Source organism: Diadema setosum, chromosome 22 (genome assembly GCF_964275005.1).
Source record: "Diadema setosum chromosome 22, eeDiaSeto1, whole genome shotgun sequence".
NCBI lineage: Eukaryota > Metazoa > Echinodermata > Echinoidea > Diadematoida > Diadematidae > Diadema > Diadema setosum.
Genome location: NC_092706.1, coordinates 24,710,942 through 25,250,958, shown reverse-complemented (window position 1 = coordinate 25,250,958; position 540,017 = coordinate 24,710,942). Strand labels below are relative to the sequence as shown.

Below are 540,017 nucleotides of genomic sequence, written 5' to 3'. Positions count from 1 at the left end.
GTCAAATCTACCATGAATCAGCTTTCTCTTGGAAGTATTCTATTATGAATCAATCATAAAGAACTTCGTCAGAATTAGCTTCCATACAAAACTGTCAGTTCGTGGTGACAGCGACGATTACTCCAAAAGCGTGCTATTCGCATTATTACTAATTCCACATATTTATCTCATACAGATCCTTTATTTCATCGTTTGCATACTTTGAAGCTTCAGGACATCCACATTTTACAAACAGGTATATCTTTGTACAAGTACGCAACAAATCAACTTCCCTCTTTATTTCATAATATTTTTCACTTCAATTCGAATATACACACATATCCAACTCGCCGTTCGACAGACTTCCACCTTGTAAACCCCAAAACTGTCATAGCTCAGAAATCAATTAGACATAACGGTCCCGATGTTTGGAATAACCTACCTGATCAATTAAAGCAGTGTACTTCACTTTTTTCCCGTAAAGCTCATTTAAAAAAAGTATTTATTATTGAAATATGTTTCCAGTTAGTAGTCTTTGATCAATGTATTTTTTCTTTTTTTTCCTTATGTCTCAGTCAGCCCTGATCCATGCAAAATGTTTTTTTTTTTCGATTTTTTTTCCATTCCCTCCCGTTCCCTTCTTTGATAATGATATTGCATACGTTAAGTAAAGCCCATACCTTACCCCCAGAATAGGCATGCTACAGCCTTTATTCTCTCTTGCACTGTCACCTGCACACACGACGCACTGTCACTCGCACACAACTACACTTTTATAGTCTACTATACCATGCAGTAGTCAATGGTGCAGCGTGCTGGGGTTTTTTTCTTCTTGTTTTAAAGCGCCAAGTCACTATTTTTCTTTTCTGTTTTTTTTTCCTGTTTTTTTTTCTTTTTTCTCTAGCAAATGTGTTTCGTGTATTAAGATTAAGAGTTTTATGAGTACAGTTGGTGTTGTATTATATTGGTATCACATATTCAGATAGGGCCTCATCCACGTCAAGTTCTGCTTATGACGACGGTCCCCTGTATTGATTTCTCCTTTGTTGATAGATACAGTGTGCCTTAATATGTTATTTTGATTCATATGTCACTTCAGACTAATGTTGTTACGCAAATGATTTTTTTTTTTTGGTATTGATTTGTATGTTATCTGTATCATTCTGTTTTCATTTGCAATTCTATTTGGAGAAAGAAAATGCAAAAATAAACCAAACAAACAAACAAACAACACACCAACACACACACACACACACACACACACATACACACACTCGTGCAATCACGTGTATTTCGAATCAAGTACAGTAATGTATAAGGCAATAATGACACAAACACACAATCCATTCTCATATGTATTTGCACACTTGCACGAATGCCCGACTTATGCTCCGGCATATGTAACAATTGCTTTCACGGGAATCACAATGCTAACCCTGAACCTAACCCTAGCCCAGTCCCTATCTTCAACCAAAAACCCATTCATTAATCATAACCCTAATTCTCTCTGATGAGAGATTTCGCCGGAGCAACTGTCGCCGGAGCATATGTCGGATTACCACTTGGACAGGCATAAAAATGCATTTAAACATATATGGGGATAGTCATTCTTAAATTGCACTTGTGGGTAGTTGCTCATGTCCTTGTCCACTCTAATTTTGCGTGCCATTTTGTTGAACGTCCGTCCGTCCGTCCGTAACGCTTTAAAGACTGGCATAACTTTGCTCCAATGTGTCCAATTGTGACTAAACTTCGATTTTACAAGCTTCTCAAGATACCTTACTTTTTATGAAACCTCCAATTAACGCAATTATTCTTCATGAGTGTGGTTTTATGGAATTTATACCTTTCTTCTGCATCATCCGATGGACGAGCAATGGGAGTAAGAAGCCAGCACTTGAGAGGATAGCCACTGTCTCCTAGGAGGTGTCCTTCACTGTCCTGCAGTACCTCCTGTAGTCCACTCTCGCGAAGCACCCTAAAATAAATAATTTTCGACTTATCAATTAATTTTACATTCCTCTCAAGAAGAAAAAAAAGTGGGATTACGTTGTTAAATCAATAAATCAGAAAATGTTCTTTTTTTTTTTTAATGGATATAAACTATGGCCATAATCAGCTTAAGCTTTCAAAAACTGAAAATATGTTTCCCCAACCAGTGGCTGATTTGGGGGATGGGGGTATGCACCCCCCCCCCCCCCCCCCCCCCACTTACCCACTTATGATGGAGGGGGAGGATGATGGCCTGAACAAATATACCCCAACTTTTTAGGGGAAATTAGTTTCAAAACATCAAAATAAAGCGAATAACGGCATTGTTACTTCTATTGTCTGGATGTTGGTCTTGGTATTTCGTGGTTTGAAAACATCATTCCACACGTAATACGGAGTACCGAAGTGTGACGTCATAGCTATTCATTGTCATGGAAACTGATTCTACATATTCTCACACAGCCAATGAATCTGTGAACGCAACGGTTGCTAACAATAAACGTACCCTTTCTAACCTGCTGCCCGGGGCGCGAAATTATTTTCCCGCATAAGTTCCGGACACCAAGTCTCAAAACTTCATTTATTGACGGAATATGATATGATATAATATAATATGAGATACTATTTGTATTACAGGCAATACTTTCGGTGTGTTGAAAATTTTAAAAGTTCAATAATTTGATTAAGAAATGTAGTACCCCCCCCCCCCAAAAAAAAAAAAAAGCAAAAAGTGGGATTTGAAGCAAAAAGTGGGACTCGAACCTGTAGTCTGGGTGCCAAGCCACTTTTTTGGGCCTAACCTTGTTTTACCGTCCATCCAATGTGTTTTGATGGTTTTACCCTATTTTGGGGGTGCTGAATCCGAATCTGGATGATGCAACTCTTGCGGCCTTGAGGTTTTGAGATATTCAAGATGGCCTCCAAAATGGCCGCCCGAACTGGAAATTCCCACGTATTTCCTTCTAAATGGTGATAAATTGAAAACAATTGATGGTTTTACCCTATTTCGAGGACGCCGAATCCGAATCTGGATGCTGCAACTCTTACATCCTTGAGGATTTTGAGATATTCAAGATGGCCGCCAAAATGGTCGCCAAAACCGAAAATTCCCACGTATTTCTTTCTAAGTGATGTGAAATTGAAAATAATTGAAGATTCTATACCCTGTCTGGAAGGTGCTGAATCGGAATCTGGATGACGCAACTCATGCATCCATTAAGTTTTTGAGATATTCAAGATGGCCGCCAATCAAAACCGGAAATTCCCACGTATTTCCTTCTAAATGGTGAGAAATTGAAAACAATTGATTGTTCTACCCTATAGGGTGCTGAATCCGAGCTTGGATGATGCAAACCTTGCATCCTTTTAGGGTATTGAGATATTCAAGATGGTCGCAAAAAATGGCCGCCAAAATGGCCGCAAATCACAAAAACCGGAAATTTCTATTTATTAGCTTTTAAATGGTGAGAAATAGAAAACAATTAATGGTTTTACCCTATTTCGAGGGTGCTGAATCCGAATCTGGATGATGCACCTCGAGATAGTCAAGATGGCCGCCAAAATGGCCGCCAAAACGGAAACTTTTATGTATTTCCTTCTTATAAATGGTGAGAAATTGATAACAATTGATTTTTTTACCCGGTTTTTTTTTTTTCGACTGAAAGATTTCAAGTTGTCGTCAATGGCACAGTTTGACCTTCCTGTATATACAGTGAAACCAGCTCTACCGGATATCTTTGAGTGGTACGATACAAGTGTGCCAGCAATGAACCCTTCAAGACTACAGATGCGGTTGAATAATTGCAAGATTACACTGTTTCCTCTACATAAATTGGATAAGTTTTGAACACTAACAATCAATGGACAAGACATGTCCATCTAAATCATATTGTGATAGTGATGTAGAGAAGTGTACTGAAATTACTTAACATTACCTGTCTTTATAATCCACGAGCAGTTTTAATCTCTTCATCCATGAACACTCAACTTGGTTATTTGGTTTATATTGGTGGTCTTCATGACATTGTTGAAGACACGAATGGGACAAATTTATAGTTCATGCTTCAATTTTTTCGACAATATGATGTAACATTATATATATATATATATATGAAGAGTTTGTTTGCAAAACCGATAAGTCCATATTTGCCAAATGGAGTTATTTGCGATTAAAGGTCATGAAAAATAAAGAGAATAATAAGAAAATTTTTCCTTCTTTAGACCATAACTTCAAAAATGTACCTTTATATGTAGTGACCAATATATCATTTATAGGTATTAGCCCACATTTGTAAACCTGCAGCAATTGGTCTCATAATTAGCATGGAGTTTGGGTATGATTGCAGTAACACCTGTGCAAAATTTCGTTCCAATTAGTCCATTACTTTCATAAAAATAAATGAAAATGCACCGTAATCCGTATGCATGCGTATAATGCTCGCTAGCTCCGGTCCACGTACGTGTTACAATGTACAATGTACGTAGCTATAGCCCGCGCTCGTAATTCGATTTTGGATCGGGTTGACCCGGTTTGAAAATTGATTTTTAAAACGATGATTTTCTCTCTTTTATCGAATGGTATAGACAAAGAGCGACAGGTGAGGTATATTACTGTTATAACTTGTACTTGAAGTCATATTGGACCTGTTTTATGCAGTTTTGATTTTCGTGGGTTTGCAAATGTGGGCTAGTACCATTAAAAGGTATCATTTTTTACTTTATGACAAAGACCGTACTTCAAAATCTTCAAAAATGGACTTATCGGTTTTTGCAAACAAACTCTTCATATATATATATGGGCCGTGACGCGAGAAAAGGGCCCTTAGCGCCGCTGCGCGCAAACGCCAGAAAACGGCGCGGAAGTTTGACAAAGCAATACGCGCAAAAAAAAAAAAAAGATCCACTAGCTAACTGCGCGCAAATGCATAGATGCATCAAAAAGTGAAAAGATTTGGACAAAACATGCTGATTTGAATATCGTAATGGGGTCATTTAGGATTGGAATTTCAGAAAAAGGTTTGCATATCTAAGCATGTCAGAGTTCCTTCTACAACGTGGAGGTGAAAACTCATTTTCGGTATCTAATGCCCTAAGGGCCCTTTTCTCGCGTCACGGCCCATATATATATATATATATATATATATATATATATATAATATATATATATATACATATACATTATATATGTTTATGTATATACACATATACATTATATATGTATATGTGTATATATATAATATATATATATATATATGTAGATATATACATATATATATATATATATATATGTATATGTATATCTGTAGATATAATATATAACAAACACACACGAGGGAACGGACAAATCACAGGTAACGCGCGTTAATAAAAAATGCATAAAAAACAAACGACAGCATAGAAGGTAATAGTTGATAATCCAGTACTTACGAATATCATAATCGCGCAGAGTGCTTTTGAAATTTCCCTTATTGATATCTACTATAGTGGTCATGGATGCAACCATTTCCAATGACGTAATCAGAATATGCGACAAGTTTCATAAGAATACGGGCGAGACTCGTCAGCACTATACAAGACAAGTTTCAACACCAAATACCAACATGCCATAATTTAATTTTACTCTATTGATAGCCGGAAAGGATTAACTTCACATCTGTGGAGCCATATTATTGGTGATCTCAAGCATTATTTTATAACAGTTATGCATAAGAAGAAATGTTCAGTCGTATCTTTGTGTTTGTACGTTTCAGTATGATATCAATATCACTTCTTTTTTTCCAGCACGTGTAAAAGTTCCGTTTGAGACATATCGGAATATCTCGGTATATTACAATACCATTGTGACAGTCATTTTGGGTGCTAATAACTTTTGGCTGAATTGACAAATTCACTCAACTGAGTTGAATTTAAGAATACGAATTATTGCTTTTCACTCTGCATGGGTTTAATCCTCCGCTTCGCGTTAGAGCACAACACTTCACCATTTAAGTATGAGAAAATTTTAAGGAGTTTCCGTTCATACAGGACATTTATAGATGTCCCAAAACCTTCAAAGACCTTCAGCACCCTCGAAATAGGGTAAGACAATCAATCTATTTTAAAATTTTTACCATTAAGAAAAAAAAATATTAACATTGGAATTTCTGCCACTCATTTTGGCTGTCATCTTGGACGTCTAAAAACCCTAAAGAATGGACGAATTTCAACAACCAAGTTTCGAGGGTGCTGAATACGATCTAAAATTTTCCAATTTTTGACAGTTATTTTGGCGGTCATCTTGCACATCTCAAAACAATTTAAAAAGAATATGAAAGTTGCATCGAGCAGGTTCGGATTCAGCACCCTCGAAATGGAGTAAAACCGCCAAATGTTTCAGTTTTACACCATTTAGAAGGTAATTTAGGGGCCGTTCTGGCGGCCATCTTTATTATCTCAAAACCCTCAAGGAAGCAAGAGCTGTATCCTGCAGCTTCAAATTCAGCAAACTCAGAATAGTGTAAAACCACCTAGGCCTACTGTTTTATATTTTACACAATTTAGAAGGAAATACGGGGTCTACAAATGAATTTCCGTTTTGGCGGTCATTTTTGGCGACCATCTTCATCATCTCAAAACCCTTAAGGATGCAATAGTTATATCCTGAGCTTCGGATTCAGCACACTCAAAATAAGACAAAAACCACCAATTGCTTTCAAATTGTCACCATTTAGAAGGAAATACATGGGAACTTCCGTTTTGGGCAGCAATTTTCACGGCCATATTGAATATCTCTAAATTTTCAACAATGTAGGAGTAATAGGGATAGAAATATGGTAAAACCATATATTGTTTTCAATTTCTCACCATTTAGAAGGAAATACATGGGAATTTCCGGTTTAAATCGGCGGCCATTTTGGCGGCCCTCTGGAATATCTCAAACACTTCATGACTGCAAGAGTTGCATCATCCAGATTCGGATTCAGCACCTTCCAAATAGAGAAGAATCATCAATTATTTTCAATTTCACACCATTTAGAATACGTGGGAATTTCCGGTTTTGGCGGCCATTTTGGCGGCCATCTTGAATATCTCAAAATCCTCAAGGATGCAAGAGTTGCATCATCCAGATTCGGATTCAGCATCCTCTAAAAAGGGTAAAACCATTATTGTTTTCAATATCTCACCATTTAGAAGGAAATACGTGGGAATTTCCTGTTTTAATTGGCGGCCATTTTGACGGCCATCTTGAATATCTCATAAAAATCATGGCTGCAAGAGTTGCATCATCCAGATTTGGATTCAGCACCCTCGAAATAGGGTAAAACCATCAATACTATTGTTTTTAATTTCTCACCATTTAAAAGGAAATACGTGGGAATTTCCAGTTTTAAGTGACGGCCATTTTGGCGGCCATCTTGAATATCTCAAAACCTTCATGGATGCATGAGTTGCATCATCCAGATTCGGATTCAGCACCCTCTAAACAATATGGTAAAACCATCAATTACTTTAATTTCACACCATTTAGAAGGAAATACGTGGGAATTCCGTTTTTGGCGGCCATTTTGGCGGCCATCTTGAATATCTCAAAGACTTCATTGACGCATGAGTTACATCATCCGGATTCGGATTCAGCACCTTCCAAATAGAGAAGAATCATCAATTATTTTCAATTTCTCACCATTGAGAAGGAAATACGTGGGAATTTTCGGTTTTGGCGGCCATCTTGGCAGTCATATTGAATATCTCAACATCCTCAAGGATGCAAGAGTTGAATCATCCAGATTCGGATTCGGCACCCTCGAAATAGGTTAAAATCATCCATTGTTTTCAATATCTCACCATTTAGAAGGAAATACGTGGGAAATTCCAGGTTTGGCGGCCATTTTGACGGCCATCTTGAGTATCTCAAAACCCTCAAGGATGCAAGAGTTGCATCATCCAGATTCGGATTCGGCACCCCCAAAATAGGGTAAAACCATCAAAAACATTGGGTGGAAGGTAAAACAAGGTTCAGCCTCTGGCACCCAGACTACTGGGACCTCGAGTGTATGAGTCTGAACGTACACCATTTGCCACACGAGATATCGCTGCAAGCAGACGTTCTTTTGTCATTTTTAGAGCGTCTTGTTAATGATGTCACTGACAGAATCTATTATTATCTGGGTTTGGAAGGTTTTTTTGTGGGCGTTTTAAAGCATGCTGAAGAAAAAAAAAATATGTCACATATTTAGATATTCTTTTGGCCACATAGGTGATGGAGATGGCCTATACAAATATCTCACATCCACATTCTAAAGGGAAATTACTATTTTAAAACAAGATAAAGCAAGAAATTTTAGCTTTTGGACTGTAAAATGTCGCTCCCAATTCCTGTGCCACGGTATAACTTGTCGCTTCTTAATAATAGTAATAATAATAATAATAATAACAATAATAATAATAATAATCATAATCATAATCATAGTATATACATATATATATATATATATATATATATATATATATATATATATATATATATATACTTGGTGTAAATAAAAAAAAATGACTCTTTTGATCGATAATTACTTTTTACTTACACAACAGTTATCATTCCATTTTCGTATGTAGGTAGCAGAAGAGTGTACAATTTTACTGAGTATAATTGCATTAAATCAAGAGAAACTAAAATTATCACTGAAGGTGATTAATACCCCCGCCTCCTGACCAGTGTTTGTTCATAGCATATGGTATCGTGAGGGCGGCAATGAGGTGGATACCAAATAAGTGTTCACCATGGCAACGCATTATCCGCTTACAATCCCAAAGGACATTTTAGACAATTACTCTTAAAGAGCATCATATACACCAAATTTGACCTTCATTGCTTAAATGCTTTATCTTCATAAAAAAAAAAATAGTGGCTACCGTAGCAACATACATATATCTCATACTATCAACTTACATATATCTCAATCTATCTCATACACATTGGTGTATTGTATAACTATACAATAGATCATCGTACATACTGAAGTTGAACTTAAGTGATTTAATGATGTTGAAGTTATTCGATCTGGAAGGTTTTGGTAAAATTGTTTTTACCATGCCAATGCCTTGGTTGACAAAAAAAAACAAAAAAACAAAAAAAAAACACTTGTTCCACATCTATATTCCTCAAGACCATAATGCCTACCAATTTTGATTTCAGTTGCTTCAAAACTGTGGAAGTAGTTCACAGGATTTTTAAGGAAACGTGCGGTTACCGTGACAACGCTTTGTCAAGTTCAAATACAAAGGGTGTCTTGCATAAGTTCACCTATAGATTATCATAGATACTAATTTTGTTCTTAATTGCTTGAATATTGTGGAATAAATGCAATTCACAAGGTTTTGGTAATATTGTGGTTATCATGGCAACGCATTTCCAGACGAACACAAAAACCTATCTTGCACATCTATACCTCAATATCATAATTTCCTCTAAACTTTCATTTACATTGATTCAAAACTTGAGGACTTCGCCCCGCCATCACACCGATTCATATATGTATGTATGTATGTATATATATATGTATATATATATATATATATATATATATACATATATATATATTATATATATATATAAAATATATACATAACATAATAATAATATATATATATATATATATATATATATATATATATATATATATACATATATATATATTATATATATATATAAAATATATACATAACATAATAATAATATATATATATATATATATATATATATATATATATATATATATATATATACCCGCTTCAAACATGTCAAACTTCGTTTGGCGTGGATATAATAAAATGTTAGGAAATTATAACTATTTAGAGTTAACTCATCAATCAATACAGCAAAAAGTACAAGTATGGAATGCCTTACTCTTGTGTAACATCTGGTTCAAACTACAAATATTTTGGAGTTGATCAGTTATTAATTTCGGTAACGTATCTGCTTTATGGTTTCATAGAGCACTGTGTTTACAATTATGTGCCAGTGTTACATTGTTAATGCCCTTAATGCGTTGAGAATTTACTGTCCTTTTTTGTTGTTGTTGTTGTTGTTGTTGTTGTTGAATACCCGGCATCTGTTGTTCGTACACGTATATGAAGACAAGTTTCGACTCAATATTTTGTTGCTGATTTCGGGGTTTCACTCTGACTGAAATTGAAGTAACACTTTATGTGAAAATGGCCCATAAACCACAGTGGCCCAAGGACACATGTTTGGAACAAAACCCAATCACAATTATTAATTAAATTTGAAAGATAGACGATTTTTAATACCTCGAATCATGAATACTTCCTGGCCATTATGCATTCAGATTGATGATCTTTGCATCTGCGTCTAGCACTAACGTTGATGCTGTGAAAACGTTTGCGATTAACAAATTGGTGCTCATCCTCGGTGCTTGTATCTTGACATGAGTTCCATCGATCAACCCGATCACACCAGGAAACCTTGCTATCTGGTAAAACTTCCTCATGTTCTCCATTTGCTCATGTCCTTGAGGAAGGCGAACAAAGTGTGGTAACCTGTCGGTAAGTGCCGTGCAGACTGTCTGGACAATCCGTGAAACAGACGCCTGGGAGATTCCAAGCGTGTCTCCGTCTGTTCTCTGGAAACATTCAGTGGCTAAAACATAAAGGGCTATGCAAACTTTGTCTATTGGGTCAATAGGATGGTTATTACTTCCTTTCGGTGTGATGTCGTGTCGGATAAGATTAGTAATGTAGTGGATACCCTCCCCGTTGGATCTGTAGCGCTTTATTAATTCAATGTCATTGTAGATTTGCACCGGATGAAGTCGTCTGTGTATTCTCTCCCCAATTGGTAGTTCTCATGGAGATGGAGAAGAGCTGCCATGGCCACGTCTTCCCCAGCTCAAATCCAATTGCCAAGTGGCAAATAACCTACCAGCATTTTTTATCTTAAGTATAATACTTAGCATGAATGACGTCACTCTGCAATTTTATTACTTAAGTAAAATGTTTAAGTAATAAAATTGCGACAAAATCTGTCTTAGCCAAGTATAACACTAAGCGGGAACTGAATCGCATTTTTAAACAAATTACTTTTCTTAAGTAAAATACTTGATTTAAGTATAAGTATTTGACTTAAGTATTAATTTGAATACCGGCCCTGATCCTGTAGGCGTACTATTGCCAAAGTACAGCGCAGCAAAAACATTAGGGCAATGAGCGCTTTTTGCGCTTTAATGACAGCCCAAATAGACCCAATTTCCCCCAAACCTAATGCTAAAGAAGCATGCAATTCCTCCTCAACAAACTCGTCTCCGTCAAAATCACGATCGCCAGAACCACCATCACTGCTTACAGTCCTCACGCTCCTAATTCAACTCGCGCATTGCCTACATTTAGGGAAGGCAGTACAAAGATGAGGTAATGTTAATTTTCACACAAAAAAAAAAAAATCATTTGAAATCAGTCAAGTGGAAAATTGCCACCTTTGGTAGTGTTTGACATTGCTTGAGGACAGGAGCTTCTGTAGGCTATGAAGAAGTTGAATGAATCAGGGGTTTTTTTAATGAATTTTTATTGATATATGAGGTAATTTGCTATTTTTATTGTTTTGAGAGTGACTGGATGACTAGTCTAGTATGGAGGCTCTTAATTTTTTATTTTTTTTAGAGCTGGAAAACATCCCAAAATATGTTGTTTGCTTGAAAGCAGAGAAAATTTCCCTTCATCTGCTTCAATCTAAAAAAAAAAAAAAAAAAAAAAAAATCTATGATTCGATTGATTTTTTATGATTTATGGAATATGCTGCATTTAACACAGGTTTCTATGGGAGCCCGGAAAAGGAGCGTGAGGCCACGAGGCCTCGTAGCCGAGGCTTCGGAAAAAAAAAAAAAAAAAAAAAAAACTGTCAAAGAGCACAAGAACCCTAGTCTTGCTTTCCAGACCTTCACTATAATGATCAGTTTCTCGTGTGTGACAATGTAGTCTCATTCTTCATTCATGAGACCTTGTTAAAAGACCTATGCCCCTTTTTATTGCGCCTGGCAGCTAGCTTCCCCTGAAAATATCCCGTAGGCGCTGGTCTTACGAGTTAAATTTTTCAAAAAGGCTAGCCTAATCTTAGGAGACCCTTTTCATGGTCTTACAGGCTACATCTACCACATCAACCCGCCTAGTCTGGGCTCCATCCCCTTTTTTTTCCTTGGTGCGATAAACCAAGAGAGGGCGCAAATTTTCTGATTGCGATAATAGAGAGACTGCGAGCCCAACACATTTCTCGGGTATCGCAGTTCTCGGCGTATCGCAATCCTCGGGTGTCACGCCCTCATACGGCTTGTCGCGTACACTGAATCACCACTACGAGTAAAAAGAGTCCAGAAGCTAGACTACAATCCGCCTGACTTTCATTTCAGTACCAAGGGGAATAAAACATAGATATATACATGCAATTTATTCTGTCATATAGACTGACAACCTAGCCTCCCTCCCCCTCTCCCTCCCTCTCCTGGACTACATTTAAAAGCCTGCGTCCAGTTACACAGCTGTTTTTAAGCACTGCACTACATCATTACATTAAGCACTGCACTACATGCACTACATCATTCTTTCATGTTATAACATGTATATATACTTTACGCACCTTAATTTCTGTTATCAAAAAAGTGATGTTCATATCTTTTTTGTCGAAAAATGAAATAAAACATTGAATTGAATTGAATTAAAGTAACAGAAACTTTACAGACCAGATTTGAGAACATAATAACAATTATGCACAATAAACAGGATCCAGAAGACAAGTTACAGCAATTAAGAACAAAACAAGCAACAGAAAAGTTTTGCAAAGTATAAAATGCACTTACAAAGATTAACAAACGTTATTACGAGTTATAAAAACAACGAGTTGGTATACTTGTTATACAGTCCGGCCTCTCGTATCCGGCATCCCTTTATCCGGATCTCTGCTATCCGGACAAGATCTCGCCGTAGTTTATCCCGCCCAATTTCAACAGATTTGCATTTGAAATAATGAAAAGGCGTTCAAATTCAAGCGATTTTGGTCACTGCTCTACTCTCACGGTTCATTTTGATTCTTTGAGCATTCAATTTCGTTTCATGTCATTCTTTTTAGATTTTATTTCATTCGATTTTTTTTTTTATAGAGAAAAAAAATAACTCAATTTAACGACTCAAAGTTGACATTCGATTTACCACCACCTGGGTAGACATTTAAATTCGTGCCAAATACCAGTTTCAATAATTTCATTTATAGGAACACAACTTCGCACTTCGGACGTTCAGATGCAATCAACACACAACTTCTTCGGGCCTTTTTTTCACTGCCATAGGTTCGATGATACAATTTCATGTTCATTTCGAATGAATATGTTAATTGTATTGATTTTTTTTTCCTGTCACCCCTTCTGTCACTTTAATTTCATCCCTAACAATATGGATGCAACATTTAGGAAATAGCCTTACCCAAGAATATCTTAGGGGTCCTATACGCCCAAATCCATATTGATCCATTTTGATTCCATTCCTTATAGTTTCCCGAGTCCATATCATAAGTTGCCGCAATCAGATCACCTGTGTGATAGACCTATTTCACCAAAGGGTTAAATATCGCCAGTTTTGCTGGTTGTCAAGGTCATGCTTCATCCACTAACTCTGTCCGTACTCGAGATGTTCAGGCATACTAGTTCTGTAATGTAGCAGCGGCTAAAATCGTGAATGAATCATGTTTGAAAGTGGGGTTATACGAGTTATTAGCTAGCAAGTATGAGTCCAAAAAGTTTGCATATTTCAAAACAGTTGAGTAACTACAATGAATAAAAGCAACAACGAAAAAGACTGTCCATACTTTGTAATATTGTTTGCTTATTGTGAATTTGAATTCCTTAACGCTCTCCTCGGTGGTGCTGATGCGAATTTGAATGCGTTGCACTTGCATTTTTAATTTGAATGCCCTTTTTACACCCTTGTGTGAGAAACTCGTAAAATCGCATGCTGATGAAATCAAATTGAATGAACTAATTACATTTTTGAACGTCGATCTCTGTGACCATTAAAATTCACTCGAACTTGACCACATCGTTAAATCAAATACGAATCTGATGAAATTGGGCGGGATAACCTATTTCATATTTTTGTATAATCCTGGCTTCAACCTTCAAATTACACCTAACCACTTACGGTTACGGTGTAACAGTAAAGCCCCTTTTACACTTTCACGGATTACTACACGGATGACCACGGATCGTCATCCGTGGTGATCCGGCATGCAAAATATCGATTTTCCTCTCAATGCCGGTGTGAATACGATGCCAACTGGATGTCTACACGGACAAGTACTGATGCTACAAGGACAAGTACGGTGCCTACACGGACAGACAAGGAACGAACGCGGACCACAGCGGAAACGATACGGAGCTAACACGGCCATATCAAGGAAGAGCACGGATGCAACTTGGTCCCTTCGCGGTCTTTACACGGATATCCCAAAAATGTTGACAGATAACATTTACTTTTGCTTTTGATACTTTATCATTCTCAGGCAACATGCCTCCAGCGCTAATAACAAGCACATCAGAAAATCTACAGCAGCCATGCCTCGGCTTGTCGATGTCAGGCAAATCTCTTTGTTGCAAACTCTCATTTTGCGGGAACATCATCACATAAACAAAGCAAAGCAAAACAAAACAAAACAAAACAAATCAAAATGCACACACATACACACAAAAAAAGGTCAAGGAAATGTGTGGGTCACTGAAGGTTTTCGTGCGACCATTATACGAACAGAGTATGAGGGGTTGCTGGCTGTACTGATGGGGGAAGATGTGAGCAAATTTAAATTTCATGAGCTTGTATTTACAAAATACACGAATTTTTCATCCCGGATGGAGCCGATGCTAGTACGGACGTCCTGATGTCTTCACGGATTGTCCCGGAATGAGTACGGAGGCAACACGGAATAGCCGGTGCCTGCAAGGAAGGAATACGGAAGCAACACGGAGTAGACGGTGCCAACAAGGAAGAGTTCGTATTGATTTTCGTCCGTGATGTCCGGGATGAAAAATTGAGCAAGCTTAATTTTTTCCGCGGACATACCGGATGATCAAGGATAATGCCGGATGACTTCACGGAGTCAACACGGTCATGCCGGAAACAGTACGGATGATCCCGGATCGACGATCCGTGGTCATCCGTGATGCGATCCGTGAAAGTGTAAAAGGGGCTTTAGGGAATGGCTTTATCTCAAAATTTTGTCTACATTCAAAATTTACATTTTGATTTCATTCCTACCTTCTCCGTGTCCCATATCATGTTACCACAATCGACTCAGCTGTAGAATTGTTACATCCAAGCGTTTCGCCAGTAATATTGTCAAAAGCTTCTTCAACAAATTCTGTCCATATTCGAGATATTCATGCACACAACTCTTCTCTAGTATCGTTAAAGTCGTGTATGAATATAATGTACATGTATGTGTTTCAAAGAGAAGTATTTCGAGCTTTCCCTATTGTAGTTATTATGAGGCAATCCTGTTTCAAGATACATCAAGTTTGCGTATTCAAATAGATGAGTAACTACAAAGAATAATAACGCCAAATACTGTCCATATGCTGTATAGGTTTGCCTTATCGTGAATTTGAATTCCTTAATCTTCTTCACGACGATGCTGATGGGAATTTGAATGCGTTGCACTTGCATTTTTAGAAACTCATGAAATCGCATGCTGATGAAATTAGATTGAATGAACTAGTTACTTTTTTGAATGTTGATCTCGGTGGTCATCATAATTTATTCAATCGAACTTGAATGATCGCATCGTTAAATCGTATGAAAATCTGATGAAATTGGGCGGGGAAAAACTATAATTACTGATAAAAGAGGGATTTCAAATTCAAACAAAAATTCCTGCACAAACTCACATGAATCACATATTATTCCCAACATGTAACTGACATAAATTCACGTCAAATTTTCATTCAAACAATATCCATTCAGACATTCACTACTCCCAAATCACAGCAAGAACATTGACAGAAAATTTTGCGGTAAATCAAAGCACGATACAGGCGATAGTTCATTGAGCAAATTATCGAAAAAATCTCAAAGCAGATCAGCTGACGAGGACGTGACATGTTCACGCCAAACTAATGCATGTAGCTACCATTGGGTAGGCAGCTGCCACCTACTATCCTGCCAAATCCCTTATCCGGACGAGCGCCGGTTCCGACATGTGTCCGGATAGGTATGGAGAGGTAGGAGTGTACATCATTATAATTATCACCATTGTGCTTAATTTCTTTTTAATGAATATTATTACAATTGCTACGACCTTTGTCATTATCATTATCAAAATCATCACCACTTCCACAACCACCATCACCATTGGCAGTACTTGGCGTAGTATCTTTTGGTAGGCTATAAAGAAGTAATGCTTACCACTTACCTTCTCTCACTATGCCCCCTACTACGCTGTCTGACACAAAGAGACTTGCACACGAGATGACGAACACGATTTGGCTTACTTTGGTCGTCATGACTTTTCATGAGAACTACGTACTTGCTGTTGATAAAAGTTGCATTAGATATCGTCTGCCATCTGTCACGTCTTTTACACTGCCGATTATCCTTCCGTCACTGCAATACATTTAGTAGACAAGTTGAGATTTTCCACCAAGGCCAAAGTATTTGAAAACATACCATCTCCTCTTTCGTTTTCTTCGTTATTCAAGTCGTTTCAAGGTTGACAGAGAATCTCGTCTAGCCTTCACATCGATAAAAAAGAGGTTTCCTCCATACTCAAGAGGGAACTGCTCTTCTCCTGTAGTCTTACTATTCAAGTGAACTCCTTTGGCAAGGCAACGTGTGCAATAAAGCTTCTTCCGGTTTATCGAATTGAAAGTGCTATGGCAAATACATGCAGCGACACTGCACTGCACTTGCGTACTCGGGCACTAAACCGGGCGTTTTCGAAGTTCCTTGGTAAAAAGAAAATGTTGCGGTTTCTGCAGTGAGCAATTACACATGAAACCTTGCCACACACTTAACACAGTTTGTTTGGTTTTTCATTTTTACCTCCGCCGGTAGTTAACGTGAAACCTGCTGTTATTTCACACATTTCTTAGGCATACGTGTACATCTTAGGGCGAAATTTGGCAATTTTGGAGACGTACTAGAACTATGTTTTGCCTTTAATCTAATAATCCCTTCATTGTTGTTTCTCCGGTGTTTTACATCCTGTGTTTTGTCCCCTTTATGGCAAAGCTGGCACGGCTTGAAAAGATTAAAGTGCTTGAATAGACCGTGTAGTACATGTACTTCAGAGCCTCTTTTCTCAGTTCACACTTTTCAGAGTGTGTGCTTTCTTTCCAGTTTAGAGGAGTCCATTTGAATTGAGTTATACATCATTTTAAAGCTAAGAGTCTGCTCTTTCATAATCTACCCTTAACTAAAAATCCATGTCTGACGACTTTTTGCTGGTTTTGTGGCGCAGGGTCACATACTGTATAGATTATGTTTTGGGTTTCATAATCTACACGTTTGTCTGTCTGATTGAGTATACTATATAACTCGAAAAAGAATGAACAAACTGGAACCAAACTTGTAGGGTGTTTTTATAATGAGGTAAGGAAGAAACGATTAAATTTGGGGGTCATGGGGGTCGTAGGTCATAGGGAACAGAGGGCATGAAACAAACTTAATATCCTGAAAACTTAAGAACGGATGATCGGATTTATCCGAAACTAGAAGGATGTATTTACGAAGTAAAAAAAAAAAAAAAAAAAAAAATCAATTAATTTGGGAGTCATGACTTCAAAGGCCAATTCCAGGGTCATAGAGGTCAGGTCATAAAATAATACAAAATTACAAAGTGTATAGATCCTGAAGAAGGGCATTTCGCCCGAAAGCTTGAATAAAGGGGTGTAACCTAACATCAGTAACGTCTATGTGCATGTTTTGCTGCCGATTATCCGTATATCTATATCAATATCTATCTATATATATATATATATATATATATATATATATATATATATATATATGAAGAGTTTATTCGCAAAAACCGATAAGTCCATTTTTGAAGATTTTGAAGTACGGTTTCTGTCATAAAGTTCAAAATAATACCTTTTAAATGACATATTGGTCACTACATAAAAAGGTACATTTTTGAAGTTATGGTCAAAAGAAGCAAAAATTTTCTTATTATTTTCGTTATTTTTCTTGACCTTTAATTGGAAATATCTCCATTTGGCAAGTATGGACTTATCGGTTTTTGCGAACAAACGCTTCATATATATATATATAATAACGATGTAGCGGTATGTAACGGTACGTTCATTGTTTGATATAAAGGTAGGTACCAAGTGCAGATATGTATAAGTAGACGCAAGAGAAACATAGGCTCCGGAGACTGGATTTGTCTTTCAGAGTAGATTTATTTCCTAAGTTTATAAATCAAGACTTCAAAAGTTTGCAAGTGCAAGTCACCTTCACAATGACATTACAGAGCAATCCGAAAGGTGGCATGCTCCCATGGTGGTTGCTTAATCAGAAGTTCTTGTATTCTCCAAAAGTGCACCCAAACTCTGGAAGAACCTTCCAGTAAAGCACATGGAGAATAAAGCTCATGATTGGCTAAAACTACCTGTCAATTACAGTTGTTATGACTACAAGAGGAGGGGCGATCGGACCGGTCTTACTGTACAGGGTTTCTTGGAAATAGATGAGGGAGGTTGTGGCTTTCATCTTCTTAGTAATTGTTTGGATTTGGTGAGCGAATTTGGAGAGTAGCGATGACCACATTATTACCAAGCTAAAAGGGAAAGACCAATGATTGAGTTACTGATAAATAGAATATGAAGAACAGAGAGAATGAAAGTCTCTTTGTTCTGTCAAAGCAAACATTTAAGATTTATTGGAGGGTGACTTGTTGTGAAATGAAGAGGGCATTCAACTCTCTTCTTGAAACAATTAGATAAGATGACTCTGTCTCTATATCAACATCCCCTTTCTTTGGAAAATTACACTCCTCTCATATTCTTTTTTTTTTTTTTTGAGGGGGTAGGGGTTTACACACAATAATTCAGTGTATACTGGATGACAAAGTTAAAGGCGATTAACCAAGTACAAAAGCACAAAAGCACAGCACAGTACAAAAGCACAGCACAGCACAGCACAGTATTATGGTAAAAATGCCTATTGATAACAAATAAACGAAAACTATTTTGAATTCCCCCTTTACTTTTGATTTCATTAATTATTACAATATTTTGGATTTGACTATTGATTCTATTTTTGTAGACACGTCCGTTATACAGATATGTAAATCGATTTTAAGTCTCGAATTTTACCCCGAGGCCTCGATCCCTGTCAAGCTGCTGCTTCTGATCGCGGTCTCCTGCTTTTCTGTTATTATAACAACAACAAAAAAAAAATATTGAATTAAAAAATCAATTTATTCAAATCCCCTCTGTTATATTCTTTTTTTCTAAAATTTGTTTAATGAAACGACGTGATATACTCCGAATGAATAATCAATTATTATTTACATACTCTACAATTTAGTGTTGATTTAACGATTCGCCTCCGAACTTTTGTTTTTGTTTTTTTTGTGAATGATATGCTACACGTCTTATACATCGAATACTGTCATGTTCATAGTGTGTGTGTATATGTACCTTGCATTAATTTGCAAGACAGTATATGCTTGCTTAAATGTCGTGTAACGTTAATTTCTAAATATGTGTATTCTTTTGTTATGTGTGATTTGGAAAAAGGCAGAAATAAAATCAATCAATCAATCAATCAATCAATCAAAACATGCTTGTGAAATCATTCATCATTGTTCGTGCTAATGCTGTCTTCTCTCTACCGTAGTAATTAACAAATAAACACAAGTTAAAGTGATATTAGTTTACCTAATAGTCTTCATCTTCTGCTTGATAATATCTTCTTATTTTCAAATACTATGATATGAGTTGATTTCACCTTTCAGGTAAATTGCTTTAAGTGATTTTTTTTTCAGCTCAAGCTTTAATCAATGGCACATAATATCTGATCTAAAAGGAATATTCTTCCCTTTTTGGCAGATCATGCTGAAAAAACGTCTTGAAATTCATTCCGATAGAATTTGACATAAATAGGTAAATTTTGTGTCTATGAAGGCGTTCATCATTTACATTGATAGCATGCTTATGCTGTGCTTGTGGATTCATACTTTACACTGATACTTTTTTCTCTTTTTTTTAGACGCAAACTTGATATGCGTGTTCCACCAATAGTTTAACATCAAAAAGCATTTAAATAATGGTATTCAGCAACATAGCATATTAATAACATCTTTATGTACACGAAACATCATAATGTAAAGTTCCCAAACGCAACTTAACTAAAATCAACTGATAATACTAATCAGTCATTAAGATACTTTCATCTGCGTTTGTACGATAAATCATTCACACACACAAAAAAAAAAAAAAATAAGCGTAGTTCTATGAATAATATTTGTGGATGAACGAATTGTAAAGTCCTTTTCAACAAGAACTTATATGAGAAAGTAAAAATGTGGGCTCTAGAAATTGACGGTTAAACTGTGTTTAATTGGCCAGTGTACATCAAATTGAAGCGTCAACATAGAATTTTAGTACCATCATCCTCTTGTTAAAATGTTCTTCCCTTAATCTTGTTTAGATCAACAAACTTTATCAGACAAATATGTGTTTGCAATAGGCTTAAATTGAAATGAAAATGAGAATATTTCGATTTCTGCTTGATAATCTCATAATCTTACTAAAAAGTTGTTACGTTTCGATTATGTACTAAAATAATCCAAACTTATTTCATACAATACTGCGTAACTGCAACATTATTATGTAATGTTTTGCTATTCATACCGAAAATCATGGCTTCATTCTTTTATGTCATCCATCCATCCCGAACTATTTGATCAAATCTTTCACACAATAACAGTATGCTGAACTTCAAATTTAATCAAGCATATATGCATGCTACTAAACTGCAATATCTCATCGATATGGCGGAAGATCTACAGGGTGCTAAGGTATTAAATAAGGGGCCCATGTACTCCGTATTGAAGTATCAACATAGAATAAATTCACTGTCAATCCTGTCCTGTTAGTGTTAAGGTTTTCTTCCATACTCTTCCATATAGGACCTACTCATGTCGAATTGACGAACGATTGAACAAGTACTTTAAAACTTGTTGATATCATAAACGAGTGCACATTCAAGCTCGCTACGCATCAAAGTGATGTCATATGATTGAAATATTGCTCAGAACTGAGCAGAATTAGTTTTGCAAAAGACAATCATAGTCAACATTAAATGGATAGGATGACTATACACCTGTAATATAGCCTTTGTTTCACACTAGACATGCTAAAACGAAGTTTCGATACATAGCATGGGCACAAAATACCAAATTATTTTTTTTTATTACAGTTTGCCTGGAACTCTACGCTACTTGAAGATAAAAGAGATACATAAGACTATTTACATGTTATACAATCATCATGAGAATCGGTCTGTCTTCTATTGTTTTCTCTAATTAGGTCTATAGAGATGTACTATCCTATGTCCAACCTCTAGGTTAAGTCATATTAAATTTGCCAGAGGAGGCTGTCGTGAACTGGTCAATTTGTCGTTTGCCATGAAACATGGTAAAATAAATGTTGGGGCCGGGTGCAGCTTTCCATGTTTGTTTGGTTTTTCTTTTTGTTAGTGCGAGATCTTGTCGAGTTTATTATTGTTTTGAGCTGTCCAGCTACAATATCATGTACCAAATTTTTAGCAAGGAGTATTAGGGGTGAACAGTTCAAGTGGTACTTCTAGGTAATGGTCCTTGGGGGCACATTGCATTTCATTATGTCTGCTATCAAGTCTGGGTTCATCGAAAGCGTATTTGGGTCTGATATGGTAAAACGCGATTACGTCATCGTTATTGAAGCATGCTGGTTGTGATTCATATAGTAATGGAACGAAAAATTCTTGATTGATGAAAAGAAAGTAAGATTGTAATACGATTGAGTCTAACCTACTGGGTGCAGCATTCGATTGTACGGTTTATCTTAACGCAGACTGCCAATAAATAGCCAAATTCTTAGGAACTCCATACTCCACTCTCATGCTAGCTCTCATTCAAATTGGAACAATGGAAGTGCGTATCTCTTAGGGTGGGATTTCACGGAGCACGCGAACGATTTGCGAAGGACGCGAATGACAAAATCCAACATTCGGAAAAGTTTTTCTCCGAATGTGTTCCGACAATGAAGCCGAAAACTATTGTTGCGCATTTTGTGCGAAGTTTCCACGACGTTTGTGCGAATGTCGTGTGTATCATTGCTAAAGTACAGCATGTTACGTAGACGAAGAACACGCGACGGAAATGCGAACAACGAAACATTTCCAATAATCATGGGAGAAAATGTACCCAAGGAGAGGTGGAAGCTGTCTTGAGTTGAATTTGTTTTTCTTTCCTCTATTTCTCCTTTCTTTTTCTCTCATTTCTCTATCGTGTGCTTGCCTACATTCTTTTTCCTAATACCTATCTCCACTAGAAACGAGCATCTGATTTTTTTTTTTCAGTTCCTCCGACACATAATCTCTATAGTTCAAATTGAATTTTACATACTTAAGATTAATTTCAAGTGTATTCTGCGATTTTTTTTTTGTATATCAAACATTTCTTTCTCTTTGCTAGTCTTTAATTTCTTTTGTTACTATAGTTGTTAATAATTCTTTGATGTTTAGATGTATGCTACGATTTTTATCTGTAGAAAACGTGTAAGTCATACATCCCCCAAACGTGCGCTAAACGTTCGCGAGAATGTCTCAAAAGGTACGCGAACAGTTTGCGATTACGTCGTAAAATGATCGGAAAAACTTCGCAGATTTCGCATAACATACGCGAGACATTCTCCAAAGTTTCGGAGTCTGTTTGGGGTTTCACGAACATTTTGCGAACATCGCGCGTGTGTTGCGACACGGATTGTCGCCCCTACACGGATTGTCGCCTCCTGCTCGGGGCGACAATCCGTGACGGGCGTTGGCGGCACGGATTGTCGCCTCCTACACGGATTGTCGCCTGGCGACAATCCGTGTAGGGGGCTGGCGGCACGGATTGTCGCCCGCCCTCGAAGCACATTTTGCTGGGTAATATCGTTCTGGACATAATCATTGAAATACTAACACATATCTTACATGGCTACATCCATGCAAACATGCCTTGTAAAAAGTCATGGTGAGGTTTCAAGTAAGTGTGTATGTGCGCGTGCACATGATAATTTAGTGTCCGTTTGTGCGCGTGTGTGTGTGTGTGTGTGTGTGATGGAAGAATGTGTTTATCATGTCAGTTTTTTGCGTATGTGTTTTTTAGCTGCGCGTGGGGAGGGATACCTAGTAAGCTGTTGCTGGCATAAACGTTGATATTGATTTTATCAGCAGCTTTGAATTTGATGAGTTTGTTTGGCAGATTTGTATAATTATGAATTCGGAGTGGAGCTTGCGAGCGGGCAGATGCTGCTTTTCTGCATACGGTCCATTATGTCTTATTTATCAACATTGGGAAATCGTTTCATCAGGCTCATTCGTCCGAAGGCTCATTCGTCCGAAGGCTCATTATTCCGAATTTCATTTTTGGATCAACGAACCTCTAGGTATAGGGAATTGTGTGTTTCGGATAAATGAAGCCTCGGAAAAAACGAAACTTCGGAATAACGGAACCTTCGTGTGTGTGTGTGTGTGTGTGTGTGTGTGTGTGTGTGTGTGTGTATTTAGGTTGGTGAATGTGGGTGTGGGATGATTTAGGGTTTGTTTAATCAGGGGTTGGTGGGTTGGGGATTAGATTTGAAGAAGGATAGTTATAATGGTATGACAGATGTTGGTAGGATTTAATATTTAGGATAGATGTAGGCACTAGATTTGTTTCGGATGGGGAGGGGAGGGGGTGGTCCGGTTTTTTATGACTGATTTCATTCTAGATTCGTGTAATGTATTTGTATTTGTGTTTTTGTTTTTTTTTTTTTTTTTTGTATATGCCCTTGTAAGTAAGAAGGTGTTACATGATCCAAACCAATGTATTCAAGGAATATAGGTTTGGTAGGGCCCTACATGTCAAAACTTTCTCGTGAAGAAATTGTTAGTAGGGTTGGTCTATAATCGAGTTATCTATGTTGAAGTGAGATTATTTGTGGTATAAATTGACAAATGGATTTGTTTCTGTTTCGAATTGCCATTTGTAACTTCTTTTTTTTTTTTTTCATGTTACACCCAGAATGAGTCGATTTATGAATGATTTGAATGAAATCAATGAATATCAAGGAAAAAAGTGTTGAGTTGGTTTATTTGCATTATGAGGATTTGTTTGAGTGTTTGTTTATATTACGTATGTATTAGCGGTGTGCAATGGCAGTTCGTTTGTGCTAAAATCAACTAACGATTGACACATTTTTTACGGCGTGTGGAAATTATTCGCTCATGCATAAAACATGCCAAACCTATTCTGGGACAAAGAATAGTGGTATGGACGTTCTAGTTTATAAGACTGATGGAAGAAACTGACTGCAGTGAAAAATGAACAAAGACAAATAACATTTGGGGAGGGTACCTCCCTCGTATGTATTTTCTCTCGGTCTCTCTCTCGCCTAGCCCGCCTCACCGCTGATATTGGTTCACACACCCATACTATTTTTAGATCAACGCTGGTGTGAATTTTTTAAACACGTGCACATACACTCTGAAGGCGTTTGTATTGCCACAGTAGCGCCACTATATTCCACATACACACGTAAACATACAGGCGCACGTATACACACAGACAAACAAACCACTACCACTATGACCACCACACATGCACAGTTTCTACATATTGTATTATTATACTCCAAACACACACACATACACACATTTACACACACACAGAGAGACACACACACACAACAAATCATACACATCACATATCATGCAGCTCACAATACACACACACACACACACCCACACGCACACACACACACACATATATTTTGATTGGTGAGATTTATAGACCACCAAACTGTAATCATACTGCTTTTTTTGATGTACTGAATTCCGTATTGAATTCTGAGTCTTTGCATAATAAACATTGTTTTTTAATGGGGGATTTCAATCTTGATTTACTGCAGTATCACGAAAAGCCCTGCTGCCAGGATTTTGTGGACACTATGTTTTCATATGCTTTTACGCCGTGTATAACTAGACCTACCAGAATATTTGATTCAGCGTATACAATTATTGATAATATATTCACTAATATTCATTATCCAACTGATCAAGGTATAATAGTTTCGGATATGTCTGATCATTTCCCAGTGTTTGCTTCCAGTCCATTTATACTAAATCGTTTTAAACCTGCAACTTGGGAAATGAATTCTACAGATCGTGTTATGTCTGAACAAAATATTATAAGATTTAAGGAAAGCCTGTTAAATATTGATTGGTCAGTGGTTCTCAATGCGAATGAGCCTAATGATGCATATGATAAGTTTGTTGATCTGATCGCTCCTCTTTTCTCTTTTCATTTTCCAATAAGATCACAATCTAGATCAAATTATAAAAAGATACCACGATCCCCCTGGATATCGAAATCTTTGTTGAGGTCTATCAATAGGAAAAATAAGCTTTTTTATATATTCAAGTCTCACAAAACTAATGCTGCTAAAAGCAAATATACTAGTTATCGTAATGTTCTTACTTCTGTGTTGCGTGAGGCAAAAAAGAAATATTTTTCTTCACTGTTTCTTCTCCATGAGAAGGACATTAAATCCACGTGGAAAGTCATTAATGATGTTCTTCAGAAGAAACGAAATAAATCGGATATCCATAAGATTTGTTTAAATGACATCGAGTTAAGAGATGGTAATGAAATCTCTGAAGCGTTTAACTCATATTTTGTGAAGGTTGGATCTAATTTAGCTGATGTTATTCCGGAAACGGACATACCGTTTTCTACGTATTTAAGTCATCGCAATAATCAATCTTTGTTTTTTATGCCTGTATTAGAATCCGAAATTGTTGACATTGTAAATAATCTTAAAGCCAAAAAAAGTACTGGTTATGATGGAATTTCTAATTATCTCCTGAAATATGTTGTACATGAGATTGTTGTACCCCTCGCCCATATATTTAATTTGTCATTACTGAACGGTGTAGTGCCTACTAGGATGAAAATCACTAAAGTTATCCCGATATATAAAAAGGGCCGAGAGGACGAACTGGGAAATTATCGACCAATATCGTTATTAACTTCTTTTTCTAAATTACTTGAAAAGATTGTGTACACACGTGTATTCCGATTCTTAAACGGCTGTAATGTAATAGATGATAATCAATTTGGATTTTGTAAAAAGCATTCCACAATTCATGCTATTTTACTCATGCTAGAGAAAATTATCAAAGCGATCGATGCCAAGTGTCACACAGTAGGTATCTTTCTTGACTACTCCAAGGCCTTTGACACAATCAACCATGAAATATTATTGTACAAATTACATCACTATGGGATTCGTGGAAGGGCCTTGGAGTGGTTTAGAAGTTACCTTACTGGAAGAACTCAATTTGTTAGTTTGAATGGCCATGTGTCCAGCTCACAGCCTATAACTTGTGGGGTACCGCAAGGATCCCTTTTAGGTCCTTTATTGTTTATTCTTTATATGAATGACTTTCGCAGTTCGTCCTCTCTGCTCTATTTTCTACTTTTTGCCGATGACACCAGCATTTTTTATTCAAATCGAAACCCTCATGTTTTACTGAATACCATTAATACTGAATTAAAATCAGTATCTAAGTGGATTAAGGCTAATAAATTGTCATTGAATTTGACCAAGACAAAATTTATGGTTTTTAGCAATATAATCAATATTTTACCGGGTAAGTTGGTTGTTAACGACGTGGAATTGAACCAGGTGGAATATATAAAATTCCTTGGTCTTTATATTGATTGTAAGTTGACATGGAAAGTTCATGTTGATTCATTGCGTAAATTACTATCCAAAAATGTAGGTGTTATGTATAAGTTAAAACAGTATTTTCCTAAACATGTTCTCCATTCATTGTATTCTACTCTATTTTTGCCTTATATAGGTTATGGAATCCTGGCATGGGGAAACTGCTGTACAACTAGACTCAATTCTTTATTACTGATACAGAAAAGAGCTATACGGATAATTAACTTCGCCACATTTTTGGAACACACTAATGTCTTATTCTTTTCCAGTAGAACACTTAAAATCCAGGATTTATATCATTTCAATATCGGGTCATTTATGTATCAGTTAAACTCAGGTGGTCTCCCTGATGTGTTTTCTTCGATGTTCGTCAAAAATTCTGAAGTTCATTCTTACCCTACTAGACAAAAAGATTCTTTTCATCTTTCTCCTGTACGGACCGTATCTGCTTTAAAAACAATAACCACTACAGGACCTAAATTTTGGAATGAGTTGGATAGAGAAATAATCCAATCCCAGTCTCTCTATTCATTTAAGCATAAACTTAAACTAGTTTTTTCTGAATTCATATCTATAGCTATTCTTCAATCCTCCTCGACATTCTCTGATCATGCTTCACATTACTGACATTATCGATTATGTAACATGTGCCTCGCTCGTGATTTCTGTATTATCTCCTGAACTTCCTTTGTACACATTTGGTATCTCTGCTATTGTACACTGCATCTGACTTGTACCTCGCTCGGGTGATCACGCAACTCTCAAGAAGTCTTGTGCCGCGGACATTGTTTTCTTTGTTTTTTTCTTTTTCTTTTTACTTTTTGGCGATTATATTTCTCCAATTCACAAATTGTCATTCCTTTAATTACATATACCAAGTAAGAAATAATCTCACATCCGCATCTGGGAATCTACACCCTACAAGCAATGCTTCTATGTAGATTCCTCATATTTCACATGTTTTATTGTCTTATAAGCTGTACTTGACAATTCATCCAGGCTTTTGTATTGTGATGTTTATGTTTTATGTATTTCTTGAAATGGGGAATATGGAACAATAAAAAACAAAAACAAACAAACACACACACACACATACGCATAACTTACCAGTCATACCCATCCCACCAAAGCTTAACACCGGAGGAACCACCCCGAGCCCGGGGCGACAATCTGTGACGGGGCGACAATCCGTGTCGCAACAATTTTTTTGCCAACACGGATTGTCGCCTTCGAGGTCAAAAACTGGGAACTGCACAAGCGTCACGGATTGTCGCCAGGCGACAATCCGTGTAGGGGGCGACAATCCGTGTAGGGGGCGACAATCCGTGCCGCCAGCGCCCGTCACGGATTGTCGCCCCGAGCAGGAGGCGACAATCCGTGTAGGGGCGACAATCCGTGTCGCAACAGCGTGTCTTGCGAAGGTCTTGCGCATATGACGAGGCTTTAACGACACTTTCGAGAACAATTCACGAGCAAATCACGACCAAGTGTGCGGAAAAGGTTCGCAAAAAATTTCAAACTTTTTTGAAATTCTCGCCGAAGTAAAAACGACATTCGCGAACAACTGACGACGCTTCCGAACCCTCACGTTCGTTTGGCGAACTTTTGCAGACTAAAATACGAATGCTGGAATTTGCCATTCGCGTCCTTCGCAAATCGTTCGCGTACTCCATGAAATCTCACCCTTACCAGGTATAATGAAGGGCTACAACTATTCGTAATTTGATTACGTAAAGTTCCTAAAGATCCAGTATTTGTTTCGGGAACATGCATGTATAACCATTTCCATTCGCCTCGCGCTTTGCTCTTGGTTTGATCGAGTTAGAACGATTTAGATATAGAACGGATCATGCGCATTTATCATGTTTATCGCAAGGGAGTTGCGTGTTTCTTGTTTTTACTCTTACCGATTTTCATTGACTCATTGACATACTGCGGTTCTTGAAAGGTCGCACATTGGTAGGAGGTTTTTGGAATGTTTTCGTACATTGATGCCTGAACGTTTCTAGACTCAGTACAGTCGTCTGTTTCTTTGGGAATGTGCTGCGGTTCTTGGATGGTTGCGGATTTGCTGGAAGTTTTAGGAGTATTTTCGTAAATTGGTGACGGGATTAAGTTCCTACATCCAGCATTTGCTTCGGGCATATAACAACCATTTGCATTCACCTTGCGCTTTTCGGTTGGTTTGCTTGAGTAGGATATGGAACAAAACGGATCATGCCAACTCATCGCTAGGGGCTGGTGTTTTTCAGTCTTAACGATATTCATAAACTCATTGACATAATGCGGTTCTTGGACGGTCGCGGATTGGTCAGAAGTTGTGGAAATGTCTTCGTAAATTGATGACAGAAAGTTTGTAGTTTCGGCACAGTCGTCTGCACTTCTGGAAAGCGTGTAACCGTCTTCATAGGTATCCCCTTCGTCTCCCACAATATATGTGGACTGAGGGAATGTCACGTCCTCCCGTTTTTCCTTCTTCATGGCGCCCGACATATCAATGTATATCTCTTTGTTGGCATCGATAACGTCCCCGCTTTTTTGCCAGCTGGTGTAACGGGCAGTAAGCGAGATATTGTCTGCTGAACTTGAAATATTTTGCATCCTCATCAACTCCCTTTCAGGAGTGTGATCCTGCAAAGATGAATAAAAAGTTTTAGAACACTTGGAAACGTTGTATACTCGCCTACGTCTGCATAGTGAAACGTAAACAAAGACTATCCATAGGCTTTACCTGTTCGTTAACAACGCCATTATTATGCCCTCGTTTAAAGACAATTATTTTAATTCTCCCAAAATGTGATAGCAATTGAAAAACTTGTACTCATGCAATTACTTTAAAAGGTGAATAGTTAACTGGAGGTCCCTAAGCAGAATTCTTCATGTGACATCTTTAACAATGTGGAAACATCCTTTTTGAAAACATATTTTCCGCTGTTGAGGATAAGGACTGTGTAAAAATTACAGTGATTGAAGATACCAATTTTAGTGCATTAAAATATATCTCAGCTAGAACTAATGAAGGACATTCTTACCCTAGAACAAGCACAACCTTTGTTAGTACACTTTCGAAGAATGCAAGTTCCCACTATCACGAGGAGAAATCCCACAATCACCGAACACATAATGGCTGTTATTCGCACGGATATGGTCCATTCTGTAACATGATGACAACATATTGGATATTGTAAGTGAGAGTTATGGTAGATCCCCGGTGACGTTTCGGTTGAGTTCCATTCTCCGTTAGACACGTTACCAGGATGCTTGCAAAACATTCGAGAGGCCACAGCAGTGCATTTCGTATAACAGCGACGTGATTACGCGGCAACTGATGACAATAATTAGTTCTAATTACTAAGATATGACGAATTGTAAAGACTCTCAAGATTTCCCCCCTTTTTTTGGTCATTTTCATATATTTCTACAACATCCTGTCTGTGTGTGTGTGTGTGTGTGTGTGTCTTTCTTTCTCTCTCTCTCTTTCTCTTATGAAAATTACTTCTCAAGTGACAGAAGGGAAGCAGCCAGTAAAAGTGGTCTTGTGGACTTCGAACCTAATTGAAAATGAAATTAAAAGTTTTGTTTTGTTTTTTTTTTGATGGGCGTATAGAGCTTCAATAGGTTTTTTCAAATTAAAAATTTCTGTGAAATCGTACTTCATGTTTTAACAATCCAAAACCCCTGGTGCTGTGACTTTTCTGTACATTTTTTTTTCCTGTTACGTCGTTTTAAATGTTGTGCTATTTCGCACCGATTGTTAATAACGAGACAGCAAAAAGTTTTGAGAAAGGAGGCAGGCTAACATGATGATTTTGATTGGCGACATTACCTTAAACGTTTCACAGGTGGCCTGATGATACCAACAAACTTATGCCTAAAGACTAACAGACTGGATTCTGCCCTAACTGCACCATCGCCTTTTATCTGTGCTCCGTGCAAGAGATTTTTTTTTTATTATTATTCATCCAAACATATTACATGAACAATATCGGTAAATGTAGTCAATGAGACTTGCTTGTAATTTGGAGTAGCGACGTTTCGCGTCCGCTCCGGGACGCTTCATCAGGCCGACTGATCTTTGGCGGCAATGGGTTGTTGACCCGTAACAGTGTCGGGGAATTTCGGAAAGCGCCGAGGAATCTTCCGAACCGCCGGGTTGTAGGCTCCGGCTAGGTTGTGTCGCAGGCCCCCTCCTCGGCTTAGGGATGGCTCCTCCCGTTTAACGTAGATAGACTCTTTGACTCCCCTCTCGAACCATCGTGCCTCGCGATCTAAGACACAACCTGACACTGCCTGAGACACGACCTAGCCGGAGCCTACAACCCGGCGGTTCGGTTCCTCGGCACTTTCCGAAATTCCCCGACTCTGTTACGGGTCAACAACCAATTGCCGTCAAAGATCAGTCGGCCTGACGAAGCGTCCCGGAGCGGACGCGAAACGTCGCTACTCCAAATTACAAGTAAGTCCAGTTGACTAGATTTACCGATATTGTTCATGTGACACTTTACCTGGATGACTGAGAACATTCACAGACATATCCAAACACAACAAATACAAAATCGCTTTTCTTCATTAACAACAATGGATAAGACTTTTTTTCGACAGGACACGGAGAATGGCAAATTTTCTATAAAAAAATGCTGAAAAAGTGACACTAACTCTTGACCGCTTCGCAAGATGGGATGGACGAATTCCAAGTCGGGAAGTAAGTCGACCGTCCAGGTAGTCCCACACACTGCAGTGTCGCGTTGCCATTGAGGATGAATCCTTGGTCACAGGTGAGGGTTACTATGGAACCAAACCACGTGCTGTTGGAATCCCATGTGCCGTTTTGGATCACATCAAGTTGGTCACAAAATCCATAGAAAACTAATAAAGAACAGAACAGACAACCATAATTTGGGCCACATGATACCAGCTTTAGATACACAGCCTCACAACACACTTGGTATGACAAAGATTAGTGAATGAATTTATATCATCAAAGGAAAATCAGCACGTAAAGACACAACAATGACGTCAAGCCATGCAAATCATAAGCAAGAGACAGAAGTTACGACAAACATATTCCATGCAAGTCGTCAATTTATTTTGAAAAAGACTTCAAGAAGTAAATGCATAATACAATTCGAGTGTTTATGACCTGACGTACCACAATTTGTCAAAGGTATAGTTCCTTTTCCCTACCGCAAAATTGTGATATTGCTAAACAAACTTTAAAGCACTGTTTATTTCATCAGGGTATGTTGTAGCATTTGAAACCTGTAAAAGAAATTTCTTTGCATTTGTTCATATAGTCCCGATGAGATGATATTTCCAAGTTTACATGTTTTCCTGTACTGCTGTATTTGCAAGAAAGAAAGTAAGTAACCTTGTGGGAATCTGTTGACCTGCTCCGTACGGGAACCTGGTGACGTGCATATTAAGTCTATGGTCATTTCAGAATTCAGTATGGAAGGGATTGAATCCACCCACAGAGGGAGACAGACGGTCTTACAGAATGATAACATTTTTTTTTTATTCATCCAAGCATATTATACCAAACCACTTTCCTTCGTTTACCACAATAGAAAAGATTTTTTTTCTCTTTTTTTAACAGGACATGGAGGATGAAAAATTTCCTTTAAAAAATATATAAAATAACATTTACTCTTGACCGCTTCGCAAGATGGGATGGACGAATTCCACACCGGAAAGTAAGTGGACCGTCCGGGTAGTCCCACACACTGCAGTGTCGCGTTGCCATTGAGGATGAATCCTTGGTCACAGGTGAGGGTTACTATGGAACCAAACCAGGTGCTGTTGGAATCCCATGTGCCGTTTTGGACAACATCAAGGTGGTCACAAAATCCATAGGAAGCTAATAAAGAACAGAACAGACAACCATAATTGTGCCAACACATCAGCTTAGCTACACAAGCTCACAAGACCTTCAATATCACAAAGATTTGTGTATGAATTTGTATAATCAAGGGAATATCAGCATATAAAGACAAAACTCTGACGCCAAGCCATGCAAAACAAAAGCAAGAAACAGAAGAAGGTATGGCGAATGACGTATTTCATGCAAGTCGTCATTTCATTTTGAAATAAAGACATGAAAGAAAGCTCCAATAATTAAATACATAATACAACTGGAGTGTTTATGATCTGACGAGTACCACAAACTATGAAATAACTTTGACAAAGAACTTAGGCCTTCTGCAAAGGGGGGGGGGGGGGACACTTACCCTCCAAACACGTTTTCCGTCTTCACAGCTGCAAATGGATATTGAACACGCGGTTGAGAACAATATCTAACTCAATGCAACTGATTGACAAATTGCCCTACATCGACGTAAATAATCAGTTGTCAATCAGTTGCAATGAAAACATCTCGACGGAAGAATTTCATGAATTTGAATATCTAACTCGTATGCTTATACATAGGCCTACGAAAGAAAACATTGCTCAGCACTCACCATCAAATGTATGATATACAGCAGGCTTGAAATTCTGTTCCGCCCTGCTTGGGCATAACCACTCAAGAGGATATGTTGCAGAAGGGAAAAAGAACTGATATGCCTGTGATGGGACACACGTGCAGGCGGTTTCGTATGTGATAGCTACCATTTCTTTGCCAGGTCCCTGTCTTTGTTCTCGACACATGGTGGCGCACTCTATGTCGGTTTTAGCTGCTTGCGAGGGAAAAGTTTGAAGTATACGAGCATTGACCTGCGTGCTGTTGTAGCATCCGAGAAACCCAGGTACTGAGGGGAGAAATAGAAACCCACCGAGTGAAACCTCCCAAGAAAAGGAAGGACGCCTCTTCCCTATGCAAACTACGTGACGTGCGTCTTTGGTAATCAATTCGTTTGAATATATACTGGCAGTGATGGAGTCTTCAACTAGTTGCATTATGACATCATTGAATTGCTTAAACATTCATTCGATAGATTACTTAGACCGATAAATCTGCCTCTTGTTGACTGTACGGTCGGTAATATGGACAGCCCCTCAAAACAGACATTTTTACTAGTATATCTTTTATTCACTCTGCTGTGCGGACTTACTAGCTTACCATGATGGTGGCAATGGTGGGTAGAATTTCCCCTTTTCCGTTGATATAAGCGACCACCAAAAAAGAAAAAAAGAAAAAAAAAAAGGCATACACTGCTTGTGCACTCAAAGAACGAGTCAAGCTTATCAATATGATTTATTAATCTTTAGAAGAAGAAGAAGAAGAAGAAGAAGAAGAATCAGCAGATATCTGCCCTCTTGTGGGGGGGGGGGGGGGGGGGCAACCGTATTACCGACCTTATACAACTAACAAAAGGCCACCGAACAAGAGGCAGATTTATCGGTGTAATATCTAAGTACTGTACTTCTTAGTACTATATCAACAACGAAAGGAATTTATTATGTCATCAATGGTGCATGTATAATTCTTACAAAATGTTGGAAGTAAGATGTTATTTTCAAAAGAGACAGAAAGGATACATTATTATCATTATTATTATTATTATTATTATTATTATTGTTATTATTATTATTATTATTATTATTGTTTATTCGGCAATTCAACATACATGTACAATAAAATACAATACAATACATAAAAGTGTCCATTCCGTTTCCCAACCTCGACACTTTAACTTCACTGCTCTTTCGGAGGGGCATTCTGTACGTGTCCACGAACAGCTGTTCCCCATACTTCGAGAATCTATTGTAATATGAGATAGAATAAAAAGAAAGGACAAAAAACCCATAAAGAACAAAACCTTTTCTTCATCCAGAGATGCGATATCTACACTGCACTTTCTGGGTAAAGGTTTATATTTGGAGAACAATTAAAATGAATGTGATTTTTTTTTAAATTCATTGATCTTATTGAAAATTTGATTTGCATGATATCTGAATTACCAGTTCTGATGAAATAAGGGATAGTTCAAAATCACTTGGCAAAATGTACGATAATTATAAAGCATGTTTGTCACATTTTGTCTAATACGCTATTTTAAAGGTCAAGTCCACCTTCATAAACGTGTGGATTAACAGAATGCAGCAATATTCATAGAACACATGCGTAAAAGTTTGAGTTAAATCAGAGAATCCGTTCAAAAGTTATTCATTTTTTAAGTTTCAGTTCGGCGATCGCTGGATGTGAAGACTACTACATCTTGTGATGTTATATGTGAACAACGATATAAAAAATAATATAACGAAAATGTAACATATATTATTGTCACTTTTTCTCCTATAGTAAAAGAGCACATAACTTGCCTGTTTCAGAAGACAGGGGGAGTAATATTACCCTTAACATATGTCAGTCACAAGTTGATGGAATATGTACTTTTTTTTTCCAAATAGATGAAATTTTGTGGAATTCTCTTTTCATTATTTCCTTCAAAATATCATTCTACGTATATGACATCACCAACTGCAGTAATCTTCTTATCCAGCAGTGACTGCACAGAAACTTCAAATATTCTCTGAACGGGTTGTCCAATTTACCTAAAACTTCCATTCATGTGTTCCACTTATATTGCTGCGTTAGCTCAATTCACATATATATAAAGATGGTCTTGCCCTTTAAATGCTATGTTTTCCTTGAGTGATTAAATGGAAGCATTGTGATTGTGTGGTACAGTATGTAGTAGTCAACATAAAACAAGAAATAGCAAAGTTTTTATTAAAGTTTTTTGCCTCAAGAATGCCGATTAAAAAAAAAAGGATCACTTTCAGCTTATCATAGCTATTTGAGCTATTACTTGTTTTGCGTTTTATGTTAATTGGCATATTCTTTATTCATTTATCAATTCATGCATTACCTATTTATGTTTGCAATGTTTCTCTCGAGGCCGACATTGCATGTATGGACACTAGGTTTCAAGGGAAAAAAATAACATGATTGCTTTAATGTTACATTCCCTAATAACTAAAGAAAATCAGAAAGACAAAGAAAGAAATAGAATTATTCAAGAAACGTAGAAAAGCAGCATAAACAGACGAATACCTAGAATCGATGATCCAATTTCATCAGTTCTGTTTTCTTTGGATTGGTAATGATCTTTTCTTGAAATTATATTTTGAGTTAGAACGTGTCAACTTATGAGATCATAGAAATCTGGCATAGTTTCGAATGCAATTTCATATAGTTAAGTTAAAATTAAGTACGCCTATTTTCCCAGTGTTTTTTGAATTTACATAAGTAGGCCAGGTGGTGAGAGAAAAGTTCAAATATTTCAGTGCACAAATTTCTAGTCTGCATAGTGTATGGCCACTGGACAGAGATTTTACATCTCCCACCTTAAAGGCATAATTTACCATTTTGCAGATGCAACAAAAACCCAGCATTAGTGCTTTCAAATAGTTTTAAATGTGAGTTAGGGATAGAAAGAACGAATGTAAAAATTTGAATTGGGAAAAATCAATGTTAAATATTATTAAATATACAAAATGTGAACAATAGTTACAATTTATAATAATGCTTCCGGATTAAACTTTCTTCAGTTACGGTTTATCGAGAAAAATGCAGATATCTTCTTATATCTTAGGCTTTAATATCGCGCGGTATATGATGTTTCGTGGTACAAGAGACTTACACAATATGCATTTAATGTCATAAATCACTGTTCCCAAAGGTAAACAGGACCTTTGAGAACCTATAATACAAGATGAGCTAACCCAATACTGAGGCCAAGATCTTCACTTACATTGTTGACAATCCGTGGCCTTGATCCATTCAGCTGTCTTGGAATAAGGCGGCACCCTGTCGCTAGAACTTTCTTCGAACGTCGGGAAACCAAGTTCTACACAGATTGCATGAGCAACTTGTTCAGTAAATCCTTCCTCGCAAACAAAGCTGTTGGTAGCTGATCGCAACACAAAACCTTCCAGAGGAGAACGTTCCCCGATGAGTTCCAGAGAAGGCATGTCTGTGTACCAGAGTGTGGAGAAGTGATTCGAATGAACAAGCAAAGCAATTTGTTAGTGTCCAATATAATTATAGGCATGGGCGTAAATCCCGGGGGGGATGGGGGGGATATATCCCCCCCTGAAATGGAGGAGGGGGGGATGGCCTGTACAATCATCCCCCCCCCCCCTGAATTTTGAGGGGAAAAAATGGAGGAAGCAGAAATGTGATTGTATCAATTTTGGCATATTGCATGACGTTTGTACGCCGGCCTTTAGACAGGTAACAGAGCTGAACAGTATTCTATCTTGTAGGAAAATGTATAATTTTCTCAAGCGCTCGCTCGCTTCGCTCGCTCGCGAAGAAAGTAACATCGACATACACTGTAAGGTATGGCTCAGGCGTTGACAACGTCAAATAGTATAGGTCTACATGTAAACATGCTATGACGCGAGTAACTGGGGACCATCTGCAAAATATGTACGAAAACATACAAACAAACAATAACAACAACTTTATCGCCATAATTGAATCCCCTCCATTTCCTGAATCATTCCTGAGAAACGACAGTGACTGATGACTCAGTCAGGATACATCTATGGGCATACCAAGGGAAGATCAGGGACGTCGAATCTATGGGGGGCAAAGGGGCATTTGCCCCGCCCCAAAGGAAGTGTTTAGACAGACAAATCATTTATCCTCCAAGCAATTCCCGAGATGAGGACAAATCTCGAACTTTCTTAATGGAAAATTGTCCAAATATCGCCAGAACTATGCACCAGATTGTTGTATTGCAATCATGAACATGCAAAAGGTCCGCTATACAGGATAAGGGATAAACTTTGTACACTTTTGACATAGACGTATATTCCCTAATTTATCAAAGAGTGTGCAGCAGATCTTTCACTTAATTAAAGCAACCTAATATGTATAGAGGCGTCGATGGGGGGGGGGATGGTTCTCAAATAAAAGTGGGACAAACAAAAGCGAAAAATATAGCTACAAACGGCAGTTTTTGGAGTGTAAAATTTTAAAATTTTAAAGCTCGCTCGCTCCGCTCGCTCGCATTTAACCGCTATGCCATTCTCCTGATGTTCCTGCCAGTGATTGACAGCAGGTGCACCCGGTGCGCCCCCCTTAATTTCCAAAGCGAAAATATAGCTACAAACGACAGTTTTTAGGACTGGAAAATCAGTATGCCATTCTCCTGATGTTGCTGCCAGTAATTGCCGGCAGTTGCGCCCGGTGTGCCCCCTTAATTTCCAAAGCGAAAAAATACAGGCACAAACGGCAGTCTTTGGACTGTAAAATGTCAAAATTTTCAAGCTCGCTCGCTCCGCTCTCTCGCATTTAACCGCTATGCCATTCTCCTGATGTTGCTGCCAGTAATTGCCGGCAGTTGCACTCGGTGTGCCCCCTAAATTTCCAAAGCGAAAAAGTACAGCTACAAACGGCAGTTTTTAGACTGTAAAATGTCAAAATTTTAAAGCTCGCTCGCATTTAATCGCTATGCCATTCTCCTGATGTTGCTGCCAGTGATTGTGAGCAGGTGCGCCCCCCTTAATTTCCAAAGCGAAAAATATAGCTACAAACGGCAGTTTGGGGACTGTAAAATGTCAAATTTTTGAAGCTCGCTCGCTTCGCTCGCTCGCATTTAATTATCATTCCATTCTCCTGATGTTGCTGCCAGTAATTACCAGCAGTTTTTGCCCGGTACGCCCCCTTAATTTCCAAAGCGAAAAATATAGCTACAAACGGCAGTTTTTGGACTGTCAAAATGTCAAAATTTTGAAGCTCGCTCGCTCACATTTAATCATTATGCCATTCTCCTGATGTTGCTGCCAGTAATTGCCAACAGTAATTTGCCCGGTGCGCCCCCTTAATTTCCAAAGCGAAAAAATACAGCCACAAACGACAGTTTTTGGGACTGGAAAATGTCAAAATTTTCAAGCTCATTCGCTTCGCTCGCTCGCATTTAATCATTATGCCATTCTCCTGATGTTGCTGCCAGTAATTGCCAGCAGTTTTCGCCCGGTGCGCCCCCCCCCCCCCCCCCCTTTAACTTCCAAAGCGAAAAAATACTAGTACAGCCACAAAGGACATGTGGGACTGTAAAATATCAAATTTTTCAAGCTCACTCGCTTCGCTCGCTCGCATTTAATCGTTATGCCATTCTGATGTTGCTGCCCGATTGTCGGCAGTTGCGCCCGGTGTGCCCCCATGATTTCCAAAGCGAAAAAATACAGCCACAAACGGCAGTCTTTGGACTGTAAAATGTCAAAATTTTCAAGCTCGCTCGCCCCGCTCGCTCGCATTTAACTGCTATGCCATTCTCCTGATGTTGCTGCCAGTAATTGCCAGCAGTTGCGCCTGATGCGGCCCCCCTTAATTTCCAAAGCGAAAAAGTATAGTTACAAACGGCAGTTTTTAGACTGTAAAATGTTAAAATTTTCATGCTCGCTCACTCCGCTCGCTCGCATTTAATCGCTATGCCATTCTCCTGATGTTGCTGCCGCGTAATTGCCAGCAGTTTACGCCCGGTGCCCCGCCCCTATAATTTTCAAAGCGAAAAAAATATAGCTACAAACAGCCGTTTTTGGACTGTACAATATCAAAATTTTCAAGCTCGCTCGCTTCGCTCGCTCGCATTTAATCGTTATGTCATTCTCCTGATGTTGCTGCCAGTAATTGCCAGCAGTTGCGCCCAGTGCGCTCCCCCACCCCCCTTAATTTCCAAAGCGAAGAATATAGCTACAAACGGCAGTTTTTGGACTGGAAAATGTCAAAATTTTCAACGCAAAGAGATTTCACCGTAGGAGGGGGAAACCCCCTTACCATACCCTCCCCCTCGCTTGATTCGTTCCCTCACATAACCGCTCCTCCTAAGATCAAATCCTGTCTACGCCGATGATAGGCCCTATTATTTAGTAGGCCTTCACAGTGATGTCGCACAGCAAGAGCTGAAATACCACGATTTTGACATTCAATAATATATTGTGAATATTTCATTTTCTTATTGTTTTTTTAAAGAAAAGAAAACCAAATTTTCACCACAAGTGAGCACCAGATCGCTGAATTTCAGGTCTGAAAAAGCAAAATCTTTCTCGTGTGGGAGAGGGATACCCCCCCCCCCCCCCATACACACCCTTCCCCCGTTCGGTCGTTCCGCTCCCTCTCACAGATATTTCCCAAAAAAAAAAATGTTTTCATACTTTTAAGGTCTGATTTTCCGCCGAAAGTCGTCTGACAAGCAAAAAAAAAAAAGCAAAAAGAACAAAAAGTCTTTATGTTGTCGCTGCCACTTTTCTCCCACTTTATATTTCATGCAAAAGAGTGGGGCATCCGATCCCTGTAAAGTGTGTGTGTGGGGGGGGGGGGGAGGGGGGCACAAAGCTTCTCCCCCCCTCCCCCCCCCCCCAAAAAAAAAAAAAAAAAAAAAAAAAAGGCTGCGCCGGTCCGGTTATGGGCTTGTAATCGTGGTGATTGTGACCATCCCCCCCCCCCCCCACTCCTCAGTATGGATTTACGCCGTTGATTATAGGTTGTCCCTGCCAACTTCGCAAAGTTTCACTAATTTCCATACCACCCCAGAATACCACCCCAGAGATAAAACGGTGTTGAGAATACCTGTGTATGAAATTACACTAACTAAACAAGTGCCTGCGATATCATTAGTGTGAAAATTTTCTGGACTCATCAAACCAAAGGATCGTCAATACTGAAATACTTTGATATAATTGAATATAATAATTTATTTGATGTACAGTGATACTACTGGGTGTTTGTTTTTTTTTACCCTTTTTTATTTATTTTTTTCTATCATGACAAATGGTATGATCTCTTTTTGTTTGTCTGTTAGTTTGTTTTCATTTCACATCTGACAAGATAGCTGGATAGGTCATATCCAGCTGAGCTGACCTTCCATGGGCTCCTGTTGTCCACCGGGTTTTGTGCACCCTATTCCCTCACACACGGGACCTCAATCCGATCAGAGGGACAAAGTGTTTTGCCTCTTTATTATTGTTGAAAGTTTTGTACAATAGACTGAAGATAGAGACCTCAGACCAGAAATGTTTTGATGAACGAAATAACGAAATATATGTAATATGGAAGTCATAATATACGCTAAATATTCTAACAGAATAAGAACAGTCATTCTTCTTTCTCTAAATGAAATAGGATTTTTTTATAACTTCTTATGAATGTTTTGCACTAATAACATGATTAAGGATTGAAAATAAAGCATGTACATTTCTGCCAGTATACCTTCCAAAATAACAATTTGAAATCATAATCAAACAAATGTCAAAGAGTCACTGAAAATTGTTCCGTCACTAAACAATATCAAGTCAAAAGGATATGATAAAATTACTGTCCACTTTCTACAGCAAATTATTCATGACGTATCAGCTTCCCTCAGATCGCATCTTTTAATTCACGGAATTGTGAAACTGCACATGTTCGTAAGAAGGACAAGGGCCTGAGTGTGTCTATAGTGCACATAATTAATGAGAACAGTTACCTTGTACACATGACGCGGTGACGTTGACTCTTACAGGGTATACATATTCCCGGACTGATAGTATGAGTCTCAACTTGTGGCCGAGTGAGAGGATGGGCTGAGATTTGGTGTAGTTCAAAAGTAAGACATCGCTTTTTGTGGTTGATATCTCATCGTTTGCGATTGCCGCCACGTATTGATTGAATGCAGACTGTAGCCACAGGACAATCCTCTCGCCATCAGGTACTTGAATTTCCCACCTTGCAGATTTTAAACGAGACTCGGAATCTGCCTTGATCTCCATGGTGACGTCATTCTTTGAACAGCCGAAACGGTGATCTGAAATCAGTGGTGAAAGCCTTCAAGTTTTCCAGTCCATTTTCACACTTAGTGCATGCCAGAGAATATGTATAGGTCATTCACTGTTGATTTCGACTAAAAGTGCAAAATAGTCCTTCAAAAAAGCGGTAGCCAAAAGTGCATAGTAGACAATTAAATTCAGCATAGAGCAACCAACAATATTAAAATATCATAGCCACCATGCCTTCAAGTTAGCGCTGTATTTAGCACGTATTAGGTAGTACACATTATAATGATATAATAATGATAATAATAATAATAATAATAATAATGATAATAACACTAATACTAATAATAATAATAATAATGAGGTTAGGTGCGAAATGACACTTGAAACTATATTATATTTGTTCATTAGGACAGGAAATTTACCGGGAAATTTACAAAGGTGATTAATAGATAAGGCATATTCAACACAAAGTCATTTCTTTTACCGAGTAGCGAAAAAAAAAAGAGAAATAAACAAAAAAATACAAAACAGCAACAAAAAATCACTGATTGACAAATTGCCCTACATCGACGTAAGCACTGAATTGATCAGTGTTTTAGTAGCAGCCGTAGTAGTAGCAGTAGTAGTAGGGGGGGGGGGCATTTCATGAAGCATTTTGTCCGACAAAGTTGTCCGACAAATTTGCTCTTAATTAAGATGCAACGATTTCAGTAGCTTGTAACAGCTTGTCAGAAAAATTTCTGACCAAAACGCTTCATGAAATGCCCCCCTGATCTCCGGAGAGGCATCATCTCAACTTTTTTTTTTTTTTTTTTTTTTTTTGTCGGGCGGAAGCTCTGTGGTCTAGTAGAGATGACGCCTGTCCGGAGATCAGGAGGTCGTAGGTTCGAATTCTGCTCGAGTATCACATGTATAATTATTCACTACCTCCCCTCCCCTTTATTTGGCTACGTAATAATTGTAATCAATCTTTCCTTCTGGTCTATTAGATTCAAGTGCTTTTTATATTGTGAAGCTTTGTAAATTTTTCCTTCATGAAATGTATTTTCCTAAGGACTTTTACAAGTCTTTCAAGTATATGCATGCACAAGCGACAGAAATCAAAGTATGTATAGAATTTAGTTTGTTTGTTTGTTTGTTTGTTTGTTTTTATCAATTTGGGATTTACGAACCCCTTTTCATTTTTGGACTAAGAAGCCTTCAAAATAACGACCCTTACTTCCATTTCGGACTAACTAAACTTTGGAATATCTTTTATAACCCCAGGAATAAAGCCGTAAGTCACATCCCATAAAGTTTGTTAGGCGTTTTATAGTTTCATGGGTTTGATAGCCAGGTATAAACCTATGTTGGCAGCTTGCTAAATAATTGAGATTATGTATCAAATCGTTTACAACCATTGTATGACAACATCTTAACACCGGGCATTATGCTCTCCTCCAGCTTCTAGTTTTCCACGAAAAATAACAAGCGATATTGGTTCATCAGAGAAACACGACAATAAAAAAAAAAAAAAAACATGTTCTCCTATCTTAGTTACACCGATGGGTTCAAGGGTTACAGAGTTGATGCAAACAGACTTTATACTGTGCTCGGAAACTCATACTTGCAAACTTGTCATCGCCTTCCGGTGTAAAATTGTCAAAAAAGTGTAAGAAAAGCAGAGATACTTACGAAATGTGACCGCTGAACCTTGCCACAGTATAGAGGATATGATAATCACTCGGATCCATGCAGTCAAACGGAAAGTTTCAACTTCGCTCGTCATATTATTGTTAGGAGCATTAAGTGAGGAGGAATGAGTAGCATTTCGTCTGCTTCACGTTAACAGCCCTCAAGACTAAAACGACCAACATGAATTCAAGTTGATCATGTCAAGCCTGCTCGTCTTCTATAGACCAATCATGCCAATGGCATTGTCACATGATCTTGACCCCACCCTGTTCTGCGCTAAGTTGGTGCGCGAGATCATCCGATCTTCTGTCGTGCGTTTCATGATTGTGATGCAACGGTCAATCTTCCACGCACTACATTGACTTCAAGCCAGTTCAATTCCACTATATTAATTTCCATCCATCAAACTAAAAGTATGACATAATACATTGGGCTACATTTACGGATTCAAGTTAAATTAATATTAAAAAAAAAAGTATATGGTATAAGCAGGGCTCCACACCAACTTTTATTTTTGGTGGCCCAAAGGCAAACATCCGACGTGTTTTGGTGGCGCGATCAGGCCACCGAATTCTTCATTTCTGAAATTTTGGTGGCCCGACGTGCGTTTTTGGTGGCCCCGGGCCACCGGGCCACCGTTATAGTGTCGAGCCCTGGTATAAGTGTTATTCAGAATTTATGTACGGATAATCTCATATAACGGGAAAACTACGCACACTGTGTTATGGTAATAAAGGATAGATAAAGAGATGGAACAACAGAACAACGAAGAGCGAAGAAAAAGGAAAATGAGCAGAGAAGAAAGGAACAGATTTTGCCAGGACAGGTGAAAGTAAAGAGGTTATTACATAAGCTATTTGATTATCTCATTATTAATGTAGAAGATATTTTTGTTCTCAGTTTTTATTTGAATGTAATAAACTTAGAGGATTCTTTTGGGCTGTTACATCTAAGCTCTATTCCAAAATCTGGGTCCAATAAACAAGTGTGTTTTCTCGGTATGTGCAGTTGTCAATTTAAGGGGAGACAGAATCATTGCATCGTCTTGGTCGGATGGCTGTGTACGTGACTATTTCGATTCAAAATATTATGAAATAGTCATGGACACAGCTATCCCACAAGACGATCCAGCAAATTCCATCAGCATTCATGGCATGGAGAAATAAAACTGAAACTCCACTTCACAATAGAACAATAGAAGTTTTGAGGAAGTCTACAGAAAGAGAGTCATAATAGAACAAGATATGTGATCACTTTTCTTTTCATCTTCTCTTTTCATTCAAACGAATTGATGAGGAAGAAATATTACCATTCAGGAGTTTCCTGTCTTCACCTCTTTGTTGCTTCATATCTGTAACCTCTCTCTCTCATACATTTGGTCGTACGGCTACTGATGGTAAGTAATTGACCCAAAGGAAATTTTCTAATTATGTCAAGTACAAATATGTGGGACTTTACCAGGAGCTGTATGTTATCACCACATAGCCGCATCTATGTCGTGCGCTCGTGATTGCGAACGTCATCACTACTGTGATATATAGTATACAAGATAGTATGATGTTCTTCAAATTTGTTTGACAATTTCTATTGGTCTCAACTTCTGGGAATAAGATTTCAGTGAAACAGGGAGATTAGTAAATGATTACATAACGTGCAAGGACGTGATTATATGGGTTACAGGTCGTTATTCCGAAGGTTCGTTATTCCGAAGGCTCTTCAGTCCGAAGATTCGTTATTCCGAAGGTTCGTTTTTCCGAATTTCATTTTCGGATGAACAAATCTTCGGAATAACGAACCTTCGGAATAACGCCACAAATGTTCGGATTAACGAACCCTTTTTCATTTTCGGATTAACGAACCTCTAGGTATAGGGAATTTGTGTGTTTCGGATTAACGAACCTTCGGAATAACGAACCTTCGGAATATCGAACCTTCTGAATAACGAACAGCACCCGATTATATGGTAGGCCTCTATGGCGTGAACATAGCGGGATATTGACAGTCATCAAGGTTCCACTTATCCAAAATAAACTCAAACTACATTGTACATACAACGTTCAGACGACAAGCCAAGAGGTTAAGCTTGTAGGTAGCGACCGTGTAGACGCACTTGTAGTTAGCTAACCTCAAGGTTAGCTCGCCACGAGATACAGTTTTATCTTTTAGTGATCGTGAATTCTGTAATCTCATTGGTCAATCAACCACTTAATATTGTATCCCGTATTACGTGGATATGACGTCATGATACTGTATTACACAGCCAGCTGCGCGTGTACCAAAGACCAAAGACGCTAAACTAATAAGACACGAAAGTGCGCGCTAATCCTGTACAAAACAAATGGACAGCGCGCGGTCCTCAAGCGTATTGCGCACATAACCTGAGACCACTAGACGCTTGATAAACAACAGCAACTTAAATTATTATCTTTCTGGCTACTGCACTGCAGTATCTTATGGCGTGTACGTGTATGTGTACGTATTTGTATGCGCGCATCGCATGCACGCAGTAATCAGCTCGCGAAACGTAGGCTTAAGTCAACATGGTCATGGCTGACAGCCGGCGATTTCAACATCATTCACGAGGGGAAATCAGCGAGAAGAAGGTTAGCACTTACACTAAAAGATAAAATCGTTACCCCCTGCTTGTTCTTACGAAATACGGGAAATATCTACGGTCTGTTGCCATATTCCATTCGGCCTTCGGCCTCATGGAATATGGCACCAGACCGTAGATATTTGCCCGTATTTCGTGAACAAGCAGGGGATAACTAATAGTATCTCAGGGTTAGCGCTCTAACCACGAGAGGCGGGGAGTCCCTACTCGTAATTTTTGTGTCCACCGTGTGGACACAAAAATCAACGAACTCAAAGGGGCAGGAGTTTAACCTCGAGGTTAAGCTTCGTCGTGTGGACGCACGTCGAAGTTAGGGGGCAAGAGCTTAACCTCGAGGTTTCCTAACCTCGAGGTTACCTTATAGGGCTTGTCGTCTGTATTGTTCAACTAGGAAGAACCAAAGGATATGCGATATCGACATCATTATTGGTAGTGTGAAAGGGCGCCACCCCGTCACTATGTATTAGGCAACATAACATCAGAGCGGAAAGAATAAACGTATGTACAAGCTAGAATGCAAAAAAAAAAAAAAAAAAAAAATGAAATAAAAATAAGTGCAATGTCTTCGTTACAGAATGACCTGGCTTGTCTTTTTTAATGTCTCCCATATGGCAGGTATTTTTGCCTGGTGTTTTGATGTTTGCTGTCATGTCCCAGTGCATTTAAAGCGTTGATATTATCAAATCGAGCTTGAAACAGAAATATGGCTGTTTCTATGGTAGCATGGCGATATGAACGTATCGTCTTATAATACATATTAAAAAAAAATGTGTCGACTTTCTAAATCGAAACCCGGAAAACTTTCAGTTCTGTAAATAACCATATGTGTCCTTTTTAAAGGTCGAGTTTGCCTTTGGGAGCAGTGATTTATAAAATTTTCAAGACATCACATTTGATGCATATGTGCAGGTCTGTTGTATCATAAAACATCCTATATACCATACAAAATTTTCGCAATAAAGCCTAAAATATAAGGAGATATGAGTATTTTTCTTAATAAACCATAACTGAAGACGGTTTAGTCAGGAAACATTTTTATTGTTCACACCTTTGTAATTAGCAATACTTAACGTCGATTATATGGATTCCAATTTTTTACAGTGGTTGTTTCTTTCCCTATAACTCACATTTTAGAACTATTTTAAAGCACTTATGCTGGGTTTTTGTTTCATCTGCAAATGGTAAATTATGCCTTTAAATAGGGTGATGAAAATGTGAAGTTGTATCGATCGTATGACAACAGCTGCATACAATGATTGTGAGAAAGCCCTCCTTGAAAGCCTCAACCTCGCGGGTAGAAGGGGGGGGGGGGGGAGGAGAGGGCGGCAAAACAAAACAAATGGGAAGTCTTACTCAAGTTACGTTCAGACGAAAAGCCTTAACCTCGAGGTTAGGAAACCTCGAGGTTAAGCTTGTAGTTAGCTACCGTGTAGACGCACTTGTAGTTAGCTAACCTCGAGGTTAGCTCAATGTTAAGAGCCACGAGATATCTCAGGGTTAGAGCTCTAACCACGAGCCGCGGGAGGGGGGGGGGGGTCCCCACTCGTAGTTAATCACCGTGTGGACACAACGAAATCAAAGGGGCAGGAGTTTAACCTCGAGGTTTCTTAACCTCGAGGTTAAGCTTCGTCGTGTGGACGCAAGTCGAAGTTAGGGGGCAAGAGCTTAACCTCAAGGATTCCTAACCTCGAGGTTAGGGCTTGTGGTCTGAACGTAACTTCAGATTTAGTGATGTTGTTGTTGTTGTTGTTGTCTTTTGGGGGCGGGGATCATTTTCGTTCGAAAGTACGATTCTCCAGATCAAATAAGATCTGTGTTGGCATATTTCGTTTGAGATAAGTATACAACTACACTTCACAATAGGCTAACTTTTACTATCAATCGTATGTTTCAAGCACAAGCCTCGACCGTTACTGTGGTTTCGCAGATAGAAGAGAGACTTGGGACTTGCTCAGGTTTCACTATGTGACCAAAGTGACTGACAGGGCTGCAACTAATTTTGCTGGCAAAACTATAATCAGTTTTGATATTGGAGAATGTTGAGTAACATGACAAGTGTGCTCACTTTTGTTTGACACAAATAACGCACTGCTTTTCAGAATGGTGGCTAGGAATAAATCAAACTTATCTAAGAATAATTTACAACTATTTTTATTGAAATTTTGTAATATACAACCGAATTAGCTAGGAATAAATCAAACTTATCTAAGAATAATTTACAACTATTTTTATTGAAATTTTGTAATATACAACCGAATTAGGTTCGCTTCACCTTCTCAACCAAGTCACCATTCCTTTGAACATTAAACAATTATATACTAATAATTTCTTTTGAGAAAAATAATCTGTCAAACACAAGTCCTCCTCAGAGTTCCTGTTCATGTTATTGTACCATAATAAAAATTATGTACCATTTAGTCTATTCTCTCCTTCTTTCATGTCCGCTCTTCTGCAGTCTTACAGGTAAACGTACACAATTCTTTCAAATATATCAATCCAGACTTTATTATCATTACTCGTACATCATGGAATCCAGTTTGCTTGTATTCACGATGGCACGTGTTGTAGTTTCATTTTTTTTCTTTTTTTTTCTTCTTCCTAATTTGATTTCATGTCAGCTGAAATTCGTTCCGATGATTTTGGTTTATATCGGTTTGTAATTTCGTTAATTCATCATGCATTTTCTTATGTATTTTCTGAGGGTCCCATATTGTACAAGCTTTGCTTCTTAATGGGACCTTGCATTTTTATCCCCATCCTTATCTAACTTGTAGGGGGGCCTACTATGCATATGTATGTATATATTAATATATATATATATATATATATATATATATATATATATATATATATCAGGGCTCCACACTAACTTTTATTTTTGGTGGCCCGGAAGTAAAATCTGGTGGCCCGAAAGAAAAAATCAAGAAAAACATAAGAAAAACTAAATCGGTCCTACTAAACATAGAAAAATAAAACAATATTAAGTATTACTGAAGTGATCCAGGTTATACCCATGTCTAAAATCAGTGAAAATAGAATTCAATCATCTTACCGTTATACTGAGTTCTAAGATTTATCAAATAGGCTTATAGATTATTATAAAAGTTGATGCCTATTTAGGTGGTCAAAACTTACGTTTGAAATGAGAAAGTGGGAGCATCTGCAGACGGTGTATTTTGTAGACATCCGACATTTGTTTTAGCATTGTAAAGAGCCGAAAGTTACCATTATTCATTTCTGATTGTAAAAGCAATCATCCAACATTCACTAGTATTTTAGCACCCTTTCGGGGCCGAATGTTACCGTTAATCATTTTCAAATGTAAAAGAAAAACAACCGACATTCATTTTAGTATCTTCTGGAGTTGAATGTTATTGCTATTTACTTTCGAACGTAAAAGCAAACATCCAGCATTTATTTTATCATCGTGCGGAGTTGAATATTATTGTTATTCATTTCCGAACGTCAAAGCAAACATCAAACATTAATTTTACCATCGAACGCAGCTGGATATTACTGTTATTCATTTCGAAATTTAAAAGCAAACATCCGACAGTTATTTTAGCATCGTATGGAGCAGAATATTACTGCTATTCACTTCCGAACGTAAAAGCAATCATCTGACATTCATTTTAGCATCTTCCGGAGCTGAATGTTATTGCTATTTACTTTCGAAAGTAAAAGCAAACATTCGACATTTATTCAATCATCTTAAGGAGCTGAATATTATTTATATTCATTTCCGAACGTCGAAAGGATCGTTCGACATTTATTTTAACATCTTTCGGAGCCGAATGTTATTGCTACTTACTTTCGAACGTAAAAGCAAACATCCGGCATTTATTTTTTTTTTATTTATTTATTTATATGTTTTATTTTCACAGGGTGGCTCCATCAGTGGGTTAAACACTGTTGTTCTTGGAGGCCCTGCATGAACACATACATACATATAAACACATGATAATCATACAATACCAACATCAAAATCAGATTTGCAGTATCAAATCTGTATATATCTTAGTATACTGTATACAGATATAAATTAAAGGCTCAAAATTTAACAAATATTATACAACACATTACATCCTCATATCCTTAAATTTCCCCTACCTCAGAAAGAAAGAACAGAAAAAAAAACAACAACAACAACAACGACAGAACTATTCAATCATCGTAAGGAGTTGAATATTATTATCACTCATTTCCGAACGTCAAAGCAAATATTCGACATTTATTTCAGCATCTTCCGGAGCCGAATGTTATCCTTATTCATTTCCGAACGCAAAATCAAATATCTGACATTAATTTTAGCACCGTACGGAGCTGAATCTTATCTTATTCATTTCCAAAAGTATAAGCAAACATCCAACATTTATTGTAGTCTCATACGGAGTCGAATATTACCGTTATTCATTTCCAAAATCAAAAGCAAACATCTGACATTTATTTTAGCATCTTACGGAGCCGATTGTTACCGCTGTTCATTTCCAAAAGTATAGGCAAACACCCGACTTTTTTTGGTGGCCCGATCGGGCCACCAAAAACTTCATTTCTAAAATTTTGGTGGCCCTACGTGCGTTTTTGGTGGTCTCGGGCCACCGGGCCACTGTTAGTGTCGAGCCCCCTATATATACATACAGTACAATTATGGTTTCTTAATTTTGATATTCATTTTCACAGGTATTTTGTTAGTTTACGTTAGTGAAATTATTGCAAATGTGTTCTGCTTATACATTGTATATGATTTGTCTGTTTATTTGATGGAAGTGAAAGTAAATTTGAATTTTGAACTATCAAATGCTGAATCGATTTCGCGTATTTTCATAGTTTTGTTTTAATGATTGCAGGGAGATCGTTGCCTTTTGTTTTAAATAGCTGTATTAAATTTCCTTTTTCCTCTCTTGTAAAAATTATCTTAATATATATATATATATATATATATATATATATATATATACCTGGACGTAATTTGCAATTTGTAAGAGAAAATAATTATTGATAATTATCAATAATTATCTGAACAACATAAGATTTTTTTTACTTTTCATGATCGGATGCTTTTAAGGAGTTTAAAAATTTATTTTTTTTTTTCAAGTAAAAATACTTCAAGAAAGTAGGGCCTTGAGGATCCTTGAGGATTCTGAGATTTTCAAGATGGCCGCCTCAGCTGAAATTCCCATGTATTTCCATACAAATTGTAAAAAAAAAAGAGAGGAAAAGACCTGATGGTTTCACTCTCCTTTGAGGATGCTTAATCCGTGATGCAACTCTTTCACCCCAGATGGATCCACAGTCCCCAAATCCGAAATACTAATTTAAGTGTTTCTTTTTACACGGTGAAAAAAAAAAAAAAAACCCTCGAGGGTGCTGAATTAGAATCTGGTTGAAGCAGCTCTTCCTTTTCTTAGATATCAAAAATGGCGGTCAAAACTAAAATTTCAATATGAGTATTTTCTTAACAGATGGTGAATAAATTGAAAAGAAATTGATGGTTTTGGACTATTTCGAGGGTGCTGAATCCGAATCTGGATGTGATACAACACTTGTATCCTTGAAAGCAAGATTTGTGGTGCCTAAATTGGCTACGATTTTGAATATCTCAAAAGCTTCAATGATGCAACTGTTGCAAGGGATTTTCAAACAAACAAACAAAACTAAAAATACTACTACTCAATGATTACAAGTTACCTGACTAGAATGCATTAACCTGGTATCCATTCATATCGTCCTCTCTAAATGCGTGGCAGATTTACGTCGTAGTCTCAGCTTTTTGCTTCCATTTTGTCTCTTTACACCCAATCTCATACTTCAGTATAAACTTGAATTCGAGATGCTTGAATACCTGTACAAGTTCTTCTTCTTTCCCTAAATAGTTCTAATTCTCTTTCATGTACTATTTTGACCTTTGTGCATTCACCCTTTAGCTGCTAGACATGTCTTAGTTATTTATTTTGTATCCCATCTCCCCTTGGAAACATTATTATTCACATTGTTTCCCGGAATCCACCGTAACGAGCTTTTGCGCTTCTGTCACATTTCTCACCTATTATTGCTGAAATAAGTATTTTATGTACGTAGGTCTCATACTCTCTCTCTCTCTCTCTCTCTCTATATATATATATATATATGTATACTCTCTTTCTCTCTCTCTCTCTCTCTATATATATATATATGTATACTCTCTTTCTCTCTCTCTCTCTCTATATATATATATATATACATATATATATATATATATATATATATGAAGAGTTTGTTTGCAAAAACCGATAAGTCCATTTTTGAAGATTTTGAAGTACGGTATCTGTCATAAAGTACAAAATAATACCTTCTAAATGATAATTGGTCACTACATATAAAGGTACATTTTTGAAGTTGTGGTCAAAAGAAGCAAAACATATCTTATTATTTTCTTTATTTTTCTTGACCTTTAATCGCAAATATCTCCATTTGGCAAATATGGACTTATCGATTTTTGCGAACAAACTCTTCATATATATATAATTATTATATCATGTTTGTTATTTGTCGTCTCGAGCTTTGGTATGTTTGGTATAAACGTGGTCTTGAACATGTTGAACACACAGCGTCGATCATTTTTATTTCAACTTTTGATTTCTGCAAGGAAAGTCTACAAACAATCACTTAAATGGGAAATGGGGACATCAGTAATGTTGCCATAGAAACTTGAAGAACATTATCCGGCGGAAACGCTTTCAATCTCAATTGCCTTCGGATCCGGTCAATGGATCATGAATATCCATTATGCTTACTCGTGCGAGACGCTGGAACCGCACGGAGTTACGCGCACAGGGGCATTGTTAATTAGTGGAGATTTCATCCCTACTTAAATGCATGAAGCGTCGTCCATTGACTTGTTGGTTTCTGCAGTGAAAGGTCACCAATATAAAAAAAAATAAAATAAAAAGATCAATCACTGATGGAAACACCGTCATCCTTAAAGGACAAGTTCACTTTCATTAACATAAGGATTGAGAGAATGCAGCAATATTAGTAGAAAACATCAGTGAAAGTTTGATGAAAATTGGACAATCGATGCAAAAGTTATGAATTTTCTAAACTTTTGTGTTGGAACCGCTGGATGAGGAGACTACTAAGGCTCGTGATGTAATATGAGTACAACAGTATAAAGAAAATGTAAAGAAAATTCAACATATTTTCACTTTTTTCGCATAATAAAAGAGCACTTGACTTGCCTCTTTCTAAAGGCAATGTTAATAATATTACCCATAACATATGTCAGTAACGAGTCAAGAGAATGTGTACTTTTGCAAAAGATGAAATTTCGTGAAATTCTCTTTATATTTTCCTTATATTGTTGTACGCATGTGACATCATACACTGCAGTAGTCTTCTCATCCAGCGGTGACTGCACAAAAACTTCAAAAATTCATAACTTTTGAACGGATTGTCCGATTTTCCTCAAACTTTCAATGATGTGTTCTACTAATATTGCTACTTTCTCTCAATCCTTATGTTAATGAAGGCGAACTTGTCCTTTATTAAAGTCTCCATACAAACGTGGCGGACAACGTGCCATCTCGCCCAGACGGTAGGTATCCCTTTCAAGCTCATTCGACAACTCTGCGGAGCCGTATATAGCTATGACTCTTTTCTACGGATCACAAGCTCACTCTATTCACGGGTTCTGAAAGTCTTCTTGTGATTGTTCTCACCAGAAATAATCAGTCAACTGCTTGCACTGGCCTAGGTTAACAAAAATGGACACAGTTTTGAAGGTGAGTTTAAAACCGTCGGAACTATCAATTTTTTTTTTTTTAAGAGAGAAAACAGTGCAAGGACAAATTGACTTCGATCCGAATTAATGCTGCAGTATTTTTAAATCATTCTCCCTGTCCCACCCCTTCTTTTATGACAATCATTATGGATTCCCGCTTCTATGTACTCGTATCTATACTGTTTGTGTATTTTATTGGCTGATTTATGAAAGAATATATATATATATATATATATATATATATATATATATATACATCCAGACGCGTGTATCCCCCATTAATTTATGGGTACTACATCTGCACTCATTTCGTTTTATCACTAGGTGGCGCTAAAAAGTATACATCAGGGATGTAATTGGTTTGGTATTTTTTGACTTGGCAATTTATAATATATTATATTTGTTTCGTGACTGCATTAAAAATATTTTTGATAATATTCTGAAAGTGTATTGAGGAAACATAGAGAGCAGATTGCCATCGCCAATTCAGTGTCAGAAGGCATTATTTGTTGAACTACCTCAGCAGACTCTGCAATAAGACTGAAAAAAAAAATGAAACCGAACATAACTATGTTTGGGTAAATACAATGTAAATGTAAATATAGAATTGATGAATGGGGCGAAATCTACTTTAGAATGATGTGTAATAGATAAGTGTGAATTTCCAGTTTGGTTAACTTTAAAATAGCTATTGCTCATATTGAGGATATACAGTTATGTTGTTGAGTGATCCATGTGTGACAAGCTTTTTAATGAACCATTATTTTCCATACTTATTTTTGGTCAACCTTAAAAGCATTGAAAGTGTTCTTAGTTATTCTACTTAAACGTAAATATGACATCTAACTGTACATACTCTGCGATTTAGATTTTTTTCATGTTTTTTTTTTTCGAATTGATCAAAGAGTGTAATTGTTTGATGCAAGCATATTGATTCACTCTCTGTTGGATGAAAAAAAAAAATATAACTTGAATCTAATTCAATTTGAATGGAACTAATAAAACACATCAGTGATTTTTGATGATAATGAAAGGATGAATTGTAGATATTCAAAACTTCTTTGTATGTTTGTGCTTGTGTGTGTGTGTGTGTGTGTAAGCAACCTTCATTTTAGGTGTTATTTGTGTACGATGCAAAGAAAATAAAAGGAGGCTAACACGAATTGATTTTTTTTTTTCAATAGAAAGTACATCTTCCCCTTCTCAGGTCATTTGTTCTGACGTAATGTTAAGGGCAATAATAATTTTCGATTTGTTCTGAAGGATGAAAGTAGATTGTTTCATCGCTATGCTACATGAAAATATACTGTATTCTCTGTACAATTACATTCGTATGCTAGTACAACTAGTATTTGATCATCAACTGTCCATGCGTATTCTTATCTAGCAATGTCGGGACCGAAACTTTAGGATCTTTTTCGAACGGCCCGTTCGAGGGTTGTCAGTTTTTCCTAAACAATAGCAGTGATAGTAGGAATAGTAATAGTATGATGATAATAATAATACTAATACTAATAATAAGAATAGTAATAATAATAATGATAATAATTGATGTATTTTACCAATAACAGTTCTGAATTCACTCAATCCACGTGTAAATAACAGTGTATAATGTATTTTTAGGTTTCATTTTCCTTTAAGATTAATCAAAGATATCATAGTTCGTATTTATGAATTAGTATTTTTCCAATAAACCGTTGGGAATGGTGTTTTTTTAGAGAAGAAATGGTTTTAATGGGTAACCATAACTTGGTAGAGATAGATGACAACATTTTCGATTCATTGTGTTAGAGTTCCTTTTGCTAGACGCATTAACACTTTTTTTTTAAATCATACTTCTCTGATCATGATCGCTCACATATAGAACTGTCCACAAGCCAGTCTGTTTTCAGGGGCGGGCTTTCATAATTATCCGTCACTTAACGATATCTATCACCAGTAAACTAATTACTCAAGTTGTCATGACAGCGCCTCCGTCACGTGTTGTGTCCATCACAGTGTCTCTCACTGCCATCCATCTTCTCCTGTAATAAATGAATGATAGATAAATGACACACGTTTAATCAAGTTGGTTGTGCACTCCTTTGCGCAGTCCTTCATGACCGTATGGTATGGTTGAACCATACATTTATAAATGAATATATGATGCACATTCTTTGTTGTATTCTTCTTTTTTTCCAGGTTTTCAAATTCGTTGTAATGGGTGTATTGAGCCTCAAAGGTGAGATCCGCAACTTGATGCTGTTAATATTGTTTCATAATGCAATTCGTGTAGATCTGTGTGATGGGACATGTATCTTGTCTATTTTGAGCTTTGTTCTTGCGATTTTGTTCTTGTTCTGGCGATTTTTTGCTTTAATTTTTAACACCAACATAAGAATCAAGCAGAACAGTGCCATATGTGTCTAGAGGAACGGATAGTCTGTTTTTGTTTTTGTTTTTAAAGTGGGGTGTTTTCATTTTGGATTCTCATTTAATTCAGTGATTTGTCATTTTGTCAGTTTTGTATACGTGTATATCAGAAATGAAAATGTGGAATCCCCTTCTTTGCCCACTCAGTTACACTGTTATTCAGCACACAATTTGCACCGTCTAACATTCAACGCTCCTTGGTATTTCAGTATCATATTATACAGAAATAAAAAAAAAATGAAAAGAACATCATTCTGCACATAAGTTAATGTATTATTATGCACTATTGTAATGTTAGCAATAAGTACAATGTGCTCAATCCAATCTACTCTCACTACCAGGCGTGAAAGCGGACATTGTTCCTATACCTTGTATATAATAAACGAAGGTCAGAGCAGGATGAAAAGAGTTGTATTTTATTATCAGATTTTAGAGTGGTATATCCTTCATTGGTCAGTCGTGCGTGCATATTGCTACCGCGACGGCATTTAGTGAAGGGCGTTCTCTTGTGCATTGTTTGGAATGTATTGCTGAAGGTTGCCAAAGTGATTTTCCTTCTAATGATTACAAACAACTATTTTCTTTCTGTTCGCTCTCTTGAAATAATTATGATATATTTAACCCAATTTAATTTTAAATTAGTAATTTTGTATCTGACACAATCATTAACATCGGACCATCCGCGCTCATTGGCTGCGGAGCTTCACTGCTAAAAATGTTTATGGTAATGATGTTTGTTTTCACGCGTACAATCGGGTACTTCCCTGAGCTTTTCTGAGGCCTTTTTCGAGCACATGTCTAGGAATTCGACATCATTAATTAGGGTAAAAATGTTTGATTGTAAGCCAATTCATTGTGACACACGAGTGTAGACTACACGAGTGGTTCAGAAACTACTAATGGAATAGAGATAGCCTTCCGGAATTCAAATGTAATGCTCCACAATATATTCCTTTTTTTACACTTTCTGGCCATCTTAAACCATTAACGGCCTTTCCAGATCATCAGCTGTCCTGTCGTTCATACTCTTTGCTGGTGATCCAACCCTGCTGGAAAGAACACAGTGTCCCACACTGTGTTCACATTGTGTCATGTTGTGTTCACAAAATCGAATGACCATTGTGAAAATGATCGAATTTAATAGGGTAGAAATGGTTTCACACGGTGGTGTGGTTTCATACTGTAAATTGATGAATCACAATGACCAAATTCATGAAATTCTTCCGTCGAGATGTATTATTTTCATTGCAACTGATAGACAAACTGCCTTACATCGACGTAAATAAGCACTGAACTGATCAGTGTTTTTAGTTGTAGCCATGATAAAAGAAATCATGGGCGTATTGCCTACATACTCATGTAGGATTCGAACCTACGACCTCCATATCTCTTTACAGGCGTCATCTCCACTAGACCACCGAGCTTCCGCCCGACAGCAAGTGTTAGTTCTAATCCTCATAGTATGCAGTGGGTACTGCGTAATTATTTAAATTCATGAAATTCTTCCGTCGACAGGTGGTCGACGGAAGAATATAAAAAACAAATAAACAACAACTTTAGAAACATTCATGTCATTTATGTGCGTTATAAAGAAAAGATTTCCCAGCAGACTGGCTTGACTAACACCACATTTGATAGAATTTTTTTTTTTTTTTTGGTCGAGAGGTTTTCCTGGATTCTCATGAATTTGAATGATTAAACTTAACTTTATTTATGACACCAATGTTACATATTATGACAGATATTATCAAAATGTGTTTTCCACCAAAGTTTATTATAAATAATTTGTCAATCCTAAGAACTTCGTTGATGAAATTACATCTATAACAGTAACATCATGGTATATTATTAGGAAGGCTATTCAAAGAATTACTAAATAACATACGCCTGGTTTTGAAAAGGTCCAAAGACAATTTCTTTGATCTTATCCAATAAAGCAACTTTGTCAAGTTCTAAATTCAAGTTTTCTTTTAAAATGTGGCGATCTGAATATAAAAAAACAAATAAACAACAACTTTAGAAACATTCATGTCATTTATGTGCGTTATAAAGAAAAGATTTCACAGCAGACTGGCTTGACTAACACCACATTTGATATATATTTTTTTTTTGGTCTTTGTTTATGGAACCTGGTCCAGATAAAGAAACAAATTGTTTGCGATGAGTAAGGTAGCTCCTGAACCACTCCAAGGATTTCCCACGGATGGCATAGTGACACAATTTATAAAGTAGTATTTGAAGTGTTCGGTTGTTCAATGAGCTAAGCGCCATTTTCATGAATGTAAAGCCATCATCAGTTGGCTTGACTTTTCAGATTGTGATTCAGAAATAGAATCTTTCAAGTGATGCCTCACTTGTAACGTAACAGGGAATATCCTTGAGGTTGCTATCAGAAATATCGAATATTTTCTTATAATTTCCTTGATTTTAGGAACTTTAATTGCAAATATTTCAACTTGGCAAGAATGGAGTTATAGCTCGTTTTGCGATCAAACTCTTCATTTCATGATCGATCGATGGTATCGATAGATCGAAGGCATTTGAAAAGTCAACTTCCACTCCATGTTGACATCGGTCTACGACTTTAGCAACTTTTCCAACAAAGCAGACAATATTGCTTGAGATGTGTTGTGCCCTTTACCTTGTTTACGAAATCCGAAATGATAATTAGAAATAATGTTATGCGAGTGAAGTTTAAAAAAAAAAGGAGTCTAGAAGATACAATTTTTTTTTTTTTCTGACAACTTATAGAAATCGGAAACAGCAAGAGGCATCGGAAGTCTGGGACTTTTTTTTTTTTTCAATAATCAGACTGTCTGACTTTAACAACAGGAACATATTTATCTAACCAAGACTTCAAAATTTTCGCAAATACATCAAACGATTATTCAGCATCTTGAGAGTCATATACTTCAGTCCGAATGAAGATAATAATAATGTAGAAAGATAGAGAGAAAGTGTAAAAGATAGACAAGACAACACATTATTTAGAACAAAGATTATTTGAAAAAAAAAACACACACACATACATGATACAACGATAGACGGAAAGAGACAGAAAGAGAGAGAGAGAGAGAGAGAGAGAGAGAGAGAGGGGGGGGGGGGACTCTCATAAACACAAATCACGAGGTGTTAGACAGGTATCATTGGTCTTCGCTGCTCTTGTCATTCCCGCCCTCTGTAGTTGCAACACCAACAGTGACATCACCCTTCTTCGACTGTTTGCCTCATCAACTATGTCGGCCACAGACGTATGACATCATGACTACAGACAGAGGATTGGTATCTTACCAGTTAATCACAAAACAAATGCCTGAACAAACTTCAATTGCCCTTATAAAAGCCCACGACGCTTTTAAAACAACCGCACTTCCGCAACTTGTGTGCCAAATCCCAGGTGAGAACATGGTGATTCCTTACGTATCTAAAGGGATGATACAGTTTTGGTTGAGGGAGGAGTTCAGATTTACATTTTTCGAGATAATAATATTAGAAATCACTTATGAAATATTAAAGAACATAACATTCGAAGAGAAATTCAAAGTTTATCAATACTGATGAAAATGGGTCATGAAATGACTGAGATATCCAGAGACATAGCAAGGAATGTGGTCGTAATGAAAGTTGGGTCTTATCTTTTATTATGACATCTTTGTTTGGGGGTATCTTGGGCATTTCAAAAACTCATTTTCATCAAATTAACTCTGAATTCCTCTGAGAATTGAATGTTCTTAAATAAATCACAAGAGGTTTCTCATTATCTCACAAACAAAGATGAAAAATTGAAGACCTATCTCAACAAAAAATCGTACAATTTTGGTTGAGACCTAATTTCAGGTTTTCGACATTTTTTGGGTGAGAAAATGAGAAACCTCTTCTGAATATGGAAGAACTTTTAATTCCAAGAGGAATTCAATGTTTTTTAGCTGATAAATATTGGTTTTGAAAAGGCTGAAATAACCAAAATTATGCGATCCTAATAAAAGTGGGTTTTTTTGTTTGTTTTTTTTAATCAGGATCGCTTTGTTTTACTTTGTTTTCGGATATCTCAGCCATTCCAAAACCGATTTTCATCAAATCATTTCTGAATTCATCTTAGAATGGTATGCTCGATGGTACTATTTCATAAGTGGTTTCTTGGTATTTTTGAAAAAGTTAAAAGCCCGATCCTCATCTCTACCAATACAATACAAAGGTACATTTTTGAAGTTATGGTCAAAAGAAGCAAAAAATTTCTTATTATTCTCTTTATTTTTCTTGACCTTTAATCGCAAATATCTCCATTTGGAAAATATGGACTTATCGGTTTTTGCAAACAAACTCTTCATATATACATATATACAAAATGCGTTCGTAAATGTGTGTGTGGTGCATGTGTGGTGCTACGACCCTTTTCATTTTGTATGAGGCAAAGTCTTTTCACACGAACATTTTACTTTGAAACAGATTGCATTTCGGCACCCTGTCGGAACAATGGAATATGTAAAGAACTCCCATCAGGCTTTGCGTGTGTCTGCAACGCTACGTTCACCGGCAGGCTGTGTGAACTGGTACTGAGCGACTTTCCTGATGACATCTCCTCTACACAAGTGCCGAACGGTAAATGCTTTCATTAAACAGTTTGACAAAAGATCATTTCCGACGATGCCTAGCATATTGTAGTGCATTTTCACATCATTGTTCAGGTTGGCTTTAGTTACAGAGAGAAAAATCAGGCGAAGAGAAAAGTGGTTTCATCAAAATAAGCACTGCAATGTCCACCATGTTTTCGTCGCAAAGTGCTATTAGCATTTTTAGTCAAAACCACGTAATACCAATCAACTGCCGGGGTAACATTACAACTCATTGATCTGTGTAATTACAATAATTTTTTTTATTAATCTTCACTCATCTTTATCATTCGTGTCAATATTAACTATCTGAGGGTTTGAATATGTCTGCACATAGTATTTGTGATGTTATACGCAATTCATATATATATATATATATATATATATATATATATATATATATATATATATATAATATTTATATTTATATGAATTATATAAATTTTTATATATTAATATTAAAATTATTTATTTCTTTAAAAAAACCTTACGAATCTATTAAACAATGTATCTATTCGTTCATTTAAGCATTCATTCACTCTTGTTATGCATTCATTCTTTCACACAAAGTTGACATGGAATGTTTCACCGACCCGAGAGCGATAGACTACAGGGGTGCTGTTAACGAGACTGTAAACGGAAGGACTTGCCAAAGATGGACTGCACAGGCACCATTTGAACACTCAAGGACGGCAGAAAATTACCCCGAAAAGGGACTGGGCGGTCACAACTTTTGCCGAAATCCCGACGGCCACAGTTGGGTGTGGTGTTATACCACTGACCCGTCTGTGCGTTTTGAGATATGCGACATTGGCAAAGCCCAGGCTACTTGCGACTGATGAATGAGTTCTTACATGCCCCTTATTTGAATCAATTTGATTAGATTTATTGGTTCCTGTATTATCATTGTACATGCACATACATAATTATACTTGTGTATATACATTGTTGGTGCCATACATACACATATTATCATATGCTGTTGAAGTATTTTTTCTTCATGCCTTTACAATGGTTGTACAGTATATATTTTGAATTCTTACTCGTTGTATTACTGTCGATCTTTTTGAAATTTCATCGAGAAAGTGGAAATATGAAATAAATTGGAACTGACCTGAACTGAGCAATGTACAGCAAAACGCATCAGCAATGCAATAAATAATACTTAAAGGTAGGGAATCCCATTTGCATGCCTTAAATGAAGAGTTGTATAAATACAGTGGTATGTTGAAGAGAGTATCATTTTAGAAACTCCCATAAAGTATTGAAAGTGGAAGGTAACATTTAGTACACTTTTATTGACCGTTAGATTTTGAATTAAATTTTTTTCGGGGCTCACCGTAAATTCCAGTACATTACTAGGCTACCTTTGCAGACCCGTGCACTGCATGTGTGTCCATCATGTATATTTTGTGAAGAAAGTTCATCAAAACTTACAAACATTTCTATATACATTCTTGCCACACACTCTATATGTTATTACATCAGCTCTTATACTTTTAGATTTGTGTTTATAGATAAACAATACAGAAGACTGCAACAAAAAGGCTTAAGTGTGGCTGACACACAGAACTACTGAATAGTTGAGTTTTGTGCATTATTTAAATTGTAGAGAACTGTTGAATTCCAAATTTCTCAGCAGTGGCCTATACACAGGCGCGCCGGAAGCAGTTTTGGATTGGGGGGCAAATATTGGAGGGGGCTCACGATAGACCATACATAATGTTACACAATATACACATACACACACACACACACACACACACACACACACACATCTATATATTCATATATACATATATATATATATATGAAGAGTTTGTTTGCAAAAACCGATAAGTCCATATTTGTCAAATGGAGATATTTGCAAGTGAAGGTCAAGAAAAACTAGAGATTGTAATTTGTCATCACTGACAAATTAAGGTGATCCGATTTTTTTTTTTTTACTCAATGATTCAAGTCCTGATCGCAATAGGCATGACCATGCAGGTTTCTTCTGTGTTCAGAGACATTGGCCGTGTGATGTTTGGATTCTCATTTAGAAAAGGGAGTCGTATCTGCCATCTTTGGTACCAAATCTGTATACACTATAACGAAGATACAGCAACAAGTACATATGACCTTTGACCCCACTTTGCACAACCTAGATGGCATCTGAGCAAAAAGTGGTTATTTTGTGAAATGATTCTTGTAACATGATCTTTGCGTGTGCAAAATATGGGAAAGATAAGACATGTATTCACCAAGATTCAGGATGAAACATTTGTGACCTTTGACCCTAATTTACATACCCAAGATGTTGTCCGATCAAGTAGTTGTTATTTTATGAAATAATCTACGTGACATGAACTAAACATGTGCAAAATATGGGGGTGATAGGGGCTGTTTTTCTTGAGTTATGCAAAGAAAGTTGCAGAAACATAGAAATATCTCAGTACATCGAAGATAAGCTTTAATTTCAACCAAGTATTTTAACATGATCCCGACATCATATGAAAAAAAGCAAAGGGCACGTAACGATAGCGCAAAGTCTGAGTTACAACATATTAAAATCTGAGAAAAATTCACTGAAGGGTAAGTGAGCTATAGTGCTCGATAAAGACAATCGTGTCAATATTAACATCTAGAAAAATTCCCTCCCATAGAGATAACACGTCATAACGAAGATACAGAAAAAAGTACATATGACCTTTCACCCCACTTTGCACAGACAAGATGGCATCTGAGCAAAAAGTGGTTATTTAGTGAAATGATTCTTGTAACATGGTCTTTACGTGTGCAAAATATGGGAAAGAGAGGACATGTATTCACCAAGATACAGGATGATACATTTATGACCTTTGACCCTAATTTACATACCCAAGATGGCGTCTGATCAAGTAGTTGTTATTTTATGAAATAATGTTCGTGACATGAACTAAACATGTGCAAAATATGGTGGTGATAGGGTATGTTTTTCTTGAGTTATTGCACATAAAGTTGTAAAAAGAAAGAAATATTACAATACATCGAAGATAAGCTTTAATTTCAACCAATTTTTTTGACGTGATCCCGACAACGCATGAAAAAACGAATGGCACACTCACGATAGCCCTTTGTCTCAGCTACAACATATTAAAATCTTAGAGAAATTCACCGAAGCATAAGTGAGCTAGTGCTCGATAAAGATAGTCATGTCAATTTTCATTTCCATAAAAATTGCACTTCCATAGAGATTACACGTAAACTGGTCAAATTTGACAAGGTTACCTTCAATCCATTTTTTCGAGGTGATGTCGTCATCTAATCAAAATTGTGTAATTACATTTATGAAAGAGCATTTCATAAGCTACAACATATTGGAATTTAGGTGAAAATTGGCAAAGGATAAGTGAGATACGCTCGAGCAAACTTGAAATTTGATGACGTCATTTTGAAAATTTACTTTTTTTTACTTTATTAAGAAATTTGATGTCTTTTAATCATTTTGTCAGCATAGCCAGCCCATGAAATGACATGTACAACTCATCAGCTTTCAGAATATGTCAAGAAAATGGGAGGTCACCGTCCATCCTGACGAGTAAAATCCGATTTAAAATTGGCGTTTTTTGGGCATAGTTGCACTGTGTATCCCCATTGACGCACGCGCGGAATTTTGAATTTGACGGGCCCGTATGACGTCATATTGAATCGGATCGACTTGAAACTTGGCATGAATATTCCTTGACATTTCGGACATCAGATCCATGTGAAAAAATTGAAAATTTCTATTTCATATGAGCTGTGCGTGCGAATATGTGCGCGCGCGTACGCGTCCGTCCAATTTTTTCAATTTTTCAAAAAATGCTCCAAATGGTCTGAAACGTGTGCAAAAAAATTTTGAGCTCGATTTGAGCATACAAATATTTCAACGCGCGCGTACGCGCACGTTTTGAGATAAAAATGAATTTTGAGAATATGAGTAGAATTCGCATGACTTGAAATATATGTGACGTAAATTTCATTGAAATATTCTATTCCATTAATGAGATATGCATGAAAATGTGTTTTCATATAATGACGTCATAGTGACGTCACGGTCGACTGATCACTATGATTTTACTTGCGCTGTCGTCTTTGCGACATGATACATATATGGTATAAGTTTGACATTGAGAGGCAATGCACTTTCTGAGCTAACCTCTGCACAACTTTTGAGGAGAAACTAGAACCGGAATTTGTCAACACTGACAAATTAGGTGATCCGATCTCTTCGAAAATCAATGATTTGAGTCCTGATCCAAATATTCATGACCATACAGGGTTCATCTGTGTTGACGGGACATTGGCCGTGTGATGTTTGGATTCTCATTTAGAAAAGGGAGTGAGAACTGCCATCTTTGGTACCGAATTCCGTATACACTAATGGAAATACAGAATGAAGTATATTTGACCTTTGACCTCACTTTGCACACCCAAGATGGCGTCTAAGCAAAAAGTGATTATTTTATGAAATGATTCTTGTAACATGGTCTCTGCGTGTGCAAAATATGGGAAAGATAGGACATGTATTCACCAAGATACAGGATGAAACATTTATGACCTTTAACCCTAATTTACATACCCAAGATGGTGTCCGATCAAGTAGTTGTTATTTTATGAAATAATGTACGTGACATGTACTAAACATGTGCAAAATATGGGACTGATAGCCATTGTTGCTGTTCATCTATTGCACAGAAAGTAGTAGAAAGAAAGAAAAATAAAGAAAAAATTATGTTATTTTATAGAAATTTGAAGGAGATGCATAAAAAAATCAGAAAAAGATAAAGTAAGGAAAGGAAGATTAAGATTAACTAAAGAAAAAGAAGAAAAAAGTGTTTGAAAAAATTAAAAAAATATTGGCAGGGGTGAGCCTCGAACCAGGGACCTTAGGGTTACGAGTCGGATGCGCTACGCAATGACCTATTTCATTCTCCATAGGCCCTGTGTATTAAGCAAAATGACACTCCATCGAAGCCTCGTGCCATTTTCAACCAAGTTTTTCGACGTAATGCCGACGTCGTATGAAAAAATGGAGGGCACACTTACGATAGCCCAAAGTCTCAGCTACAACATACTAAAATCTGGGAGAAATTCACCGAAGCAAAAGGGAGCTAGTGCTCGAAAAAGAGAGTCATGTCAATTTTCACTGCCAGAAAAACTGCTCTTCCATAGAGATAACACGTAAACTGGTCAAATTTGACAATATTACTTTCAATCCATTTTCGCGAGGTGATGCCGTCATCCAATCAAAATGTTGTTATCATATTAATGAAAGATAATTTAATAAGCTACAACATACTGAAATCTGGGTGTAAATTGGCAAAGGATAAGTGAGATACGCTCGAGTGAACTTGAAATTTGATGACGTCATTTTGAAAATTTACTTTTTTTACTTTATTAAGAAATTTGATATCTTTTAATCATTTTGCCAGCATCGCCAACCCATGAAATAACATGTCCAACTCATCAGCTTTCAGAATATGTAAAGAAAATGGGGGGTTACCGTCCATCCTGACGAGTAAAATCGGATTAAAAATTGGCGTTTTTTTGGCATCGTTGCACTGTATATCGCCATTGACGCGCGCGCGGAATTTCAACTTTGACGGACCCGTATGACGTCAAATTGAGTTGGATTGACTTGAAAAATGGTAGAAATATTCCTCGACATATCAGGCATCCGATAAGTGTAAAAAAACGTGAAATTTCCATTCAATTTGAGCTGTGTGGGCGAATATGTGCGCGCGCGTACGCGTCCGTCCAATTTTTTCAATTTTTCAAAAAATGCTCCAAATGGTCTGAAACGTATGCAAAAAAAAATTGAGCTCGATTTGAGCATACAAATATTTCAACGCGCGCGTACGCGCCCGTTTTAAGAGAAAATATGAATTTTGAGAATATGAGTAAAATGCGCGTAGCTTTAAATGTATGTGACGTAAATTTCATTGAAGAATTCTATTCCATTAATGAGATATGATTGAAAATGTGTTTTCATATAATGACGTCATAGTGACGTCACGGTCGACTGATCACTATGATTTTACTTGATCTGTCGTCTTTGGGACATCATACATATATGGTATAAGTTTGACATTCAAAGGTAATGCACTTTCTGAGCTAACCGCTGCACAAATTTTGCCCAGAAATAAAGAAGAATAAAAATATGAAGAACAAAGAATCAGTACAGATACAGAAGGTGATCCGAGAGGATACTCGGATCACCTAACTAGAGATTGTAATTTGTCATCACTGACAAATTAAGGTGATCCGATTTTTTTTTTAATCAATGATTCAAGTCCTGATCGCAATAGGCATGGCCATGCAGGTTTCATCTGTGTTCAGAGACATTGGCCGTGTGATGTTTGGATTCTCATTTAGAAAAGGGAGTCATATCTGCCATCTTTGGTACCAAATCTGTATACACTATAACGAAGATACAGCAACAAGTACATATGACCTTTGACCCCACTTTGCACAACCTAGATGGCATCTGAGCAAAAAGTGGTTATTTTGTGAAATGAGTCTTGTAACATGATCTTGCGTGTGCAAAATATGGGAAAGATAAGACATGTATTCACCAAGATACAGGATGAAACATTTGTGACCTTTGACCCTAATTTACATACCCAAGATGTTGTCCGATCAAGTAGTTGTTATTTTATGAAATAATGTACGTGACATGAACTAAACATGTGCAAAATATGGGGGTGATAGGGGCTGTTGTTCCTTTGTTATTGCAAAGAAAGTTGCAGAAACATAGAAATAGTTCAATACATCGAAGATAAGCTTTAATTTCAACCAAGTATTGTAACATGATCCCGACATCATATGAAAAAACAAAGGGCACATAACGATAGCGCAAAGTCTCAGTTACAACATATTAAAATCTGAGAAAAATTCACCGAAGGGTAAGTGAGCTAGTGCTCGATAAAGACAATCATGTCAATTTTCACATCTAGAAAAATTCCCTCCCATAGAGATAACACCTCATAACGAAGAAACAGAAAGAAGTACATATGACCTTTTGACCCCACTTTGCACAGACAAGATGGCATCTGAGCAAAAAGTGGTTGTTTTGTGAAATGATTGTTGTAACATGATCTTTGCGTGTGCAAAATATGGGAAAGATAAGACATGTATTCACCAAGATACAGGATGAAACATTTGTGACCTTTGACCCTAATTTACATACCCAAGATGTTGTCCGATCAAGTAGTTGTTATTTTATGAAATAATGTACGTGACATGAACTAAACATGTGCAAAATATGGTGGTGATAGGGTATGTTTTTCTTGAGTTATTGCACATAAAGTTGTAAAAAGAAAGAAATATTACAATACATCGAAGATAAGCTTTAATTTCAACCAAGTTTTTTCACGTGATCCCGACAACGTATGAAAAAACGAATGGCACACTTACGATAGCCCTACGTCTCAGCTACAACATATTAAAATCTTAGAGAAATTCACCGAAGCATAAGTGAGCTAGTGCTCGATAAAGATAGTCATGTCAATTTTCATTTCCATAAAAATTGCACTCCCATAGAGATTACACGTAAACTGGTCAAATTTGACAAGGTTACCTTCAATCCATTTTTTCGAGGTGATGTCGTCATCTAATCAAAATTGTGTAATTACATTTATGAAAGAGCATTTCATAAGCTACAACATATTGAAATCTAGGTGAAAATTGGCAAAGGATAAGTGAGATACGCTCGAGCAAACTTGAAATTTGATGACGTCATTTTGAAAATTTACTTTTTTTACTTTATTAAGAAATTTGATATCTTTCAATCATTTTGTCAGCATAGCCAGCCCATGAAATGACATGTACAACTCATCAGCTTTCAGAATATGTCAAGAAAATGGGGGGTCACCGTCCATCCTGACGAGTAAAATCCGATTTAAAATTGGCGGTTTTTTGGCATAGTTGCACTGTGTATCCCCATTGACGCACGCGCGGAATTTTGAATTTGACGGGCCCGTATGACGTCATATTGAATCGGATCGACTTGAAACTTGGTATAAATATTCCTTGACATTTCGGACATCCGATCCGTGTGAAAAAATTGAAAATTTCTATTTCATATGAGCTGTGCGTGCGAATATGTGCGCGCGCGTACGCGCCCGTCCAATTTTTTCAATTTTTCAAAAAATGCTCCAAATGGTCTGAAACGTGTGCAAAAAAAAATTTGAGCTCGATTTGAGCATGCAAATATTTCAACGCGCGCGTACGCGCGCGTTTTGTGATAAAAATGAATTTTGAGAATATGAGTAGAATTCGCATGACTTGAAATATATGTGACGTAAATTTCATTGAAATATTCTATTCCATTAATGAGATATGCATGAAAATGTGTTTTCATATAATGACGTCATAGTGACGTCACGGTCGACTGATCACTATGATTTTACTTGCGCTGTCGTCTTTGCGACATGATACATATATGGTATAAGTTTGACATTGAGAGGCAATGCACTTTCTGAGCTAACCTCTGCACAACTTTTGAGGAGAAATAAAGAAAGAAACTAGAGATTGTAATTTGTCATCACTGACAAATTAAGGTGATCCGATTTTTTTTTTTTAATCAATGATTCGAGTCCTGATCGCAATAGGCATGACGATACAAGTTTCATCTGTGTTTAGAGACATTGGCCGTGTGATATGTGGATTCTCATTTAGAAAAGGGAGTCATATCTGCCATCTTTGGTACCAAGTTCTGTATACACTGAATAACGAAGATGCAGCAACGAATACATATTACCTTTGACTTAACTTTACACTCCCAAGATGGCATCTGAGGAAGAAGTCGTTATTTTGTGAAATGGTTCTTGCGACATCGTCTATACGTGTGCAAAATATGGGGAAAATAGGACAGGTTTTGATCACCAAGATACGAGATGAAACATTTATGACTTTTGACCCTAATTTGCATACCCAAGATGGTGTCCGATCAAGTAGTTGGTGTTTTATAAAATAATGTGGGTGACATGAACTAAACATGTGCAAAATATGGGGGTGTTAAGGGCTGCTTTTCTTGAGTTACTGCAAAGAAAGTTGCAGAAAGAAAGATATACCTCAATACATGGAAGTTAAGCTTGGCAGTTTAACCAAATTTTTAACGTGATTCCGACATCGTGTGAAAAACGAAGGACACTCATACGATAGCGCAAAGCCTCAGCTATCTGAGAGAAATTCACCGAGGGTAAGTTAGCCAGTGTTCGTAAAGACAGTCATGTCAATTTTCACATCCAGAAAAATTCCCTCTCGTATGTGTACGTCATAGCGAAGATACCTGTAGAAAGAAGTACACCACCTTTGAACCCACTTTGCACAGACAAGATGGCATCTGAGCAAAAAGTGGTTATTTTGTGAAATGATTCTTGTAACATTGTCTTTGCGTGTGTAAAATATGAGGAAGGTATAATAGGTCATGTATTCACCAAGATAGATGAAACATCTATCACCTTTGACCCTAATTTAGCATCCCGAAAAATGGCAGATATGACTCCTTTTTCTAAATGAGAATTCAAACATCACATCGCACGGCCAATGTCTCTAAACACATTTGAAACCTGTATGTTCATCCTTTTGCGATCACGAATCGAATCATTGATAAAAAAAAGAAATTAATTGTCAGTCATGACAAATTACAATCTCTATGGTTTCAAGTTGTGAAACGATTCTTGGGCATTGTCTATATGTATGACCTTTGACCCCACTTTGCACAGACAAGATGGCATCAGAGCAAAAAGCAGTTATTTTGTGAGCTCAGCTGATTCTTGTAAAATGGTCTCTGCGTGTGCGAAATATGGGGGAGATAGGACATGTAGTCACCAAGATGCAGGATGAGAAAATTGTGACCTTTGTCCCTAGTTTAGGCCAAGTAAAAAAAGAAAGTAGTTTCTCGTCCGGGTTTTTTGAGCAAGGCGATGAGGGAGGTCCTTACTATTTGATATCTTACTATTTTTTCGAGGATTGTCAAAATGAAAGTAATATGTGTTTCTCGTCCGGTAATTCTGAGAAAAGTAACGAGAGAGGGCTTTACTATTTTCTATATCCATCACTCTGTTAAGTGGTAGCTGTGTTATGAGAGACCAGGTCCCAAGTGTATATCTTGCCTGCACTCTCAAACATTTACAAAACAAATAGATGTATGTACCATACTTGAAATGAAACTTCATGCATGCAGAAATGCATTTGCTTTTCCTTTCCATTACAGATGTCAAGGGAAAATGGCCATCTTAACCCATTGAGGACGAATCCCGTGTATACTCAGGCAAGCGTCTATGGGAAATGCATGTTGTAGCAAAATCAAACCGTCCTCAACGGGTTAATACTGGTATTTAGTGTTGTAATGGCATTTCTGATACCAGTGTACTTGCAATTCTGATGTATTGTGCTATTAATTGAAACAGGTGTAAAACATGTCTTTCAACAAATGTACGACTGAAATGAATTCCATGATATTCAAAACACTGCTTTATTTATTATTGTGTTTGTGACATTTTGTGTCCACACAGCTGGTACAGTGTATGTATATGCATTTCTTCACAGTACAATTGTAGCACATTCAACTGGAAACTGGCTTGTACAATTGCAGATGGATGTCAAAATGATACGATTTATGGCATTATAGCATTAAACAAAGATGTTTGTTCATGCTCTAAAAAGACATTTGATAATCACTCATCATTTGGATGATGATTGTACAAGTGGAAACTCGATATAACGAGATGGTCGGGACCGAGTCGTGTTCCTCGTTATAGCCGATATCTCGTTATATCAGTAGGCATAAAAAAGGCATAACATAAAGACATTGATTTGCACACGTGGGACTACCCATCATCTTTCAATCAATACTGATAATTTGCTAATGTGTGTGAGGTAATTACTCACCTTTACGGGTAAGAAGATGTTTTGTCGCCAATGAAATCCGATATCAAGAATGTTTTTCTTATTAATTGTAGAATAGATGTTTGAATTTGTAAATCTACATAGCTTCCGATTGTGTGAAGATCGTCTGTGGATTGGTATGTGGTTATGGTATGGGTGTTGTGTGTGGAAAGCTTGAATATGGTCTGCACAACGCTGTGTGTGTGTGTGACACATTGTGTTATGACTGCATATATGTGTGTAGATGGGGAATTCCCTACGTAGAAAGCCAATCACAGCATCAGATTGCCTCACATTTGCTAAACGTCATGATGATGTCATGTATACGGCCGTCCCACCACATTTTCTGCATGTATCAGTGCGCGCACACACACACACACACACACACATACACGTACAACATGCGGTGCTAGCAGTAGAGTGAACTGTCATGAAGAAAATGTGTGTGTACAAGACAGTTTTTGGCGCATCGAGCTTTACAATCTCGGACCGTGATAGCACAGGCGAAGTTAAGCTTTACCCGAAGACATTTTGCTTTACCTCGCTATATCAGGTTTGATTGGCTATGTTTTTCTTTGTTTGGAAATCACAAAATTTATCTCGTTATAGCAGTTATTTCGTTATAGCCAATCTCGCTATAAGAGTAGCATTTTACATGGACTTGTGTGGAAGGAAATTTGGGACCGGGAAAATTTCCTCGTAATAACCGATATCTCGTTATAGCAGTGTTCGTTTTATATACCGAGCTTTCCCTGCCCTGTCGGATACCACACTACAGATGTTACGATTCACGGCCGTGTCCGTGAATTTACGTCGTAAAGAAAAGTATCCCGCAGAAATACGATACAAACCAGAATCCGTGGAAAAGTTATTTATTTTGTAGATACACCCATTTTATAATTCCACATTTGCTGGAAAATCGCACTCATTTTCTCTTCAAAATACATCGCCGTCAGATGCAACGTTACAGAGTAGAGTGCATGGGCCTCACACATTCGAATGTGTTCATGCGTGCGATGGCCTGGGGACCCGATTTGGACAGCTAGCAAGTTACAGACACGGCCGAAAAAATAGTAAATATCAAAAAAGTCGATGCGGCAACTGAAAATCGATGCGGGCGGGGAGCGGGCTGAGACGAGAATTATGAATTTCTTGGTGTTTTCAGCGCCATTTTGAAAATAGTAAATAGTAAAAAAAATCGATGCGGCGGCCAAAATCGATGCGCGCGAGGACGAGAAACTGGTTTCTTATTTTACTTGGCCTTACATACCCAAGATGGTGTCCGATCAAGTAGATGTTATTTTGTGAAATAACGTACGTGACATGAACTAAACATGTATAAAATATTGGGGTGATGGGGCTGTTTTTCATGCGTTTCTGCAAAGAAATTTGCAGAAAGAAATAATTATGCTGACCGGCGATTTTTCGATCAACGGCTGCCCATGAAAGGGGGAAATGTACCATTCATCGCCGCAGTTGAGAATATTATGTGAATACGTACAAAGTTGTGCGTAACTTGTTTCATAAAGCTGTTCGTATATAAAGTTGCGAACAACTTACGAGCGACTGGTGATCAGTTCTGGATTGCTATAGTTATCAGAATTTTAATAATTCAGCACAAGAACTGATCACCAGTCGGTCGAAAGTTGTTGGTGACTTTACGAACAGCTTTATGAAACACCCCCGAATTCTCGGGTGTGTGCGCCGGGCTTTCCATGGTATCGTATCGCGTCTCGCGGTGCTCCCTCCATGATCCACACAGCGCATGCATGCGTGGAGTGTACGTACCAAAGACGCGATATAGTTTTATGGAGTTTTGATGAATTCTTCATGAAATAAATGCAAACTCCAGCCAGAAGGTCAAAGGTCAAAGGTTTGAGCAAAAAGCAGTTATTTTGTGAGCTGATTCTTGTAAAATGGTCTTTGTGTGTGCGAAATATGGGAGAGATAAGGACATGTAGTCAACAAGATGCAGGATGAGAAAATTGTGACCTTTGTCCCTAATTTACATACCCATTATGGTATGCGAGCGACTGGTGATCAGTTCTGGATTGCTATGGTTATCAGAATTTTAATAATTCAGCACAAGAACTGATCACCAGTCGGTCGAAAGTTGTTGGTGGCTTTACGAACAGCTTTATGAAACGCCCCCGAATTCTCGGGTGTGTGCGCCGGGCTTTCCATGGTAGTATCCACAGAACTCTTGAGTTCTGTGTGGTAGTGAACATGTACACTGTATCGCGTTTCGCGTAGCCTTTAAACAAGGCGACTCGCTCTGCGTGCCCCCGTATAGCGCGTTTACTCCACAAACCTGTGGCTCCACTCGCCGGCCAACGTACAGGTTTGTGGGGTTAACGCGCTATACGGGGTTGTTGTGTTGTTGTTATTTGGATTTATTTGGCGTTTATCATTCCTCAAGGAATATTTACACCAAATCAATAGGCCTATTCATAAAATCACGGCACTTTAAAGTTTTCAAATTTTACCCTAAATTATTTTCATTTTTTTTTAAAGTAAACAATTCAAAATAATACACAAATATATCAAAATGAAATCTCCCTCACTGGCCTCGGTTCGAGCTGCCCAATCGACGAATTATTTTCTGGCCAGCCCGGCTCGGTACCTTGAGCAGACTTCTCAGCAAGGAGGGGCCGTGATTGGCTGTCCGCCTGCCTAGGCCACTCCAATACACGAGAGGGGCTCGACCGATGCTCGTGATTAATCAGGAGTCAGAGTCAGATTAATCAGGGGGCACGCAGAGCGAGTCGCCTTGTTTAAAGGCTACGTCTGTTTTTTTTTAGACGGCACAGATTGGGGAAACTAAAAATCTATCGGGGACCCTATCCCTAAGCCAAACCCTAATCCTAATCCTAACCCTAACCATCAAACCCTAACCCTAACTCTAACCCCAACCCTAACCCTAACCCTAACCCTAACCATAACCAAAAACCCTAACATAACGTTTTTCCCATAGGTTTAACACGCGCCATGCCCCAATCTGTGCCGTCTTTAAAAAAACGCTCGCGGTGCTCCCTCCATGATCCACACAGCGCATGCATATCGGCATGCGTGGAGTGTACGCACCAAAGACACGTACGTACCAAAGAGTATAGAAGCGCACGTGCGCTTCTATGCTCTTTATTACTTGGTAAGAGTACCTTACCCACCAGCCACGCGCGCGTAACAGGGTTGGAGATGATGTCTTATTACGTGAGTTATTGCATTGGCGTGACTCCGACACAGCCAATCTGCTATGTATGCTACATCACAGCGACAGCACACAGGCTCACAAAGCAAATACGACTTCTGAAGACCTTTGCTTGAGACTGACGGTTTGATTAGTTTGGAGTTCGAGCCCCAGGTGGGTATTAGTCTGTAAACGCAGGCATGCCTAAAACAGATGTTTGGGTTTTTAGAATAAAATTTCAGGTGTGTGGTCGTGGTGCTGTTAGCGTTAGTGACTATAAACGTTAGAGTCTATCAGTAGTATCACTATCACTCTTATGTGTTCAATAGTGTCTGGCCTCATCATGCCCATCGTATCCACCACAGCTCAGGCCCTCGATACGTGTGCTAAGCTGTTGTAGTGCGTACACCGTGCGTTCAAATGTCAGGAGTATCAGGAAGGTATTTTTAACGTCAGACCGTGTTTCATGAATGGGCAAGGTGTGAGCCATAACATGATTTGCTATGTAATTACTAGGAAGGCTAAAGTCCCAAAGAACCTTGACGTAAGACTTGACGTTGACTAAGACTAAGAGGGCTTACCGATGGGGCTTACTCCCGCGATTCGCTTCTGGGCGAGATGCGGACGCCATTATTTTAATGCGTAGCTAACACCATGACCAGTAGAGGGCGTATTTTAATTGACAGTGTAACAGTGCTATTGCGGTGATTCCTGTCCCCCTTTCATTTCACCTTCTTTTTGAAGGGGGCATGCAGGGGAAGAAATATAACGTTACTTAGCCTGGACCTTGTTTTGTCATACAGAAGTATCATTCCTGTTTAATCATGAAGTGTAATTGAAGAAAAGTCATTTATTTTCCAATATGCAGTCCCACAATTACACATCACAAGCTTGACTTTGAAGTTTGAGCTAATTTCACCGAGTTACTGACCGTGTTATAACAATCAATAGGGTTTCCCTGCATATGTATGCACAGTGAAAAATGTGTTTTTAAGCAAGATTATAAGTTTAAAAGATAGTTTTCCTTTGTTAAAAGAATTGTTTGGATTGTAGGAACAGTAAAATAATTTTACAAAGATTTGTATAAAAAATTTGGGTTTTAATTGTGCCTCATGTCATATTCCTCTCAAGTAGGTGGCCTATGCATTTTCAGAATGTGTGTACCTTACATTATTAGTGGTCTCTCCTTAACACAAGGTCCTCAGGACCAGAAAAATGTGCTTGTTATAATGAAACACTGTTATATCAGGGTTACAGAAATAATACAATAGAAACGAAAATTACAATCTAGGACCACAAAAATATTACTTTGTTATAGTGAACTTCGTGACATCAGTGCTAATTTTAATGAGAGTTCACTGTACAGGTATTGTTGTAATATTTGAATTTTTTTCTTTCTTTTCTTTCTGCAGGTACTGGTTGCCTTGGAATGAGATTTGTGTTGGTCTTTGTTGAAAGTATGTTTGTGTTTGTGTTTGTTACTTGTTGAATCATCTTCATCCTACATTTCATCTCATACCATTTCACCTTCATCTTTGAATATTCACTGAATATTCACTGAGATTACATCTGGAAATTCATCCTGGAATTCACGAACTCATCCCTGAAATATCTGAAATATACCTGAAATACCTGAACTTTACCTGAAATACCTTAACTTGAACCTTACCTGAAAAACCTTAACTTGAACTTGAAGAAAGCTGAGAACAGAAAACTTTTGAGTGCATGAGAATAAGACAATATCAGAAGGACAGAAAGTTTCAGAATCAGAGGCAGAAAGAGTTAGAAAGAGGCAAAGAGAAAAAGAGTAAAATCAAAGAGAGGTAGAGTGAGAGTTGATGTAAAAAGAGTAAAAATTAAACAGAATAACAGTTTTAAGGAGTGTTTGAAAGAGTGCATTCTTTAAAGAAGAGAATTGTCGTAGAGAAGGCGAGAAGTTTGCTGAAAACTTGAAAATAGAAACAGTTAATTTGAGAAAAGGTGTTTAAGAGTCCAGAATACACTGAAAGATTATTAGAGTGCCGTCTTAAGACGAAAGCATTATAGTGTCGTAAACGTAATTGGGGTAGACAATATTTGCACCTTCAAGGATTATTTGATATTTGATATATTCTGCATTGAAAGTTGCTGCAAATAATTCAACTACTGTTGACAAGAGTTAATAGCTAGGAGTTGAAATTTTGAAGGAATTGTTAAAAGTGTGAGAAACAATTTATGAGGTGAGGTGAGAAGTATACTCCAGATTTTATGTAAAAATATATTTTGATATCTTGAGTCTTGAATTTGAGTTAATTGTTAATAGGATAAAAAAAATAGTTGAAGAGTGCTATCTTCAGATAAAAGCATTCTAGTTATATAGTAAACACTGAAGGGAGAGACTTTAATATCACACCTTCAAGGGTTATAATTATTGGGCTTTGAGAACAAAAGCACAATTAGTTTAGTAAAATTCATACCTTTATTGCAAAAGGAGTCATCTGAAAACAGAAACACTACAGTTTCTTTAATTGTCAGTGAGGACAAGGATAATCGGTGAAATAGAAATTTTTGTTGCAAAAAGCCTCATCTTCAAAGAGAAGAACATATAAGGGAGACTGGTTATTGTGCAGTTAAGGCAAAAGCATAATTGGTAATATTGAAACTGTTATTGCAAAGAGCATAATCTCAAGATAAAGGCATAATTTGGTCAAATTAAACGTCAGATAATCTAAGCTGAAATTTCTGTTGGCAGATATCGTAAAAGGAAATTGGCATAGTTTTTCCATAAAGTAGGAGTTGAAGCACATACAGACAAAGAGTGCCACCTGTTGGAAACGAATTAAACAAACATAGTACTGTGCGCATGTATTAGTACAACTTTCAAAGCTGTTCAATTCGACAATTTTGTTATCAATCGCAGTACTAGTGGATTAGATGTGATTCATATAAGTATAGTGATCCAAGGAGTATAACTGTGCTGACTGAACAGTTGGTTGATATACATGTAGGTACCATATACTTTAAAAGATTTGAAAGCCCTGTAGTTTGACAATGGAAGCAAGTGAATTCAAGATTGTTATTGGTGATATCCTAGATATCCTCCATAGTTGTGACTTGATGAGAAATGTAGAGGTCAGTGAATGTGATGCATGTTGCAATGTGATCAATGAAAATGAAAGCAGCGTACCATGTGAGGATTGTGGCAAGCAGTTTCATGTGATGTGTACAGGAACTATTTCTCATGAGGCTAGAATGTGTGATGCAAGGTTGATTTGGATATGTTCAGCATGTGGAAGCAATAATATTGCCCATCGAATCTTTGACAAAATTGGCATTCCCTATCATTTCAACAGATATGAGCTTCTCGAAGACCTTGGTGATGAAGATTTTGGTGTTGATGTTTCACTTTCATCATGCACGAGCAACCAGAGAAAGAAACCAACCAAGAGACTGAAAAAGAGGTATGTGAAAAGAAAAAACAAGCTTGGAGTTCTAGAAATGACAAATGTGTGTGTGAAGAAAAGAGCAGATTGCGACAGAGATGAATCAGATTCGACATTCATGACAAATTTGACCAAGAGCCAATTTCAGCCATTAGAAACTGCAGTTGATGATGGTTGGACAACTGTAAAATCAAGAAAAACAAAAATGATTGAAAAGGCAAAAGTGACAACATCCCAAACAATGACTGACAATCGTAAGACCAAGACCAGTAGCAAGAGCTCAGTGAGATCAGTAAATGGTGTGATTCTCCAACCTGGTGTGACCTACATTGGCAAAGCAATGAAAGTCTACTATCTTGAAAAACAGAAAAGAGCCAAGACGAGCAAGGGCAAAAAATCAAAAGTAGAAACAAGGCAAAAAGAATGTGGTGAACTCGTGAAGCGAAATGTGAATGCAAACTTGGACACACAACGAAATGATAGTCTGCAGGTATATGCTGAATCTGTATTGAATGTATATTCAAAGTGTGTTCAGTCACCCCATGTTATGGCAAAATACACTGAGCAGATCTATGCAAAAACACAGAGAAGTTGGGCTGATGTGGCCAAAAGCACTCCGAATATGACTAATGAATGTTTTGTTCCGAATGGTGATCAGACTACATGTGCCTCTGTCCCTTCCAGTTCCACAGATATTGAAAAAGAAGGTTGGAATGTGAACAGGCTCTATGGAGGTGGAAATGCACGGCAACCAAGAAAGAAAGGTCGTTTCACGAAGATCAACAGACAAAGTGTGCTACCGGTGAAAAATGCTGACTCACAGGTGCGTAATAATGGACAGGTCAAACCTGACATTCGTGAAGGAGAACATGTAGCAAAGAATGAAAAGTTGTGTAAGAATGAAACATCTGACCATGAGGACAGTAATTCCACAAGTAGAGACAACACAGGCTTGAATGTTATGTCCAAAGTGAAATGTGACAGAATCCCCAATGTGCACAAACTAAACCCATGTTACAGTGTCAAAAGAAAAGATGTTGAAAGTGACAGACAAATATCAGTGAAGGAATTGGTCCCTGTGAATTCTAGTACAGATGTGAGTGTTCACTCTCCATGTGACAGACCTGTTTCAGCTACTCATAACAAGTATGCTCAAGTTTGTAATGAATCAATATTCCTGCCTGAATGTGAAAAAACTACGAATCCATCTGACTGCATAGTAATGAATGATGATTTTGCAAAAAGTGCTGACCACCATAATTCATATGATGTACAGGAATCGTCAGTACATGTGTTAGATGATGAACCAGCTGCAAGTGATTCAGAGACTGAAGAACGTGTCAGTAAGCCTGTTTCTCTTTCGCGTTTTGAGTGTGGTAGAAGGCAGTCATATCCTATAACCAAAACAATTGCACATGGAAATTTTAATCAAGGTGATCAACGATTTGGTTATACTGCTGGCAAACAATGTGCATGTAATTCCCTTGTGGCAGTTCTCTACGCCCAAACAAAGAATGGAATCGAAATGAGACCTCGTGATCTTGATCAGATTCTGACTCTTGGGAATGAGTTGTATTATTACATAAAGAAGGATTCACCATTGAATGAAGAGCTTGTGATGATAGATGAATTACCCAAGGAACTTCATATTCTGGATGAAAACTTTCAAATAACCTATGCTGAATCAAAATATGGAGTGTTGGATGGAAATCAAAACAATTTGTCAAATTTTGGTGCTTTGTCATTGAGCCAAGCATTAGAACAAGAACTGTGCAGATATGATGCATGTCTTATGAATTTTGCTGAGAGTACATTTGCAATCATTAGATATCACAGTGGTTATTATGTATTTGATTCTCATTCCAGAAGTCATGATGGGTACTTGGTACAAGATGGATGCAGTGTCTTGCTTAGCATTTCATCATGGCAAGGTATACAGGTACACTGTTTGAATTTGGCGAAATCAATGGCATGTGATTTATGTTCTACTCAGTTTGAACTAACTGGTCTGGCAGTAGAATATAATTCTAAGAAAAATGCGTTGACAATTTGTGGCTCCAAGAAATCAAAGACACTAAATGCTGCATGTAGGAGTATGAATGATCAAAACAGCAACAATTTGCAACATTGTGATCATGTTGAAAGAAATCTGAATTATAGCCATAAGACTCAAAATGAAATAGTTAAGGAAACCAGAGTACCGGTATGTGTAAACAGCGATGTCTATGGAAGTGAGAATGAAGTTGAATTTGTTTCAGTTGAGAGGACAACAGAAAGAAGAGATAGAAATTTCAAATTTGTACCAATTACATATGTAGACAAGCAGTGTTTGTGCAATAGATTAAATGTCAATTACAGTGGCACAGCCAGTGAATCAGTGGAGGATAGAAATGAAAGTTTGTGTATGAGGAAACCTGTAAATATCAAGAGAGTTGTGGGTGATGGCAACTGCTTTTACAGAAGTATTGCTCATGTAGTTACTGGCAGAGAAGGAAACCATTCCATGCTCAGGGAATCGAATGTGGCACATTTACTGGAAACGGGTGATTTATTTAAAAATATGATAGACAAAATGAAATATCAGAATGTCAGGGATTTTGTGCTTAAAGAGAAATTGATGGATTTAGGAACATGGGCTGGCCACATTGATATTAGTTCAATGGCACATATGCTAGATCGTGATATATATATATATGATGATCGAACAGAAAATTGGCAAATATTGTCTGCAAGGAAACCTGGCTACTTTAACAAAGTAACAACTGAAAGAGGCATATATATTCTGTTCACTGGAAGCAATCATTTTGATGCAGTTGAAAGTGTAACTGTTGTTCAGTCTAGTACTTTGGATGAAAAATTAAGTGTGTTTCATGTGAATTCAGATGCAAATGTAGAAAGTAAGAAGGAAAGTCATGATGAATCATCTAAGATTACTAAAAACCTTACATTGAAGAAAGGCAGTGTTAGGGTGAAGAAAATGATGTCCAAACAAACAATGGTATCAAACTTGCGAGAGACACAAATTCCATTTCAAAACACATGTGAACAGAGAGTAAATGTCGACATTGATGCATCCGAGGTGAAACAAGTGGGAGAAATAAAAAAGATTGATCTCATGTATACACCTGTGAGTAAATCTGATGGAGACAAGCTTCGTTGCAAATTAGGTATAAAGGCTATTGACAAATGTAGCAGTAATGATATACAGAAAGATATGGTGGAAAACGGTAATATAACTGTCCTGTCACAACCTTTGGCTGTCTATAGAATTACTGGTGATGGAAATTGCTTTTACAGAGCTATATCATATGTCACATGTGGCAAGGAAGATTCACACCGTGATGTTCGAAAAGCAACAGTTATGCATATTTTGCAAAACAAGGGAGATTATGTAAGCCTTTTAAGATCAGGATACACAGATATTGTAAAATACATTGCAAAGGAAAGAGTATTCAACAATGGCACATGGGCTACAGAATTGGAAATAATGGCCTTATCAAATCTACTAGATACTGATATTTATATATATGAAGAAAACTGTTCAAAATGGAAATTATTTGGTGCAAGCAAACTTCAGTTTGGAATTGTTACATCACAAAGAGGTATTTATTTGCAACACATAAATGGCAATCATTACGATGTTGTAGAATCTGTGTGTCCAAGTAGGATCCAAACATCAAGTTCATCCCAAAGCTTGTCAAGATCACAAAACACTACCGATATGGAAACAGCTGTGACAAGAAAGAGAAAGCACCCGACAAAGAGGAAAGTTGCAAAACAAGTCGATGATAGTCAAAACAATGTATTGAACGATGAAGTATTAGAGGATGACACTGATAGTGCTGTTAAAATGAGTAGGCATACTGAAGAATCTGAAGAAATTAAAACTATTAGGCAAACTACAAAAAGGAAAAAACAAAGAAAAAAAAGTAATGCTAATGTTACCAGGCAAAAAAATAGAGATCGAATGAGAGCACAGAGAGAAAAGAAAAAAAATGAGCAAAGGCAGTTAGAAATAGAATGTTCATCAGATGATCAGCCTTATCTATCCCGCAAACTTAAAAATGCAGCTGCAAAGAAAGTAAAATATCAAACAGATAAACCTTACAGGTTAGAAAAGAGAAAAGAAATTAAGGAGAGACAAAGAAACAGGTACTTGTTGGATCCTACTTATAGAGTAAATGTCAAGAAAGCAATGAGCACAAAGATGAAAGCTAGATATCAACGCAATGCTTTATTAAGAGAAAAGATCAAGAAAAGGATGAGGACAAAGAAGAAAGCTAAATATCAGAACGATGCTTCATTTCGAGAGGAAATCAAGGAAAAAATGAGGACAAAGATGAAATCTAGATATCAATGCAATGCTTTATTAAGAGAAAAAATCAAGAAAAGGATGAGAACAAAGATGAAAGCCAAATATCAAAACAATGCCTCATTCAGAGAAAGGCTTAAGAAAATGAGGAAAGCTAGATATCAAAACAATGGTTTATTCAGAGAGAGGCTGAAGAAAATTATGAGAAAAGTTTCAAACATTAAGTACAAGACAAATTCTTTGTACAGACAGCAGGTTGCGATGAAAAATGTGAAGCGAAAAAAGCGAGAGAAAATGAATATGAGAAATTGTGATCATGTTTTGAGAAAATTCAGGGAAATTGTTTCACATGGCCCTGAATATGTATGTTGCGTATGTTTGAAATTATTATTCAAGAATCAAGTATTGAAGTGCACAGAATCAAAATATGAAGATTCGAAATGCTTAAAGGAGGAGTATTTACATACATGCAGCGATGACTGTGATGTTGACTGCCAAATAGCTAAGTCATCAAGAAATTTTTTATGGATTTGTTACACTTGCCACAGGAAATTATTAGCTGGTAATATGCCTGCTGAAGCTAGTAGAAATAATTTAGAATTACATGCTATTCCTGCGGAACTTCGAAATCTGAATCAGTTGGAAACACATTTGATTGCCCTAAACATTCCATTTATGAAAATTTTGAATTTGCCTAAAGGAGGACAATATGGAGTACATGGCCCAACAGTTTGTGTACCTTCACGCACAGATGAAACTGTAAAGATATTACCTCGACCAGAGACTGATGATCAATTAATTCGCGTAAAGTTGAAGAGGAAACTGTCTTATAAAGGACATTATGAATATCAGTTTGTCAAGAAAAAGAATGTGCTAGCTGCATTGGAATATTTGAAGAAAAATAATAAGTGGTATTCTGATATTGCTATAGATAATGAATGGAGTTCTGATTTATCAGAGAAAAATAGTCAAGCAGTTTGTGATAAACCATTGGATTCAAGTAAAACTAATGGTGATGATGATGATGATATCGAGGATGATCAAGATGGACGATTACAAGGCATTCAGTTGGACACATGTTTGCAAAAGGTTGATATGAGACAAGAAGTGCTTGATCAGTTTTTTGATGATATTATATGCTGTGCACCTTGTGAAAAGAATAGTCCTGTATCACTGTTGATGGATAAGAGTAATGAGGCAAAAAGTTTTCCTGCTCTGTTTCCAACAGGCCAGCCAACATTTCATGACACCAGGTACATTGATGTAACACTTGGTCGTTATTTACATAATCGTTTAATGCATGTGGACAACAGATTTGCAAAAAATACAGAATATATCTTCTATGCTCAGTGTGTTTATGAACTGCAACAAATACTTTCTAGTGTTTCTATAGCTGTCAGAAAAAGCTCAGAGGAAATAGATAATTCAATATCGATGCGATGTTCAGATCTAAAGGATGCAAGAAAACTTCATGAGATTCTGGATTCGAATAAAGGGTATAAATTTCTGAAACAAATAAGAGGTACACCTCCATACTGGCAATGTACACAGAAAGATGTTTTAGCAATGGTTAGACAACTTGGAAAGCCCACATGGTTTGCATCATTTTCATCAGCTGAAATGAGATGGCCTGAAGTTATTAACACATTGCTAAATCAACAAGGTGATAGAAGAAAAGCAAATGATCTGGATTGGACAGATAAGTGCAAATTATTAAAGTCAAATCCAGTGACAGTAGCTCGTATGTTTGATAAACGCTTTCATGCATTTTTGAACAAAGTGATTCTTTCTGAGGCAGAACCTATTGGCAAAATAATTGACTACTTCTACAGAATTGAATTCCAACAGAGAGGATCTCCACACACACACTGTTTATTCTGGGTTGAAAACGCACCTAACTTGGGTATTGACAAAGATGAAAATGTCACAGAATTTGTTGATAAGTACATCTCATGCAACATTCCATGTGAGGGTGAAGATGAAGAACTGTATGAAATAGTGAAGAATGTTCAGCTTCACTCAAAGAAACATTCAAAATCATGCAAGAAAAAGGGAACTGCCTGTAGATTTAATTTTCCAAGACCACCTTCTGAGAAAACATTTGTTGTGAAGCCTGATGATAATCCAGAAGTTACAGATGAAGCTCAGGATACTTTGTCTGCAGTAAAGAATTCATCATGTGTGGAAGGCAAATATGATAATGCAAGGCAGCTCTTTGAAGCTCTTGGGATGTGTCAAAAGGAATTTGAAGATGCCTATAATGCTGTAGCTACAAAAGAAGATATCGTCATGAGAAGAGATCCAAAAGATATGTGGGTGAATCAATATAATCCATTCTTACTCAGAGCTTGGAATGCCAATATGGATTTGCAGTATATAACAAATGAGTATGCCTGCATTGTTTATGTTGTGTCATACATGTCAAAAGCGGAAAGAGAGATGGGTTTGCTCTTGAAAAATGCAGAAAGTGAAATGAAAGAGGGCAATGAAGATGCTCGAAAAAGTATGAAAGAAATAGGACATGTGTATATGCAAAACCGTGAAGTTTCAGCACAAGAAAGTGTGTATCGTGTTTGTAGCCTGAGATTGAAAGAGTGCTCAAGGAAAGTAGAGTTTATACCTGTTGGACCAAACCCTGTGAGAATGAGTTTACCATTGAGTGTTATTCAGAGCAGACGAGACGATGATGATAGGAGTCCATGGATGCCAAACAGAATTGATAAATATAAAGCCCGACCTGATGGTTTAGAATTTGAAAATATGTGTTTAGCCACATTTTGTTCAAAGTATAGACTACTCAGTCAATCTGATATGAACGGTAAGAAACAGAAACAAAATGTGTTTAAATTGAGAGATCAGCTGGGCTATATACAAAAGAGAACAAGAACCAATGATGCTGTAGTGAGATACCCTCGTTTTTCACCGACTGTATCCCCGGAAAAATATTATCAGAGTATATTGCAACTTTATTTGCCATTTCGTACTGATAAACAGTTAAAACCTGACCAATTTTTGACATATCAGGAATTTTATCAAAGTGGATCTGTACGATTGTTTAATAAGAATCTGGAAAGTGTCAAAAGTATTGTGAATGAAAATCTCAGGCAGTATGAAAAAAATGCTGATACAATTGATCAGGCACAAGAATATCTTGAGAAATTTGGTCCTCAGGAAGATGCATGGGGATTACTCTGTCCAGAAACAGAAATTGAAAGACACGAAACAGCTAAAATCCATGTAGAAGTTGAAGATGGTGACAATGAGTTTAGAATCCCAGATCTTGAGTCTAAATCTCAGGAGAAAGAGTCATACGGCATAGAATTTCGATCATGTAGCATTTCGAGAGAAGACAGTAATGTCTTGTTAAGAACTTTAAACAGCAAGCAGCAAAAAGTGTTCTACAAAATACGACAGTGGTGTCTTGACAGAGTTAATGGAAAAGAACCTACACCATTTCAGATATTTGTGACAGGTGGTGCTGGAACAGGAAAGAGTCATTTAGTGAAATGCATATGTAATGAAGGGACAAGAATTCTTAGCAGAATGATGCATAATCCAGATGATATTTCGATTATGAAAGTAGCTCCAACTGGAATTGCAGCCTACAATATTGGTGGTAGTACTATTCATAATGCTCTGTCCATACCCATTTCTGCTTCACTACCGTATCAACCCCTTGGAGAAGAAAAGATAAGTCATTTACGTAATCAGCTGTGTCAATTACAGATACTAATAATTGATGAAATATCCATGGTTGATCAGAAGCTATTGTGGTATATACATGGACGTTTAAGGCAAATAAAGCAGACACGTGATGATGCTCCATTTGGAAAGGTTTCAGTTATTGCAGTTGGAGATTTTTATCAGTTACCCCCAGTAAAAGGTACTCCTTTGTATAAAGATACATTGCAAAGTTCTTTATGGACGGACAACTTCTCTATGATTAACTTGGATGAAATAATGAGACAAAAGGGTGATGCAGGCTTTGCTGTTCTTTTGAACAAATTAAGGATAAAAGAAAAGAAAGATGAATTATCAAGTGATGATATAGCAGTTCTTCAATCATGCCAAACTGGAGAACAATGTGAGGATGCATTGCATATATATTCTTCAAACAAACAAGTAAATGACTGGAATAAAATAATGCTTCACAAGAAATGCACAAATATCATCTGTATTGATGCAGAAGATTTTGAACTTGGTGATAAGGGTAAAAACAAAGCATGTGACAAGCCACGGAGATGTACTAAAGCTTCTTTGCCAGCATATCTTTGGATTGCTGAAAATTCTAGAGTGATGCTTATCAAAAATGTGAATGTGACCAAAGGTTTATCAAATGGCTGCATTGGCACTGTAAGTGACATAGTAAGAGTAAATGAAAATGCAAGACCTACCAGTGTGCTGGTGAAATTTGACAATGAAAAAGTAGGAACTCAGTCAATAGAAATGCAACAGGAATCAATTGGGAAAAAATATGCTAGGAAACAATTTCCCTTGAAATTAGCATACGCATGCACAATACATAAAGTACAAGGCATGACTATGGGAAAAGCTGTTGTTTCTCTGAAAAATATATTTTTGCCCGGACAAGCATATGTAGCCCTGAGCCGTGTTACATCATTACGTGGACTAACTATTGAAGATTTTGATCCAAAAGTTATGTATTGCAATCCAACTGTTAAAGAAAGTTTAGAAAACATGGCAACATTTGTTGATGAAAAGAGCATTGATAATGATGTCTCCATTGCGACTCTGAGTATAATGTTACATAACATTCAAGGTCTTAAAGCACATTTCAAAGATATCCAATCAAACTTTCTATTTCGAAATTCTGATATTATTTGTTTAACTGAAACTTGGCTTAATGATGACATTTTTGATGTTAATTTAGATCAGTTTAAAATGTACAACCAACCTCGGTCAAAATCTTATTCCGATGAAAGTCCCTTATTTTCTGCACTGAAAAATCAAGCACATGGTGGAGTTGCAGTGTACAGTAAAATAAAATGTATTAGTAGGCTGGATTTACATGTCAATAATCTAGAATATATTACATTTGCAGTAACTTGTCCTTCATGTCTCATTTCAGTGATATATAGACCTCCTAAATATGACAAGAAACAATTTTGTGAGAAACTGAAGAGACTGCTCATTGAATTGCAGCAAAGAAGCACAAAATGCATACTTATTGGGGACTTCAATGAAAATCTCAGACAAGGTTCAAGTGATTCATGTGTGCATAAATTGATGTGTTCTTACGGATATCAACAACATGTACTTCATGCTACAACAGAAGGTGATACATTGATTGATCATGTATATAGCATAGGTATAGATTCACTTCATGTTGAAGTTATTCCACTTTACTACAGTTACCATGAGGCTATTAGAATACAGTTTTGATGAGTGATGTTGTGAGTTTATGCAAAGTAATGTGGTGTATACTCAAATCAATATTTAATTTCATTTGTCATCATATTTCCTTTTGTAATACAGGAGGTAAATAGAAAAGTGTGAATAGAAGAGAGTGTACAACAAGTAAAAAAAAAAAACAACTTTATAGTAGAAGTGATACAATATAATCAATACTGAGGTGTTTGCATGATTTAAAAAATGCAATGAGTAAAACATGCAAAGTATTGAGGGATCCACTGGAAAGATTATGCTTGTTAATATGAAACAAGACTTCTACAAAAGTATGACTACTAGTACTACAGAAAACAGCAACATTATGAGACAAATAGTGGCAATTCAGTGATATAAAGACTTCCTATATATGATCCCCCCAAATTGTGAGAAATTAAGGAAATTAGTTGTTGAATTGCCCCAAATAAGTACAAAATGTATAGTTATTGGTGTTTTTAATGGAAATCCCAGACAAGGTTCAAGTGATTCGCTTGGCATACATTGATGTGTTCTTATGGATATCAACAACATGTAGATGATGCTACAACAGAAAGTGATACATTGATTGATCATGTACATAGCATATGTTTTAATGAACTCACCATCGAAGTTATTCCCCTCTACTACAGTTACTATGAAGCTATTTGAATACAGTTTCTATGATCTTGTTTTTACTGGTAGCATTGGATGTTTATTCAAGGTTTTTTTCACAATACTGAAATCAAATGAAATATATTTTCATCTTTCATCATATATATTTCATGATGTTATAGAGAATGGAGTAAATATGATGAAGTGAAATGAACATAATATACAACAATAGTGAAACCTTATGATGATAATAAATTGTGATGAATACTGAAGTGATAGAAGTGGAAAAAACAGTGTGCAATGAACAAAATGTGCAAAGTGTGGAGAGACCTACTGAAAAGACCCTGATTGTGCACAGGAAACAAAACTTTGGCAACAATAAGACTACTACCAAAAACATTGAGATTATAAATCAAAAAAATGATTACGCAAAGACAAGAACATACAACAGAAACAATGATCTTTGATTGCTTGTTGAAAGAAATGTGGGCATGCATGTCAAGAGGAAGGAAAAACACATAAATTGTATAATTGCAAAAATCATTTAAAGGATTGTAATTATAATGTTACATGTATGTCAGCAATAGTGATGATAATATATGAAGTGGTAATGCAGAATCTAGGTGAGAATTATCAACCCTTTTCACAAAGCAGTAGTTGCTGGCAGTTGCTCTTTTCTAAATATCAGCGTTTGGAAATGTAACCAAAAAAAGAAGATGCAAGTACAGTGTAGAACAGAAAGAAAACTATAAGACAAAATGGAATTGATATAGAATAGACGAATAAAAATAGAACAGGCACATAGCCCAGAAAATGACAGTGTATAAAAGTAGATTTGGCAAAATGATCATTTTGAAAAATATTTCTACTCAGAGAATTAAACACTGATAATGATAAGTTTGTCTTAATGTGTGATGAGTGTTTAGAGCAGAAGGAAATCAAATTGTAAATGGTGATGAAAGTGCTTTAAAATAAATGGGAAAAGTAGGAGTTGCATCTATGTGTGCAAACCCTGATCAATAGGCATGTGTTGTAATTGATGGAAATGAATATTTCACCAGACAAGATACAGCATCTGTAGAGTGAAATTCATGAGTGATCATGTATATGGTGCAGGAATTGTATTTATCATGTATACATTATGAGTTATATAGCACAACTTTTGATTGATTTCATGCAAATTTATGAGAAATATTTTAAGTTTTCAAACCGCTGTTTCTCAAACATTTGCTTTCATTGATTGCTATCATTTATTTGTCTTTGGCAGCCATGGTAGTGAGAGTAAAGCACTGGCGAAATATAGAACATCAATTAGGTGTGTTGCATCTAGGTGTTTATGGCTAACATCTTTATGTCTTTACATTTGCCTGAAGAATGATGAACTGGTCTGTGCTTGTGCCCCAAACATGTCCATCTTTGTGTCCAAGTGTTTTCTCTGGTAAGTTTCCATTTCTTCTTTCCTTTTCTTTTTTTTTTTCAACATTTTGTCAAATTTATATGCACTTAACTTTTCACGCAACTTTTGACAAAATCAGGCTCAATCATACTCAGTGTTCAGATTAAAGATATTATAATCTCTCCAGGCTGTGTGTTTTTAAGCTGAATTAGCATAATCTGCAGAATAATGCATACACAGGTTTTTCCTTAGAATTAATTTTTTCCTCTGAAATGTTGATAATCATATTTTCTATCATCTAAAGTCTTTGATCTGAAACAGTTTAATTCCATATTGCATTTGTGAAATTTTAGTCACATATTCCTTATTCTTATAAACGTGACTGTACAGATTTTGTTTTGTCCAATTTACATAGTAGCTACATAACATGATATACATCCAGAGAACTAATGAATACGCTGTACTCCTGTAAGAGAAATAGGAATATGTATTCATGATATGAAAGGTTAACATAAAAAGTGATGTGATGTTATGTGAAGTTGTAAATGTTTCAGTACAGTTGTATTTGCAAGTTATGACTACAAGAATTGGTTGTATTTGTCTATAAATATGTAAAACATTATGTAACTTTCTCCGTAACATTTGTGATAATGATATGTATGTTCTCCCATTCTAACAACACGTATTTCATTTTAGCGATGTTAAAAGACATGCAGTGTCCTTCATTTGTAACAGTATGTTGTTTATGTCTTTTAAAGCTTGGTCTTGCCCAACAGAGGATACACCAGCTTCACTTTGCAGCGTTGGTATAGCACAGGGAGTAGAACTCTACTGGTTAAAGGCTCAAAACCAGTCAATTGGAGCAGATATGGATGTTATCTATTTCAACTGTGGGACAACTGTCAATCTTGGATCAAACTTGGTCGGCGTGCAAGACACTTCATATCAGATGATAACAGATGAGCAACTTCATAGTTTCTCAGGACTTCCACTTCCTTCCATCTACAATAATTCTAAGCACAGTGAACAGTGTGCATGATAAATGCAAAAGCAAAGGGTATAAATGTATTTGAAGTATTGTGGAAGGATTTATGCAATATAAAATACCTGAATGATTATTAATTTCATTTTAAGTGGTAGTAAACAGATCATGTGTATTACTGGAAGGTACAGTAGGTTAACCATAGTGGCACCTTAATCCACCATCCCTGGAGACACTCAAGTGGTATGTTAATGACCCATAGCATAATTATTTACACCACCATATTGTTTTCCACATTGATACAGAAACTTCTTTGATAAAGGGCAAAACCAAAATGTAGACCATATAAGTAGAAATGTGTGAAATGCAAATGTGCGGTATTTTTACATTTTTCCATAATGGATCAAAGCTATGACATAGGTATTAGATGGTGATTATGAGAAGCAGGTGTGGGTCTTTTTTTTTTCCTTTTGAATAATTGCAAAGACGCAAAGTTAAAAAAAATGAACAGCAAGATTTTCATGACTTGACGTCTCGGCGTTGCAAACGAAAGGGGTGTTTCACCTCCAACAGTAGGGAGCTTTTTTTAATTTGTAGTTGTTAGTAAAGGATCTGGTGCATAACTAAATGACTATTGTGTACTATTTTGGCATGATAAAGGGAAATATTCCTTCAATTGCAAGCATCATTTCAATCCTTTAAGCTGTACTCCTCATTTTTGCCTAAAGTCGCAATTTCACTTGACGTCTGAGAAAAATGGGTGCTATGTGTGAGATCGTAAGGCAGACCCTAAACGCACGAGTCTCACGCATAATGCATGAGACTTGGTTGGTCTGTAGTTGATGTATATATATTGTGTATGTACACATATGTAAACCTTCAGTAATGCTAGGTCTGGGGTTAGTTGAGCAAGACTCTATGACCTTGTTTACAGTGCGGGGCTGGGCCAAGCCGTGGCCAAGTCGCGGTTGAGCCTAACCTCAATTGCGAGGCTGAGCCCCGCAATTTTGTTTGTTTACACTGCCGGGTTCGGCCACGCTTTTGATTCAAACCATTCAATATTTTGTTGTGGCGCTCTGCTTGTAAACAAATGCGATTCGGTATTGTCTGGTTTTCAGACCCTGTGCGAACTGAATTTCGTGGTGACGAAATTGCCGTTTGGGCAAAGGCAGAAGGCAGAAGGAAAAAAATCCTTTGCAGGACAAAACCAATTTTCGACATTGAGGGGGTTAATATCCTGAATAGCGAAATAGTACAAGTAGAGGGTTTGGAAGCCAGACCGAAATTGGCCGCGCATTTGGCCCAATTTGCGTTTACACCAAGGAAAGGCTGGGCTCGGCCACGGCTCGTCCACCTCCAGAGCGAGGCCAAATGCGAAGGCAATTTTGGCCTCACATTTGGCCTTTTGCATGTTTACACTGAAATGAAGGCAGGCTGGGCCATGGCCGAGCTTTGGCTGAGCCTCGCACTGTAAACGGGGTCTATGGAGCAAATTGAGCCATGTCTCAACTTGACCTAAAGACCTGCATTCATAACAATGGTACAATTGAAAACATAGTTTAAACCATGGACAATTTGTATGGAGCACTAGCTGTGGTGTGGCCTATTTGTTAGTTAGGAAATGAGTCATTTTTCAACGTAATGACCATTTCTTTAAAAAATCTTCATTTCATTAAACATTTTTAAACATGACAAAGTGACTAATTTTGTAATGAAATAGGCCATGCAACATTTAGCGCTCCATACAAATTGTCCATGATTTCAATTGCACCACCTTAGTGCATTTATGCCATAAAGTCTAGCACATCTTACTAAATATAATGTGTGTAATCACTTCATATCTTTAATTAATTCTGAGATATGATAAAAAAAAAAGAAGTCCATTTGATTTATGTTGGAAAGGGAAAAAAAATGTCTTTTTGAAGAGGTTTTCAAAAATTACTCTGCCTCTCTGTGTGGGAAAAGCAAGTAAGCACTACATGTAGCTACTTCAAATTTTTCCAAAGGATTAAATGAAATGGCATGATGCGAATTTCTGCAAAACACTCAGTTATTTCTGATGCATCATGCAAAAAACAAAAAAGAGACCCATTATACCTTACCTTCACCAACTGCAGATAAAGTAAAATTTCGAACCATTTGAGGGTTTTCATGAAACAAGAATGGAATCTTGTATGTAGAATATGTTTCAATGGTAATTTTAGATGCCGGTTTTTCCGGAAAAAAACATATATACGTGTATATTTGAAGAGGTTGCTTTGTCTTATTCAGAATTGTTGAACATTGTCATTTGCATTGAATCAAATGATGGAAATGTCTTATTGTATTATGAATTGTACATTAGGAAATTTAGTGTCCATATAACATTGTCAGTGTGACTTAATAACAAAATGATGGCCATGTTGAAGGTAGCTCTCATCGCTTATTTGATATTTTGTTTCATTGTAAGTGTAATCAATTCCAGCAGTATTGATTTTTGTAGTTATATGTCTTAATAGATATTTATTGTCTACATATCAGATATGACCTGTGACAAAAGTGGTGCCATTTTTTGAGCTGCTTGCTTTTTTCAAGAAAGCTGCCATTGCTAATTGATATTCTTTGATGTTGTATATAGAGGTTAAACCATGTTGAAGGGAAGAAATATTTCTCTTTTATATTATAAATCACAGATCAGCAGTTTTTACTGTTTTTATATTCAGCTGAGCATTGGTCTGTGACAAAAAAAAAGGCTGCCATTGTCAAATGATTAATATTTTTTATTTGAAACTCTTTGACGTTGTCAAATCAATTTAAGGGTTGGGATTATTTGTGTGTGTGTGTGTGTGTGTGTGTGTGTTTGTATATATATAAATCAGGAATTTCATTGTCCATGTTTTAGTTAAAATGGCAAATAATTGAGTTGATATTGTGACAAGGCAAAATTTTTTAGCCATGATCCGCCAAGTGATGGACATCATGAAGACTGTAGTTGATGTCCTGAACCCTGCTCAGATTCCAGTCCTTACATGTGATCAAGCACTCCACACTCTGGCAGAGCAGATCCAAAGGAGCAGCCCTCAAAGTTATTCCAGGGATCATTCCATAGTGATTTTTGGTTGACTACACATTGTGATGATATCCTGGCACACTACACATTGTGTGAGATCTGGGCATAGCAGACAGGTTGCAGACAAATACTTGCAGCATGAGAGCAAAGTGAGCAGGAGACAATTTTGAGCTATCAACTGTGGTTACTAAAAAATGGCAAAACTTTTCGCATTACGTAATTGAAACCAGACGACCATGCTGTGCTTCTTGGTTTCTAATGGAAGAGACAATAACACCAACAAAGATCCCATCATCACACAAGGTAGTGGCATTCTGTTTTCCGATTGTCCGGACATGTCAGATGATAGCACCATGCCCATGTGCGAGGAGGCAGACATTTGTACATTGTATACTTGTACACCTACAGTGTATAGGATGCCATACAATAGCAGATCAGCAAAGAGTCAATACGCACTGTTGATGCAAGTATTGTACCCTTCAAGCTTGTCCTAGCATCAGTCATCACCAGAATATCTGTGAACAGTGGATTGCCTTTGGAGCTGGGAAGAGCTCCAGGTTCATCGCTTCTCATGGGATCACCAAACCTCTTGGACCTGGCTGATCTATTTCAATGCTGATGTTTCATGCTTTTAGTGGCTGCAACTTGGTGTCCTGTTTTTGTAACAAGGCGGGAAGATGGCATGGGCACCTGGACTACCTATGAGGAAATCACAACCATATTCAGTGCCTTCTATGCTATGCAGACTTACGTACCATTGAGGAGTTGATGCCGGTAATGGAGCAATCTGTAGTATGTTGGAGTATGGCTGAAAGAAAAGAATAGATGCAGAGGAAGTTGACAATGCCAGAATGTGACTTTACAGTGTGCAGCTCCTTATTTTGTTTGTTTGTTTGTTTTTGTTTTTGTTATTTTTGTTTGTTTGTTTGTTTGTTTTTTGTTTTGTGCAGGGGGAGTTGGCCTGAGTTTCATACCCACAAAAAAAAAAAAAGAGTGCTGGCAAGCATCTTTAAAGGTAGCTATTTTTGTCACAGGTCAAATCTGAGATGTTATGCACACAGTGAAATTACTGATGTTTGACTGAAAACACCACAGGAAACATTTGCACCCAAGAATGTATTTAAACTCTAATAACAAAAACTTGCTAATGAAGGTATATATTATATATGTATAGCCATTTTCATAATGGTCACCATTTTTGTCAAAATCAAAATTTGCCTAGCTCTATATCTGTATTTAAGCGAATATTTTCATGTACAGTTATTTTGCAAATGAGAAGATCACATGAAGTGTATTAAGAGGGTATTATACAGCAGAAATCAGTGTGTGATCAGTTGGTCTGTCTGTTGCAAATGTTGCATAGAGAATTCTTACAGTTTTGAAGCAATTTTTATGGAAATTGGGATACATCATGAAATTGAGGCTGCTTGGCTGAGCAAAACGGGAAGGGTGTCATAATTTTCATGTTACTACATGTATTTGCTGTGTTTTTCACTTATTGAAAGATACAATAGAGGTTAATGTTAATTGAGCAAAAAATGTGTGCCTCATTGGAAAATATTAAGTGTTGGTGTCTGTGGGAAAGCTGATGGGTTTTTTTTCAGCCTTTTTTATATTGGAATCCGCCACATATTGTCACTTGAGAATGATAAGGGTGTTAAAGTGCTAAATCCATAGTGTTCAAGACAACTTAACCCCCTTCTTATTCTCATCAGACGATTATGATGGATCTGTGTCAGTGCAGATAAGAAAGAAAGTTGAAAGTTCTGTCACAAAAGGAAATTCCCCATGTTTAAGGAAGTGATAAATTAAGGGTCTTTTGTTTGATATTGATATGTAAATGTTACATGTAGAATTGCACAGACGCGAATTATGACGAGGTATGGAGTGATAGAATGTTGTGTGAGCAAAACATGCAATCCTAAAAATGTCTGTCAGTGAATGTGCTTAGACTGTAATTGTACAGGTATTATTATTGTTAGTATTACTATTTTTGTTATATTTATTTGTTTCATTCATTCATTTATTTATTTATTTATTTATTTATTTATTTATTCATTTATTTATTAATTTTTTTTTATTTATTCATTCATTTAGTTATTTGGCCATACAATTCTGATTTAAAAGTACAATTTCATATTACATACGTACAGGGTATACCCATAATTGCAGGAATTTGCACATGTAAATATGAATGTCGAAGTTGACTTGAAGCAAATTGAACATGTTTGCAACTGACATGAAAGAATGTCAAGCTACATGACCCAGAAATTAGGACATGTACATTGTATGTTTTGTAGACATGGAAAAGGAAAAAACAAGACTTCCTGTGATGCACCCATAAATAATGAATGAATTGATGACAGTTGAGTATAATTGCAGACATCAATTTAAAGCACTGTTGTAGTAGTTGATATAGCTGTATTGTGTCAGTTAAGTTCAGATTTCAGAATTCTAGGCTAATTCACGCAGTGGTGAAAATGATGGATAGATATTTCCCTTGAGCAAGGCTGAGGGTGTTATGTCAACGGAACTGTAACACACAAGCTATGAATCAGTTTGAAGTTGACGTGCACTTCAGAATGTTGTGAAATTGTTAATACATGTATGCAAAAGTTGCAGCTACTGTACAGTGTAATTGCATACTTGCAGTCTTATTTTTATAAAAATTGGATTAGTTTCATGATTTGAGGACAGACACAGTGCATAAATTATGTAGTTAGATTTGGTATTTTAAGTCTTGAGATCAAATACTTGATTAGTTCATTTTGTTCATTGCATGCAAGGCAGGCAGTGATGTAACAGCTGAGTAAAATATACTTGTACATGTGCCAATTTGACTATAGATACAACAATACACACAAAAAGTGCATTGGCTATTAATTCCCAACCATTGTATGTGATAGCGTAAAGGGGTGGAACAGTATTGGTGGAGATGAGGATTATGCTTTTAACTTTTTGCGAGATATCAAGTAACTCTTATGAAATAGTACATAGCATACCATTTTAAGAGGAATTCAAAGTTTAATTGAAGAAAATCAGGTTTGAAATGACTGAAACATCCTTAGATAAAGTAAAACAAAGCGATTGTAGTAAGATGTGAGTCCCATATTTAGTAGTACTAGAATCACCATTTTGGATATTTCAGCCATTTCAAAACCAGTTTTCATCAAATGAACATTGAATTTCTCATGGATTTACATGTTCTTTCATATTTCATAAAAGGTTTCTCATCTTACCAAAAAATGTTAGAAAACCTGAAATTAGGTCTCAAACACAACTTTACTGTACAATCATATTAATGAGTCAGTGCATGCATTAAAAAAGTGTAAGAGCAAAAAAGCTTACACATGCTCATAAGAGGTGGAATGTGTGGTTACAAAGCAAACTATGCCTTTTTTATGTGACAACAAATATCTGGTGTATCAAATAGGTAAAGTAAGATAATTTTCAGATGATAAGAGTAGCCGGTTCAATATCATTCATAAGAACATACATTAAGCATACAATGGTGATTGTGCTAACTACAGGTATGTGGGTTACAAAGTAAACTATGCCATTTTTATGTGACAACAAACATCTAGTGTATCAAATAGGAATAGTAAGATAATTTTCAGATGATAAGAGTAGCCGGTTCAATATCATTCATAAAGGCGTGCATCAAGCACACAATGGTGATTGTGCTAACTACAGATATGTGGGTGGATAAAAAGGAATACACTGTATGTGGAAATGGCAAAGTACAGTTGTATAAGCTACATATTGTTACACAGGCAAGTGTTAAAAGAATATGCACACAACAGAAATTGCGTAACACGAAAGTAACATTTATTTATGGAATGTGTACATCTTTGTTGTTCACCCTCACAAATTAAATTAATTGTGTCCATGACCATGAGAGTAACCAGAGTAGTTGACCCTTGGTGAACCTTTTGAGAATGCAATAAAGAAACATATCACAACAATCAAATTTTGACAAGAATCTACTTTCTTTTTAAGCCATTCAGAGACGTAGATATGCAAAACATGTTGTTTTTGTGGGGTTTTTTGTACGTGTGTGTCTGTGTGTGTGTGTGTGTGTCTGTGTGTGTGTTTGTCACAAAAGATGTTGCTTTGGTAATCGCAATTCTCCAAAAGCCTTGTGGAGCAAAATTCTTCTACAGTATTGAGACATATTATTTTAAATTTGATGTAATCATTCATATCATAATGGAGATAATATCATGTTTTGCGATGAAACTTTATATACAAACTGATGTGTCAATATTCCAACACTCAGGCGCAGAGCCTACACGGCACACACACACACACACACACACACACACACACACACACACACACATTATTATGTGCATGATATGGTTGTTATATTGTCTAGCTTATGATACTGCTTGTATTTTGATGTAATGTGTTTAATGTATTTGTATTTTAAAGGAATGGTACAGTATTGGTGGAGATGAGAATTGGGCATTTAACTTTTTGCGAGAAAAAAACGGTTGAAACGTTTTCGTATATAGCTATGATAACTATATACCAAATGAATAATACACACATTTCCATGAGTACATGCACACATACACACACGCACACACACGCATTCACACACACACACATACACACACACACACACACACACATACTATTATATTCATGATATGTTGTAATATTGTCTCACCTATGATACTGTTTGTATTTTAATGTAATATATTTAAAGGACAGGCTAGTAACTAATTTGTGGGAATCATTGGGCATGTGGGGGGATGATTGTCCCAATTCTTGTGGGATTCATTTAAGAGTACATTACACATCTATTGCTGTGTGAAAATTATTCGCTTTGGAAAGGTCTCATATTCAAGTAATGTGCAGTTTAATGTTTCCATGTTAGCATGCCTGTACAGTGACGGCGCATTAAACTGCACATAACTTGAATATGAGACCGTTGTCGAGCCCATAATTTTCACACAACAATGGAACAACAATAGATGTATAATGTGCTCTTAAAGGAATCCCACAAGAATTGGAGCAATCATCCCCCAGCAGTCGATCCCACTGATTTCCACTGATCAGTTACTAGCCATCCCCTTTAATGTATAAAGATAGTCTGCCATTTTTCATTTTAAGAAAAAATGCACTCACTGAGACAATACCTCATTTGCACAGCCAAAATGAGGTCCGACCAAGGCGTCGTCATTTTACAAAATGATCCATCCACGGAGGTAATGTGTGTGCAATATACACTAATACGATTACAGATTGAAGAATATTTGACCTTTGATTCCACTTTCTTTGCAATAACTCAAGAAAAAACAGGCTCTATCACTCCCATATTTTGCACATGTTTACTTAAGTTATTGCAAAGAAAGTTGCAGAAAGAAAGAAATATCTCAATACATCGAAGATAAGCTTTAATTTCAACCAAGTTTTTTGACGTGATCCCGACACCGTATGAAACACAAAGGGCACACTTATGATAGCGCAAAGTCTCAGCTACAACATATTAAAATCTGGGAGAAATTCACCGAAGGGCAAGTGAGCTCGTGCTTGATAAAGACAATCATGTCACTTTTCACATCTAGAAAAATTCCTTCCCATAGAGATAGCACGTCATAACGAAGATAAAGAAAGAAGTACATATGACCTTTGACCCCCACTTTGCACAGACAAGATGGCATCTGAGCAAAAAGTGGTTATTTTGTGAAATGATCCTTATAACATGGTCTTAGGGTGTGCAAAATATGGGAAAGATAGGACATGTGTTTACAAAGATACAGGATGAAATATTCATGACCTTTGACCCTAATTTACATACCCAAAATGGCGTCTGATCAAGTAGTTGTTATTTTATGAAATAATGTACGTGACATGAACTAAACATGTGCAAAATATAGGGGAAATATGCGCTGTTTTTCTTGAGCTATTGCAAAAAAAAAGAGTTGAAGAAAGAAAGAAATAACCCAATACATCGAAGATAAGCTTTGATTTCAACCAAGTTTTTTCACGTGATCCCGACAGCGTATGAAAAACGAAGGGCATATTACGATAGCCCAAAGTCTCAGCTACAACATATTAAAATCTGGGAGAAATTTACCGAAGCATAAGTGAGCTAGTGCTCAAATAAGATAGTCATGTCAATTTTCATTTCCAGAGAAACTGCACTCCCATACAGATAACACGTAAACTGGTCAAATTTGACAAGATTACTTTCAATCCATTTTTATGAGCTGATGCGGTCATCTAATCAAAATAATGTTATTACAATTTTGGAAGCCAGAAAATAAGCTACAACATACTGAAATCTGGGTAAAAATTGGCGAAGGATTGCTGAGATACGCTCGAATGAACTTGATTCAATGCACTTTCTGAGCTAACCTCTGCACAACTTTTGAGGAGAAATAAAGAAAGAAACAAAGAATGACAAATTAAGGTGATCCGATTTTTTTTAAATCAATGATTCGAGTCCTGATAGTGCAAAGTCTCAGCTACAACATATTAAAATCTGAGAGAAATTCACCGAAGCATAAGTAAGATAGTGCTCGATAAAGAGAGCCATGTCAATTTTCACATCTAAAAAATTCCCTCCCATAGAGATAATACGTCATAGCGAAGATAGAAAAAGAAGTACATATGACCTTTGACCCCACTTTGCACAGACAAGATGGCATCTGAGGAAAAAGTGGTTCTTTTATGAAATGACCCCTGTAACATGGTCTTTACGTGTGCAAAATATGGGAAAGATAGGACATGTATTCACCAAGATACAGGATGAAACATCTATGACCTTTGACCCTAATTTACATACCCAAGATGGCGTCTGATCAAGTAGTTGTTATTTTATGAAATAATGTTCGTGACATGAACTAAACATGTGCAAAATATGGGGGTGATAGGGTATGTTTTTCTTGAGTTATTGCACATAAAGTTGTAAAAAGAACGAAATATTACAATACATCGAAGATAAGCTTCAGTTTCAACCAAGTTTTTTCACGTGATCCCGACAACGTATGAAAAAACGAATGGCACACTAACGATAGCCCTACGTCTCGGCTACAACATATTACAATCTTAGAGAAATTCACCGAAGTATAAGTGAGCTAGTGCTCGATAAAGATAGTCATGTCAATTTTCATTTCCATAAAAATTGCACTCCCATAGAGATTACACGTAAACTGGTCAAATTTGACAAGGTTACCTTCAATCCATTTTTTCGAGGTGATGTCGTCATCTAATCAAAATTGTGTAATTACAATTATGAAAGAGCATTTCATAAGCTACAACATATTGAAATTTAGGTGAAAATTGGCAAAGGATAAGTGAGATACGCTCGAGCAAACTTGAAATTTGATGACGTCATTTTGAAAATTTACTTTTTTTACTTTATTAAGAAATTTGATATCTTTTAATCATTTTGTCAGCATAGCCAGCCCATGAAATGACATGTACACCTCATCAGCTTTCAGAATATGTCAAGAAAAGGGGGGGTCACCGTCCATCCTGACGAGTAAAATCCGATTTAAAATTGGCGGTTTTTTGGCATAGTTGCACTGTGTATCCCCATTGACGCACGCGCGGAATTTTGAATTTGACGGGCCCGTATGACGTCATATTGAATCGGATCGACTTGAAACTTGGTATAAATATTCCTTGACATTTCGGACATCCGATCCGTGTGAAAAAATTGAAAATTTTCATTTCATATGAGCTGTGCGTGCGAATATGTGCGCGCGCGTACGCGTCCGTCCAATTTTTTCAATTTTTCAAAAAATGCTCCAAATGGTCTGAAACGTATGCAAAAAAAATTTGAGCTCAATTTGAGCATACAAATATTTCAACGCGCGCGTACGCGCGCGTTTTGAGATAAAAATAAATTTTGAGAATATGAGTAGGATTCGCATGACTTGAAGTATATGTGACGTAAATTTCATTGAAATATTCTAATCCATTAATGAGATATGCATGAAAATGTGTTTTCATATAATGACGTCATAGTGACGTCACGGTCGACTGATCACTATGATTTTACTTGCGCTGTCGTCTTTGCGACATGATACATATATGGCATAAGTTTGACATTGAGAGGCAATGCACTTTCTGAGCTAACCTCTGCACAACTTTTGAGGAGAAATAAAGAAACAAAGAAAGAAGAAAGATTCAGTACAGATACAGAAGGTGATCCGAGAGGATACTCGGATCACCTAACTAGAGATTGTAATTTGTCATTACTGACAAATTAAGGTGATCCGATTTTTTTTTTTTTTTATCAATGATTCGAGTCCTGATCGCAATACGCATGACCATACAGGTTTCATCTGTGTTTAGAGACATTGGCCGTGTGATGTTTGGATTCTCATTTAGAAAAGAGAGTCATATCTGCCATTCTTGGTACTAAATTCTGTATACACTAGATAACGAAGATACAGCAACAAATACATACGACCTTTGACCCACCTTTACACTCCCAAGATGGCACCTGAGGAAAAAGTGGTTAATTTGTGAAATGATTCTTGCGACATCATCTATAAGTGTGCAAAATATGGGAAAGATAGGACAGGTATTCACCAAGATACAAGATGAAACAGTTATGACCTTTGACCCTTATTTACATACCCAAGATGCGTCTGATCAAGAAGTCGTTATTTTATGAAATAATGTAGGTGACATGAACTAAACATGTGCAAAATATGGTGGTGATAGATCATGTTTTTCTTGAGTTTTTGCAAAGAAAGTTGCGCAAAGAAAGAAATATTTCAATACATCGTTGATGAGCTTTAATTTCAACCAAGTATTTTGACGTGATATCGACATCGTGTGAAAAAAACAAAGGGCACTTATATGATAGCACGAAGTTTCAGCTACAACATATTAAAATCTCGGAGAAATTCACTGAAGCATGAGATAGTGCTTGATAAAGATAGTCATGTCAATTTTCACATCTAGAAAAACTCCCTCCCATAGAGATAACACGTAATAGCGAAGATTGAGAAAGAAGTACATATGACCTTTGACCCCATTTTGCACACCCAAGATGGCATCTGAGCAATTAGTAGTTATTTTGTGAAATGATCCTTGTAACATGTTCTTTACGTGTGCAAAATATGAGAAAGATAGGACATATATTTACCAAGATACAGGATGAAACATTTATGACCTTTGACCCTAATTTACATACCCAAGATGGCGTCTGATCAAGTAGTTGTTATTTTGTGAAGTAATGTTCGTGACATGAACTAAACATATGCAAAATATGGTGGTGATAGGGTATGTTTTTTTTGAGTTATTGCACAGAAAGTTGGAGAAAGAAAGAAATATTTCAATACATTGAAGATAAGCTTTAATTTCAACCAAGTTTTTTCACGTGATCCCGACAACGTATGAAAAAACGAAGGGCACACTCACGATAGCCCTACGTCTCAGCTACAACATATTAAAATCTTAGAGAAATTCACCGAAGCATAAGTGAGCTAGTGCTCGATAAAGATAGTCATGTCAATTTTCATTTCCATAAAAATTGCACTCCCATAGAGATTACACGTAAACTGGTCAATTTCGACAAGGTTACTTTCAATCCATTTTTTCGAGGTGATGTCGTCATCCAATCAAAATTGTGTAATTACATTTATGAAAGAGCAGTTCATAAGCTACAACATACTGAAAACTGGGTGAAAATTGGCAAAGGATAAGTGAGATACGCTCGGGTAAACTTGAAATTTGATGACGTCATTTTGAAAATTTACATTTTCTATTTCATTAAGAAATTTGATATCTTTTAATCATTTTGTCAGCATTGTCAACCCATGAAATGACATGTACAACTCATCAGCTTTCAGAATATGTAAAGAAAATGGGGGGTCACCGTCCATCCTGACGAGTAAAATCGGATTTCAAATTGGCGGTTTTTTGGCATAGTTGCATTGTATATCGCCATTGACGCGCGCGCGGAATTTCAACTTTGACTGGCCCGTATGACGTCATATTGAGTCGGATTGACTTGAAACTTGATAAAATATTCTTTGATATTTCAGGCATCTGATCCGTGTCAAAAAACGGGAAATTTGTATTTCATATGAGCTGTGCGTGCGTATATGTGCGCGCGCGTACGCGTCCGTCCGATTTTTTCAATTTTTCAAAAAATGCTCCAAATGGTCTGAAACGTGTGCAAAAAGATTTTGAGCTCGATTGGAGCATACAAATATTTCAACGCGCGCGTACGCGCACGTTTTAATAATAAATATGAATTTTGATAATATGAGTAGAATGCGCTTGACTTGAAATATACGTGACGTAAATTTCATTGAAAATTTGCATTCCATTAATGAGATATGAATGAAAATGTGTTTTCATATAATGACGTCATCGTGACGTCACGGTCGACTGATCACTATGATACATTAGATCTGTCATCTTTGTGACATGATACATACATGGTATGATTTTGAAATTGATAGGCAGAGGACTTTCTGAGCTAACCTCTGCACAACTTTTGAGGAGAAATAAAGAAACAAAGAAGAAAGAATCAGTACAGATACAGAAGGTGATCCGAGAGGATACTCGGATCACCTAATAAAGAAAGAAACAAAGAAAGAAGAAAGATTCAGTACAGATACAGAAGGTGATCCGAGAGGATACTCGGATCACCTAATAAAGAGAATAATAAGGAATTTTTTGCTTCTTTTGACCATAACTTCAAAAATGTACCTTTATTTGTAGTGACCAATATATCATTTAAAAGGTATTATTTTGTATTTTATGACAGATACCGTACTTCAAAATCTTCAAAAATGGACTTATCGGTTTTTGCAAACAAACTCGTCATATATATATATATATATACATATATGTGTGTGTGTGTGTGTGTGTGTGTGTGTGTGTGTGTGTATATATATATATAAAGTGGCGTACGGTGGGTCGAAACATTGGGGGTGGGCACCTTGTGGAAAAGTAATTTTGACGGTGTGTATGCATGTGCGTGTGTGCGTGCGCAATAATGGGACTACAATACATTGCGGAATGTGATACATTCAACAACGCAGTCATTGAGCAACATTGTAAGTTTTCCTTACATGGATTATGGAATGACGGTGTGAAACGACAAATTATATACTGTCAGTAACATCAGGAGAATTGCATAACAATAAAATGCGAGCGAGCGGAGCGAGAGAGCTTGAAAATTTTGACATTTTACAGTCCCAAAACTGCCGTTTGTAGCTATATCTTTCGCTTTGGAAACTAAGGGGGGGGGGGCATCGGGCGCAACTGCTGGCAATTACTGGCGGCAACATTAGGAGAATGGCATAACCATTCAATGCGAGCGAGCGAAGCGAGCGAGCTTGAAAATTTTGACATTCTACAGTCCCGAAACTGGCGTTTGTAGTATATCTTTCGCTCTGGAAATTAATGGGGGCGCATCGGGCGCAATTGATTGCTGGCAATTACTGGCAGCAACATTAGGAGAATGGCATAACCATTCAATGCGAGCGAGCGAAGCGAGCGAGCTTGAAAATTTTGACATTCTACAGTCCCGAAACTGGCGTTTGTAGCTATATCTTTCGCTTTGGAAATTAATGGGGGCGCATCGGGCGCAACTGCTGGCAATTACTGGCTGCAACATTAGGAGAATGGCATAATGATTCAATGCGAGCAAGCGAAGCGAGCGAGCTTGAAAATTTTGACATTCAAAAACTGCCGTTGTAGCTATGTTTTTCGCTTTGGAAATTAAGGGGGAGGCGCACCGGGCTCAACTGCTGGCAATTACTTGCTGCAACGTTAGGAAAATGGCATAACGAATAAATTTGACCATTAATTTTGACAGTTTACAGTCCCCAAACTGCCGTTTGTAGCTATATATATATATATATATATATATATATATATATATATTAGCTTGGAAATTAAGGGGGGGGGGGGCGGCCCAGGCGCAACTGCTGGCAATTACTGGCAGCAACATTGGAGAATGGCATAGCGATTGAATGCGAGCGAGCGAGCTTGGAAATTTTGACATTTTACAGTCCAAAAACTGCCGTTTGTAGCTATGTTTTTTCGCGTTTATTTATTTATATACATATCTATCTTATATCATCTATTTTTATTTATTTGTTTATTTATTTATTTATCTATTTATTGTTTTGGGGGGCTTTTTTGGGGGGCAAAAATGCGTTTTGCCCCCCCCCCCCCCCACTTTTTGGATTGGGGGGGGGGGGGCGCCCCCCCCCCACTTCCGGCGCCTATGCCTATACAAGTCCCCTGAGGTTCATATTTAATGTTTTGCTGCATTTTGGGAGGTCTGTAAAAGGTATCCCCTACCTTTAAGGGCTACGGCTTAAAGGTCCTGTTTACCTTTGGGAGCAGTGATTTAAACATTTTTCAGGGTATCACTTTTGATGCATAATGTTTAGGTCAGTTGTATCACAAAACATCCTACCATATTATTTTTTTTTTTTTACAATAAAGTCTATATAAGGATATATCACTATTTTTCTCATTAAACTGTAACTGTAGACGTATTAATCTGATTTTTTTTTTTAATATTATAACTATTGTCTATGTGGAACATGCGGTACTGAACGGACGTGTCTGCTGCAGAGCTCCCAAACTCTACACATCAGCTCTCATTCCACAACATATTGGTAGGAAATAACTCCATTGTTTGATATCCTTCACCATGAGCACGAAGTCAAAAACAATGACATCGAAAACAACAGGGACTGGTGGCATGGCTACACGAAGAACTGCAAATTTAACTCAAAAAAGTGTCAGTGAAACCAACGCAGACTCGGATCACGACCGCTCCACATCTTCTAACGCCAGTCCCGCACCGCAGGAGTCCGCACCGTCAGCATTCCAGCAAGCGCCGGGCCGTGACCCGCTGTTGACCATCAATGATATAGCATCCATGATATCGGACCTTAAAAACACAACCGAGGCAAATAACCGCCAGCTAAACGGTAAAATCGACGGGCTCATCACCGACGTAACGTCACTGAGACAGGAGTTAACAACAACAAAACAAACTGTCACAGCATTGGAAACCAGTGCAACCGACATGTCTTGCCGTCTTGATGATATCGAATCCACCAAACTACCGGACCTGCTCGACAAAATAGAGAAAGCAAAATCTGAACTGGACGAAAAAACTAATGCTCTTCGAAATCCATGAACGTAAACAGAACTTATTGATATACGGTATCCCAAAGGTTTCCAATGAAAATGTAGTAAAACTTTGCACCGACACATTCGCAGAGATCCTCAACATTTCCCCTGAGGAATCGGCCAGAATTCCACTCATGAACGCCCATCGACTTCCTCGCAGACTACCGGCACAACAGGTAGACGCAGCCGCGTCTTCACCAACCAGCCACACCGTCGCCCCAGACCCGATCATCGTTCGATTCGGCCGCATGAGCGACCGAGACCAGATTCTGCAGGCATCTACACGTACTCGACAACGCGCATCCCTTTAACCAGCAACAACCACCGACGCAGCCAGCACTACCCACCGCAGAATCACCGTACGGACCGATCTTCCAGCTTCGATGAAGCGAGAGCGTGGACGACTTGCCAACATAGCGTACGGCCTGAGAACCAAGGACAAGCTAGCCACGCGAATCATTGTAAGGGGCACCCGTGTCATATTGCAGACGAGAAAGAACGACACAAATCTCTCTTCACAAGCAGCCTGGACGGCATGGAAGGGCTGAAGAAAGCTAAACTTCATTTCAAAGTAAGGAAAATGCACATTTCTATTCTTTACGATAAAGAATTAGCTGATGTTCATCCGAAATGTGTGTGTGTGTTGTTTTTTTTTTTTGTTCTCTCATAATGAATCCATTATATGAGTGATACAAATTGAAAGTATAACAGCCAATAGAGAAGACACTTTATGATTGTACAGTGTTAGAGTAAAATGTCGAAAATAGAAAAGCCTGAAAGAAGGTACCTTGTGATTATACAGTATTATATTCCAGTTAGGGGAAGTGTGAGACAAGCTGTTTGCCCTACAACACAAATTGTATTATATATAGTTGTTTTTGTTTTGTTTTTTGCTCGCCGCCTAGTACAACGGGTAATGCCGCCAGTCTCAACTGCTACTCATCTTTTTAACTGCCTCATTCTGCTCTGTAACTCGCGGCCTTTGATACGCAAACTTTATCTAGTCTCTCACATAGTTTCCCAATCCACTGAACACAATTACGTCATTTTGATTTCAACACTGACAGCACTACAGTGCATGATAAATAATGTTTCTGAATTGGATTATGAACCCAGGTTCCTCATAAGACAAAAATCAGAAGAAGTGTTAATGACACTTTACGCGACTGATGAGAATAATGTTGATAAAACAGAGGGTATGAGGATATAAGCTTTATGGTAATTCACCATTATTTTTTACTTTAAGAAATGTACAAAAACTAGGTTATATTGTCTGAGAACGTGCTCCTTGTTCATATGGAGAATATATATTCTACCTTTCCAACGTCTGTATTAGAAATGTGAGAAATTTCCCCCTCGATCGTTACAATCGAACGCAATCTTCTTCTTTCGGAGAAAATATTTAGACGAAAGGAATTGTTCGATTTTTAAGATTGTGAAGTGATATGAAATTTTGGAATTCAAGCCTGAATTTCAGTTAGCCTGTCAGTTATGAACCGTTACTAGGTTTAATTAATTTGTATATTCCATAGATATGGCGACAACTGGGAAATGAAGTCCCACATAACGCATATTATTCTTAGAGATGATGGGTCTTTGGTCCGCCGTCTGGTCTAAAACACACATGGTTGCTGATATCAAACATCTTGTCAATTTGTTTGTTTGGTTTTTCTTTTCTTTTTTTTTTGGGGTACTTTTTACATATATTGGCAACGAAGTCTTGCGTAACGCAACATCGTCGTCCATATAGTCGGTTGGTCGTTGCCCTAGCTGCCTGATTAAACTTTTACATATTATTGTATAAAGCATGGGTTTTGCACATGAACTCTCGATACCTTGCAAGTCAGGTTGTTTGGCCTGCCCCTTGTCTTTTGCAGTGCTATTTTTTCATTTGCTACTCTGAAACACATGTCGTTGAAACGAAACAATTTGTCACCTTTATCACGCCAGGTGTTCACATAGGCCACTTTCGTTTGAGGCGTAATGTATGTACCATCCTGGCCTTAGTGAGAAAGATTATCAGCCATTCACAAGTCAATTTGAAAAGTGAGAGTCAATGTGTATTAAATGTTTCATACGGTATCTTCTGGCGACGAAGCCTTGCGTAACACTCCATCGTCATTCACAGACGGCTGGTCGTTGCCCCAGCTGCATCATTAGACTGTTAACATAGATTTGCAGTATGAAGTCCTCGACTTTGCACATGAACTCTAAATGCCTTGCACGTCATAAATTTTGGTATATTAATTTTTGAAGATGTAGGTCCAATGTGCTTGTGTTTGCATACACAGTGACATGACTCATGATAAGGAAATCCTATGTAACAATAGAACAATCTTTTATGTTACTGTTGTTAAACAACTGTTATTAAAAGCGGGTTTTAGGGCTACTTTAAAACTTGGCAGTGAATTACGTTAGCTATAACAGAAGTCAATGGTTTTCGCCCCAACCGTCCTCCATACACTGTATAGCATCTTCCGACGCTCACATTCCTTGAAATTCTTTTTCTGTTGATGTTTGTACATCCAATTGCTTTATTTTCTTTTCTTTTCTTTTCCCGCCACCCACAAACGATAGCCTCCAAGCCGTTTAAACTGTTGGCTACATCCACACACATTATGAAGACGCTCATCGTAATTTACGTAAAAATAGACTCAATGATTTAGAGCTCGCGGGTCATTGCTCTACTCCCCTCGTTAATTTCAATGCTGTTTATTAGTTCTAAAACCTGAAGTAACAACTGGCGTGAGCACTATGAAGAATCCCTTACGTCACATTCTTTTGAGTTTTGCCACCCCGGCTCCAAGAGTGAAAAGTTTGTAATTTAAAGGTGAATTTTATTCTTTGGAACATTACTATTGTGTGTTGAAATGGGGACACGTGTCATCGTAATATTATGTAACGCATTATTGTTGTATGATAGCTAACAGGTTCTTTTGCCTGCTCCTTGGCTTCTGCTGTTACACTATTTTGTTCTTTTGTTACTCTGCATAACACATGGTCGTTGATACGAACCATTTTATCATCTTTGTCATGTCACGTGCTACAGTTCTGTATTCTTTTGGGGCATTATGTACGCACAATATCTTGGCCTCGATAGAAAAGCTTAAATCAAGGACTCTCGTTATTTATAAATCTATTTGGAAAGTGAGAGTCAATGTGTACAACAATACCTCATAGTATCTTTTGGCAATAAAGTCTTACGTAAGACACCATCGTCGCTCACAGTCAGGTTGATCGTTGCCATATAGCTACTATTACTCATAGTATAAAGTCTTTGATTTTGTGAATGAATTCTATTATATATGTATATATATATATATATATATATATATATATATATATACATCGAAATGAACTATGATAAGGAAATTTTACAGTAGAACAGTTTTTTTTTTTCTCCAATGCTACTCCTGTTAAACAATTGAATGTTTGTTTTATAAAAGAAACAATTATTTTCTATTAGCCACTCAAAATCATTTCATTTCAGCCATTTCATTAAGTAATTCTATGTGGGTTATTCTGAAACTTGCTAATGAATCACGATATATAGCATAGCTATTATAGAAGTTAATGGTCTTCGCCCCAACCGTCCTCCATAGACTGTATTGCTTCTTTCGACGGTCACGTTCCTTGAAGTCGTTGTTTTGTTTTGTTTTGTTTTGTTTTCATCTGATCCCTTTATTTTCATTTCCCGCCACTCATAAATAATAGCCTCTAAGCTGTAAAAGCTGTTGGCTATTTTCCCACAAACATTATAAAGACGCTCACTGTAATTTACGTAAAAATAGACTCAATGACTTAGAGTTGACGGGTTATTGCTCCACTTCCATCGTTAATTTCAATGCTGTTTATTCGTTCTGAAACGTGTAAAAACTGGCTTGAACACCACGAAGAGTCTTTTACGTAACAATCTTTTGAGTTTTGCTACCCCGGCTCCAAGAGCGAAACGTTTGCGATTCAAACGTGAATTTCGTTTATTGTAACATTACTATTGTGTGCTCAAATGGGGACACGTGTCATCGTAATATTACGTAACAAAGCATTGTTGTTTGATAGCTAACAAGTTGTTTGGCCAGCTCCCTGGTTTTAGCTGTTATATTACATTATTCTTTTGCTACTCCGAACACACGGTCGTCGACACGAAACATTTTTCATCTTTGTCATACCACGTGCTACAGGCCAGTTTTCGTTTGGGGCATTATGTACGTAACATCCTGGCCTCGATAGAAAAACTCAAATCAATGACTCGCGCCATTTACAAATCTGTTCGAAAAGTGAGAGTCAACGTGCCAAACATATTTTATACGGTATATCTTTTGGCAACGAAGTCTTACGTAAAACACATCATTGTTATTCATTTATGGTTGGCTGGTCATTGCCTTACTATTCAAAGTTGCTCAGTTCAATCTTTTGCACATGCGGCTGCAAAGTTTCACCCTTTCAGAGGGTGCTCACCTCTTATGAGGTATCCGACTGGTATTCATCCCTAGGTTAATTTTAATATACCAAGTTGCGTCTCAGTTAGCTGTATCTTAGCTTGTCTCTTTGCTCTTGTTTTCCATGAGGGAAATTAAAAACCAGAGATTGTTGTACTTTCCGAAACGTATGAAATGACTAAGGGCTACTGCCGCCCCCCCCCCCCCTTTGGGATTTCTGTGACGTAGGAGACCGGAGGTGTTTAGTGATTATTGATTGCGAGATAATTATATATGCATATATACATGTAAATGTTTGATATGTTTGAAGAATAATTCAGTGATATGATTTCTTTTCCTGCCAAACAAATGTATATCGGTAAATAGCTGATTGTTTACATTTTTTTCTTGTCAGTGGGAGCTCTGTCCACTTCCACTCTCCACTGCCTATTACGTGTAGCACACGTCCTTGCTTGTTGAATAAGTTCATGTTAGGCATTGTACACGAAGCAATGGCCTTGTGTACCATCCGCAACGATGTTGATTCTGTGTCATCTGTGTTCATGTTCGTTTCCCTGTTTTGTGTGTGTTTCATGTTTCTCTGTACGCATTTCGGTTTCCTTTCTTCTTTTAGGTCTGCATACCCCCACGTAGCTGCTCAGCTAGGACCAGACGGGAAGCCAGCTATTAATTCCCGAATGTTTTATATTTTAACCCATGGCTAACGCAACAAATTTTGCTTTTAATTCTTTGAATAGTGATGAATTCTATAACACAGTAAGGCACTCTGAATCTGATCATGTAAATATTATTTCCAGTGTATATGAAGATTACATATCCGATAAATACAATACCTCAGCACAAGAATTTGAATATAACTTTGACTCAAATGATCCAGTCCAGAGTCCATCGTGTGTTTATTTGACCGAAAATCAGTATAAAAATCGGATCACGAATACAGTTGGTGAAAAATTTTTGTTAGCTCACTTTAACATACGCAGTATCAACAAAAATTTTGATAAGTTGCGCTTACTCTTAGAAAACCCAGATCATAAATCTTGCTCCATCATAGGGTTAACAGAAACATGGCTGAACTCTAATATCAGTCATTTATTTTCTTTACCCGGATTTGAATTTGTATTTAGAAATAGAAGCGAGAGAGTTGGTGTTGGAGTTGGTTTGTACATCTCGAAAAAATTTAAATATATCATACATGAGGAGATTAGTGTTATGAGCGATGTACTTGAATCCCTTTTTATTGAATTGATAAATCCACATGGAAAAAATATTATGATTGGCGTAATTTACAGGCCCCCTCGTTCGAATTTAAATGATTTTTTGACTGTTTTGCAGGATTTAGTACAAAATCCCATGATACTTAATAAAGATACATTTTTGATGGGCAATTTTAATATCGATCTCATGAAATGTAACTCCCAAAACACTTCAAAAGAATTTGTAGAAACATTAATGTCTGCTTCGTTTTTACCATTAATCTCCAAGCCTACCCGTGTCGCCAGCCAATCGGCTACCCTCATAGACAACATCTTTTGTAATGTTTTTCCACTTCCTGAGTCTGGTATCGTCCTCTCAGACATCACTGACCATTTTCCTATATTTGCTCAGGTACCAATCAAACTGAATAAACAAAATAATTATTATAAGCGTCGTAAGATTACTGCAGATAATCTTATAAGTCTTCAAAACAGTTTAAAAGAAATCGACTGGTCTTCTGTATACAACACTACAGATGTCAACTTGTCTTATGACTATTTCATATCTACTCTTACCTCCGAAATCGATAACCATATTCCCCTGCGTAATATAAAAAATAGATATAAGCAAATTCCAAGACTCCCGTGGATAACCCAGTCTATATTACGATCTATAGACAGGAAAAATAATTTGTTTTATAAATATAGATGTAATCCCACTGAAAAAAATAAGAAAAAATATGTTTCATACAAAAACACACTCACCAAATTATTACGTACGCAGAAGAAAATGTTCTATGTGAATCAGATAAGCAAATACAAAAATGATATTAAAAACACATGGAAAACATTAAAGAATGCTATGAATATATCTAACAATTCATCTAATATTTCTGAAATTCGGTGGGGCAATGCCTCCAGCAACACTCCCGCTGGCATGGCGGAAATTTTCAATGACTTTTTCTCTTCAATTGGAAAAAATCTTTCTCAAAATATTCCTCTTTCTAGTAAATCTTTTAATGATTTTTTAGATACACCTAACTCCAAAACTATATTTTTTGACCCAACATATAAAGAAGAAATAATAAAGATTGTTGCTAATTTGAAAGAAGGAAAAAGTCCTGGCCATGACGGAATTGACAACTATTTGATAAAAAACATAATTCCTCAAATAGTGGATCCCTTAGTACACATTATCAACTCATCACTTACAACTGGCCATGTGCCAAATAGCATGAAAATTGCGAAAGTAATTCCTATTTACAAGAAAGGGGAGAAGGATGATGTCAATAACTATAGACCCATATCTCTATTATCTTCTATTTCTAAGATTCTTGAAAGAATAGTTTATATCAGGACAGTACGTTTTCTTAAAACCTGCGACATATTCTCAAACTTTCAATTTGGATTCAGGGAAAATCACAGCACAACACACGCACTACTTGCCCTCATCGACAAAGTCACACAAGCACTCGACACACATTCACACACAATAGGTATCTTCTTGGACTTCTCCAAGACCTTTGACACGATTAACCACGGAATACTTCTCGCCAAACTGTCTCATTATGGAATACGTGGAAAGGCCTTGGAGTGGTTCACGAGTTACCTATCAGAAAGATCCCAATTTGTATATGTTAACGGCTTTGACTCTCAAAGTAAAACAATTGCATCTGGTGTTCCACAAGGGAGTTTATTAGGCCCATTGTTATTCATTATTTATATTAATGATTTTCATAGATCCTCGGAGAAACTATCATTCATATTATTCGCGGATGACTCTAACCTTTTTTTTTCTCACCCTGACCCAAACATTTTAATAAGAACAGTCAATGAAGAACTGAAAAAGGTTATACAATGGATATACGCAAATAAATTGTCATTAAATATTCAAAAAACAAAAGTTATGCTTTTTAGTAATTCTTTAGATAGCCTCCCAGGCAAAATAACATTTGATACTACTCCCTTAGAAGAAGTTTCTTCCTTTAAATTTCTTGGTGTTTGCGTCGATAACAAGCTTTCATGGAGGAATCATATTGATAACATATGTACAATTATATCACATAACATTGGCGTAATGAATAGATTAAAATATTATCTTCCTTCATCTGCATTATTAACTCTTTATTCCAGTTTGATACTACCTTATTTAAACTACGGGATTCTTGCTTGGGGTAATACATATCAGATGTTACTTGAAAAACTTCTTTTACTGCAAAAGAAAGCGCTTAGAATTGTTTTTAATTTACATACCCGAGAACATACAGATGCTTTGTTTTCTGACCATAAAATATTAAAAGTAAATGATTTGTATGTGTTTCAACTTGGCCAGTTTATGTTTAATTACAACAGTAACTTTTTACCTAAAATATTCCATGATTCATTTCATCGAAATAGTCATGTTCATAACTATCCCACGCGACGATCCGACGAATTTCATCTTCCACTAATGAGAACCGCACATGCCCAAAATACATTTCTTTATACCGGACCCAGACTTTGGAATAACTTAGATAATAATTTAAAAGATTCCCCCAAATTTGTTACATTTAAATACAAACTCAGAAAATATTTACTTTCTACCTATAATCTTAGATAATTTGAATTGTTTTGATTCATGCTTGAGCCTTCACCTGTCCTGATGTCGCAGCACTTGGCGTGTTCTGTGTGCAGACTTCTCTTCTTTCTTCTCTCCTCTTCCTTTCCTGTCTTTTGTTCCTCGTAGACTTGTATTGTTACCGTCTTCTCTCCTCTCGGTACTGTCTCGCGTCTTACAGTGTATACGTGTGGGTAATCGAATGTGTGTACGAACGTGTTGTCCTTGTCATATTTTCCCGGTACACGTGGTTCAGTGAGCAGTGTCCGGGCACTAGCATTGGTATTCTATATTTTTTTCCCAACCGGTGTATCTCAAAATAATTACATGTATATTGTTATAGAATAGTATATAATTTACTCATTATTTGTCTAGCGATCCACGTCCGACAAGCTATGCTTTTTAGTGGATCACTATTTTCCATAATCGAATTCATTTTCCGCTCTCCCACGAAGTATTTATACAGTGTTTTCCTAAATATTGTACATGTTATATGTTGTTCTATAACTTGTCTCGTATATATATTACATGAATCTTTTGCAAACGTTTGAACAATATTTCATCACATGTATACTTTGTACTATGTTTTTTTTTTTTTTGGATTTTCGTTGATTGGAAATAAACTATGATTGATTGATTGATTGATTGATTGATATTGTTCACATTTTGTTTATCTATCAATACTTAACATCGACTATACTGGTTCAAATTTTTATTTTGGTTTTTTTCTATCCGTAACTCACATTTCAGAACTATTTTGAAGCACTAATGCTGGGTTTTTGTTTCATCTGCAAATGGTAAATTATGCCTTTAAAGGTCCTGTTTACTTTTGGGAGCAGTGATTTTTTATTTTTTTTTTTTTATTTTTTTTTTTTTTAAGCACAAGATATCACATTTGATGGATATGTGTACATGGTGTAGGCCTGTTCTATCATAGACATCCTACCATAATTATACAATTTTTGCAATGAAGCATAACTGTAGATGGTTTAGTCTGGAAACATTCTTATTATAACTCTTGTTCACATTACGCTGTATTTAACAATACTTGATATCATCAATTATACGAATTAATTTTTTTTTTACAGTGGTTGTTTCTCTAATTCACATTTTAGAACTATTTTAAAGCACTAATACTGGGTTTGTGTTTCATCTGCAAATGGTAAATTATGTTAAGCGTAGCTTAAGCGTAGCTTGATTAGCATGATGCAGCCCTCGTACATAATACACATCGGAAAACAGAAGGGAGGTAGGGATGACTTGCGTAGAGTTAGGATAGAAGAAAAAAAAAAAAGGAAAGGAGAGGTCTGTTTCACTGAAGGGTTACACATAGTTACATCACCTGGATCACTGCTCACCAAGGGTGGGTTATCTTCTCAACGAGGTACAGGTGAACAGTTACAGGTCATCTTTGCATACATGATTACGCAATAGACTAAATGCCCTATTTTTTTTTTCCAAGAAGGAATTTCCTATCTAGTGCACTTACAGTGTATATATGATAATGAAATCACTGATATTTGAAATGTTGGCACCTTATTTTGCTTATCAATGATCTCATTAATTATTTTTCCAAGTGGTTGACATATTTCCAGTAGCATTTTCAAAGGTTTCCGTATAGTACATTCTGCTGCAAATCCTTATAATCTGTGTCAGTTTATTTCTAAGTAATGTCGATTAACATTATTATTACCATGATACCGTAAGCTATTATAATTGTATAACAAATTTCTTTTCCTTAAATGAACGAAAAAATTCTCTTGTTTTCCACAGATTTCTTATTTTCCCGTTATTTTTCTTTTCAATTGTTGGGATATATTTGTTAAAATAAGAAAGAAATATATTTCAGAACGTATCATTAAGCAAAGTTGGGGTCTGTGGAGAGTAATACATCATCTATCTCATGTTTTCTAGATTATTATTGTTATTATTATTATTAGTAGTAGTAGTAGTAGTAGGCATAATAAATAGTAGGCCTAATACATTTTCTTGTGTATATTTGCGCTTCTTCTTACGTTTATTTTTCTTATCATGGGAAAACTGTGTATCTTCACAGATGAAAAATATGAGGTAAATGACCAGAAATATCACTATACAAAATGACGGTTAATGACCATGCAGATTTCGAATAATCTGTATCAATATTAGTAAAAATATTATCAGTCAACGTTGATTACTTGGTACTTGTCAATTTATTGTATTATTACAAAAATTTGCTTGCAAAACATTGCAAAGTTTAAACTTAATAATATTATTTTTATTTGAAAAAATCAATATCAAAATCGCCCATCAATTATTCATCTTTGTTCTTTAATTGATCAACTCTAATAAAACAACAAAATTACCCAAAATATATTATTATCTGTATGAGGTGGCCTGTATCTTTGTACACAATGTATTTTTTTGTTAATTGTACATAATATTTCACCACATGTGCAATTCATTTCCACTGTATGTTATATCAAATAAGGCCTTACTTTTAAGAAGAAATTCACCCACAAATAAATACACTTCTAAAGAAAGAGAAAAATATTTCCTACACAACGATACAGAAATGACAAAATCGGAAAAGAAATAGGGAAGATATGACAGGGTGCTAACCCAATGAAGTGGTCCCTTTACCCACCCACACATTTGCGAACGATGCCGACACCTTGTTTTTTTTTTTTTTTCTCTCTCTCGCCCCAGGTGACTAGCAATAGTCAGCAAAGCGGTATCAACCAGTCACATTGTGACATTCGCTTGAATGAATGAACCTTAATTTTATTTCGTCCCCCCGAATTGTGTCATAATAGAATATATCAATCTTGACTATTCAATGTCATTGTTCAAGTTGTTTTGGTTACTTTAAAAAAAAAATCTCTACTTTGTCTCTAAAACGGCATTATGTGTAAATCATTATCAGTTGTGTTCCAAACTTCAGTGTGTTCATTTCGTGTTGTAATTATGTTCATGAATGAAAGTGTAAATTATATAATGTGACTTCAATTTACCTGTGATAAGTAACAAAACTGGAGCAAAGTTCATGCTGTATCACCAACGGTTTATTATTGCACACAAATTTTCGAGCGTCTCGCCGCCCTTTCTCAAGTGTTGATACTTATCTTAAGTTTTATTACTTATCTTTTTATCTTGCCAACACGTGGATTACCTAATCAACATGGATATTCTACATGCGAAATGCCTCCACGCTCGAAGGAAAACCGAGAGAACTATGACAAAACTAGCCCAGACACATTCGGTTATATTTTTCCTGTCAACAACGAAGAAACTTGGCCTGATACCGAAAGGATTTCGTCTGAAGAACCCAATGGAGTATCAACACTTGAGAAAGGGCGGCGAGACGCTCGAAAATTTGTGTGCAGAAATAAACCGTTGGTGATACAGCATGAACTTTGTTCCAGTTTTGTTACTTATCTTTTTATCTTGCCAACACGTGGATTACCTAATCAACATATATATATACATTGTATATATATATATATGTCTATATATATATATATATATATGTATATATATATATATATATATATATATGTATATATATATATATATATATATATATATATATATATATATATATATATATATATATATATATACATGTTATAATATGCTAGTTCTTGCACCAATGCACAGAAAAACTCAGTTGCAGTTACATCTAACAGAGACTGAAATGGAAGTAGAATTGCAGGAGAGGCCAAATAACGATTGGTCAGAATAATGATGCCAGTTAAAAAAAAAAAAATGCTACTATTGTTCAACAAATAACATGGCATTATACATGCTTTGAATATTTAATTTTACGTCATAGGCCTGCATGAATACATACATACAGTTTACATACATACATACATACCTGTATTTCATTTCATTTCATTCCATTTATTTTGATTTTAATTTTCATAGCATTTTCAAAGCATAGCATGACGAAAGAAAAAAAAATAATATACATGTTTACATACATCGAAATACGATGTAAACCCAATGAAGTGCAGAGAAAATGAATACATGCTATTAACTGTATAATGTTGAAAATGTTGAAAATGAAGGGGAAGGTAAAAAGCATCCCCTCAAAACCAATATGAATAACGTACGAAAAATGGAAACATGTCATATGGGCAGCGGAACATACATACGTGCGTAATATATGGGTACTTAACCTATATCTCTAGTTGGATATGTAACACACACACACACACACGCACACACACACACACACACACACACACACACACACACACACACACACACACACACACACACACACACACACACACACACACACACATATATATATATATATATATATATATATATATATATATATATATATATAACACACACACACACACACGTACACACACACAAGTAGCCAATCCATAAAGTCAGCAAACTTGATCATCAAGTTATGGTTCCAGTATCATTCGGATTCTCAGCTCCCTAATTTTTCCAGGGATGAATGCAACATTCCTTATACATACAATAACATTTCGAGAACATTGCTCTTACATCTTATAAATCTATGCATTCGCACCTTAGGTCTATCTAATCACCATGGTGGGACGGTGTAAAAGTAATACAATTAGCACATGACTTGTTTTGCTTGCTCTCGTCGGCGCTTTAAGATGAAAAGCTCTTTTTTTTTTAGCGCTTGTTCATGAGCTGAATCAGTTCCACACAAACAGACAGACAGACAGACACATGCTACACAAACACATACATGCACTCAGACAAGAAGTTATTCTGCTTAGAATCTATAGAAATTGAAAATTTCTTATAAGAAATCTGTCGTGTAGTAAATATCTGCAAATTTCTCACAAATCTGAAATTTGCATTGGGGGAAATATTTAGTACACGTACAATGAAGTAACCAATATCATAGCACACACTATTTTTGCGAGTCATTGTACGTGCCAAATTTTACCAAAAGAACGATACCGAGTGATATCGCAACTACAGAAGTTACTCCTGCAATCTTATTGGCCCATAGTTGCTATCCTTGACCGCCCCCAAAGTACTTCCGTGTTTTCGGAATGAATGAACGTACCTTGCTGCCCTCTTTCTGAAGGTTCACATTTTCGGGAATTTTTGTCCCTTTAGAAGCAGGAAATGAAACGGAAGTTGTGATTGGCTTACGGCGTTGCGGACAAAACAGACGTCTTCATCGAGCCGAGTTGGCAACAAAATACCATCGGAAAGAAGTTTCTTTTTCAATCCGAATTTTTGAATTCGGATATATCATCATTATCTTCTATCAGTAGCGTAGCAATCAAGGATTTCTTTATGCCGGAAAGCTCACCCTCTCTTTTAGGACGACAGTGGTCTCAATGTGCTTAGTAACTATTATTTGTGGGGTGAGTGTTGTAAAATGGATAGCTAGATGGCTTCTCTCCCTTAGCCAATTATGAAATGGCTTACAACGGGTTCCTATTCAAAGGTTCGCGAGCTCTCCCAGTCTTCCCATAATGCTGTGTTTCTACTGGCGCCCCATGTGTACTATCGCCAAAGGTGGATCATTCTAGGGAGAATCTTCTTTCGAGATCAAATTGAGCTGTTCACGTTTTCCTTTCTCAGCTTCAGTTGATTATTTAGGTATATCCTCCTTTAGTGGAATCATTGGAGGAATATCAAGATGGATCTTGTGGCGTATTTAGAGAAAACTGTTTCTCCCGGTGAGTATGCGAGGCGGATCGCACGGATCGGCAGCGGCACTGTGCGCCAGTGCTATGTGTATGTCACCCATGTCATTCATCTAATGTCAGTGTATTTCTACCCGTGCCGTGAGTGAGTGAGTCTGTAGACGCCTCATAGCCAATATGCAATAGGCCTCAAATGCTGCATGGCTGCACTGGTTGGTGGCGAACTGAACTTGCAATTGCATGCCATGACTTAGCAAATAGAATGTTGATGTTACTAAATCCACTAATATCTGACATTAGAATTTTATGCCTATTTTCTCTTTGCTTCATGGTTTCCCACAACAATGGGGCTCTGTATGTAATTTTCAGTTTTAATCGTCATCGACTGCAGTGCAGGAACCTCCCTCTCTCTGTGTGAGAAGTGCTGGTGCCTTTTAATGACAGTGACATTGGCAATGCCATGTTTTCCCCCTACACCCAACACGGCAGGGGTGTAATGTTAGAATTTTAAGCTTATGTGCTTTCGTAAACATTTAACGTTACACTTACATACGCTTGTAACCTATCTCTTTTTCAGTGCAAGTTTGAATTGCACCAAAATCACGCAGGAAATGCTGTTATGTTACTATGTGAGGATCTAGAGTTTCTACTCTATAAAGTCAAAGATCTAACTGTTAGATCTAACGTTAGATGATATCTTATTCTTATTTCTACTTTCAACCAACATCAATCATATATGAAACCAAACTGGTTTCATATCAGGAAGCGTCTGTAAAATTTTATGTATCGATATTGACATGCTATCGCTATTAGGAAAACTTCACTCTTCACCATTTTCACCAGCGATTTTCAACATCATACGCTGCCTGCATGTGACATGAACAATGATGAAACTGAAGACTGAAGTTAGCTGTCTAGCAGATTCTAGGTAAAATGTGATGTAGGTATATGTTATCATGACCAGGAGTTGAAATCAATGTACCAAGGTACGCCAACGCTAGATATCTAGTCCTCTCTGGCTCTAACCAATTATTAAAATTGGCAGTGTAATGTTAGAGCTCTCTATGTACAACCACACGTGCGTCTTGCCCGTCCGCTCACATGCGTGTGGTTGTAGCCACAGCCCGTTAAAAAAAAGAAGAAATAGCCTATTTTTCTTTTAACAGCTCTTTTCTAAAAATGGTTTCCAATTCATTCACACCATCTTTGCTCCTTTTCTTTCTTGTCACAAACATTAATTTGTTTTCCAATGCAATTACAAATTTTCTCGAAGAAGATCGCAACCCGTTGAGGACAAGTCATGAGAATACTCGGGCATGTGTCTATGGCTGGGAAATGTGTGTTGTTGGATATTCAGTCCGTCCCACGTCCTCAACAGGTTAATTTCTAACCTGGAGCCTCCGGTTTGGTGCGATCAACGGCGACTTGGCCATGCCAGCATGCAGCCAGCCAGCCATACAGCCAGCTGCGCTGGTGCAGCAGTCAGCGGCGACTTGGTGATAGTGCTATATACATGTAATGCAGTGCATACCCTGTACATGTACACCATTGATGTATTAAACACTTGAAATTGCCTTCATTGGCATATAGACGACATAGAGCCGATATGATACAGATTTTTAAGATTGTGAAGGAGATTGATGATATGAAGTCCTCAGACTTTTTTGAGTTCTCAGTTGGAGGAAGGACGCGTGGTCATAAATTTAAGATACTGAAGAAACATGTAAAGTCCAAAGTGAGACAGTGCTCTTTCTCTCAAAGAGTTATTAGTGAGTGGAATAAGTTACCATCATTTGTAGTTGACAGCCCATCCGTGAATAGTTTCAAGTCTAATTTAGAGAGGTTCTGGAGTCAAGACAAGAACAAATACAACCCCGAAGGGATATTTCTTTGTCCATGTTATACTGCACAGCGCCTAACAAAAAGTTATTAATGTCATGTAATGACGACACCGAGGGGCAAATAAGTTAAGTCTAACTTTACGCCCACATCCAAGGTATGTTATCCAAGGTATGTATACCATGCTGTACAATTGTACATACTCATGTACACATCAAAGCTGCACTGTTCATGCTCTTCGATATGCACATTATGTTTGTGTTTACAGCGTACATAATACACATGATCACGACGTGTGCAGGCCAGGGCAGTGTTAGCTAGCAGCCGAAGTCCTGATCACTACTATAGACTCCATTATAGTGTTGCGATTGATCCAAATCACTCTGTGCCCAATCGATGGTAGTTTTAAATGCATTATATAAAAAGAAAATAAAGACCATGAGAATGTACACTGTAATGGGAAAAGGCTAAAAATATATTGCAAGTAAATGAAGCTGTTTAACAGGTTTGATTAATGGGGTTATTATCATCGCTTTGCGAGGTGATGGTGCAGGATGGTCCATGAGAGGTTTCAGCATGTCACTGCAACATCTTCAAGTTCTTGTGCACATCCTCAACTCTTCTCCAACATCCTCAATTTAAGCCAGCAACATGCTATATGCAACATCCTCAAGAATTTTCAACAAGTTCAAAATAAAGTGTACATTACAACGTGAAAAACATGTGCAATACATTAAAAACATCAAACTACTTCCTAGTTACCGGTACATTGTAGTACTGTACAGATATTTGTGTGCAACATATGAGAGAAACATTGAATGTAAGCAGCAAAAAGGGCTCTAAGCTGCGGAATATTGCATACTGCATTCTCGGGATGTGCGCTCCATGCACATACTATTTCTGCAATTTAGATTCTGAGCTTGCAACATGCTCAAATTTCAAGTTGTGGACCACCCTGGTGGTATGTGATGGACTCGTACATTGGCCCATGTCATGCGATGTCTGACTGGCTACACACAGTGGTTTTTGTACACAATACATGCGTTGATATCCAGCTTCTCCGTGTGTGTGTGTAAAGACACGGTCACACAATGCGTTTAGCTGTATCCAGCCCCTCGGAATACATGTACGTACCTGTATGGTTACAACCATATACAATTGTATGCGTGTGGCCGGATGGTAAAGAAGCATGCATTTGGTTGTATGAACACACTGCCGAAAAATTTATGGAAAGTGAATGAAGTAGTTTGAGAAGGGAAATTCCTGATGGAGCGCATGCAAACACACACAGACCGACAAAAAGGCAGACACAAGCACACACATTGATCAGTTTTCTTCTTTGAATTCAGTTGGCCATATTTAATAATTGTAGTTTTCTACATCAACTTTCAGTTCCAGACCGGATGGGAAAGATGTGTTGCATGATATTGGACGATTAACTTTAATTTCATACTGTGCACATGGGAGCAGTGTGGTCCAATAGCTCCCTAAGAGTGCTCAAGTTGCTTTGAGCTAATTTTATATGACATGAAAGTCGACATCGATAGCAAGTTTCAAGCAACCAATTTGGCTCAATTTCATGTAAGTGATCTCAAAAAGAATTTGGTTGTGTAGAATTTGAGATACAGTGTACACTGTATAGTATATCTATGTGTACATGGATGCATATTACTGAAGGCAACCCAGGGTCTGCACACAGTTTAAATTTTGACCTCAAAGTGACTCTGGTTGATATTTTGTAGGTTACAGATTTATATTCTCATTCTCACATGTTTCAGCTTCTCTACAAGATCATTATGATGTGTAGTGTACATGTAAATTTGGCCATAAATAATGAAATTATTGCAATAAACATTAATTGACAAGTGCGTGCAGAATTAACAATTCGATGCTACTTCCAGATTGACTTGCTGCTCATTGTATGCATACATGTATGCACCTGATGGAGGAGGCACATGCTCTGCTGAAGTTTAACTACACGTAGCAAATGTGATGAATTGTCAGGGTATGATGGCTTTTGAAATGCTTCTGAACTGGGACAGATTGAGAAATTTTCCTTTGGTGGTTATACTTTTTCTTTAGGTTTTCTTTTTTGTCGTTCTAGCTCCCTTTTGTTGCTCTGAGTGAAAGAGTGAAGGAGAGAAGAAAGAATACGTACATCCTATCAAGGGCAGCTACCGCATTCATCTCACAATTCAGGAGCGTCATACATACGATTCCAATTTTGACGATACATTAGCGTGGCTGGCTAATTTCAGCAATAATGCATGTAGACTAGGCGTACACGTAATAGTGATCAGGAAGTAGTGAGAGGGTAGCAAGTGCAGGGCCCCGTTGCTAGAAACTTTGCGTTTAAACGCAACTTGCAACTGATTGTCACTGGCCAATCAAAATCATTGTTGCATGCATGTCTTCTTAACAGGGCAGACCCTGAGCCAATCAGAATGGTTGTTTCAAAATTAGCAATTATTTGCAATTGATTGCAACTTTCTTGCAACGGGGCCCAGGCCTGATAGAATAAAATTCCTTATGGCTTTGTGAATACACTTGATGTGCATCGAGGCTTGTTGTACACTTTCAATATCAGTAAGGTGCTTCTGCTGTGTTTATACTTAGAGATCAGTGATATAGGGTAGTCTATGTAGTTCTGTTGCAGGGATTCTCGAATTTCGGAGTGCGGTCAGCCTTCCCACTACATGGTACATGTATCTTTACACTGCCGAGTTATTTCGCAGAACGTCTCCCAAATAGCTATAGTAGTTGTTTTGAACCTCTCTGGTTTATGATGCCTGCATGTTGGTGGCTGTGTATGATGACGTGACAAAGTACTCTGTAGACAAACTCTAACAGAACATGCATTAGAAGCAAAGTAGATGGTGCTGTCTTGATACAAATCATAGAACAGTCTGCAGTTTTTTATTTTTCAGTGAAATTTGAGATTACAGTGCGCTTCCGTTATAACAAACATGGTTGAATACTGAAATGCTCGTTACAACAAAGTAAAAATTTACGTCAAAAGTTTATCATGTAAATACATTTATGTACAATACTGTTTGGCTATAATGAAATTACGATATCATACGACCTGTAACCAAAGAAAACCGCCGGACTCAAGGACTTCATTATAACAGGAGCGCACTGTGCGTTATGTGAATTGCTGAAATGCATTATAGAGACGATTGTGAATTTAAATGCGACAATGACAATAACCAGGAATTTAGCTCAGTTTCAGTCGGGGGTTGGAGGTGAGGGGTGAGGGGTGGGGAAGAGGGCGGAGAAGGAACTTTTGGATTAAAAGAGTTGTACATGTAGCTACTGGCAGTAATCTATAGCTCGCTCTACAATGTACACTGACGTGCTACAATGTACAAATTATATCTATCAGGTCATGATGTCACCCCACGTGGTACAGCAATTTGTTGAATTCTAAATTGAAATGTTCAAATTGACTCACAGCTTTGATTTACTGCTGGGCTGTGAGATGTGTTTGCTGTGGTTTTGTCACCAAGCATGGATTATAAAATTGAGCTCATCAATCTTGGGTTTTTTTCCCCTTTAATCCATACAGTATGACATCTGCAATGCTAAAATTGTACGTTGTGGACCAGCCTGCATACCATAGGCAAATACTACAGTAGAGCAGTGTGCAAGAGTATGATAGTTGAGTGCTTGGGAATTTGTGATGTTCACAGTTATGATATAGTGTAGAAACTACTTCAGTGCATGCGTAACATGCAACCTGCATTAAATGCATAATGGGCAGTTAATTGTAGAGTGCTTTGTTTTTAGATAGTGCAAGCACATTCTACTGCTGCTACTGAAGTGGGCGAGCTCAGGTCTACGTATTAAGGTGTTAAACTTGCCTTTGCTTGCATGCGTGTGCTTACTGTAATACATGATGTTTTGCATGGTGTTTAATACATCATGTACATTGTACATGTTTGGACTATACAGAACCAGCACTCTTTTATCTGTTTCAAAGGATCACTCTGGCTTGTATGATACAGAATTTGACCCCAACTGACCTTTGATATCTTGGTGATATTGGCCCTGGACTTTATTTATTTTGCACACAGACACATCCAAATTTTCCATTTGATGAAATTTGAAAAAACTATTTAAGTGTTTTCATACAGATAGACACAGATGTATGGATATCGTACAATTGTATATTAAGCCCCTGTTCCACTAACCATTTAAGGCATGAAGGCATGTATTATTAAATTAAATAAGCATCACATATTTCACTTTTTACCATGGTTTATGATCATTGTAATCTCAAAACATTCCTTTCTAGTGCCTGTCATTTTCATGTTCATTACACTTGGTTCACAACCCTCTTTTTTATCATCATCAGGACGCAGGTTAATCCTTTTATAAAAAAAAGTATAAAGCAGTTCATGATGATATGTTCATGCAAATAGGAATAATAATTTTTCCTAGCCCATATAGCCGATATCAAGCAATACAACCTCACGATACCGATATCTAATCAATCACTTTGTGTATACTTCCAGTTTTGCGGTTCTGGAAAATCGTACCAAAGATCCTACATAGTGTAGGATCTTTGATTGTGCATTCCTTTCTGGAAATGTCTCGAACAAATACACAAGTTTGACTTCAGGTCGAAGTGGTGTTTCCTGCGAAGCAGATTTTTCTACGCTCTCTGCTGAACTTTGTCTGTTGGGAACTTCACCTTTGTCATTTCCTTCATCCATGGATATTTTCCGTAATTTCATCGTTTGGCATCATCGGCCCAGCTTGGGGCTGCTTCATAGAAGAATCCCATTTATCAAATGTAAAGTTACAGATTAGAAAATAACTCTATTATTCGTGAGATTATAAGACAGAATTTGATACAATCTATGAATACTAGCTAGTACATTGTACTTCAGTGTTCAGTTTGCCTAAAGGCGTACATTATATCATGCGTTTATAACTGGAAGTTTATATCCCAAGAATTAACCATTTTTAACATTAAAAAAAAATAGAGCGCCACACACGTTCAGATTAGGAGAGCTATTTGCAGTAGGGAGAATTGAGGGATGATCAAAGTTCTTTGACCTCTTTAGTCATGGAAGAGTGATTACATTTCCATGCCCTTGCCCCACAAGGCCATATCTTTTATCATACTCGTCATGTACAACGTACTAGGCCCTGTATTTCTAGATATGCACTCGAACTTCTATGCTGAACACACTCATGGTGAAACGCAACAAGAGAAAATTTGTGTTTTGGTTGCTTGTAGTTCTCCATCTACTCTTCTCTGGCAATGCGCCAGAATTTGATTAAGAGTATTTTGCAAGAGCAAAACATCTGTTGCTGTTAACAGTGTATCAGCTCATGTGTTTATCTTGCAGTTTTAAAGGTTTTTCCGGGGGAAAGTACATTTTGTACATCGCACAATGGACTGTTCTCCGTGAACAATAAATATGACTCTGCTCCGGGGGACATTGGAGACCACAGACAGTGACAGACTCGTGTTTGTTTGCTTGATGATATGCTTCTCCATGTACATGTACAGCATGTAGGACATGATTTATGTGTAATCTTGTATACATTCATGTTTCAGTGAACTTTGAACTTTTACATATTCTTTCAATAATTACACATGACTTCAGGAGCTTTGAGAATAAAGCAAATCTTACCTTTAATAATATGTGATGTTAAACTTGAGCCCTGTTTCAAACGTCTGTATGCATCCATTGTACATACATGTAGTCATGCATCTGATAAAAAATGGATTTTAATGTGTAGCTTCAGTTCTGAAGTATGGTTGTATGGGTGAATACATCTTAAAGTACATTGATAACCATACTACATTTAGACTTGTACATCGGTATAATGTAAACAAGACTCTGGTTTCAGATCTAATCAGTGTTCCATGTTTATTGAAGGATGTGTATAATTTCACTTTCATTAGATGCCCCTTTTCAATATACAAGTGGGATTTTACGTGCTAATTGGTAAAGGCCAATCCTTTCCTTTATTCTTATATGACCTGTTATAAATTCAAAAAAAGTGGAATAAACCAGTGCAATGCATGTAGGGTCCAGTGTACTAAGGACCCACTTGCCTTGTGCCACTAGAACTACCTTTTTGGGGGGAAGAAAATGAATGGGCACATGCATGTTAACCCATCAAGTTTGGGGGAAGTTTTACTAAAGAAATGATCTCCTTGTCCTTTTGAAAGTTGGAAATTCTGAATTTAACCGCATACATATATTAAGAAGAGAAGTATTAAAATGGAAGCAGTGGATATTTTTGTTTAATCTGCACAAATCAGATGGGAAAGAAAAAAGATGATACACACACACAAATTTCCCAATTACTAGTCCTACATAGTTACACGGTCCTGTGCTTGATTGCTATTACATGGCAGTAGGGCAGCAGGGGTGGGGGGGGGGGGGGGGAGGGGGTGGGGGGGATCTGTTGTACTACCTACAGTAGCATGGTTTCTCTGTTGTTGTTGTAGTTGTTGGGATGGAGTTTGTGTACTCGGTTTCTGAGCGATAACTGATCAGGTATTGATTACAAATTTACATTGTTGATCATGTGTAACAGTGTAAAGAAGGGGGCATCATACAGCCAGGGTGCATTCATTGATTTGTGCTGCCGATTAAAGTTTCACACTTCTTCTTTCATGTTTGCAGATACCGCGGAGTTGGAACGTGCACAGAAATTCTTGGAGCAGGCAGCCAGCCGGGACCTGGTAAGGAAACAGCCCTGCCGAGCCCAACCCAGGGCGCGGAAAGGGGGCCACGTTATATATTTAGGGATGTTGGCATTTTCACTGCATGGTGAGCCACAAGTAGAAGCTTATACGTACCTGTGGTTGATTCCAGACGTTTTCAGAGGGACCTCAAACTGCAGATAGGGTGTAGTGCCAGCAATTGCTAGGAAAGTGAGCTGAACCTTAGTTCCAGCTGAGCATGTCAATGAGTGGGCCTCTTGAGACCATCAAATGTGATTAATTATTCATAATTCAGGAGAACGTTTACCTACAGCTGCGACTACTCCCAGTGAATACAATGTAATTCAGCACTGAAAGAATTCCCAAAATTCTCAAAAAGGCCGTTAACGATCGCCCGACACTGTACAGGCATGCTAACCTGGAAACATTGAAGTGCACATTACTTGAATATGAGACCATTCTGAAGCAAATTATTTTAATACAACAATAGATATATAATGTACTCTTAATTGAATCCCACAAGGATTGGAACGGTCATCCCCCTGCATTCCCTCTGATTCCCACTGATCAGTTACTAACCATCCCCTTTAATACAATGTACAAATGTATGAGTAAAATACATGTACGAACGTACAACGGATGTGTTGAGATGGATTCAGTATGTATGCCCTGCACAGATTCAAAAGTGAAACAATTTGTAGACAATATAGTATGTATGTAGAGTAAAGGTTTTGATAGAACTGAAGAGGCAAGTACAGTACATATGATACAAAATGTGTGCTAAAAGTCAGATTCTCACATGCCTTGAGGATAGAAACTGTGTAGAGTGTGTCAATACGCCTGATTATAAATAAATTCTGTAAAAGGGAAACACTAGGGTTGGAATACTACATTTCAAACTTCCACACAAACTCTCAAGCGAGGCAGCAATTTCAAGGATGCGACGGTAAAATTTTTTTGAATAATTTCTTATCTTTGTGTGGTGGCTACAAGGTATGACCCACCTTTTTATTAGGACCACTTTCTTTGTTTTGCTCTGTTTTTGGATATCTCAGCCATTTCAAAACTGATCTTCATCAAACAAAACATCTAAATCCTCTCAGATTGTATGCTCTTTAGTATTTCATATATAAGTGGTTTCTAATTATCTCCCCCCTCCCCCCCCCCCAAAAAAAAGAAAAAAAAATGACACCTGAATCCCCATCTCAGCCATAACTACACAACTAACAACTAATGTTGTATACTTACTATCCCTTTAAATGAGAGAAAGAGAGAGAGAGAGAAGGAGGAACTGAGTATTGTACATGTATGCATGCCTTAGGTTACGATGTATGCTAGCATAGCATTCTCAGACCTGATCGAGTAAAGTGATAGTGCTTGTGCGGTCTGGTTCTGTTCTGTTGATGATGAACTTGCCAGCACACAGTCATGAACTTTATGAGGGCATATTAATGGTGTATTTCTTTTTTTTTTTTTTCTTCTTTTGTGCTGTGCAACTTCCTGAAAAATGGAAAACCTCATTGACCACATTCCATTGGACCCAGTAAAAATGCTAAACGCACACACCATAGCCATAACGTGAATACATCACTGTATCATCGCAGAGTTTGTGGCCGTGGGCGGACAAACAGTCTACAAGTACAGTCACCGTCTGCTCAGTGCTTTGCAACACACATAATGTGTCATACATTGTAAAGTGTTGAATATATCTCAATGTGTCTTTGACATGTACATATATGTTGTATACCATACCCTATGTCCCCCCAAAAAATTACAACGGGACCCTCCGCAATGATATCTTTGCAAATAATGAATCAATCTAAATACAAATTCAGGGTATGAAACTATAACTCATTGCCCACAACTTACAGAAAACCCCATTCGATTTGCTTCAGTGGTCAAAGAGAAATGAGGAATTTTGTAGAGGATCTCAGGAATCTCTTCCCTCCAAGTTCTGTCCATTGTATTCACACACAAGAGCATCGAAGTGCTAAAATTGGAAGAATCAGACTCATGACATGCTTTACAACAATCTACATTTCTCTGTGACCAAATTGAATGGGGTTTTCTGCAAAATAGAGCTACACCATCTGTAAGATGTTATATTTTAAGACCCTGAAGTAGCATTTAGACCCTGAAGTAGCATTTAGACAGGTCAGTCATACTTTTGTATTTGGTGTTATCAATTTGAAAATCTGATTGTAATTTTTTGGGGGGACATACTGTATTGTGTACAATGCACACACTATAGATGAGGGCTCTACAAGCTGAGCTGTCAGAATTGTTTGAAATTTCCTTTGGCCTTGAAAAACCCATTTGCTGATTTGTGTTTGTCCTTGAGAAGTTTAATTCAATTTCACAGATCATGTAAGCCTGTGATTTTATGATATAAATCCAGTCATTGGGATTGTAGAGTGAAGGGATTTTTTCAATGTTATTTCATTGTTGAATACTCCAAGGTAAAAAAAAAATCACAACATTTTTTAACGATGCTCACATTTAGGGGTCTTTGGCAAAAATGGGACATATTAAGATTTACAGTACCACAGCGTTGGATTAGTTATTACAATGCCTGTGACATACATACATGTACATTTTGTATCCCTGATGATATTCGTCCGTCATGTGCCAACTGGGTGGGAGTCATTAATGTTCAGATTGATGTATTGGCTCACATGATACCCTCTTCCTGTGGTTCATCCTATGTTTATACAGCCCGGGTTCCTCAATCAACTGGCAGTGATTCTCGCAGATGCCAACAACGGCCAGGTAGCGCGGATCGCCGCTGGCCTGCAGCTGAAGAACGCCCTCACATCCAAAGACCCGACGGTGAAACTGGCCTACCAGCAGAGATGGCTCTCACTTTCCATGGACGTCAGGAACAATGTCAAACACCAGGTCAGTGACCTGTACCATCAGCTTAACCCGTTGAGGACGGACTGATTTTGCTACAACACGCATTTCCCATAGACACCTGCCCGAGTATACTCGGGACTCGTCCTCAACGGGTTAATACACATTATATAATGTGTAACTCTTCACTCCACTTAAAATGCAGTAGTCGTTGCCCACACTATGTCTTTTGCCTGGAATTAAATGTGCATAATGTATCTAGAGCTCTCTCTCTCTCTCAGACACACATACACTGACTGTAAAAGGGGAGTAGTATGAAACCTTGCCATGAAAGCTTGGAATGTGTCATGTTTTGTGTTGCAGTGGAAGACCCAGCACAGTGTACAGTCTTTCTGTGGTAAAAGTTGTGGAAACAAGTGACATTGTTCAGAATTGTGGTTGTGTTTTTTTAAATGTGTTGTTTTGTTATATTTTATATTGAGATGAAAGTCTATACGCAACTGGCTCCAATGGCACCCTTACCTTGCCCAGAGCTCATGGTTAATCACTATATTAACTGCATACCATAATTTTTAAGGAAATTTAAGTATTTAGTTGCAATGTAGCCAGAATATGTTTCTGGCTGGCTTTTGGACATGAGAGCTCTGAAGACTTTGTTCCAAACTCAGGAATTCATGAATGATTGTAGACAGTCCTCTTTCTAATCTTTGTTGGTCTATATAAAAGAAACCAAGCATTCAACAACAAAGAAAAAAAGAAGAAAAAAAAAAAAAAGTAGATGACTATATATTTTTTTTTTTTGGATAAAAATTGTCTAAATTTCATGCAGATTTTGTTAGCCTGTGTATCACAACACGAGTCATTTATTCGTTCACAATTTTTGAGTGACCAGCACACTAATGTTTCAACCTTGTGCAACAATGACTGAACTTGGAGAAAACGAAGACAAATTTATGCACTGTTGATGAGAGCATCAACCATCAGTCACACTCATCTTAATTTCTGTAGGTACTGTTAACACTCGGCACGGAGGAACACAGACCCAGCTCTGCGGCCCAGTGCATAGCTGGGATCGCCTGCGCAGAACTTCCCTCAGAGCTCTGGCCCGAACTAATACCACAGCTGGTCAACAACGTCCTCAACCCGGCCCAGGGCACCGAGCTTCTCAAGGAGAGCTCACTGGAAGGCATAGGCTACATCTGTCAGGATATAGTAAGTACTATTGTCTGGGGCATAGCACGCTACAAAGGGCATACGTACGTAGTACAGGGTAACACTTTGGATGTACAGTATAGAAAGCGTTAGCTTCCTGCGCTTGTCATAGTGCATTGCAAGAGGCATGTTTACATCTGTCAAGATGTCATAATTATTAGAGCCAGGGTTTTTGCTTGTGAAAGGGGGTATAAGAGGGTTTCAGATACATTTGCTGGCATACAAGAATAGCAAGTACTACTGTAAAATTTGTAATATTTTCATAAGGGTTAAATTTTTGTGAATTTCAAAAATCATTGTTGGGCTGCATATCTAATGACACAAAAATATCATGAACAGACAGGCTTTCGTGCACCTATGATAAGCCTCGTGTCAAATTGTGAAAACATCTTGTGAAAATATCTGTGACTTCCTTATTTGCTGAAATATCTGTACAGCTTCAATAGTGGTGCCCAGAATCTTCTTTGATTTGTGGGACAAATGGCTGTAGGGTACATCCCCCATGGCATTGGATAAGACATGTGGTTCACCTCTCATAATATGTATGCTCATGAGATGGGTGTTAGAGTGTGGCACTCTGGGTTTTTGAGGGATATCAGAAAAATCTGGTCAAAAGTTATGAACTTTTGAAGGCTGCTGCATCAGAAGACTACTACAGATCATGGCATCATAAATTGGAAATGATATAAAGAAACTGATGAAAATTCAGCATATTTTCACTTTTCTAGCATAATGAAAAAGCACTAGACCTACGTGTACCTCTGGGGTAGTAATAGAGCCCTTGACAAACATTAAACAAGTTAAGTGGTTGTGTACTTTTCATGTAAAAAAAATATTTTGTGGAATTTTCTTCATATTTTCTTTCTATCATTTTCCAATAACGACGTCATGATTAGCTGTCATCTTCTGATCCAGCGGTCTCATCACCAAAACTTTAAAAATTCATGACTTTTGATGGGACTGTCTATTTCCTCAAATTTTCCCTGATGTATTCTACTATAAATATTGCTGCATTTACTCAATCCGATTGCATGTTTGGGTTTCACTTCTCTTTAAGACTCTTTGCCTCCTGAAGTTTTAGACATAATCAACTTTTAGCGTTGTCTGCCAGTGAAATTTTAATCCCTGTTGGTAGTATTGCACCTCGTAAAAGTGACTACCTCAGATATATCAAGTTCTGATGATTGACTGTTTCCATCCAAACAGGAACTGAAATACGTCGCAGCCCATTCGAATGAAATCCTAACAGCCATTGTCCAGGGAATGAGAAAAGAAGAAGCAAAGTAAGCCCCGATTGTACTTTTAGTACTTGGGGATCTGTATATTTGTGGTTAACATCTGTATAAGTGCATGCTGAATCTGTAATTTTGAGTTTACACAGTCTATGCATATTCTGGATTTCGATATTTCAAATTGCTACCTGTTCTTTGTCTTATCATGGTTGCAGGGCCTCCAACCCCAATTTTTTAGGAGGCTCCAAGAAATCTTATCTCTTTAGGCTTCACACGAGAATCCTTCCTGATCTGGATATTGCCTCCCAAGTTATCATGCCTGTAGCACACAAATACGTATACCGTACATCCCCCCAAAAAATTACGTGACCCTCCGCAATGATGACTTCAAAAATAGTGAATCAATCCAAATATAATTTCAGGGTCTAAAACTATAACTTTATTTACCCACATCATACAGAAAACCACATCGGATTTGCTTCAGTGGTCAAAGAGAACTGAGGAGTTTTGTAGAGCATATCAGGAATCCCTTCCCTCCAAGTTCTGTCCACTGTGTTCACACATTAATATGTAGTTCCAATAGCATTCAAGTGCTGAACTTAGAAGAATCAGACCCATGACATGATTTACACAGATTTACAGCTCTCTGTGACTACTTTAATAACCAAATTGAATAGGGTTTTCTGCAAAATATAGCAAAGATATTATATTTTATATATATATATGCCCCCCCCCCTATATAACTTCTTTATTATATGATGTATGACTGTCATATTTGGCACGTGGGTAGAGCAACTCATACTCTACATGACACAACATTCAAAATTTTCCAAGGTCATCCACTGAGGGCGCTATTTACCAAAATATAAAGAGATACATAGGAAATATGCTAAAATCATGTTTTTTCTTTGTATTTCTTTATCCCCAGTATATATGTTTTTATTTTATATCAATCATTTTCATATTTACCACAAAGGAAAAGCAAGCCAACTTTCACTATTTGTTATGGTTGAAATTTCTTAAGGTCAACATGTGGGGGCGCTATTCATTACAATATGAAAAAATATATGAAACCTATCATGTATTGCTTGGAATGGGTACATAATATTGGCATCACATTTCATATTTCCAAAATATTGATATTTTGAGTTTGAAGATTGATAATATGATATACAAATGATATTACCGGCAAAGCTTGTGTGAAAATAACACAAAATAAAAGGGTAGTCTTTCGAAAATGCTGTATTTTCGATTATTTCTATTATATCTATTGTTTGATGCCTATGTCATATAAAAAATAAAGGAAATAATAAGAAGACCATTTCAGGGTAATGCACAACCATAATTACTTCACAATTTGGTCCTTCAGCAAATTACAGCCAAGAAAACCACCATTTCATCCATTATTATATTGTTAACTGAACTTGGAATGGAAAATCATGCAAAATCTGATGAACATGGTTGTCAGTTTATGGTTGCCATGGCAACTAACAATATTGGACATAGCTAAATTATACATCAAAATGTTTGCAATAAGATTTTAGGAAAAGTCACCAAATTTGGTTGAAATCGGGTGAAGAGTGTAGGAGTGGCAAACGAAAATATGGTAGGGGGGCACAATGTGCCCCCCCCCCCCCTTGGGCTTTATAGGGTTAAGACCCTGAAGTAGCATTTAGACAGTTTAATCATATTGGAAATTATAGATTCAAAAATCAAATTGTAATTTTTCTTGGACATACTGTATATCTCCCTGATTTGTTCTTTTGAATGTCCCAAATTTTTTATGTCTGAATACTGGTAGCCCTTGGAAAACTCACACTTTTCTGTCTTGCGTCTTCCAGACTTCACTCTCTATTCAAATATAGGCAGTTTAGCGTCTTGGTTAAATAGAAAAATGTCAGTTGATGAGAAAACAAACGTATTGCAAATGCTCTATCAGTTCTTGAATTTGTAAATACAGCATAGGTTATAAAAGTCATTGTATTGGATGATACATGTATTATGTGAGAGTGTCAAGATGTGTGTTGGTTAGAGCAAGGTATATTTTATTCATTGTTATTATTTTCCTTTTATGTGTAATCTGTTTTGAATGTAGCGTTCCTTGACAAGGGAAAGAAAAAGAAAAATGCAAGATTGAAGTAAAAGTTACAATGTATTGACCGTAACTTATATTTTAGTCGAAGTCGTAGAAGACCAGAAAAGAAATGTCGTCTTAGCAGTGAGATATGTTTTACTGACTGAATACTTCTATGTCTTTTCCAGCATGCACATCAAACTTGCTGCCACCACAGCCCTTCTGAACTCGCTAGAAATCACCAAAGCAAACTTTGAAAAAGCGGTAAGAATCGGCCAAAGAATGGGCCAAACTTTTGTGGGCAGAAGTGTAACGGAAACAATGTACCATAATTGTCAGCCCCATACTTTTGAGGGGATAGCTGCTGCTGCTAACAACAACAACAACAACAACAACAACAACAACAACAACAACAACAACAACAACAACAACAACAACAACAACAACAACAACAACAACAACAACAACAACAACAACAACAACAACAACAACAACAACAACAACAACAACAACAACAACAACAACAACACAGTACAACAATACAACAACAACAACAACAACAAGATGTTGTAAAGAACAACAGGAAAGACGAATGAATGAATGAACTGTTGCAGGACTGATCTATGTGAAAGTTGGGAGTGACAGGAAAGGGACAATTGAAACTTAGCAGGTGTGAGATTTGTGCCAGTCCGTAGAAAGGCACTTTCAGGTTGACACATTCTGAACCACCTGAGCTCATGGCATATTTTGTTGTCATTGTTAATTTTTTGTAGATCTCTGAAGATGCTGTCCTTGCATCTTTTGTGTTTATATTTAAAATCATGCATCAGTTTGTTGTAGACTTGTGTATTTTCACTTGTTGCATTTGGTAAATGCGAGCTAATGCATATTGCATATTCTCTGGACATACATGTAGCAACTGCAGCATCAAACTAAGTTGATACTAGGTAAGCCAGTGCTATTTAAGATAATTGCATGAACTACTCTGATTTTTTTTTTTCTTAACCCGTTGAGGACGAGTTCCGAGTGTACTTGGACAAGTGTCTATAGGAAATGCGTGTTGTAGCAAAATCAAACAGTCCTCAACAGGTTAAGATTATTGTTACAGTGTAATATCTTATTTTGACTTTGGTGTTTCCTTCTTCTCTTATGCCAAATTTATTAACCCGTTGAGGACGGTTTGATTTTGCTACAACACGCATTTCCCATAGACACCTGCCCGAGTATACTCGGGACTCGTCCTCAACGGGTTAAAGTGCTTGATTCATTAACTCTCCCAGGACCAACACATCACAGCTCCGTTGATATAGTGCAGGATGTAGTGGCTGGTGGTAACGGCAGGGTTAATGGGACTTTATACAACACCTAATGTGACATTTAGTTAAACGTTCCGTCGCATGCTCTGGCTGTCAGCCGTGCAATTTTGTTTGAGCAAAAATGGATAGCGCATGGCTAACATCACCCATTTCCATTGAGTCCTGTGCTTGAAAGTCAAGATTGACTTGGAAGTTTTTGTTCCATCGCACAGCTCTGATGCCACAATAAACAAACACTTGCCACGCGCACTGAACAATTACATGCGCGCTTACAGGCACATACTTTTGTCACTCATTTTTGTAAAGAACTTCGTTTCGTGTACGTACGTACACTGTGACTGCAACTGTGCGGCTACTTATTCGTCTTTCATGGAAAATGGTTGCCATTTCTGTGCTAATTTTAAGAATCTGTGTGGACCATATCTGTTGACGTTCAAGGTGTTGTATAAAACAAATAGTGTATGGTCTTTACTCCTGCAATGGAACAAGATTTCGCACTCGATGAAAGATGAGGCCCACTATCCAACTCGGCATCGCCTCTTTGAATAGAGCGCCTCTATCTTTCACCTCGTGCAAAATCTTGTACCATTGCACTCGTGACCATTCACTATTTGTATATTATTCTCCATCCCCTTCCCCCTTTTGCAGGGAGAGAGACACATAATCATGCAGGTGGTCTGTGAAGCCACGCAGGTGAAGGACACACAAGTCAAGGTGGCCGCCCTACAGTGCCTAGTCAAGATCATGTCGCTCTACTACGCACACATGGAACAGTACATGGGCCATGCCCTTTTCGCTGTAAGCAGACCTCGGTTTACATAACTTTCACTTTTACTTGACATATTGATAATAACAGTGATGACATCTGTAATGGTGATAGTATAATGATTACAGAAGTAATGATAGTGGTGTGGATGACAATGACAGTAAACAGAAACTAATATTAGTCTTTGTAGTTGTATTAGGAGAAGTAGTAGTGGTGGTAGTAGGTAGTAGTAGTGGTGGTGGTGGTAGTAGTAGTAGTAGTAGTAGCAGCAGCAGCAGCAGCAGCAACAGCAGCAGTAGAAGACGCACTTCTAGTAGAAATAGTATGAAGTATATCCTAACATTCCAATGTAGTATTGATATTTGTTCCAACTGATTGAGAAATAATTATTTTTTTGACCCATGATTTTTTTTTTTTTTAAATCATGGCTTCTCATCAAACAATGAATATTCTGTGCTTAGTATATGTTGAAAGGTGATTTTTAGTCAGTTTCAATTGAAAAAATTAACTCCAGAATTCATTAATTTGAATAGTAATAATTGTAATAGTAAAAAGTAATTATTAAAATTGTAGTAGTAGTTGTAGCTATCTGTAAGTCATCTCAGTATTGCTAGTTGTCAATTAATCATGGTTTCTTTTTCTGGTTACTCTAGATCACAATAGATGCAATGAAGAGTGATATCGATGAAGTTCGGCTGCAAGGAATCGAGTTCTGGTCAAATGTCTGCGATGAAGAAATGGATCTAGCAATTGAAGCATCAGAGGTGAGATAGCCCTAGAGCGTCTCCTTGTTTCATTTTCTGTTTGTTTATATTTCTCTCACTCCCGCTCTATCTCTGCATCGATATGTTCCTTTATCACTCTGTATATCCATTTCTTTATTTATCTCCATGTCTACTATTTCTATATATTTCTCTCCATTCCTGTCTCTCTGCATCAATATATTCCTCTATCTCTCTGTATCTCCTTCTCTTTATTTATCTTCATGTCTATCTCACTATGACATTATTTCTCTATTTCTATATATTTCTCTTTCCCTCTCTATCTCTGCATCGATATATTCCTCTATCTCTCTGTATCATCTTCTCTTTATTTATCTTCATATCTATCTCACTATGACATTATTTCTCAATTTCTATATATTTCTCTCTCCCTATCTATCTCTGCATCGATAAATATTTTTCTCTTCCTCTCTGTCTCTGCATCGATATATTCCTCTATCTCTCTGTATCTCCTCTTTATTTATCTTCATGTCTATCTCACTATGACATTATTTCTCTATTTCTATATATTTCTCTTTCCCTCTCTATCTCTGCATCGATATATTCCTCTATCTCTCTGTATCTCCTTCTCTTTATTTATCTTCATGTCTATCTCACTATGACATTATTTCTCTATTTCTATATATTTCTCTTTCCCTCTCTATCTCTGCATTGATATATTCCTCTATCTCTCTGTATCTCCTTCTCTTTATTTATCTTCATGTCTATCTCACTATGACATTATTTCTCTATTTCTATATATTTCTCTTTCCCTCTCTATCTCTGCATCGATATATTCCTCTATCTCTCTGTATCTCCTTCTCTTTATTTATCTTCATGTCTATCTCACTATGACATTATTTCTCTTTTTCTATATATTTCTCTCTTCCTCTCTGTTCCTGCATCGATATATTCCTCTATCTCTCTATATCTCCATTTCTTCAAATATCTTCATGTCCAGCTCACTATGGCATTATTTCTCTTTTTCTATATAATATTTCTCTGTCCCTCTATCTCTATATTGATATATTCCTCTATCCCTCTGTATCTCCATCTCTTTTACATTGATGGTGTTGTTTTGGTTGAAATGGGGAAATCAGATTTAACTCCTTGCAAGATAATTAGAAAACCACCTACATGTAGGAAATATTAAATAGCGTACAATTCTAAGAGGAATTTAAAGTTTATTTGATGAAAATTGGTTTTGAAATGGCTGAAATGTCAAAAACAAAAGTAAATCAACTGTAATCCTAATAAAAGGAAGGTTCCATCTTTTATTAGGACTTCATGCTTTTGCATAGCAGATTATTAGCTTTTGCAGTCAAGGGTAGAAATGTTTTTCAAGGAAGATGGTACAGCACGCCTGTATTAAATACACGCGATATCATGTAAAACTTTTTCCCCATCACTCATGACTTGAACTCATGTCTGATATTCAAGGATGAGGTAGGTGAAGTATTTTTGGCAGTCTTGTTACAACCTTTCTCCCCTTGCTGTGATCTGACCTTCAGGCAGAAGAGATGGGGAGACCGCCGGAAAACACAAGTAGATTTTATGCCAAGGGGGCGCTGGAGTACCTGGTGCAGATTCTTGTAATGACCTTGACATCGCAGGTAAGTTCAATGCACTGGCATGCTGACATTTCATACACACACACACACACACACACACACACACATGCACATACATATTGTACAGACATACAGACACGCATACAGCATAAGTCAGACCTGTCATTATTGCAGTCTTTCTCATTCCTCCCCCTAGTCCCTGTAAATCCTTGTCAGATTCGATATTGGATAAAAAAACAAAAACAAAACACTGAATCTAGTTGATAGTGAACTGCAGATTCAGTGAGAAATTTTCACTTGTACATTCCATGGTCAGAAAGATATTGATTCTGTCTTACCTACTAATTATGCCTTTAGGCTTCCCATGCATAAAGGCCAGTTACATACATACCTTGTACATTTTTTTTTTTTTATTCCCAGAACATTTTGGTCATGATGTGATACAGAGCTCCAAAATCAACCTAATTCCCCCTAAAGGGGCCGGGCTTTTTTGGCTATGCTCAGACCAGGGGGTGGGGGGGGGATGGATTCCGCCCCTCCCCCCCCCCCCCCCGAGATCTCGGCCATCGGTGGTGCGATCGCGATGAAATTTGGCATGCGTGAGACCCGCGTCATAATCTACAATACTGTGTCATAAGATTTTTTGAAATAAGCAATTTCTAATTTTAATTAATTAATTATGCAAATTAAGCTCAAGATCATATTTTAGCCTAATTAAAAGAATTGAGAGTCTAATTTTTGATCTGTAAATCTGTTTTGGCATATTCAACAATTGTACATCACAAAAACTTCCAAAACTCATTTCAATTCTTATTTATTTTATTGTTTTCAGAATTTCTTATGTATTTCCTTGTTTTTCAACTTTTGTTTTTTCTTTTTTTTTATTGGAAATTGTCACTGACCACTTTTCTACCATGATTAGCACAAAACTAATCAATAAAAGTGATTTATTGTAAAAATAATCAGGTTTTATGACTTTCATGACAGAGCACTGTTTTCCATAGGAAATGTACACAAAATCACAAAATTGTGCCCATTTTGGGGCGATATTCCGTACAAAAATGGGCGTGGCTTCGCAAAAGTATGCACGGATGTCATAAATTTGGTCTCAAAAGTTGCGCAAGACTTGAACAAACAAAGTCAAGAAGCCTCGCGACGAGGCCTTCTCGCGTTACAGAATTATAGCACGAAACGTTGAGGGGGGGCGGATTCCGCCCCCCCCCCCCCCCCGGCCCTTTTAGGGTTAATACGCTGTGTGAAGTTCTGTATGTGTTCCAACAAGAGCTTTAGAGTGTCCCCCATTTGAGGAATTTTTGTGGCTTTACCTATAGGATGTAAGACAATATCTTGCTGATAAAGTTGGACATTTTGGCGCATTTCCCGCAACCAGAAATCAGCGCGAAAATAAGAACACACACATAGTTCTGCCTGTCATATGTTCCACTAATACATGTCTTGATTCCGCGGAATTAAAAACACGCGAAATTCATCTCGCCCAGCCAAGCATGAAAAAATACTTGCATGAAGATAACCACTTTTACAGTAGCTGTTTGGAAGCTCTCTGACTTTTATGTGTGAATCGTGGCAACCCCATTGTGATGTCATAATTAATGCTGTTCGACCCTCTTTGATGGATTCTCCTTTGATGTATCCACTCCACCCCCGGTTTCCCCATACAGCAAGACGAAAATGACGATGAGGACGAGTGGAATCCGTGCAAAGCTGCCGGTGTTTGCCTCATGCTTCTCGCCAACTGCTGCGAGAACGACATTGTCTCCCATGCCGTCCCCTTCATCACGCAGCATATCAGGTCGGAGAACTGGCAGTACAGGGATGCGGCCGTGATGGCTTTCGGTGAGTACCGTTGCCGGTCCGTACCGTTAAAAATACAGTAAGGTTCGGTGCAATTCATTCATTGCCGTGTAATCGGCGAGAGAGAGGTGAAATTGCGCAATTCATATTTCACAGACCTGTCATTGCACTGTTCCCCAAAACAGTAGATTCAGAAGGAGAACGGCTATGTTTGGACGTAGCAAAAATGAGTGAATGTGTTTAAATTTAGTTCTTTAGATATTTATGTTCTTTTTTTTTTTCATGTTTAGACGAGATGGGCAGGAACTTGCATAGAAATGTGCTCCATTTCGCCTAGAATAGGTGTTAAAGTAACATCAAAACATTTTATATTTTGTCTCAGATTTGAAACAGAATGCAGTGTTGTATACCTGACGCTATTGTAATGTCACGTAGCAGTTACAAAAGATTAAAAAAAAATTTGAGTAAAATTTGTTTAATCATTGTCAAGCTATATAAGAGCAGTGCAGAGAGCAATGACAAAAATGCTGTGCTTGTGCCAGTTATCCCTCACAAGGGTAAACAAATTGTTTATAGTTTATTTTCGCATTTCTCATTGAAAAATTATGTTGGAATAGTAAACATTTTGAGTGATGATTCTCAGTTTTCTCTTCTTTTTTTTGTGTGATATGCTGAAAAGCACATTAATCTTGCCCGTCACTGTTTCAGAGCTATTTTAAAGGCTATTTTTATTTTATTTTATTTTATTTTTGTCATTACTATTAAGTAGTCTAAGCTAAAAACCAATCAGCAAGAAGTTTTCAAGCCCCTGGATTTCTTCATCCCCATCTCCAGGTTCCATCTTGGAGGGCCCAGACGAGACCCTCCTCAACCCACTGGTTGTGGAGGCCTTCCCCATCCTCATCGACCTGCTGCGCGACACCTGCGTTGTCGTGCGGGACACGGTCGCCTGGACGCTTGGCCGCATCTGCGAGCTCCTGCCGCAGGCCGTGCTGGGCCAGCCGTACTTTGACAATCTCCTCATCGCGCTCATGGACGGACTGGCGGAGGAACCGCGGGTGGCGGCCAATGTTTGCTGGGTAAGGAATATCCACTCCACCTACCCACAAGGCACTACATTTGGGGCTGCCATCGCTGCTGGGAATATGGTGTAAACGTAGCATTAGTCCCGACTCACGAACGTAAAAGAACCCAGTAATTCAATCAAAGCAAAGTGTAGGGTGCTAGCCCGCTGGAGTGGTCCACCTACCTACCCACCCACACAAGAAAAACAAGCGAATTATAGTGACCCCTCCTGGCTCGCCCGAGATGACTAGTAATAGTCAGCAAATGCTATCGACCAAACACAAGCAGTGTAAACAGGAAAAAGGAGAATTTAGGGGCAGGATGTGGACCTTGAATGTAGTAACTCTGTGAGAACACATATGTCTCAAAGGCAGTGTACCCACTGCCTCAAGTTAGAGTTTGCCAACATAGACTGAAAACTGACATTGACGTGACTTGCCGTTTTATCATCGTATTGACCTTTGACTTTGACTAGTTGTTGCAATTTTCCATAAGATTAACACCTAAAACATCCAGATTCTTGAATTTGGGTTGAATGCCTTGTGTGTGTGTCTGGCACTCTGCTGTGATTCAAATTAACTAAACAGGTAGCGAAACAGAATGAAACAAATAGAGGAAAAGGTCATACGATTTTCATTGAAACTGAAAGGGGCGCGCAGAGAGCTGTTTTGACATTTGTTTGTTTGTTTGTTTGTTTTCGCCGTGTAGGCATTTTCCAGTCTGGCAGAGAACGCATACGAGTCGGCAGCAACAGATAACGACAAAGAGCCTGATACTTATCCTTTGTCCAGCGCTTTCAACCTCATTGTCCAGAAACTCCTACACACCACAGACAGGTGAGTAATGACTTCCTATATAAAACTGTTAAAAGCGAAAATTTTTGCAGAAGTACCTTTTTATGCTTGGCAGGGAGATGGTGTTTTTGTATGTCCTTATTTGCGTGGAATCAAAATAAAGTAGTGGTAATGCACAAGAAATGTTACATCTTTATATTCTTGCGCTAGTTTGTCAGTGCCGAAATGTGTGAAAATTTCCACACTGCAACAGTTTGTACGTCACGGTCACTGGTCATTGGTCACTGCACTCATCCCTGTTAAAAAACAAACAAAGAAAACACATCTCTGGTCATTACTTACGCTAGTGATGTCCAGTGATAGCGTAATTTTGCTGGAAGATGGAATACTCTAAACAATATAAGGAAATACATTGTATGCAATTTATAGACGAAGGTGTTGGAAGAAGTGCAGGTGTGTTTTACAGAACTGAAGGTTATTGCCATTCCGTCTCTTTCTGCTGCAGGCCGGATGCCCACCAGGCCAACTTGCGCAGTGCTGCGTACGAGGCACTGATGGAGATGGTCAAGAACTCGGCCACCGACTGCTACAACCACGTCAAGGAAACCACGTCCATCATCCTGCAGAGGATACAGCTCATCTTGCAGATGGAGGTTAATGAACTTTGAACTCTAATTTCTTCATTTCTGACTATCCCTTTCGCCGTATGAGAAATGCATAGGAAAACATGATGTTCGGGAAAATGTAACAACAGAGAACAAGCAGTGTAAACAAGAATAAACCCCTCTCTAACTCTCCAAGCCTCACCCAATTGGAGTCTCCCTTCTCTATTATCTGTAACTGTATTAGTTCTTAACCCTTCTCAGGCCTTCATCCTCTTTCCCTCACCTGACCCCTCTCCCTCCTTGTCCCCTCCCCCTCTCTCTTGCCCACTTCTTCTCCGCCTCCCCCTCTGTCCTCTCAAACCTCTCTAACCCTCATTAGTAGTAGTAATAGCTCTCATACCCACCCACCCCACTTGAACAGAGAGTCAGATTTCTCTGAAAGTTTAGGGAGCTTGCGATAGAGAGTTGCTCATTCCACACACAATTGTGCATCTCCCAATCATATTTTAATTGTTTTCTAGGCTTCATTTTATTTATGATTATCTTCGATCAGCTCCCTCATTCCAAGCATAGTCATTCTCTTTTGAATCATATTTTGTTTTTGTTTTTTTCAGGCATTGTTATTTGAGTTGTGATTATTTTTTATCAGCTCGCTCATTCTGAGTGTAATGTTGTTTTTTTTCTCTAAAACATGTTTTTGTTGTTTTTTAGGCATCTTCATTTGATTATCTTCGATCACCTTGCTCATTCCAAGCATAGTTGTTCTTCTCTGATTCAAATTCACATTGTTGTTGTTGTTTTTTTAAGCTTCTTTGTTTGAGTTGTAATTATCTTTGATCAGCTCTCATGTGTATTCATTTTCTGCTCCCCAGTCACATGTACAGACAGCATCAGACAGAACCCAGTACAACGACCTACAGAGCCTTCTCTGTGCCACGTTACAGGTGAGCTCTTTGCATGTTTGTCTTCATATGAGTGTTTCTCATTTGGTGCGACTTCCTCATCCTTGTCTTGTCTTACCGAAGATGCCCACAATCAACAGGTTGAGTATTGTGGCACAAGAGATGTAGACCAAGCTTGACCTGTCCAGCATTGAACTAAGCTGCTATTTGAATACACTTTACAAATTCTTTTTTTATGCCTCCGCCACGAAGTGCAGAGACTCCAACTCTCCCATTTTCGACGGGAGATCTCCCGCCGAAAGCCCATTTTTGCAAAATCTCCCGTTCTCCCGTTTGAGATCTAATTTCTCCCGCCCTGGCTCTTTGTCTCCCGTTGGAAGGGATTTCTTACTTATTTCTATGGTATGTTGAAAAAATAAGCCTTAGATAGCACAAGAGAGCATCTAGAACCCTAGGAACTTCGCGCTTCGCACACATCAAGTTGGAGACTCCTGTTTGCTAGGGGTTTCAGGCGGGAGAATCTCCAGATCAGAAGGTGCTTTGGCTTGGAGTCTCTGGAAGTGGTGCCGGAGGCATTATGTTTTCGGGTTGTCCGTCCGTCTGTACGTACGTCCGTCCGCATTCGTTTATGCGATAACTTGAGAAATATTGACTGGAATTTTACCAAACTTGGTTCAAGTATAGAGTATGATGGGGCAATTATTTGATTAGATTTTGGGTGAAATCGGCCAAAGGTCAAAGGTCAAGGTCAAATCATGAAATTGTATCCGTTTACGTGATAACTCCAGACTGGATCGAGCAAATTTCACCAAACTTTGTCCGAGGATGATGTATGATAAGTCAATTACATGATTAGTTTTTTAGTGAAATCGGACAGAGGTCAAAGGTCAAAGATCAAGGTCAAATCCTAAAATTTATCTGTTTATGTGATAACTCAAAACTGGATGAAGCAGCTTTCACCAAACTTGGTCCAAGGATGATGTATGATGGGACAATTAGTTGAGGAGATTTTAGTGACACTGGTACGTAAAAGGTCAAAAGTCAAAAGGTCAAGGTCAAATGCTAAAAATGTTGCTATTTCCCCCATATCTATGCAATACCCGAAGGTATTTTATTGAAACTTAGTGTAGACATGTACTACTGCGTAAAGATTCTCCAGAGAGAGTTTCATGTCATAAGGTCAAAGGTCAAAAGGTCAGAGGTTGGGTGAAAATGTTGCAATTTCACTTTTCTCGCAAATGGTTCAATGTATCTTCATGGAACTTGGTACATATGCATGTACTGACTGGCAGGGATTATCTAGGGAATTTAGAGGTCATGGGTCAATAGCCAGGGGTCAAAGGTCAAGGTCAACTCCTCAAAATTTTACTGTTTTATATACTAGTATATGCAATGCTTGCATTATTAGTTTTAAAACTTAATATAGGATATACATGTACTACCTAATGGAGATTATCTGGGAAATTTCCAGCCAGAAGGTCAAAGGTTAAGGGTCTAAGGTCAGGTTTAGATTTAAAAAAAAAAAAATCTATTTTGTACTGTAATTACACTCTTTCTTCATACCTTGAAAATTACTTAATGCATAAACTTATAACAGGGTCGATCAGAAGTCAAGTAAAAATCCTCATTTCCCCAAATATGTGTACCTGCACTCTCAGACAATTATAGGAAACCCAGTTTGAGGAAAGTGAACATTCAAGACATTTCTGACAAACCTGTCATATCAATATTTTGCCAGTTATGTGAAACTGTCATCACACATTGTGAAGACATTGTACTATACACCTATTGGGAGAATCATGCATTATGGTGGAGGCATCAGTCGCCATAGCGACATTTCTAGTTTTTTCTTGTAAAAAAAAGGCCCAATGATGGTTGGTTATTTGCTGACCCTTGATATAAATACATCTGTACGTCAAAAGGTTGGCGCAGCCACTACTTCCTCTGGAAAGCAGTTCCAGTCCTTTATGGTCCTCCAAAGTTGAAAGGTATTGGCGGGCTTGTTGGCTGATCTGTTGATCCTGCCTGACCCCTCCCAATTTTTTTTCTCGCAGAGTGTTCTAAGGAAAATGAAGCGCGAGGATGCGGTACGGATTTCAGACGACGTCATGAACGCGCTCCTGCGGATGTTCGACAACACGAGCGGAAAGTCAGGAGGCGTGCAAGAGGACGCCCTCCTCGCTGTAGGAACACTCGTGGAAGGTGAGTGCTGCCCTCGTGGAGGAAACCGTGATACCATGTTGACCTAGTCATCCCCTTTTGCTGTCTTTTTATGCCTCGGCTAAAATTTCACCATTTCCCCTACATAGTATATTATACCCTGCAATGCTCGCATATATTTTCACGATACATAGTATATAATGTGACCTGCTACAACAAAAGGATCCTAAAGTCGAGGAGGTTGATTTTCTAAAAATGACATGACATTATTCCTCTCCTCTTCCGCTTTAATTTCATACACTGATAACACGACTCATAAAAGTATTCAGTTGCAGAGATATGAACGATTTTATAAGATTATGTTGAGTGGTCTAAGAAATCAGCATTTCAAGAAAACTGCCTTCAAAGTTTTCCTTCCCACGCAATCATGATCAAGGGGAGGTAAGACAGTTTCCCCCTCTTGACAATAGAATGTACATGTATGCTCCTATAGCAACCTCCGCGATATTCATTTAACCCTAAAAAGACTCGACATTTCGCGCGATTACTCTGCAACACGCAATGCTCTCGCCGCGATGCTCTATGACTTTTTTCTTTCAAGTTTCCCGCACATTTTGACGCCAAATTTGTGACGCCCGGGGGTACGGTTCTGAAGTTACATAACTTTTTGTACATGCATGTGAGACCGAAAATGGCTCAAAAATGTGATTTTGTGTACAAAGTCAATGCAAATTGAGTTTTTTCACATGGTTCATATAAATATGCTTATTTTTACTCTCAATGGCTAAAATTTATTTGTTTTAGTAGTATTATGCTTCAAAAAGTGTCTGCCACAAATTTTGTTTTAAAAAAAAGCAAAAACAAAAGGTCGAAAAAACAAAGAAATACATAAGAAATTCATAAAACAATAAAAATAAATAAGAAATTAATTTTGATACCGAATTTTTTTTCAAGTACATTTGCGAAGAATGCCACAAAGAATAATTAAACCAAAAATGAGCACTTTTGGAGCTTTATTTACTGATTTAGATCAAAGAGTCTGATTTCTCGCATAAATTAGCATAATTAATCAAAATAAAATAAAATAAGACTATTTTGGAAAATTTACATATACGATCTTGTAGATTACATCGCACACTACCATTGTGCAAATTTCCGCGGCGATCGCGCAATCCACGGCCGAGATCTCAAGGGGGGCCCTTTAGGCCCCCCCCCCCCCCCGTCTTTCGAGCTACCAAAATAGCCCAGTCTTTTTAGGTTAAGCTTAGCGCCAGCAGTCTACCCAAGACCAATCAGTAACCAGAATGCCACGTACTCACCAATAAGATTGCTCCCTCGCTGCTAAGAGTAGAGTCTACCTGCGGCGCTAACTCCAAGTCTCGGACACATTTCTGTTTCATTAAAAGTCGGAAAATCATGGCCCAGAAGAAAACACTATTTTCTTGCCTTTCCTTCGGTCATTTTGCTTCAAAATTTCGGCCGTTGATAGAAGACAAATATCAGACCAGATTTACTGTAAACTCTTCATGTTTGCTTTACATCTGTCTTTAATTCCACATTCATCATTAAATCTTTCGTGATGTGATGTTAATGCATATCACTCTACTAATCAAATATTGAATTGCCACCCCCTCTACCCAAATCCCTATGTTGCCAGTTCTGGGTATGGAATTCATGCAGTACATGGAGCACTTCACACCGTACCTATACCTTGGCCTGAAGAACTACCAGGAGTACCAGGTCTGCCTCGCTGCTGTCGGGCTCGTTGGTGACATCTGCCGCGGCCTCAACAAGGAGGTCCTTCCATACTGCCCTCAGATCATGACTCTCCTCATAGAAAACATCCAGGTAATAGTCTCCCCTTACTGCCCACAGATCATGACCCTCCTCATAGAAAACATCTAGGTAACGGTCTTCCCTTACTGCCGACACATCATGACCCTCCTTGTAGAAATCATTCTGGCATTCACTATATGGAATGTATTCTCTATTACCTCCCTTGATACTTTTGGTATTGTCCCTCAACCATGTGAAATGGAAATTGAAGTAAATTGTATGCTCCAATTATTATGATCCCTGATAATTCTTTAAGAGCAGATGGTAGCTTTGATTCATACAGCAATTTTTGCAAGTGAGACTGGCCACTTAGTATCATTAGATAAATGAATCAGCCTATGCATTGTGTGTGCTTTCCAAACTGTTCCAACTGCATTTTTGCCGATTTGCTATTAAATTGATCAGTGCTAGTTTGATATTACCCTATTCTTTAGACCTCAGTATGTTCCTCATTGAAGACATTGCCTTTTACAGTGTATTGCTCAGAAGCATACATTGTGAGCCGGCTTTCGAACCCAGTTGTGTGTGATAAGGAGGCCTTCATTTTCCACTGGGACCTCGCACTTGGATGATGTGATGATACCTTGACTTTTGACTCGCCAAACCTTCCAAACCTTTTGATAACCTCAATTTTAAATTGTATTTCAAAAGAAATCTCTATTTTTAAGCCCCAGGCTTTCACAGGTTTTCCTCCTCCAACTCACACGTCTCTGTAAAAAATTCTAATATGATTTTATGAAATAGATAAATTGACCTGAACTGAATTGAATTCAATCAAATCTTCCAGAACGAAAACGTGCACAGAACAGTCAAGCCCCAGATCCTGTCCGTGTTCGGCGACATTGCCCTCGCCATCGGCCCGGAGTTCCAACACTATCTCAACGTCGTCCTCGTCACACTGCAGCATGCCTCTATGGCGGAGATTGAAAAGGTGAGGGTCGGAATAGACACAAGTGCCTTATTATTGTTTGTAGGGGGTTGCCCCCGGCCAGTAAGAGCTGAAGAAGTCTGCTGCTGATTCTTCAAGGCATGCTACTCATACTTTGCTGCTTGTGAACTTTGAAAATACTTGAATACCAAATTGTGTTGTGGTCTCAAAAGCGTGACTAATTCTTGCCCAATATTGCACCGTTTGTGGGAAAGCCAGTCTTGGGGACTCCAGTAAACTGCGTGGGATGCGGTAGCATTTCCCTGATTCTGCTGTAGGACCTCTTGCTACATGTACTTGCATTTAATGATGCTGCCTTTGTTCCACCAAAGCAGTATAAATTTGTACTGAGAGTGGGCACCCTTGAAACCAAGAGCTGTGTAATTGTTGCAGCATGGATATTGGTAAGAAATGCCAGTAACACTCACAAGCTCATTAATCCTTCCCATTTTCGTAAAGTTTCCAGATGTTTGTTAAAAAGATACCCCCAAAATTGATTTTGGAGTAATCGAATTGACCCCATGCAATCGTCTGTGGTCACATTTTAGACGGATTTCGACATGATCGACTACCTGAACGAGCTGCGAGAAGGGTGTCTTGAGGCGTACACCGGCATCGTCCAGGGGCTCAAAGGCGATGACAAAATCGTCTCCAGCAGTAAGTGAAGTGTAGGGGAATGTCCTCATATTGAGGGGCTGAAATCCATCCACAATCAATTTTTGTCAGGTTTTGTTATATCTGGGTTCCGTTTGATAAAACTTGTTACCAGTAACAACTGCCACATTTCTATGACAAATTTGCTCTCAGCCAATCAGATGTAAGGATTTCACTATCTTGTAACAGCTGTTGTAATGTATTATTGATAACAAATTTTATGAAACGGGGCCCTGATCTTGTTCTAACAAGGTTCACTGTACCAGCGTACTCTTGATCTTGGTTGTTCGCAGTAGGTACATACTTGTTTATACACCCCTCCTATTTTCTGGAAATATTTATTTTGTCTGGGTTTTTGTTGATGACTTGATTCTGAAATACTATATCGGGGCTTTAACCCGTTAAAGGTAGGGAATCCCATTTGCATGCCTTAAATGAAGAGTTGTATAAATACAGTGGTATGTTGAAGAGAGTATCATTTTAGAAAGTCCCATAAAGTATTGAAAGTGGAAGGTAACATTTAGTACATTTTTATTGACCGTTAGATTTTGAATTGAATTTTTTTCGGGGCTCACCGTAAATTCCAGTACATTACTAGGCTACCTTTGCAGACCCATGCACTGCATGTGTGTCCATCATGTATATTTTGTGAAGAAAGTTCGTCAAAACTTACAAACATTTCTATATACATTCTTGCCTCACACTCTATATGTTATTACATCAGCTCTTATACTTTTAGATTTGTGTTTATAGATAAAAGATACAGAAGACTGCAACAAAAAGGCTTAAGTGTGACTGACACACAGAACTACTGAGTCGTTGAGTTTTGTGCATTATTCAAATTGTAGATAACTGTTGACTTCCAAATTTCTCAGCAGTGGCTTAAACAAGTCCCCTGAGGTACATATTTAATGTTTTGCTGCATTTTGGGAGGTCTGTAAAAGGTATCCCCTACCTTTAAGGACGGACTGATTTTGCTACAACACGCATTTCCCATAGACACCTGCCCGAGTATACTCGGGACTCGTCCTCAACGGGATAACAAGTGTGGAAAGATTCTCTGAGATATTCTAGTTTTCCACATCTCGATTACAAAGGTGTATTTTTTACACAGGCTGAAAAAACAACAACAGATGACCCCCCCAAAAAAATGCTGATGGCTTCCCTGACATAGCAGTAGTAGCAGTGGAATTGTGTAGTGAGAACTTTTGCATTGCCTACTGTACACCGTACAGAGCTGCCAACTAGTACTGATTTTCAGTAATTTCTACTGAAATTGGACAAGAATACTGAAGGTTACAAGCAAATTACTGATTTTAGAAATCATTGTCTATGATAAATTCTATAACACTGTTAAGGATTACTGATTTTCACTCAAAAAAGGTGCAAATTACTGATTTTCAGCCATCATAGTACTGAAAGGCTTTTACAAAAGTTGGCAGCTCTGACCGTAGCATGTTACAGGTCATGAGTGTACAATATCATTCAAATTGAATATTGTGAATATCTATGTTATTTTGCAGATGAGACTGAACTTGCGCTATGTAATGATATCTGTTTGTCTCCCTCTTTAGATGAAGTCAAACTAGTGTTTCCTCAGGTATCGCACATGGTCAGCTTCATTGAGCGGCTGGCAGCAGACGAGGACCACACGGACAGCAACGTGGCCGCCTGCGCTGGGCTAATAGGGTGAGTCTGCATCAGCCTATGGGGAATTAATACATTGGCCTATGCATTTCGTTCAATATGTGACCCGCTACAACAAAGGGATCCAAACGTTGAGGGAGGTCGATTTTCTGAAAATGACATTAATATTCCCTTACTCTTCCGTTTTCATGTCATATGTAACACGACTCATTAAAGTATTCGGTTGTGGAGATATTGATGATTTTTATGAGACCACGTTGAGTGGTCTAGGAAATCAGCGTTTCTTTCCGACGCAATCATGATCAAGGGGAGGTAAGACAGTTTTATACCTCCTGACAACAGAAGTCCACTCATAGCAACCTCTGCCATGTTCACTCAAGCTTAGCCCCAGTGGTCTACGCATGACCAATCAGTAACCAGGATGACACACACTGATCAACAAGATCACTCCCTCGTTTCTAGGGGCGGAGACTATCTGCAGCACTAAATCCAAATATTTAGACACATTTCTCTTCTGCTGAAAGTCGGAAAATCATGGCCAAGAAAAATAATTGCCTTTCCGTTGATCATTTAGCTTTGAAATTTCGGCAGATGATAGACGAAACATTAGACTACAACATTATGCCATCAACGGGAATTAGGCGGTTTTGCCCGATTTTGGTGATCTGACTTCAGGCTCTATTTTCTAGGCTCGGCCGTCGGTGACTTTCAGATCCTTTTGTTGCGGCAGGTCACATAATTATACTCTGGTATCAAATGGTAAAAATTGAGCGGACAACAATATGCTTACTTAATGCGCCGCTAAACCTCCTACAGTGTATATAGATGATAATTTCGTATTTTGGTTTGAACTGTAAATATTGTTTGCTTTGTTGGCGTGGGTGACATCCAAACTAACATATCATTTTGTCTCTCTCGTTTCCATACCCACCCATCAGTGACCTCTGCACAGCCTTCGGCGTCGAAATGCTGCCCTTCCTTGAACGCCAAACAGTGGCTGATCTGCTGACGGAGGGTCGGAGGTCAAAGGTCATGAAGACAAAGACGCTGGCCACCTGGGCCACCAAGGAGATCAAGAAGTTGAAAACTGGGGACAAAAGTCAATGAGAACAATAGGTAAAAAGGATAGCTACAACATTTTTTATATTTTATATTAATTAATATGCGTGAAATCATAAATTTTGCTCTTATTCACAAAATAAAGCTAATGGCATCCTAGTTTTAGATGACATTATTCCTTGTAGCATTCCTAACAAGGTACTTGAAAAAAAATTTGGTATCAAAGTTCATTTCTTATGCATTTTGTTGTTTTATGAATTTTTATGTATTTCCTTGTTTTTCAACCTTCTGTTTTTTTTCTTTTTTTCACAAAATTTATTGCAAAACCTATTTTAAGCATAATCATGCAAAATTTAATTGATTTCAGCCATTTAAAGTGAAAATAATCATCCTTTTGAATAAGTGAAGAAAACTCTATTTGCATTAACTTTGTACACAAAATCACATTTTTGAGCCATTTTTGGTCTGACAAGCATGTAAAAAATGTCGTGCAGCGTCGTAACGGTATCTCCGAATTTCGCGAAAATGGTGTCATAAGATGTGCAAGACTTGAAAGTAAAAAGTCAGCAAACGGCGCAATAAAAAAAATTTGAGCAGCAGAATGGTCGCAGAAAATGTCGAGGGGGGGCTTGATTCAAACCCCCCCGACGTAATAAGCTAGATGCGAAACTTTTTTACAAGATCATGAGAGTCCATCATGCCATTTTCAAATTTTGCGTTTTGTTTTATGTACAACGTAGAGGGCAGATGATGTAAAGTTGAGATTTTGTTTGCTTTCATCGGCAGCTTGCCTGGTAAGAATCTGTAACCATGACAACGCCACCACGCACTTCATCGGATGACAGAACCAGATCACCCACCTCCAACCGACTTGCTTTGGGATGTCAACTTCAGCATCAGAACACTTGACCACGGAAATTTGTATAACATTGAGACTGGTTAAAACAAGCGAACAAAACAGAAGAAACAAAATGATGCCACTTGACAATAATCCATACTTTTGACCTTGACCCATGGGAGGCTCCCGCTTTCTTCTGGAGGGGGTGCGAGATCCCATTGACACCACCCAAGCGGTAGGGTAGGGGTGTACCTGTGAGTAGCGAGTGTGAGTTTTCTTTCGAGTTTCAAGTTTCTGAGAGAATGTCTGGGGATGTGACGAGATGAGAAATTATTCGGTGAGCGAGTGAGTGCTGCGTGCGTGACATGCGAGTCTTTCAGAGACCGGGTACAAAGAAACAAAAACAAAAAAACCTTTAAAAAAATCGCGAGAGACTGGGCGAGAGTGCGTGAGATGCCCGGTAGTGATGATGTCCTGTTTGATTGATGGCGAAATTAAATTTACTTGAGGAGAAACGAAAAATGTCAAGAAAAATCAATCAAGAAAATGCAGAGAAAAGGAGGAAAAAAAAAAACTTCAGAAGAGAACCAAAATTCACAAAATTTTCATTGGAACACCAGTACTGTACTTTTGCAGGGTGATTTCTCAGGAGCTGGCAGTGAGCTCACGGAGACTGAGGCGAAGGGGTCATCTGCTGAGAAGACTCTGCTGTCTCCTCTCCGGTTTGCAAAAATGTAGCATCAGTTTATTTCTTTGTCACCTTTTCTCCAGATCTCGCGTCAGGGAGGGATTTATGGAGGTATTTAAGGCCTTGAGCAGAATTATCAAAACTCTTTGGAGAGCTGCAGAAGAAAAGAGTAGAATTAAAAACAAAACAAAAGCAAAACATATTTTATTCACTTTCCATGCCTTCCAGAAGACTACCATTTTACATATTTCTTCTTTTTTTTTGTATCGGAAAAAAAGGTAGTCGATATCCTGTTCATGTCTGTTATTTTTGTACATTTAAATGCAATAGCCTGATTTGATCATTTGCCAAGAAAAAAATTCTCAATGAGTGTAGTTGCTTGTAAAGCTGTCTTATTCAAAAGGGAAGAAAAAACTTTTTTCATTGATTTTGCAAAGTTTACTTTTTAAAAGTAACGATGGAAATGCATTTTTGCTGATGTCATTGCCCAGTTGTGTCCTTGGGCGCGAGGCAAAGTGCGATATTGATGTGTGTGTACTGTCAGTGTATTTAAGAATTTTCTGTGCATCTCTAATGTCGGACATATTTGGGAGATGGGGAAAATTAGGGGTGAGACATATTTGTTGTCACTTTAACAGCAGAGGAGCAATGTGTAGATGTTCAAATGAGACCACAATGGTGAGAAAAACCCCAACAAAAATTACACTTCATAATTCCTGCCTAGGATTTTGTGCAGGATGAATGAATGCCCGCAGACCTGCTGCGATTGGACAAAAACAAAAGAGAGAGAGAAAAAGAGATTTTGTTGGTAAGTGGTGTGCTCATGGGAGTCACACTTCCATTTCCAACTGGGTAGACTTTTCTTCCCATTACGCTGTGCCCTGGTGAGTTGCCTCAGATTGTGTTGGACCATTGCCAGTTGTTTCGGCTCTCTCTTCAGTGGTAGAGAAAGTCACTCGTCCTACTCCATTGACCCTCTCTCTCTGCTACCAGTCTGGGCCCGCTGGGGGGTCAAAGGTCATTTGAAGAAGTTCCCTTTGTCATTCGATGACGTTTCTGGTCCCTCTTTGCTGCGCTCTCCAGCCTTGATGGGGTGTATACACATAGATCACCGGCAGCCGTTAATCGTAAGGAAAGCGTTCACAATGTTCTCTGCCTCTGCCGTGACAGGGGTGTGCAAGGTTTAAGTCTTCAGAAATTGAAATATTGATACCTCTTTTTTTTCTTTTCCTTCGTGTTCTTGCTGTTTTGAATGACTTTGAGGTTTAAAAGAACACTCATAAAATGAGGAGATCATGTGCAACGGAAACGTTTGTCAGTGTTTTTGTGAGTTTGTGATTCCGATGTGTGTCTGACACCAGTTATGTGTGGAATAAAAAAATTGGTTCAAGATGGTGAAAATCTTACTACTCGCTGTACACTGCATATTGATCAGAGATCCTCGAACATTTTGCCCAATTTGTATATTTGCCGTTGATTGCCGACATTCTTGTGTCCTGTGAATCTCCACACTTCCCACAGTGCATCCACAGGGCAGCTACACTGTAGCTCTCGGAGCCTTTCTCGTCTGCCATTGCGGTCATGGAATGAATACCGTAGCTGTCGCCATGGTAACGCGAAGTTGGGGGAATCAAACCAGATTAATGTCCCCGAAAAGGAAGGACTTATTTTTGTTCATATTATAATGAGTACAGAAAGTGCAGCAAATCCTCAAATTTGTCATCAAGAAAAGCTACCACTCTACTAAACAACAAAACAAAAACAAAATCAATAACAAAAACAAAATTTAACATAACAAAACTGGCTAAACAGCAATGACAGCAAACTGATGGTATTTGAATGTAGAAATATTGAGTTGTGTGTGTTTGGACATAAATGATTTGACAAAGAGAGTACAAGTGAGATGGAGTGATGTGAGATAGAGGAAGAAAAAGATAGACAAGAAGAGAGAGAGAGGAAGAGAGAGAGAGAGGGAGTGAGATAGGGAGATAGAATCAATGTGTGTGATATTGAGCATTTTGAGCTCGGTTCTGCTTTCCTTATTTGTATATGAGTATGGAAGTGATGCTCAAAGGGTGTTTTTGTAAACCAAACCGGTGAGAGAGAGAGAGAGAGAGTAGGGTGAGAGGATGCCAAAAGATTGAAAGTAATTGGAGAGGGAGAGAAGAATATATGACGAGTGAATACATATATCTTCCTGTTTCATGCGATATCGTTCATTTGAACGATCATTGTGGCACTACGTAGCTACCCCTATGTCTGTTTTATTTAATTTATTCATTGTAATTACATTTTTTTTTTCCCTGATCGGGTTTTGGGGAAAATAGCCTGCTGCTTCTACTCAACTGAGAAAAGAGATAGTGTGTACTGACGTTTGATCCATGGTTATCATGCAGTTCCCCCTCTTACAAGTGTATGTGCGGAAACTGCGCCCTTTTAACGTCAAGAGGTACGAAGGAGTTGCACCGAATTGTGCAGATGGGGTTATCGTAGATCAGTGGGTTTTTGCACTTTGAACCCGCATTTCATGTTGGGTCAAAGTCATTTGCACAATGATGTGGATTCCAATATTTCCTACAGTTGTTGAGGCCTTTAAGAATGAATAGGTGCCTTGGTTTGATTTTTTTAAATGTTTTTTTTTTGTTTTTTCAGTGTGCTTATGATGATGTGTAATAGATACAACTTGAGAAGAGATATTAAAACCAATGGAATCTGACCTAAACGCAAATGCTACTAACCATTAGCTCCCAAGACAGGATTATTTCATGTAGACATAATGCATTGTGCACCTATATTCTGTGTGGAATGGATTAGATCATCAAAATATCGCTCCAGTAGTCCATTTACCTACACCCCCCCCCCCTCCCAAAAGTTTGGATACAACTTTAAGGTGCATGTATGTGTGCCCTGCATTGTTCTACGATTCATTCACAACCAAGTCCCTGTTCTCGTGTATTTTTTTTTGTTCATTGTCATCTGAAGAGCTTGTGTACATTATACCAGCCCTCTGGCCTCTGGCATAGGGTATTATGAACCTTAAATTTGGCACACAGCAAGTATTATGTTTTTGATTTCCATTATTATCGAGTGTAACCCTTTCTTGCGAAGATGAGATGAAATAGGTATGGTACTCCTTTGTACCTCTTGACTTTAACCAGTAGTTTGGTCATTTTTTTTTTATTTTTTTCTTTCCAAATGTCTGTAAATGAGCAGGGATGTTATTCATGTGTAAATGGTACATACTTCATTTGACCTGGTTACTTTTTCTCTTTTCTCACTGTATATGCTTTTTATTCTGTGCTGAAGGTTGAGAATCGTGTAAAACATTGCAGCTTGCTGTGTATTCGTGCAAGTGGAATGCAATGTTGTTCAGCGGTTGGGTGTCTAAACACACATTTTAGCCAGGACTAACTCCACAATCACGTTTTGCCTTCCCCAACTTGGAGTCGTAAAGCCATGTTCCATTTTACCTGGCTTTTTTCTTTTTTTTCTTCAGTTGTATGAAGTTTATTCCACTTTCTCGTCGTAAATGTTCACTGTAATTTATTCCATTGCTACATTCACGGTGACAGCACATATATTCATACCTTTCTTCACAATTTTTTTTTTCCATGTTTTCAGAAGTCTTGCATTAGCAGTCATTAGGTTATAAGGCTACTCTTAAAGTATGGACAGAAATTCTGTTTTGATGTTGAAAGTAGGTACAATATATTTCATCTTGTAACTGCAGCATGTTGTCATGGAAACAAAAACAAAAAACTTGTGGTAGTGATGCAAGTTGTTTGCTGAAGACGTAAAACTCCTACCGCTGGTAGTAAAAACGACTGGGCCATTACGGTTTGTCTCATCAGCACTTTGTATGAGAATGTACTAATGGATACATTCTGCTATGTTTTGAAAACTTTGTCTTATTTATTTCATTGTTCGGAGAGTAAAATCGAAAAGTGTTTTTTGTAAAAAAAAAAAAAAAATGGTTATTGCTCCCCTGGGCATTACAGCTGGATTGTGAACTGATGAGACTGAACAGAGAAAAAAAAAAGTGAAGCAAAAATAGAAAAGTCTGATCTATGCAAAGAGTAATTCCAACCAAAATTTTGGGGCAAAAATTCAAAAGTACTATTTCGTGTTATAAAATGTGTTACAGTTATGTTTTGTCTGCTGTTCAGACAAATAAAAAAGAAAAGAAGAAAATATTCATAGCTAAACGCTACAAAATGGTCCAGTCCTTTTTTGTAGAAAATTAAGTTTGTCAGGAGGAGTGAGTGAGAAAAAGATCATGTTTTGTTTGTGTATTTAATTTTTCTATGATATGAAGTTATTATTATTGCATCTCCTGACTCGAGTGTTGCAAGTGAGATTCATATCAGTAAATGTACAAAAAGAGATATTTCTTTCTTTGCAAATTTCCACACTAACCTGTGAGAATAGCGATCATAGGATAATGTTGAAATGGATCACTAACTAGTTTGTATTTCTTGTCGGCGTCAAATTGTGGTTGATGCGACATTGCAACCGGACAAAAATTCAGGCGAATGCTATTTGATTTGTTTGTTTCTTGTTCTTATTCTTTTTTTTGTTAGGTTTTATGTTTTGTTGCTTCTTGAAAGCTAAAAATAGAAATGTTCCGATGAGATCTCAAAGACATGCACGGAAAGTCTATATGTAAAGAAATATTGGAAAAAAAAAAAATGCAATGCTGCCTGTACTCTAAACAGAAGTAGAGGCTTTGTAGTGAACACATTCATGACCATCTTCTTGTGTTGGAAGACGTAACAGGAAGTGTTAATGTGTACATGTGCTGGTTATTGTTTTCCTTGAATCCGACAGTAATTGTTTGACTGGATTAACTGTTACATGAAGATGTGTCTTTGTCTAGGTAGAGTTTGGACTTGTCACAATTAAAAAAAAAAGAAGAAAACTGGTAAGAATATCATCCAAGCTTTCCTATTTTTGCTCCAAAACAAAAAGACAAAGGACTTCCCGTAGAACTAGCAAATGCAGCATTCATTCTTCATACTGGTATGTCATATCATATGTGTGGAGAAACTGGGTTTTGAAATGTGAAACCTGGGAAGTGGTTCTTGAAGAGTACTTACATTAAGCTTTGTGTGGGAGAATACTCATAAAAATGTTCAATATTAAACAAAAAACAAAACAGAAAAAAAAAAGGAAGGTGAAAATCCTTGAAATTATTAATGAATGAAGTAATGAGATAAATCTCAAAAACATTCTGAGCTGGCATTGCACATTGTTGAGATTGTCGCCGAAGATTTTCGGAGATAAGATATGCCAATAAATTGAAACAACATTCTAAAAAAGTGTGTGTATTTCTCCTGTTTGCATGCTTGACGGTGTGCCGAGTCGATGGTCGTGGTGTGCCAAATTTGCATATTTTGCACACATGCACAAAACCGAACGATAAATCACTTAAAGGGGATGGCTAGTAACTGATCAGTGGGAATCAGTGGGAATGCTGGGGGATGATTGTTCCAATCCTTGTGGGATTCATTTAAGGGTACATTATATATCTATTGTTGTGTGAAAATTATTTACTTTAGAACTGTCTCATATTCAAGTAATGTGCAGTTTAATGCCCCGTCACTGTACAGGCATGCTAACCTGGAAACATTAAACTGTACATTACTTGAATATGAGACCATTCTGAAGCAAATAATTTTCACACAACAATAGATATATAATGTACTCTTAACCCGTTCCATACAGGAACCTGGTGGTCTGTGTATTAAGTCAATGGGGATTTCAGAATTCAGTATCGAACGGGTTGAATGAAACCCTTAAGGATTGCAACAATCATCCCCCAGCATTCCCACTGATTCCAACTGATCGGTTACTCGCCATCCCCTTTAATGCCACTGTACAATGAAAGCCTCACTTGTGATACTTCTCTTCCTCTCACATGTACAATGTGTACATGTTACAAGCGTATGTAGCTTGTATTGTGTGGTGATTGAATGCTGAGCGGTGCTGCCTGATGGATTTTCATGTAAATTCTATGTTTCTCCTGTTTGAGTGCAAAAGTCATGCCTACACAATGATATAGCTACTGGTCATTTAAAAGAAAAATAATCATACATTTTCATTAAACTTACATTATTGCAAAGCTGAGGATTTTCTATACAATTTTGCTTATTGCATGTTAAAGTATAACAACTATTCATTAGAAAAAAAATAAAAAAAAATTATGTGGATTAATAAAAAAAAAAAAAGAATGTTTTCCAAAGCATGCCTGCATTGCAGTCTGAGAATAATGTGCTACACTGGGCATTTATACTGTGGCTCATAAATAGTTAATCAATGAAGAGCAATCTTGCACCACATTTTTGTACATTGACTTCAATAAGAGCAAAAGGGCAGGCAAACACTCAGACTTGTAGATGTTTCAGTGTTGGAACAACAGACTTCCCATTAAGCGATGGCAGCATCGAAACTTGAAAAATTCATAACTTTTCCTCACTTGTTCTACTAATATTGCCACATTCACTCAATCCACATGTTTGTTTGTTTGTTTTGGTGGGTTTGTTTTTGGGGGTTTTTTGGGGGGAGGGGGTCATTCCATGTTTAATAATACAACCATATACAAACATACTAAAATACACTCTGTAATTTTTCTTTCTTTCAAAGATTTGTTATCTTTTTTGCATACTATAGTCATTTGATCAGACACACACACAATATCACTATTTCAGTCTTCATTTTGGGACACAATTTACTGGGGATGTTCATTGAACTGATGTGTGAACAGTCACATAGCTAATCTCCTATGCAAGACTTCACAAAATTTCTTGCTTAGCAGTCCATACAGTGAGTCCTCATTGCATTTGCAGACAGATACAATGTACCATTTACAATGTGAAGTGGTCCAAATGCAAAATGTATTATTTTCAACATTGTTGAATGAACCATTTCAGATGCAATGATATTTAAGGCACTCTTTTTGAAACAGACTGGCTACATTTTATTTATCAAAGTTTTAATGGGTCCTTGATAATTATGGGTTGGCAAAATTGATACTGGCTCTCAAGACATGTTGAATATCATGCTAGTAGGTCAGAAGTATCAGGAGGAATGCACAAGATGAGATACATGTACAGACTAAAAATACATGTGCAAATTGAGTGTTGAACCTTGATGGGGGAACTTCGGAAATGTTGATTGACAAAATTCAGTTCTCTGTGGAATGTTTTCAACTTAGACCACCCTTTCACACTTTCATATGTTTTATGGTGGCATCTTTCAAATCAATGAAAGGGTGCCTTGCGATGCATTTTCTTTGGATCGTGATTTTCTGTAATTTCACTTGGACTTAAAGTCTGAGACGGTGCATTATTGAGAAGTGACTTGAGAATAGAAACCAGAACACTTCTTCTGAATTCCAACCCTGGCATGAATTTGATCTATATTTTTAGAAGTACAGTATGATGTTACATTGTACACCATGTTGTACGCTATACTCGAGCAGCTCCATGGTTACAGTGTACAGTGCACTCCCGTTATTTTTGGATTAATGATCAAATAATGGGTTAAGTGATGTCCTGTCAAAATCCCAACTGTCTTACTCCAAAAATGAAGCCACCACGGCATGTCAAAGGAAAGGCTATCCCATTCGCCACAGTGCTTTAACCGCCATGTTTTTTGGCTCTCCTGAACATTTGACATTTTGTAGATACGAGGTCTTATCGCCCCAGCGACGGTATGTAATACATCCGCCTGTCTTGCATATTTAGGATCTGCATGTACATGTAGGGGAATAATACTTCACACTTTTCAAATGGGGAAATTCAATATTTTTTACTTGTATCATTGACTGTTGTTTATGCTCCTATACACTCCTCATGAAACATAAGTTTTTAAAACATAAACTGAATTTAAATATTATTTTTGATGGTTTTCAACTTCAGCTAGTCAATTTTGCAGAAAAGAAAAGAAAAATATTTTAAATGTCCCCGGTTGAAGTTATGTTTTGAGTGTGTGTGTGTGTGTTTTCCCATTGAATACCACTTCAGAGGATGCTGTGGTAATTTACTGTATACGCCATATATTTAGCAAGTCTAAATTTTTGCGAATCGGGACTTCCCGACGATTTCGCGAGTGGTTTAATTTGCGATCGTGGAGTAGGGTCTACTGAACGGAGAAATGTATACGTGTACGTCACATTCATATCAAGATCAGAGTCAAATTTTTCGTGTGTCTTTAATTTTGCGAATAGCACCTGACCCGCGAAATTTGCAAAAATAAAAACCTCGCGAAATATTCCGCGTATACAATATCATGTGAGACGTACAGAACAAACACTATCTACACCTGGTATTCTCATCTTTATTCATTTATTCACTTTTTGTGTGTGTGTGTGTCTCATGTATTGCATATACATTTTTACATTTTACCTTTGAGTTCTGATTCATTGATTTGTTGATCATAATATGTCTATTAAAAGTAGTCAAACTATTAACAGTTGTCCAATAGTGAAAGCAATTATTCTCATAAGAGATAACATCACAGGCAGAGTAGCCATTTTACAGACATTAAAGGGACACAAACAGTTGTGACAAATTTGGTACACTGCCTGAGTAACATTTGTTCTGACTTTCAAGTAACAAATTGATTTAATAAACAGGATAAAACTGAAACAACAACAAAAATATTCAACTTACAACAAAGCACCAGTTTCAGAAAAAAGGAGAATCGTTATATATAATTATATATCATTATAAATATACATCGTATGTATTCTGTTTTCGGTTGAGCTGGCAAATTTGCTGTTTTGTCGCGGTGCACAGTCAAGCAATATATTTATATTGAGCTTGTGCACCACACAACTCCATATGCACTCAGGGCACATTATCAAATCGTGGGCAATATTCTTTCAACAAGGATACGTGCTGAAGTGAAATAAACCTGTCCTTGGGCTTAATTGTCATGCATTTGCCGTGCACCTAATTTCATTTCTGATCATGATACACAGTTTGCATATTACCAGCATAGTGAAAGATCATCTTGGTCTTCTTCTGAAATAATTCTACATCTTTGTTGTTGCTTTGTAGTAGATCACAATTTTCATTTCTGAATTGTTGTTTTTTGTTTTTTTGTAATCATAGTTACATCACAACAAACTAGTAAAAGACAGCTTAAATACTACAAAGATAATAATGTCCTGGTCGGTATATTTCCAGAGCTTAAAATCATACATCTTTTCTCTCTCTCTGGCACAAGTATGGATAAGATGCTACAAACCTAAACTAACAATAAAAGTAATAAGTACAACACAAAACTTTTGTAAATCATTTTTAAGTTATCCAGGCCAAGTTGATCAGAGTCATTTTCAACTTTACATACAGACTATAACAGGACTATAGAAACATATTCATAAATAATATATCAACACAAAACATCATATGCATATAAAGCATCAATAGTGAGTTGTAGGGTACATATTCATTCTTAAGGTTATTAAAATGAAACTTTATCTATCTATGGCATCTGGCAAGTGAAAATAATGGTAACAAAAATGGTAGGAGCTGTGGACTTGGTAGAATACGACAGTCTGCCACTTCATTCTTGATTTAGAATAGTATTTTCCCATTCATGTGTGAACAAGTGAGGGATACATGCAAGACATTTTATAATTAACTACAATGGAATATTATCATAATAACAAGGCCAAATATAGCAAGATTCCTGGTATAACAGGGTAAGTTTGCAGATCTCATTCTTTTTATAATCTCTTGTGTTTTTATCCTGATATGACAAAGTTTCCTGAAGCAAATTTCAATGGTCCCAAGCGGCTCGTTATGAAATTATAAGGTATCTTGTTACATCCTGGACAAAAACAAAAGAATCCAAACAGAATAGGACCTGCGGAGTTGCCTTTTTAACATAAGGTATCTCACCAGATCAGACAGTTTTATAACAAGGTTCCACTGCACCAGAAAAACAGAACAAAATCAATGTGCTTAAAATCAGTTAAAAATAATAATAATAATAAAAATAATAATAATAATAACAATTATCATTATTATTATTATTATTATTATTATTATTATTATCATTATCATTACTGTTATTACTATTATTATTATTACTATTATCACCATCATTATTATCATTTTTTTTGTTTACACAACAGATGCAGAGCTTTATTTTTTCATCCCCATCTACAAGCAGGCAGACTGTCGTTTTCCAAACTGTCAACAAAACTAGTTCTCTTTTTCTCTCTCTCTTTCTCTTTCTCTCTCTCTTGCTCTCCCCCCCCCCCCCCCCCCTTTACACATAGGAGTTGAAAGTGAGTCAAATACAATACATATACAAACATTATATCACACTGTACATAAATTTCACATGTGGTTCTACATAATATACCACGGTACATGATGCAGTACTCCGGCAAGTCTAGGGTCCACGATTCTGTACTAATACCACTTCTGAAAGATCAAAGTACATTGTAGGGCTTCAGAATTGTACCATCAATTGTACACACTTTCCTTATGATAAATATAATTACAATATCCTTTAATATTGGATTCTAAAATATGGTAGAGTTCACACGCTCCATTGATATGTTTGATTTCGACCAGAGGATTACCATTGGTTGTATTTTCCACTATTAAATCCTCTGTGGTCTAGTCTACCAGACCTCTTATGTGATTTTTCTTCTGCAGCATTTCCTGTTAGCATGAGCAGGTGTTGAGTGTTGTATTCTGCCTGCATACACGTGAGGATATTTCAAGAGTGCAATACAAGTATGAGGAAGAGATGTTTCGAGTAAAAAGAAAATAGAATTCAAACATAAAGCTCGAAACGAAAAAGAAATGCATACCTGCATACAAGACTAGTAAGAAAACAATCATGTTTTGAATAACATAAAAGTGATATGAGAAACAAGAGAATAGAGACTTCCGAGATTCTACATGAGCTTTCATGTAAGTGTACATGATGCACACAATATTTACATGTATATTGTACACTTTAGCACCAGATTTTTTCAATAAACTCCATTTGTTCAGAATCTGATTTGAAAGTGCAAAATGTCATAGATGAGCTCTATGCATTTACAAATTGTAGTTTCATCACACAGATCGTACATACATGTAAAATGTATTAGTCCTTGATTAGGGTAAAAATATTTTTTCTAAATGTCCTCCATCAAATTGAGAAAAAAAAATCACTTATACCTCATCAAAACAGATATAAAATATAATAAGAATTGGTAAAAAAAAAAGTCTGTCAAAGTATGGAAAGCAAGTTATGGTGATCTTTTTACAACAAAAGATTACAAAAAGAGTTCTACTGTTGGGGACTGTCAAACATGAATCAAGTAGGTCACTTTTTGAAAAGATAATGTTACATTTTCACATATCGTACAATGGCAAAAAAAGTGAAAAGATCAAGACATAAGGAGAAAGCTTTAATAGCAAACAAATGGTAAAACAGTTTCTTTTTTTGTTGAGTTGTGCGCTATTAACCTACAGGTTGTACATATAAATTAAACAATATTAAACAAATTGATTGAAACAGCTAACCGACCCTCAGCATAGCCACAAATCTGTACAAAAATACCCCTTTTTATCTTCCTTGATAAATACATTTTACATTGTTATTATGATTTGCCTGTCAAAATTCTGTACAAAAAAGAAAGAAATAAAGAACACCCCCCTAAAATAAAAACCCAAAAACAAAACAAAGCCGATGCAAGCAAGTAGAAACTTGTAAAGGAAAGACAAAGTATTTGGTTGGCATAATGTGTTATTCACTCGATTCCTACCCTATGAGGTAAGTACAAATCACTTTCTCCTATTTACACATCAGATGTCTGACATCAGACATATTTCTACCACATTATAGAAAAAAAGGCAAAATAACTGTGTAATCATACACAAGCACCATGTTTTTGTATAAGGCAAAAATTGGAAGACAAATATACAGTGTATGTCACTGCTCATGTGAAGCATTTCCACATATTTGGTCTGACCAACCAGACATTAACGACTTTCTTTTCATGGGTAGCAAACTATTATGACAGGAGAAGTACCTCCATGTTTAAAATCCTACAGTCTAATCTGTTAGACTGATAATTTTCTCGAACAGAAAAACTCCAAAATACTGCAGCATTGTAGAGTGTTAAAATATGTCAGCATTTGCCCGTGTAACGTCATCTCACCTGACCTCATGCTGAGTTAAAATCACCGCCTCCTGAAAGCATCTTAAATTGTTTCTCAGAAGACAGTTTCAATGATATTGCTCAAATTGGACATTTCATAAAATGGCAGCAGCAATTCGACACACCTAAAAATCACAGAATATCGCTGCAACGTCATAAAGAAACCAAAGCTTGAATGTTGATCAATGTCATGCCTAGGAGATACACTGTACTGTAAAAACCTTTTCCCTCTCTGCTCTATCATTGCAAACTCTTCAAGCATCGACATTGTTCTGTGATGTACAATGTACGCCTATTTCAGAGTAATAGAAAGCTTGCATTTTCCTATACTCATCCACACCTCAGTCGTTGAAGGCAATCAAAGAAGTTTCAAAGCCACAAAATATTCATGACATTCTGATTAACCTACAATGCTCCAATTTACCCAAATTTCAAGGACAAGATAGTTACCTTGAGGTCTTAACCCACTGAAGATGAGCTGATTATGCCATAATATGCATTTCCCATAGACACCTGCTTGAAAATATTAAGGACTAGTCTTCAACTGGTTAATAAAGAGCTAGTCAGTTCTATCAAAGTAGATTTCAATACTGGAATCAAACTTGCATGCATTCATTGTTGCTATAGCAGGCAGGCCTTGGGGAAAACTATCTGGTTGATGGTACAAACACTGCAATTGGTTATGCATCAACTCTACATGTGCTAGTGATGTGGTCTACTGATGAGATATAGAAAACCATTCTAAAGAGAATTCAGTGAATGTACCCACAGTACATGAATGCCACTTCCAAACAAACATACAGTTGTACACGTATTGTCAATTTTATGGAGAGAGTAGGAATAATTCAAGAGAATGCTGGGGGTTTAGAATCTTTAATCTCCATCTCCCAAAGAGGGCATCAAAACCAAAACATGACTTTTTTATTCCATTCACCAGTATTTTTTTCTTTTGTCAAACTGATGCCTTTTTGACACATTGCCTTTATACCTGTCATCACACAATACTGTATTTGTTCCTCCTCTTAGATTCTTCCTGAAAATAAATAAAACTGTACACTTTTGATACTCGGAAGAATTAACGTTTACACCACTCAAGCTTTTCGCGCTCCAGGCCCACAGAACACAAATGGTAGAACTTCTTGATACCACCCATCTCAACAAAAGTCACCTTTACCACAATTTTGGCCTTAGCTACGCCCATTTCCATATTATGCAAGTGTCTGATGTATTACACAACACTCAGATGAAAGGAGGTCTTTTGGGGGGCAAAATGTTACGTCCTCCACTGATATCGATACTGCAATGTAGGGATATAGAAACCAACATATAATAACAGAATTTCGGTCATAAAATGTTTAAGTGAAACAGAGGACTAAAAGTGTGTGGAATTGCAATGCAAATGCTACGAAAAATAGCCAAGGATTGCATCATTAGGTTGTGGATGTCATTTGATCTTTGTCCAGAAATCATCTCTTCTTTTCTGGTCAGCCAAATGTTGAGACAACGCACAAGTCAGCAATACATAGACCAAAAACCAAATTCATTATAACACTTGCTGACAGAGTAATTGACAGATTTGAAACAATTAAAGACTCTATTCCTACGTAGAACCTACTACTTCCTTGCTGTTACTTGTGCGGCCTGTACACATAGTAAGGCGAAGGCGTTGTTGCACGAAAAGTGGTCCTGCCCGAGAAGTTTATGAGAGAGCAGCGAACTCGCTTGACCTCTGGATAACTGGTTTGGCGCCATCCACGCCTCACAGAAGCTGTTCATCATACGATTTCCATTGGGGTACGAACCGTGCCAGATGTACTTCTTGGGCCTACGTGGAAGAGAAGATGTGAAATGGTGAAAAGAAATTTTCATATGTATTTAATAAACCTTTCATGAATTTTGTGAGAAGACAAAATTTGCGAAAAAATGCACAATGAAAATTTTGGGGACACAAGTTTTTCTTCTTCAATTTGTCTCCCGCTTTCATGAAAGTTTTTGTTTACACAATGCATCGAATGCCGGTACAATGCGGTACGCCATCATGGTTGGCAATTTGTGAACGCTTCTGGTTTTGCAGGAGCCCACTTACAGTGCAGTACAGAGCAGAGTACACTTCAGTACATATACATGAACCATACAACTTGTACATCGACATACACTGTACAGCAAGATGTTTTTGTGGCATTAAATTTTTGCAAATTGTCGGACATCATCTTTTTCACGGCATGAAATTTTCGCTGATTGCCACTGGCATTCAATGCACGTATAGTGCTGAAGAACTTGAATTTGAATTATGTGAATCTTGGCTGTCGCTAAATTTTTTGTGAATTAAAATGTACGAGAACCTTTCTGGTTTTACAGGGGACAATGTAGAATGGGTTTCAGTCTTCAGTTATTGTGAAACCTACCATGGTTGCCAACATTCAAACCATCAAATTCAGGGAAATCATATGAAGAGCAGTGGGTGAGAATATCTGTGTGTTGCAATGCACCTAAATCAGAAAAAAAAAAATCGGCATCACTAAAATTTCCACTTTTAAACTTTTTATTTTAGTGGAAAATTGAGCAAAGAAAATGGGATTCCGTTGGGATATGAACCCGAGACCTCCAGATTGCTAGCCCGGTGCTCTACCGACTGACCTATAGACAGGCCTTTAGTTCAGCTAGTATTCATCCCAGAAACTCTTAATTCTCAATGCTCGAATGGTCAGAAGCTGTATAGCAGTGTGTTTGTGTATGATACACACACACTTGAACCTGTCATAAACCTGAAGGATAATTCAACTTGGGGATAAGTGTGAGGGATCACCGAAGAAATGCAGCTTTTTGAGTATGTAACAAACGCAAACAGAAAAAATGACCAGAAATGAATATTGTTTAATTAGTGGAAAATTGAGCAAAGAAAATGGGATTCCATCACATTCTCAAAAAGTTTTTATTTTCTCTTATTCTTTCCATTACAATGTACACTTACCATAAATCGTCTGCCATGATGTTCCTCCCATTGAAAGAGTAGATGGGCTTTGAGCTATCGAAGGGTGCCTCGTTTGCTTCTTCAAATATTTTGTGCCAGGATTCAAATAGAATCTCATTCTGTCAAGTCAAGACAATAAGAAAATAGAGCACTTACATCATTACTCTAAATACACATACATACATGTACACAAAGTTTGACTGCAAAACATATGAAGCTGAATCCACCAACATTATTCAGTAATTCCATCATCTGATGGAACCAAATAAAACCGTTGTAATCACATCTCACTTGCTGCATGACAAGGACTAGTCTTAAAGTTATAATCAGAACTATCCCACATTTTCTCATCATTTTCTGTGTTTTTCTAGCAGTTTTAATTGCAAATATCTCAAATTGACAAGAATGGAGTTAATTCATTTTGCAATTGAAATCTTCATACATGATACAGGGCTCGACACTAACTTTTTTCTCTAGTGGCCTGTTTGGGCCAATAAAATCTTTAAATCTGAAATTTGGTGGCCTGAAATAAAAGGAAACATAATGAGCCATTTCAAATTTCCAGTGCCCAAATGGGCCATCAAAAGATAGCTGTTTAGGAAATTTGGTGGCCCCCAAAATTGAATCATCTGTTTCTTGTGTCATTATCAATTTTCCCTGCAAGTTTCATTCAAATCCATTCACAACTTCTTGAGTTTGGATTATTATGCAAACACACAATCCAACGCTGATGATCACAATAACCTCCTCCTCCTTCTTTGGTGGAGGTATTAACGAATTATCAACCAAGAACCCTACTGTCCACAAGAATCTGAATAGCCTTTGTACAGGATACACTACTTTTCTGCTGCAGCGATAGGTGATGGGTCAATGAAATCCAGTCTAGAGCGTTTTTCTACGAAGTACTGTACCTTGCTGTTGGCGATGGGCAATCCACGATCCTCTCGTCTTACGACCGTCTTGATATCCTGGACTTTGGAGGAGAGGAAGGCCCGGTACGTCCCCGGCAGGCCCGCCGCCTTGGCCTGTTGCCAGCACTTCAAATCGGCCCCACTGATTCCCCCAAGGTAGCCCTCTACCGGATCGTTGAGGGCGTACAGGTACAGCTTGAAAAGTTTGAAAATGGTGGAGGAGAAATAACAAAGGACATAACTTCCTAGTTTGAAGAGTTCACATGAAATATGCATCCTACAGTAAGGTCCTAGAAGTCACTGCTGTACCAAAACCTTGACTCCTTATGAAAATTCTGTTTTAATCATTGCATTTTGCCACACAACTTGACTTTCAATCAATAATAACTTCAAACTCAAGACTTGTGCTTCGGTGTAATGTTCAATCTTGGTCAAACTGCTCATGTAAATCACTGCTTGTTTGCAGGCACAAACCCTTGTTGGTTGTTACACTTGTAAGGAGTCTGTGCCAGAGCATCTCTTTCATATTCCCTCTGAATTTAAAGGACACTACTTGAGTTACAATGAGCTCTTTGTGTAGGCCTATCAGAAAAAGAAGATGCCAACCAGCAACACAATTCACAAACAAGGTACCAAGGTAAACAATGAGTTTCTATAGCTTCCATTACATTTTATGAGTCAGAGCAGCCCGAGGCCCACTCATCTCGCTTTTACTGTATGACTAACCATTGGTTGGTCACTGACTGGTATTTCTGGACCGGGATAGGGGGCCTCGTCCGTGACAGGTACGACCGGACTGACCACCTGAGGAGGCTCAGTTGCCTCTGGCCTGGGGGGCGCAAGCTGTGGAGTCAAAAATTGACCAATCAGAGGAAGCAACCATCATTAGAAGATTCCAAGGCAGAAAGGAGTGACATATATGCATAAAATTGAAAAAAGAAAATGTACAATGTATGGTGTAGGGGGTGGTGAACATGGAGCATTTCAAATTTCAGTGTTACACAGTCGACTGTTTTATGGAATTACTCGGGGAAAAAGGACACAAGTGACATGAAATCAAATGCCAACATCTGCTGCATTTCCCCCCCCCCCTTTTTTTCCCTCTTATATTGATATAATTTACGCAGGCATGGAAGTAAAGATTCAGCCAATGAGATTCCAGCATATGAAATATCTTAACCAATGGCATTTGCCATGAAGTTTCATTCTGCACAAATATGAATTTTTTTAGAATTTCAAGGTATCCACTCTTACAGCTCATTGGCTTCAGGAATGTGGTTGGTCTGGTGCACAGTGTATGAAGGCTTTATTTTGTTTTGTTTGTTTGTTTATTTATTCTTTTTTTTTGGGGGGGGGGAAGGATTTGACATAATATTTCCCCAGACTTTGAAACCATAACTGTTCAATGGGAGAAATAGAAATGAATATAATAATTTTCTATAACATATAACTATCTCTACAAATCAGAATTGTCTATGAGAGAGTCAATACAGAGAACATATCCTGCACAAATCATTTAAAACTTGTCTGGTATGATGTTCCATAAATAAAATACCAGTAAAAAAGAGTAACATTTTATTAAAGCCACATGAACACTCACAGCACTATCTTGTTCTCCACAATATACATGTATTTTGGCCATTGTTTTATAGAAATAACGACAAAACTTCACATTCCTAGTGCATGACCAACCAAGTTCCTGTAGACAATGGGCATACTAAGACTTTGCACCAGAAAAATGCCCATCAATAGTTGCAGCAATAAGTTTCAGCATAAATGGCTCCATAACATGATTTGGCTTGATACAAGGAGGTCAGTTTGGTGCATTGGGAATTGTAAAAATGATTAGTCATCTATATTTCACCATTGGACATTTCGTCGCCGGTCACATGAACCGACGAATCCCTCAGGTGTGCGTAAGAATGACAATTCGAGAAAATTGAAGTTAACCCATTTTTGACTTATGGTTGCTACACTTTCATGTCTATAATTTCCAATTATTTTTGTAGTACATCAGACTTCAACTGTTGCTCTAACTTGTGAAGTTTTCATCGAATTGTATTGTTAACAAATAAGCGGGAAATCGTCAAAGAGCTGCATGCATGTATTTTCGGTCTGCAAAGAACGTTGTCATTTTCCATGTGTGTCCATATGTACATGTACATTGAGCGTTGTCATTGTCAACACATGTATTACATAGTACGCGCACTGTGCGCGCGGTCAATGAACTGTTGAATCTCAAAAATTACACGCAAGTCAATGCGCACTGATTCGTCGGTTCGGTGACTGCGCGTACGCGCGTACTAGTACGCGCGGTCACCGAACCGTCGAATCGCCTGATTGTTTAACACACGCGTCTATGGGGAAAACAAATCATTTTCACGAATGGAATTACATACTTCTACAAAAGTGATAACTACGTAAAAATTACACCGAATTACAAACTGAGAATTTCAGAATATGTAGTATGGAATATCTACTATCGAAATGATTGAAAATCTCAAAATCGAAAATTTGACCCAAAATCGAGTGATTCGTCGGTTCGTGTGACCGGCGACGATTTGCTGGTCGGAAATGATTAGTGCAATAAATACTGTGAGAAAAGAATTAAAGAAGAAAAAAGAAAGAGATGTTCAGCAATTGCCGTAACTCTAAAGGAATGATGTTGCCAGATCATAAGTTGCAATGTTTCATTCAGATGGTGTTATAAATAACCAACCAATCAAAAAGAGAAGAAAATTGAAAAAGCAGACAGACTAAATAAACAAATCTGTGACTACAACGTTAAAGATGCAATACATCAACGACAAAAATCTGATATCCAGTTAAAGTGGGGGAAAATATAAATGAAATAACGAACAAACCTTAACAAAGCAGGCAAACTAAATAAAATAAATCTGTGACTAAAATGTTAAAGATGCAAAGATGTCATACATCATGGATGAAAAACTGATGTCCAGTAAAAGTGAGGAAACTGATGTCCAGTAAAAGTGGGGAAAAAGATGAATGAAATAACAAATAAAACTTAATGTGACAAGTTATGAAATACACATGGTTTACAAAATTATGATTTAGCTATTGAGATGTTGAAAAATAAATGGGAAAGAAAAATGGATGAGAACACTGCAGTCTTTGACTTCTTTTTAACAATAAATAATGCAGATTATGATGTGTGATAACTATGAATCATCAAAATAAATTGATTTCATCATGTACATGTAGATACGACATGATGTTACATGGGAATGGGCATGCTTTCTCCAGAGCACCATTAAATGAATTAAAGTTGAACTTATGGTTATTCATTTTCTGCATGTCTTCAATCAACCATACAGTCAAGTCAAAACCAATAGACATTCTAGAACACTACAATTATAGTGGCATGACACTAGAGAGATTGCTAACTGCATTAATAACTACCTCTAAAGTCAGTATCTACTCCTAACATAAATCTCACTCTGACAGTGACTACCATGGCACTACAACATTCCTGAGAGCCCATCAGAGGTTGCTATACAGTGTAGTATTTGGAAGACCTAGTCGGTTGGTGATACGGCCGCTCTTTTATGTGAAACACCCATAGAATTCTTATAAAAATACACAATTTCAAGATGGCATAGAGACTAGACAGTAATGTTTTATATTCAGGGAAAATGACAACTCTTGTTTTGATGTTTGGCAGACTTTCATGCTTTCACACCATACACCACACAAACATTACAGGGAGAGTACAAATTTTAAACATTCAAAATTGAGAAAGTGGCCACTATGATCCGATTAGCTTTCAATACTTCATGAAATATATCCTATCGTAATAGGAGAATGTATTTGAAGAATAAGCAAAGAGATTCCTCTACATCTGAATTTGTATTCATCTGTTTTTCATATTGTTAATAGGCTCATTTGGATCAAGATGAAAGTGATATATAGTTAGGAATAAAAAATGGTATATATTATTTGCCCTCACTCCCCAAAATCATGTTCCCCGCATAACATTAGTACAAAAATGAATCAAGAGTCCACTTCTGGCTGAAAACAGGGAAGGCAGTGGTTCAATTTGTGTAATTATGAGATTGTTCTGGTGAGTGCAGACCGAGTGAACCTAAAGGTCACCTCGACAGCAATTGTGCATCTCTTCAACGATGCTGTATCTGGAACATTTTTTTTTTCTCTTAAAAGAACATCTGCTGCACTAATGCCATGGACACGATTGAGTCACAGACAGTATCAGTAATAAATGTGCTGAATTTGTGTACCTTTTTGTCTGCATGCTAGTTTTGTTTTTGAGCTACAGGATTATTCTAGAATGAGATTTACATGTATGTACTCTCAAGAATCACTTTGAGGTTTCTATTTGGAGCCTTAATAGGTCTTGAGCAAAGTTCAAGAAATTCCACAATCTTGCAACGGGGATTCGGGGTGAAGGAATGACAGTCCGCCCCGCCCCCTTAAAATAAGAGGACTATTGGAATTTCTGAAGTGTTGAAATTGTCTAATCATCACCCAGGAGTGGACTCTATGGTGTTAATCAAGAAAGGACGGAAAGAAGGAAAGAAACAAAAAAATATGGTGGCTCTTACAGTGGTTGAGGGAATGAAAGAAGAGGTAGTAGTTCTCGATGAAATGGGAGGCTGGGGTCGAGTTTCGGTGATGGGTGGTGGGAGGGAAAAGGTTGCTCCAAGCTGCAGAGAGGGGGGCAAGAATGTCATTTTTCCAGTGAGGATATAAAGATGAGAGTAGATAAAATCAAAACATCTGGGAGAAGAGGAATTCTGGCTGATACGTTAATGCTTGGATTGCAGTATGTTACCTGGAATTTATCATTTTGTTTCATTTTCAACAACAAAAAATCTTCGATTACACTTTCAAATATCTTCTCTGATTCATGTTTACACTGCGCTGTAAAAAATGTGTTCGTTCCCACATTTGATCCTGCATAGATTTATATCTCAAGATTCTTTGCTTTGCTGCATACAACAGTGTATTCAGTTGGAAAATTGAAGACCAACATTTCTACAGAGCTTTAATTCAGGATAAAACATTGCTGGTGTTGCAGCTTTGAAATAGTTGTATAAACATCATTTTCTAAAAATAGAAAATTCATAATGTCTTAACCCAAATCTCCTCTTCTCCTCAAAGCAATTTACATACTTCTTTTAATAGAAGACAGATAAGGGATAAAACAAAATTGCACAGAGTATATTCAGAAAAGCAAGCTGCAAAATCAATTTGTATTAATACATTTACCCAAAAGAAAAACAATACCCAAGCAGGAGTTTGAAAAGAAATTTATTTCACCAATGGTGCATGGGATATGGCAGTTATAAGGGGAATAACAAGATTGAAACAAATCTGCCACAAATAATCTTTCTAATAACCTATAATTAAACATCCGGGAAAAGATATCTTTTCAACATACATTGTAGTGTCTAACTTTTTGGAGCTGTGATCGAATTCATCAGGGTTTCAAGAATTCTTCAAGAGTTAGTGTGCAGTGTGATACAGATCTATCTCTCATAGACATGACAGATGATATCTACAATAAGTTTATCAGACAGTTTTCAATTCATTTAATCAGTTGACACAAATGACATAAACCGCAAACTAATGTGACAAATCCAATAAATAGGAACAAGAGATCTAGTATACAATTGTAAATCATGCATGGATATAAATTGCTGACAATGTTGGAGTCAGTTTCAAGCTACTCATAGATCTCAAATGAACAATTAACAATCCTACAAAACTGCATGAACAATCTAAGATGTCAGATTGATTGATGAGGGCATTCAAACTTGCATGCCACTCATTGAAATAATCTACAATAGAACTAAATATTCATCAAATACAAACACAAACATTTTGAGAGTACATTGTATGTGAACACAAAATATGGGAAATTGCAAAACATGGACAGTTTTACACTGGCGTGTTGGGCAAAAATATGAAAATAAGTTAACTTGAATAAATTATACAATGTTCTGTTGCCATGACAACATTGAACATGAAGGAACAATTGACTTTGTTGAATAAGGTACTCATGATCTTCTATCATGAAATGCATATAAACACACATGATATCTGTGAAAATTTTATTGCAGATATTTAATAGATACATGTACATATCACAATGCCTCGGAAACCAATTTTTTATTCAATTATTTTTTTTTTACTTCTTCAATGTTTTTGAAAAAAAAAATGTAAGAAATAGAAGATCACTGAAAAGGTTTTAAGTCTGGAAAATGTTCTTACATCAAAATTAGGTAACTGAAGCTCAGTGGCTCAATAATGTTGAGGTGTCACATAATGAGCAAAACAACAATGCTGACTAAATCAGGATGTTTAAAAAATGTATAAACATCATTCCCTCAATTGAAGGAGTTCTTTTTCATTTTTCTTTCTTTTTTTTTTCTTTTTAAGCCAAGACTTGCTCACTAGACCTGGTCCTACTCTGGTCTTACCAGAACTTGCTGCATGCCTCCTTCCATCCTGATGTAGAGCTCCTGGACCCGCTCCACAAAGGCGAAGGTCCCCTCGACTAACTCCCTGCTACCCTGGAGCATGTCATCCAAGGAATAGAATTTGACCATCTGAAGGAGATAGGAGACAGAATCAATGGGACAAAAATTCACATACAAATCAAATTAATGTAAAAAAGCAATGAGGCAAAAGTTATCAGAGTTGAAAGTGAATAGTGTGTAAAAGGTTTTTAAGAAATGAAAAAGGGGCCTCTAAGACTTACCTAATCATACTACTTCTGGAAAATAAAACAACTGCTAAAAACACCATTTCCCATTCATTTTTTGATCCCAACTTTTGAAATAATGTAGAAGAAGAATTGCTCTTTCAAAAAATATGAATAACTCAAGATTGCTTATGGTGACTGGTTTCACCTGTATTGAGTCCTCCCATTAAATCTGTCTCCTCTTTTATTTAAAGTCTACAAGTGAACTTTCATATTTCCTAAAACTCCCATGAAAAGGCCATAACTCTAATGCATTTGTCACATAGGCCTACTTTTTTGTGTGATTCCCATAGATATAATAATATTTGAAATTAATGCAAGCAATATACACAGAATTATGGATGGCTGATATATTCAGCAGACATACTGTATCAATTCTCTGTTGTTTGAACCTATTTGCTTTAGTACATCATTTTCTCTTTTTGTTTTGTTTTTGTGTTTTTTTTTCAGTTTATTTCAGCTAATCTGGCCTTGACTTTGTCTTTCTTTGTTCCTTTAATTCTGCACATCACATTGTCTTCATCTTCATCTTCATTTCCTCTCTCTTCTCTCTTCGTCCATGTGTTTATGTCACTTCAGTTACTTCATGTATGCACATCTTTGGATAGATTATCACTGTCTTTAGCTCGCTTAACTCTTTATGTGCCACGTTCGCACGTCTGACTCAGTCAACGGCGTGCCAACTTTGCATATTCTGCTCAAACGCACTAATCCGCCTAATCCAATCGATAAATCTTCATGTAGTGAATGACTACCAACAGGTGTTCTCTACTGGATTTGAGAGTAATTTCTAAGTGCCTTTGCAGTAATGTAACTACTGGTCGTGTGAAAGAAAAACAATCATAGCTTTGTCATACAATAATACATCAGTGCAAAGCTTGGCATTTTCTCTGCAACTTTACTCGCTATTTGCCCCAGCTCAACAGAAATCTAAAGAAGTTACATAGACTTGAAAAACAGAATGCTTTCTCAAAGCATGAAACCGTTAGCGTCTCAGAATAATGTGGCACAAAGGGGGTTTCCACCATGGCACATTAAGAGTTAAGATTGTCTTGGACTGTGTGTGATACACAGGGATGCACTCAGACTCACCCCCGGTCCAGGTGCACTGCCTCCACTACCAACACCCACATCAACACCCTCATCAACAAGGCCAGAACCTGGCATTCCGGGGGGACCTGGGGGTCCAGGTGGTCCCGGTGGGCCAACCTCTCCCTGTCCCGGTTCCCCGGGCCGTCCCGGTATCCCAATTGGTCCATCAAACCCAGGGGAGCCTGGTGGTCCTCGTTCGCCCCGCTCACCCTTCTGACCCTGGAGGTAAGATCAACAATGACCGATAGAAATTACCATTCATCAAGTACAGACCATATTTAGATGGAAAGTACAATTACAATGAAATTCAAGTGTATTTCCAATCTGGTAACTAACACATGATTGTTTTTGATTACATTCAATCAAAACATAAATCAAATATATGTGTATAAAAAACTTAACAACAACATGTAAGCAACAGTCATTACAAAATAGTGGGAATAAATCAGTTTCAGACGTATTGACTTCTTAATGCATTGTATAGACAATGTATAATGTGTTTATAATTTATATCAAATTGATTGTTATTCTTATTATTTCTATTGATCAATTATGTTGTTTTATTTGTTTGTTTGTTTGTTTGTTTTGTGCAGGACTGTTAGAGAGGTACATATTGCACATGTATTGCATGCTTAATCCATTGAGGATGGGCTGATTTTGCTACAACACACATTTTCCACAGACACCTGCCTGAGTATACTCAGGACTAGTCTTCAACGGGTTAATACAAACAAATAACTACAACACTGAGTACCTCAGTTTACACAGCTGAATCTTGGCGAAATAGTCTACCACCTGTCCCACCATCCATTCACCTTGACACAAACCATTTTTTTTTTTTGTTCAAATCATGCAAAACTGTAGAAACATTTACTCTGCTGCTCGCCAACATTATGAAGACAGCCAAAGCATTTCACTCCCTTCATCTATCATACCCACTGACCATGGAAACCATTTCTTACCGGAGGTCCAGGTTGGTAAGAGGATTCCCCGGGTTCACCCCTGGGGCCTGGGTCACCCCTGGGACCAGGCTGTCCATGCCTTCCGTCCCTGCCCGGTCGGCCTTCCGCACCGTAGCCTGGTTCACCTGGGTCGCCCTTGATGCTTTCCCCTGGAGGACCCTGGAAATTTGGGGCGAAGAAGCCAGAAAAAAAAAAATCATCAATTCTCCCATCAAAACAGCGGCGGCGCTATTCAATTTCAGTTATGTAACAATTATGTGCTAACAACGCTGTGCTGGTGCACAGCATGAGCTCTATTTGATCATTCATGAAAAACATGCTGCACAGTATCTGTCTCCAAAGTACCATAGCTTGGTTGATTTTCTCAGCAATTGTTACGTGTTGGTAAAAGAAATATCAAGTCCTGAGCTCTCAAAATGCATTTGTATAGTGAAGTTAGAAACTTCAAGTCATGAATAAAAGGGAAAAAAATAAATACAATCACAGCAAATTGTGCTCTACCCATGCCTGATGCACGGTAACTCCACATTACCGGAAGTGCACAAGTGAACATGCACCTGAAGTGTGACCCACTGGACTTCCGTGTATTGCATGTGGGTGCGTGCGATATAAGATCACTTCATTTATTTGCAAGAAGCTCACAGCCAGCGCATGGACTTAACCTTTAGTAACTGAATGTTTACATTTATATGCGATGATGAGAATTAGAGAACAATGCATTGATGTCATAGCTACCAACCAAGATATCAGTGACAATAATCAGAAAAGTGATCAGAGAGTCTCTTGCCACCATATCTGGGGCCAAATCTGGTAACATTTGACTTTGGTTTTCTCTCAGATTTTTTGCATAACCACACAAGGTTGGTATACTTATCATCATCACCACAGCCAACAGACCCTATGGTACATGTATCTACATTCTCCTTCACATGGAACTGTGTCTTTCAGCAGAATTATCACCAAAAAAAAAAAAAAAACAATGCGGCTAATATTTCTGTGAAATATCATGACAAAATATAATATGTGACCGTGCACCTCAAAACGAACATAAAGTCGCACACACTGATTTTGCGTGAGGACTGAAAATAAGTGAAATGGGTCAACCTAGCCAAACTTGACTTTTTCATATTTTCTGAAAGAGCGGGTCTTCTTTTACATTATGCTAAAATTTGGTATCTTAAGTTGGGCAGGAAAATGTGTTTTTTAGCAGTTTATCCCGAACATTTTTGGTAGAATAGTGTGATTATGTGTGTCTTTAGAATCCTTTTTTCATTTCTGAAAAACCTTGTCCACACTCTTCACTTTCAACTCTAATAACTTTTGAAAGGATAGTGCTACTGCTTTGAAAGTTGGTATTGATTATGGACAAAATGTGTTAATGAGGCATGCCTAATTTCAATTTAATCCAATAATCCCTTCATTGTTGCTACTCTGGTGGTTTACTTCCTGTTTTTTTCCCATTCATCGCACAGCCAGCACGGTTTGGTAAAGATTAAGCGCTTGCATAGACACTGTACTTCAGAGCCTCTTTTCTCAGTTCACACTTTTCCTGAGTTTGTGATTTCTTTCCAATATTTAGATAGGTTAGGAGAGTCCATTTGATTTGATTTATACATAATTTTAAAGCTTAAAGTCTGCTCTTTCAGAATATGGTCTTAACTAAAAATTCATGTCTGGCGACTTTTTGTTTGTTTTGAGGTGCAGAGTCACATATGACACTCTCAGAAACCATGGATGGGCATGTAAAAGTAAACAAAACAGGTTTTCTGCCACTCTGATTACTTCAGCCCAGGAAACACTGGGCCATGCTTACCTGGGGGCCAGGTGGGCCGGGTGGGCCAACGAAGACCTCATCATTGATGTAGAAATCTCCTGGCTCTCCCTGATGTGAGAGAAAGTGATCAACATTAATTATCATCAGCAGTATTTGGATTATTATCTTTATCGTTTGCATTATTACTATTTTATCCATTATTACAATCATTATTGTTAATATATTGATGATGGTGGCAATCTTGATTAGTTTAAACATTCTATCACTGTTATCATTGCCATTACTATTCTCATCAATTACTATTATCATAAGAAGATTACATGATGCATTCTAAAAATTGATAAACTACTCTCTAATTGCATTTTTGTCTATTCTCAGTGCAAGCATTCTGTCATTATTCCATCAAAACTTGTCTCCCTCCAACCTTGTACCATCTACCCTCTCAAAGTGTCAGAATGGTTACAAATTTCAGATAGACCAGAGCAACTGTCGCAGGAGCAAATGGTGTGTCACAGAAAGAAGAGACACTTATATTCTACTCATTATGGGCACAAAAACACAAATGCAGGAAAATTTCATCATTTCACACTTTCACATACTGTGCTATACGCCAAGAGAAGAAAACATACTAAGTGTTCAGGTCATACATGTAGTATCTACATAAAACAGTGGCAGATTCAGAGGGGGACACACCAGGCGTGCGCCCCCTCTTTATTTTTTTGGTAAAACAAAAGAAATGAAAGGAAAAAATGGGGGAATATATGCGCCCCCCCCCCTTTTAATTTTGTAAAGTTGCCTCCTCTTTACGGAATTCCTAGGTCCACCCCTGTAAAACATACTTTTTAGTGTGCAAAGAGAGCAATCACAGATTAATACATTCACATCTTCATTAGATGGACACATTTAATATATCCACTCACCGGTGCAATATACTTTCGTTTGCTGTCATATACAGTGCAAAATCAAGTACCATAATGCTCACATTTTTAAACTTAATTTAGTAGATTGATTGACAGGAACAGAAGGAAAAACTTTTTTTTTATTGATTTCATGTTATGTTTTCAAATCTAAGACAAGGCATATCAACAAGCAATTATATTTGAAGTTTTTATTAAAAGAGGAGCATATTTCTTTGCTTTCGTTTTTAGCTTTCTCAGGTGAGCTTAAAAGACAGTGCAAGTAAGCTACAGGATAGAAATAATCAAAGTATATTTTTAAGAAATCGAAGAAGTAGAGAGTTAGCAATTTGCGGAGAAAAGGAACAGTTATAACTGATAGGTCCTTTGTGGGTTTTCTCTTTTTTTAGTATTTAATTTTTTTTTACTTACAGATGCTGCCAGTTATGGAAAGAGTGATGGGGAAATAATTATCAAATGAGATATGGAGCTATGATCAACAAGAGACTGTTCATTTGAGAAAAAGAAACAAGATCCCGATGGACAGGCAGGGTGGGTTACGTTACCTTTGGTCCTTGGGGTCCCTGTAAGCCGTTCACACCGGGAACACCTGGGGCACCCTATACCGAGACAAAGGGGGAGGGCGTCAGGTTAGTTACCCTTCTGGACAGCCTGTGGGTAGTGGGTGCAGGATGAACATGTAGCGCTTGACGATTATGAGGCCCCCAATTCTTGCAATAAATGCAACTTAAAGATACTGCATTGTAGTTTTCTGGTAGAAGCTGGATATCAGCCATTTAACTTGTCAGCATTTCAATTGTTGCTATAGCAACTGCAAAAATTGTGCATTCCAATCACTGTACATGTTTTCATGAAGCAGGACCTTGCTGATGATATGTAGAAAATAGAAAGATGCCACTTTTAGGAATTCAACAAATTTGAACCATGTTTTTTCTGTGTTTTTTTTTTAATGCTAGATAGCATTTCAGCACACTTAAAAGATCTTGATTTTATTGCACCGATTGTGACAAGCACACACATTCCAATGAAAACATAACCTCTTTCCTTGGTGGAGGCAATGAAGGGACGAATTACACAGAAATTAGTGGTTAAGTCTTGAGTCTGAAGAATCAGAAATCATCCAAATCAAATACTGATATTTCTTTTTTTAAGCTTTAAAGAGTGTGTACAGTTCTGGTCGAGGTGAGGATTTAGCTTTTAATGTTTTGCGAGATATTCTGAAACCACTCTATGAGATGTCAAAGAGCATGCAGTTCTAAGGGGTATCAAAAGTTTATTCGATGGAAATCGGTTTTGAAATGGCTGAGATATCCAAAAACAAGGTGAAACAAAGAGATCCTAATAAAGTTGTGGCATGTCACCTTTTATCATTAGCACTTTTTTGGATATCTCAGCCATTTGAAAACCAATTTTCATCAAATAAACATTGAATCCTTCTTAAAATTACATGCTCTTTCATATTTCATAAGAGGCTTTTTATTATCTCACTTAGGAATGTTCAAAACATGAATCCCCACCTCAACCAGTACTGTACAGTCCCTTTAACAGTGACATGTCATGTATACATGTACTTCCCCCCCCCCCCAAAAAAAAAAAAAAATAAATAAATAAATAAATAAAGTGCATACACATAGAAGAAGCAATGATATTATGGGGAAATGTTGATGGGATACATGGATGATAGAATGTTTGCCACCTTTGTTAAATCTCACACACAACCATATTCACACGCTGCCGTGCGGATAATGGCACAGTTTTTGCGCGAGTGCGCGCACACACACACACACAAAATGATTACTCACTTGTACACAAAAAGCATAATACTGCATACAATGTATAGGGCCTATGAATATTTCTATGTTTTATACAAGCATAGAATGTAGAAACAAACAAACAAAAACATAATATCTTGCTTTTTTATGTAAGGACACAAGGTAAAATTGAACTAAGATGACCATGACTTAAAAAGTTATAATTGTATGTACAAGATGTTTATGTAATGCTCTCCAATATATTAGAATCAAATGTAAATTAACATAAGAAGCAGCATGTTCACTTCTTGTCTTACTGTTGCCTGGAAACTGCATCATGGGATGTACCCTTTCTTCACTTAAAAGTGAACACAAACACCTCTACAATGTAACAGAGAAGGCTACTAATAATACGTCAGTACTCCGGGTTTGCATCATTGTGCCTGTTAACTTAATAAAAATGAGTGAAAACCTTACTCTAGGCAGATCTTTTATACAGTAATTATCCTTGAGAGGTGCAAGAAAAAAAATGCTCAGGCAAAACATTGCAAACCTGATTTGGTGATAGAAAGCAATTCAATGAAGCAAAAGACAGATTGGTTCAGCAGCTCTATCATGATAAGCACATGTTTCAAAGGTGCATTTTCTTTCTTTTTTTTTGGGGGGGGGATCAAGAAGGGTTTGGGTGGAGACTTGTGGAAGATGGGAGGGTAGAGGGTCTGGGGATGGGTCTTGCCACACAATCAAGAAAATAAAAAGAAATGCAGATCAAGGATGGTTGAAAGTGAAAGTGAAGAGCCAAACAGGTGTAATGTAGAGTTTGGACTACAATGTCTAGGGTTCTGTTTCATAAAACTTGTTATTAATGACAACTGCCACATTTCTGTGACAAATTTGCTCTTAGCCATTCAGATGCAAGAATTTCAGTAGCTTACAACAACTGTGACAACTACAATAGTCACTGATAACAAGTTTCATGCAACGAGGCCCTGGACCTGACGTGGATTATGCAGTGTATCAATAGGACTCTCACCGGTCTGCCTTCCAGTCCATCTGAGCCTGGCTCACCCTTGAAGCCCTGCTCTCCTCTAAGTCCCTGGACTCCTGGCACACCTGTTGATGAAAAAAAAAGCAAAAAAAAAAAGCAAAATTATTAACAAACAGAAGGCAGAAAACATACAAAAAAACTTTCACTAACTTTGATTCAGCCAGACACGTACACATGGACTGGTTGAATGCAAACAATGATTAAAACAAAAACAAAAACAGCAACAATATATTATAGAATAATATATATATATATATATATATACATGTATATATATATATATATGTGACCGTGCACCTCAAAACGAACATAAAGTCGCACACACTGATTTTGCGTGAGGACGGAAAATAAGTGAAATGGGTCAACCTAGCCGAACTTGACTTTTTCATATTTTCTGAAAGAGCGGGTCTTCTTTTACATTATGCTAAAATTTGGGATCATAAAACGGGCAGGAAAGTGTGTTTTTTAGCAGTTTATCTCGAACATTTTTTGTAGAATTGTGTGATTAGGTGTGTCTTTAGAATCCCTTTTTCATTTCTGAAAAACCTTCACCTTCGACTCTAGTAACTTTTGAAAGGATAGTGCTACTGCTTTGAAAGTTGGCATTAATTATGGATAGAATGTGTTAATGAGACATGTCTAATTTCAGTTTAATCTGATAATCCCTTCATTGTTGTTACTCTGGTGGCTTATTTCCTGTTTTTTGTCCCATTCATTGCACAGCCAGCACGGTTTGGTATAGATTAAGCGCTTGAATAGACACTGTACTTCAGAGCCTCTATTCTTGGTTCACACTTTTCCTGAGTTTGTGCTTTCTTTCCAATATTTAGATAGGTTAGGAGAGTCCATTTGATTTGAGTTATACATCATTTTAAAGCTTAAAGTCTGCTCTTTCAGAATATGGTCTTAACTTAAAATTCATGTCTGGCGACTTTTTGTTTGTTTTGAGGTGCAGTGTCACATATATATATATATATATATATATATATATATATATATATATATATAGTATCATAGTATTATATATAGTATTATAGTTATTATAATATATATAGTATTATAGAATAATACTGCCGTTTTTTTAGTTTTTGAGGATTTGACTTGAAATTTGGGATATTATGATCTATGATATCATAGTTGTGTAGATTTTTTTTTCATGTTATACATTGTGTTACCATGGCAACAGCGTTTTCACTGACAAACACAGAAATTACCAATATATTTATTTTTCTCAGATTTTGGGCATTAGACAAGAGATATGATATACAGCTGTATATGTGAATGCCAGTGGGCAGTGTATTCGTATTCTTATTCTATGTTGAGTAACATATTATTATGTTCATAAGTTTGTTATTAGTAAGAATATAATAAGATGGTTGCTGGTTGGGTTCATTTCTTTCCGCTTTGGGTGGGGGTATTTATCACTCTCAGTGAAAGTTTTAATTCTTGATGAAATCTATGGTTAATTGTATGGTTATGATAGTTACGTAGACCCATCACCATGTTATTATTGCTTGTTTGACTAGTAAGCGTGTAATTGTCAGTGTATAGTTATTGTGTGACTGTATGTAGGGGACTCAGTGGAAGAATTGTACCTGTCCACATACAGTGCGTTGTATTTGATGTATATGTCTCTGTCTTGTCAACTGTGATGTTTGTTTGTGCAGGGCCCCCAGTAAGAACAGTACTTGCCTACTGATGGGGCTACCCTGTTGAAAAAAGACTGAATAAATAAATAAATAAATAAACAATATCTCATTTTAAACACATTTACCTTGTTTACTGCCTTGAAAAGAGATTAAAATTACTGTAAAACATGCAGGAATTCATACTAGCTGGTGCTACTTGAATGTTCCATGGCAAGACGGCATGCAAAAGGGATACAATGAAGAAGTGTTTATGTGATAAAGAGAAAAAGAAAGGAGGAGGAGAAAAAGAAGGAGAGGAGGGGGAGGAGGAGGAGGAGGAGAAGGAGGAGGAGAAGGAGGAGTAAGAGGAGGAGGTGGAGGATGACAGGAAGGATGAGAGGAAGGATGAGAATAAGGAGGAGAGAGAGGCAGAGGGGGAGGAGGAAGAGGTGGAGGAATGCCTCACCTGGTGCCCCCGGTAACCCATCAGGTCCTTGTGGTCCCGTTTCTCCCTTCTCTCCCTTCAGTCCAGGCGGTAAGCGAGATGGAGGGAATGTGGCAAAGTCACAGTCACACGTACCCTGAAAATGAAAAGAATATATATAAGAATATATTAGTTGAAAATTATTCAAATCAAAGAATGTAACAACTCACACAGTTCTTCACTTTACTGTAAAACGAGGAATGTTTGCTTGCATTTCAATTTCACAAATTTCGCGTCAGCCGAGATTCTCAAAATTAAAATGCATGCTAAGGCTCTTGTCTACACTATATGCATTGAATGTCAGAGGCAAAATTTCATGCCGTGAAAAAGGCTGTTGGCTCCAATTCGCAAAAATTTCATGCCGCTAAAATATCATATTTTACAGTACTCTTTAGATGAAAATCATTTCAGTCACAGAATGTAACAAATAACATACTTGGTTCTTCTTAGTCTTGAGGTGAAAATCACTTCAGTCACAGAATTCAACGATCTTTAATATGAAAAAAAGCTTTTGCGGGCATTGGAACTAATATAATGCAATATACATTTTATCTGAAGTTTGTGAAAGTTTATTCAGTATCAACATTTGACTCCTCCACTCACTACAATGAAAAGCACCTCCGTAATGGAATTATCACTTCCACTGCCTCCAACAGTACTTACCCCTCCAGATCCAGGGGGCCCTGGGGGACCCATGGGTCCCACTGGCCCAGATGGTCCCTCCACACCTGGATCACCAGGTCGACCCTGCAGGGAGAGAGAGCAGGAGGAGGAAAAAAGGACAAAGAGAAAAAGAGGATAAGACTAAGAGTACAAAACAAAGGGAGTGTGTTTCCTGAAATCCTGAATTATATCAATATGACTTCAGAAAAGAAGGGAATCTCTCTGAAGGCCATCAAACAAAGATTACTTTCTTTTTTCCCTCACAAATCATTCACGATGAGAAACTTCGACTAGTTTTATCTCTAACCTACTGCCTTTGGAACACATGTTCCCTGCACTAAATCTTATTGTTCTTTGCGTGACAGACAACATGCTCATTTTAGGGTGGAATTTAACACTTGGAGCTTTCACTGGCTATCAGGGAGAAAGAAAAATCTTTTAATTCTTTAGTATGGGCCTCGATAGTATCAAGACTAAAGCTACATGTAAGATGCTGTATACCCATGTGCAATATGCTTTATGCGTTATGCGAAAGTCAAGTACCCAGTAACTCTGGACTCAGCAGTATTCAAAGATTCATGGGACAAAGACACACGCTATTCACAGAATACAACTGGCTATGAAATCAACCTTTGACCCCTGACCACTACTCACCGGTCGTCCCGGGATACCAAATTGTCCTTTGATACCCTTTTTGCCACGGCTACCCTTCTGGCCAGCATTGCCTTTTATCATGAGGAGCTCCCCATCCGTTGGGACAAAAGGTTCACCCTGTCCAAAGGAGTGAAAATCACACAAGACAAAACAAAGAAAGGAATAAGACACAAATAAGCAGGTTAGATCAGATAAATGTAAAGCATTTGAAATAATCTGAAACCTGGTGTTTGATACTGTATTATCAACAGAAAATTTCCTCCTTATGATATTTGCAAAGTCTGGACATATTTAGCAATACATTTTTGCATTTATCAGAGATGAATACAAGAAGAAACAAACCTTTCATCTCACAGAAACATAAAATGTAAAAAAAAATGTTGGAAGGTCTTATAGTCTTATATCAACACATTCAATCAGGATGTTATCAATGTCATTCTGTATTAATGTATGACTTCAAATAGATTCTACTATTGCAGTCAAAACACAACTGTCAAGGTGTATATAGGCCAAAACAAAGGAGGGTTATGATACAGTGAATTAAGAATTATGAGAGATCACGACAGATGGAAACTGGCAGTATGCTCTCTATCAAGAACGCTGCAGTGGGGTGTACACACATAGTTTACAGTGTAAGTCTAAAGAAAGCATGGGCAGGAATACAAGCCCATGAGTGTGAATGTTTCAGCTCAGACTAGACTACAGGGCAGCTCACGTTATGGGATGTAATCAAACATTACATAAATGCCACAGCAGAATAAAGATGATCAACATCTAATTACATTCTTATTTTTTATGAAACCAAAATGAGAATCATTTTGCCTTGAAGTTATATAAGTAGACATGTCACGTTTATCACTATGGACAATACTTCAGAGTTATAGTAGGCATAATTATTAGGGTCACAGAGACCTAGTCTTACCTTGGCTCCCTTCAGACCCCGTGGTCCAGAGTATCCCACTGACCCCTGGTCACCTTTGTCTCCCTTTGAGCCCTGCAAGAAAAACAGGCTGTGCATCAGAGACTACAGACAAACTCTTCCAATCTTGGTGTGGAATGAATTCTGGTGCATTACTGAAAAAACTGTACTACTAATAAAATCAACAAATTTAAATGGCTTCACAATGGCTACTGCTAATCAACAACATGACTTAAATAATCTTTGTCTGGTTTCTCTCTCAAAAAAAAAAAAAAATGCAAAAAAAAAAAATGACCAACTCAATCACAGGCTTTTTTTATGATGTGAAGTAGAATACACACTATATATTAACCATGTGATGTACATTAAGGCATCATTTTTCTATACCTTACAGAGAAACATTAATTTTCTAACAAATGTGACAGGATTAATTCAACTCATAAATCCATGCTCAACACAGAGTCTTCATGCATGCCACTTTCAACTGTCTAGAAAGCTTTACAGATCATAATCTATTAAAGTGCACTACGTACCAGAATGTTATTAGAAGTTTGTTTGGTCTTACATTTTCTCCTTGAGGACCGAAAGGCCCTTCTGGTCCCATTGGGCCCGGTGGTCCTGCTTCTCCCTGCATCCCATCTATTCCTGGCACTCCATCAAAGCCCATTTCACCCTGCAAACAGTGGTAAAAAGTATATTAAAAGCAATGCAATTTATGTCATGTGAGAACATCTTAACATGCTAACATATCAAGAAAAAAAAAAAGACACCGTTAAAGGGAAGGTAAACCCAAAGAACAATGTGGATTGAGTGAAAGCAGCAACATTAGAAGAACACATCAGTGAAAGTTTGAGGAAAATCGGACAATCGATGCAAAAGTTATGAATTTTTAAAGTTTTGGTGTTGGAACCGCTGGATGAGGAGACTACTAGAGGATATGACGTATGAGTGGACAACAATACAAAGAAAATATAAAGGAAATTCAACAAAAATTCACTTTTCTAGAATTATGAAAGAGCAATGGACCAACTGCTTTCAGAAAGCAGGGGGAATAATTGCTACCCTTAACATATGTCAATATCAAGTTGATGGAATTTGTAATTTTCATGAAAAATGGATTTTTGCAGAATTTTCTTTATATTCTCTTGGTATTGTTGTCCACTCATACGTTATAACCTCTAGTAGTCTCCTCATCCAGCGGTTCCAACATCAAGACTTTAAAAATTCGTAACTTTTGCATCGATTGTCCGATTTTCCTCAAACTTTCACTGATGTGTTCTACTACTGCTGCTGCTTTCACTCAGTCGACATTGCTCTTGGGGTTTATCTTCCCTTTAACGGTCATACGAATATCCCTTTGCAAACATCACAAAATTTTGCACGGTTGAAGAATTATGTTTCCCAACATCATATTTGAAATCAGATTTTGATACACCTCAGAATTTTTAACACAGAAATGAAAAACAAAACCTATGTCACTCCAGAATACAATCTCCTTTTATTAAGAATAACAAATTGATTTTTTTTTTTTTTTTGGGGGGGGGGGGGAGTGGGGTACGTGGTCAAAACAAATTAGAAATCTGTAGTATATGTTTCCCCCTCCATCAAAAAGAAGTTTCCAGATTTATCATTCTGAGGAAAGGTATGAATTGCCTACCTCTACAATATACCAGCTTAAGAAAGGAATCTAATTTTGGGGGTTGCAAAAGAGAAAAAGGAATCTTCATACATGTGTTGCCTCAGTACATCAATCTACCAGGGCTGCCAGGATTCATCTATCTACAGAGATTCCGAAGAGGAATGAGAGACACGACTAGTATTACCAACACTATCATTATCATCATCATCATCATCATCGCCATTATTATTATTATTATAATCATCATCATCATTTTCATCATCATCATCAGCAGCAGCAGCAGCATCATCTTCATCATCATCATCATTATCATCATTATCATCACCAGCACAACTATCTTCAACATCATCACCGATACGGTCATCATGACCATCATCATCATCATTATCATCACCAGCACAACTATCTTCAACATCATCACCGATACGGTCATCATGACCATCATCATCATCATTATCATCACCAGCACAACTATCTTCAACATCATCACCGATACGGTCATCATGACCATCATCATGACCATCATCATCATCATCATCATGACCATCATCTTTGTCATCATCACCATCATCATCACCAGTATCACTATCCTCAACATCATCCCCGAAAAGGTCATCATCACTGTCATCAACACTTTCACTAAAACCCCAATTATTATCTTACTTTAAAAATTTGAAGTTTTTCTACCGGAGCCACACCCACCTTTTGACCCTTTTCTCCCTGTACACCTGCATCTCCTTTTTCTGCCACCTCCCCTGGTTCTCCCTTGAGCCTCTCCAGGAATCCAGGTCCCAACTCCGCCAGTTGCTATGACATTAAAACACACACATACACAACTTAAGGGGAAAAATATTGTAGGATAGATATGAATGAATACATGGAACAAAGCAAAAAAAAAAAAGGAATGAATGGACAGATGGACAGATGGACAGATGCAAGAATAAATGATAGATGGATAGATGAAAGGATGTATATGAAGAGTTTGTTCGCAAAAACCGATAAGTCCATATTTGCCAAATGGAGATATTTGTGATTAAAGGTCAAGAAAAATAAAGAGAATAATAAGAAAATTTTTGCTTCTTTTGACCATAACTTCAAAACTGTACCTTTATATCGTCTGTTGAGAATGAGAAGGGCGTTAAGTTATCTTGAACACTATGGGTTTTGTGACGACTTAACGCCCTTATCATTCTCAACCGACGATATGTAGTGAACAATATATCATTTAAAAGGTATTATTTTGTACTTTATGACAGAGACCGTACTTCAAAATCTTCAAAAATGCACTTATCGGTTTTTGCGAACGAACTCTTCGTATCATATATAAAAATGAATGAGATGGATAGATGTATGGATAAAAGGTTGAATGGATGGATATTTGGATGAATGACAGAATCAAGGTATGGCCTTTTTTTCCACTGAAATTGATCGTCATGAGAAAAACACAAAATTAATGCAAAATTTGAAAAGTGCTACCACTCTCTCCTAATGATGCACTGTATCACTGTGTTGAAGCTCAAGACAAGATTTTGAGAGTGCAAATGTAGAGCTTCAAAGTGCGAGCGCACTAGAGCCCTACAAAGTAAAGCCAATAATTTCAGTATAATATTCACTAATTTACATATTAAAGATGTCATCCTTGTACTGTATATTATTGAAAGAAGCATACTATTGCTTTTTGAAGAGTCTTTTCATTATGAATGCTTCATATTTATACAATGTTCCATAGTAGTAAAAATGTAACCTGCCACACCAAAATAATCCTAAAGTCGCTGACAGCTGAGCCGCGAAAATTGAGTTTGAAGTCAAATCATCAAAGTTGGTCAAAACGATCAGATTATTGTGTTTGGCATAATTTTGGAATGTATTGTCCTGTAGCTTGCTTTTTATGTGGCGATTGACTATCAAGTTGTGTTCCCGACTGGATTTGCGAGTAAATTCTAAGTTTCTGTCACTGTTTTGTGTGCAAAAGTCATGCCTCTCCAATAATATATATGGCTACTGGTCATTGACAGAAAAACAATAATGGACTAGACATACAATTTACATCAAATTACCTCCAAGGTAATCAAAAATCTATAAAAGTTACATAGCTTTGAAAAATACAATGTTTTGTTTTTTTCCCAAAGCATGAATATGTTGCTGTCTCAAAATAACCTGGCACACAGGGGGTTTACTACATGACACATACAGAATTAAACTTTTTTTCCAGTCTCACCTCAGACAGGTCCATAAGTTCTGGTGGTATGACACCAGGTGGTCCAGGATCACCCATTTCTCCCTTTGGTCCTTTGATCCCTCGTGGGCCCGGTAGACCGTTTGTACCCGGTGTACCTTCTCCTTGGTCTCCCTTGGGACCTGGAGATCCCTGTCAATGGTGTTTGCAAATTTAAAGGAAAAAAATGAAACCAGAGAAGCACTCTGAGAGCGCAGACCTCCACCAAGCAGCTCATTTCCACCAATGATCTTGTTTTTCCGCAGAGATCAGTGATTTTTACCCATACGTATACATTTTGAAAATCGCCCAATTTCCCAATATAGAAACCTTTTGTTATGTCATCAATGCCAGCGTGCAGCGTGCCTTGCCCTGGACCAGAAACGAGAGCATGCACTTTAGTGCGCATATGAAAACTTAAAAAATGTGCAGCTTGAACTCCCAAGTTCATTGACCCTTACTGCCAAAATATCGAAAATCCTTCATAAAATCCACAAAAATTGCTGGATCCCTACCAAAATTAGATTATCTGTTTTTTGTGTCATTCTCAACCTTTCCTGTAAGTTTCATCCAAATCCTTTTACAACTTTTGTGATTCATTTTGCACACAGACAAACAAACCAACGGTAATGAAAACACAACATCTTCCCTTGGCGGAGGTACTGTAATTAAGAGTGAAAAATAACTTTCCTCAACAGTTACATGAATATGAAGAATAATCCTATTTGTACATTGTATGTCACTGCCTCGTTTCTCTGAGTCAAGAAAAAATGAAAATGACTTGACTGAACTTTAAACGGATAAGCAGAGTACCAACACAAATGAAGTATCCAACACCAACTTAAAATATCTGAAAATTAACTTAAAAGTGAAAGTGATTTGCATTCACTATATCTTTGACCCAGTCTTGTGGCTGTTGACACTTTTGACATCACACATATCATTGTACAATTCCCATCCAGGGAAGGCTGCTAATGGTACTGACCAAAACATCAACAATTCATAATTCTAGGATGGACTGCCTGGCTTTCTTCAAAATTTTCACTTCCATGCATCACTAATCTTGAGGCATATCACTGTATCCACACAAATGTTGAGGAAAAGTTCTCCTTTGAAGTCAAAGGTGATTCAGTATTTGCATAATTGATGACTTACATCCAACCCTGGTTGGCCCGGTGCACCTGTGTTTCCCTTCTCTCCCTGCGGAGTTCAAAAATGCAATCAAAACTAGATCACAAATCTTTCACAAACTATTATTTTATTAATATATATATCAATATTATTAATACAGATGTCAAACATTCAGATCAGACACTGTGCTAGGAGTGAAATGCAATACACACATTTTTAATGCAGTTCCTGTGCATGGACAATCATTTTATATCAACAGGAGGGCCTACTGATTTTTCCCTTTTTTGGTTTGCTTTTATCTCGGTGATCAGTACCTAACAGTCATTCAAGATCTCCAATCCATCCAACCATATCATCAGAGCTCAAACAAAATGTAAAAATGTTTTTAATATCTAAATACATTTGTGCAATGTAGCATAGAAAAGTCACTTTTTACCGATAAGGAATCATAATCATATAACTGTACAATCAGTGTAGTACATGTATGTTATAGGTTAAAATGTTAAAAGCAATGCTAAAATATGGCATCACAATTACATTCTACTATACTAAAGCTTGCCATACACACTTGTAGCCGTATGCATTACTACAAGTAGCTCCATCGAAGCTAGGATTCAAGACCATCATGTATGAAAATATTGGTATTTTGAGACATAAATCCAAAAAGGGTTAAAATTCTATATAAACCTTTTTTTGACAAAAACAACATTTTTAAGCCACAACAGCAAGTCTACAGATCTGTTAATGTTTTCATATACATGAAAGCAACAACTCTAGTTATTATATTATACATGCTATTTCTAAAGCATTTCAAATATAAGTGATTAGCAATATAAACCCACACCTGCAAATATTTTTTTTTTTTTTTTTGATGGATGCATCATGTGTATACAACTTTTGTATTGATACATGTTGCCACAAATACCTTAATAAACTTGCAAAATCATGAAATCTTGAGAAAAAAAAAAAAAAACAAGAATTACATTTACGTTGAAGTGTCTTTCTTTCCATTTTATGATAGCTTTTCACTGCTTAAGTAGGACAAATTATATAACACTGGAAAGCATAGTACCTCCACTTGAAAATATTTCACAATGTTTTTATCAAGGATTTTCTTTCTTTTTTTTGTGGCAGGTCAACACATACGCACAATATGAATGCTGCTCCATGAAGGGAGGAAAAGAAAAAAAAAACAGCAAAAGAAGGAGATGAAGAAGAAGAAGTAATAGAAAAAGATAAGAAATAATGTGAAAGATGGAAAAAAAAAGAGAAAGAAGAAGGAGGAGAAGGAGAAGAGGAAGGAGAAGAAGAAGATGACTCTGGGTTTTTTCCTCTTCTTTTGTTTTCGATAAGCATACACGATGTATGTTTTGCCCATTTTCTTGTTGTCGTACAAGTATCTTCAAGCCATATGCTTACTTGACGACAGTCTTCTGCATTTACACTCCCAATTATTTGATTCAATCCCTAGCGGTTCCCAAATCATGTGTTTTCTTATTCTTTTCGTCAATCTGTACACGTATATCTCAATTATGTTTAGGTATACACACTGTATGTTTTATTGTCTTGAAAAGACAAAGAAATGGCTGTATTTCATTTGTAATATATTCATTGCAGAAAATTCCTACTAAGTTCATTTTAACTTGAATTTGAAAGAAAAAGAAGAAGAAGGAGAAGAAGAAGAGGAGGAGGAAGAATAGAAAAAAGCAAGAAGAAAGAATGGTCATGTGACCATGACTTCCAAAGGTCATGTGATCACATTACCCTAAGTCCTCTTGGTCCTGAGTATCCTCTATCTCCTTTGTCTCCCTGGATGCCAAACATTCCCGGTAGTCCCGGCTCTCCCGGGATTCCCGGTTCACCCATTAAACCAGGCTCTCCCGGGGGGCCCTGGGGACCCGGTGGGCCCTGGGGCCCTGGAATGTTCACATCAACCTGCGAAACGGGCAACAACACACATGTTCATGGTCATGCTTGATTATATAAGCTCATTACCTGGATTTAGAAAAAAAAAAATGCCATTTTTTGAAAAATGCCTTGCATTGCACAAGTTTATCATGCTGCACTCATTATGACATGCCAACTATAGTTTGCTTTTTGCTGTTTCACTCACACACAATAGTGCACACACCAGCAGATAAGTATCAATAGAGGCCAGCCTGTTATAAGCATAAAGTGTAAGGGTGCATAGTCTCTGCACATACATTGTACACTGTAGTTCTTGTTGTTGCATGAGGTACAACTTGCCATGCTGAATAGCAATACATTATTACACAAATAGAATATCTTGAATTATAAAAACACAATAATTTAATGTATTACATTAAAGGGGAAGGCTAGTCACTGATCAGTGGAAATCAGTGGGAATGGTGGGGGATGATTGTTAACAGACCGTTAACAATCGCCATATCACTGTACAGGCATGCTAACCTGGAAACATTGAACTGCACATTATTTGAATATGAGACCATTCTGAAGCAAATGATTTTCACACAACAATAGATATATAATGTATTCTTAAATGAATCCCACAAGGATTGGAACAATCATCCCCCAGCATTCCCATTGATTCCCACTGATCAGTTACTAGCCATCCCCTTTAAAGTGGCACTCCTGAGGCATTACTTATATGTGGGGAGATTTAAAAGAACCCTATGAGGAGAAAGTCTTCTTGTGGGTTTTCCACATCTTTGGAACTCTGTACCAATCCCACTTCCAAATTGTAACAACCTCGATACTTTTAAATCTGCACTAAAGACCCATCTTTTCCATCAACTTTGTGAATAATGTGTGACATTCTCTTGGGGCCTGGCACCTTTGATTTACTTTTTTCAGATGAATGGCATTATATAGATGCTGTACATTACGATCACCAACATCACTTTTCAGATGAATGGCGGTATTGATGCTGTACATTATGTTCATTATCATCATTATCATCATCATTATCAGTACCATCATCAACCCTCACTGGCATCTATAAATCAACAAATGAGGATGTTAACATACGTGTATGAGACCACAGCTGAATGGAAGAGCATCGAAAATATAATTTTTCTGCCTGTTCTTTTTTTTTTTTCCACCATACCATTTCTCATGGAAACCTGCCAGCAGGTGACACATTAAAGGACAAGTTCACCTTCATAGACATGTGGGTTTAGTGAATGCAGCAATATTAGTAGAACACATCAGTGAGAATTCGAGGAAAATCGGACAATCCATTCAAAAGTTATGAATTTTTTAAGTTTCTGCTCAGTCACGACTGGATGAGAAGACTACTATGTTTTGTGATATCACATGAGTACAACAACATAAAGAAAGAATAAAGAAAATTCAACATATTTCCATTTTTCTCGCATAACGAAAGAACACTCAACTTCTCTCTTTCAGAAGGCAGGGGGAATAATATTACCCTTAATATATGTCAGTAAGAAGTCAAAGAAATATGCACTTTATTCAAAAAGTAAAGTTTTATGAGCTTCTCTTTTTATTTTCCTTATATCGTTGTACGCATGTGACATCATACACTGTAGTAGTCTTCTCATCCAGCAGTGACTGCGCAGATACTTCATAAATTCATAACTTTTGAACGGATTGTCTGATTTTCCTCAAACTTTCACTGATGTGTTCTACTAATATTGCTGCATTCTCTCGATCCTTATGTATATGAAGGTGGACTTGTCCTTTAATACCAACCACCAAACATTATATCCAAAATTTTCCAATGAATTACCAAGACACAACATCCAAGCATCAAATTTTGGGCCATTTATTCTTGATATACATATTTTCAGCATAAATTCTTGGTACCTTGCTTGGCAACACCAAAATATTAAGAATCAAAATACAAGCAGTGGAGTCTTCAAATGCACATACATTATTTTTCACTGCAAGCTGGCATTCAAATCATTTCTTGTCGAGTGATACCAGGAATTAGGGGGAAAGGGGGTGAAGGGGGGGGGGGGTTGTGTTACATAACTCACGGGAGTTTCTTCGGTCATAGTCACAACTTCTGATCCATCCCCACTCATCTCCTAGTGAAGTCATGAGAAGAAAAGAAAAGAAAAGAAAAGAAAAACAAAAATGATGCAGAATCAATTTCAAAGTAGCTAGAGTCAAGATATCTATTGTGGTAAAGGATTTTTGTTCTTCATATTTGTTTCTGCATATGATATGTGACCCTGCACCTCAAAACAAACAAAAAATCGCCAGACATGAATGTTTAGTTAAGACCATATTCTGAAAGAGCAGACTTTAAGCTTTAAAATGATGTATAACTCAAATCAAATGAACTCTCCTAACCTATCTACATATTGGAAAGAAAGCACGAACTCAGGAAAAGTGTGAACTGAGAAAAGAGGCTCTGAAGTACAGTGTCTATTCAAGCGCTTAATCTTTACCAAACAGTGCTGGCTGTGCGATGAATGGGACAAAAAACAGGAAGTAAACCACCAGAGTAACGACAATGAAGGGATTATCAGATTAAACTGAAATTAAGCATGCCTCATTAACACATTCTGTCCATAATTAATGCCACTTTTCAAAGCAGTAGCACTATCCTTTCAAAAGTTATTAGCGTTGAAAGTGAAGAGTGTTGACAAGGTTTTTCAGAAATGAAAAAAGAATTCTAAAGACACACCTAATCACACTATTCTACCAAAAATGTTCGAGATAAACTGCTAAAAAAACACACTTTCCTGCCCGTTTTATGATACCAAATTTTAGCATAATGTAAAAGAAGATCCGCTCTTTCAGAAAATATGAAAAAGTCAAGTTCGGCTAGGTTGACCCATTTCACTTATTTTCAGTCCTCACACAAAATCAGTGTATGCGACTTTATGTTCGTTTTGAGGTGCACGGTCACATATATCACAAATTCAATGAAAAGTACACCAGGGAAGAAGATTAACAAACACAGATTTTCTTGCATCCAAGGGACTAGGGATCAGTTATGACTTTTCAAGTACAACCTAAACAGAAAACGGTCTTTTTCATGGCAACCAGTCCCGATAATCCTTATACCTCAAAGGTCTGAGCTAAGTTGGACAGGCATAAGAGTACATGTGTACAGAAAATGATCAGGAAAGTCAGGGCATTTGCTTTTGGCCCATTGAAAAAACAAAACAAAACAAACAAAACAAAACATACAATATCAATAACATATAAAATAAATCCTAAAAAGTAAAACAATGTAGATCTGCTCTCATTCAAAGGCAAAAAGATTTGTCTCTATGAAACCAATTCTCAAGCAAGTTGGTAAGGACGATTTTATTCCTTTCATTTGGACAAATACAATACTACAATTATTCAAGGAATTTTTCAATGATGGCAAATACACAGTACATATAGTAACATAATTTCATATTTCAAGTGCATATGTTTATCTTTTGCTTTTGTTAGTTTGTTTGTTTGTGTTTTGGTCTGGTCAGCACCATGCACTTATTGCTAATAGGAATCAAATCATCCTCATGTAATTTTGATATTACATAGGAGATTTTAACCTTATGCAGTTGTAGTAACTGAATCTGATTTAACTGAATTAATCTAAGTATTGACTTGGACATTTAATTTAGACATTCAGCTTGAAGTTTTTGTTTGTCATTTTTCATTGTCTACAAAAATATACATAACATACACAAGAATAAAGAACACAAAGACACATACATTGTACATGTATGAATGAAGACAGGTAATGAATGCTACTTATTAACACACACCAGGTTTTTCCAGGAGAAGCCCGGGGGGAGCTGGGGCATGGGTCCCGGAGGGCCAGGTGGGCCAGGGGGACCAGGCATTCCTGATGGGCCCCGTGGGCCTTGCAGACCAGATTCACCTGGACGACCGGGTACACCGTTCAGTCCTGGGAAACCATCACGTCCATGTTCACCCTGGAAAAAGTAAACACATACAGGGGGGGGGGGGGGTATTCTTCTGACAGCACTGGTTTGTGAATGCATTTAGAAATATGCTGCATGCTTTAATAAATCAAGTTATTTTTGTGGGTTTGCCCAATTTAAACTAGATACATTGTACATGTGAACCCAGCCAATCAATTCTACATATATGTGCAGTGTATCTTGACACTACTATCTTTTTTTTTTTAAACTAAACATGTCATACAGACTGCACTATTTATCAAAACTTTTTCATAAGTAGACATCATTGAAATGATGGAGAATTTGTATATGCAATAAATCATAATACATGTACTTTCTGGTATATCTTATTTTTCACAAATCAAAACAGAATATGACTATTCCCTGTATGAAGCACAGATGCACACTGAAGGCTTTGTGGAATTAAATTTTGTTTGTTTGCTTGCTTGTTTGTTTGTTTGTTTGTTTGTTTGTTTGTTTTCCAGACAGAGTTTCATATTTGCATACTTGCCATTCAATCTGAAAGTTTGTTGATTGGACATTACTGCTGTAATGTGAAATATCCATACAACATCGATACCACTGTCATCTGAAGACAGTTCTGGATGGCATATTTCTGTAAACATCGAGAACGTAAATAACTTTGTGGAAAAGGCCTAAATCAGTTTGTAGATTGCAGATTTTCTAACAGCTGAAATGAGTGAATGAATTGTGAGACTTACCTTCATTCCTTGAATGCCCTCTGGTCCAGGGAGGCCAGTGTCACCCTAGCAACAAGAAACAGACAAACAATAGTGACAGAAATCATGCTCACACACATGTGTATTCAGCAATCACCAAACTAATGAGAGTTACATGGCTATAATGAGTGGCTATATGAAAGGTAAAGAGCTGAAGGCCCATGCTCAAAAAAATAAGCACGAAGGTCAGAATAAAATGTAGCATTTTGAATCACCATGCATGGAGCCAATAATTAGTTACTTACACAGTGGTAGATTCACGGGGGGGGGGGGTTGGGGGTGGGGGGGGGGTGCAGCAGGCGCGTGCCCCCTCTTTATTTGTTGTTAAAACAAAAGAAATAAAAAGAAAAAAAATGAGATGCAACCCAGAAGAAGCACCAGAAATATTGTTTGCGCCCCCCTTTACGGAATTCCTGGATCCGCCCTTGTTACATGAGCTTTGGTTCATGTAAGTAAGTAACTTTTTTTTTTTTTCATACAATGCATATTGACAATTATTTCACTTTTGTTACTTTATCAACAAAGTTGTAATGTACACTACACTGTATTCTCAATGCAAACTTTTAATTATTGTTTTTTTTGTATAAATTTACATGCATCATTTTTGTCACTGACGAAAGTGAGATTTATGTTTATATACTTTTTCATTGTGAATAAAAAAGCGAAATAAATTTGAACTGAATTAAAATTAAACCATATATAATTTCTGAATGCGCTATTAAAAAATTTGAGAGTTTTTCAGCAGTTCTACATAAAGTGCTTGAAAGAACTCAGTTGTGTTTGTTTCACCACTCCTTACCTTTTCCCCTTTAGATCCCTGGATTCCAGCTGAGCCCATGTCTCCTTTGGGACCCATTGGACCCTGGGAAAAACAGACAAATTTTCACACAAAGTACATGTAAGTGCTCCATGGTGAATGACATAAATGGCAATAATAACAACATTAGTAACAGTGGTGGTGGTGATATAACAATGACAAAAATAACAACACTACTACTAATACTACTATTACTGCTACTTAACTGCTACTACTACTACTACTCCTACTACTACTATTACTACTATTACTGCTACTACTGCTACTACTACTACTTCTCACAATATCATCAATAACGGTAAGAGTGCAACAAAATCATTGATAATGTCAACATACCAGCCAACATTTCAAGATGAAATATCTTACTCGTGGATTGCAAAAATCTTAGTTTATATGCAAACTGAAGTTAAAAATCTTACTTTCAGTCAAATCTTCAGAAAATACACATGAAAGGTATATCTAAATATTTCTTAAAAATCTTATTTCTCTGACAGAAAATCTTATTTTGCTATTTTTAATGTAAAAAATCTTACTGAATCTGATAAAATCTTATTAGTTGGCAAGTATCTGTCAATAAGAGAAACACAACCTTAACTAACTTCATACAGTGTAGCTATATAATCAAGGCTGTCCGTATCTGATCAATTTGTCAAATGTCAAATTAATTCTATCACCACAAGCCATGAAAGGTTTTTACTACTCATATCAGTTCGCAGTAGATGTATTTCTTTATCTTTATCTTTCTATGTTCCGTCAAGAAAGTATATAGTAAAAAAATACAAAAAACCGTTAACAATTACACAGCATCTTAAAGAGCAGAGTTCTTTATTACAATGTATGCAAATTATGTAAAATCTGAGGCAGGAGTCTGTATTGTATTCATGGAATAACAGAAAATAAAGCAAAATCAGTCCCCCCTTCCCCCTACCCCACCCCCAACTCACCGGTATTCCAGGAAGACCTCGTGACCCATTGAATCCAGAGCTGTATTCTGACTCCAGCTGAGATGTGAGGTTTGCTATTTCTTCCAAGAACTCTTCCTCCATTAGCATCTCCCCTGGCTCGCCCTTCAGTCCCTGAGGGCCCGGGGCACCCGATTCGCCGGGCAGTCCCGGCTTGCCGTCCGTCCCCGGTTGTCCGGGGAGTCCCGGTTCTCCCTTGGGTCCTCTTGGGCCCATGGGGCCATGGGGTCCGGGCAGGCCAGGCCTTCCCGGGGGGCCCTGAAGTGAATGAAGGGGAAACATTCATTTGCACTACTTTTACCCATGGACATGGACTTCTCAAAAAGTTATTATTTGTCTCTTTTCTTATCATACTCATCTCTAGCTTCTGTTTCATTAAGGACAGTATACAAATATACCAGGCCTGAGAGGCTCTGGTTGAAACTATGCGCATGAGGTGACTTCAGTAGCACTATTTTCTGAGGGGCGCAGCCCCGAAGAAAATAGTGCTACTGAAGTCACCGAAGGCACATAGTTTCAACCGGTGCCTCGAAAAATTGGCCTGGTATATTTGTTTTATATCCCTCCCAATGAATTTAAGAGCATTCGACTGCTGGTATTCTGTAATTTACCTCTTTTTTAAGGGCATCTTGCTTTACTTTTCAAGAAGATTGACTAGTTATTCACGCTCGGGAAAGCAGCTCAGCAGGAGGGCAGCGCGTACGCGTACTATGAAGAGACAACTGCGCGCTCAGCCGCTGAAGTGTACTCGGTGCATTGCTGTACAACGTACTGGTACAACATGCGCAAACTGCAAACTCACTACGCGCTTCATACATGCAATACGCCTATCCGATCTGTCAACAAGTACGTTCGGTAGAGAGTTGCCAGTGCGGTGATTGTGCGTGCTCGAGCTGATCAACGATGTGACTGTGAGCTGCAGTTGATTGTATTTTCTGTCGTCTTTCTACCTAGCTGTCTGTACATGAATATGGACTATCATTTCCTGTTAAAATGCAAGTATACATTGTAAATATGGGTAGCATTCAGTAACAGCGTATAAGGTTAGATTAGGCACTGGAAAAATTCTAGCAATTAAAGCATCGAGTGCCACTGTAAATTTGTGTGATTCTTACGGTTTTCTAACGTAAACAGTGAACAAGTTAAATAGACTGTAACTAACTCGTTAGACACTCTAAAAATAATTATTAGGAATGAGATTACGGGAAATAGGGCCTACTGTTAGACAGGTAGAACTAACGTATAGGCTTAACTAGCGCTAAACGTTAAAGCAGGCCTACTATCTACTGCAGTTTCGTTTGTCAACATCTTTTGGGTGGGTCGCTCGAGTTTAACAGTGAACTGCGAGACAAACTTTCAAACGGCGAAGCATGAAGTCCCCAAAGGCCTACGTACATGTACGTCGAAGAACCCTAGCCTGCTTATTGTTGTCTAATTATAGATCTACGATGGGTTGTTTTCGCCTACTCTGTTGCAACGTAATACAATTTTTTCTTTTTGGGTAGAATGAGGGCTTTATAAGAGTCTCTCTAACGTAACCCGTGTACGCATTGAGTGTATGCGTGCTTTGTGATCTAAGGCGCCGCGCGCGATACCCATTCATTTGTACATGAAATCTCTCGCGAAGCAAAGGTGCTGCGATACCCATTCATTTACACGTGAAATATTTTGCGTCGCAACGTGAAGCAAAAAAGGCGCGAAAATCACCAGCGTGGTATAGTTTTTACCATTTTCCCTAGGGAGTATAGTCTTTCGCGGATTTGTATGGTAGAATTATGTTTTGTTGTTTACAGTGCTCTCGACCAATCAGAGGACGAGAAGCAATTTGTGAGGGATATAATACCAAATATTTGCCATCAGCCTCTGCTTTCAACTCAAACTGTATCTTCTAAAGCGGGCCATGTGCACTTCATTTCCCAAAGATATGATTTAGCTTTGACGCAAACTTCCCATAAGTTAAGTTTCATTGGTGAAAAGTTCAATCTATGAATGCCAATATAGAAAAAAGGAAAACAATCAAATGCATGGACAATATCAAGAAGAAGAAATGATGTATCAAAAGTAACATACAGAATTCCAAGATACACTTTGCATCACTGGTAGGTAGGTTGTTCATCACCAGCATCACAATTTATTTCATGTCACTTATGATCTGATGTGCTAATACAAAGGCCATAATAGAACAACTCCTTACAAGTTTAAAGAGACACTTACTGTGACCGGTCCAAGTCCAGATCCCTCTGTCAAAAATCCCTGGGAATGACAACCAGTGAAACACAGTTTTAAAATGTTTAAAAAATTAATAGAGTGATTTAAACAATTCAGGCCATAATTTACTGTGAACAACCGAACAAACTTGATTCCTAAAGTTCAAAAGTGGCTATACACCTATGTATCATACATATACATTGTATCCGACAAATACGCTTCGCTTGTAATACTGTATGTCTGTTTTTACTTGCCATCTTAATTTTGTATATAGTGTGTAATCAAGTATCACTATTGATCTACTATACTTATGTATGTAATTTTAATAATATGTATTTCGCTTTCTTCTTTAATATGGAGGGCCCTTTTGCAAATCAGTTCTTCAACTGAAAGGGCTACCCTATGAAAATAGAATGGAATAAACAACAACAAAAAGTATATTTTAGCACTACGTGTACCTCACAGGTTTGGAAAGTTGGTGAAAAGAAGGGTAAAAAAAAAGTTTGGAAAGCCAAACTATACCGATGATCCTGGACCAGGTGGTCCAGGGAGTCCTGGCTCTCCTTTAGCTCCTGTCATACCCTTGGGTCCTTGCTGACCAACACCAGGTTCACCCTGAGAAACAGAGATTAACAAATGGATGGATAGATAGATAGATAGATTGATAGACAGATAGGAGGATAGATTGATAGATAGGTAGGTAGATAGATAGATAGATAAATAGGTAAATAGGTAGATAGGTAGAGAGAGAAAGATAGAGAGATAAAAAGATAGATAAGTAGAAAATAGGTAGATAAATAGATAGGTAGATAAATAGGCAGATAAATAAAGGGAGAGATAGTTGAATAGAAAGATAGATAGGTAGGTAGATAGATAAATAGGTAGATAGATAGGTAGATAAATAGATAGGTAGATAGGTAGACAGAGAGAGATATATTAAATAGATAGGTAGATAGATACATAGATAGGTAGATACATAGATAGATAGATAGATAGATAGATAGATAGATAGATAGATAGATAGATAGATAGGTAGATAGGTAAATAGATAGATTGAGAGATAGATAGGTAGATAGATAGGTAGATAGATAGATAGGTAGACAGAGAGAGATAGATAGATAGGTATATAAATAGATAGGTAGATAGATACATAGATAGGTAGATACATAGATAGGTAGATACATAGATAGATAGATAGATAGATAAATAGATAGGTAGGTAGATAGGTAAATAGATAGATTGAGAGATAGATAGGTAGATAGATAGGTAGATAGATAGATAGGTAGATATATAGATAGATAAACAGATAGATGGATAGATAAATAGACAGAAAGATAGTTAGATAGACAGATAGATAGATAGATAGATAGATAGATAGGTAGATAGATAGATAGACAATAGATAGGGAGATAGACATATAGATAGATAGATAGATAGATAGATAGATAGATAGATAGATAGATAGATAGATTAATACATAGAGAGATAGAAAGAGAGGAAAAATAAGAAGAAGAATCATTACTTTTGGATCCAATTATCAGAAAATTTTAAGAAAGCTCATAAATCAGTTGGCTTTGCCTGTATACAGTGAATTGATGTAGACATCTATTCCCCAGTTGTCATAACTTTTGGCTTGATTTATTCATTTTTGTGCAGTTCCTCATACATTAAGCCCTACCACACTCAATAAAAAAATGTAACTTCCACACAGTAGATTCAATGAAAACGATTACTGTGCGTCTGCAACTCCATAATGTTTATGGACGGTACAGAATATACAACCTGATACAGTTTTATTGAGGTGTGATTTCAAATTCCTTTGACTGTGAGATCACTGGATCAGTAAAGACATTAATGACATCATGTTTAAAGATAATTAAAATCGCAGCAGTGACATGTGTTTGACTTAGATAATTCAAGCTGTCAAACAAACACCACAATGTAGAGGAATACAGGTACTTTGCAAACATTTTAGTATGTATAAATTAAGATGTTAAGCCCGATTTCCCAATATAGAAGCCTTTGTTACGTCATAAACCCTCAGCTGCATGGCGCGCCTCGCCTTAGCAGAAACTAAGCCTGAACTCCCAAGTTCATTGACCCTACCTGCCAAAATATCAAAAATCCTTGATAACTTCCAAAAAAATTCTCGGATCACCACCGAAATTTAATCATCTGTTTCTTGTATCATTTTAAACCTTTCCTGAAAGTTTCATCCAAATCCGTTCACTACTTTTTGTGTTATTTTGCACACAGACAAACTAACTAACTAACTAACTAACGAACAAATAAACAAACCGACGGTAACGAAAACATAACCTCCTCCCTTGGCAGAGGTAATAAAAGAAAAACAACAAGTATTACACAGATTAAAGTAACAACTTACCTTTTCTCCTTTTGGTCCAGGTTCTCCTTCTAGACCTGGTGCTCCAATTGGTCCCTACAGTAGATACCAAGAACATAACAATTTGCATCATGAACCTGTTTAGGGCCTCTTGAGCTAAAGGGCAGTCTTCTCTTCACACATCAATGTTGGGGATATTCCTAACAGCAATCTGGGAGGAGCTGCCTGCTGCATGTATCTTGATAGTCAAAACCAAATCATATAGCAAGCAGTCTTCTCTGTTCTCTTGTCAAGAAGATTACATGTTTCTATGCGCCATATTCACTTGCCTATCTTGGTCGACGGCAAGCCAAGTTTGCATATCTTGCTCATATGCACAGATCCACCCAAGCTAACGGATAAATCGCTATAAAAATGCCACAGAGAAATGTAAGCTTCACTTGCTTTTCCATTCCTTGTACATGTACAGTGTAGCTTGCATAGCCTTGTGATTGGAATAGCAGTGTTCAATAAGGGGTTTTTCAAGTAAATTCTGATTTTCTGTCAAGACTGCATGTGTCTGCAGAAGACATGCCTCTAAGACCTGGACAATCGTGTAACTACTGGGCATTTGCAAGACAATCATAGCTGTGTCATAAATCTTACATAGTTTTATCATGAAAGTAACATCACTGAAAAGGTTGGAATTTTCTCTCAAATTTTGCTCATTGCATGTCTGGCATAAACGTTTCTGTAAAAAGTTAACATGGCCTTGAAAAACAGAAAGTTTTCCAAAAGCATGTGTGTCCTGTGGTCTCATAATGATATGGCACACAGAGGATTTACATCATGGCACACATAGAATTTAAGTGAACCAATACCCTGGAAATCAAATCTGTGTACTGCCGGAATACACAAAAAACAGCCATAATTCACCTGTGATATATTCATCTGGAAGTAAACATATCTTGATAAATCAGATAATATCTCTCTATAACAATTTGGCACTTGCGCTCAACACAATTAGGTTCTGCTCTGTAAGCCCTGGTACTGATGTGTGTGTGTTCTAGCTGTACACGTACGTTTTTACGAATAATATCAAGATTTCATGTCAATCGGTTAGCTGATCGCGAACACATGTTGTATATCACTATTGTTCAAAAACGTATTTAGAGAAAAAGATATTGATAGCGTGATCATTCGATTGAAAGAATCAAGTGATCGCCTAGTATACTTCAAGTTGTTTTTATTTTTGTATAATCTTTAAATTTTACATCTAAACCCAAATATATAAAAATCAGAGTGACAAAAACTTCTAATATTTTGCAGAGGGCATGTCTGAAGCATATTCTACAAATATAGCAAACGTAATACTCAGGGTATTGGTACACTTTAAGCATAAGAAAGTATGGAGCGCGGATGATTAATATCTCTTTAATACTATCTCAACATCTCATATGTCATGACAAGTCAGATAGTATTTGTCTAATCATTCTCCCCCTTCCTTCTGGATCATCACACAAACCTGAGGTCCGATTTCACCTGACATGCCCTGCTCTCCCTAAAAACAAGAACAAAAACAAGAGAAAGAGAAAGGAAAACAGTTCAGGAATTATCATGGTCAGGAATTATCATATTTTTTTACAATGTGCCAATGAACTTGACTTTGATAAGGGAATCCCAGAAAGTACGATCACCATTTAACCTGTTGAGAATAAGCAGATTTTGCTAATACAGGTATCTCCTATAGACACCTGCCTGAATATCTTTATACTCGTCCTCAACGGGTTAATCATGACTACTCATATTCAAAGCAAACATGAAAGGAACATACATACAAACAAACAAAAACCATTATAAGCATGTCCAAATCTAACTTCAGTTTTTCCACCAGCTACTACAATCTACTTGATTACACAGGTTGTGTTCACACTTAGCCTCATGCATACAATAAACCTAGAAAGCCCTGTACAATGTCTCCTCAGATTTCAAAATCTTGTAAAAAAAAACAAGCAAATGATGCACTGTGATTTCAAGGTTATGCTTCATTCGGAAAAGAACATACATAAACGAAGTAAATTTCACCAATATCATTTCTTTCAGCCATTCATTTTTTCCTTAAAAAAAAACACAAACTAAACAACCCCCTCCCAAGGAAAAAAAAAAAAAAATCTAGAAAACTGGTAGGTCAAGCTGAATTTCAGAATTGCAGATGAAACAAGAAAATTCTCCACAATGGTTTTAAAGTTATTTTCATCTAAGAAAGAAAAAGTGAAAAAAAAAAAAAGAAGAAGCAAATCTCATCCTCCTCTTTGTTTTAAATATCTCACCTTCTCTCCCTTGGCCCCAGTCACAGCCATGACATCAATGGTAGGTGACGGACCCGGAGGACCGGGAAGTCCAACCCCTGGAACACCCTGAGGACAGCAAAGAAGAGAGGAGAAAAAAAAATCAAACTCTAAACTCTGTGCCTTTTGTAATTTAAAAGATAGAATGATGATAAGTAGCTTGTACAGTTCTAGGGAGAATTTCCATTTATTAATATTATTATTCCTTTTATCTTTGTATGTGTATGAGTGATGTGCTAAATCACTTAATAAAAGATTAGGAAAAAGGTGTCCTCTGAATAGCAGCTGTCACTTTAAAGGTCCAGTTTACCTTTGGGAGCAGTGATTTTACAAATGTTCAAGATACCACATTTAATGCATATGTGTAGGTCTATTGTATCACAAAACATCATACCATACTAAATTTTCGCAGTAAAGCCTAAAATATAAGGAGATATCAGTATTTTTCTCAATAAACCATAACTGTAGATGGTTTAGTCTGGAAGAATTCTTATTATAACTATTATTCACATTTTATGTATTTTACAATACTTAACATCAATTATACGGAATCAAATTTTTACAGTGGTTGTTTCTGTCCCCGAACTCGCATTTTAAAACTATTTTAAGGTACCAATGCTTGGTTTTTGTTTCATCTGCAAATGGTAAATTATGCCTTTAATCATTATGAGGTCTTTGTCTCATTGTAAGCTATCTGACTTGATCCAATTTAATTCAATTTCATTTCATTTCCATCAAAACTATATCACAAAATCATAAGCGCAACTACAAATTGTGCATGTGCAATCTCCTGTATAAATAAAAATACTTTTTGGTGGTTTTCTGAAAAGGGTAACTAGATGTAAAACATACAATCAGACAGTGTCAACATTATTTTTTGTGTGAAATAGCCTACTTTACTTGAAATTTATGGAAGATACTAGAAAAAAAAATGTTGTTTATTCTGTACAACTAGTTTCTTAGTTCACCTGAAATGAAATTATATTAACTAGGATACTGTATATTGCTGAACTTAACATTATTTTCGCAAATATTAACATAGGAATTTTCAGCTCCATATTTTGTGAAAGCTCTTCATTTTGATGCTCACTTCCATGCTCAATTCATATTGACACAATCTGAAAACAATGCCAACCCATCAGTTATTTTACATCTCATATTTGTGATTTGGGAGTAACCTTTCAAATTTCCTCATGAATCAACTTTAATATCCCTTCCCTTTACAAAATGTTAAAAGTTGACAACCTTACATTTAAAAAACAAACAAACTTACTCCATAATTACATCCCTGCTAGATCTCTACGCTCATCGCTAGATCTCTACGCTCATCCAACTCCGGTTCTCTTATAATTCCAAGATCCGCTACAATATGGGGTACACGTGCCTTTGGCCATGCTGCTCCCACCTTATGGAATAACTTACCTCCAGCCATTAAAAATTGTTCTTTATTAGATTCTTTTAAAAGCAGTCTAAAAACTCACCTGTTTAAGGCCTCTTTTTGACTACTCATTATTTTGAACTATGAATTTTGTATGTTCTTTACCTCCTTCACTTTCTCTTCTTTCCGCGCCTAGACCATAGTGGATTTGGCGCTATATAAATCACATCAATTATTATTATTATTACAAACAAACAAACAAAAAAGACCAACAAGAATTTAGAACAAAAAAAAAATCATACCGGTTCTCCTTTCTGTCCACCTTCTCCTGCGTCACCCTTATCACCTTTGACCCCTGGGTCACCAGGTGGGCCAGCAACCCCTGGAAGTCCCTCCTGACCCACTGGCCCAACTGGTCCAGCATCACCTGCATCACCTGCGGAAGGGCAATCGATCATTTAATATTTTTTTAGGCTTTTTTTGTTCTGTAACGACGGTGTGATAATTACCATTGGCTGGACAGTCCATGGCAGTTAACTGACACCTATAAAGCCATGTTCCTGTCATTAGTGACTTGAAATGATTTCCACGGTCTCATCAAATACCCTTCCAAATTTCCCCAAGGTATAATGTGCCATACATCGTGCAGCAGGATTCAAACTCTGCAACATAGCAACAGTAAAGTCAACCAGTGACAATCCCACAAAACATTGCATTATTTTGCTGTGAAAAGCTCTGACGATACAATATCGGCATTCTAATGTCAAGAAGATGAAAGTGTGAATCAAGATCAATATCAAGAGTAATACTATAATGGCAAAGTATGGCAAAGCACATACATTATTTTCATTTTCAACCATGAAAGTACAGAGGAGAACACTTTGATAATTTGTCATGACTGAAGAAATGTGTGCTGATCCCTATTGAAAAAGTACAGTGTATGCATATGAGTAAATGGTAACCACAGCAACAATCTGTTTGCAACTTTTCCTTTTCAAAAATGAACTACACAGCCAGAATAGATGTTTCTTACAAATGTTGAGATTCTGCAAAGAAAGGTATGAATGGATGAAGGTAATGATACAAATGCAGGATCAGATAACATCAAAAGTTATGAATAATATCACGAAAAAACAAACAAACAAACAAAACAAAGAAACAAACAAAAATATCCAGAAAAGTTCAGGAGCAATGATACAAAAGGGAGATGACGGTTTGTTCAGTTCATGAGTGCCTGATGAAGAGAGAAAAAAATAACCATTCTTTCAGCTGGTTTTGATAAAATATGAGATGGGTAGATTTAAGACCTGCTAATGTTAGAGTACTTAAAAAAATGAATAAGTACTTTTGCAGTTAACCATGTCAAATCTACTGCTACACCGTACATGTCAGGAGATTAGCCGTAATTCTAACTGGATTATACTTTGCTGCAGGTTAGTGTTATGCATTTCATTAAAAAAAAAAAAAAAAAAAAAAAAAAAAAATCACATACAGTTAATCAACAAAGCCGACAAATGACACAAAGTCCAACTTGAAGCCAGTGTGGTAAGCTGCATCAATTTTCAACAGATTTCGCAGACCAATTAGTTGTTTTTTTTTCTTTTTTTTTTTGGGGGGGGGGGGAGGTGGGGGGCAACTCTGAGACTTAGCACATGATGCACAAATGAGGGATAGGCCCCTATAGATCCATCACATGGTATCCGTAATTCTGCTAAGTCAGCAGCACCAGCAGAAGGTGAAAATTTGCTTACTTGTTAACAGCTGCCATCATCATTGTTGTTGCTACATCAGTCTGCATTATCATTTAATTATTTTTTACATCTTCACAGATGTGCTTAGTGCACCCTTCTTTATTTCATTTGTGCATTTCATCCAGGTTTCCCATGATCACACTTTCCCTATTTCTATGTCAGTCCTTACTGCCATAAAGCTACAAGGTGTACGATTTCTTTGTTGTTGATAGAACCATTCTGAGGACGTAAGCATTAGGTGAGATTTGAACCCACGACCCACAATTTAAAGCCACTACTGTTCTACTGGAGGGCCATGCTATTGTCGTCACTCTGGCAATGCCAGTCACCCCATTTTTGACACCTGGGTCATTGAGGACATTGTGGACAAAAACACCTTTCCCAAGAACATTGCAGCACCCTGTGGGATTTGAATTCAGAACCAACAATTCTAAGTCAAGGGCAAAACCTCTACAGTGCCTCCCTTAGCATTAGATGACCATATACATTTCATGTGTATTTCATTTTGCTGAAAAAAATCTGAGATTAGTAAACTGGAATAAAAAAAAAAAAATATGAACCATCATCCCATTAGGAATCAACTAATGCAATGATATCAACAAAGATATTCATGAAGATGATTTTTTACCATTTTTTTTTTAGATTTTCTACCCCATTTTATTGAATATTAATTTACCCCATCAACTTTTTTCATTGACGAAATATTTTTTACTCTGTCAACTTTTTTTTTTTTAAATTAAATACTTTTTCACTCCATCATAAAAAAAAAATAGACAAATAGATATTCAAATGCGGATGATATGAAGGTTACAGCACACCTTTCATTGTATTTCTTTTTGTATCTGTTTGTTTTGTAGAACAGGAATGCAAGCTGAATTGTGAGTCAGAAGACATGCCTGTGAGGAGGAGGGGAGGTGATCAGTTCATTCAAGGTATATGTAGATGATTCCATTTGCTGGAGGGAACACTTGGGATGAAGATTAGGCTGAATGAACGTGTGCATTCTTTGCAAACTTGATGTAATGGTGCATGAAACTGACGTATGCTGAAGCCAATGAACATGTGCTCTTATAACTGCACATCAGTTTATGAGGGGGTAAGCACAGACACCATGGCCCCTTTTAAAGTGAAAAGCTCAGGGGGTAATTTGATGACAATCTTTGGGGTTATTCAGACAATGTAAATGGCTGTGTGTTGGTCGTCTGCACAAAACACTGATATCACCAATGCTTGGGGGAATGCGTTCATATCATCTGTGAACCAACAATGAAATAATTGTCAGGCAAAGGTAATGGCTCATACTTTGAAGGAGGATGACATTTTATGTTGTGAAGATATTTACCTTGCCTGCAGAAAAAAAAAATGACATTCACAATACTTACATCAATATTTGGCATCCAGTCAATCTAAATTATATCTGACAGAAATGCTTTTGTTACTATAGAGAGGCATTGTGTGCAAATGGTGTGGAACATGGGTAGAATGAATGCCAGAAACTGTGGAGAAGTAACATTTTTGTTGACGCCTCGAAAGATGAGGGCAAGTTCAAAGGTCATCAGACTTTGAAATTCAGAGTGACATTGTCAGAAGCAACAGCTTTGTTTGTATTGAGAGAGGGTTGCAATTTAGTCTGATGCAAGGCCTCTTCGGAATTGGTTTAGCGAAATTCTACCATCGTGAATGGAGCCACACTGTACTCCTTTTTTTTTTTTTTTTTGTGGGGGTGGATTTTATGCAAGTATGATGAATCCCAGGTTTGTGTAATCACTTGTCTTGAACGGGAAACTACTCCTACCACCATATTCAACTGCTGAACTTGAAACCATAGGAACAAATGAGTCAGAAAATAAGAAGCCTGAACTCTTTTATGTGCCACATTCGCGGTCGACGGCGTGCTAACTTCGCATATTCTGCTCAAATGCATAAGCGCCTTGAGCATTTAATCAAAATGGAGAACGGCGCTATAGAAATTGTATGTATTATTATTATTATTATAAACCCACCCAAACCAATTGATAAACCGCCAAATGCCACAGAACAATGAAGGCGTTTCCTGTGATTCCATTCCAGTCACATGTAGCTGGCATTTTATGCAGTGATTGACTACCAAGCAGTGTTTCTTATTGGATTTGGGAGTAAATTGGGAGTTTCTTCCACTGTTTTGTGTGCAAAAGTCAGGCCTCTTCAATAATGTAGCTACTGGTCATTAGAAGGAAACATTATCATAGATTTGTCAAGCAATTTACATCAAAGTAAAGCATGACATTTTCTCTACAGCTTTACTCATTACATATCCAGGGTAACAAAAATCTATAAATTAAGGTATGTTGATTTGAAAAACAAAATGTATTCCCAAAGTATGACTATGTTGCTTTCTCAGAATAATGTGGCGCATATGGGGCTTACACCATGGCACAAAAAGAGTTAATTGTAGTAACCTTTAGATTTGCAATATCTTGCAAGAACCTGTCTGGCTGAGAGCAAGGACAGTTGTTTAAAAGTTGACATCAACACACATATCTTTCCATGGGGACTGGAAATTTCATAGGTTTGTGTGAAAGAGACCCAGGGTTGCTAGGGGGTGATTTTTACCCAAGGTCCAAAAGATACTGGATGGACATGCTCAGTTTTACTCTTCACCAGAAGATTAAAGAGAGAGGGAGGCTCCTTGTGACCTGAACCATCTGTAAGTGATTCATGGATGTTGTTTTGCAATCAGCCCGTAATGACTTCTGGATGCGTGAGGATTGCAAGAAGGGGCAGTGATGCAGTGATGAAATGAAAATATGGATGATGACCTCTGAGAGAAAGAGAAAATGATAATGTGCCAAGGGGGGAAAATGATAATAATAATAATGAAAAAAAATGATAATAACATGAGGCCATACATAATACAAAACTCACCTTTCGGGCCCTGGGGCCCTACTGGTCCCGACGGTCCCTGGGGTCCAGTTTCACCTAAACAGGGGGTGTTAGATAGACATGGACGGGTGGAGGGACACAAAATTAACGACACATGGCACGATGCCACCTTCAACACAATTTCTACCTCCTTTGATCCGAAAAGGCTTTTTCAGTGCGTACTCACACAGTTAACGACATTCAAAGCTAGCTTAGTACCACAGTAAATTGTCTGTCACAACACATAAGCTTGACAGGTCAAAGCACAAATTATACTTGGTTATAGGTGATTAGTAAATTTCTGGCCAAAAGCAACATAATACATAATGCCTGAGGTAAATCTCAAAAGTTTGATCTAGGGACTATGCATGAGATATTGGTTTAACACAATGGAACAATGTATCAGTAGGTCATTAAATCTTTAATACACTGTAATTATTTTGAAGAAGTTCTAGGAAGCTACTGTAAAAGTGGAAATTTTCGCGGTGTTGAAATTTTCGCGCATTTCGCGCAACCAGAAACTAGCGCGAAAATAAAAACACGTTAATATTACTTTGCTTGCCATACGTTCCTGTGCGTGATGTCTTGATTCCGCGGAATTAAAAACATGCGAAACTCTTCTGACCCGGCCTAGCGCGAAAAATTAGTCGCGCGAAAATATCCACTTTTACAGTACATGTTTGTGGTAAGAATTACTGCACAAAAAATTACTACTATTCATTAGACCTAAGACATTTAAGCAACACACTAATAAGCACAGTAAATTGCAAAACTGATTTCCTAAAACTCCACTTCTTGACTTCTATTTAAGCAGTGCATCATATCTTTGTTTACAGCTATCCAGTCAGAGTGTGATGATATTTTGAGGTAAGTTAGCACAACAGATACACTCCAAGACATGACAATAGGAACTCTATTGGAGCACTTTCCATTTGCTATAGTTCACATACATTCAATTATATTGCAAGTATTAGTGGCATTAAAATCATAAGAAAAAAAAAAACTCAAGCTAACTTTCACACTCATTAGACGTAGTTTGTTGTAAGTTATATTGATCAGTTTATTACAGCTGTAATTGACACTAAGTAGGGTATACATGCTGCAAGCTCATGTAATAACCCTATTTCCAAGTATTACAGAATAACTATTTTTCTCTTAACCATAGTGCATGCAAACAAACAAACAAACAAACAAACAACAAAACATGTAATTGTACATGTATTTCACCATCACTTCAATTTCATCATCTCTCTTTGTGAGATTTGTTATTCCCTTCTACCATTCCCTAAAGGCTGGTAGTGTATGCTGGAGTCCAAATGAGCACTAATCCCCTGGTTTACGTAGACGAGCGGGGAGAAGGACTAGATGCATCCAAAGGAGTGATGGTGGGATGAGACTGACCTTGCAATTTGTGGTATACTTGGTGGAACCAAGGTGGTATTCGATGTAACAGTAATATAGTTTAAGTATGGCAATCTTGTATTTAACCAATTGAAGACTAGTCCCTCCCAGTATACAGGACGTGTAACTAAGGTAAGAGTCTTCTCATTGATAATCTTTTTTTTTTTTTTCTTGACAGTCAGTGAGCATTCTTGGTCTGCTCAGCATCCATGACTCAAATCAACTGTTGCATATTCACAGAGTATTATCTTTGCTTGATCATTATTCTCTGACGACATGTGAGCTCTCGGCTTTACTGCTACAATGTATATTAGAGGCAGCCCTTCTCCTCCTCCTCTGTTTTGGCTCTTTGCCTTGCTCTGTAACTATGAAAGCAACTCTTACTGGAAATCTATGAGTGTTAAAAGAACATCTGGAGTTCTCACCTATGATGCCCTGTGGTCCACTTGGACCAGGATTGCCTTGAAGACCCTGTTCTCCCTTGAGACCAGGTTCCCCTTTGGGCCCAATCTGCACAACAGGGACCATAGGGGGTGCAGTGGTGTCCATACCCCCAGATGTCTGGGTTGGGGATGAGAGGCCCAGGCTGATGTCTATTGTGGGGGCTGCTGTGGGTCTTGTGACATTGCCTGACTTTACACCCTGTGTAACACCACGTGTCACACCCTCAGTGACAACCATTGGGGTGCCCTGTGTGACACCCTGGGAGACAGCTGGTGTAGCCCGTTGTGTAGCACCTTGTGTAGCACCTCGTGTGACACCTTGTGTGATGTTTTGTGTACCAGCACCTTGTGTGACACCTTGTGTGACACCCTGTGTAACACCCCGTGTCACACCCTCAGTGACTTCAGGTTGCCTCTCAGATGTGATGCTTGGGGTGGGGCTTGGTTTGTCGGCTGAGACTGTTTGCACAAGTGGTGGTTGGATAGTGGCGGGATACTGTAGTGAAAAAAAAAAAGCAACCCCCAAAACATAATGAGTGTACATGTGAAGAGTTTGTTCGCAAAAACAGATAAGTCCATTTTTGAAGATTTTGAAGTACGGTCTCTGTCATAAAGTACAAAACAATACCTTTTAAATGATATATTGGTCACTACATATAAAGGTACTTTTTGAAGTTATGGTCAAAAGAAGCAAAAATGTTCTTATTATTCTCTGTATTTTTCTTGACCTTTAATCACAAGTATCTCCATTTGGCAAAAATGGACTTATCGTTTTTTGCAAACAAACTCTTCATGTATTAATTAAATTTTGTGCACAGTTGTACTATTATGTAGTGTATGAGCTACCTGGTACCACAAAGAATATGACATTCTCTAGAATTAAAGGGGATGGCTATAGTAACTGATCAGTGGGAATCAGTGGGAATGCTAGGAGATGATTGTTCCAATCCTTGTGGGATTCATTTAAGAGTACATCATATATCTATTGTTGTGTGAAAATTATTTGGTTCAGAATGGGCTCATATTCAAGTAATGTGCAATTTAATGTTTCCAGGTTAGCATGCCTGTACAGTGACAGGCATTAAACTGCACATTACTTGGATATGAGACCGTTCTGAAGCAAATAATTTTCACACAATAATACATACAAGAGACCCGCAGGTCTAGCGCTCACCTGAGTATCGCAAGTTCACCTTTCACGCAGTCACTAATCTAAATTATTCACAGCTCTACTAAAATTTGACCAGGCATTCTCAAGTAGAAGATGAAAATGTACGATAAGGGCCCAAATTTTTTAAGATTCCTTAATTTGGTGGGATTGGGGCCCCCTGGGGCCCTCTAGGTGGGGCATGGTGCCCATTTTGATAAATTGAGATCTTGACCCCCTAGGGATGCTACCTGCCAAGTTTGACAAAAATCCATCATGACGTTTTCAGGAAGAAGATGAAAATGTACAATTCAGGCCCCCATTTGGACCTTCCCCACCCCCCCTGCCCCCAAGAGGGGCACCCCTGGATCTGCTATGAACAAACTTGAAACTACAGTCATTAATGTACTCACTCATAGTATTATCTTAGCTCTATAACTTCTGATTCTAGAGAAGATTTTTAAAGATTCCTTCATTTTGGGGGGTTTGGGCCCCCCTGGTGCCCCTGGGTGGGGCATGGTGCCCATTTTAACAAATCCAGATCCTAACCCCCTAGGGATGCTACCTGCCAAGTTTGGTGAAAATTGGTCATGGGGTTTTCAAGAAGAAGATGAAAATGTACAATTTAGGCCCCATTAGGACCCCTCCCCACCCCCATCCCCTGGGTCCCAAGGGGGTACCCCTGATTCTGCCATGAACAAACTTGAAACTACAGTCATCAATGTACTAACTCATTGTATTAACTTAGCTCTATCACTTCTGGTTCTAGAGAAGAAGCTTTTTACAGATTCCTTAATTTTGGGGGGTTTGGGCCCCCCTGGGGGCCCCCTGGGTGGGGCATGGTGCCCATTTTAACAAATTGAGTTCCTAACCCCCTAGGGATGCTACCTGCCAAGTTTGATGAAAATCGGTCTTGGGGTTTTTAAGAAGAAGATGAAAATGTAAAAAGTTTACGCACGCCGGATGACAGACGCCGGACGACGGACGACGGACGCCGGACGAAGGGCAATCGCAATAGCTCACTTGAGCCTTTGGCTCAGGTGAGCTAATAATAATAATAGTAATAATAATAATAATAATAATAATAATAATAATAATAATAAGGTCTTATTTATCCAGGGTAGCCTCTTCAGTGTTGCCACTGCTCTACCAGAGGGCCCTGCCATATATAATTTACTCTTAAATGAATCCCACAAGAATGAGAACAATCATCCCCCAGTATTCCCACTGATTCCAACTGATCAGTTACTAGCCATCCCCTTTAAAAACCAAATTTTAAAGCATTTTGTTCTTTTTTCATGCACTTGAATGACAAATATACACATATGTGGTACATATGTAGGCCTACTGTGGTGTCATTACCTCAAAATTCCTCAGTGATCTGCATATTATAAATTCCTACAAGGTACTTATTTTTTCACTGCAAGAACTTGTGACACATTTGATCACAAATATGAACTTGAACCACAAAAAAAAATCATTTCAGTCACAAATTTTGATGTCATTGGTTCCAATTCAGGAAAGTTTCACGTTGCAAATGCTTCTGGTTTTGGAGTAGTTTCCTCATGTCCATTTTGTATACCTTGTAAGACCATGTGGGAGATGGTATATTACAAAAGGCATACTCCTGCACTATTTTCTCATGCCCACAGCCGCTCTGAAATTTGAACTTCTGACATCCGACATGAGTAGGTCGAGTCCAGATACGGAAACACGTTTCTGTCATTCATCCCTTGGGTAATACTTCCACATCCCCCCCCCCCCCCTTCCCAAGATATGATGACAGGAACAGATGTGGGATACATGGTATGCTCTGCACTCTTGATAATGCCTGCTGTATGAATGGTTCGAGCAACTCCCTTGGTCACTGGCTTCATTCACACTGCTCTCATGGGGTGCATTCACACTGACAATGAAAGACTGCTACTAATTGGAAAGTAAATGCAAATACATCACAAAATATGATTGTTTCAATGGTAGTAACTCAAACCTTGTGTGAAATAAGCATGGAAGATTTGAGTGTGAAACATGTCACAAAATATGGCCATTCAGAGAGCGGTGGGTCTTATATTTCTCGTGTGATCATGAGAGAGTTGGCTTATTATGAATCTTCACTAATATCATAATCATCTTGGTTAAAAAAAATGCTGTTTAATCACTTTTTGTCTAAATTACATACTGCTATTAAAACATAGATGCAATTTGTTGAATTTCTGATGCTCATGTTTCTTTTCTTTTTTTTTTGGGGGGGGGGGTTACACTACATCTCACCCATGGTCTAGATTGCTCCGATGCAGGAAGAAAGTGTTGGTGATTCAGTGTTTCACTATTTTTCCCCTTGCTACCATAAAGCACATTTATCCCGTTCTTATTCTCTTTGACAGAGATCAACAATTACATTCATATCTTCACTAGATTAAAGTCAAATAATCTTTAGCCATGGATATCCAAGCACACTTCCCCATCCTGAATCTCTTTGGCAGAGATCAACAATTACATTCCCATCTTCATTAGATTAAAGTAAATGATTTCAGCCATAGAGATCCAAGTGTTAACACTTCCTTGCATATCTGCAAAGAGATTTGTTGTAAGCATGTGAACAATCCTGCAATGGTGAAACATATACCCCACGAGGGTCATCCGGCCTGTCACATATAAACTTATGGTCCATCATCTTTATTTGCTTCTCCCCTTGGGAGAAAGGGACAGGGGAAGTTCTACCCATATTAGACAGCATCAATGGTGAGGGGGGGGGGGGGAGAGGTGAGATGGATGGGAGAATAAAAATCATAACATTTACATCCTGGAGCCGATGCTTTCCCTGATATGAAAGAAATGTCTCTATGAGGCCAATAGAAATCATCTTTGTTATTCAAGCCTCTTGTACACCTGATTGGTTTCTACAGCACACCATTACAGAGCACCTCCAGATGAGCCCTACATCACCTTGACAACAAAATTACTCTCGGCCACCATGGCCGCGTACCACACCCACTCACCAGCACAAGAGGAGGTTCGGAGGAGGAGGAGGATGTTGGCATAGTAACGGTCTCATACGGGGTGAAGTATGTGACTGGCATCTCTGGCATGTTGGTGGGTGAAGTCTGCTCCCCGCTCCCTGAAAACTGTGAAGGGGTAAAATGGGATTGATGGGGTGAGAGAAGGAGAAGGGGATGGAGGAGGAGCGGGAGGAGGAGGAGGAGGAGGAGGAGGAGGGAGAGGAGGAGGATGAGGAGGAAGAGGAGGAGGATGTGGAGGAGGAGGAGGAGGAGGAGGAAGAGGAGGAGGAAGAGGAGGAGGAAGAAGAGGAGGAGTGAGAGGAGGAGATGGAGGAGGAGGATGAGGAGGAAGAGGAGGAGGAGGTGGAGGAGAAGGAAGAGGATGAGGAGGAGGAGGAAAAAGAGGAGGAGGAGGAAGAGGAGGAGGTAAGGGAGGTGGAGATGATGAGGTAGTGGAAGATGAAAGAGAGAGACAGAGAGGAACATCTGTTAGAGCAATCAGAGATTAGCAGATAAAAATCCAACAACTGATGCCGAGTGTACTTTCTCTAGGCACCATATCAAACAGATTATAGCACTGAGTTACTCCATGATTATAGTAATGGAGAGGAGATTGGAAATCTTAAAGGAATTGTGCAGGTGTGGTCCGCATCCTCTTAATCATCCTCATATGGCCAAGTTATTCCTCTGACTTCTTTTCAAACTGTAGAGCTACAATGGCATGAATGCAAAGGGTAACATTTTGCATATTTTCTCCCATCATTCTATGGACTGCTAATTCAAAATATCACAAAAGTAGATGGACAGGCCATCACTTTTCTTCACTGGAATTGATAAGTTGAACAACTGCCCTGTCTCTAATCTTATTTTATCAAAATGTGTGTTGAAATATCTGAGATGACTTGTGACCAACAACTGCCCCATTCCTTTAATGTGACAGTAACAATTTCCTGTGGGATAATATCACAATTGATGAAAAAGAAAACAAAAGAACAACATTTTCATCATTATTGATAAATATTGTGCATGTGTGTGAGCTTGCTGAGCAAAGATTTGGCAAGAGGTATTACAAATATAAAATGTGATATATGTGGCCAGGAATGAAATATATAAAATGTGCAAAAGTGAAGGTGCACAAAAGCAAAATGCAATAAACTCAAGCAAATATGAAGAAATGCAAGCAGTTGACTGGAAGACAGGTAAATTGAAAGTACATATAAGAAAACATGGAAAGTTTTACAAATTCAGAACAGTGCATATTAAGTAATTGACATTCCAGTATATTCTAACTGATCTCAAGTATAACATAGGAGACCAATGTACAAGATTACACACACATACGTCTATTCAGCCCACAATCACCAGTTATCATTGCATCACCTCACACATAGTAAAGACTCCATCAATTGTAGCAAAGCTCAAAATATAAATCTTGCACCAAGTGCTGAAAGAAGTTTCAAGAGTGAAAGACAGCAGCCCAGAATTGCATACTCTAAACCAATAGACAAGTAACAAGTATTTCTCATCAAAGTAGAGCAACAAATTGCATTTCAAACATACACATGCACACACAAAATAGTATCAACCATAATAAGCAATACAGAACAAAATTATTGCAACTGATTGACAAATTTCCCTATATCGACGTAAATAAGCACTGAATTGATCATGTTTTAGTAGCAGCCATGATAAAAGAAATCATGGGCGTAAATGTACATGTACATTGGCATTTTAATTTTGCAAATTTTGGCTCGCGTGAAATTTGTAATAGAGTGCACGTAAACATTCCTTGTTTTACAGTAAAGGATTCATAGCTTTCACACCGATCAATGATGATTTTTGCTTCCTTTGTTGTAACATTGTATGAAAGATGTTGATATTAGTAGTGAATATCATATTATTCATCTGCCATGGTCACATGCAACTACATGTATGATGATTTATCAATGAGAAAGGCAATTTTAAAAGGTGGAAACAACCTTATGACATTTGGAAATCCAAGAACAGACAGAACACCAAAATCATGCAGATATTCAAAGATAAAATGCCTGAGATCCAGGGGATGTACCTTCCACTTCTAAGTCACATGGTGCAGGCTGAAAGAGAAGACTGCCGTTATGAAAAGCAAGACCCTATCTGAATAGTTCTCACTTGGTGAGCATGGGGATTTAGTGTGGTGAACTGCAGATCAAATCATGTTCAAGGCGGAGATTTTGTGCCCCTCTTCCAAGATCAACACTGGGACAGGTGAAGCAAGGGGTTAGGCAAGGGAGAAAACCGAGATATATCAGGGATGAACACTATTTGGGCGAGATGGGATCGAGTTTTGCCACAGAGATGGCAGAAGGATTTAGGAGATTTGCTTTTTTGGGGGGAAGGGGGACAGGAAAATAGCAGTGCCGCCGCACTGCAGTAGCACCAAGTTTGGTGCTGAAAGTATTGTCACCGCAAGATGAGATGTCGCAAGGGATAAAGGTGGGAATGCCAGGGTTTCAAATCACTGCAGTCCAGGCCAGTAAAAACCCACGAGAAAAATGTTTGATAATGTCCTTTGACTTCAACGGTCACATACATGTAATTGATATGATGCAGTTTAAGGATTTTTTTTTAAAGCAATCTGCTATCGAGTTTGCGTGAGTGTGTGTGTTTGAAAGAAAGAAATTCTTCATCATTCCTGGATGAGAAGGGAGGGGAAATGAGCTACAAAGACAGAAAGATGGAAATATATATAATGCCGAAAAAAATAAATAAATACAATGATAAATGTTGCATCATTACACTGGGAAAAATCCTCAGAGAAGAATAGAAGGCCACTTTGATAGCAACAAATAGGCGAACTGGAATATAATAAAATAATATGCTTATTGAACATTTACAACATTATCAAAAGATACACCATGTCTTCTTTAACATGACATGAAATATAAGCCCATAATTGGATTCTCTCCATGCACAGATAGCTAAGCAGAAAGGCAAGTATAGGACCCAAGTATATGAGACAATACTGTGAAAGCAATGTAGAGAAAACTGATTATATTGGCATCATACAGATATGATAATATTGTCAAATAACTGAACACATAGAGGGTTCATTGAATAAATGTACATACAGCCAGAAAAAAAAAAGAGCAGTCGCATACAAAAGTGTGCTTGTAAATGAGTAAGCAAGAGTAAAGCTAAATAAACAGGAATAAATGGTTGAATAAATAAAGGACTATCACTGAGTGAATGAAAAGACACATAATCTATATAATCTGATGTCAAGGAAACATAATAAAATTATCTACTTAAGAAGTAAAACAAACACGTACAAGTACAGCAAGGTTCATTTGCACGCAATATACATAGCTGGCATGAAATAGTATAATATTTAATAAAGGCAATACCAGTGATACACTATTAAAGGTGATGAAGGACACCTAAATATATTACTAAAATGCACATTTTAGCTGCCATCGTGTGCTGTACAACATTAGCATACAAATATATATGGCTAAAATCATGACTGAACTACAAAAATTATCCAAACTACTCCCTCCAAGACACACATAAAAAAATGGATGAGAGTTATTACATATGAAGAGTTTGTTCGCAAAAACCGATAAGTCCATTTTTGAAGATTTTGAAGTACGGTCTCTGTCATAAATTACAAAATAATACCTTTTAAATGATATATTGGTTACTACATATAAAGGTACATTTTTGAAGTTATGGCCAAATGAAGCAAACATTTTCTTATTATTCTCTTGATTTTTCTTGACCTTTAATCGCAAATATCTCCATTTGGCAAATATGGACTTATCGGTTTTTGCGAACAAACTCTTCATATATTCTCTCTAAAAGTCCTCGGCACAGAAGATAAGATGGAGTGTGCACCCATAACCCCTCCCTCTTTGACAACTAGGGGCTAGGAATACCTTGAGGATTGTGAGATTCGGAGGATTTGGGGAGCAAGGGGGTTGAGGGACAGAATGTGTGAATGGATCCAGGGAAGTAAGAAGAGGACAGCAATACCAAAGAGGGTAGCACTCTGGTAATACTGTACTAAGGGATAAGCCTGCAGAGGAACAAATTGGGATCATACGGAGCACCACAGACCTCTTTCACATTAAAAAGATCTTTCACAGGTGCACTGGGTCCTGTTTCATAAAACTTGTTATCAATAGCAAATTACAATAGTTGTTATAAGCTATTGACATCGAATAGTGTGAAACCACGAGCTCTTTCAAGATGGCTAAAAGAATTTGCTTGTTAACCTGATCCATACTGAATTCTGAAAACCCCATAGACTTAATACAAAGGCCACCAGGTTCCCATATGGAACGGGTTATTATGATTGAATATCCTTGTTATATGAAAGGATGCCAAGCGAGTAGGTTTGGTACATTTGCAAAGAGAACGTTCTCAAATCATTACATCATTTATATAACCCAGTTGTGGGTCTGTCCAATAGTAATTAATCTCATTCTAGGTGTATCTATTTGATTGAAAAAACAGAATCAAAACATGATTATCATCAAGTTCTGTTGCAAATCTGAAACTCTCCTGTGATTGCAGGGTAGGATGAGAGTGTGTGACAAGAAGAAATCCCCTGGAATTCATCATGTCTGACAGACCATGTGGGCAGGAGAGGGCAGATATGGGGGGGGGGGGGGGAGGGTGGGAGTTTTAGTGTTCTCTATGTATTATGAAACTTTTTGCCAGAGGCAAAAAAGTATTCATAAAAACACTTGAATTTGATATCAGATAACCTTGGTAAACTTGGTATGGAGTCTCTGAGTGGAACAGTATATAGGATCACTTTATGCATGAAAACACTAGAACACATTTGATATCAAGTTGATACCACCTATTATAAATATGTTGTTTGTGAGAAGGCGCTACATACGAACAATCAGTGATCAGACAAGGGGATATGAAGAGAATACAGAGTACAAATGAATAATGTAATATCTGGAGAGCCTTTAACAGAAGGTTGTATCTATATTACAGAAAAAAAAAATAAAGATGAAAATGAGTGTCATCTGGCATAAATGAAGCAGCAATATATTTCAGGATTATGAAAATAAGACTACCAATTGTTCTTCAAGGACTAATAATCAGTATGTGTATCTTTTACAGGCTAAAAGGAGTCCCAGAGCTGGTATAGAAACAAGAACGAAACATCATGAACAACATAGCATTGTTCACCTGGTATACATGGTAGTCAAATTGCCCCTATCAAGGCACATGTGTTAGCAATAACCATTTCAAGATGCCTCAGGATCTAGATCAAGATATACACGGAATTGAAAATGCCTTTCTTGTGGGCAACATTAACCCAGATATGAAACATTAAAGGTCTTCCCCCGTGGCAGTTTTGGCCAACATTCTTCTTTGTCGAGTCATATTATCATGCCCATATTTGTTTCAGGACAAATTGGATTCAATAGATATATTAGTTTTTATCTTTTTTTTGGGGGGGGGGGCCCATTAAAGGACAAGTCCATCTTCATATACATGTGGATTAAATGAATGCAGCAATATTAGTAGAACACATCAGTGAAAGTTTGGGGAAAATTGGGCGATCCGTTAAGAAGTTCAGAATTTTTACAGTATTTGCACAGTCACTGCCGGATGAAAAGACTACTACGGCGTATGATGCCACATACATAGAACGATATAAGAAAAATGTATGAAGAGAATTTCACAAAATTTTACTTTTTTGGACAAAAAAAGAAGTTTTATGGACTAATCAGATGGGTGGTTTCATGCGGCTCAGTTACTAATTGTATAACAGAAACATCACCCTTGTCTATTAACCTGTTGAATACGAGCTGATATGGCTACGACACACATTTTCCACAGACGCCTGCCTGAGCATACTCAGGGTAGTCTTTAACAGGATAAAAGAAGAAGAAAACAAGAAAAACAATTTGGTAGTTTCGACATTACTGTTGTGCTGAAACATTGTGTGTGCTGTGTGTGCTTATATGTGTGTGTGTATGTGTGTGGCTAGTGAATCACTCTTGGATTATTTTTTTCTTTCTTATTTTAGACTTGATCAAGCATAAATTGATTATCTCTCTGTTTCCTGTGACATTTGGGCAAAAAAAAACCATTCTTGACAGGTGATGATGAAGGTCCATTGTTTGCATGTTAGTGACGCATCACACTCATTCCCAAACTGTCCACTAATCATGCCATCTGCAGTGGATTTGGAACAAGTCATCCTTGATATACCCCATAAAAACTCTAAAATGCTCTGACATTATACCCCTCTCAGAGATGCTTAGTAGGTTCTGGAGTGCTCCTGAAGCACTCCATACTCCTGCATGAAATGGTCATCAAGTTTTGGAGCACTATGGAAAGCCCTTTTTACACTTGTGTTTCTTAACCCCGGACTTTCTCTGACCCAGGACTATCGTTAGTCCCGTACCAATTTTTTCAGCTTTTTACACTGGCCAATTAGTCCCGTACTATCTCTTGTCCGGGGCTAAGGAGAAAACTGACCTTTTTACACTCGTATTTCGTAGCCCCGGACTTTCCAAACCACATGAATATTCATGATTACGCTGTGCACTGTACACGTACACGCATGCACCGGCAGCACTTGATTACCTCGTTTCTGATTGGTCAGTGGGGGTCGGACTTCGTCTCCGTCGCTTAGCCCTGGATTATGTTTTCGTTCTGTTTACACTCACTTGCTTGGCACCGCAATTGCGGTGCTAACCCTGCTATTTTTCAGGGCCAGATAGTACGGGATTATCGGTGGGGCTAGCCCACTTTGGCAAAAACGAGTGTAAACAGAAAGTGGGCTAAGGATAGTCCCGTACCAACGGTGGGGCTAAGGCCCCCCCTTAGCCCCACCATTGGTACGGGACTAAGCAAAAATTTACAAGTGTAAAAAGCCCTGAAGTGCACATTGTCCATATATTTGAATTTCCCTGTGAGCGAAAGGTTAACGTGACAGTTACCTCACTCTCTGCCACTTTGTGCCTGATCTCGGCAGTGACTCTTTGTATGAACAAACTTAAAGGGGCACACGTCTAAGTGCTTCAGGACTATTCCTGTGCCCAGTAATGTGTATTAAATGGGGTCTTAGATTGAAATCACTTGTATTATGTGTCCACACTCTGCCAAGTTGATGATACCTTTCCTCTGGGGACACAATGTATTGAGAAGGCTGCCCTGACTTGGATTTTTTTCGGGAATCTCAGCAAATCATATTCAAATTGAACGCACAGCCCAAGAATCTTTACAATTTTGAGTTTTACGTCACCGACGAGCGTATACACTTCGATGCAAATATTCCCTGATGTGCAATTAAGTAGGTTGCATTAGTCATGATTTTAAAATGTACCTATCTCGGAAGGCAGTGAATAAAAATCAATTCAATCCAACCATTCTTTTATCCTCACCCTACACATCTTTAATCCTCTCCAAACCCCAAACCTGAAATAATATTGACATTGTATACAGGCATAGGTCTCAATTCTTGCTATTAAAAGTTGTTGATTTTTGTCATTATGAACACTAATTATTTTTCAAACACTGCTACCTCAAAACTTTCCTTTTGAAACTCAGAATAATATGTACAAGCCTTCCACTGCATGCGAAAGATAGAAACAGTGATCTTGCTATATCAACTATTGACAAAAATCATTGGGAGTTTAATCATCATTCGCATACTTTAATGCAAATGAAAGAAATCATTATATTATATTATCTATGACATGACCTATCTATAGCTTTAGCGCCCATGTACCTGCAGCTGTTATAACTGTCAGAAATAAGTCATACCAACATGCCCATGCACTTGTTGAAATAAGCATGCCTGTGTGAAAAGCATATAAACATACACACAAAAAGGCGGTCTATTCTCCACCAAGTTGTCAAAATAGGAATGCGCAATAGAAAACAGCTGTAATATTTGAACTTCAGTAGGGTGGTATCAATTGAAAGCGATGCCAAGCAATCTAAATCAAATATGTTTCTATAAAAACACTTGCTCCAAAGAAAGGCATAATTAAAAGACATATGGTATCAGTCAGTTTCACAAAAAAGAAAATGTCATAATATACAATTCCATCGGATCTCAGTGTCAAAGTGGACCATCTGTCATGTCGTCTGTTTCAGTTTGAGCGTTACTCCATCCAGGTGATCATTTTCTTACATTAAAATATCAAAGCAATATAGATTTTTCAGCAGTGAGATTTTCTGTGAGAAATCAGATGGATATGTACATCAAGAAACATGGCATATTTTCAACATCAGAGCTGTAAAACTTTGCAAGACCACCAGTAGACTTGAGGGTTAACAAAATAAATAATGTGTGTGCAGCAACACTCTTTGGGAGACAAACTCTTGTCAAAACACGATATATGTGGCACAACAATTTCAGAAATGAATTTTGACAGTAAGTTTACGATAAAATGTTGGCTGGAAGCCAGTTAAAAAAGATAAGAAATGATGAGGGTACACAGCTAAAAGTGCAAGGTACTTTGGGACGGAGCAGCTTAGTCCCAAAGTCTAACATACGCATTGTGTATCCACAGCACTTCTCTTAATTCTTGCCTTCATTATTCTCCAACAGTATATTATACATTTATTACAAACATAATCCTCCCAAAATATGGTAATTCAACGCAACTGACAAAATACCAGTGTGCAATCAAAGTTAAACCATACATTTTGAATCTTCTGCAAAACTGAAGTTTACACATAGGCCCTAGAATGAAGACCCATACTTTGTGGGAGTTGATTAACCCATTGAGGACAAATCCAGAGTACATTTGGGCAGGTGTCTATGGGAAATGCATGTTGTAGCAAAATCAGTCTGTCCTCAATGGGTTTAATAACAGATGTAAACTCATGATGCATTTTTTTTTCATGGGAAGATTTCTGTCCTTTGAAAGGGGGGGGGGGGATATCAATGATTAGAAGACACCATGCAAACTGACATTATAATATTGCAATTTATCATTTTGCAGCCACAACTTGCGGTGAGAACCTTCATCACATAATCCCCTGGCACTCATCAAGTAATTCAACTTCCTACTATGGATCTCTCAAATCAAGTCAAATCAAATCAGTGGATTAAATTAAGAACAAATTTAAATAGTTGGGACTTCTGTTTTTTTTTTTTTTTTTTTTTTCAATCCATCAACATCAGAATATGACCTTCATGATCATCCAAAACGATGTCGTATTGTTTAGGCAATCATTTCTGAGGCCATTGTCCTCATCAAGCGTTCGCTTATGATAATGGTCTCCTGTATCCAGAGTTGCTTAATTTGTCTTTGAAAGATAGATATACGGGATCCTATGTTTGCATAAATATATGCATAAAATGATGTCTCTTTGTTTCCATTTTGCATTGTGTAGAAAAAATGTTGGATATTTGAACTAATCATTTACCTGTTTTAACTGTCACATTCAAATTATACTGTGGTCATGCATTTCATTTATGTATGAAAAAGAAATTCACAAATAAAATCAAAATCAAAACAAATCAAATCAAAACTGATCACAATTCAGATATTCTCTCATTTCCTTAGTTTTCATCTGGTTTTGTTGTGTTGGGTTTTTTTTATAGTTTTTTTAGAGTTTCTATCTAACCTGTTTTTCAAACTGAATGGTTAACAAGGAAAAAGAAAATACCAGCAAAAGAGAATACACAAACTCTAGCTAGTGTGTCCTTTTTCTGATCCAACCTTTCGGTCTTTGAAACAGGATGTAATTCAAGGGACGAACAGATAGCAGTGAGAGATAAATCACCCAATACTACTACAGATAATAGTAATTGTGGTCCAACTGAATGGCAATTTTCTCACGCCTGATAACAAAACATAGGCCCTATGCACACAAGCAAGATGAGAATTGCTGGTGAGTAAATCTAATCATAAATTTCATTAGGCCTGTTTTCATCAGAACAAAGTTTCAAAATACATGTAGTACGCTATTTTGTGGTTAGGAAATTAGCTTGATGTCAAATTAACTGCTACAGTATCTGTGCAATAAAGATGCATATGGTGTGCTTTGTGATTGGAAAAATTTTCACCAAAATCTTTGTCTGGTTTGTGAAATAGCATGCTAATTTGCAAATCAGTGCACTATTTGGGTTGCATCTCCATCAGCCTGAAATGTTCGGGATCCCATCATGCAAACCACATGCTATAAAGCACATGCACACACAGAACGTAGTTTTGTGGCTGAGCAAGCCGAGTAATGATGCAAAGTGCAAATTCATCAACTTCAGGCTAACTTTGCTAAGCTTTCAAGCTGAACTGATAAAAATCTCATATTTCATGACTCTTAAAAACAAAACAACAAAAAACAAAAAACAAACAAACAAAACAAACAAAACAACAACTTTTGTTTGACACTGTCAATACCAACAACAGTCTAGTTGTACACAAAGTCCATTACATTTTTGAGTTGGCAGTCCTAAAAGTTTCAAAGAACAACTCTCCAGAAAAGAGAATTTTGGTCCATCTAATTTTTGCGACAGAAGTGTCAAACTAACGTCAACTAGAAAAATCAGAAATCTGATTATGAAATTATCAATGATTTCGATGTTGGGCAGTCGTCTTGACATCTGGTCTTTTGGGCACTTCAAAATAGCTGTCTATGCCCAATGTCCATAATGTTTCTCACCAGAAACTGCTTGTATTTTGCTTGAAATATCAGAACAAGTTACTTTATTCTAAATGAGACATATCTCAAATATCCTTGAGAAATTTCTCAAGGACTCTATGCCAAATGTATCATACAATGTATATTTAAGATAATTATATAGTTTATCTGCAAACTTTGTCTAGACAAGAACATTATACTCTCGCTTTAATATTCATTTATCATTTTTTCCTCAAAAATCATACACATACAGTACATTATGCAGTCATAAACTAACTCTTTACACATTTCTTGCTCTGTATTAGCATACGGGGTCTGACATACATACATGTATGTAAAGATGGATTTCCACAAGATGTTTGAAAATAATCACTTCAGATTCCAAGCAAGAAGTATAGGGGTTATACATTTTGGTCTTGACATGAGCCAGATCAGGCATGCTGATACCATGCCAAACAGACATAATATATTTCTTGGTTTCATTTTTCATGACAAAATGAGGCTGCTTGAAACACTTGACTATCTTATGACTTGCCTGTCTTATCACCCGGCTGACTACTTCCAAGTAGGCCCTACTATGGTGACATGACACACACCCCTCCCCCCCCCCCCCCCCATCTACATCTAGCATTCCTTTTAAAACTACTTCCACATGCAGCATGCTCTTCCTATCTCTGGTTAGCTCCATAGTAAGCTCCTCTCCTCTGCTTGATAGAACCCTCTTAAAGGACAAGTCCACTTTCATAAACATGTGGATTGAGAGAATGCAGCAATATTAGTAGAGCACATACATGTGAAAGTTTGAGTAAAATCGGACAATCCATTCAAGAGTTATGAATTTTTGAAGTTTCACTTCCATGATACTGTAGCTGAGTACTACAGCTTGTGATGTCATATGTGTAGAACGCTTTAAAGAAAATATAAAGAAGATTCAACATCGATGTAGGGCAATTTGTCAATCAGTTGCAAAGATTCAACATACTTTTACTTTTCTCGCATAATGAAAGAGCACATGACTTGCCTCTTTCAAAAAGCAGGGGGAGTAATATTACCCTATAACATACACGTACGTCAATTACAAGTTGAGGGAGTGTGTACTTTTTTTTCAAAAAGTGAAATTTTGTGGAATTCTGTTTGTATTTTCATTATATCGTTCTACACATGTGACATCATCAACTGCAGTAGTCTTCTCATCCAGCAGTGACTGCACAGAAACTTTAAAAATTCATAACTTTTGAACGAATTGTCCCAATTTTCCTCAAACTTTCACGGATGTGTTCTACACATGCCCCCGTCACACTACAGCGTATAAATCAGCGAATGCCTAGCGGATGGGCAAAATTTGGCAAAGTCCAGATACGCTCGAATCCGCTCGAATCCGCAAGCAAAATGTCGTTTTCGAACGTTCGCCTAACGAATGATGAGCATATGCTAACTGTGTTACGAGCAGATTAAGTAGCGAATGAAAGCGAATGCGTACAGTCCGTCCAGCGGATGCTGAGCGGACAAAGCGAATGAGGAGCGAATGCCCAACATATGCAGAGCGATACTGCGGCAGTCACGTGACGGATCTCGACTGACGCACATTTTCCCAAATCATTTTGAGTAGTGACAGTGTCGAGTAACGTTGTGATTGTGAGAATGGCCCCCAAAAGAAGGAAGGAGAAGTCACCACCAAGTGCTGCTGATGTCATTACCCTCGACAGTCCTCAAGATTCCTGTGTTCCTTCTGATGATCACGTTGACGATGATGTGGGGAGTCCAACATCCTCCATTACGTCTGGTGCCTCCAACTGTTCCTAGCCTTAACCTTCAGCGAAAAAAAAAAGCCAGAGGCAAACGCCGGGACTTTAATATCCCGGAAGTTCGATGAGAAGCTGATTATACAACCCGAACTGCCCTCGTCTTCGGATCCAGGCCCTGGTCCACATCGTTCTTCGATGTTTTCCTCTCCTCCTCCTTTTTTTTTTTTTTTTTGTCTTGGATGTATTTGGCGATTGCCAGCTGGTTTAGGTCATACTCATGTTGATGAACAGCTAGAAGATATTGCATCTGAAATCTCTGAGCGTCCTCCATTTCTGATGACCAACTGATTAATGCTACCTGTGCTGTCCAGATTTGCTGTGCGAATTTGGATGAACGGCGAACGAATGAGAAGCGAACGCAGAGCGACCACAACTTTCGATCAGCGGGCGCTAAGCGACCACAAAGCGTATTGTCATTCCGTTCGTCATCCGCTCAAGATTTTGGACATGTCCAAAATCAAAATTTGTCTCCGGCGGATCTCTGCGAATCTCTGCGAACAGCTAGCGGATACAGCGAACGCCAAGCGGGTCACGAACGATTAGCAGCGGATGTGAGCGTATCTCCAAATTTTCGGATCCGCTGGGCATTCGTTGGCTAGATACGCTCTAGTGTGACGGGGGCTTAATATTGCTGCATTATCTCAATCCACGTTTATATGGAGGTGAACTTGTCCTTTAATTTCTCTTGACCGTGGTAATGGACAGATGGTGTGTGTTCACACCCAAGCAGCTAAATTCTGTGTTTCCATGTTATGATCACGCTATGGATTTTTTTTCTTCTTCAAAATACATCTTCAACAACAGTGATATGCAATGCATGCGAAAGATCAGCTAACCGCTTGACATGGAATCTCAATATCATTCATAAAAACGTACACACATCAGTACCCCGGCGCTCATGGAGCAGGACTTACAATGCATGGAGCACAAGTGCCAAATTGTTATAGAGATGTAATCTGATTTATTGATCGAAATAATAATGTATACTATCAGGGGCTATCACAGGTCAAATGTGGCTGTTTATTGTGTATTCCACAGTAGCTGTACACAAATTTGATTTCCAGGGTATTGGTACACTTTATTGACATGATAATTGGCACATCTTGAACAACAGTCATTCCCAAAGACCCTTATCTTTACAGATAAGATTGTTCATAAATAAAAAGCTACAACATTTCATAAAAGGAAACGGTGAGTGTGAACAACCCCCAAATCAAAGACATCTGCCCACAAGTGGGGCATGATGGAACCTTACAGATAATACTCTGGACATTAGTGACCCATCATCTGATAGCCATTGCTGGACTTCAAGGACACCATCATGGCCTGGTATAGTTACCCTATACACTTAGCATCAACCTTAAATGACCAGAGACAGTTGTGGAGATATATTTTTTCCAAGTGCATTGTAGCCCACGTGTACAATCTAAGTAAGCTTTCAATGCTCTGGTAAGAGGTATGAGTTCATGGATGAATACCATGGTACTTTTTTTCTCTCTTTTCTTATGTCTTAATTATTCATATTTTAAAGTGTTCAACTACTTCATCTTTTCAAATTTGAGCCCTTGGGTGACAAGTGATTTAATTCTATTCAATTTAACAGTGAGTAGCAGGCAAATTCATTTTACATAGTTAGCTCCAAGAAAACAAATCTACAAAGATTATTGAATATAGAAATAATGTTGACATCAAATGATGCAATCACAGTCATTGGCATGAACTAATGCTATAAACACTCAATTGAACAGTTACTACCATCTAATTAATTTTGTAAAATGGCTGATTGAAGTGTCCTCAGACTATGACTGCAGATTTCATTCTAGTCAATACATAACTTACTATTTCCATAGGCATTGTTACACATATTAATCTACAAAACAGACAGACAAATGCATTGGTACTGTAAGCCTTCACACATTTATTTGACATGACTGGATTGATTACACAGCAACTTCTCTCTAAGAGTTGCATACCATGCTTGCTAACAGGCTGGCTACTACACCTTTCAGCAACACTTCCTGACATTAAGGCTAATGAGAAAAATCATAAATCAACCTTCACAGCTGTTGAGAGAAATCTTACACAGAGCCCAGCATAGCAATACACCATTATTAGTGAATGGTAATGAGGGGTAAAAAGGACTGTACATAGCACTGAGTTAATATAAGACTGATTTGAACCTTGCTAGATAGCATTGTTTTATGAATAATAGGAGGGGAAGGGGCTTGGTAGAACAGTTGGAAAACTGAAAGAGCTACCCTGCTTCAAAAAGATTAATATTATTACATGAATGAATGAATGAATAAATAAATAAATAGATGAATAAATGAATAGATAAATAAATAGATAAATAAATAAATAAACACATAAATGAATAAAATGTATAAATATACAGAAGTGACATGTGACAGTGTTGTAAATTATTGAAATTCATCTTGATGATAGAGATGATTGGTATCAGTTATATCACTAAAAGTTAAAGAGAGAGAAAAAATGACACAATGATGCTACATTCTTTATCAGGGCATTATGTAAAACACTGAACATTATCTACCCTTTTAAACAATTTCATTTAAACCCTATTTATTTAGTTTTTAATTGATTTATTGATTTATTGATTTATTGATTTATTGATTTATTTATTTTGGTGGGTGGGGTGGAGAGGTCTTGTATTTTTTTTTTCCCAGAAATTAACTATTTCAATTTTCTGAAGTTTTATGCAGCATAAAACATATTATTACTCTTTAAAAACCTCTTACTAATTGCACATCCAATTTCATACTCAACCTGAGTCAATTTTTGCAAAATATTTTTAGCACAAGCAGGTACCACACAGAAAAGAGAGTAATTTCTGTACTGGAGTTTAAATACCGTGTTCATGTCACATTCAAGAATTGGAGGCTGTGATGTACTCTGGCTCGCTTGACACATTGCAGTCCCATTCTCAAACCAATTTTCAACTTCATCTGTTCGTGCCATCACGTTGAAGTACTTCTCGCAATTAATTATCCCATTAAGCTGACTAGAGAAGCCATCTGGATTTAACACAGTGCGGCATGAAAGAAAAATCATTCCTCCTATATTAACTGCATTTGATCTGACTTAAAAAAAATATTTTGTGTTTATAAATATGAAGGTTTACAGTGCATGTGCATGACGGCAGCTGACTGCATACACTCAATTATTTCATTGAATGTTAACGGGGCCCTACTGTTTAAACCATGATTGTAACTTTACAATTTATTGATTGTAACACCATGGTCAATGGTATCCATCAGTGATTTCAAGGCTTAGTTACCAATGAATACAGAGTTATCACTACAGTGTAATTGTCAATGTGTGCTTTTTTTTTTTTTTTACTGAACCTTTCACTTAGTCAACTTCAAAATGGAATGGCATTTTGCTGAACACCTGAAATTATCCTTCCAAACAACATTTCAGAAGTTCACAAAGTTGACAATTTCCAGTCTGTCACAGATAACCTCAAATAACCCCATAATCCCCTAGAAAAAAAAAACAATGTAAGTTAAGTCTTTGCTTATTGGTAGGCCTACATAATGTCATTCACAGATCTCATGTTGTAATGTTGTCTTCTTAAGGGTAGGGTGCAGGGAAATGGGGGGGGGGGAGGAGGGGGGGGGGGGGCAAAGGACTTGGTGCCCTGTTGTAAAATCTCCTTTGGTGCAAAGAGGTATGAGAAGTCTGGAGTAAGCCACAGACATGGAAAAAGAATAACCACACAACAGATGGACTACAAATCAACACCAAACCCAGACAACAAACACCCAATCTACTGAATGGATGGTACCACTTTGGAATGCTACAATGTGGTTATGCCAGTAACAAGAGCAGCATTGTACCCGTGTGTCCACACTATGTCTGTCTATCTCAGGCTGCATCTTGAGAAGTTTGCATAAAGCTCAATTTTAAAGGAAGTTGTTACTAAAAAAAAATTCAATTAAGCCATTTGGTTTCTTGATGATGCAGTAATTGCTACCAGTTTACATACCTCTTACCACTGTCTAAACGTGCCTTGGGAACCAATTTCAAAATTCACTTTCAATATCTCTGGACATATGTTATATAATTATCATCTCAATTAATCAAAAGCATCTACTCTAACACACAAAATATACAATGTAAAAAAATAAGAAAGATAAGAAAATTCAGTTTACAAAGAAGTCTATCTGCCTCTTGGAATGACAGCTTTTGAAATCTGATATTAACCCGTTGAGGACGAGTCCCGAGTATACTCGGGCAAGGGTCTATGGGAAATGCGTGTTGTAGCAAAATTAAACCGTCCTCAACGGGTTAAAATAACAATGTTTGATCATTATTCAATATTTTGCAATCATTGAAGTTTGCCATAGGCCTACACCTGATTGCAAAATGTGGATTATGGGATTATGTAATAGTTATGTAGTAATTATACCCAGACTTCAGTGGCAATCAGCGTAGGAAGCATTCCTAACGTGGGTGCCCGTCAGCAAACAAATTACAGTTAGGTTAACCCATTGAGGATGGACTGAAATTGCTACAACATGCATTTCCCATAGACACCGACCCGAGTAAACTCAGGACTCAACGGGTGAAAGGGAAAATGGTAAAAAAAAAAACATGTAGTGCATAGGAGAGCAGGAAAAGTTAAAACATCAAAGGATTCCTTTCTTTAACCCGTTGAGGACGGTTTGATTTTGCTACAACATGCATTTCCCATAGACACCTGCCCGAGTATACTCGGGACTAGTCCTCAATGGGTTAAGAGGCCACATTAATTTTGGCCTGTACAGATTACTGTTCACATGGGGGAGGATCGGGAAGGAACAAACAAAATTCCAGATGGACAATCAAACTCACACATGTGGTCTTAGTTCTTGCTTTAAAAGGTACAAAGTGACTACATGTTACAGCCAAAAAAAGTAAACAGAGTCCACAAAAGACCAGGGGCATTTAGCAGGTAGCTGCCAAATGGTAACATGGGCAGTGGACAAAAAGTTCAGACTGACGCCTCATAATCAGGACATTTCCTGAACCAGAGGCATGGTAAATGTGATTTAGTCCTCGGAGTAACCCAATTTATTGGTTGCATTCTGGAAAAAAAAAAAGAAGGGGGGAAATCACTTTGACAATTTGCCATTATCACCTACGTGCCACAGCATAATAACTTCCACTCAAATGGGTTTCAATTGAGTTTTTCGTCTGCAGCCAAAAAGTTTCAGTTTCAACCCACATACTTTCTCTCTCTATCTCTCTCTCTCTATCTATCTATCTCTCTCTTTCTCTCTTATTTTAGCCTTTCTGAAAGACCCTCCAAACATGTAAGTCTTACATCTACAAATTCATGTGGACCAGCACAAGCCCTATTACATTTTTTTTTTGTACCAAAAACAGTGAAATAAGTCCGAAAAACATTTATGAGAAATGAGTGATACAAGCCTGTTAGACGCTAATTAGATGTGGTTGGTGATGATGAATCCTGCTAAAAAAATACACTTGATTTGAAGGCTAAATATGCTCTTTGTTAAATTAACTGGAATGATATTAGTCTTGGCGCAGTTTTATAAAGCATGTGAAATTTTGGAGTGGTAAAACCATAGTTTTCAATCTCTGACCAGAGCTTCAGCAGAGCACACCCCATCCCCTATCTTCAACTGTAATGACATTTTACCACTCAATTATGTTATACTAACTTTTTTTCATTGTCAAAACAATCATTTGTAAAACTCTTTATTTCATTTATTCTTTTGAGAATTTTCTTTAAGCTCACTGCCACCTATTTCAGTATGTTGGTGTCAGTTATTTTACTGATCAGTGAAAATATGGGAAACTCTGAATGTTCAATAACTTTCTTATTTCAGGTATTATTCTGATGAAAACCCTCACTATTCTGTCTGTCTGACTAACCTTTATTCACTTATAACTCAGTGAAATTGATAATCTAAACCAGGAAGCAACCTGTTTAGCGTTAAGTCATCCCCCTCCCCCCCCCCCAAAAAAAAAAAAAAAAATGAATCAACAGAGCTGAAGGGCACCTGAATATTATTACCTCAAATATAAAATTCGCATTCTGTGCCAGAAATTATTTGAAATTACAATATTTTCTGAGGTGACTAATGCCTCTTGCCTCCCTATACATTTCTAGTGTAACTTGACCATGTTCTGTATTCAGATGTGGCATTTGATGGCCAGCAGCTTGGACAGGTCCTAAATAATTCTTGCCAGTCCAGCGGAAAATGTCATCAGAGGAATTTTAATAGAAAATTGATATTCTGAATGGATCCAGCTGCACAATTATAATATTTTCCCCCATTTCAAACCCTGGGCAAAATTCTTTGTTCTGGCAACTGACAGCTATGTAATTTTGTAAAGAATATTGGCTCCATTACAAAGTGGAAGGGAATAAAAAGCATGACCAGAATGTTGCTAGAAGAAGAAGTGACTCTCATCTTTCTGTATGTCCTTCTCCTATTATATCCTTCTTGTGCTAACTGCTATTGTCATTCTATATTTCTCTTGGTTATATTTACAGTATTTATATTTGCACTGATTAAAATCTCTAATAGATACCCTATTAAAGTATTAACTCTTTATGTGCCACGTTCGCACGTTCGACTCAGTCGACGGAGTGCCAACTTCGCATATTCTGCTCAAACACACAAAGCCGCCAAAACCAATCAATAATTGCCTAATCCCGCGGTACAAATGAAAGCGTTTCTAGCGCTTTTGTTCCTCTCACATACGACTTGCATTCTGTGTGATGATTAACAATCATGCGGTGTTCCCAACAAGATTTGCGTGTACATTCTAAGTGTGTGTCACGGTTTTATGTACAAAAGTTATGCCTTTACTGTAATGTAGCAACTGGTCATTTAAAAGAATAATTGAAAATTGATTCGTCATACACTTTCTATCGATGCAAAGGTTTGCAATTCCTCTTGAACTTTGCTGACAATATGTTCAGCTTAACAGAAATTTGTAGAAGTTATACAAATTGGAAAAGCAGAATTCTCTCTCAAAGCATGACTACATTCGTGTCTCAGAATAACGTGGCACACAGGGGGTTTCCACCATGGCACATAAAGAGTTAATGAAAGTCATAATTATTCTGGTTAGCCAGTCATTTTCCAACACATATTCTTACTTCTTCTTTTTTTTTTTCTTTTAGTCTTACTCTATATAAACTTTATGATTGTTAACTCTGGTAAAAAAAAAAAAAAATAGAAACAAACAAAAAAAAAAAAACACCTGGAAAGAAGCATATACAAATTTCAAATTTGTTTGGCATAGTCATCATTTCAAAAATAATCTAACAACTTTTTGATATGCACCTCGAAGGAAGCTATGAAGTTTCTAAACTATTCAATGCAAAGACATACAGGAGCTACAATAGCACGAGTGAACTGATCACTGAAAAAAAAAAAAAAAATCCTTTCATGATGGATGGGGAGGCGATGGCTTTCACTTGGAAATTAAACCTCGTTTACGCTTGTCACGCAACCCCCGTCAAAAATGAAATCTATGACTCAAGCCCACATCAGACATCTGTCAGAAATTGTGGAAGAACGGTCAACGGAGAAAAGCAGGTAATATGGCAATATACCTCTGGAGAGAGAGAAAGTTGGACAGCAGGTAGGTGAATGGTCAAGCAAAGGAAGAGATAAAGATGGTGAGAGCAAGGGACGGAATTCATGAAGAACTAGAGAAGTACTCTGAGTCTGAGAGCACAGACCTCCGCCAAGCAGCTACTTTCCACCAATGATCTTGTTCTTTCATAGAGATCAGAGATTTCCACCCATACGTATGCAAGCTGAAAGTCGCCCAATTTCCCACTACAGAAGCCATTTGTTACGTCATCAACTTCCAGATGTGCGGCCTTAGGAGAAACTAGAGCACACACTTCAGTGCGTGCACAAAAACTGCAAATACGCGCAGCCTGAACTCCCAAGTTCATTGTCCCTACCTGTCAAAATATTGAAAATCCTTCATAAAATCCATAAAAATTCTGGGATCACTACCAAAATTTAATCTTCCATTCCTTGTGTCATTCTCTACCATTTCTGTAAGTTTCATCCAAATTCAGTCACAACCTTTTGAGTTAGTTTGCACACGGTGGAGGTAGTAAGTATTGATAAACCCAAACATTTGACCTGACAAGAGCATTTAAGTTACACATAAAAGGGTGAGTGGATTATTGCGATTTTTGTAAAGACAGCACAAGTTCTCCTTGACAATGAACTGCAGGGATGGAATTCACAAACTAGGAGCATCATCTCTCTTGCGCTAAAGACATTGAAAGTTCTTCGGACTCTACAATTCCAAGCAACAATGTCATTACTGCACACCTCAGCCACTTTGGAGAATGTGTGCATGCATGCCATGTGTGTACATCATGTTTGTTGTTGTTTTCTTGTGTGCTCTTTCCTTTTCTTTTTTTTTATTTTAAACATTTGATTATTTGATGTGCTGCAATAATGTGCCTTCAAGACACACCTACAGCTGTTGCAGAGCACAGCAACATACATCCTTTTGCTGCTAATAATCAATGACAATTACGTACAACTGCTATCAGAACACATGAATGTACCACGACCCGGTGAAAACTGCCTACTTGGACATTACAACACATTCTACAACATTCAAACAGCTTTATACTACACTACTACTACTACTACTACAGCTGTACTCAATTCATCACTGCTACTTGCAACCATATTTATTTTTTTTTACTTCTTAAAATATTAAACCACAGCTAATACCCATCCATTACTAATACAACTCCTCCTCCTCCTCCTCCTAATACTGGCTTTGCTACTGCCCTATAACTACAGCTTTAACTTACAACCACAACTACAATGACAACTCAAACTACTTCTACTAACTACTAACTCTTACTACTACTACTACTACTACTACTAATAATAATAATATCAAATTTAATGATAATATTTATAGAAAATGACAATAATCATATAGGAATATGAATGTTTGTAATGGCACCTCAATAGATAATAAACTAAAATGTAATAATAACAATCATAGTCAAATCTATCTGCTTATCATATTAGCCTAAATTCAGAAATAATATTGAGATGAAAAAAAAAAGCCTGCAAAAAAGCAGCAATATCCCTCAAGCAAACCTGCGCACCCATCACCGCCAAGAAACAAGACTGAACGCTGCGCAGAAATGAGGTACATCTCTTAACTGACGGTATGAAACATGGAACAAAACACAGACAATGAAAAAAAAAATACTATGACCAACTGGACGACAACCGGTGAGGCATGTTCAGACACAAGACTTACTATGAAGGCCCAATCCTCTCCCGCACTCTCTCGGAGTGCCATTGACCCGCTTCCCGAGCCCTGGAAAGTGGAGTGTGAATGCAGCGGGGGAAGCAACAGGTGCAGGGAAGATGCATTTGTTAGGTCAATCAAATAATATGTGAACAAGGACAAAAATAAAACAATTCAAATCATAACTTTTTTGATCCAAAATGCATGAATAGATGAACACATTTAGATGGTAAACTAAAAAAAAAAAATGATTAACATTCTGGATGTGAATAATATGTGAAACATAAAATATATACAATATGATTGAAAGAAAATCATGAACATTGGATGGGACTACGGGCTGATCTGATGTTGAAATGAATACTGAAAGGCTGGTGGAACATAAATGATTTAAAGATATGCTAATATTTTTTCAGGAATGTTTACAGAATGATTAGTTGACAAATTATGTTGATTTCATGTCAATGTTGAGTAAGAGTCTTCGTGCTAATTATTTCATCAGTTTTGCCTTAGATTGTCAGAGATATCTGGAAGTTATTTAACAGCTAGTTTATCTAAGTGAAGAAAAAAACACAAATTTCGAAAACAAATGGAAGTTTTCCTTCATGAGGTTGATGAGGAAAACATAAATTATGCATCTTTTTTTCACAAACTGTAATCTAATAATATTATGCATTGCAAACCTGATAAAAATTTGGGGTAAAAACAGCAACATACAACAAGCCAAAATAAACCTTTTTGATTTGATATACATTGAGACTCTGAATGAAGAGCAAGTTTTCAATAACATTTCCATTTTGGCCAAGTTTCCATGGGGGAAAAAGGATTTGGTTTAAATACACAAATGGTAATGAGAGGCAACTCAGTTGATCACATGCAATAAATGCACGACTCAATGCTTCCATTATTTGAAATCATGAATGCACACGATGCTACAATCCATGCATTTATAATCATACTTATATATGACTGAAATGATTGCAACAATGCCCACGCATTCTCATGAAATTTGATGGCAACCAAACACAGCATCTACAGATATAATGGCATTTACAAAGATGTTACAAGAAGGCTGTGATTTTTTTTTTTTAATAATAAAGAATGCCTTTGTAAATGCTGGCAGATATGTAACTTTTCCACTTTGATTCTTTGTCACAGCAACCGCAATACAGGAGATATTTTAATGTTAAGGCTAAAATTTGGCATTTGATTTTTGAGAAAATGGACCAGCATGATTTCAAATGATTTACAGGAGAAAACTATTAATGGCAAAATCACAAAGAGAAAAGTGGTATGAAAACAGATGGGAGTTTTGGAATCCAAAGGAAGAAAGAGGTAGGTGGGGATTGAAAATGTATTTGAGTGAGATTCATTGTGGGTGTACAAAGTGAGCATTGGTTGCTGGTAGATGGGGGGGGGGGGGGGAGCAAATGAGAGGTGATATAAATAGGATGAAAACAGGCATCAGCTGGGTTTAGGAAGGTCTTTAAAGCCCCAGTGTAGCTTTGGAAGTGATGTTCATTTGATGAATTTGGTTCCTTTGGTACCAAAAACATACATTTGTATTCATTTTCATACCAATATAATCAAAGACATAGATGATGTTTTAAAATATTTTCCAAAACTATCCAAGAGCTTTGGTATCGGTTCATTAATTGGGATAAGTCAGAATGTTTTAACCTGTCATTGCAATTATTCCATGGACCAGAAGACATAGCAAGCCACAAGCAAACCAATGAAATATTGTAAAGTCTAGCACAGAAAGAGAGAAAAAAATGTCATCTCACATTCTGTATCTGCTCTTATTTCTTCCAATAATTTAGATCTGACTTAATCTTAATTGTGATGATAATGGGACTAAAAAAAAGAAAAAAAAAAGAAAAAAAAAGAATTGCATATATATCATCTCAACATTACGGAAAGATTGTCCTGTGCATTTCCACAGAGGTAGAATACAAGACAGGTAAATGTTGTATATGAGACTGTCATTTTCTATTACACTGCTCTGATTCTCTCAATTTATTTTTTCGCTTTTTAACTCTTTCTCTTTTGATTCTTGCTAAATTAAGTGTTGGGTCGAAGGTTTTGATATGGTTTCTGACTTAAAATTGTTGAGTGGGATCTGAATTTCAAGAAAAGGCTGCTAATATCAGAGATTAAGAATATCAAAAGACCTTATTTGCACACTGGGCTCTTGTAACAGAGCGATCATAGGGTTTAAAGGAACTCCATCCCTAGATTAATGTAAAAATCTATTTACATTTGAAAATTATGACTTAGTTCTGTCAATGTGACTCATTACAAAATCAATGCATGAAAATGCAAGCTAGATAAAGGTACACTAACAACAGTTATGCAATATACAAAATTAATGCTATCCTCAATTTTTAACAAAATAGAAATTAATGTAATTTGAAATGAAGCAAAACAAAAATGCAACCTTACAAGTTTGTTTGCTTGTTTGTTTGTTTGTTTGTTTGTTCTTGTTTGTTTTTGTTTGTATGCTATTTGTTGTTGGGTTTTTGTTTTGTTTTTTTGTCCTGGAGACAGGGACATATTTTTACAGTTTCTCATACTTTGGTCATTGGTTTGCTTGAGGCGCTGATATTTCTTTTGGCATAATAAGCAGAATGACTCATTCTGACTGAGGTTTATTAATATCAGGTCTGGTTAATGCATTTTATAATTTGTAATAAATGTGTTGGGGCAGGATGTTTGAGTAAAATAAAATAAAAACGATTCTCTGGCAGATTCTCAGGCAAGTTTCTCAGGCAGATCACTTACCTCTTCACTGACTGGACAGTGCTCCTCAGCTGAATCTGCACTATTTGTGATCGTAATCTGCTGGATTTCTCCCTGTAGCAGGTGCAAGGTAGAAGCAAATAAAAAAAAAAAATCAAAAGGTAAAGTCTCTTTTTAAAGAAAGTGGTGGTGACTATGCTCTGGAACTTTACAGTTCTGGAGTGACATGTATGTCTGAGAGGGAAAGCTTCACAGTGTTATGCTACATACACAACCTGATAAGAAAGTATTAGGTTTTGAGAAGTTTGTCTGATTAGGGACCTTGTCCTCTCAAAGGGGATGGCTAGTAACTGATCATTGGGAATAAGTGGGAATGTGTTTCCAGGTTAGCATGCCTGTACAGTGACGGGGTGATCGTTAATGGCCTGTTAACGATCGTCCCGTCACTGTACAGGCATGCTAACCTGGAAACATTGAACTGCACATTACTTGAATATGAGACCATTCCGAAGCAAATAATTTTCACACAACAATAGATATATGATGTACTCTTAAAGGGTGTGTACAGTTCTGGTTGAGGTGAGGATTTAGCTTTTAACATTTTGTGAGATATTCAGACACCACTCTATGAGATGTCAAAGAGCATGCAATTCTAGGGGTATCAAAAGTTTATTTGATGAAAATCAGTTTTGTAATGGCTGAGATATCCAAAAACAAGGTGAAACAAAGAGATCCTAATAAAAGATGTGGCCTGTCGCCTTTTATTATTATCACTTTTTTTTTTTATATCTCAGCCATTTGAAAACCAATTTTCATCAAATAAACGTAATTTTGAATCCTTCTTAAAATTACATGCTCTTTCCTATTTCATAAGAGGTAAATCATTATCTCACTTAGGAATGTTTAAGACATGAATCCCCACATCAACCAGTACTGTACAGTCCATTTAAATGAATCCCACAAGGATTAGAACAATCATCCCCCAGCATTCCCACTGATTCCCAATGATCAGTTACTAGGCATCCCCTTTAAGGATCAATTTATACTACATGCAAATTGAGATCCGATTCAGGTGGTAAGGGGGGAAACTGCAGATGAGGGGAAATTACCCACATTGCATAATTCGTCTGTAGGAACTTCATCCCATTCTTAACTGTGTAGTAATGCATGCATTAAGCTGTCAGTTTAATCTAAAAATTGAAAGTCCAACAACATACTGTACACGATGGTGACATTTAAACCCAATGAGAACGAGTCCCGAGTATACTCGGGCAGGGGTCTATGTGAAATGTGTGTTGTAGCAAAATCAGTCCGTCCTCAATGGGTTAAAGTTCCATTTGTAATCCTACACTCTTCTACTATCAGTGCACCACTGTGTTTGCTCAGTGCAATCAAGGAGCTTCTTTGGAAGCTCCTTGATGCAACATAAAGATCAATGGAAAAATAGTCCCCCAAGAAGTATTTTATAAAGTAGTATACTAAGTGTGTAACTTATCAAACTGGAGAACAAAGTTGATGGATGAAACGCAGATTTGTACAAATTCCCTGCAAAGATGGTTTACAGTTTGTTATTCTGAACATTCAATATTCCCAAAAAGAAACAGGGTTTGTTATTTCAAAGGCTCCTTAATCTGAAAATCAAATAAGGCTCTTTATTCTGGAGGTTTATCAATCCAAAAATTTATCAAAGCTTTGTTACTCCAATGGTTCATCATCCGAAAATGAAGTAAGGCTTGTAATTCTGACGGTTCATTCATACATGTATGTACCTGCTTAACAAATAACAAATATCTCCTGCAAAGATAACTCACATTTAATCAAACATACCTGATATTGCACTCGATGACCAACAGTCCCAAGGTGCCCGATGAAGAGAGGGGCCATCTGTGGGATGGTGATGGCCCAACCGGGCTGCTTCATGAAAGTCTTGGTGCCCATGTCCTGGCAGTGCAGGAAGAGGGTCACCTCATTGTCCCGCACGCCCAGGGCCAGCTGGGTCCACTGGTTGGTGAAGGAGGGGACGACAAAGGCCACCGCCTCCTGACTCTCGCTCGTGTAGCTGATGTCCGTGAGCACGAGGCTTATCCTCATCTCCTCGATGGACAGGCTCGTGATATTGACGCTGAGGATGATTGTCATGTGCAACGGGTCGGTGATGCCGAACACGGTCCCGCGGCTCCCGGCGTAGGGTCTCAGGACCATCAGGATGGAGAAGTCTGGGTAGACGTTGGAGAAGTCGGTCGGGAAGATGATGTCGGCGTGACGACCGGCATTCGAGTCCCCATCAAATTTGAAGGCGGCTCCATTTAGACCTTCTGTAAACGTGACTCCAATCGGGAGAGGATGGCCTATAACCTGAAGTACATCAAGTGTCCTGAGTTCTGTGAATGAAAATGAAAAAGAAGATAGCAACATTACTAATGAGCTATTATAAAGAAAGATCAATATAAAGAGTCTGAATGCAAGAACAGTCAATGCCATTTTCTTTCTTTTTTTTGTAGGGTCATTATCAAATACAGAAATATGCAATCTTTTCAGCAATACTGCATTCTTTACAATAGATTTAAAACAAGAACATTTTTGAAGCTATTGAAATCATTACACATATTGATCATTTTCCTTGTTTTTCAGCAGCTTCAATCACAAATATCTCAAATTGATCAAAATGAATGCATCTAGTGATGCTCTTTCCACCCCTCTCTGCCTCTCACTCACTCCCTCTTGTAAACCTATCCATCTCTTTCCCCCCCCCCCCCCCATTCTTTTTCTCCCCGGCATCATTTTGATCATGTGATAAATTACTTGATGACCACTGTGACACAAGATACCACAGCCCGGAGTCAAAAGGTCATAACTACCAAGCCTTCCAGGAATGGCTATGGTGTTGTTGCGATGACAGAAAAGCTCTACAAAAAGTATCCCAAAGTGAGCCTCAATCATCATATTTCTACTCTGTGGGAGAGAATTAAAAAAAAAAGAAAGTTATAATAACCCTCGCTGGAGATCTTTTGATAGGCCAGATCATATTTCTTAGACATACATCACCTTCCAAGCATTGTAATCTTGTCAGTTTTGTCAGTAAATATACTTTTTTTTTAAGTTTCACAGACAAATCTAGTGCTCAGTTTAGATGGGGTTGACCTCTTTCAGGTTTTTGACAAGCCAATGATATTGGCATCTACCAGCTCAAATATCACATTCCAATCTCATGAGGCAATTATATAGCTATTCTACTCCACTGTTATCTTGTTAATACCGTTTCAGAGCCCAGCACACACCAAAATCACTTCCATCAAGTATTTTATTGTCCCATGTTATCCACCTTTGCGACTAGAGAAGTACTCTGAGAACACAGACTTCCTCCGCCAAGCAAGCAGTTCATTTCTACCACTGATCTTGTTCTTTCAAAGAGATCAGTGATTTCCACCCAAACATATGTGTGCTGAAAGTCACCCGATTTCCCAATATAGAAGCCTTTATTATGTCATAAACTTCCAGCTGTGCGGCACGCCTCGCCCTAGCAGAAACTAGAGCATGCGCTTTAGTGCGCGCATGCAAACCTCAAATACGCACAGCCTGAATTATAAATTCATTGACCCTACCTGCCAAACTATCAACAATCCTTCACAATTTCCCCCAAAATTCTCGGATCACTATCAAAATTCAGTCATCTGTTACTTGGGTCATTCTCCACCTTTCCTGTAGGCGTAAGTTTCATCCAAATCCGTATACAACTTTTTGAATTATTTTACAGATGGGCAAAACAAACCAACATACCAATGGTATTAAATGAAAACATAGCCTCCTCCCAAGGCAGAGGTAACAAGTTCTCAGAACAAGAATGAATTTGTCAACAGGAGCTTCATAGCAGGATTTCTGTAGAAAGTTTGACTTTAAGAAATCTGAAGAAACTCATCACTGGCAGTCCCAATGTTTTAAATAATATCTTGCACTCTTTTTTCACATCTTAAAGGGATCGTACAGTTTTGTTTGAGACCTAACCTGCGGTTTCTAACATTTTGGGGTGAGATAATGAGAAACCTCTTATGAAATATGAAAGAGCATGTAATTCCAAAAGGAATTCAATATTTGATGAAAATCGGTTTTTGAAACGGCTGAGATACCTAAATTAGAGCAATTCTAATAAAATATGGGACCCACCTTTTATTACGATCGCTTTGTTTTACTTCATTTTTGGATGTCTCACCCATTCCAAAACCTATTTTCATCAAATGAACTTTAAATTCCTCTTAGAAAGGTACGCTCTGCACTATTTTACAAACGGTTTCTTGATATCTCGCAAAAAGTTAAAAGCCCAATTCTCACCGCTACCAACACTGTACCATCCCTTTAATCTCAATGCTTTCAGGACAAGTATTCAAACTCTCCCAATCATATGGCTGTGTATAGAACTGTCCTGTTGGCACCTCTTTTGGATGTGCTACAATATAGGACTGGTGTTCTGACCCAGGGAAAACAAGAAGAAGAAATAATTGATTGATATAAATCCGTCAAACACAGGGGTCAATTCATCTGACTGGTGTTGCACAAAGATACCCAATTAGGTTATATCATCTGGTTTCTGTCATGCCAATAACCTGATCAAACATTGCCAGAGAACCATAAAAGAAAAACCTCTCTAAAAAGCACTCATTGAAAGACTGATGATGATGAATCCAGATAGTGAAGGTCATACAACAAAGTGCAATTGTCTATCATGCACTGGTGAACAGTCACACAAAGTAAAGCAGCTAAAAGACCACTTTGGGGATTTCAGACATTTCCCCCTTTCTCGTACTAGACCCTATCTTCACTAAATAGCAATATACTGAGAGCTGATATATTGTAGCAATAAGGGAGATGGAATAGCAATGTAAGAAACCTCGCCGCGACCTCTGGTGACACTTCTGGAAGTGGGGGTCAATGTTTTGGCCATACATTTGGGTGTCAGTCTGGGCCAGATTCCACACTAATTGATTGAATCTGTACAGCCAGCGATCTGCTAGTGCTGTAGGGTACAGTAACCTGCTTTTGCACTCTCACTGGGCTGTGGTTAACTCTCTCTTCACATATAGATACATTCTGCATGAACTCCTAAGTCCTATTACTTTTTAATCTTTTTCCCCATTACTTATACTATTTAGGTACAATCTTGTGTTCATCTTCATCTTTTTCTTTTGTCTGTGTGACAAAAAATATATAATACGTTATCACAGAGTCATTAAATTCAACTCTGTTCACATATAGGCGTACCTCTATAAATGGCATAGTTTCAGTGTTTTCATTTTCATGAATATTGCAAGTTGATTGATATTCATGAAATTTTAACCAATTTCCAAAAACATTTTCATCTGTATGAAGAGTAATTAGCATATTGCCTCCATTGTGGGCTCTTGTTAACTTTTTTCTTGACAAAGGATACCACTTAATTCTTTTCTTTCCATCTCTGTGGTTCTTGATTAATCATCATGTGTATCAGACTTTGCTTGATTATTTTGTATCATGTTTACCTTTTGAAAGGATACTTTATATTTTCTTTGGAGCTTTTTACCATATGGTTTTGATAGCCTTCACCATTCTTCCTTAATTCCTATCTTGATAGAGTGTTTATGGGTACTGTAAAAGTGGATATTTTCGCGCGACTAATATTTTCGCGCTAAGGCTGGATAAGACGAGTTTCGCCTTTTTTAATTCCGCGGAATCCAGACATCAACTACAGGACATATGGCAAGCAAAAATATGTGTGTGCTTTTATTTTCGCACTGGTGAGTTTCGGATAGCGCGAAATGTGTGAAAATTTCAACACCACAAAAATTTCCACTGTTACAGTAAAAGCCAAGTAATCTTTGAATGCCAGTAATATTCACTACAGTTGGAGTATCGCCACTAATACCAAAGTCATTGCTGGTGATAGTCTCGTTTCCAGCTTTCCCACTTGGTATTCTGACAATCAGTTCCTGATACTCTGCTGCGCTTGCGCAGCCCCTGCACAACCTCGCACCAATGTTTCTATTCATCAGCTTTTGTTTTTCATGTACATTCTTGCGTTTTGTTTTGTTTTTATTTCCTCCAGTAAATTGTACCTGCTGCCTTTGGGGGTGATTAGACATTTCCTTTCCCACCACAACAGAGGTTTCATAGATATTACAAAACACTAAGCAGGTTTTAGGGCAATCCAGACTGATGGTCACATTATGAGTTTTACCTATTTTTGATCTCTGATGGATCTGTTCTTATCTCAAGCTTGGGACTGAGATATCAGGCTTACCTAGACTGATAAATCTCGTCCGTTGTGCATACGATGATCATGGTCGATACCCTCAAAGGGAAATACGCTCAATGCCACTTTGACATCAAATGGATAAAATGACGACAACTTCATGGTTACCAGTATCATTCGCATGAATTGAACAAATGCCTGCAAATATTTCCACTAAAAAATTATCCCGTTGAGAAAGAGTCCCGAGTATATTCCAGCAGGTGTCTATGAGAAATGCCCATTGTAGCAAAATCAGTCCATCCTCAACGGGTTAAATGACGCTGAAAGTTTTATCAATTTGTCCCCACAGCTGTGATTGCATGTGTAGGATGACTTGAAATTCATGCATGCTGGTCTGATAACAGATGATATCTACAAGGTAGAAAAAGTGAGGAAGGTACTGATTTTGTTTGCAACAATAGATGGCAATCTTTGAATTTGATGTTTTTTTTTAGGTGAATTTCAATAGGTATGCCATTGGAGTATATGGAACAGTTACACATCAATGGATCTGAGGAGTCGGATCAAACACATATGCATTCAAACTAGTAATAATGACCACTAATTGCTGCGATAAAAGGATTTACCCTGGGTGTACAAAAACTTGAATGGAAATGCTTTACTACGGATCACTTTTTAAAATTACTTCTTTTGAGGAAGATTAGCAAAAGGCTTTACAGATATACATGTACATATTATGCAACTTTGAAATTATGATTCCTTCCTTGTCATTCAGTCCAATTGAGTCCTCACACACTATCATAAATCATGGGGACATCTGTCAAATACCCAGCTACCATTTCGCAAAATAGCCTACCAACCACTTAATCCACCTGTAAGTGATGTAAGTGAACCTGTCAACCTGTAACAATGTTGATTGTTCATGCATGCACAAGATAAGGTACATGTACGCTTTGAAGATGAGAGTAAATAGACCCTCCATGTTTAATTTGGGTCATCCTCAACACTTGTATGCAGTCATGTATGAACAGCCAACCACAAGGATCCAAAAATAAAAAGATGATTTACAGTGGTGATTTTAATTGGTGAGTCAAGGAACGTTACAGACGCTGCTTTCAAATCAAAAGAATTGGTTCAAATAACCAGCTGGGGGGGGGGGGGGGTTACTGAATAATAAGCTAAACGCAAACACATGCTGAATGATGCTTTGATGCTCATTAAATTTGGTATGACTGTCTGACACACTTCATAAATAAACATTGACTTTATCTATGTTATTACATCTCGGCTTATTTGGTAAACACGACACAGATACTCTGTTCAGAACTGAAATCACTAATATGCAAACATCAAGTTACCAGGTAAATATTATGGTCACTGACTTCACCATGCTTGAATGGATCTGTGTTGCTTTTGAATGCCTCGCATGTTTTTTATATGTCAATTTTTTGAGAATTGACAAAGGCATACTGTTATACCTTTCTTTTACCAAATGTCAGACTGATCTGGCCAGATAATACATAATCAGTTGAGTGGGACATTAGGTGGGCATATTCTTGCAGTAACCTATTCGGATATATCTCACTAAAACATTAATGATATACACTTTCAATATAGCATATTATATTCTTTCAATATTTCAGCCACTTGAGAGCTGAACATTATAAGCAATGTTAGCCCCAGTTTTATCATTACTCCACAATTTTACTTTTCTGCTTTTATCTGATACATCATCACTTTAGTGGCAGAAGGCTGTATTGTGTCTGTACAAGAAGTACCGGTGTTGTGTCTCTATAATACTGTGGCTTAAACCTGCACTTTTCAGGCGCGGCGCTAGGGTGCAATTAACTCGCCAAAAGCTTATGACCTCGAAGCCTCAGTTGCAAAAAGTAGACAGCTTGTGTGCGTAAAACCGCTGGGGAAGTGTTGCAGGACAATCGCAATATCTCACCTCAAAGCCATCAAATGATTAAATCTATACAGCAAACTGAAGAAGAAACTATTCTCTAACTCGTAATGTTAGTTATTTGGGGTTTTATTGAGGATAAACGTGTGAAAATAATGTCGAAACTTAGCTTCCAAAACAGAAAATTTGGTCTCAAAACAAGTGTTATTTTCTCACATTTTCCTTCATTGCACAAAAATGAAACTTCGGTATATGACTTATGGTAGTATATCCATGCTGCTCTCCAAATATCTTTTCTGTATCATTTGGCGCACAGCTATGTCTGGAAAAAATCGAGATCACTGTCACTTTTGACCCACGTAAAATCCATGGCGTAAGGAATACGCAGTCCGATGTATTGGTTTTTGTGCTGCTTGAAACAGTTGAAGCACAAAGCAGGGTTCCTCTCTTGCCCACTCACCACCCTGCTGACCGAAAATCGACCTCTGTCGCATTGCGCCGAGCCTGACACCGCTGATTGGCTAAGCGTGCACTCACCAGTAGAAAACGCATGCGCAGGAGGATGATCTAGTTGTGCATGTCCAGTATCTTCTCTTAAAGTTGGTTGTCTTTTTGCTCTTATTTTTACCTAACTACTAATTGCACAAACACGAGACTTCGCAGGTAGTGAGTCTGGTGTATACAGACTAGTAATATGTTGATCAAATGCATATTCACAGGCGCAGACTTGTGTCGGGAAAAAATCGTAACCCTTTCCCACAGTCGACTCAAGCAGAAAAAATACACATATCTCGAAAGATACATCAGCGTTTTCGCCCAAAAATCATATGAAGGATGATATATTCATATTTGATGTATGTGTGAAGTTTCAAGGGATTTGGTGGTAAAATAAGGGAGATACGAGGAGGTGAACTTTCGAGATTTTTTGTCCTTCCCTCCGCACAGCGCTTCGATGACCGTTAAGAATTCAAAAGCTTTGGCCTCTTATCAGTGAGTTAATTGCACCGTAGCACCGGGGCTGTTTTGCCCTTCTTGTTACGTGACAGATCTGAGATCCTTAACTTTTAACGATCCTCCATTTTGTCGGCAAAATAAAACAAAAGCCTCATTACTTTGCACTCTATCTCTGATTTGCACACAAACTTATCAAAAGCAAATGAACACATATAGCAAGCAAATATTGATCTTTACACCCGATCCAAATGCATTCTACACCTCAAACACAGTATGTGATGTAACATAAGAGTCTCTACATACAGTAAGAATTAAAGAGACACTAAAAGGAAATCAAGTATCGAAGTCAAGTCTTGCCTCTTAACCCGTTGGAGACTAGTCCCGAGTATAGCCCGGCACTTGTCTACGGGAAATATGTGTTATAGCAAAATTAGCCAGTCTGAACAACATGTTTTATTAAGCAGTGTTGATGGGTCATCTCATGAAAAAAAAAATGGTTTTATACTGAACATATTTGTATAAGTTAAAATACAGGGTGAATGTTATCCTTCATATGGGCCTACAATGTAGGCCAATAGATGCATATTGCAGAATCACACTGTTGGATTACCATGTGTCTCAGGTTATAGGTCCACCATTGGTTTCTCTTCTGTGTAAATTTCATCAGCTGTCATGGTGAATTTCCTAGTCATGTACACGATATATGTTTCATTTCAATAAAGTGGTAATCTGCCTAATCAGATATCAAATCATGAGGTAATTACAAACATGTTTGTAAACTGGGTGTATCAGTCATTAGGGTTCATGTGAACTCATGCTCAAACACCCTCCATTAGTTGATTAATGATGTAGCAGGTTTCTGACAAAATGTGGGAGGAATGGAATGGGGTGGGGAGGTGGGGAAGGGAAGTACAACTACAAAAAAAAAAAGTATAAAAAGGGAGGCAATGTCCATAATTGAATTAGCCCCCTCGCATGACCTCTGAACTCCACAAATATTGCAATAGTCTCCCCCATAGAGTGGGTCAGGGCATTTCATTGATTGGGGGTCCTGAGGATTTAACTCCTGTGTCAAATGTGGGTGAATAATACCAGCAGTGCATTTGACGTACGTGACCCTACGTCCCTAGCCCTAGTTCTTCACCTGGTAATCAAATCATGACTGATACAAACCCTAGCACTGTGTAAATTCTAGATGTCCTCTTTTTAAAGTGCACTTCTACTTTGTATTCAAGGTGACCGTACAAAATGCAGTTAAAATTGGATGAACAAGACTTAGAGAAGCTTCATCAAAATGAAAAAAAAAAAAAATGAAAGAAAGTATTTGAAGTTCAAAGTGTCACAGTTTTTTACCAGACACACACAAACCAAAGAAGTCACAAACATCATCACTTCACAATTTTCTGACTGCTTTGCATTGTATACCTACAGCACATTTCCATAATCCTTCTAGGCCTAACACATTAGGTGAATTTTGCCTGATCAAGTTGACTCCTTTAGCTTAAGACATCTTTTCAATTGCATGAATTAAAAAAAATAATAATAATAATAATTCACTATGAGATCCTGACATTTCTGTAGACTTACAAATGTACCATTGACCAATCACATTCCTATATTGAAAGCAACGGGTAAACCAATACGAATGCTGTTACACCATAACAAATGATTTTCACACGAGATCCTTCACAATCTAACAATAAAACTCATCCAAACTATATGAATTGTACAAACACTCCTTCTCTTCAAATAATCCAGCTCAACATAATTACATAAAGATGTTCTTACCGGCATCAGAACAAGCATTAAACTGAGCAAATCAACTTGAAATTCATCATGAGGATTCATGACAAAGACATGAGTTATCAAAATGAAGCCGACTACAAATAACTCTTTACTCCTACTAAGCCTGGCTTCTTACCCCTCTAGGGCCCATCATCATGAAGATCTAGATCAGCACGCCTCCATAGGCAAAAGCCTATTAACCCACGTAATGACTGGCCCTAAAGGTTGCATCCTACGCACACAAGTTGTGATTGCAGAACAGACGACAGATGGAAATGCACAAGGGTAAAGTATCCAACTGCAGAGATTGTTTCAGAAGATGTTCTTATGAAAAGAGATACAGATTATGAGTTTCAATGGAACATATGTACTGTGCATAAATATTTCATCAGGAACACAAACAAATGTAGTCCTAAGTTATTTGCACAAGTGATTTGTGATTTGTTATGGCAAAACATGCGAGACAAAAAATCATTGATGTAAGAAAGAGGAGCGATGTTGGCACTGCAGAATAAAAAAAAAATGGGGAAAAAAAACTTCAAATCCTTCAGTAATTCTTGCCATATGCTCTGGGTATTCAGAGAGTATTCAGGGAAACAAACAACTAAAATTGCATAGAGGAGGAGAAAGAAGAATGATAAGAATAATTGATTCAATAAGTCTAATAAATAAATACACAACTGTAGTCTTGAAAAGCTCAGGATTTTACATTTAAAGGGAATGTACAGTACTGGTTGAGGTAGGGATTCATGTTTTGAACATTCCTAAGTGAGATAATGAAAAGCCTCTTATGAAATATGAAAGAGCATGTAATTTTAAGAAGGATTCAACGTTTATTTGATGAAAATTGGTTTTCAAATGGCTGAGATATCCAAAAAAGTGCTAATAATAAAAGGCGACATGCCCCAACTTTATTGGTATCTCTTTGTTTCACCTTGTTTTTGGATATCTCAGCCATTTCAACACCGATTCTCATCGAATAAACTTTTGATACCCCTTAGAACCGCATGCTCTTTGACATCTCATACAGTGGTTTCTGAATATCTCACAAAACGTTAAAAGCTAAATCTTCACCTCGACCAGAACTGTACACACCCTTTAATGCTCGTAACTTACATCCAGTTATACATTGCATTCTTCTGCACACTGACTTGCACATTATAAACTATCATTAAGAACCAAACTTGATAACCAGATAAGTTTTGACAAGAAAACTTTTAAACATATTCATAAAGTGCCTGGCTATGGCTGTTATAATTAATCTCTCAATCTGATAATGAGTTGGAAAGGAGATGTTTACAACCCTACGTTTCTGAACTATCTTTGCTTTTGCAGGAAGAGTAGAAACTGAGGCACATATATCTCCTCCACGATGCAAGCGCTGCCAAAATGACTACCCGTATTGTAGTAGTGTGTGGTCCAGGGTCATCTTCTGATTATTTACACTATCCATTTCTGGTCCTTGAAACACTGTTTACATCATCATGACAGCTACAATATACATACATCCCTCTGACCCAGCCCGCTTCTATGAACCATTTTCTTGCTTGCTGAAGAAAAAAAAAAATCTTGACACATCCCTGTCATCCTACATGATGTTCTAACTAACTTCTTGACTGGGATGCCACCCTGACGTGAGGAACAATGCTTTACAATACAGATATTAGCTGGAATATTTTGTAAAATCCCATCAATATTATTTTATCATTACACTGATTATCATTACCTATCATTACAATTACCATTGTTATCTCTTCTATAATTACCACCATCACCATCTTCATTGTAAACATTATTACAAATGCAAGGCTTGCTTCATGAGATCTACACATCACTACACAGCAATGTAATTTATCACTCAAAGAAAGGAACACTGACCTGCCCAATCCAAGACAGGTCTACCAAAACTCCAACATCAAATCCATGAAGAGAACAATCTGTTAGACACTTGGGTTGGTGATTTTTGTTTGTTTGTTTTGCTAGGTGTAGTTTTTCTTTCCTGCTTTACTTAATACCAAGAGATGCATTTGAAATGGTCACACCCTTGTAAAATGATTTTATCCAAAACATCGCAAACCATTCACTGTTCAGTCTTTCAATTCCTCTACAAGAAGTGACCCTTTCAGTACACTGGCTTCTTCACCAAAAATCTAAACAAGAAGCTATACCAAAGTACTGAATTCTTATTCATAGTACTAGAGCAAGCTGAGAAGCTAATCTGTTCTGTGAAAAATGTATGTCAGAAAATTGTGTTGTTTGTTTGTGTGTGTGCATTTTCACACAAACAATAGATTGCAATTTGTGTTTGTTTTGTTTTTGTTTATTAGCTTACTAATACTATGGACAAAAATAAATCTTTCAAAGTCAAATTGTCAGAAGATGAAGGGACACTGTACAACTGGTATTGCAGTCACAGACAGATGAAAGGAAAAGGAGAGGAAGAAATAAATACACAAAGTACCAGATGATACAAACAAACCTAGGTATCCAGGGACCAGTGATGGTTTGGCCAGACCAGAGCCAGTTCCACACTCTCAAAAACAAAACCAAAGGGCTTTTTAGGTGATCCGAGTATCCTCTCGGATCACCTTCTGTATCTGTACTGATTCTTTGTTCTTCTTTTTAATCTTCTTTATTTCTGGACAAAATTTGTGCAGAGGTTAGCTCAGAAAGTGCATTGCCTCTCAATGTCAAACTTATACCATATATGTATCATGTCGCAAAGACGACAGCGCAAGTAAAATCATAGTGATCAGTCGACCGTGACGTCACTATGACGTCATTATATGAAAACACATTTTCATGCATATCTCATTAATAGAATGGAATTCTTCAATGAAATTTACGTCACACATATTTCAAGTCAAGTGAATTCTACTCATATTCTCAAAATTCATTTTTATCTCAAAACGCGCGCGTACGCGCGCGTTGAAATATTTGTATGCTCAAATCGAGCTCAAATTTTTTTTGCACACGTTTCAGACCATTTGGAGCATTTTTTGAAAAATTGAAAAAATTCGACGGACGCGTACGCGCGCGCACATATTCGCACACACAGCTCATATGCAATAGAAATTTCCCGTTTTTTTACATTTATCGGATGCCTGAAATGTCAAGGAATATTTCTACCAAGTTTCAAGTCAATCCGACTTAATATGACGTCATACGGGCCCGTCAAAGTTGAAATTCCGCGCGCGCGTCAATGGCGATATACAGTGCAACGATGCCAAAAAAACGCCAATTTTAAATCCGGTTTTACTCGTCAGGATGGACGGTGACCCCCCATTTTCTTTACATATTCTGAAAGCTGATGAGTTGAATATGTTATTTCATGGGTTGGCGATGTTGGAAAAATGATTAAAAGATATCAAATATCTTAATAAAGTAAAAAAAGTAAATTTTCAAAATGACGTCATCAAATTTCAAGTTCACTCAAGCGTATCTCACTTATCCTTTGCCAATTTACACCCAGATTTCAGTATGTTGTAGCTTATTATATGATCTTTCATTAATATAATTAAAACATTTTGATTGGATGACGGCATCACCTCGTAAAAATGGATTGAAAGTAATATTGTCAAATTTGACCAGTTTACGTGTTATCTCTATGGGAGAGCAGTTTTTCTGGCAGTGAAAATTGACATGACTCTCTTTTTCGAGCACTAGCTCACTTATGCTTCGGTGAATTTCTCCCAGATTTTAGTATGTTGTAGCTGAGACTTTGGGCTATCGTAAGTGTGCCCTCCATTTTTTCATACGATGTCGGCATCACGTCGAAAAACTTGGTTGAAAATGGCACGAGGCTTCGATGCAGCGTCATTTTGCTTAATACACAGGGCCTATGGAGAATGAAATAGGTCATTGCGTAGCGCATCCGACTCGTAATCCTAAGGTCCCTGGTTCGAGGCTCACCCCTGCCAATATTTTTTTTTTAATTTTTTTAAACACTTTTTTTCTTCTTTTTCTTTAGTTAATCTTAATCTCCCTTTCCTTACTTTATCTTTTTCTGATTTTTTTATGCTTCTCCTTCAAATTTCTATAAAATAACATAATTTTTTCTTTATTTTTCTTTCTTTCTACTACTTTCTGTGCAATAGATGAACAACAACAATGGCTATCAGTCCCATATTTTGCACATGTTTAGTACATGTCACGTACATTATTTCATAATATAACAACTACTTGATCGGACACCATCTTGGGTATGTAAATTAGGGTCAAAGGTCATAAATGTTTCATCCTGTATCTTGGTGAATACATGTCTTATCTTTCCCATATTTTGCACACGCAAAGACCATGTTACAAGAATCATTTCATAAATTAATCACTTTTTGATTAGACGCCATCTTAGGTGTGCAAAGTGAGGTCAAAGGTCAAATATACTTCATTCTGTATTTCCGTTAGTGTATACGGAATTCGGTACCAAAGATGGCAGGTCTCACTCCCTTTTCTAAATGAGAATCCAAACATCACACGGCCAATGTCCCGTCAACACAGATGAAACCTGTATGGTCATGAATATTTGGATCAGGACTCAAATCATTGATTTTCGAAGAGATCGGATCACCTAATTTGTCAGTCTTGACAAATTCCGAGTCTAGTTACACTTGTGTTTCTTAACCCCGGACTTTCTCTGACCCAGGACTATCGTTAGTCCCGTACCAATTTTTTCAGCTTTTTACACTCGCCAATTAGTCCCGTACTATCTCTTGTCCGGGGCTAAGGAGAAAACTGACCTTTTTACACTCGTCTTTCTTAGCCCCGGACTTTCCAAACCACATGAATATTCATAATTACGCTGTGTACTGTACACGTACACGCACGCACCGGCAGCACTTGATTACCTCGTTTCTGATTGGTCAGTGAGGGTCGCACTTCGTCTCCGTCGCTTAGCCCAGGATTATTTTTTCGTTCTGTTTACACTCACTTGCTTGGCACCGCAATTGCGGTGCTAACCCCTGCTATTTTGCAGGGCCAGATAGTACCGTACTATCGGTGGGGCTAGCCCACTTTGGCAAAAACGAGTGTAAACAGAAAGTGGGCTAAGGATAGTCCCGTACTATCGGTGGGGCTAAGGCCCCCCCTTAGCCCCACCGATAGTCCGGGGCTAAGCAAAAATTTACAAGTGTAAAAAGCCCTCAATGGTCACGCATTGCTGATGAGAGCAGCTCTACAAAGCTATGGGACACAAACCCACGCTCAATCATCGTGGCAATAAATGGACCCAATTTTGGGCAGGAGGGGCTCTGGAAGTGGGTGAGAATGGATAACTTCCCCTCTAGACCAACCTCCCTCTTCCTCTGCTCCAAATTAGGCATGAAATTGGTGTAACTTTTCAGCACCCACTAACTTGACAAACACAGAAAAAACACATTCTTCACACCCACAAAGCAATAATGCATTTCCTCCTCCGGAGTTGCTTTGCTACCTATAAAGACAGAACAATATCAAAAGTAAACAATTCCATATAGGCCTATCAATAAGGACTAATACACTCTAGGACACCATCTGTCATTTTTCATTTTGACAGCCTGATTTCAAATCCAATAGGAAAAATCTATCTTCACTGGATGAATTGAATATACGGTAAATGTGTATTAAGTTTTGTCATTGAAAAATGCATACAATCGAGTACGGCCAATAATTTGTCAGACATGCCATTACCTGTATTACATCAAAACAGACAAATCAACAAATAAATTACTTGGATGACAATCATGTGAATTGCCAACTCTCGTTAACACAGCTCTAAGTTACACCCCTTTCACACTTTGATAGCAACTTTCTTTCAGGTGCACCAGAGGGAAACAGGAAGATATTGTAGTATGACAGGTCTCATGGGTGAAATCCCAGGTAAAATCCAGGTGACTTTTTCTAGCAATGTTACCCTAGATCCATCTCTGGTAAATTCCAGAAGTCCCCACAATTTTTGGGTGATGCTGTAGCAATATGTTAAAAGTAGGCAGGTAAACTCCAGGGTGAAATCTCAAAAGTCAGGATACATGTACCAACAATGATATTGAGGGCTGTTCCATGCATGTACCATTATATCATTGCTGGGGTGACAAAACCTTGTACAACGTATCTCAAAATTGTCAAATGTTCAGGAGAGTGAAAAACATGGCAACCAAAGCACTATAGGGCCATTCTCAGATTAAGTGTTCAATTCCATGTGAGTAAAACCGAAAAATCAACCACAAAGTAATACATTCAAAGATGTGATTTCGGAAACTTCAAAACCGGTCAAATACGAAACAAAAAGTGGAACATTCTAAATGATGGCCATTCATTGAGTAAAAATGAATTGAAATAGAGCATCATATATGATTTTTGATCACCAATCAGATACGTTACCGCAAATTTACATGTTGTAATGGACTCCTAACTCTGAATTAAATTTATTATTTTGATCCAATTTCTGTTCAGAAAAAGACATCTGTCCCCCCTAAAGATATTGGGGTTTTTCAAGAGGTAAATATGTTGTCATCCCTTGCTAATTGGTAGAAATTATTTCTGTGTGGTAGGTTGAGATATGCTTTTTGCTGAAATGAAATATAACCTTAAGATTCACTTTGTATTCTTAGCAAATTTCGCTTACAAATAAAGTTTCGAATCCCACAAATCATGCAAAGGGAACGATCCGATCTGGAATTTCCACAGGAAACAAATATAAATTGCTTTCCTGGGGAAATAACTATTGAAAAACATCGAATCACCTTTGGTAACGTATCTGGTAAAATATAAGTAATAATTTTAGTTGTGTATGAATTAATAAATATCACCTGTTTAATTATTTACCTCATGAATTGATGTAAAAAATAAATGATGTAAGCCCAAATTAACCATTTTAAACATTGTACGTAATATTTAAACTATGAAATGTAGTGGAAAAGAGCCCTAAATGTCAAAGCTGAGTTCTTCATTCACAGAATATTCTCATCTTACGTCTGAATGTATTTATCCGTCTGACTATGAATATTCATTAAGTTTTGATGGATAATGCAAACAAGGTTTAAAAATATATTTTTGCAGGCACTTAGAAGGAAGTAGGTACAGTCTCTATGAACTCGATATGCTAAACAGTTGTTTGACCTATGGTAACGTATTTGGCTCATCCCTTTCAATGAAAATGAATAAATAATTTTTCAACTTATCATTGAATCTTGAATAGTTCTTCATATGTTGAAAAACACTAGAATAAATATGCAACAGAACACTGAAACTTTTCTTGGAAGCGTTTCATAAACTTCTTTTTACTCTTTCAAAGTTTGGTAACGTATCTGGCTTACCGTAAATGAATCTGTCGGTGAAGTTACAGAGCAATTTCTCCTGAATATTCTTCATTTCAACATAACTTTGATTTTTTATGGAAGCGTCATTCTATGCATAATTGTTTTATGAACACTTTGTTTTACATAGCATTATCTTTTACCGTGGGTGCCCTGAATTATACGTAACGTATTTGCTAAATCTGAAAAGCAAAAAACTGATATGCTCAATCTTAGCTTCCTCTTGTAAAATAAACGTTCAAAGTTGTTGCATAGAATATGAAAGTGGCTGGGTTTTATAGAATAGAACTTTGGAGTTTATGAGCACACAACGATTTGTTTGTAAAAACATTTACAATTTCTTTTTAGCATTTTGATTATGTGGTAACGTATCTGTCGGAAAACTTGGCATTAAGTTGTGAGACACTGACGCAGAAAGAAAAATCATGTGGAAGTGTTGCTCTTTTTCACCTCTCTGTCCTTTTGGTGTAAGAATATAATTCTGAGGTCCAACAAACGAAGCATGTAATGTGTAGGGATGAATTTTGACCAGATTTGATCCCCAGAAAGCACAAGACCAATGAGCAAAATTCGGTCACGTATCTGGGGTAACGTATCTGTGGTAACGTATATGGTCGATCATATTATTATGAGAGCGATATCTACCAAATATTTCTCACTTGTACTAAACTTTAATGTTGAATCGATGCGTCATTCCGAGGAGTAATGTATAATATACAATTTGTCTGACATTGCAATATCTGTCGCAGTGGGGGGCGTGAAAAGTATGTAACGTATCTGTCCAAATAAAAGTGTAGAAAACCGATATTTCAAACATTGTACCGTATTCTCAATAAAGAGCTGTTGCACTAAAAATCTAAGTACTTGCATTGTATGAAGTATATCCTCAGGGTTTCATATACACAGGGTCTTTACATAGTCTTGTTATTTTCGCAATGCTGTAACACTAAAGAAACTGGTAACGTATCTGGCGGTGAACTTGGCGACAGGTTTCAAAAGGCTATAAAAAAAGAAGTCAATAAAAATTTTGGAACTTTTTGAGTATTGTGATTAGCACATATGATATGCTCATCGTCCATGAAAATGATATTTGGAAAATGTGTTTGTGGACGGAGAGGAGCAATAAAACATAATTCTGAAATAGCCGGCGACACTGCATTTTGGGGGTCTTAACAAAGTTTAACAGCAAAATTTTATACAAAAAGGCAGACAACCGCCTTTGATCGTGTTTATTTTTAACAAATAAAGTCCTCGTGATATATTATAAACATTTAAATAGTATCTAATAGGTTTCAGGGAACAGCAAACTGTCATGGAATGTCGGCGACACCAAAATTCCGTATTTGAACGCTTTTACTGAGAATGGGTCTATAGTGAATGGGAAAGCCTTCTCTTTGACATGTCATGGTGGCTTCATTTTTGGAGTAAGACAGTTAGGATTTGGCCAAGACATCACTTGACCCATTATTTGACCATTAAGCTAAAAAAAATTTTTTTTGACATTTTTGAGATACGAGGTCTTATCACCCCAGCGACGATATGTACTTCCACTGGAGAAGAATGGATGGGAGATATACCAGAAGCTCATTCCATACACATTAGTTTTGAAGAAATTTGAAGAGTTTGTTTGCAAAAACTGATAAGTCCATATTTGCCAAATGGAGATATTTGCGATTAAAGGTCAAGAAAAATAAAGAGAATAATAAGAAAATTTGTGCTTCTTCTGACCATAACTTTAAAAATGTACCTTTATATGTAGTGACCAATATATCATTTAAAAGGTATTATTTTGTACTTTATGACAGAGACCGTACTTCAAAATCTTCAAAAATGGACTTATCAGTTTTTGCAAACAAACTCTTCATTTTTAGTGTGTATAGTTCCTGTTGAGTCTACAGGGTGATCCACCCCGCCCCCCAGCTACTAGTGTGAAAGGGGTGTGAGATCCTCATCCTTGTTTCAAAACAAATACTGTGCTAATCCCTACTTCAAAAAAATGGAAGTTTTCATGGCCACTATTACACACTGACAAATTGTATGTTTAAGAACATTTGTCTCTTATTGCTCCACCATGCATTATGTCAGTTCATATTGACATAGCTACAAAAAGCCCGAAAATAGACTAAACCGAGACAAAAGGAAAAGAACACTGTAACTTGAAAAGAAACTTGAGAACATCAAAAAAAAAAATTTCATTTGGTTCTTGACAGATATGAATTTGCAAGATGCTAAGCTTTCATTGAGAATTGTTTGCCAGATGCCAAGCTTTAAATTGATACATAATTTGGCCTACTTCTTTACAAGGAAAATATTTATAAAAGGCAATTAAAAATCTGAAAACTGTAATAGTTATACTGCCAAGCTTTACATGAATTTTTCTTCCTTTCATGATCTTCTATGAGGCACTACACTTTCACACACTAGTACTGTCAGACCAGAAACACTGACATCACGAAACTTTCGTGAACTATAAAGCCGGTGGTCTTTTTGGCAGCATGAAACTTTTGCAAATTACCGCTAGCATTTAACACAATTGTGTACACAAAATCTTTTGCATGCATTTTACTTTTGCCAAAGTTTCTTGCTCACAAAACTTTCTGGTTTTACAGTATACAAACTTTATTCAAACTTGAACTATCAAATTATCTTTTGAGGAAAAAGTTTCCAAAAGTCCTCATGATGCATCCAACCAGGTAAACTTAGAAAAGAGGCAATTGTACTGCAGTTTAACCCTCCTGAATAGAAGTAATCTTCTACTAAATTCATCCTTTACGGTCTGAGAGGTACCCAGTCAAATATGACTGCACTTGCTTCAAAGTCATGTAGCTGTGAACCGCCCACACAAAAGTCGACTGCCCTTTTCTTGAACCCTCTGTTTCTTGATATACCTACAGTGTACTAAGTTTGTATTGTACAGTTTTTTTTGTGTGTGTGTTTTTTCTTTTGTTGTTGTTGTTGATACAATTGTTAACAATGACTGATCAGTCATGGATGCGTATGTGTAGTTATGATTCCATTTGTAGAATAAAGGGTGGTGGATTTGTGCAGAAAGATACTGTAAGGGGAAGGGAAAGGTGAGGGGCATATTCTTTAGGTGTTACTGTAAAACAAGGAATGTTTGCATGCATTTCAATTTCGCAAATTTCATGAGAGCCAATATTCGTGAAATTGAAATGCACATGAAAAGTTCTTGTCTACACTATACGGATTCAAAGTTAGAGGAAAATTAGAGCATGCTGTGAAAAAGGTCGTGGGCTCCAATTTAGTGAAAATTTCATGCCGCGAAAATATCGTGTTTTACAGTATACAGATACTGAGACAGTCATCTTGTATTTTGTTGATTTAATTGTCTCCTTTTTGTTATTAACTCTACACTGTAAGTCGCAAGTGCATGAAAGCAAGGCAGTGGAATTGACAGAACATGACAGCACAATTTTTGTAAGCAATTTTTAAGTAATATGGTGATTGTGTGTGTGTGTGTGTGTGTGTGTGTGTGTGACAATACACTGTCCTATTTTTTTCACATCTACTATTTAGTGGTTTCAGTACTATCAGCAGTATCAGCAGCAAGTTATGTATGGTATAGGGCCTAATTGAATATTACCGTACAATATGCACCCTCCCTTTAAGAAACACCTTAACTTTGTGTAATCAAGCTCATACAGAGACTGCATGGATAATTAAAGGCTCTGCACTGAATACAAAGTATTCAATTATCAGACTACAAACTATGAGTAAATGATATGCAATCTTTACTAGCATGAGACATTTCAGTATGGTTGTTGTTCTTCAACCCCAAAAGTCCTGAGTTATATCTTCGCTTCATAAATTATCAGCTTGCCCAGATTTAATAGTAATTTTGACTACATGAAGAAAAATTGGATGGAATTTATTGAATTCATTAAACCTCACTAAATCAAAATGGAATATTGCAATAAAGACCTGCCTAAATTTGAGAGAGAAACCTGAAATAAAAGCTTCCAAAGTGTGTTACGTTTAAGGATCATCCATAAAAAAGGCTTTAGATATTTCTTCAACTGAAATAAACGATGGTATATATTTGCTAAATAGGGCTAAAATGACTGATATAATTTCATTCCAGTAAAGCATTTTTAAAAACAATCAAATAAATAACTGAAATAAATTAAACATTAATAAAGCATATAGGCAATTAATGACAACAATTACAGTTGACAGAGGTAAAAGGTCATTAAAAAACTCAGTCTGATTTCACCTACAATAATGTTGTGCCAGTAATCTGATTAAAAAAAAAGAAATAAAAATAGAAAGTTCACAAAGTCAAATTGAGACATTCTGCATGACATTACATGAAGAGACTTTTAAAACTGTGTGTGATACGCAAGAATTAATAGTTTGCTGAAGACGAACAATACAAAAATGTCACAATACAATGCAATGTGTATATATGTTATATGACAATGGATGTGGCAAACATGAAACAGTAATGTGTGCATTAACAAGACAGCTGTGAACAATAAAGCGGCACACAATTAGATGGTTATATGACGCAAATTAAGTCATGCGTGCCAATGCGTGTCAATGCTAACAAGAGGGTAAGACAAGGAACAATGAGGAACATAGGCCCTGCATAAAAGTTCATTTGCATTGGTATTCAAAGCATATAAAATCCACACCAAGTTCACACTTAGCTTGAGATGAACATTTGACTGAGGATTAATCAATAGCACACCTTGAACAGCTGTACAATTCTAATGTTTAACTGATGAGCAATGGCGACATTTCGGCTTGGGAGAAGATGATAAGAAGTTTGCTATTAAAAATCACCAATGAAATCAATGATTTCAATACAATCTGTGCACGCAAATCAACGCAAGACTATAGCAAAGTACGGAATGGCCACATCGTCTCTTCAAATTTGAGTGTGGTTGTGCCTAAATGTTCAATTTTCTTTTTTCAATAAAAACAGGCAATCTCTGAAATGCAAAATTTTCTGGTTTCACTCCCCACCCCCCTCGAAACACCTGCTACCCTGTTCATCTCATTGAACACTATTCAATAAACTCTACATGATCACGGAATGGAATTGTACTTAAAGTCAAGTTCACTTGAAGTCAAAGGCACACTTTGATGGTATAGTGCATGGGGCCCCTATGGGGATTCAAACTTGCAGACCTTGTACAAACTCTTACAGTTCTCTAACTTTGATGAAGGAAATCTTGAAGTTAACTTGACACACTCTTAACCACAATGTTTATTGTGTTTAAGTAGTGGATATCTAGATAAAGAAAGAATGCCCTAATGATTGGAGATTTAAATGCCCATTTCCCCCTTGCATTGTGGTTAAATGCCAGTATGAACACATTTATCACTGTGCTTATACAAGTGTATGTAGTTAAGCCTGATTAAGCCCCTGGTTAAGCCCTGAGAACATTTCCTGGTGACTGCAGTTCATACAAAAGACTAGGGGTCATCACTGGTCATACACTTCTGTCTTTGAAAGGTGCTCATTATCAAAAACTGTGCATCTATGTAATCATTGATAATACGCAACGTGTGAACAAATGTAACAGTGATTACCAGCACCATTGACCCCTCATATCACTGATGATAATGAAGATACATTGTTAACCATAACTCTGGGTGAATAAACCTACTGGGAGTTTATCTTTCCTGATTAACAGCTATAAAACTATTTGATCTACCTCATCTATTTTGTTTTAAAAGACTCCATTGTATTCTCTCAACACTGTAGCACTTCTTATTGCACACAACAGAGGCTAATCTTCATAATAGCCATGGTCTCATTATACAAAACTATACGTAATTTGCTTCCTGAAAACTTTCAGAAATTTGAGCATGCAGTCACACTACAGACAATACAAAGTGTAGTTTCAGTGACAGGAAACTTTTCGGTCCCTCACAGGAAAAAAAAAATGCGATGCACAACAACATACAAAGAATGCAAAATGTGTGTAACCAACATGAATAGATCTATTGTCGTGTCACAAACTTCTCGAAGTTTCAGCCATGGGCGGTCACACTGCTCAAAATTACTAGTAGTATCGCGAGAAGTGAGAAATTTTCCAAGTGAGTGCAAGAAGTTACGCGGGAAGTTTCAATGGTAACTTCCCAAGAAGTTTGCGGTTACACTGCCCATACTACGTGAAGCAAAATACCAGGTAATATAACTATGCATAGTTTTGCATAGTGTAACCAGGACTATAAATGTGATACATATAATAATTACACTGTATTTTGTGTCGTACAGCCAATAAGCACTATGCATTAGCTATGGCTGCTGGAAAAAGTCCCTGCACAACAAGAATACCACCATTACAGACATATGCAAGGAGTTCAGAATATCTTTCTTCAATTAACACACATTGCAAATGTAGTAATGGGAAATAGAGTGAAATAGAGTTATATCGAAAATCACATCATATTCATTCTATGTAGGTTTAAAGTGGCAGGGCTGAAAGGAAGATAGACAAAGAGACAGACAGAAAGACAGACAGGCAGACAGACAGACAGAAAAAGAAAAGGAAAAAAGAGGGAAAAAATACCTCTACCTGAAAGGTTTGCCACCTACGACCCCTTCTTTCGACACTGCATTCCAACTCTGGTCCTGTCAGTGTGCATTTCAGAAATATAGACTTTTAAAGGTATAAATCAAGCACCCTGATCAAAACACAACCAGCAAACATTTTGATTTATGCCTGTCTAGCAATGTCATATCACAGGAAACTTTAAACAAACACATTATCTCCTTCTGTCAATCACTCAAATGCAAAGATAAAAGGCCAGTAAAATACCAATTGAAGCACAAATCAAGGGAATTACTAGATTCTGATCATTAGAAAGAAGGCATGCCAGTATCCCTTGGTTTTTTGTTTCATTCTTGGTCACTAATATAAAAATCGTGATTTTCCACAGAAAAAAAAATAGACAATTACTTCCAAGCTTATCATGAAATTGACAATACATTTCTTTCTTTAATTATCTTTTGTAATGTTATTGTGTAGGCTTTGTATATCTTGTCAGCAGTCTTTTTCTTTTTTATCTGGAGATAAAATACAATGATGTTGAAGAGAAAACAGACCCTAAATATTACTTTAAAAAAAAACCTAAATTCATGTGACACAACGTTACTGTTTAATGGCAATGATAATAATGATGATTGTACTTTAATTCTATTCAAAAGAAAATAACAATCATATCAATAACTGCAACATTAACAAATTAGTCTCCATAAAGTATTGCTCTTTGAATGGGCCCCGTCTTCATCACAATTCCAGTGAATGCACATGTAGGAGCCTACCCACTGCAATCTTCGCCTTCACAACGAGCCCAAACATTGATTTCCCATCGGTGGATACAATTTGTGAATATTTCGGGATCCTGTCCCAGTGCTCATACGATATTCATTTCATAATCACGGGAGATGAAGCGACATAGGATCTCCCTGATACATGCCTGTGACATTCCAAGGATATCAACCATTCATCTCATCTTTCTCTTGAAGTTTATATGCTCCCATGAAGCCAGAGAGCAGGTACAATGTACAAAGTATGTGAGTAGAGTATCTCAAACTGTAAAGGCAGGCATTTTTACACAAGTAACTTTTATACCTTATATACCTTCTGAACGGATTGTCTGATTTTCCTCAAACTTTTTCACTAATGTGTTCTAATACTGCACTTCATAGATCCACACATATAATTATTTGGGTGAACTTGTCCTTTCAGTACAAAGGCCTACATTTGTAGAACCAAGGAGAACATTGTTAAAAGGCATTAATAAAACTTTAGATTTTGTCTTTCCAGTTCTAACTTGCCACTACAGAGGGTGTGTTGAACTTGCTGGCAATCATTACAATAAAGCATATATAAAATGAAAACAAAAAAGAAAAATTGAATATGCATGCCCAATTGCTAAATAAAAATTCTAAGACCGATATAAAAAAAAAAGAAGAAAAATTAAGAAAAGCCAAATGGATCAGAGGATTCAAACCACATGCCCCATTTTCTTGAGTTACGTGCAAGAAGTGTAACTTGGTAAATTTTTATTAGATTACAATAATATTCCTTCCTTCAGGGGGTACCACTGGAAGGTGCTTGTGGCTTTAAATCAATCCAGATGTTCCCGCTGCACTTTAATAATGCTCAAGATCTCAGTTGGTTACCCCATTTGTGGCTGAAGTAGAAGGATTCTTCAGGGGGACTTGGATCCAAAACATGTGGGGACAATTTCCTCATTGATATCAACTCTTCATGATTTATAAAATAAAGAGGACAGCAGTCAAGTTCCCCCCCCCCCCCACGGAAATATAAAAAGATCAAGGCGTGTTATATGGACCAAGTAGTTGTACATTGGATGTCATCCTTCTCAAAGGATGCTCTATCACTGAATTTCAGCTTTCACCTTAAAAATTTCGTCAAGAGGGTAAAGTATAGGAGAATATGTTCCTATCTTTCTCTTTTGCATAATCATCTGACAGAGTTATATTATTGTCGCATCAACATCTTAGGCCCACTGCGCCTTTTGTTTGAGATATTTTTCAGATCAATATTGGCAGACAGACCACGTAGTTACTATTTACAACCACGAGCAAAGCACATAAGTACAGATATAGGCCTACACGTAGATCCTGGATCCCGAAGCAAAACATTTCAAGATTCTTCTATCCCAATATTCAAAACACACATCACAATAGCACAAATTCAAGGGTAGGGGGTGACCATTTTAGAATATTTAAGTCAACAAATCATCAAGAACTCCAATAAGCAGGACAGTAGAACTGTCAATCTGAACAGGCGCAAAAAAAAAAATCTCGCTATTGATCGTGTTTGACATGCCGCTATGTCGTCTTACTCTTATGAAAATGACACTCGTCGAAGGAAAAGATACAGTGTACAGTGTAGATAAGTAGCATTCCGTTATAGAACCATTTTGTGCAGAAATAGTTTAAAGGCCTATCACACTGGAGGAGACGTCACTATACAACTCGTGCGACTGTTAAGACCAAAAAATGGCTTGCACTCTCACCAAGAAGACAACTCCAGGGCAACTTCCAAAATGTCTCCAAGCACGGTGATATTCACCGGATTTCATGGGAAAGTCACCTCTACACTGCACCCCTGATCCTATCCTTTACTTCAATAAGATTCACTTTAATTTTATAGCATAATGTGGATTTAACTAATTTCACTGAAATTCAAATTGGTTCAGTCGAGTGCAGTTCAGTTACACTGAATTAGTTTCACCTCAAACTTGCTCAAAGACAGTGAAAACATACACACACAAAAAACAGCAACATACAACTTCCATGCTGCAGAGTATACGTATCTGCTATCTGTTGGCACGAGGAGATATTCATCTGCCACAAAAAGGAAATGACATTCTAATCTGAAGTCTAGACCTACTATCTGTCAACAGTCAGTGGCTAGCTGCCAAAATACTAGTGGACATCGTGGGAAAATGGTACCATTATCATCCAGGATGAAAAGAGATAATTATATGGAAATTTATCAAGACTGCCTTCACTGACTACAGATAGGAAGGCTAAAATTATCTTAGTACATTTGATGGAGTCAAAAGGAGCCTGAGCTTTCGATCCTAGCAGAATCTTTATCAGAGGCAAAATGTACATTTGAAGTACAATAAACGAACGTTATTCACTTACATTGTAAACAATTACGGTAGAAAAATCAGCTTGGAAAAATCTTATGAAGAAATATAAATTGAAGTAGTATTCTCTCACAAACCTTTCAACACAAATTGGGCTAACGCAGTATGAATCATTATGGTCAGCAGAACATTTTGTTTCATCTACATGCATTTTGTAAAAAAAAAAGAGAGAGAATGAAATGTGGTATTCAACACCTGTTTCACCCACCATACATTAAACATCACACCATAATAAGGCTTTGCCGGAATAAAGAGGATAGAATTGTGTTGCATCTTCCATAGAAGACCACCTTGGGAGATTTGGAGAAATCTCTCACCGGTTGGGCGTGCTATTGGGCGGAGCATGGTGCCGAACTTTTCAAAGGAACTGAATAGACACTCAAGGGGGAAGAGCCCGAGCAATTTGCTGGTATTGAGACGACAAACTAAATACTTTGGAGAAGTGCTTTCAAGGGCCCTTGTCGATATGTCTGCTACTCTACAAGAGTGGAATTAACCGCCCAACCGCGGCAGAGCAGATGGGGGTGTTCAGACATAAATGTGACAGAGATTGTAATGCAACTTGGTTCATACATCAGTTTTCAACTGTGTTCATGCAACTTAAAGAAAAAAAAACCCACAGAAACGGAGAATATCAATAATGATGGAGTTTAGCCAGTATTCAACTATTAATGTCCTTTTTGCAAAAGCCTACGTACATATTTGGCAAAGCACAAAACACTTGCATGGAGTGTGAGCCAAAGGGTCAGAAGATCGGCACAGGTTTACAGTGACCTCAGCATGACCCTCGACTTGATCTATCATTTTCTGTGCTGGGTTGATGCATGACGGGAGGGATTAAATAATATTGGTTTTGTTTCATTCATACTGATATTCAAAGGCAATGCTCTCAATGGAAGAAAAAAGAAAGAAAAAAGAAAAAAAAATGGTTATTTGCTAACACCACACAAATAATGGATTTTGGACTGTAGTCAAACTTAACCTGTTGGAGACCAGCCCGAATACACTCAGGCATATGGGAAATGCATTCTACAGTAAAATAAGCTTGTCCTCAATGGGCTAACAAAATAATTTAAAAAGTGTTTTATTTCCTCTATCTTTCAGCAAAGGCATATACAGTATTAACCCGTTGAGGACGAGTCCCGAGTATACTCGGGCAGGTGTCTATGGGAAATGCGTGTTGTAGCAAAATCAAACCGTCCTCAACGGGTTAAGGAAGTGGGTATGGACCAAAGATATCACAACTGAAGCTCCAAATTTGTTTGATTGCTTGTACGTCTGAACACGCCTATGGAGTTCTGATCTGGATACACTAGTATAAGAATGGGACTAATTTGATCAAAGCGACCTAAACTAAATTATATCAAAAGGAGGAGATCACTCTTACTAAAGAGGGCATTAAAGGATGATGGTTAATTTTCCTTCAAGTAGATGCATACTCACTGTAATCCTTCCAACAGGTTTCTGAATAGAACCCAGATTAGAGATACAGAGAGGACAAAACAAGTATTTTTGGTTCTTGACAATAGTTTCTCTTCACTTGGATAGCTGGCTTGTAATGCCTTTTAGACCTTATAAGATAGCAGACAGGTGTTTGAAAGATATACTCTCCTTTGCAGCATTTCATACATTTGCCTGGAATCCCTTTCAGCGGCACTTGTTTCAAAAGTCCACTACCATTTCATGAGAAAGATTGCAATTTCAATTTCAATTTCAATTTAGTTTCATATTTCTCACAAATAGAACAAAAAGGTATGATTATGCAATACAAATATTATACCAAATATACTTGTAAATTAGATGAAACTTTACCAGAATGTACAAAAGTTTGTCTTGGTATAAGCACAAGGTCTAATATACATACATCAGAGTTGAGCTGTGCTCATAATGTGAGAAATATGATAGGGCCTGCGTAAAAGCAAACTTGTACAGCTGCAGGTCCTGTAATAAATCAGATTTGGAGAAATATGAAATACAGATATTTGTTAAACCATTCTACGTTGTATGACGGGAGTAACCCATTAAAACAACAACAGAAAAAATCAAATAAATGTTACTAAATAAAATACAGAAATTTGCCTTTCTCTAGTGTGGTTGAGTTAGTAAAGTATTCCATACATGTTATGTCACCAAGTCAACATCCCCTCATTCATTTTTCCACTCACAACCTTGCACACAATATTCAGTTCACCTTCTTTGTGCATTAACATTTTACTCCATCAATACTCAGACAGCTAAAATGGTTCACAATTTTAGCGAGTTTAGAAATGAAGAAAAAAAAAGTACTGATTGTTTTCTGGTACCCATATCATCATTTTCTCGGTATCTCTAAATTGTATTTAGCCTGTTGAGGATGAGCTAATTTTGCTATATCAAGCATTTCCCATAGACATCTACCTGAATATACTTGAAACAAGTCTTTAATGGGTTAACATTGTGATTTTATTATTTTTTTTAAAACCAAATTGTAGGCCCCTTTTGTAAGTATGTGTTTTAGCTTGTTAGGACTATTGTTGTTAAATATGCTATATTCATTGTGGTTGTTTAGAAAAATATAATCACTTGCTGAATATATTATTTGTTGTTATTATGAGGACCCTTCATTTTACAAGCTTTCCCTTTTCGCAGGTCTCCTTGTCTTTCTTCTCCATCTTTTCCTGTTTAATCAATGCATTTTTTTCACTATACTTTGTAAATGTATGCTTACATTCCCATGTAATTCAAATGTATATGTTACATACAAAAGGAAGAAAGCTCAAATAAACTTGATCTTGAACTTGAACTTGTGTTGTCTGTACTCTCTGGTGCTCTTCGGAAGTGAGAAGTGGAAAACAAAATTACTAAAAATGGGTTGAATCGAGCCGACCTGTTTTCCTGAGACCAACCGAGAATCATGACTCAAATTCTGTCAATTTTTGCTGGATGACTCATGAATCTGAAAATGAAGGCTACCGACAGGACTACCCCCTGCTTGATACTGCCTGCCACGATTTCTCAAGTTTCCAAATTTAGGTGTTTCCATTCCAGCACTCTTCTTCTTCATGCACAGCATCCATCAAACTTGCTGGATCCAAATATAGGTCTTTCCTCACAAATGAAGGATTTCCTTCCATCAGGCAGGACAGGTCACTCCATTTCAGCAATATTCCGGCTGATGAGGCCAAAATAACATCATCGAAACAATCTGGTATCCAACAGGTGTCTATTTGACTCTGTTGATAGTCTATTTAATATCATCCATCCTCTCCTCTTATTGTACACTTTAAGAATTAGTAGAAAATTCAAGGCAGTGGTTATTACCTGTTGCCATGGCAGCTTTTAGTTTAATAAAAAAAGAAGGCCTATATCTCCCCAACTCTTGATGCACTTTGGGAAGTCAATTGACCCCCCCCCCCACACACACACACACACACACTTACAGTGGACTGTAGATCATTTTCTTTGGAAAGGAAGAATCTTTCCTTGAATTTCTAAAGGAGTTCCAACATTATTTGGTGTTTCAAGCACTTTATGTAAGGATGGAATACTCACTGAACAATCATGTGGATGCTCTCTTCTTTCTTGTAAACTTTTCTTGCTTACAAATGTATATTATGTGTCAATTTCCTACCATTGATTCATTACCTGTCAAACACTTTCATGGTGGGCGGGGGCAGAGAAGGCAGAGATACATTATTTCATACAATACGAGAAGAGACTTAACTTGTACCAGCTTTGGAAAATTTTACAAATAGCTCCAACCTGAAACTCAACAACTCTGGCTTTTACATTGAATGAAGGGGAGAAAATAAATAGAAAGACCTCGTACATTGTGGCTTAAATTGACAGATCCCAAATTTAACTTTCCAGATAGGTGGTAAAAAAAAAACCTTACAACTGTCTGAAAGAAAGTTAGTGGAAAGCAGAATAAAAGTAACAAAAGCATTGCAATCCTTTCCTTTCCTTTCTTTCTTTCTTTTTTTGCATTTCTTTCATCTCTTCGAGGGGGGGGGGGAACATTCATGAACAATATTGACATGGTGAGTGAATGTGTCCTTTCTTGTACAGGAGTGGTAGTTCATGAGGAAGCTTTCGTGAAATTAGAAGTATCCTGCGGGTGGGGTGGGTGGTGCATCATGTAGGCTTCTGTTTGTTGAACACTGCCCAACAGTGTTCGCTCCAAAATAAATAGACCACACTGTCTGTATTTAGAATGAAAACACAGCATTCAAAGAAACTTGTACTGTAATGCCCTCCCTCATTTAAAAAAAAAAAAAAAAAATCTGCATCACTGGTTCAACAATTTACAGGTCTGTACCTCAAAAGCAGAATGACACAAATAATTCATTCTTTGAATTACATGCGGTAACACTAACACACAAAAATGTGCTTTAGGTGCATTTCTAAACATTGTCAAAAGGGATTACTTTCTATCCCCAGTATTATTTCTAGTCTGTGGGCTTTTTAAGCTCTCCTAGTGACAATAATTCACTCAGACCACTTATTTGTGGTGAGTGTACTTATCATTTAGTGTCAACCATACAAAATATGAAACAGAAAATGGTAGAAATTAACTCTTTACTTGATTTTAAAAGTACCATTGGGAGCAGTGATTTTAAAAATGTCTGAGCAATTACATATGATGCATATGTGTAGGTCAGTTGCATGACACCAGACATCCTACCATATAAAAATTTGGCAATAAAGTATACATTTGTACATATAAGGAGCCTCAGAGGTATCACTATTTTTCTCAATAAACTGTAACTGTAGACTGTATTATAGTCCAGAAACAATTCTATTATAACTATTGTTTACATTTTGTATAGTTAAAAATACTTGACATTGATTATATGCCTACTGCTGAACATTTTTACATTGGATATTTCTATCCGTAGCTTACATGTTAGAAGTATTAAAGAATAAAAGCACTATGATATACTTCCCTGGGCAATGAAGTGACTGGCAACTGAAATTTTTGGTAACCAATGTATAGAAACATTCCACAAAGCTATACTTACTCCAGTGAGCCACTTATTCTTTGATCTAACCAAAATTTCAACCTCTAGAAAAATGTATAACTTTTTCAAGTGATTATCAAATTATCCTCAAAACATAACTCATGTGCATACGTGCCTGCATTCACCGAATCCCCATTTAATATTTGGGGTGACTTGCCGCTTAAAGGGATAGTACAGTATTGGTGGAGATGAGAATTGGGCTTTTAACTTTTTTGTGAGATACCAACAAAACACTGATGATATAATACAGAGCATACTATTTTAAGAGGAATTCAAAGTTTATTTGATGAAAATCGGGTAAGGAATGACTGAAACATCGAAAAACAAAGTAAAACAAAGCGATCATAATAAAGTGTGGGTCACACACTTTATTAGAATTGCTCTTTTTTGGATATCTCGGCCATTTCAAAACCAATTTTCATCAAATAAACATTGAATTCCTCACAGAATTACATGCTCTTTCATATTTCACAAGAGGTTTCTCATTATCCCACCAAAAAAATGTTAGCAACATGAAATTAGGTCTCAACCAAAACTATACGATACCTTTAAAGCGGGCACCTGCAAGACAAGAATTAGGATGTGTTTCAGCAGCATGATCTGAAAACGTGTTTTCAAACAGAAAGGGGTGTTTTGCAGTATGAACAGGGACCTGCTCATTTTGGAATGTACCCCTCCCTTTTCAGCCCCTCTGGTGGCTTACTTCCATTTAGAACTTCAATGGAATTTTTGACAGGTTTTGATTTCTAATCCTCCTACAGAATTATTTTTGCTGGTATTGAAGGACAAGTGGATTTTGATTTCAGTGGCTAACGCTAGATGAAAGGACAGAAACTACCTTGGCATCTCAGTTGCATTTTTTCACCCTTGCTCATTCAACCAAGGGTAATTCAGACCACACTGAGTGTAGATTATTTCAAGCAGCAGGGCATGAACTTTACTTGAATCATGAGCTCTACATCAAAAGATATAACAAACAGGGAAGGATTTTTTTTTTTCAGTTTCATAATTCTCTTCACAGAACAGCCATATGATTCGCACATGGCAGGTGTTTTGGTGGACTTTTTTTATGGCATAATCTGATTCAACTTTGCATAATTTTCTTTAATTAATATGAGCAGGAAAACCCCCCTCCTTCAAAAATTTGAATGCTTTGAATGTTTCTACAGATAAATGGCGCCATACAAATGCTGTTTCATCATCATCATCATCATCATCAAAAATAAATAAATAAAAATAAAATACTGCAACCAAATTATACCAATTTCTAAGCTTGTTTTTTTCTTGCATACATGCCGCAAGTAGATACTACAGCATCATGTGTCTCAAATATCCTTTCAAATATCTTAACAGAAAATAGTGAGCATGGATTTGAAATGAATAACCTCATGCTCTAGCATATATTGCAAATCAGGAATAATGCACTTACCAGTTTACAACATAGCATAGCTTAGTTTTACAAACATAGGAACATACATCTAGGTCAGCAAGTGGTATTGGAGAAACAAGAATATTTTGAGGCTTGAAGTCATCAGTATCAGTGACCTGTTTGAACGAAAATACTACGGCCATTTTCGTGAAGTGGATATACAGGATTTAATTTCTATTGAGAAAAAGGGGCATTGCTACACTGCAGTCAATATTTTCATAATCTAGTTAGGTGTGTGATAACAGTGTAAACACAAACTGCTCTCTTAGCTTTGCCATAGTGGTATATAAGACCCAGTTAGATATACTAAAAAGCAACTATAACAGTCTCTTATACAGCACCGATGTAGGCAAAATCTATATCAGGGTTTTCTACTCTTTATAATGTACAATAACACACCTTTTTTCAACACAGTAACTAGATGCACACTACAAGTGCCTGGAATATTCCATGTGGAATTTACAATGCATGAACTTTGACACCTGTGACAGTCAAGCATAAATCATTGCCAATTAAAACACACGCTGTGTTGCCATGGATACGGGCCTCTACAAAGTTCCATGTCTTCCAATCATCTGCGCCCACTGCTGTACAATTGCAACTGTTGCTTGAACGAACAGGGTGTGGTGTCAACCAGTAGGCCTACCCCATTGAGGACAAGTCCCGAGTATACTCCGGTAGGTGTCTATGCGAAATGTGTGTTGTAGCACAGTCAGTCTTTCCTAAATGGGTTAACACTTTGCGCTTGTGTGTGTGTATGCGTGTGTGTATGTGTTTGCCAGTTACCATGGTAGCTTTCTTTTATAACAATGATACCTATGTAGAGTACATCTCATAAAAGAGTGACAAATTTGGGCAGGAAGTGAAATTTATTAGAATGCAATGATGTGTGAAATTTTGAAACGCCATCATTTACCTACCAAAATCAGGAAGATTCAACAGAACAATCAGGAAGATACTTACATGTTTAAAATAAATGTCAATATGAGCAAAGATAATCCTAAAATCAGGGAGATGATGTTTGTGGTCTCTCATGCAGATATGGAATTTCTGACGAAGCCTCTGAGAGAATCAGAAAGACATGGTACAATTGTAGCTCTGCAATGTGATGTACCCTTTCATGCTGAACTGCTCTTTGCTATTTTTATAATGCATATTTTAAAAAAATCAAATGATGACATGTTATAATGAATTTGCTTTCTCCACAAAACTGAAATCCCTCAGATTGCTGACAGAGCAACATCAGTGAAGAATCAAGAGACAACTATCAACGCTGAGCAATGGTCGTGCAAAGTTGGGAGGCATCAGAAAAAAAAACAAACAAACAAACAAACTGACTTATTTCTCATCTCCTTCTGGTCATTACGTTGTGATGAGCAGTCCCTGTCAATGCTAATTCGTTGTCCTACTCTGTTACCACGCCCACTAAGTCATCTGTTTCTGACAATTCTGTGCATCGTTGAGGGGGAACATATTTGCAAGTACCCTTTTTCGAAGGCCCTCACGCTGCTGTTAGCACTGACAATCATGAGTGAAGAGCTTCAAAGTTGAAACTGAGCGTGTCAGGGATAAGGTCATATGCGATCTACAATTATAAAGTACTGTACTACCGTAAAATTAGAAATTTTCGTTCACATGAAAAGTTAGCAACATCACCAGGAACCAAGATTAATGACTTTTTTTCTTTTTTTTTTTGGTGGAGGTGGTGGTCTGGTAGACACAGTACATTGAATGTTAGTGACAATTCCTGAACGTTTCATGCTGCATATGTTTTTGGCTTAATTTACAGCATACGTGACTGAGAGAAAGCCTAGCCCATGCACCACTCCTATTGGGTGATTCAGTTTTAGTCAGTTCGACCAATGAGATTGCTCAGTTGGTCTATATCCACCGTCAGTGTGAAACATGCATGCATCAGCTTGTTTGGATGGCACTGTGCAGATTGGCTGTGATTTCTGCAGTTTGATAGTAAAATTCAAAGGCTTGATTATAAATTTAGAAACTTGGATAGATCTCCAAGGGCTATCTTGCTGGTCTTGGCTTTTGCTGGTGTCTTGATAAGTCTCATGTCATGATCTTCTGCGTGATATTCTTGCAATTACAGTGCACTCCCATTATAACGAACACGGTTATAAAGGAATACTGGTTACAACGAAAGAGAAATCCCGGTCGTAAAATAATCGGCTCTGTGTTTTTTTTATTGTTTATATGTTCGGTTTTAAAGAAATTTCGATATAACTGAAAGAAATTTGCCGATCCCAAGGACTTCGTTATAACGGGAATCCACTGTACTTCAGACAGAGAGCCTTTAGTATAAGCTAGGTGGTATGAATATCTAAAACGGTCTAGTTTAACAGACTCTTTCACAGGCTAAGTACTGGTTTTCATAAACAAAATCATATTTAAACATTTCAATCATGGAGTTGCCTGAAAAAGAGACTGCATCCTGCCTTATGTGCTTTATCACTTCATCTTGAGCGGAAACAGTACCACTCAAACAAATGGCTGGGTTATCTTGTTTCAATAAACAGTATGTGACTTCTGGTTCTTCACACTATTGTCTTTCTTTTTAAATACATACTTATTCAAATCAGTTTGAAATAAAAATGTATGATGACACACCATTCCACCGGAAACAAATCATCTGACAGGTATTCCTCTCGATTTGCTCAATGCCACACCAAATTCTGACCACTTGCTGGTTAAACTATATTCATCACTAGAACAGTGAGTGTAACAGGTATCACTAATTGAGTTACAGTGATGACTACAATAATGATGATGATGATGATAATTAACATGTGATGAGACTTACTTTTTTGTAATTACATCGCCCTTGGTCTTTTCAATGAGCCAGTATGCTATGATAACAATATTCAAAACGAATTATTGCAAAACAGTGCAAAAAAAGAAGAATGTTTTTTTTCTTGTGTATTCGACAATGCAAAAATCATTAACTTGTGCAGGTGAATGGGTCTCAAGTTCTAAGACATGAACTAGATACGGCTGTACCCTATTAAAATTGAGACATGAAAGAAACACATCTGCAGGGAATCACATTTTCTAAATCCACGTATCAATGCTTCCTCCAAGCATCCATTATTAAAAACATGTTTTGGCTCGTACAAAGTGGGGGAAAAACAATGAAAACAAATTCCAATACCCAACAGGTTTATTTTCGAATGTAATGCCACCCTATTCAGATAACTATTTTCCCTTTTTGCATAAACTGGATTATGACTCCAGCAAGCCATCTGAAAAACATCTTGAGGGAGAAATATTTTGTCTATGACACCCACTCCATCACAAAACAGCCCTTCTTGTTTTGCAGGGTTTCCTGAAGCAGTTTGATTTATTTTCCTAGCCCAGAACGGCAGGATAAAACAACAAAGAATCCCTCTGGTAAAAATGTATTTTCTTTTCCTCATTTCCTTCCTGATGTGCTCCCACTGATTATCTTACCCCCTGTTCAGACGCAAGCCAGTTAATACCAAAACTTGATAAAGAAACGACGTATAAAGAATCATCGTATCGCTGACAGACCGTTCAGACGCTAATTTTGACCGTTCGGGAAAACGTCTTTTAATAGTCGTACAGTTTCTCACTGCGCATGCTGTCACGGTCATGAGTGACAGGTGTGGGGTCACCTTTCGTCCGCGCGCCCTGTCCAGTTATACCATTCTATGGTCGCCATACGTTCAGACACACAATGGACACGATGGAATGCTGATTTGTTATCAAGTTCTAGTTCAAAACGATGCTCTGACCGTCGTTTCGCTGTACGTCGTTTCATTATATGTTGTTTCGTTAGTCAACGTTCAGAGGTATAAATTCATTGTATAGCTATACCGTTTTGGTATAGCTATACCATTTAAGTATATTTTTTTTTGCGTCTGAACACCCTGTTACTGGCATTGGCAGCTCAAAGCCTCTTCATCCTCTACTGAAGTAGTTCACGAAACTCACCTGACATACACACACCAAAAAAGACAGAAATCTCAATATATTCCTTTTGCTATATTGCAAATATCTTTAGATAAAATAGAAAGATTAAATGAGAACTTACCTGTTTGAAATTTGATCTTTATTTTACGAGGGAGTTGTAGGAAGAGAATACATTGAGAGACCCGCTTTGCGCACGCGCAGTCATTTTTCGAAGCATCAAATGTGGCTGCTGGATATTTGAAAGATTATGGAGAACTTAGCTTCACGTTTGAAACTTTGGGAGGGAGAGGAGGGAATGTATTCTCTTCCTACAACTCCCTCGTAAAATAAAGATCAAATTTCAAACAGGTAAGTTCTCATTTAATCTTTCTATTTTACTTCTGGAGTCTCCGAAAGAGACTACATTGAGATTTTGAAGCCCAGTAGCCATATTTGTAAGAAATATAACAGAAATGACTATGAATTGTCATTTACCAAAACGGTAAATTGTTTACCTTGCCTGGTCATTTTAGTAGAGCAGTTGAAAGACACTTGCTCCCATCCAGCAAAGGTTTTCTGTAGTACTTTCTGAAAGTCTTTTCATTCGTCCAGCCTGCCTTCTCAAGGATAAACGAAACTGGCAAGTCTGCTCTGTGTGCAGCTGACGTCGCAGCTGCTCTTGTTGAGTGAGCCTTATATTTTGAAGTGTCGATTCCTGCCGCTGTCATAACATCTTTGATCCACCTGGAGATGGTTTGTGACGTAACTTTCGCATGGGGTCTGCGAAAACTAATAAAGAGCCGACGCTCTTGGCCTCGAATTTCCTCAGTCCTCCGTATGTAGGCTTTGATGTAGTTGACAACGCACAATCGACGATCTGGAGGGTAGGCTCTCATGCTCAGTGTGTAGCCAGCGTTTCCAGGCCTATTTTGTTTCAGTAGCTCGCTGAAATGAAATGTAACTGATGATCCCTTGAGTATCATGTTGTCCAAATTCAGGAGCTGCAACGACTGTGCTCTCTGTGTTGAGATGAGAGCCATGAGCATGCATAGCTTTTTGGTGAGATCTTGTAGGCTCAGTGCATTTGCCGGTGACAGCTTTCTGAGATAGCAAAACACAATATTTACATCCCAAGTATCTACATAGCGAGGTCTTGGGGTTCGGAGATGGAAAACTCCCTTCATAAATCTTGATATCAAAATGTTGTTCCCAACTGTAGAGGCACCATCCTCAAGAACTAGGAATGATGCGAGCGCACTTCTTGCTGTGTTGAGTGCATTGTATCCAAGACCTCCTACATGAAAAAGCTCACTAAGAAATTCTAAAACAAACTGAACACTAGAGTGAAGATGGCTTTTCTTCTTACTCTTGCAAAAGTCTTTCCACTTCTTTATGTACACACAATATTGCTTCTGGGTAGAGGCTCTCCAAGAAGCGGCCAAAATGTCCACAATTTCCTTCTTTAGTCCTGTCCTTTCGAAGGGCTGCCGCATAACCTGCAACAGAGAAGATCAATTCGATCATACAAGGGATGTGGTTCATGCGTAACAGGTTGCGTTAATAGGTTCCTACTCCTTGTAATTAGCACTGCTTCACCCTTTAACATCCTTTTCAGCTTAGGAAACCATGCCTGTGTGGGCCAATTTGGCACTACCATTATGCCTTCAGCTCTATCTGTTCTAATTTTTTGAAGACATCTTGGGATGAGACAGAATGGGGGAAAGGCATAGAATTTGAATTCTCCCCAATCCAACGTAAATGCATCTACGGCTTCTGCATTTGGATCTGGCAACCAAGTGACATATCTCTCAAGTTGGTTGTTTAGTCTGGACGCAAAGAGATCAATGTCTGGAAGCCCAAAAACTGAAACTAGTTTGTTAAAGGCTTGCTTGTTAAGCATCCATTCATTTCGGTCACTGAACTTTCTAGACCTGCTGTCTGCCTCAGTGTTCTCACTCCCTGGAAGGTGTGCTGCAGTAACCCAAATATTACGTTCCATGCACCACCTCCAGATGTCTCTAGCTGCACTGTCACAGTCCTTGGACTTAATACCCCCCATGTTATTCAAATAAGCAACTGCTGTTGTGTTGTCTGACCTAAGGAGGACATGAACATCATGTAAAGAAGAGCAAAAGGACTTCAGTCCAAACCCGGCTGCCAATGTCTCCAGGTAATTGATATCATTCTTTCTAGCTCTTTCCATTTCAAGATCGTTCCATCTGCCTCCTGTTTCAATGGACAGATTTGTGGCTCCCCAACCAAGCCCACTAGCGTCTGTACGCAGCTCAAGTGTAGGTCTGTTACGCTTAATTGGTGCACACTCCTCAAAGACATGATTAATCCACCATTTGAGCTCTTCTTTCCCTTCTAATGACAGCTTCATAGGTCTGTCAAAATGGCCTTTGTTAGCTTTAAGGGCGGCAATTTTGTCACATTCTAAGCATCTGTAGAAAAGAGGGCCATGTTGGACTCCAGGGAAAGTAGCTATTATCTTCCCGATAACATGTGACACCTGCCTGATTGTGGGTCTAGTATTGTCAAGCAAGTCTGAACAGACTGTGATAATGTCCTGCATTTTCTCTTCTGGCAAGGAGATAGTCATATCACCAGTGTGCAGCTTAAACCCTAGGAATGTGAGCTCTTGTTGGGGTTCTAGCATAGATTTCTCCTCATGGACTACGAAACCTAGCTCAGACAGGAGATTTGTGGTTGCACGTACAGCCTCCTTTGTTTGTTCTATTGACTGTCCGATAATGAGAGTATCATCAAGGTAGCCTAATACTATGTGCCCCATTTCTCTCAGTGTAGCGAAAACAGGTTTCATGAGCTTGGTGAAAAGTCTGGGCGCTGTGCTGAGCCCATTTGGTAGGACTTTGAACCTGTAAAATTTCCCTTGCCATGGAAATTTCAAGAATTTTCTGTGTTCAGTGTCAATTGGAATGGAGTAGTAAGCATCTCGGAGGTCGACTGAGGCTAGGAAATCTCCTGGGGAGATTAAAAGGGCAGCTGTATGAATGTTATCCATTTTGAAGTGTTGTACGCTCACACACTTGTTCAAATCTGTCAAATCAAGTATTAGTCGAACACCCCCATTTTTCTTGGGTCGTGTGAAAATGTTTGAGAGAAATTCTCCTTCTTCATGACCACATTCTTTGATAACATTCTTAGTCAGTAAGCTTGCGATCTCTCTGTCAATACAAGCTGAATTGTGCTGGTTTGGTTTGTATTGAATGAAGGGCTTATCCCTCCTAGGGGGCATACATGCTTCTTCAAATTCAATTTTGTAACCCCTGATTGCTGCCAAAATAAATGGATCAGCTGTGATTTGGCACCATCGCCTGTAAAAAAGCCTCACTCGACCTCCGACTGCCACTGGAGCTTTCTTTGGAATACATTGCACACACGTACAAATACATTGGGGAATGCAGGTATGATCATGATGTGAATCGAAACTACCTACCTCTTTGGGTATGCTGGTAGTTATTTCTTGCGCTGCATTGGAGGCCTGTGCTGTGGAGCCTGTTGTGGGGGGCGGCTCGCTGTGCGGGGTGGTGGCTGCTTGCTGTGACCCCACTGTGGGCGCTGACCTAAAAAAGGCCTGCTACTACCGCCGGCTGTTGGTCTGTGTGTTGAGGCAGCTGAACTTGCAGTCCAGCCAGCACTTCTGTATTGTTGCTTGGAGAAAGCTGCTCCCCTGTACGGGTGGTACGTACTAGACTGTGGCCGCGAAATTGGGTTTCTCATCACCCCTGATGCAGCTTTCTGCTCCTCTTTGAGATCTTTCATTCTCTTTCCCAATTCATCCCCGAATAGGAATTTAGTGACGGGAGTGGAAGGTTTGCAAAGATGAGAGTAAGTGGCTGCCATGTCCGGCTTGATAAGTTCTTTCCTCAACGAATTGAGTTCAAAATTGGCATTGCACAGCAACGCCAATGCGTCCTGCTGTGTGTCGGTCAGCCGAGGTGATGGGAAGGACTGTATTAGCGCGCTCAGGCCCTTCGTCAGCGACTTCTGCACACGCTGTAACTTGGCATCTCTACTGCGTGTGTGTTGCGGTAGGTTATCCCAGATCGGGCCGTTCACCTTCGGTGTAGCGAGGTAAACACAGTTGCTCGGGGCTGGATACTTAGATGCCGTCTCTTCCAACACTTTTTCTTCTAGAGGGTGGCTTATGAGGTAAGTAGTAGAGCTGGCTAAGTCCTCGTCTACCGGTAGCCCTGTATCACCCGGCTTGGCAAATTTTGCTGCGAGAACGGGAATTTCTAGCACGTCTGCCGCGTCTGACGCAAATTCGCCTTCTTCTCTGTTGGCTTCGCCCGTGTCACGCACGTGCGGCTCCCCGCACTGTTGAAAATCAGTTTCCATAGGAATTTCACACTGTCCGGCGCTGTGCGCCTCATCGTACGCCACAAAATGGCGCGATGCCGGTTTCGGCGGCGTGGAGTTTACACTGGGCAGCGCGTCGACCACTTTACTCAGAAGACTTTCCAGTCTCGATAGTCTGTCCTCGACATCCGAGGATTTTTCGGCCGTCTTTGGGCCCTGCTTCGCTTGCGGCACTTTACCCGCCATGTTAGTACCGGAAACCGTGACCGACTTAACTAGTTTCTTTTTCGGCTTGACTTGTTTGCCTGTCGGAGGGGAACGTTCTTCGCAAACAACGTTGGTGTTTGCCACTGCGCCGGGCTTAGCCGGATGATGCAGCTGTTCTTGGGGCTGTTGTACCTCCATCACCGTAGCCACCGCGTGACTTTCGTGGAATGAGGCCGCTAGAAAAGGCTGTGCTTGCCGCCTTGCTAAGCACCGAATAATCGTTGTACGATATAGGAAGATAGCGGAATCTAAATTCCACTAACTGCTGGTTTCTAGAACCGTAAGTACCGCGAAATGCGAAAAAAGATCAGAATTTTCGACTGCGATAAGGGAACTGCGTTCGAATACTCGTGCGTAGAAAAGCGATATGACTGCGCGTGCGCAAAGCGGGTCTCTCAATGTAGTCTCTTTCGGAGACTCCAGAAGTAAAATGCTTCATAAAAAGTGCGCACCTTCTAAAATATGATTGGTTTTCACTGTGAAAGAAGTGAAGAATTAGATGCAGCGATAGGCCTACATTACAGCAAATGATACTCTACTGCTTGGGATACCGCCCTCTAGGAAGGGGGGGGGGGGGAGACATACTGCAGCTGAAATAAGAAAAAAAAAAAAAAAAGCTTGCCCTAAATTTATCTGATCTCAGTTAGTAGAAAGTTCTGCTGACAGAATAATATGAAAAATAATTTCAGTCACCTGTCACGCAAATTAAAAAAAGAAAGAAAAAAAAAAACGTACACACAACACACTTTTTTTTTTGGGGCAAACAAACAACAACAACAAAAACCAAAACCAAAACTGAGCTGATGGGGTGTCGGAGGAGTGAAGTGTTTTCCGTTGTGACAATTAACCTTTTAACAAGTCTGGGGGGAAGTACTGTGAACCAGTCATGGCGGTTCACAGGGTTCCTGTTTTTAGAAGGAAACTTGTGTTACTCTACAGGTGTGTGGAATGTTTTTCACAGGAAATGGCCGAACAACAAAGAGCACAGGTGAAGAAGGAGAGTCTAGGCATTTGATCTTGTATCAAGTGCAAGTATTGACAAAGGGGGAGAGAATGAAAGAAAGAACAAAAAAGGTGGTCTTGCACGCACACTGTGGAATGACCTTGAGGACAGGTGTCAGAATATCACATCTGTGATGCTTTAAGTTAAGATCCAGCAGCCCCATTCAGAAACACCTGAAATTAAAGGTACCGTTTACCACTGGGATCAGTGATTTAAAAAAAAAAATGTTTGAGTTATCACATTTGATGCATATGCGTAGGTCAGTTGTATCACAAAACATCTTACTGCATAAAACTTTTCCAATAAAGCCTAAAATAGAAAAAAAAGCCTAAAATAGAAAAGAGATATCCCTATTTTTCTAAATAAAACATAATGAAGACAAATTATTCTAGAAACAATTTTACTTTAACTATTGTTCATATTTTATATTTAACAATACTTAATATTGATTATACTGATTAAAATTTTACATTGGTTGTTTCTACCCCTAACTCACATTTTAGAACTGACTAAAGTTGGGCTTTTGTTTCATCTGCAAATGGCGAATAATGCCTTTACCTGAAACTAGTTTTCAAAAATTGATCTTAGCAACACATTGAACAAGACATCATTTCTTGTGTGTGAACACATAACATCTGGTAGTTTACAATCTCACGTCACAATGTAAAAATCTGTCTATCTTCACTTTTTTTTTTACATTCTTTTAAACCTTATAATAAGTTGCCTTGTGCAGTAAGTATGGAGGACATTAAAAATAGTGTTTTGTCTTGGCTCCAAGCTGTCAATCTGATGGCAAGTCAACAACTTCTGTATCAAAAGGCCCAAGTATTTGATGGATTGAAAATGAAATAATCCATCAATCATCAATATCTTTAGGAAATAGAGTAATGACTGTCTGCCTACCAGGTACAGGTATAAAGGTGTGATACTCTAACTTTGCATTATATCCAGTTTTTGGTCTTAAAAAAATGCAAAAGCATGTGAGAAAACTGGTGGACCCTGTTGCATAAAAGTAAAAAAAAAAATCAAACACACGTAAAAAACAAACAAAACGAAAAAAATCAAACACAAACCTCTGAATACTCGATTCTGATTGGCTGATATCTGACTTTTGTTTGATTTCTGACTTTATGTCTAATTGCATCATTTTGTGCAACAGAGCCCAGGTTTGGGGGGGGGGGGATCCCTCAGAGAACAGTGGAGTTTCTGAGTGACAGACAACAGACATGGTATCCAGTCGCAGGAAGTCTAGGGAATTATGGTCTTAGCAACACCTGTTTGGCCATTGTGCCATGCAAATGACCCAATATGGATGGCAATGCCTCAGGTAGTTAGAGGCTACATAGTAATATTGGCTGTGTTTATCTAACTCACGAGATAGAACCACATTTCCAAATGTGTTTTGCAAAGTGCGCAATATGGGTGTGGCTGAAAACACATTTTTGGGATTGCCACATTTATCTTATAATTACAGAGTTGTGATTTGGGAGTTGTCACTGCACAGCTGCTTTGTACCTTTCGACCCAGGAAGTACAGGTCAAATTAATCATCATTAACAGCTTTGCATATATTGACTTTGCAGAAAGGTTTTTGTGACACAAACATATTTCAAATTGTCCTTTTATTGGCTTTTCTAATTTCTGGTCATGAATGAAAACACAGTTGCATTTATCTCTCACCCAAAACTGCCTCAAAAACATTTGGAATGGTGATCATACCTCAGAAAATGTTTTGATAAATGCACCTGGCAATTGTCTCACTAGCTGTGCCTTCATGTTCAAACTATCTAGCTATTTTGTGGTTTTGGAATATAGCCCAATGTTACAAATATGCGTCTTCCTTTAGCTCGAAAACAGCCCGCTTTGGATATTAATCCAAAGCTGATGCATGCTTACTTTGCATCATTACTCGTTGGCTTGCTCAGCCACAAAGTTTTGTGGTCTCTGCACGCAGTAGGGCCTACAGTTCAATGGGATCATGGAGTTCTACACTGTAGGCCTATACATCAAGAAAATTTCAGTGATGGAGACGCAAACCAAATAGCACTGTTATACTGGAGATGCAACCCAAATAGTGCTATTTCACAAGGTAGACCAAGATTTGGGAGAAAATTTTCTGGATGAAATGGCATGCTATTTGTGTCTTGTAATAGTGGGGTTAACAAATTTGACATCAGGTTAATTTCCTGACACATTGTACATGATAGCCTGCTAATTTGAATTCTTGGTCTGATGAAGACAGGGCTATAGAATGAATTAACAACATTCGGAGCGCAGTAGGCCTTATATAAACTGCTAGCTTGAATAACTGTCTACTGCTGAGCAATTTGAGTATTACAAAAAAGAAAGAAAGAATGCAACTGGACATCAAAGTATGAATTGTCTCACAGGTGTCTGTCATTTCATCCTTTCAATACCCTTCGGATTAACAATTCCTCTGAGGATGGGTCACCCTCGATTCATATCTGTTTTTGTTTTATTTTTTCCATATGTTGCATTATCACACAAGGCATAATCACTACAAAGTATAATGACCTTGTCGGCATAACTTTGACAACGAGAATGCTGCTGCGGTGGGTAGATTTCCTGTCGAACCTGACAGGTGTTATTTCACAGACATTGAAAATGAAAATTTCAACTTCCTTTACCAATGAGAGTGGCTAACTAGGCCTTGCTTGCAGGAAGCCATTTCAAGTATGGGAAAAAAAGAGAAAGTACTTCAACAATTACAGCTAGAAGCAATTGATCAGGTTAATATACCTGGGCCCTGTTTTATGAAGAGTTATAATTGATTATATAGTTGATTTCTATTATAAAGTCTATGGCAGCCTGCGTGGTAAGGGAATTTACAATTGATTATATCTTTTGATAAAATGGGGCCCTGTTCTGTTACCACTATGCTACATCTACATACATTAAACATGATTTCCCTTTCACATCTTTCATGACATGATCTCTATGAAATGGCCCTTTTCTTCAAAGCATTATGGGTAATATCCTTGCTGCTAAAGATGGTATATTTGCAAGACACCATAACAACATCCATTCCTTTCATCCATACCTCTGTTTGCTGCTATTGGGTTGGTTGGTCGTTGTTGTTTTTTTTTCCCTTCTTCTTTCTCATAGGGTGTCATTTTCTTTGCCAGAGCAAACCACATTTTTTTTTTCCTGCTTTTCTGAATTTGAATGGAAAGTAGGCTTCCTATGTAATGTTTGCAGATTTCCATGAAGCAATGTCTTATTTGCCCCAACAGTGAGATGAACAGATATACAGCTACCCTATCCCCATGAGGTTTTCAAAGTGTGCCTTTTAACCCGTTGAGGACGAGGCCCAAGTATACTTGGGCAAGTGTCTATGGGAAATATGTTTTGTAGCAAAATCAGTCCACCCTCTAAGAGTTAACCCATTGAGAACAAGTCGCAAGTACATTGTATAGCCTCCCTAATCTAACAATGATGGCAAATGGTTTTGACCAAAACTGTTGAAATTAGTAACTTCTGAAAAGACCATCTAATTTTCCTCATACCATCTGATTTTCCTCATACATGTACATACAATGATAATGTCACCCCACATCTTTGGATCTTCTAATATTTCTGTATGTCTAGAAATGCACATATACATTTTGGATTAAAGTCCCCTTTCACCAAGAACTGTTCCGGGACTCCAGACTGCCTTTGTTGAGGTGTGTGAATAGCGTAACTACTGTCTGCGGTGCAGGAGCTGAGGGTACTGGGCTACCACATTCTGTGTTCACTCCAGGGAAGCAGGGCACAGTAGGAGAGATACACTGTATGAATGAGGGCAATCACCTTGGTGCGATTTTTCCTGCCTATAAACAAAACCTTGATTCTATTGTTTATGAGTGGGGTAATGCGCCCACTGTTGGATAACCACATCAATGACTATTTAGATTTGAAAACAAAATAGAAATAAAACAAAACAAATAGAGACAGACAAACAGTCCATGGGAAAGCTCCCACCTTCCTGCCCGATGAAGTCATGTCTATATTATGAATGCTGCTACTGGTTCAACAGTCTAATGAAATCCACTTTGTGGTTATCATACATTATGTGACTCAGCAAACATATAACTGGCTTTGATCGTCTATCTCAAAAATAGAACGATGGCTCAATATGTACAATATCTCAATAAAGCATACCGGCAAATTTAAGATTATTAAAAATATCAGTGTGAAATATGCCGTCTTGATGAATGACTGTCATTTATATAGGTGACAAAATCACCTATTATTCTGTTGAGTTATCACACCAAATTGTAACCTCTCGGATAATCCTCAATAAAGTGTGAGGTTTTCGTTGTTCTTCTTGTCCTATTGGAATGGTGGCAAATAAACTTGGTTTTCATATTGTGATCGAAACCCGAAAATTCTTATGTGTAATGAGGCATACGTTGTAAGTACTACACATTCCCAGCTTTCAAAAACGCCCATGGGAGCACTGAGAATGCGAGTAGTTGCTTACAACTTAAAACCTGGCATGCTTGTTCGATCACAACATAATTAGATAAATTTACACATGAGACAACTTCGGATGGTAATTTAAGCTTTGTGCGTTAAAGTTATCTCATGGCTGGTTGGTCAGCTAAACTGTCCATTTGTGAGAAAATAACACTTTAAATATGAGGGCTGGAGATCAGATCAAAGATATTCTGAGTCATCAATAGGCCTGAAAAGAAGTTACAAGCTATTTTTTCGCCAAACAAACGATACAGTCAATTTAAGATCCTGTGTCTGCAAATGCAAAGGGCCCTTCAACAAAGGGGCCATTCACGAAAGGAAATGATCTATGTCAAATAAGCCAGCGATTGTGTTACGGAGTGGCAAGAGCTGGTGTAGGGATACATCAACAGCCTCATTCTATTATAAGGGAAGCGGTGCTGAGAACAGCGCACAAGATCAAAGACACCAATCGTCGAACTCTCAGCCATAATTCACCTCAGCTACCAAACCCAAAAGGCGGTGATAAAAGTAGGCAGAATACAACAGACCATGATGTGTTAGTACAAGTTGTTACGCATTGTATCTAGTGGGAAGAGCACCTGCTGTTTTTTCAAACATTGTACAGTGTAGCAGACACTAACTACACTTGTAGCTTCTTCCCTAGTAAAGTTTTGATGCCCAGAATTCTTCAGAACTACCACTTTTCAAGCACTGCAATTCCATAGGCAAACCAATCTTTATGTGTAGGCCTATTGTATGTCTTCATCAACTGGCCCTTCAAAATTGCAGTCTGGAGATGCATGTAAATGCATATGACTGTACAAAAGTATTGATACATTAAAGGGATGGTACAGTATTGGTGGAGATGAGAATTAGGTTTTTAACTTTTTGCGAGATACCAAGAGAACAATTATGATATTGGACAGAGTACACCATTTTAAAAGGAATTCAAAGTTTATTTGATGAAAATCAGGTTTGGAATGACTGAAGCATCCAAAAACAAAGTAAAACAAAGCGATCGCAATAAAGTGTGGGTCCCACACTTTATTAGAATCAGTCTTCTTTGGATATCTCAGCCATTTCAAAACCAATTTTCATTAAATAAACGTTGAATTCCTCATAGAATTACATGCTATTTCATATTTCATAAGAGGTTTCTCATTATTTCACTAAAAAATGTAAGAAACCTGAAATTAGGTCTCAACCAAAACTATACGATTCAATGCAATTGAAAGTATAACCCAACTCATAGGCATCTTGAGATGGCTTTTGTTGCTTTCCTTGCTGTACCATTTTATACTATTTCAAGTTTGTACTCCAGTCACTGTGAGAGTACACAATTTACATTTTAGCAAAGGCACCACCTGTATTGTGATACCAATATATCACTCCTAAGTCAGCCATCTCTTCTTTTTTATTTTTTTGAAAGTGCAAGTGGCAAAATGCATTTATTTTGTGAACGTCAACATTTTTACAGACTGTTTGCACACAATCATATTTGTTGGCTTTCCATGTGCTTTGATAATGAAATATGCAAACCACTGGGCCACTGAAAATTATACTTGATCTGGGGGGGGGGGATACTTCTCCTTCTTAAACACTGTAGGAGTATATATACTTAAAACACTGATACACTAGAACGTATTGGAAAAATTACTTCTAAGGGTCTATAAAAGATTCAAAAGTGAATGTCACTTTTTAAGGAAAAAAGTAGATCGAGTTTATACCATCTCTTGATATAATGATCTGGGTGCAGCAAAGAATTTTCTCCAGGAGCAGGTTCTATGCTTAGTCTTATATTCCAGACATACAACTTCAAATGTGACCCGGCCGCTACAACAAAAGGATCCAAAAGTCAAGAGAGGTAGATATTCTAAAAGTGATATGACATTATTTTCTTACTCTTCAGCTCCAAATTTATATATAACACGACTCAAAAAAGTAGTCGGTTGGGGAGATATCAATGATTTTATGAGAGCAAGTTGAGAGGTCTAAGAAATCAGCATTTCAAGACAACTACCTTCAAAAAAGTTTTCCATCCTATGCAATCTGTGGTAACACAGTTTTAATCTCTTGACAATAGAAAGTATGCTCCTAGCAACCTCCATGATGTTCATTCAAGCTTAGCGCCAGCGGTCCACGCATGACCAATCAGCAACCAGGATGCCACGCATTTGAGACAGAAACGTGTTTCTGGTTCAAATGCTTTTGCAATCACACTTTTCAAAACAGCTCTGCATTCATCAAACTGCCCAAAATTCCCTGAAAGTGGTTTGGAAACCCTAATTCTACATCAGAAGTGAGTTTATTAATGCACCCTCAGATATCAACAAATAGGAATTTGAATCTGCAGTAGCAAAGTTTATTGCGTCAGACCTTTTTACAACTCATAGAAGTTTGTTTCTGATATGGGCAATAATGCTGCGATCTACAAATTATTGTATGTTAAGGATTCCTCAATTTTGTTTTCCATTTTCCTCTTTTTTTTCATTCAGTATTCACTTAAAATTTCTTCTTCTTATTACATCAACCTCACACTGGTCTTTGTAGTAAGTCTGAGAGGACAAGTAATGGCAGAACTACTAAAAAATCCAGAAAGTCAAGTCTCACAGAAAAACGTTTAATAGAAAAGCTAGTTGATTTAAAGGTTTTCAAACAGACTACTATATCAACCACAAAATTCTGCTGGAGAAATTCAATGTCTGAGAGCTAGACTACAACAGGGACCTCAAAAATCAACTTTTTTTTTTCTGATAGTGATACCTGTCAGTTTCAAAGCCAATCTATCATTACCAAGCTACAAGAGGTCAAAGTTCGCAGGGGGAGATACCACATGACAAATGAGGGCACACTCCGAAACCACTATTATCAGCCCTTTCATATATGCTCTAATCCACCTTGCACTGCACTTTTCTTTCCACCATAGGTGAGCTTATCAAACAAGCTGCTATAATCATTTGAAATCACATAAGATCTATTCATTATCATGTTAAAGTTAGCTCTAGTGCATAAAGAAAATGAAACAAAATTGTGGAAGTTTCATCAAAACTTAACCATGGTATGTTACAAAACACATTCTTGAACAGATCAATGCCAGTGATGTCCTTGTTTATATATATATGAAGAGTTTGTTTGCAAAAACCGATAAGTCCATTTTTGAAGATTTTGAAGTACGGTCTCTGTCATATAGTACAAAATGATACCTTTTAAATGATTATTGGTCACTACATATAAAGGTACATTTTTGAAGTTCATGGTCAAAAGAAGCAGACATTTTCTTATTATTCTCTTTATTTTTCTTGACCTTTAATCGCAAATATCTCCATTTGGCAAATATGGACTTATTGGTTTTTGCAAACAAACTCTTCATATGTATCTATATCATGGCAAAATAAGTACCGCAAAAGAGGATATTTTCGCGTAAGTAATTCTTCACACTTGGATGTTTGAGATGAATTTCATGTGTTTTTACTTCTGTGGAATCAAGACGTAACACTGTGGTACACATAAAAAGCAAAAATATTTGCATGCCTTTATTTTCATGCTAGTTTCTGGTCACACGAAATATAAGAAAAATTCCACAACATGAAAATTCCCCCTTTTACATTAATAGCTCTTCCAAGTGATTGATGATGCACATGATTTAAACATTGCCAATCTTTTGGTAAAAAAGTACTTCAAGAACATAATGTCCAATCAAAGGAACCATTGGCAATTGTGTATTGTTTTGCAAGACTTTTTTTTAATGTAAATTTTGTGTGAGCAAATTGGACTTTTATGTTTACCTCTGCTCATAGCAACTACATTTATTTGTTTTCACATCAAAACACCAGCCAACCTCTAATTCAATTCTCTCCTTTGTCTCTCACAGGTAGATAAGTGGTAGTGAATATGGTTTGAAAGATCCGTGTCTGGCAGATAATGTCCACTTTCAGTCCATGACTCATGCTCCTTGTATGGATCTAAATATGGTTTGAGGTATTTTAGGACTCTTTTCAAGTCAACTTTTAGACAATCTCTGATTCCATTTTTTTAAGCCCTTTTATAAACGAGTGTCTGGGGTGCACTTAATAAAAGAACGTCTCTGGTGTTAAAAAATTAGGGGGGTTGGTATAGAGTGGCAGACAGAACAGTCTTTTGTTCACTATTTTTTGACCTCATGTCACAAAGCCAACAAAAGTCACCCCATGGGGAGGGGGGAGGGGGTAACAGGTGGGTTTATACTCTCATTGAGAAGATTCTCTGCTTTTCATTGATATTGATGTTTCTATAAAACCTATCAACCTATTTAAAATGAAGGAAAAGACAAACATGTGGAAGAGCTATTTTTGATATTTTGAAAGAAAAATGTCTTGAAGTTCAGAGGCAATTTAATTGCCCTGACTCACCCTGTATCATGTGTTGAACAAAGAATGCACTTACACTATATTGCACCCACTAGAAAAGAATAATCTGATTAACTTTAAAATTTGTTGGACTCACTCACTGAATAAAATGCACATGCTTATAAATGCAAACCTCATGGGGGGGGGGGGGATGGAGAATATTGAACTTTATAAACAGTAGAATGAAACCCAGTCTGCACGAACCATTTGTGCCCATGCTCTCTTCTTCGCACCATCACTACCCTCGTTCCCCTTTCCCCGTTTCCAAAGCCCAAGGCATGTAAGGAGATTTGCGGAATGAGTGGACCTCTCTCCAGTCCTGTTTGCAGTGGAGTTTATTAGAGTACACAGGGGTGTTACGAGCCTTGAGAGAGCTCACATATTTCATTCATCCATCAAAACTTGCCCCCAAAAGATATAAACGCTCTCCAGTGACAGGAGAAAAAGTTTGAAGCTTCACTTCTTCCTACATTTTCTCCTTATTGGACCTACACTGTAGGCCGATATTCCACCTACTTTTACTCCTTTACGTGTTCCAAAGTATCTGAATCACAGTTCAATATTAGTTGCCAATTTCTTCACTTTCATAGTCAATTCTAGACAAAATGGGTGTCTCCCATTCAGTATGATTTGGTGTTGAATTATTTTTGCAATCCATAGAGAAGCTTAATGTTAAAACTCTAAATTATTTGATAAATCAATCAATCACCCACATAAAATCTACAAATGAATGTGCATCTGCAGTGTTTTGTTTGTCTTTTTTTCTAAAGATCATTTCTTGTTTTCACCACGTTACAACAATTTAATGACCAACTGTAATTACATTGCTAAATATTTCTTCCATGACCACATGACAAACTCAAATCACACTCCATAAATAGACGAAGTAATTGACCGGAACTTTTTTTTTTGTTTTTTTTTGTTTTTTTTTTGTTTTTTTAACCTTGGGGAGAACAGGAAGCAAATAATCTGTACCACATAATGTTTTCCTTTGCTAAATCTACTGTCATATCAGTACATACTGACATTCTTACTAAAATTATCATCATGAAGTATCTTTAATGATAGAGTCCGATACCAGTTTGCAGTCAAAGAGCATTTTTAAATTGCTTTGTGGTGCTATAGCTCTAAATGAGTATCAAAGAGTAATTACCAAAATAAAATTCTTGTGATTTTGTTTCACCGTAAAAATGGGAGACTTGCATCAATTATCTTTTTTTTCTCATTTTGATCGATAAATGACAAATCAGAAGAATCAAAAAGTTTGATCGTTTTTCCGTGTGCTGATGGTCAATTGATCGACAAGAAAGTCAGCCACCTCTTCTTCTTTTTTTTTTTTCATTGTTATACTTATTGGGGGTCATTTTTTTTTTTTTGAATATTTGTTGAATATTTGTTGAATTTTCTTTATGTTTTGTTTATATTGTTGTTCACACATGATGTCATAAACTGAAGTAGTCTCCTTATCCAGTCATTACAACACAAACATTTTTAAATATTAATTTTGCATCGATTGTCCAAATTTCCTCAAATTTTCACTGATGTGTTCTAATAATGTCGCACCTTTCACTCAATCCACATTTCTCTTTGGGTTTTGGTTTCCTTTTTGCATCTTCACACGCAGCCAAGTAAGTTACTCTATCTAGCTGTGTGTGAATGGCAGCAAAGTAATGGATACTTTGCATTGAAATCAAAATAACAATGATTCTTATGTGAGAAAGGCCCCATCTTTGACAGCCTAGGCTGATTTATACCATGCCACACAGGGGAAGGATGTGAGTCAGCCCTCCTTTACACTCATTAAACAATCCAGACTGATAGCTATCAGCCCAGATTGGTGTAAGTACCCGTTAGATAAACAAAGTGAGGAAATTACCAACAGGTTGCATTGGCCTCCTTTGTGTTATAAAACAACACATACTAATCTCCACCACAGATTTCTACCTGCCACAGCCTCTTTGAAAATGCCATCTGAAAACATAGTAGTAAAGGGTGTTTGCAGTGGCAGAAAAAGAAAAAGAAAATGAAGTTTTATCACATTTGTCCAAAGTTGCCACGCAACTGGTACCTGCACGAACACCCAGGCAAGTATCAAAAAAACAAAAACCCATCTTTGAAAATAGTTGTTGTTGTTGTTGTTGTTTTTTCAACTCTATCAGTCTTTCACACATTCCTGCAGATGTTGGAGAATTATCAAGCACCTCTCATTAGGCCTAATTGGTGAAAATTCTGGTTCTTGGTCATGTGACATTACCCCTTTGGATACTTTTGTTCAGGCCCTGCACCTGTTTTGCAAACACCATTTCAAATTCAAGCAGAGTTGTGAGCAGGGAACATGCCCTACACCTTAAAAACTTTTGAAGGCAAGCTAACTTGCACCCGCTTTTCTACCAGCTAGTATAAAATGGTGAAGAGATATATCTGAGGTTTGTTTGTTTGTTTGTGGTTTTTTTTTAGCTTGGTGTTGGCCCTGTGATGGACGTTTATTCTTTACACATTGACGCATAATGCATATTTCCTCACACAGAAATAAAAAAAAAATATAAAGAAGATTAAAAAATTCTAGCACCCATTGTGATTCCCTTCCTCACAATAATTTCTCAATGCTCCCATAGCACAACTAATCTAACAAGCCTCCAAACAAGCCTCTAAACATGTAGTTCCATACTGTTATCTTAACCCGACGAGGAAGGGCTGATTTTGCTACAACACGCATATCCCATAGATCCTTGCCCAAGTATACTTGGGACTCATCCTCAAAGGGTTAATGGCTGTGTTTTCACGTGGGCCATACTATACTTCGTTTTAGGTTTATGAAGTTCCATAGAGTTATAGATTGCATCATGGGGGAAATGTATTCACAAACAAAAGCAACACATGGCTATTAAAGGGACTGTACAGTACTGGTTGAGGTGGGGATTCATGTTTTGAACATTCCTAGGTGAGATAATGAAAAGCCTCTTATGAAATATGAAAGAGCATGTAATTTTAAGAAGGATTCAACGTTTATTTGATGACGGTTTTCAAATGGCCGAGATATCCAAAAAAAGAGCTAATAATAAAAGGCGACATGCCACAACTTTATTAGGATCTCTTTGTTTCACCTTGTTTTTGGATATCTCGGCCATTTCAAAACCGATTTTCATCGAATAAACTTCTGATACCCCTTAGACCTGCATGCTCTTTGACATCTCATAGAGTGGTTTCTGAATATCTCGCATAACGTTAAAAGCTAAAACCTCATCTCGACCAGAACTGTACACACCCTTTAAACACAATTAGAACCTCTCCTATCTGGATGTAGAGACAGTTTTGGGATAAGACAATGACAAGCCCGAGGTAAAAACGTGTCATGTGACAGCAGATGAAGTAGAAGAATCTCTACAGAAGTCAAGATCAAGGACGATCAACTTGGACAGGAGTGGGATGCAACTCCACTCTCATTACACACTCAGCGGTGATTAGGGGGAGTTAAGGCCACAGCTATGCCAGCTATGTGAGGCCGGGTCACAAGCTGGCTGCTCCACGGGCCCAATCTCTCCTCCCGATTCTGTTTACGTCCCTGTGTCATCATCAGGGGTGGCTTGTTTGCTTTCTTTGGCAGGGAGATGCTGCTGTCCATCTCATTCACTGGATCAGTTTTGGGGGCTTGGTCATCCCTTAAAGCCTCTGATAACCTGAGCTACATCCCTTAAAATCTCAACTTAGCACAAAGAGAATGTTTGTCTTTGGTGAATGTAGCAAGGGGAAAACAAAATTCCACAAAATTTCAAGTCTTTTTTTTCCTCAATGTAAAGAGCATTTTCCCTCAATTTGTTACTAAAAAAAGTCTTCTTTTTTCTCAATTATGTAAAGAGCACATTCTCTCAACTTGATACTAAAACAATACATGTTACAGGAAATTCTATTCCCCCATTATTCAAACTCTGTATAATTACAAAACCAAAATAAAAAAAATAAAATATATGTGGTTTTACTACTGTAACATATCATAAACTCATTCAGCAACAGGCAAGCAGATTCAATCCAAAACATTAAAGACTCAGAGCTGATATCCAGTTTAGTTCAAAATCGATTGAGGCATTGCACTAAAACTTGCAGCATGCCTAGCCATCATTTTGGAAAATTAAGATAACAGTCCAGAATCTAGACTTTGCATGGTACAGGCTCTGGTGCTGGACGATACACAGTTCAGTGGCACAATATGAAGTGATTTACAATCACTTTAAAGGTAATTTGAAATGGTAATAATGTCTCAGACATGATGCTCATGGTAAATGAAGGCTACATGTACAGTATGTCTATTTTTTGTGAAAAGGAAGATAGTGCTATATAAATGTTACTTATTACTGTTATCATCATTATGACCCCAAAATGCTTACACATAGTCCGAAGCATATCAACTCTCACTGTATTTAGGGGTAAATTTCCCTTTAATTGCAACAGTAGTTCATGGAAGGATAGCAGCCCTTTTTATAATCATATTTACGTAGAATATTTTTTTTCTCTTCTTTTTTTTTTTCATGCTAATCTTTTCTATACTGTTCCAATTTTATTAGATGTGATCAAGATTTCTCTTATATGCTAGGACAGGAGGGTGGAGTGTTATTTCCCCCAAGTTAAAAGATGTGACAAGATGTGAGAACCACTAACAAGATCTTCTAAAGATCCAGCAGCATTGGGATATCATGGAGTGCACGACTGGTCCGACTAGCCCGGTATGGATGTACAGTGCCTTCAAGAATCCCTGTAACAGATCGTGTACAGTTTTATCACTAATCCCTATGCATTAAAGTATAGAAACACACAGCCAAAAAGTCTTGACAGGAGTCAACTGTTACTGGTACCGATAAATGTACAATTCGGTGCACATGTTTGCTGACCGGTTTCGAAAGTACCCCAGTGGGCAGCAAATGAATGGGGCCACCCATGAATCCCCCACCCTGCTGAGTCTTGAACATACTGTATGCACCGAAAGATTTATGGTCTTCTTTTTTCTCACTTTGAATTTGAAACCACTTGACTGTCATCAAACATGCCACTGTCCATTACCGCCGATGCTCTCATTCTTTCTGCTCAATAAACAAACACCACCAACATTACATTAGACTGTCACAAAAGTGGCCTAAGTGTGTGGCATATCTTGCTCAGATCAGGGAAGACTTGGAAAACCAGGGACAGCACCAGGGATCATATCTTGGCAAAATAAACTTTGGTCTACCACAAACGGATTCCCTGTGAGTCATCCTAAAATGTTGAAATACTCAAACATCTCTCTGACTTCAGTTTTCTTTTTTTTTTCTCTCTCTCTCTTTGCTTTGTTATGATATAACTGTTTCTTTTTAGAGAGATTCCTTTCATAAGTAATCCACACATTTATTTTTTAGTACATCATACATGTACTTTATGAAAAACAGCAATTTTGTACAACAAACAATTTCCATCTTACATGCTTTTGAAAACATCTCTGCTTTATTCTCAGTTGCATATAAAGGGGTCAGTGAAGAAGTGAACAATATATAAAGTGTGATCATGATTCAGTATGAAATAAAACCACACATTTACAAGGAATTCCAGCACAGTAAAATTTAAAGACATAACAAATCATTCCAGAAACAAAAATCAAATGAAAACAAATATACAAACATTCTCTCAGTGTAACAGTTTCAATTAGTTTGTCTTCTCACATCTCATTCTCACCAAAACCAACATAAGAACCATACAATTTGATAGACATATAATCTGGAAAGCCATTATTATCTTAGTCAGGGTTATTTCAGCAGGTGCCATTTGTGACCTCTCACAACATTACCTCAAAAGATTCCTTCTCAGAGATCTGAGCTGAGGAAACTGTGTAGGTCAAACATTATTTTGTAATTTGGCTGAACATAGGACATAATATGTATTAAAAAATGCTTAGTAAATTTCCATGGAAGGTTTTTTTTTTTTTTCATTCTTAGTCCTGTATACAAAGCCTTCATTTCTTTTGCACTTTATTCATGGTCATGGAAAACAGACACAAGCTTGATTGCACCTTGAGATTCAACTCAGACAATGTTTATTATGAATTCTTTGTCTTGTCTCGGCCACTTCCAAATTTGTTTCATCGTTTGAGATGACATGGTCGCTTTCCAGCATACGGAAGCTATTCATGTGAAAGTGGTTGGCCAATCAGATATCTAGTCACAGGAAAAAAAATAATAATAAAAAAAAAGTACTAGGGTTTATTGGAAATGACATGTCAATTCAGGAAATGAGTGTAAGGTGGAGCAGCTTTAAAGGGAAACTTTGTTGATCCTGGTTGGACTTGGTGCCGAAAAGAAGTCTGCCCATTCCTCCATAACTCCCATGCCCTGTTTTATGAATCTGAAATAAAACTGATTGTATAATTGCTTTCTATCGTAAGTCTATGGCGGCCTGTGCGGTAAGGAGATCTACAGTCAATTTTAGCTTTTGATAGAACAGGCCCGTGATTATTTAAGAAATCTTTAATCTAAAGACTTTGAAAATCAAGGGAGATGGCAAAAGAAATGACTTTTAATCTGTCCACATCACCAAGCTGCTATTGGGGATTTCCATGTTTTATCTCTCTTCTGAAATGACACTTACTGTCTGAAATATAAAACTATGTCGCTACAGCACTCCATTTCCTTCTTTCTGGAATTAGGGCAAAGATATATCAGGTTTGTGAAGGATACCTCAAAATTTATCATGATTTATATGACACTTCCACAAGATTTATGTTTATCCAGTCAGATAACAGCAAATCCTCCATCATCCAGGGTTCTTGAATTTATTATAAAAGAACACTGGCATTCTGTCAATCTCCATCCCAAACAAAAAAAAAGACGAAAAAAAGGAGGTGATTTTGAATCAAGATTAGCAGGCAATAGCACAATGGGTTCGCAACGTGACTTTGTGCTCCTAACCGGCTTCCGACCAGTGCCTAGTTCGACGAGGTCCACACAATATTTTGGCGGAAGAAAAAATGCTGGTGGTGGGTGGGGGGGGGGGGAGTACCGGGTGTATGTGGTGCCTTGAAACAACAAGGACTGGAAATGGCAAGGATTCGGTACAGGAAAAATGCACCCCATCGCTCATTCCTGGCTAAGGATAAACACCGCAGTCTCCAGGATACCGGCATAATGATCCGGTGTCTGGTCCAAAACTTTCCCCTTGCAGTCAAATGTTGATCTCCTTCTTGTTCTTCTTGTTGTGACGACGACCACAAATGTGAATCAAAATATGCCTTCTGCGGAGGCGCGAATGCCCAGGTCAGCTTTATGAAATGTGTCCGCATGTTGCCCGAGGTTTCTTCGTGTTTCAATCTGAATCATATCTATACATACATTTTCCTTGCCTTACTGTTTTCTTCCCAATTTTTTTTCTTTTTTTTTTATATTTCTTACAAAAAAAAGATGAGTAGGAATTTATTCTGCATACACGCTTTTCCTTGGCAAATTTTACGACATCATTCGTGTATATACTTTATATTGTATTTTAAAAAATCCTTTATCAGACGAGTGTAAGAGAAATGAAAAAAAAAATGTATCACTTTGGATCATGTCAACTTTTTCTTTTCTTTTCTTTTTGATGATGGAAATAAATAAACTATTGAATTGAATTGAATTGAATTGAAACTATACGTAAGCAATGATGCAGTCTTCCAACTCAGAACAAGGTTTAATTTTCATTCAACCTTGCATTTTATGCATTCACCTTTACCACAAGCTCACTATTTAAAACTTCAGGCATAAGAAACTCTGATGTCATAGAACCCATTCTTTGCAAACACAGAACATCTCTCAATGGAAAAAAATAAATAAATAAAGAGGGGTGTAAAGTCCCCCCCCCCCCTTTCCTTTTAACATTAGACAACAGTGATCACGTCTTTCAAGAAATGCATGGAAGTATACATGGTAGTCTTTTCTCACCCCCTTCACATTGAAGTAGGTTGCAGGTAATGATGGTCTCCTCGCCCCCTGCCGTCCCAAACTCAAAGGGTGGTTCTGCTTCTGCATCCTGCCCAAACTCCAGGCACAGGTAAGGGAAGGCCCCGCATCCGACGGTACTTAGGTCAAAAGATGCATCGATGGTCGAGATGATCAAGAGGCGGAGTCCGTCCCCCCTCCGGGGTCTGAGCTCGGTGGAGGCTTGGTCCGGGGTGAGAATCTGGGTCTGCTCCCCGACTCGCTGGCCCCTTCCATCGCCGTGCCGACTCCCGAATATCCCCACCCGCCACAGATTCTGGCCAGATACTGAAGCCTTATTGCTCGCAAAGGAGATTTCGGCATCAATGGTTAGAAGAGTTTCTTGATCTGTTACTTTCGAGAGCGTGTCATAGGACCAAGTTAAGGTGTCTGCAGTTGCAACTGTAGAATAGAAAATAAACAATGAAAAACAAACATCAGTATAATAACTTAGGGCTCAGTGGTTCTTTTAAAATATGAAATGATGAAGATTTTTACTTTATTCCCATGATAAGGACAGTTAGTTTTGAACCTAGTAATATTTTCCAGTGGAGGTATCTCTAGTGACTGTCAAAGGCTACATTTATCAAGGAATAAATTATACTTAATTCATTTGCTGTTTTTCCAAAGGCAAAGTTTCATGAACATTCTTTGAATTTGTACATAATTTTGCTACTGTATACTTTACGTTATGTTAAAGGATGCGGGCAGTTTCAAAGTTTCAAGCATTGCTAAGGCTGCATGAAATAAGGAAAACAGATAAAGGTACCACTCATATTACAGGAAGGACTTGCAGTTACTCTGAAATTATTCATCCTGAAATGCACTGAATAATGAGACTATGGATTCCCAGATATCACAATTTTCATTTCTGCAAATTATTCTGAAAAATATTTGCAAAACCAGAATATTTACCACAACACCTACGTATTTATTTCATTATCTACATTTACCTTCTAAAAGACACTTTTCTCATTCCACAATGCATAACACAAACATCTTGAAAGCAGTTCTTTATTTGACATCAGCATATGCATACATACTTTTGATTTAATGAAACATGAATGATACAATAATGAGTCACTGAAGTGTTAAAAAAAAATGTCCAGCTTCACCACAAACATTCTATTCACAGCAAGCAAATTTGTCAAGCATAGTTTTGCTTTACAAGGGCAAAGATTACATGTTATGTGATAGCTGTAAACATGTTCTAATCAGATTGTAATTGTTTCAAAGTTATGCTTAATTTTGAAATATCCCTTGCATTATCTGTAGTAGAATTGTTCAAATTGTGTTTCAATTGCGATTCTCTATATCAAAGTCTCCATATTGTACTGGACAGCTTTGAAACTTTGATTATTTTTTTCCCCAGTTTTAATTATCAGTTTTTGTGTATTAATCAAGCAATTCAATTTGTGTGTTTCCCATTCTACAGGGTACAACACTTACTAAAGATGAGTTGATTTCTTTTTAAATCAAAGTATAAAACAAATTGCTAACTTCGGCAAACAACCACTAGAGCTGTAATCATGGGTAACACTAATGATTGACATCTTTAAGGTACATGGTCCCGGTGGTTTAGTCAAATGCATACGCGGGCGCACAGCGCAAGTTTCCTATAGAGACCTACGCTATTGACTCCTCTTTAGCGCTTACGATGTGGCCCACTTTCCCGAGTCCAAAGAAGTCCGATCCACTGTAGCCAGTGGTCCGATCACAGTTCGGCTCATGACTTGGCTGAGGGGATGACAGCTTAAGCAAACTTCTTTTGTGATGTCATAATAAGAAACACACATGCACGCACCCTGGCATTACTACAGACTGCGCGATGCGCAGAGAAGACAACAAAGGCAACGTTACTTAGCAACACATACGCGCTTTACTCTTGATGACAGCTCAAACACTACCGGGACTATGCACCTTTAAGCAAACAGCCAAAACTTCAATGACATGGATGCATTATTACTTGAAACAATGTCTGCTACTGAAGATGTGAAAATACTGTCAGTTTGACCATTACTGCTCATATAAGAGTTACTGCAGTTTTGGGTTTGTTTGGTTTTGTTTTAGTTTTTTATTGCACTGCACACAAAGGGAGATCAGCTCGTACGTATTTGCAGAGGGTTAATGAAACATTTCAGGAGAAAGTGGAAATGAAATTCACATCATGAGCGAGGAAAGAAATACCAATCGATATTAGTAACAATGACTGTTCTATCTACTGTACATAGGTTATGTGCTACTGGTGCTGATACTATGATAAGCTCTACTACACTGGTACAACCTGTGCTACTTCTACTACTACTTCTACTACTACTACTACTACTACTACTACTACTACTACTACTACTATTACAAAAACTACTTGTGTACTTCTACTACTTTTCTATTGAACAGTAAGTGGTGTTACTACAACTACTGCGAATGAGTGCGCACATAGCTCATTGATCTAACTCATAACAGATTTGTTCATTTTCCTTTTCTTTGCGGGGTGGGAAGACTGATAATAGAAACTACTCATAACATTTTGCAACTCAACTTTCCAACAACAGCATAAAAACACTGTAATTATAAGAAGAATGACAAAAACAACTGCTACTGATACAGCTTACCTGTGAAAGTAGATATTTTAACCCGTTGAGGACGGTTTGATTTTGCTGCAACACGCATTTCCCATAGACACTTGCCCGAGTATACTCGGGACTCGTCCTCAACGGGTTAACGCATTTCATGTAACAAGAAACAATCGCAAAATTGAGGTGTAATTTTTTTCAACACTGGTCTATGTTTTGATTTCTATTGCTACTACTCTCAGTTTTACTTACTTCTACAGCTACTACTACTACTACTACTACTACTGCTACTGCTACTGCTACTGCTACCACTACTACCACTACTACTACTACTACTACTACTGGTACTACTTCTAGTACTTCTACTACTTTCACTTCTACTACTACTACTGCTACTTCTACTGCTACTACTACATTACTACTACAACTACTTACTTCTACTTCTACTTCTACTATACATCTACTTCTACTTCTACTACAACCACAGCAATAGCAAGTAATGAAATGCAGCAATTAACACTACAAGCTTTGCTACATGTCTACATGAGTGCTAATGTTACAAATAAGTAATAGCAGTGGCATGGGTAGCAGTATAGAATTAGATCACACATTACATCCAGCATAGGAGTCGTCAGCTTCATTTTTTTTTTTTTTTTTTTTTTTTTTTTTTTTTTTTTTTTTTAGTCTTTCACTGTTAGGCATTTCTTTATCTTTTTTCTATCTTTATGATGACGATGATAGATTTCTGGTGGAGACAGGTCATGAATAAAGAATGTGGAGAGTGCTTCAGAGAGGAAAGATGCCAGCTTGACAGAAGACAGCAAAGCCTCACTATACACCACCAGCAAGGTATCTTTGCCTACCTTGAACATTTATGGGGGGCTGTGGTCCAACCAAGGACCCTGCATGAAAAGCAATGCTTGGGTCTACATGGCAGACTGGTCCATCTTGGAACCTGCATCCTGTCTGTTCTTCCTTTGAGTCCTGGAAATTATTATTTTTTTTCTTTTTCTTCTTTTTTTTTTCCATCTTCATCTCCACAATTCCCCTCCGTATCTCAGCTAAGAGGAAAGACTTCAAAATCTGTGAAGATTAAAGTACAAACACTTAAAACACATGTACATGCACATAGACACTGACTGAAATTGATTGTATTGCCACTGGGAATATATTCTATAAAAAAATTACATGTAAATGATGTGTAGAGGAAGAGGGCAAGAAGTATTCTTTCACATTTTCATTTATTCATATATTTCATACATTTCTTTTTATATGATACATTTCTTTTTTTGATAGGATGAACAGGATAGACATGGTAAAACAAATTACTGCACACAAAATTATTTTTGATAGTCAATTAACTCCTTTGTAACTATGTTACATGCAAAGCAATGAAAGCATGCCAAATAGTGTAGAATTTGTGAGATATGAGAATACTTTGAGATGTCCATAGGATGTTGCACGATCATGGACACTCTAAAGATGATAATTTTTGCTGGATTTTGTCTAATTGGATGAAATTCTCACCATCCTGTTACAGTCATTTGATAGAAGGAATTCAAGAATTCTTGGTGGGTGTATTTCCTTTTACTATTTTCTATTTCAACTTTAAGAAATTGAACATTTGTGACCGTGCACCTCAAAACGAACATAAAGTTGCACACACTGACTTTGCGTGAGGACTGAAAATAAGTGAAATGGGTCAACCTAGCCGAACTTGACTTTTTCATATTTTCTGAAAGAGCGGGTCTACTTTTACATTATGCTAAAATTTGGTATCATAAAACGGGCAGGAAAGTGTGCTTTTTTTAGCAGTTTATCTCGAACATTTTTGGTAGAATAGTGTGATTAGGTGTGTCTTTAGAATCCCTTTTTCATTTCTGAAAAACCTTGTCCACACTCTTCACTTTCAACTCTAATAACTTTTGAAAGGATAGTGCTACTGCTTTGAAAGTTGGCATTAATTATGGACAGAATGTGTTAATGAGGCATGCTTAATTTCAGTTTAATCTGATAATCTCTTCATTGTTGTTACTCTGGTGGTTTACTTCCTGTTTTTTGTCCCATTCATGGCACAGCCAGCACGGTTTGGTAAAGATTAAGCGCTTGAATGGACACTGTACTTCAAAGCCTCTTTTCTCAGTTGACACTTTTCCTGAGTTTGTGCTTTCTTTCCGATATTTAGATAGGTTAGGAGAGTCCATTTGATTTGAGTTATACATCATTTTAAAGCTTAAAGTCTGCTATTTCAGAATATGGTCTTAACTAAAAATTCATGCCTGGCGACTTTTTGTTTGTTTTGAGGTGCAGGGTCACATTTTGTCAATTCTTTTATCCAATAAACCATCGTATGAAAGAAAAATCAGCTGGTACAAATTTCTAATTTAAAATCCCAAGTTTATATATGTAATGCTACTAGGACAACACAATTTCTACAAATAATATAGCACAGACACACATAAAGAAAAAGCAAGATTTGCATACATACAACTTTACTATGCACACTGATTTGTAAAAACTGAAATACAATCCAAGTGCGGGAAAATCTCTATCTTATCTTGATCAATTCCAACAGTGATGTTATATGTTGAGCACTGTATTGCCTTGTGCAAATTCATATTGCTGTGCCATACACGTAGTCATTAAACAAAAACCTGTAGATATTCATTAAATCCTAATATAACATCTAATCATATAGTCATCCATATTAAATTCTACATTAAAATTACAACACTCCGACAGAATGATTAGCTACCACATTTTTCAATTCAGTTCAAATTTTACAATATTTCAATTATTTTCAATAGAATACAAGCTCACAAAGAAGAAAATCTACATATTTTATTTTTTATCATTATCCACAAAACTTGTAAATTTAGTATTTCAAGTAGAGGAAATTTGTGAATTAAGGGAAAGGTTAAATAAATAAGAATTTCTTGTGAAACTTACCGAACTAAACGATGTCAGGATCCACGAAGAATCGATGTATCCTCTGGTTGATTTGATAAGCATGCGCATTCAATTACCACGTTGAGGACGGGCTGATTTTGCTACAACACGCATTTCCCATAGACACCTGCCCGAGTATAATCGGGACTCATCCTCAACAGGTTAAGCGTATCAGTTGAGCATGGTTCGCATTAATATTCGATTTGGTGAATTTTATACCTTCCGTTGTATATTTCAGATGACTAAGAGGGCAGCCAATTAAAGAATGCTGTAAGCTGCACACCTGTAGGTTGCATGACAAAAACACACCAAGCTAGTGACACCCCCTTTTTTTCACACACAAACACACACACACACAGATACACACACAGACACACTGACAGTGCAAATGGAATGTGCAAGCCATTTTTAAAACATACATTTGATATAATGGCCAGTGAGATTAGTTTCACAGAGGGCAAATGCCCTATAGGAAGTTTTCAGTAGAAGAATTGATGTTCTCATGACTGAAAGAGTTAAACCACTACATTTCATGCTGTAAACCTGATTTAAACAGGCCATAGCTCCAACACAATACCTTGGCAAGGCTTAGAGGAGGTTCAACTTTGGGATATGGGAACCAGGAGGAGAACAAAATAATAGGCCTCTAGCTACAGACAGTTGATCCATAAAAAGCAACAAACCATAAATATATGGATTGGTCCGCACAAACAGCACATATTTTCAGGGCTGATTCACACTTTCTGATATCAAACTCATGCCAGTAAAATCCCCCTGCTCTGAAAACTGCATCTCATAAATATTTTCAGCTGTTTGTGACAAAAAAGAAAGAAAACTAAGTTGAGTAAAGAGAGGGGGAAAGTTCCCTTGCATGACTCATTCTGACCCACCATTTGACCTCTCCCTCTCAATCTGCTGGACAAAGAATCCTAAGTTCATCAGAGCTCCTGAAACAAAACTTTAAAGGGATGGTATACGTGTAGTATTGGTGAAGATGAGGATTGGGCTTTTAACTTTTTGCGAGATATCAAGAAATCACTTATGAAATAGTAGAGAGCATACCATTCTATTCGAAGAGGAATTCAATGTTCATTTGATGAAAATAGGTTACAAATGGCTGAGACATTAAAAAAAGTAAAACAAAGTGATTGTAATAAAAGGTGGGTCCTACCTATTATTAGTATTGCTTTGTGTGAATATCTCAGCCATTTCAAAATCAATTTTCATCAAATTAACTTTGATTTCCTCTTAGAAAATATGCTCTTTAATATTTCATAAGGGGCTTCTCATTATCTCACAAAAAAAAAAAAAACATTGAAACCTGATGCATCATCTCGACCGAATCGTTATCTTCACTTTAATAAAAATATGATGTGGTGGAAGGTATATATGTTACATCATGTGGATAAGCTACACTGAAGGTGAGATTTATACCTGAACTTCCAAAGATATATATGGTTGCTGAGTTTGAGAGCACTTTTCTTTCACAATAAAATGACAGAATGTGTTGATGGTTTTGTGGTTTACTTAAGTAGTGATAGCTTTCAAACTGACTGTTAACAAACGTTCTCAAATGGGAATCCATGCAAAAAAAAAAAAAAAATGAAAGTAAAATAAAAAAAAATATGCACATTCATTGGTTAGTTCAAAGCAATATAAAAAGGAAATCTGAATACATTTAAATTAAACAAATTTCAAACCTAACAAGTAAAAATCTTGATTGCTTTGACAAAGTATGTTAAAGCAATTAGTTTAAAATGTAAAAAAAAAAAGATAAATAAATACAAAAAATAAAAATAAAAACCTGCATAACAGAGTCCCCTGCATCTAACATTTAACTGCTCCTCAAAAGAATCTGGACTTTAAATGTGAAGATGTATCAACATATTGTAGCATGCTCTGGCTGTGACGGCTATCATCAATTTGCTTGTATCACACAGGAGTAAAAATATGCATTGAATAAGTGAACAAATAAACAAATTAGAAGGCATTGGGAGTCCGTACCTTAAATCATAGTGATGCCAGAGAACAATGATTTTTATTTCTAGTTTGTAGGCACTCAAAATTGTTGATGCCCTTTCTTATTTGCCTATAATACAGAGAGTGAATATCACAAATAAACTCACAAATGAAACCCATCACTTAAAGGCAGGGAATCCCATTTGCATGCCTTAAATGAAGAGTTGTATAAATACAGTGGTATGTTGAAGAGAGTATCATTTTAGAAACTCCCATAAAGTATTGAAAGTGGAAGGTAACATTTAGTACATTTTTATTGACCGTTAGATTTTGAATTGAATTTTTTTCGGGGCTCACCGTAAATTCCAGTACATTACTAGGCTACCTTAGCAGACCCATGCACTGCATGTGTGTCCATCATGTATATTTTGTGAAGAAAGTTCATCAAAACTTACAAACATTTCAATATACATTCTTGCCACACACTCTATATGTTATTACATCAGCTCTTATACTTTTAGATTTGTGTTTATAGATTAAAAAAAGACTGCAACAAAAAGGCTTAAGTGTGGCTGACACACAGAACTACTGAGTAGTTGAGTTTTGTAACTGTTGACTTCCAAATTTCTCAGCAGTGGCCTAAACAAGCCCCCTGAGGTTCATATTTAATGTTTTGCTGCATTTTGGGAGGTCTGTAAAAGGTATCCCCTACCTTTAAGACCAGAAATATTTGTGGCACACAGAGCCACCTGCCTTTTTCGCAGCATGAAACTTTATTTAAACTATTCAACTACAGTAATCGCTGCATGCAGACAAAAACTCTTGTGAGTTTTTTGAATAATTTTACACATTAAGGAATCTCAATTTCCCCTTGTGGAATTTGTGAAAGTTCCATGCACTCAGAAACTCCTGGTTTTATGGTATTCAAGGCAATGAATCATGCAGTACGAAGTTGAACACTTCACATCAATAGCACAGCACAGAAAGGCATCATTCACGGGCCCACAGTGAAATGAAACAATGGGCGTTTTCACATCAGCCCGATGTTTCGAAATAGCGCGCTATTTTTCTGACTTGGGACATTAAAAAAATATCTCGAGCTTGGATTTTTATCGGGCTGATGTGAAAACGCCTAATGAGGAATATGGCACAAATACCACTTTAGAGTTTACTGGCACAAACATTTTGGTGCTGATAAGATACAACAAAATGAATGAGACAAGCGGAATGATTCTGCCACTCACACAGGTGGGAAACATTAACAAAATGATCCCAAACAATATGAAGTATTGTCATCATGCATGGGGGGTGGTCCATGATTGGAAAGGGGGTAACAGCGGGTGAGGTTGGGGCACCATACATGGGGTGATGATGACTAACGTCCAATTGTAAGACTTACTGTCCGGACCCGCCTCCTCTCGTGTGAACACTGTTTCGTAGACCGGCACGCTGTCCCCGAATTCATTGGACGCCAACAAGGACAGTACATAGTCCGTACTGGGCTTCAACCCCGGTATTACATAATCTGTGTCCCCGGCGTCTATCACATGTACAATGGAGGGGATGCCCTGCCCGTATTTCAGGACATAGTGCGATAGGGGGACAGAGTCATTGGAAGGGGCATCCCATCTGAGGAAGATAGCAGTGGAAGAGGGTGTGGCATGGAGATTGGACGGTGCCGCGGGGACGGAACCAAAATTACGTCCTTCATCGAGGACTGGGTTGAGAAGAGTGCGTGCGATAGAGAAAGGGAAAGAAAGAGAGGGAAAAAGACAACAAAAAGATTATGAAGGGTTAATTCACCAACTGCCAGACAGAAAAGAGAGTAAAAAAAAAATGTTACTTTATGAATCTTATGTGACTAGTCCCTACTTTGCCCCTCATAAAGTGCTGTTATGTTTATGCTGAGAAAACTGCCTAATCAAGTGATACAGCTGAAACAAAAAATACTCACTTTGAAATTGGTCTGAACACAGATATTCGCTTTCTTGACTACCTCTTGTCAAAATGTCATAGTCTATAGCTGTTTTGCCATCTCAAATCTTCGCAATTCTCACATTGCATTTCCATGTATTTTAAATAAACCCATCGAGTTTACATCTTTTTTTTTTTGACAACACTTGGCTATATCACATTTCAAAGCCAAATTTCTCAAAACTTTTTGAAACAATTCCTATGGTATAATTTCAGCAACTAAATGGTACAAAGCCTGTATCATTTAGATGCCCAAAGCCTGGAGATTTTTAACACCAATGACATGAACTCAGTGTTCAGCATCGTCATCAGGCTTTGCCGGTGACTGGTCACATTAAATATAGACAGAAAATGATTAGTAATACCAAAATATCCTCATCAGTACCCTTGACTATTTTCCTCTCTGAGCAGGAAGGATGCAGTTGTGACAGTTTGACTTTATATCGCATTACAGGTCTGTCATTTTCATTGTGTGCGTTCCGAGAAATATCATCATGCCCTTGATGTTCTGAAGTAATCTTTAACCCAATACTAATCCAACTAATTAAAAAAAAAATGTGTCCACATTAATTTTGTTAGATAGCAACTACTCTACCTTATTAGGCTCACTCAGATTTCGTCTTTTTAACTACAACAAAGAACAATATATATATATATATATATATATATAGAGAGAGAGAGAGAGAGAGAGAGAGAGAGAGAGAGAGAGAGGGAGGGAGAGAGAGAGGGAGAGAGAAAGAAAGAAATAAGGAGTATAGAGAGAGAGGACAGGACTGGTTCTAATAGACTGAGAATGACAGTGAGTATATGAGCACACATATCAGCATAGAAGAATGAAGAATCTATTTGGAATAACATATTGCCTGCTGGTCCTGTACAAAATCTATAGAGATTGCATAACATTGAAGAATAGATGCCAAAACAACACCATAAGAAGGCATCACTCATACCCCTTTCATAAACTCAATAATGCGGATAATATCCGCAACATTTGGTCGTAAAATCGGAGCGGGGATAGAATAATGCGCATTATTTCGACCCTTCTATTATCCGCATAATAGCAGTGTCGGGACCAGATTTTGAGTTTATGAACGCAAACCCAAATAATGCGGATAATTGCCGGGGTGCGGTCAAACGTCACCTGTCTTTCCCGCAGGAGGGACGTGTGCAGTCACCATGACGATTATCCGCCTTTTTCAGGACGGGCGCTCGTAAAAATAATGCGGATTATTTTCAGAGTTTGTGAACGCATTTTTTATTGAATTGTCCGCATTATTCTTATGCGGATAATAGGAGGATGAGTTTATGAAAGGGGTATCAGTCACTGCTTGGTATTACCAAATGCTTTATGGCAAAGAGCTGGTCAAAATACTGCATTGGCCAGTACTTTGAGAAAATACAAGTTACAAATTGCCACTAAAGGACAAGCTAAACATTCAGCAAACAAAACAATCAAGTCATTTAACTATAATATGCTTCTAGTTACTTTCATTACATTTATCTTTTTGTCCATTAGCATGTCCCTCAATCATTTACTTACATTTCCCCTCTTATTTCCCACATTAACTTTGTTGCCAGTTCCATATCTACATATCAAATCTTGTATTTAAAGTCAGTGTAATCTTTATTCTGTATCAGTTTCATGATCCTTGCATTTTTTCCCTCTTGTGTTGATTTTTTTTTAACAATGCATGACTTGCCTATCTTAATTGAATTTACACGTATCTAACAATTTCAATTCAATTGTAATACATTGAGTTTGTCTATATATCTTTGCTTTATCTAAATTCATTTTTAATTTCAAATTAATTGCATTTAAATTGTTAATTTGAGTTTGTCGATACATGTGTATCTTCGACTGAAATTTGATACTGCACTGACCATGTACTTACAAATACAATGTGGGTAAATCAATGAGATTGTCACAACATTGTGTAATGAATTACCATTTTCAAAAAATGTGGCAAACTTTGGAGTTTCAATACACTATACCTTTATGTATATCTTCATCAAACTTTTATCAGTTGTGATTGACTTTACTTTCCCCATCAAATTCAAGTTAGATATTCCATTTAAATGCAAATTATAATTTTCCTTACCACCATCTCTCAACTCATTGAGGACAGGCTAATTTAGCTACAACACACATTTCCCATAGACCCCTGCCCAAGTATACTGACTCGGGACTCGTCCTCAAGGGGTTGAAATATTAAACATAATATAGAGTTGCTATGGTTTTATATCTGTCACATCAAAACTAACCATGGCAAAAATGAAAGTTTTTTCTACCGATATCAAGTACAAAGCCTTCTCTGAATCCGCTTCTCATTGAAACCAATTTCTTCCTTCAGGGAATCATTACTGTTAAAAGGTTTTGCCTCCTCTATCATGTTGGAAATATATTGGCTCAATCACTGGAGAATATTGGATTGAAGAGAGTTTACAAGACCCTCTTGTTTCCACTGCACATTGTGCCCTCCAGCCATAACACCTCTCCCATTCATCCAGGAGCATTCCAAAATGATAGGGAACAAACTTGAGGGTTTGACACCTAAACTCTAACCTAAGATATTAGACCCATTCACAAACTCAAAACTAGGGACATTCAATTTTTTTTTTTTTTTTTTTTTTTTTTTTTTTTTTTTTTTTTTTTAACAGGCAAATCTAAACATCTATTACTCCCTGTGTGTTCATGGGCATATCCATACACAGTTCATATCTATCTATATAATATTTTTTTTTCCTTGGGGGGGGGGGGGGAGGGATAAATGCCGTATAGAAATTTGAAATATTATAGTCTATAGAGCTGACATTTCGTCGTAAATTATCAGATTTGACTCTGTATTGCCATGAAAAAAAAAAGCCTTACACATTTATAGGAGACATTTCATAATACGACAAAAATATGACTGCAAAAAAAAAAAAAAAAAAGCTTGAAAGGAGTATCTCTGTCTGTTTATCATAATGCACACTAAGTTCAGTGAATAGCAAAATTTCAATTCACAACATCAACAGGCATTCCTGGGTGCAATTGTCCAGAAAACCATTGCAGACAGCCCTAAAAACCCTTTCCTTTCGGATCTCCTAGAGGTTATATATGGCATTTTTCCCTCTTGATGTATTTCGGGTGAAGAAAATAAAGACATCAGGTCATTTTTTTCATCTTTCTATAGGCACAAAAATGCACGGCATCAGATCAACCACAGAAAGAGAAATAGATGGCGAAGAGAAGATCAACCTTCATAAAGCAATACCCTGTATAAGGCTTGTACTGCAAGAAAATCATGACTTTTCGATCAGTGATGTTACTTTTCTCTTTCTAAAGGCCCGCACCCTGTCACCCATAGTAACCAATCCCTAAACAGAGTAGACGGCGCCTAAATCTGCAAAGGGAGCCAACAGCTTGGAGATTGGTTTTCACCCCAGCCTAACTGTCCCGACAGATTTCGCTCCCATCCCTGGATGTCTTCCATTCTTGCGCCAGTCAACGAAACTCTCTTGTCTCACGAACATCTGTTGTCTGGCAGCATTGTCCACGACGATGCTAATTTGAACGACAACTCTGGACTTCCCTTCTTTAGGATCCTCCTTGTTGCATGGAGAGGAAAAAAAAAAAAGAAGGAAAATCCTTTTCGAGAAAAATGTCAGCTCTGAAACTTTCTGTCACCTTTTCTGCCCTCTCCTTCCTCTTGATTTCCTATCAAAACTCAGAACTTCCAAGGAAGTATCTCCAGGAGCCAGAGGCATATGAAGATAATCATATCACTACGTTGAACAGCCAAAATAACCCACTGCTTCTCAGCTGGCAGAAAAGAGTATATGGGCTGAGTCATCACATTATCATACACTCTTTTTGCACCATTCTTTTTACATTACACATTGTTTACTGTGATGGTTTGTTACAATATTTTTGTTGTGTTTCACTACTGTTGTATACTCTGTTCTCTCTCATAACGTATCACCTGGGGCCAACATTAATCCTTTGTCACAAAAAAAAAAAAAGAATTAACCATGAGCAATTTGCTATATTGAAGATTTGCACTGAATTGAAATAAACGAATTGAACAATTTGACATTTAATTCACACATGATAGATTTAGGCTGAGATGCACATGTCCCTTGAAATGTTCATCACACAGATAGGCCTAATTTAAAAAAAAAAATGATACCAGGAAATAGGCCTATATTAACAACATACATATAAAGCAAACTCATAGTGCACTGGAGACCCATCGGTCAGTGTATCTACGTAAACTATGCCAGCAGTCGTGCAGTTCCTTTTAGAACTTCAAGTTAGTACTTTTATTACCGTAGCATTTTGCAAAAGAGAATACTGCCAACTAATTACAGTGGTATTAAATATCAAAGCAATTCAAAAGTGAATGCACCTTGTGTATGCACCGCCCAGTGGTGAAGACAAATTACCCATAATGCCGAGTGAATGTGCAGAAATAGCTACTTGCATTGACGACTCAGTTTTTGACTCATGCAATTCTCAATAAATAGTTCTCATCAGCTATCATGCAATCCAAAGGGTGGATAGAGAATTCAATTCCTGATACCAAGCAGAAGTTTCTTCAGACAAATCAGCAGGAATTCAAATGGGTAACAAATGGGAAAAGTGGGTCTTAAAGTAGTATCATTCTTTGGATTTTACCCCTTCTAGCCCACAAAATAAAGGAAAAAATTCTGGCTTATTGCAGGTAAGTTAGGATGCTACAGAAGTCTTCCTGGGCAATATCTTAATAATCCTAAAGCACCACCATGCTCTCAAGATTCTCAGTTTAAAGTCTCTAAGGATTCAATAAATTGCCTTTACATCTCAAAACAAATTGCTGCATTCACCATCACATTAAAGTCTCTGGTTCCCACTCTCAGACATAGATAGTGGGAGAGACAAAAAAGATAAAGAAGATTAAGAAGAGACACAGCCACTAGGAGCAAGACATACATCCCCCCCCCCCCCCCATCTAGCAGAATGATAACTGTCTGCAATATCAGGACAGTTTCAGAGTGGTAATAAAAGAAGAGCAACGAAGTAGACAGTTGAAGTGGGTGTCATACCAGACAGCACTCGGCCTGTAATGACACCTCTGTGACTCCAGCTGCTCATTGGACCATGGGCGTCTCCTGCCCCCTTCTTCCACTAACTACCGGGTTCAGTAGGCACCCCTGGTGGTGGCATTTGTACGACAGGTTGGGCGCTTTCATGGTGATTTGTAGTTGAATCTATGTTTCAATTTGTGCCCCCTAGCTCTTCTTCAGAGAGAAGGCATAAAGACATATCTATCCTCTTTTCTATACAGTACAAAACATTGAAATATTTTGCACTTTTTCATTGACCGCAAAATAATTGATCACACTAACTTTACAAAATTCCATACTATTACTACTTGGACAGCACAGACAAAAAAAAAAAGCATCCCAAAAACATACATTCGTATTATGATAAGTCTATAACTTTGTTTGGGAGAAGCAAGTTTTAAGAACAACTTAATCCGAGAAAGTCAACTTTGAACAAAGCATGTGCATCTTGTTCCCCTTTCATACGAGCAAATTTCATGGAACAATGGTCGAGTCTGCCACATGAATAGCATGAAAGGGGCAAGACTAAAAGTGTGATATTATATACAAAATAATGCACACATGAGAGGGCATTAGTAGAGATGCAGTGCACTTCAGGGTATCTATGATGGTGTAACATGCACGAGGCACAGCTGAGTGCATGTTGCATGACACTATAAATAAACGAGAGTGAGCTGCATCTCCACTAACGTCACAAACTTAAACTTGTGCATTATTTGTTTTATAAAATGGGTCAAACTTTGGCAGCATTTCAATGTACCCCCATGGGTGAATACCAGTCAGCTACATTTAGGCCTACAACTTGCTCAAAAGCCATGTCCGAAGATGTCCTTTCCAAATACCCCTACACACAAACTAGAAGTTGTCTATAGAAATAAATGATTGTGATAGGAGCATGCTATCACGCTTGTAACAACTGCGCTTGTAACAACTGACTGAGTGCGCACTGCTAAAGTATGCGTTCTGACATCAGCGAGCATGCAGTTATGCTTTTTCGATAAGTGAACTTGTATCATTTGAAAACTCAATAGGCCTATAGCATCTTACCAGCACTCAATCAGCTAACAAGGAAATCACTATTTCCACTATTGAGAGACATACATTGTAATCATGGTTCCGTATGTGCAGCATTCCTCAATCCCTTGTTTGTTTCTCTTGTACCGCAGTTGAGCAAAGTCAAAGGATCTATATAATATTGTCTGTATCAAGCAGCCTATTGGTCAGCCTAATGCTCCAATGACAATCACAATAAATACACTTCCTATAATGATGAGATTGCACTTTTTGCCACATTATCATTTCAACATCACCAGTAAAATCATCAAATTGAGTGAATGAATATTAATGGCCAAATGTTGTATGAACCATGCAATCGCATAAGAGTGCAATCCCTCATATAACAGCATTTTCCTTATAAATGTCCAAGATTATGCCAATAATGCAGCAGGGCAATGAATGGACTGAGATAATATGTAACCTACGATCTTATTCTGCTCCAAGTAAGGAATTATGGACGCAAACCCCACATAAATTCATAACCAGCCCTTCTCTTTCTGGAACTGACCAGCATGACTGATGCCTTCAGGTACATTACTTTATTCAATAACTAAAGCATTTGTATAAACATGTTTTGTAGAAACAACCCATCAGGATAATATGAATATGAATATATCCTTTTGTTGTAAATCTTTGATTTAGATCACTGAAAGGCGCAAATCATTTCATCCCATTCCTATAGACCTGTTATTACAACTAAACATGGAATGCATGATGCTGAGCAGTGTGAAGAAGTCAGGTCCCACGGCAACCATAAATATCGGGGAATGTTGTGATCCGAGTCTCATGTTCCTCTCCACTCCAATGAACGAGACTCTTCCCTTGAGTGAGGCGACCTGACCTTGTTCCAAGACATCTCGGTGATCTCTGTGGAGTTCAACTTGAGATGGAGGTGGAAACAGAACACCTGAACCCACCCAGGGACCACGCCAGTAATTCACAAGTTCTCTTGAGCTTTGGCATTCCAAAGCAGACCCAAAGTGGTGTCGTCACTCAGAAAGAATTATTAATGACAAATTGGTTTTGCATAGCAAATGATTATTCTGTTTGATCATCCAAGATGCACAGTGAAAAGTTTTGCAGTGGTAGTTTCACCACAACAGTATCAGCAGGCTTCTGGGGAGTGATCGAGAAAGGATTTTGTTACATGAATGAGACTGCAGTTTAGCTTGGCAGGGTGTAACGCAAATTTGTAGTCTCATTTCAAGGAATTTGACGCATGCACTTAAGTTTGACAGACACCATAGCACATGTCAGGAGGTTATCATGCCGTAAGAGAGATTTTGATGTCATGCTATCATCTAGCAGTTGTCCCCATCAACTTGCAGCCAAGTCTTCCCCAGATTACCATTATCAGTTGCTGTTTGTAAAAAACAAACAAACAAACAAACAAACAAACAAACAAAACAAAACAAAGCAAAAACCATTGCAATAATGACAATCTTTATATGGGGGAATGGGTTGTTAGCTGTAGTTTCTACATCCCTGACCAGTACCATGGTTACATCTCTGTTTTTGTTTTTGTTTTTCCTTTTTTTTGTACAATGAACCAAACATAAATTTTAGGGGAAAGGATATGAAGAGTTTGTTTTCAAAAACCGATAAGTCCATAATAGTCAAATGGAGATATTTGCGATTAAAGGTCAAGAAAAATAAAGAGAATAATAAGAAAATTTTTGCTTCTTTTGACCATAACTTCAAAAATATACCTCTATATGTAGTGACCAATATATCATTTAAAAGGTATTATTTTGTACTTTATGACAGAGACCGTAGTTCAAGATCTTCAAAAATGGACTTATCGGTTTTTGCAAACAAACTCTTCATATCCTCACCTCAAATAGTCTGAATGTGTGATGACCAGTATCACATTTTGATGAACAGCTTTTATGTTTCAATCATAGCATTTGTGATATAACTGTTATCATTGTATTTCTAATATATTCCTATTTTTATCAACATTGTCTAGAGCTTGGCATTGAATTGATCTTTAAAGGGGATGGCTAGTAACTGATCAGTGGAAATCAGTGGGAATGCTGGGGGATGATTGTTCCACTTCTTGTGGGATTCATTTAAGAGTACATTATATTGTGTTAAAATTATTTGCTTCAGAATGGTCTCATATTCAAGTAATGTGCAGTTTGATGTTTCCAGGTTTGCATGCCTGTACAGAGACGGGGAACCTGGAAACATTAAACTGCACATTACTTGAATAGGAGACCAATCTGAAGCAAATAATTTTCACACAACAATAGATATATAATGTACTCTTAAATGAATCCCACAAGCATTGGAACAATCATCCCCCAGCATTCCCACTGATCAGTTGCTAGCCATCCCCTTTAACTCTGTACTGATATGCTTTCTATTTTCTCACACTGGGACGCAGAGAGATATTGATAGAGATAGAGAGAGATAACCAATTCTTTGGATGTGGATGCTCATGCCATTGAAGTGGCACCTCCATACTGCACCTATCTGTCTCATCCACCCACTGACTACCTCAGAGAGAACAAATTTTGATATCTCCAGGACTATCTGGACAGATTGCTTTGCTCTTTGCCCTTGAATGCACCAACAAGTGCATAAATCTATCCGTTTGCTCCATTTCTTGCATTTCTCCACCTTTGTGTATATTATATCTACACAAGATTCATTTTTGTTTCAAGGGGTAAATACCACCAAACTGCCAAATAAGGGGTACATGACAACCCACCTCCCTCACCCTACAAGTTTTCAAAACTTTAGACAGAGTCAAACGCCTACATAAATCTCTCTGTGTCTTGCCCCATAAACTGGCTCAAACTTTTGACCCATCCCACAAACTTGACCCTGAGGGTGAAACCTCTTGCCTCAGGCAGTAATAGGTAGGTCCCACAAGGATCCAGGAATCTTGCACTGGATTTTTTTTTTCTCTTTCTCTTTATTTTTTTCAAAGGGTGTGTACAGTTCTGGTTGAGGTGAGCTGGATGAGGATTTAGCTTTTAACATTTTGCGAGATATTCAGAAACCACTCTTTGAGATTTCAAAGAGCATGCAATTCTAAGGGGTATCAAAAGTTTATTTGATGAAAATCGGTTTTGAAATGGCTGAGATATCCAAAAACAAGGTGAAACAAAGAGATCCTAATAAAGGCGTGGTCTGTCGCTTTTATTATTATCACTTTCTTATATCTCAGCCATTTGAAAACAAAGTTTCACCAAATAAACGTTGAATCCTTCTTAAATCGCATGCTCTTTTATATTTCATAAGAGGTTTCTCATTATTTCACTTAGGAATGTTCAAAACATGAATCCCCACCTCAACCAGTACTGTATAATCCCTTTAAAGTCAGGCAGGTGATGAAGGCTTCTCCAATTTTGCTTGTGTTACACACTAAACATTTTCACTTTTACTCCAAATATATGTGTGGATTCAGTACAGTAAATGCAGAAATAATAGTAAAAACACATCAGAGAAGTTTTATGTAAATAAGACAATCTGTTCACAAGTTATTAAATTTCAAAGTCTTTGTTATAATGCACCTTTATTGCTGGATTAAAGAAAACTACAACAATCTGTGATATCACAGGAGAAGGATAAAATGAATCTGTAAAGAAATAAAAAATAATAATAATAATTTCTCGTGAAAAACTACACATTCCCTTGTTTTTTATTGGCATATTTTCCATACTTTTAGAAGGAGGTACTTCATTTGCTCTTTCATTATGCAGGAAAAAATAAAAAGGCTACAAGGTGTACTTTGCTGCAGCAACAGCTGAAAAGCAAGCAGAAGCAAACAAAATTTCAAAAGTGGGCTCCAAATCTCTCTGACTAAAAGAAGAACTCCAACACCATTCAAAACATGGTTGGTCCCTTTGCTCCTAGACTGTGCCATTTGAGTATTTGACTGAGTTGAGTAAAATCAAAGTCCAATTGAAAAGGACACTGAACGAACAAAGCATGTATTTGCCCTCAGGAATACATGTATGTCATGAATAAATGTACAAACAGTTCAGACTCGTAAAGCCCATATCACAGGTAGCATTTTCCACAGAAAACTGTTCTTTTCAACCAGCAGACTGAAGATAATTTCCAGTTTGGGCCTTGGGTATATCATACCAATACATCACCACTTTAAACACACACACACACACACACACACACACACACACACACACACATACGTACACAAAGATTGAGAAACTTCCCTACAGCCCATAGATAGTTTTCACATGAAGTACAGCAATGACAAATATTTCATATGGCCTTTGACCTCAGCACAAACCCTAAAGACAAGTCAGGTAAGTTAAAGAATGTGAGAAATGCACATTATTGAACAGAAAAAAATGAATAACAAAAATGAAATTGTAAAAAAAAGAGATGTTGTGTTTGCCATTCAAGTTATGACAGCTACACTGTGTTATTTTTACAAAATATCTCAAGCGTCTCTTCATAATTTTTTTTTTTCCATCAGCTGAAAGGCAAGTATCTTTTTGAGAGTCAAGACATAAAAAGATGTCTTTTGGAATTTCATTCTGCAGCATAAGAATGGTGAGATATATTTGCTTAAACATCTGAGTTATACGGTAACTGTATACAATCTGTGGTCTGTGAATGCGTATTTGCAAAGCCCTACAGGTACATACCGACACATGCTTTTAGTATACATGACCCAGTTTTGAGGACTGCATATCTTTGAAGCATTTTAGTGCTTTGTGCTTGGGAATTTCATCTTCTACCCTTTCAGTATCTTTTTTTACATGCTTTTTCAGGGTATTCATTCTCAAATAGTGTCTGCAAATTGACTCAATGCCATACATTCATAGATTTCTTTTTATACCGGATGAAGGGGCTGCCAGACAGTCGATTACAGGGGCGGATCCAGGAATTCTGTAAAGAGGGGGCGCCTTTACAAAATTAACCCGTTGAGGACGGTTTGATTTCGCTACAACACGCATTTCCCATAGACACCTGCCCGAGTATACTCGGGACTCGTCCTCAACGGGTTAAAGGGGGGATGCACGCATCCTCTCCCCTTTTTTTCTTTTCATTTCTTTTGTTTTACAAAAAAAAAAATAAAGGGAGGGCGCATGCCCCGTGCGCTCCCCCAGGATCCACGATTGGATTACACAACATGAGGGCTTCTGTGCATGACGATTTGTCAGTTTCATGCAGCAGATCTATTTCAAAGAATTAAAAAATACTAAGGCACATGAAACACATGGAGTCTTCGTCATTTCCTGTGCTCATTGTGCTATTAATTACAGCTGTATACATCAAGGACCGAGGCATCAGTGCGAATCTGATCATCAATAGCATTTGTTAGTTTGTTTGTTTTTGGAATGCTGTTTGTTCCTACACTGTTTTTTTCATTTCAGTGCTAAAGCATGACATCAGGGACAAAAGAAGAAGCCAGGTAGCGCATATTTCAGTTCTACATCCTGTGGTTAAAAAAAGCCCCATCCCCTCCCCCCCCCCCCCAACTATCACATGTATGCAGGCATACAAAATGTAGTTGGTTTGTAGTAGGCCTAAACTTTTCTTGATCACGAGGTGCAATTCAAAACTGCGTTTCACTAGAAACAAGGTTTTGAAGGTCTTATTTATAAACGCAACCGTGATTTGAAACATGGTTTCTATAATGTCGTTTCGCGCGCCATATTTGACCAATCTAACTGCCAGGGGACAAGCTGCATATGAGATGCACAATGGCACAGTCTAAGCGAGCCAGGAACACCTTTGGGATAAACTCTTAAATGCTCCTCTGTCACACCATGTTCCAAAACTGCGTTGTCGTTTCAAAACCATGTTTCAAAACCATGTTTCAAAACCATGTTTCAAAACCATGTTTCAAAACCATGTTTCAAAACCATGTTTCAAAATCATGTTTCAAAATCATGTTTCAAAACCATGTTTCTCACTATGCAAAACCTTCACAAACTAGCCTATGTACATACACACACAAATATACACACACATGAAGAATAGACATCATTCTTCTCCAGCTAACTTCCTCTCACCACATCTGGTTTCCACCTTTTCTCTGGCGAGAATCCAGAAGTCACACAAAGTTCATGAATTCTTTCTTCCAACATGTGTTCCAATTGTGGGAGGGTCAAGGTATATTCCCCATCTCCCTTGCACACAAGTAGGCAATCAATGGGATCTTTCGTGGTCACTGGTAGCTGAAAGGCCCAAAGTCACCTCGATTCAAGACTGTGGTTCCTATTTCTTTGCAGTTTATTTTCTGATTTATCACAAGGGTCGAGAGCAAGGAAGCTATTTTTCGTTCAGGCCTAAATATCATTGGGCACATCTGAGAAGGTGAGTTCCAGAAAATTAATAATACCAATGCAAGTACTGCTCATATGGGTCCTTTAGTGTTGTGATTAGGAATGTAATTCCTTTTGATGTTGTCCATTTTCTTCCATCATTGAACAATCTGTAACTCTAGAAAGCAAAGAATAAAAGAGGCAACAAGCAAAACATTCACATCTTGCTTGCAGAACAAACAGACATTGAGTGACAAAAGTTAATTGAAGTCCACTCCTTTCTGAAAATCATCACTCCTGCCCTATACTGTACTTACCCCAAGCACGGTTTCACTGTTCATATACTATTTTCATGAAAGGGACATCATCGACTCTTGTATGATAAACATCAAAAGTCAGTGACCTATTTGCAAAAGCCTACTTGCTACTAGAAGTCATTACAGAATTCTGCACATTTACTGTAAAACATGATATATTCATAGCATGAAATTTTTGTGAATTGGAGCCGACAGCCTTTTTCGCAGCACAAAATTTTCGCGAATTGCCATGGGAATTTGATGCATATAGTGTAGACAAGAACTTTCATGTGCATTTTAGGCTGCGTTTATCTAAAAAAAATATCTGAGGCAGAATCATGATTCTAAACGTGTTTGAGGCATTTTCAGGGGTTAGATAAACGCAACCGTGTTTTCAAACACATTTAGAAACGCTGTTTTGAAACGCCTTTCAAAGGGCATTTTGAAACACGTTGAGATCACGATCGCCGTTCTTTGAGTAGATAAATGCAATGCTGTTTTGAAAAGTGCTTAAAACTCAAGGTCAAATCCCAGCTGTTTCCGGCTGTGTTCTCTGCCCATTATTTGTGTGTGACTGATGAGGCATGTTTGGTGGTATGCAGTTGACCTTTACTTCTTGGGTCAAACGGCGCAAAGCAGCTGCGCAGTGACACCACTTGAATCGCGATTGTATGATTGTTAGATAAACGTGCCACTCCGAGAATCATGTTTCAAACCATGTTTGCAAACACCATTCCAAATGCATTTTGAAACGTGATTCTCTTTCTCAAGTTACATTGTAGATAAATGCAATTAATCTTGCAAATCTGGGTGCTTGTGAGATTCATGAAATTGAACATTCTTCATTTTACATACTAGGCTGATGACATCAGCCTCTTCTTCCAATGGAAAAAAGTTGGATGAAAATACCAGACCCCCAATTTTATTTTTTTTAACGAACAATACTGACATTGTATCGACAGGAAATCTATTCGCTGATACTTACAGCTGTCACATATGTTAACACAAACCCCAGACATGCCGTTAACTAATTTTCCATGCCACAACCGATGAATAACCTCTCAAAATTTGGAAGGAGATGGCCTGCAGAGATATCCGGGTTTCCCACAATTTGCCTCAAAGTGGCAGAGTGATACAGTTTTCTTGTCAAAGAAGAGATTGCATGTGACAGGGACCAAGACGTGACACCAGAGAGGGAAGGAAGACAAGAAGAAAGAAAAAATCACAGAGACAGAGACAGACAAAAAGACAGAGAATAACAAAAAAATATAAACCACGAGGATGACAGACAGTGTGAGAGAAGGAGAGAAAAGCAGAGTGAGAGGAAAAAAGTTTAAAGGTACAGTTTACCTTTGGGAGCAGTGATTTAAAAAATGTTCAAGATATGACATTTGATGCATGTGTGTAGGTCAGTTGTATCACAAAACATCCTACCATATGAAATTTTTTGCAATAAAGCCTAAAATTCAGGGAGATATCACTATTTCTGACATTAAACCGTAACTGTAAACGGTTTAGTCCAGAAACATGTTTATCGTAACTATTGTTCACACTTTGTATATTTAACGATACTTAACATCAATTATACTGGTTCAAATTTTTACATTGGTTGTTTCTATCCGTAACTCACATTTTAGAACTATTTTGAAGCACTAATGCTGGATTTTTTTTTCATTTGGAAATGGTAAATTACGCCTTTAAAGGGAGAGATCACAAGTGATAGATGAATGAAGAGAGAAATGAGAGGATATAGCACCCAACTGGAAGAGAAAAAGAATGATGAAAGACTTGGAAAGGGTGCATTTATACCAAAATTTTCAGGGAAATAATAATTTTGAAATGTGATTAGAGCAAAACATGATTGTATCCTGACTCATCTCCATATCAACAGCAATTCAAAATGCTGAATCGAAACACACATATTGGTATGTTTACGATTAGTGTTTTATTCTAATCACAATTACAGGGGAAGCATAAACACACCCATGGCAATAGCATGCATGAGGTTGTACAAGCTTGGACCTACTACGTTCATGGTACCAGATTGGGGGGGGGGGCAGAAAGAGACAGCGAGCAAGATAGGAGAAACAGACAGGATTGAACAGACAAAATATAATAGGGGAGAGACATACAAAAACAAAAGAGAAAGAAAATTGAGACACAAAGAAAACAATGTGACTGACTGGAGGAAGCGAGAGGAAAAAAAAAAGAAAGAAAGCGAGAACCAAAGAACATTGCTATCAAAGGCTAGATAGGGAGAGAAAGAGACAGACAGACAAACAAACATACAAAAAGACATGCAGACATACAAACAGACATGCAGACAAAAAAAAAAGAAAGAAAAAGATAAGGAAGATCAAAGTGAGAGAGAGTCTGGGAAAAGGAGTGTCTTGTCGCAATGACACACACAAAAAAAATTGATTGAGATGTCAGGCGATCTCGGGCGCCGCCCACCTGACAGCAGGTTGTTAGGTAAAGAATGCTGATAAAGCCCCCGCTTTGCTGGCATTTATGAGCACTTGGATGATACTCCATCCTGGCTCACAGATACACCCAGCCTATACAAACTAGATTGGAAATATCATGATATAATAAAAATTATCTTGTTCTCGCCTTTCCTCTAGATTATGCTAGGATCAAAAGCTCAGGCCCCTTTTGACTCCATCCGCCTTTCCTCTCAGACAGCATAAAAGGCACTGTTTATGTTCGGGAGCAATGATTTAAAAAATGTTCAAGTTATCACATGTGATGCGTTTGTAGGTCAGTTGTGTCACAAAACATCCTACCATATAAAAATTTTGCAGTAAAGCCTACAATATAAGGAGATAACACTGTTTTTCTCATTAAACCGCAACCGTAGACCTGTAGGCAATCTTATAACTATTGTTCACATTTTGTTTATTCCACACTATTTAACAATGATTAACTTTTTTACACTGGTTGTTTCTATCCCTAACTCACATTTTAGAACTATTTTGATGCACTAAAGCTAGGTATTTGTTTCACGTGCAAATGGTAAATAATGCCTTTAATAAAAAAAATCATGAATTCTTGCAGAAATCACGCACTTGGGACTCTTCACAGTGTGGCACTGAACTGCAGTTACAACTTGTATGTAGTAAGCAATATAGGGCAAGCTAGTTACATTCTAGCTGCTCAATTCATGTGTAGAGATGCATGGAACCCAATTCTCCAATTAGTTCATACGGTGAAATAAAAAGTTTTGTGAATGAAATTGCATCTTCTTACAAATAGCAATGACAATCATTTCTTCATCATCTTCATCACACTTATTCCATAATGATTAAAAAAAATAACAATACTTCCTCCTGAGTGTCTCAAGTAAAATGGATTTGTGAAAAAAAAAAATTACAAAAATACATGCAAAGAAAAGAGTCAAGACATTGAAAATTTATACTTAAAAAAAGTTTGCTTTAACCCATTGAGGACGGTTTGATTTTGCTACAACACACAATTCCCATACACCTGCCTGAGTATACTCAGGACTCGTTTTCACCGACAGGTTAAAAAAAAAGTATACTTCCTTTTTGTACACATAACATCTTGATTAGCTTGAGCAGTTTTTATCATGTTTCCTTCAATGCACAGGCATTATTTCTTCAACCCTGGGGGGCCACAGATCACTAGATTTCAACTTGTTGTAGTTTAATACAATCTACCTCTCAACCTCTCCCTGTCCCTGAACCTTGTATTTGGATAAATGCAGACAAGACAAAATATTGGCCCCACTATCAAAGTCATCTCCCAGCTTCCCGGAGTTTGTGCAAGGAAGGAAAATGAGTGGGCTAAACAAATAAAAACATGACAGTAATGTTTGTATAAACACAAGATAGTCCAGTTAAATAGGGAAATGGCATGGAAAGGAAGAACAAGAGGGAGGCTAAAGTAAACCCTCTTTCAGGATTTTAGTTCTATCTGGGATGCCATAAATGTTCTGCAATGACATCTATTGTATAAATTTACGAGTAGAGACTTATTAGAAATGGAAGTCTTAGAAGTGTTTACACACTTTCTGCATTCAATGAACTGAAGAACCTGGGCCCTGTTTCACAAAGCTGTTCGTAAAGTTACGAACAACTTACGAGCGACTGGTGATCAGTTCTTGTGCTGAATTATTGAAATTCTGATAAGTATAGCGCATCAGAACTGATCACCAGTCACTCACAAGTTGTTCGTAACTTTACGAACAGCTTTATGAAACACCCCCAGACCTTGCTTGGAGAAAACAAAATGTTCTGAAGTTAAAAACAGTAATAACAAAAGTTTGAAATATAACACATATTACACTAAGAGTGTGTTCTTCTATCTTAGCAATTTACCTCTACTATGAATTGAAAAATAATAATAATAATAATGCCTCCGGCACCCTTAGGGCGGAGGCATAAAAAGAACTCAATACTGTTTAACCCATTGAGGACAGGCTGATTTTGCTACAACATGCATTTTCCATAGACCCCTGCCCAAGTATACTCGGGACTCGTCCTCAATGGGTTAATATCAACCATTTGTAGCTTAATGTTTAAAAAGGCAATGCTGTGAAACAAATTGTGTGAGTATCAAAATTTGGGATCAAATTACCCGTCAGCCACCTTGCATGTCAAAATTCTGGAGAATGTGAATATTTCACTTGATTTCACAAGTCAATTCCATCAATATTTGTGGTTCAAGTTCAAGTAATCCTACCCACTCCAGTTTGCTATTATATTCCCCCTGGAAGGATCTTGTAACTACCGCCTCATAAACGTTGCAATTATATTTCAATACGCTTGACGGCATTCTTGCAAATCACAGAGCACAGAAACTTCGTAACTCAAAATTCCAGTCTGATGAGTCACACAAAAGTAAGGCAATAAAACTTGAAGCAGACTTGATGTAATTGTAACCAAAGTTTCGAGGGTGGCACATTTTCGGGCTGAAACCATCATCACTCACTTTGACATTTAATGTGATGTCTCAATATCAGTAGGAATTTTGCTATTCTTTATTTTTCTTACATTTGAATCAGGTTGTGAAAATAACTTCTTACACATTCAGGATCAACACATGGCAATGATATGAAGTATTTACAGAATTTAAAAAAGAATGACGTCAGATAATAATCACAAACACAAACAGTAAAAGCAGTATCTTTGTCCTAATCATATTTGCATTTAATCAAAAAATGTATACAGACTGGGTACATTAGACCATAGACTTACAATTTTGTACAGAGGGTCCATAATTAGATGAAGAGTCAACAGAAAAATTTCACATCCGTAAAGTCACATGTCTTTTGTTGACAACTACAAAGGTACTTTCTACTTTTTTTCTTTTTTACATTTACAATCACATACGTATGTATGCCCCTACTCTATGCCTAGGGATTATGTGCCATTTGTCGCAATCTTTATAATACACAAAGGGATGGATTGGACTAGTTTTTCAGACTTTTCTGCAAACAAAATTAACAAATCTGGCAAGCAAACTTGGAATGTGTATTTTAGGCTTGTAAGCCCTTCAGTCAACATGGTGGTACTGTTCACATACTCACATAAAAAGTAGTTGGTTGGACAAGACTTAAAAGGTTTTGCTAATACTTACAATTACAAAGAAAAAGGATGTATCCAGGATTTGCTTTGGTTTGTTTTTCACACACGCACACACACGCACATACACAATTTCCAACAAAGTTCAGAGACTGTGCATCCTGTACTTATTTTAACCCACTGAAGACTAGTCTCGAGTATACTCAGGCAGGTATCTATTGGAAATACGTCTTGTAGCAAAAGCAGCTCGCCCTCAACAGGTTAAAAGGGGGGGGGGGGTGGTGGCATGAAGTTTACCCAACATTCTGCCTCAGACTGAATTCTCAAGACATGAAAACAATAGATTGAAACACTGTTAGCTACTATACCTGGACATGCCCTCGGTGACTAAAACGGTTTGTCAACCCACTTAACCCGTTGAGGACGGGCTGATTTTGCTACAACACGCATTTCCCATATAGACCCTTGCCCGAGTATACTCGGAACTCATCCTCAATGGGTTAAAGAAAGATATGACCTAGCTCAGACTCTACTTAACAATCATTATAATTATGACACAGGATATTCACCAGATATCCTCTTTTAATTACAACCAATCCTGTCTTCTCTATGTATGACAGGTGCATGGATACCAAGTACAAAATAGAAGGTCAAAGATTCCCAACATCCACAGGATATGATAGTTGCATAGTCATAGCGACCTTCAGCCATTAAAAAAAAAACTCATCTGTTACAGATGGGACCAACCTGTCCCTGGCTATAGTCGGGTGGGTGTACGAGGTAATGGTAGCTTCCTAATTATCCCCCATGACATTATTATGTATGATCATTGGCAGGAAAATATGATAAGGCTGCATTCAGGCCTATCTACAAAAACAATAGTACCTCAATAGAGAGCATCACATTTTCAAAGCACGTTTCCAGTGGTCTTCATGAATGAGGTTTAAAATGCGATTCTCTGGGTGTCGCGTTTATCTAACCATCATATGATCACGATTTGAGTGTTGTCACTGCATAGCTGCTTTGCGCCGCTCGACCCGTGAAGCATAGGTCAACTGCGTACCACCAACTATGCCTTCATCATTTACGGACAAACAAAGGGTAGAAAACATAAATGGTGCTTTTCTCCGCAACTGGGAGTTGACCTGGGCAGCTTGAAGATACATATGCAGTAAATGCAATATCAAAACAAAAATTGGGTTTACATTGTATTTAGCAAAAAGGAGATCATGGTCTAAAACACATTTCAAACCTAGCCTTTTGTTTCTACACAGGTATTTAAAATTGATGTTTCTTAATACTTGCTTTTACTTATTGCCTAAAAATGCTTCAAACGCATTTGGGATCATGATTATGCCTAAAAAAAAAACAAACATAAATGTGCCATAAAAGTGAAATACTCTCCTGCTCTTTCTATCTCTTCATCTTGACAGCTTCCAATCTTGTATCTCACATACAGGTGTATTATCCCTAATTCTTATGCTGGTATGATGAAGCTTGCTTGAATTACCACCTTAAATTCTATAGTATTGCAGGATGTATTTTGTGGCACACTTCTTCATGGTGTATTTGCTTTCACATTACAAATTACGATGTGAAATATTGCAGTTTATCACTGTAAATGTGAATACACCTATTAGATATAACTTCATTTTCGTATTTGATGCATTTCATTCTCTAATCCCAAAAGGTGGGGATGGAGGTTAAACAGTACTGTCAAAGTGGATATTTTCACCCGAGTCATGTTTTTACATTCCTGCTCGGGCAGGTAACATGAATTTTGCATACATGTGTTGAATTGTGCGGAATCAGGACATCAATTAATGGAACATATACCTATGGCACGCAAGAAAAAATATTCATAAACTTTTATTTTCGTACTAGCTTCTGACTAGTTCTTTCATAAGTGTGAAACCCCTAATTATCACATGCCTGAGAGAGGCACTACTCTTGCTTATCACCGACGCCAAGTCATCATTAGTATGCACATTGCGTCAAATGGCATGACCATAGTATCACATGCCACAGATTACAGAGAGTAGTGTGATAATCGCTGAAGATCAAAGGGGGGGGGGCAATGTTGGAGGTGGATTTTTGTTGACCCTATGACAACAAATATGCACATCCCTCTTTATTGACCCTATGAATCACTGCTGTGATACCGTATGCAGAGAGGTATCCCCATCATAGACCACAACACTTCTTCAATGGTAAATCCAAGTGCCCATTCCTTCCTTTGGCTTTACAAACACCTCTGTAACCCGTTGAAGACTAGTCCCAAGTATACTTGGGCAAGTGCCTGGATGGGAAATGCATGTTAGTAGAGCAAAATTGGCTCGTCCTCAACAGGTTAATACTCATCCATCCATCAATATGATTGCAAATCATATATCTGGCATTATATGTGACCGTGCACCACAAAACGAACAAAAAGTCGCACCCCTTGATTTCATGTGAGGATTCAATAAAGGTGAAACGGGTCAACCAAGTCAAGTTTGAGTTTCCCATATTTTCTGAAAGAGCTATTCTTCTTCTACATTATTCTTGAGTTTGGGATCATAAAATGAATGGGAAAGTGCATTTTCAGTAGTTTTTCTACAACCCTTTTTTGTAGAGTAGTGACATCAGGTATGTCTTGGAGGCCCCTTTTCATTCCTTGATAACCATTGCAAACTCTTCACTTTCAAGTCTGATAGCTTTTGAAAGGATAACGCTACTGCTTTGAAAGTTGGCATTGACCATGGACAGAATGTTTTAATAGAGCATGCTCAATATCAATTCAATATGATAATCCCTTCATTGTTGTTGCTCCAGTGGTTTACATCCTGTTTTTTGTCCCATTCATCGCACAGCTAGCATGGTTTGGTAAAGATTAAACGCTTGAATAGACAGATAGACCCTGTACTTCAGAGCCTCTTTTCTCGGTTCGCACTTTTCCAGAGTGAGCGCTTTCTTTCCAATATTTAGATAAGTTAGGAGTGTTCACTTGAATTGAGTTATACATCATTTTAAAGCTTAGAGTCTGCCCTTTTAGAATCTGTCCTTAACTAAAAATTTATGTCTGGCGACTTTTTGTTTGTTTGTTTTGTGGTGCAGGGTCACATATGTGCTCAAGACCTTAGGAGTAGGACTTCTTGTGAGTTCATCAGGGTAAAAAAAAAATTGAGGGTACGAACAAGATGACGATTAATCAATTATAATCTCGTACTGGCACTTGAATCACTTTTTCTGCTCTCAAACATCTTACACTGAAATTGTTGGGGCTTTCATTCAATTATGTCATGTGAAAAGATTGATCTCAATATTGACTGACATAATATTATATAGATAATGACTGGCGGGGGAGGGAACATACCGAATGTTCCACCCGAAGGGTTTGAAATGCTATTGATGGACTTATAGCCTCCCGAAATAGCATTTCAAACCCTGAGGGTGGAACGTTTGGTACAATGTTCCTCACAACAAAAGTCATCATCTGTTATATTATATGGGTTAATCAAATACATCAAATACGTCAACATTAACCATGAGCACAAGGCACTCGATCGATCGCTCACGCAGAGCCAAATTCACCGTGTGCGGGTCCTTCTGTCATTTGTTACGTGAAAATGTTTTCCCATGGGAGAACATTACAAAAATGTTCTCCCATGGGCGACCATAACCAATGTTCCTCTTTCACGTGACTGTGTTTAGCAATCACTAACCGGTATTTGACTAACCCATTTAATATTACATTTTGATCAAGGATCAACTGTTGTGATGCAATACATTTTAAAATGCTCCTTTGTACAATGGACATAATATAATCACCAGAGTTCAAAGTAAACTATGATGTGTTAATTTCTACATAACATACTTTCTCTCTCTCCACAGCTGTGGCCAGTACCAACCCAAGCCCTCCCTCCTTTGTAGCATCTTCAGTAACTTATAAAAGTTTTTGGATCCTTCAGTAAATCTTTTGCGTGATGTATATTAACTGAAGAAGTAAAAAGACAAGAGTAGGGAATAAATGTCAGTTGAAAAGCACTGTTTCGTTGCTATTGTTGTGTGGAGGCTGTTGTGCTGTAGGCCCTACTGTTTTGTTGTTGTTGTGGTGGTGTGGAGGTTGTTGTGTTGTATTGTTAGGTGATCCGAGTATCCTCTCGGATCACCTTCTGTATCTGTACTGATTCTTTGTTTTTCTTCTTCTTCTTCTTTATTTCTGGACAAAATTTGTGTATCGGTTAGCTCAGAATGTCCTCTTCCTATCAATGTCAAAATCATACCATATATGTATCGTGTCCCAAAGACGACCCATCAAGTAAAATCATTGTGATCAGTCGACCGTGACGTCACTATGACGTCATTATATGAAAACACATTCTCATTCATATGTCATTAATGGAATGGAATTTTTCAATGAAATTTACGTCACATATAGTTCAAGTCAACGTGATTCTACTCATGTTTTCAAAATTCATCTATATACTTCAAACGTGCGCGTACGCGCGCGTTGAAATATTTGTATGCTCAAATCGAGCTCAAAATTTTTTTGCACACGTTTCAGACCATTTGGAGCATTTTTTGAAAAATTGAAAAAATCGGACGGACGCGTACGCGCGCGCACATATACGCACGCACAGCTCATATGCAATGAAAATTTCCCGTTTTTTCACTTTGATCGGATGTCTGAAATGTCAAGGAATATTTCTACCAAGTTTCAAGTCAATCCCACTCAAAATGACGTCATACGGGTCCGTCAAAGTTGAAATTCCGCGCGCGCGTCAATGGCGATATACAGTGCAACAATGCCAAAAAACTGCCAATTTTAAATCCGATTTTACTCGTCAGGATGGACGGTGACCCCCCATTTTCTTTACATATTCTGAAAGCTGATGAGTTGTACATGTCATTTCATGGGTTGGCAATGCTGGAAAAATGATGAAAAGATATCAAATTTCTTAATAAATCAAAACAAGTAAATTTTCAAAATGACGTCATCAAATTTCAAGTTTACTCGAGCGTATCTCACTTATCCTTAGTCAATTTTCACCCAGATTTCAGTATGCTGTAGCTTATTTAATACTCTATCAGTTTTAATCAATCCAAAATTTCGCTGGATGAAGTCTTCACCTCGTAAAAATAGATTGAAGGTAACCTCGTCAAATTTGATCCATTTGCGAGTTATCTCTATAGGAGTGCAGTTTTTCTTGAAATGAAAATCAACATGACTGTCTTTATCGAGCACTATCTAACTTATCCTACGGTGAATTTCTCCCAGATTTTAATGTGTTAGCTGAGACTTTGCGTTATCGGTAATGTGTCCTCCGTTTTTTTTTTTTTTCATACGACGTCGAAATCACGTCGAAAAACTTCGCTTAAATTAAAGCTTAGCTTCGATGTATTTTCATATTTCTTTCTTTTTGCACATTTCTTTGCAATAACACATGAAAGACATTCCCTAGTACCCCCATATTTTGAACATGTTTAGTTCATGTGACGTACATTATTTTATAAGGTCACAACTACTTGATCGAACACCATCTTGGGTAGGTAAATTAGGGTCAAAGGTCATAAATTTATCATCCTGTATCTTGGTGAATACATGTCCTATCTTTCCAATATTTCGCACACACAAAGACCACGTTACCAAGATCATTTCACAAAATAACCAGTTTTTTCTTAGATGCCATTTTAGCTGTGCAAAGTGGGGTCAATGGTCAAATATACTTCATTATGTATCTTCGTTATAGTGTATACCGACTTTGGTACCAAAGATGGCAGACCTGACTCTCTTTTCTGAATGAGAATCCAAATATCACATGGCCAATGTCCATAACCACAGATGAAACCTTTACGGTCATGCCTATTGGGATCAGGACTCAAATCATTGATTTTCGAAAAGAGTACTAGCTCACTTACCCTTCGGTGAATTTCTCCCAGATTTTAATATGTTGTAGCTGAGACTTTGCGCTATCGTACGTGTCCCCTTTGTTTTTCATACGGTGTCGGGATCACGTCCAAAAACGTGGTTAAAATTAAAGGTTATCTTCGATGTATTTTCATATTTCTTTCTTTCTCCAATTTTCTTTGCAATAACTCAAGAAGAATAGCCCCTATCACCCCCATATTTTGCACATGTTTAGTTCATGGTACGTGCATTATTTCATAAAATAACAACTACTTGATCAGACACCGTCTTGACATGTAAATAAGGGTCAAAGATCATAAATGTTTCATCCTGTATTTTAGTCAATACATGTCCTATCTCTCCCATATGTTGCACACGCAAAGACCATGTCACATCGATCATTTCACAAAGTAATCACTTTTTGTTCAGATGCCATCTTGGCTGTGCAAAGTGGGCTCAATGATCAAATATACTTCATTCTGTATCCTCGTTATAGTGTGAACGGAATTTGGTACCATAGATGGCAGACCTGACTCCCTTTTCAAAATCAGTATCCAAACATCACACAGCCAATATCCCTAAACACAGATGAAACCTGTATAGTCATGCCTATATTGGGATCAAAACTCAAACCACTGATTTTCAAAAGATCGGATCACCTAATTTGTCAGTCTTGACAAATTCCAAGTCTAGTTTTGTTGTTGTTGTTGTTGTTGTTTGGAGGTTGATGTGTTGTATTGCTTTGTTTTGTTGTTGTGGCATTATTTTCTTGAAGAGAGTGCATTAAATAGGATGACAGCTGAAGAGAACACTGCAGCTTTGCAATCAATAACATTTCACACTGCTATTGCTGGTCTGGTCTTGGAATTTCAAGGGGGCACTTGTAGATCGGCACCTTGCAACTATAAGTGCCTATTACTGGCAGTTATCTGAGAGCTGAAAGGAAGAGTAGACCACACATCTATTTGGTCAATACAACCACTGCTGCTAATGCTGGTCCTCCTCGGCAGGTGTATGAATGGACCACTTCACCCAGACAGTGCACTCCTTGAGAAGAGTACTGATGCCACTACCTGCGGGAGGACACAATTTTGTGAATGAAATTGGCTCGAAATACTTGATATCTAATAGCCTCAGTTCCAGCCTGGTGTGATTTTTAGCAAGGGCAGTGAACAGAATACCGGGCAGTGAACAGAATACCGAACAGCTCGGAACTACTGTAAAACGAGGAATGTTTGCATGCATTTTAATTTCGTGAATTTTGCGAGAGCCATGATTCGCACATAAAATGTCTTGTCTACACTATACCCGTTGAATGTTAGAGGCAACTCGCGAAAATTTTGGGTGCACGTCACGAGACTGACACCCACGAGTCATACAGCCCACAAGTTATACAGCTCACAAGTCATACAGCCCACGAGTCATACAGCTCACAAGTCATACAGCCCACCAGTTATACAGCCCACGAGTTCGACACTGAGTGAATAAAGCCCACGAGTTCGACATCAAGTAAAATAAGCCCAGGAGTTATACGGCTCACGAGACCGACACTACGCACAAAAGGCTCACGAGACCGACAGTAAGCAAACAAAGCCCACGAGACAGACGCTACACTTAAAAGGTCCACGAGACCGACGCTACGCATACAAGGATCACGAGACCGACATTACGCAAAAGAGGTTCACGAGACCGACACTAAGCAAAGAAGGCCCACGAGACCGACAGGATGAACAGTGCCACCTATAGACCAATAAATTGTATAGGGTGTCCTGATACTTAGCATAGGAAGATATGAGAGATGGAAAAGAAGAGTTGCCATCTCCGGCAGGGTGTAACCTCATCAGTTGCCCCCCCGAAATGATCAGGATCTTTAATTGTGTTTGCATGGGTGTGTGTTTGTGAAACAAAATGAACAAAGTACAGTAAAAGTGTGTAACAGATCTTTACAATAAACCTGCGAGGGTGTTGATTTAGTCTCAATAAAAAATAAAAATAACGTAATCGTCTATTAAGGTAGCGTAAGGGATTCGGAAAAAATTAGATGCTTCCATGAAAACAGCTATTGTATTTCACGAAAAATGTACTGTTTGGAGGAGAATAACACAAGCCACAAATTGAGGTGAATCCCTGCGATATAAAACGTTTTAATCAGTAGCATTACATTACAGTTACAGAGAAAATTACAAATAGATCTGACTGCAAAACTTCCATGCAGGAGGGCAGAAAATCTAAAATAGAATAAGTAACTAGTGAATAGGGAAAGAGAAGAGGTAAAAATTATATCCTGTCCATCTTCTAGCTAAAAACTGGGAAAGCCTATTAAAATAGCACGATGGCATTATCAAAACTTTAAAATTAATCCGTACATCGTTCTTGCCCTCTTTTTAATTCATTTGTGGGTTTGTTTGTTTGTTTTTTTTTGGTCTTTTTTTGGGGGGATGAAGAATACTAATCCTTCTATTTTTTTTTTTTTTTGGGGGGGGCATGAAGAGTACAATTCTATTTTTCTACTTGATAACAATGTCGCTCCCACACTTGCCCCCCCCCCCCCACCAGAAGTATGTAGAAATACATGTTTGATGTCGTTCATTAAAATTTACAAATTACAACCGCCAGTACAGTATTCATCGCATAATCGGGCATCTGATAATCGGGAACCTCGCTTAAATGACATACGCTTCCCAGATACATTTCCAATGCACGTTATTTTCACTGGATAATCGGGCGGGGACCTCTGATAAACGGGACAATTTTTCTTCAAGCGATCTTTGATTTTGTTGAAATTTTACACAAAAAATCTATCAAAATACCACAACAATATTTCAAAGATTCCCTATCAGTTGTCGTTTACATCAAACTTACAAAGCAAGCTTCGGACTGGTGTGTTTTGACCTCCGTCCATCCAGTACACGTACATTTCAGCTCGCTGCCCGCCTTCGCTTCTCTGTACATGTGTATACATGGCGAGCTAGATCGCTACAACACATGTACAGTGCACTGATCGCAGCAAGTAAACAATCAAGCCGTGATGATTGAATGATTGAAGGACTTTTCATTGACGTTCCCACATCAGTTCTGGGTAATCATTTCCCATGGTTGTGGATATGTGGATACAGAACGCCCTACGTGTCCAAGAATTCTACGAATGTTTAAGAAAGTGCTAGCTTTTAATCCACATATTTTGTGTTCGAAGAGAGGTGACAGAAGAAGAACCCGGTTGCGATTACTCTACATCATTGCGAGAATGCAGGGACAGCTAGAGGGTCGCACCGAGGGGTAGCGTGGTTGTGTATTCATGTACATGTACAGTACGTCAGTATGCATGTGTGTGTGTGTGTGTGTGTGTGCAGGTATGTGTGTGTGTGCACTACATAATGTACATGTCGTATGCCGTTAGTGTATGGTGAGTGCTCATCGCGAAATCGGGCACCCCGCTTAAAGGGGCCGTGTTTGCTACTCCCAACCTGTCCCGATTATGCGATGAATACTGTATCTTATTTTTCCGTTCATGGAACACCCTGTACAGGTGATTGACATGTAGATGGCGCTGTTTATCCTGTCGGTCTCGTGGGCCTTCTTTGCCTACTGTCGGTCTCGTGAGCTTTCTTTGCTTAGTGTCGGTCTCGTGAGCCTTTTTAGCTTAGTGTCGGTCTCGTGGGCCTTTTCTACCTACTGTCGGTCTCGTGGGCTTTCTTTGCTTAGTGTCGGTCTCATGAGCCTTTATTGCTTAGTGTCGGTCTCGTGGGCTATGTTTGCTTAGTGTCGGTCTCATGAGCCTTTTGTGCGTAGCGTCGAACTCATGGGCTGTATGACTCCTGAGCCGTATAACTTGTGGGCTGTATGACTCATGGACCTATTATTGATGTCGGTCTCGTGGACCGTATGACTCGTGGGTGTCGGTCTCGTGGGATGCCCCCAAAATTTCATGCCACAAAAAAGGCCGTCGGCTCCAATTCGCGAAAATTTCATGCCACGAAAATATCATGTTTTACAGTAGGTACCTAACTCCCATGCAGCAACCCAGAGCCTGGACGTGTCCTCTGTACAATTCAGACCACAATGCAAAAAGAAAAGATTCTTGCATTAGATTTTCACTCACTCAAAATCCACCCAACTTTTTCAAACTATGCACAGACACAAATGGCACAACATGTACATGTCTTTTACAATAAACTTAAAATGTTTTGACTAAGTTCACTTGGTCACTAATGGAAGCCCTTCCATGACAATGACCATGCTATTACTGGCATGCAGTCCCTTCAAAAGGACCAAGCAAAAGGAATGAAGTGCTTTGGTTGCCTCAGCCCACAGGATACCTCTGCTGCTGACAATTGACATAGGACTGGAACCAATGACCTCATGATTACTAAGTCCAAAGTCTTATAGATCTATCATTGGCCACAGCTCATGCTATGAAGGGCATAACTCAAGGAGTTATCCCAGATAAACGTTGATGTTCAAGAAAAAGATTAGAGCCTACGAATGACCCCCTTTCATTCACTGATATAGTGGATGAAACTACATGAAGACATATTCTGAAACTAGCACTGATTGGGAGAAATAATGGAAAATTGAGAAAAAGGGGAGAAAAAAACAAGAGAAACAGCATATTGCAAAGTATGAGTCATAGCTTTGCAATGCTATCTTACACAGGCAACAGTGATCCCTGGTTCTCAAAACACAAATTGGGGACCACCTTCTTCACTGGTTCAGCTGAGATGGGGTAGGTGATATGGATAGGCCGATCAATCAGCAAATGGTCAAGGAAAAGGTGTTAGTTCTCTGCAATGAGGAGCTTAGGACCGGGACTGGACATCGAGAGGACAAATACCCAGAGGCAAAAGTAGAAGCAGATTTATTTGGAGTTATGTTTTCTTCTTCCTAATACACATTTTTTATCCCCTCTTTGTGTGGCTGAAAGGGGCAGGAGGTGGAATTTAGTAAACGTGTCTTCACCCTGAAAAGATTTTAATGCCACCTCCCTTTGATATCATCATTTTAGCATGAGGAGCTCTTGACTCTAGAGGTCAATGCCCTCAGTCACCAAACACAGAGATCAGGGAGAAATGGTGCATGGTAGGTATAGTTTAGTAGGAAGTGAAACACAGGGAGAAGATGGAAGAGGTTCTTTAAACCACGGGAGAACTTCAGAACTCACAAGAGATTGGCTTGGGGTAGCACTGAATGTGGAGACAGGAGGTGCATTCACAACTACAGTGAAACATCACGGTAACTCTAACAGAAAATCATAATTATGTGAATGCAAACACAACATGAAATATACCACAAAATACCGTGGTATTTATGATGGTAATTCAAACTCCCTCTAAATACATACGCGAGATTAGAGTGTGAATTGTGCTGCAAAATATGACAGACCATAACACTGTAGGCCTACTGCTCACATGGCATGATGTACACTTTCCCTGCTAGTTTTCTCCCTGTAAGAGATTATTTACACATACTAGGCCCTACAGGTTTTAATGTGCAGGGTTTACCTCAGAGAAGTGTTCTTTTGTGTTAGAAATACTGCTGTATTTCATGGACAAAAAAATGGTACTAACTAAATTACCACATTATTTCATCAATGAGAATAGTGCCAACATATCACAGTAGTTACATAGTAACATACATGTACTGTAGCAAAATAATTCAAATGTGAAAATGCACATAATGGGAGAGACAAGAGAATGAGAGATGGAAATAGGTCGTTGACCTGGAAGAGTACTTCAGAACTCAGGAAATGGCTTGGGGTAGCATAAAGAATGCAGAGACTGTGTGAGAGAGCCAACACAGCATCCAGTGGCAACCCCGGACAGACACTTGCGGACAGACTCAGCTCATGGAATACAATTGCCTCAGAAGGTCAAGAGCAGAAGTTGAATAGATAGATACGGTAAATACACTAAAGAGATCAATACTTGGGGAAAATGTTCACTTTATAGTACAAGGAATGATAAACCCGTTGAGGACGGACTGCTTTTGCTACAACACGCATTTCCCATAGACACCTGCCCGAGTATACTTGGGACTCATCCCATACAGGACGAGCTGATTTTGCTCTAAACACACGTTTTCCATAAACATCAGCCCAAGTATGCTCGGGACTGGTCTCCAACAGGTTAATGATCAAGCTTCCTCAACAGTCAGTCCTGAAATAATCAAAGTAAAAAGACCTTTCCGTTGAGGACGAGTCCCGAGTATACTTGGGCAAGTATCTATAGGAAATGCGTGTTGTACCAAAATCAGTTCGTCCTCAATAGGTTAAAAACCCTTTGCAATGTAATTTCACTTAATGAAATTAATTCCTGCTTCCTCAGTTGGACAGCATTATTCTCAAATGTCTCTTTCTTTTTTCTTCTTCTTCTTCTTCTCCCTTTTTTTTTTCATTCTTCTTGGTGTAGTGTTTATGTTATACTGTGACAACAATTCCCTTACAGCCAAATGGAGTTCCATGAACTCCAGTTATTATTGTAGCTGGCTGTACTGATTCAACAAATTCAATACCGTTGTGTCTACCTTATCGTCTAGCTCAGATAAAAGCAGTGACTGGAAAAGGTGTAACCCAACTGTCTTGGCTGCACCGAATGTTCTTGAACCCTGTTACTTAACCTATCAGTAGGGTGCCAACAGATATATGGCTTAGCCTACATTCCAGGCTGACCGTTTCTTTCATCAAATTTGATTTCTTTCTTTCTTAACATCACACCATGTACCATGTACTTTGAACCTAACAAACAGGGATCTTGCAAAGCATCTTGCAAACAGAGCAAGAAGTATTGCTAACCCCTTTTTTTTTTTTTTTTTTTTTTGGGGGGGGGGGGGGTCATTGCCCATTGTACCCAAGTATTTCATGATAAAGTTGGAGGCCTTTACGTAGATAAACTTAAATATTAAAAACAACTCCAGTAAGATCATTGCTGCATACTATTGCTCCAGACTTTTTGTATGAGGCAGAGATAGATGGAGTCTTGAAACAAGTCCATTACAAGCTGCCTCAGAACACTCTCTGCAAGCAATTTACATGTGTAGACTATAGGTTTCAGGTAGCATACACAGTTTGGACTACAAAGGGATAAGAGAAACTCAATGAATGGTGGAGTAGCATGCCAATATAAAAGTTGTGAAAGTAGGAAAATGTACCTCAATCATCGAATTGAAGTGTACTTGAAAAAATCATAGATAGGCCATACACATTGCAACTTAACCTGTTGAGGACCAGTCCCAAGTATACTCTGGCAGGTATCTATGGGAAATGTGCGTTGTAGCAAAATCTGTCCATCCGTAACAGGTTAATAGAGTGAAAACCTCAACAAGATGCCAATTAAAATGACCTGATCAGAATGAAGTTTAGTAGTGCTCTGATTTTTTTCATGAGGTGCTATTCTTAACATCATCAAATCTTCCAAATGAACATTATTTACAATATACAATATTGTATTCAAATTATCTAAAATAACCAATAGAGATAAAAAGAATGGACTCTAATTTAAAGTGGAGCAGACTAGGACCCCGTTTACAGTGCGGGGCCGGGCTCGGCCGCGGCTCGGCCGCGGCCGAGTCCGGCCTCAATTGCGCGGCCGAGCCTCGCAATTTTGTCCGTTTACACTGCTGGGCTCGGCCGCGCTTTTGATTCAAACCTTTCAATATTTTGTCGTAGTGGCGCTCTGCTTGTAAACAAACGCAATTTGGTATTGTCTGGTTTTCAGACCCTTTGCCAAATGAACTCATTGGCGACGAAGTCGCCGTTCGGGCAAAGGCCTTTGCCGAAGGAAAAAATCCTTTGCAGGACAAAACCACCTTAAACTATACTAGTTTTCGACGTTGAGGGGGTTAATATCCTGAATAGCGAAAGATACAGGCAGAGGGTTTGGCAGCCAGACTAAAATTGGCCGCGCAATTGGCCGCGCATTTGGCCCAGTTTGCGTTTACACCAAGAAGAGGCAGGGCTCGGCCGCGGCCAAGCCGCGGCCGAGACCACCTCCAGAGTGAGGCCAAATGCGAGGCCAATTTTGGCCTCGCATTTGGCCTTTTGCGCGTTTACACTGAAGCGGGGCTGGGCTCGGCCGCGGCTCGGCCGCGGCCGAGCCTCGCACTGTAAACGGGGTCTAAGTCAGCAAATCAACCAATACGTAGAGAGCATGGGATGATGCAAGTATGTGTGGGTGGTGGTGATCTCAAAAGCATGGGGTGTCTGGGCTCAACTAAAGAATCAGGTGTGAAATGGAATGAATGAACGCACCTGAATGGAGAAAGAATAGAGTTGAGAAAACTAACAAGAGGAAAGTTATCTGAAGCAATGGTCATGGAGGTGACAACTGAATATCATTAACTTAACTGAATTAATGCCAGACTGCATGGCAGTGCTGAAAAGAAAACTACTGCAAATAAATACAAGGTATCTATAGACAACAATAGGGGAGTACACAGATAACAGCAGCAAAGTAAACACAACAAAATAATGGTCTTACAGTAAGGTAGATTTCTGGGATTTGCTGTGACAAAACAATGGTTCAACGAACAAAGCAGGGCTGCAGTATTTTCCTTCAATGGACACAATGTCTCCGAAATGTTTTTTGGACGGAATACACTCGGATCCAGACTGCATTTTGAGTTCTTTCTTTCAAGTTGCATCTATCAAAGTAACCAAAAAGTTCCTAGGTGAAAAGGACATTTTCCCATGCTTGTTAAAGGGAAGGTAAACCCAGAGAGCAATGTGGATTGAGTGAAAGCAGCAACATTAGTAGAACACATCAGTGAAAGTTTGAGAAAAATCGGACAATCGATGTAAAAGTTATGAATTTTTAAAGTTTTGGTGTTGGAACCGCTGGATGAGGAGACTACTAGAGGATATGACGTATGAGTGGACAACAATACAAAGAAAATATAAAGGATATTCAACAAAAATTCACTTTTCTAGAATTATGAAAGAGCAGTGGACCAACCGCTTTCAGAAAGCAGGGGGAATAATTGCTACCCTTAACATATGTCAATATCAAGTTGATGGAATTTGTAATTTTCATGAAAAATGGATTTTTGTAGTATTTTCTTTATATTTTCTTGATATTGTAGTCCACTCATACGTCATAACCTCTAGTAGTCTCCTCATCCAGCGGTTCCAACACCAAAACTTTAAAAATTCATAACTTTTGCATCGATTGTCCGATTTTCTTCAAACTTTCACTGATGTGTTCTACTAATGTTGCTGCTTTCACTCAATCCACATTGTTCTTGGGGTTTATCTTCCCTTTAAACATCATGATAACAAGGGGGGGGGGGGAGAAGGGGGGCAACTCTGTAGGAAGGCCAATACATAATCTGAACATTTGTGGCATTATTCCTAAGGTTCATTCATCCAAAAATGAAACAAGATTTGTTATTCCAAAAGTTTGTTTATTTGAAAACCAACGGACGGTGCCAACTAACAAACCTTATAATTTTCAAACAATCATACCTCAGTACATTTTCAGATTATCTACCTTTATTTCATTTTCAAATCAACATAGGCCTATAAACAGTGTACGAACCTTATCTAATTTTTGATATACTACGCTACACCACACAAATCACAATAGTGGTTCTGAAAATTTAACAGAGTCAAATGGTTCCTGCTTAAACATCAATCAAAGACTGTGTACAATCATTAGCATGTTCAGATGCAAAAAATTCATACTAGAACAGTATTGCTATACCAAAATGGTAGTTATATGATGAATTTATACATCTGAACGCTGACAAACAAAACAACGCATAACGAAACAACGTACCGGTATAGCAAAACGACAGTCAGTCATCATTTCGTACTAGAACTCAAAAACGAATCAGCATTCCATCATATCAATTGTGCGTCTGAATGTATGGCGACCATAGAACGGTATAACTGGGCAGGGCTTAATGGGAGCGAGCATGAAAGGTGACCCCATAGCTGTCACAAGTGACCATAAAAGCATGCGCAGTGAGAAACAGCACATCTAAAAGACATTTTCCAGAATGGTCGAGATTAGTGTCTGAATGGTCTGTACGCTATACGATGATTCTTTATACGTCATTTCTTTATCGAGTTTCTGTATAAACTGGCTTGCGTTTGAACGGGTGCTGTTCTTTATTCCGAAGGTTCGCTATTCCGAAGGTTCGTTATTCCGAAAGGTCGTTAATCCGAAACACACAAATTCCCTATACCTAGATGTTCGTTAATCCGAATATGAAAAAGGGTTCGTTAATCTGAACATTTGTGGCGTTATTCCGAAGGTTTGTTATGCCAAAGATTCGTTAATCTGAAAATGAAATTCGGAACAATGAACCTTCGGAATAACAAATCTTTGGACTTAACCCGTTGAGGACGAATCCCAAGTATACTCGGGCAGGTGTCTATAGGAAATGCGTGTTGTAGCAAAATCAAACCGTCCTCAACGAGTTAAGAGCCTTCGGAATAACGAGCAGTAACCGTCTGAACAGGGGGCATGTACATCCACCTCCTAGGAGTCAATGCCCTTTCAGTAATTAACCGAGGACATCAGGCAGAGCTTGACACGATCAGGCATATCATGTGAACATGAGACTCCCTTGAGAGCTCAAACACTCCCTTGGAAACAGATCCTGCCTTGTTATGGCCTGATCAGGATTCTAGAAAAGACATGGGAGGGTCAGGGAGCAAGGACAACCACCTTGGCTGGTGACTTCTCAGGGCACTTTCAGAGAACCTAGGATTCATGATGGAAGATAGAAGATGGGTCTCAATGGGTATTCCATGCTCAATTTTCGACATTCCTCCTGTTTGGCTATTGATTGCTGCATTAGGCTGATTACTGTAAAACATGGTATATTCGCGGCATGAAAATTTCACAAATTGGAGCTGATGGCCTTTCTCGTAACATGAAATTTTTGCAAATTGCAACTGGCATCCAATGCATATTGTGTAGGCAAGAACTTTTGCATGCATTTTAATTTCGCAAATGTCGGTGCTTGCAAAATTTGCGAAATTAAAATGCACACGAACATTCCTCATTTTACAGTATGCAAGGCTGATAATCATTGTGATTACTCTATTGGCTACACTTTCGTTGTTTGTTTGTAGTTTTTCATGTATTTTCCTCAAGATGTACTTTAAAGGTCCAGTTTACCTTTGGGAGCAGTGATTTAAAAAATTTTCATGATATCACATTTGATGCATATGTATAGGTCTGTTGTATCACAAAACATCCTACAGTATGAAATTTTTGCAATATAGCCTAAAATATAAGGAGATATCAGTATTTTTCTTAATAAACCATAACTGTAGACGGTTTAGTCTGGAAACAGTTCTATTATAACTATTGTTCACATTTTGCATATTTAACAATACTTAACATCGATAATAAGGATTCAAATTTTTACAATGGTTGTTTCTATCCCTAACTCACATTTTAGAACTATTTTAAAGCACTAATGCTGGGTTTTTGTTTCATCTGCAAATGGTAAATTATGCCTTTAATATGCTAAACTAAAACAATGTCTATTCTCAGATGGTTTCTATCATTTTCTCCCAAACTATACTTCTCCATGCATAATGGCATCGTTGAAAACTTGCAGCAGCTAGAGAGGAGGGAGTGGATATACTGACATGCTGGAGGAAAGTTGGCCCTTACCCAAGACAGAGTGTAAACTTGACCCAGCCATGATAGTGTAACAGACCAGTTGGGGTAATTTCTGCAACCAAGAAATGTACAGGTGAATTGGTATGAGTGCCTTACTTGAGTCTAGATTTGAGTCTAATCTTGTGGGTCTGAGAGGTGTAGACTACGCTCTGACATTGTTTTTTTTCTTTTTGCTGAAGTACAAAACCCTATTGTGTGGCTCACACACCCTATTGTTTTAGTGAAAGCATGCAGCATTGACCATACAGTGTTCAGGGTTGTGTGTAGTCACCAAAATGTGGCTGGGGATGAGTGGAACACTTGGAGCAGCATGATGGATGGAAGCATGTCTTAGCTCAAAACTTCCAGACGTTTCAACAAAGTTTGTGGAGAAACAAGAGGCCTGAACTTGGTGAGGAACCTGGGCTACAATGCCTTGACTATGAAAATGACAACTTTGTTATTATATGGTTGTACAATAAATGACAAATGTGAGTTTGAAGTATGATTTGTCAAGTGTGTAAAGAAAGATTGTAGTCAGTGCTGATGAGAGCAGCTGCATTACACAGAGTTACTACATAAGCTAAGGTATGGTACCGATGGTGCAAATAAATGTGTGTGTTATACCTGGCAAACTAGGGAGTAACTTTTCACAATGCCATTGCTGGCCATGGCATGTATGAAGAATACTGGTTGGCTTCATGGTATGGGATGGAGCTTAGGTGATTACTTGTGATGACACAGTAATGTATGCCACAACACAGGCAAGCTGTTCATGTTTATTCATAGTGTTTCAGTTGGAAGTTTGATGCTATGCAAGTGTAAAATAGTCACTGTGTAATCACTAAAACTTTGAAAGGTGACTGATTATAGGTGATAAGTGATTCGGAGTGATTATGTAGTAGGAAATAAGGGAGATGAAGGAAGACAGGGTATGCTGTTTCATCCTTTTCCCCAGGAATAATGTAGTTTTATGGGATAGGTTGCAGTGTGAGTGAGAATGCCATATTTCCAAGAGTCACTTCATGCTATGTTCATAGTTTAATGTGAATAATGGAAATAGCAGGTATGACAAAAATCCTGTATGAGGTACACCATACAATGGAGATGGCATTAGCTTTACCATCCGGGCATTGGATGATGGTACATTACAGAACTCTATGTGGGGTATAATGTAGCCCTAGATACATGGTGTCAATCCATCACCCAGATAGATGATGAACTACTGTAGTTTTTATCTAGGTGTAGTGGTGCAGCTCTGTACTAAAATTCCAGAAGTGTGCTGTATAGGCTATAACATACATCTATGCTAGCATCAATGAGTTGTATATTCTTTTTTTTTTTTATGGAGAGTGTGCCAGATGGGACATGTTACCGTACTCGCTGGAATGTACAATACTGATGGCACTGGCTAGGTGTTTGATGTGAGTTATCTGTTATGACAGATAGAGTCTATGACTTAAGTTATAGTGCCGTTAGGTACAAGACACTAAAGACGTTTTTGTTACTTTTGGATAATGTTGATATTACAGAGTTCAAGTTCACTGAGTGACTTGGAAGTCACTTTGCACGGAGTCGAGTCTCAAGAGAGCTCAAGAGGGGTGAGTTGTAGTAGGGCAGTGATAAGCATATAGGCTGGCAAGCTCAACGCTGCTTAAATTGTACATAGGTTGTTGTTGAAAGGAAATATGTTTCATGAAGTTTTTGGTCAGTTGAAATGTGCTTTGTTTGATTCATTTCAGAGTTGATGATGTACGATACAGTCTATTGGTGTTGGTAGGCCAGCAAGCCTGTTTGTTGACAGGGTAACATCATTAAATTTGTGCTGTTTGTAGTACATATAGCAGGCTGTGAGTTATTTTGCATATTATGAAAGCAGATGTTGGGATATATACACTGAGTATAAGACAATACAAAGCATAATAAAACAACAAGGGGGGGTAATTACATGCATATGGTTGAAATAAATAAGAAGGGAGTATACTGTGAATTGAAAGAATAAAGATGATAAGTACCAGGGTAGATAATTTGCAGTGATAATTGTATGATCATATGTGTACAATGGTGTACTGTAGGGAAAACGATATGGCTGGAAAATCATAGAAAGTGATATTGATTTTTCCAAATAGTTCACATGGATTGGAATGCTGAAAAGCATGAATAGACAAAATTGAGACATCAGTAGTGTAGCATGTTACAACAGCATGCAGTTTGCAGATATGTCACATGGCCAGTGTGTAAGTCATGATTTGTTCCTTGTTGTTGTTGTTCTTTTCGGGGTTAAGCCACCCTCAATTAAAGTCTGCCACTATACTGAACAAATGATGGAGTCCTGTGTCATTTGTCTCCAACCTGCTGTAAGACTGAGGATCGCCTTGCTCCTACCAAGGACACCTGGCTCTACTCCAGAGGCGTTAACAAATTCACCTTCATCCACGCAAGAGACACCGACAGGAGAAGGTGAAATAGAGACAAATGCTGCCCTGCCAAAGACATACCAGACAGATTCATTCACAAAATAACATTTTCATCACTGAGCCACAATCCCATTGTGCCTCTGCCAAGCAGAATAATATCAAAAGGTGGATTTTTTCCCTTGCTTTCCTTCCAGTCATCACATCTCACGAGACCTGGGTTGTCATTTGAGCTCTCCTCTCATGGAAACTTTTGAAAAAAAAGAACAAGGGGACGCGTGATGTTGCTCGGTGACAATATTGTCACATCTCTGTTGACTTGTCGGAGCTAGCACTCCTCCGCGTTGCTCGTTACAGAGGGTGTCAACTCCCTCAGCGGGAGCGAAAGACTGTGAAGGAATGTTTAGTGTTCAATTGCTCGATCGCCATGGCAATGACAACCATTACAACACTTGGGTGACATTTAGCATCAGTATTTCTCATGACCTTGGGAAGCGTTACAAAAAAGGAAGGGGAGGGTGAAGGCACAAGATGCAAGTTTCACATACTTCGACTGCTGTGTTGTGACACAGTTGTTTTTGTTGTTGTTGTTTTTACAAGGCAGCGACTGGTTGCAGTGAAAGCCTGACAGAAAAGTCTACATGCTTGAGTGCAAAAAGAAAAATGGCTAAATTAGATAATACTACAGGCTATTTCAATGGATATTTCATCAAAATGAGAACAGTATTTTTCTGGAATGCAGCAAACTCAAATCCAATTGTTTCCATTCTTTCTTTTAGAAAAAAATGATCTTTTTCATTTACATACGTGTACAGAAACATTACTAGACCTTCAGGTTAATGTAGATTCAACTCACAATAACCAATAGTGCTTCTTCCTCAACTTTAATAGGTAAACTTGATATTCTTTTGATTTAATCTAATATTCTTTCTTTCAAATGCTGGAAAAACTTTAGATAGGTGTTTTCATACCACAACTCAAGTGCTCTAGCTATTTAACAGAGCAAGCATGATCAGTCTAAAACCAACATTCTTTCTTCACCCACTTCTGTCACACATAACAGCCACACTACCTCTGCGGAAAAAAAAAAATAAGGAAAAAATCTATAACTGGTGAAAAACGTTAGAACACCCTGAAACAAGTTGGACCAACCCACAATCGAAGCTGCATTTAAGCCATTAATGGTGAGCGAACGAAGAGGCCGTTCCATTTGGGCAAACACAAAAGCCTATCCTCTGCGGATTTGTGAATGGAGAATCGGATGTAATTACTCAGCCATTGATTGGGTCCATTCATGAATTCCCTCAAGATATTGATCAACCAATGCCTGAAACATTCTAATATCATGCCTCTTAACTTTTTGCTTTCATTGCTGAGATGGTATCAAAAGAGTAGAGACTCTTGGTCAATGATGCATGATACTCCACAATCTATTCGTCACTTTATTGGCTTTACAGGATTTCGGTGGTGGTCAGACTGTCTTCACTTCAAATATTTGTCAAATAAAAGTCATACTGCCAGTTTGTATACCGCAAAAGACATACTAATAAGTGCAGATTAGATATTCTAGATTCACTTTATAGTACTTTAGTTTGGCAGCAATGGCTGTTATCTTGGAGTAAGAGAAGACAGATGAGGATGGTGATGATGGTGAGGGGGAAGAGGAGGAGGAAAACAATGGCAGAAGGAAGAGTAGAAGAAATAAGAGTAAAATGAGACTGAGGAAGAAAAGGGGAAAAGAATGTAGAGGAGACAGAGAAGGAGGAGGTAGAAGAGTAAGAAGAGGAGGTGATGAAATAGGAAGAAGAAGAATTAAAGGGATGGTACAGTATTGGTGGAGATGAGATTTGGGCTTTTAACTTTTTGTGAGATACCAAGAAAACACTTATGAAATAGTACAGAGCATACCATTCTAGGAGGAATTCAAAGTTTATTTTCAGTTTAAGTTTCAGTTTAAGTTCAGTTTTGAAATTGCTGAGACATCCAAAAACAAGGTAAAAACAAAGCGATCGTAATAAAAGGTGGGTCCCACATTTTATTACAATATCTCAGCCATTTCAAAACCAACTTTCATCAAATAAACATTGAATTCCTCTCGGAATAGCATGCTCTTTCACATTTTATGAGAGGTCTCTCATTATCTCACCAAAAAAAAAAAAAAATGTTAGAAACCTGAAGTTAGGTCTCAACCAAAACTATACGATCCCTTTAAAGGAGGTGTAGAATATTGTGGAAGAGAAGAGGAGGAGGGGGAAGAGGAAGAGAAGGACAAGGGAGAGAAGGAGAGTGGAGATGAAAACAGGAAGCAGAAGAGAAAAAGTTAAAGGAGGAGGCATGCAAGAGAAGATGAAGAGGGGCAAGGTGGAGGAAGAGGGGGAGTTGGGAGGAGGAGGGCTATGTAGATGAAAAAAAATGAATAAAAAGGAGCTGGTAGAATATTAGAAGAGGGAGAGTTGACAGAGGTGTAGGAAGAGAAGAGGAAGAGGAGGGGAGAGGGGGAGAGTATGATTAAAATATTAACTCTTTATGTGCCACGTTCGCACGTCCGGCTCAGTCGACGGCGTGCCAACTTCGCATATTCTGCTCAACATACAAAGCCGCCAAAACCGATCGATAAATCGCTAATCCCGCGGTACGATCACAGCATTTCTCGCGCTTTTGTTTCTCTCACATACGGCTTGCATTCTATGTGGTAATTGACTATCAAGTGGTGTTCCCAGCTAGATTTGCGTGTACATTCTAAGTTTCTGTCACTATTTCATGTGCAAAAGTCATGCCTTTACAGTAATGTAGCAACTGGTAATACAAAAGAAAAAATGAAAATAGAATTGTTATACATTGTATATGAAAGCAAAGTTTGGCATTTCTCTTTAACTTTGCTCACTATTATGTCCAGCTTAACAGAAATTTGTAGAAGTTATACAAAATTGGAAAAACAGAATTCTTTCTCAAAGCATGACTACCTTCAGGTCTCAGAATAACGTGGCACACAGGGGGTTTCCACCATGGCACATCCCCTCAAAGAGTTAAAGAAGGAGGTGTTACATTAAAAAAAAAACAAAAAAAAAACAAGAGTTGGCAGACTGGGAAGAGTTAGGAGGTTAAGGAGGGGTGCAGGAAGAGAACAGGAAGAGGCGAGGAGAAGGAAGGAGAGGAGGAGGAGGGGATGAGAAGGAGCAGGAAGGAGATGAGAAAGAAGAGGAAGAGGAGGTGGTACAACTGGAAGAGGAAAAGTGGATGGAGGAGGTGTAGGAAGGGAAGAGGAAGAGGAGAGGTGGAGGAGATGAGGAAAAGGGGAGGAGGGGGAGTAAGCAGAGGAGGTATATTATGTGTACATTTCGAGTATTTCATTGTGTCAAGAATCCAACACCATAGTACACAGATAGCTTTCAGGGAAGACAAAACTTAACCAAACCAATGTAACTAATGCCACTGAACTGTGCACCCACCCTTAGAAATATATCCATATGTCTGTGTTGTGATCTGGATCCTCACCATACATAATTCACCGTTTCTTTGACCACTACAACAATGCTAAATCTGGCAATAACTTTTCAAGTAATATTGTAAACAAACAAAGGACAACTAACAGTCAAATGCTGGCAAACATGTAACCTGTTTGACGGATGTAATGATTGCGAACAAAATACAGCTGCTGTGCAGATGAATTACACGCCACATCTCTCAGAACTACAATGGCACTTCTTCTATTAAGCACACCAAGCGTTTTGACACCATTACCAGTATAATCTGCCCCTCATTGGCAAAATACATCACATTGCATGGTCCTAACAGCTTGTCGCTTACATCAACAGCCTGAATCTGAAATATTCACTTAGCACAGACCACAAAGCTTCTGTGAACCAAAAATTACCTGCATTTTAGGCACAAAAGGAAACACACTGTGCGTGCTTTCAATGCGCAGGGGGCACAGGAAATCATATTTCATGCATCAGAGAGCCTCAAATTGTTGCTAATCATCACTTGGTTTTGTGCGGACTCTCCAAATCACTTCGTCACCCACAAATGACCCACGGCTTTTATTCCACGAGTGAACTGTTGAATCAAAAATGCTTTCAGGCCTCTCTCTCCCAACCCACAAATTGTACTCCCAGAGGCAGCGAAAACTTGAGCTTATCAAGCGCCCATGCCCCTGATGAGAATGATATTCAATATATTGTTGACTTCACAGCAAGGACAGTATCACAGCTACATGAATCCTTGAACTCTTTATGTGCAACATTCACAGGCCCAACTCAGGTGTGCCAAAACTTTGCTTTTTTTTTGCTGAAATGCACAATCCCGCCCAAACTGATCGATAAATTGCCAAATGCCTGAAGTACAAAGGAAACTTCTCCCATGATTCCATAATTCCTCAAATATGTAGCTTGCGTTGTCTGGTGTTCAAATAGGTAGTGGTGTTCCATCAAGGTTTCTTGAGTGAATTCTATTTTTTTTTTCATGGTTTTGTTTGCAAAAGTCATGCCTTGTAGACCTGGAAAAGTGCATAGCATGGCCACAGCTGTCCTGGTCATTTACAAGTGAAATACTCATAGCTTTGCCAAAAAAATACATTGCACCAAAGCTTCGAATTTTCTTTCCAACTTTGCTCAATGCAAGTCTAGCATGAACATTTCTATAAAAAGTTACAGGCCTATGGCTTTGAGAAACCTAAGAAGGAATGGTTTAGTATTGGTTGGGGTGATCATTTAGTCTTTACCTTTTTGCATGATACTTAGAAATCACTTTATGAAATGTTAAAAAGCATACAATTCTAGAGGAATTGAAAGTTCATTTGATGAAAATCAGTTATGAAATGGCTGAAATATTCAAAAACAAGGTAAAACAAAGCGATCCTAAATCAAACGCGGGTCCAACATTTTATTAGGATCAATTTGTTTTGGATATCTTAGCCATTTCAAAACAGATTTTCAAATAAACTTTGAATTCCTCTAAAATTATATGCTCTTCTACATTTCACAAGAGGTTTGTCATTTCCTTAACAAATCATCATCAAAAAATGTTGGAAAACTGAAGTCTCATCTCAACTGAACTTGTACTTTCCCTCACTTTGAAATCAATCATACTTATCTTGCCAATTTTATACTCCATTAATGATTACATCAGAGTTACTTGTAAAAATAGTACAAAAACAAGCATACAAGAGACAACTACCATGACACATAACTCTTACATGACAAAAATTCCAACAACTTTAACAAAGAACTGTTTACCCTCAATTTTGTATTGTTTTCGGCACGTAATATAATGTTTTGCAATTGGTATGGCGGAAGCTTCTGTAAGATAGTGAGAGCTCCTGTTTGTTTTGGGCACACCGCAAAGAGAATATCAGAATGTAGTCGGGAGCACAATTGTTGCCACAATGATACACTTGAATGAATCGTTTCCTGCCCGCCACGCCACTAGGAACCAGCCACCTGCAGGGATTCACAGTTTGCGAATTCTTTGTAGAGTCTCCACTTTTTTCAGACATGTTCGAAGACGGTTATTACGTGTGGGAATACACGATGTCACAATTACAGCGCACCGGTCGTGTATTCAAGTGAATGGGCCAATTATGTTGCATTTGTATGAATCTTATTCAACCATCTCTGTGGCCCCTGGAGCTATGTACTTAACCCCTGGACTGCCAATTATGGCAGATACCTATCTAGGGCTTGGTGTGGTGTGGTTCATTCACCTACTTGTACAAGTGCTGTGAAATTGGCTGTTCTCAGCACATCAAGAAGCCAAGTGCTTTCAAACAGGAATACTACCAGGATACTTTAGAACTGAGAGGTCAAAATGGAAAATCAAGTTAAGATTTCCTGACAATGAATGAAAGTGTCGCAACTCTCTCAACACTTGTCAATAATATCCCTCAAAATTTCACCGGTCTTTTGGTTTGATCAAGGAGCTAAGCTCCTTGGTTTGATTTTAGTTATATTTTGATTTGTTTGGTTTTGATGTGTTTCAAACAATTTTCTCATTAGTGAGAATTTGCCTTCATTGTTTGGCAAGGTCAGTTGAAGAAAACATGTGTGTTCCAAATGGACATGGACACCTATAGGGTAAGCTTCATTTTGAGACAAAGTAAGGATTTATAAAGAAGTGGGGGGGGGGTGAAGATCAGCTGAAACTGACCCTTTCACCGCACTAAAACAAAACAGTCTGGGCTTCTGACACTTACACAGAAATAACACACAGCAAACAAACATATGTCACGACACATTTCAGAAATTATGTATACATTTATGGACGACCAGAATTAATAAGTTTTTGATCGCTCCTCAGTGTACCATACACGTAGTTGGTTGTACGCCGTTGTGAGGTGCCCATAAAAATATAGAACTACTCATGATTTTTATCTAAATTAGATATTTCATTTATTATTCGATTTTGGAATCTTTCTTCAAAAATTGTACTCAACTCCACCAAAAAAAAAAAAAAAAAAAAAAAAAAAGATGCATTAACATACAATTCTAGATATTTCACCATGTAGGCCTACCAGTAAATATGCCTTTTTAGACAAATGCATTCATATCACTCATAGAGAGTGAATATATTCATCTCTCTCACTATTTCTCTCTCACATGCACAGTTTACATAAAAATGTTCTTGCCTCCTTTCTTTCTGTTCATGTCTCTCCACACCCTCTGCACTTCTGTATCATCTTCACCCTATTCATCCTGCCTTTTATAGTACAGCAAGAATGATTACACCTTCAATGAAAACTAGGGCAGCCATAATGAAGACATTCTATAGTCTTGTGTCTGAAATTACACATCCATTTTTTTAATACAAGTGAAGAGAGGGGGGGGGGGAGTAGAAACATATTCTGACTTTATATCATTCATACTCATGACTGCAAGAAGTCTCCTTTCCAACCCCATCCAATATATCTTCTTATGCCACACTGACAGGGCAGACACTTTTGATCAAAACATGAACTTCTCAGCAAACATCAGTCTCACAATCAATGCCATATTTCTTTCTTTTTTACCCTCCCCGTTCATCATGCTACTTTACTCAAAGTCTTGAACTTTGAGCCCCGCTCTTCTACAAGAGAATTCCATGTTCTTATGCATGTATGGAAGACCATCTTTCTTACGTGATTAAATTTGCTCACTCAATATTGACTCAGTTCACCAGGAATCCTCATTCTCCTTTGTATTATTAATGCAACTGATCTTTTTTTTTTCAAAGCATGGGAGAAATACCTGGTAAATACCAGTACGTTTAAAACAGATTAGCACTGACCTATTAGATCCTTCTGATATTAGTCATAAAATCAAATGACCTATTTACACACATGGTCTCTCTTCGTTCTGTCACAGTTTTTGGACATAATTTCAGGTCTTTACAGTAAATTCATCACCCTGAAAATATCATTGACCATAACCTATACCAAGTGATGTTTTGTACCAACTGCCGGATCACAATTTATCCATGTTTGGATTGATGTACTTGGGTACACTAATTTTTCAATATTCACTCAGAAAAGAATGCATTTAATATTGCTAATCACTTTGCAAAAATAAGTGAAGATTTCTTATTTCAACACACCTTAACAGAGGTGGGCTCACTTCGGTTTTATAGAATGAGACATAATACTTTGCTTATTTAGCTAAAATTGAGATGTGATGCTAAGTTTCCTGCATCCCAGTATGTAATAGTCAGGTAATCCAAAACAAAATAATGACTACCTCGGGTATGAATTGACATTGCACGAGAGATCAGTACAGATAAAAGTTAAAACAGACCCAAGTTAATACAGACCCAGTATAGCTAAAGATAAGCCTAATCATTACAAGCAGAGACAACATTTACACATATATATAGATTCATATACAGACAGACAAACTAGATAGAAAGATAAATAGGATATGTAATGATGTACAGATGCAAGCATTGGTATGAGAAGAAGAAGAAGACATGCCTACACTGTACTTTCATAACACAACAAATTTATCCTCTTTTGGATTACAAGTGAACCACTTGCTGGTAATCAACTTATTCCAACAGCTAATTCTACACAACAAAGTCATCAGGAGTTAATTCTTCACAACAAAGCTGGACGTTATGGTAAGACACAGCTGACAATAGCATTCAAGTCAGCACACCTCATTCAACCCTTATGAAAAAGATGCTTAGTCCAAGCCTAGATAGACAAGTACTAAAAGTACTACACCAACAAGAACAGTACTTGATTTCTTGGGTCACAAGAAGACTGCTGCTCGGGGCAAGGAGGACGTTGCAAAGCTCAAAATGCCATGAAAGCCGCATTAAAGCTCCGGGGCGAGAACTGTCCAAATACGACCACCTGCACTTCTTGTTATTTTCTCCTTCTTTTAATTCAACTCCTAATTTTTCATTCGCCCTCGGATTGGGGTGGGGACTATAATGGAGGAAATCGTTACGGGATTTAGAAAAATACTTTGGCACAATTGCAGGGTTTCACTATTTGCCTTGCACTGTAAACCGCTTGAGGTATTCGCGAGGAGCTTCCAAAAGGAACAGTCCATTGACATTCAGAGTTGGCATAAAAATGATTGGCCCAAGACAATGTACAGTGTCAATAATCCTTGAGGATATCAAAGAACGTAAAGTTCAATGACGTGCTTATGGTCAGCAGATCGTGTACCATTATCCCATCGAGGACAAGTCCAGAGTTTACTCGGGCTATGGGAAATGGGTGTTGTAGCAAAATCAGCCTGTCCTCAATGGGTTAAGATCAGACAGGGCACTTCGGATATCCACTGAACACGTCCATCTGTGCTCACAGATATCATATCCATACTACATCTAAAACATCACTGATAAAACCCGTTGAGGATGGTTTGATTTTGCTACAACACACATTTCTCATAGACACCTGCCCAAGTATACTCGGGACTTGTCTTCAATGGGTTAAACTGGTAGGAGCAGGTATTAACATAGATCTTTTCAAATTGTGACCCGCGACAACGGTTTCAGGCAAAAGTCGAGAATTTTGAAAATTCATTTTTTCACTGAATCACATTGCCCATTTCCTAAGCTTTGCATTGATATAAAACACTCGTATACTTCGGCACCATAAGTGGGCATAGGAAGAGAAATAAAATGCACTTTTTTACTTGTTAGCCTGACAAAATTGCGAGAAAATAGGCTTTGAAGATTCACCTCTTTTTCAAAGACAATGTCCGAGCGGCGATGCGAGAGGAGAATCACCCATCCGTACGATGGTGCCAATCGATGTTAAGCTCCGCCTTTAGCAACCACATCGCCTTCTGATTGGCTCACTGAGAGAGTCAAATTTCCCGGGCACCTTCCTCGGAGCTCAGCGTATGGAGCCGAAAAACAATGCGTTCCGCTCGGGTTTGTTTACAGTACGTCTTTCAAGATGGCGAATACGATAATTGCACGTATGGTGTACATGTACTCATGTGTATGGTGCACGCATTACACAATGGCATCCACACGCCATGACCGTGTGCATGTAACAGGAGCGGGGGCGAATCCACACATTTACAAATCGCGTTTTCATTGTGGTTGATTTGTCTTTATCATTGGCGACCCTTTTGAAGGCAGAAAATTGCTAGTGCTGGCAAGGGTCACGCTTCCAGTTTGTTTTGCTCTTACAAGACATGCGTAATACATTATGTTGCTTTGTTCGGTGGTGCTTATTAAATCAAAACAAACAAACAGACAAACACGACTCGTTAGTTCGGTGCGATCTTGACATGTAGTATTTAAATATAATTAGTCACATGTGACCGCTCCTTTCCTCACATATACCTTCCATTGAGTCAGTCTGCTGTCATAATTTTTACTACGTGTACAAGTAGACAAATTTGAGAGTATCTAGCTTTCTTTCCACACGATTATGTCATGCTACATGATTTTTGTTTCACTTCCGTTGTCGAACATTGCGGTAGAATAGTTTGGATAGAAAGCCAAACGAAGAGCACGCACTACAGAGCGAGTGTATATAAACCACGATAGCAAGAACAATGGAGCATGTAATCGTGCACGCGTGGACAAAGCATTCCCCGAACGCTGCAACTGGTGTCTCCGAAAGCCGACTTATGTAAATGAATGCGACGCACCAGCCAATCGCATGCGAGACCCTGCGCCGTAGCAACACTTGGGATATTGGCGCGGCGTTCGAAAGAAGCTCGAAACTGACGAGTGCGATCCAACATAGGGTGCTTACAATTCCATTTTCGATAGGAAAAACTTAGTCTTATGCTATGAAATTTAGTGTAGATGTAGAAAACATATCAAAGATTCGATTTCTGCAAAAAACCTAAATCGACAAAAATAATGGTCAAAATCTTTGTACCCCGCCTAGGAGGGAATTTGCTCTTGCGACTTTTGCCTGAAACCGTTGTCGCGGGTCACAATTGTCAAATTCAGAGTCTAGTGTTTTAAACCTTAACTCTTTGAGGACGGTTTGCTTTTGCTACAACACGCATTTCCCACAGACACTCACCCCAGTATACTCGGGACTCGTCCTCAACAGGTTAAGTCTATCCTCACTTTGACAATTACACAAAGGTATATTATCCAGATATTCTCAATAGGCCTATTGGTTGTTGGGTTGTTTTATCTAGTTTTGGTTTGTTCGAAAAAATATTTCAAGATTTGGATCACAATTGTTATCCCACTGATTTGCTTGCTTGCAAATGCAGGTTAGCTCAACAAACTATGTTTTTACACAAACATGACAGAGAGTGCTTAATTTGAATGCTGAATTACAAACATGATTACAATTATGATTTATATCATTGTTCATTCACACGAACAAGGAAGGCTTCATGGATTCTGCGGTTTTGAATTTCACAGCGAGGAGGGGAGGTTTGGTTTCTTTCTAGGTTCCTAGCTTTTACTATTGAGCCCTTTTTTTTGGGGGGGGGGAGGTGATTGGAAGGTCACCATCATTTCCACCCCCAAAACACAATTGGAGTTGAATTACGTTCACATGGTTAATATTTGCTTTTAATTCTTGATCAAATCTGGCAAAACATGACTGGAAAACACCTCCGGGCCATCATTTAAAACATGACAAGAATTACATAACAAATCACTCTCCGTGATTCCAGTTTGCATTCACATGGCAAGAAGGCGCTTCATTACAATCACCTTTCAATTTAGCAAACTGGGAAGGTGTGAAACCTAGACGTGGCTCCTAGCTGCCAAAGAGTCCTCACCTTGCCACCATATTTTCACATACCAGGTGTGTCGTTTTGAAATTGCTGAGACACCTTAATACCATTCTCTGTCCAGTGCCAAGCATAATTTTCAGATTTCTCAGATAGCATGCTGCACATATTTTTGCCTCAGTCAATGAAAACTCCCCTGGCATAGTTGACCTTTGCTACTAAACTTTGGAAGAGGTCAATGACAGAATGTCAACCTGGTGATTGACACCTGTGACTGAAATTTTACTCTACTGCTGCCACTTACTTCCCTGACTGTTAGGTTTGAAGCCGTTACCCTTGTCTTGAAATCCAAACTAGGCTCCAACATTGATTTCACTGCAGTCTGACTTGGCATTTCAAGTCCCCTTTACCCGCTGAAGACAAATCCTGAGAATACTTGGGCAGATGTCTATGGGAAATGCATGCTACAACAAAATTAGTCTATCCTCAATGGGATAATGTGTGCATTCATTTGCATACAAACAAACAGTCAAGGAAAAGGAAAAGAAAAAGAGTAATAACTTCAAGACTATACAAACATGTCTAGACCTTTTCAAAACATGTCCTCTACAAGATTTCATGCATGAAATCTCCATTTAAGATCGAAGTTTAATGCTATTCTTCTCCACCAAATATTGTATGTTCTTTGTATGAGTCAACAAAATGAGTCACAAAAATAGTGATCTCTGTTCACACATGGGAATCTCATCCATGAATGAAGGCAGTCAGCCTGGCATAAAAGCACCTCCAAATAACCCGTTGAGGACGAGTCTATGGAAAATATGTGTTCTAGCAAAATCAACTCAACGGGTTAAAGAACCAGACTTGATCAATTACCTGTTATAGGCAATACATCACCATCCATGGAGAATTGTGAAATATTTCATGCAAATGAACAGACTAAGGTACTGGAAAGCCAGAAACACACAAAACTTTCACAAAATGGAACCAACAAACTTTATGGCAGCATGAAACTTTCCAAATACTGTATACGCCATATATTTCGCGAGTCTAAATTTTCATGAATCGGGAATTCCAGACGATTTCGAGAGTGGTTAAATTCGCGATCGTGGAGTCCTGCGCTGAACGGAGAAATGTAGACGCGCACGGAGTAAATATTTTCGCATGTTTTTAATTTCACGAATAGCATCCTACTCACGAAATTTATGAAAATAAAAACCTCGCAAAATATTCGGCGCATACAGTAGCCACTGGCAGTCAATGCATTGTGTAGATAACACTCTTCTTCTGTGGATTTTACTTTATAGCAAATCATCGGGTTGGCTCCTCATGAAATTTGTGAATGTTTTCATGCAAACGAAATTTCTGGTACAGGTGTATCACCATACTATGGACCCTTTAACAGGGCATTCAGATGCAAAAAGTTTATACTAGAACGGTATAGCTTTTACCAAAACGGTATAGCTATACAATGAATTTATACATCTGAATGCTGACTATAAACGAAACAACATATAGCGAAACGAAGGTCAGAGCATCATTTCGAACTAGAACTCGATAACGAATCAGCATTCTGTGTCCGTCTGAATGCATGGCGACCATAGAGTGGTATAACTAGGCGGGGCTTAATGGGAGCGCGCACGAAAGGTGACCCCACAGCTGTTACTCATGACAAGTATTAACAGCATGAACAGTGGGAAACTACACATCTATACCATGTTTCCCAGAACGGTCGAAATTAGTGTCTGAACGGTCTGTTTGCTATGATTCCTTATACAAGTGTATGTCGTTTCGTTATTGAGTTTTGGTATAAAATGGCATGCGTCTGAATGGGGGTAAGAAGTCATGAAACTATAGGCCTACTTGTCGAATCTGGTCTTGTTAGGGTTGCGCAACATGACCAGACACAGGTATTTGGGATATTTGATATTGACCGGCAGAGTGGGCAATGCTTGACCGCTGGCTAGTCATCTCCTTTGTCTGCCATGAAAGACTTGTTTGGGGTAGTATCTGGACATAGCAGGGTCCATCGACCATCACCCATTGTTTAATGAGAATAGAAAGTTCACTTGGTGAGTGAGCTTGATCCCCACTTTGCAGGTTTTTATCCCCGATTGTGTGTGCTTAGCCAGTGTCGATATTGATTTCTCCATCATTACGGCCAGTGGACACACTGGAATATAAAGCAGAGCTCACGCTGTGCTTTTTTGCAGGTATTATTAATTGACCCCATCTTTGGGGAAATTGTGTGCTTGGGGACAAAAAAAAAAGTTAGGCCCAGGTTTGCCTTGACTCCATACCATTCTATTCATTTCAAGAAAAAAATATATATGAGCATATTCAAATTCTATGAAGCTAGACATCAGAAAGGTGTAGAAAAAAAAAAAAAACACTTTCAAGCAAAATATAGGCCTATATCTGGATATGAAAGAGTTCTTAATCACAACTCCCCCCCCCCCCATAAAAACAAAACAAAACAGAATAAAAAAAAAATTATTGATTGATTTACTTTATTGTCCACAATGGAGGTTCTGCCTTCAATGGATATCACATGAAATACATTCAAGTAAAACACAATTTTGACATTACACACACTGAAGAAGAAAACTCATAAAACAGTAGGCCGAAGTTATAATTTTGTGGGGAAAGTGGAGTAATAAAAGAGATCTGTCTCACTTTAAATTCTAGAAAAGGTTGCAGAAATCATATACCATTACTTGAATTAGGCAGAAGAAACTTTTAATTGTTTGCTTGTTTTGTATGAATTTTCATAAACTTCACAAAACCCAAACCACTTCCATACTGTACATATAGTATTTTTCTTTACGGGAAAAAGAAAAAGAAAAAAAAAACTGTTCATTTAGACTGCATTTCTGATGACAGCTTATGGCTAAAGCACCTTTTGTCAAAAGAAATTACATGTAAGAAATGCACAACTGGGTTCGAACAAGATAGAGGCTGAAAGGTGAACAGCTGTTCATAAGAGCCTGTAATGACACAGATAATGATTTAACTGGTGAAGACAGCTTAGCTCCAATCCTTCTACAGTCTTGAGCCAGTCAACAAAAAAGCAAGGTTTTTGAGATAAAACCGCCTAATGCCCGAAGGAAGAATTAGAACTAAATGACCCCATGCGGGTACCTCTTTGTAGGCTGTATGCAGATATGTGCCCTTGAATGTCAAGCATGAACGAGTGACATCTATAGAAGATGGGATTCTAGGGTTAATGGGCTATCACCTCACAGGTTTACAAGGAGAAGAAGAAGGGGAAAAGAGGACTCTGGAGATAAGTAGGACCCTGTGTGTCTGGAGGGATAAGGGAGGATTAGTTGGTCATTGTTGACTCATTTTCATGGACAGTTGATATGGGATTTGGGCAGTCAGTGTTTTTGGTTCAGAATCCTCTGGTTGGATAGGCTTTATGCTTTATGCTAACTGTCAAGTGTAAGTCTAGTTTAAAGGATTCCTTTCTTTTCTTTTCTTCAGTGCTCTAAGCAGGACCACCAGAGAAGAAGGAGCTACTGCACCATCACCACTGCTCACATCACCTGTTCCAAGAGTAGGTTCCAGTCCACACAAAGTCCACATTATATACGGGGGAAATATCAAAAACTCCAACCCCATGCACCTTCTGATCTGGAGATTCTCCCACCTGAAAATGGGAGACTCCAACTTCATGGGCGCGCGAAGCACACATCACGAGCATGAAGTGCGAAGTTCCTTGCGGCCGGGGTCCAGGGCCCGCTTACCGGTCCTGGAAGATCTAGGGTTCTAGATGCTCTCTCGTACTATCTCAGGCTTATTTTTCAACATACAGTGACTCTATAAGAGTAAGAGATTATTTCAAGTGGGAGACACAGAGCCAGGGCGGGAGAAATTAGATCTCAAGTGGGGAGAACGGGAGATTTTGCAAAAATGGGCTTTTGGCAGGAGATGTCGAAAGCTGGAGAGTTGGAGTCTCTGAAATATGTGAGCCCTATCTTTAACTGACAAAGTCTTCACTGTATTGTAATCTAATCCTCAGGTTTACGCTGATCAAGGAGGAACTCCTTGCACTGATCAGTTGACAACTGGTATACTTCCTCAGGTTTCCCTTCATGATAATACTGTATCACCTTGCCAGTTCCAGAAGAACTACTTTCCTGTGGTTCTCTTTCTGTTTGCAATGTTTTATCATTGCTTTTATGTCTTTTATAATTATAACACAAGTTTTAGATATTCTGAAGAACATAACATGAACCATGAAGATCATCTTACAAGCAATTCTCTAGTTGTTTGATAGATCAAAATTTGGTTTATCACCATGAATACCGATACTTTTTTTTTTATTCAGGGCACTATTGGAGACATACTCGGCTGCTTGCAATGCCCTATCATCTGATCTGAGGTCACAGAGCATTACATTGGTCTAATATCAGTGATGACTGATGTAAATAACTAATCAAATACATCCCTACCCCCCTCCTCCTCCCCCCCCCCCCCCCAGCCCCTACCCCACCCCATCTGTTAGCATCCTGTGACCCTGGTGGGCACTATTTGTAGCAGACACAGTCATTGAATGTCCTCCACATATCATGGCTAATAGGATGTTTTGTTAATCAATTTCATGTCCTGCTTTACTAACAATTCCTTTCAACACCACAGTATTCATTTGCAGACAGCATGCTACTCCTCCAACCTTAGAACGTGTACATGAAACAGACAAAAATAATGCGCTATGAAGTTGCAAGGTGCAATGCAAACAAAGCCGTTCTAGGCGCTGCATTTTTCTGCCTTCACGGCTGAGCTCACGGTTTGATTCGGTCGAGCTGAAGCCAAAGAGAACAAGGCTTTCTGCTCCAGAGACAATACAAACTTGTCAATATACCACATGTACCTGTGCCTTTCCCCAGCATTCATCCATGTAAATAAAACAACAGACATCTAAACTGTGGTGTCGGGCAGAGGGCAAATGCGGTTAAAGGTACACATCATGCTACTAGTATGTATACTGGCTTCCATACGACTTATGCTGCTCTGCTTGATCTGCTTCCTTCTTTTTCGATGGTTTTCAACAATAGCACCTGATATCTGTATGAAACTTTGATTACACTTGCTGATATGATTATATTGTCAATTTACACAAACTTGAAGAGAGTGGAGCAATGACATTCTACTAATTCAGTCCATGCCCCTTCGAAGAAATGTGGTAAAACTATGAAATGGGCGAGGTATTTCTAAATAAGGACAATAATTCTTCAACTGATATTCAGGATTGAGGATATAACACACAATAATAATGATTTATGATAATTTGCATAAAAATCAGTATTTCTCTGATTCAGTGAGTTGCAATCAATTGTTTTGGAAGTATAACTGTGACAGGCTCTCTCATGTGGAGTAGTCACCAGTGACAACTGATATCAATAATCAAACATGGTCTACTGCCAAAACTTATCATTTCCTTATTTATGACTCTAGAGATGTGTTCTATTTCACCTGGATCTCCCAATTTAAGGTTACGAAGGTTACACCTGTGAAATACCAGTAAAGTGTTGCTCTGCTGGGCTGGATTTTTAAAGGGGGAACACATGGGTGGATGCCAAAGTCTGTACGTTCCAAGTCCTTCCCTTTGCACAAGGACCAGACAAGCCTGTATAGTGGCCCACAAAACCTTAAAGGACCTGTTTACCATTGAAGCAGTTATCTAAAAAAGTTTCAAGATATCACATTTGATGCGTAAGATGTGTAGGTCTATTACATATCAAAAAAAAAATCCTACCATATAAGATTTTCACAATAAAGTGTAAAATACAAGGATATATAAATATTTTTCTCAATAAACCGTAACTGTAGATGGTTTAGTCTGGAAACATTTTTATTATAACTATTGCTCACATTTTGTGTATTTAACAATACTTAACATCGATTATATGGATTCAAATTTTTACAGTGGTTGTTTCTATCCCTAATTCACATTTTAGTAGAACTATTTAAAGCACTAATGCAACATTTTTGTTTCATCTGCAAATGGTAAATTATGCAGCTGATAGTACTTGAAATGACACACAAATTTTACTCCAAAATACATTATGCAATGCATAAGCCAAAACAGAGCTCTAGATCATTAACAAACTAGTTAATGACTGTAAGCCCAACTCACTTTTACCCTCTGGGTGGCAAGCAATTGGAAGAGGGGATGTGTTGCCCCCCCTGAGATTCATTCTGTCAGACCATCAGGGGCACATTATGCAGAAGAATATCATCATGGTGCTGATAAGGTTAACATCATACCTTAGGGAGGGAAGGGGTGGGGGGGGGGGGGTAGGGAGGTATAAATAAAGAGCATCTTGAATCCAGACTACATTGATCTCATTTTTGAATGAATGGAGCTGGCTCAGGGACTTCGCCACAAATTGGTTGGCTGCTGAATCCCTGCAGAGTTGCGGCTGACTGTCAGCCACCAGGGTGTCCCACTTTCCCTTCAAGTCTTTCTATGCACCCCCTTCAAGTACCAGCAAGTCCTGCAATCAATTTACAACCTCAAAACCAACCCTCAAACTCTCTTTGTAAAAAAAATAAATAAATAAATAAAACAAATAAAACAAATACAAAAAAAAAACAATTGATGCTTTGTGGAACATATTTCTATTGATATCAACCATAAAATGGAATATCAACATGTAAAAGCAGAGACAGCTATAGTAGTACCAACTATAGTAGTAATAATAACGATGGAACAAATGGCAATTGTATAATAACCACTTATTAATGATTAAATGATAAAACTCTACAGTAGTCATAGGGCAGTCTAATCTGTGCAGCATTCTATAGACATGAATTCTTCCTCTCACGGTCGTCCATTACACTCACAAGCAATGTCCACCATTTGTAGACTGTGCAATACATACAGATAAAAGCCGAAATATCCCACATCACAAACCCCGGTCATTTTTGACTGATCCAACCCATGCTAACTTTAGAGAGTTATTCATTTACGTATCCTCGCCAAGTACTGACAAGGCAACAATGATACAAAAGTTTTAAAATATAGGCCTAAATCTTTCATAATCTACATGCGGAGAATTTATTTCTAATTCAGAAAATTTTATTTTTCAAAAACTGCACTAATGATGATTCAAGGACATGGTTGAGACCCTATATAAAACAAGGCTTAGTATTTGAAAATGTAAGTGGCTAGGCACACAGTTATCGGGCATTATGTCAAAACCAACAAGCAAAGTCATGTTTACCTTCCTCAAACCAGGGAGGTGTTTTCATCTCACCTCCCTGCTCAAACACACCACAGTCCATAAAACCTCAAACTTCAATGAACATTCCAGGATATCCAGGGCTAGTTTAAATACCTGGTGGTTATTTTTCTTTTCCTGTCTTTTTGTCAAGGTAGGCTTATTTGTCAATTGTAAAAGACAAAAAAAAATCAAATCTATAATGAGCAGTCACTTCACAGTGTCATCCTACGTGGTTTGTTAGGCTCCAATTTGAGTATGTCGGTTTGTTTGTTTGCTTTGAGACTGGAAGTTCTTGTATAATAAGTTTGTTTGAAGAGATCTATTCCAACTCCTGCCCCATGGTTGAGTTACTCTTTAATTGCAACAATCACTAAAATGTCATATTATCATCAATATTTATCATTTATTTGTAATTATGATCTTATTTATGTCATGATGTTTGAATTACAAAACTACACTTCTATGGGGCTGACAGGTGCATTCTGCCTTTCTGAATGAAATGTATAAATGTTCCATGGACAAGTCAAAGAAAATATAGGCCAACTTTTGTAATTTATTTTCCCTTTTTTTAGTCACACTTGCTCTATATTCAGGCAAGTTAGAGAGAGTCGTCCTTTAGTTCCAGTTGCATCTGTAGCTGGAGGGTTAGTGGAAGTGCATTCTACAGAATAAAAAGAGCAAAAACTTTGACTCTGTAGGTCCTACACCCAAACCTGTGCATCTGTTGCCAATTCATCTTGCAAGAACCACAACAAGGTTGTGTTCTTGTGGTTACTTTCTTTTTATTTGTCCACTTTTGGACAGTTCTACACGTTAGCTATCATTCCATCAGGTCTTCATTACACACAGTTGAAACATAATGTACAACTATCAGAGATTGGTGAGACTCTCCTACAGATATGGTCTGTGGTTACAATGACTGAAACAATGCTGGGTCTGGGTAAACAATGCTTTATGGTGACAAAAAGAGAAACAACAACATCGAAAAACAAAAGTGCCTTTACCTAACAAAGACCATTCATGAAGACATGACTGAAGAGAGTACAGAAGTAGTCTATCAAAGAGACCTATTCCCTTCTCTCTCTTTTTTTTTTTTTTTTTTTTTACAAACACACACATGAAAAGATGTAGGCCTAGAATACTATCATACTACATGGACGCATTTTGGAAAAGGGTTTGTGTGCTACATTTCCGTTAGATTATTCATGATATAAAGTAGAGATAGCATCAAAATACATAGGTAAATTCCGTGATATAAGGGTATACATAATACATGTCTTATCATCCAGTAACCCCCCCCCCCCCAAAAAAAAAAAAAAAAAAAAAAAAAATGGATGGGGTCAACAGGTACACATCCAAGTCTGAAGTTTGAGACTACAAAAAAGTCAGCTGCAGAAAAATATGTTGGGTGTCCATCACCATTATGCTGAGCTCTAAATCTCGGATTGTCGACTGTCTGTGGAATGCCATAGCACAACAGCCCAGCGTGCCAGGTTGTGTAGTTGTGGAAGTGATCACCTTTTTCACGATGTTGGCCCACTGACTTTCCCAGCCATGTGCATCGCACCTACCGTTGCACCATTATGGGAAACCTACCAAGTTCATCCCCACAATAAGCAGAAGCAGGGTTTCTGCACATTTCAATTCCGCTTCTCACTCCTTTGTGTTAACAAAATGTTTAAAATGAAGAACTTTTGCTATCTCTCTTTACAATTACCCAACTCCCTTTCACCTTTGTTTCTTATTCCGGATTTACAGGATGTTACAAACAATTTGCCAAAATGACCATTGTGTTTCTGAATCAGTCTCTACAGAGAAAATTTCACCTGTTTGTTGATTTGCTTGAGCAATGGTTCTGGTACCTTAACCACTCACATCTTTTTCTTTTTCTTTTTTAATTTAGGGCATTCTTGCTTTCTCTCTGCTTCATGTAGACCAGGGCTACCTGTTACTCAATCACTATAGCCAATTTTATCAATCTATCTACTAGGGCCTATGTATGTATCTAGATCTAGCTATCTACCTATCTTGCTTCTTCATTGATTGCCGACGATATGCAAACCTTGCTGGTCTTGTGCAAAGTGATCAAATTATAAAAAAAAAACAGTAGTGAATAGTTTTAAATACATGCATCTCTCTCTCCCCATCTATCTATCAATCAATCAATCGATCAATCAATCAATCAATCTATCTATCTACAATGTAGATCTTATCTATCTATCTATCTATCTATCTATCTACCTATCTATCTATCTATATCTATCTATTAAAGATCTATCTATCTATCTATCGATGAAGGACTACATCTATCCACATAGGTAACTACATACAGTTGTCACAGACAGGGAATAAATTACAGTATCCACTTTTATCATGCTACAAAGGGTGGTTTATAGTGGATTTGTGACAATATCTCTGCTCTGCATATGTCTGGAAACTACTTGAAAACATACCAGGTAGCATACATGATCAGTAAGATAGAGAAACAAAGAGAAAAGGGGAGTGAGCTTTCCCTCAGTCTAGATCTCCATCTCTAACCATAGCATCAATTCACATCCATCTACCATTCTACCAATCTGAGTGAGTTTTCACCCCTCATCTCCTTCACTCAATACACCTGTTTCTAGCAACGCACAATACACTCACAATAGGCACCATCACCCGTGACTCGTCTCTTCCTCTGTCTCACAATATATGTGGTTTCTTTTAACCCACTGCACAATAGGAGAGTGCGAGCTGTGCACCAAGTCTATGGGATATTGCTATATCCGGAGGCAACAAGTTAAATCAGTATGTTTAAAGGAGGAAACCACAGCTTAGGAATACAGAAGAGGTCCTGTAGTCAAGTCCAGTTTACTCTCCTAACCTCATTAATTGCATGTAACCCATTCCATACGGAAATTTGGTGGCCTGTGTATTAAAGTCTGTGTGCATTTCACATTTCAGTATGGAACAGGTTAAATAAAAGAATGTGAGATTCATATATGATATTTTCATCACTACTACCATGATTTGAATTATCCAGAGCTTGGAGTGCAAACAACATCAACAACAAAATAAGCACCTGGAATGTCCGCATGTATAGGAGCCTACAGTTCACAACCCACGCATCATCTATAAGGAGAGAAAAATCTAATCTTATTTTACTGTCTGATCTATTTTTTTTTTTTTTGCTCTTGCTTCAACATACTAAGTCAATCAGTAAAAACAACACACACACACACTAACACTGACACTAACACTAACACATCTTATAAGGAGTTCTACCAAAGTGCAATGATTATAAAAACTGATAAACACTCTCATTCTAGGACAGATAAAAAAAAATGGACAACTATCCTCAAAGACAGTGGCTGCTGGCTGGAGCAAAGTGTAGTCTGCCTTCTGAATGTCCTGGCTGGCTGCACTAGACAGCTGAGGTCAAAGGTCAGACAGATTGTCACTGATGATCGAGAAAACATATCTTTCTTCCTGTTATTTTTGTTTTCTTTGTATTGCACAGGCTTGGAGGAGATCTGTTGAACTTTGTCTACTGTCCTGGGCAACATTTACAAAGCATATTGCAGTGATCAATATAATGTGCACATATGGAGTAAATTCAACCAAATATTTACTGCGCTTTTAAAACAGACACACCCACATTGCATTCAATCAATCCTTCAATCCACCAGTACATTGATCAATCAAAATCAATCACCAATAAGAGCTTGATTTCTTTCTTCCTTTCTTTCTCTCTTTGTATAGGCTAATGGTTGAATGCAATTTGCTTTTGTCTTGTCTTACCTTCAAAACCTTGGGAGCTTACGAGGTGAATAGTACTCAGGAAGAAAATAGAGGTCAGAAAAGGCCCAAATAGATGCCTACAGATTACAGAAAATGGAAGAAAAACAACAGGATGTCGTAAACAAGAAGAAACAGCCAATAAGACACAAAATATGGGTGGCGGAGGGGTGTTCACACATTAGCATCAATGTCCAGGGTCTACCCTGCAAATCAAAACCACTTAAAAGTTTAAAATTGGGCAATTTTTCAGCATGCATATACACATACAGGTGGAAATTTACTGATCTTATGGAAGAACAAGATCATTGAGTAGAAGAAAGTAGCTGCTTGGTGGAGGTCTGCACTCTCATGGTACTTTTTAGTTATTATGATTATGATGATGATGATGAAGAGAAGAAGGAGGAGGAGGAGGATTACTATAATTAAATACCATCATCATCATTATCATCATCATCATGCATCATCATCTGACATCATCATTATTATTATCATCATTTTAAAGAAAAGCCTAGGATTTGAAGGGAAAATGGCATGGCATTGCACTGATGACCTTTGCTGGGCTAGACAAAAACAGACACAAGCATAGGCACACGGAGTAATATACCCTTCGTTGGTGGTGTATACACTCTACCTGAATTTAACAATAATAGGCCGTGAGTGATGATTATGTTTTGAAGTACTTTGTAACTCGATCCCAGTTTGAAACATGCTGTGAAACTACATTACCTTGCTGCCATCTTGACGAATATTCGCTTTCAACAGCACAAGAGGTAATCATGCGATCTTTTATTCCAATATTATGCCCGAGTATTGTTAATCCAGCAACTGGAGGATGGGGTTGCGGTTGCTCCCACTTCCGCCCAGAGCGTCGGCGCGAGAGGCAGACGGTGCGCGGTTACAGAGGTGGATAGAAGCCGTAGCGTGTACTTGGTGGCCTTGCGGGTTCCACTCCACTAGACCTCGCTAACTTTACCTGACTGAATGGCATAATACGATAAATAACAAACGCAGCAGAAGGATCGCGATCACACTTTTGGTCGTTGCCAATTTGCCAATAATCTCACTTTTTCAAGTTTTTCCTATTTATTAATAAAAAACTGATAATTCACTGCTTTATTTCCCTAAGTAAATTTAACAATAATATTTTATGCATCAAAATAATAAATTTATTTCATTATGATGGTTTAAAAATATGTATTGGAGACACTTTGATAATAAAAAGCAATGTATAGGTAATGAGGATTTTATTTCGACTTTACCATTCAGGAAAAATAGGGGGAAAATCAAAATATTTTATGTTTATCAGTTAAGTTCTATGAAGGAAAATATCTCAATTAGATAGAATACTCATTTTAAATCAACATACATTCTGATAAAAAGTAATCTATGTATCGTACAGATTTTATAGAGTAAAATCGATATGATATTTCCATACATAACCCCTCAAACAAATGTAGTAGTCTAATGTGTGTATAACCAATCAGCTCCTTTGAAAAAGTTTTATTACGGGGGAGGAGCGTGCGGAGGTGACTATTGCGTCATAATACATGTAGGCCTATTAGACTGTGCAGGTGCGCTTGTAGTTTAAGTTCTCACGAACAGTTGTGTCGCAACTCGAAACAAAAGTAATTATTGAGTACTAATCATAATTCTGTTTTGTCTCTACGTATACGTAATAATATCATTACCACCCAAATTATGCACCATGAATACATCACAACGATTGGGATGGTGGTTTTTGGTGATGGCGCTTGTGCTGTTGATTTTTTTTTTTTTTTTTTTTTTTAATCTGATCCTTGTCAACAGTGAACTTTGTATAATCTATTCATTGTGATATTCGTTGGAAACAAAAGATAAAATCTACAAACCTTGAAAAGGATCTAGTTAATTAGATGGTCATACTCATGAGCTCTTGTGTAATTTTATTTCCCCATATTTTCCTGCCGTGCTCTAGCTTTCAAATTGTCATTAATACATGTATATCGCAACAACTACACGTATCTGATCAGAGTTTATACGCCAACAACCACGACAAGGGTGGATTATTACAGACACTGTTTATTGCTTTTAAGTATTTAACCATTAAGTCAAGGCAATAAAAGGTGTCATAGCTTCCTTATTTCTATGGAAGTCAACACCTGACATCTGTCAAGTCACCCAATCAGCCAGTCTGCAGATAAAAATCCGTTATCACCACGAACAACTCCCGACTCGACTCTCGAGCAATGTTTCATCGAACAATGTTAATCGTTTCATCAAAATTTGAAGCTTCGTCTACAAAAAAAAAAAAAACAAACAAACAAACAAAGCTAACACTTTTTGGGGGTGCATGTGGGTGTGTGTGTACGTGCGTGCGTGTGTGTGTTTGTGAATGTGTGTGTGTGTGTGTGTGTGTGTGTGTGTGTGTGTGTGTGTGTGTGTGTGTGTGTGTGTGGTGTGTGTGTGTGTGTGAAATCGCAAGGAGAAAACAGGCGGGCATAGACTCTCTATCTGTGCCGCTGACCGATTGTGAAGACAGAAGATTTATATAGCTTACGACTGCACACCTAGGTGTTATATTTTTTTTTTATTGTTTTCCCTGAGCCTATTAGACTTGTTATTACGGCACTGTGTAATACCCGAACAATGGGTACAGGAAGTTGTACGGACAGAGCGAGCGACAGCAGACAATCCAATGTCTCGCGTGGTTTGACCGCTATAAGGAAAACAAGGCGGAAAAAAGGGGGAAACAAGCGAGTGTAAAATTCTGCGTGTTAACTTCCGCCAGTCTCGTCTTTTTTTATCTTCATTTTTTTTTTGTTACTTTTGCTTTTGTTTGTTTTGGTTTTTTTTTTTTTTACCTTTTTGTACTTTTGTGCTTCAAAACTGGAGGGTGCCACTGCCCTGGTCCATAAGGCAAGCAGAGAGGGCGCCGACTAGAGTTGAGTAGGTGTCTATAGACACGATATCTCGCACGGTAAGCAGGGCAAAACATTCTCTTAATGATCAAAATTCAGCAGTACTGTTCTGATTTTTTTCCAAATTTTCATCCTTCCGGAAGGACTTAACAAGAGAGAGAGAGAGAGAGAGAGAGAGAGAGAGAGAGAGACGGGAGGAGATTATAGAGAGAGAGGGAAAGATACACTGATCCCTCGAAAAGCTAGCGATTCCGAAAACCCGTTTGTAATTTGTATGCTTCATTTTTGTAGTGTTGAAATTTTCCTTTAATGATCTTGAGGGAAATTTGAATCCATTCTGTTCAAGCTGATCTCGATGACAATAGTAAAGCTAAAAAACAACTACTGTATAAGAAATATATTGCAGTCTGAGATGAAATAAGGACGGAATGACGCTATTAAAGTTTAGCAGCGATATCGCTTACAATCACACTAAAGCAGATTTAAAAGAGGAGATGATGTAACCACATCACATAAAGTTATTCCATCATGAAATAAACCAAACAAAACCTTTCAAGTCATATACCTCACCTGTTTCATAACAAGGGACATTCCTGAAGTCATGATTAACAATACCATACACGTTCTTATCATTTTCTTTGATGTTTTTAGCAACTATACTCGCAAACATCTTAAATGAAAAAGCATGGGGTTTTCTTCTTTTTTTTTTATCTAACTCTTCAGAAACACAATTACTATGAAAACACCCTTTGGGGCAATAATTCAGCAACTTCAATTTTTTGCGTCGAGTTAAAATAATAGATCCGCAGTACAGGTTACATGCTTACTTGCTATAAGGATGGAGGATGAAAATAAAACGCAACCGCACTGGAAATTGAACTGAAAAATCTGGTCCTGTGGTATATCTCTCTTTTGTTTGTTTGTTGTTGCTTTTTTGGAAATTCAGTTTGCTTGATCCCCTTCTGTATGATGTTGTAGATACGATGTATAGACTACTTGTAGTTTTCACGTCAATGGGGCGCCCTCTGTAGATGCAACAGGCCAACGGAGAGACAACTTTTTTTTATTTCTGTTTTTATTGAAAACTATAACATTTGCCATGAAACAAAGTACCCATACCTTTGAAAATATAATGCTCAATGGAGCATATATGAACACACAACCATTATCCCTTCATTTGAAGGGTTAAAAATAGATAATATATTTCATAGAATAGTTCAATATGCAGATGATACACTGTTGACATTAAATGGTACAGAGAAGGATTTATTTATAGCAATGAATATTTGTGATAGATTTGCAAGTATATCTGGTTTAAAAATCAATGAAAATAAAACAAAAGTAATATGGATTGGGAAATGTAAGAATAAAGAAGATAGAATGCTGCCTGAAAGAAATCTTCATTGGGTGTATGAAGAAGGTTTTAAGTATCTGGGTATACATTTTGTTGTTGTTGTTGTTGTTGTTGTTGTTGTTGTTGTTGTTGTTGTTGATTTAGAGAGAACTGTTCAGTACAATTATTGTGAAAAAATGAAAGTGATTAGGAAACAAATGAACTCTTGGCGTAAACGCTCCCTAACGGTGCTTGGTAGAATTGTAGTTATTAAGTCATTGTTGTTATCAAAATTGAATCATTTGTTTTTATCTTTGCCAAGTCCTAAAGGTAATTTTTTGAATGAGATAAATTATACGTTTCATAGTTTTATATGGGAAAGGAAGCCGGATAGAATAAACAGAATTGAAATGTCTCAGACATGCACAAGGAGGAGTGAAAATGATAAATATTTACGCACAGGTTACAGCATTGAAAAGCACAACAGCCCAACACAACACAGCACAACACAATACAATGTCTCCCTGCATTATCATGCAGTGGGGTCCCGCCTTACCCACCATTGGCTGTTACATGCAAGCACATCACGTTTGTTCAACTCCGTCACAGCAATTAATTGGAAACTCAAAGTAGGAAGGTGGAAGATAGAAGTGCAATGAATATTCTTGTCATCCAAGAGATTTTTACTCGCCTGGAAAGAATGGGCGGAAACAATTATATCACCTAGCCAGACGCTCTACTTTTGTGATGGTTTAGTCGCTCCAATAATAATAGCGGTATTTAGATTTGATGATTTGTTTCTTTTTTTTTTTTTGAAATTTAAACGCGCTTTTACTGATGCCGGGATGGTAAGAAATACACAATGTAGAAGTTGTCGTTGTCTGATGTGTAAAGATGTTGGGTTCTAAATCGAATCATTCGGGTCAACTGCGTGGCTGGGATCGATTTGGCCACCATTTTAAAGTAACAATCTACCCATGCTCCAAAACACCTTAAAAAGGTAGAAAAGTGATGGTTTCATAAACACGAGACGAAGAATTAGGAGAGTTTCAGCATCCTAAAGTTTCCACATTTTCCCTCAAAACAAAAAAAAAACAAAAAACAAAAAACAAAACAAAACAAAAAACCAGAGATATTAAGACTAGGTGATCATAATCAGAGCCTCACAAGTCTCAAAAACTAACGGAGAGCTGATACGCTATCGTGATTGCCATCTGATTTTTTTTTGTTTTTTTGTCAGTGCTCCAAGTGAACATATTTTCAGAACTGCTTATTCGAAATCACTGTTCATGAGAAATATCCCATGTGTTCAATCCATTCACAGATTCGAATATCTATTTTATTTTCAGCTCCCATTTCTTTTTTCTTTCATAGTCTCTTATCTACACAATCTGCGAGTATTTTGTAGTATGTATAACAGTATGTAGCTCAGAATTTTGACGTTGGAAACACTGTTAAACCATTCCCTTTAATATGACCACCAAGATTTAGCGGAAATGTCTCATGTGTCTGGGAAGGTATCATCGGATGAAACTCGTTGACAGGTCAGTTTATCTCCTGTCAACTGTGCAGTGTGTTTATTCCTGTCCTACCGAAAATAGGCCCCCGTTATGACGTCATACTAAAGACAGGACACCCCAGTCCTCCGAGAATTAAGAGATATCGAGCAAATATGAACGATATTGTGAAAGTGCTCGTATTTAAAGTTCACAAATGTTTTCCTTTCGTATCCGTGTTTATTATAGTTTGTTATGTTATATTATCTGTAGATCCTCCTTTCTTTCTTTACCATCATAATCAGCAGACCAGCTGTGTAGAGTGTAGACACAGTCATGATGAAATAGGGCCATCCATTAAGTAAAATATCGTTGTTGTTGTTTTTGCTGTTTTAATCGGTAAGTCATACAGAAGAATATTCATCTGCAGTATACTGTAACGAAATGATGATGTCACATTCTGCAGTCTTTTGTTTCATTTTTCCTTTTATTTATTTCATTTCCAACAATGCAAAACATTTATATACACAAAATAGCACAATATCAATACAATTAACAAGACCAGTACACCCATCAAGTAACAAAGAAAAATATGTGAAATGAACAATACTACGCATCACAATACATAAGCAGATGTTATTACATAGCTCAGAATAGAACCAGGTGCATACGCAATCTGGCCAGGTGATTTTAAATGAAATAAGCACACAAAAAATTTGAGTGGATTTTATAAAAAAAAAATGTCCGAGAACAACATCTCGACTAGACTCGACAAAAGTGAAATTGATAGTCATATCTCCGTGTCGCTGACTCTACCTGGTATATGTTTATAATCCTCTCTATGATATACCGTTATATTCATCGATATAACATCTTCTCCTCAATATTAGCTGTCCCTCTAAAGGCTCTATGATATGTATATTTATTTTCTCCTTTTCTGTCTGCATTTCTTCATCTAATACGAGCTAGGAATGTATCGATTCGTAGATTATTTCCAACCTTATCATCCCCCACCCCACGTTCCACTTTTGAGAAATTCTCATTTTTCATACTGCAGTACACCACATAAACACCCGGTGTTCATACAGCCAACAAACAACACTAAACAAAACAAAAACTAAACTAAACTAAACTTAACTAAACTAAACTAAACTAAACTAAACTAAACTAAACTAAACTAAACTAAACTAAACTAAACTAAACTAAACTAAACTAAACTAAACTAAACTAAACTAAACAAAACTAAACAAAACTAAACTAAACTAAACTAAACCACCTAAACTAAACTAAACTAAACTAAACTAAACTAAACTAAACTAAACTAAACTAAACTAAACTAAACTAAGCAAAAATCAATCAGCCACACGTACAATAATGAATGCACCTTCCAACGTATAAAACTCAACGAAATGGCATTCGATACACTTGATTAAATAAGGCGAGCACGAGGATTAACAACTAATCAAAGAGAGGAGGAGTAACAGGTGTAGGGGCGAGGTGAAGCCAAATAGTAAGGAGCTCGTGCTTGGTGATTCACAGTGAACATTGAAGACCGGAAGTAAAACGGGGCGCCTTGGTAAAGGAAGTACATAGGCCTACTGTCATGACAATGTCAAGGTCATTATCATAGAGACCAATGCTGACACGATGATGACGGTGATGGAGACGATGATGATCACGCTGATGATCACGATGACGATCATGACTTTTTGATGGTGATATTACGCCATGTCCGCGTAATTTCAAGTAACTACCAGCTATATATACGACGTGAAAGAAATCCCTACCAAACACACACACACACACACACCAAAGAACACCCCAAAATGAATGTAAACAAATTAATGACAAAACATAATGAGTAGAAGAAAATAAATGGTAATGCATAAATCGTTGTTAGGGTTATCAGCATTTTTTTTTATAGATAAATTTGATAGCATAAAAGTTAGATGACAGATGCGCCACTTTAAACATAATTCAACTTTGTGAATAATGTAGATATTAGAAACCAAACCAGATTATCATATAAAAATAAGTTATTACTAACTGAACAAAAAAAAATAAGTAAATAGATAAATAAAATCAATAATAATAATAAAGAAATTCGTTACAAGAGTCCCTTTCTACAACAACCAATATGGTCCCCAGCTCTCACTTTATGATGAAGGTATCTATCCTATATTGGCAGTGGATACTAGGGGGCATGTTTAAGTATAAACTATAGATGATTATTAGAACCCTAAAAGATATAAACAATTTTAAAGTAAAAACAAGAAAACAGGGAATTGCGAAAACGACAAATGGTATCAGAAGAAGAGCTTATTGGAATCTCAACCCAGGCAAGCATTCGAAACTACGACATTTCGAGTCTTGAAAACCGCTAAGTACATCAATCATCACAATACCATATAAAGGAGGCTATGTTTGAAACCAAAAGTTGCATTTAATGATCGAGACGGGTCCATTGCACTACAGCATTCCTAGACGTTGAGGTAAGACGGTTTGACCCTCCCAGTCTAGGAGCTTTGCATATACTTGTACTTTCCACAGATGGCGCCCTTTGATTTCGAGACCCAGAGTGCCGTCATACGGCACTGTTGAGATCCTGTTGAGACCCTGTTGACACAGACCCTCAGGCACTATTGAGACTAAGTGCCGTATAATCATTTTCTGCACACTTTGATACCCGGCCTGTACATAGATTATAAAAGTGACAGAAAATAAGGCTGTGATCGCACTCATTCAGGTGGTACGCTGTTTATTTGATTTGTATTATGCCCCAAAAAGCTTTAATAGGGATAAAGCTATGAATATTAGCAAATTAGCAGAGCAAGGAAGCAAGTACGTTTGAATAGTTATCCATGAATTGACCAAAATCAGAGTATTTCTGGTCTCTCTCTCTCTCTCTCCCTCTCTCTCTCTCTCTCTCTCTCTCTCTCTCTCAATGTGTTTATTTATTCATGTGTTAATTTTATTTGATTTGATTTATTGGTCCCATTATTGTTGTTCGTGCCTTAAACAAAGTTATAACGCGACGTTAGTTTGTGTCGTGTTTATTAAATTAATCCAATACATCAAGAGAGAAAGAAAGGAATTATCATATCTTTTCACACTTTCACATCTATTCAATCATAACGATCTGTCTATTGCACAGGCGTTAGAAGAATAGAAGGCAAATGGCACTAAAAATGTTTTTGAAGGATGATCGTTGTCTTTTTCCTTTTTTTTTTTTTTTTTTTTTTTTTTGCTGTTAATATGATATAATTTATCATTATAACCGCATTTACGCCTGAGAAGTAATAAATAATTTCCTTCCAATTGGTTAGTTCCACGGGTTCTATGAAATTTGCTCCGGCGACATTTGCTCCCGTTAAAGGGACTGTACAGTTCTGGTTGAGGTGAGGTTTTAACTTTTAATATTTTGCGAGATAAACTTTTAATGTTTTTACAAGTTTTCAGAAACCATTCTTTGAGATGTCAAAAAGCATACAATTCTAAGGGGAATCAAAAGTTTATTTGATGAAAATCGGTTTTGAAATGACTGAGATATCCAAAAACAAGGTGAAACAAAGAGGTAATCCAACTTTGTGTGCATTGCTTACAATATGTACATGTATCATCGTTGAATCCTTACATGCACATGTGTGTACGTATGCACACACTGTGTGTTTCATGCATTAAACCATGCCGGTGTATGTGAAATTGTTGCACAGTAGTATGTGTATTGTCGTGAAGAAAGCTTAACACTAGTGCATTATTATGACTGAATGAGGGATGAATGCAGCGGTGGCGATCACTGAACGTTGCCCGCACGGCTACAAAGCAGAAAACACGCTGAATTTCGGCTCGACTACGGCTCCGTTGGGTTTTTGGCCGCTATAGACAGGTTAAAATCTACCGCGGGAAACAAAATTTATGGCCGCTGGCCGCGTTAGACAGGTGGTCGCTATACACAGGGTCTTTAACAGGGCTTTTCTCTCGGGGGGATTTTTTTCAGTGGCCGCTATAGACAGGTGGTCGCTATAGACAGGTGGCCGCTAAGGCAGGTTTGACTGTATTTCATTTCAGATTAACAAACATCTAGATATACAGAATTATGTGTTTTGGAACAACGAACTTTTGGAATAACAAATCCTAATTCATGTTAAATTAACATGCAATATCATAACGCAAGTTCTCCTATCGGACACAGACCACAATGAGCGAACCCAAATGTAAATGCAAGTATGTGTTGAACTTATCCGCATTTTGTTTTAACGGAACACATTCTTTTTGTTTGACCTTATCAATGGGACTTCTTCAAAATGAAAATTTCGCTATGACAATAATCAAGGTTCGTTGTAAGCAAATTGTGCATCATAGACTTTAATAATGATATTTTGGGACCTGAATCTTTACACCATTGTGAGTATTGTGACGAAATTTTGTTTTTAACAGTGTTCGTTGTAACAGGAATGTATTGTTCATGTAAGAGAGCTGATGCTGAGCATGACACAGGTTTTGAACATTGATAATGTTAATGCTGAGGTTTCATCAAAATTGTATATTCCTGCAGTCAGAGATAACGGAAAAGATATCAATTTATTCTTAATTTCTACAACATTTAGATACTGCAATATTTCGACTGAAAAAAAGAAGAAGAAAGAAAACTAACCTCAGAGATTCTGCTAAAAGCATATTATGCAGACCACCCAACTCCACCTAAAGCTGCAGTGAGGCAATCAGAAAGGGTCAAGTTGAATATGAGAATGTTCTGTTTCTTCCGTAAGCGGCGACTTGCAAGAATCGCGGACATTGTAAAAATGTTGATGGCAATCCCGAGCAATGATATTGAACTTACAAAATAGAATGCCGTCTTATGCCACGAAGTTTGAATTTCGTAGATTTCCCAGTCCCTGTTTATGCCATTCAACGATATGTTTCTGTTTTCCATGTCCATCCTGATCGAGGCCTCCGTTAAGAAGATAAGTTATTCCTGGCCAAGAGTAAATTTTGACGAGTGACAGAACTTCACCGCCTTCCTTGTTGTAAATGTTGGTGCATATAATCTAAGAAAGCAAAGCAACAGGCAGTCACTGTGTATCCCGCGTTGGAAAAACGGAATGCCAGTCGTCACACAGGATCGCACATGCAAGACCAGTGCAGTTTCAGTTATTCAATTCAATATTCAATTCAACATGGAAACATTTTATGCGAGATTTACTACATGAAGCACGTGCTGCAATGTATAATGTAATAACTTGTTTATTCATTGAACAAAAAAATCAAACTAATTATACGAGTTTGTAGGGAAAACTTTACACAGATTGGCGAGGCAATCGTCAGACGCAGGGTGTTTGAACCGTTGTTCTTTATTTCCTCTCTGCTCCGAAGCTCCGACTTCCAAGAATCGCGGACATGGTAAAAGTGTCGACAATAATCGCGAAAACTGATATCAGACATGAATCAACTGCAGTTTTCTCCCATACACTCTCGCGTTCGGAATAGATCGAAGATGAACTTGTGTTTTCCACTCCTATCGCACTAAAGGCTTTAAATCGCTATGACGACAAGTAGTTCCGGGCCTGGAGTGAATTGTGACAAGTACACGGCAGCTCACTTTCTTTCTTGTGTTCTTTTGGTGAAATATCAGGAGTGCAAAACAATGAAAAACTATCAAGGTATATACATGCAGTATTACAAAGACGACACCGGCATTACACACCTTACTGGCGGCGCGACAGGCCCGGGTTAGTTTATAACATCATCAGGACATTCAGCGCTGTTTTGTAAAACATCAGCATGCATTGTGGTACATGTAGGGCTATATCTATAATGATAAGCTGTAAACATGGTAAAATGGTTCACAAGCCAGATTAAACACATCTCTTTTTTTTTTCTTGCACGTTTGCTGTACTTTGTAATCTCCGATGGGGTGAGATAACTACATTCTAATGGCTATTTTAAACTTCAGCAGCTGTTCTTAATATTCTTGGCAATACCAACTGTAACAATAAGGTAATTGTACCCAAACAAATGCGCACTGGCGCTTACTAAACCCTCTCAAAAGGTGGCGCTATACTTATTTATAAAACAGTGTTGCATAAAAAAGATGTTGGTGTAGGCGTATACACGTCGTACAACGTCTTTAATCAAAACATGTGAGCCAGTGACATCGGAGATTTTATCAAACACTATCCATGAAAGTTCGCTCTCGTTATTCGTTACTCTTTGGTTTATTGTGAGATTTTGTAGTGTAACCTCTGACTTTTAGTATTAAGCAGTAAGACACCTAGCCCGACCAGACGCCGTTCAAAGCATGGTGTCCCCGTGGGCCAGCAGTGTCGCGACACTTGTGTACAGCTACAGGGCTGTGTATAGTTATGACACCGTAAATGTCAAAATGAAATACAGGTAGATAGAGTGTTAGCTGGTGTAAATGGCGTCTACTATAACAGATAAAGCAGTCAGTTTTGAACCAGAGGTTGAGCAATGAGATATACCAAGAATCATGATGAGAGTAACCAGTTAACCTCTAGTTAATTTTGTATAATTTATACAGATATCTGAGCCTCAAAGCGTCATATAGAGGACCATTTCAACTTATGACAATAGTTTGGCCTCCAATTTAATCAGATTTGCATTTGAATTTACTAGTGTAATACTTCAATCGGACACCCCCCCCCAAAAAAAAAGAGAGAAAGAGAGAGAAAGAGAGAGAGAGAGAGAGAGAGAAAAGATGATTTCCATCTCAATTCAATCAAATCAGTTTATTTTAAATTTTCTGCATTGAATATGATATACAGTCATTTCTTTTCTTCCATCATAAAAGGCATACAGTGTGTACATCCGAACATATGTAAATGAAATTTACGCATACAATGAGCTGTTAACATAATTATTGAAGAAAAGAAAAAGAAAGCACGTTATGCAGGATAAAGTGCACGAAACAGGTCTAATCAACGTTCATTATTGCACTTGAACCACAATGATACCTTTGACACAGTTCCGTAATTAGAGTACAGTGTTCAAGAGAGTATTTATACCTGTACATTAAGTTTGGATATAATTTGTTTGTGTCGTTTGAGAGTAACGTGAAGTGAAAAAAAAAAGATGTGATGAATTAGTAATATCATTCATTAAGAATAGGTCCAATGATAGAACCCTGGTGCACACCACAGATAATATCGGAATATTAGAGAAGAAGTTTTGGACTGAAACACAACAAACTTTTTACGATTAAATAGATAGTTGTCCAACCAGGAAAACAAAATATATTTGCCATCGTCAGACAGTGGGAGGGCAAAAAGTGTGCTTGTTCGTTCTGCCATTTGCAGAAATTGTAATGACAACAAAGCATTTGCTACAGTTTTCGTGAGTCGAGAAAAAAGCAAAACCTAATACGAATTTAAAAACTGAACAGAGTTTAATCTCGGTTGTTGCGACATACAATTGTCGCCCCGTCAAAAATTGCCATTCCCTGAAACAGGCGACAATATTTGTGACGGAGTTGGCGGCTTTATTGTCGCCCCGTCATAAATTGTCGTCTGGCGACAATTTATGATGAGGGCTGACTGCAAAATTGTCGCCCGCCCTCAAAACACATTTTTTGGGGTAATTTCATTCCTGACATAGTCATTGAAATACCAAAACACAACTTACATGGCTACATCCATGCAAACAAGCCATGTAAGAAGTCAGAGGGTGAGGTTTCAAGGAAGTGTGTATGTGAGCGCGCACATGATAATTGAGAGTCCGTTCGTGCGCACGCGTGTGTGCTATTGTAATATCTATATGGAAGAGTGTGTTTATTATGTGTTTTGGCTGCGTGTGGGGAGGAGAAAGCTGTTGCTGGCATAAACGTTATATTAATTTTATCAGCAGCTTTGAGTTTGATGAGTTTGTTTGACGGATTTGTATTTGAATTCGGAGTGGTGCTTGCGTGCGGGCGGATGCTGCTTTTATGCATAGGCCTACGGTCCATTAAATTATGTCTTACGTATCAACATTGGGAAGTCGTTTCATCAGGAAGGAAGGTGGTATCGGTTCGGGTGTGTGTGTGTATGTGGGTGTGTGTATGTATGTGGGTTGGTGAATGTGGGTGTGGGATGATTTAGGTTTTGGTTAATCGGGGGTTGGTGGGATGGGGATTTGATTTGAAGAAGGATAGTAAGTTATAAATGGTACGACCAAGGAGGTTCGAGAGACGGAGTTACAACTGACTATATTATTCAATCAGCTGTCAGTTTTCTATGGATGGACAATAGAGTTCCACATGTGCATTATTTTGTGCCTTTGATGTTCGATGCTTGAAGCCTCCATCTTTCTGAGCAATCTGAAGATTCATTTTTAACAATAACATAATATCGGGTATATGCTGCTCGTTTATATATCAAATGCAATGAAATTTCACCTAATGATAAAGCATATGAAACAAAAGTCAATTCCGTTCGAAAATTATGTGCAAAAGTGTAAATCTGAGCTGTATTTTGTGAAAGTGTTTGAAATTTTACCCTCATGGAAAGCCAGTTTTATCACTTTTCTCCTTATTTCCGCCAATGAAACTAATATGGTGTCATCTTTAAGTATAGTTCTTTATAAATTAATATGTCAGATTAGCGTACAGACACGTACAGTCGAGTAATTTTCATATCTATTTCAGCAATATTTGAGCAACCTCTATTCGCGCACCTCCGTGCCTTTACCATTGTCTACCGCCCATCGTTTATAAGCAGGGACAGCGAAAAGTAATTACCATCATAACGACATAATCTTCCATTGAGAGTGACGAGTCATGATGCAATGCCACATGTCTTCCTATCTTTAGACGTTTTCACATCAGCCCGATGTTTCGAAATAACGCGCTATTTTCTGACTTGGGAAATTAACCCGACCACGAATTAGCGCGCTATTTGATAATGTGAATACAAATTAGCGCGCTAATTCATCGATAAAATTTCTCGAGTCCAACTCGGGAAATTTCCGAAATAGGATAATTAATGCGAACTAGCGCGCTATTTGATAATGTTCGGGCTGATGTGAATAGGAAATGAAATAGTGCGCTAATTTGAGATTGCGAAAAATATCTCGAGCTTGGATTTTTATCGGGCTCATGTGAAAACGCCTAATAGGCGTTTTCACATCAGCCAGATGTTTCGAAAAAGTGCGCTATTTTCTGACTTGGGAAATTAACCTGATTACGAAACAGCGCGATATTTGATATGTGAATACAAATTAGCGCGCTAATTGATCGAGAAAATTTCTCGAATCCAACTCTGGAAATTTCCGAAATATCAGGATTATTAATGCGAACTAGCGCGCTATTTGATAATGTTCGGGCTGATGTGAATAGGAAATGAAATAGCGTGCTAATTTGTGATCACGAAAAATATCTCGAGCTTGGATTTTTATCGGACTGATGTGAAAACGCCTAGTGAGACAGCTCCAGTTTGACACATACTTCGAATATTTTTGAGTGGCGGCTTCGAGCATGGAATCAAAGCGAATATTAAAGACTATTGTGACTCCATTTCTCGAACCTTCTTGGTATGACAGATGTTGGTGAGATTTAATATTAAGGGTAGTTATGTAGATTTGTTTCGGTGGGGGGGGGGGAGGGTTGGTTTGGTTTTTTATGAATGATTTCATTCTAGATTTGTATGATGTATTTGTTTTTTTTTTTTTTGCCCTTGTAAGTGAGAAGGAGTTACATGATCCAATATATTCAAGGGATATAGGTTTGGTACATGTCAAAACTTTCTCGTGAAGAAATTGTTAGTAGGGTTGATTTATAATCGAGTTATCTATGTTGAAGTGAAATTATTTGTAGTATGAATTGACAAATGGATTTGTTTGTGTTTGGAATTGCATTTGTAACGTTTTTGTATATGTTACACCCAGAATGGGTTGATTTATGAATGATTTGAATGAAATCAATAAATATCAAGGAAAAAAGTGCTGAGGTGGTTTATATGCATTATGAGGATTTGTTTGAGTTTTTGTTGGTGTTTGTTTGTAAACACGTATGTATTTGTGGTGTGCATATGGCAGTTCGTTTGTGCTAAAATCAACTAACGATTGAGATAGTATTTACGGCGTGTCGAAATTATTCGCTCATGCATATACCATGCAAAACTTATTCTGGGACAAAGAATAGTGATATGGAAGTTGAAGTTAAGACTGATGGAAGAAATAACTGCAGTTAAAAAATGAACAAAGACAGATAACATTTAGGGAGGGTACCTCCCTCGTATGTCTTTTCTCTCGGTCCCTCTCTCCTCACCGCTGAAATTGACACACCCATACTACATGTATTTTAAAATCAACGCCGCTGTGAACATTATAAACACGTGCTCATACACGTTTAAGGCATTTTCATTGCCATAGGTAGTGCCTGCTGCTGCCAAAAAAGTTCGTTCGCACAAACATCATAACACAAACACAAACAGACACACGTATACTTACAGACAAACAAACCACTACTACTATACATAACAACCACCACACATGCACAGTTTCCATAAATTGTATTATTATGCTCCAAACACACACACACACACACACACACACACACACACACACACACACACACACACACACACACACACACAGCTATACGCAAACGCATTCACAAGTCACATAATACGCACCTACAAATCATACACAGCACATTATCATGCAGCCCCCCCCCCCTCACACACACGCATAACTTACCAGTCATACCACCCCACCAAAGCATAACACCGGAGCAACCACCCCAACTACACAATTCACAGTGCATGGCCGGCGACAATTTGTGCAGCTACGTTTCATTTTGCCATCATAAATTGTCGCCATCGAGGTCAAAAATTGGGAACTGCACAATGACGGGGCGACAATTTGTGCCGCCAACTCCGTCACATTTAATTGTCGCCCAGAGCCGGGGGGCGACAATTTTTGACGGGGCGACAGTATTTATGTCGCAACACTCGATTACCAGCATAACTGCTAAACGAGCTCGTATTTTATTATGAAAATATTGTTCGATATAATAATTGTGTAATTGGAGAAGAGATGCCCTCGTATAAGAAAAGCCTGTAAAAATGTGGGCCACTGAATAACAGCATTTTACCAATGATTACGATTAAATGGATAGTTGTTCAACCAGGAAAAAATATCATTTGCCATCGTCAGACAGTGCAGGGAGGGCAAAAAGTGTGCTTGTTCGTTCTACCATTTGCAGAAGTTGTCATGACAACAAAGCATTTGCTACGGTTTTCGTGAGTCGAGAAAAAAGTAAAACCTAATACGAAATTAAGAACTGAACAGAGTTTAATCTCGGTTATCATCATAATTGCTAAACGAGCTCGTATTTTATTATGAGAATATTGTTCGATATAACAATTGAAGGGGTCGGCGCAATATAGTGCTAACCCACACAGTCGTCATTTTGAGATAATCGCTGTTGAATGTTTGGAAAGTCCATACATTGCACATTAACAAAACATGAATACATGCATTTTTACCATCTTATTGGTGGGATTCTCACGGAGGTTAGAGTGAATGATAAGGATTATGAAAATGTATGTAACTCAATTTTGACAAAAGTGTGGGTTAGGACTATATTGCACCGACCCCTTCAATTGTGTTATTGGAGAAGAGATGCCCACGTTAAAGAATAGCCTGTAAAAATGTGTGCCACTGAATAACAGCATTTTACCAATTATTTCATACTTGGTTACTTGCGAAGACAATATACACGGAAAATCACTAGATTATGTTTTCAAAGCAAGGGGACTTACTTACTCGACTGTTGACAAATAATTGTCGAAATCAGCTTTCAAGTTTAAGATTTTGCGAAAGATCTCGACGCGGAAACGTTATTCAAGTTTATGCTTAAAAGGAAATAAAAACAAATATAGTATGGGGCTTACACAAAAAGCGGGACGGTAGATAATATACACTGCAAAAAGTCCGTTGCTGAATATGAAACACCGAGGTGGTGTTAAATTTCCGCTGCTCATAATGGTGTTAGATTATCACCTCCGTGCGTCATTTCAAAATATTAAATTGTTTTTAAGTATAGTATCTACTGCTTTTCTCGTTGATTTGAACTTCAACATGACTATCAAGAATTTTCCGATGAAGAACTTGATTTTTGAAAAAAAAAGTGTAAACACATTTGCACAACAGTAACACCAGTTGATGTGGTCTCCTATTGAAGCTGGACGTGTGTTATACCATTTTGAAATAAAAACTGAACAGAGTTTGATCTCGGTTATCATCATAATTGCTAAACGAGCTCGTATTTTATCATGAGAATATCGTTCGATATATATTGCGTAATTGGAGAAGAGATGCCCTCGTAAAAGAAAAGCCTATAAAAATATGTGCCACTGAATAACAGCATTTTGCCAATGATTTCCTACTTGCTTACTTGGGAAGACAATATACACGGAAAATCACTAGCTTATGTTTTAAAAGGCAAGGGGACTTACTAACTCGACTGTTGACAAATAATTGTCGAAATCAGCTTTCAAGTTTAAAACTCTTCGAAAGATCTCGACGCGGAAACGATATTCAAGTCCTATTAAAGATATGCTTAAAATGAAATAAAAACAAATACATTATAGGGCCTACACAAAAAGAGGGACGGTTATACACAGACTGCAAAAAGTCCGTTGTTGAATATAAAACACCGAGCTGGAGTACAGGTGTTAAATTTCCGGCGCTCATAATGATGTCAGATTAACACCTCCATGTGCCATTTCAAAATATCAAATTGTTTTTAGATAGTATTTACTGCTTTTATTGTTGATTTGAACTTCAACAAGACTATCGAGAATTTTCCGATAAAGAACTTGATTTTTGAAAAAAAAAAGGTGTAAACACATTTGCACAACAGTAACACCAGTTGATGTGGTCTCCTATTGAAGCTGGATGGGTGTTATACCATTGACATTAACTCCAGCAATATCAAGTCAACCCCATGCGGTCTCATTGTTGCAGTAACACCAGCGCAGTGTCAAAAATATCACCAGCTACATTGTCAAATGAACACCACGAAGAGCGAGGTAAACACTTTTCAACACCATCACAACATACTCTCTACACCTGTGGGTGTGGTCCTCTATTGACACTTGATCGTTGTTAGATTTAACACCCATGGTGTTAAATCTAACACTGATCTATTGCAGTGTACAATGCTCAGGATTCGTCTCAGTCTTGCATTCTACCCGTTAGGGCTTAGAAATTACACTGAAGCTTATATGAACAGTAGATACTGTACACCCATTTAAAGTGGATTGTTGTCTAATGTAAGCTGTTTTCGCATTCTTCTCCGGCATCTGCCGCACCAACTTCGCATCACTGCTCGAAAATCCACAAGTCGAGACCAGGTTCAAAACGGTGTTGAGTATTGGTAGACTGAGACCAGTAGATCGTAAAATGTATGGGTTTACAACATGGAACACAAGGCTCATAATCATGAATAAGCCCATAAGGCACGAACATACTACAGTCGTTGCGGAAATTAAAACAAACGGAATCCAAATTCTCTTATTGATCTTATTTCTCAGCGACTTGCATGGATCGTGGACACTGTAAAATTGCTGATGGCAATCCCGAGCAAAGATATTGAACTCACAAAATAGAATGTGTTCTTATGCCGAGAAGTTTGAATTCCGTAGGTTAGGCCCATGTACGATCTTTTTCAAAATTTGCTTCACTAAATAATCATTTTTCCTGAACAGATCTTAAAGAAAAAAACCCTTAACACAAATAATCCTTATTATTGAAAAAAAAAATGGATTGATCTTATTGCCTTGATAATTCCGGTCATTCTCCAGTTCTTGTCATGCCCTCAAAATTTCTAAGTAAAACAATGAATCATAATTGCACATCTACCACGTGGGTGGCACAGACAGACAGACAGACAGACAGACACACACACACACACACACACACACACACACACACACATACGTGTACCTACACAAGGACGTGCTTGGTGTCGTTTATATCAAAACGACACCAATGAATTGTTTGTTTCAAGTAAATTGTTAAAAAATTCTGATTTGTATTTGTATCATGTTGAAATCTTTATGTATAAGTTGAATACTGGTGATCTTCTAGTATTCCTCAATGTTTAACCAGTGATATCCATACTTATCCTACAAGACACAGTGAGGACATCATTAGTTTGATCAACTTGCTACTTTTCTTAGCATTAATACCATAAGTTTAATCATAAACATCATACTATACTTTGTACGTTCCGTAAACTTTATAATATTCTCGATATCTTGTATTTTGCATGTTACGTCACTTTTGACATTGATATATTGTAGTAAAAGCCTATGTTATATTTTTGGAACTCACATCGGATCGTACAAGCTTTGCTTTTTAAATGGGTTCCTCATATTACAAGTCAATTATACGTCCTTATATACATTTGTGCAATTTTGGTTCAAACTGACCATCGTGTTAAAAACATTTCTTTTTCAAAATCAAATGGAATATAAAACTTGTATGAAATGTGGAATATGGAACATGAATAAAAAAACAGCTACTGCAAAAGATAGACATACTTTACATTTATTTTCCTGTTGTAATTACTTCTCACTTTTGAGTGCATTTGTTTCTTCTCTTGTGATAACCATGCATATTAAATAACTATAAATAGCAAATAGCAATAATAATGTCACAATAGAGGAATGCATTAAATGCCAATGCCTTGATTTTAATTGAAGTTTGAAGTTTGAAGTTTGAAGTTTTTTATTAGCAACAACATTTGAACATGTACATTTTCAATCATTATACAATTGTATTTACATACATATATGAAAAAATATACTTATCTATTACTCCTTTACAATAACATGATTAAATGAAGACATTTGAGATTTAAATATGATACATGTAGCGTAATTCTACAAAGTTGTTGTTAACAAGGAAACCAAAAGTTAGCACACGTGCTAGTCGAGATTGGTCACCTTGATCTTCATACTAAAAGCTAAACACAAACGAAAAATTATTACATGGTTGGTTGAAATGGCTGTTAATATTTAAATACAACGTACATCATATATTTTCTAACATAGAAAACTAATTATACTTGATACAATATCTATTAGAGAAGGAAATCTGCAAGGCATTTACGAAATGTAGATCTTTTGCTTTGTTCACGCATTTCTCGTGGCAATGTGTTCCAAAGTTTTGGTCCTAAGTAAGAAATTGAAAATTGTCCCTGTGTGGTTCTAAATTTTGGTAAGTACAACATTCTTTTTTCATTTGTTCTTGTCCTGTAAGTATGATGCACAATTTGGCAATAGTCATACAGAGGGTGCGGAATAGTTCCATTGCAGAGATCGTACATAAATGTTAAAACTGAGAACTTATGTAACCTAACAACATCTAGAAGTTTGAATCGTTGGAACAATGGTTCTGAATGTGTTCGTAAAGTCGAAAATGTTATAGCTCTCAGAGCCATTTTTTGAGAAATATGTATACAATTTAAGTGAGATTTATAAGTACTGCCCCATACTTCAATACCATATAATATGTGTGGTTGTATAAAAGATTTATACAAAAGCACAAGAATGCGCTGCGGAACATACTGTCTTAATTTATACAATACACCTACTTTCCTTCGAACACATTTATTTACCAATTGAATGTGAGGTTTCCAAGTGAGATGACAATCAATCTGAGTTCCGATAAAGGATGCAACACTCACTTCATCAATGTCTGTGTCAGATAGTTTTATTGCACCCCTCATCGAAACTAACTGGCGTTTTCTTCTGATTACCATATAATTTGTTTTCTTTAAATTGATTGTAATCTTATTGGCATTACACCATGTTTGAACTTTGTGCAGGTTTTCATTTACTTCATTCACATCTATTTCTTTTTGGCGAGCAGCATAAGTATGAAAAATATTTGAATCGTCAAAATCTGAATTTTCGGGAGCCTCCCCTTTCGTCAGGGATGAAGTGCTAATGAATTTTCACAGTGAAAAGTCTATGCAGCATTTTATAGATGCTGCAGACCCGCGGTATTATGCTGTCAACTTCCATGGATTATGTTTGCACCTATTTCTTTTTCATTATTTAACATCTGATATTACCCTCGCTACGTTGCAGCCGAGATGAGCCCACTCGATAGGAACCAACTAAAAAAAAAAAAAAAATGTGTAAATAATTGTGTGACTTGGTAAATACCAACTGTGATGTCGAGCTGTACAGCATCCAGGGACAAAATAGCCGGAGCCTTGCGTGGGCCACTTTGGCCCAACCCGTTCATAAACTCAAAATTTTACCACTTTAATAGATCGGGTCTGGCCCTAGCCAAGACAGTTACTGAAAGGGATAACTCGAGTCAGGGCCTGTAAACCAAAATTAATTGACCAGACAATGCTGTAATATTTCCCTCATTTGGAGAAATATATCGAATGCAAAGCAGAGAGAAAAACCTCCCCCGGCATCTGGTACGGCTCATAATGAAAAAAATTATATCTGAATTGTACATGTACTTAGTTTATGGGTAATAGAGCTATATAGTGAGCATCCTGGTTCAGTGATTACCTGATAAATGGATTATACAATATACGCAATATAGATACGGAATCACACACACACACACACACACAAATAATAATAAACATGTCAAATAGTGTTCGGTAGAGATTAATTCGTGGACCCTTGTCATTAATAGTTTATGTCAACGAGGTCATTTTCTCATCTTCTATATTAAAGAATGTACTTTCTGCTGATGTATATTTTATGTTCCCATGAAAACATATAAACTTTGATCAATTTACTAAATGCTGGACTAATCAGGGTTTTTTTTTTTTTTTTCTGCTTCAGTGGTAACGGATGATCCCATTACCTAGGCAAAATTTTATGTGCTTTTATTTTGTTTCATTTGTTTATTTTTTCATTTGTCCTATTTCGTTTCTATGATCAGCCATAATGGTTATGTCCATTGATACTTTCGAAGGAATTGAAGAGGGGAGAATTTGATGTTCTACGGCACAAAACTGTGGAAGGTATTAAATTGTTATACAAAATTGCTCCTGACCTTTTGCCATAATGTATATAGATTCAGACCCTGAAAACCACAATTGATAGACGCTCGCCGTTCACCTTTTAATCAAAGATATAATTCTTTGTTCTCCAATACCGAATATGCTATTCGCTGAGTATGACAATGATCCAAACATGTCATAACGCAACATCCTCCGCGACCGTTTATCGTCTTCATCTCTGCTGATGGACCGACTGTTTCGCTTTATCATCCCAACGATTGAAGTTCCAACCATGCCACGCCCCCTCCCTCCAGCGCCATGGAGAGGTAAAGCTAGGTGCATGCAAGTGTACAGAAAAAAGCAACGGAGAGTTCTGATCACTAGAATCCATAAATACAGAACAGAAACAAAACAGAAACAAAGCAGTATAAGTAATACATGTAGTTCAATAATAACAAATCACAAACCCAGATTATAATTAATCATAAAAATATATGCTCAGAGTATAAAGATATTTACTGCTGTGAGGGTTATTGTGCAAATTCATGATCTCAGTTGATTCCATCACAAAAAGAACGAACATGCATGTTGGTTATGCCATGAAATAGATACATATACGTATACGTATACTCATGAGTTTATGTGCGTGTCTGTAAGCTTGTATGTGCGTGATCGCCATTTTTCAATCTCTCATAAAATATGGAAATACATTTACAAGCAATATAATGTATATACAATGGACAAGTGGTATTATTGGTGCCTTTTCATATGACCTCGATCAGATGGCATTGAGACCTATTGAGCCATTAGAGTCTTATCGATCGGAGCTGATTTAACTCACTCTAGGATATTGCAAGGATTGTTTGTGAGAATAAACAGTATTCCAAGACCCATACATTTGTAACAGTGTGACATCAACACGGAACGAGATATGTCTATTCAAATGCTAATAACGTATGCCACATAATCTTGCTGACAATGAGGGCATTTTAATTATCAACAAACAAAATTCACACACGCACTCTCTCTCTCTCTCTCTCTCTCTCTCACACACACACACACACACCTATCATCCATGAAAATACATCAGTATAAACACGTATGACACTTTACGAAGTTATGCAAAGTTACACTTTTGATGTCATTTCTTGTAAACGTTGTAGAAACCACGATAGAATAGAAATACAATACCGAACATGTACTCCTGTAATAATAGTAATAATAATAGTAATGATAACAATAATAATCAAACTAACAGTAATAAATATATGATTTGAATGCGCTTCATTCACTAATTCTTTCGAAATTAGAAACATCAATTTTTGATACATTGTCCCATGACACGAGAATAAGAACTCATCTGCAGGTCTACATACATGCAAACATCTACACATTACGTAATGCTTTATGATTATTTCAAACTTCGACGAAACAAAGTATATAAATTATTAGTTTTGAAAATAATCAAAATTGAAATCCCCATTTCATATCTTCTAAAATGTAAAGTACTATCTTTCTGCTCGAAACCTGGAGAACGATGAATAATGAATAGAGAGAAAAATCAATTCAAATGCAATTGCTTTGAATTGAACTGAATTGAATTCAATTCTATTTCATCGTCTATCTGTGGAAATTGTTTTGTTTGCATGCTTATCATACACACTACATCGGTTGCAAAAGCCTACATATATATGATATATATATATATATATATATATATATATATATATATATATATATATATACATATATATATATTATATTATATATACTTTTTGTATATAGATTTATATATATATATATATATATATATATATATATATATATATATATATATATATATATATATAATATATACAAAGCGATAAACATAGATACTTAGACATGACAGATATACTAGATATATGCCACAATACAATATCGATGTGAATGAAACACAGTGAATGTATAGGAAACACTAATCTGTCATTATGTATGAGTCAACATCGTGTTGGGTGTGATGTGCGTGTATACAAGTTTGATTTGTGTCAAATTCATAATACCAGTGTGACTATATACGAGTTTCAAACAATATAAATGTATATTTTTTTTAATGTCTGAAAAATGACCGTACAAAAATTTTGAAGGTTACATTCATGAGTGTGTATACATTGTGTTTATGTGTATATGGGTATGAATGTATAAAAAGGGGGTCTATATGACTATTTAACCCCCCAAAAATATCTACCACCTCACGGTTATAAACATTCTTCTCCTGAACCAAACTTAAAAAAAAAAATCATATCAATCGTATAGTATTCACATCTGAACTCCAAAGCAATATGAATAGTGATATCATAGCAATATCAGTTCGCAAGCTCAGTTTGCACGATGGGCTTTAGGCTTTAGTCCTGCCGACAAAAAAAAACAACAAAACAAAACAAAACAAAAAAAAATGTTTTTTTTTTTTTTTTTTTTTTTAATTGAACTTTATATCCTCTACTGACATTCCTGTTCGCACGATCAAACATTCTCTGTGAACTATTATTTATAGATTTTATTAATCACTTAAAGCCAAACTAATTCAACCTTGTGATCTATATTGCATATACAGCTTCATGAGGCACGTCGAATTGACATACCTTTCTTATAACAAATAAAGCCATAAAATGGGCTTTGGAATCTCTGCAATCTGATTGGTCAATTATTGTCATGCATTGATTTTTACTGATCCACACTGAGCCATGCGTCTGGTAAAATCCGAACCCATGGCTCAAGTCTTGTATAGCGTAGCAAGTGTGGCCAGACGCATGGTGGGGAAAATGGTTGTATGTCATGAATTCACGGGCCCATTTTATAACAAAAATGATGCACAGGCCTATTTCCTGGATCAGTGAGAATTGGATGCTCTCTTTTAACTTTGGAACAGTCTAAAACCCACTCGCTGCACTCGTGGGTTTAAACAGTTCCAAAGTTTAACTCGCGCATCCAATTCTCACCGATCTACTCTGTCCTGTGCATCATGACCATTGTGTATACTGACAATCGAATTGATGCATATCTCTTTTCATTTCATTCATTTCATTTCATTACGTTTATTTCATTTTCAGCATTGTGAAACATTTTCATACACAAAATAACACAATATCAATACAATGTAGTAACAAAGAAAACTACGTGAAGTTAAGAATTCTACGCATCACAACAGCAAGTGAAAACTGAATTAAATCTACAGTTGCAGGAAATGGAGGAGACATGCTAAAAAGCTAAGCTTGTATTTTGCGGTCTCCTCGTGTACAAAAAGACTAAGTAACATCAAAGAAGCAATTTGCTAGATATAATATAAAAGGTGCACAACACATACAGACCTATACAAACAAACAAACAAACAAACAAACAGACGGACAGACAAGCACAAGCAACCTCTCTTGTAAAGAGAAAGATAGAGCGAAAAAAAAGAACATAGTGAAGGAAAAAGAAGAAATTTCTTTCTCTCCCTCTCTCAGTCAGTGTATATCTTTTCCTTTTCTATAATGGAGGGAAAAGCTAACACCATGTATAGATGGTCATTACAATTAAGTTTATATAATGTAATAATAACCGATTTTTTCCCTTTTACCTTTCCACTTTGATAACACTGCAAATTATATAGAGTATCTTGTATGAGAAACAAAATGCACGACCACAAATAAATCAATTATGAAACATGGCGACAAGGAGAGCTTAGGTTATTTCTTAAACGGGAAATCCATTCCAAATATAAGTTAGTCTGATCAAAAAAGAGTAAAAATCTTATCAATCCAACAGTAAAAATTTGGCTGAAATCGGATGAAAAATAAGAAAGTTATGAAATTTTGAAATTTTACTTATTTCTGCAAAACAGTTCTTGTACAGTGGATATGAATATGCAAATGAGTGAGCTGACCATGTCATAACCTCACTATTTTCCATTGATCGCATACAAAATATGACGAAAATTTAATCATTGAAGTCTAAAACATGATGTGATTCCAGGTTGTATAATTCAGAATAGTGATCAGTCAGATACATCAGGATTTGAGCCTCGGGCATAATTGCGGTTGAATGAAAAACTGGACATTCCAAAATTTTATGTACAAACTATTTTGCAAGTTGTGCGGGTATGACAAATTCACTTTGCTATTTGCATATTCATATTGATCGTTCAAGAACTATTTCCTAAAAAATTAGCGAAAGGTTCTTTTTCACTGTTAGGCACTGTTAGGCACTCTGCATAGTTACATCTGACTCTACATTTTACTCTAAGGCATAACTTGTCATTATTTCCTATATCACATCCACTGTAAAGCTCCATTTCAGACAACGTTTGATTTTATATAATGTAGGTCCCTCTTTTTGATATCAACTGGTATACAATTGCAAATGTCATCGGTTTCTGAGTCCTTCATGGTTGTCCGCAATTTCTTTATAAATAAGATTTATACAGATTTAGTTCTACTCACTTTACGGGGGAAAAAAAAAAGACCCAACAAACTAACATTTGTATAATATACGGTTGATAATACCTCGCATACAGTATACTGTTTATCAATAATTCATAGGTAATATAACATTTATACCTGTCTCTTAGTTGCATTCTAATTTCTGTAATTACTGTCTCATTTTGTAAATCAAATTTATAATTGCATTTCCTTAATTACACCCATAGTGTAGCAGGGAGCTTCCTCTGGTATCATGCTAATGTTTTGCATTGTTTTTTTTTCAGCTCATGTACATACCTAGACGCTGACCATGGCCTTGAGTACCATCCGTAACGATGTTGATTTTGTTTCATGTGTGTTCATGTTCGTTTCCTTGTTCTGTGTGTGTTTCATGTTTCTCTGTACACATTCCATTTTCCTTTCTTCTTCTAGGTCTGCATACCCCCACGTAGCTGCTGAGTCAGGTCCAGGCGAGAAGCCAGTTATTAACTCCCGAATGTTTTATTATAACCATGGCTAACATAACAAATTTTGTTTTCAATTCCTTGAATAGTGATGAATTTTATGACACAGTAAGGCATTCTGAATCTGACCATGCAAACATTACTTCCAGTTTGTATGAAGATTATATATCCAATAAATACAATACCTCAGCACAAGAATTTGAATATAATTTCGACTCAAATGATCCAGTTCAGAGTCCATCATGTGTTTATTTGACTGAAAATCAATATAAGAATCGTATTATGAATACAGTCAATGAAACATTGTTGTTAACTCACTTTAACATACGCAGTATCAACAAAAACTTTGACAAGTTGCGTTTACTCCTAGAAAACCCAGATCAAAAATCTTGCTCCATCATAGGGCTAACAGAAACATGGTTGAACTCCAATATAAGTCATTTGTTTTCTTTACCCGGATTCGAATTTGTATTTAGAAATAAAAACAACAAAGTCGGTGGTGGAGTTGGTTTGTACATCTCGAAAAAAAAATTAAATATATTATACATGAGGAGATCAGTGTTATGAACGATAAACTCGAATCCCTTTTTATTGAATTGATAAATCCACATGGAAAAAACATTGTGATTGGCGTAATTTACAGACCCCCTCGGTCGAATTTGAATGATTTTCTGACATATATGCAGGATTTAGTACAAAATCCCATTATACTTAACAAAGATACATTCTTAATGGGCGATTTTAATATTGATCTCATGAAATGTAATTCCCAAAACAACCCACAAGAATTTATAGAAACATTAATGTCTGCTTCGTTTTTACCATTAATTTCCAAGCCTATACCCGAGTCGCCAGTCAATCGGCTACCCTCATAGACAACATTTTTTCTAACGTTCTTCCACTTCCTGAGTCTGGTATCGTCCTCTCAGACACCACTGACCATTATCCTATATTTGCCCAGGTTCCAATTAAACTGACTAAACAAAATAACTATCACAAGCGACGTAAGATTACTGCAGATAAGCTTACAAGTCTCCAAAACAGCCTCAAAGAAATCGACTGGTCCTTTGTATACAACACCACCGATGTCAATTTGTCTTATGACTACTTCATATCTACTATTACCTCTGAAATCGATAACCATATTCCGCAGTGTAACATAAAAGATAGATATAAGCAAATTCCAAAACTCCCGTGGATAACCCAGTCCATATTAAGATCTATAAATAGAAAAAATAATTTATTTTATAAATACAGATGCAATCCTACTGAAAAAAATAAGAAAAAATATGTTTCATATAAAAACACACTCACCACATTATTACGTACGCGGAAGAAAAACTTTTATGTAAATCAGATAAATAAATATAAAAATGATATTAAAAACACATGGAAAATATTAAAAGATGCTATGAATACAGCTAACAATTCATCCAATATTACTGAAGTTCGATGGGGCGATGCCTCCAGCAACACTCCCGCTGGCATGGCTGAAATTTTTAATGACTTCTTCTCTTCAATTGGACAAAATCTTTCTCAAAATATTCCTCTTTCTAGTAAAACTTTTACTGATTTTTTAGATACACCTAACTCCAAAACTATATTTTTTGACCCTACATATAAAGAAGAAATAGTAAGGATTGTTGCCAATTTGAAAGAAGGAAAAAGTCCTGGCCACGACGGAATTGATAACCACCTGATAAAAAACATAATTCCTCAAATAGTGGATCCCTTAGTACATATTATCAATTCATCGCTTACAACTGGCCATGTGCCAAATAGCATGAAAATTGCGAAAGTAATTCCTATTTTCAAGAAAGGGGAGAAGGATGATGTCAACAATTATAGACCTATATCTTTATTATCTTCTATCTCCAAGATTCTTGAAAAAATAGTTTACATCCGGACAGTACGTTTTCTTAAAACCTGTGACATATTTTCAAATGTTCAATTTGGATTCAGGGAAAACCACAGCACAACACACGCATTACTCGCCCTCATCGACAAAGTCACACACGCACTTGACACATTTTCACACACGATAGGTATCTTCTTGGACTTCTCCAAGGCCTTTGACACGATTCACCATGGAATACTTCTCGCAAAATTATCCCATTATGGCATACGTGGAAAGGCCTTGGAGTGGTTCACGAGTTACCTATCAAATAGATCCCAATTTGTACATGTCAATGGTTTTGATTCTCAAAATAAAACGATAACATGTGGTGTCCCACAAGGGAGCTTACTAGGCCCGTTGTTATTCATTATTTATATCAATGATTTTCATAGATCCTCGGAGAAACTATCATTCATATTATTCGCGGATGACTCTAACCTTTTCTTTTCCCATCCCGACCCAAATATCTTAGCAAGAACAGTAAACGAAGAACTGAAAAAGGTTATACAATGGATATACGCAAATAAATTGTCACTTAATATTCAAAAAACAAAATTTATGCTTTTTAGTAACTCTTTAGATAGCCTCCCGGGCAATATATCATTTGATACTACTCCCCTAGAAGAAGTTTCTACTTTTAAATTTCTTGGTGTTTGCGTTGATAACAAGCTTTCATGGAGGAATCATATTGATAGCATATGTAAAACTATTTCACGAAACATTGGCGTAATGAACAGATTAAAATATTATCTTCCTTCATGTGCATTATTAACTCTTTACTCTAGTTTGATACTACCGTATCTAAACTACGGGATTGTAGCTTGGGGTAATACATATCAGATATTACTTGATAAACTTTTTTTATTGCAAAAGAAAGCACTCAGAACTGTTTTTAACCTAACTACACGAGAACATACAGATCCTTTGTTTTTTTACCATAAAATACTAAAAATAAAAGATTTGTATGTGTTTCAACTTGGTCAGTTCATGTTTAATTATAACAGCAACTTTTTACCAAAAATATTTCACGACTCTTTTCATCGAAACAGTCATGTACATAACTATCCTACGCGACGATCCAACGAATTCCATCTTCCATTCATGAGAACCGTACATGCCCAAAATACATTTCTGTATACCGGACCCAGACTTTGGAATAATTTAGATAATAGCTTAAAAGACTCACCCTCATTCCTCACATTTAAATACAAATTCAGAAAACATTTGTTATCTACTTATAATTCTAGATAATCTGAATTAATTGTTTTAATTTATGCTTGAGGTTTCACCTGTCCTGATGTCGCAGCACTTGGCGTGTTCTGTATGCAGACCTCTCTTCTCTCTTTATTCTTCTTTCCTCTTCCTTCCTGTCTTTGTTCCTCGTAGACTTGTATTGTCACCGTCTTCTCTCTTCTCGGTACTGTCTCGCGTCGTATATGTGTGTGGGTAACTGAATGTCTGTGGATACGAGTGTGTCGTCCTTCTTATATTTTCCCGGTACACCAGTTCAATGAACACCGTCTGGGCATTAGCATTGATACTTATTTCCTATTATTGTCGAAGCCAGCGCATAGCTATATTTTTACAAACGACTTAAGTAATCTATATTTAATATAAATGCTGTAAGAAAATAATAAAACAAACTTGAATAATATATTGCTTACTCATCAATTATCTAGGGATCCACGTCCTACAAGCTTAGCTTTTTTGTGGATCGCTATTTTCCAAAATTGAAGTTATTTTCTGAAAGCTCGCGAAGTACACATGTATACGCATTGTTCCTTCTGATTATTGTACATATGTTGATGTATATAATTTATTTCGTATATTACATGAACCTTTTGTAAAAGTGTAGACAATATCATTTTATGATATGTATACTTTGCATTACGTTTTGATTTTCTTTGATTGGAAATAAACTATGATTGAACTTGAACTTGATTGAACACCCGATATTGATCAAAAATTTTACTGCTGAACTCGTAATATTTTACTCTTTCTTATCAGACTAACTTATATTTGGACTGGGTTTCCCCTTTAAATTATTCTATTGATGTAAATATCCCCTAAGGTCAGTTTTGATATTGCCAATAGTCTAGGTGCCTATTAAACAATGGTGTTGTTGTTGGAATCAAGTGGATTATGGTAAGAAGGTTTTGACCATAATTACGGTTGTGTATTCCTTACAGAAGGGTTTCAAAAATCCACTATTAAGCAGACATTCTTACAGCATCTATATACTTCTTTGTAGACAAAAGGTTAATCTTCAATTATATAATATTGTACGCTCATTTACCCTTAATCTCCACAGTATCTTATTAGAATGTTGCAATAGTAGTCACTTCAAATGATACAAACCATGACGACATTAGCAGAGATTTCATACGTAATAACTTTTTGAAATTAACATACAAGAGAAATCACTGTTGTTAATGTTCATTGATACAAAAGAACTTTCCAGCATTGTTCCAGATTGACATAGAATATTCTTTAAAAAAAAGTAGCTTTTTAAATAAACAACTCCCTTACAGGGATCTCGACACGGATTTATAGGCCTAAGTGGTAGGATTGAGAATGTTCATAATTCCCCTGCGTGATTCATTCCTTCTCTCTATGGATGAGAAATTACACTTAAATTTGTATCAGCAGTTGATGTTCCCCTTTGTATTGTGTGTTCATCTCGTCTTCTCCTGCATGTGCCGCACCAACCTCGCAATACGGCTCGGAAATCCTTGAGTCGAAGCCAGTAGATCGCAGGATTCAGAATGCTGTTGAATATCGGGAGGGACTGGCAAACCCCTTCTGAAACGCTTGACTCACGATCCAAAGACGGATACCACAAGACGATCTGGATGCCCGGAGGAAATAGACATAAGATTGTCGTCACGGTGATTAAAACAAACGTAATCAAAATTCTCCTATTGTTCCTATTTCTCGATGCAGCACCCGCATTTGATAAATTCACATTTCGAGATGATGACGTGATTGTTCTATAAATAGCGAGGTATATCATCATAATGGCTGCTTGGCTGGTGAAGATGATAATGGAGTATCCGATTAAAACTTTGCCGAGACTGTATTGAAAAAAGAACAGGTACGTGACAACGCTTATGAGTCCGAAAACCAGCCAAGTTAAGACAACTGCAAGGATCAGTCTTTTTGGAGTAACCCAGCCATCGTGGCCCAATGGGTTGAGTCGTACTGCAATCAGTCGATGGATGGCTAGTCCCAGTGTAGTCAATATCGACATAATCGTTGTGGGCATCAACAAACTTGAAAAAGATGCGATGAACAGCGATACTGTTGGGAAGGCGTCCTGGTTAGCAATAGGCAAGAGAGAGAGAGAGAAGGAGAGAGAGAGAACGGAACAAATCTCATCACAAACATGCCTCTTGCGAATGATATACAGCGGTAGGACTATTGAAAGGATACTAATTACGTGTAAATGAATTGCAGAGGAGTTGCGAGTAACAAGTAGTTCTACAAAATTGTTGTTTCATAACTGACTGCACATATCATAACGATGTTCTATTCAAAAGTCGAAAGTCACTACTAGCCAGAGTCACAAAATGGAAGAGTGTCACTTTAAACTAATCAACACCCTTGGCCAAGCAATACCAAGTGGCACCGGATGCTTAATTTTGTGAATTGACAAATTCATTTTGAGGTGTTTTCTTTCTCTTTTTTGTCATTTAACTTCCATTACAGGTAAAGTTCTGTAAATCAGATCAATAGCAGACATTCAGTTGGAGCTATGATAGGTAAACGTTTGCATGCACGTCACGGGCTAGGCACTCACTAGTCACACGGTGCACAAGGTATAAACCCTTGAAAAGTGAACTCACTTGTTATTACCTTATGTCATTCCATATTGTAGGCCCTATAGGGCCTACTCCCCCCCCCCCCTCACAATAATATCATAAAGTTGTTATAATAGTGAAAAATCGCCAACATGTGGCAACCGGTCTTGATCATAATTTAGGTGTTCCAAGGGAATTATCTCTAAACGCTTCACTTTGGAGGGTCTTCTCTGCAGAACATGAGGAGAGGTGTTTGACATGAGGAGAGGTGTTTGATTCCTGAACATTAGCATCTGACTTTCTCATTTTTTAGATACTGGTGCCAACAAAAGTAATTTCAGAATTGCATTCGCTTTTTGTGACATAACAGACAATAAAGAATGGTAAAACGTGAATCCAATTTTGTTCTGTATTTTAGAAAACAACTTGCATTCTTTTTGCTTAAAAAAATCACTGTTTATATAGCCGCCAAAATGGGGTTACTGTGATAATTATTTCGATCGAAAGAACAGTAAACACGAACCTCATAATATTCGATGAAAACCACACAAAACGACCCAAGTCCGCACGGAGCAGCGAGACAATCAGATAAGGCCAAGTTGAATATGAGAATGTTCTGTTTTCTCCGCAAGCTTCGATGTGCAAGAATTGCGCACATAGTAAAAATGTTGGCGATAATCGCGAATAAAGAGATAGCAGTTACAGAATAAAATGCAATGTCTTTTCGTAAATCAGGATCGGGCAAGTACTGGTAGAAGTTCCAAAACGAATGGACGTCGTAATACGAGTCCCACGGTGAAGCTGACATATTGCTATTCATCGCGATAGAGGTAGTGTTTAAGATGCCAAGAATGTTCCAGGCCAAGAGCGGATAACTGCGAGAGTTTCCGCTCGCTAGGGAAATAGCCAAGAATGCCAGTCAGTCACAAACAGGCAAAGCAAAGTGTTAGCAAGACGAAACAACCGGAGATGGCAAACACGCTGGTATCAACATCTTCTGCTTGCGCGATGGCTTGCGCGAGTGTAATATTAGCGAGCTTTAAGACCACGACGTTGCTAGATTGGGGGGGGGGGGGGGGGGGTGTTACTATGTATAAGACAGCGGCTCACATTGGCCAAAAAGGACTTTATAGCGTCAGGTTGTAATCACTACGTCAGTATTGTCATGGCTGTGTTATGAAACATACGCATCCAATGTCGTACATAATAACGAGATGCTATCAATTGTTTTTTTTTTTTTTTTTTTTTTTTTTTTTTTTTTTTTTACTAAAAACAGTTTTTAACACATCTACTCTCTCTTGCTTTTGTGTTGCTGTACTGTATATTGTTCTCTAATTGGGTGGGTGACTGCATTTAGTTAAAGTGAAATCCATGTCGTTTTCTTCAAACTTTCCAAACCGTAACTTTGACCGATCCGAAGCCCAAAATATTATAAAACCACAGGTTCATGTGCTTGATTTTCTTCTCGGGGACTTTGAAGAACATGACAATCTGCCGTCCAGTACCAAAATGATAGCGTTACAGTATGAAGACCATGACCGGCAACAAAATCTGCAATGACAAACTTAAATCCCCATAATTCTTTCAAAATTAACGTTATTTTCTCCAAATTTGCAAGAATCGCAGAGAAAGATACCCAAAATGAGGTAAAGGCTTTAAAGTTAGGGTTTCCACTCTCATTTTTTTTAGCAAGCAGCGCCCTCACGCGACAGAAAACACCGAAATCTCTCAAATCCTAGTCAGGAACGTTTTCTGTTAGGGGTGAGCTAAAGGACAAGGTTTATAAAACTTATGTGCTGTGCATTCAAATCCCATGTCATTTTCACAAAACTTGACCAAATAGTAGAAGAAGGCTTATAGATTCCAGAAAAAGAATAAAAAGTGGGAGTTTATGTGGTCGTTTTTGTGCTAGCATTCATTCATTCATTCATTCATTCATTCATTCATTCATTCATTCATGCATGCATTCATTCATTCATTCATTCATTCATTCATTTCCAACAGAAACATATGAATATATTACAGAAATTGAATACAAGTACATAGATAATACAAAATAAAGGATAAGTTTACAGAAACATTGTAAGTATAGGAAAATGTTGGAAGTGGGGAGGAATGCTAAAAAGCTGGGCTTGTAGGGTGCATCCCCCCCCCCCACACGTAATACACGAAATTATATGATCGATTGACTGATATACATTGAAAATGGATGAAACAAAGAAACTAAGACAAAAAGACCTATAACTAACCTTAACTAATTCGAAACAAAAACCCTGAACAAATCCCTATATACACTAAGTCGCTGTCATGCCGGAAGAGAGAGGAGAGAAAGAGAGACAGAGAGGGAGAGAGAAATAGTGCGTGTGTGCGTGTGTGTGTGTGTGTGTACGTGTGTGTGTGTGAGAGAGAGAGAGGGAGAAAAGGAAACTTATTACGTGGAGTGAAGATAAAAATAGAAGAAGACGAGAGGTAGTGGATGGATGGAGCCGCTTAGCTGTGACTTCAACACAACAATGAAAGGTTGGATTTTACACTTCTTTGCAACCAATGAAGAATCAACACAATTTTTCAATTTCATGAGATTAATATTCAAAATACGTGTATAAATTTTCATAATGATATTTAGATAAATTATTATAACTGTTCAAAATATTTTTCTTCAGATTACTCTGAAAAGAATTTAAACTTGGGGATGCCCTTAAACTCTTTTACATAGAAAGGTTGTTCCAATATTAAGGTCCAGCAAATGTATATATAACAACATTGTGTAAACATAATTCTAGTTAAAGGCAGATGGAATTCATCAGAGTGACGAGTCGGATATTTATGGAACAAGCGGTTTCTCGCAAACATGCTGGTGAAAACAGACGGCAACAAATTATTAGAGAGTTTATACATAAATTGACTAAGACAATAATAATAAATATCGGTTATCTTTAAAATTTTGTTTTCAGAGAATAAAACATCGGTGTGAGCTCTCCAAGATACACGACAAAATCATTTGAAGAGCTTTTTTCTGGAGACGGGACAGTCTGTCGAGATACGTTGGATGTGTGTTCCCCCAAGCTATGGTGCCATAGTTAAGATAAGGTAAAATCAAAGCTGAATATAACATTAAAAGGGTGGGAATGTGGAAATAATATTCAACTCTATTAATAACACCAATATTTCGAGATATTGTGTGACAAATACTATCAATATGTGACTTCGAAGAAAGTTTATTATCAATAACCAAACCTAAAAACTTCATGAATGAAACTTCATCTATAACTATATCATCTATTTTCATATTATTACGGAGATTATTCAAAGTATTACTTAATAATATACATTTAGTTTTAAGAAGGTTTAAAGACAACTTATTTGACCTTATCCAACATAACAATTTCTTTAGCAGCGCCCCCATGCGACATATATCATCGTAAGATCCCCAAATCTGGTCAGGAACATAATTATGCAGGATGCCCTGAGAGGGTGCATGGGTTCATGAATCTCATGCTGTACACTCAAAACCCACGTCATTTTCACGAAAATTATAGAAGAATGCTTACTTATTCCAGAAAAAAAAAATATTATGCTAGTTTTTTTGTGATGGCAGCAGCCCCATATGATAGAAATCATCCTAAGACCCCAAAAGCTGGTTACAAACCTATCGTGGGTGCCCTGATTAGTTGGGGTTCATGAATGTCATGTTGCATTATTCAAACCCCATGTCATTTTCGCGAAACTAATTGTAAGTTTAGGCAGAGTTTGAAGGAACACTTTTCCATTCTTTTTATGAATTCAAACTACAAAAATGAATAAATGAATATGTAGAAAATACGCAGAACGATTTTTCTTTTCAGAAAATGTAAAAAAAAATAAAAAAGTAAAGATTGACAGGTGTCAATTTTTACATGTTCAGTCCTTGCATATTAAAAATCAGGGCGGGCATGAGACTGTTTGGTGGTTTTGTGTTGCACGGTCGCGTGTGAAACATGAATAAAAGAATAAGGCCGATTATCAAATATTGATCCCATGGGCAATCTATGCCATACTGTAAGAATGTGCATGCTGTGAGAGGGACGTGTCTCCTCGGAGCTCCGTTTTTTTAAAAAGAAGTTTCAATATTTAAAGTTTTTGATTAGATTTCTGAAGTGTAGAACATGCTGATATCTATTGGAGAAGAACCCCAAATCTAAAAGTTCTAAAAGATGCAAGAGTTGTAAAAACTCAGTACAGTTGGAGTTCCCAAATCGTTCGTTTTCGAAAATCATATTGACCATAAAGAGTATATTTTATGTTTGACTTTCAATGTTTGAAGGCCATCTCAGATATTTCAACACCCCCATCCTCCCCCAGGGATGAAAGAGTAGCTTTAAGCAGATTAGTGCCTTCGGAATAGTGTGAAATGATCTATTCATTTTAAAATATCTATTTACCGTTGATAAGGAAAATCATTTGAATTTCCATTTTCGGCAGCCATTTTGGATATCTCAAAACCCTCAGCTGGGGTGCAAGAGATGCATCAATCAGATTCGGATTAAACACCCTCAAACTAGGGTAATATCATGAAATCTATTCAAATTTCAGCTTCTATAAAATAATAACGTAATGCTATTTTTCTTTGGGCCGACATCATGAATATCTCGAAATCGTCAATGATGCAAGGGTAATGTGATCCAATTTCAGATTCACCACATTCATTTTTTTTTTTCAATCCTTTCAATCTTTTTTTTTCGGTCTCCCATTATCTGTATAGTTTGTCCGGAAATGGATTTGGATTTTGGATCTCACAACCCTCAGTGGTGCAAGAGTTGCATCTGATTCAGATACAGCACCCTCAAAATAAGGTAATCTCATCACATTTTTAAAGATTTTCACCATCTATAAGGATATTCATTCTATTTTATGATGTACGTTAAAAACATACGAGACAAAAGCTTTCGTTTAATATCTCTCTAGTATACGGAGAGTGTCCCAACTCAAATATCCTGCTTCATGCATTCATCGCAAAGAGCGGGGTGTTTAACCCCGTGAAGTGGTCCCGCCCCATATCCAACTGGACCTCATGGATAATAAGCTAGTCATGTTGAATGGGCTATCCAGCCATCTTCTCAGATAGAAAGTCCAACAAACAAAGCACCAATCTCTTGTAATTAAGTGTAGCGGACATCAATTTTGTTTTTCTTGTATTCTTCTACACATGCATTTTACAAGTCATAATTTGTCATTCTTTACTTAAATAGTTCACCGTAGACCAGTTTCTACGCCTGCAGGCATTGCTTTCCATGTAGATTCCTTATTATTTCAAAAGACTTAATTCTCCTTTTTTGTCATATTCTATAATTCATTTGTTCAATAATTCATTTTCATGCTTATGTTTATTATTGTTAGACCATGGATCATAAGCAATAAAACGGCAGTTCAATAATTCATTTTCATGCTTATGTTTATTGTTAGAACATGGATCATAAACAATAAAACGGCAGTCAGAAAACATTAAAAACAGTTGAGACAATATCTAATCTTGTTTCTCCTCCCCCCCCCCCTCCCCCCCAAGTATAAGGGCGGGATGGTAGGGCTTTGGATGAGACGGGGATTTAGGTTCACTTCTTTTGAGAGGTAGAAACTACTTAGGCCCTACATAAAATAAAAAAAAAAAAAACATACGATTCTCAGAGATATTAGAAGCGAGTTGACTAAATCTAGTTTTGAAATCGCCAAGACATCCCCCCTGCCAAAAAAAAAAGGAAAAAAAAAAAAAGAAGAAAGGTCCGAATAAAAGATGGGTTCCACCTTTTATTAGGATCACCTCATCTTACTTTGTTTTTGGATATCTCAGCTATTTCAAAACTTGTTTTCATTAAATAAACTGTCAATTCCTCTAAGCATCGTATAGTTTTCAATTTCACTTTTCTGCTCTTTCAGAATCTGCCCTTCGCTGAAAATTCATGTCTGCCGACTCTGTGTTGGTTTTGTGCTGCAGGGTCACAATTACACTTTATTCTTTTATAATCATGCTTATCCAAGTCCTATCGCTCCCATGTATGTGACCATAATTATTGCCTAGATTGTTTCATTGATAACGACTTCTCGATCAGATGGGTTTATTCTGTATCTCGATTTTTTGTTTTGTTTTAGCGTTCGGTAGTAATGATATTTCATGTTTTTACTTGCATTCTCTTCATTGATGATGATGATGATGATGATGATGATGATGATCCACAGCATTTGTATGGCACCATATATCTGTCACAGGAACATTCAAAGGCGCATGATTTCTATGTTTTGTTATCATCCCACGGCCTTGCTGAAAAACAGCTTATAGCTGATAGCAAGCTTTTTTTACCGTGGTTAAATACATAAACTCAACTAAACTCAGTTAATACAGGCTTTATTGGTAATAAGGTTTATTGTCCCCGTACTTTGTATACATTATTTAAATGAGACCGTGTTACATGAGGAATTTTATAAAATAGCGACATTTTGATTAAACGTCATGATACACAGTGCACGGATCGTTTTTATCTGTGGATTTTCGTTTCATACATGAGATGAAATGTGCGGGGCATACTTCTTTTACAATCTGTTACACTGTGATTGGTGCAGTATAACAGCATATACCCACGCCGGCATTTTTCACCAGAATTATTATTAAAAAAAAATAAAAAAAAAGCGAGACGTGAACTCGGTACACAAGTGTATTAAAGGGGAAGTCGCGTTGTAAAGGTGATCGATGAAGGTGGTAAGATGGCGGCGCGGTGACTTCCGGTGGCCTCACATCCATCCAGAGAGTTTCTTTGTTTTTTTTTTGTGTGTTTTGTTTTGGTTTTTTTTGTTTTTAAAGAATATTTTATTCTTCATCAATGGGAAATATAATATACAAACAAATTCATACACAATTCTCCGGACCAATTTTATAATCCTTTACATCAATGAATACAAAACTGATGCCAAAACTTTACATCAGTTTAACATGTTTTGATACACTCTGATACATCTTTTCACAATCCATATACACAATCCATATATAAACGTCTCTTCTTTTCTATTTTTACATTACTCATTTCTCAATATCTTAACAATTTTATTCTTTCATTACATTATAAATTCTTTTAACTGAATCATTTACCCAAAAAACAATTTCTTTTCATCTTTCATTCAATCCAGCCTAAAATATCAATATCCACTGATTAAAGTTTAATGTTGAAAAAAACAAAACAACCCCCCTCGCAACCCCCCCCCCACCACTCTATACCCCCGTCCATTCTCCCTCTTACTACCCCACCCCATCCCCCCTCCCCCTTCCAAACCCCCATCACAACAAAACCTCAAAGGCAACTGAAACCTGTGTGTCCTGACTTACATTATAACACAAAATACGAGTGCGTGGAAAAGGCATTTCCTGGTGGATGTGCAGCAGACCCTACTCTATTAAATAAACGCAAAACAAATTCTCAATTCTTTTTCCAGTTTTCCCACTTTTGTAAAAGTATTGACAACGTATTACGTATAATTGCTAATCTTCCTTTTCCAACATATCCTGCTCTATAGACCTTTTAATGAAATATTCCGTTGGGGTGTCTTATTTTTCCTTCCTAAAAAAAGCAACTTCTTCACCAAAATTATAACATGGTTAACTAATTGAGCTTTTCCTTTCTGGTAGCTCTATACCAAAAAAGATCTCTTCCCTACTCAACTGTTGCAAATCGACATATTAAAAAAAAGTACTACATTTTCCCAAACTTTCCTAGCAAAATCACATGTATAAAATATATGTTTATACGTCTCTTCCTCTTTATGACAAAAAGAACATAAATCATCATTTACCAACTTAAACTGAAATAATTGATGATTTGTGTACACTATTCCATGCAATAATCTATATTGAAAATCCCTCAAAACAGAACTCAAAGTGCTACTTCTTATCCTACTAAAAATACATTTTATATCTCTATTAGAAGAGAGTTAAAGAGATCATTGATTGAGAACCGTCGACTTGGGACTTCTTGTTGCTGTTGTTGGTGGTTGAAGGCGCCTCATTCAACATTGAATATTTACGCCTTTTTTATTATATAAAGAGAAATTCACATTTTTGTTTTTTGCCAACGACGAAAAAAAACCCAAATATTTCACTGTTATATGACTAAAAGAATAATCGTGATGATAATTTGGCGCGGGGAGCAATCTGCACGCATAAAGGTTGAGATAGAGAAGAGCGACTCGTACAAGGCTCGCAAAATCTGGTCAGCCGCGCTCTTTCCAATCAATGCCACTTTTATACTATACAGCTGTACCATGTAGTAGCCCTCTATTGTCCAAAATGTGACATGATAATACGTCTGTATGTATTAGAAAAACGGGGATCGTCTCTAATTGCAGATACGTTAGAGTTAGAATGTTGTGTATAGCTACATGCATAATATTCCAGTTTGGGACGATATCAACATACGCACATACACACATTCTGATTCATATACATGTACATAATATACATAATAGGATACAGGGTGGCCCAGAAAGAACGGAACACCCAAGATCTTTAATTTCAGCAATATTGTTGCAAATAACATGTATGTCATTATTTTGCACACTGTTGAAAAAGCCATCCTTTTTCCAATAGAATGACATCAAGTTCTTTAAATTTGGTTATAGTGTTGTGATTTTATGACCATTTTTGTCAGCTGTGTGATCATTTTGCACTCTCAGAGATACCGAAATCAGCGAGAATTCGGCTTGCCATAGAACCAGTAACATTCACAATGATATTCACAATGACATTCACATTATTCACAATGATAACGGAAAATAACAATTACACCTACGCCCCACATTCCACACATTGTGAACGCTATTGGCTCTCTCTGCTTCACACATTATCAATCTCATCGAATTCGGCACTCGTGCACGGTTCATGCAAACCTAACCGGTACGAAACAGAGCAGTTCCTCAGGCCCGAAATGTTGTTCTGAAAATCAAACGAACAGAAGCAGGCAAAGAAAAAAAAAATAATGAAGTGAACTGTACAACAAAAACCCCATAATAGTTACACATGCAAACTTATTTGCTGGTTGTTGCTTTTTAAGAATAACATGCGATATTTTCTGTTATATACCTCATTAGTGAGATTCGTATCACTGATTGGTCAAAAGTATATCACGTGACAAGGTGTAGTCCCGTCTATCTTGCCTTAGGGTTTTCATGTAAGTGATAGAAAGGCAAAACCCTCGTGATAGAAAGGCAAAACCCTAGTGATAGTAAGTCAAAACCCTCTTGATAGAATTCGTAAACCCTCCGCGACTTTTGTACACAAAACAAATACAATGTACACTAGACTTCGCGCGCGATGTCCGCAACCCCTCCATCCAAAGGGCGCTCACTATAATACGCGCATCGTACAACACATGCACAATCCTCTAGCATGGCACAGCAGGCATCCGAGCTCCGTGATTTGAAATGAGTTGAATGCGGGATGCGGCTCACTTAGTTTTGCATATTCATATCCACTGTACAAAAACTGTTTTGCAGAAATAAGAAAAACTTCAAAATTTTATAACGGCTTTATTTTTCATCCGATTTTAGTTAAATTTCTACCGTTGAACTAGCAAGATTTTACTCTTTTTTTTTTTTTTTTTATCAGACTAACTTATATTTGAACTGGATTTCCCCTTTAAGGTGCTGCACGAGCCGCATGATCATATAAAAATAGGTTGCAATTTTAATAGAATACACAACCAGAACTTCATGCTGATTTCATCACAGCTCATTCTCTTCTCTCACACTGACTGAGAACTCTGTGAATACATTGTTATTTGCATCATTTTGTTCTTGAAATAAGAGATATATTTCAAGCAGGAAGACACAAGTTCGTAAAATTCATTCAAAAATATTTACAACATAATTATCATACATTGATAAATGCTCAAAATATTTCAATAGAACCTTTCCATGAACAGGTGGTATTCCAACATTACCACCACAAAGAAAAAACAAAAACATAATCTCATAAAAATGATTTTTAGAGTACAAATTAATAAGTATACATTTTGAAAATATGCTTTGAAGTCTTTCAGAAACCAATATATCCATATACAACATGACATGACAATAAAAACTCTCATGGTGGATAAGAAATTGCACATAGCTATTACATAGGTTGTCAAGCTATTAAAAACAATAACGCTAATAAAAGAAGTTCAGAAGCAAGTAGAGTAGTAACTATGAGAATGGAACAAGGAATCATTTGTCCCCACACTCAACACAAGCACTTCTGAACAAGGTTTGAAAATCAAGATTTGGAACATAAAACATATTTAGGTGAGGCCAAAGATATCAAAAAAAGTTTGGCTCAAAGACATACCATTATCTAAAGTCTGAAAATTCATGTGTACCAACATAAAATTGGTCGTCTTATTTTTCAACAGGGTATTCACACAAAATGACATACAGCTATTGCTGTTGCAGGTACCATCATTTCCACTTTTTCCTACAAAAGCATTTTGAGAATGTTAATAAAACGTTGCTGCAAAGTACAAGAGCAATAATCTAACGATGTCGACTATATGTAGCATCAAATCAGCAAACATGACACCATTTACAAGCTGTTGTTGTTGTTTTCTTTTTCCAAGAAGGCCTTTGTTTTCCTTGTCAACAAAAGTACCAGTACATGTATCATTCAATTTATAGATAGCACCAAATGGGAATCTCAATTATTTACAGCAAGGTCTGACTACATACAAAGTGAAATAGCTGACAAGTTAAACTGATGAACTATACCCTTTCAGCAAAAGGTAATGGTGGAAAATATTGACTTTGTTTGGAAAGTGAGTGAGAATGTTTTACAAAGCATGTCTATAGGTAGAGCGACAATTTTCCACGTGGTATGCAGATACTTCGTTGGAAAATAGAAGGGCCTGTCAAAAAATGATGCTCCTGATAAGATAAAAAAAATACATATATATTACTATTTTTTTTTTCATTTATGTGATGACAAATTACACACACATACCTCTACATATCTGCATGCAAGTACAATGTACTGTATTGCTCATGTATCTATCAATTATAAATACGAGTATATAGACATAAATATTTATGCACACATTTTAACATAAGGACAATCACACACCTGTATTCACATGTGTATGTGTGTGTGTTTAGAGGGAACTTCATTTTAAACTATATACAAGCAAGCAAAACGGGAAGACTTGTATCTGCCTACACCTGCATTCACTATTAAAGGCATCTCTATTTTTACTCCTGAATCAATGACATGCTACAAGGTTAGCAACAGGCTGCAAATTATTAAATTGACCGTACAGTACTGGTTGAGGTGTGGATTCAGCTTGTAATGTTTTGGGAGATATTTAGAAACCACTCTATGAAATGTTAAAGAACATACAATTCTAAGGGGAATCAAAAGTTTATTTGATGAAAATTAGTTTTGAAATGGCTGAGATATCTAAAAAAAGTCATGGCCTGTCAATTTTATTAGGGTTGCTTATTTTGGACACCTCAGCCATTTCAATAGCAATTTTCATGAAATAAATGTTGAATCATTCTTGAAATCATATGCCCTTTCATATTTCATAAGAGGCTTCTCATTATCTCACCAAAAAATGTTAGAAACCTGAAATTAGGGCTCAACCAAAACTATATGATCCCTTTAACATCATGGACAAAAGTCTCAGTGGAAGAGCTGGACAGTGATTTCTGTAAAACTTGACAAGTAGTATTAACCATGTTACTTTGGCACGCATGCAATCTAGGCTTGCATCTTTGTCACAGAAATTTTAGGGTATAGATATTCATTAACAGCTTTAGTAGTATACCTGCTAACAGGTATGCAGTACATGTTCATGCTTCAAGTTGCAAAAGTTCAGGCAGCTTGTGACCATGCAGATAACAGCACACTCAAATGGATACCAGCTGACATGGCTGTTACAAAACTGTTCTCTAGACTTTACAAAAAACACAACTGATACTGTAATCAAGGAATGTTCGCGTGCATTTTAATTTCACGAGTTTTGTAAGAGCCAAGATTCACAAAATTGAAATGCATGTAAAGTTCTTGTCTACACTATATGCATTGAATGTTAGAGGCAACTCACGAAAATTTCATGCCACGAAAAAAGGCCGTTGGCTCCAATTCGCGAAGATTTCAATCGTGCCATGTAAATGATTATCTTGTTTTACTATAGTACAATTGGCACGGGATGTGGCAGAGAATATAGTGGGTTGTCATGGCAACTACAGGTCCATCATATAGAAATTCATTGCTCCTGATGGTTTATTGATGATACCAATAGAAAAGTGGAAGACTTTTCATTGATGGGCGCATCACCATTATGGCAGGACACTTTTCTTCTTAGATCTTTTACAGCCCCTTGTCAAGATGCTCCTCTCATTTCGCTGGTCTCAGACAATCAATGAGGGCGCCCTTCATGTCTGCATATTGCAACACGTCGACAAGCAGCCTAAAAAAGAAACAGGGTGGACAAAAGGGATCCAGGCATCAGCAAGCATTTGGATGGACAGTGCAATTACGGGAAGATGGGGGGGGGGGGGGGATAGACTGTAAATTGTGAAGCGTCATTCATGAAGACCATGGAATATGTATGTGAACTGTCATTCCTGAAGACTATGGAATATGTGATTCTTCTTTTTTTTCTTTTGACCAAACCACTATGGCCCACTAACAAATGTGACCCGCGACAACGGTTTCAGGCAAAAGTCGCAATAGCAAATTTCCTCCTAGGCGGGGTACAAAGATCTTTACCATTATTTTTGTCGATTTGGGTTTTTTGCAAAAATCGAATCTTTGATATGTTTTCTACATCTACACTAAATTTCGTAGCATAAGACTACGTTTTTCCTATCGTAAATGGAATTTTCAGCACCCTATGTTGGATCGTACTCGTCACTTTCGAGCTTCTTTCGAACGCCGCGCCAATATCCCCTGTGTTGCTACGGCGCAAGGTCTCGCATGCGATTGGCTGGTGCGTCGCGCACATTTACATAATTCGGCTTTCGGAGACACCAGTTGCAGTGTTTGGGGAATGCTTTGTCCACGCGTGCATGTGATTACATGCTCCATTGTTCTTGCTATAGTGGTTTATGCGCTGTAGTGCGTGCTCTTCGTTTGGCTTTCTATCCAAACTATTCTACCGCAATGTTCGACAACGGAAGTGAAACAAATATCATATATGTAGCACGACATAATCGTGTGAAAAGAAAAAAAAACCAATAGTCTACTTGTACATGTAGTAAAAATTATGACAGCAGACTGACTCAAGGGAAGGTAGATGAGAGGAAAGGAGAGGTCACATGAAACCAGTTATATTCAAATACTACACATCAAGATCGCACGAAACTAACGAGCCGTGTTTGTTTGTTTGTTTTAATATAATGCATCACCAAACAAGGCAACATATGCACGGCTTGTAAAAGCAAAACAAACAGGAAGCATGACCTTTGCCAGCACTGTCATTTATCTGCCTTCAAAAGGGTCGGCAATGATAAAGTCAAATCGACAACAATGAAAACGCGATTTGTAAATGTGTGGATTCGCCACCCGCTCCTGTTACATGCACATGGTCATGGCGTGTGGATGCCATTGCGTAATGCGTGCACCATACACATGTACACCATACTTGCAATTATCGTATCCGCCATCTTGAAAGACGTAATGGTAAAACAAACCCGAGCGAACCGCATTGTTTTTCGGCTCCATACACTGAGCTGCTAGGAAGAGTGCCCGGGAAATTTGACTCTCTCAGTGAGCCAATCAGAAGGCGATGTGGTTGCTAGAGGCGGAGCTTAACATCGATTGGCACCATCGTACGGATGGGTGATTCTCACCTGGCATCGCCGCTCGGACATTGTCTTTGAGAAAGAGGTGAATCTTCAAAGCCTGTTTTCTCGCAATTTTGTCATGCTAACAACTTAAAAAGTACATTTTATTTCGTTTTCCATGCCCACTTATGGTGCCGAAGAATGCAAGTGTTTTATATCAATGCAAAGCTTAGGAAATGGGCAATGTGATTCAGTGAAAAAGTGAATTTTCAAAATGCCCGACTTTTGCCTGAAACCGTTGTCGCCGGTCACAAATCATTACCTACACTGTACATCCCCATCTACGAACAATTTTGACTGGATCACTGTTTTGAAATACATTATGTTTTAGACTTTAAGACTTTTGCTGTTGTTGTTGTTGTGGACATGATCAGTAGGAAATTGTGTCTTGATGGCATCATCAGCTCACTCATTTGCATATTATGTAAAACCCTGTCTAAACTGTTTTGCAAAAAGTAGCTAATTTTCAACAGTTCATAACTTCCTTCTTTGTAGTTTAATGCCATTAACATTTCAACTGTAGGTTGTCTGTGTCTTTTTTTTTTTTTAAATCAAGTTATTTCTGGTTTAGAATTGTACTTTAAGACTTCTACATCATCATAGTACATACTTGATGCCGTAGAAGCAGAGCAGGAGACCAACGATGAGGCCAATCACTTCGTCTAGATACCAGACAGATGGCTGTTCACTGATGACAATGCTACTAATCAACATGCTTAGAGTCGTGATGGCACCAGCGAGGGAGCTGTAACCTGAAGGGGGCAAATAAAAGCTGTTACCGTGCCAACCATCCACTTACTATTTTTTTCTTTGAACTTTTTGTCTGTCAACATAATATAATTTTTTAACCCATTGAGGACGAGTCCCGAGTATACTCGGGCAGGTGCCTATGGGAAATCCATGTTGTAGCAAAATCAAACCATCCTCTACGGGTTAACATACAGTATGATGCTTGTCTTGCTACTTTGCTGTGCATGTAAACTACAGCTATTCTCTTTTCTTTTTCTTTTCTTTTTTTTTTTTTTTTGCAAAGGGAAGAAATTCCAGTCAAGTCATTATACCAAGTCTTGATGTAATATCATCTTTCAGACATGATTCCATAAGTAATCGAACAGATTTGTGAATACATTATATTCATTACATGATGTACATTGTAGATGGATATCACACTCTTGATACATGATTAATTGTAAGAATGAGACATCATGCTGAGCTAACTTCACAGACACAAAATACTGAATATAATTTCGAAGTTATCATTTTAGTACTTGCACAAGTGTCTTCTTCATATCAAAGAAACAACTTTAATTTGTGTAAAATGCTTGCATTTGTTTGCCAAGTACAATGTAAATGTACCATATCTCTTATTCTGCAGTTTTGTTTGTTTGTTTGTTTGTTTTTTTCATTTGATGTGGCTGACATATAAGGAAGCAATAATATCAAATGTATTGTGAAATGAGTCAATATAGAAATATTTCTGGAGCACAATATATGTATAAATATGTATTTTTCTTATTTTGGTAAAAAGCTCTATTCATTACATGTAGATTCATGTACATTTTGCATTGATAAGAAATTAATAAACACTGCCTCTTGCTCTCAATTGTAATTACGATATTGGAATTCCTTTGGGTTTATTTGTTTGTTTGTCTGTCTGTCTGTCTGTCTGTCTCTCTGTACTTACCATCTGAAAGAATACTTTTGCTGTCTAGTTTACGAGCGATGATAAACTTTGATACAGCCAGAAGAATGCAGATTGCCATGCTGATGCCAGCCAGTAGAATAAGCCAGAAACCCTGCAGTCAGAATTTTGAAGAAATGTCAATGGAATTACATAATATTTCTTACATTGCACACTTACTCCATCACCTAGTCAGAATTTTAAGAAGACATGTCAGCAGAAGTGCACATGGTTTCTTACATAACACTTGCTCTGTCACCTTATCAAATGATCATAGAATTATTTCATGTAGCGGTCGCCAGACAGACAGCGTCAACAACACTGAGTAGAAACTGAACAGCTCTCAAACTATGTAATTGACCTTCAGACTCTTGTTCTCCGCTGCTCTCCACTCACAAAAAAAGTCTATTGCATGACTTGTAACACAGGTATGTGAAATCAAGATGTAGAACACACAGATCAGAATGCCAATTAAAACAATTGGGTCCCTCTTTATGATCACTATTGTTCAGAAGAAGAATTCTGTGCCAGGGAGAACAAGAATCATAAGAGCCTAAATTAAATCACACAATTAATTACAAAAGATGTTGATGCATTGAGCCATTCCCTTTAACAAACTCACAATTATACCACAATTAAGGACCCACTCCATTTCAAGAAAACGCGGATGATGTTAGCACCTGGCTCTACTTTCAAGAGCATCAGATAATAGTGTATATCCTGGAGTTATGGTGTGTATTACTACTAAATTTTACATCACACCAGACTATCCTTCCTATAACATAAAACACTATCGCCTGTCTGGGATCAATTCTGATAAAGGTGTTTGGCCCTTAACATGCACTCATGTAGCTTGCTATTAGAAAAAAAGAAAAAGAAAAAGAAAAAGAAAAAAAAAAGAAACATATTAAAGGCATTTTAATAGTCACTCCTGACTCAGAATAATGACAATTAAATATCCTTCGGTTGTACATCATAACAATTATACTGACTGAACAGGTGGAGTTGAGAGACATTCTAGATCAATTTCCATGAGCACCCTTCCAAGGCTGATGATGTGAACACTATACAAAAAGCCATCATATTCAGTATCATCATCTTCCTAAAACTTAAAGGTAGGGAATCCCATTTGCATGCCTTAAATGAAGAGTTGTATAAATACAGTGGTATGTTGAAGAGAGTATCATTTTAGAAACTCCCATAAAGTATTGAAAGTGGACGGTAACATTTAGTACATTTTTATTGACCGTTAGATTTTGAATTGAATTTTTTTCGGGGCTCACCGTAAATTCCAGTACAATACTAGGCTACCTTTGCAGACCCATGCACTGCATGTGTGTCCATCATGTATATTTTGTGAATAAAGTTCATCAAAACTTACAAACATTTCTATATACATTCTTGCCACACATTCTATATGTTATTACATCAGCTCTTATACTTTTAGATTTGTGTTTATAGATAAAAAATACAGAAGACTGCAACAAAAAGGCTTTAAGTGTGGCTGACACACAGAACTACTGAGTAGTTGAGTTTTGTGCATTATTCAAATTGTAGATAACTGTTGACTTCCAAATTTCTAAGCAGTGGCCTAAACAAGTCCCCTGAGGTTCATATTTAATGTTTTGCTGCATTTTGGGAGTTCTGTAAAAGGTATCCCCTACCTTTAACCTCGATTCAAGGTTCCACTGACTCTGGTATAGTAATGCCTGGGTCTTTTCTCATTATGAATACAAAAGTCATGCAGTACTGACTAATTCCAGCTGAAAGACAGGCTTCTTAATTGAACGAAACAAAAATGAACGCAATTCTCAATGACACACAACCTTGTAGCCACCAAAATTGTATGTACGTGTACAGTCTCCACTTTTGTTTTTCAGATTGTGGTTTGAAATAGATGCTCACATCAAATGCAGGGAAAGACTTGTGAATGTGGAAAGGACATCTATTATGAAAACTTGCTGGATATAATTATTGCTTGCTGCTTAAAAAAAAACATACTTTCTACAAGAAGTGACCTGGCGTGAAAAACATGCAATGATGGTCATATTTTGAACAAGACTTTCTAGATAATTCAAGTAAAAATTAAACACTTTTATTTTTGCATATTCTCCCCACCATCTTCCTGCTATACTTACATTACTTGTCTCCGTAGAAGATATAAGATCTGGGATGGATCTAGCAAAGATTGATATTGCAGCAATCACGAACAGAGCCCCAAGAAAGAGCAGCGCACTGTAAAAGGGAGAATAGATGCAGCACATAAAATGTTGCTTTTACTTTTCATCATCTGCATTGTAGAATTATTGTTATGCTGCATTCAAAAAATAAACCAAAAGGGGAAAAAAAAGCTTCACAGCAGCATGAATTGTATGAAGAAAATACAAAGGAATTGAATCAAAAAAAAAAAAATCAAAGAAAGAAATGTACACATGAAGTAATGCTTCATGGTAAAAAGAGCTACACTTCCAGTCTGTCCAGCACTCAAAATTGGAGTAAACACAATATTGCAAAATGGTGGTTTCAAGTGCAGTATTTCTAAACTTTTAAGAGTATGCACAAGTGCATGCTGACAACTTTAAAATTCTGCCTAGCCTGAAATGGAAAAGAACCAAAAAGAAAAAAAAAAAGGAAAGAAAAAATAAAGAATGAAAAATTAAAAAGAGTGAAATGCTTTCAACATGAGATATTCACCTTCAATCACAAAATAAAACATGATACTACAACATTGTGTTAATTGCAAACAAATCTCAACAATTATCTAAATATGGGTTATAATGCACACTGTGGGATTCCTAGAAGCCTTTGCTCTGACACAACTCATGCAGCGACAAATATAGTTTTATGGTGCATCTCACATGTCAGGTTAGATCCATTCAGGGAACAGTGAGTGGTTTCACTTTCATTAAAGGTTGCTGCAAGCTTTTGGTACACGTCAACAAATGGCATCATGCGCAAAAGTTCTCTTGAAGTATATATTATGCTGGTACCTCGTATATCTTATGACGTAGGGCATATCTTTTGTTTTCTTCTTTTCAGGTGCAACTTTTATTGCACTCTTGTATAAACAATAATGGGTCACTGGAGGCCTGCGTGATCTCAGAGCACGATAAATGTGTGCAAATGATGAAGCAACAACTCTTCCGGAAAGAAGAAAATAACTCAGAACAATGCAGGTACTTTCTGTCTGATGATATAATAGCAGCAAACAGGTAAAAAGTGGCACACATTTCACCACTTGATCAGAGCACACATGTACGTAAGCATTCTTTAATTGCAGACCAGCAGCAGCATATTGGTGATTACTTAAAAAAGAAAAGAAACCAAAACCCAAAGAGAAATGTGGATTGAGTAATATTAGCAACATTAGTAGAACACATCAGTGAAAGTTTGAGGAAAATCAGACAATCGATGCAAAAGTTATGAATTGTTAAAGTTTTGGTGTTGGAACCACTGGATGAGTAGACTACTAGAGGTTATGACATAAGTGTGCGTGGACAACAATATAAAGAAAATATAAAGGGAATCCCACAAAAATTCATTTTTCATGAAAATCACACATTCCATTAACTTGATACTGATATATGTTAAGGGTAGTAATTATTCCCACTGCTTTCTAAAAGCAGTTAGTCAAGTGTTCTTTCATTAAAATGCGATAAAAGTGAAAGCAAGTTGAATTTTCTTTATATTTTCTTTTGATATGATTGTTGTCCACACATGATGTGATAAACTCAAGTAGTCTCCTCATCCGGCGCTTCCAACAAGAAAACTTTAAAAATTCATAACTTTTGCATCGATTATCCGATTTTCCTCAAACTTTCACTGATGTGTTCTTTTAACGTTGCTGCTTTCACCCAATCCACATTTCTCTTTGGGTTTTGGTTTCCTCTTAGTGATAAATTTGCTAGAATTTTTGTTACTGAAATAATGACAACATACTGTCGATGGAGCAGATTTCATGCTGATTAGTAGTACTTTTTATACACATCTACAGTTATGACAGGAAATTTTTTGTCAAATGTATGTAGGGTACACCAGTGCCCCAATCATAATTAAAAATACTTGCTAACTCTTCCAACAGGAGGCATGTAGAACATTACTTCCTTTTCGTACATTTTGTAGATTGGCAACGAGGTACTGGTGATCTAAAACATGCTATAACATCAATTGGTTGTAGGAAACTCTGCGATATGGTTTTTTTTTTTTTGGGGGGGGGGAGGGTAGGGGGTAGAATGGTCACGGGACATGGCTGACAGAGCACATATCTTCTTCTTTTTTTTTTTTTTAAAGATTGATGATAACAAAAAGAGGTGCATTAATAATGGCAGGTTGAATATTCAACAGATACGAGCTTTTCGGCATTTGGTATTAAATGATGTACACAGTTGCATAGTGTACTCTTTTATCATAACCCTTACTGGCCACACCTTGCCCAGCAATGCAAATTGGAGTGCTTTCTTAATCAATGGGCAAAGCTGTCCAGAAAGTAATTGTCAATGAATAGAGATTACCTAATTCCCTTAATCCCTTTTGTGTCATTATGGCATTCCTGTTGAAATAAGGCACAATGCCACACATGAGTGGGCTTGCTGCTGGATAAACCTCTATGACTGGATGGATTACTGATGAATGCTGGGAAAAAAAAAAAAAAGGCTGGTGGCAAGATAATCTACTATGCAAGTGACTGGGCATATAAAAAGTCAAAAGTGGAATGGAACCCAAATAATACATTTGGATTGCGTGAATCAGCAAAGTTAAAAAATCCATTGAAAAGCTACACATTTTTACAGTTTCGGTGCAGCCATAATTGCTGGATGCAAAGACTATTCAGTCACGTATATGTACAATAAGTAATAAAGACAATGTAGAGATAGTTCCACAAACCTCAATTTTTAATGGAAAAGTTAATATGCATTCCCTTGACTTGTTACTGACATACATATTTGTAATATGTTATGTAACATACAGAAAAGTGCATATTTTGCACTCTATGCTATAGCTAATGTTCCCCCTACTTCCTGAAAGCAGTAGTGCCAAGTTAAGGGCTCTTTCATTATGACAGAACTATTTAAATGTTGTACTTTGAATTTTCCTCTAGTCTTTACATCATGTGCACACGTGATGTCACGAACAGTTGCACAATCTGTAGTCTTCTCATCCAGTGATGACTGTACGTACCATGGTAAAACTTTTTAAAAAGGCCTAACATTAAAGTGTATGGATTGCCTATTTCCTTCAAACTTTGCTAATGTTTTCTATCAATGTAGAACACATTCCCTAATTTCACATTATATGTATTTGGGTTTTATTTTCCTTTATAGCGGGTGAGGTGCATACTGCTGGTAATAAATTGAGTGATGCTTGCTGCTGGATAAACCTCTATGACTGGATGGATTACTGATGAATGCTGGAAAAAAAAAAAAAAGGCTGGTGGCAAGATAAGCTACTATGCAAGTGACTGGGCATATAAAAGGTCAAAAGTGGAATGGAACCTAAATAATACATTTGGATTGCGTGAATCAGCAAAGTTAAAAAATCCATTGAAAAGCTACACATTTTTACAGTTTCGGTGCAGCCATAATTGCTGGATATATGTACAATAAGTAATAAAGACAATGTAGAGATAGTTCCACAAACCTCAATTTTTCATGGAAAAGTTAATATGCATTCCCTTGACTTGTTACTGACATAATATGTACATTTGTACGTGTAACATACAGCAGAGTGCATATTATGCACTCTATGCTATAGCTAATTTTCCCCCTGCTTCCTGAAAGCATTAGTACCAAGTTAAGGGCTCTTTCATTATGATAGAACAATTTAAATTCATTTTGAATTTTCCTCTAGTCTTTACATCATGTGCACACGTGATGTCACAAACAGTTGTACAATCTGTAGTCTTCTCATCCAGTGATGAATGTACGTACCATGGTAAAACTTTTAAAAAAAGGCCTAACATTTGTATGGATTGCCTATTTTCCAATAAATTGAGTGATGCACATACTGTATATTACAACACAAAACATGGATGCTGCCTTTCCTTTTATTAATTAATGGAGAAGATCATGTTAAGATTTTTCTTCATATTCCTTTTTCTCTTTTTCAGATCCAAGTCGTTACTTTAATAATAACTTCTTTAAAAAAAAATACAAAAATAGAGCCATCAATTATGTATCATGTATATGGAATCACTGAGCTTTGGCATTTTCTGACCTGTCTGGTTCATCTTTGAGGCCAACATAAGAAAAAAAAAAAGATGGTGCTCTGTCTTACTAACATTGTGATGGAGCTAATTTTGACTTTGTCACAGCAACACCTGTACTCTGGTAATTTCAGGGCAATTAACCCGTTGAGGACAAGTCCCGAGTATACTCGGGCAGGTGTCTATGGGAAATGCATGTTGTAGCAAAATCAAACCGTCCTCAACGGGTTAAAGGGTGTGTACAGTTCTGGTTGAGGTGAGGATTTAGCTTTTAACGTTTTGCGAGATATTCAGAAACCACTCTATGAGATGTCAAAGAGCATGCAATTCTAAGGGGTATCAAAAGTTTATTTGTTGAAAATCGGTTTTGAAATGGCTGAGATATCCAAAAACAAGGTGAAACAAAGAGATCCTAATAAACTTGTGGCATGTCGCCTTTTATTATTAGTACTTTTTTAGATATCTCCGCCATTTGAAAACCAATTTTCATCAAATAAGCGTTGAATCCTTCTTAAAATTGCATGCTCTTTCATATTTTATAAGAGGCTTTTCATTATCTCACTTAGGAATGTTGAAAACATGAATCCCTACCTCAACCAGTACTGTACAGTCCCTTTAAGAAAATGCTTTACAGCATTACTATGGTAAAAGTCAGCATAATCTGATAATCCCTCTATTGTCGTTGCTAAAAAGTTTTATATCCTTTTTTTTTTTTTCACTCATTTTATAGAGTGCCACAGGGTGAGATTCAGCACATGCATACTTGTAGGCCCTAAACTTCACTTTCTACAGGGTGTTGTACATTCTTTCCAATTGTAGATTAGGAGTGATCATTTTGTATTGAGTTATAATATTTTAAAGCTTAAAGTCTCCTCTTTCAGAATTAATCCATGTCTGGCAACCTTTTGTTGGCTTTGTGATACAGGATCACGTGTGCAGTGTGTGAGACCATATACCAGCATTTAGAACATACCAGAGTCAAATGGCCATTTTTACAATCAGTGGTGTAAAACACGGTTTTGGCACTAATTGGTGTATAACTTTCTTATACACAGACAGATATGCATTATTTTTTCTCATAAACTTACCACCCACAGTGTCTACCTTGGGTACCTTAATGAACTTTCCTCTCTTTTTCTTTCAGATGTGGCATGCATTTACATGCTTGAAATCCAACACTTTTGGTGTATGCACTCTGACATGGTTTTTTTGTCAGACCTAGCATATTAAATTGTTTATTCCTTTTCATTATTTTTGTTGTTGTGGTGATAGACAGGTATGCAAACTTAAGAACTATTATGTTTACCAGGTTCTGCTTTGTCTTCTTTAAAGACTGAAATTGTCCAAACTTTATGTTTCGGAGGTGACATTTTCCGTTAACAGTTAACCCCTCTTTTGAGTTAGCTCTTGCTCACAGTTATAAAATTCAACTTTGCTAATTTCCATCAAAACAGAATAGTAATCAGTCTGACTTAACTTCGATCCAAAGATTATTTGATTCAAATAGCTTATCATTTTTTGGTGAGTGTTTATAAATTTATGCAACTTTTCCGTTAACTTTTCTGTCACCTCCGAGACAACAAATTTATGTATTTGATTTTTTTATTCTTGACATCAGTTATACATAACATTTACAAAAATGTAACATATCCCCTCACATTATCTCAGAAGGAAGGTAGTAGAAATATAGCCTGTTGTTTTCATTTCGGAGCAATTTACAATTTTCCGTTAACACTTGTCACCTCCGAAACAATCGTCACCTCCGAAACAACAAGCGTATTATATTTGATAATTTCTCGAAGACAAAGCAATTTTGTTTGATTCTGTCCAATTGACAGGAATCTCTTTTGGATGAAAATAGTAATATGGCAACAGGAAGTGAGAATTTTCTAGAGATTAATAAAAGATCTGATAAAAACTAAGAATTACTGTTTCGGAGGTGACAAAACACTGCTAACAAGAGTTTTTGCTCATTTCTATTGAAGAGAAACCATATCATGTACACCAATGGTTTCATTTATTTTAGTAACATAAGTCTCAAAGTGGAGAAATCAACTAACACACTCTCACTCTTATTTTTATTACTATACTGTACGTTTTAGTGCAAATTTACATTTTTTCACTTTTTTAACAAAGAGAATGCACAAAATACACCCATCTGTTGTATATATAATATTGTAATCAAGATCAATTCTCCTGCTTTAGTTAAGTAAACATATAGATGCTTTCATCTTAGAAACTTGATTTCCAATTTAAGCAATTTAGTTGTGAAGATTTACTAATCACAGCTTTCCATGTAGATTGCTTTTTCTTGTGTTTCGGAGGTGACATTGTTTGTTAACACCATATTGTTATGTGATAGTGAAAGGCAAGACTTCAGTTCCTTTTCACTATTTATTAACATTTTCAAATACATTTAATATCTACAAAATCATCACAGTAGAAGTGACTTTTGTATACCTAGCTCACCAGAATTCCCTTGATACCAAAGTGATACATATGGCAGTTCATGCATGCCCTAGTCCACAATCTTAAAAAAATCATAAAATAATCAAACTCCACAAAAAGGCCACATGCCTATAGCTGGTGCACAACTTGTTCTTGAATTCTTAGTTGTTGTTTTTCCATGTACAATGTGGTAATCATAAACAAAATTATGTGACTTTTTTTTTTTAAATATGACAATAATTATTACATTTTCCAAGTTGAACCAACTGTTTATGATATTGTATTTTTAAATATTATTGAAGTTATCTGACAACTAAAGTGAACAGAGGAACAAGTCCCCAGGACTGGAAAGGGAAAGATCCAAAAACAAGATTTGTAGTTCTATCTCAATATAATTTTGATGACGTGTTTACCTTGTTTCGTTATTATGTTTTATCTTAGAATTTGGCTTTAAGTACTGAAATTTCAAGGAAAAGAAAATGGTTTCTTAAAGGACAAGTCCACCTTCATATACAATGTGGATTGAGTGAATGCAACAACATTAGTAGAACACATCATTGAAAGTTTGGGAAATTGGACAATCCATTCAAAAGTTATGGTCTTTTTTAAATATCGATGCAATCACTGCTGGATGAGACAACTACGACAATGTATGATGTCACATGCATACAACGATAAAAAGAAAATATAAGTGAATTTCACAAAACTTTACTTTTTGAAAAAGTGCACATTTCTTCAACTTGCTACTGATGTATGTTAGGGCAATATTATTCACCCTGCCTTCCAAAAGAGAGAAGTCAAGTGTTCTTTTGTTATGCAAGAAAAGTGAAAATATGTTGAATTTTCTTGATACTTTCTCTATATCCTTGTACACGTGTGACATCACAAGCTATAGAAGTCTTCTCATTCAGCTTTGACTGAGCAGAAACTTCAAAAATTCATAACTCTGGAACGGATTGCCTTATTTTCCTCAAACTCTCACTGATGTGTTTTACTAATATTGCTGTATTTACTCAACTCTCGTGTCTATTGAGGTGAACTTGTCCTTTTTCAGTCCCTTATAGGGTTATTTGAGACCAGTTTGTGTCCGGGACCTTCAGTGAAGTTGATGGGTAAAATTACTGAACTAAAAAAAAAAATTCCCCATAAGTTCACACAAACGCATTATGCTGCTCTCTTCAGCTGGGAAACACAAACTGTTGTCTTAACCAAACTGTAAAAATTTGCTAAAGATTAGTATGAATTACAATCTAAAACAAAATATGAGCTGGTATCCACTATCATGAAAGAGAATAACTAAACAAAATAACAAGTAAGAACTGAAAGAAAGAGCTTATATTTGAAAATTAAAGCCATGAGGAAAGACATGAATGTTCACAATTGTATTAGCTAACACCTGAGAAGTTGGGTTGTCTCTGTGTTGTGTCACCTCCAAAACAATAAAATGATTTTTTCTTATCTTATACTTTTTACTCTCAAAAGTGACTAATATATATGATTTGCTGTTAATTTTCAAGCAATTCAGAAAGATACATAAAATATATTTTAGTAATGTCAACAGTTTAAATGAATCTGGTATATAGAAAATTTATCTCAGATGAACCAAACACCTTTCACCAGTATCATAACATTTGTATGGTGGCTATCAAGAATGATGAAGAATTCATGAACATCCTTGAATTAATCTATTTATAATACTATGTGCAAACAAAAACATAATACAAGTCAAATAAGAATTTTTGCTTTTGGCATTCATAACCTATGTCCCCACCAAAAAATTACAATGGTACCCTCCGCAACGATAACTTTAAAGATAGTGAATCAATCTAAAATACAATTTCAGGGATTGAAACTATAACTCATTGCCCACACCTTTAATACAGAAAACCCCATTCAATTTGCTTCAGAGGTCAAAGACAAATGAGGATTTTTGTAGAGCATGTCAGGAATCCCTTCCCTCCAAGTTCTGTATATTGTGTTTACACATTAATATCAAGTTCCAAGAGCATCCAAGTGCTAAACTTGGAAGAATCAGACTCTTGACATCCTTTATAACAATCCACATTTCTTTGAGACCATTTAACCAAATTGACTGGGGCTTTCTGCAAAATAGAGCTAAGATGTTATAATTTAAGACCCCAAAGTAGATTTTAGCTGATTTAATCATATTGGGTGCTATCAATGCAAAAGTCTAATTGTATTTTTTATTTTATTTTATTTTATTTTATTTTTTTTTTTGGGGGGGGGGGGGACATACTATATGAATACTTGAACACAATGTTAACATTGAATGTCACCTCCGAAACAAAGTTATTCTTCCCTGGTGTTGTGGAATAAAATGTTCTGAGAGCAAAGAAACATTACTAAAATGATCTTACACACTCATTTCAATTTAAGGTAGAAAATGGAATGCCATGTTTCTTCAGGTTACAATATCTAGCTTTAAATATGTCCGTCATATTCTTACTGTAAGTGAATATTTCAACACAATGATAACATTGAATGTCACCTCCAAAACGAAGTGATTCTTCCCTGGTGTTGTGGAATAAAATGTTCTGAGAGCAAAGAAACATTTACTAAAATGATCTCACACCCTCATCTCAATTTAAGGTAGAAAATGGAATGCCATGTTTCTTCAGATTACAATATTTTAGCTTACAACCTTCGTCCAAATGGAAGGCAAACTACCGGTGCCCATGCTAATTAATGAAGTGTAAAAAAACACTTGTTCTGTGTGGTTTATCTGCTTGAAACAGGAGTTAATTTCTTGTTCTCGAGTTATAATTATCAAAAACATTGATAAAAAGAAGAAGTTTTGCGTTATTGTCACTTATTCTCAAAAAAACTCAGTGTTAATATTAATGTCACCTCCGAAACATTCTATTATGTTAACTGTCACCTCCGAAACATCCATGTGTGAAAAATCCAAGATTTAAAGAAATGATTGGAATTTCATTTAACCTACATAGGAAGGTAGCCCTTCTTAAAGACTTGTTATAGTATGGAGTTTGACCTGGCTTGCCCTCCAATAAATAGTTAAAATCTTAAAAATTGCATGTCAATTGGTATTTTTACCAAAAATTTGTAAATCTCATGTATTTTTTTTTAAATTCACTTTATATTCAACCCCCAAATAGTTTTGATTCACAAGCTATATATTGTTGTTAACCATATAAACTTTGCATGGTGAAGTTTGACTACAGAGTTTTGTCATTATGGTGCAATTCCTGAAAACAAAATTTTGCTTAAATTTACTTCAGGTGCCAGGGTTTTCCTTAAATTACATCAATAACTCTTCAGCTTTAAGGTCTGAAATGTTATTTTTTCAAAAATTTGAATACTTTCCAACAGGAATCAAACAGAATAATGAAAAAATATTTTGTTTGAAATTTTGACCCTCTGAGTACAAAAGTTACACCACTGATCGTAAAAAAGGCCAAATGCATTTTTACGGTGAGCTCTCTACCGGCAGTGTGTCGGTATGCTGTCAGTACTGAGACAATAAATAACAAAGCCTCAGTGTATTGTGGCTTTACAAATGTAGCAAGGCCTACATGATATTTGAACATCAATTCTATTCATATTGCCCTCTCAATTACATATGTCTGGTGTGTGCTATGAATTACTATTGCATACCAGATCCATCCATCATCATCAAACGTACAACGTGCCTGGTATGCCCCTCCACAAAATTACACATTTGTATAGGTTTACTGGTAGTGATATCCGTGAGTGATTTAAGACAGAGCTTGCTGTTGATGTATCACGTTACAAAACTAAAGTTGATGACTTGCAAAAATTTACGATCCTGCACCTTTGCAAGGTTAAAGACGCATTTTGAGAGACTGTACTTGATCACCTTTGTTTCAGAGCAGTAAACATGCACTTCTTTTTTTTTTAAAATTCTAACTCTTGCCCCACAAAAGCTTGATAGGTGTTGATTGCCCGAAGGATATGTATGTGGCCTTCAGAATGCTATTAGGAGAAGAAAGAAATTCATGCGCATGGTTTCACGTAAAGTCTGACAGGCAGCATACTTTTGGTAAGTTATCACGTGACTACCCACAAAAACATAAGAAAAAAAAAATGCAGTGTCATCCAAGGGTGTGTATACATGTACTTCACATTGACAATGTTTTTCAATCTGGTAAGACTAGCATCAGTATGATATAAAGGGGAAAAATGTTTATTGTGAATCCTGCTAATTAAAAACAACATGAATAAAAAAATAAAAAATGTTAGGAAATCACAAACAGAAAGTGAGCACAAGAGATCACTGGGGAAAAAAAAAAATCTCTTCTGTGATTAGCCATGAAGAAACTGTGCTATTTTCATTTGTTTTTCATTATCATTAACATACATATGAATGGTTTGATATCAACTGCTTAAAATATGTGCTCTGTGCATGAAATTACACCTATTTCATAAATCATCTGATGTCAAGAATGCACATGCGCTAAATACCAACATGATTTGTGCATTGAAAAAAAAAAAAAATCTCTTTTTCTACAGCATACCCTCTTCCAAAAAAGGTTTTGAAATACTTAAATAGTTCAGATACAGAATTAATGTATATATAATCACTACCATCATCAACAGAATAGCAAAAAATGTTTTGCTATTAAAAAATTCACAAAACATTATCTTTAATATACAGGTAAGTAATAATGCCTTTCACACCCTCTGAGGGTGGAAGCGTGATAATAATGTATCATGGGCCATTTATACTCACATTCTCTCTTTTTCTGGAGAGTGTACTGTTCCTACAGAGCCCATGAACCTCCAGAGAACCACAGCTGATGTTCCAACGTCAAGAAGGCAGTCGAACTGTGGTACATGAAGCATATAAATAGATAGTGGTACAGTGTATTTGGCTATGACAATGCATTGGTAATTTAGATGAGGGAATTCAACAAACTTGACTTTTGCACACAGCATCATGTTCCAAAATGTGTGCTTGTGTGTGTGTTTGCTGTGTGTGCATTTGTTTTCATTGTTTTGTTTTGTTTTGTGTTTTCTACAGGTGATATGTGAATACATTTAGAGATTACAAGCTGGCACTTAAGTGGTTGACTTCCTAGGTATTTATTTATTATTATTATTATTATTATTATTATTTTTTTTTTTGATGAGCATATTGCCTGAATTTCCACTTTCTCTTTTTTTTTTTTCTCTCTTCAAACACACCACACTGAATCAATGTCTCTAAAATGGAGGGTACAAGAATAATTCAGATTCAACCTGAAATTCTGGCTTTCTTAAGATAACAGTTGATTGAATGATGCAAATTGCACAACTTTCCAGAAATATGCAAGGAACAAAGGAAACTCCAAGTAGGACAAAGGTGACCTGGGGGTCACATTTCTTGTAAATATTACACTGACTGGGTACCAGTTCAATTTTCTTCCTGTTTTAGCTGTAATTTGAGATTTAAGACATACAGACAAAATTCTTTGACCTCATAAATTGATGTAATGCACTGGGTTATTAACCAAACAATTTCATAAATTTGAAAATTTACTGGCACAAAAACTCAGATTCCATCCTACAATAGTGTACATCACATAAAAGTTTGCAATCTGCAATGTATGCTGGTACAGTCTGGCTGTACATGTATATATATTAAAAAAAAAAAAAAAAAATCATTTTTCCCTGAAAAAAAAAAAAATGCTGGCATCATTATCGCATAACTCTTTATTTTTTTTTTGAGGTCATTTACACATATGAAAGCTTTCCAATCTCCCATTAAATTCACTGATGAGATGAATGCTAGTAACACATTTTTTTTTCTTCAATCGGACTACCTCTACAATGTATTTACAATGATATCTAATGAGGGCCTATAAATGCTCAAATTTCTTAGAAACATTTTGCTGAATGTCATGTATGTACAATGTAGCTACTTTAATCATCTTTAAAGGGGCATAGTCCCGGTAGCGTAGAGGGCGCTGTTGATGATACTACTGATCACCGTTAGCATTGATTCGAAGATTACCGAAGTTGAGCTGTCATCAAGAGTAAAGTGCGTAGGTGTTGCTAAGTAACGTTGCCTTCGCTGTCTTCTCTGTGCATCGCGCAGTCTGTAGTAATGCCAGGGTACATGCATATGTGCTTGTTATTATGACATCACAAAAGAAGTTTGCTAAAGCTGTCATCCCCCTCAGCCGAATCATGAGCCGAACTGTGATCGGACCACTGACTACAGTGGATCGGACTTCTTCGGACTCGGGGAAGTGGGCTAAAGCGTAAGCGCTAAAGAGGAGTTGATAGCGTAGGTCTCTATAGGAAACTTGCGCCATGCGCCCGCGTACGCATTTGACTATAAAAACACTGGGACCATGCACCTTTAAGAGACACAGACACATAAACACAGTCACAAAATACTAAAATGAGATGTGCAAATTTAAACCATTGAAGACAAGTCTCGAGTATACTCGAGCAAGTGTCTTTTGGAAATGTATACTAGAGCAAAACTAACTCATCATCAACAGGTTTACAAGGAGACATCAAGTTAAAATTGTGACAAAGTTTTTAGATGCACTCATCTGGCACTTTTTTTTTTTTTTTGTATTTCAAATTCATAGTCTGCAAATACACGTAGGCCACAAAAATCATACACAGTGACAACACACCACAACAATCAAATATAAAAGGCAAAGCTGAAATTTTCATGTGACTAGTCTTTCATATTGGGGCAATTTCCATGTGACTAGTCTTTCATATTGGGGCAATTTCATTCAACATTACTTGTTTATACCATAATCTAAGTGGATAAATGTATACATTTCTGTACACATATATGATCAGTTTCTCTAAAAGACATTCATCTGATCTCACTAATCATGCCAGTTCAGTAGAAGACTAGCCTTGCAAAAACTACCATGCATTCACAATCAGTTGAAGTTTTCTAGACAGTCTCAGTGGATTACATACCCCAAATCCAAATGCTGCCGAGCTGTTTGTAGAGCCAGATACAACTGCAATGAAATTGTATAGAACATCTCATTAGTTTTGCGGCGCATAATCCTCTTGTAAGACCCCGTTTACAGTGCGAGGCCGGGCTCGGCCGCGGCTCGGCCGCGGCCGAGACCGGCCTCAATTGCGCGGCCGAGCCTCGCAATTTTGTCCGTTTACACTGCTGGGCTCGGCCGCGCTTTTGATTCAAACCTTTTAATATTTTATCGTAGTGGCGCTCTGCTTGTAAACAAATGCAATTTGGTACTGTCTGGTTTTCAGACCCTTTGCCAAATGAATTCCGTGACGACGAAGTCGCCGTTCGGGTAAAGGCCTTTGCCGAAGGAAAGAATCCTTTGCAGGACAAAACCACCTTAAACTATACAATTTTTCGACGTTGAGGGGGTTAATATCCTGAATAGCGAAAGAAACATGCAGAGGGTTTGGAAGCCAGACTAAAATTGGCTGCGCAATTGGCCGCGCATTTGGCCCAGTTTGCGTTTACACCAAGAAAAGGCCGGGCTCAGCCGCGGCTCGGCCGCGGCCGAGACCACCTCCAGAGCGAGGCCAAATGCGAGGCCAATTTTGGCCTCGCATTTGGCCTTTTGCGCGTTTACACTGAAGCGGGGCTTGGCACGGCCGCGGCCGAGCCGCGGCCGAGCCGCGGCCGAGCCTCGCACTGTAAACGGGGTCTAAGAAACATAATAGTTCTGAACTTGGTTATTCAACTTTCAAATAATGACTCGACAAATACACAAGCAAGCATAGAATCAATAAAATAGGCTGCTTCAGGTGGACACATGGTTGCAATACAAATGACCTACAACTATTTCACTAAATATGCACTGCACCATACATATTCACAAGGGTATCATGTAAATGCAAGAGAGAAGAAAAGGACAAGCCACACTTACAGTACCATGACAACAGAGATTATGGGGATTGAAAATCTCTGTGTACACCTCTTTTCATTTCAATGTCTCTCTCAACTTTCTTATGTGCACAATCACATTGGCTTAATTTGATAATGATGATGAACAGTGTTAATAACACCATTTGTACATGTACATGCACTTGTAGAATATTGAAAGGTGCGCAATTTCAAAAAGCTTTTTTACTAGCAGTCCCCCCTCCCCCTGACTCATGAACTTGATGACCTGAAGATTACCTCATCAGATGTCAAGTCCATCCAAGTATAACACTGCATTAGTTAGTACAATATTATTGGTATAACAGCCCACAGTGACACAATAGAGATCGGGGGATTATGTAATACATCCGTAGGTATGTATGTTCTACTCCTTGACAGTAACTCAAAGTTTCAAATGTGGTCGCCCATGTCTTGAGGTCTTTACATGAAAGGAAAAATACAAAAGGAACAACAACTAAACATCCCAGCTTTCCAACAAGGTACAGTGTATCTTCTTCTTTTTTTTTTTAATTTCTTTTGAGAACCTACCAAAGCTGCATACTCCAATGATGAAGAGACCAACCACAGAGATCCAGGAGACAGCCAGAGCGGCATTTCTCCATCGAGATGTTTCACGCATGCTCATCTCCTCTTCTTCTAGCAGACCTGAGCAGTGCAGACCAAAGAAAGACAGAGAGAGCGAGAAGAGACAGAGAGAGGGGGTGGGGATTGAAAACACAAGGGATGCATTGATATTATATCAAATTGTACCACTAGAATATAATTCAAAGATTAATACAGATTACTTAACTTATGGTGGACATGATCATGATTTTCTTTCAAAACTACATAAAGACATGTTTATAAAAATAAAAAAGATAAAAGAAAAATCACGAGACATACACATGTGTGAAGAGGAGGAGTGTTACCAAGAACCAATGACTACAAGTAAGAATTTAAGATATACAGTAAAGGAAAAGAGAACTACAAAAAGCAAAAAACAAACAAACCAGCAAACAATAAACCACCACACATTATTCAACTTTTCAATTTGCCTTCATAATCATCACATTTCTTTCTGTTCTTGCTCATCCAAACTGTATTTCATTCATGGCAGTGTGAAAGATTGAAATGGAAGAATCAAGCAAAGAAAAAAAAAGGACACTTTCCATCTAGGCTGTTTGCCCAGGTGTACTTGCATGCATGTGTGACAGTGTGAGTGATTGTGTTTGATTTTTTTTTTCTGATGACCCACCCTAACAGACATCTGCTTTTCTGTAGGTTCCCCCCCCCCCCCCACCACATTATCTTTAAATCCAATATGAATGTGACATACACTAGAACGATTTACATATGTGACCGGCGACAACGGTTTCAGGCAAAAGTCGGGCATTTTGAAAATTCATTTTTTCACAGAATCACATTGCCCATTTCCTAAGCTTTGCATTGATATAAGACACTTGCATTCTTCGGCACCATAAGTGGGCATGGAAAGCGAAATAAAATGCACTTTTTAAGTTGTTAGCTTGACAAAATTGCGAGAAAACGGGCTTTGAAGATTCACCTCTTTCTCAAAGACAATCTCCGAGCGGCGATGCGAGGTGAGAATCACCCATCCGTACAATGGTGCCAATCGATGTTAAGCTCCGCCTCTAGCAACCGCATCGCCTTCTGATTGGCTCACTGAGAGAGTCAAATTTCCCGGGCATCCTTCCTAGCAGCTCGGCGTATGGAGCCAAAAAACAATGTGGTTTGCTCGGGTTTGTTTTACCATTACGTCTTTCAAGATGGCGGATACGATAATTGCACGTATGGTGTACATGTGTATGGTGCACGCATTACGCAATGGCATCCACACGCCATGACCATGCGCATGTAACAGGAGCGGGTGGCGCATCCACACATTTACAAATCGCGTTTTCATTGTTGTTGATTTGATTTTATCATTGCCGACCCTTTTGAAGACAGATAAATGACAGTGCTGGCAAAGGTCACGTTACCTGTTTGTTTTGCTTTTACAAGCCGTGCATATGTTGCCTTGTTTGGTGGTGTTATTAAAACAAACAAACAAACACGACTCGTTAGTTTCGCGCGATCTTGATGTGTAGTATTTGGATATAACTGGTTTCATGTGACCTCTCCTTTCCTCTCATCTACCTTCCCATGAGTCACTCTGCTGTCATAATTTTTACTACATGTACAAGTAGACTATTGTTTTTTTTTTTTCTTTTCACACGATAACGTACATGATATTTGTTTCACTTCCGTTGTCGAACATTGCGGTAGAATAGTTTGAATAGAAAGGCAAACGAATCTAAGAGCACGCACGACAGCGTATAAACCACTATAGCAAGAACAACGGAGCATGTAATCACATGCACGCGTGGACAAAGCATTCCCCAAACGCTGCAACTGGTGTCTCCGAAAGCCGAATTATGTAAATGTGCGTGACGCACCAGCCAATCGCATGCGAGACCTTGCGCCGTAGCAAGGCGTTCGAAAGAAGCTCGAAACTGACGAGTGCGATCCAACATAGAGTGCTTAAAATTCCATTTTCGATAGGAAAAACGTAGTCTTATGCTACGAAATTTAGTGTAGATGTAGAAAACATATCAAAGATTCGATTTCTGCAAAAAACCCAAATCGACAAAAATAATGGTAAAGATCTTTGTACCCCGCCTAGGAGGAAATTTGCTATTGCGACTTTTGCCTGAAACCGTTGTCGCGGGTCACATATGTTATGTATCACAAAATATCACCTAAAATCTGAATGTTAAAATATTTGTTACTATATTCATCATTTCTCAAGATGTGTGTTACAAATGTAGAAGAAATGAATGAATGAGTGAAAACATGAAGAGGGATTTACACATTTTTTAATATTTTTTTTTTAATGTGTGTGTGCATTTCTCCGTAATGCATTCGCTGCAGTGTATGTGAACTTCATCAATTAGAATGCATAAAACCGTTTTGTGCACAATATTTACTTTTTGATGCATACAATCAAAAACAAGGAGTCAGAATTGAACTCATATAGAATGATATAAGAACGTATACTTCACAATTGTCAAGGTTAATCTGCCAATTACATTGGTGGATTGATGTTAAATTGTCTAAACTTTAAAGGTTCTGAGAAGAGTAATACAAACTTTGTACAAAGTAGTTTGTTGAATGCCTGTATAAACTGTAGGCCTACATGTGATGTTTATAATAGTCAAACGTGCAAACACTCATCTCAAACAAACAGTCCAAGTTTGGATTGCAATCGTTGGCATAAACAAGCCGTTTCAAACACATGCATACTTCGTATTTCCTCCCACGAAGTCACTTTTCCAAAGGCCATATTTGCTTTTTGTCATCTGGGCATGGGATTTCTAATGCAGCTGACTGGTGCATTTACTCTGTTCCAGCAGTCTCAATTTGTTATGTGCAACATACAGCACAAAAATTTAAATGTTCTCTATTAAAACTACCTCCCTTGAGTCACGCAGCTGAACTGATGGCCTTCACAGTCACAGACAACAGCTGTTCAGTTCTCATCAGACATATCATGTTAATCTGTCAAATGTCATGCAACTTCACAAATCAAACAAATAAAAACATAATTGCCTGACTTCTTTACACCATCTCTCTATCACAAATACTGGAATTTCTTTTTCATCTATTTGCACTTCATATTTTCCAAGTAAACATGTTTGATGTATACATAGCATCATGGCTGGGCTGCACCCAAAAGACTGTGAAATGGCTCTACTGTGAAAAAAAAAAAAAAAAAAAAAAAAATCTGTGAAAACTGAATGACTTCTGAAAGAAGTTTTCCGACGTATTTGTTAATTTACAGATCAGCAGTTGCGATCTTAACAAATTTAATTTGCAGAGGTAGACAAAGTGAAGAAACTCGCACCTGAATGCCAGACTTCTGTTTTTTTCAAACAACATTATTGTGTGTGTGTGTGTGTGTGAGAGTGTGGGTTTATTTTATCACTGTTTAGTCTAAACCTCTCAGGAAAAAAGCATTATCCATCTCCATTTCATTTTGAATATCCTATAATGATGTTCACAAACTGATATTAAAGCTGTTCAACATTGCCCATAAATGTAATTTGTTTCTCCATGAGAATATGTAGTATGGCCTCGATGAATGTACACAACAATATAATACAATTCGTACACTGCACCTATTTAGCCTGCTAATTTAGCTTCAGTAGATAGGGACGTTAAGGCCATTGCAATGGTTCCAATGATGGAAGGCAGAACTTGTGGTAAACTTACAGGTACTAGCTGTAAAGAGAAGACTTTTCCTACTTCTTGATCACAATATTATCCCTTCCAACAATGTTAATGACAATATCATTATTTTTATTGACACACACTATTAGCACAGCCACCACTACCCGACACTCAATACCTGCCGATAATTACACTGTCTTCAACACTATCACCACTAAGCATTTCCACCATCATTATTCTCACTGCTCCTACCGCACTACCACCACTATTATTAAGTATTATATAGTTGTTATAGGTACTAATTAAATACCTTTACGAAACTACCCCTCCCCACCCCCCCCCCCAAAGTTACAGTACAGAATTAGCATTCCAACAACCAACTGTTGACTGTAATGGGTATGATCATGAATGTCACATCAAACTGGAGGTTATACCACAGCAGCTAATTTGGGGCAAATTCAACATGAATCTTGCTTTAAAAGTCAAATTAATGTATATTTTGGCATCACAACCGAACAAATTGATTCACAAAGCGAAAATATAATGATTTAGATTTCTTTTATATTTGCATCTCACATTTCAAAGTGACACACCTTTCTTTCAGAATGTCAGACACCCATTAGCTTTTGAAATGATGAGATTCTTGTGTTCAGTGACAAAAATATCAACGGTTACTCAACTGTCTATGGAAACCAGATGATCAGTCATTGCCCATAAAGTATATACAGTTGAACCTCTCTTATCCGGCCTCCCTTTATCCGGATCTCTCTATTATACGGACGCAATCTCGCCGTGATTTTTATTTTTTTTTTTTTAATAATTACGGGAGGAAAGGGGGATTCCCAACTCCTTGAGAACTCCTACACAAACACACATGAATTACATATTACTTCCAACACTAACATACACCTCTATTTTGGGGTCTGTTACTGAGTGTAACAATGAAAAGGTTGCAGTATACACATTACTACATGTGGTACTACAATGGGCTACATCAGTACATGTGTATGTATATGTACATGTATAAAGCATCGAGTCTCCCGTATCCGGCCAAATCCCTTATCCGCATGAGCCCCGGTCCCGACTTGTCCGGATACGAGAGGTTCAACTGTACTTGACCATGCATCATAAAATAGACAAAAATTCACACAAACTTATTTTGTGTGTCTAACCAAAAAAGGTGAAACTGGTTGACCTAGTCAATTTTGAGTTTTTTTCATATTTTCTGAAAGAGCAATATTCTTCTACACTATTGCGTGGTCTGAAAGCGATCATACATCGTCCTTCATAACAATATTGTACTGACCTGAACAGGAAGAAAATATCCCAAACTATTAAAAGCCTTACCTTCCCCCATGTCACGGCTGCTTGGTGTTCCTCCGTTGGAATTTTTCTCACCAGAGTCAGCGCACGAGGAGTAGTACTGGGGAACGCTGGAATTGGTGAACGGTATCTGTTCCAAACAGACCGCTTCCTTGCTGGTGGCGTTATTATTGCTATTCATGATGGCACAGTAGCTTTCACTCGGTCAGACAAGACAAAGTGCTGCAATGAAGAACGAAACACATGACATCACTTGCATGAATTCATTCATTCACTAGACAGCATATTTTGTTTCTAAATCAGGGCAATGTTCTTTCAATATGTCCTGGTTTTTCCCCAAAATAATACAGAGATACATTCTGCAGCATGTGGAAAAGCAGAATCTGTTTATCATTGAGAAAGAATGTACACAAGATGTACTACTTACTTGCTCTCTAACATCAAAATGCTTTCTTTTTTATAATTACATCACCTTGTAATCACTAAATAAGGAGAATGTACAGAAAATTCCACAAAATTTCTTCTTTATTTTTTTTTATTTTTATTTGTTTATTATTATAATTTTTTTTTTTTTTTTTGGGGGGGGGGGGGAGGTTAAAAAGTACAAGTGTACATCCAATTCCCTTGACTTGTTACTGACATGCTAAAGGTGACATAATTCCCTTTACCTTCTGAGAGAAATTCAACTGCTCTTTTATAATATCCGATAAAAGTGAACGAATGTCATATTTTCTTTATATTGTCAATGTATGTGACATTACAAGCTGTCGTCTTCTCATCTAGCAATGGCAGCACTGAAAGATTAAAAAAAAAAGATGCATGACTTTTGCATAAATGTGTCACTTTTCCTCAAACTATCACTGATGTGTCATACATGGAAACATCTCGATGAAAGAATTTAATGAATTTGAACTTTATGTTCAAATTCAAAACTGTGTCAATTTTTCCTCAAACTATCACTGATGTGTTATACAGGGAAACACCTCGACAGAAGAATTTCATGAATTTGAACTTTATTCTTATTCTACACAATCTGGATTATGTGGTATTTTGTGTGATTACATATTTAAACATCATATCCTATTCATCTGGAAGTATAATTTCATTATAAAAACAAATTAATGACAGATAGATACTGGACCATATTTTATTGAGATTGCATGAGAAGTATATATGCACTAAAAATATCAATCTAGTAAAGACATGATGTAGAAAGATTTTTACATAATTTATTTTACGAGAACAGTATTCACCCACAATGCAGTAATTTTACACAATTCTGGCAAGTATAAAGGCATAATACCATCACAATTTAAAAATTTTCTGAATTCTGTGATACTAATTTCACGTACTACATACATATTTTTCATTTTATGTATAATGATTTGAAAACATACATACACATTTAATTGATGTGTATTTGGATTTTGCAGACTCACCTTTGGTTTCTGTAGACAGTATGGACTTGAAGCCTTACACTGCAATCTTTTCCTGCCCTGCACGTTCACAAAAACGATTATTGATGAAACATCATCAGACGAAATCAACTGAAACTAAACGGCTAAAAGACTGCCAGAGTATTTAAAACATCTGTTCCCCGTTCACCGCCTACACCACTGGAATAGGAGTGTGTGTGTGTTATTGTGTGTGTTTATGTGTGTACATTTCTGTCTATGAGTAGTTTGGCCTGATTTGGCACGCAAATAACATGCTGGCCCTGTCTAATTATTTTGAGTAAACACAGATGCCTGCGTCTGCCGATCTGGTCGGTAGAAGGCCAGGTGAAAGAATTCCCATGGAATACTGAGTGATAGCGCATGGGTAGAGTTACACAACATCTATAATTAATAGTTTGTATCGAAGGTTCTTCTACTTCACTTGGCCATGAAGGCCAGACGTGAATGGGATACTAAATTTGAGGTGGTAAGATACACTTATGATGAAGGCAAAAGTTTCATAAGCATGTACCTCTCCAAATGACAGTGCATGAGCAAAGGGCTAAAGTACTGTACCAAACTATCACAAATTTTTCAACGAGTATTGGAAATATTCCCCTTACTGTTGAAACTCCTTAACAATAAAGGTCAACTATGTGAGACCATGTCATCTGTCTAGATGAAAAGGACAATGATTTCATAAATGGGAATTATCATTTATCAACCTAAGCACTTTTATAATAACCAAACCATTAATTAGAGGCAGCACTCTGCTGTCGTCCAAAAGACTATCACAACGTGTTAAAGAAAAAAAAAGTTTATGTTTTAAGAGCATTTATGCTGATGGAAGAAAGTGTTTACCTTTATCAAATTTCACAGAAGTAATTTTTCTTGTGCACTGAATGGCAAATCAAGTTTCACTCTAACATCAAAGTGACAAAATTTGTCACTAGTTCTGAAAAGGCAGGCATGTCCTTGGGGAAACTGAAACAAAAAGTAAATAAAAGAATACCTATGGCTGCATGAAAACAAATACATTTATAATAATCATAATGACTCTAGGTGAGTTTAAAGTTACAAAACTCCACACAAAATGGAAACAATAAATGCAATATTTTAAGCTACATTTTAGGTAGGCAGTAAAATGACCTTGTAGAAATGAAGAATACAAATACTTCAACAAATAAAATTAAGTCAACAAACACAGTAACTTTGCATAAAAAAAAAAAATCACTCTGCACCCAGTTCTTTCACAAGAGGAATGATAAAAGGTTGGTCTACAGAATGACTAAGCTAAACTACAAAGAAAAGCACTGCTTTTTAACCCTAAAAAGACTGGGGGGGGCCTAAAAGGCCCCCCCCCCCTCGACATTTCGCACGATAACTCTGCAACGCGCAATGCTCTCGCCGCGATGCTCTATGACTTTTTTCTTTCGAGTTTCCCGCACATTTTGACACCAAATTTGTGACGCCCGGGGGTACGGTTCTGAAGTTACATAACTTTTTGTACATGCACGTGAGGCCGAAAATGGCTCAAAAATGCGATTTTGTGTACAAAGTCAATGCAAATTGATTTTTTTCACATGGTTCATATAAATATGCTTATTTTTACTCTCAATGGCTAAAATTAATTTGTTTTAGGAGTATTATGCTTCAAAAAGTGTCTGCCACAAATTTTGTTTTAAAAAAAAACAAAAACAAAAGGTCGAAAAAACAAAGAAATACGTAAGAAATTCATAAAACAATAAAATAAATAAGAAATTGATTTTGATACCGAATTTTTTTTCAAGTACATTTGCTAAGAATGCCACAAAGAATAATTAGACCAAAAATGAGCACTTTTGGAGCTTTATTTACTGATTTAGATCAAAGAGTCTGATTTCTTGCATAAATTAGCATAATTAATCAAAATAAAATAAAAGAAGACTATTTTGTAAAATTTAAATATACGATCTTGTAGATTACATCGCACACTACCATTGTGCAAATTTCCGCGGCAATCGCGCGATCCACGGCCGAGCTACCAAAATAGCCCAGTCTTTTTAGGGTTTACACTCATTTGACAATGCAAAGTGAATTTTGAATTGCAGAAAATGACTGGCACAAAAAAGAAGAAAAAAAAAGTCAATTAATTGAAAGTGATATAAATCTCTTTCAGCACTAATACTGTACCTTTAAATAAGATTCTTCTCTCAGGAACAGTAGTCTCAAGAGATGATTTTCTTCATGGAAGTCCAATGTTTATCCCAGCTCATTGCTGACTTTAAATTTGTACCTCCCACACACAAATCTGAAATGTAGAATGCAGCGTTCTCACAACAGCACCGGTCATCACTTACAGGCCTGTATGCAAGTCACTGTATGTTCACACAGGCCCCGACATAGACAGTGAAAGAAGAATGCTGGAGTTATACTTAGGTATTACCGGTAAGATAAAATTAACCACAAACTAAAGGGCACTCCATGAAATGACTTCAGGGTTATGAACCAAAGGGCACCCTCACAAATACTTAATAGTGAGCTACCCTCACTTCTGGAGTCATTCATTAAAGCATGCATGAAGATCAATGTAGAGGGTAGCCTGTTTTCAAAGTTACTTTGAGGATACATGGTTGACACCATGCATCCTCAAAGTTTTGGTTTGTTTTGTTTTTCTTAAGATTTATGTGCCATGTTCGCTCACCCGGCTCAGTTGATGGCGTGACAATTAGTTTGCATAATACTGCTCAAACGCACGAGCCCTACCAAACTGATAGATAAAGTGTAAATTGCCAAAATATGCCACAGTACCATGGAAGTGTTTCTCAATATTCCATTGCTGTCACATGCAGCTTGCATTTTATTTGGTGATTGACTATCAAGCAGTGCTCTTCCTACTGGATTTGCAAGTAAATTCTAATTTCCTGTCACTGTTTTGTGTGCAGAAATTATGGCTCTACAATATTGTGGCTACAGATCATTTGAAAGAAAGAAAATCATAGGTTTGTTATACAATTTACATCATTTAAAGCAAAGCTTGGCATTTTCTCTACAACTTTCCTCATTACATGGTCAAGGTAACATAAATCTATACTCAAAAGTTATATAGATTTGAAGAACAGACTGTTTTCCCAAAAGCACTGACTGTTTTGCTGTCTCAGAACAATGTGGCACACAGGGGGTTTTACACCATGGCACATAAAGAGTTGATATAACCAGGTTATAGCCTGTGGTAAAAAAAAAACAAAAAAACAAAAAAAACAAAAAAACAAAACAACAAAACAAAACAGAAAAGACCCCAAAATAAACCCCCCCCCAAAAAAAATAAATAAATAAAAAAATGCCACAAGTAAAGATATTTGTGACTGTGCACCACAAAACAAACAAAAAATCGCAACCCTTGATTTTACGTAAGAACTCAAAACAGGTGAAATGGGTCAGCCAAGTCAATCTTGAGTATTTCATATTTTCTGAAAGAGCTATCTTTCTTCTACAATATTAACAAGGAAAAGTAGAAATTACGCGGTGCGTAACATATGTCCCCGCCGGAAGTAGCATTTTGTAACAAAATGTGCAATATAGGTAAAAAATCAAGGTCAAAGGTCAAAGAAGTCAAAGGTCAAAATTCTGTGTAGAAGTTTTGAAGCCCTCACCTAGTGCCATCACATAAAGCAAATGGAATCGAAATTGGGTTAGAAATGGCGAAGGAGTAGCATTTTGTAGCCAATGTACAATATAGGTCAAAAATTAAGGTCAAAGGTCAAAGAAGACAAAGGTCAAAATTCTGTGTAGAAGTTTTGAAGCCCTCACCTAGTGCTATCACATAAAGCAAACGGAATCGAAATCGGGTTAGAAATGGCGAAGGAGTAGCATTCTGTAGCAAAATGCACAATATAGGTCAAAAATCAAGGTCAAAGGTCAAAGAAGTCAAAGGTCAAAATTCTGTGTAGAAGTTTTGAAGCCCTCAACTAGTGCCATCATATAAAGCAAACGGAATTGAAATCAGGTTAAAAATGGCGAAGGAGTAGCATTTCGTAGCAAAATGTACAATATAGGTCAAAAATCAAGGTCAAAGGTCAAAGAAGTCAAAGGTCAAAATTCTGTGTAGAAGTTTTGAAGCCCTCACCTAGTGCCATCACATAAAGCAAACGGAATCGAAATCGGGTTAGAAATGGCGAAGGAGTAGTATTTTGTAGCAAAATGTACAATATAGGTCAAAAAATCAAGGTCAAAGGTCAAAGAAGTCAAAGGTCAAAATTCTGTGTAGAAGTTTTGAAGCCCTCACCTAGTGCCATCACATAAAGCAAACGGAATCGAAATCGGGTTAGAAATGGCGAAGGAGTAGCATTTTGTAGCAAAATGTACAATATAGGTCAAAGGTCAAGGTCAAAGGTCACGACTGAAATTCTGTGTAGAAGTTTCAAAGCTCCCATGTAGTGCTATCATATAAAGCAAACAGAATCAAAATTGGCTCATAAATGACAGAGAAGTAGCAAATTGAAGATTTTGATCACACACGGACGCACACACGGACACACGGACGGACGGACGGATGGACGGACGGACGGACGGACGGACACACGGACACACACACGTACGGAGCCCGTTTCATAGTCCCCTGCTCGAACTCGTTCGGCGGGGACAATTAGTTTGGGATCATAACACGAATGGGAAAGTGTGTTTTCAGCAGTTTTTCTACAACCCCTTTTTGGGGGAGAGTAGAATGATCAGGTTTGTATTAGAGGCCTCTTTTCATTTCTTGAAATCGTTTGTACACTCTTCAAGTCTAATAAATTTTGAAAGGATAATGCTACTGTGTTGAAAGTTAGCATTAATCATGGACAGAATGTGTTGATAGAGCATGCTTAATTTGAGCTTATAATCTGATAATCCCTTCATTGCTGTTGCTCCAGTGGTTGACATCCTGTGTTTTGTCCCTTTCATCGCACAGCTAGCCCAGCTTGGTGAAAGATTAGCTCTTGAATAGACCCTGTACTTCAGAGCCTCTTTTCTCAGTTCACACTTTTCCAGAGTGTGTGCTTTCTTTCTTGTATTTAGATAAGATAGGGGAGTCCATTTGAATTGAGTTATACATCATTCTAAAGCCTAGAGTCTGTTCTTTAAGAATCTGTCATTAACTAAAAAATCATGTCTGGCGACTTATTGTTGGTTTTGTGATGCAGGGTCACATTGGGAGAAAATGGAATCAGAGGCAGAAATTCACAAAATCATTTCCTCAACATGTGTAGGGTCCCTGCAATTCAAATGTGTGTTTGACCTCTATCGATGCCTTTTAATCCATACATTTAAACCAAATCAACACTTAATGAAAATATGCATTCATATTAAAGAATATACACACCAGTATATTGTATTTCTGTGCCCTGTTAAGCCCCTACTGTGGGGAAAAAAATCCTCCAGAACAACTTTATTCAATCGTTCAATGCATTTATTCTCAATGCACATCATGCTCCTGTAACAGCTGAGCTGAACAATACAAGTAGACACTGTTTGGTGGTATATGTGCTAAACCATTCATTACTAGCTTGTACCACGGAGGTTCGAGAGATGGAGCTACAACTGACTATAATTATTCAATCAGCTGTCAGTTTTCTATGGATGGACAAAAGAATTCCACAGGTGCATTTGTGCCTTTGATGTTCGATGCTTGAAGCCGCCATCTTTCTGAGCAATCTGAAGATTCATTTTTAATGCTAACATAATATTGGGTATATGCTGCTTGTTTATCAAATGCAATGAAATTTCACCTAGTGATAAAGCATATAAAACAAAAGTCAATTCCGTTCGAAAATATGTGCAAAAGTGTATTAAAATCTGAGCTGTATTTTGTGAAAGTGTTTGAAATTTTGCCCTCATGGAAAGCCGGTTTTATCACTTTTCTCCTTATTTTCCCCAAATGAAACTAATATGGTATCATCTTCAAGTATAGTTCTTTATAAATTAATATGTCAGATTAGCGTACAGACACAAACAGTCAAGTAATTTTGATACACATCTATTTCAGCAATATTTGAGCAATTTCTATTCGTGCACCCCCGTGCTTTTACCATTGTCTACCGCCCATCGTTTGTACAATGTAAGTAGGGATAGCGAAAAGTAATTACCATCACAAAGACATATCTTCCTTGGAAAGTTGCTGGTGATTATGCAATGACACACGAGTCAATTGTCTTCACATCTGAGCGGCAGATCCAGTTTGACACATACTTTAAATATTTTTGAGTGGCGGCTTCGAGCATGGGATCAAAGCGAATAATAGTCCAGGCGCAGCGACCCAGAAAAAATGACTTCGTTCAACCCACCCCGCAGAAAAGGTTTGACTGCATGGGGTGGTCGGTTGGGCCCTCTGGAACACCCCTAGGTAGTATGTGATATCAAATTGTGGTATCAATGAAATTTTACAGGCCATTTTAGTTGCGACATGACCATATTCTTCGAGGAAGCGTCTGCGCACACTAAGACTACTACACGTACCACTAGCACTGCTACAGGCGCCAATGCCAGTGGTGCGTGTTATAGTCTTAGCGTACAAAGACTTTTTCAGCGACAAACATCGGTTTTTGCCTGCAAACTAACTTTTCACGCTAAGCTGGGGTCGGTGTAGTGTAGTTTCCAGACGTTTTTATTTCGTCTTTATTTCTCCGAGTTGAAGCAAGCCAAGTGAGAGTGCATACCCAGCGATTGTGACGCCCGAACCGTTTTTGTGGCAATCATTGAGTATGCACCCTCACTCGGCTTAGCGCAATACAGCGGGCTTCTGCACAATACACAAGCTGTAACTCAGAGAAATAAAGGCGAAATAAAAACAGCTAGAAATTAAGACTAGGGTCGGTAACGCTTGTCGCTATTGGGGCACTGAAAATGACAAAATTATCACAGTTTTTGCATTTATTTCACGAAGGATTCATCGAAACGCCTTAAAACTATATATGTGCACGTTGCTAGAGATGTCAGCAATACAATGGGATACAGTGTCAGGTATAATATTGTGCATGGTTACCATGGTAACCGGATGCCTACAGGTGATTGGTAACTCCCAAAAATATCTGGAATTTAGACAGGTTTGTTTCTTTTGCCTTTCGTGCACATCACTCATTGTAGATCAGCTCTACACTGTAAAATTAGTCTGGATAAAAAGGGAAAAGACGCCCAAGATTTTTCCCTCATTCTCTCCTCAGCATTAATTCATTACTGCACGTTTTGAATAAAATTTACATATCATGATATTTCATTTTATTCTATATATATATATATATATATATATATATATATATATATATATATATATTACAATAGTTAACGAACACAAAAGTACGCTTAATTCTTTGATGGATAATCCAGCGCACGTGTATATTCCTTCTTTAGAAATGAATTTATCGGTATTCTTGAATAAACTTCCTTTAAGAACATAAACAATCAATTGCTTTCCTCTGCTCTTTTCCAGGATTGTTTTGAATAACCATCGCTCTGTAAATACTCGAAAGAGCTACTATAGAATATTGGCTTTGCTTTCTGTATTCATCTTATTTTTAAGGGAATTTTGTGTCCATACATTATTAAAAACTATATACATTTGCCTATGCTTTGAAGTCAAATTTGTGTTGAAAGTACGACGGATGCAACTTTTTCATGCATTTTACTATTCGAAAATGATATCTTTCTTTCAATGGCCGTTTATTATGCCTTTGCTTACAAATATTGCTGTAACTTGAGAATGCTTCAAAATATTCTTCACACATACCTGATGTACACTTTATGCAGAAGGAAGGACATGCTTATTGAGCTTTTTGAAATTATGGGCTTTAGTTTTCGAGTTATTGACAACTATATTCTGATTGGATAATACTGGTTGCCATGGCAACAGGGAAAACTTTTTTAACGAAAATCAATAAAAGAAATTGTGATTTTTTTATTGCATCTATAAGATTAAAAAAAAAAAAAAACTCCAATGTTTGTAGCAGCAGGAGGCATTTTGGGGGTTACCAGTCACCTTTAGGCATCCGGTTACCATGGTAACCATGCACAATATTATAACTTACAATGAATCCCACTGTATTGATGACATCTCTAGCAACATATATAGTTTTATGCAGTTTTGATGAATTCTTCATGAAATAAAAGCAAAAACTGTGTGAGTTTGTCGTTTTCAGTGCCCCAAATAGCGACAAGCCTTTACCGACCCTAGTCTTAATTTCTAGCCGTTTTTTCGTCTTTATTTCTCTGAGTTGCAGCTTGTGTATTATGCAGAAGCCCGCTGTTATTGCGCTAAGTGGAGTGAGAGCACACACCCAGTGATTGCGATTCGGTCGTCACAATCACCGGGTATGCGCTCTCACTCGGCTTGCTTGAACTCTTGAAATAAAGACGAAATAAAAACGGCTAGAAACTACACTACACCGAACCCAGCTTGGCTTGAAAAGTTAGTTTGCAGGCAAAACCCTTGTTTATCGAAGAAAAAGTATATGCGCGCCAAGACTACTACACGCAGCACTGGCACTGGCGCCTGTAGCAGTGCTAGTGGTGCGTGTAATAGTCTTGGCATGCGCAGACTCTTTTACGTTTGTTCCAACAAATCATGATGAAAAGTGGCCAGTAAAATTCTACTGACACCACAATTTGGAACCACATACTACCTGGGGATGTTCATAGAGGTCCCATCTACCACCTTGTCTGGTCAAGCCTTTTCTGTGGGGTGGGTTGAACGAACTCCTTAATTAAGCCTCTTACAGGAATTAGCGCCTTGACTATAAGACTGTTGTGACAGTTTCTCGAACTTCCTTGCTTGTACACTGCACTTACCCACAAAAATGCAAAATGCAAATGTTTCTGAGAAATATTTGACATACATGTAGTAATGAATGGTCAGGAACATAGCTGCATGTGTCTATAATAAGCCAGTTCGGGGTTTCACTTTGTGCATGAGCAGAAAAAGGTCATCTGTACCAGCAAAGCATGTTGGTTGTTAAATTCACTGAGATAAGCATCTGTGACGTAATGATTATTCAAGTGATACTTATACAATATGTAAGTTGTGCTTGTCATCATATCCACCTGACAGCAATAGCGGTGTTTCACAATATTAACAGAAAAAAAAAAAAATTGTTAAATAACATTCCATGCAAAATAATGAAATGGATGCTTTCCAAAGTGTATTGTGGATCATTATGGTCACCTGTTCTTCGCAATTTCATCCTTTGTTCGAACATGACTGATGAATTCTATAAATTGTTACGTTGGGCAAGCTTACACTTTCTGTCGCTTGAAAACTAGTGGAGTGCCTAACAACTGAGAAAGAAGAAAGGTCATGTGTACCCATATGCCAATGAGCTAACCCCGAACTGGCTTATTGTTCAGCTGACAAGTGTCACACGAGGAGGCTGTGCAGCGGGAATATGAATAAAAGATGCTCTTGAGGATTGTTGTTGTTCTTGTTGTTGTTGTTTTTAATGTGAGGCTTAACAGCCCTAGCAGAGAGAAAAAAAAAAACAATTGAGAAAACATGGTTTTAAAATATACGATGTATATGAAGTTCATGTATCTAGTGATTTGGTTTTGTATAGACCAAAGGGCATCAATAGAAGTCAACAAAGATTTGGATTTGCAGGGACCTTATAAGTGCTTGAAATGGCACAAGTCAATGTATTTTGAAGTGTCCAAAAAGAGATATTGAACAGAACATTTAATGCTCTGTTCAATATCTGTTAACCCAAATACTTCTAAAACAAAATTTTTCAATCCCAAGAAGTGAATACAAATCTTGTCCAGTCATCACCTCATGTATGGTGGCTACATTTGCGGAGATATGAAATTCTGTTTTGAGAAAATTTTTACAAATACAAGTAACCTGGTCAAAAGGAAAAGAATAGATTAGAAGTTATTGGGTGTGCACAAACATGTCACACACTACACAAAACATTGCAAACACTAATCTCGGGTAGTTTACTTGCCATTATTAACCTTTGTCTCTTCTTCTTCTTCTTTTTTTTTTTTTTTTTTGGGGGGGGGGGGGAATGAATTCCATAGCCTTCACATGATTACTAAATGGGATTTTATCATCTCTAGATAATGATTGCCTGTAACAGATCCATTAACCAGAAAAGGACTACGACACAAAAACAACAATAAAAACAAGCAAGAAACACAAGAAGAAAATGAGAATGATTTAGCAGCAACCACAAGCCAACATTGCTCACACTTGATACATAACGGTATGTAAACAACACAGCGTGAGAACTTACCTCGATAGAAGAGGGCAGCAGTATTGACCATCCTAAAGAAAGCTCCGAGTGTGCAATAATGACAGGACTTTAGTTCTGCCACAGACTTGTATAAGATGTTCATCCTTTGTTCCAGTATGGATTTTTGGCTTTCTTTTGTGACTGGGGAAAAAACAAGATCGGCCGAGTTAAAAAGGAAATGTAGCGCATGCCCTGAGGCTATCAAGAACAACCCCCAGGAAGCTTGTGGAGGACTAGTGGCCCAGAATAGGAACTTGGAATGATACTGGTACTAATTTGGTCTGCCAAGAGAATATTAATATCTGCTGGACGACACTTGACTCAATTTAGAATACTGCTACATAAAGACAAGGTTGCATTCACTGGCACTGTCCAAATGTTTCCTGAAACAAAAGAAGGGTAAAAAACAATCCAAAAATACTTATTACACAATCTCCTTGAACAAGGGGCTCTTGATTTAAGATCAAAAGAATTTCTGTAGTATGATCTATTTTGAACATCCTAGACCTGCCTGGGGTTGCTTTTATGTTCTAAATCTAAATTAGGAACTTGAACTGGTAGGCAGACAGGTGCCTTTTCTTATTTGCATCTCATGTGAGGGGCTATTGATCTCTATAGAATGGATACTCACCTCAAGTTAGGATACTGGTACATGTACAAGTAGAATAATGTTGCATTCATTTGCACTGTCTAAATGTATAATACAAAAAGAAATGATGGGCAGAGGCAGGCAAGGCATTCATGTGGTGTTACAATCTTGCTTTTTTAAGGATGAATTCTTGATACCAGTACTTTTAAAACTTTGTATACAAATGCTCCCCATGAAACTTGATTTATATCCTGACCTCAGTACATACAACTACATAAATGTACTATAAAGTGGAGGTTTACAAGTACACTGTACAAGATACACATACACTTTGGCTGCAAAAAATGAAAATGATAATGATAATTTTCCAAACATATTTTGACATTTCAAACATCAGCCACATTTCCACTGCCTTTTTTGCTTGGGAATTTCACTGAAAATGAGTACAAAATTTAGCAATATGACATTCTTTACTTTCTTTCTCTTCTCTTTTGTTTGCTTGTCAGGTAATTGAAATTTGCAGACAGTGGGCCTATGTACGATCTACAATTAAAAAAGAAAAAGAAAAATCAGGGCCATGCTCCCTCTAAAGCAACACAAATAAGTCATTATGGTAGTTATAAAATAGGCTTCAATGACAGGTTTTAATCTTCCTTGACTATGATCACATATCAAATGTACCATAGAAAATTTGCAACTGAAAAATTTAAATTTTGCACTGGAGTAGGATTTTATTTCCTGAGATCTCGGGTGCCAAATGGAAGAACACATTTTAACCCATTGAAGACGAGTCCAAAGAATACTCAGGCAGGTGACTATGGGAAATGACTGTTATAGCAAAATCAGTCCAACCTAAACGGGTGAAAGGAAAATCAATTGTCACTTTTAGTCTTACACCACTGGCCATCACAGCTGGCAAGGGGGGGGGGGGGAGATATATTGCCCTAGGGCACTAGCACATTTAGACATCGTTTGTTGTGCTCCGCTATTGTGAAGCTCAGTTTACTGTTCTTTTCACGGATCAACAACCAGCTTATCCTTTTATTGTCAGGTGAGGTGGGGGCACTGGCTTGTAACACAACAGTAGACTGAAAAATTACCAGCATTACAGTGCATTTTACAATCAAATGTGTCACTCTTGCTTTATAATCTTTGAGATAACTTGCCATTGAGAAGAACTTGGTATCATTATTACATCTGCTTAATTCTACTGTTTGTTGGTTAGTGTACAAGTTTGTTTTCAATACCTCAATCATACACTTGTAGGCCTCTACTTGCATTCCTGTCTATAGTCTATAGATAGGTCCGAAATAGGCTGTAGTAATAAATCCTAATCATGCCATGGATAGGAAAACATTATTACTTTATGGCTCAAGATGTAGAGGTCTAGACTAGACTCTATTAAAAACTCAAGATGTAGGCCTAGTTGAGATTATCCATGTTTTGTTGTTGTTGTTTTTTCCATTAGGCCTACACATTGTACAGCTGTATATCAAAACCATTTAATACACGAGTTAAATTTAAACCATTTAACTTCAAGTTAAATATCAAACCCACATATAGAGCATACCATTTCTCTAGTTGTAATTTCCAGTAACCTTTTACAATTGAATCCTTTCAACTTTTCTCATTACAACCATGCCGTGGACAGGAAAACATTTAGATAGACTAGAGGTCTAGACCAGACTCTACACTGTAGAACTCAAGATGTTAATAGTTTGCATAATTTGAGGCTATCCATTATATTTTTTTTTTTCCATTTAGGGTCACCCATATCAAAACCACTTAAAACAGGAGCTAAATCTAAAGCATTACCTACAAGTTCTAAACCAACATTTTAAACCCACACATAGACCTAACTATACACAGCCCAGTCGCTGCTGTACATACGTAGCACAGCGTCTGGTCGGGCTAACATAGACCATGATTTGTCTCTGGTGGTAGTTTCTAGAAACTTTTTACATATGAGCCCTTTCAACTTTTCTCATCATTATCTTTTAAAAGATATAGATCTAGACCTACTTCACAGAGATTCACACATTGTCTTTTAATTGCACAAGCTTCCATTTGGCACTAATATTAACATGGATTGTGAATGTTCACAATAATATGATTATCAGGAGAATAGGCCTATGCACTTCATAAATTTGATATCAAATCTATGCATTCTACGAAAGTTATTTGAGTCAAATGAGTCAATTGAGTCAAATCTATGTAAAGGTTAAGCTATGTGAGTCAAATGAAAAAAAAAAAAAACAAGAATAAAGTGTCATGGCACATAGCTCCATCAAATCACCTTACCATACACATCTCCACAATCATTTGTAATGATTTAACTAAAAATGTGAGAGTGGGACTTTACTAAGATATGTGACTCATCTGCAATATTCCTAACCTACCGGTACCGATTCCCTTCTACTTAACTGGTCATATTGCTATTGCCAACAGATCTTAACTCTCTCCCGCTTTAAATTATTGGGGGGGGGGGGGTGTTTTATAAGGAATTAAGTCAAACTTTAATTATTTAAATGACTATACACAAATATGGTATGCTGTGCTACTGTGTGTGTCTTCAATGTTGCTGCCCTTTTTTGGCAAACGAAAAAATTTTGGAGACTTTTGATGTACCCATTGATAATACAAGATAAAATAGATAGATTAGAGTGGAATTATCCTGTAAATATTAATGATAGTTTGAAGTGGTTGGTGATTAGGCAAATGGAATTTAACGGGGAAACAAGAAGCAAACCATGATTTTTAGTCAATCTTAAATTAAAGGGAAGATAAACCCCAAGAACAATGTGGATTGAGTGAAAGCAGCAACATTAGTAGAACACATCAGTGAAAGTTTGAAGAAAATCGGACAATCGATGCAAAAGTTATGAATTTTTTAAGTTTTGGTGTTGGAACTGCTGGATGAGGAGACTACTAGAGGTTATGACGTATGAGTGGACTACAATATCAAGAAAATATAAAGAAAATACTACAAAAATCCATTTTTCATGAAAATTACAAATTCTATCAACTTGATATTGACATATGTTAAGGGTAGCAATTATTCCCCCTGCTTTTTGAAAGCGGTTGGTCCACTGCTCTTTCATAATTCTAGAAAAGTGAATTTTTGTTGAATATCCTTTATATTCTCTTTGTATTGTTGTCCACTCATACGTCATATCCTCTAGTAGTCTCCTCATCCAGCGGTTCCAACACCAAAACTTTAAAAATTGATAACTTTTGCATCGATTGTCCGATTTTTCTCAAACTTTCACTGATGTGTTCTACTAATGTTGCTGCTTTCACTCAATCCACATTGCTCTTTGGGTTTACCTTCCCTTTAAGTTCGACTTCGGGATCATGAAACACCACTGTTACCATTAAATACCGGGGTAGAAATCTATGCCTAAGTAAACACATATATTGTTCTGCCTCTGCAATTGCTTTTCATAGGCATATCCCCTTCCTTCTGGTTTTGGCATAACATTCTGTTATTCACAGCAAATATAATTATTTGTAAAATTAATTCAGTGCGGTTTAAACTGCGACCAGCCCGAACTGGTCTGTGTGAAGGCCCCGGTCCCTGCTTTACTACGCTACGGCTACCTCGGTACTACGGGTACCGTACATTATGTAACCGCCGGCAATCCTGACGAAGGCCAGGAGCCCTGAGCAATGGGCCGCCGGGCCTGCGCCGCCGCGGGATGGCTGGGATCCACTGTCTCTGGCTGACGTTGATCCACTAATCAATGAAGGCGATGGTCTCTGCATGCATGGGTGGATCCGATTATCAGATGAATTAATCTGTTCTAGTTGGTTTAGAACGCCTTGTCTTCCTAACTATTTGTTGGGGGTAGATGTGGTGATAAATTTATTTCACTGTCTTTAACTTTAGGAGCTCAAGAATAGTTACAAATCAATAGGATAAAAAAAATACTTACGGGTCCACCATAAATCATACACTGCTTCGGTTGCTTGCTTTGTTGATGTTGTGCTTCGTGCGTTGCGCGTGTGCGTGCATAATCATGATGATGCAGCGTGTGAACCTCTGCTGCACATTTTACGTTTTGAATTATCTTATGCGTTGAAAAAAAACAAAAACAAAAACAAAACTTTTTATTTACTGAGTATTTAACAGTCTGTCTTCATCATTACACGTTGTAGTCTAGCAATATGCAAAAAAAAAAAAAAATAGATAGATAAATAATTGATGAATTAAACAATAAAGATACATGAATTAATAAATGAATAAATATAAACAAATAACAAGTAGATTCTAGACCACAGGGGAGAGGAGGGAGGGAGGGCACAGAAAACAAACAAACAAACAAACTTGAACAACTGCGCTCTAGAAAACTAGTCCTGCCCCCTTATGCGAAGTAATGCCATCTAATTGGCCCTGTTTGATAAAGCTGTTCGTTAAGTTACGAACAACTTAAACGAACAACTGGTGATCAGTTATACTTATCAGAATTTCAATAATTCAGCACAAGAACTGATCACCAGTCGTTCGTAAGTCGTTCGTAACTTTACGAACAGCTTTATGAAACACCCCCTGGTGCACACTTTTGGTGCAAATTTGGAATTTTTCCTATCAAAAAAAAAAAAGTAAGGGAAGCAAATACCCAGAGAAACGTAATGACAAAGTTGCTTTAGGCATATTGTGTCATAAAGCTCTTTAAAAAAAATAGCTACAGTGTCATTTTGGAAAGCACTTGTTCGGCGCGCATTCGACTGTTGGACCTACACAGTCTATAGGACCTATAAAATACAGTGCGTATTATAAAAAAAAAAAAAAATGATAGGACCTAATCCAACTTTGGAGGGCTACTGTTTCATAAATGTCAGCTTTGGAGAGCAAAATATTGGTTGTGAGGAAAGAAGAACTCTTCCTCTATCCATTGATACGCAATTATTATGTTGATAAATGTCATGCATGACTGAACTCATTAACTTTATTAAAGACAACAATAACAAACTGTATTTTTTTCCAATTTTGAGTACCATCATGAAGGAGCAAACTCACTGATGGATGAGATCTGTCAATGGAAGTGATGGCCAGAAAATAGACCAGCTTGAACACCTGCAGGTTTGTGTTTAGTTAATGTGTTTCTTCTAACATTTTACGGTCCATAAACACTAAAAAAAGTGTAGGCCTACTTCATCTACAGGATGGGAAGCGACCCACGGGAAGCGAGCGAAAGTGAATAAGACCTACCCCCGGACACAATACACAATGAGGGAACTTTTGAATTTGTTGGAACTGAAGTCAGAGCAGATCCGAAGTGTGCACACTGGTGTACATGATAAAAATCAATTATTCGAAAATACGTTAATCTCATTTCATTTCCAACAATATACAAAACATTGATGTACATAACACAATATCGATACAATGTACCGAAAGTCCCCACCCCCCCCCCCAAAAAAAAAATACAACGGGACCCTCCGAATGATAACTTTAAAAACAGATCCCAAATCCAAATATAATTTCATGATATGAAACTACAACTTATTACCCTCATCTTACAGAAATTTTTGTAGAGCATGTCAGGAATCCCTTTCCTCCAAGTTGTGTCCATTGTGTTCACACATTAATATGCAGTTCCAAGAGCATCCAAATGCTAAACTTGGGAGGATCAGACCCATGGCATGCTTTACAACGATCCACATTTCTCTATGACCACTTAACCAAATTGAATATGGGGATTTCTGCAAAATATAGCTAAGATTTTATATTTTAAGACCCTGAAATAGCATTCAGACAGTTTTATCACATTTGAAGTTATCAATGCGAAAATCCGATTGTATTTTTTTTTTTTGGGGGGGGGGGGGCATTATTATAAAAGAAAAATACTTTGAAATTAACAATAGGGCCTACTACGCATCATTTTCAGATGATAGTGAATTAAAATAAAAGTTGCAGGAAATGGAGAAGACGTGCTTAAAAGCAAAGCTTGTACTTTGCAGTCTCCTCGTGAACAAATTACTGAACAAAGCTAATAACACCAAGTGTAAGGCCTACTAATCTAACTGTATATGGAAGGGGACCTAACGAGATTTTGTACTTTCGAAATTTAGATTCAACGATCTGGTGCAAACGCTGAATGAAATATTTGGACAATTTCTATCAAAAAGCAAGAAAATTCCCCGCATCTCGGAAATTTAGGTCCTTACTCCTCTTCCCAGTCGGGGGGGGGGGGGGGGGACTGTGCCCCATTGCCCCCCAGGACGTAGCCTTTAAACAAGGCGACTCGCTCTGCGTGCCCCCGTATAGCGCGTTTACCCCACAAACCTGTTGGCCGGCGAGTGGAGCGAGCCGCTCCACTCGCCGGCCAACAGGTTTGTGGGGTAAACGCGCTATACGGGGGCACGCAGAGCGAGTCGCCTTGTCTAAAGGCTACCCAGGACGGCGCCCTTATCACATACGAGGAGCTTTTGCACTTTTACAGTTCAAATGAGATTCGTTAACACATTTTTGATGGAAATTGGGAAATGTTTCAATCCTAAAGTGTACAAAATCTATGGAGGAGAACCAAGCGGGGAAAGGGTTGATTGAAAAAAAAAAAAAAAAAAAAAAGCTCTCACTTCCCTCACGAGGGAACCTTAGAATTTTGAGAATTATTGAAGTGCTGCGTTGCAAACTTTTGGTGAAATATTCGGAAATCTGTCAATGTTAAAAGAAAACAACAACAACAACAAAAGTAATGATACCACTTTACTACTACTATACTTACTACTATTACTACTATACTATTAGATACGTATACTAACTACATGTACCAGATACTGCTACTTCTACTACTACTACTACTACTACTAATAATAATAATAATAATAATAATAAGGTATACTATTATAGCAGTTCAGGGAAACGGACAGAGCTGGGGAGGGTTTGGGAGGGGGACGGTATCCCCTTCCCACGCGAGGGAAATCTTCCATTTTCTGAATGAATTGAGATTCAACAATCTGATGCACACTTTGGGTCAAATGTTTGAAAAGTTATCTATTAAAACAGCAAGAAAATTTTCCACTTGAAGGGGGATTATATTTGCCCCCCCCCCCCCATCGACTCCCCTGCGTCAACACTTTTCTGCTGCTCAAAAATTAGTATCGAATCCAGTTTCCATGGCTCCAAGATCCCTGCACAGACATTCAAACCATAATCAGTACGCCTCTGACGAAGACCATTGTTGTATATTTTTCTCCCTATATGCTTTCTTTATATAATCGTACCCCACAATGTGTATTCATGCGTTGGAACAATTCATTTGGTCTATGATTATTATTGTCAAATTTTGTTATACACTGCATTGAATACGGAATGCACACATAAACTGAACTGAACTGAACATCAATAATCAATAGAAAACAAAGTCCAGCAACATAAATTTGGACTGAGTGAAAGCAGCAATTAAACACATCTGCGAAAGTTTGAGGAAAATCAGACAGTTTATCGATTCAAAAGTCCCAAATTTTATAAGTTGCCATGCCGTCATCGCGGAGTAAGTAGACTATAGGGCCTACTTCATGACGTCATTTTGGACAACAATATAAAAGAATATATAAGCAAAATTCAATACAACTTGTTTTTCATGAAAAGTTCACATTCAATAGGCTTGTCACTGACATTTTTTTTTTTCCATTTCGTTTTATTTCATTTCCAACGCATACGATTACAGAATTTGAATACCCAAAATAACACAACAATGCAATGAAAAGCAGACTGAACAGTGATATAATTTTGTAAATTCCAAGACAAATACCGACACACACAGACACACACTCACTCTCACACAATGGAATTGGAGAGGCGATTGCCAAAAGTAGAGCTTGTAAGCAGTGGCGTATCTAGGGAAAGCGGCTCCCGGGGCAAGCACGAAAATTGCGCCCCTAATTTCTGAAAAAGTGTTCAACCCCAACCCCATCCCGGTAGGGACTTTAAACAAAGTCCACATGATGCTTTTCAAACACTTAAAAGGGATCTTTTGAGGGTGATTTAAATGTAATGAATTGTGATAGATTTTGGCGAGCGAGCGCAGCGAGCGAGCCGAAAATTTTTGTATTTCAGCTTACAAAACATGGAATTCTTGTCATTTTTTGCTTACCAAATCTTACAATTCTAATCAAGATATAGTGACAGCCTTATAGATATCGATTTATACAAAAAAACTGAGGACTTTAAAAAATACTCTAAATTAGTGCGCACGAGTGAGCTGAAAATTGTAAATGTCCTCGTCATCATCACATATTGTTCTTATCTTTTTTTTAATATAAATTTTGGCGAGCGAGCGCAGCGACCGAGCCGAAATTTTTTGTATTTCAGCTTACAAAACATGGAATTCTTGGCATTTCTTGCTTATTAAATCTCACAATTATAGTGACGACCTTATAGATAACGATTTATACCAACAAACTAAGGACTTGAAAAAATACTCTAAATTAGTACGAGCGAGTGAGCCGAAATTTGTATATTCCTGCGTCATCATTACTTTTTTTCTTATCTTTTTGATTTCTTTTGCGCCCCCCCCCCTCCCTCATAATTAAAATGTTCGAAACCGTTGGCGTCCTCTTTTGATCCAATCGGCGATCGCTTCAGAACGAATGAAATTGCAGTCGCTGCTCCGTGTAATGTTTTTCCTGCTAAATATAAAATGACATGAGTGAACACAATAGATATTATCGTTTTGTCCGCGTCATCGTCACGTTTTGTTCTTATCTTCTTCTCTTTTTTATACAAATTTTGGCGAGCGAGCGCAGCGAGCGAGCCGAAAATTTTTGTATTTCAGCTTACAAAACATGGAATTCTTGGCATTTTTTGCTTATTAAATCTCACAATTATAGTGACGACATTATAGATAACGATTTATACCAACAAACTGAGCACTTGAAAAAATACTCTTAATTAGTACGAGCGAGTGAGCCGAAATTTGTATATTTTTTTGTTTCTTTTTTTTGTTTGCGTTTTGTTCTTATCTTGTTTGATTTGTTGTTGTTTTTTGCCCCCCCCCCCCGTATGTTCGAAACCGTTGACGCCCTCTTTTGATCCAATTGGCGATCGCTTCAGAACGAATGAAATTGCAGCCGCTGCTCCGTGAAACATTTTGCCTGCTAAATATAAAATGACATGTGTGAACACAATAGACACTGTCATTTTGTCATCATCACGTTTTGTTCTTACCTTCTTTTTTATATAAATTTTGGCGAGCGAGTGCAGCGAGCGAGCCGAAAATTGTTGTATTTCAGCTCACAGAACATGGAATTTTTGTGTGAACACAGTAAACATTGTCATTTTGTCCGCGTCATCATCATGTTTTGTTTTTATCTTGTTTGATTTGGTTTTCTGCCCCCCCCCCCCCCCACCATTCTCCCTCCCCCTTCCGGGCGAGTTTTTTTTTTTTTTCTTCTTCTTCTTCTTCTTCTTCTTTTTCTTCTTCTTTTCTTTTTTTCTTCTTCTTCTTCGTTTTTTTTTTCGTTTTTTTTTGCGCCCCCAAGGAGTGGCGCCCGGGGCACGTGCCCCCTTGCCCCCCCCCTAGATACGCCACTGCTTGTAAGTCTTCAGTCCCCTGCTCAAAGTTAAGGGTAATATTGATTCCCTGCTTCGGTGATCCTAATAGAGGTAAGGCACTGCTAGTTGCTGTTCCTTTGTTATGCTAATATGAAATGAAATGATTATGTTGAATTTTCATTATATTTTCGTCCATAATGATGTAATGAAATGGTGACTCGCCGCAAGAAAAGGATCCTATAGTCGCTGACGGTTGAGCTGAGAAAATGGAGTTTCAAGTCAGATCATTAAAATCGGTAAAACCATCGGATTTCTGTTTTGTTTGTTTGTTTGTGTGTTGTTGTTGTTGTTGTTTTTTTGCATGGTTTTGTAATCTAATGCATCGTCTATCATCCGCCGAAATTTTGAAGCTAAATGATCAAAGGAAAGACAAAGAAATTAGCGTTTTTCTGATGGGCCATGAATTTCCGACTTTCAACGAACAGAAATGTGTTCGAAGATTTGGATTTAGCACTGCACATAGACTCCGCCCCTAGCAACGAGGGAGTGCTCTTATTGGCCAGTGCGTGGCATCCTGGTTACTGAATGGTCGTGTGTAGACCGCTTGAATGAACATGGTGGAGGTTGCTGGGAGCATACCTTTTATTGTCAAGAGGTGAAAACTGTCTTTTACCTCCCTTGATCGCGATTGCGTCGGAAGCAAAACTTTGAAGGCGGTTTTCTCGAAACGCTGATTTTCTAAACCACTCGATATGCTCTAATAAAATGATCGCTATCTCCGCAACCGAGTACTTTTATGAGTCGTGTTATACATATACATGGAATTGAAATGGAAGAGTGAGGGAATAATGTCGTGTCATTTTCAGAAATTCGACCTTCCCGACTTTCGGATCCTTTTGTTGTAGGGGGTAACATGTAAGTCTATACTAAGTCTTGTCCAGCGATGATGGCATGCGCCGAAACTTTTAAAATGCATAACTTTAATCGTCCGATTTTCCTAAAACTTTCAGCGGTGTGTTCTACTATTGATGCTTCCACTCCATCCACATCTATACATTGTATCTGGGCTTTGGTTTCCTTGTAATAAGTGCATCCATCAGCGTCAAATTAAAGTAACAAAGACCGAACGTGCCGAGATGGCAGATTGTGAGTGACGGCATTCTTCTATAACTCTTGTTCTCGCGGACGTCCTTGATAGATTGACACAGGTCTAGAGTTCCATTGTACCTCATTACACATTCCGTGACGTTGGATAAGAATTGATATTAGAAGAAAAATATAACAATGTTATAAGGCTTTTTGAAGAGTTCTTGTAACTACACATTATTTTGTACGTCATCATAAAGTCATCGCGCTCCCCTCTCCTCTCCCTGTTTCGTCATAAAATAAATGTTCAATCTGAACTTAGAAATTGACAAACACAAACGTAATTATTTTCTCATGAGAGCATGCATGCAGACACGTTAGAGTATACTGCTAAATGAGTGGGCCTATCATGAGTTACTATTCAAGCGTCTTGAAAGTGACATAACAATTTCCTCTACCAGTGAAATTAAAGGGATATTAAAGTATTGGTGGAGGTGAGGATTTGGCTTTTAACTTTTTGCGAGATACCAAGAAAGCACTTATGAAATGGTACAGAGCATGCCATTCTAAGAAGAATTCAAAGTTTATTTGATGAAAATCGGTTTTGGAATGGCTGAGACATCCAAAAACAAAGTGAAATAAAGCGATCGTAATGAAATGTGGGTCCCACATTTTATTAGTATTGCTCTGTTTTGGGTATCTCAGCCATTTTATTACCAATTTTTATCAAATAAGCGTTGACTTCCTCTTGGAATTACACGTACTTTCACATTTCATAAGAAGTTTCTCATTATCTCACCCATGCAAAAATGTTAAAAACCTGAAGTTAGGTCTCAACCAGAACTATATGAGCCCTTTAAACAAAATAACATGTAGGTATATATGGGATATATTTGTAAAGGTGCTGGTACACAATTATGTAAGAGGAGGGTTGTATACGGGGCCGGCGCCCGAAACGATCGATAAATGGCCAAATGTCACAGTATGCCATGAAAGCGTTTATCGCATTTTCATTCCTCTCACATGCATGTAGCTTGCATTTTATGTGGTGATTGTTTATCAAGCTATGTTCCCTAATGGATTTGGGAGTAAATTCTAAGTTGCTGTCATTGTTTTGTGTACAAAAGTCATGTCTTCACATTAATGTAGCTACTGGTCATTTGAAAGAGAAACAATCATAGATTTGTCAGTATAGTAAGCAAGGATATTTTGGAACATTCTAATCTGTAAGTTGTTGTTGTTGTTGTTTTTAATCTTGGGTTATCCTCCTTTTCTATTTGATTTCCTAATTGTTACCTGTTATCTATCTCCGGTTTCTATCACAGGTTGCTAGTTGGTAAATATACTCTTATTCTTTTTTTTAACTTCGAGTTTTATCTTTATGGAACTTCTTTAATGGAACTTTTTTTCTTTTTAAGAATACGGTAGAAGGAAAGTTTTATGTTAAATCGCATATAGCCTTTCATGTATCATGTCTTAACAAGAGTACTTGGTCTGTGAACCTCGCAGTTGTGGTCGTCGAGGTAGAATTAGGATCATCGTTGTCCTCGTGCCCTTGTGAGATGGAGAGCAAAAGTGTTGATGGCCCAGTCACATCTTTATCCCAGGTAGCTCGTAAGAATTTCCGGCAGAGTCGGCGGCCGCCAATACGCCTGACGGGACACCGACAGATGTCACCGGCCGGCCGCTGGGCGATTTTCCTTAAAATTCGGCCATTGGCCGTTGGGAGATCGTCCAGTTGCCGATGGAGCATCACTCGGTGACTGCTCGGACTCTGCGCGGAAAAGGTCCCCCTATCAGTATTGGTTGTTGTTGTTGTTGTTGTTTTTTCTTCTTCTTCATAAAATCGTCCGGTGACCGAAGGGAAATCGACAGAGCATTGCTCGGGCATTGCTGTAGTCTGGGCTCCGTCCCCTTTTCCTTGGTGCGACCAAGAGAGGGCGCAAATTGTCTGATTGCGATAATCGAGAGACTGCGCGCCCATGGACCCTACCATGGCGCGCCCAACGAATTTCTCGGGTATCGCAGTTCTCGACGTATCGCAATCCTCGGGTGTCACGCCCTCATACGGCTTGTCGCGTACACTGAATCATCCCTACGAGTAAAAAGAGTCCAGAAGCTAGACTAGCATTGCTGCAGTTTCAGCCCGCCCGCGACTTCTCCAAAAATCGTTGGCGATTCCAGCGGCGACAGGGCGGGACACACACAAAAAAAAAAAAAATGGCCTCGCCGCCCTGAGCGGTGACCGTATAGCCTCAGTCAAAGTTAATTTGACACTGTGCCATCGACTATGTTATTTCAATCAACCCTCCCCACCTAGCCCTGAGTTCCAAACTGGGCACGTCAAGTCCAACTCGAATCTCACCGAAGAACCCGTGCCAACTAGGCCAAGGTGTTGGATGGCGAAGGGAAATGGATCATGGACTTGAATTCGTGGGGACGGATCCCCGATCACGCCCATTTGAATCACGTTTTTTGCGAAGTCCAGCCAATAGAAATGCAAGCCATCACATTTTATCTTCAGCTCAGTGAACGCGTCAGTCTCATTCCAGCCGAATTCCTGCTGGCGCGCAAAACGAACCTTCCATGAATAGGGCGGGCAGATTTCTATAATAAAGAAGGTTGCGAGATAATGTTTGCATTGAACAATTTTTTTTATCATAACAGGAAAAGAAAGCATTGTAAAGCAGTCTGCAAAAACTATCCACAATGACGGAAACAGTAATTTCCAACGACACAATGGAACTAGAAAATGTCGATGTGGCGACTGGTATGCCTCCGCCACAATGCAGGGTTCCCCTTGTCTATAGTACGTGTTGACAATGTGTGATGACAGTTTTACATAACTGGAAAAATGGCTATATTGTCTATAATGAGAGCAGGTATCGGGGGATTGAATGATTTTACCTTGACTTTTGACCTTTTATAAGTTTATGCATTGAGTAATTTTCATATGAGGAAAAAAAAACTGTGTTTTTAGTATTAAGTAGTCAACTTTTAGCATTTTAACCTGGCCTTTGATCCTAACCTTTGATCCTATGGCCTAAAATTCCCAGGAAAATCACTGTACTTGGCAGAAAATGCATAAATGTGTAGATTGAAGTTTCATCAAGATACCATGAGCTACTTCCGGGATATCGGAGGAAGAAGTAAAATTAAACACTTTTACTTGACCTTTGGACCCCAACTAGACCTTTTGGCAAGAAACGTATATCTAGAGGATCTCTATTTGGTAATAAATGTATATGTTAAGTTTCCAGAAAAATCCTGCAGGCATTGCATAAATATGAGGAAATAGTGAAATTTTGAGGAGTTGACATCTACCTTTGACCCCTGACTTTCGACCCATGAACTCAAAACTCCCTTGATAATCACTTCCATTCAGTACATGCATATATTTTATGTACTATTAGTTAAATGAATATTTTGTAAGAGAAAAAAGTGAAATATCAACATTTTCACTTGACCTTTGACCTTTGACCTCACGGCCTGAAACTATTTCTACAGACTTTTCATTGGGTTGTACATGTATACACTAAGTTTCAAGAAAATATCTTCTGGCATTGCATAGGGGGAACAGTGACATTTTGAGCACTTGACCTTGACCTTTGACCTTTGGCGTTGAGCATTTGCACCCACAAGTCGATAGGCACAACTTCGCCAACTCATACATACATGCCAAGGTTTATTAGAATATCTCAAATGGTTTTCAGTCACGCTGTCCACAAAATTAATATCGGACGGACGGACGGAAGGACGGACGGACGGAAGGACGGGCGGACGAACAACCTGAAAACACAATGCCTCCGGGGACACTTTATGTTGGACGCATAAAATGAGTAGTACATTATGTAAAAACTAGAAATGTCGCTTTGGCGACTGGTATGCCTCCGCCATAATGCATGATTTTCCCAATAGGCCTAGATAGTACATGTGGACAATGTGTGATTACATTTTCACAAAATTGGCAAAATATTGAAATGACAAGTTTGTCACAAATGTGTTGAATGTTCACCTTCCTTGACCTAGGTTTAATTGGATGAATAGGAGAGCATGTATCTAGGGATTTAAGGACTTAAACTCGACTTTGACCCATTCATACATTTAGGCATTGAGTAATTTTCAAGGTACAGGTGTGGAGAAAAAGTGCAATTTCTGAATTGAATAGTAAATTGTTACCATTTTCATCTGGCCCTTGACCCTAAAATTCATAAGATAATCACTTTCAGGTAGAACATGCATAATATGTACTATGTTTCAAGATAACTTGAGCCACTTCCGAGATATGGAGGAAAAAGTTAATTCAGCACTTTCACTTGATCTTTGACCTTTTGACCTTTGAGGCAAAAAAAGAAGAACAAAAAAAAAACTTTCCAGAGAATTTCTATTAGGTTACACATGTATGCATACACCATATGTAAAAAAAAAAATATGTAAAAAAAAAAATAACCCTGCTGGCAATGCATGATAAGAGGGAAATAGTAAAATTTTGAAGTGTTGGACTTGGCCTTTGACCCCTGACCTTTGACCCCATGAACCCTACATTCTCTAGATAATCAATTCCAGTCAGTATATGTATATACTATGTTCCATGAAGATACCTTGAACAATTTTCCAAGGTATGGAGAAAAAAAAAAGAAATTTTAATATTTTTACGTGACCTTTTGACCTTTGACCTTTGACCTCATGACCCAAACTTTCACCAGAGAATCTTAATTGGGTAATACATGTATACACTAAGTTTCAAGAAAATATCTTCAGGCATTCAATAGATATGGTGGAAATAGTGAAATTTTATGTATTTGACCCTGACCTTTTGACCTTTGACCTTTGACCTCATGACCCAAACTTTCACCAGAGAATCTTAATTGGGTAATACATGTATACACTAAGTTTCAAGAAAATATCTTCAGGCATTCAATAGATATGGTGGAAATAGTGAAATTTTATGTATTTGACCTTGACCTTTTGACCTTTGACCTTGAGCATGTGCACCCAAAAGTTGATAGGCACAACTTCACCCCCTAATACACATACATGCCAAGTTTCATTAGGATACCTCAACAGATTTTGATAGTTACCTTGTCCACAAAATTCATTACGGACGGACGGAAGGACGGACGGACGGACAGACGGAAGGACGGACGGACGGACGGACGGAAGGACGGACGGACGGAAGGACGGACGGACGGACAACCCGAAAACATAATGCCTCCGGCACCACTTCGTGGCGGAGGCATAAAAATAAATAAATAAAATGTAAGGGAACATTATCTAAAAGTATAGTTATAAGAAACAAACTAATTTGAGGTATTCTTGCTAGGGATCAACACACAACAAAGCTAGAAAATGTCCCTTAATGGCGACTAGTACTAGTATGCCTTTACTCTATTCTCTCAAATTGTCTGCATCTTGGCAATGTGAGAGGACAGTTAAACAAGATATAGGACAATGTCCCTATAAGATCATAGTGCAATAGTGCACATAAGTTGATCAGTGTATGCATGTTTTCAAGGTGTGGAGACAACTGTGCAGGGGCAAGTAGTGTAATTTTAGCAACTTAACATAACCTTTGAATACCCATGAATAAAACTTCCTAACAAAATCATTGTAAGGCACTGCGTGTAAGTTCTGCGTTTTATAAAGATACCTTGAACCAGTTGGAAGATACTATGGATACAAAAAAAAAAAACTTTGTCATTTTCAGTAAACCTTTGACCTTTGACTTTTGACCAATGGCCTGTAAACCTATATATCTACAGAATCTTTACCTGGTTATTGTGTATGTTGCTGCTGATGCTGTTGTTGTCTGTTTTTAAGGTGTGAGAAACAAAAAAAAAAAAAGAAGCTTGTCAGGTTTGTGAGCGTCAGAAATACCCCTGAAGCGTGAGAGTATCACGTGTCATATAAATTTATATTATGCAAGACTTGGCAGGTCTGACTGTATACGTACCGATCCGGATTGCCTCGTTAGACGTCGGGCCGTTACCCATCAACTTCAAGAATAAGGACTTGCACCAGCACTGGTTGCGAGCACTGAAGACAACTCGAGTACGGCTATCTGGGATTTGGAACAAGGGATGCCCGACATCCTTTGGCAAGACCACGTTTGCGAAGTCCATGATGCAAACTGAATAGTGAGAGAAATTTATGCCAAATTTTGTAAAGTGCATGGGCTACTTTATAGGATAATGCCTATAGTGTAATAGGAAATATTTGGTATTATTTGCATCGATAAGCAAGAATGATAAAAAATTTACAGAAGCAATGATAACCACCTAAATAACATTGTGATTATTCGATACAACTATATAGGGTTGTCGAATCTAGGAGGGTTAGGCCTGGAGGCTGCAGTCGCCCCCCCCCCCCTCCTCACACACACACACACACACTCACACACACCAGAGCTTTTCATGCCCTCTCCAATTAAAAACAAACAAACAGTTAAAAATAATGGACGGAAAGAAAAGTCAAAACGACCGCGAAAGAAACACTCCTGAAGCGTGAGGATCTCACGTTTAATGTGCGAGATTTGCTGGACGGTACCCATAGGTAGTTTATCAATCGTAATGACGTGCAGCGGCCAGCAGCCGCCTAGTTCCCCCATCCCCCCCCCCCCCCCTATTAAAAATGTTCCACCGCCACTGCATTATTTTCTAGCACAATTGGTATCCGTCGGACGCAACCAATTAATGTTATCTTTCATTTCACAAACATTGCAACATTCGACACCATTTGTATAGTGTTGGCACAGGCCGGTGGCAAAAGAGTTACTAGTAGGCAAGTTCCGACAAATTGGGATATTTCGAGAGAAAAAAAAATGTCCTAATAACATTCTTACTGCTCTCAAAAGGACAAGTTCACGGATTGAGTGAATGCAGCAATATTAGAAGAACACATCAGTGAGAGTTTGAGGAAAATCAGACAATCCGTTAAAATTGCCGAGAAAATGCGAATATTTGAACTTTCTGCTCAGTCACTGCTGGATGAGAATACCACTACAGCTTGTGATGTCAATTGTAGAACGGTAAGATAAAAAAAAATAGAAAATATGTAAAAAATCGACATACTTTTCACTTTTCTCGCATTAAAAAAAAAAAAAAAAAAAAAAAAAAAAAAAAAAAACACGACTTGCCTCTTTCAAAAGGCAGGGGAAATAACATTATGTATACCTTTAATACATACGTCAGTGTCGAGGAAATTATCATCATCATTATTATTATTACTATCATTATCATTATCAATATTATTGTTATTATTATTATCATCATCATCATTATAGAGCCTATTGGAGAAACATTGTGCACGCAGCGTTAATGTTTGCTAAGTATGCACACCGACCGGAAGGACAAGGGAATATCAAAATGCTTACATTGGCAGTTGCTACCAGTGTAGTGTGGTTTACATACACACGTGTAACTGTGGTCTTGTCCGTAGAGAATATCTCCATTTGGGCATAAGTCCTCATCTGTATTGTAAGACAACAAAGAGGTTCGAACTTTGCCACAAAAGTGAAATCATCTTCATGACAGCAAAACAATTAGGATGTATTAACATTTTCGGAGCATAACTCGGAGCTACAGGGCATTATGCTCATACTATGAACGTAAGCCTGTGAATGTTTACCTCTTGACCTCGAATATTATACGGTCATTATAGAAAAACGAAACCCAGAGAGCAGTGTAGAATGAGTGAAAGCAGCAACATTAGTAGAAGACATTAGTGAAAGTATGAGGAAAATTGTACAATCGATGCAAAAGTTATGAATTTTGACAGTTTTGGTGTTTGTAATGACTGGATAAGGCGACTACTAGAGTTTTATTGTGTGGAAAAAAAAATAAAAGAAGAAATCTACAAAAATTCATTTTTCGTAAAAATTACACATTCCATCGACTAGTTACTGACCTACGTTAAGGATGATATCCAGTCATTCCCTCTGCTTTCTGAAAGAGGTAAGTCAAGTGCTCTTTCATTAATGCACATTGTAGAAAAGCGATGTATGTTGAATTTTCTCTATAGTACATTTTCTTTATATTATTATTGTCCACACAAAATGCCATAAACTGAGGTAGTCTCCTTATACAGTCATTACAAAACCAAAACTTTAAAAGTTCATAACTTTTGCATCGATTGTCCGATTTTCCTCAACCTTGCTTTCTGGAAATGTCACGAACAAATACACGAGTTTGACTTCAGGTCAAAGTGGTTTTTCCTGCGAAGCAGACTTTTCCACGCTCTCCGTTGCACTTTGTCCGTTGGAGCTTCACCCACCTCACGACCTTCATCTACTGATTTTAATTTTTCCATAATTTCGTCGTTTGGCGTCATTGGCCCAGCATCGGGCCGCTTCTTATGGAAGAATCCCACTTATCATACTAATGTAACGGTACAGATTAGAAAATAACTATAATATTTGCGAGATTATAAGACAGAATTTTATAGGGTTATGAATACCAGCTAGTACTTCTGAGTTCAATGTGCATAAAAACGTACATTTACACATCGTGCGTTCATAACCGGAAGTTTATATCCCAAGAATTTAAGGTAAAAAAAAAAATAGAGGGCCACACGCGTTCAGATTCGGAAAGCTATATGCGATAGGGAGAATAAGATGTCATAATTGTTAAGATGCAAAAGGAGAAAGTTACAAAGAAGAGGAAGTTGTTACAGATGCAGAAGATTACAGTGATCATCAAAAAACAAGCTGAGTATCCCTATAGTCGGCCAAGCAGGCAGCTACTACAGGGAGCAGGACGGAGAGCAGGCGGAGCCTCCAATAGACGAGACAGAGGAGGAGGAAGAGTATGATGATGATGATGATGATGATGATGATGATGATGATGATGATAAAGAGGAGGAGGAGGAACAAAAAAGCATTGCCCATTTGACTCTATGCCTAGTGGTAGGAGAAGATGAAGCAACCCCTCACCCTGTTAATGAGGGGACGTTTGAAGAGCTGCAGCAGCAGCAACATCCACCACACTCTTTCATCAAAGGATGATAGTTATTCTCTATAGCTAATCATCTCCATCTCCATGTAGCCCCCCCCCCCCCCCCCACCCTGCCTCCCGAAGCACGAGGGTATACTAGCAGTAAGATTGCGACGTGCTGCTATTAGTTGTGCAACAGTCTCATGGTCTCAGAGCACATCCAATCGCATCTACTCGTAAGACAGGTCTCTATTTACAGGTCGCGGGCGCACGACGTCGGACTATTGAGGACGTGCAAACTCTCGCATCATGTCGCGCAACCCTGTGCAACACTCGCACGAAAATCTCACAACTGGTCGTACGACTTGTGATAACGTGGATCGATCGCATCTGGTAGCGATTGGATTTTGATCATGTTCAAAAGTTCAGATGTAACCAGTCACCACCGCCTGCCACGATTGCAAGTGTTCGCAAGACCACAAACACTCGGTTATCATTACCCTGAAAATTCTGTTGCAGGCAGTTGCAAACTTGCCTCAGACCAGTAGGTCCTGAGAAATAGCTAATGAAAGGTATACGAACCTTTCATTGCGCACATCAACATCCTGGAATTCCGAACAGGGTTAGACTTTGGGCGCAGACTCTGTGACATTAAATAGGCAGTTGAACTGAACTGCAACTCCCTTTGTAAATTGTCGCTCCACATTCTGTAGCAGGATACTTCATGGCAGGATTGGTCTGGTGGTCGATGGTTTCCATGGCAACCTAAAATGGCTGCAAAGGTTAAATATTGGTGACAAATTTCCATTGAAAGAAAAAAAAACCCTCACTTTCTGATTACAAGGATATAAAAATGCAAATCCAAATGCTTTGAACCGTAAAATGGATCACTTTTTTTGTGATTTTCCCTGTTTTCTGTCAACCTGATGCAAAGTTTATTATGCATTGCTGTTCTTATCATGATATTAATTTAGTTTATTTCATTTCCAACACATATTATGAAATGCGACGAACAAACAAACAAACAAACTATACGAATTGGGATACAACGCTGTAAATTTAATGACAAAATACCAACAAAATATTGTTGGAAATAGAGCGGAGTGTTAAAAGCAGGATTCGTATAGCTTGCAGTGGCCTTATAGAAAAAAAAAAGGATTAAGTAAATAATAGTAAAAATTACAGAACTGAACTAGACTCGGAATTTGTCAAGACTGACAAATTAGGTGATCCGATCTATTGGGAAATCAATGATTCGAGTCCTGATCCCAATAGGCATGACCATACAGGTTTCATCTGTGTGGAGCGGACATTGGCCATGTGATGTTTGAAGTCTCATTTAGAAAAGGGAGTCAGATCTGCCATCTTTGGTACCGAATTCCGTATGCACTAACGAAGACACAGAATGAAGTATATTTTGACCTTTGACCCCATTTTGCACACCAAAGATGGCATCTGAGCAAAAAGTGGTTATTTTGTGAAAGGATTCTTGTAACATGGTCTTTGCGGGTGCAAAATATGGGAAAAATAGGGCAATTATTCACCAAGATACAGGATGAAACATTTATGACCTCTGACCCTAATTTACATACCCAAGATGGTGTCCGATCAAGTAGTTGTTATATTATGAAATAATGTACGTGACATGAACTAAACATGTGAAAAATATGGGGGTGATAGAGGCTGTTTTTCTTGAGTTATTGCAAAGAAAGTTGCAAAAAGAAAGAAATATTTCAATACATCGAAGATAAGCTTTAATTTCAACCAAGTTTTTTAGCATGATCCCGACATCGTATGAAAAAACGGATTGCACATTCACGATAGCGCAAAGTCTCAGCTACAACATATTAAAATCTGGGAGAAATTCACCGAAGGGTAAGTGAGCTAGTGCTCGATAAGGACAATCATGTCAACTTTCACATCTAGAAAAATTCCCTCCCATAGAGATAACACGTCATAACGAAGATACAGAAAAAAGTACATATGACCTTTGACCCCACTTTGCACAGACAAGATGGCATCTGAGCAAAAAGTGATTATTTTGTGAAATGATCCTTGTAACACGGTCTTTACGTGTGCAAAATATGGGAAAGAAAGGACATGTATTTATTAAGATACAGGATGAAATATTTATGACCTTTGACCCTAATTTACATACCCAAGATGGTGTCCGATCAAGTAGTTGTTATTTTATCAAATAATGTACGTAACATGAACTAAACATGTGCAAAATATGGGGGTGATAGGGGCTGTCTTTCTTGAGTTATTGTAAACAAAGTTGCAGAAAGGAAGAAATATCTCAATACATCGAAGATAAGCTTTAATTTCAACCAAATTTTTTGACGTGATGCCGACGTCGTATGAAAAAACAAAGGGCACACTTACGATAGCCCAAAGTCTCAGCTACAACATACTAAAATTTGGGAGGAATTCACCGAAGCATAAGTGAGATAGTGCTCGATAAAGATAGTCAAGATTACTTTGAATCCATTTTTACGATGTGATGCCGTCATCCAATCAAAATGCTGTTATTATATTAATGAAAAAGCATTTAATAAGCTACAACATACTGAAATTTGTGTGAAAATTGGCAAAGGATAAGTGAGATACGCTCGAGTGAACTTGAAATTGGATGACGTCATTTTGAAAATTTACTTTTTTTACTTTATTAAGAAATTTGATATCTTTTATTCATTTTCTCAGTACCGCCAACCCATGAAATGATATGTACAACTCATCAGCTTTCAAAATATGTAAAGAAAATGGGGGGTCACCGTCCATCCTGACGAGTAAAATCGGATTTAAAATTGGCGGTTTTTTGGCATTGTTGCACTGTATATCGCCATTGACGCGCGCGCGGAATTTCAACTTTGACGGGCCCGTATGACGTCATATTGAGTCGGATTGACTTGACACTTGGTAGAAACATTCCTTGACATTTCAGGCATCCGATCCGTGTAAAAAAATGGGAAATTTCTATTGCATATGAGCTGTGCGTGCGTATATGTGCGCGCGCGTACGCGTCCGTCCAATTTTTTCAATTTTTCAAAAAATGCTCCAAATGGTCTGAAACGTGTGCAAAAAAAATTTGAGCTCGATTTGAGCATACAAATATTTCAACGCGCGCGTACGCGCACTTTTTAATAATAAATGTGAATTTTGATAATATGAGTAGAATGCGCTTGACTTGAAATATATGTGACGTAAATTTCATTGAAAAATTCCATTCCAATAATGAGATATGAATGAAAATGTGTTTTCATATAATGACGTCATAGTGACGTCACGGTCGACTGATCACTATTATTTTATTTGCGCTGTCGTCTTTGCGACATGATACATATATGGTATAAGTTTGACATTGAGAGGCGGTGCACTTTCTGAGCTAACCTCTGCACAAATTTTGTCCAGAAATAAAGAAGATTAAAAAGAAGAACAAAGAATCAGTACAGATACAGAAGGTGATCCGAGAGGATACTCGGATCACCTAATAAACTAGGCAAATTGCTTGACAAAAGTAAACATTGACATGAAGAGACCATTCTACATAGTGGACAGAAAAAAGGGAGGAATGATGGGTCAAAACAGGAAAACGCCGGGTGCAGCACAAACTATGATTATAAACTTAGCAAAATACGACAAATCATGGATAGGAAACATTCATTGGAATATGGCTGCCTTTTCACGAAATCAATGAGTGACCGACGAGATTCCGTTGCCGACTTAAAATGAATTTGAATGCTTATTGCTGAAATGCATGATTTTTTATTTTACATTTGAATGACGCAACGATCATAACGAGCAATATTTGATTGCTCGGATAGTGAATTTGATCGAACGGACTTTGATTTTGATAGTTGGTTTAGTGCTGAATAAGTAATGCGTGAAATTGAAAGCCCGGAATATGAACTTGTATGACACATGATCGAAAAAAAAAAAAACTAAAATAAATACAAATAAATCAATAAATATATAAATTTGATTTGATTTGATTTGATTTGATTTGATTTATTGGTTTCTGTATCATCATTGTACATACACATTCATATACAAACATAAATATAAGTTGCATTTTCTTCTTCATAAATAAATAAATAAATGATATATCACCCGTTAAAAGGATATTCCCATAAAGTCGTAAACTTTATAGCCGAAGATGCTGAAAGTCAAAAATACTGTGGCTTTAATAATAGATTATGGAACACCATGGTCTGTAGAAAGGTGAAAATAACTATTTTATAATATTTTAAAGTCACATCTTCATTTTTTATATGACAATAAAAGGTTTTGCTTTGTCCAAATGACTGTAATGATGTTCATCTTTTCAAAGCAGAGCGTATAGATGGTGGTGATTATCAGTCTAAATTTTTTGCAGGAGGTAAGAAATAAAGTGTTTCAGTTTCAGATATATAATATTATGATATATTCTTATAGCGCATAATTTTGTCACGGCATTTCCGCGTTTTTTTTTTCCTTGTTTGTCTGTTTGTTTGTTTTGTTTGTTTTGGTTTTATTGCGATTATGAAAGAAGTAATGAATATTCCCTGCATTGATTTTCTTGTAGTTTGCGACTAAAGTACACCTTAAATACATTAACAGTGCGCATGAGATTATTTTTCAATTATTTTTACTTTGACTGGTAACCCATTAAAGGCATAATTTACCATTTGCAGATGAAACAAAAACCCAGCATGAGTGCTTTGAAATAGTGTCCTGTTCTAAAATATGAGTTAGGGATAGAAACAACTGTAAAAATTTGAATTGGTAAAATCGATGTTTAAGTATTGTTAAATATACAAAATATGAACAATAGTAACGCTTCCAGACTAAACCATCTACCGTTACGGTTTATTGAGGAAAATACAGGTATCTCTTTATACTTTAGGCTTTATCACGAAATTTTTACATGATAGAATGTTTTGTGGTACAACTGACCTACACATATGCATTGAATGTCATATCTTTAAAAAAAGAATTAAATCACTGTTCCCAAAGGTAAACTTGACCTTAAAGTGCGTGGAAAGTATAGGGCAACGATTCACCTCACCGCAAAAAAAAAAAAAAACAAACAAACAAAACAAACAAACAAAACAAAACAAAACAAAACAAAACAAAAGAGCACAAACAAACAAACAAACAAACAAAACAAAACAGTCACATATCGCTTATGAAATTAGATCTAAAACGATCTCTCATACTCACGTGTGGAGCATACACATCCATCACCATCAATTTCATTAACCTCGATTTTCAGACTGGGCATAATAAAGAGCACGTGAAATCTCGTCAACATAAAACATAAGACAGTCAAAATGAAGTGATGACATTCGTATCATGAACTTTGTGTATGATTATCTATATCATTTCCCTTCTAATATTCGGCAATGGACTTAAGATGAATCATCCTGTAATCATAAGTGATATGAACTTACCTGCAGCGAAATGCATCAAAAAGATGAAATGAAATCCTGAACGTCTGCGAGATACCATCTTTTCTATCTTCAAAGAGGAAACAGTCAGTCAACATAATGCCGGTTTTACATAGTGTGTACATGCAATGCGATACACTATGTAAAAGACAGACACGAAAGTGATTGTGGGAGCTTGAGCCAAACTATGAGAGGATCGTCACTTCGGAACTCGAGGAGAAATTTATTTTCCTCAACCTTCTGAAAGCAGGTGCATAATTATAGCTCTTCGGCCCTTCAAAATTTGGTTCACGAGAAACATGAAGAACAAAAAATCCGCCATTGCCTTAGTTCGGTTCTATCAAGGTCAGTTTAAACCCACGAAGATCATTCCAAGTAAGGAATTAACACTTGAGAATATGATGAACTCTTCTGAAAAGAGATAGGAAAGGATCTATGAACAGACCAATGCGAAAGAGTATAACAATGTCTGTCATTATTGCGGTTTCCTTTATACCATCAGGCAGACACGTGTAATATGTCAAGGAAATCTTCAGGATAATAAAGAAAAAAAAATTGCCCATAATTTATACCGAATTTGATATCAGTTATCCGTCACTGCCGTTGTTAAAATCTCGCTAATCTAAAAAAAAAAAAAAGAAACGTAAAGAAGAAAATGCTTTACCAACACTACAAATGAGAGAAAAAAAAAAGAAATCTTCAAGAAAGGGAAACGATATGAAAGAGTATGAAAGGAGATTGAGTAAAAGAAGGAACTAGAAAACCGAAGTGAAAAGGGGATTAACCACTGTTACAAAGTGGTCGAAAGTAGGTTTATATGGTAAGTCAGTGTATATCAAAAGGCTCTGCAAATTTTACGATACGACACTGTACGATAAGAGACTCCGAGCGCTTTTAAAGCCACGTCATTATTTCATCACCCTATTAGCCGTCTTTCGATTTTACGATCATTCAAACACAGCGTGCAGAGGTAATATAAGTGTGTCAACTGGTCTTATAAGCAAAATGAATAATTAAAAAAGCGTTAAAGGGATATAGACATGGTACACTTCGGGCTGCGATGGGGTTGAGGTTTCCAACGCTTTTTGATGATATTCTTTACAACGAGGAACCTCTCATGAAATATGAAAGAGCATGTTATTATACTTCTAAGAGGAATTCAAAGTTTATTTGATAAAAAATGGCCGAGATACCTAAACAAAGCAATTCAAATGAAAGGCGGGTCTCCTAAGAAAAGGTGGGACCCACCTTTTACTAGATCGCTTTGTTTTACTTTGTTTTTGGATATCTCAGCCATTCCAAAAACAATTTTCGTTGATAAACTTTGAATTCCTCATAGGGATTGTAGGTTGTTGTTTTGTATTGTTTTGTTTTTTTACAAACCATGCAGTTGTTGTGTTTTTTTTTTTTTTTTTTTTTTTTTTTTTTTTTTTTTTTTTTTTTTTACAAACCATAATAATCATCTAGACTGGATTTCTGCAACTGTCCCCTTGCTGGCCTGTCATCAACATCAATCAAACGCCTCCAGGCTGTACAGAATGCTGCTGCACGCCTTCTTACAGGCACCAAGAAGTTTGACCATATCTCTCCATGTTCCCAATACCTGCCTAAAAATGTATGGGGATAGAGCCTTCTCTTCTGTTGCGCCACGTCTGTGGAACTCTCTACCAGTCCAGCTTCGGAACTGCAACAGCCTCAATACCTTCAAGTCTGAACTGAAGACTTATCTTTTCCAGCAACTTTGTGGATGATGTGTGACACTTTGTGGGAGCTGGGCGCCTCTAAATGTTTCTACAGATAAATGGCGCTATATAAATGTCGGTTCATCATCATCATCATCATCATCATCATCATCATCATCATCATCATCATCAAGTGGTTTCTAAATAATTATCTCGCAAACAGTTAAAGGCTGAATTCTCACCTCAACCAATACTATACCATCCCTCGATATCAAAGGTGCTGCCGTGCTACAAATTATTGTAGCTACCCTTGCAAAACAAGGCAAAAAAATAAACAAATTAACAAGGTGAATATCCGGCTGAAAAAATAAGAGACAAAAATAAGATGGTCATGTTATCTAATAACCCTATGCATTGTCGAAGGGTTGCAAGCTTCTGAAGTTCAAAATCTCTCTCCGTCTCTCTCACCCTCTTTGTTTCAAAGTGAAGAATCATAATCATGAAAGTAAAGCCGCACATAGACCTCACAAATTGTATACATGTATAAAAAGGAGCAGGCCTGTCCAACCAATATCTTGTAAACCGGAACTACTAAAACAAAGCTGGGGATGGGGTGGGTGTGTGTGTGTGCGTGTGTGTGTGTGTGTGTGTTGGGGTGATATTCTAGAAAATGTTATATCATCCTGGCAAGAACTAATTGGGTGTGATAGGAGGCATAAATCCTTAATACAAAAATTGACCTCATTAGGGGGTTTGACAAGCTGTCATTTGCATTCAGGGGACATGATGATGTTCATTGTGGTGTTGTTTTTTTGTGTGTTTTTTTGTGTGTTTTTTTGAGAGAGAGAAAGAGCACGTGGTTAAGTTTCAGCAGCAAAACCGAAGTCTTACCTAAAGTCGAATCCGCACGAAGACTTTGTTGACTCGCACCTTGAAAAATTTTAATTGAAAGCTAACACCATTGATTGATTAAAGTGACTGTACGGAGAAACGTTAACAGGTATTGAAGTATGAGAATTCATGATACTCATCCATTGAGAGGCGCAATTATCCTCCTCCACTTTTTTTAAAAGTTTATCTGCTCATGATGTCATACCACTTTGACGGTGTTTTTCAAATTTCTCAATTCCGCACCATCATGTTTGTAACAAATATAGAATGGTTATTATGTTGGTAATCTCTCTCCTCTCTCTTAAAGAAAAGAAAAGAACATGGCCAAAACGAGTACTAATGCTCTTCAAGGGAATGCATATCAAAAGCTCCTCTCCATTTTCAACACTTTCAACATTATTTTTGGGAATAATTTTATGATCCATCTTGGCTTTTTTTTTTTAATTGTGCGAATATATAATAATCATATTTCCATTTCTGTGAAATGTGTACATTTCTTTCTTTCTCATGATATGTTTTGCACACTACATTCTTTGTTGAAAATAAAAACGAAAAGATGAAGAGAAATGACAATATAGGTTTTCCCAGTCAAGTGCAATTAAATTGTTAATCTAAATTCATATTCCGAGCATTCAATTTCACGCACATTTCATGCTCGCAGAACTGAATGGCTATGAAAGACAGAATCCGGTCATTTAAATTCATTATCTAAGCAATGATTTTTCCATTTGTGTCATTTAAATATCAAATAAGAGTATGCCACAATGAACGTTCAATTCATTTCAAACTTTTGATGAATCTTAACGGTCATTCAAATACATGACAAGGTAACCATATTCTTAAATAAGAAGAAGAAGAACATTCGATATTTAAAAGGGGCCTGGCATTCAGTCATAGGTCGGGGTCTTTTTGGGCCTTCCATGTGCTTAGTTGGAGTTATAGATGTAACATCACTATGCTATGTTTAATTTGACTTACAGGTCTACCTCTGTACTCTCAATTGTAACTTCATGCTGATTTTAACTTTACTATATTTAATTTGACTTGCTAGTCTACCTCTTTACTCTCAAATTGTAACTTCTTGCTGGTTATTGAAGCGGATCCACTACAAGATATACATAGTAGGATAAGAAGAGGTTAAATTATTGACGTCTTAGAGAATAGCAATTTTGATTACATACAAAATGATAACAGTGAGGTCAAGAAAATTGTATAAATGCTGTTTGTTGTTTATTGATATTTTATCTTTTTTATGTCAGGTGTTCTCAAGGAGTGTGATTAGTTGGAATTGCCGTTGTGTTGTTTCGATGCACTGTTGACAGGACATCATTGTTCATTTTTTTTTTTTGGATAAAAAAGGAACAAGAATACACGAGCACAGTACAATATAGAACGTTGTAAAATAAACAGAAGCATATAAATCTATGGAAACACGAATTTAGCGTATGCAAGTGTATTTAGGTGGGGTGTATTATGTGTGCTTGGTTTCCCTTTGTTACTTTTTTTTTTCTCCCAAAATCCGTATCATCTTCTCCACAAAATGGATTGCACGAAGTTGGAAATTGATGACCTGAAAATAAAACTAAACGCTCCGAACAAACTCACTGTGATTATATCGTGTAAATTGAAATGTATATGGAAGTGCAATGCTGGCATTTGGAAATTGAACGCACATGCGTGGATTTGATTTGACGAAAAAAACAAAACAAAACAACAACAACAACAGACCTTCTATGAATGAAAGTGATCGAATCCTGCATTTGATCGGCCGAACATTTTCGAGTGCGCGCGAAATTTGAATTTCCATTCATGAATTCGACTGATTAAAAAAAAAAAAAATGAATTTGGGCCGGACAGCCTATTATGATAATAAGCTCTAATGAATACAGTGATTGTACAGTCAGACATGCGTTCAACCACCTGCATGTACAAGGTTACAAGTACTGTTGTGGCAAAGCTTATATTAAATGTTGCTACTTGAACCCTTAGTGCCATATTATTATCCTATTATCCTGACAATAAAGGGATTGAATGATTTTGGTTGAGATTGGGAATGAAGTTTTAACTTTTTGCACGATAATTAGAACTCACTTATATGAAATATTAGGACATGTCCATAATGTAAAATTAAAAGTTTAGTTGATGATAACCAATTTTGAAACGGCTGAGATAAATAAAAAACAAACAAAGTAAAGCAAAGTGGTCTTAATAAAGAGGTGGGGCCCACCTTCTATAAGGAAAATATTGTGTTTTTTTTTATATATATCTCATTCGTTTTAAAACTGATCTATGTCAAATAAACGTTTAATTTCTTTTTGAATTGCATGCTCTTTATTATAACATCCCTTTATCAAGCTGCATGAACAGACGAGATCGTAATGCCACTTTGCGCGTGAGCTGGGAAAGATCTTGTACCTATAGGCATGTTGATTTGTAAATTCGCTGAGTTATAGCACCTGTGATGTGATGATTATTCATTTGATCCTAATAGTGCTTTGCAGCACAGCCATCACACAGAGTAAGCCTGGTATCTTTATTTGGGAGTATTAACAGGAAAAATCGCAATGCATTCAGGGGAAAACAAGGAAAACTATATCCTTAATTTCCCATACAGGTATTAATAGACAGATCATTGTGGTCACCTGCTCTGCACAAGTTTATTCTTAGTTTGAACATGTGGGTCTATAAATACAATTGTTTCGGCAAGCTTCATGCTGCTTTCAGAAGAGATAAAGTGCCTAGTCAACTGAGAAAAAAAAAAGAAGAAAGGTCATTTGTACCAATGTTCAAATGAGAAGATTACAAACTAATTTATACAACATACAAAAATACACCACATTGCAATGAGACGTGGAAGAAAATGGATTAGATGTTTGGTTTGCTTTCGTTCATTTATTTAAGCACGGCAACAAGATATAACCTATGACAGTTTTTTTTTTTTTTACATGTCCGTGCACGAATAAAAACATAGAAAAAAAAATACAATGACAGTACTAAACAAATCAGATACTAGAAACATATGTTCAAAATATGGTGAGCATGGTAACAAATGTACAAAGTGATTACAAAGGGGTTGAGGTGTTTTGTCTCAAGATAATCAATTCGCCATTAAAAAAAAAATGATTTCTTACAACTATGACTGACATGAGCACACTCATTCATGTAAATATCTACACACAAGCACAGGATGTACACAATCAAGTACACGTATGATAATTATCCACAATTCACATATCAACTACTGCGCTCATTGAAATACTGAACCTCCACCGGTCTCATACACTTGGGACTCGGGGGACAATTCCAGTCATTCATATTTCACTTCACATAGATGTAATACTAAAGAAAAACACACATACAATATACAAAAAGGAATGTACAGTGAATGATGACTAGAAAGTGTGTCAGCTTACGAGATGCATATATTCTCAACATGTATCCGTCACCTTTCTTTCCGCGTATGTGTGTTCATCGTATGGAGCTGGACCGAAAGGGAGGGTGTGGAGCTCTTGCATTTTTAGAACTGAAAGGAACTGAACTTAAAGATCTGGTGCACATTTTTAGGGGAATAAATTGAAAATATTCAATCGCAATCGTAAAAAGAGAAAGAAAGATAAAAACAGAAACTAAAGATTCAAGCCGGGAATGGCCAAATAATTGTGGGATCTTTAACTCCTTTTTCGTAAAGACGTATCCGTCTTTCATTGAGTACATGTACGTAGAAAGTCTTTTGAGATGGACAGAAGGGGGATGACGTGGGAGGGAATTCCCCTATCAAGTAGGACGGAATTTTTGCATAGAACTGATTGGCACTCCTGGGGAAGGATAAACAATGAAGATCGGTTGAACCCGATTAGGATGCCTACTTAAAAAACACAATACATTCAACATCCGATGTATCATGAACACAGACAAATAGACGTATTTGTTTACTTTGTATACCGATATGTGCTCGATAAATTAACTATTTCAAATAGGGATTATGTAGCCCGTAAATAAAATTGTACTGTAGATGTCGCATTATGATGTTATTATCTTCCTCTTTTAAAAAACAAAACAACACAAAATAAACAAAGACAATTAGTACAAATCCATTAGTACGGGCATGGTAAGTCTAACTCGTATCTTACGGCGGGTCCCCCAGAAGCTGAAATCATGGCGAGTAGCCCCAGACGCTGGATGGCAAAGGGGAATGGGTCTTTAACTTGTATTCTTGGAGAAGGATCCCCGACCACGCCCATTTGGTAAAAGTTGTTCGCGAAATCCAGCCAATAGAATTGCGAGCCATCACACCGTATCTCCAGCTCAGTGAACACGCCGAACGCTACATTGTGTATATTATCCTCTCGTACGAAGCGAATTTCCTTCGCCTTGGCCTGGCAGATACCTATGGTAAAAGAAGAATTCTGCACGTTTAGCTTGATTTATCAGTGTAAATGGAACCTGGGCATTGTACAATGAAATAGAGGATTCACAATGATACTATTTTATGAGTAGTTCCATTTACCCTTCATGTTCATTAATTCTATACGTCGTGTCTTTGTCAACGTGTTATTGTAAAGATTTGGGTTGTTTTTTTTTTATAACTAGTCGTTACGTCTTTCGATTTTCTGTTGTTGTTGTTTCTGATTATCTTCAAAAGTGATGATGATTATCATCTACAAAACAAAGGAATATTTGAAGAGTTTGTTTGCAAAAACCGATAAGTCCATTTTTGAAGATTTTGCAGTGCGGTCTCTGTCATAAAGTACAAAATAATACCTTTAAAATGATAAATTGGTCATTACATATAAAGGTACATTTTTGAAGTTATGGTCAAAAGAAGCAAAAATTTTCTTATTATTCTCTTTATTTTTCTTGACCTTTGATCGCAAATATCTCCATTTGACAAATATGGACTTATCGGTTTTTGCAATCAAACTCTTCATTTTTTGTGTGTGTATGTATGTGTATGTCAGTGTGTAATTGAGTAGGGTCTATTACAAAGCAAGATGATGAAAAGGACATAAGAAACAAACGTCAATATCAGATATCGATCAAAGCAAAATAGATTTGGAGAACTTTATCGTATAGGAGAAAATCTTCCTGTGTAAGGTATTTTTGTGAGAGATTGAATGCAACGCAGACAATGATGACAAAAGTAAAAATAAGGCGAAATCGGATCACACCAGCCTACTGACAGGCCTACCATAACAAGAAGAAATTTTGAACATTCTTAATGAATGATTTCTCTTAATGATTGAAATGTTGTAACACATTTCGAAAAGCTATCTATTTGTACTTTCTGGATTAAATTAGTTTCGAAATTTGGTTATCGGGACCATGCATAATCACGCAAATGACACTCGTTCCAAATTTCCTTAACCAACCTTTTACCATCTCAGTGACAATCTAATGAACGATAAGGCACCTTTCATACTTTTCTGTTATGTTGATCGTCTCAATGACAATTTAATGAACGGTAAGGCAAGCATACACCCCCACATACAAACAAAAACACACAAGTAATCATTGTCGTCAATCATGCTTATACATCCCCCACAATTCCCCGACCATTTCCCCCGACCATAATTACTACGTGAGCATGAGAGCATTCAAAAACTAATCGCTGTACCGATCCGGACTGTTCTAATGAAAGATGCGCCATCGTCCATCAGCCTCAAGAAAGTTACGTAACCGAATGGGACCCGAACGCTGAAGACAACTCTGGTACGGCTGGCTGGGAGTTCGAACACGGGGTGCCTGACACCATTTGGTAAGACCAAACTTCCAAAGTCCACGATACAATCTGTCCAGTGTATAAATAGTGAAGAAAGAAATAATTATTTCATTGTTTGTTTGGCGCACTTAATACTTGATTAATCTGGGTGTTTTTCATAACGATTAGAACGAAGGCTAAGATGATTGAAGAGAGAACAAATAAAAAGTACCTTGAGGTATCTAACACAACGTTATTCATCTAACATTAATATAGCCAACAATTTTTAACATACATTTCCTAAATAGAGTAATAACTTACCACCTTGACACAACATTAAAGTATGGTTAATTTTTCAAAGAACAACAACAACAAAAACCGGTTTCTATAGGCATCACTCTGACCTCATGAACCATGAAAGTCAAGAAAAAATATTTCCTATATTATGTCACTTGAGAAATAGACATTTTGTATTAAAAGTTGTAACGAATATATATATATATATATATATATATATATATATATATATATATAATAGTAGAGAGAGAGAGAGATTTTATATATATATATGTATATAATATATATATGTAATATAATATAATGTAATATAATAATGTTATATATATATATATATATATATATATATATATATTTATATATATAATTATATAATGCATACTTGCACAAAATACAAGGTTATATTTTTTTCAGTTGAGAAAAAATTATATTATATATTATATTATATTACAATATATAATGTAATATAATTTTTTCTGAACTGAAATATAACCCTGTATTTTTTGCAAGTATGCATGAATATATATATATATATGTATATATATATACATGTATATATATATATATATATATATATATATATCTTTATTTGTATCATTTGATATCCTTTGCAAAGTTGAATGTATACGTTTGTGATATGATTCCTGATTATTTTTTATTTTATTCTGTTTTGTGTCCTGTTGGAAAAAAAGAGAATGAAAATAAATGAATTGAATTGAATTGAATATACATATACTGTATGTTCCCCACCCCCTCTAAAAAAAAACACACAAAAAACAAAACAAAACAAAACAAAAACAACGGGACTATCCGTAATGACAACTTATAGTGAATCAATCCAAATAAAATTTCAGGATGTAAAGCGATAATGTATTGCCCACATCCTACAGAAAACCGCATCTAATTTCAAAGAGAAATGAGGAGTTTTGTAGAGCATTTCAATCCCTTCCCTCCAAGTTCCGTTCATTGTGTTTACACATTAATATGCAGTAAACTGTTCCAAGAGTATCCGAGTGCAGCTAAATTTGGAAGAATCAGACCCATGACATGCTTTACAACAGTCCGCATTTTCGCTGTGACCACTTTAACCAAATTGAATGCCTGCAAAATAGAGCTACTTAGAATATCAGTTTTATATATTATGGAACAGTCTTCAAGTATCCTAAAGGCCTTGTCACACCTTTCCGGGTAAGCTACAAGGGCTTGTTGTTAGCAGAGATTTTCCAACACGCAGGAGAATTTTCTGCGGGCGAACAAGGATGTTGGCGAGTTCCGTACTTGCGTCTTACTGCCTAGAGGCGTGCTATTTACCTGCTACTTGCTTGTATTCCGTGTTACCTACGTGAGAGCTTTGAAACCGATTCATTTTCAGCTACGAGCGACATACGGAGACTGCGAAGTACCTGCGTGGAAGTTGCCTGCGAGGTGCTGCCGCTAAGGGCCTCCTACTGGTGTTCTGCGTGTACCTCTGAGGGCAATCCTCCGCGACTCACCCGGAACGAGTTTTGAGCATGCTCAGGGCCTTGTCACACGTTGTCTGGGGAAGCCTTGCGGGTTGACTTGCGGGGAAAAAAATTTGCTACCCGGACTTCCCAGCAGTTGGTCCACACCTGACAGTACCAGCGCGTATCTCGCCTGTACAGTTGCCCGGAGGTGGACACGCAAGTCCGATTTACCCGCAGCCAAGGTTTGAACATGACCAAAACTTTTTCCGGGTGAGTCGCAGGGATTGCCCGCAGAGGTCCACGCAGAACGCCAGTAGGAGGCACTTAGCGGCAGCACCTCGCAGGCAACTCAAATGCAGGTACTTCGCAGTCCCCGTATGCGGCCAAGATAATGACACTCTGTGGGACTTCCGCCATTCCTTCAGAGGAATTCCTTCACTGAGTTGTCAGCCCCCATGCCCCTGGCACGCAGGTCACACAGAATACCCGCAAGTAGAACTTAAGTTAGAATGCGTCCAGCAAGTAAGACACATGCAAAAAAAAAATGCTCAAAAATATACTCAAATATGCTCAAAAACTTTCCTGTGGGTAATTCGGACTTGCGTGCGTACCTCCGGGCAACTATGATACGAGCGAGATGCGTGCCAAGTACTGTCGGGTGCGGGCCAACTGCGGGGATCTGTGGGTAGCAAAATTTTTCATCCCGCAAGGCCTTGAGCGTGCTCAAAACTTGTTCCGAGTGAGTTGCGGGGGTTTGCCCGCAGAGGTACACGCAGAACACTAGTAGGAGGCACTTTATAGCGGCAGTAACTCCCACGAAGGTACAGTACTTTGCAGCTATGACGCAGGTACTTCGCAGTCCCCGTATAATATGTCGATCGTAACTGAAAACGGATCGGTTTCGAAGCTCTCACGCAGGTCACACGGAATACACGCAAGTAACAGGTAAGTAGCAGGTAAGTCTGGTGTTAGCAGGTAGGACTTAAAACTCGCCAACATCCTTGTCCGCCCGCAGAACCCTGCGTGCTGGAAAATCCTCACTCGCAACAAGACGCGTACCTTGCCCAGAAAGGTGTGACAGGTCGGCCTAAATAGGTGTAGTCCCCTTTCATTGATAGCCTTGTCATGCCTGTGGCTTATACAGTAAGTATATACACACGTGTAGGCCTACACTCAGATTATCATCAAACTGAATCGCATCGAAATAAACATGCTTACATTGGCAGTTACGGCCGGTATACTGTGGTCCGCACAAATTCTGCAAATTCTCTTCTGTATGATAAGAAAACAAATGCACACACACAAAAATACAAATGTACGGACTTCGATACTATAGAATGGCAATTTAGGAAAATCAAATACAATTATTTTGGCAAGTATAGATAGTGGGAGTCCAGTATGTTTCTTTATAGCCGAATTGAGATGACATTAATTCTGACGACGTATGTAGTGCTTTCAAACCGTATTTGGATTTCTATTTCCATTGCATTAAAACCAGGAATATTCGATGAGTGGAATTTTCGCAAATTGCCATTGGTATTCCATGTATTGTTGTAGACAATAATTTGGGTCCTTGAGAAATTCACAAAAGATTTCTGCATATGTAGTCTGTTATACATTATTTGTAGGAATCTTCATCGACTTTTTCAAAGAGATATAATACATAAATTGCAACACAATCTAATAAATAGCTTTTGTGCAATCCATATCAATTTCCAATTTTTACCCTGACATTCACTCAAAGTAGGCCGATTATCGTGTTTTGATGCCACATTTTAAGGTTATGTTTACCATTGGGAACAGTGATTTTTTTTTTTTTTGATTTTCAAGATATGACATTTAATGTATATGTATAGGTCTGTTGTACCACAAAACATCCTATCATACAAAATTTTAGCGATAAAGCCTAAAATATAAGGAGATATCTGTATTTTTCTCAATAAACCGTAACTGTAGACGGTTTAGTCTGGAATCTTTATTATAACTATTGTTCATATTTTGTATACTTAACAATACCTAACATCGATTTTCCCGATTCAAATGTTTACTGTGGTTGTTTCTTTCCCTAACTCACATTTTAGAACTATTTTAAAGCACTAGTGCTGGGTTTGTGTTTCATCTGCAAATGGTAAATTAATCCTTTAACTAAAGCTTCTTTCTTGTTGATAACTTGCTTCCAATCAACAATGTGCAATATGTCAGTGTCTATTTAGTTTTTATAATTCGCCTATTTCACACACTATTTTACCCCATTCTATCACGTCACATCTTATGTGACAATGTTAATAGTAAATAACTTGTCTTCATGATTCTGAAACAGTAATCATAATTCCTTACATTTACCCTTTCATGAGAAAATAAGGTTATTATTAATTTTTCATTATAATTTGCATTTTATGAAACATTCCTTTCGATTGCTCTTGCTTTACTCAATTAACAATAATTTCATTGTGTTTTATAAAAACGGTCTTTAGAATCTGTACATCAATCCATTGTTATTGGTGTTGTTTATTTATTTATTTATTTATTTATTTATTTATTTATTTATTTACAGCTGTATTTCACATCTTTAAAAAGGGTAGCCCAAGTCAGCACTGGCTGGTTTTCATCGGGCCCTTTAAAAACACAACACATAAAACATTCCAGAATTACAGTTACATAACAAACAAAGGAAAAGAATTTCAAAGACCTGTAAATACCACAACGTTTCTAAATGAACAAAAATGGATTGGGAAAAACTACAACAATAGCATTTATTGCACAATTCAAATAACCGATAAAACTGTGAAAGTGTTAGTCATTGATTAAAAAATAAAAATAAAAAACAAAATCTCGATATTAAAACACACATATCATAGGCTCCTTTTGAACAATTCTAAGTTGGGGGAACATCGTGTCTCTAGACTCACACATATCATAATCTGCTTTTGAACAAACCTAAGTTGGAGGAACATCGTGTCTCTAATGGCAAATTATTCCAGTGAGATACCGCTGTGCACACAAATGATCTCCTGTAAAATCTCGGGATCTCAAGTTTGCACTGACCCGAGTTGCGTGTAACGCGTTGGGTTACTGTATCATGCATAACAAACTTATTTGCGAGTAAAGAGGGTGCAAGATGGTGCACACATTTAAATGTCATGCATGCCATTGCTTTTGAATACGATGCTTGTAACGTTGGCCAATTAAGTTGATTGAGCACTTGCTCGGATGGGGTTTCCCATGAACAGCCAGCTATAATGTAAGCGGCTCGCTTGTGTAACCTGTTGATGGTTTCATAATTTTGTTGTGACCTGTTGGTCCATACATTGCAACAATACAACACTCTAAAAACGCAAATGTTTGAATCAACATTTAAAAGGGCCGAGGGGTGACAGCATTTTTTGAAGTGTTGCATCCAACTTTTAAAATAACATTTCAAATGTTGAATCTAGCAGGAAAACCAACACTTTGAAAATGTTGTCACTCCTCGGCCCTTTTAAATGCTAATTCAACATTTGTGTTTTTAGAGTGAAGGCATGTGGGAGTATAACCCCAGTATAACAGGCTGAGATAGTGAGTGTTGAACGCTCCCTTGAGCCTTCTAAGAATACCTAATTTTTGCTTTACTTGCAGGGCGACTCTATCAACATGCTTGTTGAACTGTAAATTATCGTCTATCATAATTCCAAGACATTTATACTAAGAAACACATTCGACTGGGGTTGATCCTATCTGTACATATAGTCTGCTGACATTTTAAGTTTGGACTTTTTGCCTAGACCCAATTACCATTACTTTAGTTTTATTAATAATTTCAGAAGCAGTTTGTTTTTTAGGGTCCATATGTAAACCTCCTCAAGAGCATGGTTCAGTTTTGACTGAATTTCATCCATGTTTCTACCTCGCACAGATAAAGTCGCGTCGTCTGCGAAAAGAAACATTTCTCCATTGTGGATACTCATGGGTAAATCATTAATGAATATGGAGAAAAGTAATGGCGCTAACACTGAACCCTGTGGAACTCCGTGTTGTATTGCTCTAATGGATGATTTATTTTTTCCCTTTTACAGATACAAATTGTCTTCTACCTTTCAAATATGAAGTAAACCATCGTACACTTCTATTTGTGCAACCTACAGACTTCAATTTCAGTAACAATATTTCGTGGTTCACTGCATCAAAGGCTTTTCTCATGTCAATAAATGCAACACCATTTACGTATCCGTGATCTACATTGTTGTTTTATTTGAAAATAAGTAATACTACTACTGCGACTACTAGGTACTGATGTACGAACCTTTCCTTACGCACATTAAGATATGGGATCTCCAAACAGGGCTGGACTTTCGGCGCAGGCTCTGTGATTTTGAATAAGAGGATGGAGTAAACTGCAGCTCCCTTTGTAACTGATCACTCCACATTCTGTAGCAGGAGACTTCCTGGCAGGATTCATCTTGTGTTTGGCGTTTACCCTGACAACCTAAAAATTGTGGAAAGGCTGAACTATGTTTATAATGACAATAATACCAGCGAAGAAAATATAAACCTTACAGTTTGATTACAAGTAGGTAGAGTTCGACCTCTCTTGTCCAGTCTCCTTCTTAACCCTATAAAGCCCAAGCTATTTTGACCCTTTCCAGGCCTGGGGGGGGGGGGGGGGGGAGGGGAGGGGGAGGGGCAGGTCGCCACATGGGGGCGCTATTCATAACAACATAAAGAAACTTAATACATTATGAGACCTGTGATGTATTGTTTTGGATAGGTACATGCATAGTTATCCCATTTCATTGTTTTTCCATAATATTGGAATTTTAAGTTTGCAGATTGATAATGTGATAAACAAATGATATCAGAGTTAACTTGGGTGAAAGAATAAAAAATAAATGACACAAAATAGAACGGCAATCTTTGGAAAATACTGTTGTTTTCAGTTATCTCCATTATACAGTACATGTATCTATTGTTTTATGCCGTTGTCACATAAAAAACAAAGGAAATGACAGGAAAAACATTTTAGGGCCATAATTACTTCACATTTTGTTTCTTCAGTGAATTTCAGCCAGGAAACGCCCATTTCATAGACCATAATTATTGTTAATTGGAATTGGAACAGAAAAATATGACATTGTTGTCAGTTTAGCAACATCAAATAAAACGAAATTATATATCAAAATGTTTCGAATAAGATTTTAGGAAAAGTTAATAAATTTGGTTGAAATTGGATTAAGGGCGAAGGAGTGGTGAATGAAAAACTAGTAGGGGGGGGGGGCACAATGTATCCCCCTTGGGCTTTAAAGGGTTAATATCCGGATCTCTGTATTATCTGGATGCGATTTTGGCGTGATTTTGTTTTTGTTTTTTTTTTGTGATAAAGTTATTACGGGGTAAAGGGACATTTCAAACTCAAACAAAATTCCTACACAAACTCACATGTATAACATAGCATTCGCGACATAATTAACATACATTCACATCTACTTTTCATCTAAATAAAATACATTTAGACGAAGAAAAAGTCCACCTTCATAATAGTATACATGTGGATTGAGTGAATGCAGCAATATAAGTTGAGTGGTCCACAACCTACAAGCGCTGCTTTTTAGTGGACCTCTCAGTTCTCTTTTTTTTCCTCCTCAGAATATAACTTTGTATTTTCCCATATGTATACATGATTCATCTCTATTAGTTTGTTGTATATCGTTAATCCTTCGCACTTCGTACTGTATACATGCTTATGATGGATTTTCTGATTTACCTCGTGTTATGTTTTGTTGGAAAGAAAATGAGAATGAAATAAATGAATGAATTGAATGAATTGAAGTAGAACACGTCATTGAAAGTTTGGGAAAATATCGGCGCAGTCACTGCTGGATGAGAAGACTACAGTGTATGGTGTCACATGCGTAGAACAATATCATAAGCTCTTTAAGGAACATAGAATTTCACAACGTCTTATTTTTTTTTTTTGAAAAAAAGTGCATAGGGATAATACTATCCCCTCTGCCTTCTGAAAGAGGCAAGTCGAGTGTTCTGTTATTATGCAAGAAAAGTACAAATGTGTTGAATTTTCTTTATATCTTCTTGATATTGTTCTACACATGTGACATCAAGCTGCAGTCTTCTCACCCATCAGATGACTGAGCAGAAACTTCAAAAATTCATAACTTTTGAACAGATTATCCGATTTTCCCCAAACACTCAATGATGTATCTTACTAATGTTGCTGCATTCACTCAATCCTCATGTCAAACCACCGCAAGAACATGGACTGAAAACTTTTCATTAAATCAGTGAACGGTACAGGCGATCGTTTATTTAGCAAATTATCAGAGAATTCTGAACGCAGACCAGCTGACGACTACATGACCACATGTACATCTCAGCTACCATTGGGTAAGCAACTGCGTTTATTAGACATTGAATCTCTTGTATCCGTCCAAATCCCATATCCGCTGGAGCGCCGGTCCCGACATGCCCGGATAGGAGAGTTCGGACTGTAATGAAGAAATGGGTTTTTGTTTGTGCGACTTTCCTTGCTAGGTAGGCCTGATTCAAACATTCTCATGACATTGAGACAATGAACATGATGATATCAAAGGTGACGTAGAATTACGAGGTATGCGTACATAATTAGCACGTTTGATCAGTAAATGCAATGCCTCATCTGCTTATGTAACTATGTATCCATAACAGTCACCTACGCTTTCGTGTAGGCCTACACTCGAACCTACATGCATCTCTTTGTATTGTAAAAATACTGTACGAAACGAGAACAAGGAATCCGGTAATTAGAAAATCAAGGCTTTTATCCGATATGCGAAATTTCCCCCATTTTTCGCATTATTTTTTTTTTTGGTATTTTGTTCTACAAAATAGAATGATTATAAACTTACCTATGACAAGACGAATCAATAGGATGAAACCAAACGCTGAGCAGGCGCGAGATACCATTTTTGTCTCCTACAGTCAGTCAACGAAATGTTGGTTTCATGAAATATGTATTTTGTACATTGACACTTGTGAAAGACAGAGACAAGGGATTCTAGAAACTGGAACCAAGTTAATATCCGAGAACAAAATCAGACAAAGTGGTCCAATAAAAGGTGAAACCCGTCTATTATTAGGACTTTTTTGCCTTCTGGATAGTTCAGCCATTTCAAATCCATTTTATCAAATAAACTTTGAATTCTTCGTAGAATAGTATACTCTTTCATATTTTGTAAGATATTTCACATTATTTCACAAAAATGTTGGAAGCATGAAGCCCCATCTCGACCAAAACTATACACTCCCTTTAATTCCACAGGTTTTTGAATTAAAGACAGCTGTGATATTTATTCATTAACGTTTCCTCAAAATATTGAAACATCAAACTCGAAAATGACGTGAAATCTATTATATTAAACTGTGAAAACAGCTGAAAATGTGAATATCTATAAAAGTAATCAAAAACTGTATCACAATGACAATAATAATAATCACCGCTTCTTTTACACCACGTTGACAACTGGATATCTTAAAAAGACTGATTAAATCTGCCAAGTATTCCTTAAATATATACTCCTGATTCTCGTTACCCTTCGTAATTATGACCACAATTACTGATTCTTGCATAGCCCCGCACCATATTCAGTACCAATACCTGGCATGGTCACTGCTGAGCAAACACCTTTAAAAATCTAAAGGCTATCATACAACATTAACTTTGTTAGACTTCAAGTGGTCTGATACGACAAGGTTTTCCCTTTAATAAAGCTACTGGAGAAAAACAATAACAAAAATAACAAACCACTATGGTCCCAAGCAGACAAATAAAAAAGAACAAAGAAAACACTTTCTAAACAAATAAGAGAATAAGTAACAAAATATGACAAAAATTAAGAAAAAACAAAGTTAAAAATGGTGTCGAAAAAGAATTAAAAAAAAACGACGTTGGCACGGTTACGAAGTGGTTGAAAGTAGGTTTATGCCGTACATCAAAGTGCGTGAAGGTTTTCTTGCAAAGTTTTACGATACAATACAAAATAGACACCAAGCGGTCAAACGTGTATACTTTATCACCAAATAGTCCTTACTATAACAGTCCTTGGGTAAATGATCACCCAATGCAACGCGACAAGACACTAAGCGATGTCTGTTTTCCAACAAAGAAAAAGCGAACTAAAAAAAAAAAAATGGTGAAGAAATAAAGAAACAGTAAAAGGGTGTTTGGCACAGTTACGCGTGACACTCTATCACGTTTGACTAGGCCCATTCTAGAAATTCAGAAGCACGTGCAGCTTCTGAGTGATCAAACGGCAGTAATCCTCAAAGGACGTAAGATCCTCTCCAGTTCAAATTTAAGATTTGAAGTTAAAAAAAAAAAGTTTACTTCAAAGACAAGAAAAAGAAATGACGTGAGAAAATATTTTACTGAATTTCCAATACGTTTTTCTTTCTTTTCTTTTCTTTTTTTTTTTTTTACACACAGGTGTCTGTATTGTAAGATCTGCAAAGTAGACAGAATGAGACAATAAGAACTGAATCTTTACCACTCAAGCCTAGCAGCTAGACTATAGCACCATTTTCCGTTCGTCACTCGTGGGCCCCGTTGCATACAAGTTATGATCAAGCGCAAGTCAAGGAGATCAAACGTAAGTCCAAAATGCTCCACTCTGATTGGTTGAAAATCAAGTTTCGTATGATTTTTTTTTAACTTGCGTTTGATCGTAAATTTTATGCAACATGGCCCTGAGTAACTTTTATAAATTATATTTGTCCTTATTTCCCAAGGTATGCTCTTTTTTTAAAAGAACTTTAAAGTCAAACCTCTCATTCCTTTATATCGTTTGTAGGAATCAAAAGCTGTTTCTGTATAGGATATAGGTATTTTAGTTTCCTGTAGAAACCAGATGATTTCACACACACACACACACACACACACACACACACACAAATAATAATAATAACTTTGAGTATGTGTTTGTTTTGCATCTTTCTGACGCGATGTGTACAAGATTAGGGCCTACGTCTCAGAACATTTCCATGCGCCAGTAAATAATTTCTTCTCATAAAGGATACCAGCCAACACACGACTGCCAGAGCCGTGAAATGCTGCATCGTTGCATGTACAGTCTACTTTGGACTTACACGACATTAAAATCCTTCGAGTACAAAAGATGTTGATTCACCTTACACCATATTGCACTTCTCTCTCTCTCCCTCTCTCTCTCTCTATCTCTCTCTCTCTCTCTCTCTCTCTATATATATATATATGTATATATATATATATATATATATATATATATATATATATATATAATATTATATATATATATATATATATATATATATATATATATATATATGTACTTAAGTGTACTACATTGTACTATTACTACTATTACTACCACTACTAATGATAATAATAACATCCTGGGTCTTGAGTCAGACTCATGAAGAAGGCGTGGGACGCCAAAAATTTGAGTCGAATAAACTCACGCTTTATCAATTTATTGGCCAAAAATGCATTACATAGTTTGCTTTTTTCTTGGAGCCAATACGTGATGTTTCAACATGTTAATACACTATAAATTGATATGGTATTTTCGGGCAATATAAGATTACTTACTGATACATATAGCTTCCTTTTTTTCGTTCTTCTTGAAGCCAGTAATTATGTAAAATTTCAAAACACACACGCACACACACATACGTACAATGTACATAATAAAATATTAAAAGAAGTGTACATGCAAATTGAAAAAAACTATCGACAATACTGTTGAGCTCTATAATGACCTGTCCTGCTGCAGCTACAGTAGCTCATCATGCATTTCATTTACAGTAAATGGCCTAATTGATTTAACTGTAAATTATTATTATAAGGATTTGAGCAAGAGAGAAAGTATGAGAGAGTCTGGAACAATGATAAACGGTTTCACAAGTATGTTTTGTACTTGGTCAATCAGCTTTAATTTTGTCACCCAGTTTATATTGACTTATTGTGTGTAAATCCTTCCCCCTCAAAAAAAAAAAAAATAATAATAATGATAAGAGAGGAGTCTTAATTTCCAAACAAAAGGTATGTTGTGTAATGATACACAAAGTCATCACTACCCCCTCCCACATATACCAGTTCACCTCCACCTGTCCACCAGTCAATGGAGTGGACAACAAGTTGTATAACATGCAACAAGACTTGGATTCGGACGCTCGAAGAGAGAGGATCGCCTCCAAAACGCCTCTCAAATAAAGTGCACATGGAAACTTAACTGAACTGTGTCGCCAGTCCTTTTTCTGCGTGTACTTCTCAAAAATATTAACGATCCCAAGTAGCGAAACATCCGCTACACAACAGTAGCTTACAGTCAAGTTCAACATCTTATTACCAGTAATTTGACCACCTAGCCCAATATCATGATAGTCTATAATAAACCGGAAGTTAACGAAGTTGCTGGTACCCCCTTGTAACAATCCTACATGTGTTATGTCCGTTTGTCCCATTGTTGTAGCTTGGCCTTTGGTGTTTAACATTGCACTTACCTATTCATTCTGTGGAAGGCAGGTGTAGCCCACTGCCTGAGTGCGCAAGGATTAGTGTCTTTATAAGGCCATAAACTTAAATTTGTTTTTTTTTTTTCTGAATTCATACTTATCGCTATTCTTTCATCCACATTCTCTCATTCTCTCTATCATTCTCATTCACATTCTCTGTTCATATTTCGTATTTCTGTCATTATCGATTACGTAACATGTGCTTCGCTCGCGATTTCTTATTATCTCCAGGACCTTCTTCGCGTATATTTTGTATTTCTGCCTTGTACACTGTATCCGACTTGTACCTCGCTCGGGTAATCACACAACTCTCTAGAAGTTTTGTGCCGCGGACATTGTTTTCTTTGTCGTTTCTTGGTTCGTTTGTTTGTTTGTTTTTATTCTTCGACGTTTATATTTTCCCAATTCATAAATTGTAATTCCTTTCAATAGCAAATATCAAGTAAGAATAATTAATCTCACATCATCATCTGGGAATCTACACCCTACAAGCAAGGCTTCTATGTAGATTCCTCATATTTCACATGTTCAATTGTCTTAAATGCTGTACTTGACAATTCTTCATCCATTCTTTTGTATTGTTATGTTTATGGTTATTTATTTATTGAAATGTGGAATATGGAACAATAAAAAACAAAACAAAGGTAGACACCTTGGAAAGGGAAGTCTGGGCTTTGCCTTCTTGGAAGAAGACGTGAATAACTGTTTGTTTCAGCATCTGAAATAACTCGACGAAACAAATTGTTTGACTATTTCCAGTCTCCATGTCTAAGAATGCAACAATACCTTTGGCACGTGCCTTGTTTCATAACTATCAATGTGATTCCCCCAGAAAATTCCAATCAGTCATTAATAGTCATCCGCAAGGGAAATTTGTGTTATGGAGGAAGTTGACTTCATTATTAAACGAGTAGATTAATACTATTGGTATGATGTAACTGTGATTCAAAGCCGTTACTCCTGAACTATTACAGGCAAATAATACGCAGCAATAAATAAGACATTCGAAGGAAAACATTGGGGTGAACACACACACGCATACAGCGACACATGAACACGGACAACCAATTCACTGCATGCAAAATTGGCAAGCTCCAGAAAGAAAGAAGAGTGGTATTACCAGTTCGCTTAATTTTCTTGCTACAACAGGATATACAGGACAAAATTAATGACTTATCAGAGCAAATCTTATGTGTCGTTTCTCACAACAATCACAAATGGAAAAAAAATGCGAATATAATTACTTAAATGATAATAATAGAATACAAGCTAATTCATAGACAATCTGTACGGTTGTTTATAATGTTTGTTTGATTACAAGCGTAAGCCTAGAGTGTTGATAAAATCCAAGTTAATACAGTAAGTTCTAAGTTATGGCTTTTGTTGATCTTCTTGAGAACTAAAAGGGATGGGGTTGTGAAAGTTAATGGTGGTGGAGCCACAATATCCCTAAATTATGCAGTTTGTTGATCTTTATAATAATAATAATAATAATAATAATAATAATAATAATAATAATAATAATAATAATCATCATAATCATAATCATAATCATAATCATAATCATAATCATAATGATAATAATAATAATAATAATAATAATAATAATAATAATAATAATAATAATAATAATAATAATAATAATAATAATAATAATAATTGTTTTGGATATAAACTCCAAATTTTATTGTCCAAGAATGGAAATTCTTTTTGCCCAATTGATCGTGGGCCCGGCAGCCACTGAGCAGCGCCAGATCGACGTTGCTCTAACCTTTTCAACTGTTGAACGGCAAACAAGGTAGCAGCAACTCCCATCTTTTAACGTCTTTTGGTATGACGCGGCCGTGACCTCCCGATTGTGAGGGCAGCCGCTCTACTCACTGAGCCAACACATCGGCATACGGATCAAGTCTATCTGCCGTTGAAATTCGTGATATGCACACACGCCGGATATGTTTGTACATTTGCCGACAAAACTGAACGGTTGTAAAGTTCCCTACGAGAAGTTATTACATCCCCCGGCATTTGCACATTTCCCTACGTTTTTATATTTCCCGGCTCCATACGGAAACGTTTTGCGGTGAATGAATGAATAGGGATATTTTTTATATTCTTTATATACCTCCATTTCACGTCCTATCCGAGGTACGGAGTGTCTTGCTTCTGACTAGAAAGGATGATATACAGTAATTACACATACAATTTAACACTGAATAAACTTGGGAATCCAACACAGATTTTTATTAGGGAACTTTCGCTGTACGACGGGAAGACCGAGAAGAGCAATTCCCCTGTCCACTCTGACTCCCGGTCCCTTTGTTTCATCTGCAGACGAGATTCCCATGACGTCATCAAGCTACTGGTATACAGAGGGGCAAACTGCGTACGGGGCCTCAATGCGCTTTGGCAAGCGCATAAGCGTTACATCCCACGTCCAATGATAGTCAGGCGGGTATGTGGTACGCGCACGGCGCGCTAGAGCTACGCGCTAATTACGTTTGTTTTGTTTTATTTCCCTAACGCGTCTTTTTTTTTTTTTTTTTTTTTTTTTTGCCCCTAACGCGTCACGGAATCTCGTCTAAAGTAATACGAAAGGCAACTTCAGTTAAGCGTTTTTGGATGTAGAGTAGTTTTGCTTTCTTATCTATATTTCGTACTTTCTCCTCCCCTGTCCTAGCCTATCCGATAGGCGTCGGGCTGTATCGATACTAGACTGATCGCTATATGAAGACGGACATGCGAGGGCTTCACCCCTATCATCATTCGTTTTCGAATCATTAGTTTTCGTAGATATTCTACGAAAAAACTGGTACGTATGTATGCTGAATATGCATAACGCCTATAAAGGCTATATTAGGCAACTCCAACAGCGTATGTAGAAGATGGTTGATAGCCAAAATAATTATTCTATCAAATTCCCAATAAAGTGAAATTGTCAAGTAATAGTACAAATTAAAACGAAGAATTTACAAAACACTGAGACTAATGAGAATCAAAATGGCAAAGTAATTATGAAATCACGTAGTAGTTCTTATAAACCTACCCAAACAAACATGAATTCGTCCAAAAAAAAAAAAATATGCAGTTGGAGATGATATTTGATTGGTTTATTGATGAGGTCGATGACCACATTAGGTCTGTCTTATGAATTATGCATAAAAATACGCGTCGTGCATACGATAAGCATATCATGAATAATGATTCGAAAACGAGTGATGATAGGCGCTCGGGCTGAAGCCCTCGCATGTCCGTCTCCATAGCGATCAGTCTAGTATCGATACAGTCCGTCGCCTATCGGATAGGCTACCCCTGTCCAAGAGCTTGATATGGATACGGCAAGTTTAACTCGTATCTAACTGCGACTCTCCCGAGTGGAACAACCTTACTCATCAGGCCCAGACGTCGTATAGGAAAGGGAAATGGATCTTTGAGTTTGATTCTTGGAGACGGATCCCCGACCACACCCATTTGATAAAAATTATTCGCGAAATCCAGCCAATACAAGTGCAGCCCGTCGCATCGCATCTGTAGCTCGGTGAATTTACCAATTTCTTCCCAGACAATGTAGTGTCGTGTGAACTGAATCTCCTTCGATTTATGTTGGCAGATTTCTATGATAAAAACAGAATAATGGCACATGAGCCGAGAATTACCATAATCAAGACTGTGGATATTGTAGAATGAAGTCCCATTTTATTTTCTCCTATTCGAGCATGTCGGGACAGGCGGGAATATAATGTAGTAGAGGTACATGTACAGGTGGTAGGACATTCGATAGAAATAGGATAGGATTATATATATATATGATTAGGATTAGGGTGCATAAATCCCAGATAGTGCCTGTACAATCTCATATGACTATACTTTTTATTTAGTACCAAATAAAAGAATGAACGTTAAGGCGTTCTTAAAAGGTTTTTTGGACGTTTTAGACGGATATGAAAGGTTCTCTGAACGTTCTGGAAAGGGTCATAAGACCTTTTAAGACGTCCTTAAAACTTTTTTTAAAAAAAGTTTTCTGACAAGGTTATGAAAGGTTTTCTGGACGTCCACAGAACGTTTTTAATATTCTTACAAGGTTTTTCCTGACATCTATAACGTCCAAAAGGTTTTCTGCAAGTCTTTAAAATTTCCGATTGGTTTTCTTTATTGGATTTTTAAACGTTTAGAAACGTTTTTATGACGTCCATTTGAAACGTTTTAAATACATTGAAAAACCCTTCACAAGAAGACGTTCTGTAAGCGTTTTGACAAAATGTCCAAATAACGAACTTTCAAGGACGTTCAGAAAACGTAAAAATATTAGGTGGGAACTGACATCTTCCCTAATAAGATCATCTTCTCATACCTTTTAGGCCACTCAGTGCAGCAGCTACTTTCTAATTTCTAAATTAGATCTCCCTTGAAAATAAACATTCACAAAGGTGATGTCATTTCTATGAATCAGAGAGGACATCAACCCTTTACTCTATGTAAAAAACCATCCCATTTCAATCAGCACTCGTTCATTTTGGATACGTGGGACTACTGACTTATGATAATATGCCTCTTACCGATGCGGAGAGTCCTGTTGCTTGTCTTGCGCTTGCCCAGTAACATCAAGAAGGTATCGATGCGGGATGGTGCGTGGACGCTGAAGACAAAACTAGTTTGGCTGGGTGTTAGTTTGAAGAGGGGAAAGTCCTCACCGGGTGGAAGGTGGGCGAAGTCAACGATGCTAACTGGGCAGCATAGTATGAGCAGTCAGATAAAATTGATGTTACAAATTACTACACATGTTACTCCATTGTTGTTTATGTACTATTATACCTCTGACCAGTAAAGGTCGAGGTTTCATCTAATGAGGCATATGAATACTTATATGCATATTATTACGTGACCCTGCACCACAAAAAAAAAACAAAACAAAACAAAGAAACACAAAAAATCGCCAGCCATGACTTTTTTTGTAGTAAAATTGCAGATGCTGAAAGATAAGCTTTAAAAAGAATTATAACTCTATTAAAGTGGATTCCCCTAACCTACATAACTAAGACATTGGAAAGAATGCAAAACACTCTTCGACAAGTGTGTACGGAGGAAAAAAAAAGTTTTGAAGTATAATATCGATAACGATAATAAGGCCTTTATCCAGGGTATAGCCTTTTCAGCGTTGCCACTGCTCTACCAGAGGACCCTGCCATTATTATTATCCTAGCGTTGCCAGGTACCCATGGTGGGTAAAAACATCTTGTCCAAGGACGTAAAGCACTGGGTGTGAATTGAACCCCGGTCCTCCGATTGGCAGTCGGGAGTTTTAACCACAATGCCACAACCAATAAGCTCCTTTCAAATAAGTGCGAAATGTTACCAAGTCTGACTCTTTGCAATGAGCGAAAACAAAAACAAAAACAAAAGGATGTGAAACTTCAAAGCAACAGCAATGAAGGGATCATCAGATTAAGTTTACATTGAACCTGCTCTACCAGCAAATTCTATCCCATTTCATTTTCAAAGCAGTAAATTAGAAGTGAAGACTGTGAACGGCTTTAAAAGGATAAATACAGGCTTCTAAGACATTAAAGCTAATCAAACAATTTTACATAAATAAACAGTTCCAGAAAAAAAAAAACTGGTGAAAACCCAATTTTTAATTCGTTTTATGATACCAAATCTTAAAAGGATACAGAAGAGGAATTGTTCTCAGTAAGAAATGAAAACTCAAGATTGAGTAGATTGACACATTTTACCCATTTCTAAGTCCTCACATAAAATCAATGACGGTACTTGACATTTTGTTGGTTTTGTGATACATGGTCACGCACACACACACCCACCCACGCACACACACACACACAAAGACACACAAACATGTATATAATTGCAAGGCACTGTTTATTTCTTAAACTATTTACGATATTTGCTTATTCTTCTCTTTATTCATTTGTCAATTAACAAGAAGAAAAAAAAGCAGGAACAAAAAGTTTGAAAAAAAGCAATGCACTTTATCACATATGGCAAGGTCACCTAGTTCTAAAACATTATGGATGTTACACTGCTCACTACATTACCTGATAATGATCAGGAATGATAGGATGACATACGTGCAAGGTATACATACTTCATCTTAAATACATCAAGTTATCGCAATGAAGGTAATTGGTGTAAAATTTGGTAATCTTGTTTTTTTTAATCAATTTCAAAATCTTTTGAGTTTTTTTTTTAATTTTCCCTGTTTCCTGGGGTCATCCCAAGAGACCGACGTCCACGAGACTGACATTGAAAATAGGTCCATGAGTCATACAGCCCACGAGTTATACAACCCACGAGTCATACAGTCCATGAGTTCGACACTTAACTAAGGCAAATAAAGCCAATGAGTTTGACACTAAATGTCACGAATATGCAAAAAAAAAAAGAAAGAAAAAGCTCACGAGACCAACAGTAAGCAAAAAGAATCACGAGGCAGACACTTCAATTGTAGTCAAACAAGGGCCACGAGACGGGCATTATAGGCAAAAAAGGTCTACGACACCGACAGGATGAACAGCGCCATCTATATTTCAACTATAAGTATGTATCTGTAGGCCCTACAGGGTGTTGCATTAGTGACATAGAAGGGGGGGGGGGGAGGGGAACGATGGAAGGCTTCAAGTTCAGGCTTTTTCAGTAGGCTTTCATTATTTCAAGGGAAGGCAACTGATGCGGTATCATTCTTGCATCTCCCCTTTCCCATTACTCACTTCTTCCTTTAAATACGCCACTATCAGGACATCCGACAGTATCAAGCACTCCGAATTGCTTTATAGATGGCGCTGTCCATCCTGTTGATCTCGTAGGCCCCTTTTTTTTTGTCTATAGTTGGTCTCGTGAGCCTCTTTTGCGTAGTGTCGGTCTCGTGTTTGTTTGTTTGTTTGTTTGTTTTTTAATTATTATTTGCGTAGTGTCGGTCTCATGAGCCTTTTTACGTAGTGTCGAACTCTTGGGCTTTATTATTGTTTAGTGTCGAACTCATTGGCTGTATGACTCGTGAGCCTATTTTACTTGTTGTCGAGCTCGTGGGCTTTGTGCACTTAGTGTCGCACTCATTGGGTGTATATCTAGTGGGCTGTATGACTTAGGGGCTGCGTGGCTCGTGTGCTGTTAAGAGGGATGTATGGCCTGTGGGTTGTATAACTCGTGAGCTGTATGACTCGTGGGTGTCGGTCTCGTAACGTGCACCCGAATATGATACTCTTTGTATTACGTGTATCTCAGTTTCGATTAGGGGAAAAAAAGAAAAAAAAGGTTTTGCCTGAATGTCTTTAGAGGTCAAAACTAACATAATGTATATTGCATGCTAGGACTCGCAAACGTGTGTTCTATACCAAACTGTCAACGGCCCACAGTCTTTTCTCTGAAGAGGCTTTCAGGCACAATGTTGAGTATTAGTACAGCCAAAATACGTATAAAAAGTATAATTGTGACCGTGCACCTCAAGACGAACATAAAGTCGCACACACTGATTTTGCGTGAGGACTGAAAATAAGTGAAATGGGTCAACCTAGGCGAACTTGACTTTTCCATATTTTCTGAGAGAGCGGGCCTTCTTTTACAATATGCTAAAATTTGGTATCATAAAACGGGCAGGAAAGTGTGTTTTTTAGCAGTTTATCTCGAACATTTTTGGTAGAATAGTGTGATTAGGTTGTCTTTAGAATCCCTTTTTCATTTCTGAAAAACCTTGTCCACACTCTTCACTTTCAACTCTAATAACTTTTGAAAGGATAATGCTACTGATTTGAAAGTTGGCATTAATTATGGACAGAATGTGTTAATGAGGCATGCTTAATTTCAGATTAATCTGATAATCTCTTCATTGTTGCTACTCCTGTTTTTTGTCCCATCCCATTCAGCCAGCACGGTTTGGTAAAGATTAAGCGCTTGAATATAACACTGTACTTCAGAGCCTCTTTTCTCACCTCACACTTTCCCTGAGTTTGTGCTTTCTTTCCAATATTTAGATATGTTAGGAAAGTCCATTTGATTTGAGTTATACATCATTTTAAAGCCTAAAGTCTGCTCTTTCAGAATATGGTCTTAACTAAAAATTCATGTCTGGCGACTTTTTGTTTGTTTTGAGGTGCAGGGTCACAATTAGTACAAGAGTACCAGTATTCCGTTCAAGTGCCCGGAACATTATACAATCGTATGAGTTCATTCCCATAATTGGTCTGTTGTTCGAGAAATCCATGTGTGTTTGATCATTTTGAAGTGCATTACTTATACCAGTTTCACTCAGTGGGCAGTGTACGATGAAAAGGGAGTCAATTTTCTTGTAAATGGGTATCCTTATATCTACCCACAGTTCACCTGCGTAATAAAGATTCTTACATTGACAGTAGCGTCCAGTGTAGTATGGTCTACACAAACAGGAGTAAGTGTAGTCCTGTCCGTAGCGAGAACCTCCATTCAGACACAGAGCCTCCTCTGTATAATAAGAAGACAGTAATACAATTTCCTTTATGCACAAGATATTTTCAAAAGAGAAATATTACAATGGTGACGCCAACAATGGTCGCATAGATGACGACAAAATCATTTTCCCTATCCCTTGGTTGTAGGATTAGTCTCATCCTGTTTGGTTGGTTTTCTATCCTTCAAATAAACTCTAATGTTAGAATAGTTACCTGAGGCTTAATTGCCAAGAAAGTAGCCGAAAAAGAAATGGGGCCACGAATTTCTTTTGTATATGTGATGGATGTTCAAAATAATGGTTTTGAATTCATCGGTACTTCTTGGCCTCGATGTTAATGAGTATATACATAAAAAGACAGCACGACTTTGACGACTACAAGACATTAGGGGATTCGTCGTGACATACTAATAATATAGTGTTTGTTGATGATATGGTATTCCTGTTTTCAAGGGTGCACTTCCCGATACCGACACCCACGAGTCATACAGCCCACGAGTCATACAGCCCATGAGTCATACAAGCCCACAAGTTATACAGCTCACGAGTCATACAGCCCATGAGTTGGACAATAAGCAAACAAAGCCCACGAGACCGACACATAAAGCGCCGTGCTGTATCTGTCGAACTCGTGGGCTTTATTTGCCTAGTATCGAACTTCTGGGCTGTATGACTCGTGAGCTGTATGACTCGTGGGTGTCGGTCTCGAGGGATGACCCCGTTTTCAAAACCTACTGCAGGGAGCTCCTTATAACTCCTATACAGTTTTGATTTTCCTAACCTGCCATTTTGCACACCAACATCTGGGAATTTTGAACAGCGTTGGACTTTGGGCCGGGCATATGTGATAGTAGTGGTAACGTGGTTGCACTGAATTGTACCTCTCGTTGTAAGCGACCAAGCCACATTCTGTAGCAGGATATTTTAGGGCAAGATCGGTTTTGGGATCCTTGTTGGACCTCGGAACCTGGAAAGACCAAACGTGTCTACAGTTAATCCTTGAAGGCAAGTCATTATGATGTCATAAATGAGAGGGAACAACGGATTGCCTGTGCAGTATCAAAATTACAGTTCGTTATATCGGAAATTATCATTCAAAACGTTCGTAATTCCGAAAATGATACGTTCGTAATTCAAAGGGTTCGTTAGTAACCATTTCCGAATTTTCGGATTGACAACTATCTACGTAAAGGAAACATTGAACCTTATCGTATTTTCTAATGAGAGAACGTTTAGAATAGAGAACATCACACCTTCTTTACAGAGGACCATTTTTGCCAAAAACCAAACGAAAACGGACCTTTTTTCCATGAATATCTGATATAAACATAAAGAAAAATTATCTCTTTGTGTGAGTATACACTTAAAACACTTAACCAACAGCAAGCCTTTACCCCTAAAAGTAGTGATATTCTTTATTTTTTAAAAACCTTTGCAAATTGTGAACATCATCTCATTCATTTTTAGTTTCATTTCCAAACAAATATTACAAATAACAAAATACAATTATATCCAGTGTATTGTGATATCATAATGTTAATACTATAAACTCATTATGTTTCATGGAAGACTGAGAAAGAAAAGTTATACAGGGGCAACTGGGAAGCGGTTTTGTATGATGCAGTTCCCTCCCCCCTCAATTAGTTCAATGCGTTATGATGACTATTGAACGTTGTGATTTTCAAATTCAAATGTTATTTTATCTCCAGTAGCATATTTCTTTATGCAAGTTCAAGGACAGAAAAGTACAATGTATTACGATATACATACATATATCATGTGAAACTAATGCTCAGAATAATCATGTTTTTGGAAAAGAGAGCTTTGAAAAGAAAAAAAAAAAAGCTAAGATTTTATAAATGTGGGCCACTCAAAAAGAAATCGAACTCGCAATTCAGAAAAATATAAATGAACAAAAGCACTAACATAGGCACAAGACACTCACGGTAAACAAAGACGTATAGGACAAACAACAAGAGAAAATGGGAAGGGGAGATTAGAGGGAGAAGAACAGGAAAACTAATTAAGAGGTAGCAGCATGTTCGTCCTCAGCGCACGTAGGCCTATTGCAAGACACTAATCATTGGTATGAGAAAAATGATTAACATTAAAAAAGTTAGTTACAAGTAAGATAAAAAATATGTAATTCAAATTTATCTAATACCCAATCAAAACCGTCTTTAATTTCGTCTTGAATACAGGAGGACTTGGTACATCTTTTAAGCAATCACTTATTTCGGTTCACAAAGTTTGATCCCTGTGTAAACAAAAGTAATCTGGGCAAAGATAGTGCGGAGGAAAGGAAAATAAAATTCTTCGAATTCTTATGTCAGATATATATGAAAACTGACATTTCTCTGAAATACATTATCAAATACTTAGTAAGAAAACTATTTTTTTTATTAATAATACATTGTCCTAACTGATAGAAACATGAATATTCAACCTCTGAAATTTCACAATTCAAAAACAATTCGTCAGTGTGGCAATATGGTTGTAAGTGATAGATAATTCTCTAGACTTTTTTAAATTCTATTTTGTAATTTCATTCATTAGAGACAGCTATTTAATTCAATTCAATTCAATTCAATTCAATTCAATTCAATTCAATCATAGTTTATTTCCAATCATCGAAAAAAAAACATAGTACAAAGTATACATGTGATGAAATATTGTTTAAACGTTTGCAAAAGATTCATGTAATTTATATACGAGACAAATTATAGAACAACATATAACATGTACAATATTTAGGAAAACACTGTATAAATACTTCGTGGGCGAGCGGAACATAGTAATCGTTACTACAGAACATAGTAATCGTTAACCAGCTTCTTCCCCTTTTGCAAACGCAGTCGCAATTAATTCTGTTTTCATTTGCAATGTTCTTTAATTTAATGAAAGGTTTAACTGAAAGGTTTTAAGATCGTTGTGCTGAATTTGATGATTCCTCACGATCATATCCAACATAAATATAAAACTGAAAAATGTGTTTTGATTGGAAACGTAATGTGAATCATTGTATAAGATAAAGGAACTCTGACGAGATGTTTTCTACTCGTATCAGGGCAATAAGCTCCCGAGGAAAATTACCCCCAAGCTACAAACTGATTAATGATAACGTCAGAGCAAGGGTTAGGGTTAGGTTAAGGGTTAGAGTTTGGGATATGGTTGGGATTAGGTTAAGGATCGGGATTAGATTAGGGTCAGGGGATAGGTCTTGGGTAATTGCCCATGGGTGTTACCCTTAACCCTCTCTAGTGCTTATCGCTAAGCTAAATAATCAGAAAAAAATTCACTTTCGACAAAATGCGCTCGTTTTGGTGTTGATGATATTTCTAACTTGTAAACATCTAGTTTGCTGGGATAACATAAGATAATTCAAACAACCAAGTGTATTTTCAATCAGATGAACTTACCTAGCGCAAGACAAGTCGCCACGATGATCACGATCGCTCGGCAAAAGTTGGATTCCATTTTCGAGCCTGTGTGTGTGTTTGTGTGTGTGTGTGTGTGTGTGCGTGTGTGTGTGTTTATTTCTCTCCTTATTATTGTCATATAATTCGAAAATGTGCAGTCGTCGAAATGCAGTGCGCAATGCCGTCTTTCTTTCGGTGTGGGAAATTGCCGTGTGAATAAATGAACACACTGAACTATTGAAATCCAACCATTTAAAATGACATAAGTATTGATATCATATTAAAACAAACTTTGTTTGTTTCGTAAGTGATCCACTCCAAGGAACCTCTTTCCTCTCAACGATAGGACTCACAAAATGCAAGAGAAACAATAAAGCGACATTTGGAGTTTACTCAGACTAAACAAAAGTACAAGAAACCGTAACTGCTTTGGACAACGGTGTACAACCGAATAACGATAATATCCTTCGAAATCGTGAAACAGCAATGCAAAGGGCGATAAAGGTCATCTTCTCGGAATTTTCGCTGACCTTAGTAATAATGAAATCTTTCGTATTAAGTAGCAGTTGACACGTTAATTCTTATTTTCAGACAGTGTCAGATCAATGCCGCCATAGATATTTTTGGACTTTAAAAGCTTCCCCCAATTACTGTGGCCATACCAATTAACAACACTCCTGCAGAGCATTCATCAATGCCGTCAAAAAAAAAAGACAACAGAAATGGGGTCTTACAGACCATAACTTCGAATTGATGACCATACAAACGGATGAAAGCAAGGTCATGAAGCGCAGTCTGGATAGTCAGAATGGAAGAAAATAGGTTAATTGTGATAACAGCAATTCTCTCAGAAGAGAAAGGCCTTTTTCTCCAAAGTCACGGTATCCAGCAAGATGTAGACCCAGAGGGGTCAGAATATGCATTTTATCGTAACTACCAATTGCCTTTGAAAAGATCATTAAAAATAGTGAGCATAGATACTAATCCTGTATCCAAACGTAAAAAGTAACTAGTGTACGTCAATAACGTCACGCCCTCTCGTAAAGGGAAAACAAGAGAAGTCTTTATAGTATACTCTCGCACTTTACGGTTAACCTTGTTTTATTGACAAGTATTTTATTTTTACAACCTCTCACAGCCTAAGAGTTTTTGTTTTATGATATTCTTTATTCAAATTTCATTCAATATCATGTCCATGTTAACAACGAAATTAGTGTGAACAAAAATAAGCAGATGTATTGTTCTCTCTTGTGCTGCTAAAACAGTTGTTTTTTCCCAACAGAAAGTACAATATATTTTGTTTGTTTGTTTGCCTTTTTTACATTACAAACAGGACATATATGCTTTTTATTGTTTTCTCCTTCGGTTGGATGCAAATTTGACAATAATTGAATCGGACTGAAATGGCATGACATAGGAACATTGCGCGTACTAATTTCTGATTTTAAAGGGATCGTACAGTTTTGGTAGAGACCTAATTTCAGGTTTCTAACATTTTTTGGTGAGATAATGAGAAACCTCTTTTGAAATATGAAAGAGCATGTAATTCTATGAGGAATTCAACGTTTATTTGATGGAAATTGGTTTTGAAATGACTGAGATATCCCAAGAGCAATTCTAATAGAGTGTGAGACCCACACTTTATTACTATCGCTTTGTTTTACTTTGTTTTGGGATGTTTCAGTCATTCCAAACCGGATTTTCATCAAATAAACTTTGAATTCCTCTTAAAATGGTATGCTCTGTACTAGTATCATTAGTGTTTTCTTGGTATCTCGCAAAAAAGAAGAAGTTAAAAGCACAATTCTCATCTCCACCAATACTGTACCATCCCTTTAATACCGTGGACTTCTTACGACTTATCTCTATAATAATATAAACGAGTTACAAAGCTTACAAAGATTGGCAAACATTTTCCAAAGACACGTATTCTACTATCGTGAAGGGTATGTTTGTAGCAATGTGCGTGTGTTTGTATGTGTGAGTGAACTTGAAACATCTCTGTTTTTAGATAAACGTAAACACACACACACACACACACACACACACACACACACGCACACACACCAATTTATTATCATTCACGGATTAATGGCATTTTGAACAAAATGAAATCCACTGGCCGGCGCATGAGCCTTATTTGCATATTGTGTTGTCGCGACCATAGGAGCATTGCATCTTTTTATATCATCCGCACTTTTTCCTTCCTTGGCAGTGAGAGAAGGATAGCCTTACATGCTGCTCTTCGAAGAGATAAGCCATTTTGCAAGTCTACAAAAAGCTCTGAAAATAACTCGATTTAAGCCACGGAATATTCCTCAAATTTCGTATTCAAAATGGCAAATGTGCCATTTAACATTCTTGGATTGATATACGCGGAAACTTTAAGTAATCATAATACCAGCAGGCAAAGCTAAGATCGAGGTAAAAACTAGCCCCTTAGGTCAAACATGGTCGGCTGATTTTAGACGTATCCCTATTCCCAGGCAGCTGACAGCACACGGAAAAGCGCGCGAAAGTCAAACTATAGGCGACGGCATCATAATACCGCCAACCCTTCTGAACACGTGTAACGGGAGAAACTAATATCGAGAAAGAAAATGAAAATAAAATCCCCGCCGTGGAAACTGCGATCGGAGCTGACCCCAGAAGAGGAGGGTAGTTTTGATGCTCTTATTTTGCCTGAAACTCTGGAGACGTTCTTCAAAAGAAAGCGACGTGATTTTTTTTTTTTTTTGTGGAATTCCCTTTATATTTTCTTTATATTGTTGTCCACACATGATATCCTGGCCTCTAGTTAAGTAGTCTTCTCATCCAGCGGTTCTAACACCAAAACTTCACCAAAACTTCAAAAATTCACAACTGTCTTTTGCATCGATTGTCCTATTTTCCTCAAACGGTCCCTGATGTGGTCTACTAATGTTGCTGTTTTTACTCAATCCACATTTCTTTGTGTTTCCTTTAAGAAATATTTGGAATAGCAACATCACCCATTTTACCGTTTATGACACATCACTTCTCTCCGTACACAAGGTTTCTACACTTGCATTATTCACAATATTCAGCATTCATTTCTTTACTCGGTAAGAGGTAACTGGGTTATCTACGAATCCAACAAAACTTCTCACGCCCTCATCCTGAATCTTTCTTTTTTTTGTTGATATTCTGTGAAAGAGCAATTCTTCTTTTATGTTATTTTAGCGTTTTATACCTTAAAAAGAGACAGGAAAAGTTTGGTATAAGCAGTTTTTCCACAACCTTTTTTTTTCAGTAGAATAGTATGATTAGGTATGTTTTAGTGGTCCTTTTTATTTCTTGCAAACCTTTTGCACACTCTTCACTTTCAACCCAGATAACATTTGAAAAGATGATACTAATGCTTTTATAAAAGCTGGTATTTCTCAATTCAATTCTCTTCATTTAATTTCATTCTTTTTTTTTTAAGCAAAACATAACACAGAATAAATCAGGAATTATAACATAGGCACACACTCAACCGTGCGAAGGATTAATAATAGTTAACGAATAAAGATATACATGCATACCGACAAAATACAAAGTTATGTTTAGAGAAGAAAGAAGAATTGAGAGCTTCACTACCAAGCATGCTTGTATACTGTGAACCACTCAATAGTATCAGTAATGGATAGAATAGTTTGATATCAAAAAGCACGCCCGATATTACATTAATCGGACAATCCCTTCATTGTTGTTGCCATGAAATTTTACATCCTGTTTTTTTGTCTTATTGATTGCAAAGGGCAAGGTGTGGTGACATTAAGAGCTTGAACAGACCCTATTTTCCCCTTTTCTCACACTGTATACTAGTTAGGTTAGGAGACTTCATTTGAACTCAGTTATTCACCATTTAAAACCTGAAATTCTGCCCTCTCAGAATCTGCCCTTAACTAAAAATCCATGTCTGATAATATTAGGTGATCCGAGTATCCTCTCGGATCACCTTCTGTATCTGTACGGATTCTTTGTTGGGTCTTCTTCTTCTTTCTTTATTAGGTGATCCGAGTATCCTCTCGGATCACCTTCTGTATTTGTACGGATTCTTTGTTGGTTCTTCTTCTTATTTCTGGACAAAAGTTGTGTATCTACTTACTCAAAAAGTTCTCAGAGTATCAATTTCAAACTCATACCATATATGTATCATGTCCCAAAGACGACAAATTTTATGTATCACTGTGATCAGTCGACCGTGACGTCACTATGACGTCATTATATGAAAACACATTTTCATTCATATCTCATTAATGGAATGGAATTTTTCAATGAAATTTACGTCACATACATTTCAAGTCATGTGCATTTTACTCATATTCTCAAAATTCATATTTTCTCTTAAAACGTGCGCGTACGCGCGCGTTAAAATATTTGTATGCTCAAATCGAGCTCAAATTTTTTTTGCACACGTTTCAGACCATTTGGAGCATTTTTTGAAAAATTGAAAAAATTGGACGGACGCGTACGCGCGCGCACATATACGCACGTACAGCTCATGCGCAATAGAAATTCCCCGTTTTTTCACACTTATCGGATGCGTAAAATGTCAAGGAATATTTCTACCAAGTTTCAAGTCGATCCGACTCAATATGACGTCATACGGGCCCGTCAAAGTTGAAATTCCGCGCGCGCGTCAATGGCGATATACAGTGCAACAATGCTAAAAAACCGCCAATTTTGAATCCGATTTTACTCGTCAGGATGGACGGTGACCCCCCATTTTCTTTACATATTCTGAAAGCTGATGAGTTGTACATGTCATTTCATGGGTTGGCGATGCTGAAAAAATGATTAAAAGATATCAAATTTCTTAATAAAGTTAAAAAAGAAAATTTTCAAAATGACGTCATCAAATTTCAAGTTCATTCAAGCATATCTCACTTATTCTTTAGTTGATTTTCGTCCAAATTTCAATATGTTGTAGCTTATTAAATGATCTTTCAGATATATATTAACAACAATTTGATTGGATGACGGCATCACCTCGTAAAAAGGGATTAAAAGTAACATTGTTAAATTTGACCAGTTTACGTGTTATCTCTATGGGAGTGCAGTTTTTCTGGAAATGAAAACTGACATGACTATCTTTATCGAGCACTAGCTCACTTATGCTTCGGTGAATTTCTCCCATATTTTAGTATGTTGTAGCTGAGACTTTGAGCTATCGTTAATGTGCCCTTCGTTTTTTCATACGGAGTCGGCATCATGCCCAAAAACTTGGTTGAAATTAAAGCTTATCTTCCATGTATTTTCATATTCCTTTCTTTCTGCAACTTTCTTTGCAATAACTCAAGAAAAACAAGCTCTATCAGCCCAATATTTTGCACATGTTTAGTTTATGTCACGTACATTATTTCATAAAATAACAACTACTTGATCGGGCACCTTCTTGGGTATGTAAATTAGGGTCAAAGGTCAAAAATGCTTCATCCTGTATCTTGGTGAATACATGTCTTATCTTTCCCATATTTTGCATACGTAAAGACCATGTTACAAGAATCAATTCACAAAATAACCACTTTTTGCTCAGACGCCATCTTGTCTGTGCAAAGTAGGGTCAAAGGTCATATGTACTTCTTTTTTTATCTTCATTATGACGTGTTATCTCTATGGGAGGGAATTTTTCTAGGTGTGAAAATTGACATGATTCTCTTTATCGACGACTAGCTCAATTACCCTTCGGTGAATTTCTTCCAGAATTTAGTATGTTGTAGCCAATGTAATACTCTTTAAGTTTTGTTAATCAAAGTTTTAATCGGATGATGTCTTCACCACGTGAAAATGGATATAATGTAACCTTGTCAAATTTAACCAGTTTACGTGTTATCTCTATGGGAGGGAATTTTTCTGGAAATGAAAATTGACAAGACGGTCTTTATCGAGAACTACCTCACTTACTCTTCTGTAAATTTCTCCCAGATTTTAATATGTTGTAGCTGAGACTTTGGGCTATCATCAGTGATTCTCCATTTTTTCATACGACGCCGAGATCACGTCAAAAAACTTGGTTGACATCAAACTTATCTTCGATGTATTGAGATATTTCTTTCTCTCTGCAACTTTCTTTGCAATAACTCAAGAAAAACAGCCCCTATCATCCCCATATTTTGCACATGTTTAGTTTATGTCACGTACATTATTTCATAAAATAACAACTACTTGATCAGACACCATCTTGGGTATGTAAATTAGGGTCAAAGGTCATAAATGTTTTAACCTGTATCTTGGTGAATACATGTCCTATCTTTCCCATATTTTGCACACGCAAAGGCCATGTTACAAGAATCATTTCACAAAATAACCACTTTTTGCTCAGATGCCATCTTGGCCGTGCAAAGTTGGGTCAATGGTCAAATATACTTCATTCTGTATCCTCGTTATAGTGTATACCGAATTTGGTAACAAAGATAGCAGACCTGACTCTCTTTTCTAAAAGAGAATCCAAATATCACACGTCCAATGTCTCTAAACACAGATGAAACCTATATGGTCATGCCTATTGCGATCAGGACTCGAATCATTGATTAAAAAAAAATCGGATCACCTAATTTGTCAGTCTTGACAAATTCCAAGTCTAGTTTCTGGACAAAATTTGTGTATCGATTAGCTCAGAAAGTGTTCTTCCTATCAATGTCAAAATTATACCATATATGTATCATGTCCCAAAGACGACGGGTCAAATAAAATCATAGTGATCAGTCGACCGTGACGTCACTATGACGTCATTATATGAAAACACATTTTCATTCATATCTCATTAATGGAATGGAGTTTTTCAATGAAATTTACGTCACATATATTTCAAGTTATGCGGATTCTACTCATATTCTCAAAATTCATATTTTCTCTTAAAACGTGCGCGTACGCGCGCGTAGAAATATTTGTATGCTCAAATCGAGCTCAAAATTTTTTTGCACACGTTTCAGACCATTTGGAGCATTTTTTGAAAAATTGAAAAAATTGGACGGACGCGTACGCGCGCGCATATATACGCACGCACAGCTCATATGCAATAGAAATTTCCCGTTTTTTCACACTTATCGGATGCCTGAAATGTCAAGGAATATTTCTACCAAGTTTCAAGTCAATCCGACTCAATATGACGTCATACAGACCCGTCAAAGTTGAAATTCCGCGCGCGCGTCAATGGCGATATACAGTCCAACAATGCCAAAAAACCGCCAATTTCAAATCCGATTTTACTCGTCAGGATGGACGGTGACCCCCCATTTTCTTTACATATTCTGAAAGCTGATGAGTTGTACATGTCATTTCATGGGTTGACGATGCTGAAAAAATGATTAAAAGATATCAAATTTCTTAATAAAGTAAAAAAAGTAAATTTTCAAAATGACGTCATCAAATTTTAAGTTCATTCGAGCGTATCTCACTAATCCTTTGCCAATTTTCACCTAGATTTCAGTATGTTGTAGCTTATTAAATGCTCTTTCGGTAATATAATAACAACATTTTGATTGGATGACGGCATCATCTCGTAAAAATGGATTAAAAGTAACATTGTTAAATTTGACCAGTTTACGTGTTATCTCTATGGGAGTGCAGTTTTTCTGGAAATGAAAATTGACATGACTATCTATATCGAGCACTAGCTCACTTATGCTTCGGTGAATTTCTGCCAGATTTTAATATGATGTAGCTGAGACTTTGTGCTATCGTAAGTGTGCCCTTTGTTTTTTCATACGATGTCTGCATCACGTCAAAAAACTTGGTTGAAATTAAAGCTTATCTTCGATGTATTGAAATATTTCTTTCTTTCTGCAACTTTCCGTGCAATAACTCAAGAAAAACATATCCTATCACCCCCATATTTTGCACATGTTTAGTTCATGTCACGTACATTATTTGATAAAATAACAACTACTGGATCAGACGCCATCTTGGGTATGTAAATTAGGGTCAAAGGTCATAAATGTTTCATCCTGTATCTTGGTGAATACATGTCCTATCTTTCACATATTTTGCACACGCAAAGATCATGTTACAAGAATCATTTCACAAAATAACCACTCTTTGCTCAGATGCCATCTTGTCTGTGCAAAGTGGGGTCAAAAGGTCATATGTACTTCTTTCTGTTTCTTCGTTATGACGTGTTATCTCTATGGGAGGGAATTTTTCTAGAGACATGATTGTCTTTATCGAGCACTAGCTCACTTACCCTTTGGTGAATTTTTCTCAGATTTTATTATGTTGTAACTGAGACTTTGCGCTATCGTTACGTGCCTTTGTTTTTTCATATGATGTCGGGATCATGTTAAAATACTTGGTTGAAATTAAAGCTTATCTTCGATGTATTGAGATATTTCTATGTTTCTGCAACTTTCTTTGCAATAACTCAAGAAAAACAGCCCCTATCACCCCCATATTTTGCACATGTTTAGTTCATGTCACGTACATTATTTCATAAAATAACAACTACTTGATCGGACAACATCTTGGCTATGTAAATTAGGGTCAGAGGTCACAAATGTTTCATCCTGTATCTTGGTGAATACATGTCTTATCTTTCCCATATTTTGCACACGCAAAGATCATGTTACAAGAATCATTTCACAAAATAACCACTTTTTGCAGAGATGCCATCTAGGTTGTGCAAAGTGGGGTCAAAGGTCATATGTACTTGTTGCTGTATCTTCGTTATAGTGTATACAGATTTGGTACCAAAGATGGCAGATATGACTCCCTTTTCTAAATGAGAATCCAAACATCACACGGTCAATGTCTCTGAACACAAATGAAACCTGCATGGCCATGAATATTGCGATCAGGACTTGAATCAATGATTAAAAAAAAAAATCGGATCACCTTAATTTGTCAGTTATGACAAATTACAATCTCTAGTGTTATACTTCCCGTTGTCACAAAAAGTTCTTTCTCCTCAAATGTTGTGTAGAGGTTAGTTCAGAAAGGCCTCTTCCTATCAATGTCAAACTTGTACCATACATGTATCATGTCCCAAAGACGACAGATCTAATAAAATCATAGTGATTAGTCGACCGTGACGTCACTATGACGTCATTATATGAAAACACATTCTCAATCATATCTCATTAATGGAATGGAATTTTTCAATGAAATTTACGTCACATATATTTCAAGTTAAGCGCATTCTACTCATTTTCTCAAAATTCATATCGGTCCTTAGGACGCGCACGTACGCGTGCGTTGAAATATTTACATTCTCCAATCGAGCTCAAATTTTTCTTGCACACGTTTCAGACCATTTGGAGCATTTTTTTTAAAAATTGAAAAAAATTGGACGGACGCGTACGCGCGCGCACATATACGCACGCAGAGCTCATATGCAGACAAACTTTCCCGTCTTTTCACACAGATCAGGTGTCTGAACTGTCAAAGAATATTTCTACCAAGTTTCAAGTCAATCCGACTCAATATGACGTCAAACGGGCCCGTCAAAGTTGAAATTCCGCGCGCGCGTCAATGGCGATATACAGTGCAACAATGCCAAAAAACCGCCAATTTTAAATCCGATTTAACTCGTCAGGATGGACGGTGACCCCCCCATTTTCTTTACATATTCTGAAAGCTAATGAGTTGTACATGTCATTTCATGGGTTGGCAATGCTGGAAAAATGATTAAAAGATATCAAATTTCTTAATAAAGTAAAAAAAGTAAATTTTCAAAATGACGTCATCAAATTTCAAGTTTACTCGAGCGTATCTCACTTATCCTTAGTCAATTTTCACCCAGATTTCAGTATGCTGTAGCTTATTTAATACTCTATCAGTTTTAATAATCCAAAATTTCGCTGGATGAAGTCTTCACCTCGTAAAAATAGATTGAAGGTAACCTCGTCAAATTTGATCCATTTGCGAGTTATCTCTATAGGAGTGCAGTTTTTCTTGAAATGAAAATCAACATGACTGTCTTTATCGAGCACTATCTAACTTATCCTACGGTGAATTTCTCCCAGATTTTAATGTGTTAGCTGAGACTTTGCGCTATCGGTAATGTGTCCTCCGTTGTTTTTTTTCATACGACGTCGAAATCATGTCGAAAAACTTCGCTTAAATTAAAGCTTAGCTTCGATGTATTTTCATATTTCTTTCTTTTTGCACATTTCTTTGCAATAACACATGAAAGACATTCCCTAGTACCCCCATATTTTGAACATGTTTAGTTCATGTGACGTACATTATTTTATAAGGTCACAACTACTTGATCGAACACCATCTTGGGTAGGTAAATTAGGGTCAAAGGTCATAAATTTATCATCCTGTATCTTGGTGAATACATGTCCTATCTTTCCAATATTTCGCACACACAAAGACCACGTTACCAAGATCATTTCACAAAATAACCAGTTGTTTTCTTAGATGCCATTTTAGCTGTGCAAAGTGGGGTCAATGGTCAAATATACTTCATTATGTATCTTCGTTATAGTGTATACCGACTTTGGTACCAAAGATGGCAGACCTGACTCTCTTTTCTGAATGAGAATCCAAATATCACATGGCCAATGTCCATAACCACAGATGAAACCTTTACGGTCATGCCTATTGGGATCAGGACTCAAATCATTGATTTTCGAAAAGAGTACTAGCTCACTTACCCTTCGGTGAATTTCTCCCAGATTTTAATATGTTGTAGCTGAGACTTTGCGCTATCGTACGTGTCCCCTTTGTTTTTCATACGGTGTCGGGATCACGTCCAAAAACGTGGTTAAAATTAAAGGTTATCTTCGATGTATTTTCATATTTCTTTCTTTCTCCAATTTTCTTTGCAATAACTCAAGAAGAATAGCCCCTATCACCCCCATATTTTGCACATGTTTAGTTCATGGTACGTACATTATTTCATAAAATAACAACTACTTGATCAGACACCGTCTTGACATGTAAATAAGGGTCAAAGATCATAAATGTTTCATCCTGTATTTTAGTCAATACATGTCCTATCTCTCCCATATGTTGCACACGCAAAGACCATGTCACATCGATCATTTCACAAAGTAATCACTTTTTGTTCAGATGCCATCTTGGCTGTGCAAAGTGGGCTCAATGATCAAATATACTTCATTCTGTATCCTCGTTATAGTGTGAACGGAATTTGGTACCATAGATGGCAGACATGACTCCCTTTTCAAAATCAGTATCCAAACATCACACAGCCAATATCCCTAAACACAGATGAAACCTGTATAGTCATGCCTATATTGGGATCAAAACTCAAACCACTGATTTTCAAAAGATCGGATCACCTAATTTGTCAGTCTTGACAAATTCCAAGTCTAGTTTTTGTTGGTTTTGTGAGGGACATAATACATTGTGCGTTTCTAAAGCCATTATCGTCGTCCAGCATCTGCGTATGACTACAGTCTTTTACACTACATATTACACTTAGATTTGCTAAATTTGACTCTTGAATAGCAGATAAGTGGAATCGTATTTTCTTTGCCAAGCGCTAGAAGCAGATGCTCGTACTTACTTTGCGTTACTGAGGAAATAGTGTCGTGAATTTAAAGTCAATCATTCACCAGTTTCTACGCATTATGTTTCCATTGTTCAAAATATTCCTCAATAGCTTTTCTTGTTTAACAGGCATATTGTTCATTCTTTTTTGAGAAAATGGAATGCAGAAATGTAAAAAAAAAAAAAAAATCGAAAAAAATCACATCAAATACGAGGACGGCAAGTCTAACTCGTATCTAACTGAGTGATCCTTAATGGAACCCATGGCAAGTATGCGCAGACGTTGTATGGCAAACGGAAACGGGTCACGAAGTTGAAACCTTGGAGACAACTCTCCGACCACGCCCATTTGATAAAAATTATTCCCGTAGTCCAGCCAATAGAACTGCAGCCCGTTACATCGCATATGCAGCTCGGTGAAAGCCCCAATCTTTTCCCAGGTATCATCGTAATGGCGTAGGAAGGAAATATCCGCTTTAGGCCTGCAAATATCTATGACAAACAAAGAATTAAAACTCACTTTCACTTGTTTATTCTTTTAAAAGAAAATTATAATGTATCTTCTGTATATCTTAACAGACTACAAGTTGAAATAATAGGTAATTAAGGATTTGAAGATATGTATCAATAAAGTGTCAAACAAAATGTTTTTGCAACGGAGGAATAGGTAAAAATGAGTAAAAAAAAAAGAAAAGAAAATCTTAATAAATTACTGCTCGCAGAAAAATAAAAATTTTAAATGCTTAGACCACTGACGTTAAGCTTGAATGATCATCAAGGAGGTTGCTAGGACCATACCTTCTATTGTCAAGAAATGATCACGATTGCGTCGGAAGGAAGGAAAACTTTGAAGGTGGTTTGATTTGATTTGATTTTGTTGTTTTCTCTATAACGCTGATTTCTTAGACCACATCACATGCTCTCAGAAATCATTGATATATCAAACTCTATGACAATCACAATGAAGGCGTTATTCAGATTAAGTTGAAATTTGGCTACACATTGAATACATCCAATTCATGACAACATTTCAATGCAATGGCATTGTTTTTCAACGTTGTTTTTCAAAACTTCTAAGGATAAGACATTAGTGTGTGCAAAAGCTTTTCGAAAAAAAGAGGAACCATTAAGACGAATCAGATCTCACTATAAGAAAGACATACAAGGTGCTTAAGAAAATCGACAAAAAGGCGATACATTATTCCTGACCATTTGTTGTGTGATTCAAAACTTGGAAATTATGTAAAAACAATTATTGCTTTTTTAGAAAATACTTAAAACTGAATATTGAACATGAGCTAAAACTTTTTCCGATATAGAGTCCTCAAAAAAAAAAAAATGATAGTGCGACACTTTTGCCTGTTTTAATAATGCTACGTCACATAATTATTATTCCTATTACCGATCCGGAGAGACCTGTCAATCATCACACCGTTGCTCAGCAACATCAAATACGTTGTAAAGCCAGATGGCACGTTAACACTGAAGACAAAACGTGTTCGGCTGGGCGGTAGTTTGATCGAAGGGAAGCCTTGCATCCCACGTGGAAGGTCAGCGAAATCAATGGTCAGAACTGGTCGGCAATTTAATAGTCAGAAAACTTGTGATATATTTGAAATTTCTATGATGAGTACATGAATTACATATATTTATAACATGTGAAATATATATACACTGCAAAAAGTCCGGTGTTGAATAGTGAACACCGAGCTGGTGTTAAATTTTCGGTGCTCATTTATGGTGTTAAATTAACACCTACGGGTGTCATTTCGAAATTTTAAACTGTTTTTTGAAGAGTTTCTTAGTAACTGCACTTCTTGTTGATTTTTAGTTTAAACAAGACGATCAAGAATTTTACATTAAAATACTAGATTTTTGAAAAAATGTGAAAATTAATTTACACCAAAGTAACACCAGCTGGTGTGGTCCCTTATTGAAGCTGGACGGGTGTTAAACCATTGATATTAACACCAGCAAATATCAAATCAACACCATGTGGTGTCATTTTTGAACTAACACCAGTACAGTGTCAAAATAACACCAGGTACAGTGTCAAATTAACACCACGAAGTGTCAGGTGAACACTTTTCAACACCATCACAGTGCATTTTTAACACCTGTGGGTGTGGTCCTTTATTGAAGTTTGATCGGTGTTAGATTTAACACCCGTGGTGTTAAATCTAACACCGATGTTTTTACAGTGTATAGGCCTACATATATATATATATATATATATATATATATATATATATATATATATATATGAAGAACTTACTTCCGAAAGGCGCCATATCCATTGATAAATTTGTCAAAAAATCTTACGGGGGATAGCTGTACATGCTTCAAAGGCCTTTATTGAGCTTTCGAGATTGTAATAATTATGGTACATCTTACAGGCCATTTTTCATTTCTTAACAACCGGTTATAAACTCTTGGCTTTCAACTGTATTAATGTTTGAAAGGATAATGATACTGATTTAAAGTGGGTATTGGTCATGAATAGAAATGGAATGTGAGATATTTTCATTGTTTTGACAAAAGTTTTACATTTGTTTTGTGTTTGTTTTTCTTTGAGTGTTTTTTGTTTTTACATTATAGTGGATGGATTTATAAGATTAAGCGCTCAAAAGATTATAAACATCGGCAGCTCGTTTTCTGAATACACATTTGTTTTTTTCTTCAGAGAATGGGGTTTCTTTCCTACAGGTAGTTTAGGATACAGTAATTCGTCATTTCAAAGCTTAAGTGTGCTCTTTAAGAATCTGCATTCAATTGAAAATCTTTGGCGATTTTTTTTATAATTTTTTTGTTGGTTTTATGATGCAGGGTCAAAAATACATGTATTACCATTTTGCGTTTCTGCCATTCCCTTTTCAAGAATACAATGTACACGAGAAAATATAATGATAACACAGAGATTTCGGTAATAAAAGATCTTCAGATGAAAATGAGATTTTGCAAACAAAGTCAATAAATTGCTTATCATACAAATTGCTGGTATTCTGTCCATTCTTTTTTTCCATTCTATGTTTCACGTTGCAGGGGGCATCAACATTTACATATTTTCTATGTTAGGGAAATAGTTGAAAAAATAATAGGAAATAACAAATAAGATAGATAATGGGAAACTACAGCAAGCTTACACTGGCAGTTGCGACCAGTATAGTATGGTCTACATGCGCATGAGTAAGTATGGTCTTGTCGGTAGTGGACGCCGCCATTCAAACATATGTCTTCTTCTGTAGTATAACAGAGAAGAGTGGTACAAAATATTTAATAAGTAAAAAAATTATATATGTCAATAAAGGAATGTAACAACGGCGGAGCCACAAAAAGATTAAAAAGGTATGACAACGAAACTGTACTCATTTCTTGTTCAAAAGAGGTTATTTCTTACATATAAGAAATGCTTTGGTTGGTTTTATCCTGCAAAATATTTCACTAAGGTTGGAATTGAATAAATGAATACTTCTAAAACACGGGACTACATAACATTGTTTTACAATATTATATTCATGCCTTAACATTATCAAAGGCTATTAGAATCCATCTGTATTTATTGACCTTCCTGTATTATAATGAGTAGGCCTACAAGATAAAATAAAAAGATACTACATTCGACCTCATGACATTACATGGAAAGTTCGGGATAGATGAAGATTGAAAATGGCAAACCATTTTCCCTTTAACAGACTGCAAGTAGCTTCTTACACTTCCTCTTGTGTGATTTTACCTGCCATTTCGCACATCAATATCCGGGAATTCCGAAGAGGGTTCGACTTTGGGCCCGGCACATGTGACACTGGAAATGTGGTGGCACTAAACTGTACCTCTCGTTGTAAGTGGTGAAGCTGCATTCTGAAGCAGGATATTTTAAGACAGGATTGGCCATGTGAACCTTCTTGCAATGGGTAACCTGAAAGTAGGAAAGTCCAAGACAAAGTAATGATTGATTATCTGAACCCTACTGGAAAGAACACAGTGTCCCACAGTGAGATCACAATGTGTTCACACAGTCGACTATGTGAAAACACTCGAATTCAACAGTGTGAGATGTTTTCACACTGTGATGTGGTTTTCACAGAGAGTTCACATAGTAACGTTCTCATTGTTAAAGCACTCGATTTTAACAGTGTGAAGAGTTTTCACACTGTGTTCACACTGTGTTTTACACCGTGGGACACTGTGTTCTTTCCAGCAGGGAAGGCAAGCTAACGCGTCATTATAGGCCTAGGTTGAACGCATTGACCTTGTAGTTACCCATTCTGCATTATCAATTCTTGCTTTATTTAAGTATTCACAAAAAATATAATTATAAATAAAACGTCATTACATAATTATTTTAATAAACAGTGTTTAGAATATTTTCATCAACACGTGAATCACAATGTAACAGAGTTAGAATCCACTTACGCTATGTTAAATAACAAGTAATTATAAGCTGTTGGAACTGTTGGAACTAAGCCTGCATACTACATTCCATCTTAGATAGATTAACGACATGTCAGTGGAACTTTGTTCAAATTCATATTCCTTTGGAAAAGAATACTAAAGTAGATGAAGATATCGGTGCAACAGTACAATATGTATACATTGGTGAAAGCGTTTTTCTCGCCATCTGTCTTTCTGTCTAACTATCTCCCTCCCGTGAGTGCTTTTATTTCTTGAATATTACATTTGTTATTATCCATCCAGCCACTGAATTACATTGCAACAATTTTACCACTTTTGCCAATTTTACCTGGCAAAATGCGGTCTTATTTATATGGTTGGCACGGAAAATATACTTTGACTTGTTATCTTCTATTTTGTCATAGGTTGTAACAGCATTATTCGAAAAAGATAACATTGTAAATTACTTGAATGTTAAGATGAACTTACCCAGGGCGAGACAAGTCCCTACGATGCATACGAACGCTCGGCAAATGCGATACACCATTTTTGCTTTTGCATGTGTATATTTCTCCTTATCAGTGGTGACTATTTTGTCCAGACACTGAATACGGATGTGCAGTAATCCGAAATGCAGAGTGTTTGTTTGTGTGTGTGTGTGTGTGTGTGTGTGTGTGTTTGTGTGTGTGTACAATTATGTAGGAAAATATAGAAAACATGGGATAGAGACTGAATTTCAGGGCTTGCGCGAATAAAATCAAATAAATTGAAAACTAACAGATATAACATCAGCACAGACCAAAAGGTTTTGTTTAATGGGTGAACCATTCCCATAAAACTCTCTCCTCTCAGCAAAATTTTAACAGGACGCACGAGAAGCAGAAACCCTATAGCGACCCTTAAAGATTACCCAGAAAACATAGTGTGAGAATTAGAAGTGAAACGAAATAGAGGTAGTTAAAGGATGGAATAAAACTGCTTGGAAAGAAAGGACGGTGTATATAGTCATTTACAACGGCTGATGCAAGCTCCAGGGCAAAGGCAATTGCCGAAATGACTTAAAAAAAAAAAATTAAAACCACACACAAGATTGGCTATTATTAACGACCATTTTAATGATAAAAGTCACTGTGTCATCATCACAAAAAGGAATGGCCTAATTCTTGCTGACCTTAAGTAATAATAAAACTTTAGGACGCAGCAGTTTATACTTTTTAAACTGCAAAAGCTTTTAGGAAAGACAATGGTCTAATGAAATTCTAGCTCAACTGCTACAAGCCGTTTAATATCCCATAAAAAAAATAAAAGAAAAGGAGTCTTGTCCATAACTTTTAAATCGAATACCTTTATACAAAGGGCAGTAAGGCAAGGCCAATATGTTCACGTTTGATAAAATGGACAGAATTAGGTTTACATCCTGAAAGCAATTGCATTGAAGACGAAATTTTTTCCCGTTTTCTTCAACATTTACCATGCATCGGGATCTAGACCCCGAGGGGTCAGATGAATTTATATGTTATCACGTCTACTGCTTCAAAAAGTGTTACGAACTGTGATTCTTAATACCAAAATAAAACAAAAACAAAAAAACAAAATCACATACACTAGCCACTGTACTTTCCGTTTCATTTATTACTATTGTGCAATACACACATAGATTGTTATAACAGTGAAGTAGTGTAATTTTATTAATTCCAAAGACTCGTTATTCCAAAACACACAAATTCAATGTACACAGAGGTTTGTTAATCTTAGAGTGAAAGACTGAAAGGTCGGTTTAGAATGTACCCCTAACAACAACAACAACAACAACAACAACAACAACAACAACAACAACAACAAAGAAATAATGATTAGTAAATAAATAAATAAATAAATAAATAAATAAATAAGATTAATATAAGGACAATCAATTCTGGTCCGATTACTTTTTGTTGGTTCTCTGAAGCAAGGTCACATTTGCAGATTAAAAAAAAAAAAAAAAAATCTCTGCTTCTAATGCCGAAATGTGAGTTGCGGAAAGAAACAAGTAATTTAAAAATGTTAATCAGTATAATCAATGTTAAGTATTTTCAAAGACGAAAAATGCGAACAATAGTTTTATTGAAATCGTTTTTAGATTAACAATCTACAGTTGTGGTATATTAGGAAAATCAGTGGCATCTCCTTATATCTGTGTCTTTATTGCAAATTTTTATATGGTAGGATGCTTTGTAATAGAACTGAACTGAACATTTGCATTTACATCAAATGTGATGACTGCAACATTTTCCGATCTCTGCTCCAAATGGTAAACAGTGGCTTTATCAAAACGGAACATGAATTTTACAGTTATTTTTCTCTAGTGCTGCCAATAACAGTTGGGTGGTGATAGCACAATCATCTCGCCCTAGAGCCAGAGAAAACACAGAATTAAAGTACTTTATCTTCAATGCTTTGTCCAAGATTATTAACTCTAGACTTTGTCTGCCATATTCATTTTCTGTCCGTAGATTTGTGAGTAAAATGTATGCACATTTGTCTCTCTTTTTTTTTTCTCAAAGAAAAAATGCAAAATCGATTGTTCGGTGTATCCAGTTTCACTCCCTTCACCGGGTCAACTTTAACCCTCTGCGTACCACAATGATAATTTCTCCATAAATTTGTATGTGAAATTTGTGCCCATTTGGACTAATTGACACAGAAAGGGTCAAACATATTAATATATACAGTACTGTGGTGCCGGCCGCTGGGTTAATATGGGCACGGCAGGTCTAACTGCATTCTTACAGCAGGACCACCGAAAGGAGGAATCATGGACATTAGACCCAGACGCTTGAATTCAAACGGAAAGGGGTCATGAAATAGAATTCGTGGAGATGGATCCCCGACCACGCCCAGTTGATAGGAGTTGTTCGCAAAGTCCAGCCAGTAGAAATGCAAGCCGTCGCACTCCAGCTCGGGAAACGCACGACTCTCGTCCATTGCTGCTTTATCACGCTTGAAACGAACGCTGGGTCGATTTTGCGGGCAGATACCTTTGACAAAGATAACAATCCGTCATTATACTCTTGTACAATGAAATGCTTAAACCCAAAACAGTGCAATCATGTTTACGAAATCGGTCATCGTCGAAGGGAACAGTTATTTGGGAATATGATATTGAACAAATCTTGGAACGAACAGACAATCATACAGTATTCGTTATGTGAGAGGAGAATTCGAACGCAAGAGATGATAAGTTTTTAACACTTTTGAGATGATATTGATTAAAGGCATAGAAAAAGCAGCATGGTGCGTCTAGGAGCATAGAATAAAACCGACATGGCACCCATTTGGCAACCTTGCCGTGAATAACCTCTAGATTTTTTTAACGGTATTTTAATCGGTATGATAAGTAACAATGATGAAACGTTTTACACCGATCATCCGATGGCGGTACGTATTTTTTTTTTCTGTTGAAGGGAAGGAAAAAAAATTGAAGTCCTTATATTGTCCACGACGGTCAATGTGAATGTAGATTGCATTGTTTTTCCTGATTTTGAAGTTCAGAGAAGCAAATGCATCTGTTATGCATCTGGGTCCTCTTGAACATCTTTTTTCTTTCTTTAAATCACGCAATAATGAATAAACTCTGAGGTCATAGATCAAAATTTCGTTATAACCGAACAGTGACATACATGAAAATATATGAATGATAGTTTGGGAACCTGAATTTTTACTTTGCTGTAACGAAAATTTCACCATTATTAGCATTTTTGTCGACATTTACTTTGCTCCATATACTGTTTGTCTACAGACTTCTTCCCGACCAGCTCGTCTTTATTTGCGTCTTCCAAAGGTTCTCACTAAAATCACTCAACTCCCTTTCTTCCAATAAACCTAGGTTACAGGATCGAGGATACACATTCTAATTTTACACGCTTTGCATTTTAGTTCTATTAAAAGCAAAAATTATGGGGGAAAAATTCGGCAGCCAGAGAGGAGAGAGAGAGTATTTCCAAGGCAGCTCTTGCGGTGCATTGTGGGATTCTCGAGGCAATGATTTTCCTACGTGGTATAATCTGTACAACAGCAGCTGCTGGGCGTATTAAACCTTGCAACGCTCAGTGCAATATCAATCCAAGCTTTATCAAAAGCAAAATGTCTGGGTTCGAGAGTAAAGATAGTGCATGTATTAATGTGTTTCATAATCTGTGTCTGACAGTGAGCATGATTCAGTTTCCTGTTTATCATATTGTACTAGATGTTTTTAAAAAAAAAAAACATTTTCCACTTTTCATCCTTAATAATCCTCAAAAACTATATATCAGATAACACTGACATTGATATGAGCAATGGCCGAACAGTGTACAATTTTGTTGGAGGTAATTTAAAAATGATAGCATAAATCAGTTTCATTAAATTTCATAAGATTTATTTTTAAGTTAGGTTTCAGATTTTGCTCTGTTTTCAACCCACTGTACAAAATTTTAATTTTGCATAGGTGTCAATTGGTGTGTATGGGAGTGTGTGGTTATCACCCAGACAATGGTTCTGAACAATGGTCAGGATTGGAATGCTCTATTACATAATATGCATGAGAAATATCACTATCACAGCTAGTCTTCATTCACCCTGAATTGAAGACTTTTCATGCGCATGCATTTTACCCCTAACCATGAATTCAGACTAGCAGTGCCCAGCTAGGACAATCCATCATGAATTATTAATAAAGCATCCATGCTCCCTGGAGCAAGAGACCAGGAGCCTAGTCAGCAGAGCTCTGAAAAGGTGGTATTCATGGTATTCATGTCTATTGTTCAGAGTCATTGTAAGCAAACACTCATAAACACATCATTGGTTCCTGTGTAAGGTTCGATTGTACAGAGGGTTCAAATTTGACCAAAATCTAGAAATTAACTCTACAATTAATAATGGATTTAATGAAACTGATTCAGGCTCTCATATTCAAATCACCTCCAACTAAATTTTATATTATTAAGCTATAACTCATATCAATGACAGTGTTATCTGATGCATAGTTTTCGAGTTATTAAGGATCAAAAGTGAGAAATGCTATTTTTGTAACACTTGGTACATGTAGTATATATACATTTATATAATATGATTAGATGTTACAAAAAAAAATTCCCACTTTTGATGCTTAAAAGCTAGAAAACTATAATTTCGATATCAGATAAAACTGCCATTGATATGAGTAACAGCTGAATAGTGTACAATTTAGTTGGAGGTGATTTGAATATGAAAATCTATATCAGTTTCATGAAATTCATGATTAATTTCAAAGTTAGGTTCCTGATTTGGGTCAAATTTTAACCCTCTGTACAAAACCTGAACTTTACACAGGAACTAATGATGTGTATGTAAGTGTGTACTTACAATGACCCTGAACAACTTGCTCCAAGGCACATGAACGTTTTATTAATTATTCATGATGGAATGCCCTGGGCACTGCTAGTCTGAATTCTTAGCAAAGGCTGAAATGCATATATATATATATATATATATATATATATATATATATATAATATATATGTACATGGATGTGATTCTTATAAAGTATATAGTATTTTTTATCATATTCTCTCTCTCTCTCTCTCTCTCTCTCTCTC

General features: G+C 37.3%; 5 protein-coding genes, 1 long non-coding RNA gene and 1 pseudogene across 6 annotated transcripts; 2 read left to right on the top strand and 5 right to left on the bottom strand.

Moving 5' to 3' along the window:
• The window catches only part of LOC140244988 (putative nuclease HARBI1), a 31,038-nt pseudogene extending 20,201 nt beyond the window's left edge, over window positions 1-10,837 (bottom strand).
• A 64,092-nt stretch (window positions 10,838-74,929) lies between these two features.
• Window positions 74,930-79,001, top strand: LOC140245076 (uncharacterized). The gene is made up of 3 exons (XR_011902318.1): window positions 74,930-74,989; window positions 78,148-78,255; window positions 78,922-79,001. It is a non-coding gene; the product is annotated as an uncharacterized lncRNA (long non-coding RNA).
• Window positions 79,002-120,851: 41,850 nt separating this feature from the next.
• On the top strand, window positions 120,852-161,610 carry LOC140245343 (importin subunit beta-1-like). The gene is made up of 21 exons (XM_072324922.1): window positions 120,852-121,019; window positions 129,479-129,537; window positions 132,235-132,417; window positions 133,381-133,584; window positions 134,791-134,867; window positions 137,079-137,154; window positions 138,855-139,004; window positions 139,626-139,736; window positions 141,245-141,346; window positions 142,984-143,158; window positions 143,951-144,195; window positions 144,890-145,017; window positions 145,481-145,628; window positions 146,453-146,524; window positions 148,537-148,684; window positions 150,300-150,490; window positions 151,266-151,409; window positions 151,955-152,063; window positions 153,635-153,749; window positions 154,646-154,823; window positions 155,553-161,610. The coding sequence occupies exons 1-20, from the start codon at window positions 120,980-120,982 to the stop codon at window positions 154,812-154,814; spliced, it is 2,646 nt and encodes an 881-aa protein (XP_072181023.1). The 5' UTR covers window positions 120,852-120,979; the 3' UTR covers window positions 154,815-154,823; window positions 155,553-161,610.
• Window positions 161,611-170,078: 8,468 nt separating this feature from the next.
• LOC140245232 (uncharacterized) lies at window positions 170,079-378,988 on the bottom strand. The gene is made up of 39 exons (XM_072324817.1): window positions 378,807-378,988; window positions 378,081-378,157; window positions 249,551-250,104; window positions 247,766-247,837; window positions 244,991-245,050; window positions 223,266-223,391; window positions 219,102-219,615; window positions 217,279-217,332; window positions 212,926-213,059; window positions 211,228-211,314; window positions 210,423-210,458; window positions 208,961-209,014; window positions 207,097-207,189; window positions 206,581-206,619; window positions 204,349-204,624; window positions 203,387-203,449; window positions 202,570-202,614; window positions 201,689-201,859; window positions 199,955-200,005; window positions 197,736-197,906; window positions 195,996-196,040; window positions 194,844-194,993; window positions 193,328-193,432; window positions 191,552-191,659; window positions 190,990-191,061; window positions 190,068-190,184; window positions 189,414-189,497; window positions 188,733-188,847; window positions 186,624-186,703; window positions 184,385-184,438; window positions 182,962-183,030; window positions 181,149-181,307; window positions 180,187-180,405; window positions 178,811-178,939; window positions 176,930-177,031; window positions 173,076-173,192; window positions 172,350-172,544; window positions 171,439-171,557; window positions 170,079-170,292 (listed from the first exon to the last, which is right to left on the bottom strand). The coding sequence occupies exons 1-39, from the start codon at window positions 378,815-378,817 to the stop codon at window positions 170,082-170,084; spliced, it is 4,938 nt and encodes a 1,645-aa protein (XP_072180918.1). The 5' UTR covers window positions 378,818-378,988; the 3' UTR covers window positions 170,079-170,081.
• Window positions 287,268-290,900, bottom strand: LOC140244999 (uncharacterized). Its single transcript, XM_072324591.1, has 2 exons — window positions 290,865-290,900; window positions 287,268-288,299 (listed from the first exon to the last, which is right to left on the bottom strand). The coding sequence occupies exon 2, from the start codon at window positions 288,280-288,282 to the stop codon at window positions 287,362-287,364; it is 921 nt and encodes a 306-aa protein (XP_072180692.1). The 5' UTR covers window positions 288,283-288,299; window positions 290,865-290,900; the 3' UTR covers window positions 287,268-287,361.
• LOC140244998 (uncharacterized) lies at window positions 287,269-290,743 on the bottom strand. Its single transcript, XM_072324590.1, has 2 exons — window positions 289,360-290,743; window positions 287,269-287,395 (listed from the first exon to the last, which is right to left on the bottom strand). Exon 1 carries the CDS (start codon window positions 290,628-290,630, stop codon window positions 289,380-289,382), a length of 1,251 nt encoding a protein of 416 aa, XP_072180691.1. The 5' UTR covers window positions 290,631-290,743; the 3' UTR covers window positions 287,269-287,395; window positions 289,360-289,379.
• A 43,949-nt stretch (window positions 378,989-422,937) lies between the features above and the next one.
• LOC140245000 (transmembrane protein 163a-like) lies at window positions 422,938-460,692 on the bottom strand. Its single transcript, XM_072324592.1, has 11 exons — window positions 460,649-460,692; window positions 452,583-452,700; window positions 450,414-450,470; window positions 448,999-449,196; window positions 443,971-444,087; window positions 442,491-442,534; window positions 440,290-440,384; window positions 429,046-429,142; window positions 426,911-427,022; window positions 425,837-425,978; window positions 422,938-423,848 (listed from the first exon to the last, which is right to left on the bottom strand). Exons 4-11 carry the CDS (start codon window positions 449,153-449,155, stop codon window positions 423,776-423,778), a joined length of 837 nt encoding a protein of 278 aa, XP_072180693.1. The 5' UTR covers window positions 449,156-449,196; window positions 450,414-450,470; window positions 452,583-452,700; window positions 460,649-460,692; the 3' UTR covers window positions 422,938-423,775.
• Between the last annotated feature and the right edge of the window lie 79,325 nt (window positions 460,693-540,017).

Coding starts and splice junctions, on each gene's coding strand:
- LOC140244999 (XM_072324591.1), bottom strand. CDS start 288,282: ATGAAGCTGTCATTAGAAGGGAAAGAAGAGCTCAAATGGTGGATTAAT.
- LOC140245343 (XM_072324922.1), top strand. CDS start 120,980: ATGGATCTTGTGGCGTATTTAGAGAAAACTGTTTCTCCCG. Junction 148,685..150,299: donor TGTAGGAACACTCGTGGAAG/GTGAGTGCTGCC, acceptor CTATGTTGCCAG/TTCTGGGTATGGAATTCATG. Junction 150,491..151,265: donor TCCTCATAGAAAACATCCAG/GTAATAGTCTCC, acceptor CAAATCTTCCAG/AACGAAAACGTGCACAGAAC.
- LOC140245000 (XM_072324592.1), bottom strand. CDS start 449,155: ATGAATAGCAATAATAACGCCACCAGCAAGGAAGCGGTCTGTTTGGAA. Junction 444,088..448,998: donor CAGCCGTGACATGGGGGAAG/GTAAGGCTTTTA, acceptor TGCACTGCTCAG/GTCTGCTAGAAGAAGAGGAG. Junction 442,535..443,970: donor CATTGGAGTATGCAGCTTTG/GTAGGTTCTCAA, acceptor ATTTCATTGCAG/TTGTATCTGGCTCTACAAAC.
- LOC140245232 (XM_072324817.1), bottom strand. Junction 250,105..378,080: donor AAGCTCCCAAGGTTTTGAAG/GTAAGACAAGAC, acceptor TTTCATTCACAG/AACTCAGGACACTTGATGTA. Junction 173,193..176,929: donor CTTTCATTCCCTCAACCACT/GTAAGAGCCACC, acceptor TTGACTCCACAG/CTTGCGCCCCCCAGGCCAGA.
- LOC140244998 (XM_072324590.1), bottom strand. CDS start 290,630: ATGGAGGTACAACAGCCCCAAGAACAGCTGCATCATCCGGCTAAGCCC.